The 537,769-nt window shown below is 56.7% G+C and overlaps 39 protein-coding genes, 3 non-coding genes and 3 pseudogenes across 78 annotated transcripts in view; 21 read left to right on the top strand and 24 right to left on the bottom strand.

Moving 5' to 3' along the window:
* Positions 1 to 33,195, bottom strand: part of PLEC (plectin) — a 49,880-nt gene extending 16,685 nt beyond the window's left edge. Inside the window, exons 1-15 of one of the 9 annotated variants that reach the window (XM_075549136.1) lie at positions 33,045 to 33,195; positions 31,882 to 32,080; positions 5,067 to 5,128; positions 4,624 to 4,713; positions 3,830 to 3,907; positions 3,659 to 3,751; positions 2,891 to 3,057; positions 2,278 to 2,393; positions 2,081 to 2,187; positions 1,820 to 1,939; positions 1,649 to 1,744; positions 1,365 to 1,492; positions 1,061 to 1,154; positions 508 to 662; positions 87 to 396 (exon numbers count right to left, since the gene is read on the bottom strand). In XM_075549136.1, the coding sequence (XP_075405251.1) occupies positions 87 to 396; positions 508 to 662; positions 1,061 to 1,154; positions 1,365 to 1,492; positions 1,649 to 1,744; positions 1,820 to 1,939; positions 2,081 to 2,187; positions 2,278 to 2,393; positions 2,891 to 3,057; positions 3,659 to 3,751; positions 3,830 to 3,907; positions 4,624 to 4,713; positions 5,067 to 5,128; positions 31,882 to 32,074 (1,809 nt within the window). In that variant the 5' untranslated portion in view covers positions 32,075 to 32,080; positions 33,045 to 33,195. Of the gene's footprint in view, positions 1 to 86; positions 397 to 507; positions 663 to 1,060; positions 1,155 to 1,364; positions 1,493 to 1,648; positions 1,745 to 1,819; positions 1,940 to 2,080; positions 2,188 to 2,277; positions 2,394 to 2,890; positions 3,058 to 3,658; positions 3,752 to 3,829; positions 3,908 to 4,623; positions 4,714 to 5,066; positions 5,129 to 5,561; positions 5,784 to 7,893; positions 8,048 to 9,396; positions 9,573 to 12,068; positions 12,166 to 14,462; positions 15,146 to 18,153; positions 18,259 to 30,264; positions 30,434 to 31,881; positions 32,081 to 33,044 lie in introns of those variants that run through there. The other 8 variants (XM_075549144.1, XM_075549140.1, XM_075549142.1 and 5 more) reach the window with 8 other exon arrangements.
* A 282-nt stretch (positions 33,196 to 33,477) lies between these two features.
* On the bottom strand, positions 33,478 to 39,935 carry PARP10 (poly(ADP-ribose) polymerase family member 10). Its single transcript, XM_075549134.1, has 10 exons — positions 39,424 to 39,935; positions 39,079 to 39,333; positions 38,776 to 39,012; positions 38,093 to 38,697; positions 37,777 to 37,998; positions 37,609 to 37,690; positions 36,822 to 37,457; positions 36,609 to 36,742; positions 34,128 to 34,302; positions 33,478 to 34,045 (listed from the first exon to the last, which is right to left on the bottom strand). The coding sequence occupies exons 1-10, from the start codon at positions 39,587 to 39,589 to the stop codon at positions 33,699 to 33,701; spliced, it is 2,859 nt and encodes a 952-aa protein (XP_075405249.1). The 5' UTR covers positions 39,590 to 39,935; the 3' UTR covers positions 33,478 to 33,698.
* Positions 39,936 to 45,172: 5,237 nt separating this feature from the next.
* Positions 45,173 to 48,223, top strand: GRINA (glutamate ionotropic receptor NMDA type subunit associated protein 1). Its single transcript, XM_075550556.1, has 7 exons — positions 45,173 to 45,305; positions 46,158 to 46,563; positions 46,650 to 46,762; positions 46,851 to 47,051; positions 47,157 to 47,285; positions 47,374 to 47,517; positions 47,601 to 48,223. Exons 2-7 carry the CDS (start codon positions 46,179 to 46,181, stop codon positions 47,748 to 47,750), a joined length of 1,122 nt encoding a protein of 373 aa, XP_075406671.1. The 5' UTR covers positions 45,173 to 45,305; positions 46,158 to 46,178; the 3' UTR covers positions 47,751 to 48,223.
* A 30,291-nt stretch (positions 48,224 to 78,514) lies between these two features.
* On the top strand, positions 78,515 to 96,736 carry SPATC1 (spermatogenesis and centriole associated 1). The gene is made up of 7 exons (XM_075550555.1): positions 78,515 to 78,707; positions 83,244 to 83,483; positions 83,532 to 83,657; positions 83,856 to 84,129; positions 84,573 to 84,703; positions 84,786 to 84,925; positions 96,407 to 96,736. Exons 1-7 carry the CDS (start codon positions 78,515 to 78,517, stop codon positions 96,734 to 96,736), a joined length of 1,434 nt encoding a protein of 477 aa, XP_075406670.1.
* Positions 96,737 to 98,112: 1,376 nt separating this feature from the next.
* Positions 98,113 to 100,682, top strand: LOC142447860 (sphingomyelin phosphodiesterase 5-like). Its single transcript, XM_075549133.1, has 7 exons — positions 98,113 to 99,152; positions 99,229 to 99,301; positions 99,487 to 99,627; positions 99,712 to 99,801; positions 99,881 to 99,944; positions 100,016 to 100,148; positions 100,225 to 100,682. The coding sequence occupies exons 1-7, from the start codon at positions 98,322 to 98,324 to the stop codon at positions 100,315 to 100,317; spliced, it is 1,425 nt and encodes a 474-aa protein (XP_075405248.1). The 5' UTR covers positions 98,113 to 98,321; the 3' UTR covers positions 100,318 to 100,682.
* On the bottom strand, positions 100,384 to 110,080 carry OPLAH (5-oxoprolinase, ATP-hydrolysing). 2 transcript variants are annotated; one of them, XM_075549130.1, is made up of 26 exons: positions 109,360 to 110,080; positions 109,094 to 109,285; positions 108,589 to 108,688; positions 108,382 to 108,505; positions 108,095 to 108,290; positions 107,622 to 107,787; positions 107,399 to 107,537; positions 107,250 to 107,317; positions 106,483 to 106,748; positions 106,288 to 106,400; positions 106,040 to 106,210; positions 105,776 to 105,913; positions 105,524 to 105,662; positions 105,314 to 105,426; positions 104,964 to 105,115; positions 104,054 to 104,214; positions 103,866 to 103,967; positions 103,621 to 103,795; positions 102,235 to 102,419; positions 101,914 to 102,060; positions 101,707 to 101,841; positions 101,446 to 101,595; positions 101,177 to 101,334; positions 100,940 to 101,100; positions 100,744 to 100,841; positions 100,384 to 100,558 (listed from the first exon to the last, which is right to left on the bottom strand). In XM_075549130.1, the coding sequence occupies exons 1-26, from the start codon at positions 109,564 to 109,566 to the stop codon at positions 100,412 to 100,414; spliced, it is 3,903 nt and encodes a 1,300-aa protein (XP_075405245.1). In that variant the 5' UTR covers positions 109,567 to 110,080; the 3' UTR covers positions 100,384 to 100,411. The 2 variants fall into 2 exon arrangements, with proteins under 2 accessions (XP_075405245.1, XP_075405246.1); XM_075549131.1 differs by having other exon boundaries at positions 108,203 to 108,290.
* Positions 110,081 to 127,625: 17,545 nt separating this feature from the next.
* Positions 127,626 to 131,973, top strand: EXOSC4 (exosome component 4). Of its 2 annotated transcripts, none has more exons than XM_075549128.1 (3): positions 127,626 to 128,285; positions 131,270 to 131,476; positions 131,559 to 131,973. In XM_075549128.1, the coding sequence occupies exons 1-3, from the start codon at positions 128,115 to 128,117 to the stop codon at positions 131,916 to 131,918; spliced, it is 738 nt and encodes a 245-aa protein (XP_075405243.1). In that variant the 5' UTR covers positions 127,626 to 128,114; the 3' UTR covers positions 131,919 to 131,973. The 2 variants fall into 2 exon arrangements, with proteins under 2 accessions (XP_075405243.1, XP_075405244.1); XM_075549129.1 differs by lacking the exon at positions 127,626 to 128,285 and adding an exon at positions 128,412 to 130,041.
* Positions 131,974 to 132,452: 479 nt separating this feature from the next.
* On the top strand, positions 132,453 to 135,561 carry GPAA1 (glycosylphosphatidylinositol anchor attachment 1). Its single transcript, XM_075549127.1, has 12 exons — positions 132,453 to 132,611; positions 132,686 to 132,865; positions 132,948 to 133,059; positions 133,229 to 133,376; positions 133,451 to 133,552; positions 133,635 to 133,831; positions 133,900 to 134,096; positions 134,260 to 134,413; positions 134,525 to 134,611; positions 134,734 to 134,924; positions 134,999 to 135,169; positions 135,262 to 135,561. The coding sequence occupies exons 1-12, from the start codon at positions 132,538 to 132,540 to the stop codon at positions 135,503 to 135,505; spliced, it is 1,857 nt and encodes a 618-aa protein (XP_075405242.1). The 5' UTR covers positions 132,453 to 132,537; the 3' UTR covers positions 135,506 to 135,561.
* A 2,169-nt stretch (positions 135,562 to 137,730) lies between these two features.
* On the bottom strand, positions 137,731 to 138,076 carry LOC142448618 (small ribosomal subunit protein eS27). Its single transcript, XM_075550554.1, has one exon. It carries the CDS (start codon positions 138,045 to 138,047, stop codon positions 137,793 to 137,795), a length of 255 nt encoding a protein of 84 aa, XP_075406669.1. The 5' UTR covers positions 138,048 to 138,076; the 3' UTR covers positions 137,731 to 137,792.
* Positions 138,077 to 146,780: 8,704 nt separating this feature from the next.
* On the top strand, positions 146,781 to 149,047 carry CYC1 (cytochrome c1). The gene is made up of 7 exons (XM_075549123.1): positions 146,781 to 146,941; positions 147,477 to 147,673; positions 147,758 to 147,884; positions 147,975 to 148,132; positions 148,208 to 148,368; positions 148,568 to 148,668; positions 148,750 to 149,047. Exons 1-7 carry the CDS (start codon positions 146,810 to 146,812, stop codon positions 148,852 to 148,854), a joined length of 981 nt encoding a protein of 326 aa, XP_075405238.1. The 5' UTR covers positions 146,781 to 146,809; the 3' UTR covers positions 148,855 to 149,047.
* A 510-nt stretch (positions 149,048 to 149,557) lies between these two features.
* On the bottom strand, positions 149,558 to 153,835 carry SHARPIN (SHANK associated RH domain interactor). Of its 2 annotated transcripts, none has more exons than XM_075549122.1 (9): positions 153,282 to 153,835; positions 152,225 to 152,399; positions 150,770 to 150,904; positions 150,561 to 150,699; positions 150,397 to 150,487; positions 150,172 to 150,325; positions 149,973 to 150,091; positions 149,765 to 149,893; positions 149,558 to 149,682 (listed from the first exon to the last, which is right to left on the bottom strand). In XM_075549122.1, exons 1-9 carry the CDS (start codon positions 153,483 to 153,485, stop codon positions 149,626 to 149,628), a joined length of 1,203 nt encoding a protein of 400 aa, XP_075405237.1. In that variant the 5' UTR covers positions 153,486 to 153,835; the 3' UTR covers positions 149,558 to 149,625. The 2 variants fall into 2 exon arrangements, with proteins under 2 accessions (XP_075405237.1, XP_075405236.1); XM_075549121.1 differs by having other exon boundaries at positions 150,561 to 150,702; positions 153,282 to 153,831.
* A 298-nt stretch (positions 153,836 to 154,133) lies between these two features.
* On the top strand, positions 154,134 to 156,997 carry MAF1 (MAF1 negative regulator of RNA polymerase III). Of its 3 annotated transcripts, none has more exons than XM_075549126.1 (8): positions 154,134 to 154,487; positions 155,178 to 155,274; positions 155,369 to 155,497; positions 155,577 to 155,742; positions 155,838 to 155,959; positions 156,036 to 156,155; positions 156,291 to 156,422; positions 156,529 to 156,997. In XM_075549126.1, the coding sequence occupies exons 2-8, from the start codon at positions 155,192 to 155,194 to the stop codon at positions 156,548 to 156,550; spliced, it is 774 nt and encodes a 257-aa protein (XP_075405241.1). In that variant the 5' UTR covers positions 154,134 to 154,487; positions 155,178 to 155,191; the 3' UTR covers positions 156,551 to 156,997. The 3 variants fall into 3 exon arrangements, with proteins under 3 accessions (XP_075405241.1, XP_075405240.1, XP_075405239.1); XM_075549125.1 differs by having other exon boundaries at positions 155,076 to 155,274; XM_075549124.1 differs by having other exon boundaries at positions 154,135 to 154,487; positions 155,145 to 155,274.
* Positions 156,998 to 157,222: 225 nt separating this feature from the next.
* On the top strand, positions 157,223 to 164,975 carry WDR97 (WD repeat domain 97). The gene is given in 21 exon segments (XM_075550507.1): positions 157,223 to 157,286; positions 157,468 to 157,628; positions 157,725 to 158,353; positions 158,486 to 158,607; positions 158,708 to 159,404; positions 159,484 to 159,944; positions 160,022 to 160,112; positions 160,300 to 160,432; positions 160,517 to 160,638; positions 160,790 to 160,847; positions 161,002 to 161,327; positions 161,422 to 161,456; positions 161,516 to 161,745; positions 162,242 to 162,407; positions 162,446 to 162,960; positions 163,067 to 163,264; positions 163,362 to 163,483; positions 163,567 to 163,747; positions 163,750 to 164,432; positions 164,548 to 164,609; positions 164,700 to 164,975. Coding segments are annotated over 21 exon segments (5,247 nt in total). The 3' UTR covers positions 164,891 to 164,975.
* Positions 164,976 to 179,049: 14,074 nt separating this feature from the next.
* Positions 179,050 to 179,153, top strand: LOC142449492 (U6 spliceosomal RNA). The gene has a single exon (XR_012784652.1). It is a non-coding gene; the product is annotated as a U6 spliceosomal RNA (small nuclear RNA).
* A 7,790-nt stretch (positions 179,154 to 186,943) lies between these two features.
* LOC142449400 (U2 spliceosomal RNA) lies at positions 186,944 to 187,134 on the top strand. The gene has a single exon (XR_012784590.1). It is a non-coding gene; the product is annotated as a U2 spliceosomal RNA (small nuclear RNA).
* Positions 187,135 to 189,298: 2,164 nt separating this feature from the next.
* HGH1 (HGH1 cochaperone) lies at positions 189,299 to 191,799 on the top strand. Its single transcript, XM_075550553.1, has 6 exons — positions 189,299 to 189,951; positions 190,031 to 190,131; positions 190,248 to 190,346; positions 190,438 to 190,529; positions 190,608 to 190,730; positions 190,807 to 191,799. Exons 1-6 carry the CDS (start codon positions 189,353 to 189,355, stop codon positions 190,960 to 190,962), a joined length of 1,170 nt encoding a protein of 389 aa, XP_075406668.1. The 5' UTR covers positions 189,299 to 189,352; the 3' UTR covers positions 190,963 to 191,799.
* Positions 191,797 to 194,286, bottom strand: LOC142448550 (testis-specific serine/threonine-protein kinase 5-like). The gene is made up of 8 exons (XM_075550505.1): positions 194,083 to 194,286; positions 193,779 to 193,886; positions 193,488 to 193,690; positions 193,178 to 193,233; positions 192,776 to 192,908; positions 192,584 to 192,699; positions 192,192 to 192,326; positions 191,797 to 192,095 (listed from the first exon to the last, which is right to left on the bottom strand). The coding sequence occupies exons 1-8, from the start codon at positions 194,284 to 194,286 to the stop codon at positions 191,797 to 191,799; spliced, it is 1,254 nt and encodes a 417-aa protein (XP_075406620.1).
* A 2,348-nt stretch (positions 194,287 to 196,634) lies between these two features.
* LOC142448549 (endothelial differentiation-related factor 1 pseudogene) lies at positions 196,635 to 209,950 on the top strand (annotated as a pseudogene).
* MROH1 (maestro heat like repeat family member 1) lies at positions 196,793 to 241,383 on the top strand. 4 transcript variants are annotated; one of them, XM_075549116.1, is made up of 43 exons: positions 196,793 to 196,844; positions 214,194 to 214,454; positions 214,609 to 214,754; positions 215,607 to 215,738; positions 216,082 to 216,244; positions 216,349 to 216,447; positions 216,592 to 216,743; positions 217,162 to 217,302; positions 217,469 to 217,561; positions 218,832 to 218,910; positions 219,403 to 219,516; positions 220,103 to 220,176; positions 220,711 to 220,833; positions 222,546 to 222,653; positions 223,005 to 223,152; positions 223,278 to 223,318; positions 223,412 to 223,553; positions 223,658 to 223,710; positions 223,811 to 223,918; positions 224,053 to 224,172; positions 224,507 to 224,629; positions 225,018 to 225,164; positions 225,240 to 225,266; positions 225,928 to 226,050; positions 226,166 to 226,245; positions 226,634 to 226,661; positions 226,827 to 226,922; positions 227,009 to 227,113; positions 229,239 to 229,374; positions 229,471 to 229,583; positions 229,667 to 229,819; positions 231,880 to 232,034; positions 236,131 to 236,296; positions 236,715 to 236,911; positions 238,613 to 238,750; positions 238,948 to 239,062; positions 239,445 to 239,591; positions 239,688 to 239,876; positions 240,047 to 240,202; positions 240,277 to 240,411; positions 240,480 to 240,582; positions 240,671 to 240,736; positions 241,119 to 241,383. In XM_075549116.1, the coding sequence occupies exons 2-43, from the start codon at positions 214,433 to 214,435 to the stop codon at positions 241,202 to 241,204; spliced, it is 4,842 nt and encodes a 1,613-aa protein (XP_075405231.1). In that variant the 5' UTR covers positions 196,793 to 196,844; positions 214,194 to 214,432; the 3' UTR covers positions 241,205 to 241,383. The 4 variants fall into 4 exon arrangements, with proteins under 4 accessions (XP_075405231.1, XP_075405229.1, XP_075405230.1 ...); XM_075549114.1 differs by having other exon boundaries at positions 226,634 to 226,748; XM_075549115.1 differs by lacking the exon at positions 225,240 to 225,266 and having other exon boundaries at positions 226,634 to 226,748.
* A 75-nt stretch (positions 241,384 to 241,458) lies between these two features.
* On the bottom strand, positions 241,459 to 256,982 carry BOP1 (BOP1 ribosomal biogenesis factor). Of its 2 annotated transcripts, none has more exons than XM_075549117.1 (16): positions 256,826 to 256,982; positions 254,650 to 254,805; positions 252,407 to 252,490; positions 244,480 to 244,634; positions 244,278 to 244,395; positions 244,094 to 244,195; positions 243,740 to 243,952; positions 243,499 to 243,660; positions 243,335 to 243,415; positions 243,178 to 243,247; positions 242,848 to 242,980; positions 242,571 to 242,751; positions 242,181 to 242,469; positions 242,020 to 242,104; positions 241,828 to 241,935; positions 241,459 to 241,662 (listed from the first exon to the last, which is right to left on the bottom strand). In XM_075549117.1, exons 1-16 carry the CDS (start codon positions 256,913 to 256,915, stop codon positions 241,509 to 241,511), a joined length of 2,181 nt encoding a protein of 726 aa, XP_075405232.1. In that variant the 5' UTR covers positions 256,916 to 256,982; the 3' UTR covers positions 241,459 to 241,508. The 2 variants fall into 2 exon arrangements, with proteins under 2 accessions (XP_075405232.1, XP_075405233.1); XM_075549118.1 differs by lacking the exon at positions 256,826 to 256,982 and adding an exon at positions 256,395 to 256,497.
* On the top strand, positions 245,711 to 247,304 carry SCX (scleraxis bHLH transcription factor). Its single transcript, XM_075549120.1, has 2 exons — positions 245,711 to 246,417; positions 246,984 to 247,304. Exons 1-2 carry the CDS (start codon positions 245,857 to 245,859, stop codon positions 247,020 to 247,022), a joined length of 600 nt encoding a protein of 199 aa, XP_075405235.1. The 5' UTR covers positions 245,711 to 245,856; the 3' UTR covers positions 247,023 to 247,304.
* Positions 256,983 to 257,108: 126 nt separating the features above from the next.
* HSF1 (heat shock transcription factor 1) lies at positions 257,109 to 272,687 on the top strand. 4 transcript variants are annotated; one of them, XM_075549109.1, is made up of 14 exons: positions 257,109 to 257,410; positions 268,632 to 268,743; positions 269,118 to 269,254; positions 269,498 to 269,622; positions 269,731 to 269,806; positions 269,895 to 269,956; positions 270,034 to 270,130; positions 270,210 to 270,346; positions 270,456 to 270,722; positions 271,019 to 271,102; positions 271,613 to 271,718; positions 271,791 to 271,856; positions 271,952 to 272,030; positions 272,132 to 272,687. In XM_075549109.1, exons 1-14 carry the CDS (start codon positions 257,294 to 257,296, stop codon positions 272,335 to 272,337), a joined length of 1,671 nt encoding a protein of 556 aa, XP_075405224.1. In that variant the 5' UTR covers positions 257,109 to 257,293; the 3' UTR covers positions 272,338 to 272,687. The 4 variants fall into 4 exon arrangements, with proteins under 4 accessions (XP_075405224.1, XP_075405225.1, XP_075405227.1 ...); XM_075549110.1 differs by having other exon boundaries at positions 257,110 to 257,410; positions 268,635 to 268,743; XM_075549112.1 differs by lacking the exon at positions 271,019 to 271,102 and having other exon boundaries at positions 257,111 to 257,410; positions 268,635 to 268,743.
* A 634-nt stretch (positions 272,688 to 273,321) lies between these two features.
* DGAT1 (diacylglycerol O-acyltransferase 1) lies at positions 273,322 to 279,661 on the bottom strand. The gene is made up of 16 exons (XM_075549108.1): positions 279,379 to 279,661; positions 276,492 to 276,579; positions 275,884 to 275,924; positions 275,679 to 275,764; positions 275,548 to 275,600; positions 275,320 to 275,425; positions 274,968 to 275,180; positions 274,774 to 274,877; positions 274,656 to 274,694; positions 274,525 to 274,566; positions 274,404 to 274,448; positions 274,217 to 274,329; positions 274,074 to 274,139; positions 273,897 to 273,984; positions 273,746 to 273,808; positions 273,322 to 273,663 (listed from the first exon to the last, which is right to left on the bottom strand). Exons 1-16 carry the CDS (start codon positions 279,555 to 279,557, stop codon positions 273,505 to 273,507), a joined length of 1,485 nt encoding a protein of 494 aa, XP_075405223.1. The 5' UTR covers positions 279,558 to 279,661; the 3' UTR covers positions 273,322 to 273,504.
* Positions 279,662 to 286,882: 7,221 nt separating this feature from the next.
* On the bottom strand, positions 286,883 to 289,670 carry SCRT1 (scratch family transcriptional repressor 1). Its single transcript, XM_075550552.1, has 2 exons — positions 289,556 to 289,670; positions 286,883 to 287,817 (listed from the first exon to the last, which is right to left on the bottom strand). The coding sequence occupies exons 1-2, from the start codon at positions 289,668 to 289,670 to the stop codon at positions 286,883 to 286,885; spliced, it is 1,050 nt and encodes a 349-aa protein (XP_075406667.1).
* Positions 289,671 to 312,742: 23,072 nt separating this feature from the next.
* Positions 312,743 to 314,482, bottom strand: CATSPERQ (catsper channel auxiliary subunit theta). The gene is made up of 6 exons (XM_075550504.1): positions 314,363 to 314,482; positions 314,086 to 314,193; positions 313,866 to 314,016; positions 313,343 to 313,780; positions 313,170 to 313,255; positions 312,743 to 313,028 (listed from the first exon to the last, which is right to left on the bottom strand). Exons 1-6 carry the CDS (start codon positions 314,480 to 314,482, stop codon positions 312,840 to 312,842), a joined length of 1,092 nt encoding a protein of 363 aa, XP_075406619.1. The 3' UTR covers positions 312,743 to 312,839.
* A 40-nt stretch (positions 314,483 to 314,522) lies between these two features.
* Positions 314,523 to 317,210, bottom strand: FBXL6 (F-box and leucine rich repeat protein 6). 2 transcript variants are annotated; one of them, XM_075549104.1, is made up of 9 exons: positions 316,775 to 317,210; positions 316,502 to 316,660; positions 316,288 to 316,351; positions 315,958 to 316,089; positions 315,778 to 315,885; positions 315,584 to 315,697; positions 315,246 to 315,495; positions 314,914 to 315,160; positions 314,523 to 314,725 (listed from the first exon to the last, which is right to left on the bottom strand). In XM_075549104.1, the coding sequence occupies exons 1-9, from the start codon at positions 317,185 to 317,187 to the stop codon at positions 314,575 to 314,577; spliced, it is 1,638 nt and encodes a 545-aa protein (XP_075405219.1). In that variant the 5' UTR covers positions 317,188 to 317,210; the 3' UTR covers positions 314,523 to 314,574. The 2 variants fall into 2 exon arrangements, with proteins under 2 accessions (XP_075405219.1, XP_075405220.1); XM_075549105.1 differs by having other exon boundaries at positions 315,246 to 315,477; positions 316,775 to 317,207.
* Positions 317,211 to 317,278: 68 nt separating this feature from the next.
* Positions 317,279 to 319,813, top strand: SLC52A2 (solute carrier family 52 member 2). The gene is made up of 5 exons (XM_075549107.1): positions 317,279 to 317,575; positions 317,838 to 318,097; positions 318,181 to 319,063; positions 319,146 to 319,269; positions 319,370 to 319,813. The coding sequence occupies exons 2-5, from the start codon at positions 317,968 to 317,970 to the stop codon at positions 319,580 to 319,582; spliced, it is 1,350 nt and encodes a 449-aa protein (XP_075405222.1). The 5' UTR covers positions 317,279 to 317,575; positions 317,838 to 317,967; the 3' UTR covers positions 319,583 to 319,813.
* A 12,494-nt stretch (positions 319,814 to 332,307) lies between these two features.
* On the top strand, positions 332,308 to 340,425 carry ADCK5 (aarF domain containing kinase 5). 2 transcript variants are annotated; one of them, XM_075549102.1, is made up of 15 exons: positions 332,308 to 332,394; positions 335,573 to 335,673; positions 335,841 to 335,990; positions 337,723 to 337,798; positions 337,912 to 338,112; positions 338,270 to 338,410; positions 338,510 to 338,623; positions 338,700 to 338,831; positions 338,905 to 338,988; positions 339,072 to 339,153; positions 339,228 to 339,306; positions 339,417 to 339,508; positions 339,568 to 339,820; positions 339,918 to 340,034; positions 340,118 to 340,425. In XM_075549102.1, the coding sequence occupies exons 1-15, from the start codon at positions 332,383 to 332,385 to the stop codon at positions 340,221 to 340,223; spliced, it is 1,740 nt and encodes a 579-aa protein (XP_075405217.1). In that variant the 5' UTR covers positions 332,308 to 332,382; the 3' UTR covers positions 340,224 to 340,425. The 2 variants fall into 2 exon arrangements, with proteins under 2 accessions (XP_075405217.1, XP_075405218.1); XM_075549103.1 differs by lacking the exon at positions 332,308 to 332,394 and adding an exon at positions 332,405 to 332,920.
* CPSF1 (cleavage and polyadenylation specific factor 1) lies at positions 340,415 to 358,708 on the bottom strand. 2 transcript variants are annotated; one of them, XM_075549100.1, is made up of 38 exons: positions 358,568 to 358,708; positions 358,300 to 358,458; positions 348,552 to 348,582; positions 348,328 to 348,470; positions 348,165 to 348,245; positions 347,840 to 347,991; positions 347,611 to 347,757; positions 347,398 to 347,537; positions 347,200 to 347,310; positions 346,986 to 347,079; positions 346,825 to 346,912; positions 346,617 to 346,739; positions 346,495 to 346,546; positions 346,294 to 346,388; positions 346,148 to 346,222; positions 345,995 to 346,075; positions 345,794 to 345,883; positions 345,572 to 345,682; positions 345,363 to 345,504; positions 345,117 to 345,295; positions 344,763 to 344,899; positions 344,506 to 344,680; positions 344,215 to 344,421; positions 344,038 to 344,127; positions 343,791 to 343,934; positions 343,565 to 343,717; positions 342,749 to 342,865; positions 342,559 to 342,649; positions 342,353 to 342,437; positions 342,132 to 342,273; positions 341,897 to 342,049; positions 341,636 to 341,812; positions 341,479 to 341,545; positions 341,344 to 341,391; positions 341,102 to 341,257; positions 340,890 to 341,019; positions 340,635 to 340,773; positions 340,415 to 340,554 (listed from the first exon to the last, which is right to left on the bottom strand). In XM_075549100.1, the coding sequence occupies exons 2-38, from the start codon at positions 358,441 to 358,443 to the stop codon at positions 340,507 to 340,509; spliced, it is 4,338 nt and encodes a 1,445-aa protein (XP_075405215.1). In that variant the 5' UTR covers positions 358,444 to 358,458; positions 358,568 to 358,708; the 3' UTR covers positions 340,415 to 340,506. The 2 variants fall into 2 exon arrangements, with proteins under 2 accessions (XP_075405215.1, XP_075405216.1); XM_075549101.1 differs by lacking the exon at positions 358,568 to 358,708 and adding an exon at positions 358,549 to 358,563.
* Positions 354,503 to 354,663, bottom strand: LOC142449756 (U1 spliceosomal RNA). Its single transcript, XR_012784868.1, has one exon. It is a non-coding gene; the product is annotated as a U1 spliceosomal RNA (small nuclear RNA).
* A 9,388-nt stretch (positions 358,709 to 368,096) lies between the features above and the next one.
* Positions 368,097 to 370,856, bottom strand: SLC39A4 (solute carrier family 39 member 4). Its single transcript, XM_075550551.1, has 10 exons — positions 370,508 to 370,856; positions 370,158 to 370,342; positions 369,902 to 370,073; positions 369,490 to 369,662; positions 369,232 to 369,381; positions 369,085 to 369,159; positions 368,934 to 368,988; positions 368,657 to 368,809; positions 368,362 to 368,549; positions 368,097 to 368,287 (listed from the first exon to the last, which is right to left on the bottom strand). The coding sequence occupies exons 1-10, from the start codon at positions 370,659 to 370,661 to the stop codon at positions 368,159 to 368,161; spliced, it is 1,434 nt and encodes a 477-aa protein (XP_075406666.1). The 5' UTR covers positions 370,662 to 370,856; the 3' UTR covers positions 368,097 to 368,158.
* A 3,451-nt stretch (positions 370,857 to 374,307) lies between these two features.
* On the bottom strand, positions 374,308 to 377,795 carry VPS28 (VPS28 subunit of ESCRT-I). 3 transcript variants are annotated; one of them, XM_075549098.1, is made up of 11 exons: positions 377,646 to 377,795; positions 377,373 to 377,556; positions 376,782 to 376,915; positions 376,412 to 376,440; positions 376,283 to 376,320; positions 376,042 to 376,131; positions 375,470 to 375,575; positions 375,269 to 375,370; positions 374,835 to 374,888; positions 374,664 to 374,755; positions 374,308 to 374,551 (listed from the first exon to the last, which is right to left on the bottom strand). In XM_075549098.1, exons 3-11 carry the CDS (start codon positions 376,816 to 376,818, stop codon positions 374,434 to 374,436), a joined length of 666 nt encoding a protein of 221 aa, XP_075405213.1. In that variant the 5' UTR covers positions 376,819 to 376,915; positions 377,373 to 377,556; positions 377,646 to 377,795; the 3' UTR covers positions 374,308 to 374,433. The 3 variants fall into 3 exon arrangements, with proteins under 3 accessions (XP_075405213.1, XP_075405212.1, XP_075405214.1); XM_075549097.1 differs by lacking the exon at positions 377,373 to 377,556 and having other exon boundaries at positions 377,646 to 377,785; XM_075549099.1 differs by lacking the exons at positions 376,283 to 376,320; positions 376,412 to 376,440; positions 377,373 to 377,556; positions 377,646 to 377,795 and having other exon boundaries at positions 376,782 to 376,918.
* A 161-nt stretch (positions 377,796 to 377,956) lies between these two features.
* Positions 377,957 to 389,807, bottom strand: TONSL (tonsoku like, DNA repair protein). The gene is made up of 26 exons (XM_075549096.1): positions 389,721 to 389,807; positions 389,526 to 389,621; positions 389,295 to 389,437; positions 388,647 to 388,830; positions 388,377 to 388,506; positions 388,004 to 388,175; positions 387,811 to 387,925; positions 385,276 to 385,421; positions 385,048 to 385,200; positions 384,792 to 384,917; positions 384,273 to 384,444; positions 383,413 to 383,477; positions 383,226 to 383,315; positions 383,047 to 383,119; positions 382,805 to 382,968; positions 382,598 to 382,721; positions 381,794 to 382,509; positions 381,615 to 381,691; positions 381,303 to 381,456; positions 381,144 to 381,222; positions 380,531 to 380,832; positions 380,276 to 380,447; positions 379,738 to 379,913; positions 379,352 to 379,425; positions 378,921 to 379,054; positions 377,957 to 378,220 (listed from the first exon to the last, which is right to left on the bottom strand). Exons 1-26 carry the CDS (start codon positions 389,743 to 389,745, stop codon positions 378,027 to 378,029), a joined length of 4,056 nt encoding a protein of 1,351 aa, XP_075405211.1. The 5' UTR covers positions 389,746 to 389,807; the 3' UTR covers positions 377,957 to 378,026.
* A 2,577-nt stretch (positions 389,808 to 392,384) lies between these two features.
* Positions 392,385 to 405,121, bottom strand: ZFTRAF1 (zinc finger TRAF-type containing 1). Of its 4 annotated transcripts, none has more exons than XM_075549095.1 (4): positions 404,424 to 405,114; positions 396,353 to 396,591; positions 395,952 to 396,163; positions 392,385 to 394,703 (listed from the first exon to the last, which is right to left on the bottom strand). In XM_075549095.1, exons 1-4 carry the CDS (start codon positions 404,514 to 404,516, stop codon positions 394,312 to 394,314), a joined length of 936 nt encoding a protein of 311 aa, XP_075405210.1. In that variant the 5' UTR covers positions 404,517 to 405,114; the 3' UTR covers positions 392,385 to 394,311. The 4 variants fall into 4 exon arrangements, with proteins under 4 accessions (XP_075405210.1, XP_075405206.1, XP_075405208.1 ...); XM_075549091.1 differs by lacking the exon at positions 404,424 to 405,114 and adding an exon at positions 401,939 to 402,475; XM_075549093.1 differs by lacking the exons at positions 392,385 to 394,703; positions 404,424 to 405,114 and adding exons at positions 394,978 to 395,784; positions 401,939 to 402,475.
* Positions 405,122 to 407,180: 2,059 nt separating this feature from the next.
* On the bottom strand, positions 407,181 to 407,751 carry LOC142448614 (high mobility group protein B3 pseudogene; annotated as a pseudogene).
* Positions 407,752 to 410,604: 2,853 nt separating this feature from the next.
* Positions 410,605 to 416,989, top strand: KIFC2 (kinesin family member C2). Of its 2 annotated transcripts, XM_075550549.1 has the most exons (18): positions 410,605 to 410,729; positions 410,958 to 411,039; positions 411,214 to 411,365; positions 411,562 to 411,700; positions 411,875 to 412,017; positions 412,116 to 412,181; positions 412,258 to 412,386; positions 412,559 to 412,636; positions 412,741 to 412,855; positions 412,933 to 413,042; positions 413,418 to 413,526; positions 413,605 to 413,762; positions 415,142 to 415,246; positions 415,327 to 415,448; positions 415,531 to 415,654; positions 415,729 to 415,858; positions 415,948 to 416,204; positions 416,291 to 416,989. In XM_075550549.1, the coding sequence occupies exons 1-18, from the start codon at positions 410,631 to 410,633 to the stop codon at positions 416,534 to 416,536; spliced, it is 2,364 nt and encodes a 787-aa protein (XP_075406664.1). In that variant the 5' UTR covers positions 410,605 to 410,630; the 3' UTR covers positions 416,537 to 416,989. The 2 variants fall into 2 exon arrangements, with proteins under 2 accessions (XP_075406664.1, XP_075406663.1); XM_075550548.1 differs by having other exon boundaries at positions 415,948 to 416,989.
* A 312-nt stretch (positions 416,990 to 417,301) lies between these two features.
* FOXH1 (forkhead box H1) lies at positions 417,302 to 418,751 on the bottom strand. The gene is made up of 3 exons (XM_075550547.1): positions 418,578 to 418,751; positions 418,217 to 418,321; positions 417,302 to 418,126 (listed from the first exon to the last, which is right to left on the bottom strand). Exons 1-3 carry the CDS (start codon positions 418,749 to 418,751, stop codon positions 417,302 to 417,304), a joined length of 1,104 nt encoding a protein of 367 aa, XP_075406662.1.
* Positions 418,752 to 422,124: 3,373 nt separating this feature from the next.
* PPP1R16A (protein phosphatase 1 regulatory subunit 16A) lies at positions 422,125 to 441,381 on the top strand. The gene is made up of 12 exons (XM_075549090.1): positions 422,125 to 422,243; positions 435,469 to 435,594; positions 437,754 to 438,477; positions 438,905 to 438,975; positions 439,061 to 439,206; positions 439,332 to 439,435; positions 439,500 to 439,624; positions 439,729 to 439,854; positions 439,944 to 440,019; positions 440,113 to 440,242; positions 440,445 to 440,607; positions 440,829 to 441,381. The coding sequence occupies exons 3-12, from the start codon at positions 438,159 to 438,161 to the stop codon at positions 441,201 to 441,203; spliced, it is 1,635 nt and encodes a 544-aa protein (XP_075405205.1). The 5' UTR covers positions 422,125 to 422,243; positions 435,469 to 435,594; positions 437,754 to 438,158; the 3' UTR covers positions 441,204 to 441,381.
* Positions 432,725 to 434,823, bottom strand: LOC142448547 (quinone oxidoreductase-like protein 1 pseudogene; annotated as a pseudogene).
* A 332-nt stretch (positions 441,382 to 441,713) lies between the features above and the next one.
* GPT (glutamic--pyruvic transaminase) lies at positions 441,714 to 446,216 on the top strand. 5 transcript variants are annotated; one of them, XM_075549089.1, is made up of 11 exons: positions 441,714 to 443,422; positions 443,553 to 443,642; positions 443,734 to 443,842; positions 443,948 to 444,081; positions 444,194 to 444,437; positions 444,534 to 444,613; positions 444,722 to 444,858; positions 444,944 to 445,118; positions 445,497 to 445,652; positions 445,740 to 445,852; positions 445,948 to 446,175. In XM_075549089.1, the coding sequence occupies exons 1-11, from the start codon at positions 443,261 to 443,263 to the stop codon at positions 446,036 to 446,038; spliced, it is 1,491 nt and encodes a 496-aa protein (XP_075405204.1). In that variant the 5' UTR covers positions 441,714 to 443,260; the 3' UTR covers positions 446,039 to 446,175. The 5 variants fall into 5 exon arrangements, with proteins under 5 accessions (XP_075405204.1, XP_075405203.1, XP_075405202.1 ...); XM_075549088.1 differs by lacking the exon at positions 441,714 to 443,422 and having other exon boundaries at positions 443,453 to 443,642; positions 445,948 to 446,216; XM_075549087.1 differs by lacking the exons at positions 441,714 to 443,422; positions 445,740 to 445,852 and having other exon boundaries at positions 443,453 to 443,642; positions 445,948 to 446,216.
* Positions 446,217 to 447,974: 1,758 nt separating this feature from the next.
* SLC33A2 (solute carrier family 33 member 2) lies at positions 447,975 to 450,067 on the top strand. The gene is made up of 5 exons (XM_075549084.1): positions 447,975 to 449,109; positions 449,210 to 449,357; positions 449,438 to 449,562; positions 449,628 to 449,737; positions 449,818 to 450,067. Exons 1-5 carry the CDS (start codon positions 448,428 to 448,430, stop codon positions 449,989 to 449,991), a joined length of 1,239 nt encoding a protein of 412 aa, XP_075405199.1. The 5' UTR covers positions 447,975 to 448,427; the 3' UTR covers positions 449,992 to 450,067.
* On the bottom strand, positions 450,035 to 455,579 carry RECQL4 (RecQ like helicase 4). Of its 2 annotated transcripts, XM_075549082.1 has the most exons (20): positions 455,482 to 455,579; positions 455,380 to 455,413; positions 454,985 to 455,307; positions 454,308 to 454,873; positions 454,098 to 454,197; positions 453,700 to 453,997; positions 453,520 to 453,618; positions 453,346 to 453,438; positions 453,141 to 453,277; positions 452,971 to 453,054; positions 452,702 to 452,890; positions 452,440 to 452,616; positions 452,223 to 452,358; positions 451,878 to 452,140; positions 451,501 to 451,768; positions 451,266 to 451,395; positions 450,825 to 451,178; positions 450,568 to 450,724; positions 450,328 to 450,436; positions 450,035 to 450,248 (listed from the first exon to the last, which is right to left on the bottom strand). In XM_075549082.1, the coding sequence occupies exons 1-20, from the start codon at positions 455,563 to 455,565 to the stop codon at positions 450,124 to 450,126; spliced, it is 3,726 nt and encodes a 1,241-aa protein (XP_075405197.1). In that variant the 5' UTR covers positions 455,566 to 455,579; the 3' UTR covers positions 450,035 to 450,123. The 2 variants fall into 2 exon arrangements, with proteins under 2 accessions (XP_075405197.1, XP_075405198.1); XM_075549083.1 differs by lacking the exons at positions 450,035 to 450,248; positions 450,328 to 450,436; positions 450,568 to 450,724 and having other exon boundaries at positions 450,974 to 451,158.
* A 3,359-nt stretch (positions 455,580 to 458,938) lies between these two features.
* Positions 458,939 to 463,247, bottom strand: LRRC24 (leucine rich repeat containing 24). The gene is made up of 5 exons (XM_075549080.1): positions 463,114 to 463,247; positions 461,300 to 461,526; positions 460,898 to 461,176; positions 460,531 to 460,699; positions 458,939 to 459,910 (listed from the first exon to the last, which is right to left on the bottom strand). Exons 2-5 carry the CDS (start codon positions 461,468 to 461,470, stop codon positions 458,985 to 458,987), a joined length of 1,545 nt encoding a protein of 514 aa, XP_075405195.1. The 5' UTR covers positions 461,471 to 461,526; positions 463,114 to 463,247; the 3' UTR covers positions 458,939 to 458,984.
* A 44-nt stretch (positions 463,248 to 463,291) lies between these two features.
* On the bottom strand, positions 463,292 to 464,620 carry C5H8orf82 (chromosome 5 C8orf82 homolog). Its single transcript, XM_075549081.1, has 3 exons — positions 464,436 to 464,620; positions 464,040 to 464,088; positions 463,292 to 463,907 (listed from the first exon to the last, which is right to left on the bottom strand). Exons 1-3 carry the CDS (start codon positions 464,595 to 464,597, stop codon positions 463,462 to 463,464), a joined length of 657 nt encoding a protein of 218 aa, XP_075405196.1. The 5' UTR covers positions 464,598 to 464,620; the 3' UTR covers positions 463,292 to 463,461.
* Positions 464,621 to 464,821: 201 nt separating this feature from the next.
* Positions 464,822 to 535,620, bottom strand: ARHGAP39 (Rho GTPase activating protein 39). 3 transcript variants are annotated; one of them, XM_075549077.1, is made up of 13 exons: positions 535,468 to 535,620; positions 496,652 to 496,759; positions 495,807 to 495,986; positions 488,987 to 489,436; positions 479,954 to 480,037; positions 477,734 to 479,147; positions 476,638 to 477,199; positions 470,272 to 470,364; positions 468,381 to 468,454; positions 467,242 to 467,441; positions 466,883 to 466,974; positions 466,375 to 466,544; positions 464,822 to 466,286 (listed from the first exon to the last, which is right to left on the bottom strand). In XM_075549077.1, the coding sequence occupies exons 3-13, from the start codon at positions 495,884 to 495,886 to the stop codon at positions 466,092 to 466,094; spliced, it is 3,414 nt and encodes a 1,137-aa protein (XP_075405192.1). In that variant the 5' UTR covers positions 495,887 to 495,986; positions 496,652 to 496,759; positions 535,468 to 535,620; the 3' UTR covers positions 464,822 to 466,091. The 3 variants fall into 3 exon arrangements, with proteins under 3 accessions (XP_075405192.1, XP_075405191.1, XP_075405193.1); XM_075549076.1 differs by lacking the exon at positions 496,652 to 496,759; XM_075549078.1 differs by lacking the exon at positions 496,652 to 496,759 and having other exon boundaries at positions 495,807 to 495,981.
* Positions 535,621 to 537,769: the final 2,149 nt, after the last annotated feature.

Here is a 537,769-nt window from a genome sequence, read left to right as displayed (position 1 = left end):
TGCCATCTGTGCCCATTCACCTGGCCAGTGGTGCACACCGCCATGCCCGCTCGACCTTATCAGTGGGTGCCCACCACCATGCCTACCTCATCGCTGCGCGCCCGCTCGATCTTGGCTCGGAACTCCTCTATGGACTGGTGCAAGCCCCGGTGGCTGCCCAGCTGAGCCTCCACACTGGGCAGGTCCACGCCCCACTCAGCACTGTCCACCCGCCGCTGGTTCTCCTCCACCCAGGCCAGCAGGTCCTGCAGGTAGCGCAGCGTGGAACTCTCAAGCTCAGGGTCTCGGGCTCTGGCCGCGCTCGGCGCCACGCTCGGGGTGACGGGCGCCCCTCCTTTCAGGCGGAGGTTGTACTCGGTACGGATGGCGACCAGACGCTCGTGCAGGCGGTACACCCTGGAGCAGGGCAGACACGGCGGTCAGCGGTGGCAAGGAGGCAACTGGGGCTTCTGGGCGGCGTGTGAGACAGGGTGGGCGGCAAGCAGTGGTGGGGTGTGGCGGGCCCACCTGCGGTACATCTGCTCGCCCTGCGGGTGCCGCCCATCCTTAAGGGTCTGCACGTCGTTGAAAAGCAGCCGGATCATGCCATCCGCCTTGTCCAGGTCCCGCTCCACCTCTCCTGCCCGCTGAGGCGCCTTACCTGCCACCAGCAGCCGGAAGTCCTGGGGGTGGGGGGGCGGCGCTATCAGAGCTGGTGCCCACCCTCCCTGCCACCCTCCTTTGGGGACCCCGGCAAGCCCCGCTCTGCTGGTCCACAATCCTCAGCCAGCCATGGGTTCCACAGCCCCATGAGGGTAGGACTAGAGCAGGGGGTGGGGTGGGAGGGCGCCTTGGTCTCCTGCACCCACCCTGCCGCCTACGCGACTCAAGGACAACAGCCAGGGAGGGAGAGCCGCAACCAGGGGGCGGAGCGGGCCTGGGCCCACCCCTGGGCTGCCCGGCCCCGCCCTCAGACCCCGCCCCTCGTCCCGGAGGGGCTCCCCTCCAAGTGCGCAGCTGCAGGGTGTGGCCGGATCTGGGGCCCCGCCTTCCCCCTCAGCCCGCCAGGGCGGGGCCTCACCGCCTGCAGCAGGGCGTCAGCCTGGTTCAGCTGCTCCTCGCACAGCCCGGACTCCATCTGCAGTTTGCTGACGATGCGCTGCAGACACTCCAGCCTGGGACCCCAGCGCCCGCCCCGAGTGAGCGGCACGGGCAACCGGGCACTGCACGCTCGCTGCCTGCCGCCTGTCTGCGTCGCCTACCGCCCGCGGCCCCACTGACACCACCCGCGGTTGCTGGGCCTCCCAGCCTCCGGGGTTCCTCCCTGCCATGACTCACCCCTGGCTACGGGCTCCCCAACCCCCCCCTCCCGCAAACCCTCCCACCTCTCAAACTCGCTGCGCAGCTGCTTCTCCCGGTCCAGGATGGCCACGTGCAGCTTGCCCCACTCCTTCTCCACGTCCAGCGGGTGGTAGCCAGGAGGCATCTTGAGCTGGCCGGCTTGCACAGCGCCCTGTGGGTAGGGGCGGCGCCCAGGCCATGCTCACAACTCACCGTCCACCCCCAGAGTGCATCGCCACAGCCTATCCACTGGCCTGCACCCCCTGGTCTGGCCCCTCACCCTCACTCCCTGTCCCAAAATCCCTGGCCTAGCTGGGCCCCCACTCACCTCCAGGGACTGGTAGATGCCTTTGGAGCGGTTCTTGTCCGCCTCCTTGGCTGGAAGCTCCGTCTCCTTAAACTTGAGGAACTGGCACCACAGGATCTGAGGGACGGACGAGGGGTCAATGGCTGCCCCAGCCTCCCCTGACCCCCACCACCCGGCCAAAGCACGCCGCACCTCGATCTCCTCGTAGCTGGCAGGGAACTTGCGTTCCTCGAAGGCCACAGTGTGGTGACGTATCCACTGCAGCAGCAGCAGCACCAGCTCCCGGTACTCCTGCCAGCGCAGCTGCAGCTCCTGCAGGGCCAGGGGAGGCAGGTCAGCACTTGGTGGCGCTTGGAGGGGCATAGAATGGGGGCTTGGGGGGTGAGGGATGCCAGGACTATGAGCAGAGGGATAGCAGCCAGACCCCAGTTGGCCCATCCGCCCATCACTCACGTTGGCCTTCACCCCATCCTGAGCATCGGGCACTCGGGGCATGGCATCGTACAGGGAGGACACGTAGGTGATGATGGACTTCTCGTCAGGGTGGGGAACGTCCACGTCTGTGGCAGGGGGAGGGGTCAGAGGGCACCCTGCCAGATCTGATGGTGCCGCCACCCCCACTATCCCCTGGCCCCAGGTGTCACACATACCCTCAGGGTCCAGCAGCCGTGTCACTCCCAAGTCCCGCTCGGCCACGGAGAAGGCCTGGTCCAGGTTCTCCAGGTTGTTCTGACGGTACACCTTGTTCATGTCGATGAGCATGGGCCTGGGGATGAACGGGTGTGGGGGGTGTGCAGGGGCAGAGGCTCTCAACAGAACCCCTGACACCCCCAACACACACACACCAGAACCCATTCAACCTACAGACAAAAGAACCCACTCCACAATAGAACCCACCCCACAGACAATATAACCCATCCTCCACACCATGTGTACCACATGCTTGGACACTGTCTACCTGGCCTCAGGAACCCACCCAGTTGGGGAGCTCCAGGGTGCTGCCACTCCATGCGAGGGAGGGCCTCACGCGGGGTGCTGGGAACTAGCAACCCTGCTCCCCCGGGGCACTCCTGAAAGGGCCCGGGCAGCGTGGGCAGAGGTGCTGCCTGCCTGGTCCACACCCTCCTGGAGGTGGCACCGGTGCTCATCACCACAGGCCACGGCTGCTGCCAGCGCCAGACGTCCTCCTGCCCCAGCGTGTTTGGAGCTGCCCGGCTGTGCCCTCACCACGCCCCCAGCTATGCGGCCCCAGCCCCCACATACTTGTGGCGATGGATGATGGCATTGAAGAGGCGGCCGTCGCGCCAGCTGGAGGTGAAGTTGTCACAGTGCAGGTCCTGGTAGCCTTCCACCATGCGCTGGGACCACAGCAGCAGCTTCTCCTTGGCTGTCATGTCTTCAGACTGTCCGCTCACCTGGATGTCCGAGATCTAGGGTGCAGGGGCCTGAGCTCTGGTGGGGCACCGCACCCACAACCTGCCACCTCAGAGCCATGTACCCAGGCTGCCCCTGCCCTTGCTGCCACTCTGGCTGGGGCACAGGGGGTTCCCTCAGCCAGGGAGAGGGACCTGGCCCTCCTGCGTCATCCAGGATGGACTCGGGCAGCTCCCTGGGCGTGAGGGGCAGAGCGGCCACCACAGGGCCCCCAAAGTTGGGGCAGGGCATGCAAGCAACTAGGGCCGCCCCCACTGGCCGGCTGGGGGATGGGAGGGCTGCAGGACTGTCCTCCATCCCTCAGGCCTGGGGCTACCCACCCTCGTGTCTGTCAGCTTGCCCATGTGACTCAGCCTGTCGTGCCAGCAAGGCACAGCCTGCACAGCTCTCAGATTTGCGGCTTCCTGTGCCACAGGGCAGGCCCTGGTGAGTCAGCAGCCACCATGCTGCCCCAGAATGCTGCATGCTGCCCTTAGGCTCGGGACCCATCCCTCTCGGGTAGGCTGCCTGCCTTGCTCAGCTAGGGCCCCAGGCCAGGAGACCAGGCCTGGGGGGCCAGGGAGGGGAGGCAGGGGGGAGCCCCTCCCCTCCCTCTACCTGGAAGTGCAGGATGATGGTCCAGATGAGGCCCAGGGTCAGCTTGGGGTTGCCGTCCGCAATGTCATCGTTGCGGATGTTCACTAGCTTCACCTGCGAGCAAGGGGCTTCAGTCTCGGCCAGTCAGGCTCAGTGGGGACGTGCGGGCAGCTCGGGCAACGGGCGCCTCACCTGGTTGTGGCGCAGGTAGTCCAAGGCAATCTGTACGTTCTGCAGCTTGTGGAAGCGCATCCTGCCCTTCTCCCGGGGCTGAGAGAGGGCAGGTGTCAGGGTCCCAGGAGCAGAGTGCCCCAGTCCCCACTAGGCAGCTGCAGCAATGACCCAGTCACCCCACACCCCATGCACCCTCCCCTGCTGGGAATGGGGGGCCAGCGGAGACTGGGCCCAGCAGGGACCCGGCCAACAGGGGCCTGGGCAGGAAGGAAGGGGCCGGGATGAGACAATGACCAGGAAGTCATGGGTGGAAGGCAATCGCTCAGGGGCCCTCCCACCCAGCAACAGCAGCAAGACGGCCCCCAGCCTGCCCAGTCTGATTCAGGCAAGGCAGCAGGAGGGTCAGCGGGCGGTGCAGATGCACGGCCACCTGTGTGGGGCTTGTTGGCCCTGGGCAGCCCCGGTGAGCACAGCTCCAGCCGTGGGGAGCCACCTGCAGCATGGCTGGCGGGCCCAACCACTCACCGGGCGCACGCTCCTGACTGTGTCCCGCTCTCTCGGCTGCCCAGCCGAAGCAGGGCAAAGGGGGAAGGGGTAGAGGTCAAGGTTCAGAGTCCAAGCAGCAGAGGAAACCAGAGCAGAGCAGAGCGTGAGGTCACCGGGCCAGGCGGCGGGGAGGGCACTCCCGACGCCCTGGACCCAGCGGCCAGGTGGCCCAGGAGCAGAGCTGGACAGGAGGGCAGTAGGAGCCCAGGATGGGCAGGGGGGCAGGCAGGCGAGAGGAGACGGGCCAGGCAGGCACAGGAACATACCAGGCTTTGCCCCGAGAGGACCTCCAGCAGGGAGAGGAGGTTGTGGCCATCTCGGAGGTCTTCGTACAGGTCACTGATGTGCCTCTGGGCCTGTGGGAACAGGTAGCTGATGTCCACCAAGTGCCCAGAGCAGCCCGAGGGGTCAGAGTGCCCTCCCTGCCCATGAGACACCTACCTCTGCCCTCCAGTGCTAGGGGAACCGCAGGGGGGCGAGCAGGAGCAGAGAAAGAAGAGACAGGAGGGGTGTGGGGAGGGGACAGAAGATCAGCAGCTGCAGAGATGAACATGAGGACACAGAGCCCAGGGGCCGGCAGCAGGACAGCAGGTGGGCAGGTGGCCCCAGGCCTGAGCCCCCCGAAACTCTCCCAGCACCACAGGGCACCCACACAGGCGCACCGGCCCATGAGTCCTGTGTCTCTGGGCGCCCCCAGCAGCACACCCACCTTGATGAGATGCTTGTTCACCCACTTGGTGAAGGTCTTCTTCTGCACGCGGTCTCTCTCGTCTGGGGAGACAGAGGGAGGGTCAGCAGGACCAGGAAGCACAGAGGAGGCTCAGCTGGCCTGACCCGGCTCCAGCACCCTCCAGATCACTTAGTCCCAGGGCCCAGGTGCAGCCTGAGGTGGGAGAGCACAAGAGTTGCAGCCACACCCAGCACCTGAGGAGCAGCACGTCTGGACCTGCCACACCTGCCACACATGCCCCCAGTCTGTGCTCCAGCAGAGCAGGGGTACAGAGGAGTCCCTCTGCCCTATGGAAGGCGCCAAGAGCTGGCTGCCCTGTACTGGGTGGGGCAGCCCTGCCCCCCAGCAGCCCAGTCCCTGGCAGTGCTGCCCAGGCTCTGTCTGTGCCCCGAGCTCCCTGCTAGCTCTCAGGGAGGGTTTCCTGCCACAGGAAACGACCACTCCCAGTGGTCCTGCCTGAGGCAGGTCTGCTACCTTTCTTGCCCTCGGAGGCCCTGAGCACTGCCAGGTAGAGATTGTCCTCCGAGCTGGTCCTCTGGTGGCCCAGGCCCTGGGGCTCAGGCACACGGAGCCGGTTCTGGGACATGGTGGCCTCAGGGGCTGTGTGAAGTGCGGCGGGGCCCACGGGCAGCAGTGGCAGAAGCAGCAGCACAGCTACCAGCTCAGAGGAGCTGAGACGGTGTGGCCTGGCCGCTCCCTGCCTTCCCTCTCTCTGTGGGCTGCCCCCGCCCCCTATGGCCCCACCCCACCCTACTCCCCCCCAGAGGGGAGTGTCCCCCCCTAGGCAGCGGCGGGAAGGCTGGTGGCCCCTCCCCTGCAGCCGCACCCTGCCTCTCCAGAAAGGGGAAGTCAGGGTTTCCTCCACCACCACCCACATCTGTGTGTGTGTGTGTGTGTGTGTGTTAGGGCTGGTACCAAGACCAGCAGGCAAGGCCCTAAGAGGGCACACCATCTGGGGGGGAAACCTGCGGGGAGGTAGTAGGGGGCAGGAAGCCCTACAAAGAACAGGCCTTCAGCCCTGGGGAAAGCAAGCAGTCCTACAGCTGCAGGGGCCTCTACCTGTGTGGCCTCCAGCTCAGGGAAGGGGACCAACTATCACTACTTCTTCCTGCCCCACCCCTCCCCAGCTACACTAAGGAGCCATACTCACCCAGCTTGGTCCCTGCCCCCCAGCTCCCAGAGCCTCTGGGATCCCAGGCAGCTTGGAGCAAGGGGCTCCCCACACCCGCCCGCCCGCCCACCTGGGCTGGGCAAGGGCAGGCAGACCAAGTACATGGCTGAGTGGTGACTCACAGCTGAGCCTGGCAAGAGCATTTCCCCTCTGGGGGATGGGGCACAGGGAGCAGGAGCAAGGGGGCACCTGGAGGGCCCCCCCACCCCACCAGTGGTGACTCAGACTGGGGAGGGGGTGTCATGAGTCATGGGAAAGGAACACACCTGGGTCAGGAGGGGTGGGGGGCTGTTTGCAGCCAGGTGGGGCTCAGAGACAAGGCCACAGGTTGTAAAGGTGAGTAGCGCAGGGGCAAAGGGCGCTGCTGGCCACCCCGCCCCTGAGGACACTCTCTGCAGGTCAGAGAATCAGCCCAGGCATCTAAGGGACGGCCAGCCCGCCCAACCACTGCCCAACCGCAGGAATGTTCCAGTTCTGGCTGTGTGGCCAGCCTGATGGGATCCAGCTGTGGGCTCACCCCTCCCTCTCCAGCGCCCCCAGGGGCCTCTGTTCTCGGAAAGGCCCACCCCACCCCACCCCATCCCTGCGGCCCCCTCTGCAGCCACAGGAGGGCACCAAACCTCAAGGGGTGGGGCTGCCCCAGATGGTAGAGCAGGTCAAGGCTGTGTCCCCTCCCCACACCAAGGGCACAGCCTATTCCCCTGGACATGGACCTCCAGGAGACGTCCAGAAACCCCCACCCTCTCTCTGACTAGTCGGGACAGGGGAGGAGGCTCAGAGACAGAAATTCTACACTGGTCAGCCTCTCACCCCTATGCTTCTCCAAGCCCCAACCCCACCCTCGCACCCCAACCTGGAGCCCCTAAAAATACCACCTCCCCCACGCCTGGACCCCCCTAATCATCCCTGTAGCCTGCCAGGTATCCTGGACACCACAGTTGGGAAGATGGGGGTCATCCCAATGCCCACCAGGAAGGAAAGGGTGGCCCTGAAGGGCCACATCACACACACCCTTACCTAAAAGGGTGCAGCCTGGGCAGAGGCCAGCTGGACGCTCCTCGCCCCCAGGCCCAGCTCCAGTAGCTACACTTCCTAGTTGCCTCTCACCAGTAGTCAGCACCTCACCCTCGACCCCTGAAGTCTATGTTCTCTAGTACCCCTCCCTCACAGCCATGAGCTTTGTTCTGCTCCCACCCTACTTCAGCTGGGGACCCCCACTTGCCCCAGAGTCCCCAGCACAGGCTGGCCTTAGGCAGCTCACCCAAGCCATTAGTCCAGTGGCCCTACAGGGACACACACGCCCTCTGAAGCATGCCATTGCCCCTAAACAAGTGTGGATACAGACACCTCCCAGCTAGCAGAGGGCCAGGCTAGGAACCCCTCCCTGTGGCCATAAAGCCTGGGACAGCTTGTGCGGGAGGAGGGTTTCCTACTTTGAAGGTCAGAGCCCTCCCACGACGACACCTCCCTCCCTAGCACTCAAGGCTAAAGCTGAATGCCTGCAACCAGGACCAGTCACCCAGTGCCAGGGGATACCACCCCACCCCCACTGCCAGGTGCTTCCGTAAAGGTGCGGAGGCGGGGCTACCCGGGTCCAAGCCACCCCATCCCAGTTCGGCGCTGGGGCGCACCCACCTACGCAGCAGAGCTGCCCATACAGGTAGGCCCTGCGGGCCCACTCACTGCCCCCGTCCAGCCAGCACAGCCGCTCCAGCACGACCTCCCTCTGCGCGGCGAAGGCGCCCCCCGCCCCCCACGTCCCGGCTGCAGCCATGAGCCCGGCACCCGGGCGACAGTCTCCGAGTCTCCAGCCGAGGCCTCGAGCCGGGCTGCCAGCCGCTCACCACATCCTCCCCCGCCCCTCGCTGGACCAGAGGAACCTGCCCCCGCCCCGCCCCTCGCCCCGCCCCTCCAATGCTGCGAGGGAGCCCCCGACGCAATGCCAAGCCAGGGAAACTCCCTGGTGTGCGAGACATCTGCAGGGAGGAGGACCCTGGAGCAGGAAGGGTGGGGCCTGGAGGAGGAAGGGGTACTCTGGAGTGGGGGGGCATCCCCGGAGCAAGGAGGGGCATCCCGGAGGGTTTGAGGGACCTAGGGCTCGCCCTGGGAAGGGGGTATGGAAGGAAAGCTTGCCGCCGGGAGGGGCGGGGGCAGCAGAATAAGCACAGCACAAGTTGATGCTTTGTCTGGCACGGGGGTGGGGGGGAGGGAGGAGGGATTTCCTTCCTAACCAAAACTATTGGCAAGGGGCTGCCCGTGTGGTTTCAGAGGTGGGGGGACAAAGGGGATTGGCATTTCCTTGCTAACCCAAACGCCCATGAGAAGTGGCCATCCTTAGGGACTAGCTGCCGCTGAGTCACGGCCTCTGGTCCTCCCCCACTGCGCTGCCCTGACTCAGCCCCCCAGTGCTGGACTCCCCGAGGGCAGTGGGTGTCCACCCCAACACTGCCTCAACGTGCCCCTCGCACAGTGCCCTGTGGGGGCCGAAAGTGCTCCTGGACCGGGTGACGGCCACCTGGGCCAGACCTTAGGACAGTGAGGGCAGAAGGGAGCCTGGCAGCCTGCCCACCCCCAGGGCCCAGGGCGGTGCCAGAGGGCAAAGCTCAGGCCCGGGGTCTGGGGCTGGAGGTATGGGTGGCGACCCTTCTGCGCCCTGGAGCCGCTCCCCAGCTTGGCCCCAGCAGCGCGCTTGCGTGCATGCTGCACCTGTCAGTCTCTGTGTTGACTTTCACCTGCGCTCACCCAGTTCCCGGCAGGGCGCTGGGAGGGGCTGCGGGCGGGAGGTAGGCCGCTCCAGCACTGCCCGGGTCAGACAGACAGACCTCCCTCACACGCGGGACCCCCTCCCCACTCCGGCCTGGCCCATCCAGCCTCCCCCACGCCCCGCCCAGCCCCTCAGCCTCCCTGACTGCCCGGCGCTCCCCGGTGGCTCCTAGGGCAGCCAGGGGTCTGAAGGGGCTGCGGCCAGTGGCCCCCTGGTCGCACACACGTGCTGTTGTTTAGCTCGGACAGGAAGGGGAGGGCACAGGGAGCGGCGAGTGGGCGGGAAGGAGGCGGCCCCTCGGCCCGTCCCGCCCCAAACCCCTGGCTGGGGTGGGGGCCCTGACAGTGGCCCTGGTCGCCCCCGACTGCGCTTACCTTCCTCTTCCTGCGCCAGCCGGCGCCCCCTGCGCCAGTGCCACACGGCAGCTAGGGTGACCACATGGCCCACGACCACCAGGGAGGGAAAGAGGTTGCCAGAAGGGTCCATTGCTGCGGGGCAACCCAGCCCGGCTGAGGGGAGAGTAGGCGGGCACCGCCCTGCGAGTGCGCCCTGCGTCAGGAACCGCTAACCCACGCCCTGCATGGAAGGGACGCCCCGAGCGACGCGACGGCGCTGCTCTGCTCTCAGCTGCCCACCCCGGTCTCGCCCTGACCCGCAGCACCAGCTGGGATCCCGGCCCGCCTCCACCCGCCCTCCGGAGGCGCCGTCCCCACCGCCCGCCCTTCTCAAGCAGCTCAGCTTTCCCAGTGCCCGCGATGGCGCTCAAGGTTAGCAGGGCCCTTAACCCCTGCCTACCCGCGGCCACACCCGCCGGGAGGAGGGGCCTGCAGGGCCGCCATGGCCAACACAGCCCCCCCAGCACAGCCTGGGCTGCCTGGCGAGTCCTCCCCCATAGCCCGACTACAAGAAGGGGGCCCAAGGTGCCCGAGCACCCAGCTCTCCTCCAAGGGTGCCCTCTGGTGACAGGTGCCCAGGGCGGATGCCAATACCGACACTGCCGCCTGCCCCACCCTTACAGTTTGCAGCTGACCCAAACACACTCAGAGACAAGTGGGGCCCCCCCAAATCCCAGCACCCATCAAATGGGACTTCAGACCGGGGCCTTGGACAGGGAAGTCAGGTGGGCCTAGCCCTCCCCTCCAGCCCAGGCCCCTGGCCTTGTCCTGGGCGCCCACCTACCAGGCACGATCTTCATTGGGGACAGTGACAGGAGCCCACAGGGCGGCCAGGGAGTGGGCGAGGGGTGTGGGGAGGGTCACAGGCCCCTCGTAGGCGGCGGGAGTGAGCCTGGAGTGGCAGCAGCAGCCACTGTCAGCAGCAGTGCCTGTCTGGGGGGAGGGGAGACCAGGGGCCAGAGGGGGGGGCTATAAATACCAGGGGAGGGAGTGCAGGGCCATCACCGGTCCAGACTTAGAACATGACGTGCAGAGCACCACTGCCCTCAAGAGTCCAGGTCCTGCTGGGCAGTGCCACCTGACACCCCCCTGGGCTCCCACCCAAGATTCTAATAATAAGGACCCACAGTAGGCCCCAGTGACCTCCCACAGCTCAAGACACGCACACAGAGGGCTCGCCACCACCCCCACCTGGGCGAGTGGGGGCACTCTGCAAGAACCAAGGTGGCATGCTGGTCTCCTTTCTCCCAGAAAGCCCCACGCACATCACCCAACACCACACCTGGCCCCAGGGAGGACAGGTCACTCCCCCTAGGTCAGGCTGCTGGCCAGAGACCTAGCAACCCCCATTGAAGTTGAGCCACAGAGCACCCACCTCAGGTGGCACTTGTGTTGGGGGACACTCACCCAGCCAGAAAGAGGGCTGCTTGGCCCCACCCAGACTCCAATCCACTCTGGCCCCCACAGCATCTGGTTCTGGGCGGGCCTCAGGCCATGGGGATAGGGTGGTGGTGGTGTGTGTGTTGGGGTGGGTCCCAGTCCTGCCCTCTCTCCTGGGGCCTCCTTGCAGGCTGTCCCAACTGAGGGGCTGCCAGGATTTAGCTCCCGCTGAGCGGCCAGTGTGGGGAGCATCATCCAACCTCAATCCTGAGCGACCCTGACTGGGAGGTCCTCTGCCGACTGCCCGGTGCCGCCCGAGGCCTCCCGGGGTACAAACCATTACTACACTTACTACACTGCCAGCCAAAGGCCCACCCAGGGGTGCCTTGGGAGAAACCTTGGTGACCTGCTTCCAAAGGTCTCAGCCTTGAGACCCCGAGGAGCAGTTGTACTCTACACATGTGGGATCACCGTGAGTCAGGATCAGCCTGATGGCAAAGGACATGAATATGCCATCAGCTCCGCACGTGTGGTGTCATCAATCAGTGTGCCCAGCTACTGATGAAAAGCTACCACCCACACACCTCAAGGGAGAGACCTGGTGACCTACTGCCCCCAACTCAGCCACTGGGCACCCTGCAGAGCTGAATGCCACTCACCGGCACTGGCTTGCTATTGACCCATTATACAGGTGCGCAAACCTCGGCACTCAGAATGACCAAGGCATTCTGTATGGTGAATGTACGGCAAGGCCAAGATTTGCAGCCTGGTCCTCTGGCCCTCATAGGGAGGGCAGGGCGGTCCCACCCTTCAGAAACTCAGGTAACTCTAGCAGCCCAGCAAGGGCACAGGCTGCCCTAAAGTCAACCAGAGACCTAGAGCCAGGCCAGAGAGGCCAGCACCCAGGGCAGCAGCTGGCCAACAGTTGGCAGGGGACAGCCAGGCAGGCACGGGCCTTGGCCCTCTCACTGCCTGCTGCACTTGGGAGGAAGTGTGACTCAGAGGCTCTGCCCAGGCCAGGAGTGCCCCTCATGGCAGCAGGCCACTCACTCGCTACCCACAGCCGCCAACCCCACTTCCCAGATGCCGCACCCCAGGGCAGCCACAGCCCAGGGCAGCACTTAGGCGGGCAGGCCCTGGTTCCTCAAACCCCTGAGCTCCAGCTGGGCATGTATAGGGTGCAGCAGCCCGGCCTCCCCAGCTGCCCCCATGGCCACAGAGGCTGTGCTGCTTCCACCCTGGCTCCCCTGGCCCAGTCCCCCCAAGCCCACCTTGTCCCAGCTGAATCAATTCTTCCATGCAGTACCGTTCCATGGCAGCCCAGCAGGAGCCAGCAGAGAGGAAGACAGAGCAGGAAGAGGGGAGGGTGGGAGGCAGGAGGGAGAGGGGGGAGGGGAAGCAGCTCCTCCTCACCCCCCTTAGTCAGTGAGTGGGCAGGGCAGGAGCTGTGGGACTGCAGGGTCAGCCCAGCCCAGGGACCAAGTCCCCAGGGCCCCCCAGCCTGCCCTGAGTGCTAGCCCTACCCAGACTCCTCCCCTCCCCAACCTCCCCCCACTTCCCTCCAGGCTCCCCGCCACAGGCCCTCCATCCTGTCCCTGTCACCCCACCCACATTCCAGGTTACCCACAGCCTAGCCACATGGTTGCCTGGGAACAGAACTGGCTTTTTCCCCTCTGCCCCAATGTCTGGTTTCTTCATGCCCTCCCCCCAAAGCCTGCCAGCTCAGTCCCCCACCCCGCCTGTGTCCCACCAGCTCAGGCCTGGGTATCCTGACTCATTCTAGCCACTGCCCCCAGGGAGAGAACCCCAACTTAGTGCTACTATAGCAACACCCCAAAGCTGACCTGGCCCTCAAGCTGGCCAAGCCAAGAGCCGGTGCAGCTCGGCTTCCAGAAGTAGGTCACCACACCTTTCCTCTGCTGGCCCTCTGGGTGAGCAGCCACCTTCACCTGCTTACTGTCTACAGGGGACCCCGCATGCCTGCACAGTGACATGCCTGCAAAGTGACATGCCTGCAAAGCTTGGGGCTGTCACAAAAAGCTGAGTAGCCCCAGAAAAAGGCCCCTCTAAAGCTGGGTGGTCCCTGAGGGAGGGTAAGGTTCAGGTGGGGTCTTTCCCACTTCTCCTATCCGCAGTTTGGCATAAAAACTGGGTCACATACACACACAATGCTGCAGCCTGGCACCACATGTCCACCCTCAGGCCACTGGTGGGAGCTCCCAGCAGGATTCCCAGGCCAGGCAGTTTATCACAGGTATGTGCCTGGCACATATAGATGCTCTGATAGGCAGCTCCAGGGCATGGGTGGGGGTCCTGCTCCCTGAGAGGGAAGAATGGAGGGAGGGAGAGAGAGCCTGGGGGCTGTACTCAGACCTAGCCCCATCTCCTGATACTCAAGAGCCCATGGGGTGGAGAACCTTACAGGAGTACATAGAGGGGTCCCTGGGACAACTGCAGGAAAGGAGTCCCCCCAGAAGGGGGCCTCCAGGGAGAAGAGTCCACCGAGGGAGCCCACAGGGGTGCCGGCGGGAAGAGGGTTGGCAGGGGGAACCCACAGGGTGGTGTTCTTTGAGGAGGGGAGTCCACAGGGGGAACCCGCCAACCTGACTCAGCCTGGCTGGAGCTCATTTCCTGTTGGAAACTCTGAGCCCAGCGGCAAAGGGAAGACTGAGTCACTGCCGCAGGGCAAGGGGGGGGGGCTGCAGCGATGCCCGAAACAACCACACCCAGCCCAGCCCAGCACAGCCAACTTGACCATGAGTCTGAGAAAGTGGGGAGGGGGGAGCTGGGCTAAAGCACCCACCCTCCCGCCCCAGCCAGACTGCAGGGGCAGTGACCAGGAAGCGGCTGGTGCTGACCAAAACACCACTGAATCCCAGGTGGCTGAGGGGGCACTGCTGGCCCCATTTTACAAGAGTCAGAAGGCCCCTCTAGTGCCACCCCACAATCTACTAGGCTCTTGAGTCTTCCTGAGCTCCTGCCAGGAGCTGCTCCCCAGCACCCCCTCAGGCTCCACACATGGCCAGCACAGGTCCAGGGATAGAAGGGCCTGCAGAGGCTACAGTAAGGGGTCTCTAGCCCCTGGAAGGGCAGGTTCCCACCTGGGCAGGGCCCACCAGAAGGCCCTGCCTTCTTCCCAGCCCACCTTGCAGTCCAGGCAGCTGAGAACCCATAGAAGAGGCTTGCTAGTCACCACACATTTGAGCCACCCACATGTGAGGCAAGGGTCACCCCTGCAGGGGGAAACTCAAGGCCCAACCTGAGCCTCCAGTTCAGGGGCCATGCACCCCTTTGTGTGGCCCCCACCCACCCCATGCAGATGGCTCTGGGCAGAGGAGTCAGCAGGTAGCATCAGGGGAAGGGCAGGCTGGGGAAAGTCCTTGAGCCAGAGTAGGGACAGCTGGGCCGGCCACACCCAGTCATAAGCCCCGCCCCAGCCCCAGGCGCCGGGCCTCGTTTGCGGGCCTGCCCAGTGAAGGTTCTCAGCACAGAGGAGGAGCCCGAGGGACTGGAGCAGCTGTGCGCCCCGCAGCCTCAGGCCCAGAGAGCGCCACCTGCCTGTGTGAGTGGGAGACACACACACACACACAACGAGGGCCTGAGGGCCCACACGGCCAAGGCAGCCCCTTCCCACCCCTCCAGGACATCGCAAGGGCACAGCTGACCTGTGGCTGGGGCAGGTTCTGGGCAGGGCCGGGCCAGGGTCCCCAGGGTGGTGGCAGGCACCACAAGGGGTTCAGGCGCCCCGTCCTCCGGCTCCTTTCTGCGGTAGACGCTCCTCTCCTCTCGGGCCAAATCCTGGGCAGGGGCCGGTCTCCGCTTAAGTGGGCAGCCCACGGGGCCCTGAACGCTCTGCACGTGGGGGGCGCGGCGCGGGGCCGTCGCCATGGCGACTGGGCGGCGCACACGCTGCAGTGAGGCCGGCACAATCTCGGGCGGCAGGTGCAGGTACTGGCGCAGGTGGGCGATTCCCTCGTTGGTGAGGTACCAGTAGCAGTGGCGCCAGGCAAAGGTCTCCCGTACCAGGCCCCGCGCCCGCAGGGACGCCATGGCACGCATGACCTGCAGGTTGGTGACGCCGGGTACGTGGGGGTGCAGGCTGCGGGGCCGGCGGTCCTTCTTGGCCACCATCACACCCTCGCGGAAGAGAACCTCATAGATGGCCCGCAGCTGCTCCAGCGGCATGAGCATGCCGGCCACCATGGCTGCGGCGGGGATTGGGCTTCCGGGGCGCGTGGACGGAGCACGGACGGCGGCGCGGGGTCAGGCGCGTGGCGGGCGCGAGCAGGGCAGGCCGGGCTGAGCACGAGGGCGCGGGCTCTGCTGTGGGGCTCCGGCGCCGGCTCCCGTGATCCTGCCGGCTTGGCCCGCCCGCTCGCCGCCGCCGGCCCGCCAGCACGCCCCGGCCGGCCCCTCTGACTCAGCACCCGGCGGCCCCGCCCACCCACGCCACCGGGCCACGGAGCGGGGGGCACCCGTGGCCCCAACCCCCACAGCTGGCCCCCTCCCCTCCGGGACCAGGGCCCCAGCGTCAGAAATGACATCACTTTCTAAACTCATCCTTCAAGGTCCCTCGAACTAGGAAGGAGGGAGGTGGAGAGCGACTATTAAAAAAGGGGCAGGGGCAGGAGGAGAGGGCAGAGAAGGATCCTGAGACAGTTCAAGGGAGATGGGGTCTCCAGGTCTGGTGGAGTCCGGGTGGCTGGGGTGGCCGCTTGGGGCTGATTCTGGAATTTGGAGGGGCTGGAGCTAGGATCCCGGGTGGGGTTTGAGGCTGTGGGGGTGGGAGTCTCAGGAGCAGAGGTCTGTAGAGGGAGTGGCAGCAGCAGCTGCCAGCATACATGGTCAGCAGCACCATAGCCAGCTGTACCCTGGGCAGGGGAGCAGGCAGAGCCCCCTGCACATCCCTGGCCCAGAGCCTCCTTGACAGTCTTCTGGGGCAGACCAGTGTCACCCCCTCCCCCCCCTCATGGCAAGGCTCAGGGTAGGGAGCTCTGAGCAGGGCTTCCATATCTCTGCCCCTTGCCAGCTGCCACAGGGACTCAGAGTTACTAATCACAGCCACCCCAGACCGGCACCCCTTCACCCGCGCACTCACTCCGGTGGCCACACAAAGTAGAGTCCACGCCCATGAGCAGCCCAGCGGCTACGGAAGCTGCCTAGGGCCAGGAGGGGCTGCTCTGCCACGTGGGGGCCACACCCATTGATACCCCAACACAACTAGGGTTCCAACTTTGTTTTCCTGTGGGTGTCCCCAAAAAGCAAGCACCAATTCTCCTGACTGGGCCATAGTGACTCCCACTGGGACCTGCCGCTCCCCCTAGACACACCCATTCCCACCAAGCACTGTACAATATACCAGGGAACCAGTTAATAATAGGGCGGAGGTGGGGGATTCCGCAGTAGGAGGTGCTGGCTGGCGGGGAGGGCAGGCAGATGGCCAACTGCCAAAACGCAGCAGCATGGGGGCTGGTTTATGGGGCCGTCGCCATGGCAGCGCCCAGAGGACACACACACACACACACACACACACACACACACACACACAGCCAGACCAGGCCAACTGCTCCCTCAGCCCTCCTGCCTGGCCAGTTCCAAGCCACACTACCCACTCTCCAACCCTACACCCACCCCCTGGCATCCCGGGGGTGCCAGCTCAGGAAGACAGGGCGGGATAGGCAGTGACCACACCCCTACATCCAGCAATGCCTGGGGCCTGGCTAACAGGGCTGCACTTGGGGTGGCCATCACAACCAGGGCTGTGTCTCTGGGACCAGCACCAGCTGAGTACCCAGGCAGGTCACAGAAGGCTGGCTTAGCCAGGCCACTTGAGTCAGAAGTCCCCCATTCCTGCCTTGCCTCTCCTGGATGCCTTTGTCTAAATCTCAGCCCCACTGGCCTTCTGCGTTCCACTCTTTTCCCACTCCTTAGTCCCCCAATAATTTCCTGAGCTTCCACCCATGCCTGCCTCTCAGCCCTGCCCCACTGACTTCCTGGGCTCCCTTTTGTCTCTCAGCGCCCTACTGACCTCCTGGGTTCACCCCTTTTTCTACCCCTCAGTGCCCCCCACAGATCTCCTGGACTTTGCCCACTCCTTTTTGACCTCCTCAGCCCCCCAAAGTTACCAAGGCTCCTCCCTTTGCCCACCTGCCTCCTGGGGTTTCAACCCCCTGAACTCCTGGGCTTACCCCTCTGCCTACAGCTCAGACCCCCAGTAAACTGGGCTTCATCCCATGCCCACCCTTTAGGCCCTGTCTGATCTCCAGGTTCCTCTCTTTTTCCACCCCTCTGCATGCTCCTTCCCTTGCCTCCTAGGCTCCCCTTTGTCCAATTCAGCTCCCCATTCACCTCCTGGGTGCCCCTTTGCCCTTACCAAACTCCCTTGACAAGTTGCTAACATGATTTCTCCAATCTAATCATGAGTCCCACCAAATTGGCTACGTCCAACACTGCCTCCAATAATTCCAGGCCACAATCACAGACCCAGACACTTGGGTCCCAAGCTGACCCCAGTCCCTGCGGCCCACCCACAAGCACCCGCAAAGGAGGAAGGGGGCGGGCTCAGCAGGAACCCCTCCCCAAGCTTTGGGCAGGGACAGACGGACAGGACATTCTGGACCCAGCAGCTCACAGGCCCCAAAGGGCCGCCCTGCAGGGCCTGGTGCCAGAGGGGCTCTGGGAATGAAGGAACGAATGCCCCGCCCCGCTCCACCCTGCCCAGGCCCCCATCCCCCCCCCCCCCCCGCCTCCCCCCCTTGCCACCAACCGCAGTTGCTGATTCAGCACTGAGGGGAAGGGAAGGCGTCTGACTCCTCTGGGCCCCCGCTGGGTTTGCTGGGTTTCCAGGGTAACCAATTGGAGCCCTGGGGCAGCCATCAACCCCCCCCAACTCGGACAAAGAACCCCAGTGTGGGCTTGCCATGGCCAGTCAGCCTGGCACTTCAGCTCAGGGACCCCCCAGGACCCCGCCCTCCCCCCCTAGGTCCGGCAGCACCAGAGGGGGGGGGATGGAGAAGGGGGAAGGGGATAGATGACGCTCGAAAGTCCCGGAGGACCATAGGGGGTACGCGCCCACTTCCACCCAGTCCCCGAAACGCACCCTGCCGCAGAGCTGCAGGATCCCGCTGGGCCCGCCCGGGCCAGCCAGGTGCAGCCCGGCACAGCTGAGCATGGGGCCTCTGTGGGTCCAGGTCCGCAACTTCCCCCCCCAACCCCAAGCTGCTCCGGCAGTGGCAGCCCCCAACCCAATGCCCCGCGAGGTGGGAGAGTGCTGCACCAGCTGGAGGTCACCAAGCGGGTGCAGGCTCCCGGGCTCGGGCGCGTGCCCCCGGGCTCGGGCTTGGCCCCAGCCTGCACCTTTCAGAGAGCTGATCTCATGTTGGATGGCTCGCGAGGGGTCCATGGCTCCACGAGGGCTGAGGGCAGCCGGCAGCCCACGCAGTGTCCTGCCCCGCACTGCACAGCTCGGCCAGCGCCGCAGCCAGGGGGCGGGACCGCCGGTGAGAGGAGGAGCTTGCCCGCCGGAGGCGGGGCTTCGGCCGATCGATGCGCAGGACACAGGCTGCCCCAGGCGCATGCTCCCAAGCCATGCACCGCCCCACCCCCACCCCAACCTCCAGTCCCTGGCTCTGGGTGCCAGACCCTGTGGACACCAGCCCACCCCCAGGTCAGAGGGCGGAGCATTCGGCCAGCAGACCTCGCACAACTCAGTCCCTGGGCCAGCGTCACCCTCTGTCACCCTCTGCGTAGCCTGCAGGGCGTCCTCGGGGCAGGTTGCTACCCACCTCTGGCCTGTGTGTGGCCTCCCTCTGCAAGTCTGCCCTCCCCTGCCCAGCCAGCCGCAACAAGTCACCTCCTACCAAGAAGCCCCCAAAGTGGGCCCTGCAACAGCCCAGGGTATCTGTCTCTGATTCCCTCCCCTCCCCTAGGCTCTCCTGGGTCACCTTCTCTTGTCCCCTGGCTGTAGGCCCTCTGTGATGACCACTCCCCAAACGACCCATGGTCTCCTCACCACCTCCCACCAGCCTCTTCAGTGAGGCTCACTCAACCAAAGCACCCAGCAGGATTCTGGCTGCCCATCTTTGGGGCCCCATCATGCAAGACCCCTTGGGCTCAGGTCAAAAGCTCAGGTTCACTCTTGTGCCTCAGTCAGTCCCCACAGCCAAGCTTGCAGTCCTGCTGGTCCTGCCTCCCACTTCCCACCACCCACCACCACTGCAGGCTCTACTGCACCCCAGACCATTGACTCAGCCACCAGCCAAGGTCAGCCCCTTGGTCCCTTCCCCATGCCGTGCCAGGAACCACCCCTGCACCACAGGGAGGCCTGAAAGGGTGCTTTGAGGGTGCCTACCATCGGGCACACACACCTTGGTCCCTTACTCCCCTGGCCTGCTGTGCTGGACAGACCCTCACGGTGTGCCAGGGTGAGGAACAGCACTGGTAGGGGCAGGGAGGTTGACAGCCAGCAGAGGGCACAGAGGAAACAGGACTCTCCCCAACAGCTCTGAACTCAGCCAGCCTGGCCACATAAGGGGATGGTGCAGTTTAGACACTTAGTCAACCCACCACCAGGTGCTGTGGGCCTCTCACACAGCTGGGACTCAGCTAGCCGGGATCAGGGGTAGCCCCAGGAAGATGATCCAGATCCCAGCAGCCACTCTCACTCCGCTGCTGTTTCCCGAATCGGGAACCCCAGTGCTGTCCTGTTCCACAGTGGCTTGTTAACTGCTAGGTCAGCAGTTAGAAACCTCCAGCTGTTCCAAGGGAGAAAAGGCGGGGCTTTCTACTTCCAGAGAGAGACAGTCTCAGGACACTAACAGGGACAGCGCTCCCCGGTCCCCTGAGTTGCTGTGAGTCGGCCTTGATTAGATGGCCTTGAGTTTGGCTTTTGGTTTTCTAAATGGAATCAATGGGTGATGCTAAGGGTTCAGCACTTGCGTCTGACCCCAGGCTACAGGGTCGGTCCTTCCCGAGGTGCCCGGAAGAAAGGCCAGGCAGTCCCCTTCATCTCACGCTCCACTCACACTGGCTGCTGTTTGTTCTCCTTTCCAGAGGTGCCCCAAACCAGGGTCCGTGTGGAAGGGGTAGACATTTCAACAGTAAGACACAGCCTGTGGACAGCAGACCCACCGCTGACGTAGAAGTCATCAGCCAGTGATGCTGATGGTGGCAGGCCAGCGGCACCACAATGGTGTTCTCAACTGAAAACCAATGAACCACAGCCATTCCTGTGGCCCCCTTGAACCACCCTGCAGCCCCTGAGACGGCCCTGCAGGCTGCTCTCCTCCATGCACCCAGGCCACCAGGAGCTGGCTTGATGGCGACTGGCAGCAGCAAGGGCTCCAGGCACCAGGAGATGCCACTTGGGTGACCGCCCACTATGTAGCCATAATGGAGGGAGCCCCACCTGCAGTCCCCTCGGCTTGTGAGGTCATATGCCCCAAGTTCTGTAGACTAGGGGGTGGACAGCCCTGGGGCTGGGCTCTGCCACGCCAATCCCTCCCTGGCTGGAGAAAAGTCAGAAGGCAGAATCCGAATCCACCCAGAGGATCTTGGGAAAGCAGGTGTGAAGATCTGCCTCCCAGGGGTACCAGCCTTGGACACCCCACGAAACAGCTCTGCTCTGCAATATGGGTCTCATGGGTGTGGACTGAGGGTCACACCAAGAGCACCAAGAACAGCACAGCTCTGCCTCTCTGCCCAGCCCCTCAGACCCACCAAGGTCTGTGCCTGGCAGTCCTTCTGTGAGGCAAGCCACCTGCAAGGAGGGACTGGGCCGGGGAGAAGCCCCTCAGCCTGCCCTGGCCAACCTCACAGGCCTTGGACGCATGGAGGGTGGACAGCTAGTGGAGAGGATGAGGGATGATAGCGGGGGGTAGCTGGGCGGGAGAGGGCTATAGGGGCTGGACATGGGCCCTGGATTTCACTGGCCTGGGTAGTGTCCAGGGTGCAGTGGGCAGGAGATTAGGGACACTACTGACTGGGGGACATAAGAAAGCGGGATGGGGACTGGAGGTAAGAAGAAAGCCTGCCCCCACCAGCCCCAACTTTCACTGGCCTCAACATCCAGGGCCCCTGCTGACCAGTCCTAGATTGTAACTATGTGTTATGTAAATCCCTGGGGTTATACCCCAGCTTGCTGGAGCAGGGACTACGCTAGGCCTGAGCTGGCTCTGGGCACCTCAGGCCAGCAGGGCGCCTGGGCCATTCAGTTCTACTAGGGCCACCCTGCAGGGTCCTCTCAAGGGTACTCAATCTGTCAAGGTGAGTCCTCCTTGCCCACCTAGGGTCATATCAGACCACTTGGGCCAAGACTTGCCCGGGGTGAGGCTAAACCCTCTGGAAGCTTCTAGGAGCTCCAGGGATCAACTTACATCCTAAAAACCAAAACCTCACTGCCATCAAGTTGACTCTTACAGCAACCCTTCAAGACAGATTATAACTGCCCCTGTGGGCTTCTGAGGAGGCAACTCTCTACAGGAGAGGAAAGTCTCGCCTTTCTCTCACAGAGCAGCTGGTGGTTTCAAACCATTGACCTTGAGGTGAGCAGCCCAACTCACAACCCAAGCCCACTGTGTCACAGGCTCCTGCCCACACCCTGGGGCGCCCAGCCCTGCTGAACCCACACCCCAGCCAGACCCCCAACTCGATCCAAGCACAGAACATCCCCCGTAAGACCCAGGCAGCTTTGCCTCAGGCCAGGGGCCTAGGAGGGCTCTGACACTGCCCCCTTCAGCCCCAGGCCTGGCCCACTTAGGGCCTGCCCTGTCTCACCTCACCAGGGCCAGGAAAGGATTGAGCAGGCCTACTGAGTGGAGAAACACCTGGGCACTCCCTGCAGAACGCAAAGCGGAGTGCGCCCGGGGCACCCTCGCTCCCCGAGCCGCTGTCCTCAGGAGCCAGCTCCAGCACCACCACTGTGCCCTGTCCATCCACAGGCTAATGATTGCCTCAATTCCTTTCCCACATCACTGGCTCTCTGATTAGCAGGCCACTGTGTGCTTAATCCAGGCACTGGGCAGGTGCGGGGCTAGCTAGAGGCAGGGCAGTAACTTGCACTGTCCAGCACACACACATCGTAGGAGGAAAAAAACAATTATCTGAACAGGTTACATGCAGCTAACCGGAAAGTGCCCTGGGCCAAAGCCCGCCCCACCCTCCCAAACCCAGAGGACCCGGGCAGCCGGGTGCGGTCCAGAGAGAATGGCCCAGGCTGTTTTCCTCCGCTATCACCTTTACGAACCCAGATTGCCAGGCATGTTTCTCATGATTCCATTGGGTAAGTTCAAGCCCCCGACCCATAGGCTCAGGTGAAATCCCCTCACCCTGTGAAGGCCACCATCACCACCTTCTGCCCACAGAGCCCAGGAACAAGGTGTAGGCTTACCTCTGTGCCCCAAACACCAAGGCATTACCTTACACACAGCACCTGGCCTTACTGCTCCTCATGAGGGTCAACTGGGACACGCAAGCTGCCCATCTGAGACACACAGGGCACTGGCTGCTTCCCACGGGTCCTTCCAGCAGAACCCAGAGATCCGGGTTTGGCAGTTTTGCCAGTCGGTACAATGGCAGCAGCCCTAACAAAGCTGAAGTGGGTGTGAGTGCCCCGTCTCAGGCGAGGTGCGGGGGAGACCCCTTGGACAGCAAGAAAGAAGGGCCATCAGCCGGCCGCCTTCGAGATGCCATCCTGGAGGTGAGGCTGCAGGGCACCAGGGTTGTGGCACAAGCATGACACAGGAGCCTCATCAAGACCAGGAGACTAAGCACTGGGCTTCCCCAGCCACAGAGAGAGTACAGCTCAGTACCCTCCAGTGGGAGGGTGGGTTGCAGGGAGGGGTGTCCTTTGGGCATTGACCAGAGCCACACTCCCCAGAGTAGGGCAGAGGTCGGCGCCATAGACCCCATGCACACAGGCTGAGGACCACAGAGACACACCTACTGGCGTGGTTAAGAACAAACACTAGGGCCAGAGAAAGGACTGCATCCTTAGTGGTTTCTGAGGCAAACTTGTGGAAAGCCGTTCATTTTCCTAACAAACCCCAGAGTCAAGCATATTATGTGGGAGCTCCGTGTAGCCAGGGCAGTGGGTGACCAGACGAACAGGGAAGTGGAGTGTTGTGGCTAATGTCCGAGCAGACAGAGTAAAGGAAGCTGTCTGACCAGGCCTCAGAGAAGTCATCCTGAGGCAGGTGTGGAGCTGGACTTTCCTCCTTTGCATAGGTAGCCGGGGCAGGCGGGCGTGTCCCACCTCCCTGCATTCCTTCAGTCCTTACTTGGAAAATGGGTCGTTGATGATCTAAGTCAGGATTCCTGAGACAAGCGCACCCCGCATGACTCAAGTGCACCTTAGTCTATGACAAGTGTCTTCCCGAGAGACGGGAGAGCAGGCTCAAGGACAAAGGCCACGTGCACATGCAGGCAGTGAGTCAGGAGCCAAGGAGCTGCAAAGGCAGGAACAGACTCTCCCATGGAACAGAGAGAGAAAGAGCGGGAGGAGGAAGAAGGGAGAGAACAGGCTCGGCCAGCAACCTCTGTGGGACTGTACCCTCTAGGGACGGGAGAGATGAAGCGTCATTTTAAGCCACAAGTTTTCCTAACTTGTTATTGCTGCCGCAGGAAGCATCGGGATTCGGGTGCCAGGAAGTAGGCACCGCTGAAAAACTACTTTGACAGGGGTAGAGTGAGCCAGGGCCACATCCCACTCCGAGTCCACTTGCTGGCTGTTACCTGCCAGGTTGGGGTGCAAACAGACCCAGGGAGAGAAAGACCTGGTGGTCTTCTGAACCAGAAGCCTCAGGGACCCTGGAGCCCTGCTCCTCACTGACCCACATGGGTCAGGGGTGGGTACAGCCCTGGCACTGAGGCTCTGTGTACTGTCTACTTCTAAAATGAGCCCGCCCCTGACTTCTCTGCCCTCTTGGATTTCTGTCATGCTTGAAGTAAGTGGCCTGACTTCCTAAAAGTAGCTCTAGACTCCAGTCGTTTGTTTCTTCTGATCCTGGGGGTGGGGTGGGGCGTGGTGGTGGTGGTGGTATGTGTGTCTGGTGCCTCTACAGGTGGGTGTGAAGTAGCTTAGAAGGCCTTGATGGTGAGCCCCCACCCTGATCCCCGGATACTACAACCACCCAAGGGCAACAGGGAGGGGCTGGGGGTGATGTCTGCCTCCACAAGCCGGCCTCCATTGTGAAATGTGGCCATGTCCTGGCCTTTTCTGTAAGCATGCTCTACTTCAAGTAAAAGGTGACTTTTACAAAAAGAAGTAGCCACAGCCCGGCTTTGGCCTCTCGGGCCTCTTCCTCCTGTGCCTCTGATCGACATGGCTCCAGGCCTCCCAGGGAGGCAGCAAGCGACGCGGCAGCCATCACAATGACCTTGATCGGGAGATGAGAAAATGCCTGAAAAACGAGTACATGGAAGAGGACCAGGAGCAGAGAATATGGCGATGTGATGCTAAAAAGAATCTTGAATCCCCCCAGAGGAGTCTCGGAAATGAAGCTCATTTTCACCTGAAGCCTTGACTGACAGAAAACCTCAAGACTCTTGGTTGGTAATCTGTTTTATTTGGCTCCACGATCCTATGACTGGAAGGTGTGACCCATGTTTGTACTTGGAGAAATGGGGGAGCTCAGGACTTTGCATTTGTCAAGTGGAGCCTTTAGTAATAATGGTCTGCTCCTGCCAACACACTTCTAACATGTTACCTCTCCATCTACAACCAGCTAGCACTGAGACATCTCCCTCAATAAAACACCTTATTTTAATCATAACAAAGAAGCAGCATGGGAATGAACAACTGACTTAGGAGAAGTGACATGGGAATGAACAGCTACTGCGACAACATGACAGAAACCTTTATTTAAAAAAATATCACAATCGGAGTCTTGATTTCTGGCAGGGCCTCCAGCATGGTCCGCAGCTGAAAGGTGTCCCCCCTTCCCCTCCCCTTGGGGACTCTCTCTGCCGTCTGACGGCAAGCAGTGTGCCCCAGAGGGACTCAAATCGGGCATTTCTTCAGTGTCCTTTGGACTTGGGAAGAAAGAGACCCCCACGTGAGAGTGCACCAGTGGGCAAGATCAGGGCTGTGGGGCTAAGATTCTCCGAGAGACAGTGCTGCTCGGCGGCTCCACGGATGCTCTGCCCCCAGGGAGGCCACTCTGCAACACTTTCCAGCCCGTCCTCTCACCAGCACGGTTTTCCATTTCTTTCACACGATGGCTTGTCTGATGGTCCTGTGCACACCAAGAAAGTCTATCCAGATTCGGAATCCCCCCGAAATGTCACCAACACCCTCTGAGCCAACCTCTTGAATGTGGCGGGTCCAGCAGGTCCCCTGGGAAGCATCTGGGCCAACCAGACGTGAACGTGCAGAGAACAGCAGGTCACACTGCGTACCCACACCCACACCGGCTAACTCCAACAAGACATGGGCGCTAACCCCACCAAGTGCCCGAGACAACACACAAGCTCCCCAGGACGCAGGCCAGATGACAGTGGCTAAGACCAGACTGAAAATGTCAAAGCAAAACCCAAACACCCACGGCCACCAAGTCCATGCCGACTCACAGCGCCCCAACAGGACAGGGGAGAACCGCCCCTGTGGGTTTCTGAGACGGTCACTCTCTATGGGAGTAGAAGCCTCGTCTGTCTCCCAGTGGTTTTGAACTGCTGATCTTGCCATCTGCAGCCCAACACGTAACCATGACGCCACCACCAAGGAAAACAGTCAGTGGGGCTTCTCTTCCCTCTAAATGGCAGGACCAGTGCAAAGCACAGGCAGCCGGTTCGCACGGATCACAATATTCTGTTGAGTTCGGTGAAGCAGTTGTTCAAATGGCACTCCAAGGTGTGGCAGTCACAAATTTACATTCCTTATTCTTTCAACGTTCACCTGCCCAATAGGTATTCTAAGCGCCATTGTAATGATTCAATTCACACGTATAAAAAGGTGACAACTGTGCTTGTCACGTTGATGCAGTTCATAAAACACGCTATACTTTTAATGAAACACTGCATGTTTATTCCCGTGTTTGTTCCTTCAGTAAACAAGCATACAACATAAAAAGTGCCAAGCAACCAGAGGGCGGCGACACATTGTCATTCATCTCAGCTTTGTGTTCCACCCGAATTCCCACCAGGTATTATGAGTGAATTACGTTCAGTTCCTACTAGTTTGCAGAGAGCTAAAAATATAGTCAGAACAATTGCTGTAAATTCAAAAGCAGCAGAAAGGGGTTTTTCAAAGATGAACATGACAGGTTCAGAGAAGAGAAGTCACCTGTTGCTAAGCTATCAAACAGTGACCTACCGTTCAAGCAACTAACTATTCTCAACCTGTGGGTCGTGACCCCTTTGGGGCTCGAATGACCCTTTCACAGGGGTCGCCAGATTCATGATAGTAGCAAAATGACAGTGATGAAGTAGCAACGAAAATAATTTGATGGTTGGGGGGGTCACCACAACATGAGGAACTGTATGAAAGGGTCACGGCGTGAGGAAGGTTGAGAACCACTGCTCTAAAGGAATGGGATCCCACACCACAGCTATGAGCTCAGGTAAGAGCTAAGAATATTGCAAGTGAAGACACCCACCGAGAAACAGTGTGGAAATATCTCATAACAGTTTTAATAGTTTTTTTCAGGTATTATTTAGTGCTTTTTCATTAGTAGCTTAAAACTCTTCCTTATGACAATCGTGTTTTGTATACCTGTTTTATTGTTCTTATTTAAGTATGAAGAACAAACTACCTTTCAGATGATTGATTTTTTATACTTAGCATGGTCATTAGGGCCATGAGCTACTTGTTAAATTGTTTGAATCCCACCACTGAGCACAGGGTCACCTGCGGTCACAAAGGCAGCCAGACATGTAATCGAGAATACACCACGGGCCTGAACAGAGCCAAGTGGCCAGAAGCTGAGATGACAATGCCCTATGGTTGCCCCCAGGGAAAAGCACACCGATGTGCCCACCGCAGGAGAGGCCAGTCCACAGCCTGAGAAAGAGCCCCAAGGTAGGGTGGGCTCTGAAATCCCCATCTCCCCAGCAGACACGAGCCCTGTGGGACACAGCGGGGTGACTCCAGAGGTGGTCTAGCACAGTCCCCATCTCCCTTGCACTTCCCCCCATGCCACTGACCCAGGTAACACCCAGAGCAAGTGTACTCCTGAGTCCCCAAAGCGGGAGCCATTCAAATGGCCATTTGCTGAGCAAAAGACCCCAGAGCCCACTGCCATCAAGTCCGCTCTGAGTCAGGAGCCCTGTAGAGAGTTTCCAGGCTGTAGGTCTTTACTAGGGCAGTGAGCCTCAACGGCTCACACTGAGTGGCTTGTGGGTTCAAACTGCCAACCTCGTGGCTAGCAGCCCAACGCTCACCCACCAGGGCCACCGGAGCTCCTCGAAGAAGGGCAGGGTAAACAAATCTCTCCAAATCTGGCGTCGTACTGAGCCACGGAACGGGCCAAAGGCCTGCCCTCACTGCCACACGGAGGGCAGGGGGGCCTGAGGGGCAACATCAGGGCACGCTGGGCATATGGGACAGAAAGGGGGCTGGGGGAAGAGGGCGATGGCAGTTGGAGTGAGAGTGGGCACAACGCAAGGTGATGACAGAGATATCCTGAGTGACGGTGGTGCTGGTTGCACAGCTCTGTGACAATATTGAAAGTCAATGACCTGGGCACTTCCAATGAGCAATCTCAAGAAGAGTTGTCACTTAAAAATCCACTACCACCCAGGAGCCAGGGTGACCTCACCTGTGTGGACAGAGAAAACCTGGCTCCCTCTGATGGGGGGAGGGCACGTCAGCGCTCTCCCTTCCTCCCTGTCTTTCACTCACTCCCTAACTCCCACTGTTGGTCCACAAGGACCTGGACCACACAGAACAGGGGTCAGTCCCCCAGAGAAGCGGGAGCCAGCGGAGGACATGGGTGGCTTCCTGAATGTCCAGCATTCGAGTCTGATCTCCCACAATGCTCATCTGTGCCTTTGTTGTAGCTCCAGTGGTGAAGCCAGAGAGGCTGGGTGCCCTCCCCGCTCCGGGCCCGAAAGAGGATGGCCGTCACTCACTTGTCACACAGCCCTGCCAGGGCACACACTGCCAAACTCAGAGTCCAAGATGGGGACGGTGGGGCGTCCTGCAGACCGGGGCATGCCAGCCAGGCTCAGAATCCCTGGAGCTGGCCATGAGAAGCGTAGGACTCTGACTCCCCCACAGCTACTGTCCCCCAGAGCCATGGCAGAAGACTGTCATGAACCCACAAGGATAGCTCGCACTTGCCCCAGCCCCACAGCAAGACAATCTTCAGGTCTCTGCCCTGGCCCCGGCCTGCTACTGCCCCCTGGTACTCAGTGTGCCCCATGCCTTCTCCCATTCCCTGGTTACCCCACTTCCTGGACACTTCTGGCCTCAAGGAACTATTACAGGCCAGACCCAGCTGGACCCCAGAAAACAACCCTGCAGGGACCTGCCCAGTGGACGTGGGGCCTGAGTGATGACCAGAAACTAAAGAGGCTCTGGGAGGACTCTTGGCCATCAGGGAGTGCTAAGATGGGGGGGAGGAAGAGCTGGGGTAACCAGTCCAGGGTTGAGTCACAGGCACAGATAATGTGGGTGAAGATCACTGGGTAGAGGGGCTGGTCTGGACTTTGGAGGGACAGCAAGACTCCACGTCTGACAACAATGCAGGTGGGGGTGGGGTGGGGCTGGGGTCAAGGGCCAGTATGGGTTGGCCAGGGGGCAGCAGCCAGGGTCTTCAGCGGCACTAGGCTGGGGTCCAAATAGGCTTAGCCTCAGTCTGCATACTAGCCTGGCCCTGCTGGGCTCGTTCTCCCTGCCCCCACTCAGCTGCTCAGCTAGGTGACTCAGTCCTTCCCCCACCCCGAAACAAGTTGGTCACTCACTGGTTGACATCAGGCACAGGGCCCCTCCCAACTGTCACTTGCCTCAGGGGCCCTGACCCAGCCTCAGGCCTCGAGGAGGTATGGCCACCCAGCTCTTGGGCAGTGGTGATGGCCCGGCCACAGACAGCAGCCCAACCTCCCATCTATCCCCTTGGGGTCAGTGAGGGGGCACCTGAAGCACCCCAGAAGTGCTCCTTCAGTGGGTCCTATAGTTTGGGGGCTCCCCCCCTACCACCCCAGGCCAGCACCAAAGCCTGGTGACTCCACCTCCCCCCTACCCCCCACCAGTATCACAAGTCACCATCCCTTTCTTTAGCTTGGCTGGTGAGCACAGGAGGAGCACTGGAGCCGAGCTGTGTCAACCCCAGCCCCCACCAGCCTTGGCCTCCAGCTCTGAGCTAGGAGGGAGGGCCCTGAGGGGACTATGAGCTCATTCCAATCATCAGAGTGCCCTTCCAGACATGGGGGAGCTGACACTTCCGGGAGAAGCCAGCCCTGCAACCTGACCGGACCAGACCAGGCTAAACTGAGTGGTTCACCCAGAGCCAGGTGTGTCCTGTGGCCCCGTGACCCTGCTGCAGCCAGCCTGCCCCTGCTGCAGATGTACAAGCATTTCAGGCAGCATCCCCTCCTGGGTGTCCATGGGGACAAACAGGTCAGCAGTCACCTGGCAAGACTTCTAGGGGGACACGGAGCACCTCCACCTCCCAGGACCTGGCCAGGGCTACAAATGGGGACTGCTGGGCAGTGAGGCACCATGGCCACCATGAAACTGCCCTGGTGAGGTCAGTGGGTAGAGGGCACAGCCGGGGCTCTGACTGGCACCAGCAGGACCTCTCCCTGAGCTGTCCTTGGGGGCCATGCCAACTACACCACATATGTGGGCGCCAGGACCCGCTCAGGCCAGCTGCGCCTACACCCCAATGGACCCCCACTGCTTCTTGCCCCAACCTCCGAGCCTTAGCCACCAGAGCGAAGCCTGTGCCCAAGACTTGCCCCAAGCAGCAGTGAGGGTCTGGTGGGTCCGGAGAGACCCCAGTGGGCAGTGGTGCCAGGCTCCACAGACACTGGTGTCCCTCTAGCAAGGGAGGGTGCTGCCCTGAAATCCTGGCACAGCTGTCGCCAGCGCCCCAGAAGGGGTGCAGAGGGGACCCTTGCCAAGGAAGGGTGGCAGCAGCAGGCGGCCACCAGTTTGGGGAGGTGAGGAGAGGCAGCAACTATGCCACAGCTGCCCGAAAGGCTTGGGCCGAACCAGGGGCGGGTCAATCTTGACCCACGTGTCCGCCGGGCAATGACCCAGGCCGGCAGCCCCGAAGCCAGACCCCAGAAGTCCGGAGCCGCCGCCTGCCGGCCCACCCCATCCACCACGCAGAGCCTTGTCCTATTAAGGGCATAGTCGCAGGGGCCCCGGGAGTTCACCGCTGCTTCTCCGGAGCCAGAGGCCCCGCGGGGCGGGTCCAGCAACCGGACTGTGTAAGGCCAGCGCCCATGGCCACCGTGGCCCAGGTGGTCAGCGGCCGGGTGGCCTGGGGTGCTGGTCAGCGGGCTTGGGGCAGGAGGCGGCCGTACCTTTGTACTTCTCCCGCACCTCCTCGTAAGCCTGGATGAAGTCCAGCTCTTCGGGCGGCGGGCCGGACAGCAGGGGCGCGGCCATGGTTAAAGGCGCAGGGGTCGCGGCGGTGACGGCGGGCCTCCAGCCCCAGGCGGCTGTCCGTCCCCGTGGCCGCCGCGCCGCTTAAAGGGGCTGCCCGGGCTCCGCCCCCGCACCCAGGATGCCCCAGGGCGGGGCGGGGCTGGGGGCGAGGCCGCCGGACAGGGGACGGCGCAGCCCACAGCGCCTGGGCGCCACCCCGCGTCCCCTCCGCACCGCCTCCCACGGCTGCCTGGTCCGGCGGGCTAGCGCGCGGCCCAGGGGCGTCCGCGGCCTGCACCCTCCGCGCCCCGTGCCTGCGCGGCGGCGCCCTGCTCAACAGCCTGGGCTCGGACCTCACCTGCCCGCCGCAGGCGCCCCCTCCCACCCGCAGCGAGCCTCCTGGCCGCTCTCTTCCCAAGACTTCAGCGAAGCGTCCCATTGCCACAGTCAACGGTCACCTTCTGTGAGCACCGGAAAAAGGCGACCGCGGAGGGGTGGCTGGGGGTGGGACGGGAACGGGGGCGGGAGCGAGAGAGCATGAGGACAGTTACACTGAGCGGTTCCCCAGGCACCGGGCAGAGTACCTCCCCACAGCTAGCCCCTGGCAGCGGCCAGCCGGGTCCCCGCCTGGGAATCAGCCCTAAGGTGAGCCCACACCACCCTCCTGGGCGCTCAGGACAGCTGGCCTCATCGCAAAGCGCTCCCCCTTCTCTCCCCCCCCCCCCCCCCCGCCGGGCCCCGCTAGCCCGGAGCCTGGCCCCGCACGGCTCTGGTGCAGTCAGGGAAGGTGCTGGATTGGGGAAGGGCTTTGGGGGCTAGAATGGAGGAAGGAGACCCTCCCACCCCCAGAGTGGCTCTAAAGACCCGGGACAGGCAAGCTATCCGCCTGGAGGGGGTGAGGGCATGAATCTGCCCCCTCTACTGCACCTGCTGCACCAACAGCTGCCCGCTCCTCCACCACCGGGCCTCTTGCAATGTGACTCAGCCTACCCTCCAGATGTCCCTTGGGGGTCCCAGTGGATCCAGTAACCTGCAGCCTGAGCTCAGAGGGTGAAATGAGGAGGATCTCCCTGCCTCCTGCCCCGACACAGCTCAGGGACTTCCCAAAGCTGAAGGGCAAGGCCCGAAGTCATGCCTCTGCTCTACCCTGGCCCCAGGGTCGCCCTGGAGTCCTCTGTCCTCCTCCGACTGGAAGCTCTGGGAGAGAGTTGCTGAACCTGGCACCTACCGCCTGCCCACCAGCCATATGGTCAACTTCCCAGTTGGCCTCACGGGGTCAGCCAACACTGGGATGGGTGGGGGCCTGCGCAGTTGTCACAACCTCATCCAGACAGGGACCCTTCTCCTAAGGCCCCCTGCCCAGCCTGGTCGGCACCTTAAACCAGGCCTCTCCAAGCTGTCGGTGGCCGGGTGGCCAGCAGGCGGCACTGTGGCCGTCTGTGCTCACCTGGTACTGGAGGCCCTGGGAGCAGAGCGTCCTTTCACGCGGGTTGCCCTCGCAGCACCCAGCAGGTGCTCAATCAACAAAGTGCGGCCTGGGCCCTCCCGCTTACCTGCAATGCGAATGACAGCCCTCTCGGCGGGGTCCAGCACGCTCCCATTGCCCCCGGAGCCACCCCCGGTTCGCCGGCTCCGCTGCGTCTTCCCCAGGTTCCAAGGCAGCGTGTCCCCGGGGCTCGGAGAGCCGCTGCTTCCGTTGGAGCCATCCTCGGCCACAGCCCGCGCCTCGGGGCCCTCACCTGACATGGCCTCCTAGGGAGCGCAAAAGGGGATCACGTGGCGGAGGGGGTCACAGGGTGGAGGCGGCCAGCACTGTGCACGGGCGGCCCTCTCCCACACACACACACACTGCCAGCTGCATCTTTCGGACATGTACGCTGACCCCACCTTCATCCTCTGCAGGTTAACTACCAGGTCCTTCCCTCGCCTCCCCCAAACTGGCTCAACACCCCATCACCAGGACACTGCCCCATCCTCTGCGCCCTGCCCAACAAGGGCACAGGACAACCATCAGGGGATACTATTAATCATGTGCAATCGCCGACCTCCCCCCACCCCCGCCCCCAAACGCCACCGCGCAGCCCTTGCATGCCCTGGCCACCGACCACCTCTGCTCTCCACCCCGACACTGCCTCCAGGACCCCCGTCCCCAGCCCCCTGTGCGCGGTCCCACCTCCGTCTCCGCAGTGAGGCTCTATAAATAGCAGGAGCCGCACCGCAGCGTGGGCCGCCGGAGGGCGCCGGGCTGCGGGAGCTAGAGCAGTAGCGGCGGCCGCCACTCGGAGCCCGCCCGCCCGCCCGCCCGCGCTGCGCTGCTCCGCTCCGCACTCGCAGCAGCTCGGGCCGTCAGCGCGCGCCCACGCGGGCACACCCAGTCCCCGGAGCGCTGGCGTGCGTGTGTGGGGGGTGAATGGGACTCTGTCCCCGCGGGGGTGGGGTGGGGGCATAATGTGGTCTCTGTGCCTCCGCGCTCAGGCTCAGGGCAAGGGTGGGGACCAAAGGCTCCCAGCCGGAGGGCACCCCGCACCCTCCTTTCCATACTCCCCCACTTCTCCAGCGCCCACCACCCCCATCAGCTTTTCCGGCCACCGCCCTGGCCACCGCCCGTCCAGTTCCGCATTGCCCAAGCACCAGGAAGGGTGCGGCCCGAGGGCCGGCGGGGCTACCCCTGGGGACCCCGGAGGCCGCCCCCCACCCGACCCTGGATGGTACGTGCCTGGTGGCTGCGCTTGACCGGCGCCCCAGCCGACTGATCCCCAGAGCCGCGAAGACGGCGCAGGCGGGGCCACTGCAGAACCCCGCCCCGTCCTGGCGGGCCGCCCAGCAGCGAGCGAGCGAGCGACTGGCAGTGCGGGTGCTGGGGGCTGGTCTGGGGGGAGGAGCGTCCCCGGAAGTCCCCGCGGTGCGCACACCTGGCGGGCGCCGCCGGGTCCCTGCGCGCGCTGGGCGGAGCGGTCGGCAGGGAGATGTGGTCAGGCGGCGGCGAGCATGCGTGACACGGAGGTACCGTGGGGTCGCGCTGGAGCACGCTTGGCCCGGCGGGCAGCGGCCACGCCTCCCGCTCCGCTGCGGGGGACTTTTCCCGGCCACCCCTTCCCCGCCCTGGGCCCCGCCCCACTGAGATGCCACCCCAAGCCCCTCTACCAGGTTACACAGATTCGTTTATTCAAAGGACAGACCGCGCAGGGCCGCCAGCCACCTCCTCCTGGACTCTGCTGACCTCTGGTGGCTGGGCCTGCTCTGCGTCCCCGCCCTGGACCTGCTCCGAAGCCGAGCCTGGGCGCCACCAGACAGCTTGGTGGCAGAGGCTACCAGTGTGTGAAGTCTGGGGCAGGAAGCTAGCAGCTGGGCCAACCAAGGACTTGTCCGGTCAGGCGGTCGAGGAATGACCCGAGACTCCAGAGGGGTCCCTGAGGGGACCCAGGGGCGTGTGTTCGCAGGTGATGAGGTGGGTGGGCAGCGCCTGGGTGTCGTGAAAGATGACGAAGATGCTGGGCTCGCTGAGGTTGTCAACAACGCTGTTGTAGCGCAGGAGGCGGTGGCCAGAGTCCCTTGGAGGGGGCGCCAGCAGCCCTTGGCAGCCCTGCCCGTAGTCCCCTGTCAGCACCCGCGCCACAAACACTGCCTTGTGGCCATCGGCGTTGGGTGGCGAGTAGCGGTCCTGCACGGACAGGCTGGCACGCTTTGCAAAGTAGACTCCCTGACCATAGAGTGTGCCTGTGGGCCCGCAAGGGAGACGGGTCAGGCTCGCCACAGGGCCCCCCAACCCCCAGCCCAGCCGGCCAGCCCCGAGCCTCACCGTTGCGGCCACAGTAGCTGCGGTTGAAGCCATGCGTGCAGATGTCTGCCACCGAGGACTCGGACGTCCCGTGGTACAGGACGTGCTCGACTGGCCACTGCTCACAGCACTGCTCCAGCAGCTCCCGCTGCAGTTCATACTGACGCTGCAGCAGCGGATGGGAAATACGCTCCACCTGTGCAGGAGGTGGTCAGGGCAGCTGTGCTCCCCAGCCTCACCCGAGACCGGCAAGCGCTGCCTGGGGTGGGGCTGGGTGAACCCCTCGGCTAGGCCGAGTAGCAGACATTAACTCCACCCTGTGGAGAGTGGCATCAGAGGGCTTCCAGGCAGGCCCAGCCACCTGGGCAGGATTTGTGTGTGTCCCAGCCTCCCAGACAGGTCTCACAGAGGGCACAGTCCTTGCCACACCATCAGGGCCTCCTAGCCAGGCTTGATCTCAGCACTCTGAGAAGCTGAGAGGGCTGGGTGCCAGGGAAGGCTGAGGGCCAACCCCACAGTCCAGCCTGGAGGACAAGTTCAGGGACCCAACAGAGCCTTGGTAGAAAGTCCAATTAGTCAAGATGCAAGAGAATATTCTATCCAGGAAGCAAGGCACCAACCGATATCATCAAGTGACCCTACATGGCAGAGTAGAACTGCCCCCTCTTGTTTCTGAGGTTCTAACTCGGTACTGGGTCCACTGCCTTGTCTTCTTAGCCATCAGCGGGTAATGGGTTGGACCCACTAACCTTGCATAATCTGTATAACCAGAGCTCCTGGCTGCCATGAGAGAGAAGCCTGAAAGGGAGACTCACTCACTGAACCCCACTACCACCCGGTTGGTGCCATCTCATAGGATACATCCGCCCCTGGGGTTTCCAAGACTAAATCCTTGCTGGAGTAGACAGCCTCATTGTCTGCCCTTGAAGTGGATGGTGGGCTTGAACCTCTGACTTTGAGCTTAGCTTAACCTACAGTGCCACCAGGGCTCCTTGACATAGTTCTCTGCCAATGTGATTGTAGGATGGGACCCACCCTGAAAGACAGAGAAAGGCTGCAGCTGGTGAGGAGAGGAGCCAGGGGTCAGAGCTGAAGGGAGGGAGGGCTGTGGGAAGACAGCTGAGGAGGGAGCAGAAGAAAAAGAGGATGTGCCCCTGGGCTGTAGGCAGACCCCAGCAATGCCAAGGACAAAGGGAGACACATCCGTAGCCTCTATCTGACAGGAAGACCCCCTGCCTCCAGAGGGAAGGACTCAGCTGGGTTCAGACATACATGCAGACACACGTGCATACACACATCCCACCACCACCATTCTGCTCCCCTCCAGTCCCGGAGGGTCAGAGACCCTGAGGTCACTGTAATGTCCATAGACAACGTTGAAGAGGAAAGTGAGGTCTTCAAAGTTCTGCTGGGACACTCCCCTGACCATGAACACGGGATCCAGCTGGACCATTGGTGGGAGTAGAGCTAAGGGAAGGTGCCTGGGGACCCAGGGATGTGAACGGCTGGCACCAGCATCCAGTCGCAGCTGCAAACAGTGTTGCCATGAAGGCAAGTCAAGCTCCAATGTCAGCCCTTCGCCCTCCCCTCACTTAGATGCTCCTGAACAGAAGACTTGGGGGAGAGGGCCCTAGGCCTTGGCCCGGAGCATCTTTTGGGCAACAGCCTTAGCAGCCTTAGAGGACTTCATTTCTAGCGATGGCTCCTGGAGGACACTGATGACTCAGTAGTAAAACTCCCACCAGGAAACGCACCTCACCTGCGGCCATCACCCCTGTGGCTGTGCTGCCAAGTGGGTACGTTCAGACTACAAGAGACTAGGAAGAAGGGTTTGGCACTCCCTACAACATGCCCGTGAAAACACCATGGAGCACTGCCACCTGAAGGTTGCGTTCCATGTGCCATGGTCCATGTGCCAGGTCTTGGGCCACTATGTTGAGCACTAACGCAGATACCAGGGTCCTGGGGTTTGCGGGATCACCAGGACCGCCTGCCAGTCCCCAGCCAGGGTGAGGAGAGGATGCCCAGCTCCAGGGTAAGCAATGCCACTGAGCAAACCTGAGTGAGGCGCTTCTTACAGGACACAGGCTGCGATGAACCAAGCCAGCAAGGAGGAGGCCACGTTGACAGCTGGGTCCCAACCAGAGGCAAAGTAGGTGGACCCTTTGCAGTGGCATCCCCAGGAAAGAAGTGATGGGGGGGGGGGGGTGACTGTCAATGACAGGGTGGCCACAGGGACTCTGGAGAGAGGAGTGGTGGCGAGGAGGACGCCACGAGCAACCGCTTCCTGCAGCCTGCTGCATTCACACCAGGACTCTCACACTGTAACTCCCAGCAGGGTCCAAGGTGGTGCACCCCACTCTGGGGACAGCCTCTGAGCCCAGGCAATGATGCAGGGTCAGGAAGCTTATGTGGACATAGTGGATCTTGCTGTGGGCGGTGTCGAGTGCATTGGAAGGTTGGGGTTCAGGCTCTAGGACAAGGTCAGGGTAGGGTGCTCACACGGACGATGCGGAGAGTGTTGTGGGCGGCATCCAGTGTGTCGTAGAAGGCCTGCACCAACCCCTGGAACTCCTCGGAACTCTCAGACAGGCACTCCAGGGCTTCGGAGGGGCCCTTCCGACTGGGCCTTGGCACTGGCACAGGGAGAGAGGGGTGTGAGGTCTGGCCCCAGAGACCAGCCCATCAATCCGCCTCCATGCTTGGTTCACTCACAGGGGGGGTCTGGGGTCACCAGGGCCAAAGCCTGGCTCTGGTTCCTGGGCTCGGCCAGCAGCGCTGTGAGGTGCCGGGCTGCACGTGTGGGCTGGGCCTCAAAGCCCAGCAAGGTGGCATGCTCCCCGTGGAGGCTGATGTGCACCCCGTGACAGCGCTCCAGTGCCTTGTAGAGCTCCCAGGACAGCTCTCGTCCATGGGTATCCACTGTCACCTCCCGGATGTAGGGCTCCAGCGCTTCCTCCAATGCCCGCTCTAGCTCCTCGGTGTCCTGCTCAAAGGCTGTGTGCACCACCAACTGGGCTGGCCCTGTGCTTCCACCCAGCGGCTGTTCCTCCAGCAGCGGCTGCTCCAGCAGGGAAAGGGCCAGGGCTCGCTGCAGTGCGGCAGCCTCCTCCTGCTCGGCCACCCCACCCTGAGGGTCCAGGGACCTGTGGAGGGCTAGCTGGATGGCAGCTGCCTCCTCCAACTGCCCCGCAGCCCGAGTGCTGGGAGCCACAGGCTGGCCCTCGGCATAGTCTGCACTCACGGAGGCCTCCTTGTCCTTCTCTTCCTCCTCTTCAGGCTGCTCTGTGCCGAGTCCCAAGGGAAGCTGCGCCTCCCTGCCCAGGCCCTCCAGGGTGGCCAGCAGCTCCTCTGGGGGCAGGAGAGGCCCCTGGGTAAGGTTTGGGCCCAAGCAGGGCGGGGGGGGGATGATAACTCAGGTGACAGGTAGGTCAGGGAGGAGGTCAGGGGGTAAGGCCAGGAAGGGCCCCAGGGTGCATGAGGGGTCTCCAGGGGGTCTCACCCAGGTTCACATTCTCCCGGTCACCACTGGAACCATCTGGGAATAACATGGGGGAGGCTCCAAGGGCTTCGGTGGGGTCCCCCTGCAGGAAGTGGTCAGGGCCCATCAGGCCAGCCTTCCCCAGGCCATAAGGGGCTGGGGAGGTTCAGACCAGACTCCTTGCCGTACCTCTTCAGAGTCTATGTCCACAGCAACCCTGGCCAGCCGCTCTGTCCCAAAGACACACTGGAACTGAGCCTCCAGCCCCCGAAGGAGCTGCTGCCCCTGGGAACAGAGCAGGAAGCGGGCACTGCCCCGGTGCCTCAGGCTCAGCAGGTGGCAGCTGAGGCTGCCCAGAAGGCTCTGCAGAAACTCTTCAGCTGCCTGGCATGGGGCATGCTCACCAGAGAGCTGCAAGGCAAGGCAAAGGCCATTGGCAGGTCAGCGCCCAGGAAAGGTGCCCCATGGGAAAAGGGCTAATGACAGAGGCCCAGGGGTGACCTACCCGAAAGCCAGTCACATCCATCCCTTCCAGGGGGAAGAGAGCAACATCTCCCAGACTGGCAAGGAGGTCTTCATGATAGAGCTGCAGGTATCTCAGTGCTCCAGGTTCCATGGGCAGCACCATTTCCACGGTACCCCCCTGCTCGACCTCCACCTGTTTTTCCTCCACCTGTTTTTCTTCCACCTGCTTTTCCTCCACCGGCTCTGCCTGTACCTGCTCAATCTCCACCAGGCCCGCCTCCAGCAGCCACAGACATCCCAGGGGCCCGGGAATCATAGGCTCCTCCAACCCCGGGTTCAAAGGCACCTTCTCCACCACACCCTCCGGCTCTGGCCCCCCCTCAGGCCCATGAGTGAGAGCAGCCCCTGTTTGCCTGGGCGCCTCTTCAGGGCCCTTCTTGGTCACAGTCTTGCTGCCCTCTAGAGCCATGGCTGGCTCTCCAGCCCTTGGGAGGGAGTGCTCGGTTCCCTGCCACGCCCCCGCACTGTGGTCTCCTCCATAGGTATCCTGGCCAAGCTCCTGTGGCTCCAGGACTTGGTAGTAGGGGAAGAGGCGCAGCTCAGAGCCCTGCAGCCAGTGGTCCTGCTGCAACACACGCTCTGCCACTGGAAGAAGGGAGTGAAAGGTGACAGTCAGGGGCACATAGTACCCACCAGCCCAGCCAGGGCAGTCAGCTCACTTACCCTGCCACTGGCGGAAGGAAACCACAGTGCCCAAGATACCAGGCAGGCTGTGGAGACCCTCCAGGGGGCCGCCACCACTGCGGCCCTCGTTCTCCAGGTACAGTTCTAGCAGCAGTGGATCTGGGGGTGACAAGCCCCCCATCACCCACACCTCGTGGGCTTGGGGCACTCGGGCCAGGGACACGGTGACACCGTCCAGGTCCAGCACCTGAGCCTGCTCCTCCAGCATGCTGACCTCTGTGGGGAGGGGCAATCAGCTGTGCCCCTCACCGACCGCCAGCCCCAAGGAGTCCCTCCTCTCACCTGACTCGGTCAGCGGCTCGGTCAGCTGCACCAGCGAGCGGTCCGGCCGGGGGCTGGCCAGGGACCAGCAGGGTTGCTCCGAGAGGCCTGCTGCGTGCAGCAGGGCCCGCACGTGCTGCTGCAAGCGCGACTCCTCCACGCCAGGAGGCAGCCCCGACAGCAGCAGGCGCGCGGGGGCCCGGGGCGCGGCGGGCCGCAGGTTCAGGCGGGCTTGACACAGGACGTGCACCCCCTGCAGCAGGGCCCTGGCAGCGTCTGCGGGAAGCGAGCACGCTCGTCAAAGCAGATCCGCTGGGGCTGCCAGCGTGCCAGGTGCCCCAACTGCCCCTGCCACCAGAGCCTCACCTGCAGGCTCCTGAAAGGTGAGGATGCCCCCGTCGCCTAGCCGCTGCCAGCTCAGCACAGGGCCGCCGCCGGAGCGCCGCTGGTTCTCGAAGTACAGCGTGACCAGCTCGTCCGGCACTTCGGGGGGCAGCCCCCGGAGCTCCAGAGACGCGGCGGCCTCCTCCATTGCAACCTGGGACGGGGAGCGGAGGGTCTACCGCCCCGTGCCCCACCCCCGACCCGGACGGCACCCGCCCACACTTACGCGCACCCCACACGAACTTCTGCCGGGTTCTGCTGGGGCAGGCTTTTTCCGGAAACAAAAGTGAAACCGCCTGGGAGACTGGAATGGGCGGGGCCTCCCGCCGGCGTGGAGAAGGCCGGGCGCCATGGGATAAGGTGTCCACTCCATCCTTCCTGCTGCCTCAGTGCCTCGGAAAGACTCACAAGGGGAACTCTAGTCCTTACCTCCGTGAAACCCTGTCGCTCCGGTCCCCAGCCCCACCTCGTTTCACCTTTGGGGTTGACTAAAGATGAGCTCTGGCCCAGCTGGCCCCACCTCCCCTCCTGGGCCTGCCCAACAGCTGACCCACTGCAGTCACCACGCTGTCCCCACCAGGAGCACTGCACTGAGTGCCCACGCAGGGGCCAGCCTGCACACCCAGGAAGCATCCACTCCCTGACACCACCCTGTCCCTACCACTCTTCCTGTTCTCCACGCCCCACCTCCCTTCATCCCTCAGCCCCTACTCCACTGCTGCCTCAGCCCTGGAGGACCTAGCACACCTCACCATGAGGCCCCTTTACAAGTCCCCCACTGTAGGATATGGAAGACTTCCCCAGCTTTGTCTCCCCAAAGACATGCCAAGCATTAGAGGCTACTTGTCAGCACATGCTGGGTCAGATGCTTAGAGATGTTCTCCCTGAAGGCTTCCTGCCATCAGTGAGGTCCACTGTAGGTGGGGTTCACACCCTACTGATAACGGTTTCCATGGAGAGCCAGAGAACAGGTCAAACCTGCTCAGTGACATCCAAGTTAGGCTGTCATCCTGAGTCTGGGATCGGCCCATCTTGTCACATGTGGGCCCCCAATCTCTCCCCTTCCTATTGCGTGTACACTCCTAGATCATCCCCTCCCATTGCTATATTACCTATAGTCCAACCCTTCCTGTGAAGTATGTATTCACCTGTAGTTAGGGGGTACATCCCCCAAAAGATACATAAGCCTTGGTTAGTAATAAATTGCTCTCACTTGCTCCTGCAATTCCCACCTTCCACATCTTCACGTGGATCACCTGTTGGATTCGGGAAAGGAAGGTGAGCTCACCTTGGGCGCACAGAATAATCACGACCAGTTGAGATGCAAAAACAGCAAAAGGAGTTTATTTGCTAACTCGAGCTAGAGCTTTCCTCCCTCCGCTGCCTGGCGCAGTGGGGACCCAGCGCCCAAAGGGAATCAGCCCGAGTGCCTTGGTAGCCTAGCTTTTACAGGGCGAGGGAAACAGGGGAAGTCCCATGTCGTTGTTCCTTGAATTCATTGGAGGAGCTTTTGGCACCAGCGATGTCCGGTGGTGAATGGTGAGTAGTTTCGCACTTGCCTCCTCAATTGGTCAATCGGTGGCAGGTTGAATTTCACTGGTTAGGTTGTACTCAGGCGTCCCATCCCATTGGTCAGTTTGGAACAGGCGATGTCTCATCAGACAGAGTTACCTCAGTGACCAAGAACCTGAAATCGAAACTTAGGTCTAAGCCAGACTTTAGTTTTATACAGCCTGTCATGGTGCTGGTGCTGGCAGTCGTAAACCAGGACCCCACACACCGAGCTGGGCTGAGGTGAGCATGCTACTATGAAATGTGTCTGACTCCATTATTTCACTTTCTCTTCTTCCTCTCTAATTTTCTTTTTTTTTTTTTGTAACACTTATAAAAAAAACATTTTATTAGGGACTCGTACAACTCTTATCACAATCCATACATACATCAATTGAGTAAAGCACATCTGTACATTCTTTGCCCTCATCATTTTCAAAGCATTTGCTCTCCACTTAAGCCCTTTGCATCAGGTCCTCTTTTTCCCTCCCTCCCCGCGCCCCTCTCCCTCATGAGCCCTTGATAATTTGTAAATTATTATTTTGTCATATCTTGCCCTGTCCGACGTCTCCCTTCACCCCCTTTTCTGTTGTCCGTCCTCCAGGGAGGAGGTCACATGTAAATCCTTGTAATCAGTTCCCTCTTTCCAACCCACTCTCTCTCTACCCTCCCAGTATCGCCCCTCACACCCCTGGTCCTGAAGGTATCATCCGCCCTGGATTCCCTGTGCCTCCAGCTCCTATATGCACCAGTGTACATCCTCTGCTCTATCCAGACTTGCAAAGTAGAATTCGGATCATGATAGTTGTAGGGGAGGAAGCATTTAGGAACTGGAGGTAAGCTGTATTCTTCATCAGTGCTACATTGCACCCTGCCTGACTAATCTCCCCTAGACCCCTCTGCAAGGGGATCTCCAGTGGGTGACAAATGGGCCTTGGGTCTCCACTCTGCACTTCCCCCTTCATTCACTATGGTAAGAATTTTTTGTTCTGATGATGCCTTATACCTGATCCCTTTGGCACCTCGTGACTGCACAGGCTGGTGTGCTTTGTCCATGTGAGCTTTGTTGCTTCTGAGCTAGATGGCCGCTTGTTTACCTTCAAGCCTTTAAGACCCCAGACACTATCTCTTTTGATAGCCGGGCACCATCATCTTTCTTCGCCACATTTGCTTATGCACCCGTTTGTCCTCAGCAATCATATCATGGAGGTGCACACCCAATGATATGATTTTTTGTTCTTTGATGCCTCATAACTGATCCCTTCAGGACCACATGATCACAGAGGCTGGTGTGTTCTTCCATGTGGGCTTTGTTGCTTCTCAGCTAGATGGTCGCTTGTTTATCTTCAAGCCTTTAAGACCCCAGATGCTATATCTTTTGATAGCCAGGCACCATCAACTTTCTTCACCACATTTGCTTGTTCACTCACTTTGGCTTCAGCAGTTGTGTCAGGAGGGTGAGCATCATAGAATGCCAATGTAATAGAAGAAAGTATTCATGCATTGAGGGAGTGCTTGAGTAGAGGCCCACGGTCCTTCAGCCACCTTAATACTAAACCTATAAATATAGGCACATAGATCTAGTTCCCCATCCTCATATATATATTTGCATATGTACATGTCTTTGCCTAGACCTCTATAAATGCCCTTTGCCTCCTAGCTCTTTCCTCTATTTCCCTTGACTTTCCTCCGGTCCCACTATCATACTCAGTCCCCACCTGGGTTTCAGCTATACCTCTTCATTATCTTACCCTTGATCATTCCCTACCAGGCCTGCCACACCCACCTCACCACCAATTTGGATCCCTTGTTGTTCCCTTGTCTCTAGGTTTGTTCCTCTCTTATTTTCTATGACTTTACTATAATCTCTACCTTCCAGGCCTGTGATGATTTGTTAGGGGCTGGCTCCCCTGACACCCCACTATTTGGCAGAATTACCCTGAACTTGACACTTGTGGAGGGCCTCTGGTCTGGGGGGCTGTGTGCACTTAGTCATCTTAACTATCAAATGGCGCAGACAAAACTGGCATCTCTCCCTGCCTGTCCTCCCTCTCTCTCCCATAGGTGCATGCCCTCACCCATAGTCTGCAGTCCTGAAGGGCAGCCAGTGCTTATCGGACCCAACTGACCACTGGGGGTGTCTTGTGAACTGGTTAGTTACAAGATGGGTGAGTTTACAGTGAGCACACGCGTACAAAAGCTCCAGCACAGGCCCTCCCCTGGCCAATGTTGAACCACTGCACTGGGCCCCTGGCCCTGAAGAGGGTCTGGAGGAGGGGGGGACAGACCCAGCCAGAAGGTGACTGGTGCTGGGCTGGTGACATCACTAACCCTCAGGCCCTGAGTTGTGGGGACTCAATGAAGCTGGCAAGGACAAAAGCCCAGCAAGGTACCCGACACATAGTGTGGTTGCAAACATTTATTTAAACCAGATGAACAAACACTGCCATCAGTCGATGGAGGGCAGGGTCGAACTGACCCTGTGGGTTTCTGAGACAGAAAGTCTTCCAGAAGCAGAAAGCCTTTCCTTTCTCCCGTAGAGTGGATGAAAGCCTTACACGAACATTAATTCCAGGAAGGGACGAACAAACATCCTTGGAACCTGAGGTAGTTAGTTTATTGTGCCAACCTGGCCAATAAACACATGTGGTGTGGGAAACAGAAAGATTTCTCCCAAGTTGTCTCCGCCAAATATATGCCAAACTTAGCTACTTGCTACACATGGCGAATGACTATACACTTGGAGGTCAACAGAAGTAGGTCACGGGTTATTCTCCCTAAGGGTTATCAGCTATCTAGAGCAAGCAGTCACCACTGTTTATCCCACAACAAGTAGGACCCACTCCCTTCTGATAAGGATAGTAGTTGATTTTCCTTGTAGGAGACCCCAGAGAGGTGAAGCCCACCCAAGGGTGACCAAGATTAGGCTACCTTCATGAATCAAGGGTCCACCCATCTTGTCACATGTATGCCTCTAGTTCCTCCCCTTCCTATCATGTGTACAGTCCTAGCTCATCCCCTTCCTGCTACACCTTTGCCCACTGTTCATCCCTTCCTATAATGTTTATGACTATTATGCTGCCCCTTCTGTGACATGTGGTTACCTGTAACCACGCCCCTCCCCAAGTAGATATAACCCTTGGTTAGTAATAAATGGGTGTCCACCGGGGCTGGGTCTCTCCAGATGTCAACGCCCCACCTCACCTTGGCCCTCGCTGTGCACTGACCTGGCTGGTAAGATCATGGCCATCCAGAAGGTGCGTGCTACCATGAAATATATCTGACTCCTTTATTTCAATCTCTCTTCTATCTCCCATGCTCTTTATAACTTTAATCTTTATGTATCTCAACCTTATAATTGAGCCTACTGGACCAGTGATAATTTGTTGGGGCCCCTCTGTCCCCCCACAATGTGGGGTTATTTGAAGGGCGGAGGGATAAATGGCTTGGTGAGCCTCACCTTTCTAGTTCTCAGGTCTCTTGCTTTCTGATGGTCATACCAAGGTGCAGCCAGCTGACTTCGCCAGTTCCCTACTTCAGCTGGCAAGGCTCATTTCCTGCAAGATATCCCCAAGGAGAAGCTGCATGGACCTACCCCAATGCAGCCGTGGGTGCTGGAGCAGCCGTGTGGAGACCACCCCTGCCAGTGCTGAGATGCTTACACACTCACTGATTCGGCTTTCCTCCTGCAGTCGGAGTCATAGTGTGTGTTTTGTGAGATGGAGGAGGGCTTTGTGGATGGGTGTTGGACATATGGGCTAATGTTGGACTGGTGGGCTTGGGCAGCACTGTGTTGGGATGTTGTCTTGATGTGCACTTAACCTTTATATAAAACTCTCTCTTATACATGAGTTTCTGTGGATTTATTTCTCTAAAGTACCCAGACTAATACAGAGCCTTCCACCAAATTGGCCGGGCCATCTGCTGGCATCTCTCCTGAGCAGACAGGTGAATCGGGCCTTCAGGGGAGAAACCCCCCATCCCCCCCAACCCCCTACACCCCCCCCCCACCACAGCCCTAGAGCGGCCCACAGAGTCCGGTCCATCCCAAAGCGCCCACTCTTAACCTCGCGCATTTCAAGCCCCGCCCCCCATAACCCCCCCCTTAGCGCAAACCACACAGCCCTAGCCCCGCCCACGCGCAACCAGGCCCCGCCCAGACCCCGCCCCTCCCCGTCACAAGGGTCCTGCGTCTCAGAGCGGCAGGTGCTGGCCCAGCCGAGCCGGCCGGGGAGCGGTACCCGCGGAGCGGCCAACGACTGTCCGGCCGCCAGCGGACGCGGAGCGCACCAGCCGGCGGCGTCCAGGAACCGGTGAGCACCGGCCCGCGACCCCTGCCAGTGTCCGCCCGCGGAGCCTCGGGCCCGCTGCCGCCCCCGCACGGGTCCTCTGCAACCGAGCCTGGGTGGCCGAGCAGACGAAGGGTAGGGGGGAGGGGGACCCGGTGGCCTGCGGCGGCGGTGGGGGCGGGGAGCGCGGCGGCCAGGCCTGGCGAGGGGGGAGGGGCGGCGCTGCGGTGTGCAGCCCGCAACCCTCCAGGCCCCACTCGGCCGCCCCCACGCTGGCTTTGTTCCCGCACGCCCTCCTGTCGCCTCCATCCCCTCACACCTCCGCACCCCCTGCCTCTGCGCTCCCCAGCCCTCGACCCAGGGTTGCTTTCCACCCAGGGCTGCCCTTTTGGGGGAATGGGGGAGGGGGGGGAGGAGGTCAGGCCCCTTGGCCGCAGATGGCGCGGGGATTTCCTGGGATAGAAACGCAGCTGGTCTTTCAAGCGGCTTACAGGAGAGATGTGGAAGGCAGGGCCAGAGGGCACCCCACGTTCCACGTTCGTCACCCGAGCGCCCACGGGGGCCGGGTGGCATCAGTAGTGCCCAGAATGCGTCTCTACCTCTTGGGCAAAACAGCCAGGTTGAATGGGGCAGATAAAGCCGCCCCATCACCTTGCCCTTCCCCACCGTGTGGGTGGTCCTGGAACAGTCCCTTCTGAAGCCCAAGGCCCACCCCGGGGCCTTTCCCAGCCTAGCTTCTGCCCCTGCCCTAAGCCAGGGGCAAAGGCCAGCGCCTTGGCGTTTGTCCTTCCCTCGCTCTCTGGGTGGCGGCTTCAGGCGCAGCTGCCCACCGCGGGCACTGCCGCCGCAGACTGCAATGCTGTCTTTCTCCTGCAGGGGGAAGCCACAGCAGAGGCCATGTCCCACGAAAAGAGTTTCCTGGTGTCCGGGGACAACTATCCACCGCCCAACCCTGGATACCCTGGGGGACCCCAGCCCCCAGTGCCACCCTATGGACAGCCTCCCTACCCCGGGGGGCCATACCCTCAGAGCTCCTTCCAGCCCACACCCTATGGGCAGCCAGGGTACCCCCAGGGGCCTGCCCCCTACCCTCAAGGCCCTGCTCCGTACCCACAGGGGCCATACCCCCAAGGGGGCTACCCACAGGGGCCGTACCCCCAAGGGGGCTACCCACAGGGGCCGTATCCCCAAGGAGGTTACCCGCAGGGGCCGTACCCCCAGAGTCCCTTCCCCCCCAACCCCTATGGACAGCCCCAGGTCTTCGAGCCACAGGACCCAGGCTGTGAGTAGGGGCAGGGGGAGGGGGCGGGCCCACTGGGCAGGGTCTTAGTGAAGTCTGTGGGTGCTGACCCTGCTACCCACTCTCAGCTCCTCTGCATGGGAACTACCATGAGGAAGGGCCGCCATCCTACTATGACAACCAGGACTTTCCCGCCACCAACTGGGACGACAAGAGCATACGACAAGCCTTCATCCGAAAGGTTCGGGGCAGGTGGGGGCATGAATGGGGAGCAGGCGGGGTGTGGGCAGGGTGCACCATGGCCACTGAGCCTCTCCCAAACCTTGCAGGTGTTCCTGGTCCTAACCCTGCAGCTGTCAGTGACCTTGTCCTCCGTGGCTGTGTTCACCTTTGTGGGGGGGGTGAAGGACTTTGTCAGGGCGAACGTCTGGACATACTACGTGTCCTACGCCATCTTCTTTGTCTCCCTCATCGTCCTCAGCTGTTGTGGGGACTTCCGACGCAAGCACCCCTGGAACCTCATTGCACTGGTAACAACCCCCATTGCCCCCTTGCCTCAGCCCCTGCCCCCAGCCCAGCCCCTGGCGCCACCTGACCACAGCACAGCCACAGTGGATGCCCTCCCGTCTCTGTAGTCCATCCTGACCGTCAGCCTGTCCTACATGGTGGGCATGATCGCCAGCTTCTACGACACGGAGGCCGTGATGATGGCTGTGGGCATCACCACCGTTGTCTGCTTCACGGTGGTCATCTTCTCCATGCAGGTGAGCACCCCGCCTCCCCCCTCCGGCCCAGCAGAAACACCACCCCCCCAGAGCCTGGCATTCAGGCCCCTGCACTGTGTGCCTGCAGACCCGCTACGACTTCACGTCGTGCATGGGGGTGCTGCTGGTGAGCGTCGTTGTGCTGCTGGTCTTCGCCATCCTCTGCATCTTCATCCGCAACCGCATCCTGGAGATCGTGTACGCCTCGCTGGGCGCCCTGCTCTTCACCTGCGTGAGTGGGCCGGCGGGGGGTGCGGCGGGGGCCGGAACCGGCACCGCGATCCTCTCAACGAGGCCACACCATTTGTTGCCCAGTTCCTGGCAGTGGACACCCAGCTGCTGCTGGGCAACAAGCAGCTGTCGCTGAGCCCAGAGGAGTATGTGTTCGCCGCGCTGAACCTGTACACGGACGTCATCAACATCTTCCTGTACATCCTCGCCATCATCAGCCGCGCCAAGGAGTAGCCACGCCGCCTGCCCGCCAGGACCCTGCCCCTGGCATGGCAGTGCCACCAAACCTCCCCCTCTGGTCCAGGGCCTGGCCTCGGTGGAGGGTGCCCTTGCCAACTGTATGTACACTGCAGACACGCCGTGTGGACTCACGTGGCCACACATGGTCTCCTTCCTGTAGCCCTTCTGCTCTGCCCTGGGCGATGTCAGGGTGTCCGCGCCACCCCACCCCCGCCCTTCACTGTTGCATGAGCCTTGCCTGCCAGCCCCACCCAGGGTCTGGGGGGTAGCACCAGGTCCCAGGGAAGAGGGAATGAGCCAAGAAGAGGGTGCACGTCTCCTCTCCTGCCCCATCCCTAGCCTGGCATCGCCACCTCTCCCTCTCAGGTGGGAGGGCAGGTCCTCATCTTTGCTGCGCCCCAAGGCAGGGGTGGGGGGAGGGGGCCGGAAGGACGCAGGCTTCTGTTCTGATGTCATTAAAGTTCAATAAGTGGAAAGACCTCTGCCCTGCTGGGTCTCATGGCAACCACTGCTGCGCTGTGGGGGCGGGGCTCAGTCACCTGGGCCACGTGAGTGGGCAGAGTGCAGAGTCTGAGGCCTAGAGGAGGCAGTGAGCACTGGGTCCTAGAAGCACGCCCCCCTCCTCACGTCTTGAGCCATGTCATGCACGCTGAAAAAGGGGACTCTTGAGGCCAACAAGGTGGGTGAGGGGATCTGGCTGTCTCCTGGGGATGGGTGCAACAGTAGGGGCTTGGGAGCAAGCTGGCCCTGCCCCACAGGACCCCAGATGCCCAGCCATTATGCAGTCCCATGCCCTGTTGGCCAAGTCCCACCCCTACCCCTCACCTCTGCCAGCATACCAACCCTTCCTAAGGCAGGCTCCTGGTCCCGACCCCCCCAAACATACAAGTGCCCGCCTAAAGCAGGATCTTGGGGTGCACTGCACTTGTCTGCCAGCATGTCTGCAGTGAGCGGTCATCTACCTGCCTACAGCCCTGGGACAAAGCGCACACACATCCCTGTTGTCTGCTGACTCCAGCCCTGGGGAGCCCCGCCCCTGGGCACTTTCTACCACTCTGGCCCCTGCCTGCCCCCCCCCCATGTCCTCAACTGGCACCTGGAGTGGTCACACACCCCTTCTGCATGGAGCATCCCCTCACCCATATCCACAGGGAAGTTGGGGCATTTATTCAAGCATTGGAACCACGACTGGTCCCAGTAGGAGGGCAGTGCAGGATGGGAGCAGGCTCCTGCCTAGTAGGACCTAGGGAGGGCAAGGGCTGTGGGCCTGGGGCAGGGGGCAGCTCAGGGTCAGGTCCACACTGAGGAGGGCCTGGGAGGTGGGTGTGTCTAGAAGGCCATCCCACTGAGGCCTGAGGTAGAATGAAACCAGAGAAACAGGCCAACCTGCCTGAGCTCCCAGGTGACAAGAGAGGCAGCCCCAGTGCCAGGGATGGCCTGCCCTCCCCGATAGGGCTGCTGGCACTGGGGTGGCCTGCCTGCACTGATAAGCCTCCGTGTCGGGTATAGAAGATCACCATCAGGCAAGGCCATCCTCTGATGCCTGTGGTGGATCAGGGCCACACTGCAGTCCTATCTGGACCAGACAGTGCCACCCCCACTCCAGCAAGGCGCAAACAAGCCCATTGCGCAAACAAGCCCTAGGCCACCACCCTTGTGTTAGTCTGGGTAGACTAGAGAAGCAAATTCATAGAGACTCATGTGTTTAAAAAAGAACTTTATATACAAGAGCAATAGAATACTGAGAAAACAGCTCATTCCAGATCAAGTCCATAAGTCCAATATTAGCCCACATGTCTGATACCAATATATAAAGTCCTCTCAGACCACGAAATACATGCAATGATGTCGAATGCAGGAATGGGCGCAAAGTCTTGTGGATCCAGTGGTGCTGTAAGCATCTCAGTGCTGGCAGGTGTCTCCACGTGGTTCCTTCAGCTCTGAAACTGACTACCTCAGGATTGCTTCATGTGGATTCTCAGAAATGTCTCAGGGAGTGAGCCTAGCCAGTAGTCTTCAAGGGAGTGAACAGAGTCTCCTGCCTACAAGGAGGAAGTGCAGGAGTTCCCAGAATCCTCAGGAGAAGGCCACACCCACACAGAGGCCTCCTTGGCTGTGATCTGATTACAGGCTAGACTCTACCCCTTCACTCTTAATCCCAAATTGATAAAGAATTATATAACTACCCCCCTGGCCCACCCTCTGAGTGGAGGGGCCAGTGTCTCCCTGGATGCCCCCAGCAGCCATTCACAGAAGAGCCCCAGGCCTGCCTCAGATCTCCCCAAACAAGCTCCCTGTGGTTTCCTCCTTGCACACTGTCAGAGACTATCCAAGCCAGGCGCCCTCTGCTGCAGTGGACCAGGTTTTGCTCTGCAGCCCTGGGGGGTCACCTGCTGCCCTCAGAGGAAGGACACCGTATGGGGTAGGGGGCCACAGCAAAAGAAGGGGCACTTATGTTTTCACTGGAAATGTTTGTTTACATAACAAAGAACTCACAGGAGTCTAGCCAATTCTGACTCAGTGACTCTACAGGACAGAGCAGAACTGCTCCTGTGGGCTTCCAAGACACTAACACTCTACAGGAGTAAAAAGCCACATCTTTTTGCCATGGAGCAGATGGTGGTTTCAAACTGCTGACCTTAGGATTAGCAGCCCAGTCAGCATGTAAATAAGCATTACCTCCGACACCCTGGTGAAGGCAGAGCCACAGATGTCAGTCTGAAAAACACCAGGCCAAGACACACACACACACACACACACACACACACACACACACACACACACACACACACACACACACACACACCGGCCCGCCCAAATGGTCTGAAACTAGTAGGTGCTGTGCAGAAGCAGACTCGCTGGCCAGAGAAGTAAAACCCCAGTAATTAACATGGAGGGAGGGCGTGCGCTGCAAGACCAGGTCCAGCACTGTCCCCTCACTGATGGAAACTGAAGACAACCAGAAAAAGATACATTACCTTCCAAAGAGGGTGCAGGAACCATGGAGGCCAGAAGTCAAGGGATGGTTTCCTTCTAAGAAGACATTGTGAAGCTACAACCTCTGGATCCAGTGAAAGTATCCTTCAACATCAAAGGTACCAGAGTGAAAACCAAAGACGTGAAAACCTGAAGGCAGCCCCTTGCCCCTGAGACTCGAGATGAGTAACAAAAAGTGGCTTTGAGCTCCAAGGACCTGGAAGCACAGGGCCCTGGGAAGAAACCCAAACTCACTGCCGCAGCGGCCCTGCAGGGTGGGCGGAACTGCCCCTGGGGCTCCCAGACCCACTGTTACAGGAGTAGAAAGAAAGCCCTGACTTTGATCTGCAGAGCAGCTGGCGGTTTTGAACTGCCCACCTTTCAGTTTGCAGTCCAACTCGTAACCACCAGGGCTCCCTGGGAAGATAGGAAAGCAGAGAAAGCAACTGAAAAATACGTATTGACGGTTTAAAACCTAACAGTGCTTTGTGGAACTTACAAAATCCTGTCACACAAAAGAGAGTTAAGTGATCCAAGGTCTTTGTATTGTTTGGGAAGGGAAAGTAGTTCAAATAAAATGAAGGACTCGTTTTCAAGTCTCTAGGATGCAATGACAAAAGAATATACAAATAAAAAGCTAAGCGGGAGAAGGGAAATGAGATGGTGGTCACCTTACTGGGCCCGGAAGTGGTGTCTGGCCGAGTCCACCGCATATTGAGGCCGAGCATACAGATTGGAATGAGCTGGAGTTCATGCCAACTCCATGGTCCCTCTGCTGAGCGAGGGTGAGTGCCATCCTGTCAATCAGGCGGTGGCGTGGTGAGGTCTCCTGGGGGAGTGGTCCTTCTATAAGAGAGGTACTGGAAACTTCTCTTTCTCTGTCTCCCTCCCTCTCCTGCTTGATGGGACTCTGTGCCTGCCCCAGAGGTGGCTCCCTGTGGGCCGCTCATCCAGGAAGCTCTTGGGTACTTGCCATGTTCCCCCCAACTCTGGATCCAAGCGACTCTGCACCCACCAGCCTGGGACACCACCACCCGCCCCGCCCCCCTGCCCCCCCCCACACACACCCTGCATTCCGTTTCACCTTTCTGTGCTCACTGGCCTGCAGCTACCTGAGTCTGGAGAGGGCTCCTGTCCACCTCAGACCCACAGGCTTGCACTGGCCTGGGCTGGGGCTCCTCCTCCACCTAAGAGTGATTTCTACATAGATGCGTGTCCTCGCCTACCACACTTCCTTCATCCAACGAAGAATGTCAGCAAAGCCTGAGAGCAAGCATCATGCTTGCTTACGAGGGATGACCGAAAGCATGTCTGCTGAGTGTGAGAGTGGGGCGGGGCACTGACATCCGTCCCCTTGGAATCTGTGCTGCTGACTGGGCAGCAGGGCAAGAAACCAACAAGATGCGTCCAGGACTAGGAGGGAAGAGACAGAATGCCCTTGTTTACAGATGCCATGATGGAGACAGAGAGAATCCATGCTAAGCTACAGACATGCCACTTGAAATTAACGCAGAAATTCAGCATGGGCCAGTATTGAAAAACCAATAGCATTTGTACGTATGACCAAGTAGAAAAATAAAAGGTTTAAACATCAGCATTCACCCTGACTTGTGAAGTGTGAATTCCAAGAACAACCTTAAGGAATGGAGGGTGCTCTTCCCTGACACACACACAGGGCTGCGGGAGGAACTGAAGAGCCTGATGCTTCGGGCTCACCATCAGGCCAGGCCCCCTGTGACTGGCAGAGAGCCGGTGGAGGGCAGGCGGCCCCTGAGACGGACTGGCATGGGAGCCTAGCAGCGGGCTCCAGGGGACCAACTGGAGGCTGGCCCAGCATCTCGAGGTGCCTTGCTGTGCTGTGTACAAGGTCACCTGGCGTAGGAGCCGACTGAACTATCGTCATCGTCAAGAGCCCACCCCCACCCTGAGCACGACACAACACCAGCCCAGCCGGCTACCTGCCAGCGTTCCACCAGTGTCCCGCTGTTGGTGTGGCTTTCCGTGGCTGATCCCTCCCAAGTGGGCAGCCTGTTCCTTGTCTGCAGGCTGCACTTCTGCTGGAAGCTCCGCTGAAACCTGCTGGGGTCGGAAGTACCCATGACGGAGCTGCAGTATGGTAGTCACGCCCGACAAACGGAGGAGCTAGGGGTGGGCTTGCTGCTTCGTAATTCATCGAATAAGAGGATGGGAGATTGGAAAGCACAACACATAAACCTTAGAAAAGGATGCCCGGCCGTTGAAGCCTGCTGTCGAAAGCCACCCCACAGAACTGCGCCCCTGCAGGGATTCCATGGCCAGGATCTCCCTGGAAGCAGAAGAGCTGCTGGGCTTGAGCCGCCTGCCCTCAGCCAGCCTCGGAGCTAAACTCCCTGGCGAGCACAGGGGAGAACGGACAAAGGCCATTTCTAAGTGCACCTGGAACACTCGCCACCGCTGCCCACGGGCTCGCACGTCACAGCACAGTTGAACAAAGCAGCCTTGACTGCCAGGCAAACCCGTGCGAAGGAAGCGGCACACTTCCAGGCAACCCGTCGCGGTGGTGGTGGTGGTGGTGGGTCCACCCCGTCAGTTCCGACTGAGCGAACCTATGTGCGGCCGCTGGGCACGCTGCCTGGTCATGTGCCATTCGCACAGGTGCCTTCGCCCACCGCTGCAGAGCCGTGTCCTCCCATCTTGTCCAGGGCGTCCTTTTCTTCGCTGACCCTCTGCTTCCCTGGCATGCTGCTGTCCTGCTCCGGGACCCAGCTCACCAGCCTGGCCTCCTGGTGGTCTTGTCGCGCTTGTGTGGTGGGCTGCCCACCACGAAGTATGCGCTTGGAAACCATACGCCACTCCACGGGAGAAAGATGAGGCTTTCTACTCCTGCAAAGGTTCCAGTCTTGGAAACCCACCAGGGCCGCAAGACTAGGAGTCAGAATCCGTTTGATCAACCAAGAAAACAAACCCTGCCACTGAGCGGATTCTGACCCGCAGTGACGCCGCAGGACAGGCATTGCTGAGACTGTAACTCTGTACAGGAACAGACAGCCTCATCTTTCTCCGTCAGAGCTGCTGGTGGTTTCCCAGTGCTGACCTGGGGGTTAGCACCCCACCACCGCACCGCCAGCTGTGGCGTAACCACTGCACCGCCAGGGCGCCTTCTAGATAACCCACAGCTGAAAAAAGAAGGAAAGAAAGATATCACAGGGGAAATCAGAAAAATATTTCGAGATGAAAGATTGCAAAAATATGAGCAGCACAAGAGCCCTGGTGGCGTAGTGGTTATGCATTGAGCTGCTCATCTCAAAGTCAGCAGTCCAAAACCACCAACCGCTCCAGGGGAGAACGGTGAGGCTTTCTAGTCCAGGGAAGAGTTACATTCCCAGAAACCCAAAGGGGCCATTCCTGCAGGGGTGTCGTGAGCTGGCACCGACCCCCTGACAATAAACGGTGCGGAGGATAGCATGCCGCTGTGCACCAAAGAGTCCGTGATTCAAACCCACCAGCCGCTGCGCGGGTGCAAGATGAGGCCCCTCTGCTTCCAGGAGGAGTTCCAGCCAGGACGCACTGTCAGACAGCTTCCTCCTTTTTGAAATAATTTTATTGGGGGCTCGTACAGCTCTGATCACAATCCATACCTCCACATCCATGTGTCAGGCACATTTGTACATTTGTTGCCATCATCATTCTCCAAACATTTTCTTCTTTTTTAATAAATCATTTTATTGGGGCTCATACAACTCATCACAATCCACACATGCATCAATTGAGTAAAGCACCCTTATACATTCGTTGCCCTCATCATTCTCAAAATTCGCCTTCTGCTTGGGTTCCTGGAATCAGCTCATTTTCTTCTTTTCCCTTCCCCTCCCCCTTCCCTCATGAACTCCAAACATTTTCTTTCTACTTGAGCCTTGGTATCAGGTCCTCATTTTTTCTCCTCCTGCCCCTCCCTCCCTCAGGAACCCATGATAATTTATAAATTGTTATTTTTTCATGTCTTACACTGACCAGCGTCTCCCTTCACCCACTTTTCTGTTATCTGTCTCCCAGGGAGGGAGTTATATGTAGATCATTGTGATCAGTTCCCCATTTCTCCCCTTCCCCTCCTGGTATCACTACTCTCATTATTGGTCCTGAGGGGTTTATCTTTCCTGGACTCCCTGTGTTTCCAGCTCTTAATTGTACCCGTGTACATGCTCTGGTCTAGCCAGACTTGTAAGGTAGAATTGGGTCACGATAGTGGAGGGAGAAGAGGGAGCATTAAAGAACTAGAGGAAAGTTGTATGTTTCATCAGTACTATACGGTACCCTGGCTGGCTCCTCTCCTCCTCGAGACCCTTCTGTAAGGGGCTGTCCAGTTTCCAGGCAGCTTTCTCATGCCCTTCAGGGTGGCTGTGGGTCAGAAGCTATCTCAGAAAAGAAGCAGGTTGTAAACGTGGTGGCTTGGGGGGGGGGGTCCATCTCCACAAGCTGGAAGAGGAGGAGGAAGGAGCCTGCAGGAACAGAGGAGAGAGTGGGACACATCTCAGCAGAAAAAGAGAGGGCACAGAAAGGCCATAAAACAAGATACAAGGGAGCCCTACAGTGGGTTGTTTGTGGGGGGAAAACATGATAAACCGTTAGACTGATCAAGGAAACAAAAAAGAGGGATAATATCAAGAATGAACAAAATCACTAAAGACCTACACACACTAGAGCAGTGGTTCTCAGCCTTCCTAATGCCATGATCCTTAAATACAGTTCCTCATGTGGTGGTGACCCCCCCCCCAACCGTAAAATTATTTTCATTGCTACTTCATCACTGTCATTTTGCTACTGTGATGAGTCAGATGACCCACAGGCTGAGAACCGCTGGCCTAGCGGCTAATGTGAGGCTACAGCTAACAACTGTAAGTTGTCCATACATTGGGCAGCTTAGGGGATCAGACAAGCCACATGGAAAATCACCGACCACCAAAGCTGACTCAAGAAACAGATCCGAATATCCCTATTTAAAAAAACAAAACAACTAAATCTAGAACTAGACCCCTCCCCCCAAAGTCAACAAAAACTCCAGCCTTCAGATGGCTTCACTGGTGAACTCTGTAAAATGTCTAGTGAATAAACAATGCAGTGCTGCACAGTTCCTTTCAGAGGCTGAAAGAGGAGGGAATGCCTCTCAGCTTGTTTTGTTGACGGCAGCTTTGCTCTGGTGGCATAGTAGTTCGGGGGTGAGCGCTAACTTCAAGACCAGCAGTTCAAAACCACCAGCTGCTCTGCTGGAGAAAGACACGGCTTTCTACTCTGTGGCAGTTCCATCATCTGTGGTCCATCCGAGAGGCTTAAGAGTGAAGGGATGGAGGTTAGTCTGTCAGTCAGGTCGCAGGTGCGAAGGAGATAAATAGCTCGCTGGAGGTGGGACACGTGCTCACTCCTTGGAAGACACTGCAGCTGACAAGACACGTGGAGCTATGCTAGTGCCCTGAGCTGGAGGAGCCACATGGAGACCCTGCCAGCACAAAGATGATTACAATGCTACAGGATCCACAAGACTTCCCATCCACTGGCCTGTGATCTTCCTGCATTTGGGTCATTGCATGTGTTGTAGGAGTCTAAAAAGGAATTTATAGATTGGTATCAGACTTATGGACTTGATCTGGTCTGCATTGGGGGATTTTCTCAATGTTCGATTGCTCTTGTATATAAAGCTCATTCTTAAAGCACATATGAGTCTCCCTGGATTTGTTTCTCTGATCTAGCCAGACTCACACATCCTCCCATAAAGAGTCACAGCTTGGGAAACCCACAGGGACACTTGTGCCCTGTCCTACAGGGTCACTGTGAGCACATATCTATCCCTCCTGGACGTCTATACAAAACTCATGAGCTATGCCTATACTGAGTCATGAGTTGTTGTTTTTTTTTAAACATTTTATTAGGGGCTCATGCAAGTCTTATCACAGTCCATACATACACATACATCAATTGTAGAAAGCACATCTGTACACGAGTCATGAGATTTTAAAAAGAAGAGTATGCCATAGCAAAATGAGATTCATCCCCATTAATGCATAATCCAAATACCAATTAATGTAATTCACCTGATCTATAAGAGACCTCCTTTAGAAATGGGCCAGGGAATTGAAGAGACACTTCACCATGAACGCACACACACACACACACACACACACACACGGGCAAAGGCTCCTGGAAAGATGCTCAATGTGAAGCAAGTCAAACATTTTAAAAGAGAGGCGCACCTCCCCCTCACAGGATGGCGTGGTTGTGAGGAATGCTCTGGAGGCCACCGGACAGCGGCCACTTCCTCCCTCCAGAGCCTGACTGGAAGGTGTCACCGCTGGGGAGCACCAACCACAGTTCCTCAGAAGGCAGCCGAGGGTGCCGCCCTGCTCGGCGTCTGCCCAGAAGACGTGGGGAGAGGGGCCCCGCAGCTCCTGTTGTACATGAGCCGGACAACAACTGAGACGTGAGATTGAAAGAAATAGAAAAGTTTAGTAACAAAAGAAGAAGAACCTGTGCAGGGACCAGCGACCTGAAAAGAAAAAATGGATCGCCGGTCCCCCTGCTTAGAGACTTGGTTTTGATAAGGTTTCATTAAACTGCTGAGCTGTGCAAGCCAGCTGGAACAGAAGCAGAACTTGCGGTTAAGCAACGCAACTGAGCAAGCAGACTTTGCGGTTGCACAATTTCCTGGTCCAGGATAGTCTTTTGCTGGATTTTAGGAACAAGGGATATTTGGGGTTTTTGTTGTTGTTGTTGTTTTGCTATAAGGCCTGAGGTTGCACTTTAGGGCCGGTGCAGAATGATTGCTTAATATAAAATGGCTTTATTTAGGCTAGCTATCACACTCCCTGGGCACTAGTCACGGCGGCCCAAATGGAAAACAGCGCAAGTGTCCATCAACAGATGAACTGATGGGCACCCTGCGGCCCTTCCACACGTGGAACCTATGCTACCGCAAGGAGCCTGGAGTCCCCACAGGGCTCAGCAAATGGACTTTGAAAAGCTGGGTGAAGTCACTAAAGACACCAATCTCATGGCCTTCCAGGCAGTCCTGACCCAGGGTGACCCGACAGCAGGGAGCAGAACTGAGACTAAGTCTTTCCAGGAGTAGAAAGCCTCGTTTCCACCCACAGATGGCTGGTGGGTTTGAACACTCACCTAGTGGCTAGCAGCCCAAGTGGTTAACCACTGCACCACCAGGTCCCCTTATGGCAGCGGTTCTCAACCTGTGGGTCTCAACCCCTTTGGGGGTCAAACGACCGTTTCACAGGGGTCACCCGATTCATAACAGTAGCAAAATGACAGTATGAAGTGGCCACGAAAATAATTTTCTGGTTGGGGTCACCATAACATGAGGAACTGTATGAAAGGGTCGCGGCATTCTGAAGGTTGAGAACCACTGCCTTAAGGCAAGCGTGTTAGGACCAATGTCTGAGCCCACAGATGTGACACTTCCTGACCAGGCACAGGCCGGCAGCCCAAAGTGAGTGACCTCACCACCCAATGGGGGCGGGGTCACTGCTCAGCATGTCTGTGAAGGGTGACAAAAGAGGGAACCCCACCGTGGTAAGCTCTGCAGAGCATGGTAAACAAACATAGTCCCACGGGGTTTGGCAAACAATGGCTAATGCTATGTTAAACATACTTTAGCCACAGTTTATTTTGTTTGTTTTGTTTTTCAGGGGAAAGAAAGACTGAAAAAGAAAACTTAATTATCAAAATCAATTTTAAAAAGCATTTGAAAAATTCTGTACCAACTCACGAGAAAGTGTTTCAGCAAACTAGAACAGAAGAAACACCCGGGCCGGATCGAGGGTACCTGGGAAGCCCCACGTAAGCATGGGCAGGGGAGCCTGGCACCGTGTGTCACGGTCCACACCCTCCAGTGCCCTTCAACTTCTCGTGGAGGCCCTCGCCAAGGTGATGAGGCAAGAAAACCAAACCAAACATGATCAAATGCATAGAATACCATGAGAAATCTACACACACACACAGATCCTTCCTAATGAGTCTGTCCATCAATACGACACTTCTGGCCATAATTCCGTGGGTGACAAGGTCTTTTCAGGGGCATTTGCTACTATCTAATGGACAGGGTGAGGGTGGGATCAAGACCTGACCGCAGTAGTGGTGTGGCCCCAGCACACCCAGGGTTTCCTTGGGGGGCATCGCTGACTCTCCTGAGTCAAGGGTGTGATGGGCACCATCCTTTGTTTTCCTCGCATGGCACCACCTTACTGTGCGGAGACACCTCCCCCCAAGAGCCAGCCCCTGTTCCCTGACTGAGCTGTCGGAGAAACAAGAAGACTTGGTGCGGCTTTTGGACATTTTTGGCTTCTGGCTCCTGGCCGTGCATCTGGCCCGCCTCGGCCTGACCCTCAGATTTGGAACTAGGCAGCAAGACGATTCCTGAGAGTTCCGTGAGTTTCTGTGGGAGGTGGCGGCGGTTCCAGAACCCAGGGTCCTGAGGGAATGTGGTCGCTCGAGAGGCGTGGGGGGAAGTGGAGCAGAATAGCCTCTTGGGAGGCTTGGGCATGGTCAACCTCCAACTCCTTGGGACTAGCCTGGTATTGATTCTTCTAGAAGGAATGATGACCACAAGTAGAACAAAGGAGCTTAATAATGTCACAAATTAAAGTTCAATAATTTTTAACATCTCACTGTTACACACTAAACCCAACCCGACCTGCAGCGGTGGAGTCGGTCCTGACACATCCCAGCCCTGTGCGTGGTGCCAGGACTGTGGAGCTTGATGGGAGCAGACAGCCCTGCCCTTCCCTGCACAACAGCTGACGGGCTTGGACCACCAACCTTGCAGTTGGCAGACTAGCACCTAACCCAGAGTGCCACCAGAGCGCCGCAGAAAGAGGAAACCTTACAATCAAGCGCATGTGCATGTGTGCGTGATTCACAATGGCATTCCAGAGACCACTCCTCAGGACCACGTCTGGGTCCAACGAGGGCAGACGCTGCAGACAGATGGCAGAAGCAAACAGTGGGGTGTGCTACCTCCAACGGGCTTCAGAGACTCCCTGAGAGCTACATACCCTGAACTATGTGGCAGTTTCGAGGCCGTGTCTCACAAGTTCGTTACAGTGAACAGAGGACAAAGGAAGCCTCATTCACAGGGACAAGAGGCAGCCTTGGCCTGTCGCTCCCCAAGGTCTCAGACTGCATTGATTATCAAAATGGCCACGCTTGCCTACAAGGCTTTGTTTGCCCAAACTCGCTGAATTGGAACATCTTTACTGATTAAGTTTAGAGGCCTTTTTTTTTTTTCACCACAAGGGGGTGGGGAGCTATTGCAATGGTGTGTGAGCCCGGGTTGACTAGAGAAACAAATTCATAGACACTCATCTGTGTGTAAGAGAGAATTTTATAGACAAGAGCAACTGTATATTGAGAAAACATCCCAGCCCAGTCCAGATCAAGTCCATAAGTCTGATATTGGCCTGTACATTCCTCTTCAGACTCACACAATGCATGTAAATGTCAGGTTTCTCAGGTGGGAAACACCTCCGTTCTTGGCTCCGTTCTTGAATTCACGCTGAAGCCTGGTTTGTGACCCAAGTGGGCTTTTGTAGAGGCCGGGAGAAGTTTCAGGTTTTACAGTCTCAACAGAGTACGCCCTATTTCAGGGAAGTGCGCCAAACCGCGTGAGCCAAGCCGTGCTGGGCCCACCACGGAACACGGTCAACCTCGTGGGACTGCGTGCCCACCCATGGTGAGCTGAGGCCAGAGAGACTGTGGCACGGCTGAGCGGGCGCAGGAGCAAGGTCCAGAGGGGAGAAGGCAGAAGGGCCAAGGAGGCCAAGGTATTTATACCTCTGGATGGGGAGGAGTGGTCGAAGTTTCGGTTGACCCCATTGGCTGAATCAAGCCCTCCTGGGCCTAGTTTGGGCCTTCCAGGTGTACCTCCCACCCGGCTTGAGGGGCTTGAACTGGAGCATACCCAGTTAAGGTCTTTACAGGTGTTTAATGCTCGCCTGATTTTCTTCCAACCTCCTGTAGGGGGCCTGGTGCAGGCCTGGCTATTCCGCTACCTAACCCAATGACGCTGAATGCAGGAAGATCACAGGCCAGTGGGCGGAAAGTCTTGTGGGTCCAGTGGTTCCATCAGCTTAGCTCCATGTGGCCTGTCAACAGGGAGGGCTCACAGAGAGAGTGTGTCCCACCTCTGGGGAGGAAGACAGGAGCTCCCAGAACCCTTAGGAGAAGGTCATGCCCACACAGAGGCCTCACTGGCTATGAGCTGATTGACAGGCTGGACACCACCACGCACCCAAGTTGACAAGAGGTTCTGTGACTGCTACAAATGGGTTCTAGCAAACTCTCTAAACATACTAGATGACAAACTGTGTCACGCTTGCAGTGCTTGATTGACAGCACGCTAGCTCCCTGATCCCCTCCATCGCAAGAAGAACTCATGGGCTCGCCTATGGTGCCCTTGTGGTTATAATGGGAAGGGACAGGGTCTGATCAGCAGAGTTGGCCTGCCTGACACTAGGTCTGGAGGAAAGCCGGCGCCCGGGAGACTCGTTAGAGATACGGTGCTCAGCGTGCTCACTGAGAAGCCCTCGGTCTCACTGGCATCTCAGTTCCAGAATCCCAGAAGGCAGGCTGGTGCGGGAGCAGAGACCACACTGCTTGCAGCTCCCCCGTCTTGAGTCAGCCTTACAGTCCTGAGAAGGGTGGGAAGCCCCACATCCACTTCCCAGACGCCAGCAGCCACGAGGCTCGAGCTCTCGGGCACAGCTCTAATGCGGCCTTGGTGGGCTCCACGGACACGGTGGCTGCAATGAGGGGCTCAGACGTCCTCACTGTGAAGATGGCGCAGGACTGGGCAGTGCCAATAAGACGGCACCTGTGGACCGCTAACTGCGTGCGAGGCTGGTGGTTCAAACCCGCCAGGCCTCCTGAGGGAAAAGGAGGAGCAGACAGCCTGGGAAACGCAAAAGGAGCACATCTACTCCCCCCCGGGGTCATCACATCATCTGGTGTCAACTTGAGACTATTGAGAGAGAAGGGGTGGAGTTTAGCCCATCAATCAGGTCGCAGCTCAGTGACTTCATTTGGAGGCACGATGGAGATAAATAGCTCACTGGAGGCCAGACTCACGCTACCTGCTTCCTCTTCCTGTTGACAAGACACATGGAGCTACACTGATGGAACCAGAGCCCTGGAGCTGGAGGAGCTATATGGAGACCCACACCAGTGCTGAGATGTTTCCTCCACCACTGGACCCACAAGACTTTCCACCCACTGGCCTGTGATCTTCCTGGACTCGGTGTCATTGCATGTGTGGTGTGTGTCTGGAGAGGAAATTGCACACTGGTACTGGGCGTATGGGTTAAAATCATACTTCTGGACTTGATCTGGACTGGGCTGTGATGTTTCCTTACTGCACAATGACTCTGAGATAAAGCTCTCTCACACACACCCAAGTGTCTCTGCATTTGTTTCTTGCCACCGGACTAGCACAGGCCTGTCGTGTCGGTCGCAGTGAGTGTGGAACGGACCCCACAGTAGTGCTGTGCCTCTGACCTCAAGGGTTACACTAAAGCAACTTTCGTCAAACTCGAACACCAAAATGGAGTGCCATCTGGCCGATTCAGTCAAGACATTAAACCAAAGTTTCCAAGAAGCCAGTCTCCACTGCCAGCCGCCTCCACACAAGCCACACCTCAGTCTGCCCTGGGATCAGCCTGGTAGATGGTGCCCGACCAAGATGACAACCAAGCGCTCTGATCTTGGCCAGCCAGATGGGCCTACAAGATGGGGAGAGAAATGGGGGATTGACCTCAAATTCTCCAAATATCTTCAGACTCACTGAGCCAGCTGAGACCGAACAGCTCCCTCAGGCTGCTGCCCTGAGACCCTAGACCAGGAAGAGACACACTCCCTGAGGCTGCTGCCCTGAGACAGTCTGGACCAGAAACAGACACACGCCCTTGAGGCTGCCTCTTAGCAAAAGAACGGACTGCCATACCAAGTAGAGGGCATTAGCCGTGGGACTGGCGCTCCGCTAAAAAAGCAAAAAGTCTCCCTGCGATCCAGAGGTGGACACCACTCTCAAACAAACCCGAGACGGTCAGGGAGGTGGGGGAGACTGGGAATGGAGCCGCCTGCTCGTAACTAAGGAGAACGCGGGCACCTGTGGGAGAGGCAGCTCAGGCCTGCAGTGCACGTGGAGGCGAGCTTGTTCTCATGCCGCACAGCCCTGCTTCCCGGGACGTTGACTTGTGCAGTCTGTGGCGGGTGCGCCAATAAAAGTGTCCCGTGCAAAGCAGCAACCACAAACCCAGGGGAGCAGATCTTCGTGGAGCCTGGGGACAGAAGGGGGGTGGCTAGTCCAGGAGCCCCACAATCCCAGCCTGGGGACTGGAGCTTCACTCTGGGGACAACTGGGAGCCACCATGGTTGAGCAGGGCAGTGACTGAAGCAGGGCCCTTTAAAGAAAACCGCCTCCTGAGGATAGGCACAGGGTCTGTGGGGCTGGACTGAGTCTAATGACTGTTCTCAGAGTCTCTGAGGGGGGAGAGGTAGCATGAGCGGGAGGTCAGGGTGGGCCTACAGATCCGTGGGGTGGGGCAGGCCCGAGGGCCCAGAAGGAGACCCACCCCAGGGACCACCACACAGCCACAGAAACATCTATTAAATGCACATCAAAAAATGGGAAACTCTCACCCCTTGGCTTTCCCTTCTTCGCATTGGTAGCTTCTGATGGTGCTGTTTCCCCAGGAATCCTCCCCATCAAAGTGACTGGGGTCTCAAATTGTGTTCCCTCCCAATGTGCTTTGGGTTTGAGGTACAAAAAGACAAGATGGGCGTGGGGCATGGGGTAGCGTCTCCCAACGAAGGCCATCGGAAGGCCTTGCTGCCCTCAAAGGAGGAGCAGGTGCCCTGTCTTGAGGAAACAATCCCTCCATGGGACGGTCCCGCTCTTGTTGCACCAGTGCAGCTTTCCATTTTAATTTTAACAAATGTATTCACGACTAATCACGGGTTCAGTAGGCACAACTGTACGGTTAAAATATATAAAGATGATAGTAAAGTCGTAGAGAGAGTACAACAAAGGTGTCAGACACACTCCATGGTGACTGCTCACTTCAGCTCCTCTTGGTGGTCCACGTGGAGGTGGGGGACAAGAGGGCAGGTGAGCGCTCTCATGAGGGTTTCTTTCTGACCAAAGCTTGCATATCTGTGGGGGCAGGCAAGCCCTCTGGCTACAGATAACAACGTACATCAAGAGAAAGGCTTGTAACACAGGCAACACAAGCAATAGGAGGGCCATGACCTAGGGGTGTACACACAATAGTTCATAGAGGGAATAGCAGTACATATGTGGCAAGATGGGCGGACCCTAGACTCAATATAGGGGCCTAACCTTAGTCACCCTTGAGTGGCCCGGGCTTGCCTTTAGGGCTCTCCTTCAAGGGAACAATCTCAGAGGGAGTGGGCCCTACTTAGGGTGAGTCAGACAAAACGGTCTGATTGCTCTAGACACCCTTAAGGAGAATAACCTCCGACCTCCTTTCAATGACCTAGTGTACAGTCATTTGCCATGTGTAGCAAGCAGCGTCTTGGGTTTGGCACATATGTGGGGGAGACAACTTGGGAGAAATCTTTCTGTTTCCCACAATAACCCATGATTTGAGATAATTTATCAAGCTTACCCCCATATTACCATAACCTTCTAAGCCGAGCTCCCTGCCTTAAACGGAACTGGCTCAGAAGATCCCCTAAGGAGCTACGATTCTGGTTGGATCTTTAAAAGTCTTTATTGCCAGTCGGATGAAGGTGTGCAGAGCCAGCCAGTTTTCTCGTCATCGATGCACGCACATTGTTGTTCCCTGTCACTGATTGCTGCCCCGCCCCGCCTCGGGGTGTGGCCCGCATGGACAGGAAGGGCTGTGAGTGAGCTCTTGAGCATCTGCAAGGAAGCCACCATGCTGGCGACCTTCATAATGGGCCTCTCTCTTGTCCCTTGTGGAGGCCCAGGAAGCCACTCCGAGGAACTGTGCAGACCGTCAGCGCGAACCAGCCTCTGACTACTGAGGAGTCCGTGCTTGCAAATGCACGGTTATAATATGTGAAGACCATAGTAAAGTCACAGAGAATAGGAGAGATAGGGGAGGGAGTCAACAAAGGAGCCAGACACGTTTCATGGTAGCATGTCCCCTCCTCCAGGATGGCCGTGGTCTCAACAGCCGGGTCTGCAGAGAGAGAGGGAGGAAGAGGGCAATAGTTCTAACCAAGGCATACGTATACTGAGGGGCATGCAGGACACCCTGATTACATCATAACGGAAAGGGGTTGTAGGGTTGGCATACACCAGTCGGAGAGGGACAAGTTAGGGGTGTACACACAAACAGAAGGGGCGGCACGAAGGGTCCACATGTGACAAGATGGGCAGACCCTAGATTCAAGATGGCAGCCTAACCTTGGCTGCCGAGTGCACAGTCGTTGACCATGGGTTGCACGCAACGTCTTAGGTTTGGCATATATTTGGAGGACAACCTGGGGAAACCCCCTGCATCCCACAAAAGACATGGGAACGACTCCCGGGAAGCAGAAGGCTTTAAAGGCAGGACGACACCTGCCCGACCCAATGAGGAGCTCATCTTCTGCAGGTGAGCTGGCGCCTTGGCATTCAAAGACGAGAGTGCTGATGGCTACAGAACCTGCTCCGGTGTCCTTTCGGCAAGGGGCCGCCAGCACCCACAGCAGGCCAGCCATGCTTCTGGACCTGTGGCCTTGTGAGCAGACCAGGGTGTGGTCTTGCGTCTATAAGCTCTACAGAGTTAAGACACCTGGTGGGCCTCACAGTGGGCAATCAGAAAAGAAATGCAAATAGCCGGTAAACAGGAAGAGATGTTCAGCCTCAGACATCTTCAAGAGAAGGAAAATCCAATTCTGCAGTCATGCTGGGCACAGAGTGAGCCCTCAATAAGCATTGCTGAATGATTTGATAACAAGCCTTCAAATGGCAGAAATGAAGTCTGACAATATCAAATGCTGGAGAAAGAGTAGATCCACACGATCACTTCACATGTTGCTGGTAAACCTGAAATTTAAGAAGTCACTTTGGAAAGCCAATCTGACATTGTCTTGTAAAGTTGAAAACCCACATTCTCACAACCCAGAATCCTACTGTCCAGGAAGATCCAAGAGAAATGCCCATGTGCGTATGCGAGAGACACATATAAGAATGTTCCCAGCAAGTGGAGAGCAAATGCCTTGAGAATGATTGGGGCAGGGAATGTATGGATGTGCTTTATACAATTGATGTATGTATATGTATGGATTGTGGTAAGAGTTGTTTGAGTCCCTAATAAAATGTAAAAGAAGAAAAGAGAAAAAAATGATTAGGGCAAAGACTGTACAGATGTGCTTTATACAATTGATGTATGTATATGTATGAACTGTGAAAAGAATTGTATCAACCCCAATAAATTGTTAAAATTAAAAAATTAAAGAAATGCAAGAACTGAGGAAACACTTATGTAAAGTATCTTTTCTGAATAAAATGCAGTTTATTCCAGGCTGTGAAAAAAAAAACAAAAAACTCCTCCTACCTTTAGCACAGGCAGCAAAACATTTCACGATCTCATTAATAAAATATTTCCCAACCTGGTAAAAAAAAAAAAAAAGAATGTTCCCAGCAGCCAAACCCCCACAGCAACCAAATGCCCACAGACAAGATCATTGAAGCATAAGTCTATGCAAGTCCGGTCCTCTCGCACACAGATGAGTGTGCGCTTCTCCAGAGGAAGGACCGGTGAGCCTAAGCAGGACAGCATTGGAGAAAAAGGAGTCCTGAAGGACATGTAACAATATCATTTCTTTTTGCCGCTTTAGAACCTTTATTAGACCATCCGCTACACATCTGCAGGTTTTTGAAAGTGGTGACAGACATGTTTGGCAACCACTGTGTAGAGTTGTTTGGTAAATCTTCATCCTCATTACGTTTCCTGGACAACCATACACGGATATAGTACGGACGGTCCTGATCCCTTTGGCCCAGACAGCTGTTAATCCTGGTGTTGATTCGTCCATCTGGTGTCCCCGTCTCCTTCACAGCAAACGTCCGAGGGCCGTGCTTCGTGGAGCCCATGCCACGGATGCGCTTGTGAATGGTGATGATGTTCTCTGAGGTCACGACTTTGTTGAGAGCCAAATGGCCAAATGCTCTCACCACCCAGCTCAATGGGAGCTCTAGTGAGGACCAGCCTGGAGAGACACAGAATCCTTGAAAACTGTTCGCTGTTCCTGTTTATAGCTTGGTGACATCAAGTCCACTGGGACCCAGAGAACCAGTGACAAGAGTGTCACCCTCTGGGTGTTTCCTCAGCTGTCACCTTCATGGAAAGGGGCCTGGTGGAGCAGTGGGTTGGGCACCGGGCTGCCCCAGAGGGTTCTGACTCTGGGTAACAAGAGGAAACACTGGCCAGGGGTGCAGGGTCCTCGCCATGGCTGTTTGTATGTCTGAGCCCCGTGTTGCAGCCACGATGTCCATCCATCACCTCAAGGGTCTTCCTCTTTTTCATGGACCCTCTGCTCTACCAGGCGTGCTGTGGGGGACACTGAATGGGTCCAAGGGACGCTTGTGCCATTGAGGGCAAATTACAGGAACATCAGAGAAGACAAAGCGTGCAAAGGCTCACCTCTTCCATGATGACCAGACCAGAATGAGACCGTACTTTATTACCGCACAGACTTACATGACCTCGGGTAAGCCAGCCACGGCGGGCGCATACATAACAGGAAGGGGTTGTACATGTGACGGGGAGACGAGCTGGAGAAGCACACGCAATAGGAAGGGGGGCACAGGGGACACACATGTGACAGGAAGGCACAACATAACAAGGCAGCAGCCTAGCTCAGCTGAGTTGGTGTGACCTTGGCTGTCTTTGAGCTCTCCTTCAGGGGAACAGCCCATTACCCTTATCAGGAGGTAGTGGGCCCTACTTAGGGGGGGACAGACAATAGGGTCTGATTTTTTTTTAATCTTTGTTGGTCCGTTTTAATGATTTTACAATTATAAAAACTACAGAAAATTAAGTCTCCTCCTTTATCAACTGAGATTCTTAATGGTATTTCATTTCAGTGCAAAGACAGAAAAGAAAAAAGGGAGAAGATGGGGGTGGGAAGGGGGAGAGAAAGAGACGTTTGCATTTCTGTTGAGAAATATCATATTGAAAAAATATCATATTGATGAACAATCTGGAGGAGAAAACAATGGGATCTACAGTTCCTGGGGAATGTGGGAGAGGGGGAGGTGGGGGGAAAGGAAGTGGTGTTAACAAATCCAGGGACAAGGGAACAACAAGTGATCCAAATCGGTGGTGAGGAGGGTGTAGGAGGTCTGGTAGGGCATGATCAAGGGTAATGTAACAAAGAGGAATTTCTGAAACCCAAATGAAGACTGAGCATGATAGTGGGACAAAAGGAAAGTCAAAGGAAATAGAGGAAAGAGCTAGGAGCAAAAGGCATTTATAGAGGTCTAAATAAAGGCAAGTACATATGTAAATATATTTATATATGAGGATGGGGAAATAGATCTATGTGCATATATGTATAGGTTTAGTACTAAGGTAGCAGATGGACATTGGGCCTCCACTCAAGGACTCCCTCTATGCAAGAATACTTTGTTCTATTAAACTGGCATTTTGTGATGCTCACCTTCCTGACAATAGCTGAAGACAAAGTGGGTGCATAAGCAAATGTGGTGAAGAAAGCTGATGGAGCCCGGCTATCAAAAGACATAGCATCTGAGGTCTTAAAAGCTTGAAGGTAAACAAGCCGCCATCTAGCTCAAAAGCAACAAAGCCCACATGGAAGAAGCACACCAGCCTGTGTGATCACGAGGTGTTGCGGGGATCAGGTATCAAGCATCAAAAAAACAAAAAATCATATCATTGTGAATGAGGGGGAGTATGGAGTGGAGGAGACCCAAAGCCCATCATACACTCCCTTACGGAAGGCTTGCCTGGAGGAGAAGAGCCAGTCAGGGTGCAGTGTAGCAACAATGAAACATACAACTTTCCTCTAGTTCCTAAATGCTTCCTTTCCCGCCCCTGTCCCCCGGCCCACTATCATGATTCCAATTCTACCTTACCTATCTGGCTAGAACAGAGGATATACACTGATACAGACAGAAACTGGAAACACAGGGAATCCTGTACGGATGATCCCTTCATGACCAGTGGTGAGAGTGGTGATACTGGGAGGGCCACGCCGAGGTGAGGTAGAAAGGGGGAACCAATTACAAGGATCTATGTATAACCTCCTCCCTGGGGGACAGACAACAGACAAATGGGTGAAGGGAGTCGTCTGACAGTGTAAGATATGACAAAATAATAATTTATAAATTATCAAGGGTTTATGAGAGAAGGGGAGCAGGGAGGGACGGGGGAAAATGAAGAGCTGATGGCAGGGGCTTAAGTGGAGAGCAAATGTTTTGAGAATGATGAGGGCAATGAATATACAAATGTGCTTTACACAATTGATCTTGTATGGATTTTGATAAGAGTTGTATGAGCCTCCAATAAAATGATTAAAAAAGATATCATATTAACAGAAATCTATAAACCAAACATAGAGTCACAAATGCTCTCTGACACGTGGAGTAACCGGTGGCTGTGCAGAAATTCAGCCAGAAAAGCATTAAAATAAGCTAATTTCATATCTTCCAGCTGCCTGCCTTTCAATTCTCTCTCTTTTTTTAAATTATAAATTACCAAGGGATCATGAAGGAAGGAGTAGGGACGGGGAAGAAATGAGCTGACACCAAGGGCTCAGGTGGAAAGAAAATGTTTTGAAAATGATGATGACAACAAATGTACAAGTGTGCTTGACACAGTCGATGGCTGGATGGATTGTGATAAAAGCTGTAAGAGCCCCAATAAAATGATATAAAAATAACGGAAAGGCGGGTCTGACTGCTTTTGTGGCAGATGGCCTTTAAACAGTCGCCTTTCAAGCGCATGTCGCTGCCGCCGTGTGCGTGCTGGTAGCGCGTTAAACTGGCATCGCTATGGGGGACAGCGTGGGGAATAACCTTTACTTGGGAGAACGTGAGTGGGACGCATCTCCGCCCCACCAATGCGAAGGTTCCCTCCACCGAGCAGAGGCCCTGGCCTCCCTGACTCCTTAGTGCAGGAATGTTGAGAGCCTGCTCCCAGACCCTCGTTTCCCACAGTGACCCTGCTCCGGGGACTGCTTGCTCTGGTAACAGGTCCAAAGTACACGAGTCGTTTTAAACCACTGATGACCTGAAATGAACCCCCCAATTTACAATAAAAGACAAAGATCTCTTCATCCTTGCTTGAAAGCAGCATCCTGGTGGCACTTCTTCCAGGACAGATCTCCGTGGTAAGTGCAATGTTCTTCACCACCACCATCACATGTCCGGCCTCCACACTCATCCGAGGTGACACCCCCACAGCCTGGGTCAGGCTCACCCGGCGCCTCGCTCTCCAGCACCTTCAAGCAGCCTCACTGCTTAATTTCTGGACTGTTACTTCCAAGGACATCCATCTCAGCTCCAAGCAAAATAAAACCCTTGGCTATGCCCATCTTCGGTCTGTTGATCATGCTGCCGCTGACTGGTCCGGTTGAGAGGGTTTTCATCTTGATACCGAGTGGCACTCCGTGCTGAGGGCTGTCGCCTTCCAGCTCCATCAGCCGTCCTCGTTATGGTCCACACAGCCGAAGGCCTCTGCACAGTGAATAAAACACAAGTAGACATCTTTCTGGGATTCTTTGCTTTCAGCCAGGATTCACCTGACACTCGCAGTGGTATCCCTTGTTCCGTGTCTTTTGAAGCCAGCTTGGATTTCTGGTAGCTCCCTGTCAATGTACTGCTGCAACTATGTTTGAATTATCTTCAGCAAAAGTTTACTTTCATGTGATACTAACAATATCGTTAGATCATGTCCACCTTCTCTTGGGACACCTTTCCTTGTGACGGGACCAGGTGCGGACCTCTCCCATTCCATGGTTATATGGTCACAATGAAGGGGGGGCGAGGGAGGCAACTGGACAGCAACTATGACGTCACGGCGTAAAACCTTCCAGCGTGGGCAACTCCCTGCAGCACTTTTGGCTTTCCCTAGGGGAGTCGTGGGCCAGAGGGACTCCATCCCAAACCCTTATAAGCCTGTGGGACTCGCTGCGATTTTGCACATGAATGTGAAAGGAGAGGAGAGTTGTTGGTTCTATGACAACTAAGCTTTAAAAACTCTCCACCAAAGCAAGGCGCCCAGAGCCCGTAAAATACTGAGGAAGAGGCTATTTTGAGAAGGCTTCCAAGAGGTATTGAAGATAAAAGCCCTGCCCGCGCCCCAGGGCTGCACCGCAGACCGTGCCTCTTTCCCGCAGGAGTGGCTGCTGCGTCAGAGCGCCACCCTGCCAGTCAGTGGCTCAGAAGTTTAAACACGGTGAAGTCCTCGCTTCCAAGAGGCAGACACGTCGCCGGTTTGAAACTGATGTTTGTATGAGACCCGATGGTGAGAAATGACGACTTCCTCTGTAACAATGGAGGGCCTGCAAACCGCTGGTGGAAAGATGGAATTAAAAGCGAATGGTTCACAGTTCTATCATTTCTACGGATAATTTCGGTTATCAGAAAAAGGGGGAAAAACAGAAATGTTTGTTTCTTTAAACTTTTTTATTGTGAAATCTTCTCAGGGCAGTGTTACAGTGGACAATTCAGATGCTTCGGGATTCCGCTCAGCTGTTGCACCTGCTCAGTGTACCACCGCTTTCCCCCACCCCATCCCCTTCCTTCCTTGGGTTTCCTGTTGTTAAAGCTCCGGCTGCACTCACAGTGGACGGTGTGTTTCTGGAGAGAGAAGACTGGATGAGCACACATCCCCTCTGAATGCCCTGCTGACTTTAAGAAGTCGCCCCACGAACGGGGACAGGGCACCCGCTAGTCAGACCACAGACCACAGGCCTGGCTGGCCATGAGGCCAGCAGTGAGAGCTGCCTCCTGGGGTCCAAGTGCCCAGACATACAGGGTTCTGAAATCCCCAGCCAGTGCACAAGAGCATAGTGAAGCCCCGAGGACTTCTGAGAAAAATAGAATCGGGGGCACACAACCCTCCCTCCACAGCTTCGTGGGTGACACATTCATCCTCGTCTCCCTTGATATGCTCGGTGTGAGCACATGACGCTGCTAAATTAAAATGCTGGTGTTCTGTGCCAGGGGATAGCAGAGCGATCTTTTTAAAATTGCAAGTGTTTTAATAAATACTTGGGAATAAAATGCATGCCTAGATTATGACATCAATATTTCTGTGTTCAATTTCTGTGGCCTTTGAAAACATTTTTTGTTTAAATCATTAAATAATTAAAGATCTCTAAAGATTATTAAAAATCTCTTATTACCCCAAGCAGAAGGTCTTCAATTCCTTCCTTTCTGAAATAAAATTTCTTTTGTCATTAAAAGAAAGAGAAGAAAGCAGAGTCTGCCTTGAGCATGGAGCTCTCTCAGACCCCTCCCCCCGTGTGGGGCCCAGGGGCACAGTGATTACACGTGGGCTGCTCACCGCAAGGTCTTCTGTTCAAACCCACCAGCTGCCCTTCAGGAGGCAGATGAGGCTGTCTGCACTGCTCAGAAACCACAGGGGCAGCCGCCCTCTGCCCTAGAGTGCCGCTAGGGGTAGGAATGGCTGAGTGGGTTTACACGGGCTCTGTTGCCGGCAGGAACGCCAGGATGAGTTGGGCAGCTTGAGCAGCAAGGGTCTGCCTGGGGGATGCACAGGCTCAGAGGACGAGGAGGGGGGCTGCAGCAACAGGATTCCAGGTAGAACCGGAATCAGTGTCCTGCAGTGTGCATCCCCAGTAACAACATAGGATGAATGGTTTTCACTGCAAAAACCTTCTGTGAACTAGAAGACAACCTAAGAAAAGAACTAATTCTTCACATTACAATATGGTGGCATTTACCTGCCAGAGGCCTGTGGGCTTGGGCATGGCCAGGGGCTGATGAAAGTGTAGGGGTGAGAGGGGGGCCCCTGAAGTGGTGAGGTAGTTAGTTTATTGTGCCAACCTGGCCGACAAACACATGTGGGGTTAATTGAAGGGTGGAAGGAGAAATGGCTCAGTGAACCTCACCTTTCTAGTTCTCGGGTCTCTTGCTCTCTGATGGTCAGACCAGGGTGCAGCTGCCTTAGCCAGTTCCCTGCTTCAGCTGGCAAGGCTCAGTTCCTGCAAGACAACCCTGAGGAGAAGCCACATGGACTTACCCCAATGCAGCCCTGGGTGCTGGAGCACCCCTGTGGAGACCCCTGCCAGCACTGAGATGCTTACACATTCACTGACTCAGATTTCCTCCTGCAGTTGGCATCGTTGCATCTATTTTGTGAGATGGAGGAGGACTTTGTGGATTGGTGTCAGACATATGGATTAATGGGTTAATGTTGGACTTGTGGGCTTGGGCAGCACTGGTTGGGATGTTTTCTTGATGCGTAGTTAACTTTTATATGAAACGCTCTCTTAGACATGAGTTTCTGTGGATTTGTTTCTGTAAAGCACCCAGACTCACGCGCATGGTGATGTCAGCGGGAACGGGACGTGCAGGGCGCGGCTGGCAGCCTGAGCTGGTTCTCTATCCCCTAGTGCCGCTGATGAAACTGCACACAGGCAAACCTGCAGCCTGTGTTCTGTTCACCCCATCCCCCAGAGATTGATCCTGTAGAGACCACGTTCTAGAGGGAGAGTGCCCCCTGACCCTGGAAGCAAACTGTGCAGGGGTCATTATCCCACCCAAACCTCTGCAGAGGTCCACTCAAGTGGACATGGGGGACTCTCCTCAAGTGGACGTGGCAGAAAGCCAGGCCTGTCCTGAGGGGGCGGAGTGTGTGCAGAGAAGGCCTATGAGAAACAAGCCTGCCGGGCTTCATGAGTGTGCGTGTGGGTGCATGAGTGTGCATGTGGGTGCACGAGTTTGCATGTGGGTGCATGAGTGCGCGCACGAGTGTGTGTGTGTGTGTCCGCGCACGCGCCCAAACAGAAGGGCGCCATCCTGCACTGAGGGCACGTGCGTACACAGAGATGCCCCTTGCCCTCCCACGCACTTCCTAAGCACTTCCGGATGCTGGAGTCCAGGTGCATCCCAGTGGGCCATCCTGAGATGTCGCCGATCCTAAGAAGGCAGGGAACTGCTCAAGTAGTGTGGCCTCTGAAAGAGCCAGAGTGAGCTGCATCAGGAGATGGTCTGATCCTGACCCCCAAGCCCCCATGGTCCCGCACCACCACTGAGGATTCCCCCACCACAGACCTTCCCCACCTTGGGCGTCCCATCCCTATGGATGTCCCCCACTAGGGACCCATCCACCATGAACGCTCCCCACTTGGACCTCCACCACCATGCACGCTGAGCTCCAGGCTCCCCTCAGAGCTGCCCCACTACCCGGGGGATTGATCCATGCCCCCATGACTGCACCACTGCAGCCTTCCTTCCACCCTCAGTGGCACACATGCCACAGGGTCTTTGCACCCAGCCACTTAGGTAACGGCCCTACAACAGGAGGGGCACAAAAGCCTCTTGTGCAGCAGATAGGCAGGGCCTCGGAGCTCCCGGACAAACTGCCTAGCTCACCCTGAAGCTGTTTTGCAGGGTGCCCAGGTGCCTGTGCAGAGGGGCGGGGAGTGGGGTAGGGGGAGCCACAGTTCACCAGGGGAAGGGGACCGAGCAGGTGTGCCATCCTGCACGCTGTCCCAGAAGCCTTCGCTGCTGACTCCATCTTGGAAAACAGCAGCATGAGCACATCATCATAAAAAACCAGCTCTCCCACTTATAGAGGTCTAAACTCAGGCATGTACATATGTAAATATATTTATATACAACGATAGGGGAATAGATCTATATACATATATTTATATGTTAAGTATCAAGGTAGCAGACAGACATTGGGCCTCTCAAGTCCTCCCTCAACACAGGAACTAATAACCTGGATTCTGTGATGCTCACCTTCCCGACGTGATCTCTGAAGACAAATGGGTGCATCATCAAATGTGGTGAAGAAAGCTGATGGTGCCCATCCATCAGAAGATATAGTGTCTGGGGTCTTAAAGGCTTGAAGTTAAACAAGCAGCCATCTAACTCAGAAGCAACAAAGCCCACATGGACGAAGCACACCAGCCTGTGTGATCATGAGCTGTCGATGAGGTCAGGTATCAGTCATCAAAGACCCAAAACAAAAAAGCATACCATTGTTAATGCGGAAGAGTGCGGAGTGGAGACCCAAAGTCCATCTGTAGGCAAATGGACATCCCCTTACAGAAGGGTCACAAGTAAGAGACAGCCAGTCAGGGTGCAGTATAGCCTCGATAAAACATACAACTTTCCTCTAGTTCTTTAATGCTCCCCCCCAACTATCACGAACCCAATTCTACCTTACAAATCTGGCTAGACTAGAGCATGTGCACTGGCACAGATCAGAGCTGGAAACACAGGGAATCCAGGACAGATAAACCCCTCAGGATCACTATTGAGAGTAGTCATACCAGGAGGGGAAGGGAAAGGCGGGGGGAGAAAGAAGAAACCGACCACAATGATCTACATATCACCCCCTTCAGGGGGACGGACAACAGAAAAGTGGGTGAAGGGAGACATTGATCAGTGTAAGACATGAAAAAATAATAATTTATAAGTTATCAAGGGTTCATGAGGGAGGGAGGGGAAAAATGAGGAGCTGCTACCATTTGGCAACAAATGTACAAATATGCTTGACACAATGGATGGATGCATGGATTGTGATAAGAGTTGCATGAACCCCCAATAAATGATTAAAAAAATAAACCAGTCTTCAAGGAAGCCCCCTCCTAAGTCCCAAGTCCAGGGCCACCTCCCCAAAGGCTTGCTGGCCAGTTCCCAGTATCCTGTGAAGTTCAGTAAGCCCAGCAGGGGAACGGTGGGCGCAGAGGACTGTGGTGGCAATCAGGCAGAGTGGAAGCGTCTGGGGCCAAGGAACTTGGAGAGGACAGAGGTGGGCCCTGGCGCCCCGCAGAGCACGGGGCTGGAGACAGACTTCCAGCCACCTTCTGCGGAGAGCTCACTAGAGCCGCTGTGTTCCGCAGACCCTGCCCTGGAGCCAGGGACGTCCTGCCTGGAGAGACGGCCTTGGGAGGATGCCGGGGCACTGTGCCCGGGCAGCCTCGCCAAACTGAGCATTAAGCATTGAGCCAAGGAGGCGAGGCTGTGGGCACAAGCTGTCCACACACGACGGCCCAACTGCAAGACAAGGGCGGCATTGACCCTCAGGAGGATGTACTGACTGGCGTCAGGCACCGTCAGGCAGTCTACCGCCAACCCCAGCCCCTGCTCAGATTCTCACCCCAAACTGCTGGACCCAGCTGTCATGGGCACACTTCACCCTCCACCTCTAAACTCAAAGCTCAAGACCATAGATCCGCAACGCCAAAACTCAGCTCGCCATGAGTAGTGAGTTCCCAGCAGAGCGGCCTACAGGACGCAGGGGACCTGCTCCCTGGGGTCTCTGAGCTGACATTTTCCTGGAAGCAGACAGCTTCATCTTGCTGCAGCTGAGCGACCAGTGAGCTCGAACTGCTGACTGTGTCGTTAGCAGCCCAGGGTACAGCCAGTTGGTGCATAAATGACACCGCCCAGAGAAACGGAGAGAAGCGGAGTGGGGAGACCCTCGGGGCCAAGAGGAGAAAGAAACGTGGGGCAGGGGCTACACAAATGCTCTCTGGAGCCTCTGAGGGGTCCTTCTGGGGGGGTCCCCGTGCCCCAGGGCTCCCAGAAGAGGACACACACACACCCACACACAGGCTGCAGGGGAGAACAGGGAGAAAGGAGATGGGCCACTACCCTGGGTGGTGACCAGCTTCTCCCGGGAGCATGTGCCCCACCCCTTCCTGCCCACCACGCCTCGGCCAGGGGGGCTGGGCCTGGGCACACTAGCTGTCTGGTCCTGTCTAATGCACCAGCTGACCACCCGCTCAGCTGCCAGGCCAGCCTGGCCAGGCCTCCCCTACTTGCAGTGTTTCCTCCTGAGCCCTGGCAGGCCCCTTGGCCTCCTGGTCCTTCAGGTCCAGCGCCGCCTGCCCCTCCCCCTCTGGTCAGCGCTGACTCCTGGGAGACTGCATCCTCTCATGTGGGCCTGGCTCCCAGAGCTGGGGCTGGCCAGACCTTGCCTGTCAGACCTCTGCTTGTGGACAGAGCTTCCCGGAAGCCCTAGGGGCGTCTTGTTCTTGGCGAGCTCAGCTGCACTGGCTCTGGGCAGCCTCCTGCCAAACAGGGTCTCGCACCCGTGCCAGACAGAGGCCTCCTGGCACCCACCCTCTCCCCGGCCCCTCATTCAACCCATCACAAGGACCTGTCTCAGCCCCTTGGTGCCTGCCTGGCCAGGGGCACCTCACTCAGCCCGCACAGAGGCTCCCTCCTCAAGCCCTCTCCCTGGGACCTTCCGGGGTGCCCAGGCTCTCAGGTGAAGAGCAGCACAAGAAGCCCCAGGCCTGGCCCTCCATCCCACAGCACACACATCCCACCTCTCTGCTCGACTGCGGGCCCATGGCCAGGCTGCTCTCTATGCGGCTGGGGGGGAGTTTCTGCCCCCACTCCCCACTCCCATCAATGTCAGCATGCCTGTGGCACGCAGGGAGGCCGGTTCCTCCCCCACCCCTGCTCCCCTCTTCCCCCTCTCCCTCCCAGCTGCAGTGTGGCTGTACACATGGCTACTTGATGAGTGCCTGCAACCCCAGTGCCCAAGTCCATCCTGCACAGAGGCCCTGCTTTGGGACAGATGCCGCAGAGCCGGCACTCACCCCATGTGTGGTGGAGAAAGCCGCCCGCCCAGCTATGGGCAGGCCTCGAGACTGAGGGGACAGGGCAAGCCTGACTTGAGTGCACTGAGCTGAGATGAAGAGAGCCTCAGCCTAGCCCAAGGCTACAGAGACTCATGGGGTCACAGTCTCTGGGGCACGAGGGGCGGGGGCTCCGGCCCATTGTGAGGTCTGGTGGAATGCTCCGCTCAGGCTGATCCAGCGCAGGCCGTTTCCTCCCGCCTGCTCCCTGCTTCCCAGGCCCCACCCTGGCCTGTCCAGAAGAGGTCCGGGGCTTGAGGGAGCATGAAGAAGGTGCAGTGTGGGGAGGGGTCCAGCCCTTGGAAGCACGGTCTTAAGATCTTGAGAGACCAATGCTGGAAGACTTGAGGAGATGGGGACAGAGATCCAGGACGCGGGCCACAGCCGGGGGCCGGGGGCCAGGGGCCGGGTCATGGACACACGGAGCTGCAGGGAGGGAGCCAGGTGCTCAGGTAGGGGTCCTGGGACAGTGGCACTGGCAGCCTGAGATCAGTATCTTCAGAAGGGTGACAGCTGACTCACCGGGAAAGCCCAAGATTGTGGTAGCCTGGAGAGCAAGCATCCCAGCCAACTAGCAGCCTGGCCCAGACCTACTGCTGGAGTTGGGGACACCGGTTGGGGCCCAGTACAGGAAAGAGCATCAGAGACCTGGCAGGGAGGACCCCAAGGAACCTAACAGGCAGCAGGCAGCATCCAGAGGGCGGGGGGGGGGGGGCTTCAGAAAGCAGCGTCCGGCGGGAGGCTGGCTGCAGAGAGAAGGATCCGGTGTTCTAGGCAGAGGCCAGGTTGTGCAGAGGCCTAGCAGTTGGGCCTGGCTGCCTCTGACCTCACAATACAGGCCCATGGGGCTGGCCCTGTGCACCCTGGTCCTGCTCCAGCCCGGGCCTTGCCCGGGGCCCTGGGCAGCCTCCAGATCCAGTGCCCTACCACGGGCACAGCCCCCCGCCGCCTGGGGCATGTCTCTGCTCTCCAATTACGAGGGGCTTCGGCAGCAGATCGAGAAGCTGGTGCGGGAGAACGAGGAGCTGAAGAAGCTGGTGCGGCTGATCCGTGAGAACCACGAGCTCAGGTCGGCCATCAGGACCCAGGCCAACGGCCTAGGCATCGGCGGGCTCGGCGAGGGCACCAGCCCGGCACCACTGCGCCAGGGCAACTGTAAGAGGCGGTGGGCCAGCAGAACGGAGGGCAGGAGGGAGGGCAGGGGTTCGGGGCCCCAGAGGAGAGCAGGTTCACGACCTCAGGGGGGGGGGGGGAAGGGTACAGGCAAGGCTTTGCCCCATTCCCTCCACCTGCTGTGGGCCTGCCTGGAGCCCAGCTCTGGACCCTGGTAGTGACCACCTGGAGGTGGCCAGCGGACAATGACAGAGCAAGTTTAGCTGCAGGCAGAAAAGGCAGCTGTGTGACAGAAGGGGTGCGGAAGGGCAGAGGTCTCAAGAAGAGTGTTGCAGTGGGGGGCTCCAGGTCAGGATGCAGCGTGGGGGACAGCAGGATGACGGAAGCAGTGGGCCCTGCCAGTCTTGCACAGAGAACACAGGGCGGCGCCCAGGTGTGGCCCTGGCCTCAGTACTGAGGAGAGGGCAGCAAAGCCCCCAAGGCACGCAAGGAGTGCACAGCAGGGTTGTTCAAGTGCACACACACACACACCCCGCAGCCACCCCCCTGCCCTCTCCAGCCGCGCCTCCGTATGCCCCCATGCTGCTGACACAGCCTGCTTGTGTCTGCAACCCGAGCTCCACAGCAGACAGCAGACCCCCTCTTTCTCAAGGGCCACACTGCACCGGACCCACAAACCCCAGGTTCCACCCCAAGCACCAGCTCCCCTTTGAGCCCAGCTCATTGGCCCTTAGCAGGCGGGATTCTGACACCAGGAGGCCGCCCCTGTGTCTGCCCTCAGTCAGGAAAGCACATAGGCCCTCCCCATTTTAAGGCGACAGGCAGCCAGTGGGTCCACAGGGGCTGTGGGTGGGGGGATAAATGCTAGAATGCCGACTTAAGAAAGGGGCCTGGGCGTCTGACGCCAAGGTCAGCAGGCCTCTGTCCTTCTGCTCTGGATTCTTAACGGAATCTTTGAGCCCTTTCTTGGGGGCCACGCACATGGCTCAGGCCAGGTTCTAGGAGCGCCTCAGCTGGTGGCAGTGACACACTCGGACAAAGCCTGGACAGCGTGACAGGATGGCAGGTAGATGAGTGTGCACAGTCCTAGGGTGACAGGGTATGTGTGGGTGCACAGAGGATGTGTGGGTGTGTCTGTGACAGTGTAGGTGAGATGTGTGGGTATGTGTGTCTGAGAGTGTATGTGAATGTGTGGGGTATGTACTTGTGTGTAAATCGTATGTGGTTATTGTGAGCGGTGAGTGTGGTATATGAGTTCTGTGCTTTGTGAGCGTGTATGTGCGTGTGTGTGTGAGAGAGAGACAGAGAGAGATGGGGGAGACAGCGAATGGTGAGTCGGAAGCCATGCAGCCAGAGGTGAGCAGAGAGAGGACTGTGAATGACATGACGGAGACCTGGGCTGGCCCAGACCAGTGAGAAGCAGACCCTGGTATTTCACACAGAAAGCCACCATGTCTGTGCCCCAACATCCCATTCCAACTGGGAAAATGGGCTCCAGGGTGACGGGGGGTAGGGGTTGGGGAGCAGGGAGGCCAAGCTGGGGCTGTTGGAATTGCGGGGGTGGGGGGAGATGGTGGCTAGATGATGGACTAGAGCACCTTCCTTGTGCCGCGACCCTTTCATACGGTTCCTCAGGTGGTGGTGACCCCCAACCGTAACGTTATTTTCGTTGCTACTTCATCACTGTCATTTTGCTGCTGCTATGAATTGAATCGTCATGTAACTGTCTGATTGGCAGGATGCATTTTCATGGTTACATATTGAACATAGTGAAAGCATCGTGATTCATCACAAAAACAATATGTCATTCTAGATTGTGAAGTAGTTATTTCTAGTGACAAACACATGAAGTTTTGTCTTGAGGCATGGTGTAGCATGGGTAACAGTCTTCACGCCAGGTGCTCATAGGTGGGCATATCTGCATGTGGGTGGACCCGCCTGGAGATGGAGAGAGGAGCGGTGTCTCAGTTCCTAAGACCAGCAGAAATAGTATCTGTTTTCCCATGGTCTTAGACGACCCCTGTGAAAGGGTCGTTCAACCCCCAAAGGGGTTGAGATGCACAGGTTGAGAACCGCTGGACTACATGGTGGAGAGACTGAGTCAAGTGTTTAGTAATAGAAATGGACCCCTAAATGCTGGGGAGGGAGATGAAGCAGCGAGTGCCCAGACGGTCTGCTGCCCGGCTGGGGTGGCTGAGGGCTGGTGGTGACCGCTCTGAGACTAGGGCACACATGGCCAAGAGCGAATTCCAGTGCAGGGCTCCCCATCCCTGTGCTTGGCCCTCTTCTTGGGTCCAGCCTCCTGTTTTCAAGCTGCTCCTAGCATTAAGTGGGCCTTCAGCTCCCCTCACTCTGGGCCCACACTTCTCCCTCAGGACCTCCAGGCTACCCGGGTTGATGTGCCAGGGTCAGAAAATAGGGTGTAACAGTTTGTAAGCTTGACTGACGGCTTCTAGATAGGGTGACATATGACATGGTGACATGTGATATGATTTTACGTTCCTGCCCAGCGTCCTGCAAATGTTAGGGGAGATGTGAGAGGAGGCACTGGAGCTTTGAAGGAGGACGAGTGTTGTAGACAAGTCCCCAGCTCGCAGGGACCTTATAGGACACGAGTGGAACTGCCCCATAGGTTGCCTGGAAGCTCCCTTTAAGACTGCTCGGCTACATCTGCCTGGAGTGTCTGGGGAGCAGCAACCATGTGAGCCTGAAGCCCAGAGGACAAGTGGGGCCAGAGAAGAGATTCGAGAGTGGGTGGCAAGTGAAGGGACAGGGGCAGGAAAGTGTCTGGGAAGAACGGGCAGAGACGCGTGGCCCTGTGGTGAGTCTGAGACGAGGACAGGCAGGAAAGGCACAGAGAACTTGCAAGGGCAAGGAAAGGGGCGTCAGGAGGCAGCTTCATGGGCTGCCCAGAGGTCAAGCAGGAAGAGTGGTCTCGTCCTTAATGACCGGAGGCAGCTATGACCTCGGGGGGGGGGGGCAGGTGGGCGAGGTGGGCAAGGCAGGGTGAGTAAGAATGCAGATAACAGATGGTGGCGTCCCTCCACAAGGCAGAGGAGGTAGGACCCTCGCTGGAGGCCGGCAGGGAGGTCAGAATCTCCTTTCATGATGGCAGCAGCCTGGATTTACTTCTCCCAGGTTAAGGTGCATCCCTTCACTGGTCCTGGGCTGAGCGAGCGGTGCTGCGTGGTGGGAAGTGCAGGAAACTCTGGGTCCAGGGCTGCATCTTCTCTAAAGAACATGTCTTCCTGTGCGATAGGGGTGTGTGTGTGTGTGTGTGTTGGGGAGGGGTGGGTCTGGAACCGAGGGAGAGGAAGAGGAGTCCTAGGGCGACAGCGCCGACTCTACTTTCTCGGAGCTTTTGCCGTAGCAGGAGCCAGTTGAGCGCCATGGGCGGCTCAGTCGCTAGACCTGTGGAGGAGGCCCGGCTGCACTATCACCAGGTGGGCAGCCTGGGGTTGTCTGTTCTTAGTCTGGAAGCTCCACTGAAACTTGCTCACTTTGGGTGGCCCTGCTGACACCTGAAATGCCCGTGACATTGCTTCTAGTACCGCAGCAACGCACAAGCCCCCACAGTACGATCGATTGGCCCCCACCTAGTGGTTGGTTTTTCTAGAAAAGCAAAACCAGGTGGTCAGGGATGTAAACATGCAGATTGACTTCCAAGAGCCGGTCATGCAACTGTGGGGCCTGGCCAGGCCCAAATCTCTGCCAGCTCACAGTGTTGTGGTGGCTCCCGCTGGCTCACGACCCAGAGCCCCAGGTCAGGGGTAGTCTGAAGAAAGGAGCCCAGACCTGGTGCATCAACAAACAGACTAACCAACAAAACACCAAACAAACCCAGACTGACCACACTCCTGCTACCGAGTCCATTCTGGCTCCCGGTGACCCTCCTCTGTGGCCACAGAGCCCCTGTGGGCTCCTGACAAGAGTCAGGAATATCCCCTTAGCAGGGTTGTTTGTGGGCACCCCGGGGGGCATAGTGGGTGACATCAGTCGTTTGAAAGCACCAGCCGCTTAGAGGGAGAGAGCTGAGGCTTTCTGCTCCCATGAAGATCAACAGTCTCCGATGCCCACAGGCCAGTTACACTGTCCTGAGGAGCGGCTGTGCAGGGGACTCGCCTGGGAGGTTTGTGGCGGAGGGCTCGCTGGCGCCACACATCCACCAGAGGGCGACCTTGGTGCCCACAGTGAGAGGGCACCCAGGACCCAGAAAACTGCTGCCCAGGAGACTGGGGGTTCCAACACCCACGCCCGCCGCCCCCTCCTGTTTGGGCACAGCTGGACCCAAGGTGGGACCCTTGGTTTAGTTTTTAGCCTTTGATTGTAAATAGGGAGGTTTGCAGAGCAGGTCAGTTTTGCCCCCTGGACCTACTAGTTTGTTTCCCTCCGTCCCCACCCCTACAGCGCCCTAAGTCACGCTTAGACACTGACAGCGGCCGCCTGCTCGGCTTCCCCTCCCCCATCCTCCTCTCCCACCCCTCCCTCTCTGAACTCCGTCACCGGGTAAATGCTCTCCACAGAAGGGCTCAGCTGGTCTCAGCACCCTCTGTGTCCCCTATGTCCCCACAGGTATCTTTCTGTCCACGTCCCCAACAGCAGCCAACCAGTCAGATGCGGGCATGGTGACCTTGCCGCTGGCCGACATGCTAAGCAGCCCGCAGCCCGGCCCCCCAGCCACCTCCATCGTGAACCCAGTGGCCGGCCAGCTCAACGCACTGCTGTCTGCCTCCATGCCCGTGCCGCAGGCGGCTCAGCTCAGCAGCCTCTCACCTGGCCCCATGGCAGTGCCCCCCACTAGCACGCTGGCCAGCTCCCTGGGCCTACCGTCTACCGGCCACGTGACCGCCACCATGGCAGGGCCGCCATCAGGCACGCTGACCACCTCCCTCGGCCTGCCTTCCACCGGCCCCCTGACTCCAAGTGGCCCCATGGCGGTGCCCCCAATGGGCACACTGACCACCTCCCTCAGCCTGCCTTCCACCGGCCCGCTGACTCCAAGTGGCCCCATAACAGTGCCCCCAATGGGCACGATGACCACCTCCTTTGGCCTACCTCCCAGCGGCCCTATGACCCCAAGCGGCCCCATGGCTATGCCCACAGCAGGCACGCTGACCACCTCCCTCGGCCTACCTCCTAGTGGCCCCCTGACTCCAAACAGTCCCATGGTGGTGCCCCCCATAGGCACACTGACCACCTCCCTCAGCCTGCCTTCCAGCAGCCCCCTGGCCCCAAGCGGCCCCACAGCGGTGCCCCCAGCGGGCACAGTAACCACCTCCTTTGGGCTGACTTCATCCAACCCCCTGACCCCAAGCAGCCCCCTGCTTGCCTCTGCAATGGCCCCTGTGGCTGTGCCTCAGAGCCTGCTGACCAGCCCCTTGGGCAACACGGTGACCTCGGAGTCCACAAGGGTGAGGCTGTCTGAGACCATGCGGAGATGCTCTTCTGGATCCCAGGCCACAGGCACTCACGGCAAAGGTAGGGAGATACGCAAGCTGGCCGTGCCTGGGGAGGGCGGGACACAGCTTCCAGTCCCTCCTCTCACCTCACGGTCCTGACATCAACAGAGAGCATGAGGTCGTCCCAGGACCCGGCGGAGCCCCTCGGCGTGACTTTTGTGGGGCCACCGTTGCTCTCGTCCACCCCCACCAGCCCCACGGCCTTCTCCTGTGGCGCCTCTAACGTGCGGACCCAGCCCAGTGCCCCCCAGGGCCAGGTGGTCGTATGCACTGGCTCCATAGTCTCTTGTGCCAGCTCCTCCGCCCCAGACCCCAGGGATCCTACCCCCAACCCGCAAGCTGCTGCCTCCAACGGCGCTTCCATTAGCGAGACGGACGTCGCTCACGGTGCCACCTGCTCGCCCAGCCGGCACCGGGCCCCTTCCCACTCCCCGACTCGCATGTCGTCCTTGCCGGCCTCGGTCAATGATGCACGAGGGGCGCGCGCCTCGGAAACATCGCGGAAGAGCATCCTGGAGTTGGAGCGGAAGCTGGCCCACCGTAAGGTCAGCAAGTTCCCGGAGAGCCCCCGAGGTGAGCCGCGCCCGCCCCCGGCCCCCAGCCGCCCGCGCCCCGGCCCCAAAGCCCAGCTGACCGCAGCCTCGCTCTCATCCAGAGTCCCGGCAGATGGCCTGGGAGCGTCTGGTGGGGGAGATCGCCTTCCAGCTGGACCGCAGGATCCTGTCCAGCATCTTCCCGGAGCGAGTGCGCCTCTACGGCTTCACCGTCTCCAACATTCCGGAGAAGATCATTCAGGTTGGTGGTCCCCCCCCCCCCCCCCCCGCCAGGGACAGCGGGATGGTGGAAGCACTGCTTCTGGTCCAGAGGATGTCCAACAGGCCTGCGCTGGAGGCGCCCCAGGTCCCCTACTCACCCCCGCCCCCGCCCCCAGCCTCCCAGAGAACAGGGGGAGGGGAGGGCATAGGACACCACAGGCCCCTCCCACGACTCCAGAGGGGGGGCTGGAGCTCCCACTCGCCTTCCTGTCAATCTGTGAGTTGGAGAGCGCAGCTCCTTGTCCCAGTGCACGGTCGAGGGGGCGGGGAGACTCAGGCCGGGTCCTGCACTCAAACAGGAGTGGGGAAGACCAGGGGGCCAGGTCACACACACACCCCATGGACGGGGTGGGGAGACTCAGGGGCAGGACCCCTCGGGGTGGAGGCGAGGGCAGGGTGAGGCGGGGGTCTCATAGACACACTCAGACACACAAATGCGTGCATGTGACACCAGGAGAGGGGAGTTAGAAGAGAAAGACGAGACTTTCTGCTGCCATAAAGAGAGTGTGGGGACCCACCAGACAGGTCTACTCCGTCATCAGTAGCTGTGAGTCGGGAGTGGATGGCAGTGAATTCTGCCAGCTTACAGGTGAAGGAAGGCCGGGAGGGATGCACACAGGGGCGGCTGCACTGCCAGTCTGAAGGTGGCCTTCCAGATCGGACTTACTCTGCTTCTGAAGCTTGGCTGGGGCCATTTCAGTGAGGTCAAAATGGTCCGTCTTTATAAGGAGCCCTGGGGCCCTGGGGAACTTCAAGGTCAGCCATGTAAACCCCCAGCTGCTTGGCAGGAGAGGCCAGGCTGCCTGCTGCCTGCAGAGGTTCCGTCTCAGAAATCCTGTCTAGAACCAGAGCCACTAACCTGTCCGTCACTTAGGGAAGGTCCTCCTGTCTTCCGCGTGCTTCTGTGAGACTGGTGCAGCCCCGGGCAGTGCTTCGTTCTCAGGCACAAGGTCACTGAGCGTGGATTGACATGAAAGCACCTCCACCACCAGCACCACCAAAGGGACACTGGGTTCCCTTCTAAAGCTCGTGGCTCCACATTCTGTCCCACTGGGCTTTTAACTCATGCAGCTCTGAGTGTGCTCCTATGAACGCCTCTCCCCGCTGCAGACACCAGGGGTCTAGCTCGAGGCCTCGGGACCCAAGGGACACTTGACTGGGACCAAGGCACTATGGAGGGCCCCTGCCAGGGAGGACACAGAGACCAGAGGCCTCAGGGCTCCCCATGGGAGCTGAGTGGCACCTTTCTTCAAGGACAGTGCCCGCCTCTGGTGACCCTACAGGGAAGGAGCCCCACTCCTCTCCCAGCTCCTCACCTTCCCCCAAGGATCAACTTCAACAAGTTAGAGGCCCTGTGGCTCAGTCCCCCAAAGCTGGGGCAGCAGAGAAGGGTGGAGCATGTGAGGGAGCTAGCAAGCCTGAGTGCTGGGTCAGCTCCCTGGGTGAGTCTCCGGTTAGGTGCCTGTGCCCAAGTGGTCAGCTGTCTGTCCCTGCCCCCATCCACCCTGCCAGCCTGCCTGGTGGGGGTGGGGGGGCTCCATCTTCCTCCACCAGGCTCCCCGCCTGCTCCCTTGGCAGCTTCTCTTCCTTCCGTGCCCCTCACTCTCCGACCTGAATTCTGTGCGAGTAAGTCCAGGTCCAGGAAGTAGTGGAGCACCGGTCTCTAAATTAACACAGGGAGCATGGAAATCTCAGCAGCTCTGCTTAGTCCGCAGCACGGCACCGATTCTGCTGCTCCTGCCACTGGGCCTGTCAGGCTGCTGGGAGCTGATTCTGACTCCGAATGACCCCACAGCAAGGCTGGAAAGCTTTACTGAAACAGAAAGCCCCGTCTTTCTCCTGAAGAGCAGCCAGCGGTTTTGAACTGCTGACCTTGTAGTTAGCAATCCAGTGCACTACTTCTCTTTAGGGAAGGGGCAAGACAACTCTATTCGTTTCCTGGGGCTGCCAGAGCCAGGTGGGTGGGTGCAATCCACTCATCACACGCAGTGTCCCCATTGGCCGCCACCACTCGGCATGCCTCAGTGTGTCCTCCTGCAGGCACCCGTGTGTTGCGGGGACGGTCATCGCTGTGCCCCCAGTCGTTCAGGTGCCATACCCTTGGCGGGCAGGCTTCAGTGGAGCTTTCAGACCAAGAAGGAATATGTCAGTCTCATTTTAAAAGCGGCCTGGCGAACGCCGTAAAAACTCGGCAGAGTGTGGTCTGAGACAGCGGGGCCCTGCAGGTTGGAGGACATTCAGAAGACAGCTGGGAAGAGCAGCCCTTTGAGTGGCCGTAGATGGAGCCAAGGTTTGGACCTTCCTTTGCTGATGGGCTGTGACGCAACACGAGGCGAAGCCTGGCGAGAATCCATTAACGATCAGAATCTGGACTATAGGAACTTAAAACTAGGCGTTTACCTGGGTAGTTCATTATAGGATCTGTTGTCAGCTTGAGAGGATTACGAGTCAGGGGGTAGAGTCTAGCCTGTGAATCATTGTATAGCCAGTGAAGCCTCTCTGTGGGCATAGCCTTCCCCTGAGGATTCTGGGAATTCCTGTATTTCCTCCCTGGAGGTGGGAGACACACTCTTTCTGCTCACTCCCTGTGAGACATCCCGGGGAGAAGCCACATGAACCTACCCTGATGCAACCAGAACCTTGAGAGCTGGAGGAGTCATGTAGAGACCCACACTAGTGCTGCAATGCTTCCACCGCCACCGGACCCACAAGACTTCCCACCCACTGACCCAGGATCTTCCTGCATTCAGCATCACTGCAAGTGTTTCGTGAGTCTGAAGAGGACTTTACAGATTGGTATCAGACAAATGGGCTTATATCAGATTTATGGACATGATCTGGACTGGGCTGGAATGTTTTCTCAATATTCACAATATTCAATATTGTATATAAAGCTCTTGTATGTAACACTCTTTCCTATACATATATGCGTGTCTATGAATTTGTTTCTCTAGTCTACTCAGACGAACACTAGGAACACTGGAAGTCATAAAAAATGAACTGAGGTTCTCTGTTCCTCCTCTTGCGACAGGAAGTTTGTCTTCCTGTTCCTGTGGTGTCCTACCAGCCTCACCCCAAGACATGATAGTGAATGGATTTGGCTGTCTTGGGCACCTGGTCACCAGGGCTGCTTTCAACTGTGGCAAAGTGGACATTGTTGCCATCAGTGAGCCCCCCCTCGCTGACCTGAACTACATGGTCTACATGCTCCAGTATGATCCCTCCCATGGCAAGTTCAGTGGCACTGCCAAGGCTGAGAACTGGAAGCTTATCGTCCATGGGAAGTCCATCTCCATCTTCCAGGAGCGAGATCCCGCCAACATCAAGTTGGGGGGGGGAGGCTGGAACCGCCGGTGCTGAGTATGTCATAGAGTCCACTGGTGTCTTCACCACCCTGGAGAAGGCTGGGGCTCACTGGAAGGGCGGTGCCCAAAGGATGATCCTCTCTGTCCCTCTGCCGATGCCCCATGTTTGTGATGGGCGTGAACCACGGGAAGCAGGACAACTCCCTTAAGATTGTCAGCAATGCCTCCTGCACTAACTGCTTAGCTTCCCGGCCAAGGTCATCCACGACAACTCTAGCATCGTGGAGGGACCCATGACCACAGTCCACGCCGTTACTGCCACCCAGAAGACTGTGTATGGCCTCTTTGGGAAACTCTGCCACGTAGCCACAGGACTACCCAGAACATCATCCCCACATCTACTGGCACTGTCAAGGCTTTGGGCAGGGTTATCCCGGAGCTGAATGGGAAACTCATTGGTATGGCCTTCCGTGTCCCCACCCCAAGTGTCCATCGTGGATCTCACCTGCCGTCGGGAGGAAGCTGCCAAGTACAATGACATCAAGAAGGGGTGAAGCAAGCCTCACATGGACCCCTAAAAGGCATCCTGGGCTTCACCGAAGTCTAGGTTGTCTCCTGTGACTTCTACAGGGGCACCCACTCTCCCACCCTTAATGTTGGGGCTGGCATTGCCCTCAACGACCACTCTGTCAAGTTCATTTCCTGGTAGGACAATTAATTTGGCTACAGAAGCAGAATGGCGAACCATATGGTCCACATGGCCTACAAGGAGTAAGGGGTCCCTGGGCCACCAGCACCAGCTATAGCTCTAGAGGAAGAGAAACCCTCAGCTGCTGGGTGTCTTTGCCCCAATCTGATCCCCAAATATATTGGGAATACCCCATCATCTCAAGTTTCCATCCAGACCCCCTGAAGGCAGAGAGGGGCTTAGAGAACCCAGCCTTGTCATGCATCATCAATAAAGTACACTGTACTCAGGCCCCCCAAAAAAGATTTAGAATGCATAAAGATGGATTTCCTCAGCATTAGTGACTTGAAATGGACTGGAATGGGCCATTTTGAATTGGACCCTTCTCTTCACTGCCACTGAGTTGATGCCAACTCACAGTGACCCTGTAGGATAGGGTAGAATTGCTCCCGAGGGCTTCCCAGACTGTCCCTCTTTATAGGAGTAGAAAGCCTCTCTTTCTCCCACTGAATGGTTGGAGGTTTCAAACTGCCGACCTTGAAATGAATAGCAGCCTATTGGGCCAAGGATGGTAAATATAAAAAGAATGGCACTCGGGCATCAGCAAACGTGGTGAAGAAAGCTGGTGGTGCCCGGCTATCAAGAGATAACAGCATCAGGGGTCTTAAAGGCTTGAAGATAAACAAGTGGCCATCTAGCTGAGGAGCAACAAATCCCACATGGAAGAAGCACACCAGCCTGTGTGATCATGAATTGTCCATGGGATTAGGTATCAGGCATCCAAGACCCAAAACAAAAAAATCGTATTGATGTGAATGACGGGAGGGCAGAGTGGAGACCCAAAGCCCATCTGTAGACAACTGGATATCCCCTTACAGAAGGGTCACAAGGAAGAGACGAGCTGGTCAGGGTGCCGTATAGCACCAACGAAACATACAACTTCCCTCTCGTTCTGTAATGCTTCCTCTCCACCCCACTCTCATGACCCCAACTCTGTCTTACAAGTCCGGCTAGACCAGAGCATGTACACGAGTACAGGTAAGAGCTGGAAACACAGGGCATCCAGGACAGATAAAGCCCTCAGGACCAATAAGGAGAGTAGTGATTTCAGGGGAAGGGGAAGGTGAGGGGGAAAAGGGGGAACCGATCACAGTGATCTACATATAACTCCCTTCCAGGGAGACAGACAACAGAAAAGTGAGTGAAGGCAGACAGCAGTCAGTGTAAGACATTAAAAATAATTCTAAATTATCAAGGGTTCATGAGGGAGGAAGGAGAGGAGGGGGAGGAACAAGCTGATACCATGGGTTCAAGTAGAAAGAAAATGTTTTGAGAATGATGATGGCAACATGTGTACAAATGTGCTTGACACAATGGGTGGATGGATTGTGATAAGAGCTGTATGAGCCCCCTATAAAATGATTTGAAAAATGAAACCCTTGAACAACAACAAACTAAGAATGGCATTGCACCCAGTGTCGAAAATAACACTTCAAGGAAACTCACACCAGAAGATGGCAGCAGCCGAGGAGCTGACACTGCTTGAGAAGTCCCTGGGGCTGAATAAACGGAACAAATACAGCGCGGGGGAGGGGGGGGCTGGTGCCAGACTCCGGTTCTGAGTTGAACAGGATTAACCACAACAGCAGCTTGTCCGGTCTGGCAAGCCCCAAGAGAACCTTGGCTGTGAGCCCTGCCGAGGAAACAGCCGTGGCAGCAGTGGTTGGAATACAGGGCCCGCCAACAGAGGCCACATCCGCTTTCTGCTGAAGGGCCTCAGCTCCTATCTTGAAGACCAAGTCCACCCTATGGGCGATCACTGCCGTAGCCGAGCTTCTGTTATACTGTGGGCTGCATCGCTTTATATTGACCTGATGGTTCAAGAAAGGAGCAATCTCTTCATGTGTCTCGCTGGCTGGGCTACCTTCAGCATCACCCAGGTATCAAGCAACATCTGACTGGTGTTGTCCTCATCAAGGACAGACTGTATCCCAGTTCCCATTTGAAGTTTCCCAGGCCCTACAGAAGAGTCATTAAAAGGTTTGAAGTGAAAAAGGCATTCTGGACCACAGGACAAACATAAATTCATAGTCCTTATTTGTTGACAGGAGCTGAATTTTAAAGTATATGCCTATGTTAGAATGTTTTATTTGTTCTTTGGTTTAAATTTTGCAATTTTTAATGTAAAAACTGTTGTTAAAATCAAGTAATAAATTACCTTGTCTTGTAGGTGAAATTTTAATAAAAGTTGCACATCAGTGGCTTAATCCATAAGGAAAAATAAATAAATAACCCTTCAAAATCTCCCCTAAAGGACAGCCCGACAAAGAAAGGCTAATCGCCATATGCCTTCAGGGAAGACCATTTGTGCGCTTCAGAGAGGCGAAAATGGGAGGTTTTTATCAACATCTGCAGTCGGGCATGGGTGGAACATGCAGTGGAGGTATGTGATAAGGCCGCACAAAAGTTAGCTGCAAAGAAGGGTCGGCAGTTGATGATCGAAACTACAATGAAGATCACAGGATAGAATTTTGTAAGACCAACGACTTCTTCGTTTCAAAATACCTTTCTGCAACAGCATGAACCATGACTATTGCGTGGAACCCAACAGAGAGAACACACAGGAACCAAGTCTACCACATCTGTGAAGAGAGGTGATGGAGAAGCTCAGTATCTTCAGACAGATCAAGGCCAGCAGCCAACTGCAGAAGACACCCTCAATTGCTTGTGTGCAGGTTCAAGTTGAGGGTGGAAAAAAATTAAAATAAGTCCATGAGAGCCAAAGTACCACCCTGAGTACACATTCAGAAATCACCTCAAGAAGACATGTGACCCCTTGGCCACTAATGGCCAAAGACCAGATGAGTTGTGGTGTGACATATCACATGTATGACAAGGACATCATGCATGAAGAGCAAACGGTCATTATTAAAAAGATAGGAAAAAGAAAAAATAGATTTCAGAAGAGACTGGGGGAAAAAGAGAGAGACTCCAAAAGTTGCTATTGAGCATAGAGCAGCTAAAGCGAAGGGAAGAGAGGACACAGTCAATGCTGAGTGGAAGGTTTCCAGGGGCACGCTGAGAAGGTAAAGTGTCCCAGAGAAATGAGCATGACCTGGAGTGAGAAGCAGATGCTCCCTATTTCACAGGCTGAAAGAATATAAAACTCAAGCTTCGAGTAACCAATGGAAGAGATACGGCTTTGTGTCTATTTGAAAGAAACATGATTCAACAGACTGCAGAAATACATTATTGAATGTTATCATTAAGGTTACATGCAAGTAAAATTTGCTGAAGAAATTTCAAAAGCAGTAACATCAACAGGAATTCAGAAATTCAAGTTGGAGTCACAAGAAGCTATATAGGACAAGGAATATCACTGCTGAAGTCAGACCAACATTGACGGGAAGCAGAGAATACCAGAAAGATGTCCTTATGTCTTTTATTGGCTATGCAAAGACATTCGACTGTGTGCATAGTAACAGATCAGGGGTAACATTGTGGAGAGTGGGAATCCCAGGACCCTTCATTGTGCTCATACAGAACCTGTAGCTAGACCAAGAGGCGGCCATCTGATTAGGATGACGGGCTGCTGCATGGCTTAAAGTCAGGAAAGAAGATAACAGCGTGATGGATGGCCTTTCATCACAGTGTTCCATCTAGATGTTGTGTCATGCTAGGTGCTGTGGAGTCCGCTCTGGCCCCCAGCCTCCCCGTGTACAGTAGGAGAAAGCACTCTCCAGGCCTGCGCCCTCGCACAAGTGCTCTGACAATTGAACCTGCTGTTGCAGTCACTGTGTCGATCTGTCTTGTTGAGGGCCTGCCTTTTCTTCACTGCCCCTACCTTACCAAGGTGATGACCTTCTCCAGGTGTGCTGTTAGTCCGGGTGGACTAGAGAAACAAATCCAGGGACACTCTTAGGTGTCTAAGAAAGAGCTCTATATCAAAGAGTAATTGCATTTTAGGAAAACATCCCAGCCCAGTTAAGATCAAGTCCATAAGTCCAATATTAGTCCAAATGTCTGATACTAGTCCCTAAAGTCCTCTTCAGAACCACTTGCATGCAGGAAGATCACAGGCTGGTGGGTGACATCTCTTGTGGATCCAATGGCATTAGAAGCATCAGGGGACTGTCTCCACAGGTCTCCTCCCCATGGCTCACTCGGGTCTCCTCCACAGAAAGGTGATGCAGAGTGTGGCCTGACCACTAGGGAGAAAGAGAAGAAGTTCCCAGAATCCTCATGAGAAGGCCACGCCCATAAGGAAGCATCATCAGGCTGTGACCTGATTGACAGGCTAACCTCCACCCCGAGGTTTATGTATCAAGTTGACCTGAAATTATGTAACCACCACACCAGGGTTGGGATGAGGGTTAAGGAATAATTCAAGAGGCTGGGCTTCCTGAAGATGAATGTGGCATTGGGATTGCAGGAAGAAACAACCTCACTTACTGAACACTGAGGCCGTGAAGTACTTACCGACAGTGAGTCGAGACCACCACCTTCAGGATGGATCCCACCTCAGCATCAAGGAAACGAGGGTCCTCACAAGTTGACCCATAAAGTGATGCGGTCACGGATTTCATTTTACTTGAACCCGCACCCTTGGTAGCAGCAGTCAGTGACTCACATAACACATTGCACTGGGCAGCTCTCCTGCAAAAGACCTCTCCACAGCGTTTAAAAAGGGGGGAATCTCATTTGGAGCACCAAGATAAGCCAGATGCAAGCCATGGTGCTTTTAATCTCCTGCCATGCATGTGACAGCTGGACAATGACTAAGGAAGCCCAAGAAAATGCAATGTCTTTGAATTGTGCTGCGGGCAAAGATCACCGAAGGCTGCAGAGGGCAAGTCTTCATCTGAGGTACTCGGGACATCTTATCAGATAAGAAGGGGCCAGTCCCTGGAGATGGGTAAAGTAGAAGGGCAGTGAGGAAGAGGAAGGCCCTCCGGGAGATGGGCTGACAGGTGGTGCACCAGAGGGCTCAGGCAGAGGAATGAGAACAGCGCAGTAGCAGCTGGTGTTGTGCGTGCACTGCTGTGCGTCAGAACAGACTCGAGGGTGCCTTCAATCACAACGGAAGTTCCTCGGGGCTCAGGTTTGTCACCAGCATCTACTCTCAGGGGACATCCTTCCAGCTCCATTGGACTGAGCATCCTATTCCTCTGGGACCCTGAGCCTCTGAGGGCGGTCTCTGGGCATCCAACTGAAGCTGGGCCACCCGCTGATGTTTTGCAGAGTCCCACTCACCAGCCTGCCTTTGGAGAGTGTTTGTATTTGGTACCCTGCTGGCTTGCCAAATCCTTCCACTAGTCCTCAGAGTGTACACCGTCTCTTGGTTTTCATGTGTAGACAATCGTGGTGGTGTTGTTAGGTACTGTCTACTTGGTTCTGACCCATAGTGACCCGATGCTCTTCTGTTTGCATCCACAATTGTCACCATGGTGTCCATCCATCTCCTCGAGGGTCTTCTTTTCCGCTACCCTCCCCACTACCAAGCAGGAGGTCCTTTCCCCAGGGACTGGCCACTCCTGATCACAAGTTCAAAGTACCTGAGACAAAATCCCACCGTCCTCGCTTTGAAGGAGTCTTCTGGCTGTCCTTTGTCCAAGGCAGAGGTTTTGTTCTTCGGCGGTCCACGTCCTTGCAGTATTCCTTGCCAGCACCATCGTTTCAATGCATTGAATCCCCTGTGGTCGTCCTTGTTCTATCCTACTGCCTACAAAGAAGGGCAGTGGCGAGCCTCTTCTCATCCTCCCATCTAGTTGACTCATAGTATCAACCTTATGGCACTTCGTTCCATGTCTGACTTGACAGAGTGCCTCCAGCCACGCCTGCCGGTGAGTAGGGTGTGTGTCCTGCACCTTTTGACAGGCGTCTTTCGGAGCCCAGTCAGCCAGTGCTGCTGGGCGCCAGCAGAATCCACACCAGGTCAGCAGAGTGGAGTTTGTTATGAACGTGTAGGTGGATGGAGAACTACCAGGAAGGATGCCGAATCAGGGAAAGGCCAACACTCCCAGGGAGTTGTCTGGAGGCCACACCACTGCCACTACTGCCTCCCAGGAGAAGATATGGGCACACACCAGGATGCCAGGGCCCGTGTGCCCCCAGAGACTCGAGCTGGAGGCCCCCTAAAGTTCAGGAAGTCAGGAAGGTGAAGACGGTGCCAGACCCAGAGCTGGGTGAGCCACAGCAGGTTAGGGAGCTTTGTCTTGGATAGGGCTCCCGGGGAGGAGCACGTGTGCTGTAAGGTGGCTGTGGGAGACTGACTGCGCTGCAGCAGCTAATAATGCACACGCATCCACTTAAACAGTGCATTCTGCTCTGTGTCTCCCACCCACGCCCTCCTGAAGGTGGATTCTGAAGATGTGCCCTACTTGAGAGGCAGTATTTGAGTCTGTGCGGCGCCAGCCCTTGCCCCCTCCCTGCCCTGAGCAGCTCACCTGATGCTGGTCACGCAGCAGCACACAGCAGACGCGGGGCACACACACGGGCACAGAGCAAGCACATGGGCACACATCACCTCTAGGTGTACATGGCGTGGCACTGAGTGCAGGAATGAGGTTATGTAGATTGAGTTAATCATTTTGACATCTAGATCTTTTAGCTCGGCCTAAACAAGTCCTTGTGCCCCCCACCCCACCCATCACCAGCCTCTACCTACCTCCTGCCATGGGTTTGGGCTCCCTTTGAGGGGGTCCTGCCACCTTGGCCTTATGTGCCCAGTTCACTTCTCTGAGCAGCTCTCAGGTTCATGCGCACCACCGCCTCAGCACTCCGTCCCTTATCGTGGCTGTGTAAGAACCCGTATGTGGGGCTGCACAGGGCAGGCCTCGGCTCCCAACAGGGGTCAGGGCACAAAGAACACCCCACCCTATTTGCCAGGCATAGTCAGTGCAGGCTCACAGGGGCGTGCTGAGCTCCTGTGGGTTGTGCAGCTGGGGCCTGCTGTGGGACTAAAGAGGTGAGAAGTCCTGGGGCCCAAGGGGAGCCCAGAGTCATGGCACTGGTGTGTGCCCAGGCTACTGACCAGGTGGCAGTGACACTGAGTCAGGGCACTGGAGTGTTAGGGTGCTCCAGCGCAGGGTTCAGCATGGTCTCACCAGGGCTGATTCTTTGTCCAGGGGACTCAGTGAGCCCAGGTGTGTGTGTGTACCCACACACAGGTACAAGTCAAGAGCAGATGATGGAGCCCAGGCGAGGGAAGAGGGCCCCTGGGTAGAGGCTGGGAAGGAGCAGGGCAGAGGGCAGCAGGCCAGGGAGACCCCAGCAGTATTTTCTCTTCCAGGCAGTTGGGGACACCAAGAAAACCCACTCTCACTGTCATTGCTTGACCCAAGGACACAGCCCTGGTGTTCCTGGATCACTGTGGGGTCCTGACCCTCCTGCTCAGGCCCAGTCCACCCAGTGGGCCCTACAGGGGCGGTGCCAGGGAGGGCCCTGATGACTGGCTGTGTCCCCGCAGGCCTCCATGAGCCCCAGTGACCACAAGCTGGACGAGGAGCTGTGCCAGACGCTCACGCAGCGCTACGTGAGCATCATGAACCGCCTGCAGAGCCTGGGCTACAACGGCCGGGTGCACCCTGCACTGACAGAGCAGCTGGTCAACGCCTACGGCATCCTGAGGGAGCGGCCAGAGTTAGCGGCCTCCGAGGGTGGCTGCTACACCGTGGACTTCCTGCAGCACGTGCTGGTGGAGACCGTGCACCCTGGCCTGCTCACCGATGCACTACTGCTGCTCTCCTGCCTCAGCCAGCTGGCTCTCGATGACGGCAAGCCCATGTTCATCTGGTGACGCCGCCTCTGGCGGCCCAGCAAAGCCATTAAACCTCCAACGGCACTGGTGGTGCTGCCTCACCGGGGCCTCTCGGTCAGCTGGTGCTGGACGGAAAGCCTGTGTTCATCTAGTGATGCCGCCCCTGCAGGCTGGCCCGCCGGCCCGGGCCTGGGTGAAGCCATTAAACCTCCCATGGCCACCATCAATGCTGCCTCTTTGGGGGGGGGCTCTTGGGCACCCCTCAGTCCTGCCCTGGGGCCATGTCCACCCTAGGTTCCTGCCACCAGTGCCCTTAACCCCAAGGCTACCTGACCCCCACACCCCCTACCTTGCACAGAGCTGAGGCCTCAGGGAACAGCACAGGGTGTGTGGTGGGAGGCAGAGGCCAGACCCAAGTTGAGGGAGAAAAGGGGGGAGGGGGAAACCCTGCAGTGAGGCAGCTCAGGTGTACAGAGGGGTGGGGAGGGGGTGTAGGGCACAGAGGGGGAGGTAATGAGTGGTTTGCACAGAGTCCATGGTCAGAAGTGGCAACCCCCGCCCTATTCACAGTAAAAAGTCATCATAAAAAGAGGGGCTCGCTCTGGCTACAGAAAAGAGGGAGCATGCTGAGCCTGTGACCAGATTGGTGGGGCTTTGTGTGGTGCGAGGAGCTGAAGGGCCTTCACCAGGGTGGAATGTCTGAGGTGGGCAGTGCAGAGAAGCATGCAGGGTGGCCTCAGACCACTTTAGGGGTGAGAGGGTGGAGGCAGGCCAGCACAGGCTGCCAGGGAGGGGCCACAGCCAGGAGGAACTGCAGCTGGGGGGGGGGGGGTATCAGGTGTTGAGGCCCTCTGCCCCATGCCCAGGCCCCAGAAGTTTCGGGCTTTCTGCTCTCCTGACTGAAAGACCTCGAAGATTTAAGAGACCCCTCTGAGAAGGAAAAGTGGGGACTATCCCAGAAGACATCCTCCGGGACAGCCCCCTGCAGTCCTGCCCTCCAGGAAGCTGCCACGAGGAGGAAAGGAGTACCTTCTGTGTCACGTGGCCCCAGGGAGTGACAGGGCCGCTGGAACCAACGGTCCCTCCCGTGATAGGGAGTTGGATAGGGTAGGGTCTCAGGGTCACCAACACTGGTGTGTGTGGGGGGGGGGGGAGGCGGAGGAGGGTGTTTTGGGAGCTCAACTGGTGAGGGAATGAGGCCATTCCAGGTACAACCCCCTTTTTAACTCGGGTCCCAATTCCCCAAGCCCCGTATTGGGGGGAGGGGCCCACAGTGGGCGCAGCAGCAGAACCCGCAGACTCCGGGCGGGCACACCGCTCTCGCGAAGGTGGCCCTGCGGGTGTTCCGCGGCCTTCCTTCCGGAGAGAACTAGGCGGGGCCAGAAAGCCAGGCGGGGCCGTGCGCGGCGAGGGGCCCTTTCGCTTTTCTTTCCTTCACTAAAGCCAAGTTCCGAGCCGAGAGGAGGGCGCCTTCTGAACTCCCCTTTCTCCCCAGAGTCGGTGCCCCGGGCTCTCCGGCGCGGCACCTCCTCGCCACGTGGCCTTGACCCAGTGGCTCCCCGCAGTTCCCTCTGAAGCGTTGAGGAAGCGGCAAAGTGAATGAGCCACCTGGGTGCCGCGCGCCATGCCGTCGTCCCCACCTGACTGGCCCCCGGCGCCCGGCGCCCTGCGGCCCTCGCCCTTCCCGCACCCCGCGCTGCATGCCCTCCACGGCCTGGCCCGCCTGCTGCTCTTCCCGGCCTACTGGGCCCTGGACCAGCTGCTGGGCTGCTGGGCGCCAGCCGCGTGCACGGGTGGCTGGGAGCGGGGGAGCGCGGCGGCGCGCGGGCTGGCGGCGCTGCTGCTGCTGCTGCTGCTCGGCCTGCCCCTGGCGCTGCCGGGCCTGCTGCTCTGGCTGCCGCTGCAGGCCTGGCGCCGGCCCTTCTGCTACCAGCCGCCTCCGCAGTGCTGGACGCCGCCCGCAGCCTGGAGCCCACGCACCGAGCCCGCACGCAGCTTCAGGTTCCTCAGCGCCAACCTGTGCCTGCTGCCCGACGGGCTGGCACGCTTCAGCAACCTGCCTCACAGCCAGCGGCGAGCCCGGACCCTGGGCGCCGCCCTGCTCGCGGGCCTGCGACCCTCGCGCTATGGAGCCACGGCCTGCAGTCCGCCGCAAGCCGGGGCACCCTGCGGGATGCTCTCGGCCACGCTGCCCTCAGGCCTGGACTTCGTGTGCCTGCAGGAGGTGTTCGACCTGCGCGCGGCGAGCCACCTCTTGCGCCGCCTGGTGCCCAACATGGGCCCGGTGTTGTACGATGTGGGCACGCTCGGCCTACGGCCCGGGCCGCATCTCAAGCTGCTGGGCAGCGGGCTACTACTGGCCTCACGTTACCCGCTGCTGAACGCAGCCTTCCGCTTCTTCCCCAACGGGCACCGTGAGGACGCGCTGGCCTCCAAAGGGCTACTCTCGGCACAGGTACAGGACCCCTGGGCTGTGGCGCACGGGCCCGGGGAAGTGGTGAGCATGGAGTCAGATGGCCGTGGTGTTGCAGGTGCAGCTGGGCATCCTGGACGGGCGCCGCGTCGTGGGCTTCCTGCATTGCACGCACTTGCAGGCAGCCGCTGGTGAGCTGCCCCGCCCCCCCCCCAATGACTTGTTGCTCCGGAGGCCCCGCCCCTTGGTTCACCAATCATGGCGCTGCAAATCCCGAGGCGTGCCCGCCCGCCTGGGTGGGTCTCTGGCGCGAGACCCTGGGAGAGGAGTCCAGGATGCCGACCCGAACCCCAAGCTGAGCCCTCGCTTCTCGCAGAAGATGGTCCTGTGCGCTGTGAGCAGCTGACGCTTCTACTGGACTGGGTGGAGCAGTTCGAGGCTGAGAACCGCCTGGAGGACGAGGCTGTAGCCTTCAGCATGCTCATGGGAGATCTGAACTTTGACAACTGCTCACGAGGTCCAGGAAGGCTAGGGGCGGGGCTAGGGGCGGGGCTTGGGGCAGGGCCATAAGCCTTCAGACCTGAGCGCCCCTTCTCTGCAGCGGACGCCCAAGAACAACAGCACCAGATTTTCAGCCGCTTCCAAGACCCCTGCCGGCTGGGAGCTCGACGGGATCAGCCTTGGGCCCTGGGTACGGGTGCTGCCTGGGAGGGCGGCGGGCCTGGGGAAGGCCAGGTTCCCTGATGTCACCCTTCCCCTGCGACCCCCAGGGACACTACTAAGCACCCCGCTGCTCCACCACTCTGACGCCAGCTCCCCAGAGATGCTGCGCAGGTGAGTGGTGGACCTGGAGCCAGGTACCTTGGGGGATGCATCCGGCCTTTGTTAACAACGCCCCCTCCCAGGGCCCTGGAACAGGAGGAGGGGCGCCGCCTGTACCTGACGGGTTGTCCCAGCACCAACTACTCCAAGTCTTGGCGGGGTCGCCGCCTGGATTACATCCTGTACCGTGGAATGCCCGGGGCCCTACTGATCCCGGTGAGTGCTCTAGCTGGGGGACAGGCCCATGGCAGTCGGTCGTGGGGCAGCCCCTCAACCTAAGTCTCACCCCCAGGAGGTGGAACAGGTGACCTTCAGTACCGCCCTGGCGGGGCTCACGGACCACCTGGCCGTGAGTCTACAGCTCCGAATGTCTGCACCCTCGTAACCCAGACAGACGACATGCGTATGGAAGCAAGGAATGACGCGCGCCTGGAGGCCACTGTGCCCAGGATGGGTGATTCCAAGATCTTTATTAAAGGTCACACGGCCTCCTGGGCACGGCGGTACTCATACACACTGCCCCGCTCCGGGAAAGCCGGAGCCTGTGAAGGTGATCCTGGGGATGGGGCGGGGTCCTCAGGGTCTCCGTAGCCACCCCCGCCTGGCGTGTGGAGGCAGAACACATCCTGAGAAGCAAAGGGGCATCTCAGCTCAGGGGCTAGGGCGCTCCACACAAACCTCCCTCCCCGGCCCTCCAGCCTGGATCACTGTCTGGCACTCTGTGCCCTTTCCCTTGGAAGCCAAATTAAAATGGGCTTTCTCAACTCAGCATGTTCTCTGTGGTGTGGGGCCCCCAAGCCGGAGTCCTTACCCCTGGGTACACGGCCACCGAAGTCTTTCCACCCAGGTTCACGGTGCGGCCGTCCTTACGTATCAGCAGGTTGAGGCCCCGGGCTCCCGGCCCACCCCCTGCAGGGAGAGGCAGGTGAGGGGTAGCAGGGAGACTTCGTGGAGTGGGGGGAGTAGAGAGGGGCGCCTGAAGGGCTGGCGCTGCGCTCCTCACCTACCTTGGAGGCCATAGGGCCGGAAGGCGCGGCGCTCTGTCAGTACGGAAAGCAGCGCCTCCTCGCGAAAGAGCAGCTCGCGGACCACACCATCGCCACCCCGGAAACGGCCGCGACCTCCAGAGCCAGGCCTCAGCTCAAAGCGTCGCAGGATCACCGGGTACCTGCGTGGACCGCAGGGGCTGAGCACAACCGGGAGGGAGGTGCTGAGGGACCTCATCCCCTGCCCCGCCCACTCACCTGCTCTCCAGGATCTCAGGGTCAGTGATGCGCGTGTTGGTCATGTGGCTGTGCACGCCGCTGCGCCCATGCCAGCCTGGGCCCGCGCCCGCTCCACCTGCCACCGTCTCATAGTAGCCCATGTGGTCATTGCCCAGCGTCACATTATTCATGCAACCCTAGCAGAGGCAAGCAGCGGAGGGCTGGCTGGTGGGCAGCCCTGCCCACACGGGCCCCGCCTCCAAGCTACAGCCCCGCCTCCTGGCGCTGCCCCACCCCACCCTGTGCACCTGGGAGGCAGCGCAGGCCCCAAAGGCCCCCAGGATGACGTCCACCACACGCTGTGACGTGAGCACGTTGCCGCCAACCACAGCTGCCTCTGGGGACGGGTCCAAGATGGAGCCTCGTGGAATCACAACCCGCACCGGTGCCAAGCAACCCTGGGGGGCATGGCTCTTAAGAGGGAGCATGGGCCGCCCCTCTTCAAAATCAGACACAGACACAAGAGGAGGGGCTAGCCTGGTGCATCCGCCACCACGTGGTTAGCACACCTGGTTGAGCGGGATATCACGGCCCACGAGACAGCGCAGACAGTAGATAAGGGCAGACAGCGTGATGGCTCGTGGGGCGTTGAGATTGCCAAAAACCTCAGAGCCCGTGCCGCTGAAGTCAAAGACGGCGCTACCCTGCGGGGAGAGGGATGTCAGGAGCCCGTGGCCACTGCAGCAGCCCCGTGAGGAGGTCGCCACGGGCCTGACCTGACCCAGGTTGATCTGCACCCGGAGCCGGATGGGAGAGCCATCATCCATGTGGTCCTCAGCAGACACCTCCAGAGGCAAGCCCCTCGCTTGCCTGGCCGTCCCGAAGGCCCGGAGCATGTCCCGCACAGCCAGCTCCGCGTTGGCCTGCCAGAGTGCCAAGTCCAGGGTCACCTCGGGAGCCAAGGAGTTCCCCCACAGTGCCCCTCGGCCCCCAGGATGTGGCCCATGGAGACCAGCATCCTTCCTCCCCCAGTGCTCCCCCCCCCACGCAGCTGGGGGTGCCCCCCCACCTGGATATGCGTGCCCTCCCAGGCCCACCTGGATGTGCGCCATGTAGGCCTGCACCACGTCCAGCCCATACTGCCCGATGAGCTCCCCCACCAGTTGGATGCCTTTCTGGTTGGCTGCCACCTGCGCACGGAGGTCCGAGAGGTTGTCATGGAGGTTCCGGGTACCACTGCAGCCGGAGATCTTGCCTGGTGCCCGCAGGGCTTCAGTCACCTCTGGGGGGACAGGAAGTCACCACTAAGCCACTCTCAGACCCTCGGGCCACTTGGAACCCTGGCCTATGGCCCTGAGCCCTTTCAGGACTGTGGCCACATGTGACCCTTGAATGGTTCATTGCTGCCCCCTTGGTGCCCCTTACACACACACACCCCACAGCTTCATCCACACCCCACCACCTGGGTGCCCAGCCATGGCCAGGAGCCCCACCTGGACCTGCAAGCAGCGGAGGACCCTGGAAGGGGTGGACTAGTCATTCAGCAAGCCCCCACCCCACCTCCTCATTTTCCTGTTACCTGCCACCTGGACCCTCCTCTTGCCTCAGCCCTCAGACTGGAGCCTCCTTTTAGCAAAGGATACTGGTGTGGTCATCTCTATTGTCTTGCTTGCCCTACCCTCACATCTCAAGAGCTTCCAGCCCCTCCCCACAAAGGCTGTGAACACAGCCCCAGCCCGTACTTAGGAAAGTCCTGTCCACGCTTCCCTGGGTCCTGGGCAGACATGTGTCTCGAGCACTGGCATGATTCCAGCCCATGTCCACAAGAGGACAGAGCCCAGCCATGTCCTCACCCCTGACAGCCCACTCAGAGGGCCCCCCGGGCTGTTGGCCTATGGCTTCATCCAGCTCTGTATGTCCAGAGGCAGCCCCCTACCCCCGAAGTTTTCAGCTCCCTGAAGGCAGCCCTGTGTCCCACCAGAGCCAAGCATCCCTCTTCCAGCCACCCAACCCCTCCCCCAAAACCAAACTCACTGCCAGTGAGTCCATGCCAATTCTAAGGGACCCTACAGGACCGAGCGGGACTGGCCCCTCTGGGCTTCTGAGGCTTCACAGTAGCAGAAGACCTGCTCTTTCTCTTGGGGAGGGCTGGTGGTTTTGAACTGCTGACCTTGCTGTTAGCAGGCCAACATGTAACCCACTGCGCCCCCAGGACCCCTCTTTACCCCACCTCAAGTCCCACCAAATATAAGCTTTGTCTGCCATGCCAGCTGTCCCCCATTGCTGCCCTGTTCAAGTTTCTTAGCACTTTCCTAGGTAGGTACCACCTCCCTCAGACCCCCTACTCCCTTCCACATTGGAGGGCAGGGGGCGCTCCGGGACAGAGGGCAGGGGGCGCTCCGACTTTAGCCCTTCATAGCTGTCCACTGTCCAAAGACCAGGCCAGGAAAATTCTCTAGGAGCCTAAGGCCCCTCCCACTCACCCTCCTCCTGGAAGACGCCCCCCTGCACGAGTTTGAAGGACAGGAAGGCAGCCCCCTCCTGTTGCAGGGTAGTGGAGTGAGGGGGCATGGAGCCTGGTGTGATGCCCCCGATGTCCGCATGATGCCCACGACTGGCTACGTAGAACACAGGCCTCGTCTGGCCCGGCCAGAACACCTGGGGGCAGAGTGTGGGGTCAGCTATGGCGGTGCCCCCCCCACCCCAGGGTGGCCAGGTGGGCCCTCACCGGCGTGATGACTGTCAGGTCCGGCAGGTGGCTGCCCCCCGCCATGGGGTGGTTGCTCAGGAGCACGTCACCAGGGTGGAGGTCTGACCCCAACTGCTGGATCTGAAACCAGACGACCGGCTGGGACCAGAAAGGTGAGGTGGAAGGTGGGAGTGGCTGTGGGGGAGAGGGGCAGGGAGGCTGTGGACCTGGAACTGCACGGTCTCCTGCATGGCACCCAGGTGCACCGGGATGTGGGGGGCATTAGAGACCAGCCCCCCATCTGGCCCGAAGAGGGCACAGGAAAAGTCCAGGCGCTCCTTGATGTTGGTGGAGATGGCCGTGCGCTGCAGGATTCGGCCCATCTGCTCTGGGGACACAGAGAGACCAGGTCCTGGCCTGAGAACAGACCCCAGCGGCTCTCCTGTTCCCCATGCAGGGCCGTGGAAGCTCCCCCCTATACAACACAACACAGGCCCCCTGGGGACCCCAGGAAGCACTGGAACCAGGACCTAGCTCACCCCGACCTGACCAGTCCTTAAACCCTATAATAGACCTGAGCCCCTTCTTCCTGCCCACAGTCAGCTGGACAGCCCCACAGGGACTCACCAAAGTGAAGGTCTTATCCCTTGCCTGGAGCTTCCCAAGAGAACTTGGGCCCAAGGCATTGAAGTTGGCTGGGCTATCCCCCAACCCCACCGCACTGGAAAGCTCCCCCGAGCCTACGTTTCTCACCTAGGGAGGGGTTGAAACACCCACCACTGTCAGGAGACCTAACAGAGCTGGTCAGAGAAGGCTGCCCCTCAGGTTCCCGAGATTAATCTTTCTCCTGAGAAGGGTCTCGGGGGTGCAAGCCACTGACCTGGGTTTAGCAGCCCAAGTCTGAACCCAGCAAGGCTGCTGTCCAAGCAGACCAAGGCCCTCCGGGGGTACACTGCCCACGCTATTGCCAGGAACATGCTTGGTCACTCGGGCACCCACTGCCAGGCACCACATGGGACCGGAGGCACATCCCCCATCATCTGGCCTGTGCCCACACTCAGCCAACCCTCAGATTGCCCCAGCCTGCAGGAAGGCGGCGAGCCCAGGGCCCATGGCTGCGGGCGAGGGGGCACTCACCCGCGATGCTCATGAACCGGTGTGAGAAAATGGACAGCTGGATGGGGTCAAGGCGGGCACCCACTGTGCTGGGGGCCTCGGCCCCTACAGAAATCCGGATGTCCCCCGTCTCTGTTACCTCCGCCTGGCAGCCTGGCTCCACCAAGATGGTGCTGGAGACAGGGACAGGGAGGGCAGAGGGACTAAACGGGCCAGACCAGCCCAGCCCCCAACCATGAGCCGCCCAGCCCCAGACCAAGGGACATGTGCCAAAGCCCGAAGCCCTCCAGCCACAACCCCGCAGCACCCCCAGCCAGCAGCTTTGGCCCAGCCCACCCTCCTCAGTGTGACCCGGCCAGGGCTCAGCCCACCTGTTGCTGTCGATGATAAGGCAGGGCCCCTGGAGCTTATGCCCAAAGCCCAGCTCTCCCAACAGGTACACGGGGGTCTCTTGGTAGCCCCCCTCAAAGTAGCACTGGGTCATCTGTGGAGGGTGTGGGGTCAGCATGGCCCCTAAGTCCAGCAGCCTCCCTGGGGGCCTCTCCCCATCCACACCAGTTCATCGCGGGGAGGACACCAACCTTGTCTACGCGGGGAGGTCCACTCTGGGCTTTGGGAGTGTCCTCGAGGTGAAGGCCGCTGCGGCCGGTGCCCCTCACCCGCACATCGTCCACCATCACTGGCCGCTCAGGGATGACAAAGCCAAACTCCCTCATGTACCTGTAGCCCACAGGCAGCTAAGTTGGCCAGGGAAGGTGGACCAGGGAGGTCAAGGCAGGTAGCCTCGGCCCGCAGGCCTCCTGAGAGCTCCCCAAGACACAGAGCCTGAGTACCTCTCCACGAAGCCAGCCCCGAAGTCGCCAGCACGGGGGGAGCGGGCAGTGGCTGGGTGTTGATGAGCGGAGACCATCAGGGCGCAGTCGGTGCCCTGATAGCGCAGGTGCAGAAAGCTCTCCGTGCTGATCTGAGACCTGCAGGCAGGGGCTGGGTGCTGTGCTCACCCAGCCCAGGGTCCACCTCCACCCACCCTGAGAAACAGCCACCGCAAGCCTCCCTGGGCAGGCAGGTGGGGAACCTGATGGGCCCGCTATACTCACCTGGGGAAGCCCTGGGCCCGCAGGGCTTCCACACACTGCTCCTCCAAGCGGCTCAGCCTCTGGTCCAGCTGCACAAAGGTCTCAGGACTGTAGAGCAGGGCACAGGGCTCCTGGGCCTCGTGCACCACATCCGCCAGGGCCAGGCCAAGCGCTGACAGTAGCCCGCTATGCCTATAGGGACCGGGTCACTTTGGTGACGGGCAAGGTTGTAAGGCTGTCCCACCCCTGGACAGCACACCCCGCCGCACCTGTGGATGTGCACGGTGTCCATGCCCAGGGACCGGGCGATGGCACAGGCATGCTGCCCACCTGCACCCCCAAAGCAGGCCAGCACGTGGGCTGAGGGGTCGTGGCCTCGTGCCTGTAAGCCAGAGGGAGTTATTGGCCTTCGGTGGCTCACACCCTGTGTGGCCTCCCAGCCCCGCACCCCCAGGGTAGTGTACCTGCGTGAGTGCACGGATGGGCCGGCACATGGTCTCATTGGCCACACGCACAAAGCCCATGGCCACCTCCTCCAGGCTCAATGGGGAGGCCGGGCAGGGTCCGTTTGCCAGGAAGTTGTTGACTTCGGAGGCCACAGCTTCCAGGGCCTTTCGAGAGGCCTCAGGGGACAGTGGCTGGTCCTCTCCAGGCCCAAAGATGCAGGGGAATGAGGCGGGCAGCAGGCGACCCAGGACCAGGTTAGCGTCCGTCAGTGTCAAAGGGCCCCCTGGAGATGGGCACGGGCTAGGCTTGGGCTGGAAGTGGGCAGGCAGTGGAGCAGGGACTGGGGGTCTGCGTGTGGGGAGGCTGGGGGTTTCCAGCATGGGGAATCTGGGGTTTCGCAGTGTGGGAAACCTGGATGTCTGCAGTGTTGGGGGGTCTTCGGTGTAGGGAGGCAGTGGGGGCTGTAGCATGGGGACTCTAGGGAGGTCTGTAGTGTGGGAGGCTGGGGGTCTGTAACAGAGGTTCTCAACCTTCCTAATGCCTCGACCCTTTAATACAGTTCCTCATGTTGTGGTGGTCCCCCAACCATAAAATTATTTTCGTTGCTACTTCATCACTGTAATTTCACTACTGTTATGAATCAGGTGAATCCTGTGAAAGGGTCATTCAACCCCCCCAAAGGGGTTGCGACCCACAGGTTGAGAACTAATGGTCTATAGTGTGGGGAGGCTGGGGTCTGCAGTATGAGAAGGCTGGAGCTCATGAAACAGGTACCAGTTCTTACCTTTCCGGTAGCAAGCAGGGCCAGGGTGGGCTCCGGCAGACTCGGGCCCGACCACAAAGAGGCCGGACCTTGGGGGAAGGGAAAAGTGGGATTGGATGGGGCTAGGGCATGGGGGGCTTGGGGCCCCAGCCAGCTGGTGGGACGCTGACCTGAAGAAGAGGCGAGAGCCCCCACCAGCTGCCACTGTGTTGATGTCCAGCTGCGGAGCCTGGAGGGTGACACCGGCTGTACTGGCCTCAAAGACATGTTCAAATTCCCCTGCGTAGCGGCTCACATCGGTGGATGTGCCTAGGGGCAAGGGGAGGGGTCACCATGGCAGGTGCCCAACCTGGCCCCTGAGCCTCCCTGGGTCACAGCCTATAGCCCTCATACCTCCCATGTCAAAGCCAATGACTGGCTGGCTGCCTTCGGCCCGGTACGTGGTGGTGGAGTAACCAACCACACCCCCAGCAGGGCCCGAGAGCACGGCTCGAGAGCCACTGAAGGCATCCATGGGTGCCAGCCCGCCATCCGAACGCATGAACAGCACCTGCACGTCCTAGAGGAGATGGGCAGGTGAGCAGTAAGGGGCTGAGCCAGGTGCAGGGGGAGTGAGGGACCAGACCGGGCATAGGGAGGTTAGGGAGGTAGGCAGTGAGGGGCCAGAGCGGGCAAAGAGAGGGTGGGCAGTTAGGACCCGACTGGGCACAGGAAGGTGGGCAGTGAGGTCCCGACTGGGCACAGGAAGGGTGGGCAGTGTGGGTCAGACTGGGCACAGGGAAGGTGGGCAGTGAGGACCAGACTGGGCACAGGAAGGGTGGGCAGTGTGGGTCAGACTAGGCACAGGGAAGGTGGGCAGGCCTGACCTTGAGCTGGCCCTGGAAGCCCCGGCGGAAGCCTTGCACGTAGCGCCGGATGGCGGGCGTGAGATAGGCATCAGCGCAGGCTGTGTGGCCCCGCGGCACAATGCGTACCATTGGCATGGCTTCCGAGGACAGCGACACTTGTGTGAAACCCAGCTCTCGGGCCAGAGCGCCCACCTGCTGCTCATGCTGGGCCCACCTAGGAAGAGGAGCCCATGGCATCATGCCTGCACCCACCTGGTGGTCATCCCCCCCAGCCCCTATCCGCCCAGCCCACTGTCCACGCTCACGTGTACGAGTGCATGAGGACAACAGCCAGGCTGCGGATGCCGCGGGCCAGAAGACCCTCCAGCTTTCCACGCAGGCCCCCCAGGTCCACGGGCTGCTGGATCTCCAACAGGTCCCCAGTGCGGCCTGCAGGAAGCCCTCTAGTCAGAGGCAGGTCTGGTCTGCACGTGCCCCCCTCCCCGCAGCCGCCACTTTTTTGGGTGCCCCACCTTTGACTGGTGTGCTGGCACCGGGATTGCAGTGGTACAGTACAACACGCTCATCCACCTCCACCACCTCCTCGTACAGAACTTCAGGCATGGGCACAGCCTGCGGGGAAGGCAGAGCTGGCCAGGAGAGGACCCTGGCAGGGTCCAGGTGGGCGGGGCAGTACAGGCAAGGGCGTGTCCCAACAGGTTCAGGACATGCGCAGCTGGGCTCCAGGGAGGTCCCGCCCATCAGCTGACTGAATGCCCTGCAGCCCCAGAAGCAGCTCCCTCCTAAACTGGGGAATGGGGTTATCCCACATCCAAGGTCCGTGACAGGAAGTAAAGTAGTAGGGGCAAGAACAGGAGGGCTCAGGGTGTGGAGAGTCCCTCTGAAGTGCTCTGTCCCTCAACTGCTGACGTTGGGCTGCACTGACCCTGTTCCCCAAGACTGCCCGCCCCAGGCAGCAGCCTGCGGGGGCGGGGGTGGCACCAGCACACTCCAGCTACCCTGGTGTGGGGGACTCACCAGATCAAAGAGGTCCCCTCGGGCCTGGGTGCCGATGTGCAGCAGGTCTCGGAAGCCTCGTGTCACCAGGAGTCCCACGCGCTCACCACGACGCTCCAGCAGTGCATTGGTGGCCACAGTGGTGCCCATGCGGATGCTGGCGATGCGGCTGGTGTCCAGCGGCCGGTCCCGGGGCAGCTGCACACCCCCCTCCTGGGGACACCCAGGTAAGTGCCGGCCTTCCCAGCCCCACCTGCAGCCCGCATCTGCAGGCCCCACTGGCTCACCTGCTCCAGGATGCGGCGGATGCCCTCCGTGGGCGCATCCGCATAGTTGGCCGGGTCCTCAGAGAGCAACTTTAAGACTCGCACGTGCCCACCTGGGCACTGGGCAAACACGTCGGTGAAGGTCCCCCCACGGTCAATGGCGAAATGGAAGCGACCCTCCGGGCTGCCCATGATGATTGGGCTGGCGTCTAGGAGCAGATCTTCCATGGGGAGCAATAGTCAGGGAGGAGGGCGGGCGGCGCACGTTCACCCACAGGTAGGAGGGGCCGACCTCCGAGCAGAGGCTCCGCCCCCAGGGCGGTCAGTCTGGGGAAGGGAGGAGTGTGGGGGGCGGGGGGTGGTGGGGGTCGGCCCGCTCTCTGAGGCCTGGAGGGGAGACCCCCGGGTTCAGACGGAGCTGGACAGGCCTGGGTGCAGCCTGATGTCCCCACCACGGACTTCTCAGCGCCCCTGGGGGAAACTGCGCCGGCGCAGGCCTTCCCGAGGGGCGCGCCGCTGGGCTCCCCCCGAATACCTCTGGCTCAGACCCTGGGCCCTGGTAGCTTGAGCAGGCTAGAGAGAGGGCGGGGAGAGGGCAGCAGCCGGGGGCAGCAGCCGGGGGCAGCAGCCGGGGGCAGCAGCCGGGGGCAGCAGCCGGGGGCAGCAGCCGGGGGCAGCAGCCGGGGGCAGCAGCCGGGGGCAGCAGCCGGGGGCAGCAGCCGGGGGCAGCAGCCGGGGACACTCCTTCCCATTGGGTAGAACTTCATCCCCCCCCCGGGGGCGGGGCACGCAGACGGCGAGGGCGGGGTCTCGGGAGCGGAGGCTTCGCGGGCCGCGGAGGGCGCCCTAGGGGGTCGTCCCGGAGAGCCGTGAGTCCCCACACGACCCCACAGAGCCCACCTGGCCTCCTCTCCGCGTGGCTGACGGTCGCTCGCTGCGCGCTTTGAGCCCGGGAAGAAAGCTGGCCCGCCCCCCGCAGGACCGGTCCGGGCGCCCGCCCCCGCCTTGCGTCAGCCGGGCCTGCGCCCGCCGGGACCCACGGACCTGGGACCCACCCCCGCCCGCAGCCGCGGTCCAAGGGCACCTTGACCATTGCGTTAGGGCTTAAATTCTGAGAAGGCTGAGCTTGGGAGTGACAGCCCAAAATCCATTTGCAGAGCCCCACACAGGTTAAGCCCCCATCGAATTCTTGCGATCCTTAACCAAGAGAGCAGAGACTTGCCCTGAGGAGTGGGCCTTGCGAAGCAGAGAACCTGCACCCCGTGTCCTAGGGGCTAGCTAGGTGAGCCCTGATGGACAGTCCCATAGACATGAGCCATGCCCTGTCGTGTTAACCTGACCGCCTCGGTCGCTAGGCCCTGGACCAGCCCTTCTATGTGTGCCCCAACATGATCCCACCTGTCACTGTGATGTATCCATCTGCCACCAACCGTGAATTGGTGACAGTTCCTTCCTCCCGTGCCTATTTCACTAGTGTCCCCACTGACTCCTGGGAGGCCATTTGACCTCATGCTAATGGACTCCTTCAACCAGATGATGTGCCTTTGCGTTGAATTTGTCTGTTTTAAGGCTTAATAAATGTTTTTTTAGAGTATATTTCAGATTGGGGTCTCTTTTGTACCCAAATCCAGGGATTATGCCACTCCCTCCAATGGCTCGAGTCTGGCCTGCACCCGCTGCCAAAAGCCAAGGGGGTGGTGCATCAGGGAACCCCAACTCCTGCACACGAGCACATGAGCTGCAGCCACGGCCAGTGCCAGAGCACCTACACACACCTTGCTGACCCAACTGAGAAGGGGCAGCACCACCCCACCCCCCACCCTCCCAGGCTGCTTGTTCCCCAGGTGACCGCTCTACTGTGGGGTTGGAGGTGGCGCAAAAAGAGGAGACTCAGGATCAGGTCCAGCAGAACCCTCATTCCCACACCCCATCGCAGCAGTTGGTGTCAACTACCTGCTACCCGAAGCCCCTCTACTCTGCCTGCACCACCTCTGAGCTAGCTCACCACCCCACCCCAGCTCCCATCCCATCATCCCCTCCCAAGATTCCTATGAGCCACCACCCCACTCTGTCACCACCTAAACTGTAGGGGTCCAGAACCCACCCTCCCCCTGCTTTATGCCCAGTCGTGGCCACGGCCCTGCACACATGGGGGCTGTACTTGGGCTTTGCTTATTAGTCTGTGGGAAGCAACTGCCCACATTTTCCCCACTCCAAAGATTCTGCTTCTCACCCAGCCCCATGCCCCCCTCCTGCAGAATTCATTCATTCTACTGCCCCGAAGGGATCAGGGCCCAGCCAGCAAGGGACGCCAGGCGGGCAGTGACTGGTCTGCAGAAGGGAAACCTTCCTTGGATGCCACCTTCATGCACATCTGCCATTCAGAACAAGCAAGCCCAGGCTTGCCTGACTTCCTGGGTTCCCCCACCCCCAGGCTGATCCCTCCTCCTGGCCACCCCGAAGAAGCCCACCTGTGAGATCCCTAGACTTGCAGAATAAGAGCTCCTGGACGCTTCCACAGGGTCTGCCTGGCTGGAGCAGAAAGAGCAGGGTGTGGTGAGGGCTGAGTCTGGGCTAAGGGGGACAAGAGGTGTCCCTGCAGGGGGTGCAGCCAGTGTGGGGGGCTGGGCTCTGGACCCAAGGGTCTTAGGCAGGTGGGACTGGCCTAAGACAAACCCCAGAGCTGCAGTAGTGGTGGGGCCTGGGAGGTCCTCATAGGGTGTGTCAAGTCCTGGGCCAGGTGCAGGGATCCTGCTGAGCTTGGCTGGGCCTTCACCCGGTCGGCTAGAACTGGGGCTTGGATTGGTGGCCTTGAGCCTCAGTGTCCCCTCTGTGAGACGGTGACTGGACTATGGTAAGGAACTCGTGAGTAACCCACCCCAGGGCCTGGCCCAGGTCGCCACCGGAAATACGGAGATCCTGTGGAACGCCAGCAGTGCCAGCCCCTCCCCACTCATCTCCACTGAGTCAAGCCCACTCCTCTGGCCACCCTCTGCACTCTGTCCCAGGAAAGCTCCTCCTACGGACGCTCAGACCAGAGTCCCGCAGGTCACCTTCACCTTGCAGTCCTTCACATCCCACACCCAACTGGCCAGAACTGTTCAGCCTCCAGAAAAGACCCAGAGTCGGAGATCTGAGCGCGGGAGAGGCACCCCATGTTCACACACGGGGCCGCTCCGCATCGTGCTCAGCAAGTCTTCCCAGCGTAGTCCAGAAGCACCCGCAACCTCAGCCAAAGTTCCAGCCAGTTACTGAATAGCCATCAACAAATGGAGTGGAAAGTTAAATGGACCAGGCAAAGGCCCCAATAGTCATGCGACACGAAGACCAGGCTGGATGGACCCTGGCCAGCGTCACAGGTCTGTGGAGGAACAGTCATCAGGAGGACAGTGTTGGGTGAAGGCAGTGCGGCAGGACAGGGACCCAGAAACAGGCCTGTGTGGACACAGCCACAGATCTCGGCAAAGGAGAAGAGACGGTGAGGGATAAAGGGGCTCTTTCCAACCAGCGGCACTGCAAGAGTGGGGCAGTTCCGCCCAGTCAGACAGCGTTGACACCCTTCACGAAGGTCAATTCAGAGTCACAGACTGGATGTTAGCACACAAACTACAACTTGTGAAAGTGATGCGCAGGTGACCCTGGGTTTGGTGTGGCTTTTCAGGTGTGCACCCAAAGCATAGTCTACCCATGGGAACCGTGGCCAGCCACCGGGCTCCGCTGACACTGACAACTGCTGCCTGTAAGAGGCTGCTGAGGGGAGCGGAGCAAGGGGAGGGAGAGAAAGAGAGAAAGACAAGCCCCAGGCAAAACACTCGGGGAAGGCGAGAGGTGAAGACAGGTGCTAGGACGCAGGCTCCAGCAGCAACAGTGGCCTCAAGGAGAGACAGCCAAGGCAAACTGAGCAAGAGAGCTGACCAGGACCCTCCCCAGGGAAGCTCAACTGGTGGTGAATCTGCAGGCGAGAACGCACTCAACAACACGTCATCAACCTCACTGCCATGGGTGGGGTGGGTTCGGACTCATAGCAACCCCGCCACAGGATGCAGGACCGGCTGGAACTGCTCTGGAGGGCTTCTGAAACGAAATCAGCAAGTAAGGTATCAGCTCCATTTCACACACACCCTTCCACCACCACCCAGGTGGCATTGTGGTTGTTGGGTGCTGTGCCATCCAGTTCCCGCCCACAGCTACCTACACACACAGAAGGAAGGAACAGCTGCCTGGAACCACGCCGTCCTCGTGATTGGTCCTATGCCTGAGCCCACCGCTGCAGCCACTGTGTCAATCCACCTAATTTAAGGGCTTCCTCTTCTTTCAATGCCCCTTCGCTCTACTGTGGGAGTTACATCACCTGGTGTCAATATGGAGCTTGGGAGGATTCAGAGTGAAGGGGTGGAATCTAGTCTGTCAGTCGTGTTTATAGCCAATGAGGCCTCTGTGTGAGCTTGGCCTTCCCCTGAGAATTCTGGAAGTCTTGTATTTCCTCCTTGGAAGTGAGAGGCATTCTTTCTCCGCTCACTCCCTTAGAGACTCTCTGCTGACAAGACTCAAGCTCACTCCCTGAGAGAGGCTCTACTGACCAGACACGTGGCACTACACTGATAGACCCCGTGCCCGGGGAACTGGAGGGGCCACGTGGAGGCTCCTGCCAGCCCTGAGATGCTTCTACCGCCACTGGATCCACAAGACTTCACACCCACTGGCCTGTCATCTTCCTATATTTGGCGTCATTGCATGCATTTCCTGGGTCTGAAGAGGACTCTATAGATTGGTATTGAACATATGGGCCAACATTGGACTTATGGACTTGATCTGGACTGGGCTGGAATGTTTTCTCAATATTCTTAATAGTCGATTGCTCTTGTATATACAGCTCTTTCCAATACACATATGAGTGTCCATGAATTTGTCTCTCTAGTCCACCCAGACCAACACATTTACCCAGCTTGATGCCTTTCTCCAGGGACTGGTCTTTCCTGACAATATGTCCATAGTAGGTAAAAATAAGCTGTGCCATCCTTGCCTCCAGAACAGATCTGTCTGTCCTTTTGGCAGTCCGTGGGACTGTCAGTGGTCTTACTCAGCACCACCATTCCTATGCATGGGTTCTTCGTGCCTTCCTTATTCAGTGTCCAACCGGCACACGCATCTGTGGCAATGGAAAAGACCTCGGTCTGGATCAGGTGCACCTTAGTCTTCAAAGTCACATCCTTGCTTTCCAAGCCTCCACAGCAGTCCTGTGCAGCAGATTACCTAATGCAGTGAGTCTTTTGAGCTCTTGATCGCTGCTTCCATGAGCATGGCTGATTCCATGTGTCACTGGGGAGTGAAAAATCAAACAGCAGTGGGGCACCATCTGCTAGGTGTGAGCCCAGTCACACAAGACTGCAGTCACTGTGCCGATCCCCGGGTGTTTTGCTGCCTCTCTGCTTTACCAAGCAGGATGCCCTTCTCCAGCCTGGCCTCCTGAGACACATCCAAGGCCCTTGGCACAAAGCCTCAGCACCATGAACTCTAAGGTGGCCTCTGACTGCCCGTCTCTCAGATGCATGTGTTCGTTCTTCGGGCCGTCCACTGTGAGTTAAATACTCTTCTCAAAACATGTTATTGTGTTTCGATGAGAGTTTATGTAGCAAATTTGGTTCCCATCAAAAAATTCCTGGACCTAGTTTCCCATGAGACCGGCTACATTTTCACATTATGTCAACATTTGTAAGTGGTTTTCTTGATGGAGCATTCGCATAGCATACACTAGCGTGGTTAAATCACTTTTTAAATTAGTTGTATATGCAGAATCACAGTCAGTTCTAGTGCTTCCTCCCCCTCCTGAATTCATTGTTTGCTCCCCAAGCCCCTTCACCCTCCCTATCTCACCCTCCCCACACATCCCTGATAAACCCTTGCATCAGCAATTATCTCTATGCATCTGCTCCTGTGCTTCACAAACTGGGAAACCCAGCAGTCACAATAAAAACAAGAATATCAAATGGCAAGAATAAACAATAATAATTAAAAGTTTAGATACAAATAAAGAGTAAGAAAGAAAAGATGACCATCAAAATTTTAAAAATCAAAGAAGAAACTTTGTCGTGGAACAAGCAAGAAACACTTGAGCCTAGATTGAATTCCTGCTGGGTCAAGAGGAAGGCCAACTGACCAAGTGTCAAATTATACCTTGTTCAGACCACCATCATCAAGTTTACAAGTCTCTGTCTGAGAGTCAAGCTGTCCGAGTCCCTTGCATTCAATATTCTTTGCATAACTCAAGGACATCAATTCTTCTTCAGTCTTCCTTACGAGTGTGAGGTGACTGAATGGACCATGACTCTCACCAGGCCCACGTACCTATGTCCTCAAAGGGCCACCTTTGCTTCCTAACACTCAGCCTGCGGTCTCCATGGGCACGGATTCTGGATCCCGGCCACAGGGAGGCCTTAACTGCTTCCACTTGTCCTGCACCCTGATGCTGTGGTTCTTCCTGTGAAGGTGTAGTCTGTACCATGTCTTGGTTGGGGGTTATGTCAACACCTGTGTGCAAATGTAGGGGTGGAGTTCAACCTATCAAGTCAGGTCACAGCCTAAGGATCCCTCCCTGGGGGTGAGGCATTTTGACAAGAGAGACTGGGGACCTCTCCTCTCTCTGCCCCTCCACCCTCCACCTCTGGTGAACTATGTCTGCCACCAGGGGTGGCCCATGTGGGCCGCTGACCCTGGGAGCCAACCCCGGGGGCCATCAGTGCCCCTCCATGTTCCCGCGGATCCCGGCGGCTCTGCACCCACCGGCCTGGGACCTCCCTGCACCTTTCTGGCTCACCGGCCTGCAGCTGTGTGAGGCGGGAGAGACCTCCGGCCAGCCTCAGGCCCACAGGCTTGCACTGGGCTGGGCTGGGGCGCCTTCTTGATAGGAAATTCTGTCTTGTGCATCCATCAGCATGACTGGTGGCATCTCTCTGGACAACCCAGCCTGACGGTGTCTTCAGCAGCAAGTGCTGCAGGCCGGCTTTGTCGGGATGCATCCATGTGGTGTCTGCCGCAGGTCGCAGGCTGTGAATGCATCCTGTTCCAGTCCCAACGCGCATGTATCTACGTCAGCACCTTACCTTGTTTGCTTAGCGCATAGATAGAAGGTGTGTGGTGAGAAGGTGCAACCCTGACACACACTTGTGTCCATTTTAACACAGTCTCCCCTTGTCTACTCGGTCCTCGGCCTCTTGGTCTGGGCACAGGTTCAGCATGCTCTGGAACCCCCGTTCGTCTCACTGCTATCCCTTGCCATGCTCCAGTCACATGTGTGTGCACCATCAACAAAGCCCAGGCGCACATGCCTGGCAGTCTCTGCTTTCAGCCAAGACCCACTTGCAGCCTTTGTGACAGCAGCCAGGATCACCCTGGTTTCAGAGCCTCTCCGGAATCCAGCTTGGATTTCTGGCAGACCCCTCCCTGCTGAAATCCACAGAGTGACTGAAACCCAGATCCCTGGTGACACAAATCACCGGCAAGGATGAGGCGCAGTAGGCTCACCCACTGCTGCCGGGAAGGAAAATGGCCCGGCCACATGGAAGGCCGTGGGGTGGTTTCTTACAAAACAGGTGGACTTCACAAGCCAGCGAGCCTGCTCAAACCTCTCACACCCAGGGAGTCCATGCTGACTCCCAGCACCCTGGGGGCGTCCATGCCTGGGGTGCTTGTGGGAGAAGAAGACCCAGTCTTTTGCCCACGGAGCTGCTGGTGGTGTGGGCAGCCCAGTGTGCAGCCACCATCCACCAGGGCGCCTTCGGCATTGACTAGAGCAGGGGCTCCACAGGGGTGTCCACAGCCTTCTTCTTCAGATGGCCCACCTGGGAGATGCCCATCAGCTGGTGAGTGGGCACCCACCCTGGCACATTCTCACTGGGCAGCATCCCTCAGCTCCAGAGAGAAACGGGCTTACACACCACGAAGATGTGGTCGAAGCTTCCACGCACACGGCCCAGGGGCAGGAGCCCGTCTGCCAAAGCTGCGTCCTGCGAGATCCCAGGACCTTCCTGGAGAGCCAGCCCGAGACCAGAGACGGGACGGCGGCCTCAGTGGCCCGGGAGCCCAGAGGTGAGGGGGTAGCCAGGGCATCCTCAGACCGGGAACCAAACGGCTTTGTGTGACACGTGATAGGACATCACAGGTCGGCACAGCACAAGAGGAAGCTTTGTGTGAATGAACAATGGCGTGAAGGAACCTGACTAAATCGGAATGATCTCCAAGAGTCCAACTACAGCTCACACCTGACCCTGGACATGTCCGATCACCCTCGAAAGGAGGGAGCTGCCCCTCCCCGATCAGTTCATGACTCTGTGTCCTGTACGGGTCTCTGGTCCCCACCCCCTCAACACCTCCTCTCCAGAGACCCTGCCCCCATATCTCCCCACCCCCATCAGAGGCCCCTGTCAGCCTGCCCCCACCAGCTGGACCCAGCCCAGCTTCACCTGGTATATTCCTGCTCCTGCCCCTCCTGCCCTCCCTCTGTTGGCACGTGGCCTGGCAGAGACCTTCCTGACTTGTCCTTGAGCAGCATCCTGGATGGTGGTGAGCACTCACCACTCAGGGAGGCCAGCTGCCTCCTGCCCCACTAGCTCGCCGCAAGCCCTCACCGGTGGCCCACCTCTCTCAGCATCCTTGAACTTGATGGTCCTGCGCCGGGGCAGCCGGGGGCTGTCTGGCACATCAGCCAGGAAGCAGCCAAGGCCCAGGCTGCCACCACGGTTCCTAAGCACCAGCTTGAGCTCTTGGTTCTCCTGGATGAGCTGCACCAGCCGCCGAAGCTCCTCGTTCTCCTGTGCCAGCCGCTGGATCTCCTGCCGCAGGCCCTCATAGCTGCTCAGGAGGGACATGCCCGAAGTGGGCGGCAGCTGGCCAGCAGCTCGGGAGGCGGGGGCAGCTGGGGAGCCTGCTGGGGCAGGGGCCACCATTGTGAGGTCAGCGGCTGCCCTGCCCCTGTGCCTAGCTGCATTCCCCTTGCAGGGGACCTGGCTACATACTCCAACCTTGGCAGGGTCACTTGACCTTTGACTTCTGTTTCTCCAGGACCTGACTGTGAGCGGAGATCTCCAGAAGCCCTCTGCTGGAAGCTGGGGACAGAACTCAAGGGTCCTCAGCCTTCCACGGGCCACCAGCCCAAAGGACTCAATGCTGCCGACACAGCCTCCACACGGTGACGATCACACCTGTCATCTACAGTCACCTGCTTTGTGGGGTTGTCTTGTGGAGGGGTGCCTCAGAAGAAAGGCCTGGTGATTTACTCTGGCCTTGCTCGGTCAGTGCTGGTGCCTGCCAGGCTGGACAGCAATGGAAATGTGGCCACTCCAGCACCCTGCAGAGCGTCTGTGCCCTTTGAAGGCATGGATCGAAACCCAGGCTATAAGGGAGTTTTTAAATTGCAGCTATTCCAAAAAAAAAAAAGAAAGAAAAACAACGACAACAAAAGCCCAACCCACTGCCATCTGGCAGATTCCAACTTACGGTGACCCTGAAGGATAAGGTAGAACTGCTCCTGTGGGTTTCCGAGACTGGAAGTCTTTAGGGGAACTGAAAGCCTCATCCGTCTCCCCCAGAGCGGCTAATGGCTTTAAACCTCAGACCTTGCAGTCAGCAGCTCAGTGTGTAAGCACTCCCCACCAGGGCTCCTGGCACCATGTTCTTAGAGGCATGTCTCTTCCTGAAACCAAGAGCAACAAATGGAAGAGCAGAGCAGGCAGAACTTTAGCAGAGAAAGTCAGGGAGATGGCTAAAAGAGGCCGCTAAGACCACATTCAGGAGCCCTGTGGCATAATGTCCACGCATTGAGCTGCTTAACAGCCAGGACAGCAGTTTGAAACCCCCAGGCCCTCTGCAGGAGACAGACAAGGCTTTCTGCTCCACAAGCAGTTACAGTCTCGGAAGTCCACAGGGCCAGTTCTACCCTGTCCCATAGGGTTGCTAGGCGTCAGAATGGATTCGCTGGCAGTAAGTGAAAACCATATTGGTCCCTGGAGATGAACTAGGCTGCCTGAGGCTGTGCCCCTTGGAGCCACTGGGGCAGGCACATGGGAGCAGCTAATCCCAGGTGCCTTCATTCCAGCTGCTTCTGTGACAAATGTCCACCACTTAGTGGCTTAACCCACCAAAGTGTATCACCTTACAGTGGTGTCAGCCAGGAGTCGGACGGTCTCTGGCTCACAGTCGGGGTCTCAGTAGAGCAGGTTCTGTCTGAGGCTCCAGCAGAGAACCACTGTGGCTTCTCCCACCATCCGGTGGCTGCTGCGTTCTTTGGCTGGTGGCCAGTGACTCCAATCTGTGTGTCTGCAGTCCCTCTCTGTGGTCCATGGCTGCATCTCTTCTGTAACCAGAGCTCTCAGTGGATTGCTCTCATATGGCCTTTCTCACCGTGGCCCCCCACTTCATGCTGGATGACACTATGCAAATGAGGTGCTTACAGTCCACTGAGGGGATGAAATGCTTGCTGATAATGTAAATAAGGTGCATGGCACTCTTGTTGGGCTGTGAACATGCAAATGAGACCAGTGTTACTATCCTGCTAAGCTCAAGATCAGGAGTTCAGAGCTACCAGCTGCTCCGTGAGAGAAAGGAGCTTTCTACTCCCATAAACAGTTACAGTCTCAGAAACTCACAGGGCAGCCCTACCCTGCCTTACAGGGTCGCTGTGTTTCCGCAGCGACTTGAGGGCAGTAAATTTGATTTTGATTCAGTTTTGTCTTTTAAGCTTAAAATAAACCATTCCAGAGCCAGACAGGATCTCACTAGCACCCAGAAGAGATGGGAGAGGAGCACATCTTTGGGACCTGGGGCCCCATGCTGAGAACCTCCTAGACCCAGATGATGAGACAAGACAGCAAGAAGTCGTGGCAGGACAACAGAGGCACCAGAGCAGAGAGAGCAGCACAGGACATCTTGGTGGGCTCTCTAGCCCCATAGCAGGGTGGTTACAGTTGGTGTACTGACCCATGGACTGCCTTCAGATTTCTCCAGAGAGTGGGCTACTCTAGGCAACTGGTGAAGCAAGCAAGAGAGCAGAGTGCTTTCTGGTGGAGTGGGATATCTCTGGACTGAAGAGCTCTGTAACTCTCATCTGCGCAGGACAGAGTTGGCCAGCCCAAGAGACCAAGAGATGTAGGCCTATGGTTGAGAGGCTGTCCTGAGTAGAAAACTGTATCCCAAGTCATTCCTGATCTTGAATTGTAACCTGATACTGTCCTAATAAAACACTATAGCTGTGAGTTCTGTATAGTCATTGCAACAAATTATTAAATCCAAGCGAGAAGTAGAGAGTGTTTTGTGCCAGTGGCGGGTGGGGTGGGGGCAACTGTTATAATTGGTAAGAAGGTTGCTGAGAGGAGGTCTGTCTGACTGTGGCTTCACAGGAACAAGCCTCAGACTACTGGTCTTGATCCTAGAGGCCGGACCATGCCGCCACCACTCTGCTGCCACCCCATTTTTATAGCTGGCAGCATATGTTCACATTTTTCTTACACAACCTTGTGACAACTTTTAGGGCTTACGGGTGTTGCCCCCCCTCCCCCAATCATGCTGTCTAGCAAAGCTCCAGGCTGGTGGAAGGAGCTTCTGCAGAGCACAGCTTCCCAGAGAGGGATTCCAACATCCCTCAAATATTTACTGTTGTTAAATCCATTCTTGAGAATTCTGTGCATTGTCCTGTTCACCACACCTGGAGCGGATACGAGGGCAGTCTTGAGAAGTACGAATGAAGCCAGATCTAAAACTTGCTTCAATATGACGGGGCTTTCCTTAACTGGGGCATTGGAGACTCTTAGACAGCAAGACATCTTTGGGAATTCTGAGGAGGATATGTGGGAATTGAGTGAGGAAGAAACCCTAAAGTTGAGGTCAGAGGAGAAAATGAAACCCACTGAAAAACCCTGGATTCCATTCAGATTAAGTAGTGGGAGACTCTTTTGACCTCCCCGATATAGAGGACCTTATAGACTGCCTCCCCCAATGGACGCCCCTTTACCTTGGGCAGGGGCTTACAAAGAAGGAGAGAGAATGGTTAACATTAATAGAAAACACGTAAAAGGGGAAACATTAAATCTTTGGCAAAGAATCAGATGGTTTGGCCTCCCCATGATGCCTCAGGGGTATAAAAGATAAAAGAGACATAGGTAGACAATGGAACAGTTACCATGGGAGAGTTTGTAAAGGAAAATATTTAACTTTGAGAAGCATTTAACTCTGCTGGTAGATATTAGGCTCTGGAGTAGCACATGAGGTAGTTTCATTGTGTGAAGTTAGTCAACCCGGAAAGAAACATTGTGAGCAAAAAATAGGGCAGTGAGTCCGATATGAGTCTAACAAAATGTTCTGAACACCTCAATCAAGAATAGTATGTGACGTCTGGGACAAGCAGTACAGGGGAAAGAATCAGGGAGAGGACAGAAAATGACAGAAAAAAGTACAAACCTTATAATGGTCTCTTATCAGGTTTTAGTGGAAACAATAAGGGTGACTGGAGTTAATCATAAGGCATTGTTTTCATGTAGGGGTCTGCAAACTTTATGGTATAAATAAAGCTGTTTGGAAGAACTCGGTAGCGACTGCTTCCACCAGCACATCTCTCGTGTCTGTCCCTCTGTGTTTGCCGACTCCACCCCTCCTTCAGGTATCCACTTTAAGCCTCCAGAGCTGGGCTCTGTCACATGGAGTCATCCAGAACCCCCGCCTGCACCCAGGATGGCTGAGGGACGAGGAGAGTGACCACCACGGCCTCTGAGCCGGTGCGGTGCAAGGTTGTGGCTGGGTCACAAACCCTGGTCTGCAGTCTTGGGGCGATCACAGCACCTCATCAAGGGTGCTATAGCTAACTAGAATGGTGCCCCCGGGCAGGGCCCAGTGGCTTCGCCCACTGCAATCAATCCAGCCCACATGCTCACGGCAGTCATTCCCTCCGGAGAAGCGAGGTGTGAGGTAGAATCGGAGGCTGCCTTGACCCAGAGAGCAGGCAGCTGGGGCATCCTGTGGCTTCAGGGTCTCTGTCGCCCAACACCGTGCCCATCACCTTCTCCTCTCGAGAAGTTTGCCCTCGTGACCAACCATTCTGCTACAAGGAAACCCTAGCTACACGGAGAGACCACACGTGCAAGGGGCTTTAAACGAGCGTGTGGAAACTCCAGATGGCCACCCAAAAAGAAGGAAGTCCTGCCCCTCCCCAACCTGAAGCTGAAGCATGGAGGTCAAGAAGACAGCACTGGATAGGGGGACACTGGTTCCCTTTCTGGAATGAAGAGGCCAAACACACCCAGAAATAATCTCCACGGCACCCAACTGTGCATTGGCCAGTGTTATTGAAAGAAGTGTGTGGAAGTGTCAAATTATTGTGGCAGAGCCATTTATTACTACTCTATTCACTTCTATCAGTGTTTGCTTTGTAGATTTTGGGTCTCTGCGTTTGTAATTGTTGTGTCTACAGAGTGATATGTTTTTAATCCATAAAGCAGGAAAAAATTCACATAAATCCAACATAAAGCTTAAAACCCTTAAAGCATATTCTGTATATAGTGATACATTCTGACTTGATGTATGGATAATTTCTTACCCTTTTGGTTTTACTATTTCATTTATTACATAATAAACTGTTTCTATTTTTAAAATAGAAGGAGCCAGCTCTGGAAGCCTCAGGGCCTCTGCACAGTGCCCTCTGGTGGCCCAGGATACTGAGGCTCCATCAGGAATCCTGCTATCCCTGCAAGACCTCGGTGCCACAGAAGCCAGCCTGACCACTGTGCCATCATCTGGCCCCCTGATCACTGAGTCCTCCTGAAGACGTCCAACAGAACCACACATGGGTGCTTATCGCGAGGTCAAGGCCAACAAGCACTGCTCCAGGCAGGCGGTAGAGAAGCTCTGAGACATCAACAAGCCAAGCTTAGCACCTTGGTGGGACCAAATAGAAGGCTTGTGTCCCAAGGGGACTCCGATGTCTTGAGAACTGGTATACAGGAGTCTTTGTTAGACTTTCCTGGAGGCCTTATTCTTATCAAGGAAGAGTTGGAAGAATTCAGACGGAGATTTGCTAACCTAATGTATTGTAATCAGCAGGTATTTAGCCCTTACTATGTTGAGATCTTCAAAAATATCATCCAGGACTCAGGAAGGGAATTGTAATCTGATAGTGACAGGAGCCAATACTGACATCTGGCACCTAGGAGAGAGGGTTTGGGATGACATCCTATGTGGCCCTCAGGACAGAAGGCTGTGGAAGTCAAGCATGTAAAAGCAACTAGACCAACCCACTGCAAAAATAAAATTATGAGCTGCAAAAAAGAAAGAAAGAAAGAAACTGCCAGCAAAATTGGGACCATCTAGTCCAGGTATCTAGTTCCAAACATTTTATTTTTCAGTTTTAAAAAGTCTGTGGAGAAATTTTGTGACTTTTACTTCCATGTCCCCTAAATGCTTGGCCGCCAGATGAGATGCCAGCCTGCAGTCAGCGCCAGCCTGCCAGTGTGACTGGGGAACCTCCCAGAGGCAGCAGCCCCTCCGGCAGCACTCGCTGGAAGGTCCCAAGCGCAAACCCCCATGCTGAGTCCCAGCCAGCCCTGAGCAGGACTTCATCAAAGAACATGGTTTTACGATATCAAGTCGCTAAGGCCTGGGGAGGTAGTTGTTATACCCCAATATATCGGTACACGCAACTTTTCTGAAAGATCGAAGGCATCTTCATTCTCAAAGCAAAGAGGGGGCACATTGGACTGCGTCAGAGTAATGGGAAGAAGATGAATGAGAGCGGTGGCAGGTGTGGTCAGTGCTGGTCACGCTGTGAGAGCCTTCTCAGGCCGCTTGGAACACTGACTCTGTTACGTGTCAGTGCTCAGCCTTGTCAGTCCCTCCGCTCGCACCCATGGCCATGGGGTAGGGTGCCGGGGGCTTCGGAGTGGCTGACTTCTGCGAAGGTCAGGAAATGAGCTTCCGCTTGGGCACCGGGAGCATGAGGATATGGGGGAAAGGAGGTGCCCCCAGTTCTCCTTCCAGTCAACACAACAGCAGCAATGCCTGGAAGTGCAAACCCGAATGAGTGAGCCATCACTGACTGCACCAGCACTGGAATAAGGAAGCAATGTGGAGGAGTCCTGAGCCTGGCAGGGGCTACTTCTCCCAGTGGGAAAGATGAGGGAAATCATCTTCACCCAGAAACCCTACTCCTGCACCCACCCTGGGTCAATTTGAGACTTACCAGTGAAGGAGTGGAGTTTAGCCTGTCAATCAGGTTGCAGCTTGATAACCTCATTTAGAGGTACTAAGGAGATAAACAGCTCACTGGAGGCAGGATGCAGGCTCACTCCCAAAGAGACATGCTTGTTGACAAGTCACATGGAGACAGGCTGATGACAGTCAGCACCTCAGAGATAAAGGAACCATGTGGAGACCCCTGCCAGTGGTGAAATGCCTCTATGGCCACTGGATCCACAAGACTTTGCACCCACTGGCTTGTAATCTTCCTGCATTTGGTGTCATTGCATGTGTTTTGTGAGTCTGCAGAGGAATTTATAGATTGGTATCAGACATATGGGCCAATATCGGACTTAAGAACTTGATCTGGACCAGTGGGGGGGTATGTTTTTCTCGATGTTCAATTGCTCTTGTACATAAAGCTCTTTCTTATACACAGATGAGTTTCCCTGGAGCTGTTTCTCTAGTCTACCCAGACTAACACACACCTTCAGCCCATTAAGCTAGTGGCCACACTGCATGCAGTTTTAGAGCTGAGCACCGGTTTGCAGAAGCCCGTGGGTAACCGTGAGAACCCCAAGCCCATTTGCAGAGGCCCCATGTGGATGAAGCCTCCACTGATCTCCTTCTGACCACCTCTTACAGGAGGGACCATCTTGCCCTTAGACAGAGCCCCCTGGAAAGTAAATGACCTCTGCTTCACAGCCCAGGGAAGGGCAGTCTCCCTTAGAGTCTTGCCTGGGTGTGTCCTTGACGGAGACCCCTTATGGGGACACAGAGTCAGGAGTCATACTCTGACTGCCTTGGTGGGAAGGCCCTGGTGACCAATCAAGTGGGTGCTTATAACATGTCTGTGTCTCAAAGCATAGGCCTGTTCCTGCTCTTGTAGTCTCACCTGTAACTTGAGGTATCGGTCTGCCACTTATCACGCTTTGGGGAGTTTCCTTTACCCTCCTAGGCCCTTTTTATGTCCTTGAATCTCAGCAAACCCTGGACATCATTAAGGCCTCAGGCAAGTGATGCCTTTGTCTGTTTTGTCTTGGTGCTGTTTACGACTTAATAAATGTTCTCCTTAAGAATATATTTGAAAAAAATTTTTTTAATTAAAAAAAGAATATATTTGAAATTTGGGGTACCCTTTGTACTATCAAATAATCCTGATACTGCCCCTCCCCAACTATCAAGCAACCAGTAAAAAATTAATGAAAGTGCCACTGGGTAATTTGGAAAGGCTTCATAAAAAGAAAAGTGATTTTAACACTAAAAAGAAAATTATGGAGGGAGGATGGAAGGGAGGAGGAAAAGAACCACATTGTATTAGTCTGGGTACTTTAGAGAAACAAATCCACAGAAAGAGTTTTATGTATAACCTTTTATATAAAGGTTAAGTACACATCAAGACATCCCAACCCAGTGCTGCCCAAGCCCACAAGTCCAACATTAACCCATATGTCTGACACCAATCCACAAAGTCCTCCTCCATCGCACAAAACACACACAATGATGCCAACTGCAGGAGGAAAACCAAGTCAGTGAATGTGTAAGCATCTCAGCGCTGGCAGGGGTCTCCACACGGCTGCTTCAGCACCCATAGCTACATCGGGGTAGGTCCATGTGGCTTCTCCTCAGGGATGTCTTGCAGGAAGTGAGCCTTGCCAGCTACAGCAGGGAACTGGCTAAGGCATCTGCACCTTGGTCCGACCATCAGAAAGCAAGAGACCCAAGAACTAGAAAGGCGAGCCATTTATCCCTCCACCTTTCAATTAACCCCACATGTGTTTATCAGCCAGGTTGGCACAATAAACTAACTACCTCCCACATTTATTGGACTTTAATGGAATATGATTACTGATTTGATGACATGGGGTGTACATCTACAAAGAATGTTATATATATGTTAAATATTGTACACACACACACAGGGGGTACCCCACCCCAAGAAAGCTCCCCTGGGCGGAGCTTCTACAGTACATATTTTTCCTGCTACATGAGCATGGAGCAACTCACTCTGAGTCAGTGCACCCAGTGGCATCGCCTGGGAAGGTTCTCTGTGGTCAGATTGAATTTCTTCACAAAAGCAGTTTCACTTGAACCTCATTTTTTGTGATGGCCAATTTAAGAGAACAGTGTATGCTGTGAAATTTTGTTTCGCTCAGGAAACATGCAGCAGAAACTGTTGTGATATGGAACACAGCTTACAAGGACAGGTATGGGAACAAAATTGTCGTGTGGTTTTCTCATTTCAAAAAGGTGAAATGTCAATTGATGACAAACCTCGTTCTAGATGTCCATCAACTTCCCAAACGGTCAAAAATGTTGACTTGTAGTGAATTTGGAGTTCATTCCACCAGGTCAGACTGTTAGTCAAGCTTTCTATTAAGAGCAGTGGTTCTCAACCTTCCTAATACCTCGACCCTTTGATATAGTTCATGTTGTGGTGACTCCCCCCCCCCAACAAAATTATTTGTTGCTACTTCATAACTGATTTTGCTACTGTTATAAATCAGGCGATCCCTGTGAAAGGGTTGTTCAACCCCCAAATGGGTCTGAAAAAAATGTGTAACGGTGTATAACCAAAAAGACCTGATTTGTGGCATATGGGGTACTGGTTTTACCACCATGAAAATGCACCTACTCACAGGGGCATCTCAGTGTGCGTTTTTTGGCAAACAGCAGTATGCCTTTCTTGCCCCCATGCACCTTACTCACCTGACCCTGCTCTGTGCAGCTTCTTTTTATTGCTGAGAATGAAGAGGGGCATGAAAGAACAGCTATTTGACAACATAGAAGAGGTGAAGGAAAAAACAAGGGAGGTGCTGTCAGCCATCCAAATAGATGTTTGAAAAATGTTTCCAAGAATGAAATCGCAGATTTGACAAATGCGTTTTCATGTAGAGTGCTTTGAAGGTGATAAGGTTGTTTTGTTTAAAAAAATACAGAGCTTTAAAAATACCTCATGTTAAGCAAACACACCAAGAATTCATGAGGCATTTTCCAGTGTGGAATGATCCCACCGGAAAAATAACCAGACGCCGCCCTGCGGCAGTCCGTGCTCAGAGGGCGCCGAGTTCCCGCCTGGACAGCCCCATCGGCGGAAGCGAGAGGAGCCATCACTAGGTTCTTCGGGTAGACGGGGCAAGCAAAGAAGCAAACCACCCGGGAACGAAAGCTCCCCGAAGGCACGCGGCCGTCTGCGAGCGAGGGCAGGCGGTGCGCGGGTCCAAAGGCGAGCCGAGCGCGCAGACGTCCCGGCGCCCGTGGCTGGCGCTTCCCTCCGAGCCGCCCGGCGACGCCGGGCTGGGGGCCGGCCACGACGCTCGGCCTGCGGCCGCGTGGGGGCAGCGCGACGGGCCGGCGACTCGCTCGGGCGGGCGGCCCCTCACCAGCCCCGCGGCGCCCCGGAAGCTGGCCAAGCGGAGCGGGGACCACCGGAAACGAACTTCCCCAGACGGCGGGTGGGGACCGGAAGTGCGCCGGACCCTCCGGAAAGCGGCCCGCGGGCTGCAGGAAGTCGGGAGCGGGGCCGCCGGGAGGTGTAGTTGTCCGAGTGCGGGGTTGTCGGCATGGCGGGCCTAGAGCTGTTGTCAGACCAGGGCTACCGGGTGGACGGGCGGCGCGCCGGGGAGCTGCGGAAGATCCAGGCGCGGATGGGCGTGTTTGCGCAGGCCGACGGCTCGGCGTATATCGAACAAGGCAACACCAAGGCGTTGGCGGTGGTGTACGGGCCGCACGAGGCGAGTGGGCGGGCGCTGGGCGGGCGGTGGGATCCGGCCTGGCGATCCGCGCAGTGGGGCGCGGCGGGGCGGCCCCCGCCCTCCACCGACCCCCGATGGCCGCGCGGGGGTCTCGCCTGACGCTCGGTCTCTGTCTTGTGCGCCCCTGCTCTCGTCGCCGGGTACACTTAGCATGCTCGTTCCTTCTCTCTTCGGGGTACCGTCTGGATAGCACCCGACCAGACCACCATACCCCCGCGCAGATTCCGTTGCCCTGCACTTGCACACTTTACCCCTCCTCTCTGCTCTGTTGCGCCTTTCACCTCAAATACCGATTGCACTTATCCTTTGTAAATGGGTGAAAATTCTCGGTCCTCCCGCCGGAAGGCTGACCAACTGGCTGGAAGAGATCCTTATTTGTGTCTATTCCAAAGGAAGGTGATGGGAGAGAAGGTATCAGTTATTGACCAATAGCATTAATTAGCACCGAAGTATAATTTGGCTGAAGATAATTTTCAAACTTGCAGCTATACAGCAACAGGAAACTGCCAGGAAATTCAAGCTGGATTCAGAAGAGGACTCTGCACGAGAGAGATCATTGTTGATGTCATATGGCTCTTGGCTAGAAGCAGATGACACCAGAAAGATTTTATTTTTTTTAGCTGCCTGTGAGGGGCTGAGTGCAAAGAGCTGCGTGCGCAGAAAGATGTTTACCTGTGTTTTATTGACTGTGCAAAGGCATTTGATTGTGTGGATCATTACAAAATTAATGATATCATTTCAGAGAATAAGAATTCAGTGTACTTCACTGAACTCAGGCAGAATCTATGCATAAATTAAGAGTTATTTTAACAGAACAAGAATATGCATAATTTAACATCAGGAATGATGGGCATCAGGCTGTATCTTTTCACCCTACTTAATCCGAATGCTGAGCAAATACTTCCAAGAAACTAGACTATGTGAACAACACCACATCACAATTGGAGGCAGGCTCACTAACAACCTGCGCCGTGCACACAACACAACCTTACTTGCTGAAAGCCTAAAGAACTTCACTTAACTGATGAAGATCAGACTACAGCCTTGAGTGTAGATTACACCTCAAAATAAATAAAAATTCTCACAGCTGGACCATAATCAACATCATGAAAAATGGAGACTTTTGATATTGTCAAAAGGATTTCATTTTACTTGGATCTACAGTGAATGCCCATTGACACAATAGTCAAAAAACCAAATAATAAAGTGACATACTGAATTGGACAAATCAGCTGCAGTGGACCTCTGTAAACAGTTGAAAAGCAAAGATGTTCCTTTGAGGACAAAGATCTACTTTACCCACGTCATGGTATTTTCATTTGCCTCAAAGGCATGTGGTAACAGTGGAGAACAAGGAGAAATAACTGGTAGACTTGGATTGAGGTGTTGGTAGAGTATATTTAAGGATCTCTGATGGTGTCATGTGTGGGTTATGTGATGGACTGGTAACTGTAAGGTCAGCAGTTTGAAACTAACCTCTCTGCCCCCAAAACAGACTTTCTACTCCTGTAAAGATGGGCTGTTTTGGAACCCACAGGACAGTTCTCCCCTGCCCTAGAGGGTTGCTTCAAGTCATACAACCAATGGCAGTGAGTTTGGCTTGGGAAGAGTATTTAAGACCCCCCGGAACCACCAGAAGAACCACCCCATCTGGATTGGAAGTACAACCAGAATGCTGTTTGGAAGGAAAAGTAGTGAAACTTGGCTCTTGTATTTTGGAGCGACATCATGCTTGGTGAGGAGGGTGAGGGAAAAAGAGGAAGGCCCTCAACAGGATGAACTGACATAGTGGCTGCATCAGTGGGTTCAGATAGCAAGGGTTGTGCGGATAACAGGACCAGGAAGTATTTTGTTCTGTTGTACGTAGCAGCACTGTCAGTGCTGACTCATTGGTACCTAACAAGAACGTAACCCGCATGTAGGGGGGAGCGCTTTGGACCATCTTGACTTTGTGTCATGTCTCCAGCACTCTGATAGTAATAGTGATGGAGCCACTGAGAAAAATGTTTGCTTCATGACTGAGTCTGGGGGTCCAGCTTTCCCAGAGAAAGAACTAGAAGAGCACAGGACAGAAGGTGGGAACAGTGGGGCTGGAAGGTGGGAACAGCAAGGTGTGCTTGCCAAGCAGTTTTGGTTTGGGTTTTTTTTTTTTTTTTTGGAGGGAGGGATTCCAAAGGAGGCTGAGGGACTTCCAGCAAGGAGAGGATTCAGGACCTCGTAGACCAAGAAAACCCTACCAAACTCACTGCCACCAAGTCCATTCTGATTCATCACACCCCTGGAGGACAGGGCTGAACTGCCCCTTTGTGGTTTTGAGACCAGAAATCTTTACAGGAGCAGAAAGCCTCAACTTTCTCTTTTGGAGCAGCTGTTAGGTCCAAACTGCTGAACTTGTGGCCTTGTTAGAAGCCCAACTTATAACTACCTACCAGGGGTCCTCAAACTTTTTTAACGGGGCCAGTTCACTGTCCCTCAGACCCGTTGGAGGGCCAGACTATAGTTAAAAAAAAAAAACAACAACTATGAACAAATTCATATGCACAGTACACATTATCTTTTGTTGAAGTAAAAAAACGAACATGGCAAAAACACGCAGCGGCCTGAATAAATATCCTTAGCGGGCCGTAGTTTGAGGACCTCTGGCCTATGCTATCAGAACACCTAGAGCAAGGGAAGGCATGGGGCTTACCTCACGCATGACAGGAAGCCTGGACAGTTAGTGGGATATGTGAACCGGAAGGTGAACACAGATGGCATGGAAGGGGGTCGGCAAGGCTGGGGAAAGGGAGGCAGGGAGTGATGACGGTGGCCTAGATAACCCAAGTGATCCTCCCTGGAGTATACTGAGAGGTCAAGTAGCTGCCAGTGATGTGACCATGTGATGCTGGAGATCAGGAGGATGGCTGGGGTTGGGGTAATGTGGACTGGGAGGATGCCCTGGCTCATGTGCCCTCCCTCCATAGATCCGGGGCTCGCGGGCGCGAGCCTTGCCTGACCGTGCACTGGTGAATTGCCAGTACAGCTCCGCCACCTTCAGCACAGGTGAGCGCAAGAGGCGGCCACATGGGGACCGCAAGTCCTGCGAGATGGGCCTGCAGCTGCGCCAGACCTTCGAGGCAGCCATCCTCACCCAGCTGCACCCTCGCTCACAGATTGACATCTATGTGCAGGTGAGTAGGCAGCCATCAACCTGGGGGCAGGAGGGCTAGTGGGCAGCAGTTGCTGCATTGATGGCCATGGGAATCCTTGCAGGTGCTGCAGGCAGATGGCGGGACATACTCGGCTTGTGTGAACGCAGCCACTCTGGCTGTGCTGGATGCTGGGATACCCATGCGGGATTTCGTGTGTGCCTGCTCTGCTGGCTTTGTGGATGGCACGGCCCTGGCGGACTTGAGCCACGTGGAAGAGGCAGCTGGTGGCCCCCAGTTGGCCCTGGCCCTGCTGCCAGCCTCAGGCCAGATTGCCCTGCTGGAGATGGACGCCCGGCTGCACGAGGATCACCTGGAGCGGGTGCTGGAGGCTGCTTCCCGGGCTGCTCGGGACGTGCACACCCTGCTGGACCGAGTGGTCCGGCAGCATGTGTGTGAAGCCTCCCTCTTGCTGGGGGACTGATCACCTGCACACTCGCCCCTGAATAAAGCTCTGCCCACATGCCTTATTGTGCTTTAACCCTTCCCCCAGGTGTCACCTGTAGACGGTCAACAGCCTCTGGGGTCCAAACCTGAAGAGGTGGGTAGGGGCAGGCAAAGGGGTTCCTGAGTACAGGAAAGGCTCCAGTCAGCAGAAAGCAAGCCCATCACACCCTGCCAGAACCCTGAGCACAGATGCTGAGGGAGAGTGTTGTTGGGGCCAGCTAACCCTAACCCCCCAATCCTCTGAACTAGGGCTCTGGCCGCCCCAGCGCTGCTGCCCCTTCTACCAGCCACCTGCTGGCCACATAGCCCTAGTTCAGTCCTCTAGCTGCAACCCTGCGGGACAGCAAACCCGCCGCCAAATGCCCTGGGACTCGTGACTGCCTCCTATCCCATCCCTACCCTGCCAGCTCATTCCCAGCCGAGCCGCTTCCCATGCTAGCCTGATTGGCCCAGAGCGCAGCCCCGCCCCCCGCCTGGCCGACTCGTCTTGGGCATGCGCCGCGGGGGCCGCCGGGACCGGAAGTGCAAGCGGGCGCGGAGCGCAAGTGGCCGGAAGCGCGCGCTGCGCACCCGGAGCGGCGGCCAGAGCAGCCGCGATGGGTCTCCTGTCTGACCCGGTGCGGCGGCGCGCGCTCGCCCGCCTCGTGCTGCGCCTCAATGCGCCGCTCTGGTGAGGGCGGGTCGCGGGCGGCGGCCGGGGCTCGGTCGTCCGCGCGCCTTCTCTGACGCCCCCTCTCCCCGCAGCGTGCTGAGCTACGCGGCCGGCATTGCCTGGTTCCTGGCGCTGGCCTTCCCGCCGCTGACGCAGCGCACCTACATGTCGGAGAACGCCATGGGCTCCACTATGGTGGAGGAGCAGTTTGCGGGCGGGGAGCGGGCCCGGAGCTTAGCCCGCGACTTCGCCGCGCACCGCAGGAAGTCGGGGTGAGCGGCACGTCCGCGCGGGCCGGGGAGCGTGATGGCCCAGCCAGGGGCACCTGCTCAGGGGCTTTCCTTGTGTCCCCAGGGCGCTGCCTGTGACCTGGCTGGAGCGGACTATGCGGTCCGTGGGGCTGGAGGTGTACACGCAGGCCTTCTCCCGGAAGCTGCCCTTTCCAGATGAAACCCACGAGCGCTATGTATTTAGGGGCCGTGCCGGCCGTGAAAAACACATTGGTGGGACGGGAGGGGACCACGAGGGAGCAGGGCTCAGTAGAGACTCACTAGGGCCAGGGAAGTTCGTGGACTAGGTTGGGGGATCCCACTCTGTGTGGTGGGGCCAGCTGAGCCCAGCCCTGCTGTTCACAGATGGTGTCAGGTACCAACGTGTACGGCATCCTGCGGGCCCCGCGCGCCGCCAGCACCGAATCCCTGGTGCTCACCGTGTCCTGTGGCCCCGACTCAACTAACAGCCAGGCTGTGGGGCTACTGCTGGCACTTGCTGCCCATTTCCGTGGTGAGGCTTGGGCTGCAGGCCAGGGAGGGTCTGGCCACTGCCCCATGCCTGGCTGACTTGGGTCCATCCTTCAGGGCAGATATACTGGGCCAAGGACATCATCTTCCTGGTGACAGAGCATGACCTCCTAGGCACCGAGGCTTGGCTTGAGGCCTACCATGATGTCAATGTCACTGGTTGGTGCCCTCCACCTGCCTGGCCCCTCCCTGACCCCGGCTCCACCAGCCCCTCCCCGACAGCCCGTTCCTGCTCTGACAGGCATGCAGTCCTCACCTCTGCAGGGCCGTGCTGGGGCCATACAAGCGGCCGTGGCCCTGGACCTCAGCAGTGATGTGGTCACCAGCCTGGATGTGGCAGTGGAGGGACTCAACGGGCAGCTGCCCAACCTGGACCTGCTCAACCTCTTCCAGACTTTCTGCCAGAAAGGGGGGCTGCTGTGCACGCTACAGGGCAAGGTGGGTCTGCCAGCAGATAGGGTGGGGCCTAGGAGGGCATTCTCTGACTCTGTCTCCATGCCCCCAAGTTGCAGCCCCAGGACTGGACCTCGCCAGATGGGCCACTGCAGGGCCTGCAGACACTGCTGCTGATGGTGCTGAGGCAGGCCTCTGGCCGGCCCCACGGCCCCCACGGCCTCTTTCTGCGGTATCGTGTGGAGGCTCTAACCCTGCGTGGCATCAACAGCTTTCGCCAGTACAAGTACGACCTGGTGGCAGTGGGCAAGTAAGTGGCTCTGGCCCTGACTTCCTGGCTGGGTCTTGGCACCTTCGCCTGGCCTTTTGATAAGATCCCTGTCCCCTGGGCTTGCCATGACCCTGCCCTCGGCAGGGCCTTGGAGGGATGAGAGCCGTGTCCCCTGGGCTGGCCATGACACTAACCTTGGCAGGGCCTTGGAGGGCATGTTTCGCAAGCTCAACCACCTGCTGGAGCGCCTGCATCAGTCCTTCTTTCTCTACCTGCTGCCTGCCCTCCTGCGCTTCGTCTCCATCGGCCTCTACATGCCAGCCGCCGCCTTCTTGCTCCTGGTCCTGGGCCTCAAGATATCCTCCTCCACTGGCCCTGGGGCTTGCTCTGGGGGAGGGGTGGGGGTGGTGACCTGGGTCTCAACCTGCAGGGCCTATCACCTCCTGTCGGGTCCTTGACTCAGCCACGCCCTGGAACTGTGGATGCAACTCCATGAAGCTGGAGAGTGCCCCAAGGAGCCTGGAGGACATGCGCCTTCCCTCCCCCCAGCACAGGTGACAGCATAGCCCCCTCCTGGGATAAGATGGGCCCTGGGAGAGAAATCCTAAGCAGGCGTTGCGGGTTTCTTGGGAGCACTGCCTGCAGCCCAGTGTCCAAGCCTTTTTCTGCCTTGTAGGGTGTGGGGCTGGCCTCGCTTGTGGCGCCCATGCTGATCTCGCAGGCTGTGGGCGTGGCCCTGTACACGCTGCCAGTGCTGTGCCAGCACGTGGCCGCCCAGCACTTCCCCGTGGCTGAGGCTGAGGCCGTGGTGCTGACGCTGCTGGCCATCTATGTTGCGGGCCTGGCCCTCCCACACAACACTCACAGGTGAGGTGCAGAGCAGGCCACCCCGGGCTGACAGGTGGCCCCAGAGGACAGCTGCTGAGCCACTTGCCTTGCAGGGTGCTGAGCTCACAGGACCTGGACAAGGGCTGGATGGCACTGAAGCTGGTGGCCCTCATCTACCTGGCCCTGCAGCTGGGCTGCATCGTCCTCACCAACTTCTCCCTGGGCTTCCTACTGGCTGCCACCATGGTGCCTGCCGCTGCCCTCACTGAGCCCCGTGGGCCCCGGTATGTATCTGTGGTGTCTGCTGACTTCCCTAGCGTGTCACTAACCCTGCACCCTGCCCTGTCCCCTGACAAGTGTGCCCCCCTACCCCCAGGCCACTCTACGCTGTCCTCCTGGTGCTGACAAGCCCTGCAGCCACACTGCTGGGCAGTCTGTTCCTATGGCGGGAGCTGCAGGAGGCGCCGCTTTCTCTGGCCGAAGGGTGGCAGCTCTTCCTGTCGGCGCTGTCCCAGGGCATGCTGGAACACTACACCTACGGCTCCCTGCTCTTCCCGCTGCTGGCCCTGGGCCTTTACCCCTGCTGGCTGCTCCTCTGGCACGTGCTCTTCTGGAAGTGACTTCCGCCGGACCTTGGCGCCATCTCTCCGAGAAATAAACAGGCGTGTGTTTCTGAGGTTCTTTGGGCCTGGCTGTCTGTGTACCTGGTGCCCTGGGGAAAGTGGCAGCCCCTGAGACGTGCCCGCAGCGTTGTTGTGCAGGACAGTGACCACAGGTTTGCGTTCTAGGAAAGTACAACCATGTCCCCACCTCCGTGGGTCCCAGCCTGGTGCCATGCCAGGCAGTGCGTGGTGGGGCACCTGTGGTGGGGGACCTGCAGAGCCACTCCTCCCTGGACTCCCTCCCCCCACTGAGCACACACGGGCCTGGACACTGTCCAAGGACACTGCTACACATAGGCCCAGCAATGGATGGGGTGGGCTTGCTGAAGAAATCCCACAGTGTAGGGTTGAGCACAGGCAACACTTTACCGACAGTCTCTGAATGGCCAGGTCCAGTGTCCAGAGGAGGAATAGGAGGCACAGTGCTGTCCTTGGCATTGCCAGGGTCCCCCCCTGCCAACCCTCTATAGCCTTTCCCCCAGGGAAGGCTGGAAGTTGGAATCTTGGTCCCTCCAGTGCATACAGGGTATTGGGGGTCCAATTGACCTGGAGATGTGCCCCTGTCCCAGCCATGGTTTGCCTCGTGGTCTGTAACCTGCCCTGTCCCTCCTGTTGGTGCCTAGTCCCCAAGGGAGACCTTCTCTGGCTCTGGAGCACTGGCTAGAGCTTGCTAGTCTCTGGGGGCGCAGTTGGGGAGTGTAGGGCTGTGGCTCGGAGGGAGCAGGGTGAGTAAGGCAGTCGGGGTGCACGAGATTGCAGTCTCGGAAACCCTATATAGAGTTGCTGAGAGTCAGAATTGACTTCTGTCATTGGGCTTGGTTAAGGCTATTAAGAGGTTTCTCTTTGTGGTTTTAAACTTTCTATGGTGGATTAGGTGAAGGTGTACAGAGCAAGTAAGTTTCCATCCAGTAATTCACCCTTTTTCTGGTTCTGGTTATTGGTTGTAACAATACAACATCACTTAACCCACTTCCTCCCTCTGCTTCATCTGCACTCCCCCTCCCCATCCTCCTCCGTTTCCACTCCTTGCCTCCTAACCTTGGGTGAGTGCGGTCTGTGGCTCTCCCATAGGCTTATTCTCTGGGTAGACCTGTCTATGGTCTGACTGAAATGGAGTTAGGGGCCAGAGTTCAGTTCACCCCTGAAGAGTGTCGAAGACCAGAGTCGACAGGGTTTCACGGGTCATGCTCTGACTCGTAAACCCAGCCATTTTTGAGTTTTTGCATTGTTTCCCACACACATGCACACCCTCCCTCCCTCCCTCCGCCCGGCACCAGCTGATGTGATCCCTTTCATAGATAGCCATTGGTCATGGTTGCCAGGCACCGCCTAGTTCTGGTCTCAGGGTGGTGGTCCCATGGTCCTTGGACTATGATCGTTCCCCTGGGTTCATTGTGGATTTAATTTGTGTCTCCCCGACAATGAAAATAACCCAGGGCACAGTGGGTTAAGCCTTGGGCTGCAAAACCAATTGAGACCCACTAGCTGCTGCACAGGAGAGAGAGGAGACTGGCCACCTCTGCCCGCAGCCCCGGAGTCCAAAGGGACTCAGAAACAAGCTGCTGCTGGGCGTGCATGACCAGTGACAGTGGGCCAGTGACCACTGCTGTGTGCTTTGGCCCGCCCATGTGTCCCCAGAGAAATGTCTACAGCCCTTTATTTTTAAGAATCCATGGTTTTTAGAGCACTCGGGGTTACAGAAATTTGTTCTGAAAGGACATTGTCCTACTTGACTCCTTTCTGCACTGCTTCCAGCAAAGAACCTTCGTTCCTTTTGCTTTTAGTTTTTAGATGTTTGTTCATTTCGGTTCCACTTGGTTTTTTTTAAGCCACTCAGACTAATATTTAGGCGTGCAGGATGAGGAATCCGGAAGGTTGTAGTTTTTTTAGTTTTTCAGGAAGGTTGTACTTTCTCAAGAAACATGTTACCCACACAGCCCTTCTCCAGAAAGGAAATCAACAATCGCCAATTACACCTTTGACATACACACTTCTCTTTCTCACCATCCCATCTTCACATCTTCTCCCTCTCCGTGTCCCGCGTCTCCTCCTCATCGGACTCTTGTTTTTTGCTGTATAAATCACATTTCTTTTGCCTCAAGCAGATTTATTGACACATAATCATATAATTCAATTGTTCAGTCATATTGAGAAGAGTTGTACATTCTTTACTATAATTTTTTTTTTTTTTTATCCAAAATGGGTTTATTAGAATGGCTTCCCACTCATCTCGACTCCGGGCCTTTTAGTGCTGCTTCCGTCTGAAGGAGCATCCTTCTGTGAGCCTTGCTTTTCCTCCTGTAGGCTGACAGAGGACAGTAGAGCAGCCAACACACAAAACTACTGTTTGTGCGTGGCTGAAGACCGTGGTGATTTTATAGCAGCCTGGGCATTTGACATCCATGAAGTAGGAATTGGGGCTCTGCACCAGGCGCTTCTTCTTGTGTTTTCTCTTCTCCTCTTCGGGAGAGGGGTGAAGGAGATCCTTTGCGAGAGGCATGATCGCCGAGCGGTCGTCAGCGCCGGAAAGGGTCTTTACTATAATTTTAGAAGTTTCTTCATTCTTGTGCTTATTGTTATTAGCTCCCCATTTTCTCACACACACCACACCCTGCCACACCCTCAATAAACCATTAATCTAGTTACTGCTTCTATCGATTTGCCTGTTCTGGATTTCATCTGCAGAAAAACATTTTAAAAAACAATAACAAAATAGAAAGACCTCAATCAAAAGTAAAAATTGTTAACCACCAGAACAAATTTTAAATGGGCCAAGAGGGAGAACAAATGATGAGGTGTTATGGTTTTTTTGTTTAATCAGTTTATTGGGGGCTCATACAACTCTCATCACAATCCATACATACATCAACTATATAAAGCACATTTGTACATTCATTGCCCTCATCCTCAAAACATTTGCTCTCTAAGCCCCTGGCATCAGCTTATTTCCCCTCCTCCCTCATGAACCTTTTGATAATTTAGAAATTACTTTGTCATATCTTACACTGTCCAATGTCTCCCTTCACCCACTTTTCTGTTGTCTGTCCCCCAGGGCGGAGGTGATATGTACATACTTATCATCGGTTCCCCCTCTCTACCCCACCCGCCCAGTGTATCACCACTCACACCACTGATCCTGAAGGGAGCATTCGACCTGGATTCCCTGTGTTTCCAGTTCCTATCTGTACCAGTGGCCATCCTCTCGTCTAGCCAGATTTGTAAGATAGAATAGGAGTCATGATAGTGGGAGAGGGGGTCAGAGAAAGCTTTTAGGAACTAGAGGAAAGTTGTATGTTTCATTGTTGCTACACTGCACCCTGACTGGCTCGTCCCTCCCAGAAACCTTTCTGTAAAGGGATTTCCAGTTGCTTACAGATAGGCTTTGAGTCACCACCCTGCACCCTCCCCTCATTCACAATGATATGATTTTTTGTTCTTTGATACCTGATAACTGATCCCTTTGGCACTTGTGATCGCACAGGCTGGTGTGCTTCTTCCATGTGGGCTTTGTTGCTTCTGAGCTAGATGGCTGCTTGTTTACCTTCAAGTCTTTAAGACCCTAGATGCTATATCTTTTCATAGCCAGGCTCCATCAGCTTTCTTCACATTTGTTTGTGCACCCGCTTTGTCTTCAGCGACCGTGTCGGGGAGATGGGCATCATGGAATGCCAGTTTAATAGAACAAAGTATTCTTGTATCAAGGGAGTATTTGAGTGGAGGCCCAATGTCTATCTGCTACATTAATACTAACCCTATAAATATATGCACATAAATCTATTTCCCCATCCTCATATATAAATATATTTACATATGTACATGCCTTTATTTAGACTTCTACAAATGCCCTTTTCCTCCTAGTTCTTTCCTTTATTTCCTTTTACTTTACTCTTGTTCCCCTGTCATGCTCAGCCTTCATTTGGGTTACAGTAATTCCTCTCGGTTACATTACCCTTGATCATGCACTATCAGGCCTCCTACACCCTCCTCACCACGGATTTGGATCACTTGCTCCCTTGTCCCTGGGTTTGTTAACACCACTACCTTTCCCCCCACCTTCCCTTCTCCCCTGTCCCCCCGGAACCATCAGTTCTGTTCTTTTCTCCTCCAGATTGTTCATCCAGCCTCTTATTTAGACAGACCTGCGGAGATAATAACATGCACAAAAACAAGACAGAGCAAAACCACAAGCAACAATATACAACAAAACAATAACATCAACAAAAAGCAAATGAAAAACAAAAACAACACAACAAAAAAGGAAAGCTTGTAGCAAGTTCAAGGACTGTTTGTTGGCCTTTAGGAGTGTTTTCCGGTCAAGTCTGATGGGGCGCCAGGACCTGGCCCCAAAGTCTATTTTTGGTATTTCCTGGGGACTTCATTGCTCTGTACCCCTTGCTGTTCTGTTGCACGCCCTTAGTGTTTTGCCTCGGTGTGGTGGGATCAGATCGGGCGTAATTCCCACACTGTGTCTCCAGTGTTGTCCCCTGTAGAGCTATCGGTCAGTGAAGGATGTCGTGTCTCATAGTAGGGCCAGCCATAGGGTCTTTTCTGTGGAATGACTGCTCTGGGCGGGAATAAGGTGTTAAGTTTTATGATAACTACAACTGCAATAATCTGCTTTCCAATGCATTCTGCAAGATAGCAAGGCTGTTCACATCCCTGATCTGTGGTCAGAGGGAATTCACCAGACGTTTAACCTACATGTATTTCTTCACTTTTTTTTTTAACTAAAATGATTTTTAAACAGGTCAAGAAGGAGATCAAATTATAAAGTAGTACATTTTAACCTAACTATATCTATCACAGTTGACTCTACAATGTTCTGTCTGCTAGCAAGCCTATTCACAACCCTTTACTAAATCAGAAGGGATTCAGCGGAGGCTAACTCTGGTTATGGGCAGCATCTTACTTTCTTGTGATTTTTGACAGTTTATGAGCCCACACTGACATGTTGTTAACTAAAATGTGAGTTTATCTCAGGGTTGACTCATGTAGTCCTATGGGGTCTGGCAAATGCATAGTGTACGTGTTTGCCATCACAGTGTCTGTCCCACAGAAGTTTCCCAGCCCTAAAAATGCCCTGGGTACCACCTGGTCATCCCTTCTTCCTCCTGAGCCCCTGGTGGCCACTGCTGTTTTCCCCTCTCAGGGTGGCTCTCCAGGAAGGTCCAGGTGGGATCTCGCAGGACGCAGCTTTGGCAGACGGGCTCCTGCCCCTGGGCCGTGTGCTGGAAGCTTCGAGCACATCTTCGTGGTGTGTAAGCCCGTTTCTCTCTGGAGCTGAGGGATGCTGCCCAGTGAGAATGTGCCAGGGTGGGTGCCCACTCACCAGCTGATAGGCGTCTCCCAGGTGGGCCATCTGAAGAAGAAGGCTGTGGACATCCCTGTGGAGGCTTCTGTGACCTCCTAGCAAATAGCTGAGAGCAGGCTCGCTGGCTTATGAACTCCACCTGTTTTTGTAAGAAATTGCCCCATGGCCTTCGCATGGCTGGGCCATTTTCCTTCCCAGCAGCAGTGGGTGAGCCTGCTGCGCCTCATCCTTGTTGGCGTTTGGTGTCGCCAGTGATCTGGATTTCAGCCACTCTGACGGGGGTGTGTGGTGGCCCCTCCTTGTTCCACTCTGCAGTGTTCTAATGACATGATGTGCAGCATTTTCTCATGTGCATATTTGCCACATACAGATCGCCCTGGGTGATGTTCTGTTCTGATATTTTGCCCATCTTATAATTGATCTAATCCATTTTTTACTGGTGTTTCTTTTTATTGTCAAATTGGGTGAGTTCTTTATGTATTCTGGATACTTATCAGATATCTGGTTTGCCAGTATTCCCTCCCATAGTGTGGGACCACCACTTGTCTGTCAGTGTGTTGTCCTGTGGTACCTTGTGCATGGCTGTGGTGCTGGAAGCTGTGTGCTGGCATTTCAAAGGCCAGCAGGACACCCAAGTGAACAGGTTCCAGCAGGCTTTCTGAGAACAAACCAGAAGAAATTGGGTGCCTACTTGGGGTGCATGAGCCACAGAAAACCTTATGAATATAATCAAAACATTGTCAGATACTGAAGGCCTAATGAATGGTAGCAGAATATTGTCGGAGACTGCCAAGGATGGCCCCTCAGCTCGGAGGGCACTGGGAATGTCTCTGAGGAGCAGCTGGTTTTTCTGAGCAGAATCGACCAGGGTGACTGGAATCAAGCCTGGGAGTGGAGCCTACAGGACCTTCATTTGTTGATGGAGCAAGGCTCAAGGTACCCTAAGAAGACACAGCTGCAAAAACCTGCTAATGATCAGAACTTGGAAAGTGCAATGTATGAATCTAGGAAAATTTGAAACTAGCAAAATTCACTCTTAAATACAGTGCTGTCTGTGATAGGGCTATATCTATCCCCCTTCAAGGAAATCCAATAAATACAATTGTCCAAATTTATGCACCAACTAACTACAAAAGCTAATGATGAAGAAATTGAAGAATTTTACCTGAAACTTTACTCACATGAATCAAACATATAATCATGATGCATTGATAATTATTAGTGATTGGAATGCAAAGGTGGAAACAGGAAGGAACAGTAGTTGAAAATATAGATTTAGTGATAAACGAAGATGGAGATCGCATGGCAAAATTTTGTAAGACCAATGACTTAAAACAAATACCTTTTTCAACACAAATGATAACTATACACATGGACTTCTCCAGATGGAATACACAGAAGCCAAATTGACTACATCTTTGGGAAGATACAATTATCAGTACCTAAAACCAAGCCTGGGGACTGACTGTGGAACAAACCATCAACTACTCACAAGTGTTGGTTAAAGCTGAAGAAAATTAAAACAACTTCATGAGAGCCAAAGTATGACCTTGAGTCTATCCCACCTGAATTTTAAGAACATCTCGAGAATAGAGTTGTTGCATTGAATACTAATGACAGAAAACTTGATGAGCCGTGAGAGGACATCAGGAACATTCATAAAGAAGGTCATTGAAAAGAAAGATCAAAGTGGGTGTCAGAAGAGACTGAATTTCCTCTGAGTCATAGAGTAGCTAAAGCAAATGGAAGAAGTGGTGGAGTCAAAAAACTGAATTAAAATTTTCAAAGGGCAGTTGGAGAAGATGAAGTAAAAATATTATGAAATGTGTAAAGACCTATAGTTACAAAACCAAAAAGGAACAACTTGCTTAGAATATATTAAACTGAACTCAAGAAAAAAATCCAAGCCTTGAGTTGCAATCTTGAAAGATCAGGGAAAATATTGAATGATGAAGGAAGCATTAAAATAAGATGGAAAAAATGGAGTCCCTGTCCAAAAAAACCTAATCCCCAGCCCATTTCAGGAGTTAGCAGATGCGCAAGAACCAATGGTGCTACAGGAAACGCTCAAGCTGCACAGAATGCATTAGCCAAAAGCAAGGCTCCAGGAATTGATGGACTAACAACTGAAATGTTTCAACAAGCTGATGACGCTGGAAGACAGCTACTTTGGCCAACTGACTGGACCCATTCCAAAGAAAGATGACTCAACAAGATATTCAAATTATAGTACAAGACAGTTGATATCACATACAAATAAATTTTTACTTAAGATCTCCAACAATGTTTGCAGCAGTGCATTGACAAGGAGCTACCAGAAGTTCAGACTGGATTCAGAAGAGGGTGTAGAGCAACATTGCTGTTGTCAGATGGATCTTGGCTGAAAACAGACTACCAGAAAGATGTTGTTTCACTGTGTTTCATTGCTGTGCCACGGCATTCGACTTTGTGGATCATAACAAACTATGGTAACCACACAAATTCCAGAACACTTTATTGTGCTCATGTAAAACGTTAATGTGCATCCACAGGCAGTAGCCCTCTAGAACATGGGAATGCTTCATGGTTTAAAATCAGGAAAGGTGTGGGACTGGGTTGTATCCTCTCGCCATAATTGTGCAATCTGTATTCTGAGAACATAATCAGAGAAGCTGGATTATCTGAAGGAGCCCTGACATCAGGATTGGAGGAAGGCTTGTTAACAACCTGGGTGCAATATGCAGATGACACAACCTTGCTCACTCCAAGTGAGGGCTTAAAGAATTTGCTGATAAGATCAGGATTGCAATGTTCAGTGTGGATGACAACTTGATGTAAGGAAAACCGAAATCCTCACAACTGGACCAATAGGTCACATCATGATAAATGAAGAAAAGATTGAAGTTGTCCAGGATGTTGTCTTCCTTGGATCCACAATCAATGCTCATGGAAGCAGCGGTCAAGAGATCAAAAGGTGTGTTGCATTTAGTAACTGCTGCACAAGGCCTCTTTAGAGTATTGAAGAGCAAGGATGTTACTCTGAGGACTAAGGTTTGCCTGGCTCAAGCCTTGGAATTTTCAGTTGCCTTATGTGCGTGTGAAAGGTGATGGTTGAATAAGGATAGCAGAAGACTGGATGCATTTGAATGGTGCTGGAGAAGAAGATTGAAAGTTCCATGGGCTGCTAAAGGACACACTGACATGTCTTGGAAGAAGTCAGGCCAGAGTGCGCCTTAGAGGTAAGGATGGTAAGTCTTACATACTTTGGATCTACTGGTCAGAAGAGACCAGTCCTTGGAGAAGGCTATCATGCTTGGTAAAGTGGAGGGGGAGCAAGAAAGAAGGCACTCAGAAGAGATGGATGGACGGACACCAGGGATGGGAACAGGAGTGATATGGTACAGGAATCATCAGGGTTTTCTGTTGGACACAGGGTTGCCATGAGTCAAAACCTACTGGATGGCACTTCCCAACAGCAACATACTGTGCTGTCTTCTTGATAATGCCCTTTGACATGAGAGTTCTCCATTTGATATCTTTGTTGCTTATGCTTCTAGTAATTAATCTACATCAGATTTTTTGTTCTGAGTCAGTTTTGGTAGTTTGTGTCTTTCAAATAATTTGTCCGTTTCACTTAGGTTCTCTAATTTTGGCAAAAATTTTTTTCATAATATTCCCTTACAATCTTTTTATTTTGTAAGGTTGGTAGTAGAGTCTCCTTCATTTATGATTGTCATCATTCCAATCTTTCTCTTCATCAATCTAGCTAGAGATTTGTCAAATTTGTTGATGTTTTTAAAGAACCAACTTTTCTGTTGATTTTCTCTAATTTATTCCTTCCTGCTTGTATTGAGTTCAGTTTGCTGTTTTTCTCATCTTAGCGTCTGAACTAATTCAATGTGGCCACTGACATCTCTACTTCTTTAGCTGTGTTCCTCTATGGCAGGGGTCCTCACACTTTTTAAACAGGGGGCCAGTTCACTGTCCCTCAGACCCGTTGGAGAGCCAGACTATAGTTTTTAAAAAACTATGAACAAATTCCTATGCACACTGCACATATCTTATTTTGAAGTAAAAAAACAAATGGGACAAAAACACCCGATGGGCCTGATAAATGTCCTCGGCGGGCCGCATGTGGCCCATGGGCTGTAGTTTGAGGACGCCTGCTCTAAGGATTGGAAAAAAACATGTTTTTAAATCGTTTTATTAGGGGCTCATACAACTCTTATCACAATCCATACATATATCAATTGTGTAAAGCACATTTGTAGATTCATTGCCTTCATCCTCAAAACATTTGCTCTCCACCTAAGCCCCTGGCATCAGCTCATTTTTCCCCTCCCTTCCCGCTCCCCCTTCCCTCATGAACCCTTGGTAATTTATAAATAATTATTTTGTCATATCTTGCCCTGTCCAACATCTCACTGGAAAAAAAATTTTTAAAACACCAGAAATTAATGTCTCCCAGGTTTTGCAGAGTGGCTGTGTGTGTGGGGGTTGACCATTAGCATTCCCCCAGTAGTCTAGTCTGCAAGGCTGCCTTCCCGCTGTGTGTGCAGCACTTCAGAGCAGGCCAGAGGGGAGCTGTCATAGGTTTCTCCATCTCCAGCTTGGGTTTTATCTATCCCTGTGTTACCTCCTAGAATTCTCTGAATGTCTTTTCTAAAGCTAGGTATGTCTCATTCTCTAGCTTTTCCCTCTAATCTTTGACATTCTGTAATTTATTGTTACCCCAACAGCTGGGGTACCTCTGATAACCTCGGAGGTGAAGCACTGCCTGCATTTGCCTTGGACAAGCAGGCTCAGGGGGAGGCTGTTAGCACCAAGCTTGAGTCTGCCTTGTAAGTGGGCCTCCCTGGGAACCCACCAATCAAGTTAGTGGAGAACACTGGTGAGTGGAGGAGTCTTGTGGTATTGTGAGTTGGGTTGCTAACCACAGGGTCAGCAATTCGAAAGTACCAGGGCAGTTCTACCCTGCCCTTTAAAGTGGCTGTGAGGCACATCAGCTGCATGGTGCCCAGTCTGGTTTTGAATGAGACTGCAATTCATAGTACTTGAAACATGGCTGTTATTTGCCCAGAACTGGTAGTAAGGTGCTTAAACACAACTGCTGATCAGGAGCCCTCTGAACTCGCCAGCTGCCCTGCAGAAGAGCCATCGCAGTCCATCGCCATTAAAATCCCCAACCAACCTCCACATAGCTGGCTCTAACTCACAGCGGACCTGTAGGACTGTGCCATCGGGTTTCCATACTACATATCTTTACGGGACACAACCAGCCTTCTTTCTCAGAATGTCTGGTGGGTTTGAACCACCCACCTACAGTCAGTAGCCCAACGTCCACTCCTGAAACAGGACATCTTTGGAAACCTTCCGGGGCAGCTCCTATGGGGTCGCTATGAGTTGCGGTGGCCTGAGCAGGAGAGTAGCGCGGGTCCGGTTAAAGCTAAAATGCGGGCCTCTGGCTCTTCTGAGGAGACTGGTTTTCGTGACACTCCCCGAGAGGTCGCAGAGCGCTCTGATACCAGTCGTTCTATCCCTTCGTCACCGTTTGCTGTTGCTTTGCTCCGGACAAGGTGTCAATCGGTCCCTGCGTGGTCGCAGGGTCGTTTCTCCACGGGCCTAACCCGGGGCCTAGGGAATCACGAAGACGAGGCTGGGCTTCAGCCTGGCGCGGAGCGAACCTGCTCCCGGACGAGGCCCCCGCTGTCCGCAGGTAGGCCGGCTCCTGGGGCCGGCCGGCCGGCCCTCGCGCTCGGCAGCGACCGAGAAGCGCATCCCGGGCCGTCGCGCCAGGGCTAGAGCTTCCGCAAAGGGAGAACACTTGAAGACGCCGCGGCCTCCCATGGCGGAGGAGCCTGCCGTGGCAACCCGGACGTGCCCCCGCCCCCCCGGCTCCCGACTCTCGCGACGTTTGAGTTCGAGAGGCGCAGGGGCCGACGGGAGCGGCGGCCGCGCTGAAGAGGGCCAAGATGGCGGCGGCGGCGGCTGCTTCGGTGCTCGGGGCGGCACTGCGTCCGCGAGGCGCCGGGCTCCCGGGCGCACGGGCTCGGGGCTTGCTGTGCGGCGCACGGCCCGGACAGCTCCCGCTGCGGACACCTCAGGTTAGCGCGCGGCCGGTTCTGCCCGGCAGCTGGCCCCGGAGCCCCCTGAAGGTCACAGCGGGGAGGCTCCGGGCGCGGGACGGCGCAGCTGGGGAGCGCTCTCGGTGCGCCTGCCCTGGCTGGGCCCTGCTATGCTTGCGGCCCCCGGGCCATCGGGCGTCCATTCCTCCGGGAACGGGTCAGTGTGTTCGGGCGGTGGGCGGTGGGCGGCAGGCGGGCAGGCTGGGGCGGACCCGAAGCATTCCCGGGAGGGTCGGCTCCCGCCTCCGGCCGCCCAGACCCAACCCGCGACCCAAGTGACCTCAGCCTGACCTCGGCCCACTGCTCGCGACCTTGGCCGGCCCCGTCTCTCTTGATCGTTTCGACCTGAGGCCCGGCCCAGGATCCAAGACCGTGATTCGAGAGCGCTGAGGGCGAGGGGTCAGCAGCGTTGTGGGGGGCGGTGAGCAGTGTCGAGGCGGGGTGGGTGCGAGGAGCGTCAGGTCCCCGCATGGATCGGGCCAGGCCTGGCAGGCACTGAGCTGGGCTCTTGCAGGCAGTGTCCTTGTCGTCAAAGCCCGGCCAGTCTCGGGGCCGGAAGGTGGTGCTGTCAGCGCTGGGCATGTTGGCCGCAGGAGGTGCTGGACTGGCTGTGGCTCTGCACACTGCTGTCAGTGCCAGCGACCTGGAGCTGCACCCCCCCAGCTACCCCTGGTCTCACCGGGGCTTCCTCTCCTCCCTGGACCACACCAGGTGTGTGGCTGCCCTGGGGTTGTTGGGGGGTGGGCGGGCTGGGAGGCTGGCATCCTCGAATTGCTGACCCGCACCTCCCTGCAGCATCCGGAGGGGTTTCCAGGTCTACAAGCAGGTGTGCTCCTCCTGCCACAGCATGGACTACGTGGCTTACCGCCACCTGGTTGGCGTGTGCTACACAGAGGAGGAAGCCAAGGCTCTGGCAGAGGAGGTGTGGAGATGGGGCTTGTGTGTGGTGGTGGGGGTGGGGAGGTACTGTGCACTGTGAGGAACCAGGGCTTTGACAGTGTCTCACCCACAGGTGGAGGTGCAGGATGGCCCTAACGAGGATGGGGAGATGTTCATGCGGCCTGGGAAGCTGTCTGATTACTTCCCCAAGCCCTACCCCAACTCTGAGGCTGCTCGCGCAGCCAACAACGGGGCCTTGCCCCCTGACCTCAGTTATGTCGTGCGAGCAAGGTGAGCCTGTCCCACCTGAGCCCAAGTGGGGAGGCTGGGAGAGGGCCGTCTAATAAGCTGTGGGTCTCTTCCCAGGCATGGTGGTGAGGACTATGTCTTCTCCCTGCTCACGGGCTACTGCGAGCCACCCACTGGAGTGTCACTTCGAGAAGGCCTCTACTTCAACCCCTACTTCCCGGGCCAGGCCATTGGCATGGCTCCCCCAATCTATAATGAAGTACTGGAGTTTGATGACGGTGAGGCTCCCACCTGGGGTGGCACGCAGGGTCTGTCCTTGGTTGGGTGCTGTGTGTCTGAGGGCACTGCACAGCCCTGTTCCTGACCCAGGCCCGTCTGTCCTGGTGCTGTGGGAAGGGGTGTCCTGTCCTCTCAGGCTGCCCTGCATTGGGCAGGATTCCAAGGGCGGCACCCCTTACCTGCTTGTCCTTGGCCCAGGCACCCCGGCCACCATGTCTCAAGTGGCCAAGGACGTGTGCACCTTCTTGCGCTGGGCGTCTGAGCCAGAGCATGACCATCGGAAGCGCATGGGGCTCAAGGTGAGCGGCTGGCCAACACACGGGGTGAGGTAGAAGATGTTGGGCTGACTGCCTCCCTCTAATCCCATCCTATACCCCTAGATGCTGATGATAATGGGCTTGCTGCTGCCCCTGGTATACGCCATGAAGCGGCACAAGTGGTCAGTCCTGAAGAGTCGAAAGTTGGCTTATCGGCCGCCCAAGTGATCCTGCTTGACACTTGCTGCCATCGCCTGCACAGGCCCTTGTGCCCAGGAGCCACAATAGGCCTGGTACAGCCTCGGCTAGGCTGCTCACCCAGCTGCTCTGCCTCTGGGACAAGAGGGGAGGGGGCGGGAGACCAGGCTCAAGCTCCAGTCCCCTCTGGCTCCGTCATGGGAATAAATTAAGTTTCTCCACATATATGTGCATGGAGGTTCCGTGTGCATGGAGTTTTGGCTCCTGAGTGGGCTAGGACCAAAGGCCTTGCCCTCCTGTGGCCCATCCAGCACTAACAGGTGGCTGGTAGCCGGTGTGAGAATGGCCATGGTAGAGAAACGGGCCACTGTGATTATGAAGGGAGGCAGGCAGAGGAGGGTGCCCATAGTGTCCTGGCCTCCTCCAGGTCATACTTGCTGGTGGTGAGCTGTGGGTAGCGAGGGGAACGCACTTGGCCTTTAAGCCCTCACTGTCAGGCATCACCAGTACATCCAACCCTGGTTGAGCCAGTTTGGGAAGTGGCAGACCCTGTGGGAGATCATGGGTGGTGGGTGGGCTGAGGGTGAAGCGAGTGGTGGAGGCTAGGTCCACAGTTGGTAGAGCCCCTACTCATAGCTCAGCAGCCATGGAACCCTGCTGACTGGTAGTAGTGGCCCCAAGCCCACAATGCACTCCATGCATTCTGTAGCCACCCACAAAGCACAGGCGGTGCTCACTGGTGCAGAAGTATCTTTAATGTCTCTGCTCAATGGGCCCCCGTTTGGCTCTGGTCACCTTGAGTCAGCAGAGGTCTCCTGAAAGACCTGCGAGGGAAGGGCCATCCTCCCTCCTTGTGACCTGTGGAAGGCAGGGTTCATGTCTCCTGGTCCTGCTGTCTGCCCCCCCCCCCCACCTCCCCTGGCCTCTGCCCCTGTGGTACCTTTGCTGGGTGCTGGATGGAGGCTGCAGGAAATGGGCCCCGAGTACAGGGTCTTTGAGTGCTGCACATCTCACAGCCAGGGCGGCTTGGGCCATTGATGAAGGTGCAGGTTGGGCAGGACCAGCCAGGCTGTGGGGACAGTAAGGTTGCTGCTTCCGCCTCCTCCCAGGGCCAGCAGAGCCCTCTTCCCTTCTGCGTCCCGGCCCACCTGCAGCGGGCTAGGAAGACTGGAGCTGGGGGCCTGGAGGGTATGGGGCAGCCCCAGTGACTGGGGAAGCCGGCGGCCAGGCTCTTCATCTGTCTTCAGGGGCCACCTGGGCCTACATCCTATGGCAAAATGGGTGAGGCTCAGGGTCAGCTTGGGCACATCCCTCTTTCCTCATCCAGCCGCCCACCTCAGGGCTGACCTGGGCCTTCAATGGGGGCTGAGAGCAGATAGAGGAAGGCAGGGTCCCCATCATGCTGCACCCCATAGGAGGTGAGGCTGCGCTCTGGCACACACAGGCACCGCCCGATGACCCAACGCTGCACTGCCGGCGGGAAGCCAAGCTCAGAGAAGACCTGCAACAGAGGTCGGCCAGGGCAGTGTCATGCTGCCCCATCCCCACTGTGGCCCCCAGAGCAGTGCTCACCTGTTCCTGCAAGGCTGCTACAGTAGAATGGGGGTGGACCTGCAGGGTGACATGGGCCGAGGAGGCGGCGTCCTCAACTGTGACCTGCAGCCTGGGCCAAAATGTGGGTCGGGGACAAGCCAGGGAAATAGGCAGGCCCATGGGAAGCACAGGTCAGGCCTTACCTGATGGGGCCAGGTGGCAAGCAAGTCTCCTGGAATCTGATGCTGAGGGCCACCTTGCGCTGGGCTAGGACTGCAGCTGCTTGGGCTGCACCCTTCTCATCCCCATCAGCAATGGCTTGGGCCAGGTGCCCCACCAGCTCTTCTGAGGAGAAGGCCACGTCACTGCCAGGCTCTGACTGATGCCCGCCTCCCGCAGCCCCTGCCCTTACCTTTTTCCATCAGGGCTCCAGGGCTCCAGGTAGTGTCTGCATCAGGCTGGGGGGCCGTGTCTGTGGGGCCTTCAAGGGGGCCGGGAAGGGAAGAAGGGCAGGTCTCGGGGCCCTGGGCAGGGAGGGGTCTGTCTCCTAGGAAGGAAGAGACTGGCTACTGGGGAAGGTCCCCACCTTCCCAAGCCACCCTTTTTGTCTTGTTAAGTTCTGTCATCGTGTTTTGTTTCTTCACTTTCATTTGTGAATGTGAAGGTTTTCCGTAATCCACGGCTCCATGTCATTGCTTGCATTCCCACACACCATCCTGAATCCATTCCGGTGCCCCTACTGTTCATGGGTCCCTCAGGAGCCCACCTGCCCACCATTTAGCTGAAAATTGATGGACAGCCTGGGGGGGGGGGGGTGATTTCACTCCAGAACTGAAGTGTGGCTCAAGGACATGGTCTCAGGGAGCACCTCTGCATTTGGAAGGCTGCCCAGCTACTCCATGCTGTAGCCTATGTGGCCACAGAGCTGCTGGGAAGCTGCTGCCCACATAGTGCTGTGGTACAAGGCTGTCCCTCAGACTGGAGCTCTACGGGGGCCATCTGTTGCCTTCTATCTGCTCCCCCGTCCCTACCTTCACAGAGAGCAGGCCCCAGACAGCATGCTGCCCCAGTGCCTTGACCCCTACTGAACTGGACATCAGATCTCTTTCCTACCCCTGCCTCAATGGGGAGGGGCCCACAGCACAGTCCTGGCTATGGAACACCTATAACCACACAGTAGACCCTCCAGGTCCCTCCCAAGGGTCCTAGTGATGGGGCCATCTACCGGCTAAAATGGAGGTGCACCCCGTGAGCCTCAAGCACTCCCACATGTCACCCTTGAGGCTTTGTGCTTGGCACCCTGACCTTTGCATTTCACCCTGGGCACACCTGTGAGCTCTCCTGCCACACACTTGTGGCCCAGCATTCTCAGTCCCCCACCATCCCAGATGTCTCTCCATGCTCTCCCTGCCCTTGAGTGAGTTGAGGCTGAGAAGCCAGGCTTGTCTGGAGCGCCAGTACACGTGGGCTCAGTGCCCTCCATACCCACCCCAGCTTTGAGCTGCCTGGGCCTCTGGCCATCCCCCTTGTCACACTGTGCATACTGTGCCCTCTCCTGGTGACGTTCGCCTGCCTCTTAACTTTTCCCAGTTCCTCTCTCTGGCCCAAATCCAATTAGCCCCTTGATGTGACAAGGCCCAGAGCACTCCACCTGGGAGTGTCCCTCCACTCCCCTCATACCTGCTACCTCCTGCCCTCCCCCTCAACCACCAAGTGCTCCACTTAAACTGCCCAGAAATCCAGCACTTGCATATGTTAACATGGCTCCAGGGACAACTGTAACCACACACACCAGAAGTCCCCTCCCTAAGCCCCCTGCCCCCACCCACATCAACACCCAACAGAGGAAATGCACTTTGGTACTGACCCTTCTGGCTCTCAGTGCTGGCCTCTTGAACCAATGCTGCCCACTGCTGAGCTGCCTGAGGATCAGGGAAGTGGAGGCTGAGGGCCTCAGACACCCCTGGTGGAGGCTGCAACTCATGCAGGGTGGGCCCCCGGACGGTATAGGAAACAGACTCCAAGGGCCACTCCAAAATGCTCTGAGGAGAGGAGAAACCAGGCTCAGTGTGCCCCCTGCCCCACAATTGCCAGAATAAGCGGTCACCAAAAAAAAAAAAACAGTCATTTACACGCTCCAAAGCAGCTCTGCCACCACTTGTCTGTCCTACCATGGTGACATGTGATGCTGGAAATTTGTCACTGGTATTTCAAATGCAAGCAGAGATACCCAAGCAAACAGGTTTCAGCAGAGCTTCCAGATTAACAAAGAATTGGCTACGGAAAACCTTACATATAGCAGCAGGACACGGTCAGATATTGAAGACCTCATGAATGTAATGGCTATAAGGTGGGCCTAAGCCACGATACTTTCAGTTGCCTCAAATGCGTGCGAAAGACGTTGAACACGGAGGTCTAAAGAACTGATGTGCTTAACTTGTACTGGCAGAGAATATTAAAGTACCATGAACTGCCTGAAAAATCTGTCTTGGAAAAAGTACAACTAGAGTGCTGCTTCGAATCAGGGAGGTCGAGACTTCATCTCATGTTGTTTTGACATACTGTCAGTGGAAGGACATCATGCTTGGCCAAGTAGGACTGCGAAAAAGTGGAAGACCTTCGCCAAGAGGATTAACACAGTGAAGACAACAAAGGGCTCAAACATAATTGTGAGGATGGCGCAGAATTGGGCGGTGCTCCTGTAGTACAAGGGGTTCCTATGAGTCGGAACTGACTGGACATCTACCACCACCATGGTTTCTGAGCCCTTCAGGCACTGAACCTTAGGAAACCCTCACAAAAGGGGTAGCTACCATATTATACCCATTTTACAGGCGAACTAGCGTCGGCAAGACAAGAACTGCTCGAGGGCATACACCTGGCCAGCGGAGAAGCCTGGCCTCCGCCCTGCCGTCGCCACTCACCGCCCCAGGCCCCGCGCTCAGCAACTCCAGCCGGAAGCGGCCGGGCCGCTCCGGGTCCGCACTGAGCTGCAGCTTACGCAGCTGCGCCGCGGCGTCCGGCGCGGCGCCCAGCGGCCTCACGGTGGCGTGGACGGCCAGGAGCACTGTCGCCGTGCCTGCCTCCGAACCGGCCGCCACCGCCGCACCGCCCGCCGGCGGGGCCATCTCCGGTCCGTCCGGTCCTGGCCCTCCGAGCCCGTTTCCGTGACCCGGGCGACTGAGCACATTCGCCGCCCGGAAACCAGAACCACGAGCCTGAGGTTCCGGCCCCGAACCCACGGAGCAGCCGCCTGTCTTGCCCAAGGATGGGCACACCCATGTTCTGGCCCAGTAAGGCCTCAACTACGTGCCTGGGGTGGTAACATTTGAACTAAGCCTTGATGAAGGACCAGGGGTGGCTACAGAAGGCCGTTAACTGCAGGAAGGCGCCGTTTCTGCCCCTTATACGCCCGGCGGGCGCAGGCTTCCGCCCGGCGCAACTTGCTACGGCCCACCCAGCAGTCAGGCAGCGGGAAGGTGCCGGCGCTGGGTTGAGGCGGGGTTTTGCCCGCCTTCCGTTGCCGCGCGCTCCGCCCACACGGCGCTTTGTCTGCGATCGGCCGCACCCAGAGGTTATGGGCCGCCAGGGGGCGGACTGGACGAGGAATGACCAATGAGCGCCAGGGAGGAAGGCGGGACGCACTGCCTAGGTGAGTGACCGACAGGCACATCAACCAATAAGAGTAGAAAATAAGAATGACCGGCGGGTAGCATTCCCAATAGGAACCCGAGCTATGGATCATAGAGACTTGAGCGGGCCATTCAGAGGTCTGGGGCCGGGCCTTGCGGACGCTTGTTTTTGTCCGGGCAGAGAGGCGGAGGTCGCTCGCTGGTTCGCTCGGTCGCCAGGCGATCTGTGGCGGTCGGCCAGCAGGTCGGTCGCAGAAGTCTGCGTTGTGCAGGGGGCCGAGGCTATGTCGCGGTGGCAGCCCGGATGGGCCGGCAAGGCCGGGAGTAACGGGACGTCTTCGCGGAGCTTCTTCCCCCGGATATCGTACGGTCCGAGCGGAGGCCGCGGCGCCGTCCTGCGGTCCTGAGGAGCCTGCGCTGCCCATTGCCCCCACGACGCTCTCTCCGGTACTAACACCAACCGACCCGACACAGCCGGACCTAGCCCAGCCCAAATAGGTAGGTGTCCACCCTGCGCCCGGCCGCTGTCCCGGGGCCCGAATTATAGCGCCCAGCCGGCCTCGCGCCAGTGCGCGTGCGCCGGATCCACGCGCACTACCTCTTGGGATTTGTAGTTGCTCCGCGGTTTTGCTGGGGCTTCACTTAGTGGCTCGTGTCTCGGTCTCTCAGCGGACTTGGGGTGCGCTCCACCCCGGGTGGTCAGAAGTAACCAGGCGCACTCGAGGGTAACGCAGGAACTTAGCTCCCAGTTGGCCTGTGCCTCTTAATTTTTGCCCTGGTTGAACCAGGCGCTGACAGAGGAGCACTATGGGAGTCCTGTGCCTTTGTGGAATCAAAGGGACACTTGTCGGGATAAGGGGAAGTTGGAGGAATTATGCCAGCAGCCCCAGGACACCGCCTCCCAGCCTGGCCCAGAACTCGGTCAGGTGCAGTGGTGTGTGGCTGGGCTGGGGCCCCACTTGCCACTAGTCTCAGGTAACAGGATCCCATACCCTCTCTGGCCAGCACCAGTGGCTTAGCAGCAGCCACAGAGAGGGGTGTGAGCTGGGGAAGCTGGGCCCCGGGCCAGACCCCTCTTGTTTACAGCGTCTCAGCTTACTGGGGCAGGAGATTGCAGGCAAAACCCAGGGCCAGAGACCCACGCCTGGCCTCCAGCCCTCAGGTGCCACTAGCCTCCTTGGATCACAGCCCCTCCAAGGAGCATGAAGCTGTTGGAGAACTCAAGCTTCGAGGCCATCAACTCGCAGCTGACTGTGGAGACTGGTGATGCCCACATCATTGGCAGGTGAGACTGTCCCGGTCACTGCCTGGCCCCTGAGTCCAACCTAGGTGGTGACAGGACCTCCTTGACCACTTACACCCCCACCCCACTTCTACAGAATCGAGAGCTACTCCTGTAAGATGGCCGGAGATGACAAGCACATGTTCAAGCAGTTCTGCCAGGAGGGCCAGCCCCACGTGCTGGAGGCGCTGTCCCCGCCGCAGACTTCTGGCCTCAGCCCCAGCAGGTGAGCAGTCCGATTTGCCCCCAGCTGGAGCGGGGGCCTGGGGAGGGCTTGCAGAGCTCACTGACATTGTTCTCGACAGACTTAGTAAGAGCCAGGGTGGTGAGGATGAGGGTCCCCTCAGTGACAAGTGCAGCCGCAAGACCCTCTTCTACTTGATTGCCACGCTCAATGAGTCCTTCCGGCCTGACTACGACTTCAGCGCTGCCCGGAGCCACGAGTTCAGCCGAGAACCCAGCCTCAGTTGGGTGAGTGAGGGGGCAAGGAGGCATGGCCCATAGCGGACTTGCTCTACCCCCCAGCCCTGTGCCCAGCCTGCCAGCCTGATGGTGACTCGCCCTAGGTGGTGAATGCTGTCAATTGCAGTCTGTTCTCTGCCGTGCGGGAGGACTTCAGGGCTCTGAAGCCGCAGCTGTGGAACGCGGTAGATGAGGAGATCTGCCTGGCCGAATGCGACATCTACAGGTGGGCTGGTGCCCCTGCAGGCGGGGCCCAATTCAGTGTGCACCCAGGCTTCATGCCACATCTCACCCACCCTCAGCTATAACCCGGACTTGGACTCGGACCCCTTTGGGGAGGACGGCAGCCTCTGGTCCTTCAACTACTTCTTCTACAACAAGCGCCTCAAGCGGATTGTCTTCTTTAGCTGCCGCTCCATCAGGTCGTTGGCACCCCCCGGGTTCCCCAGCCCCCTACGGGACCCCAGCCCATTTTGTCCTGGCCCATCCGGCCCAGGCTGTGGGTGCCAGCTATAGGTTTGGCGTAGGAGGTCCTAAAGCTGGTCCACCTTCCCCAGTGGCTCCACCTACACCCGTTCGGAGACAGGCAATGAACTGGACATGGAGCTGGAGGAGGAGGAGGAAGAGGAGAACGGAAGCAGAGGCAGTGAGGGTGGGCCTGAGGAGACCAGTACCATTGAGGAGGACAGGTTTGTGGTGATGGCCATGGGCCGGGAGCCTAGAGTGGGAGGAGGGGTGGAGAGAGGTTGGAGGTCGCTGTGGCCCCTCCAGCCCTCTGTGCCTACCTCTGTCCAGGGTCCAGGTGATCTGTATGTGAGCAGAAGAAGCGGAGGCCCCAGTTTCACCCAGCTTCTATGGATGTCTGGACCTACCTGCCTGAGGGGCCGAGCGCCTTCCTCAGCAGCTGGCCCTTTGGCTCCAGCCTTTGACCACCCACTCACCCTCACACTCCCCTGCTGCCCACCCTGCGGCTGGCCAGGACAGCGTGGGGCCTGGTGGAAGGGCCACTGCCCTGTCCAAACGAACTGCCACGAAGCAGGGATAGCTGGACCACAGAGTTTATTTTTCTATTTTGACTGAGGCAAGGCCTGGGCCTTCACACTCCACCCGAAGAGCCCACTGCCCAGCCCGGCCCCAGGCCCTAGCGGACCTCTGTTCTGAGCTTGGGCCAGCCAGCCTGGACTCCACCTTGCCCATCTGACACGTGCACTGAGTGTCACTTTGCTGCAGCTCCTTTGTTTCCAATAAAAGTTTCTGTGATTTAGCTACGACCTTGTGGAGTCGGTAGGGGCGGGGGCGGGGCCTGCGGGGGGGGGGGGGGGCTGCGGCTTCCTGTAACCTAGCAACAGCCCGTGCTGTTCTTCCCCCGCCCCACCGTGGCAAAGTCCTGGCAGTTGTTGGGCGGAGGAGACCACAGCCTCCGTAAGAGTCGAGAGGGTTAAGCACAGGCAGGCCCTTTCCGTTGGAGAGTGGTAGTCCAGCTCTGGACATGGACCTCTATGACACAGACGCCTCTGACCGCCCAGAGCAGAGACTATTCAGGGGAAAGAATGGTGAGCGCCCCCTGGCCCGGCCCCCAGCTAGCCGCTTGGCTCCAGAAGCGGGGCCAGAGGCGCATCCCTCCCTGACTGGGCACTGCCCCACCCGCCCCCCTTGCCCCAGAAGGAGAGGGGCTCTGGAGGCAGGTCAACCCATCTGATCGCCGCTGTTGGGGGTGCAGTGCCGTGGGGTGACAGTGCTTCCGCTACCCACACGCAGAGTCTCTGTTCTCAGAGCCCACGCAGTTCCTGCGGATTTTTACTACTAGCCTGCGGTGGCTCAACATGTCGCCGCGTTCCCGCGCCCAAGAGCGCTGGCTGCGCCTGCGCAGAGGCCTCCACGACCTAGTGGAAAAGGTGCGGTCTCAGGCTCTCCTCCAGGGTCCTCAGCCCGAGCCAGCCTGCCCCTTTTGAGCCCCACATTCATTGGTCCCTGTTGGTCCTGACCCACAGGAGAAGAAAGCCGAGATGCGCATGGCGTGCTTGACCCACGGTCTGGAGCCTCTGCGCCGCCTGGATATGGCAGCGGGGCTGTGCTCAGTGGCACAGGACCCGCTGAGTGGACGGCTGGTGGTACTGGACAGCAAGGGTGTCCTGCACCTGCACAAGAAGGACGGCTGGGCTAAGGAGAAGCTAGGGGCTCCCGCCCAGATCACGGGGCTGGTGGCTGTGCTGGGCACTCTGGGCGCTCAGAGTCGCTTTGTGGGCTGGGGTCCTGCGGGGCTGGTTATACTGGGGCCCACTCTCCGCCTGCTGTGGCAGAGCCAGCCAGGGCTGCGGCCTGAGCAGACCCTGGAGCCCACCTCCTGCCTACCTGTGCCCAACTCAGACCTAATTGTCGTGGCGCGGATGGACGGCGCTCTGGAGCTCTGGAAGTTCCGCTTGGGCGGTCGCTTCCTGGTGCCACTTGGGCCTTGCCTGCAGCCCCCTCGGAGCATCAGGGGTACACTGGCACGTATGACACTAGGGAGCCCGCAACCTTGCCTCCTGCCCCGCTGCTTTGCCGCATACGGCACCGCGGTGCTCACCTTCGATCTGCACAGCTGGGCCCTGGTAGATGTGCACCGAGACCTGCACAAGAAGTAAGGGGGGGGGGGCGGGCAGCCCAGGCGCAGGCAAGCACTCAGGCGCGCAGTGTGGCTGAGTCTGCTTGCCCACAGCCTTTGCTCCCTTCCCCCACCCCCACCCCCACTCCCACCCTACCCCCCTCGCAGCACCATCTCGGACCTGGCGTACTGCGAAGAAGTGAAGGCCATGGTGACAGCTTCCCGAGACAGCACGGTGAAGGTGTGGGAGCCCGACTGGCAGATTCGAACAGTGTTTGTGGGCCACACAGGTACGCGGTGCCTCAGTGGCCCTCCCTCAACAACACTGCAGGCGCCTGTCCCTCTCCCGGGAGCCACCAGTGCACTCCGGTGAAGCGCACCCTCCTGCAGGCCCGGTGACGGCTCTGGCCGTGCTCCCGAACACAGCCCTGGTGCTGTCAGCCTCACAAGACGGGACCTTGCGCACGTGGGACCTTCAAGCAGTGGCACAGGTGGGCGAGGTGGCATTGGGCTGCTGGGGCCAGAACATGTCATCGGGCCCTGTGAGCACACTGCTGGCACCTGCCAGCCCTGGTTGGCCGGTGCTTTCCCTGAGCAACCGCAGCGTGGAACTGTGGCGCATCCGTGAGCTCTACTCGCTGCTGGCACAGCTGCCAGCGCAGGTGCTACACCTGCAGGTGGTGCCTGCTCTGCCCGCACATCTGCATCCGCTGCCCATGCGCCTCGTGTGCACGTGCGCCGATGGCTCTGTCTGCCTGGTGTCCGCCAACACTGGGCGCACGGTGACAGCACTGCTGCTTGGGCCTGACGACTGTGCGGTGGCAGTGGCCTACTGCCTGCCGTGTGAGGTGCTGTGGCTGCTGACACGCACTAGATACCTCGTGCGTGCCAACGCGGCATTCTGCCCAATGCGAGTCCTGGATCGCGTGCCCCCGCCTCCGGCTCCCACAGGGCAGCCCTGCTGCCTCCACCTCTACAGCCACCTCACTGACGCCAGGAGTGCGCGCAACTCTTGGGAAGCCACACGCCAATGCCCGGCTGAACTGTACCGTGGCAACACGGCTAGGGCCCTGAAGGACAAGAACCGGTGGGCACTGGAGCCAGCAAGGGCTGGGCAGGCGGGCGGGGAAGTGGGCTGGTACCCATGTTCTGCCCACCACCCTCAGGTACCTGCCCGTGGTAGGACACACCGATGGGCAGCTATCAGTGCTGGAGTGGTACTCGACCAGGACTGTCTTCCGCACGGCGGCGCACAGCCCAGGCCCTGTCACTGCCATCGCGTCTACCTGGAACTGCCTAGTGTCTTCTGGTGAGTTCTTCCCCAGCCCCTCCCAGTCACTGGCCCATGCTCCACCCTCTCTAGGGCTCCAGCCCACTTGCGCTCCCATAGGCGGCGACCTAGTCGTGAAGATGTGGCGAGTCTTCCCCTATGCTGAGGAGAGCCTGAGCCTGCTGCGCACCTTCTCCTGCTGCCACCCGGTGGTGGCACTCTGCGTGTTTGGCAAGCACATCACTGTGGGCTTCGAGGCACCAGCTACTGCCACCTATGGCCTGGTGCAGTTAGGCATGGATGACCACCCGCGCCATGACCACCAGCCCCAGGATGACCCCACAGACCACATCACTGGTAAGGAAGGGCCCGGGTGAGGCTGAGGCCCGAGCCCCGTACTGCCCCTGTTTGACACCCACGCTGCCCACACCTAGGCCTGGTCTGCTGCCCTGCACTCAAGCTCTTAGCGTCAGCCAGCCTTGACTGCACCATCCGCATCTGGACCACAGAGAATCGCCTGCTGCGGTGGGGAGGCCTCAAGGATGGGTGGGATGGAGGCAGGGCAGGTCTTAAGACCTCCTTTGGCCTCTGTTATTCCTGCCCCACCAGGAGCCCAATGAATGGGCTGGAGGGGGAGGGTCTTGTCCCTGCTCCTGCCTCAGTTTCCAATCTTTGGAGCAGGGGCTCAATTCTGACGCTGGGTCTCTTCCAGGCTCCTGAAGCTAAATGGTGCCCCCCAGGCCTTGACCTTCTGCAATGATAGTGGGGACCTGGTGCTGGCACTGGGTTCCCGCCTCTGCTTGGTACCCCACAAGCTCTACCTGCCCACTTCCTATCTGGTCGAGGTGTGTAGTGACACTGGTGGGTGGGGGACAACATGGGGACCCAGGCCTCTAAGCCAAGACCTTAGCCTGTACTCCCCTGCACAGAAGCTGTGCCAGAAGGCCCCAGACTTTATAGATGACCCTCCACTGCCCCTGACCAGCCAAGAGTCGCTGACCTCGGCCCAGCTGCAGAAGCTCGCCAGCCTGCGTGGGTCAGCCAGCCTCAGGTTGGCCACCATCCCACCCAGGCCCCAGTGAGAGGGCTCAGGGCTCTTGGAGCCCACAGAAATCATGCCAGCCTGTGTAAGCCCTGGCATCCCCACTGCCAATGCCGATTCCCAGCCCTGGCTCATCTCACCTAAGCCCATCTGTCTGCAGTGCCACCATGTCTTTCATCCACCAGTACCAGGCATCTCAGCAGCCAGTGGTGAAAGAGGTGAGCAGAGTCCTGCCTGTGCCCGCACCCAGACTCAGGCATCCAGGGGCAGGGAGCCCTTGCTCATCTGGGTCTGGCTAGCCCAGGACCTTGTTTAAAGGGAAAAATTGTCGAACGGTTGTCCCTTCCCCCTCCTTCCCTCTTCCCTTCCAAGGACTTTGAAGCCCTCCGTGCCAGAGATCAGGACCTGCGGAGGCTCAGGCAGGGGCTGGTGGTCCCAGCAGCCCATCCCCCACCCTCCTGGCAGCTGCGCCAGGAAGCTTTTGACAACTATCTTCGTCTGATCTATGGCTCCAGCCTGGTGGGAAGTGTCCCTGCCACCCCAGCCCTGTCCCTTTCCATGCTGGTGGCTCCCTCTGCACCAGGCCCTCCAATGCCCACACCTGCCACCTCCCTCCCAGGGCATGGAAACCGGACGGGTGCTTTGTCACTGGGGCCCTATGGGGCTCCCTGTGGAGAAAGTGGCAGCCGGGGTCTCCAGTGACAGACAGCCAGCACCAGCAGCACCCTCCCTGAAGGACTTCGTCCCCACCCCTCCGGTGGCTTTGCCGGTCTCTCTGAAGGTACACAGCAGGACATCCCAGGTGAGGCCTTCCACCCTGTGCACAGGTTGCTGCCCCCCAGCTTTTCCCGCTCTGCAGCTGCCCCGGTCTGCCCCCGGGCCTGAGGCTGGGCCTGCAGTGGCAGTCGGAGTTCTTCCAAAAGGGGGCTCATCATGGCCAGGGAGGATTCAGGCCAGTGGGTGGCCTTTCCTTGGGGCAGAGATGTGGGGTGCTATAGCCCTTGCCCAAGTCTGAGTCTCCCATCCCACCCACAGATCCGGCTGAAGAGGCGCCCCAAGGAGCTGCTCTGTAAACTCACTGGTTTCTTTCCTGCTACCCTTCAGCCTCCAGACCAGGTGTGCGCTCCTCCAGGCTCTCCCCAGGGGCATGGGGGCATCCTGCTTGCCCACCCCACTTTCCCTTTACTGTAAACCTGTCACACCTGACAAGCAGACAAGCTGGGTCCCGCCCCTCCCATTTGGCCCTTGACTTGGGGCAGCTGCCTCCAGACCTGAGCGGTAGGGAAGGGGCTCCCTAGGCCAGCCTGCCCAGAAATATGTCAGGGGTGCGTCATCCTGTGGACTCTCTGGTTGCCTGTTGGAGTAGAGATGAGGGGAACTGGCCCTCCCAGGTCTACCATTCTCCCAATCTCATGCACGCCAGGGGCCACAAAAGACTTGCACACTAGTTTCTAGAGGATGTAGGGGTCTCCGGCTGCATGTGGAGTGGGGGGGCAGTGGTGGCTCTACTGCTCTGGGAAGATAGTGGGCAGAACTGGGATCTACAGAGGGTGACCAGGCCATTTCCTGACACCTCACCCACTCCTGCTCTGTCCACCCCCCCAACCCCCAGTTCTCCCGGCAGCCTGTGCTCCGGCCCATCCCCTTCCCTGGTTTCATCCCCAATTCAGTGGTGCTCCAGCACCTGTGGCTGGCAACAGAGATGGTCGGCCTTGGAGCACTGGCCCAGCTCTCTACCAGCCAGGGCACACTCAAGGCAAGAGGGGAGCTGGCTGGGGGTGGGGGCTAGAGGTTGGGGGCTGGAGGTAGGGCCTCCTCCCCTCAGCCAGCCTGAGTTCTCCCTTTCCGCAGACCAGAGGGAGCCTGGAAAACGTGCGGCTGCGGGGCAGCAAAGGGTACCACGCCCCGTGGCAACACATGCTGCTCGGCTGGCTAGGTGGGGAGGAGGAGGCACAGCTGGAAGAGGAGGAGGAGGACGCAGACATGGATGAGCTGTACTGGGCATCCACCCCAACCTCCCTGGTCTCCCAGAGGCCGCGCTCCAGTGAGCTGCTTGAGCGCCTGGAGCTGCAGGCAGAGGTAACTTACATAGGCTCCTGGAGGACCAGGCACAGTGTCCATCGTGGGGCAGGTGGGACCTGCAGTGCCCTGTTCTACTCCTCCCAGAGCTTGGCCTTGATCTCGGCCCTACAACGCCCCAGCCATGTGGGCGTCTCGGAGGTCAGCGAGCCCTCACCCGGGGAAGAGCGCTGCGTGCATTTACCCAGGTTCCTGCATTACTTCCTGAGGCAGAGTTGGTTCAAAAGGCTCTTCCCCGCCTTCACCCTGGAGGTACGATGGTGTGCCCTAGGGAGGGAGGGTGTGGGGGCACCAGCCAGGACACCTGAGGGGGGAGCAGAGAGGGGGGGTTGCAGGGCCTCAGCACACGGTCCCACAGGCCTACCCCGAGATGGGCACCATGGAGGGCATGGCGTCACTGCTGGCCAGCCTGCTGAAGCAGGCCTCCTGGGGGGACGGTGTGGACATCCTAAATGCACTGCTGATACTGCTGCCGGACACGGGCTGCCACTTCCGCAGTAGGCTGAAGGACATCCTCCTGCACTTGCTCAACCAGGATCCGCCCCCTAGCCTCCAGGTGCACAAAAGCAACCCTGATCCACGCCTCCTGTATCCCGCCCCCACCACGTGCCACTGTGCCCCCTGAGACTGCCCTGTCTCCTCTGAGCGCACAGAACCGGACACAGAAGCAGTTCGTGATGCTGTCACTACAGCTGCTCCTTGCCTGCTCTCTTGAGATCCGGGACTTAGTGCTGGAGCTCCTGTCCTACGCCCTGTACTCCCCGGCCGCCTGCCAGTGAGTCTGCACCTGCCGCCTAACCCTCCCTGTCGCCTGCCTGCTTGCCCGCAGCCTAGGCCTGAGCTCCACCTTTACTATAGGCCAGAACTCAAGATGCTGCTGAGCCAGCTGGGCCTTCAGGACCCAAACTGCGTCCTGTCCCAGATGATGACCTGGGTCCAGGGCTCGGAACACCACTCCAAGGCCTTGCTGCGTAAGCGCTGTAACCAGAAGCTGGAGTGCATGATCCAGAAACTGCAGGTGGGGGCGCCACTGGTGAGGCTGGCCTAGGGGTCCCGGGGCCTACAGCCTTCTTGCGTGCATCTCTTGGGACCCTCTCTGAGGCTCGCACGCCTCCTTCAGTGGCGCTCAGACTTGACCTCAGGACAGACTCTGCAGGCGCCCTGTTGGGGGAGATCAGCCTCATCCTCCGGGTGGCTCAGGCAAGGGCCTCAGGGAGCCCCCAGCCGGTACCCCTCTCACTGGTGGGACCCTCCTTCTCACAGCCCATGGAGCCGGAACAGGGCCTCCCCAGGGCGAGCATATCTCAGGACCTTTCCCACATCCGTTTCTCGGGGTCTTCGCCTTCCTCCTTGCTGCTCCAGCACATCTCCAAGGTGCCCTTGACCCCAGGCTCCACAGCAGGGCGGAACGTGGGTGCCCAGGCGACCAAGGAGCAGCTGCAGGCCTGGCGGACCCGGCAGGCGCTCTCCCGCTCACTGCAGGCTTTCGCCGGATCTCCGGCTGCGGCCATGCCCCAAGACCTGATGCTGCTGCCGGAGCAGACAGGCTCGTTATACTGGCAGCAGCTGGACCTAGAGTCCATCGACGCGCTCAACTACTTCTGCGAGCAGCTGGAGCACTGTGGGAGCTCGCTGCTGGAGGAGCCCGAGCCGGAGCTCCCGAGCCCTGAGCCCCTGAGGCCACACATGCCCAACACCGTGGTGCGCCAGCCCTTGGACCGCTGGTGTGTGTGTGTGTGTGTGTGTGTGTGTGTGTGTGTGTGTGTGTGTGCGTGCGCGCGCACAGCTGGGACGTGGGAGGGGCTCATAGGCAACTGAGCCCACCTCCTTTCCCCTCAGGTACCAACCCATCCGCCGGCTGCAGGAGTCCAGAATCCCTGCGACTCGGGTGAACCTGAAGGGTGAGTGGGTAGAGGCCTGGCGAGCGGGCAGTGGAACACTGAGCCCTGCGGCCCTTTCGTTGTGCCTCACTGCAGCCCCTGCCCCTCCAGGCCGCAATCCGCCTGGGATCTGTGCAGGTGGCCCTCTGCGACTACTGAAGCTGCCCCTGCCCCGCGTGCAGCTGGGGCCTTTCCCTGCCGACTGGCCCACGCCGGCCCGCCCGCTGCCCCCACTACTCCTGCAACCGGCCCTGCAGCGGTACTTTTTGCCTGAGGAAGCAGACCCTGCTGGCCACCGATGACCCACGGCTCCCGCGGCCCTGGGGCGGATGGCAGGCATCTCGCTAAGGCTGGGGCAGGAATAAAGCCCACAGGCTCTGCCAACAACACTGGATCCTGCTTCACATGTGGGGTGGGGTGGGGTGAGGGTGGGGCCACAAAAGGAGCCCTGGCAACACTATGGGTTAAGGTTAGGCTGCTAGCCCCAAAGTCGCAAGTTCAAAGCCACCAGCTGTCCTGTAGGAGCAAAATGAGGTGTTCTGCTGCTTTAAAAATTTGCAGTCTGGAACCCTGCCTAAGGTGTGTGACCGAAGTGATTAGATGGCTGGGGCTTGGCTTGAGTTTGTTGTGTGGGCAGGGCAGTGGGCTTTTGTGTTCTGGCCAAATCGGTCTAGCTGCACGCAGAGGCGTGAGCTGGGCGTGGAATATATTATGGGTCATTTGGGATAGTGGGCACCGTTCTTGTGGGGGTGGGGTCCCAAGTGTGGCCTGGAACTCGGAATGTACAAGTCAGTTACTGGGTGCCAAGATTGGGTTGGCAGACCAGGGGGCGGCCCTGTGGTCCAGGTGAATAGCTAGACAGGAAGGAGAGGGTCAGGCTGATGGGAGCGGCTGGCCACGGAGTCTTACTGGGACTGGTGTTGTTTTGGGGATGAGTAAGCAGCAGTAAAAGGGCCACTGGCGCTGGATGGCTTCTGGCCGCTGACCTGACAGGGCAACCTCAGGAGTCCCATGTGGGCTGTGCCTGTGGCCCACTTTTGTGAAGGCCCTTGCTTGCTTCTTCGTCTCCTGTGACCTAACTGTCTCCGGCTGGGTTGTCTGAACCGTGAGCTCCTTCCTGGCAGTGCCTCCAGCCTCCCCTTCAGAAGTCACTTCCTGGTGACAACCAGGTTTAGAATTCACCTTCCACACCTGCCGCGTGACCCCCAAACTGCACAGAGGCTTCTCCCTTGAGGGGCTTTCTTTTTTTGAGGACCAGAAGACCTGACATTTTTTTTTTAAAAGAACATCAGCAGGTCCACCTAGACAAGATAGGCTGGACAAATAATGAGAGAAGAAAACAACAGGACCAACGGTCCTGGAGGGACATGAGAGCGTGGGAGGTAGGGGAAGGGAGGAGGTGTCGCCCAACACAGGGACAAGGGAACAGCGAGTGGTTCAAAACCAGAGGAGGGAGGGGAGGGGAGGACTGGTAGGGAGTGACCAAGAGCAAGGTAACTGAGAGGAATTACTGAAACCAGAATGAAGGCTGAACATGGTAGTGGGACGGGAGGAAAGCGAAAGGAAATAGAGGAAAGGAGTAGGAGGCAAAGTGCATACAGAGAAGCCTAAATACAGACATGTACATATGTAAATATATTTATGATTATGGGGGCAATAGATTTATATGCATATATTTATAGGTTCAGTAGTAGGGTAGCAGATGGATATTGGGCCCCCTCATCCATAATCCCCCAATACAATAGCACCTCGCCCTACTAAACAGTCATTGCAGGATGCCCATCTTCCCAACATGATCACTGAAGACAGATGTGTGTGTAAGCAAATGTGGTGAAGAAAGCTGACGGTGCCCAGCTACTGAGAGATATAGCGTCTGGGGACTTAAAGGCTTGAAAGCAAACAAGCGGCCATCTAGCCCAGAAGCAACTGAGCCCACACGGAAGCAGCACACCAACATAGGTGACTGTGAAGGACAGAGGAGACCAGGTCTCCAACAACAAAGGTGGGGGTGGGGTGGTGGTGAGAATCACATCACCGTGAAAGAGGGGGAGTGCGTGATGGGGACCCAATGCCCATCTGTAGACAACTGGACACCCCTTCCAGAGGGGTAGTGAGGAGGAGATGGACCACTCAGGGTTCAGTGTAGCAACAATGAAACTCAAAACCTTCCTCTAGTTCCTGAACGCTTCCTCCCCTCCCAATCATCATGACCCCAATTCTACCTTGCCTTGTGGACCTGGTTATACCAGAGGATGTACAGCGGTGCAGTGGGGATCTGGAGGCACAGGGAATCTAGGACAGATGAACCCCTTAACACCAGCGGTGAGAGTGGTGACACCAGGAGGGAAGGGGGTGTAGAAAGGGAGAACCGATCTCGGAGATCTATGTGTAACCTCCTCTCTGGGAGATGGGCAATGGGGAGGCGGGTGAGGGGAGACGCCGGGGAGTGTAAGATAAGATATAATAATTATTTATAAACTATCAAGGGACCAGGAGTGGGATCAGGGAGGGAGGGGGATGGGGGGAAAAAAGAGAAACCGAGCTGATTCCAGGAACCCAAGTGGAAGGTGAATTATGAGAATGACGAGTGCAACGAATGTATAAGGGTGCTTTGCTCAATTGATGTATGTACAGACTGTGATAAGAGCATTATGAGCCCCAATAAAAAGATTTAAAAAAAGAACAATGGGAATCAAGATCATGGACACACTGGGACACCAAGGTCAGATGGCCACAAAGACATGTTCTAGAGCAGTGGTTCTCAACCTTCCTAATGCCACGACCTTTCATACAGCTCCTCATGTGGTGGTGACCCCCAACCATAACATTATTTTCATTGTTACTTCATTACTGTCATTTTGCTACTGTGATGAAACGGGAAATCCCTGTGAAAGGGTCGCGACGGGTTGCGACCCACAGGTTGAGAACCATGTTCTAGAGCCTATTTTGGTGAGTTGCCACCAAAAAAGTTGTCACGTAAAAGTTCATGAGGTGTCATCTGAGGTGCAGCGTAACTGGAGGAAAGAATGATGAACCCTGGAAAGTTAGTGGAATGAACGAATGGGCCCTACAAACACCAGTCTCCATGACCCTGAGACCTGAAGGAGGAGGGCGTGCCCAGCCCCCATGAGCAGCTACACTTCCAGGGACCACACTGAATGGAGAGAAAAGGTGGGACAAAGCTCTCACGATCAGAGATCAGAGACCAGGCATCATGTCAGACTGGTGGGTCCCCTGGGTCCCCTGGACTATATGGCCCTTTGTCTCCATTCAGGCCGAGAGCTGAATTCACCTCGTGATTCCATTTTCAGCCCAACAATAGGTTTATAAGGGGACAGTAGCACTACTGAGGCATGCCCACAGTAGAGTCCTCAACCAAGAGAGATCAAGGCAGCGGATTTTTCCCCAGGACAAAGTTGAGAAGGGTTAGGAGGGAGGAGGCATTGGAGGCGGAGACGACACAGGAGGAGGGAGGATGAGTGGTGGCACACCTGAGCAGATTGTAAGGCATGAGGTGAAGCAAAGTGCATGATTGTTGCACGTAAGAGAGATGATCTGCTTTGTAAATCTTCACCCAATTCACAATAAGACCAAGCTCCCTGCCACTGAGTCCGTGCTGACTCACGGTGCTCCTGTGGGACAGGGAGAACTGCCTGTGGGTCTCCCAGAGAGGAGTTCTCTATGGGAGTCGAGAGCCTCGTCTTTCTGGTTGATTCTCACTGCTGACCTTATGGTTCGCAGCCCAAACCCTAGCTCACTACACCATCCTCCAATTCAATAAAAAGTGGTTCAAAGAAAACTACATAAAAAGACTTGGGTATGCTAAAACCAGACTGATGAGTCCCATGACGGGCCGCACTCTTTTCATTCTAAAACAATAGGTCCTTTTAAAAATACAAACATGAGAAAGCAGGGAACATTAAACAGGTCATTAAAAAAGCACAAAGAAAAACAATATTAATGCATGCTAATACAGCTATTTCTTTACACAATCTGTTCATCTCAATATCCAATGAACAGAGAGTGTAAAGGCAAGCTGCAGAGTGGGAGAAGCATGTACGACCCAGCCAAGCCCTCGTGAAGAAATCACTGAAGACAGGTTCAGTAGCAAAATGTGCTGAAGAAACCAGATGGCAGCCGGCTATCAGAAAGAATAGTGTCTGGGGTCTTAAAGATTTGTCTTAAATCCCGAAGCCATAGTAAGTGAGGCATCAGCTAAGTCCACATGGAAGCAGCACACTAACCTGTGTGATCCCAGGATTGTAAGTAATAAAATCCAAATCTGAAGGAAGGAATGGTAGTTTAAATTATGAACACTCAGTTTGCCAAAGGCTGCAACCAAAACAACATGAGTGGCAGTGGAGCCCAAAATCCATTTTCAGGATCCATACACAGATGAAGCATCCAGTGAACCCCCTCTGACCACGGAGGGGCTGGAAGAGCCCTGCTAGCAGACAGCAGTGTAAAGTCCCATTATGGCCCATGTCGTTAGGTCCCATTGAATCAGTTCTGACTCATGGCAACCCTATGCACAATGGAATCAAACGCCACCTGGTCATGCGCCTTCCACACAGTTGTTCCTATCCTTGAGCCCATTGTTGCAGCCTCTGTGTCAGTCCTCCCGGTAGGCCTTCCTCTTTCCCCTGCCCCTCGGCTTTACCAAGCATGACGTCCATCTTCCGGGACTGATGGCACGTGTGGGATGAAGCCTCACCTTGCCTGCCTCTAAAGAGCAGTCCAGCCCTCCGGCAGCCCCGCACTCACACTTCTTCGCCAGTTCTAAAATCCAATGCACCCTTGGTTCTCCCAACGCAGTGTCCAACCAGCACGTGCATAAGAGGCGATCCAAAGCACTGTGGCTGGGTCAGGCGCTCCTTAGTCCTCAAGGTCACACCCTTGCTTTCAACGCTTTAAAGAGATCTCGCGCAGCAGCTTTGCACGATACAGTAATAATTCCTTCCATCTCTTGAAAGCTGCTTCCACGAGCATTGACTGTGGATCCAAGCAAGGTTAAATTCTTGACAACTTCAGCTTTTTGTCAGAGTGACCAGGCTCTGACAATCATGGGGAGTCCGTAGGTGTAATTTTATGGCAGATAACATATAAAGATCATAGTAAAGTCATAGAAGATAGGAGAGAAGGTAAAATAAAGGAGTCAGTCACATCTCATATCTCATGGTAGTATGCTCACCACAGCCCCTCTTGGTGGTCCACCTGGAGTTGGGAGACAGAGGAGGAGAAAGAGTATATTTGTAACCAAAGGTTATATATACTTAGGGGCATGAAGGCCCCACTGATTACAGGTAACCACATATGTAGCAGGAAGGGGTTGTACTGTTAGGTAGTTCTAGCGTAGGGATGGGGAATGTCCCTTAACTTGCCTGCCCAGAGAGCCAACATGGGAACAAGGAGTGGCGCACTGCACATGCTCAGAGGTTCAGGCTTCCCACCGGTAGGCATGGATTGGCCCACCTAGGCCAGGTGAATTCAATTCAGCCAATGGGGTTGATCAGGGGTCGTCCTCCTTGAAAAGGCAGGAGCCCAGAGTCAAGAGAGAGAGAGAGACCCCCGTCTGCGTAACGCCGGGCAGCTTCCGCCAGGCTCCACAGTCGGGAGGAGTCCTATGGGTGCCGTGTAAACCTGAAACTTCTAACTCTCATAAAACTCACTTGGATCACGAACCAGGCTTCGGCGTGAAATCTTTCTCGCGTGGAGACAAGGACTGAAGTGTAACTCTATCCCCAGAGAGATCTAACATAAGTGGTGCTACGTGACTTGGATATATAAGGTAAGCGGGCGCTGACCCTCCCATTCTGGTCTCACTGGTTTCGGACACTTTCTGGTCTCTTTTCACCTCACCACCCTCGGGAGACGGCGCGTAGCTGGAAAGGAAGCCAGTCTGAACTGCTCCAGCAACATCTGGGAGGTGATGGCTCCCTGAAGCGACTCATGGGGACTCTCGTAATGTACTGCCGCAGCCCCATCCTTTTGGTGTTCAGGATTTTACATCTGCCTTTCTGCTCTTGCCTTCCCGGGAGTTTGCCTGGCTTCCCAAGGCTGGATTCCTGGGAGGGGGCTGGGAAGCTGTGGGCTGCAGGCCGGGAGAATTGCCTGTTTTGTGCTCTGGCCAGCTGGATGGCTGGGTGCGCCTATCTAAACTCTGTTGGTTCGTGTAGGACTCTAGGCCGCAAGCTGTGGCAGCCATTTTCCGGACCACGTGAGTCACCACGCCCTGGCAGCATGGCACCACTTGGTGTCCGCCATTTTGGCTACAGGGCAACGGAGCACGTGACCCTGCCAAGATGGTGCCCACCGCTCCAACCACGCTAGCCCCTGCTCTAGTCCCGGGAGCCGAATGTTTCCCTTTTCCCATCCATTCCCTTTAGCTTTCTCCTGGTTTTTCAAACAAGATGCTTTAGTGTTCTACCAGTGTAGGTTTGTTCCTTGCTACTGGCTGGTTTTCCGTTGTCCAGGCCTAGCCCAAAGGCATATGGAAGCCAAGCCTGAGTAACTGTTAACTTTTGCCTTCCAGTGATGCTGCCTCCAGAACTTTCTGGGACAACTCTTAATACAGCTCCACTGCCAGGATGCTCCAGCCAGACATTTCGATTCTTTAAAGGTTCCCCAAGCTGCAGGATAGATGTCCCTTCCCTTCAGAGATTTGAGAGTCTGCATTTGCCAGCAGGCATCTTTGAAGGCCATGGGGCCACCCAAGCAGTGGCCCTCTTAGCTTGTGGTCTAGAAAACGGTCAGAACAAAATGCCAGCTTCAGCGACTGGTCTTCGACCCCTCCCTTGGGCAGGGGCACCTTCCTGAGGCCTCAGATTCACGGCGCTCCAGACGTGTGCTCTGAAGCTGCGGTTATTGACCTTGAGGCATCAAGCTCTCAATAGCCACCTTGTTTTGTGTTTTCTAGATGGGACTCACCAGCTCAATACCCAGGACTTGCCCCCTCGGATGTATCCTGTCCAATTGGGATAGATTTGATCCGGAGAGGCTGGACAAACAGAAGCTGACTATGCTTTGCAATTCTATTTGGCCACAGTATCTTTTAGAGGAAGGGGAATCATGGCCAGTCAATGGTACACTTTCCCTTCCAACCCTGAACCAGCTAGAACATTGTTGTGGAACAATGGGGAGGTGATTGAAGATGCTGTGTGTTAGAGCATTCTTCCTTTTGAGGAAGAACAAAGATCTTCATTCCCAGTGCACCCAGGACCCCCTAAGGAACCCTGGACTTGAGGGCAACTATTATCGCAACCGTGAAGCAGCCCTGACTATTCTACCTGTAGTAGGGGCAGCGGGGGAGCTTGGTCTCCAGGCAATTTACAAGCCTTTTGCTCTAATTTAACTCAAGCAAATTAAAAATGACTTGGGCAGCTACTGTAACAAACCTGAACAGTACATAGAACACTTCCAGCACCTCACCCGAGCCCATGATTTAAGCTGGAAGGATGGAATGGTCATACTGGGACAGACCATGACAGAATTTGAGAAAAAACGAGTGCTCAAAGGTGCTAGGAAGTTTGCAGAGGAGTTACACGTGATGAATGAAAAGTACCCAGTTGGGGAAACTGCTGTACCTTTAATAGACCCTGCTTGGAATCACAGTGAGCCTCAGGACAAGTGGGCACGGGAACATTTCCTGGTGTGCATCACAAGTGGACTAAAGACAGGTAGGCAAAAGGCCATGAAATATGCCAAGGTGACAGCGATTCACAGGGACCTACTTAGTCTCCTGTAAGCTTTTTAGAGCTGCTAAAAGAAGCCCCAAAGAGTCATACTGCTATAGATATTGATTCCTATGAGGGGCAAGTCTTGCTCAGGGACAAATTTCTACACAGTCCGCATAGGACATTTTCAAGAAACTCCAAAAACTAGTGCAAAAGCCTGAAGGAGCTACCCTAGAGGAGATGGTTGCTTGTGCTAATACAAGGGAGCAGGAAGGGGAGGCTCGAGCCCAGGAGGAGAAAAGAAAGGACATTAGACATGCCCAGGTATTAGCTGCACTCAATAGCAGACGCCCGTCGAATGCCTCCCAGGTTCCCAGACCTTTGAACCAGGTACCAAGTGCTGCATTTGCCGGCGACTGGGTCATTGGGCTAGGAACTGCCCTGACCGGAACAAGCCTCCTCAGACGCCATGTTTCCATTGCAAGCAGACTGGCCACTGGGCTGGCCTCTGTCCTAAGGCCCAAAACCTGGAGGGGAGGCGCCCACAGGCCAACGTGCAACTGGTAACGGAGGAGGAGGATTGAAGGCGCCTGGTCCAGATAGCCCAGCAGCAAGAGGTAACTGTTAATGGTCTGGAGCCTAGGGTAAGCATCGATGTGGCAGGAAGGTCAGTGAACTTCCTTTTAGATACTGGGGCCACCTCTGTCCTTATTTCCTTCCCTGGACCCCTGGCACCCCGCACCTGCTCCATCCTGGGAGTGTCAGGAAAACCTGTAGTGAAACATTTTACTGAACCTCTCAGGTGCCTATGGGATAACTTCTATTCTTCTCATAGCTTCCTAGGAATCCCTGAATGTCCAGCTCCTCTCCTAGGCCGAGATAGACTGTCCAAGCTGCACACCTGCATCGTCATCGGGCCTCATCCTCGTCCCTCTACAGCTTTCCAAATGTCCCTCACAGTGGAGGAACCTCAGATTTCCTCACAGGAACTGTGGGAACAGATGAATACTCCTGTGAGCCACTGGGCGGTCTTAGGATGGTATTTCATCGCCACCCCAGGAGAGATGAGGGCTACACAGAGGATTCTACCTCAGACCCCTCACAGCCTTTAGGCCAGTGAATGCCTTTACCCCATTCCTGTGTTTACAGTGACCAAACTCTCATGCCTGTTAGTACCAAGATTTCTACTGATTTCCTATGTTACCAACCTAACTTCAAAGGCACTGCCACCTTACAATCTTACCCATGTCTCACTTAAACTGTTCACCTGTTGTCTGTCTGTTTTTCCAGTTCTCAGGTACCAAGGCCTCTGAACCAAGTGTGCCCGCTCCAGGACCACTGTCTCCTAAACCCACCTCGACCTTATCCATCCTGGGCCCTGAATGGACAACCCCTTCTAACAGAGTAGGAAGGGTATGAACCCAAAATCCCACTTCACCCCCTTTGCCAGCCGGAAGTAGCTAGAGATGACTTATGTTAGATCTCTCTGGAGCTAGAGTTATACCTCAGTCCTTGGCCCTGCGTGAGAAAGAATTCACGCCAAAGCCTGATACATGATCCAAGTGAGTTTTATGAGAGTTAGGAGAAGTTTCAGGTTTGCACAGCACCCACCGGACTCCTCCCGACCATGCAGCCTGGCGGAAGTTGCCCAGCGTCACGCAGACAAGGTCTCTCTCTCTCTCTCTCTCTCTCCCTCTCTCTTGACTCTGGGCTCCTGCCTTTTCAAAGATTCCATGGGGAGGGGTGGTGGACAACCCCTGATCAACCCCATTGGTTGAAGTGAATTCACCTGGCCTAGGTGGGCCAACATGGGCCAATCCAGGTGGCCTAGGTGGGCCAATCCAGGTTTAGCGCCCACCCATGCCTACGGTGGGAAACCTGAGCCTCTGAGCACGTGCAGTGCGCCACTCCTTGTTCCCGTGCTTGGCTCTCTGGGCAGGGAAGTTAACGAACATTCCCCATCCCTGCGCTAAAACTACCTAACAACAGTATGATAGGCAATAAAGTAATGGGAGGGAGATGATCTAGGGGTATACACACAATAGGAAGAGAAGAGACAAGTTGGGCTGATCCTAGATTCAAGATGGCAGCCTAACCTTAGTTGTATGTGAATGGGCTTGACCTTGCCTCTGGCCTCTCCAGGGAATCACTCACTATCCTTTATCAGTAGGGTGTAAGCCCCAGCTACTGTGGACAGACAATGGTCTGATTGCTCTGATGGCTGATGCCTTCAGGGAGAAAACATCTAAGCAGATGACCACACAATGAGCTGGCAAGCAGGAGACAACCTGGGGAAAATCTTTTTGTATCCCACAGCCTTTTCTCCATTTCTCACGGTGATACCCACTGGTCTAGTTACAGAATTTTGGCCTTCAGCATACGATCCGTACTCAAGGCTACAGTCCTTCATTTTCTTCAGCAAGTACTTCAACTCTTTCCCACGTGCAGCGAGAAAGGTTGGCCGTCTGCATATTGCAGGTAGTTAATAAGCCTTCCTCCAATCCTGATACCACATCTGCTTCATATAAGCCAGCTTTGATCACTTGCTTAACATTCAGACTGAATAATTATGGTGAGAGGAAACAACCCTGTCCCCCACCTTTCCTGATTTTAAATCCTGCAGTGTCCCTTGTTATGTTCACACCAGTGCCTCCTGATCCCTGTACAAGTTTTGCAGAAGCACAATAAAGTATTCTGGAATTCCATTCTTCTCAAGGCAATCCATCATTTGTTATGATCTATTTAGTCGAATGCCTTGCCATAGGCAACAAAACACAAGGAAACATCATTCTGGTATCTCTGCTTTCAGCAAGATCCTCTGCCGTCAGCAATGACATCCCTTGTTCCATGTCCTCTTCTGAATCCAGTCTGAACCTTTGGCAGCTCCCTGTCAGTGCACTGTTGCTATAGTTGCTGGAGGGTCTTCAGCAGAATGTTACTTGCATGTGATATCAGTGACATTGGGTCACCTTTCTTTGGCACGGTTACAAATATGAAGCCTTTAAAAAAAATATGAAGCCTTTTCAGTCAGTTGGCCAATTAGTTGTCTTCCAGATTTCCTGGCATAGACGAGTACGTGTATCCAGGGCTTCATCAGCCTGCAGAAACACTTCAATTGCTATCCCATCAATTCCTGGATCCTTGTTTTAGCAAATGCTTTCAGTGCATCCTGGACTTTTCCCTTCAGTACCATTGGTTCTTGCTTACATGCTAACTCCTGAAATAGTGGGATGTCGACTAGTTCTTGCTTTTGGGACAGTGACTGTGTATTCTCCCCATCGTTTTTTATGCTTCCTGCGTCATTCACTGTTTTGCCTACAGCAGCGGTTCTCAACCTGTGGATGGTGACCACTTTGGGGATCGAATGACCCTTTCACAGAGGTTGCCTAAGACCATCAGAAAACACACAAATATTTCACAATATAGAATTACATATTGTCTTCTGATTAATCACTATGCTTCTGATTAATCACTATGAAGGTAAGAGACTTGAAGGTAAACAAGCGGCCATCTAGCTGAGAAGCAAGAAAGCCCACATGGAAGAAGCACACCAGCCTGTGCGATCACGAGGTGTCAAAGGGATGAGGTATAAGGATCAAAGAACAAAAAAAAAATTTCATTGTGAATGAGGGGGAAGTGCAGAGTGGGGACCCAAAGTCCATCTGTAGGCAACTGGACATCCCCTTACGGAAGGGTCTGGGGAGGACACGAGCCAGTCAGGGTGCAGTGTTGCAACGATGGAAAATACAACTTTCCTCTAGTTCCTAAATGCTTCCTCCCCACCCACTATCATGATCCCAGTTTAACCTTACATAACTGGCTAGACCAGAGGATGTACACTGGTACAGATGGGAACTGGAAACACAGGGAATCCAGGACAGATGATCCTTCAGGACCAGTGGTGAGAGTGGGAATACCAGAAGGGTGGAGGGAGGGTGGGGTAGAGATGGGGAATCGATTGCAAGGATCTACATATAACCTCCTCCCTGGAGGGTGGACAACAGAAAAGTGGGTGAAGGGAGACATCGGACAGTGTAAGGTATGACAAAATAATTATAAATTGTCAAGGGTTCATGATGAAGTGGGAAGCGGGAGGGAGGGGGAAAATGAGGCGCTAATGCCAGGGGCTTAAGTGGAGAGCAAATGTTTTGAGAATGATGAAGGCAATGAATATACAAACGTGCTTTACACAATTGATGTATGTATAGATTGTGATAAGAATTGATGAGCCCCTAATAAAATGATTAAAAAGCAAACAAACAAACATAGATTCAGGAATGGGTTTGGGGCTCACACTAAATCCTAGCTCCAACATAAGAACTGTTAGTTCTTCCATCATACCCTGCTCAATATTCACCCTCAGGAAGGGAACACAGAAGATATGGGTGCTACAGACAGAAAAATGTGGCAAAGAAATTAGATGATGCCCGGTTATGAGATAAAATAGCATCTAGGGTCTTAAAGGTTTACATCCCAACAAGCAGCCATTTAAGTGAGATGTCAACTAAGTCCATATGGAAGAAGCACACCACCATTAGTTACTGAGGGATTATAAACCATATAATCTGAAGTCGAAGGAGAGAGTAGTATCAGAGCTAAAATTGTGAGAATCCAGTTTGCAGTAGGCTATGGATGGCAGTGGGAGCCCAAGATTCATTTGTGGGAACTACAGAGCAAAGAAGCCTCCGGTGAACTCCCTCTCTCCACAATTGATGGGAGGAAGGTGGTTGGTTACTAAACAGAGTGCCCTGGAGAGAAGATCAAAGACATAAACCCAGCGTGAACAGTTGACCCCCTCTGATATATGCCGGACCTATCTGGCTTTCAACATTTTCTGTATTTTTGTTTTGGTTTTGTTCGTATTAGGCTGTATTTCAGAGGTGTTATGTCATTGGAGGTCACCCTCTTGAAGTTGTTCTTTAACATGGACTTCTGTGTTTTGGTATATAAAACCCAGGATTGATGAGCCTATAGGGACAGCAAGTAAAATAAGGATTGTAGGGTGGGGGTTGGGATACAGGAGTAGTGGGAGGGGGGTAAAAGGGAGGTGGTGTCAAGGAGTCCAGGAAGAAAAAGAATGTTTGGAAACTGATTGTCGTGGCAATTATACATTTCTGCTTGAAGGATGTGATCAATATGGAATGACATATTTGTATTAACTCCCAATCAATGAAAAAAAAAGAAGTACTGGGAGGAGGGAGCCGGGAGGGAGGGAAAAAATGAGCTGATACCAAGGGCTCAAGTAGAAAGCAAATGTTTTGAGAATGATGATGGCGAAAAATGTACAAATGTGCTTGACGCAATGGATGGAAAGATGGATTGTGATAAGTGTTTACAGGCCTTACAGGCCCCCAATACAGTGATTTAAAAGAGAAAGAGGTACTTGCTGTGAAGAAGTGACTGGTTTTGCAGAGTTCTACCATGTGCTCTCCAGTTTTATTTCTGTCGCCAAGTCCATGTTTCCCAACTACTGTTCCTTCCTGTTTCCAAGTTCTGCATTCAGATTGCCAGTAATTAACAATGCACCTTGATTGAATGCTTGATCAATTTCAGGCCTAAGTCATTGGTTGAATTCTTCAATTTCTTTATCACTAGCTTTTGTGGTTGGTGCATACATTTGAATAATATTTGTATTGATTAGATATCCTTGAAGACAGATAAATAGTTGTATATTTATATTGTATAATATATAAACAGGTATTTGTAGTATCTTTGCATATACATTTATATTATATACAAATGTATAATAGGTCAATATAATCCTGTCACAGACAGACAGAGCTCTCGAAATGTCCTTTGTGACACTGAGAGCCATGCCATTCCTCTTGATTGTGTCATTCTGGCATAGAAAATTGGATGAGTTTCTCATTCAACATGACCAATACCAGTCCATTCCAGTTCACTAACCCCCAAGACAGGGATCACTGGGCATTGCATTCCATTTTTGATGACTTTCGATTTTCCTAGATTCATACTTTGTACATTCCAGACTCTGATCATTACATGTTCGCAGCCATTCCTTCTCAGCCTGCATTGTGCTCCATCAGCACGTGAAGCTCTTGGAAGCGCCACTGCCACAGGCTTCACTGCCCCCAGGGCCAACTCCCCTGGAGAAGCAGCCCCTACTCCACACATGGCTGCGGAGGCCCAGCCTCCAGCACTCTCTCCAACAATGTTCTGCTTCCGGCGTTTCGTATCCAGCAGTGTTTCAAAGCTGTGCACAAGGCTCTCCGTCGCGGCTAATTCCTCCAAAGTGGACAACCTACTCCTTCTTCTCGATCTGGAAGCTCCGCTGAAATCTGTTCATGTCAGGTGACCTTGCTGGCATTGGAGATACCAGCCCGCATCACAGCAGTACACCAGCCACCACAATCTGACAAACTGACAGGCAAGTGGCAGACATAGTTAGATTCAGATGAAATACCTTATCATTTGATCTCTTTCCGACCCAATTTCCAGTTGTTTCAGCTTTTAATATTTTCTGCTTCCTCTTAGGCAGGTTTTTCTGCTTTTCCTAGTCATTATTTGTTTCCGTCCTTCCTGTTGGTTTTATATGATTTTCTGGATAGGTAGATTTCTAGAGACAGGAACTGCCTAGGGCATGGTATAGGAGGAGAAGGGAGCGGGTGATTGGGGAGGTAAGAACAATGAGTACACAAAGAAAATGTTCTAAGTTGATTGTGGTGATGATTGCAGGGAGCTGCTTCCCCCCCCCCAATCTTCTTAATATGACTGAACAAGTACATGTGAATATATGCCAACAAAACTACGTTAATCAAACTTAACTGGTGCTCGCTTCGGCAGCACATATACTAAAATTGAACTGATACAGAGATTAGCATGGACCCTGCGCAAGGATGACACGTAAATTTGTGAAGCGTTCCATATTTTTAAAAAAATCAAACTTAACTGAAAATGACTCATCTCTACAAAATACAAGAATTACAAATAAACAACAAAAATTGGATAACTCAACAGAAGAAAAAAGTTTAAAAAGCTAGAATGGGAACTTCATGAAATAATTAGTCAAAAGAGCATACGTATGTGGCAAGGGGGTGGCCAAGAGTAGAAATCCAGTCTATGGCAACTGTCTTTTTAAGTGTTTACACAACACGCACACAGCGTAAATACCATATTGCTACTAAGTGTAAGGAAGTCGAGAGGCGCTAGAGACCAAATCAGTTGAATTAGAGCAAACAGGCTATATTGGGGAGAAAAACCCAGCCTGGGCAAAGCTCCATGGTCCAGTGTCTGGGCCGGAGGAGACACGCTGCAGGCTACAGGAGTGATGCTTCTATATGGACAGGTATGTCTGGGTTTTTGGAATGTAAGGTGTCTTCCTGGTTCCGAGCGTATTCGTGCCGGGTGCAGAGTGGTGGGCCAAGAACAGAGCGGGCACTGAGCCAACTGGGCCGTGAACACGGGCCGTGAGTAAAAGAAGGAGAAAACCTTGCAAAGCTGCTGACAGGTTACATAGCCAGCTCTGGTCAGCTCCGCAGACGTGCGTGGGAGATTCAAGGTCACTTGCTACCAGAAGCCTGCCTGGCATCGATCCATCCATACACTAAGACTCCAGTTCATAGATGCAAAATGTGTTTGTACTTCACTCTGACCTGTGGGGGCTGCACTTTGCAAGTTCTCTCAGCTGTGCACTTGTCGAATTATCCTCACGGCCATCGATCCCTTCTAGCTCATAGGGACCCTTCAGGGAGGGTAGAGCTATCCCTGTGGGTTTCTGAGACTGCAACTCTTTCTAATGATAGAAAACCTCTTCTTTCTTCCAAGGTGTGGCTGGTGGTTTCCAACTGCTGACCTCGTGGTCGGCAGCCCAATGTTTATCCAGGGCTCCTTTAGCCTTCGTGTGTGTGTGTGTGTGTGTGTGTACTTTTAAAAAAGGGCTACAATGAAGGAAGCGGCTTCCATTAGGGGTCTGCTGAGCCAGTTGAATTCAAAGCAGAGAGGGTGAATGTGTTTAGGGATTCCCAAAGGATAATCTTGATAGATTTTCTTGGACACAGGATGGTCATGAGGGCTTATTAGGAAGGAGTTTTAAGGAAATGGAAAATTGCACTGTAAGTTTCCCATCCCTCCCTATGCCAATACACCTACTGATTCTTTGAGGGTCACAAGGGCTTTTGGGGATAATTTCTTTGGGAAACCTTATCCCATGCACCCTCTAGCCCCGATCTTGCCCCTTTAAACTTCTTTTTGTTTCCAAAACTCCATAAACATTGAAAAGGAACTTTAGTCTGCATTCCTGAAGAAGGCCGGAATGGCCATTTTGACGTAGTGTGAATCGAAGAGCACAGAAATCTTTGTGGAGAGGGCTAGAGAGGTAGAAACACCACCTTCAGAAGCGTACAGGCCTAGAGTTTATCACACCTGAATTCAAAGACTATCTCAAGAACTCCAATGACCAAAGACCATACATGTTGTGGGATGACGTCAAGAAAACTTAAAAAAAAAGTAATAAAAAGACAGGACAGAAATAAAAGGAAAAAATAGATAGCAAGACACTTGAAACTTGCTTCTGAACTTAGAGCAGCTAAAGCAATGGTGAAGTAAAAGAGTAACCTGGGGGAAAAAGTGTCTAGTCCTAGTTGGAGGATGAGCTGACAGGAATAGCCTCACATTTTTTATATTTGTGTTTCAGAAAGGTTTCTATGGTATTTTGTAGCAATACTTATTCTCTGACCTTTGTATGTATGAACAGCTATTCAATCTCTTTAGTAATTAGAAATAAGCTAGAGTTTGCTGATAGCCAGACTTTGTTGTTAGGTGCCGCTGTTTCTGACTGGGGTGACCCTGTGTACGACAGAAGGAGACACTGTCCACTCCTGCAGAATGCTCACAATTGTTACGGGTGAGCCACTGTTGCCACCACTGTGTCAGTCCATCTCCTCCAAGGCCTGCCTCTTTTTCCTGCCCCTCCACTTTCCCAAGTACGATGCTCTGCTCCAGGGACGGGTCTCTCCTGGTGACAGGTCCAAAATGTGTGAAATGAAGTACTGCCATCCTCACTTCTAAGGAGCTTTCTGGGTGTGCTGCTTTCAAGAAAGATATATTTGTTCTTTTACTAGTCCATGGTACTTTCAATATTTTTCACCAACATACTAATTCAAATGCATCAATTCTTCTTTGGTCTTCCTTATTCAATGTCCAACTTTCAAATGCGTCTGAAGATATTTAAAATGCTATGGCTTAGATCAGGCACCCCTTAGTCTTCAAAGTGATATCCTTGCTCCTCAGTCCTTCAAAGAAGTCTCAGGCAGCAGTTTACTCGATGCAATGCATCGCTTTCTTTCTTGACTACTGCTCCCAGGAGCACTGACTGTGGACCCAAGTCAGATGAAACCCTCCACAACCCCAACCGTTTCTCCATTGATCACAAGGTTCCCTATCGGTCCACTTGTGAGGATTTTGATTTTATTTTTTTCATTTTCTATTCAGGCTTTCTCAAAACATGTATTGAGAATTGTCTAGGTCTAAGAATTAAAACTGCCACTTCAAATATAAACCCTATTCCCACATAGCTTATACAGTAGTGGTAATATTTTCAAATTACATTGACCTTTCAGAGGCTTTTGCTAAAAATAGCTGACACTATATAAATTCTTAGGATTAGAATAATTTCACTGATTTTTCTCTCCCTAGTATTATTTTTGCTGTTGTTTGTATTATAATCTTTTATTTAAATTTTTTTCTTTCTTGCTCTTTTTTTGTGAGAGTGAGTGAGTGAGTTGAGTGAGTGAGTGAATGAGTGAGTTAGTGAGCTAGAGAGAGAGTGAGAGAGTTAATGAGAGTAAGTGAGTGAGTGAGAGAGTGAATGAGTGAGCAATCTTTTATATTTAATCAAATGATAAAACCTGCAAATGGATTTCTTAAAATTTAAATCATCCTATCCCTAATATTATTTTATGGAGCCCTGGTGGTGTAGTGGTTATGCGTTGGGCTATCCACATGGTTGGCTGTTCAATACCACCAGCAACTTCATGGGAGAAAAACTAGGCTTTCTTTTCCTGTAACCAGTTATAGTCTCAGAAACCCACAGTGTGTTGCCATGGGTCAGTATTGACTCCTAAGTAGTGAGTTTTGAGTTAATGTTACTCCATTAAGGTTTTTAAAAAGTTGATTGGTTTTATTGACATATAATTCACATAAAATACACCTCAATAGTTCAAACATTGAAATCCATACTGAAGACTACAATCCTTTTAAAAAAATCATTTTATTAGGGGCTCATATAACTCTTATCACAATCCATATATACATCAATTGTGTAAAGCACATTTGTACATTCATTGCCCTCATCATTCTCAAAACATTTGCTCTCCACTTAAGCCCCTGGCATCAGCTCATTTTCCCCCTCTCCCTGCTACTCCTCCCTCATGAAGCCTTGATAATTTATAAATGATTACTTTGTCATATCTTGCACTTTCTGACATCTCCCTTCACCCACTTTTCTGTTGTCCATCCTCCAGGGAGGAGGTTATATGTAGATCCTTGTCATCCGTTCCCCCTCTCTACCCTACCCTCCCTCCCAGTATCATCACTTTCACCACTTGTCCTGAAGGGATCATCTGTCCTGGATTCCCTGTTTCCAATTCCTATCTGTACCAGTGTACATCCTCTGGTCTCGCCAGATTTGTAAGGTAGGATAGGATCATGATAGTGAGGGGGCGGGGGAGGGCAGAGGAAGCATTTAGGAACTAGAAGAAATTTGTATGTTTCATTGTTGCTACATTGCACCTTGACTGGCTCATCTCCTCCCCCATGACCTAAGGAGATGTCCAATGGCCTACAGATGGGCTTTGGGTCTCCACTCTGCACTCCCCCTCATTCACAATGATATGATTTTTTTCTGATGATGCCTGATACCTAATCCCTTTGACACCGCCTGATCGCACAGGCTGGTGTGCTTCTTCCATGTGAGCTTTGTTGCTTCTGAGCTAGATGGTCGCTTGTTTACCTTCAAGCCTTTAAGACCCCAGATGATATATCTTTTGATAGCCAGGCTCCATCAGCTTTCTTCACTACATTTGCTTTGCATCAGCTTTGTCTTCAGCGATTGTGTGGGGAAGGTGGGCATCATAGAATGCCAATTTAATAGAACAAAGTATTCTTGCATTGAGGGAGTCCTTGAGTGGAGGCCCAATGTCCATCTGCTACCTTAGTACTAAACCTATACATATATGCACATAGATCTATTTCCCCATCCTCATATATAAATATAGTTGCATATGTACATGCCTTTATTCAGACTTCTATAAATGCTCTTTGCCTCCTAGCTCTTTCCTCTATTTCCTTTGACTTTCCTCTTCTCCCACTAACACGTTCAGTCTTCATTTGGGTTACAGTAATTCCTCCTGCTTACATTACTCTTGATCACGCCCTATCAGGCCTCCTACACCCTCCTCACCACCAATTTGTATCACTTGTTGTTCCCTTGTCCCTGGGTTTGTTAACACCACTCCCTTTCCCCCCACCTCACCCTCTCCCATGTCCCCCCAGAACTGTTGGTCTCATTGTTTTCTCCTCCAGATTGTTCATCCAGCCTACAGACCTGAGGAGATAATAACATGCACAAAAACAAGACAGAGCAAAACCAAGCAACAAAATAAAACAAAACAACAACACCAACAAACTGATGACAAAAACCAAAACACAAGAAAGAAAAGCTTGAAATTAGTTCAAGGACAGTTTGTTGGCCTTTAGGAGTGTTTTCCAGTCGAGTCTGGGACGCCAAACCCTGGCCCCAAAGTTTATTTTTGGTATTCCCTGGGGACTTCGTTGCTCTGCTCCCCTTGCCATTCTGTTGCACACCCTTAGTGTTTTGCCTAGGTGTGGTGGGATCAGAATTGGTGGAATTCCCACACTGTGTCTCCAGTGTTGTCCCCTGCAAGGCTATGTGTCAGTGAGGGATGTCGTGTCTCATAGTGGGGCCAGCCATGTGGTCTTCTCTGTGGATTGGCCACTCTGAGCGGGAATATCATTGTCAAGGCTTGGTGGGCCAGGATGTGCTCCACTCTCTCTTCCTTCCCCTTCATTTGCTCCCATGTGCTCCAATCAGACATGTCCCTCTCCCAGAGCTTCAGATTCAGTGCTGTCCTGAAGACTGCAATCCTTGATCTTCATCAAGTGCTTCAAGTCTTCACTGTCAGCAAGCAAGGTTGAGTCATCTGCATATTGGAGGTTGTTTATGAGCCCTCCTCCAGTCCTGATGGTGCATTCTTCATTTGTCCAACTGCTCAGATGATTTGCTCAGCATACAGATTGAATAAGTATGGTGAAATGATACAACCTTGACTCACACCTCTCCTGATTTTGAACGACGCACTCCCCCTTGTTCTGTCTAAGGCCTGCCTTTTGACCCAGGCACAGAATGCCTGTGAGCACAATGGACTGTTCACAATTCCCGTTCTTCTCAAGGCTGTCCATAGTTGGTTTTGATCCTGATCCTCACAGTCTAATGCCTTTTAATAATAAATGAAAGACAAGTAACATTTTAAAAATCATTTTATTGGAAGCTCATACAAATCTTATCACAATCCATACATACATCGTGTCAAGCACATTTGTACATTTGTTGCTATCATCATTTTCAAAACTTTTTCTTCCGATTTGAGCCCTTGATATCAGCTCCTCATTTCCCCCTCCCTCCCGCTCCCCCCTCCCTCATGAACCCTTGATAATTTATAAATTATTATTTTGTCATATCTTACACTGTCTGACGTCTCCCTTCACCCACTTTTCTGTTGTCCATCCCCCAAGGAGGAGGTTATATGTAAATCCTTGTAATCGGTTTCCCAGACAAGTAACCATTTTCATGATAGTCTCTACTTTGACCCAAGATTCATCTGACATCAGCAACAATATCCCTTGTTCCAAGTCCTTTTCCAAACCTGACTTGAATTTCTGGCAGTAGTTCCTTGTCAGTCTACTCCTGCAACTTTTGTTGCATGATCTTCAGGAAAATTTCACTTGGCATGTGAAATTATATTGTTTTATAATTTTAGCACTCTGTTGGGCCAGCGTCCTTTGGGATGATACAAATATGACTTTCTTCCAGTCAGTTGGCCAGGTAGCTGTCTTCCAAATTTCTTGGCATAGACTAGTGAGTGCTTCCAGTGCTTCATCAGTGTGTTAAAACATTTCATTTGGTATGCTGCAAATTCTTGGAGGCTTATTTTTTTAATGCATTCGGTGCAGCTTAGAGTTCTTCCTTCGGTGCCATCAGTTCTTAATCAAATGCCTTCTCATGAAATGGTTAATTGTCAACTAGTTTTCGGTGTAGTGATTGTGCATTCCTTCCATCTGCTTTTGTTGTTTCCTGTATTGGTCAATATTTTACATAGAGGCATTTATTTACTTTTTTTTTTTTTTGCATAGAGGCTTTTAACATTGCAAGCTGAGGCTTGAAATTTTCCTTCAGTTCTCTTGGCTCAAAATATACTGTGTCCTTTTTAGGTTTTCTAACTCCAGGTTTTTGCATATTTCATTATAAACCTTTGTCATCTTGAGCTGCCCTGTGAACATTTTTGTTTGGCTCTTTGCCTTCATTTCTTTAATCTTCCCTAGCTACTTTATGATCAAGAGTAAGTTTCAGAGTCTCTCCTGACATCCACTTTGATCTTTTTTTTTCTTTCCTGTTTCTTCTTTTTATAATGATCTTTCACAGTCTTCATGTATTATGCTCTTGATGGCATCCCATGGCGCACCAGGTCTTCTGTCTGTGCTCAGTGGGTCAAAATCTATTACTGAAATATTCTGAAAATTCAGGTAGGATATTGTCAGAGGAAACCAGCCTCCAGCAACCAAAGGGCCAGAAGATGCAAATGTACAGCAATAATATATAAAGATTGTAGTAAAATCAGAGGCTAAGAAAGATAGGAGAGAGAATAAAATAAAGGAGTCAGACATATTTTATGGTAGCATGCTTACCTCAACTCCTCTTGATGGACCACGTGGAACTGGGAGAAGTGAAAGAGAACCTTTACTATCTTAGGACATTTACAGGTAGCCATGAGACATGTATATTCAGTAGTTACACATGTCACACAGTGGATGGTGTCTACATTAAGGTCCCTGGACTCAAAGATGAGGAAACCTAAAACCTGCACTGGGGGAAGGTACGAGGGGGTTGGTGTCACAAATGGAAGAGAGAGCAAAAGGGTAATGTCCGCTTCTATAGGGAGATAGAATCAACCATGTGCTCACTTTAAGGCAGCCTAGCTTTTAAGGGGAGACTCTGTGGGAATGATAGCTAAAGCGGGATCATGTACTTGGGACTTTACCTCTAACTTACCAAAGTGGATGCTTTCCTACCGAGGAAACCAGCTTTCCAGATTCTCTCTGTAATAAGTTAGGGAATATAGTCCTCGTCATAGTTCGTTCAGTGTTGGTTTCCCACAGGATATGCTCAAGGTTATAGTTCTTGTTGGCGTGTTTTAATTTTCATCAACTTTAACCTGAGTTTACATATGAGCAACTTGGTAGTCTGTTCCACAGTCAATCCCTGGCCTCATGCTGGCTCATGATATTGAGTTCCTCCATGGTCTCTTCCCACAGATATCATCAATTTGATTTCTGTGTCTTCCATTTGGAGGCATCATTTGTGTTGTTGAATAAAAGTATTGGTGATGAAGTCACTGAGTCATTAGTCTTGCACAATTCTACCATGTGATCACTTCTCGGCCTTTTGGCTAAGATCAAGTGTAGTATCTGTCCTTATCAGTTTAATATCGGATATGTCCTCTATCTGAGGACAATATATTAAATGGATTTTTGGAGCAGGGAGATGGAATAGGAGCTTGCTCTGTCCACTCCATGCATTGACCCGGCATTGCAGTACTTCCAGGAACAGTGCACCCCCTCGGGGGACTTAAAAAAAAAATTCTACCATGTGCTCTCCATCTTCATTTCTAGCACCAAAGCCACATTTCCCAACTACTGTTCCTTCGTGTTTCCAACTTTTGCATTCTAATTGTGGGTAATTACCAATGCATCTTGATTGCATCTTTGATGAATTCAGACTGAAGACAGTGGTAGGATCCTTTAGTTGCTTCATCACTAGCGTTAGTGTGTGGTAAGTAAATTTGAATAATAGTTGTGTTGACCAGATTTCTTTGTATGGATACAGATATTATCCAATCACAGCACAGACAGCATTGTACTTAAATATAGATCTTGAAATGTCCTTTTTAGATAATGAAGGTAATGACCATCCTCTTGAATTTATCATTCTGGGGGTAATAAATCATATGATGGTCTGATTCAAAATAGCCAATGCCGATCTATTTCCATTTACTAATGCCAACGATATAGATCTTTGTCATCCATTTCATTTTTCATTTCCAAATTTTCCTGTAGTCATATTTTGCACATTCCAATTATTAATAGATGTTTACAGGTGATTCTTCTTATTTTGGGTCATGTCTCATCAGCAGATAAAAAATTCGAAAGCTTTACTCTGTCCATGTCACTATGGCCAACTCTACCTTAAGGTAGCTCTTCCTCAGTCTATTTTGAGTGCCTTCCAACATGAGGGGCTCACCTTCTGGCATTTTATCTTTTGATGTTCTGCTGTTACTCATAAGGTTTTTCAGTGGCTAAGTCCTTAGAAGTGGACCATCTATTCATGCTGTGTAGTCTGTTCTTAGCCTGGAAACTCAGCTGAAACCTGTTCACCTTGGGCAACTCTGCTGGTATTTGAAATACCAGTGACATAGTTTCTAGCATCACAGCAAGTCACAGCTACCAGAGTATGACAAACTGACAGACAAGTGATAGAACTAAAATATACACCCACAATATTAAGCATTAAAATATTAAGCATTAAAAATCTGATATTAAAAACGGATGTGGAAGAAACAAAGTTCAGCACTGAGGGGGTGGGGGAAGTGAATGTCCTCTGGAGAGTAGTGGGAGGCAATCACTCCCTGGACAAATCATTTGGGGGCACCTGCGATCTGCGAAGTATAAGGTTGGTTGCTTAGGACAAACCACTAGAGGTCTCAGAGTCACCCCTGAGCTGCTCAAGGTCTTTCCAGATGTAAGGACTTTGTACTTGCTGTCTGCAATGCTCTTCTTCCAGTTGTGCACAAGACTAGTGACATCACAGGTATCTTAAAAAGTGGAGACTCAGGTAAAATTCATGCCCTTCTAGAGGGGGTTGATCCACCCACAATGGTTGGCCCAGTGGGGGACAGGAAAATTTGAGTGGAGTGCCTCCCTGGGGAGGATCTTGTTGAGGGTAGAAACCTTATTCTGCTGGGTCCATGCTGCTGGGAGCTCCCAGTACTCTTCTCCCAGCTGTGCTGAGGCTTCTAGCAGCAGCAGCAGAAGAAGAAAGTGACCTGAGACCACAGAGAGTTGGGGTAAGGGCGGAGAGCGCTGCGGGATAGAAAGCTCAGTGTCAGAGCCCCTTGGCACTTCCTGATCATATGAATACATTCATGGTTTTCCTTCTTGTCCAGACCAAAGCCCCAGACATCCCCTCCTTGATGCTCAGAAGCCTACTCCACAGCTCTGTTCTGCCCAGCTCCCTGTGGTCCTGCATCCTAGTAGCCAAGCGTCTTTTTTCCAGGTGGCGCCTTTTTTCCAAGTGGCTCCATGGGCCACACCCTCACTCAAGACACTTAGTGACTGGAGGTGCCGTCCATCTCTGAGTGCCAGGCCGGGGTGGGGAGCTGGGGTGCAGACCACGGACCAAGGTCCGCTAAGTGGATGAAACACACCCTGGGCACCGAGTTTCCTGGCAAATGGGGCGACGTGCTCTGGCCAGTCCACGCTGGCCCACGGGGTGACCTTTGCAGAACACCGGAGCGAGGCCAGGGTGATGAGGAGAACGTAGTAGCAGCTGGCAGAAACTGAGACCGCAGGCAGCACGGATTACCTTTGCTGTGCACGCGCCCGACTTCCGGCTGGAAATCTAGTCCCACAATGCCCCGGGCCCCGCCCCCGCCCGGTGTGCAAAGCGTGCAACAGCCTGGGATTGGTCGCTGCGACCTTGGTGGGCGGAGCCGCGGCCCACGTGTTGACGCTGGAAGCTGACCAGCAGTCCGGTTCCTCGGCTCCTGCAGGGCCAGCTGCATGGAGGCGGCGGCGGACGCCACCAGTGTGCGGGGAGCAGTGGACGATGGCGCCGAGGCGGAGGCCGGGGAGCTGCTGCCCTTCCTGGCGCTGGGGGCGCGGGCGGACCTGCAGGCGGCGGCGGTACGGCACGTGCTGGCGCTGACCGGCTCCGGACCGGGCCGCGCGCTGCTCGGCAGGCAGGCGGCCCTGCTGCGGGCGCTAGCCGAATTGGCGGCATCCCGGGCCCCGGCCTCGGCCTGTGACGCCGCCCGCGCGCTGGTAAATCTGGCAGCCGACCCGGTCCTGCACGAACCGCTGCTGGCGGCCGACCCCGGATTGCTTGCCCGCTTGCTGGGCCGAGCCTTGGATCCACAGTGGCCCTGGGCGGACGAGGCGGCCGCCACGCTGGCCAACCTCAGCCGCGAACCGGCGCCCTGCGCCGCTGTCATGGGGGTGCTGGAGGCCGCAGAGCCGGGGGAGCCAGTGCTAGAGCGCCTGGTGCGCGCGCTGTGCACGCCCAACTACAACTCCCTTGCGCCCCTGCACTACCTGGCACCGCTGCTCTCTAACCTCAGCCAGCGGCCAGCGGCGCGCTCCTTCCTGCTGGACTCCGACAGGTGGAGCCCAAGGCGGCCGAAGGGTGGGGAGGGGCGGCTGGCAGGGAGCCGGCTGCCTCTGAACAGGCCCTCTCTCTAGGTGTGTTATCCAGCGGCTCCTGCCCCTCATCCAGGCAGCAGACTCCTCCGTTCGAAGGGGCGGAGTGGTGGGGACGCTTCGAAACTGCTGCTTCGAGCACCGTGAGTGGTTTTAGGGGCGTTGTTGGGGATGGGAGCGACGGGAGCATAGTGAGTGGTGCTGGGGCATTACCAGGGGTGGGGACTGACCCCCGAGGTCTCTCTCAACACTGCCCCAGGACACCACGAATGGTTGCTGGGTCCTGAGGTGGACATTCTCCCGTTCCTGCTGCTGCCCCTGGCGGGGCCGGAGGACTTTCCCGAGGAAGAGATGGAACGTGAGTGGTTTGGGTGGGACCTCAGGGTGGGCCCTACAGAGAGGTGGTGGGCTGTACCCAGAGACCCAGTGGGGCCCACACCTGCCCCCAGGACTGCCTGTCGACCTGCAGTACCTCCCTCCGGACAAGCAGCGAGAACCGGATGCTGACATCCGCAAGATGCTCATTGAGGCCATCATGCTGGTGAGCTGGGGTCCTGTTACCCTCATGCCACCCCACCACATACACACTGACCCTTGGGTAACCTTCACCCCATATTAGTTGACAGCTACAGCACCAGGTCGGCAGCAGGTGCGAGACCAGGGAGCCTACCTGGTCCTTCGAGAGCTGCACAGCTGGGAACCGGAGCCTGCTGTCCGAATGGCCTGTGAAAAGCTTATCCAGGTGGGTGCATTGTGGGGGGAACTGCTCCCATCCCTGCCAGCTGCTCACCTTCTCCCTCCTCCTGCCTCACACACAGGTGCTTATTGGCGATGAGCCTGAGTGTGGCATGGAGAACCTGCTAGAGGTCCAGGTGCCCGAGGACGTGGAGCAGCGGCTGCAGCAACTGGACCGCCATGAACAGGAACAGTGTGAGCAGGAGCAACAGGTGCAGGAGAGGCGTGCACCCCCCTGAGGCCCCCACAGCTGCCACCACCTCCACTCTCCCTCCAGGTATCTCTGGAGCTGGCCTGTGGCCATGACTGGGTAAGAGCAGGAGTTGTGTCGAGGCTCCCAGCCTGAGGCTACAGCCACCCAGCTCACCCAGTGAACTTTTGGAAGACTAAGGACACCTTCCAGTCCTGTGCCCTGTCACCACCAGCAGGAGGTCTGGATTGGCTGCCTCCACGTGGGACGTGGAGGGTTGTCAGTAGAACTTTGAGGGCTCAGCTGGGGTCCCCCATGTTCTGGGCACTGCAGTGATGCCCATCCTGCTGCCAGCCCCTCCCAAGTCCCTCTGGGCTTCCTAGTCTCTGACTGCCTGAGACCTCGACTCTCTCGCCCCGCACTGGCTGCCCCCAAGAGCTTCCCCATGACTGGTTTGCTGTTTTCCCCTGAGGCTTCCACCTTCACGCTGGGCCTGTGTCTGGGGTCATGCCCAGCTTCCCAGTCCCTCATATCCAGACTCCTACGATCTCCCTGGTCAGCTCCCCAGCCTCAGCTGCTCATGCTATTCCAGACTCCACACAACCCCACCCCACCCCCGCAAGCTGAGCCTCTGAGGTGTCTATGGGCTTGCCACCTGCCGCAACCTCTCCCCAGCCACTCTGATCCCACTGTTGGCCTTATCTGGAACCTAGTTCCACGCATCCTCTGGTTGTCCCGCTGCTGCCAGGCCCCAGGTGGTTGTACGACCTGCCTCCGTTGCCTTCCCACCTCCGTGCCACCAGCTGATGACCCTCGAGTGCGCCTCCTCCTCAGGGCGCCCACACCTTGAATTCTCAGAAAATAAACTTTATTTGCCCATCCCTCACTTGACTTGGCAGTGCCTCGCCTCTTTGGGGGCAGCAGAGATGGAACACAGCGACAGGGGTTGCTGGGAACAGCTGGCTGCACCTGGGCGCCGAAAGCCCACTCCTGGGGAGGCCACACAGCGTCTCGGGTGGGCCTGCAGCAGCCTGGGCGCCCCGAAAACAGGCGTCGGCTCCGATGTGCGATCGTAGGGGGCGCTTGGCCGCTGGGGGCGCTGAAGCTGCAAGAGCATCCCCGAGGGCTCCGTGTCCTTAGGACGCGGAACTTCATCCGCGGTGGTCGGGAACTTGGGTTCCTCTGTAACACGGAAGGGCGGGCGGGGGTAAAGGAGTGGAGAGGAGCAGCAGGGAAGAGGGCCGGTCCTCCCCCAGGCCTCCGAGGCCCGATCCACACCTGGCGCGGTGCCCAGCACATTGCGGAAGAGCGCAGGCGCAGAGGGCAGCATCCAGCGGTGCGCGGTCACCTGCTGCAAGTCGAGTCGGGCGTCGGGGCGGAGCTGGAGCAGGCCGCGGATCAGGTCCTGGCACTCTGCGAGTGAGGTTGGCGGCTGTGCCCCGCCGCCATTCCCACCCGGCCCATCGCCGCCCTCAATGGGGACACTAAGCTACCACAGGTGGCCAACTATCCAAGGGATTACCCAAGGCTGGGGACGGAGCTTGGGTGGGAGCTCAGCGGAGGGTAGGTAGTTAGCCCCTCCCCTTCGTTAGGTACCAGGGCTATGGAGGCCCGTCTCCTCCATCCTGCCCAGCCTGCTGCTCAGTGGGGCGACCCAGAGGGCATCTCACCAGAGGACAGACCCGGGCGGAAGGTGGGCCCTCGGCGCATCAGGTGTAGCATGCGGTGGGGCTGGCGCTCTTTGAAGGGCAGCTTCCCCGTCACCATGGCGTAGAGGATGACACCTCTGGGGGCATGGGCTCCTCAGGGCCTGCTCCCCGCTACCTCCCGGCCCGGATGGGGTACCCTGGGAGGGCACTCACAGACTCCACAGGTCAGCCCGCTCCCCTGCGTACTTCTTGCTCATGAGGATCTCCGGCGCCGTGTAGGCCACTGAGCCGCAGAAGGTGCTTAGCAGGGCGTTTTTGAGTCCAGAGCAGTTAGCAAAGCCAAAGTCTTGGGCAGGGGAGGGGCAAGGTGCATGGGTGACGTCAAGAGGGGTCACCAGGGCAAGGGGGAGGGAGGGGTGGTATGTGTGTGTGTGTGTATGTGTGTGCCTCCTGGTGGGACGGTTGATGACCAGAATCAAGTTGGGGGCAAAATGTTTGGTTCCCTTCACAGGTGAGGCCAGGCAGTGTTGAGGCAGGGCATCTGCGAGGACGGGCATTGGACATCCTGGGGAAATTGAGAGTAGGTTCCAGGCAGGGTTGAGGGCCCCCACTCACCAGTTAGCTTTAGGAGACCTTGCTCATCCAGCAGGATGTTCTCACACTTCAGGTCCCTGTGTGGGGAAGGTGGGGTGGCAGGCTTGATGTTTCAGGTCCCTGAGTGGGGAAGGGGAGGGGGGGCGGGCCTGGTGTTTCAGGTCCCTGGGTGGGGAGGGGGCAGGGGCTGGTGCTGGGTGGCCTTGCTCTGTGTGCGTGCATGTGAGCTTGCCTTATCGGTGCACACTTCCTGAACTGTGACAGTGGGAAAAGGGGGGGCTGGGTCTAGTACTTGGTGGCTGTGCCATGCGTGCGTGCCACGGGCCCTCACCGGTGCACAATGCCTGAGCTGTGGCAGTGGGCCACAGCACTGACCAGCTGCCAGAACAGCCTGCGGGCCTCGTCCTCCTCCAGTCCGGGGCTGCAGCGGCGGGCTGACATGGAGTTGATGTGCTCCAGCAGGTCCCCTCGGGTGGCCAGCTCCAGCACCAGGTAGGAGCGCTGGCTGTTCTGGTAAGTCTCATACAGCTGCACCTGCAGGACCCACCTGCCCATCAATCACCCAGGAGCGGTCAGGCTCTTCCCTAAGGCCTTGGCAGGGTGGGCTGTGGAGGCTGCCTACCACGTTCAGGTGCTTGTAGGTGGCGTTGAGGGATGAGATCTCCCGAGGAAGAAACTTTCTGGAGAACTCCGCGGGTGCCTCGGCTGTGGACACAATCTTGATGGCCACCTGCGGGGGGAGGGTGGTGGATGTATCCTGACCATGGCTCTTGCTGGAATCGCTGAGGGGAGTGCTTTTGCCTCTCCCTCAGGCCCTGGTTTATGGAGTGTGGGCACTGCGAGCACCTCCCAGCCTGGTTCGGCAGGCAGAGCACACTGAAGGTACCTGAGCCTATGGGAAAGGGTGGCCTGGGCAGGGTCCTCACCATGGCATGGTGCTTGTCCTGCAGGTCAGCAGACAGCCTGGCATTATGCTGGATCCTCTCTGGCGTGGCACGGGCCAAGTAGACTTTGGAGAAGGCACCAGAGCCGATCTTCTTGGAGGACAGCAGGTAGCCCTTGTCCCGGCACTCTCGAACCTGCTCTGTGAAGACGCGTTGGCCCAGCCTTCGGCGGCTGCTGCCCTTCATGACAGGCAGGGGTCCGAGGGCAGGTTCGGGGAGGTCCAGTTCACCTTGGGGCCATGGGCCAGGGGCCAGCAAGGCTGGGGCTGAGGCTTCACAGGTGCCAGGAGGACCGTGCACAGCAGAGGTCTGGGTTGCCTTGTGCCTTTTTGAGGTAGCAGCTGAGACTCTGAAGGCTTCCTGGGCTGAGGGAGGGACTGACCAGGTTGAAGATTCAGAGCAGGAAGCTTAGCACAGTACGTCCTAGTGTGGGGGTGAGTGGTTCCGGGCCTGCTGGGGCAGGTTCTAGAATGGAGGAGTTCTAGAGCTGCTTCTGCATTGTGCCTTGATGACCTCGTTCTGAACTGCCTGCCTTTGTGGGGTGAGCACCCACTTCAAGGGCTAGAACATTGGGGCAGCCTCAGTGGCTGCCACAAAAGGTCATGAAAGAATGGGGTGGTCTGTGGGGTGGCGGAGGCCTCCTCATGGGGTCTTTGGCAGGGGCTCCTTAGGCACCTCTGCCGAAATGCTCCCACAGCCATAGAGGACTTTGAGAACACCCACCCCTGCTGTAAGGCGGCACTCATCCACTCCTGGCTGCCCCTCTGCAGATAGAAGGGTAGATGTGGGGAAAAGGAGTGGATGCTCTTCCAGGGAGAAAGCTTGATAACTCCAACCCCTGGTAGCTTTGCACCGCCCTGGACTCCCCGACAGCACTGGGCTGCCAGGAGGCCTGCAGTACAGGAAAGACATAGGCTGAGAACCGCCCCAGGAATGTTGAGCAGCGGGGATTTAAGATGAGTGTTATAAAGCCTGGAGAAGTGCAGCTCAGGTGAGTCCAAAGCACTGTCATCCTTAGCGCTGGGGCAGCAGAGGGAACCCAAGTAGCCTGAGCCTGGCCGGCTGTGCCACTGAGCTGTTGTGTCCAGCTTGGGTTCTGGGTCCACCAGCCATGCCCTCCTCCCCTCTCAGCTCCCACCAGTGCAACAGGCAGCTGAACACCAGTGGGTGTCGAGCTGAGAAGCTGCAGGCAGGGCCCAGAACAGTCACCGGCTTTTGTCCTCTCTCCCTTTAAAAATCTTCATTCCCTCTTTTTCCTTCTCATTGTAACGCATATCTATCTGTCCATCCACTGAGATGCACTCCCAGGCTCTGTACTGGGTCCCTTGGAGCAAACAGTGGGCGTGGGCCTTGAGCTTTTTCTTCATGGACCTCACCCTAGTATGGGGACTAGATTTACTGCCATCAAGTCTAGTCAGATTGATTTAATACATGTAACTTAGCAGCCGTGACAATGTAAAGCCTGTGTGTGCCGAGAGAAGGGAGACAACCTGGGGCTGGGAGGTGAGTTCCTGAGCTCAGAAAACCCTTTGGGGTGCCCTCGTGCACTGAATGAAGCATGAACATCAGTGGGAGGTTTTGAGTGGTATCTTAGGTTGAGTTTTTTCGAGAAGCAGAAACAGCAAAACTTACATCTATCTTTCAAAACTCAACTCGCTGCTCTTGAGTTGATGCTGACTGACAGTGATCCACTGGACAGGGTAGAAATACCGCTGTGGGCTCCTGAAACTAACTATGGGAGTGGAAAGCCTCATCTTTTTCCTGCAGAACAACTGGTGGTTTTGCACCGCTAAACCTTGTGGCAAGCAGCCAAATGTGCAACCCACTATCCCACCAGGGCTCTTCACACGCATGCACAATCTTAACCATCACCCATGAGTGGAGTGAATGACCTAGCAGGGGTGGGCTGAGGATAGGCCGCCTGCCTCTTCTTAGCCTCTTCCTCTTGTTCTGGCTAACAGCTCCAGCTGACTCTGTAAAGTGTACATGCCTTCCTGTGTGTTTCAATGTGTGAGTGATATATGTGTGTCCCTTTTTGTTGATGTTTATGTGTTCCTTTGTGTCCGTGTGTCCCTGTGGGCAGGTATGTGTGCCCAAGTGTCCCTGTATGTGTGCTTGTGTATAGTGTACGTGTCTCCGTGTATATTGTGTGTGCATGTGTGTGTGCCTGTGTATGCCCTCGAACTTGTGTGAGCTGGCCTGCCTGTGATTGTGTGTGTGTGGGGGGGATCTGCATCCCGCGTGCCCATTGTGTGTTCTGTACCCTACCTATGTGCCTGCAGCCACCACCTGTGTGTGTGTGGGGGGTGCCTGGTGGGTGGTGTTCATGCTTGTGTGCTAGAGATAATGGGTATGAGTGTGTGTACACAGAACTGAGCGGATAGGCGCCCAAGTTCAACGCCTCAGCGAGATCAGTGCCCGAGCAGCGCGCTCGGGACGGCGGCCTGGGTCGCCCATAGCGCTCGCTCGGATAGTACCCAACAGTGGGGTGCGGAGGTCACGGGGCTGCGGGCGGGCCGGAACCGAAGCAGAGCATGCGTATTGCTGCCAGCCTGGAGACGGTGGGTGGGCGGGAGCGCGAGACGGACACGCAGCCGACCAATGAGAGCAGGGATCGCGGGGGGGCGGGGCGCCGCCGCCGCGAGCAGGGCTGCAGTTGGCTGGGGCGGCGAGGCCCCGCCCACTCCGGTTCTCCTGGACGGGAGGGCGGCACCCCTGAGGCGGCAGCGGCGGCAGCTTCTGAGGTAAACGGCGAGCGCACGGGCGGGCAGCTTGCGGGCCGTGGGGCGCTCTCGCACGGCCGGGGGACAGGTCAGGCTGCCCTCTGGGCCAGGCAAGTCGGCGGGCAGGGCTCGGGGCCGCCCCAAGGTCAGCGGCCGAGCGTGTGCGGTCAGGGTCCCTGCGTCGCCGGGCCGGCGAGGTCGCTTCTACGGCGCAGGTGTGCAGCTCCCGCCTCCCAACCCGGAAGTTCCCCTCCTCCCACGCTGGCTCCCGGTCCCCGCCTCAGGCCTCTGGGGTCCCGTCGTCGTCCCCTCCGCTCCCCCGGGGCATGCGGGCTCCTGCTCCCCCGTGGGGTCCCCGGCTTCCTCTGCACCCTCGGCGGTGACGTGGTGGGCCGGGTCTCCGGTCCGCAGGAGTCTCAGCAAGTGGCCAAACCCTGGCCCCTGGCGTGCGCCCCGCCCCCGCTGTGCGGCTGGGCTGCCGTGCGCCTGCCCTAGGAGAGGGGACCCGAGAGCCCGAGTCACACTGTTCACCTTTGAGAGGGGACGCTGTCCCCAACCCGTTGTCGCCTGAGTCACCACCCCTGCCCTGAGGGGGGACCCGAGGGCTTGAATTGCACTGTCCACACCTTGAGGGGGGACCCGGGTTCCCTCCCTTCTGAGTCACACTGTTCCCAGTCCAGTATGGCCTGAGTCACCATCCCTACCCAGGTGGTGGCGGCCTGGGGTGCCCTGCTCCGCAGGAAGCGGGAGAGCGCCCTGCAAGACGATCTTGGAGCCCGGCATTGGAAGGGTGCTGGCAGGGTGACCGACAGGCTGTGGGGTGCTGAGGAGGAAGGAGGGTGGGAGGCTGACTTCTGACCCACAGAGCTGAGTGCAAGGCAGCGGGTGAGGCGGAGGCCGGGTGGCTGGGCTCGGGGTCTCGGCAGGTGGCAGGTCTGCAAGACCACCACAAACCTGCACAGTGAGGCGGCAGCACCGCCCTCGCTTGGACCCTCAGGCTTTGGAGGCAGCTGGGAGGAGCTAGTCGGTGGTGGTGGTGCCCTCACTGTGGAATCACCTGCTTTCTGGGCACCAGATTGTTCCCTCAGGGTGAGTGCCTGTTCTCTGAACTCTTGCCCCCTACCCCCCTCTCCTGGCCACCTTTCTAGTCCCCCCTCCTGCCCCTTCCCACTGCCCAGGTGAGAGCTCAGGTTCCAGACCTTGTGACCTGTTTCTGCCCTGAATGACCGGTTTAAAGGCATGCTTCCTCTCTGTGGGACAGGCACAGCAGGGCAAGGCCACAGAGGTTCCCTCCAGTCCTTGGCTGTGCAGAGGTGCTGCCTCCTCACTGAGACTTCAGGGATTGGTGTGTCCTTGCTGGTGACCCTACTGTGCAGCCATTGGGTGGATAGGACACTTCCCCATGAGCACCAGGCCTATGGGGACAGTCGCATGTGAGGTGCCCCCTCTGCCATTGTTGGAGGGCAGGACCTCAGCTCTGACTGCACTCAGGCTCACTGGAAGCTTTCTAGAACCAGGACTGTCTGGGGCCCCTTATAAGCTTCAGGTGGTCTGATTGAGCAGCCAGAGGGAAGTCGCCTCTCCAGCCATGTGGCTGTCCTCTGTCCAGGATGCTGGACAGGTGGGGGTTGAGATTTGGTTTTTCAATCTAAAGATTCTAATCATCTGAGAGAACTGACCCCTGGCAGGTACCTCTACCAATAGTGCAGGAGGGCAGGATGCAGCCCCAGGTGACAGCCTTCTGATGGTGGGGGGTGGTGGCGGTGGTGGTAGGGTTGCAGGTGCTCCTCATCACCTAGCCCAGGTGGTGGTCTGGCCCCAGGCTCCAGGCAGGGGGCTCAGCATTGACTTGCTGACACAGGTGGAAGGAGGTGTGTTGAAGGCTCACGTTGGTGGAGACCCATTCACACCTGTGGGCCAGTTGGAGGGGTGGGCACATGTACTGTAGGCAGGACTATCGGGGGTCTTTGAATCCACAGCCTCTAGCTCCCTTCCCGTTGCACACACCTTGCCCTCTAGAGGCACTGCCCTCCTGCCCTGAGCACGTCTGTCAGCCTAGAGGAGGCACCCGGGTGCACCCGAGCTGGCTGCCTTGACTGTCCCATTTTCGGCCCGGGAGGGACCAAATGCCCATTGGTGCAGTGGGACGACAGGAAGCTGTGTCTGTACTCATTGAACAATGTGCATGATAGGTAAGAATGCCTGCAGCGACCCCCAGGTTATGCCAGCTTCTGCTTGGCCCTCTGAGAGTCTTCTGCTGGTGCTAGCCTGTGTCTCTGGGGAAAGGCCTGCTGACCACTAACTGGCACTGTGGGGCTGGGACCCTGTGAGCAGGTAGCTGCGTGGTGTCTGTGAGGGGTGTGAGCTGTGGTGCTCAGGTGCTGAGGTTGCAGGGTGCTTAGCCCTAGGGAGAGCTCAGCTGACACAACCCCTGTGCTGGAGATAACAGGTGTGCTGCACATTCCCCTGGGGCCTATTGGCTGTTGGTTCTGCATGTGGGTTACCTACACCAGCCTTCCCCTCCTTTTTCTAGGTGCCACCTTGCTGGAGTCCTTTCCTCTTCTTGCTTGGGGAAGTTTATTTGTCCCACATATTGTGAGTGGTTTGTCCCATAAGTGCTTGGTCTGGGAGGCGTGGGGCCTGGGGGTGAATGCACATTGTGCTTTGTGACTTTAGTTGCAGTCCCCTCAGTGTAACACAGCACCCTTTTCATTTCTTCCCTGAGTGTCCCATTTCCACTCTCCCATCTTTCCTGCCCCTTCCTGCTTTCTAAACTGTGGTTTTGGACAAATGCTACCCTTCGTGGTCTCATATAGCCAATTGTTCTGATACTGTTTCTTATTAGTGTTATTGATCATTTTATAGACCTTCCTTGGCTGCCAGGTGGCCCTCCGGGGGTGGGGGGTTGTTCATTTCCAGATTTGAAGGTTATCTAACAGCCATAATTTCGGAAATTATTATTATTTTTAAACAATTTATTAGGGGCTCATACAACTCTTATCACAGTCCATACATATACATACATCAATTGTATAAAGCACATCCATACATTCCCTGCCCCAATCATTCTCAAAGCATTTGCTCTCCACTTAAGCCCTTTGCATCAGGTCCTCTTTTTTTTTCCCCTCCCTCCCTGCACCCCCCTCCCTCATGTGCCCTTGGTAATTTATACATCGTTATTTTGTCATATCTTGCCCTATCCGGAGTCTCCCTTCCCCCCCCTTCTCTGCCGTCCCTCTCCCAGGGAGGAGGTCACATGTGGATCCTTGTAATCAGTTCCCCCTTTCCAACCCACTCACCCTCCACTCTCCCAGCATCGCCCCTCACACCCTTAATTTCGGAAATTCTTATCAGACCAGTGGACCTGGTGTTTTTTGTGATTTTGAATCTCCCATTCTGCCTGGACCTCGAATCCTGGCCAGTGGTGTGAGGTGGTAGGTATACAATGTGTAGTTCTCATCTTGAGCTAGTGGGGGTTGTGGTCTGTATGGTCCATTAGCCCTTTAGGCTGATTGTTTCCTTAAGTATTTGCTTTTCTTCGCTTTTCTGCTCCAGAGACGAGAGCAATATTTACATCTTAGAAGACAACTCACAAACTTTAAGACCCCACTTGCTACTCACCAAAGTATTCAGAATATTGCTTTTAGGGTTGTGTTGTGTCAATTGACTTAGATGTCCTCGGAGACTAAGCTTCCCAAATCCATTGACTCAGTCACTCTGGGTGTTTGGTTATTATGACTGTGAAGTTTTCGTGTCTTTGCTTCCTGTGTGCTCTGCTATGTTGTTGAAGGGGTAGTGGAGTTGGCTTCAACCTCTAGGGACACACACAGCAGAACCAAACAATGCCTGATATCGCACCATCACACAGTTGTTGTGTTTGAGCGCGTTATGGCAGCCACTGTGTCAGTCCATCTCATCGAAGGTTTTCCTTTTTTTTTCATGGACTCTCTACAAAGAATATGTCTTATTCCAGGAACAAGACCTCCCCTGATTATATGTCCAAAATACTTAGGGCTCACCATGCTCAAGTCTAAGAAGCATTCTGATTGTACTTCTTCCAAGATAGAGTTTGATCATCTGGTAGTTGATGGGGCTTTCAAAATTCTTTGCCAATACCATAATCAAATCCATCAATTCTTCTGCAGTCTTCCTTATTCAGTGTCTAGCTTTCACGTGCATATGAGACTATTGGAAATTGTGGTTTGAGTGAGGTGGATCTTAGCCCTCAAAGCGTTAAAGTTAATTCTTTGATACTTTCTTGTGCAGCAGATTTGTCCAGTGCAAATATGTTGCTTAATTTCTTTTTAATTTTTTTCTTTATTTAAAAAAACTTTTTTGGCTTAATTTCTTGACTGTTGTTTCTATGAGTATTGATTGTGGATCCAAGCAAATGAAATCCTTGATAGCGTTGTTCTCTCTTTATTTTGATGTTGTCTTTTGGGAATTTCTCGTTTTATTTTCCTTTGAATTAGAATCCACCTTCAGCAGCAAGTGTTTCGAGTCCTCTTGGCTTTAAGCAAACAAGTTGTGTCATCTGCATATCACAGGTTTTTAATGAGCTTTCCTCCAATTCTGATTCTATGTTCTGCATATGGTCCAGCTTCTCAGCTTATTAGGCAGATGGAATAAGTATAATGAAAGAATACAACCTTTCCTTTGCTCACAAGCACAGTGTTCTGGAATTCCTGTTCTAAATGCTATCTAGTTTGTATGATCCACAGTCACATGCCCTTGCATAGTCAATAAAACAAGTAAACAACTTTTTAGTATTCTCAGCTTTCTACCAAGACCCACCTGACATCAACGTTGTTCTCTTTTCTTCCACCCCTTCTTTTAACTCCAGCTTGAATTTCTGGCAGTTCTTGCTGATGTAGTGCTCCAACTGTTTCTGAATTATCTTCAACAAAAGTTTAATTACATATGATATTAATGCTAATGCTTGATAATTTCATCATTCTGTTGGGGCACCTTTCTTTGGAATGGGCATAGATATGGGACGTCTTCTACTTAGATGGCCACCACTTAACTGTCTTTACAGATTTCTTGGTATAGACTAGGGGTAGCTTCTAGAGCTGCATCAGTTTGTAGAAACATTTCAATTGGTTTCCATCTATTCATAAATCCTTGTTTTTTTTCTAATGCCTTCCCTAAAGCTTGTACTACTTCCTTCAGTGCCATTGGTTCTTGATCATATGCGAACCCTTGAAATGGTTGACTGTCAACAAGTTCTTTTTGGTACAGTAACTATGTCTTCCTCTCACCTTCTGTTGATGCTTCTTGCACCATTCAATGTCTTACCAGTGTCAAGTTGGTTCTTAATGAACATAGCCACTCTATGCACAATAGAACAAAACCGCCCTGTCCTGCGCCGTCTTCACAATTGTTATGTTTGAACCCTTGCTGTACCATGCTATCGGTCTCGCTCATGGAGAGTCTTCCTCTCTTTCACAGACCTCCTATCTTAGTAAGCCTGATGTCTGTTCTTTCTCAGGACTGGTCTCCCCTGTTGACATGCCCAAAATACATGAGATGAGTCTCGCTGGTCTCACTTTTAAGGAGCACTCTGGCCGTACTTTTTCCAAGATAGATTTGTCTGTTCTTTTGGAAGTCCATGGGGCTTTCAGTATCCTTCCCCAGCACCACTGTTCACATGTGTCATCAGTTCTTCTCCAGTCTTCTCTGACATTCACATGCATAGGAGGTGATTGAGAATATCATGGCTTTTGGTCAGATGTACCTTAACGCCCAAAGTGATTTGGCTCACATAATCTTTTAATATTGCAGCTTTGGGCTTGAATTTCTTCTTTAGCTCTTTCAGCTTTAGTTCTTCCTTTATGGTTTTCTAACTTCAGGTCTGTGTCTGGATAATGCTTTACTTGGTCTTCTCTCGCTTGTCTTTTAAAATTTCTGTTTAGCTCTTTTACTCCTTCGTTTCTTCCATTTGCTTTAGCTGCTCTAAGTTCAAGAGCAAATTTCAAAGTCTCTTTTGATATCTACTTTGTTTTTTTTTCTTTCCTGTCTTTTAAATGACCTTTTGCTTTCTCATGTATGATGATCTTGATGTCATCCTATGACTGGTCTTTGGTCCTTAGTGTTCAGTGTGTCCGATCTGTTCTTGATGTGGGCTCTCAATGTGGATGGGATGTGCTCAGAGTGGTACCTGACTCTCATGAATGTGCTTTTCTGTGCTTCTGCATCAGCCTAGACTTGCAGAAGAATGACTGATGTGGTGTTCCTCAATTAGGGTCCTGGCTGTTGATCCCGAGCTGCTCTATCGGCGTCTCCTCCCATACATGTGGTCAATTTGATTCCTGTGCTTTTATCTGCTAAAGTTCCCTTGTATAGTCACTGTTTATGTTGTTGAGAAAACTACTTGCAATGAAGAAATCATTGGTCTTGCACAATTCTGTCACGTGATCTCCACTTTCAATTTTGTATCGCCAAGGCCACATTTTCCAATTACTGCTTCTTCTTTGTTTTCAACTTCCACATTCTAATCACCAGTAATTATCACTGCATCTTGATTACATGTTTGAACAGTGTCCGACTGCAGAAAGTGGTAGAATTCTTCAGTATCTTCATGTCTAGCTTTAGTGATAAATAATGAGTAATAACAGTTGTATTAACTGGTCTTCCTTGTAGGCATATAGATGTTATGCTATCACAGACAGCATTGTCCTTCAAGGCAAATCTTGAAATATTCTTTTTTTAAAAAAATTTTTTTTTACAGTTACACAGTCCACAGGTTAGGTGTCCCACAGGTAATGTAGCTTGAAAATGGAGGTGTTCCTTGGTCTGATGATCAAGGATTGAGAGAGAGAGAGAGTGAGAGAGAGAGAGAGAGAGAGAGAGAGAGAGAGAGAGAGAGAGAGAAATATTCTTTTTGATGATGAATGTGACCCTATTCCTCTTGAATTTGTCATTCCCAGTATAGTAAACCACATGACTATCTGATTCAAAATGGCCAATACCATTCCGTTTAAACTCACAAAGATATCTCGCTCTGGGTTTCATTTCATTTTTGACAGCTTTCAATTTTCATAGATTCATACTTGGTATATTCCAATTATTAATTTATGTGTACAGCTGTTATTTTCTTTTTAAAAATCATTTTATTGGGGGCTCGTACAATTCTTATCACTATCCATACATCCATCCATTGTGTGAAGCACATAAGTACATTTGTTGCCATCATCATTCTCAAAACCTTTGCTTTCTACTTGAGCCCTTAATATCGGCTGCTCATTTTCCCCCTCCCTCCCCACTCCCCCTACCTCATGAACCCTTCATCATTCATAAATTATTATTATTTTGTCATAGGTTACACTGTCCAATGTTTCCCCCCGCCCTCTTCTCTGCTGTCCCTCCCCCAGGGAGGAGGCTATACATAGATTCTTGTCATCTGTTCCCCCTTTCTATCCCACATTCTCTCCACCCTCCAGGCATCGCCACTCTCACCACTGGTCCTGGAGGCGTCACCTCTCCTGAATTCCCTGTGTTTCCAGTTGCTCTCTGTACCTATGTACATCCTCTGGTCTAGCCAGATTTGTAAGGTAGAATTGGGATCATGATAGTGGGGGGAGGAAGCATTTAAGAACTAGAGGAAAGTTATATGTTTTATCATTGCTACCCTGCACCCTGACTGGCTCATATCCCCGCAGCTGTTTATTTTCATGTTGCCTTTACTCCATCAGCAATGAAGGCCTGAAGGTTTTGCTCCACCCACTTCATTAGGGGTGACTTGACTCCGAGGAGGCAGCTTTTCCCCAGTTATATTCTGAGTGTTCTACTGTGCACCACGCACCTAAGGAGGACTCACCTCTGCAAACCAAAACATACTTGTGGGTATACTCTCCCATATATGTTCCACACCTGTTCAGCTTGCATATCTATGCATGTATCCATTCATAAGTTCTTGTTTGTTGTCACAGGGCTGTGTGTGTGTGGTAGTGCTGCTCGTTGTTGCCTCGTTCTTTTGTGTAAGCCCTGGAGTCTCCCTCGATTGTATATTGCTATCCCTGTACCCAAGGTAATGTGTGTCTACATGCAAGTTTGTGATTTCTCTTCTTTCTTCCTCCGATTCGTGGTAACCATCTTTCTGTGTACACATCCTCTTCCTTGACTTTTCACATAGTGGTCTTCTAAGATGTCTGTGCTTTAGTGATTGACTTAGTTAAGTCAGCACAGGGTCCTCCAGGTCCATTACCATTAAGAGGTGTTTGTGGAATCATGTTTTTTTTGTGTTTTTTTTTTTTTTAGCGCTGCACAATTTCCCTTTGTGTGTATGTACCATAGTTTACGTTCAGCCCTTGGTGGGCATGTAAGTGGTTGTCATCTTTTGGCTGTTGCGCATGTCCAGTCCTGCTGCAGCTCTTTTTTCCCAATGGACACCTGGAGTGGGAGTGCTGGAGCCTACGGTTAGTTTTTTAAGGTTGTACTCAGTGGTTGCATTGAGTTGTCAGGCAGTCACTCTGAACAGTGTTCATTTTACTTTCTGAAGTTTTGTGCCCAGCTTGGGAAATTATTTCTTACTCTAAGGTCTTATTTACCTGTCTTTTTAAAAAAAAACAGTTTTATTAGCACATCATCTGCATGTTATACCATTCAATAATCCAATCATATTAGGAAGAGTTGTACAATTGTTTTTAACCTGTCTTTTCTAGTAGGATTTTTACAACTTCATTTTCACATTCAATGCTTGTGGTTATCAGCTTAGCATTTACCCCATGTGCCCCAGAACTCTTTCTATAGCTCTTATCAGCCTGGAATTTATTTGGGGGTAAAGAGAGATGTTGGGGGAGACCAAGTTTCTCTTCAGTGTCTAGCCGTTTCACACTATAAACCCAGCGATCTGACTAGGGCACCAAACCTATTTCTCATTGAATTCATTCTTCCTGGTGTTTATTTCTGGACCTTTTCTACACTAGCCTGTTGAGTTCTGTTTTACCTTATAGCACTGTCATCATTTTGGTTTTTTAATACATTTTAATATGGAATAACCCCTCTCTTCAAAGTGCAGGTGTGTCTATACTTCCACTCTCCAACCATTTGATCAATCCTGACACCAGCTGCCCACCCACAGCAGTTTCTGCTTCTCCTCTAGGATTATTAATTCATTGCATTGGCCCAGTAGAACTGAGACAGCACTCATGTTAATAGGCTTTATTAGGGAAGTGACAGGTTACAACTCAGGGCCAGAAACTATTCAGGATACAATTTTTCAATCAGAATAATGTCTTCTCAGTCATACCCACGTGCAGGCCTCTTTCTGGCCCTTGCTCCTCAGACCTCTTGGGCCAGCCTGGTTTCTGTCCTGCTTTGGCAAGTGTGAAAGTGTTCTTTAGCCATGCCACTCAGTGCCCAGGGCCACCCAACTCTGTCTCTTAACTTCCAACCAAAGACTCAGCTCTAACCTGGCCTGGAAACCCCTTGTGGCCATCTCCTGCTGGTCTCCTGCTTCTGTGTCTGCTGCTGCCCTCGTTTCTCACCTGTGGTGTTAGGCTGGGGGAGGTCCCATCACAGGGATCCTGCATCCAGAGGACCGCTCCTCGCATCTCTTCTTGGGCTTCAGATCCTCCCTTTCTACCTCTGGGATGGCTCATTTTAACCCTAGCCACCCGGGAGGCTCTTTGTTAGTATGACACCTCAGGGGTTGGCTGGAGGTTCTCTCAGAGAAACTTCAGTCCTTGGGAAAGTTCCAGTGTTTTAGACCTTCTTCAATGAGCCAAGGACATTATAATCTGGGTAAATTTGAATCTGTTATTCCTTCAGAGGGTAAATAGGAGGAAGAAGGTGTCTGTCATTGTGTGATGTACCTTGGAGGCATCAACATGTTTAGTTTTTGTTCTCTTAAGGCTGTCTTCAGAGCGAAATTATTTTTTTTTAATCATTTTATTGGGGCTCATACAACTTTTATCACAATCCACACATACAGCAGTTGTGTAAAGCACACTTATACATTCGTTGCCCAGAGAGAAGTTCTTAATTGTAGTTAATCTGTTTGCTAAGCTTTTCTTTTATGAATTTAGCTCTGAATCTCATGTCTAAGCCATAGTATTTCCAGTTAGCTCATATGCATGTAAATGCTGGACAGTCAGGAAAGAAGACTGGAGAAGAATCAGTACATTTGAATTATGTTAGCAAAACATATTGAAGGTACTGTGAACTTCCAGAACAACTCAACTCGTTACCATCAAGTTGATGCCGACACATAGTGCCCTTATCTGGCGGGATAGAACTGTCCCTGTGAGAATCAGAGGCTGTAACTTTAGGGAAGTAGAACACCCCACCTTTCTCCTTGTGGAGTGGCTGGTGGCTTCGAACTGCCGACCTTGTGGTTAGCAGACAAACACTTAAACACTACACCACCAGAGCTCCATGGGCAAACATGTTTGTCTTGGATGAAGTTTAGCCAGGATGCTACTTAGGAGCAAGGATCAGGAGACTGGTCTCACATACTTTGGACATGTTGTCAGGAGAGACCAGAACCTAGAAACACATCATACTTGTGGAGGGTCCGTAAATAAGAGGAAGACCTTGACGCACTGACTGCCAAAGTGTCCTCAAGCATAACGCTGATGAGGACAGCTCAGGACCTGGTAGCAGTTCATTCTCTTTTTTTGCCAAGTTTGGTTTCTTTTGTTTTTAAATATGTAGTTTTCTTTCTTTTTAAAATCATTTTATTGGGGGCTTGTACAACTCATTACAATCCATATATGCATCCATTGTGTCAAGCACATTTGTACATTTGTTGCCCTCATCATTGTCAAAACATTTTCTTTCTACTTGAGCCCTTGGTATCAACTTCTCATTTTTCCCCTCCCTCTCTCCCTCCCTCATGAAGCCTCGATAATTTAGAAATTATTATTTTTTCATCTTTTACACTGACCAATGTCTCTCTTCACCTACTTTTCTATTGTCTGTACCCCTGGGAGGGGGTTATATGTAGATCATGTGTTTGGTTCCCTTCCCATTACCTTGCTGGTATGACTACTTTCAATATTGGTTCTGAGGGGTTTATCTGTCATGGATTCCCTGTGTTTCTGGCTCTTAATCTGTACCCATGTACATGCTCTAGTCTAGCCTGATTTGTAAGATAGAATTGGGGTCATGATAGTGGGGGAGGGGATGCATTAAAGAACTAGAGGAGAGTTGTATGTTTCATCGGTGCTATACTGTACCCTGACTGGCTCCTCCCCGCTACCCTTCTGTAAGGGGATGCCCAATTGCCTACAGATGGGCTTTGGGTCTCCACTCCACACTCCCCCTCATTCACAATGATAGGATTTTTTGTTCTGATGATGCCTGATACCTGATCCTATCAACACCTCATGATCACACAGGCTGGTATGCTTCTTCCATGTGGGCTTCCTTGCTTCTGAGCTAGATGGCCTCTTGTTTATCGTCAAGCCTTTAAGACCCCAGACACTATCTCTTTTGATAGCTGGGCACCACCAGCTTTCTTCACCACATTTGCTTTTGCTCCCATTTTGTCTTCAGCGATCAGGAAGGTGAGCATCATGGAATGGCAGATTAATAGAACAAAGTGTTCTTGCATTGAGGGAGTACTTGAGTAGAGGACCCATGTCCATCTTCTATCTTAATACTAAACCTATAAATATATGTACATAGATCCATCCCCCCATCGAAATATATAAACATATTTTCATATGTACATGCCTGCATTTAGACCTCTGTTGTACATGGAATTGTGAGTGGAACAACCACATAGGTTAGCTACTTCATCTACCCACTTTATTGCTCCACGCTGCCCCTCAGTTTACCAATGCTCTGTTTCTACTGCTGTGTTTTCAGGTTCTCTAACACTTTCTTTAATATCTCATCTGCTGTTCATCCCATCTACGGCATCTTTCATGTCCCACATTGTAGTTTTTATCTCGACCACTTTGATTTGTTGCTGTGCCGTGTGTGTGTGTGGCACAGGTCTTCTCTGTCTAGTTAGCATAGTCCTGTAGCTTCTTGAACCACCCAGAATGCAAGTATAGTAATGAGTTAGTTCAGTGTTCTTGTCTAGTAACATTTGTACTGATTGATTCAGTACCAAAAAATCTGTTTCATTTGTATTGATTGACTCACTCTCATTATGGGTTGTATTTTCTTGCTTTTGTACATGCCTGCTAATTGTTTTTCTATGTGAAAGATTTTGTTGAGAATATACACAACAAACTCTATATTTACTCAGCACTTTGGACACAGTGACTTTGTGTTCTTCAAGTTGTGTCACCCTTTTTGGAGTGCCCTTCCCTCCCTCATTCTCTAAGCTCACTGCCCCAACATTTCTTCCCTAGCCTTCCAGGGACTGTCAACTCGAGGCCACAGAGATGATCTGAGAAGAGCACAAACTAAGTACAGACCTTTACTCGCCGAGCTATACTATTGTTTGTTTGAAGAAGACTTCAGGGGATGTGTTTGATTTAAGGTTGGAAGGTTTTCTTAGGGTAGTAGTTTCCTCAGTTCACCCAGCCTCCATGGCTTCATCAAGTTTGAGTTTCATGGTAACACAGAAATCTGTCCCTCACTTTTCTCCCATTTGGTCAGATGTTTTTTGTGGACCTTTTTTTTTTTTAAGTCACTCAGACCGCTATTTAGGTTGGAAGGTTAAAGGATCTAGAGGGGTTTTGATGATGCGCCGAGTCTTAAATAGCCACCTCAGAGTCACTGGACAGAGTCACCAACTGCGCCCAACCCACCGACTTGGACATAGTGACCATACTGGGCAAAAAGGGTCCCATAGCCGCCCAGACCAAGTCCAAGCAGGTGATCCCGGCAGCACAGAGAAGAGGGGAGGATGTAGAGCTGTCTAAGAAATGGGCCATTGGTCAGAAAAAGCAGCACTCTATCACCAAGTGCACCACCAAGCTGGACTGAGAAAAAGAGCTGCACAATGACTGCATGACCCTGGAAGTGGGCAAGGTCATCCAGCAGGGCCGGCAGAGCAAGGGGCTCACACACGACCTGGCCACGAAAATCAATGAGAAGCCGTCGCTGATTTTAAGAGTTGGCAGGCCATCCCCAGCAACCAGCTTCTGGGCAAAATTGAGAGGGCCATTGGCCTCAAGTTGTGGGGCAAGGATATTGAGACTCCCCTCAAGAAGGACCGAGGGTGAAGTGAGACCAAAGCCTCCAATCTGTGCTCCCTGATCCTGTCTGGTGGTTTCTGACTGATGGGGCTTCATGGTCCCGTCACTTGGCCAATGACAATGGACACCAGACCCACCAGGGACCCCTCCCCCCATACCTGCTGTCTAAACAACAAACGGAATCTTGCAAAGTTAAAAAAAAAAATCTGGAAGGATTTTTTTGTTCTTGTTTTATTTTTTAATGTTATGTTTGATGTTACATATTATATATATTTACATAGCCCATCTCATGAAATGAAATCAACAACAATATCCTGTTAAACCATCTATGTATATGGTTCTTTTTCTTTTCCCTAAATCATTCCTCCCTCCCTCCTCAATAACCTGTCCCTCCCCACTCCCTGTTTTTGCCCTCACCTCCTTGTAGTCCTGTCTGTTGGTGTATAAGCCACATTTCTTTTTCTTCATTTCTCCTAGTAATAATTAATACTGTTAAATATTTACCTTTGTAAGATTGACTGAGTTTGCTAAGCATAATGTTCACTAGCTTTGTCTATGTCTTGCGCTGTTTAAGTGAGTTGTCATTGTTTTTTATCCATGCATACTATTCCATGGTATGAATGTACCAGAGTTTATCCATTCCTCTATAATTTGGGCTTTTGGTTGTTTCTTTGATTTTGCTGTTAAGGAAATAGCTGCAGTAAACACAGGAGTACATATGTCAGTTTGTGTTGTATTCCTGATTTATTTAGGGTATATGCCTAGTGGAGAGATTGCTGATCATAAGGTATTTGTAGCTACAGTTGTTTAAGGAAGTGCCATGCTGATCCCCGTAGTGGTTGTGTAATTCTGTAGCACCACCAGCATCCTTCTGCATCCTCTCCAGCATTTGTTTTCTGTTCGGTGTAAGATGATGTTTTGTTGCTGTTTTAACTGTATCTCTCTCGTTGTTAATGATCTTGAACATCTCTTCATATGGTGGGTTGGCTGCCCAGATGTGATCTTTGGTAAATTGTCTGTTCATGTCTTGTGGCCATTTTTTTAATTGGATTATTTTACTTTTCTTGTTAAAAATGTAGTTTTCTATAGATTTTTGGAGAATTTCCTGCTATCTGATGTATTGTTAGTGATCCCTCCCCCCTCCCCAAATCTGTGGGTTCTTTGTTGACTCTTGATGAAATCTTTTAATGTGTATAAATGTCATGTTTTTAGTGGGTCCCCGTTCATTTTTGTCTTCTCAATTCTAATCCATAGGTCTTCATATCTGTCATTGTACCAGTGGTGGGCTGCTTTCATTCCAGTTTTTATGGTCTCTCTGATGAAAACATCCATTTATGTAATGGCCCACAAGCACCACAGCTGCCTCTACCCTACTGTGAAGCCTATAGAATTAGATGGTACTTAGCTCTTCAACTTTGACCAAGGCCACATTGAAAGTTCTGGTTGGAAAGAGTACAGAATATAAAACAAAATTTGAATTAAAATAAAAAACAGGAAGACCAGACTTACTGGTCTGAAAGAGGCTGGAACGGTCCCCCAGGCTGCCACCCAAAGACGGTTCTCTTCACGCAACACTGAGGACACTCCTAGAGGCCGCTCATTAGTTAGCTCATTAGTCAGACGTGTGTACCTTAGAACCAACACCTGCCTTTGCTGAGGGCCAAGAGGGCACTGCTAACCCCAGAACCCCTGTTGAGAACATGGGAGGGACTGGAAATGGGGAGCCACGTGCATGAATTATTGGTTGGGAAACTAACGTGCTGTGTATGCTCTCACCTCCAGCATAGTGAATGCTTTACCATCAGTGTGACACTCGGCCTACCCAGGGCTTCTGGTTGTGGCATTTCCTCCCAGAGGCAGATGGCTCTATGTTCCATTTCTTCTTCCCACTCCTGACTCCTTGTTCCTCTGCTGCTCCAGGCTTTACCAGGATACTGTAGACTGCCCTGTACTTCCCAAGGTTTAGCCACTGTTCCAACAGGGCATATGTTTATTGTGTTTTTGGTTCCATAATTCAGAAGCCCAACAAGTACCCCTGGGCTGTGCTGCTTTCAGGAACCTGAGGGTGAGTTGGGGAGGGGATACTTTTCCCATCTTCCTGAGGCTTCTCTCCAGAGTCTGGAAGGGGAACAACAGTGGGGAAGCTCTCTAGGCTGCTAGCCAAAAGCTCCAGCCCAATACCCACTCTTCAAAAAGACGATGTGGCCGCCTGCTCTGTAAAGATGGGAAGCTCGGGGGAGTGGTTCTTCTATGTCCTGCAATTGCTGTGAGTCAGACTCAGCTCTGAGCACATGCGCGCAGCCCCACAGAGCCTCCTCTGGCTGCGGAACCCTCATGGTCACCCCCTTGCGTGGGTTCTGACTCACAGCTACCCCATAGGGCAGAGTAGAACTGTCCTGGTCGGTTTCCGAGACGGGAGTAGAAAGCCTCGTCTTTCTCCTGCGGAGTGGCAGCCCTACGTGTAACCCACTGCGCCACCAGGAAATGGCTCGAAGTGGTGTGTCTGATCTCCAGCAGCACAGGGGCAAAGAAGCTCGAAATCCCCAGGCCGATTCTCAGGAGGCAGAAAGCAGTCAGGCGTGCCTCCACCATCCAGTGCTTTGTCAACTCTGACACCAGCTGCTCTCCTCCAGTGGGCCTGCTCTCCTCAGCCCGTTGTACTTGCCACACAGTGCTCAGCTGTGATCTTTGTTCATAAGTCACTGCTCAGGTTTAGGACTGACTAGAGATACAGCTCACCCTGTATTAGGGCAGCCTCCTCCACTGGGCTGGCTGCTGTGCCTGTGCCCCCACCACTGCCCTGCTGCTTAGTGTTCCAACATACCCAGCTACACCTGCCGCCTCTGGTCTGGAGGCCCGACACAGGTGTCCCCTCTCCTGGGCATGGGGGGGCAGTAGAGCTTTGGGTCATGCTACGCTCCTGGCTCTCCTTTCCAGGTCCTGAGCTCCTCTCTGCCTCCAGGATGTCTCAGTCGAAACCCAGTAGCATGGCAAAATGGACTCACTCCCCTGGGAGGGCACCCTATAACTTAGTTGCATGGGTGCACTGTACCTTACTTACATCATTAGCAAGCTGTCCAGTCCCCTTGATGGGCCACAAGCACCTCATGTGTGCATCACCCGACCAAGTCACATGGTGGGAGCTGTAACACTACAGCAATAGCAGCCATTTCATGACATCCACTGTGCTGCACCACCTGTCATTGGCCCTCCCATGAAGGTCCCCCTAGGTCATCCTGGCTAAGCCCCACCTCCTGAGCCACATCCTGCTCCACCAGGGTAGCTCCTTTCTGGTTGCTGGACCCTGTGGGCTCCAACCACCTCCTCTCCCAACACTCTCCAGGCCTGGAGCCAGGTGGTCCCACCTCCAGGTCACTGTTCTGGGGACTGGTGTCAGCTTGCTGATTTCTCAGTCGTAGCAGGAGGGTAGATCCGAAAGCCAAGGCCTTTGCACAGTGGTTGCTCTGCTTTGCTCTCATTTGAGGGGTGAGCTTTGCCATCTGCATGTGGGCAAGTGGTGGGTGCCTCAGGTGTGGTGGCATCTGGGTCAGCCTGGTCTTTGTTCATCTCCCAGGACGTGAGGTCGAACATGGCCCTGTCCAGATCCTTGAAAGCCTGTCCTCTCAGGACTCTGCTAGGAGGTATTCCCACTCAGATCAGGCCGGGGGTGGGTTCTGGGGCCCGGGGCCCATCTAGGGTATGCCCTCACTTTGAGACGTGAGTTCTGGAACCTTCCCCCCTGCCCTTGTAACCTTTCATGTGTGGGCGCTTTCAGGCTCCTTGTTGTGCCCCAGGAAGGGCCTGGGCTGGCTGAAGCCTCCATCGGCAGCAGTGTCACCATCTGCTCTTGGCTCCTGGGATCCTGGGAGATTCTGGCCTTCTCATTTGATTCTGGCTGGTTTTCCAGGGTGTTTATGGACCTGCTCTTGGGAGTGGGCATCTTTTCCATCATTTACAGGGTCAGGTGGGTGGGTGGGATTGGTGACCCCTTCCATGGATCCTACTATCTCCTGCCCACCACACTGTCCCTTTGTCCTCCAGGAGGAGGGTGAGGCGGGAGGTGGTGGCAACAATTACTGCAGGTGTTGGGAGGGCAGGAGACTGCTCCTGCAGTGCCATTCCCACGCTCCCTGCCTGAGGCTGCTTTGCTTCGCCCTGGGTCAGGCCCCTAGTGTTCAGAGGCCCTGGCTGTGGCTGCTGCGCCAGCTGCTGTCCTTTACCTTTTGTGCAAAAAATGGGAGTAGGTCCCAGCCTTGCCCTTGCTTTGCAGAGTGAAGAGGTCGATGCTCTAGGCCACAGCAGCGCGTTCCTCCTGGCTGGTGGTGCCCTTGTGTGTGACTCGAGCCAGAGGTTCACACCAGAATGCAGCACCGCCATCTGTCCTGGAGAGAGCTGGTTATTGGCATGTGCCCTGCACCCATGCAGTAACTGCTGTGCACACGGAGTCACAGCTCACAGGCCAGAAAGGATACCAACTCTCTGGGGCAGGAGGAAGCAGCAGTCGCAGACATGGCTGAATCCTACATGAAAAGTGAGCTGTGGGCAAGCGGGGTGGTGAGACATTTCCAGTCCCTGTGACACTAGAAGGCTATGGAGAAGGCAGTGCCTTGGAGAACCTAGAGGTGATACCTAGCAGATAGTGAACTCTGGGCCTGGGGGGCTGATGGGCTGTCGTTGCTACGCAGGGCTGTGTACCACGCTCATGGACGCAGTAACCGACAAGGACCCACAGGTGCAGGAGCAGATCTGCAGTGCTCTGTGCACCCTTGGCGAGGCCCAGCCAGTGGGGACCCTCTGCGCCTGCGAGGAGTACCTGCGGCAGCATGAAAAGGTACAACTGTTGCTTCCTGAAGGCTTCCCTGCCCTGTGCATGGACCACGGACAGGGGTACCTGCCTGGCCAGGAGGCAAGATGCTTCCATGTCACCTGTGCATGTGTAGCTGTGTCCCCAAGGGGAGCTGGGGTCAGACATGGTCCCCATTGGGGCCCAGGATGGGTCCCCAGTGTGCAGGCGCAGAGAGGCCTGAGGGAAGTACTGTGAAGGAGTGCTGGAGCCAGGCCTCCTGGGTCCTGCTTTGGTCCAGTGGGCCCACTCCTGGGCCACTCTGCAGTCTCCAGAGGTCATGTGTTGGTTTTTGTTTTTTTTTGCTGGGTGGCCTCTGTGGATCCAGGAACATGGACTTGGTCTTAGGTTTCATAGGCTTGTAGAGTGTGCAGGAATAGGCCACTCCTTGCCATCTCCATCACCTCCGGGGGTTTCACCAGAGTCCTCGCTCTCAAGTGGCTCTGCGCACTGATGAGAACACAAGGCAACATGGGACCGAGTGCATCCTGGGGACAGCTGTCTGGCCCCGTGAATTCAAACCCATTGATCAGTTCAGGGTCCCAATTTGAGCACAGGGGAGTGAGCTGTGATACTGCTGGGCCAGTGAGCTGAGGCCAGGAGGCCACTTAACCTCACTGTAGGAGAAGGAGGGCCCAGGACACCTGTGGTGTTTTATGGGGCAGGTGGGGGGCAGTAACCAGGATGTCTGCACAGGCACTCAGGCAGGCCCTGAGGGGCCCGGAGACTGGGCAGGCAAGTAGGTGCTCCTTTTCCCTGTGATGGGTGCAGGGACCATCCTGGATTCTCACAGCATCTCCCCTCCACTGGCCCACGTGGCCTCCTGCTGTCTCCCTGTAGCTCGCCCACCCATACCGGGCAATGATCTTAAAGGCCATGGAGGCGATTGTACGCAGTCACATCGGTGAACTTGACAAGGACATGGTCAGGTCTGTCATCCTGCTGGCCTCCAATGAGATGACCAAGACCAAGGTGAGCCTGAGCTCTGTTTGGGCCCCCCAGCTATCTGCCTGGGCAGTGGCACTGAGTGCTGCTTTGGTCTGGGAGGGTTCTTCCTTAATTTTCTCAGGGAAACTGAACCCAAGAAAAAAATGTCCAAACCCTCATGCAAACATAAGCTGTCAGCATCTGCCGGCTAAGGCTGTGGAGGTTGGCCCAGCATCGGAGCTGTGGGACTCGGGGGCTGCTGCCCCTCTCAGTAGTGGTGGGCCCTCGGTGGGGAACCCTTGAGTCTGCAGCCCCTCGGTAGCATGTGGTTGGCTCAGCCAGCCCACTTGGAGCAGGTGTCCACTCTGACTCTTCTCCGTGGACACAGGACCTGGTCCCCGACTGGCAGCAGGCAGCCAGCAGTGTTCTCGTGGCAGTGGGCACACGCTTCATCAATGCCGTGATGGAGGAGCTGCTGGGCCGCTTCCAGCCCGGGCTGCTGCCCCACCACTATGTTGTGCACACGCTTGCCAGCCTGGCAGCAGCCAACGGTAGGCACCCTCCTGTCCTGGTCTGCTGTGAACCCTACCCTGAGTGGCGGTCAGGAGAGCAGGGTGGGGAGGGGTCGTCCAGGGGCTGACAGCCTCTCCTGCAGTGTTTGGCATGGTGCCCTTCCTGACCTCCATCCTGAGCACTATGCTGCCTATGCTGCCCATGGCCAAGCAGGATGCTATGCGGGTGGTGTTCTGTTCAGGTAAGACTCTGCCCACCCCACTCTGGGAAGCATCCGGTTCTGGGGTGTGGGGGAAGGGAGGTATGTTGAGAGAAGGGCTGATGTTCCCAGGCCAGCTGCCCTTATTACCTAGTATGCGCCCCCCACCCCGCTGGGTTGTTGCAGCCCTGCAGCACTTCAGTGAGAGTACCCTGGAGTACCTGGCCAACCTGGACCAGGCCCCGGACCCCACTGTCAGGAAGGACACCTTTTCTTCTGACGTCTTCAGCGCCTATGATGTACTCTTCAACCACTGGCTGCAGAGTCGGGAGGCCAAGGTCTGCCACCCTCCCCGCCCAACCCAGCCTCCACTCAGGCCCTGCCTGTAGCTTGAGCCCCTCCCCTTGGGGTGCTGAGAGTCTCCCAAGGGCAGGGCTTGTGGGCCAGCAACAGGGCCCCCAATGTGGGACTCCCCCCCCAAAGATGCGTCATGCACACACCAGTGGCTGGTTCTGCAGCCTTGCCCTTCTGAGCATGGCTCCTGTTGCCCAGTGGTCCCCAACACACCCCTTCCTCCACCCTAAGCACTATGGGGGGCAGGGGCCAGGCCCTGGCTAGCTATAGCATGCTGGCCAGTAGATACACCATCTCTTGCTACACTGATCCCTCTCTGGTCACCCTGTGGTCAGTATGTGGTCACCCCAAGCATGCTTGTGTCTGGGATGGCTCTTATGTGTGGCTCACGTCTGCCCACAGCTCCGGCTAGCGGTGGTGGAGGCCCTGGGACCCATGAGCCACTTGCTGCCCAGTGAGCGGCTGGAGGAGCAGCTCCCCAGGCTCGTCCCTGGAGTGCTTGCCCTCTACAAGAAGCACGCTGAGGCCTTCGCCATTTCCAAGGTGTGCCTAGTGGGAGTGGGTGGAGTGCTCAACCCTGCCTGGGGGGACTGTGTTGCTGTGTTGAGGTAGGAGGTCAGCCTGAGGGGCAGGGGATTGAAGTTGATGAGAGGGTCTCAGCCCTGCTTCTGCTTCTGCTTTGGCTGATGGCCCCTCTTCCTGCTGGCAGAGTCTGGGCCAGATCTTGGAGGCGGCCGTGAGCGTGGGCAGCCGTACACTGGAGGTCCAGATCGACACACTCCTGGCTGCCTTGCACGCCCAGGTGGGCCAAGGGGCTGGGCACACATTCCCCATGAACCCTGGCCACAGTCTCCTGTCCTCCAAGTTGGTGCGGCAGCATCTTGTCTTTTACTGGCTGCCTGGATCTCTGCACCCAGATGGGCATTCGCTGGCGCACGTGGCTGTGCTGCTGACCACCTCCTCATCTGACCCTCTCACTCAGCACCTCTACTGCCTCACCGTGGCAGTCCTGCTCCCTCAGCCCTCTGACCACTAGCCCTCCCAGCTGCTGGGCACGCTTGCCCTGGGAGGAGGCAATTTTCTGGGTCTAGCCCAGGGTTCCTTGCTGTGGGGGAGACAGTAAGGATTTCAGTGGAGCTGGAGGGGCTGGCGTCACTGTGCCCTGTTGAGAGAAGTGGGTCCTGTGTATGGGTGTTGGGCAAGGGGCCTGGCCTGGAGGAACTCTCCCTGGTGTATGGCAGGTGGCAGTGGGAGGCTGCTGCAGTGTCGAGGTGAGGAGACAGGCCTCAGATGGGGCAGGTTGAGGTGTGGGGGGGCCATATTTTGGGGGGACAGGGTGACTGCCCCTGGGAGTGGGGCTTTATAAACAGGTACTGCCCATATCAGTAGGCAGCCAGGCATCTGGGTCCAGGGGCAGCTGCAGGTCCCTTTTTTTGGTGGGGGTCCCTCAGTACACATGGGGTGTGGTCTGGGCACATGGGTGAGTGGGAACTGTTGACCAGGCCAGTCGGCTCTACATGAACTACTGGAGACTAAAGCCAGGGGGCCAGGCCAGCCACTGGACACCAGTATGCCAGCAGGCCATGGCGAGGCCCCACCCGTAGGTAGCTCCTGGGGAGGAGCGCAGAAGGCCCCCTGCCCTCCCTGTCCCTCCAGATCTTGCTGCCTGGATCTGTGGCCCGGACACTGACAGCTGCCCCTCAGCCCTGGGTCTCTGCTAGCAGGGCTGTGAGTATCAGGCACAATTACTATTGAGTGGGGCTGATTCTAGAAGAATGGTTAAAAGCTCTAATTGGTGGATCTGCCAGTGAAGAAATGCATGTCCCTTCAAGGGCTGCAGCTGAGGCCAAGATGCTCCGGCCAGTTTGCCCGCCCAGAGGAGCAGGAGCCAGTCTCCTGTATGAGCGTCTATTTCTGGGGTTCGTCCTCATAGGCAGGGCAGGGGCAGGACTTTTCAGAGGCTTCAGCGCTAACAGGGCTTATTTATGTCCATCTATCCATCCCTTCCCCATGGCCAGGTGACCGAGGGGAAGGTCACCCGTGGCTCTGGCCCCTCTCTGCCCCTGGAGCAGGTCTGCGTGCCAGTGGAGTCCTCCAGCCCCCTAGTGGTCAGCAATCAGAAGGAGGTGCTGCGCTGCTTCACTGTGCTGGGTGAGGGGGTGGGGGCGGGGGGCTGGGGTGGAAAGTCTTCATGCTGACGGGGGTGGAGGGGGAACAGGGGGGAGGGTGATGTGGGGGAGTCTTCACTGTGCTGGTGGGGGAGGGGGCAGCAGTGGGGTGATCAGGATGGCCTAGAGCCAGGACAGAAGGATGGATGTGGGGACCCTGTGAACATTTAGTGGGTCTCCAAGTGTGTGCACTCTACACACTGAACCCCTGCTGGCCTCTAGGAGCACCATTCTCTGGCAGGGCAATACTGAGGAGCGGCCATGGCTGGCATTCTGGGCCATCTATCCTCCATAACTGGGGTGATTCCGGGTGGTGTGGAGGTCCCACTTTGCTGGTGGTCCCATGGGGATGCATGCCTGCAGCCTCACTGTTGGGGAGGCACACAGTGACAGTGCCTTGTTAGGCCAAGGCAGGGCTGACCAAGAGGCCTGAACTAGGGCCCCCAACTCATGGGCTGATGACCTGGCTTTGCAGCTTGCTTCTCACCTGACCGTGTGCTGGCCTTCCTACTGCCCAAGCTGGACATCACCAGTGAGCGGACCCGCGTGGGCTCCCTGCAGGTCTTGAGGCACGTCATCAACTCGGCTGGTGCGTCCTCGTCCTCCAGGGAATGATCAGGGCCCTCCCGGGCTCCTCGGACAGGGGCTCCGCTTCCTGGTTTGTGTGATTCCCCTCTGTCTGGAAAGTTACTGGAAAGCAGTGCAGGGGGAGCCCACTGCCCCCACTGTATCCCCACCCCCAAGAGCCAGGCAGGGCACACCTGACCAGAAGCCTCCTAAAACTGGGTCCAGAAAATACTCCCCTGCCATCCTGTGCCCTGACTTCTGTGACCCTGCCATGTCTGACACGTCCCTGCTAGCTGGTCTGTAGACTGTCCCTGTTGGGAGTGCTGGTGGTCCTCTCTGGTGAGCCCAGATGAGGAAAAGCATCATCGACCAGAAGCAGTTACTCTGGCCCTTTCCAGAGGGGTGCAGCCACTCTGTGCAGGTCTACATTGAGTGCCAGGACGCGAACTGAGGAAAAGTAGCCCTCCTTAGTCAGTCCTTCCGTAGCCAGGCTGCCCCAGGGGTGCCTGGGCTCATGACAGGGAGGTCCCGTGATGACTGGCACGTGGGGGCTCAGTGCGTCGGCCTCTTCTGTGTTGCGGGGCTCTGAGCCTTCAGGTCTCTTGCAGCCGCTCAGATGGAAGTGCGGAAACTGTTCATCATCTCCTCCATGCGGCTGCCCCTCCTGGACCCCAACAACAAGGTAACAAGGCCCTGGGAGGGTGGGGATGGGCTGGAGGCCAGGCAGTGGCCCAGGCAGCAAGAGAAGGCTCCGGAAGGAGGGCTACTTGCAGGGGAAGGCAGGGGAGGGTGCTGTTTCACCCGCTTCATCACCCTAGCCCTGAGGACACAGAACAGGGGGAGCCAAAGAGCCCAGCCCTCCCGGTAGGGGCCAGGAACATGCTGGAGGTCCAGCAGGTGGGGCTGGGGTCTTGAGGTTTCACAGGGTGACTTTGTGGGAGCCGGGCGGGTCCATCAGAGTAGGTGAGGGAGGGAAGAAGCCTGAGTGGGAATGCAGAGGTGCAGTCGGAGAAGCTGTCCTCCAAAGACCCGAGGTGACCCCAAGCTGGAGAGAGGCTCCATGTAGCCTAGGTTCAGCAAATGGGAGGAGGGATGCTGGGACAGCTATGGGTGAAGGTGGGGTGGATGTTGGGACAGATGAAGAAGGGGAATTACTACCTCCCAGGAGGACTTGGAGGAACTGTGTCTCGGGTCTCTGGCTCCCCTCTTATGGCAGGTGAAGAGGGCAGTGGTGCAGGTGATCAGCGCCATGGCCCACCACGGCTACCTGGAGCAGCCCGGAGGCCATGCGATGATGGAGTACATTGTGCGGCAGTGTGCCCTGCCCCCCGAGCCACAGGTGAGGGCCACTTCCCGCTAGGCAGGTGGGTGGGCTCGGTGCCCTGGTGCCTGTCGCAGGTGTGACATAGCATACTGTTGCTGCAGTTAGCTGCGAACACTTGCCCTTCTGGGGATTCCCTGGGCACAGGGGAAGGGGAAGGGGAAGCTGTCCTATCCTGCCACCTGCAGTGGGTCCCAAGTCACACTGGTGACTTTTAGGGCTTCATTGGAAGTGGGTCACCAGGCCTTTCTTCCCAGCCGGTCTTAGCTTGGGGCCACCCATGCCACCACTCCCTGCATGAAAGGAAGGCCTCTGCCCAGATGTGAACCTTGATCTTGGCCGGCAGGTGGGGGGCTTTCCACAGGCCAGAGCCTTTGCTCTTTCACACCCAGAGTGGTGTCAGCTGTGGCTTTTCCCCAGAGGTCACCCGATCACATGTTCATCTTCTGTGTTCCCACAGTCGTCCACACACATTTCTGTGTCCATGCATTCACATGCTCACACCTCATACATCCCATGGATTCTTGTTTTCGTACATTCATACGCTTAGATCTTGTTCACATCCATGTTTGTTCTTATGCTCATATATTCATATGCCCACAGGGCACATACTCCTGTGTTCACACAAGCTTACATTCACGTGTTCTTATATTCATGCTTTTATGTTGTGCTCGCCTGTTTGTTCCTATGTTCCTGCGTTCACATGTTCCCGCATCCATCACTCACTCAACGTGTTCCCACATGCCTGTGCGCATGCGCTCATGCATGTCTCCTCCTGCAGTCATGGGCCTTGCCTCAGGCCCTTGCCTGGTGTTAGTCTGGTTAGAGCTTCATGCTGACTCCCATGTTCTGTTTCATGGAAAAATGCTTGTTGGATTCTTGGAGAGTGCTCTGTCAGTGGTTCTCAACCTTCCTCATGCCTCGACCCTTTCATACAGTTCCTCATGTTGTGGTGACCCCCCCAACCATAAAATTAGTTTTGTTGCTACTTCATCACTGTAATTTTGCTACCATTATAAATTGGGCGACCCCTGTGAAAGGGTCATTCGACCCCTCCAAAGGGGTCGCGACCTACAGGTTGAGAATCACTGTTCTGAGTTGTCACTCAAGGCCTCTGTGTTGCTCACCTCTGTTTGACCAGCTCCCGCTGTCACTCTCCCTTCTGGGTCAGGTTTCAGGGTTCTGGTGTTTTCAGCACTCTTAGGAAATGAAAGTCTTCCTGTTGGTGTGTGTCTGTGGGGCTGCCACCACAGGAATGAGCAGAGAACAGGATCCAATGGTTGGGAAGCTGGGAGGTGGTCTTCAGGTCTCTGGCTCTGTCTTCTGGTGGCCCCTGGTCTGTAGATGTGTTCACAGATGCCTCCCTCTGAGGTAACCCTCACAAATTCATCTGCACACACCTGCTTTCCATTCAAGGGAACAGTCACAGCATCTACAGAGAAGCCTCCTGGAGCCAGGCTCTGGGCCTCCTCATTGGGCACTCTGAAAGTGTCCACTTGCCCCTGGAGGGCTGTGGTGGCAGATGGGGGCTGTGAGGGGCTCCCTGGTTGTTGCTGCCTCCCTCACTGGCAAATGAAACCCTTGGCCTCCCTCCCTCCAAAGCGCTAAGTGCTGGCTGCCTTCCTCTCTGAAGTTGGCTTCTGAACTGGGCTTCCTGGGGTGACTGCAGTCTGTGCTCCGTGCCCTGCAGCTGACTGCCACCCATTGTTCCCCTGTCGCCACCCACACAGTTTGAGAGGCAGAGCCCTGGTAGCAAGGACCTCCCCTCAGACAGCGTGCGTGCTGTCAGCATCAGCACCCTCTACCTCATCAGCACCACGGTGGACCGGATGAGCAATGTGAGTGCATGGTTCTGTTGGCCAGCCTAGCCCAAGGGCATCTCCCATGTGGGGGTCCCACCTACCTGTGACTGCCCCTCTTCCTCCAGAGCATGAGGATGAGGTGGGTGGGTGGTGGTCAGCCTTCTCAGCCCCTCAGGAAGTATAGAGGGTCAGCCTGGGTCTCCCTGAGCCTCCCTCCCTGCTCACTGCTGCCTTCTCTGTCCAAGTTGGGACAGGGATACTGGGAACATACTGCCTGTCGAGGGAACAAGCTTCGGTGTGTCTCCTGTGGGTGCTGCTGTTCCCCCAGAGGGCAGCTGTGTGCTGGCTGTCTAGGCCCCCTGCCCACACCAGACTCTCTGTCCCCAGGTGCTCTGGCCGTACTTGCTTGAGTTTCTGACACCCGTGCAGTTCACTGGGGCGCTAACCCCACTCTGCCGGAGCCTGGCATATCTGGCCCAGAAGCAGCAGCAAGGGGCTGATCCTGATGCCTTCCTCATCCAGCATGAGTCCAGTGGTGAGCATGCCATATGGGGGGTTGGGGTGCGTGTGCCAGGGGCCCAGTGGGTGAGTGGGGGCAGGAACTAGGGAGGGCTGGGCTTGGATTTCCCACCTGATGACACCCTTACACTCTTGTTTCAGGGAACTTCCCGTCACCCTATGCCATAGCCACCCGGCTGCTGGTAAGTGCCACTCCCTGCTCTGGAATCCAAACCTGATGGTAGGCAGGTGTGTCTGGGCCTCCTCAGCCAGCTCACTCCTTTTCTCCCTCGCAGGTTGTGTCCTCTGACCCCTATGTGGGGGATGGCCGTGGGGTGGCCTCCCTACGGCTGCTGCATGTCCTCCATCACCACATCCACCCACTGCTAGGCCCTAGGTGGGAGACCACTGTCCCCCTGCTGTTGCAGCACTTAGCTGGTGAGGCCTGCCACATCATGGGGGACAGCCTGGGGCTGTGCGGGGCAGGGGAGGGACAGGGCTGTCCTGTGGCTGCAGCAGGGCCGGGTGTCCTGTCATTTTAGAACACACGGAGGCCACCCTGTCTCAGAAGGAGTGGGAGGAGAAGCTCTTGATGGTGAGAGACGGACCAGACCGGGGCTGTCCCCTCACGGAACCTGAGGTGTTAGGCCCGCCGCCCCGACCTCACCTCTCCTCTCTTCTCTCCGCCCTCCCAGTTTCTGCGTGACACTCTGGCTGTCGTGGCCGACAACAGTTGGGTCTGTCAGCTGAGCCTGGAGATGTGCAAGCAGCTGCCTTGCTACCACGGGGTGCCCCAGGAGAAGGTGTGCCTGTGAGCCAGCCCTGCGCCCGTCAGGGCTGTCCTCTCGGCCTGGCTGCTTCGGCCTCCTCAGGCCACCATTCCAGGGCTGTGGCAGGGGCTGCTCTCAGGTGAGTACTGCACTCTGTCCTGCCACAGAGTTTCCTGTATAAATGCATTGGGACCGTCCTGGGTGCCGCATCCAGCAAGGAGGTAGTGAGGAAACGCCTGCAGGAGCTGCTGGAGACAGCCAGACACCAGGAGGAGAGCGATCGCGAGGTGCTCCAGGGCCCTGGGAGCTCACAAGCCCACACACGTGCAGTGCAGGCCCTCTGGCATGTACATGCGTGTACATAGGCACTTGTGATATGCTGTTTTCTGGCCAGCCCCAACCCCTCCCCTGAAGAGTTGGGCCTCTCCCTCCAGGCGGGCCAGCACTGCTGCCTGGAGACCAGCCCCAGGGTGGCAGTGGAGGCTGCTCTGCCCTCAGGCCTCGACACAGAAGTGGGGCGGGGGCTACCCTCTGTGCCTCCCCCAACTCTCCCTAGGACCACTGTGGCCAGCCTCAGGCTGGCTGCTCCCCTGCCCCGTGCAAGCCAAGTGTGACCCGTAGGGTCTGGCCTGCTGCTTCGGCCTCTGTGCCATCTCGCACCTGGACGACAGCCTGGCCCAGCTGGAGGACTTTGTGCGATCCGAGGTGTTCCGGAAGTCCATTGGCATCTTAAGCCTTTTCAAGGTTTGCAGGGTGGGCTGGGGTGTGTGGCCCATCCCTTCTGGGACCTGTGTCCTCACTGCACCAGGAGGGAATGAGTTAGTGAAGGGGTACCTGGACAGCCAGGGTGTGTGGGCATACCACTGCCCTAGTGGTCAGCAAGGGTGTGCCGTCAGCAGGAGATTAAGGAAGGCTGGCACCAAGTGTCCCCTCAGGTGTGTCCCACTAACTTGTCTGCCTTGTCCCCAAGCCTTGCCCTCCTGCCTTCATGCCAAGGGGCCTCTTGGGCTCATGGTGCCTCAGCCATTGCTGACTGCCTCCAGGCCTTCTTCCTGGAATGTATTCACTGGCTGGAGCTCTGGCCCCGGTGTGGGTGGGAGTCCTGGTTGAGTCGGTGGTGTTCTGACTGCAGGACCGGAGTGACAGTGAGGTAGAGAAGGTGAAGAGCACGCTGATCCTGTGCTATGGGCACGTGGCTGCGCAGGCCCCCCGAGAGCTGCTGCTGGCCCGAGTGGAAGCAGATGTCCTGCGGAACATGTTCCAGTACTTCAACACCAAGGTGGGCTGGGCTCTGCCTGGTGGGGAGGACTCCCACAGGGCTTTCCTGTGACTCAAGTTGCTTTCTATCGTTCAGGTTCTGGGGATAAAGGTAGAAACCAAGGTACGGTGCCAGGGCAGCCACCTCTGCTTCCCGCTCTCCTCTTTTGCTTGGTTGGGGCTGCGGGCAGAAGCCAGAGGGCATATACTGGGACCTCTGGGCCTAGCCCAGAGGAACGTGCCAGAACAGCACTGCAGGGGCCCCACTTTCCCTTCCCGGGGGTGTGTGGGAACGTCCCAGGAACCCACCATGTCATGGCCACACGTCTCTTCTGGCTCTGTCCCAGTCACACTAACACCCTTCTGTCAGCCTCCTGGGGACTAACCTGGTGAGCTCAGCCTCCTCTGGCTGGGTCCACACGCTCGAGCCTCCCGCTCTCAGACTGGGGCACTTGGGAGTGAGACACACAGCACCTTGGCCCACTCTGAGTTGGGGGAGCTACCTTGCCCAGAACCCCTCTCCTGGGCACACAGTACCTATCAGTAACATGGCAGGAACCCTCCGGGAGTGGGGAAGCCTCGGCTGAAACCCAGATCCCAGGTTGCGGGAAGAGGAACTGAGCCTAGGGTGTGCTGCAGTTTCCTGTTCAAGTATGACTTTGGGCAGGCTGAAGGGCCAGTGGGAGCTGCAGGTGACAGGCCCTTCTTGAGCCTCTCCTGATAGTAGGGAGCTGCTGTGCAGGGGGTGGGGCGTGGCAGGCCCTATAACATACTTGTTTCCCCAGGACCCTGCCCTGAAGCTGTGCCTTGTTCAGAGTGTCTGCATGGTCAGCCAGGCCATCTGTGGCAGCCCGCAGGCCAGTGCTTTCCATTTCTCTCAGAAGGCAGAACTGGTGGCCCACATGATGGTGAGAGCCTGGCCATGTGTGTTTGGAGGGGCAGGCAGGAGGCCGGATCACTGTGGGAGGACCTCTGAGGAGGGAGCTGGGCTGGCAGGAGTTGAGCTTGGTGCTGCCCTCACAGGACTTCATCCGGGCAGAGCCCCAGGACGTGCTGAGGACGTCTCTGCGGAAGAAGGCCATGATGGCCTGCACGCTCCTTGTGTATCCTTTCTCCAGGGGTGCCTGTGCAGGGAAGCGCACTCGTGCGCCACAGGCTCAGGGTTGCGTCAGTGTTTGTGTAGATCGGTCCTGTGAGTATGCCAACATGTGGGTATGTCAGTGTGTGCACGTAGATGTCTGTATGCATGTCCGCATGCAGGTACATCAATGTGAGTGTGCGCGTGCGCGAGAGAGAGAGAGCCCCCATGTGTCCACTGGTCTGCACATAGGTGTGTCCGTGTGTGTGTACAGATGTGCAGGCTAGGAGTGTGATGTTATCCGGGGCCTGATATGCGTGTGAGGCCAATTGATGCTGTGACCCACTCGGGGTCTGGCCTTGTACTGGCTGGCATCTACCACTGCCGTGGTGGCCCCTTGACTGGCCGTTCAGCTCCTTGGAGCCACCGCTGGAGGAGCAGGTGCGGGCAGACATGACTCACTGCTGCCTGCACAGTGTCATGGCTCTGCTGCCAGAGTCTAACGGGGATGGTACCAGTGACTGGGAGGTGTGTGCCTATCCCCTGTGCCCCATGCGGTGGGTTGGGGCACCCAAGGGAGCTGGTGGTCTCACCCATATCTTCCAGGCCCTATATTTGGACACGATCCATGCCCTGGAGGACCTGCTGACAAGTGTCCTGCAACGGAACATGACCCCCGAGGGCCTGCAGGTCATGGTGGAGGTATGCCGAGCCCAGGCCTTCACCTGCTCTCAGGCAACCCTTGCAGCCTGTGGTACAGCCCCTCCCCCGCCTCCCTTCTTTCTCAGCACCTGAGCCTGTGGATTAAGTCACCTCGGGGCCATGAGCGGGAGCGAGCCATGGGCGTCAGCGCCAGTCTGCTGCGGTACTTCCTGGACCACCTGCATGTCAGCGTGAGTGTCCAGGCCCTGTCTTCCAGGCTCCCTCCCCTCCAGGCCCATTGCACCTGCCCTGGGCTAGGACCCTCTTTCCAGAGGGTAAGTTCTTGGGATTCGTGCAGACCAGGCACATGTCCTATCCTAGTCCCTTCCAGGGCCAAGATGATGTGAGGTTGGGCCTGACAGCAGCATGGGTCGGGGCTCAGCTGAGGGCTCTGCAGTCCAGTGCAGAGGACTGGCTCTGGGAGCCCCAGGAGGCTCACCTCCCCTGATACAGTGGCGATGAATTTGCTTACAACTGATGCCCATCCTTCTGGTTACTTTGGGTCACCTCTAGCCGACATGCAAAGTCATGTTGAAGCTGTGGCAACAGAGTGCTTTCTGGGGCCACCTGTTTTTTGGGGGTTTTTTGTCCCTTATACTTTGGATCTGCTGTGGGCGCCACCTGAGGGTGCTGACTGCTGTTCCCATGCTCAGTTTGCTGCTGGACTCACCTTGGGTCTCTGGTCTGGTGGTCTTTGGGGAAGGCTTGGGGTCTTTGGGGAAGGCTGGGTAATTGGGTGGGGCTGTCAGATAAGTCTGGGTTTGTTAACTGCAAGGTTGGCTGTTCAGACCCATTAGCTGACAGCCTCCAACAATCCTGAGTCAGAATTGTCTTAGGACAGTTGTCCCTGGGCTTGGTGTGTGTTTGACAGGCAGGCTAGTTTGTCAAACAGTGGTACCCTTGAGTACCTCACTGCCATCCAATGGATTCCAACTACCAGCGGCCTTCTGCAGGGTTTCTGAGCCTGCCACTCTCTACAGGAGCAGGCAGCCTCATCTTTCTCCTGAAGAGGGGCTGGTGGGTTTGAACCACAAACCTCTTGCTGAGCAGTCACACGTCTAGCCCACAGCATCAACACCAGGGGCCTTTCCTCCCGGAGCACAGCCCCTTCACCACCTGTCTCTGCAGCTGTGCCCTCCACAAACCCTGGTTCAGGCGTGTGCCTGGTGGGCGGCAGCGCGCTATAGTGTGGCCGCCTCCGTTGTCTCGTGCATGGTACTGCCTCAGAAGGACAGTGAACTTGGTTTTTCTCTGACGTTCACAGACTGGTTACTCGGTGGCTCCCCGTGCTGCGCCCCCTCTCCGGGGCCCCCCCTCTGCCTAGAGCTTCCTCAGCACTGGGCTGGCTTTTGCTTTGGTGGCAATGGGTCAACTCCGCTAATGTAGTGAGGACTCTGGTCAGGACAGAGGCAGGAGGCTGGACAGGGCCTAGTTCACCATCAGGGTGGTCACAGGTTTTCCCTAGTGTCAGTTTTTGTTTTTTGTTTTTCCAAATGCAGCAGACCTTTGGCACCTTTGTGGGCAGGGCCTCTGTCGCCCCACTGCGTCTCTGGAGTTCTGTCTTGTGCTGGTGACAGCAATGCCCCAGTGAAGACCAGCCCTCTGTGGCCCCCACCCTGGCCTGGCCCTCTTTCTCATCCATGGGTCTTTGGGGACTGAGTGAATGTGTAGTGTTGCCTCCTGGCAGGGACTTTCAGGGGGCAGGGTGGGCATTCTTGGGAACTCTGGGGGACTCAGGGTGAGACCAGAGGGCTCAGAGGTATGGGGCTTCTGGGCACGTGTCTCAGGGCCTAGAAAAGGGAAGGACTGCTCCCAGGAGGGTGGGCAAAGGGGCAGGGCCCAAGGCTGGCTGAGGGAAGGCAGAAAGGCAGGCAGGACCCAGTTGGCTCACGTTCTCTGTAGCCCCTCCTCTTGCTCTCCCATGAGGATCTGCCTTCTGGGGAGGGACGTCCCAGCATGGCAGCAGAGCTGGATCCAAGCCTCCCCCTTGCCTGGCTACCTTCCCTTGCTGCCAGCCATGTCCACTGTGTGAGCCACAGCCTGGCCGTGATTTCCAGGCAGGTTCCCTCCTGATGGACTCAGGTAGACTAGTGTGCTTACAACTGATCTTTCAGTTGGGGTACTGCTAGGCTCCCTAGGGGCCTCTCAGGTAGACGGGGCTGATTATCAGTGGAGAGGAGCTCCCTAGGGGCCTTTCAGGCAGGGCTGTGTCTCCAGCACAGTCTTCCTCACCTAGGTTTCAGGGCACAGGCCAGGGCTGTCTCCTGTGGGTGCTCATGCTGCCCTGCCCCTCCCTCTGGTCTTTGCCTATTGCAGGTGCTGGTGCCCTTCCACAACTTGGGCCTCCTTGTCGGCCTCTTTGCCCCACGCTGTGCAGACATGTGGCCAGTGACCCGCCAGGAGGCCGTGAACTGCGTCTATCTGCTGCTCTACCTCCAGCTGGGCTATGAGGGTGAGCCCCTGGGTGGAGCCCAGGGTGGAGTCCATATTGCCACACACGAACTCTCAAGACACACACACGCACCACCACCCCTCCCTGTCTTGGCAGGCTTTGCTCGAGACTACAGGGATGATGAGACCGAGCGGCTCCTGGCCCTCAAGGACGGCCTGGTGAAGCCCGACCTCAACGTGCTCTTCCATAGCTGCCACAGCATCGCTCAGGTGCGTACCTCCCAGGGGCGGGGCGATGCTGGCCAGTGCTGCTGTCCACCCCTCCCCGGTCTGTGACACTGCTGCTCTCCCAGATCGTAGGGAAGCGCCTCCCACCCGGTCAGCTCATCAGCCTCCTGCTCACCATGTTCGAGAGTCTGGGGGACCCTGACAAGAACTGCTCACGTGCTGCCACTGTCATGATCAACTCCCTCCTGAAGGAACGGGGTGCAGTGCTGCTGGAGAAGGCAGGCAGGGACCCCAGGGGAGGGGCCAGAGGGGTGGGGTTGTACCCATCATGCCCACCCTTTCCAGGGCCTCTGCCCTGCCACCTGTACCCCTCAGCCCTGTGGTGCCCCTCACTCAGTCTGTGCTCCAGGCCCTGCGGCAGACTCCTCACAGGTGCTGACCCTCCTTGGAGCCCCACTGCTGGGGCTGCCGGCCCAAGTTTGGTGTTGGAGTGGTTCTGAGGCTGGACTCAAAGAGGGCATGGGTGGGTGGGTGGCAGGGGCCCAGGAAAGACGCCAGGTCTCTGTTAGTGGGAGGGGACTTGTGCTGGCTCTTAGCAGGGGTGACACCCAGGGTAACGCCCCAGAGGGCAGCATTGACAGGTGGCCTGGCCTGCTGTGCCATCATGTGAGTGGGACATGCAGTGGGCTCCCCTGTCATCAGACTGAGAACCAGCACTGAGTCAGCTTGTGGACCATGGGACATGATGGCCTTGGGTGGAACATCTGCTAAGCCAGCAGCTAGAAGCAAGCGCACACACTGACTGGCACTGCCCGCAGGCCGCAGAGACTCAGTGAGCAGGAGGTTGGACCACAGGAAGTGCAGAGTCTGAGCCAATGGAGAACAATACCATGAACGGGCCTCAGGCACCAAGCATCCCAGAGCGAGAGAAAAAGGCGAGTGTGGCTGAAAGGTATTAGAGGTTTCCCACATTTTGCAAAAGATGTGACCAGCCTTCAGTGTGATTGCAGCTTAGTGTCGAGAAGACGGACATCCTCACAACTGGACCAGTAGATGCCATCATGATGAATTGAGAACATGACGATTGAGGTTCTCAAGGATGCCGACTTGCTTGGATCCACAATGCTCATGGCAGCAGCAGTCAGGCCCCGGGGAAGTCAGCTGCAGGACGTCTCTTTGAGGAGTAAGATGCACCTGACCATGCCATTGGCATTTCCAGGGTCTTCACATTCAGGTGAAAACTGGACAACGAATAAGGAAGAATCATAGTGCTGGCAACTCATGTTGAGATGACCATGTATGGTCCAGAGAACCGAGAGACCTGTCTTGAAAGAAGTAAAGCCAGAGTGCTCCTGAGAAGCCAGGAGGGAGAGGCCGCACCACCAGTATTTGTACATGTCATCGAGAGAAACCAGTCCCTGTGAAAGGACATTATGCTTGGCCAGTGACAAAGGGGAAAACCCCCAGGGCAGGGAACGCAGTGGCTGTGTCTGTGGGGTCCAGCGTGGCCTGAGGGTGGCACAAGGCTGGGTGGTCTTTCTGTGACCCATAGGGTCGCTGTGGGTTGTTCGCACCCACCACCACCACCGATTCCACAGGCCGAGTGGAGTTGCAAACAGGATAAACTCAAAATCCCGCAACAAGATGCCTCATGGTTAATGGTCAGAGTTGTGGAAATCTAAGCGAGCAGAAACCCTGAGTTCTGAGAGCAGCAGCGCAGGCTGCGAGGGAATCCATGCCAGTGGCAGCAGCACCCTTCGCAAGCGGGGAGGAAAGAGCTGTTAACCTATGCCCTGATGGTCAGGCCCTCCTCAGAACCCACCTTAGTTCTTTTCCCAGGATGGCCGGTGTCCCTGTGATGCAGAGGAGAATGCAGAGTGGCACCCGTGAGGGTGGGGCGGGGCCAGCCTGGCCTTCCCTTTGTCCCGTCCTGCTCTTTGTCTCTATATTGTCTTCTGAGATGTGGCTTCCTGGTGTAGTGGTTACACGTTGCCCTCCTCTTTTCAAGATCAGTATTCAAAACCACCAGCTGCTCGGCAGGAGAAAGATGGAGCTTCCTACTCATCATAAGTTAGGGCCTAAGAACCGCACAGGGGCAGGGGCAGGGGCAGCGCTCCTCTGTCCTGAGGGGTCTCGATGGCAGGGGGTGTGAGTGTGGTTTGGGTTTTTGGACCCTTACCACTGTGTTGTTCTCAGAGATGTAGCTTCAGCTGAGGATCCACCCCTCCAGCCATGGCCTGCATCAGCTCAGCGTAGGGCCAGTGTAGGTCCTGCCTGCAGGGAGCAGTGAGTGTGGATGCCTGATCATGGTTATGCTGAGCCCCTGGCTGCCCCATAGGTACCGGAGATTGTGAATGTGCTGCGTTCCAAGCTGCAGGAGGCCCCGGAGGAGCACGTGCTGAAGGCCGCCCAACACAGCGTGTACCTGCTGGCCTCCCAGCACCAGGCTGCTGTTGTGGCTAGCCTGCTGGGCAGCCCCCTGCCCTTCGACAGGTACCCTCCCTCCTCTCTTCACTGGAGCCTCGGGCCAAGTTCAGGTTATGGCAGGCCCTAGGGATCTGGGCCCCCCATCCAAGGGCCCCTGCTTATCCACTCCTGGGGCCATGAGGCTGTCCTGGCCTTTCCATTAGCTGTGTCACAGTGGACATGAGCCACAGTGGTTCTTGGTGCTTCCTGGAGCTGCCCTGCCCTCACCCCAGCCTCTGAGCTTCCGCTGTGGCCTGTGATTTGCAGCCCTCCCCAACCCCACTGTGCGGCCCTGGCTCTCTTGACCACCCCCTCCCTCGTCAGCTCAATGGACCCTCAGGGAGGGTGGGGGCCCAGTCCCTCTGCCCTGCAGCAGCGACTAAACATTGTCAACCACACGGCCCCTCTATGTGTGCTGGCCCCAGGCGGTGGTGCCTCCAGTCTCCTCTGGCTGAGCCACTACGCTCATGCCAATGTTGGGCTCCGTCCTGCGTCACGTATGCATGGCTTCCGCTCAGTGTGGACTTGTCCCAGAGTGACACGGTCCCTTCAGATGTCATGGCTTCCCCCTTACAGAATCAGATCGCCAGGCTTTCCCCCTCAGCCACCTGGTCGCAGTGCATACCGCCTGGACCTTGGCCACATGCTTTCCTGCTTCCTCCTTGTGCCGCTGCTCTCCTTTCTGCGTCCTCTGACTGTTCCCCAGTATGTGCACGCACGTTTACCCCCACTCCACTCTGTGTCTGGTGTCCAGTGGCTGTTACTTGCTGTGCTCTGCTCTCCCCTCGTTCCCCTGTCAAGGGAAGCTCATGTACAGTGCAGTTCAGCAGCTCACGGGCCCAGGCCCGGGCTGTCAGCAGACCTTGGCCTTGATGTCCATGGACTTGTACGGGCTATCATTCTGGCTGTGAGCTGTGGGGGGCCTTGGGACACTGTGGTGGTTCCCATGGTGGGCACTATGGACCTCTCTGCTCTCTTGGTGAGCCCAGCTTCTGTCACTCGCAGGGAAGGCCACCCGCACCTGCGTGCAAACACATTGGTCTCGTCTTCCTTATTGGGGTCCACCTTTTTCACGCACGCACACTCTAAAGAGGCTAGACCAGTGGTTCATGTGGGTTATGACCCCTTTGGGTGTCAAACGACCCTTTCACAGGGGTTGCCTGATTCATCACAGTAGCAAAATGACAGTGAAGTAGCAACAAAAAATAATCTTATGGTTGGGGGGGGTCACCACAAGATGAGGACCTGTATTAGAGTCACGGTATTAGGAAGGTTGAGAACCACTGGGCTAGACGTTGAGTAAGGAAGACTGCAGAGAAATCGATGCGTTTGAGCTATGGTGTTGGCGAAGAAGATGGCTGCATAGAGAACAAACAAATCTTACTTGGAACAAGTACAGCCAGGGTGCTTCATAGAGGCAAGGATAGTGAGATTTCATTTCACAACATACTTTGGGCTTGTTGTCAGGAGAGACAAGTCCCATCCTCGCCAAGTGGTGGTGGGGGGGTGGGGCGGACAGCGACAAAGTGGACTGACACAGTGGCTACAAGAAGGGCCTCCCACATAACTGTTGTGAGGATGGTGCAGGGCCAGATGGTGTTTTGTGATTTGGGGCTTAGGGTTGCTGAGTAGGAACCAACTCAAAGGCACCTAACCATTGTACCAGGGCAGGCCTCCTACAGCCTGGCCTACAACAGCCACTCCCTGCTGTCTGGCTGGTTAACTGCAGTGTGAACAGGGTAATGGTTGGCAGCATGCCATCTCATCCCGCCACCAGCTGACACAGTCTGTCAGTTCACAGTCACAGCCCCTCAGGGCTCCATTCCTCCTCTTCCTCGTCCTCTTCGTCTTCCTTCCCTAGCCCTCTGAACTTTACCCTATGGTAGATGCTGCCCTTTTGTTTTGCTCAGATGGTTGACTTCTGCCACAGGGTTAATTTCAGTCTCAGGGGTCCCACTGGTCTACCTGAGCCATAAGCTCGATCTCTTTTATGACTTTCAGTTTGTTCTATACCCACCAGCCCTGCACACACAGACATGCCTCTATGTGAGCCTTCTTAGAGCAGCTGGTGGTGCTAGCCGGGCACCATCCACTCTTCTGGTCTCAGGGTTGTGGGGACTGATGTCTGTGTGGTCCACGAGTCCACTGGACTGATTGTTTCGCTTTTGTTTTGAATTAAATCCCTCTTTTTTTCCTTGACTGGAGAGAGCCCAGTGACTGCATTTAAGACTCTAGTCACACTGCTCATCCAAGTAGAGGGCAGAACCTTGTCTGTGCCAGCTAAGTTATTCCAGTAGAACTTGTTGCCCCTGAGACTGTGGTGGTTCTGATGATTCCCCAGACCAGCAACTTGTTCCCTCATGGTATTTAGTTATGTCAAAGAAGCTTTCCTTATTTGGTTCCTGTATTTGTAGTAAAAGTAAGTACCAAAAACCAGACTCGCTGCCATCAAGTCAATGCTGGTTCATAGCGACGTTCTGTGGGCTTCCGAGACTGTCACTGTTGTGGACGTAGAAAGCCCAGTCTTCCATGGAGCTGCTGGTGGTTTCGAATTGCTGACCATACGTTTACAACCCAGCATGTAACCACTACACCAGGGCTCCAAGAAAAAGCGAATACACACACACACCACCACTACCCACCCGCTCTGTCAAACTTTGTTGGTCACTTCCTCTTCCATCCGGTCAGCCTACGGGTCTGTCCAGCCTCTACTTGTTAGTCCCCAGTGTTGCAGGGTTGTGCCTGGAACAGCCCTTGTCTCTGTTGCCTTTCACTGTGCACGTGGTCTCCACCAGCTCCGCCCCTCTGCATGGCCTATCAGTGTCTGCTACCACTGATTCTCTGCTCATTGTGAGGTCAGTGATTCAAAACCACCAGCTGCTACTAGCCATCTGTTCCCGTAAAGACTGGCAGCCCTGAAACTCTCTCTCGGCTCACTAGGAGTGAGCACTAATGAGATGGCAGTGAGTGGTCAAGTCAGCTGAGGATGAGTTTTACCCTGATAATGGTTAAGAACAATCAAGAAAGGGTACTATCTGGAGCTCTGGTGGCATAGTGGTTATGTGTTAAGCTGCTGCAACCTGAAGGGTCAGCAGTTCAAAACCACCAGCCTCACTATGGGAGAAAGAAAGGGCTTTCCACTCCCATGAAAGAAAGGGTGCTATCTGGGGATCAATCTGGAGCATCGCGTGGAGTTCCAATTGGGTGTCCACTGGCAGGGTTTGTTGGAATGCACCACATCCGAGGTGTATATAGATGCACAGTCTTCACATGTGGCCTCAGAGGCCTGGATTGTGACACACACTCAGCCCTGCCCTGCTCTTTCCCCTCCACCCCGCCGTGGTGTGGCGATGACCCCAGGTCATGCTGACTTTGCCCCTGCGAGGTGTGTGTGTGTGTGTGTGTGTGTGTGTGTGTGACACTTTTGTCAGAAACGTCCTTATGTCACCACCCCTCTAGAGCTCTGCCGCAGGGTCTAGCACTCCAGGGCCACCACAACTGGAGCATGCTTGGCAGTGCTACTGTTACCAAGGCTGCAGCTGAAGGGAACTGGCTGCTGGCTCTTGGGGGGGATGGGGGTATCCCGTCCTCCTGGCCTTGCCTGTGGGCATCTTCCATCAAGCCTGGAAGGCTCAGAGCCTCTCCTGCCCGCCTACCACCTCTTGGCCTCCAGGTGGACATGTGATAGACATTCTTGCCTGGACCAGATCACAGGAGATGTCCTGTGCTGAGCTGTCTGGCACCATCCTCAGGTGCTGTGTTTCTCATTTCTAAGGGCTGCAGCATGCTTCTCCCTCCAGCTGTATCCGGTTTCAGGACTTCCTACGCCATCGGGTGTCTCAGTCCCGCCACTTGCTCGCTGCTCCACAGTTCCATTGGTCCCAGTGGCTTCTGTGGGGCCCCTTGGCTTTGCCTTTTTCCTTTCAAATCTGACTCTGCCCCCAAACCCGGCTTGCACATCCAGTCCTGGAACCATCCTCCTGCCTTCCTCCCATTTTGCCCACCACCCGGGCAGCTGTGTGCAGGCACCCAGGGTCAGTGCAGGGCCAGCCTGCTCTGGTGGCCTGGGGCCATGAAGCTCAGAGGTCGGCAGCCCCAAGGTGACCACCCCTGTCTGCCACAGCCACACCTGCACCCTGTGGCGAGCCCTGGCTGTGGAGCCCAGCCTCGCGGCCCAGGTGCTGAAGCTGCTGCTGGAGAAGATGAGGAAGGACGTCCCTTTCAAAGAGAGCAGAGCCTTCCTGCTTAGCAGTGCCCCTGACCGTGTGGCCACGGTGCTGCCCCTCGCAGTGAGTGCCCCAGGCCCTCGGGGTGCACCCCTCACTCTGCACCACCTGGCTACTGCCGGAGGTGGGGGTGGGGGTGCCAGCTGAGCCTGCAGGCCACAGTTCGGCTTGTAAAAGCCTCTAAGGCGTCTTTCCCCAGGGAGAGGGTTCTGCGTTTTATCCTGTGAAAACATCAACCCAGCTTGCTCCACTTCGCCCACTTTTTAAGCAATAAAACAGCTGTGAAAATCCCCCTCCCCCAACCCCAAAGCACGGAGAACAGATGGTCTGGGGCCCAGTCCCCACCTCCTGGGCCATTCCCCCCACTCCCCTGGGATCACCACCTCCAGACGCCTGAGGGCCACAGGCCGGGGGAGGAGTCCCTAAGGTGTTGCTGCTGGGTAAGGCGGGGTGGCACTTTTGATGGGTCCCCTCTTCCCAGGCCACATGCGCCCTCTACGAGGTCCTGTCCATGCCCGCCTCTGGGGCTGCAGTGCTGGAGCTCTACCCTGAGCTCTTTGTCACCCTCCTGCTGAGGGTCAGCTGCTCTGTGGGCGTCCAGCTGCCCCGAAGCCTGCAGGCCAAGGAGAGGAGGAGATCTGGGGCTCCCCCCGCCACCCGGAGTCTGGAGCCCTGCAGGTAAGCGTGCATATGAGCTGAACAGGTCATGCACTGTGGGCACATCTGTGAGGTGTGTGCATGGAGGTGCGAGTGAGTGCACATGGGTGTGCAGTGCTGTAGCGGGCACACATCCTTTCCTTGTCAAGAGACTGAGCTTAGCCCTCTTCTCTGGCTGCCTACTTGCTTCCCTGCAGCAGCTGTTTGAGGGACCTGGGGTGCACTGAGGTGCTGGGGCCTCTCAGCCCTCACGACAATGTTGGCTTTGTATACTCGGAGCACAGCTCTGGCAGAACCTCAGCAGAGACCCCACCCCACTCTGCCCCAACCTGTTGAAATGGCCAAAACTTGGGCTCCTGCCCCCACCTGGGCTGCAGATTGGGCCCTGTGGCCTCTGCAGTGGCAGGGCCGGTGCCCTAGGGGTGCAGTGCTGCTAGCTGGACGCAGCTGACCCTGCCCGCCAGGCATGGCCTTCACAGTGTTCTCTACCTCTGCTGGCCCTGCCTGGCATGCGAGAAGCAGCCCCCTTCGGGGCCAGAACTTTCCCCTGCTGCTCATTACCAGCCAGCCCTTGAGGCCTCTTGTCACCCAGGACAGTTTCAAACCAAGATCTCGGCTAGAGGTGACTGAGCAGGTGGGTGGGCCCTACAGACACCCTGCAAAGCTAGGCAGGACAGAGCGCCTGTAGTTCTCCCCCACCCCCTGCCAGGAACCATATGGGCTGGCTTCTGCTTGGTTCTCATGGGGTCCCTAGGCCTGGACCCAGCTTTCTGGCTGGATCAGTGTTCCTCAGGAGGGTGGGATCTGGCACTAGCAGCTGACCTTGAATGAGGACCGGGCTGGCAGTGACTGGCATGTACCTCTGCCCAGGGCCAGGCCCTGCCCCCCAGAGACACAGGGCATGAATCACAAGGTCCCAAAGCAAGCTTGTCCTGTACCCCTCCCCCTTGACAGCCCATGAGGTCTGACTCCCCTCTGCCCTCACACACACTCTGCCTTTCCATTCACACCTGGACACCACCTCCCCACTGTGTGCAGTTCTGCCAGCAGTATGGACTGCACTGTGGGCTCACCCCACCCCCCAATCTGCCCCAGCCTCAGGCTGCTGGAGTGTAGGAGCAGATTCCAGACAGCCCTAGAGGCTACAGTATCAGGCTCATTTCCTGTGCAGGACTGCAGCCCCTCCTGCAGGGGAGATACCATGGGCGTCCAAGCAGCCCTGACCCCAGGCATGACTGCTAGGTAGACCAGCCTCATGGGATAGGGACACTGAAGTGGTCCTAGAGAACTGACCATGTCACACAGGCAGATGAGGCAAGGTGCAGGCCTCAGCCAGCAGCCCAGCACCACAGGGTGGGGGCAGGTTCCTCCCCCCTCCACATGGGTCCTACTCCTTTAGATCCTGGCTCAGCCCAGGGGAGCCTGGGGCATCCCTCCTAAAGAATCTGCCAGAGTCACTTCTCCATCATTCTTGTGTTCATTCAATAAGTCCTGAGGGCAAGCCAAGAAGCTGCTGACCAGGAAGTACCCATCCCTCATGCCCTCCCCCAGGGGGCATTGCCAGTACCTGTGGGCAGCCTGCCCCAGAGCAGCCCTGCAAGCCCTCCACTCCCCAGGAGTCCCCAAAGAGGGCTGCCAAGGGCTCCCAGCTGGTTTCCTGCATTCACACCTGGGATGTGTGTGTCTGTGTCTCCCTGGGTGGAACTGAGCTGTGTTCTGCAGTTCTGCGGTGGACACGCTGCAGACCATGCTGCTGAGGGGTGGCAGCGAGGATGTGGTACGGCACTTGGAGCTGGAGGGTGGCTGGGAACTGCTGAGGAGCTCTGAGGGCCACGAGGACGGTGTCACCCAGCTGGCCAGGTAAGCAGGGCGCTTGAAAGAAGGTACAGGCCCACAAAGCCCTCCCAGTAGAGGGGCCCAGTGAGGACTGTCCAAGATGGAATTGGGAACCCAAACCCTGCAGACTCCCCAGCCAGGGTAGTGGTGGTCCTCAAGGGGTGGACCTCGAGAGGTGGACAGACAGCAATACAGCCCTCTACCTTCCTGGCCCACTCCAGGGCCATGGCAGAACACGCAGGCCCCCGGCTGCCACTGGTAATGAAGGCCCTGGTTGCCACGCAGAGCAGCACGTACAGGATCCAGAGGATCACCTCCACAGCCTTTCTGGCAGAGGTTAGGCCCATGCAGAGACCTGAGGGCAGCTGGGCAGGGCTGTAGTCATCCTCTCCCACCGAGGAGGGGTGAGCAGTCTCCCAGGGACCCAGGTGGCTCCTCACCATGGCGATAGGCCCTGGTGAATGTGTGATCTTGCCGCATGTCCCCTGGGGTCATGGGAGAGGGCCCTAGAATGGGGGGCTTTGGACAGGTCCTTGTGGACCCAGGTGTGCAGCTCTGAATGGAGCAGCTATGAGGTGTCTAGGTGCTTGGGCCAGCTAGGACCTCTTTGCTGGCTAGCCACATCTACCCCACAACGGGGGTGACAGCCCTTCCCCAGCCCAGGTGGGGGCAGGGCAAAGCACAGGCTCTGGGCAGGCGACTAGACTTCTCTACACAGCTACTCAGCAGTCACGTGGCGAATGACTTACTGCTGCTGGAGTCCCTGCTGGACCACCTGGCCGCCCGCCAGGCAGACGCGTGCCCCAGCGTGCGGCGGCTGGTGCTCCGGGGCCTCGCCAACCTGGCCTCCGGCTCCCCTGACAAGGTGGGCCTGCCTACTAGGCTGGGCAGTAGCCAAGCTGGGGGTGGGTGTCCCGCCCGATGTGCAGAGACCCAGGAGCCTAACTCTGTGGTGACTCAGGTTCGGGCCCATGGCCCCCAGCTGCTGACAACGCTCATTGGTGGGCTGGACGACACCGATGACCTGCACAGCCTGGTGGCCCTGGAGGCCATGGTGGGCCTGGCCAGGCTGCTGGAACTGCTGGAGCCTCGGGACCTTCGCTCTGCACTGCTGCATGTCGCCATCCGCATCCGGCCCTTCTTTGACAGTGTAGGGGGAGGGCTGAAGCTCCCCACTGCAGTGTCCCTGTCCCCAGCTGCCAGCTACTCCCCATTGGCCCAGGCTGAGGGGTTCCCCCACTTCTTGGGCAGGCGTGGTCCCCACACAGGGAGGGGGCGGGCCAGTGGTCGGGGCTTGGGGTGACTCCTGGTGGCCCACAGGAGAAAACGGAGTTCCGGCGGGCGTCCATCTGCCTCTTTGGGCACCTGAACAAGGCTTGCCACGGGGACTGTGAAGACGTGTTCCAGGAACAGAGCGTCAGCGCGCTGGTTCCCCTGATGCTGCACCTTCGAGACCCCCAGGCTCCTGTAGTCGGCGTGCGTGGGGGCCAGGGGCCTGGGGCAAGGGGTGGGGAGGACGCAGGCAGGGTTCTCAGTGCCCTGCCCCACAGGCCTGCAGGTTCGCACTGCGCATGTGTGGGCCCAATCTAGAGTGTGAGGAGCTGACGGCCGCCTTCCACAAGCACCTGCAGGAGGGCCATGGCCTGCACTTCGGCGAGTTTCTCAACACCACCTGCAAGCACCTGGTGAGGTGGAGTTGAGGAGGGCAGATTGGGGGGTGCCGGCAGCAGCCTGACTCAAGGCTTCTGCCCAGATGCACCACTTCCCTGACCTGCTGGGCCGCCTGGTGAGCACCAACCTCTTCTACTTCAAGAGTGGCTGGGAGGATGTGCGGGCCGCAGCCCCCATGTTCACGGGTAAATAAGCGGTTGCAGGCCTGGGCCTCCTCCCACCCCCGGTGCAGTCCCCCCCAACCCCCGACCCCTCATCAGTGCCCTCCCCCAGGCTTCCTGGTGCTGCATGCAGACCCCGAGCAGCGACACCAGGTGGACCTGGAGCTGCTGGTGCCTGGTGAGTGGTCTGCCCCTCCCCCCACAGTGTCAGATGGCATGCTGCCCTTCCCCTCTGGGCCCAGAGGGTAGCCCTTGCCCTGGGGCCTCCTGGGGCCGTGCTAACCCTGTGGGCATCAGGGGGAACTAAGTGATTTTCCTGGATTTCAAGGATTTTTCCCTGTCACCGGTGACCTCATCGTCTCTGGTAATTCACGGAAACTTCTGAAGCGTTCCAAGAGGGCTTAAAAACACTAAAAAAGGAAAAACGCTTTTTCCGCTGCTCCTGAGCCTCCTGGTGGAGCCTGTGTACAGGGTGGCGGCCCCACGTGCAGGCGCCAGTGCGCTCTGGCTGGAGTGGGGCTGGGGGCTCTTTCAGACGTTGGTGCCCTCTCTCCACCCAGCTCTGCAGCTGCTGCTGAAGGACCCTGCACCTGAGGTGCGCATGAAAGCTGCAGAGACACTGGGCCGCCTAGTGAAGTTCGCATGAGGCCCTGGGGCACCCACCAGCTGGTGACTTGGAACACAAATGCCCCTACAAATGTGGGGTCGGCAGAGTGCCCGGGCCAGATGGGGTGGGGGGCAGCTGTCTCTGTGCCCCTTATAATTTTCAATAAAGCTATGTGCCCCCTTCCCCCGAGCAGTGCTGCAGGGGGTGGGGTAGGCAGACCCAGGTCCTCTTTCTGGCACACCCAGGGGGCTAGCAGGACGGGGAGGGGGCAGAGTAAAGGGTCCACACGAAGGTAAAGGGTAGAGAGCTGTATTGAGGGTCCTGGGCAGGGGGCAGCTCGGGGCTAGGTGAAGAGGCGGAGCGTGCCGTCAGCGCCGGCGGAGATCAGCCAGGGCTGGGTGGGGTGGAAGGCCACATCAAGCACACCCAGACCACGGGTCAGCACGTGGCCTTTGAGCACCTTCACCGGCACCAGCAGTGGGTTCTGTAGTAGATCACTGGGGGAGTGGGGAGGGGTGTCAGCAGGAGGAGCAGGCCCCAGCCACTGCATGCCATCCCACCCCATATCCACCTGAAGCTAGCCAGTGTCCCCCACCCCCATGACTCACTGGCCAGAGTGGGGAGGGGGTGTCAGCAGGGGGAGGTGGGGGGGGAGCACTCACTTGTACACCATGCCATGGCAGACGATGACACTGCCGTCATCAGAGCCTGATGCAAAGAGAGGGTACCGGGGGTGGAAGGCCACAGACCGTAGGGCCTTCTTGTGGTGCCTGGATTCAAGGGGCAGGGGCCATGGTGGTTAGGGCACAGCAGGACAGTGAGGCTGCCCCTGCCCCACGAGTGGCTCCTCTCACCTTAGCACTTTGTAGGGTCTGGTGGAGAGGTCCAGGTCAAACCAGACCAGCTTGCTGTCATAGCTCCCACATATGATGTTGTCCCCTAGGGGTGGAGTGGGGGAGTATGGGTCCTGACGTCCCCCCATCCTAGCCCCATGCCCCATGCCCAGTGCCCTCACCTCCTGGATGCACGGCGAGGCTGGACACCCACTTGCAATTTGGCATCAGCTTCTTGGTGAGTTCCTGGCGCAGCAGGTGGTAGAGGCGGACGCTGCGCTGGGAGGCCACAAGCAGGAAGGGTCGTGCCGGGTGGAAGGCCACGCACTGCACCTGCCCGTGGCTGCGGCGAAAAGGGCTCTGGCTGCGGCGCCGGCTCACCTGGTGAATCAGCACCTGTGTATGCCCTGGTGTGGCCAGCACCACGGCCAGGTAGTCCCCACGACCATGCCAGGTCACCTGTGTCACTGGCTGCCAGGTAGAAAGGTAGAGTGACTGATCAGTACCATAGCCCCCCCCCCACCCAAGAGCCTTCATGCAGTCCCCTCTCCGCCCCACGGCCCACATGGCACCTTGCTGTGGCAGATGCGCAGCCGCAAGCCTTCCTGGCGCTCCTCTGCCGTAGCCTCCAGCCATTGGGTCGGCTGCACGGCCTGCTCCTCGGGCGGACTGAAGGCAGCCAGCTGCTGGTCAGTGTTACTTACCACCAGCCGGTCCCCCAAGGCTGGATTCAGCAGCACCACGGCATCTTCCCTGGGGGTCACACACAATGCTCAGTTTGCTGCCCCACTCCCTGCCTCCCCCCCCCCCCCGGCTGGCCAGCAACTCCCCCCTCCAGCCCCCACTCACACAGCCACAGCCACCAGGCAGATGGCAGGGTTAGGATTCCAGGCGACACTCCTGACCACAGCCCCCAAGGGCACAGTCCTCATGCAGCGTGCAGTGGCCACCTCCCAGAGCCGCACCGAACCGTCATCTGAGCCTGGACCCCAGCGAGAGGCCCACAGTGAGCAACCCCCCCTCCCTCCCCCATGGCTGCTCCTCACTGACCACCCCTTGTCCACCTGAATCCCAGTAAGGCCTGCAGTGTACACCCTGCATGCCCCCCCCACCTGAAGCCTGCCAGTGGCCTCCCCCACCCCCACCCACACCCATTACTCTCGCTGGTCCACCACCCACCTGAAGCCAGCCACTGGCCCCCAGGGGAGACGCTGAGGCACCGAACCAGTTCACTGTGGCCCTTATAGATCTGCAGGAGGAGCAGGTCTCTGAGCACCCTTGCCAAGGTCCCTGCCTGCCCCCAGCCCTCACTTCCAGCCCGCGTGCCCACTCTCACCAGTGCTTGGCAGGTGGGGAAGGGCTGCAGATCACGTGGCCGAGGCAGTTTGGGTATGAGGTCTTCGGGGTCCACGTTCACCTGGGCAGAGAGGGCAGGCAATCACCCTGCCACACCCATGCCCCTCTGCCCTGCCCCCACCCTGCCCCTGTGCAGCCACGCACCCGCATCTTGCGCTGCCGGGGACACAAGTAGAGGTCGAGGCAACGCTCAAAGCGCTCCTGAATGAAGCGGCCGTAGGCTGGCACAGCCCGCAGGCTCGGGAACTTGTGGGGCAGGAAGGGGAGCTTCCTCTCACTGGGCTCCTGCTGCTCCCAGGCCAGGCGCTGGGGAGACAGGAGGTAAGCAGGCGGGCCCCTACCAAGGCCCCGCCCCCACCCCCTGCCTGCCTGCCTCCATGCCCACCTCCTCCTCGCTGAGCAGGTACTCGGGAGGAGGGTTATAGGACTCGGCGTGGCCAGGCAAGGCCAGCTTGGGGGCAGGCACGTGCATCTTGTGGCGTCCCAGGATGGCATTGGGGTCTTCCTGGGCCCAGAGGTCGTAGTAGCTGGGGGCTGTATCTCGGGGCCGGCGTGGCTGAATCCAGCCCATCTTGATGGCATGTACCATGCGGGAGACCTGGGCACAGACCTGCGCTCAGCACAGGCACGGGGCCAACACTGGGCACAGTGCAAGGATACAGTGGTGCCACGCCTGGGACCCCCACTGGGGGTACACTCAGATTTGTAGCATGGGCACCACTATGGGGGCTATAGGTACCTTCTCTTTTTCCACGAGTGAGGGGATAAAGCTGCGTTTGTCAGCAGGGCGGTTGGTCACAGGATGGATCATGATGTCCCCGCTGAAGAAGTCCACAGCTGGCTGTAGGGGGGATACCAGGATGTCTGGGTGGGCCAGGGCCCTGCTAGACACCCCTGGCCCAGGGCTCAGCACAGTCACATACCTCATAAGGCTTGAAGCCCACATCCCCAAACTGGCCCCTCTGCAGTCGTCGCACCAAGGCCACCTGCTCGTCTGTCAGCCGCACATCCTGGCCCGTGGACCGGTCCCGCACTGTCCGCCTGGGGCAATCACCCACCGTCAGACCTCCTTGCCCCATGTACTGCACCCCCACCCCCACCCTACCAGAGCCTAGCTAAGCCCACCAGTAGTCGGGGTCATCCATCTTGTCCAGAAACTGGTCCAGCTCATCACGGGTACGCAAGGGTTTGTAGATGCGCTGGCCATCCAAGTCGTAGCCCACGTGGGGGAAGTCCGCGTACCACTCCAGCGGCACATTGCCCACTGTATTCCGGATATCCTGCAGGGGGCAGCCGGCCCCATGTATGCCCTCCTGCTGCCCCAGCCTGACGTGGCGCAGCCCCCCTGCCCCGCCAGCACTGGGGCTGCACCTTCACATTTTCCACTGAAGTGGTGCCAGCCCCGCGCCGCCTCTGCCGCTGCCGCCAGAGCCCTTGGCCAGGGCTCTGGGCAGCTACAGACAAGGTGACCTCATCGCCATGGGCTCCCTCCCCTGGTGGGGCCCTGTGGCAGCGAGATGGCAGCCACAGGGCAGGGACACCAGGCTGTGTCCCACCACCCCCTGCTCCGACCCTCAGACACCCCCTCTCCGCCCTGCCCCCACACTGCCCCTGGCTGGCTGAGCAGCTACATTCCTGGACACACATTCCTGGTTGGAGCCCCTGCCAGCCACCACCACCTCACCCGCCCAGCTCGGGGACCGCTGCCCAGGCAGTCGCTTCCTGCAACAGTAGCCACGTGGGGGAGGGGCCCAATGAGCCAGAACACAAGGGTCCCTCACCCAACCCAACGGGACAGAACCTGGGGGGTGGGGGTTCTACTACACTACACTGCCCCTGCTGTCCTCTCCACTCAAGCCTATAAGTCCCTCCGAGAATGGGGTTCCCTGTCTAACAAGAAGCCTCTGGCTGGCAAGGAGGGCCCCAGACAGAGTGCTTGCTTGTGCCAGATTTGGGGCCTGGTGTCAGGGGAGGGAAAGGTTGGAGTTGAAACCCCCTGCACCCTTTGTGCCCCCAAGCCCTCGCCTCCACAGAAGACCTAACAGAAGACCCCTTGCATGTAGAGGGCTGGGGGAGGGAGAGGGCATCAGGCAGGGGAGCTGGGTCCCCGTGCGGGTGAACAGCTCAGACACCACACCGCCAAGCTTCTGGACCTAGCAGCACGCTGAAGGGCCCCCATTTCCTCTGCATCCCCGCGAGAGGGATGCTCCAAAGAATTGCCCCCTCAGTGAGGCCCAGGAGGCGGGGGACTAGACTGCAGGAGGATCCTGGGGGCGGGGCGAGCGCGGCAGGGGCGGGGCCAGAGGGCGCCCGCCTATAAAGCCCGAGCTGCCCGCTCCAGGTCGGGACGCACATGTGTGCGCGGCGCCCAGAGCCGGCCCCGCCCGGCGCTGCGCAGACCCCGGCCCCGGGCTGCCCGCGAGGCCCGCGGCGGCGGCGGAGGCAGGAAGCGGCATGCGCGGCAGCCGGCGACGCTGACGGCCAAACCCCCTGTCCTTCGCCATGCTGCGCGCAGCGCCGCCCGGCCGCTACCTGTGCCCCGAGGTCAGCATGCTGTCTGAGGACGAGGACAACAGCAGCGAGAGCTCGGGCTCGGACGAAAAACCCTGCAGAGTGCACGCGGCACGCTGCGGCCTCCAGGGCGCCCGGCGGCGGGCCGGGGGCCGGCGGGCAGGGGGCGGGCCGGGGCCTGGGGGGCGGCCGGGCCGGGAGCCCAGGCAGCGGCACACAGCAAACGCGCGCGAGCGGGACCGCACCAACAGCGTGAACACGGCCTTCACGGCGCTGCGCACGCTCATTCCCACCGAGCCGGCCGACCGCAAGCTCTCGAAGATTGAGACGCTGCGCCTGGCCTCCAGCTACATCTCGCACCTGGGCAACGTGCTGCTGCTGGGCGAGGCTGGTGGCGACGGGCAGCCGTGCCACTCAGGACCCGCCTTCTACCACCCGGCACGCACAGGCAGCCCCCCACCGCCGCCGCCGCCGCCGCCGCCCTCTCGGGACAGCGAGAACGCGCAGCCCAAGCAGATCTGCACCTTCTGCCTCAGCAACCAGAGAAAGCTGGTGAGCAAGGCCAGCGGCCACCCATCTGCAGCTGAAACGGGGCGTGGGGCAGGGAGGCTGAGGGTGTGTGTGGGGGACAACACAGATGGGAGCTCCCAAGGCCAGGTGGGGTCTGAGGGTGGCCAGGGGAAAGTCCAGGGAAAGTCCCCTTGGTCCCACGGAAAGGGGCCTACCCAGGAAGACCTAACTGGCACCTGCTGACCTTACCCCACCCCAGACAGCGGGGCCTCTGATTGCCATGCCAGCTGCTCTTGGCAGTACTGGCACAGCAGGGTGAGATGGAGAAAGGTGGGCCCAGCTCCCCCAATCCCACCCATTTCCTCCTCCAGGCAAGAGCTCCTGAGGCCAAGGCACATGGGAAGTTCAATTTTACCCGTGTGGCTGAGCTTAGTGCCCCCTACCACCACTGCTCAGGGATGCTGGGGCCAGGGTGGGGGAGGGGAGGGCTCAGTGACTGCACCCCAAGTAGCCAGCACCTAGTGGGGAGAGCTGCAGAGCAAAGCATCTCGGGGAGCCCAGGCCCCTGCACGCCTGACAGCAACCCCCACCCCCCAACTCCTTCACAGAGCAAGGACCGGGACAGAAAGATGGCGATTCGGAGTTAGAGAAGCTGGCCAGCTCAAAGATGCTTGCTGGCCAGGAGAGTCAGGACCGTCCCTGTGGACCCTTCAAAGGAGCGGAGTGGCTGGCAAGCTGGGCCAAGGACAGCAGGAGGCCAGTCCAGCCCAGCCCGTGAGGCTGACTGACAGACGGCAGCAGGACTCTGAGCCAGTCCTAACCCGTGCCACCTAGAACTTTCCACGCTGGCATCCTGCCTGCCTTTCTTCTAGGTCATGATGTGCTTTGATATAATATAAAGTCTGGAAATTTTGTATAATTAAAACCAAAACCGTATCTTCTAGCTATGGGGCTGCCAAATCCTCTTAGGCGACTCCGGCCATCCTCCTTCCCAGGCAAGGACAGGTGCCCATCTGAGAGGTGGGGGTGGCCCCCTTGACCACGACGCACCCAGAGCACTTGGGCAGGCCCCCTTGCACGCAGCCAGGGGCCACAAGAGGGAAAGGAAGATGAAGCTCCCCCTGTGGCTGATAGCCCTTGGGCCTCTCCCCCCTCCCCTCCCAAGGACTAGGCACACCCCAGGTCACAGGCCAGGCCAGCCTCTCCTCCTTAGCCCCCAATCTAGGACAGCAGAGGCAAGGAATGGGGGGGAGGGGGGTCTCTCGGAGAACACTCCTAGTAAGTAGTGTGCCTACCCCTCTGGGCAGGGAGGGGAAGCAAGCAGCCAGTCAGAGGTGAGGCCCTTTCAGCCCACCCCTAGCTCTCAGAGGAGAAGTAGCCCCACCTACCCACCCTACTGCAGCGCACAGCTGGCCGGCCATTAAAATCCTGCAGGTGACAATTATGGTGCAGTGATGTGAGCTCCACAGGGCACAGTGGAGAAGCAAGGGGGCAGGCGCGCCCCCCCTCACAAAGCCTGACTTCCGGGAGGGGGTGCAATGAGGCAAGGGCCAGGTGCAGGGTGATTGGGGATCCAAGGGGGCTCCCCTATTTGGATGGCAGCAGGACTGGCTCTGCAGCAGGTTTGGAGGGACCCAGCCCAATGGCAGTTCAGAAGACACAGGCGCCAGACACACGTGCCCACCCCCGTGGTCCACTCCTCTGCTAGCGGAGGCTCCAGGGACGCGCAAGGCAGGAAGCGGTGGTGTAATCTTGGAGGAAATTCTCAAAGCCAGAGCCATTAAGGGCTGGGGGCTGTGTCCAATCTGATAGAAATACAGCAAGACAAAAACCCCAATGGCTGGCTCCATTCAGAGAAACCCAACCCCAAATTTCCTCTCCCTGATCCTGCAGGGGCCCACAGCTGGCGGGGGTGGAGGAGGGCTGCCCAGCACAGTCCCAGAGAGCCGGGCCGGGCGAGTGAGCGAGAGCCATGCCCAGCTTTGCGCAGTGCTCTCCCATCGCCCTGGCCAGCTGCCCCAACGCTGGGTGCACTCCGCTCAGGGCTGGGCTGGATCAGACCTGCCCTACTGGCCGTGGACCACGGCTTCAGGGCACAGACAGAACAGGGCCCAGAGGAGCAGTGCCCACCAATGGCAGTGCCTTGGGCTAGGAGGCGCCCTGTGGTCCTGGCAGGCCCAGGCTGGACTGGAGGTTCAGTGACCCCTTGGCCTGAGGGCCTGGTCCATGTGAGGAGCTAGGCGGGAGTTGCCAGCACACTGGTAGTGGCGGTGCCATCGGGCTCTGTGATTCATTCGGGAACCTTGTGGGCGTGTTCAGGTCAAGAAGCAGGGGGCCCGCTTGATCCTGGTGTTGAGCTCAAGTTGCAGTGACCACACAAGTCTGTCCCTGCACCCAGGGCCCTGCAGCCACTCAGCCCGGTGCAGTGTTGGCTCTAGAGTGGCTGCAGCTTGGCAGGCCAGGCAGGCGGGCGGCCCAGAGCTCTAGGTAGCGGCAGCAGCAGCTCCAGCTCCCAGACAGCCAGCAGAGCAGAAAGGGGGCAGGAGAGGAACTGTCACCCCACCACTACTGCAGAACTGGAACAGACGGGGCCGTCTGCAGTCCAAGTGACCGCAGTGAGCAGCCACTGGTCTCGGGTGGCAGGTGCTCGCCTCCCAGCATGGCCCCCTCCGGCCCCACAGGGACCCAGCCCGCCTTGGGGCTGGGCTGGAAACGCTCTGGGCCTCGGCTGTCGGCTCCCTGTCCCCAGCCGGAAGGAGCTGCTGGCCGCACCACATGATTCATCACCGGTCGCCCGCCGGCACCCAGACCGGCGCCCCCACCTCGTTCAGCACCTGTGGCTGCCAGGAAACACATGTGACATACACCCGCCAACCCGGGCAGGCCATGCTCATGGGACCTCAGGCCTGGCCTCCCCCAAGGTCCACTTAGGGCCCGGGCCAGTGTGGTCCCCCACAGCCCGAGGCTCAGTGCCCCCCAGCAGACTCGGACCCAGGCCGGCAACCGGCTAGGGTGTTTCCGCTGGCGGTGAGCGCCGCCCCTCCCCCTCCCCAAAGTGGCTGCAGCTGTCAGGAGCCGATTGGAAGTGCAGGTACGCCTGGCCGGCTGCCCGCCCGGTGTCTGCGAGAGAGGAAGCCGGCCCACCTCTGGAATCCTTCATTCGCTCCTCGTTCCGCTCCCCACCTGTCCCCCGGGAGCGTGGGGTCAGCGTCCTCGCTGGCCCTGCTCCCCCTGCCCCTCTCCGATTACAATGCAGGCACTGTTCCTGCCTCCCCCGCTGCACGTGGCCCTCCCAGCGCATGGCCTTCCAGCTCAGCCAGGCTCCTCCAGCGCCCAGTCTCACCTGCGGCAGACGACCCACAGAACCTTCCAGAGTCCCGGCTGACAGACCCTGCACAGCCACTTCCTGCCCCAGATGGCAACACAGGGCTCCACCCACTCCTGGGGCCCAGCTCCACGGGACTCACCCACCACCCCCTGCTGCCCGACACAGAAATCCCCTCCCCCATGGGGACTAGCACCCCACCCTCAGGGCTGGGCCCAGCAGCATGGATGGGCCAGACCCACAAGAGGAACTGCTTCAAGACCAGGGCACCAAGGAGCCCCTCTTGTTCAGCCTCCAGCCCCACCCCCAACTACTGGGCGTCGCAGCCCGGTACCTCACCCCAAACTCAATGCCCACCTGTTCCTTCCTCCCAGCTTCTCCCTGCCCCCTCCTGTCAGTGCCCTGCCCTGTGAACCAAGTGAAAAGTTTGGCAAAGCCCAGTAGGCCTGGGAGGGCCCAGTGACCACAGCAGGCAAAGTACCACCCCCCACCCAGCTTACACCTGGACCCTTAGGTGCCCAGCCCAGGCAGGTAGCCTCAGCTCCAGGCCCAGCCAGCCAAGGCACGGGCAAGTCCCCAAGCGCCAGGGCCTGGCTGGGTCAACAGTCCCGCTGGGAGGGGCAGTAGGCTGTCCGGGCGGCAGGGCCCGGCCAGTGCTGCACAAACAGGGGAGGGCGGCTGCTAGCTCGCTCAGAAACCTGAGCCTGGCTCGGCCAGGCCGCCAGAGCCAGGCTCCTGCTCTGCTCCCGCTCCCGTCGGCGAGCGGCCAGCGGGTGGGGGCAGGAGCCTCCGCCAGCATGGAGGCAGCTGCTGTTCAGTAGCCGGGAGAAGCCATTAACGGCGCTTGGCCCGAGAGTAGAGAGGACGGCAGGCGGTGTAGGCAGACCGGCCGGACGTCCCTGTGGGCTCCTGAGTTACAGCCGGGCCGCCAGGGAGGCCTGCAGGCCGGCTCGGCCCACGTTCACAGCCCCGTGACCCTCCCTCTGACCCTCAGCCACCAGCCTCAGTTTCTCCCAGTGTTGGACACACAGAAGAGGAACTGTTGCGGAAAAGGCCCCCCTCCCACCTCAGCCCCGCCCCTGCCCCATCCCCGGGGGTCCCTGCAGATGAGATCACGTCTGTGAAGCAGCCACGGGGTAGGGAGGTGTGGGTGGACTTGTGGGGGCGGGCAGGCGAGTCCGGTCCTTCCCTCCCTCACCCGCCAGGGATGTGATTTGGGGGATGGGAAGAGAGGGATAGGGACCAAGCCCCCCCCCCCAGGAGGCTGGTCAGTGCAGGGCCACGGGCTCTCCCTGAGTGAGCTCCAGCTGACCCTGCCCAGCCTCTGGGTGAGAGTGGCCGACTCCCCCTAGACCCCTCCCCCTCCAACGAACCCTCCTGAGCACAGGGACCCCCCAGCCCCTGAACCTGAGACCTCAGGGTGGTGGGGCAGGGGGCCCGCTGCACCCTCCAACATGCCAGGACCACCTGGCCCGGCTGGGCTCCCGGGCAGCTGGGCCAGCAAGCTGAGGCAGCCAGAGGAGGGGTGGAGGTAGGGTCCCAGCACTCGGGCCTCCACTGGGAACACAACAGCCCTTCAGGCTCACAACCCCTGCCCCACCGGTCGTCCGGCCCCCCTGCCCCCCAGGCGCACAGGCTGGGGGAGCAGCTGCGAGGCCCTGGCCAGGCTCCTGAAAGCTGAGCTCTGCCGCCCCCTCCAGCCGCCGGCTGGCTGTGCTGGCGGGGGCACAGCCATCACTCAGCTCCGGGGCATATGGGATAGTCATCGCAGAAGGAAGTGAGTGCCCCGCCCCCACTGCTTCCTCCGCTGGGCAGCCAGCCGGCTGGGCAGGCTGCCCACCTTGCCCCCTGCAGCGCCGCCCATGGTCTGCCGGGGACGCCTCTCAGGGTGGGAGCCTCCCCCCAGCAACCACTGGTGACTCTCAGAGCCCCAAATGTGAAAACTCTCGGCCGACAGGATGTGGCTGCCGACGCCAGGGCGGCCAGGGCCCCTGGGAGGGGGGTGGAGAGGGGAGGCAGACGGGGGCCGAGCTGCACCCCTCTCGCTGCACGCCCGCCGCTCCCGGCCAGGAAACCAATTTATTTTGTTTTGTCTCTGTTCTCTGAACGCACAGCGCAGCCTGGGGCGAACAGGGGCCAGGCCAGGCAGCCGCTGCCAAGAGTCAAAGGAGGGGGGCTACCGAGAGATGCGACCCCAGGTAAGAGAGAGGGGCTCCTGAGAGCTCCCTCCCCCATGCTGCAGCCCCCACCTCACAGCCCGAGACCACTAGCCACCATCTTGTCTGGTCCCAAACTCGACACAGCATGAGGACCAGTGCCCCAGACCCCCTGGGGGCCTGTCCTGACCCTAGGCTCACATGTAGACCCTAGCCCACCCCAAAGGGGGGCAGTGTGGAACCGGCAGGGCCTGAGGGAGCACACGGGGTATCAGTCAGCCAGCCCCTCCCCAGAGTCACAGGAGAGGCTGGAGGGAGACTCTGGGAAACAGACTGCCTGTGACATGCACAAGCAGAGGGCTCTGCACCCCAACCTACCCGGGCACCCACGCACATCACCTCACTCACATATTCCAGACCTTAATGACTCCTGCAGCCGACGGCCTCACGCCAGCACACCCTCGCAGGCTGCTCTGGCCTCTCCGCCCCCCAACCTGGGCCCGACCTTAGCCCACACACCAGCCCCTGGCAAAATCCTCAGAAGCCCCACCTCCTCGTCAGAGCTGTCCTCTGCATATTCATCCTGGCCAGGTGTGCTCCCCGCTGCCTCCGTCCTCAGGGAATGGCTGCCAGCCTGTGGAGAGACAGTCATGTGGAGGACGCAGCCAGAGGTCTCACCGAAGGAAGTGCCCCTCATCCCTCTCTGCTCCAGCTGCAGCCTGCAGGATAAGGCCAGACTCAGCACCGTGAGTCCCATGCAGGGGCCAATACTGGACCCTTCCCGTCCAGGCCTGCCTGCCCCCAACTGCACAACCTGCACTGCCCATGCTAGGCAGCCAAGGATAGACTGGGGTCATGCTGTCCAGTCACAGGCCCTTCCGGTGCCCCGTGGACAAACCAGAAATATGGATGCATGGCCCTGAGCTAGCAGCCCCCAGCCACCCCCCCCCACCAGCTCACCCCAGCAGGGAGTCCACAGGGGGCAGCAAGGTCGGACTCAGACCACCCCCCCAAGCTACCTCCCAGGCAAGTCAGGCCTGCCAAGCACCTCGGGCCTCGATAGTAAGGGGTACCCCCAACACACACATACGGCTCAGACCCTCCCACCCCAGCCACCTCCCAGGCAAGCCGGGCCTGCCAAGCACCTCAGGCCTCGATGGTAAGGGGTACCCCCAACACACACAACGTGCACACAACACACACACCTGTGAGGCTCTCATAGCCTGACCTGGAAAACAGTACGCCCAACACACACACACACACCACACCCACTCCCACCTCCCCCGACCCCCCACCTGTGAGGTTCTCATGGCCTGACCTGGAAAACAGATCGAGGCTCCTTCCCGGGCTGATGGGAAATGCAGCCTCTCTGCCTTAGCCCTGGGGACAAAGCCCCCACGGCCTTCCTGCCCTCCTCCCTCCCAGGGCACTCCAGGGGCAGGAGTCAAGGCTTTGCCTGGGAAGGGCTTGCTTTCCACAGCAGCCTCCCACACAGGGCTGCTCTGCTTGCCCCTCCCCAAGCCCGGGGCCTCCTGCCTCAAGTGCCCAACAAGTACGGGGAAGCCCAGGACCCCACCACATCCATAAGCTGGTCTGCACCCACCTGCCATCCAGCACACAGTGTACTTAGACTACAGAGTGAGAAGTGGGACGCAGGAGGGGGTGCCCCACAGCATACAGGTCTGGAGGAGCAGCAGAGCCAGCCATGACCACCAGGGGGCACCCACCAGCCAGGGAAACCCGCCCAGCTTTGGGGCAGGGATTTCCAGTTGGGCATTTTAGTTTAAAAAAAATTTTTTTTTTAATTTAGGGGGTGGGAGGAACTCTCAGAAGAGAGCCGAAACACCTAAGATATGACATACACAGTCTTGGGAAGCGACCGCGGTCAGTAAGCCCCAGCCATGCCCACCAGAAGGCTGGCTGGGGGCCAAGTGGAGGGCTGTGGGCAGGGGCCCTCAACCTAGAGTCAGGCCGCCGCTGCATCCACAACTGCTAGGCCCAGGCCCATGTGGCTGGAGCAGAGGGTTCGGGAACCTGTCCGACTGGGCACAGGCCCACCCTGACCAGCTCCGGGCATGGTGAGGGCTTCCATGAACCGAGCAGAAGGGCCTGGGGGAGGTGTCAGGGGGGTCCTGAGCCCCCCGTGCTGCTAGAGCTCCCCACAACAACACCTCCTAAACCAGAGTAGGGGCTGCCCCGACTTCCTCTGGGATACCCAGGCAGGTACTGAAAGGAGACAGGTGAGCACAAATCCCCTTCCTCACGGAGCAGGGCACAGGGGAATCACTGCCCACTTGCCCTCAATATTCAACATCCTGGGGTGCATCACGGCTTCCTCTAGAGGGGCCATGGGCAGGGTGACTGACCCTTGTTAACGTGGAGGGCGCCCGGGTCCCTCCCACTGCCCAGCCCAGGACAGCTCGGCGAAAGCATGGAAGCAGTGGAAGCAGTCAGCTTCCCTCCCACTTCCCTAGACTAAGGGTGGCCACAGGACGCCCCCCTTCCCCCCCGCAAGGCTCCCTGGGTCCATGTCATGTACTCTGTGCCCTCTGGCCCGGCCCCTGGCAGGCACACAACTCCACCCAAGTCTGCAGGGCCAGCAGCGAGAGTCTGCTCTGGTCTGTGGCTGTCAGGTGCTTCGTCCCCAGTGACTGGGCCCCTGTGGCTGCAGCCAGGCCATCCTGCTCCAAAGAGGTCCCTGACCCCAAAGGCGCCCGGGGGCACTGAGGAGCAGCCGAGGACTCCCAAGAAGCTGTAAAGCAGTTGGAGGCAGGCACAGTCTGGGTCACCCACCTGTGGCTCCTCCGGCGTCTTCCCCGTACCACTGCTGTCCTCACTGCTGTCACTATCCGAGTCTTCCAGGCCAGAGAACACGCTCTCCTCACTGTCGGAGAGGCCTGAGTCACTGGCTTCGCTGCGGCCAGGTGCAGCACCTTGGAGGAGAAAGGGCTGCAGGGAGGCACAGCGTTGGTTCCAGCCAGTCAGTGCCCACCTGCCTGTCTTCATGCCCAGGGTGCCAGCACAGCCTGGAGCGGCCCTTTGGACCCCAGCCTCACACCTCCCACCTCCAACAGCACAGCCATCCCCCTCACATAGGCATTTTACTTCCTTGTGTCTTACAGGAGGCAAACTTCCTAAGGATGACATCCTATTAGTTCTCAAGGCCTTTCCACACAGACTGAGATGCCGCCCCGCCCTGAGTGTGCCTCACCCTGGCATTCAAGGTGCCCAGCACTGTAAGCATACCAAGAAAGGGGCCAGGGGAGAGCTGAGGGTAGAACCCACCTGACTGTTTAACGCTGGTGGGGAGGAAGCATGAGGCAAACCTGGGCCACCTGCGTGAGCCAGGCAGGGCAGGCCAGCTGCTGTGCAGAGGCCTAAGACCAGGAGGTAGAGTGGGAGCTTGGCCTGGCTCCTTGTTCACATGGGACAAGGACCCATCCTGAAGCCCCGTGAGCCAAGCACCCGAGGTTTCACTCTTCTCTGCAGAGGACAGCCTTCAGTGACCCGCTCGCTGTCCCCAACGGCCAACTTTGCGCATGCCATGCCCCTCTCCGACATGGAAAGGCTCAACAGAGCCGGAGTCCAAGGACTCCAGCTGGGGCCGTCACTGCAGTGGGCAGGATGGCACAAGGCCCAGCCTGCTCAAGAGTGGAGACAGTGCAGAGAGGGCGGGCAGCAAGGGTCCACCTCACAAAGCCAAAGGACAGACTTGCTCACCAGCGTGTGTTCCCACCCCAACCCAGCAGGTCGGGACTGGCTTTGGCCAACAGTGGCCTGTGCAGCCATTAGGAGTTAACTCCTGGGAAGTCAAGAGTTACACATGGATTTGACTACACAGGGTGCCCCAGCCCTCCGGCTCCTTCTTTCCTTTTCACAGAGTTCTGGTGGCTGCTGGGCAGTCAGGCCACAGGGCCATCCACTCCCTGTGCACGTGTGCAAGCCAGCAGACCCGAGGACGACCTCAGCTTTCTGCAGAGCTTTGCTCTCATCCACTATCAACACCCAGCTTTGCGGCTTCCACCTGGTCCTCTCGTCTGGTGCCACCACTTGAATGCCCTACAGACAGTTCTTAGCAGAGGACATGGTCAAGGCCGCGCTTTCACTGGTAAAGCTAAACTACTGCTTCGTCTGACGGTGACTTCGGAGGCGAATTTTGGTGCCCCTCAAACTCTGTTCTGGACTTGCCTCCCGTTTGGTCAAGGATCATTCTCCGACCACTGCTGGGCAGCGGTGGGTGGGTGAACTCCATCGAGTTCATGGTGGCCAGTAACCACACAGTCCACGTCCTCTTCCCACTCGCCTTCCACTGTGGTTCCAGGTGGAGAAACCAATTGCCGGGCCTCGTGGCTGCGCCAGAGCCTCCTGGGAAGTCGCTCTCCACAGAAGTACTAAACACTGCGGTAGGACGGCCCAGGAAACCAAGTCCCTGAGCCGCCCTCCGCGGGCGGTCTGTCCCGGCAGCTCTGGGGCTCCTGATGACAGGTGCCCCGCCCACAACTCGGGCCCCCTCCGGGCAGACACAGCTCCCCACAGACCTGCTCACTCGTCTTCCCGATCCGATCCATCGGCCTCAGTGCAGGCTGTCACCCCTCCCGTGACGCCGCCTCTCCTCCACAAGCCTCACACACACGCTCTGGGGATCCCGCGGAACCCCACACCGGAAACACCGCAAGCCTCCTGACCCTGGGTCAGGCCCCTCCCTCGCGCGCCTGCGAACGTGCCGGGCCGCGGGCACACCTGCAGCCTGAACCCTCAACCCTCACTTCTCCGCCCGCTGCGACTCGAGGGTCCCTCACCCACCCAGGCGCAGCCAGGAGCCCCCGCGCGCCCGAGGACGCGGCCAGCAGTTTCGGGCGCACGTGCCGTGCGGCCGCGTGGGCTCGGCATCGCCCGCCCGCCGGCGCCCTGGTCTCCCAGCGCCCACGGCACGCCGCCCCGCCCCGCCCCGATCCGCGCCTGCTGTCACCTGCTCCGACTCCAGCTCTGGCTCCGGGAGCCGCTTTCCCGGCCGCGACCGCGCCCCCGCTGCGAACCCAGGGCCTCGCTCGCCCGCCATGCTCCGCAGCGCGCCGGGTCCACTTGGGCTGTAGCTTCCGGCAGCGACCAGCCGCGTGTGCCTGCGGGGCGGGGCTACCGGGTCAGAGGGCGCGACTGCGTCGCCCCGCCCAGGCGGGGGCGTGTCCGTCCCGCGCAGGCGCCCGGAGGCCGGGCCGGGTCGGGAGCGCGCGCGCCGCTGGGGACGCGGGCCGGAGGGCGGTGCCAGCGGGAGCGCGCCCGTCGCAAGATGGCGGCGGCCATGCTAGGCCGCGGGGCTGTGTGTGCGCAGCGGGTGGCTGCGGCGGTGAGGCGCGGGCGGCAGGCTCAGCGGCCCCACTAGCCCGGTCCTCGGCTCCGTTCTCGGAAGCTTCCTCGGTCTCCGCCTGCCTGGTCTGACATGGATCTGTCCTTGGGCCCCGGCGCGGCAGGGCCCAGCAACGTCCCGGCCTTCCTGACCAAGCTGTGGACCCTCGTGAGCGACCCGGACACCGACGCGCTCATCTGTTGGAGCCCGGTGAGAGGCCGCAGGCCGTGGAGGCGTGAAGGGGGCGGCTGGGAGCCGCGGCCCGCCCGCGTGTCGGCAGGCCGCCCGGGGCGGGAGGCGTCCCGGGTGGGGCGCCGTCCGGCCCGGTTCCGCTTTCCGCCCCCAGGTTTACAGAGGACTCCCCCACCTCTATCCGAGTTTGCCGGGAGAACGAGGGAGCCCCTCCCCGCGCAGCCTGTGAGGGGGAGAGCAGCCCCCCTGCAGCCCGTGTAGCGCCTGGGGGTCCCACCCGCGCTCCGACGCGGCCTCGGCGACGTGGGAAACCTAGCGGGGCAAATGTGGTCTCGGGGCCGGCGCCGGCCGCCGGCTGGTGTGTGCTTCTCAGAGCGAAGCCAGGGCCTGGAAGTTGAGTCGCGGGGCCTGCTCCAGAGAAAGCAGAGGGGTGACCCAGAAAGTAACGTGTGGGCAGGCTGACGTCTCTGTGGACCCCCAGCCTGCGTGATTCGCTTCCGGGTGGGGCGTCGCCGCTCCTCAGTGCCCTCTGTTGCCTGGCAGCAGGCTTGTTTACAGCTTTGGGAAAATCTGCGTTCGTGCCTGGAGTCGTCGTCGGCTGCTGGTCATTGCTGGTCACACCCTGGCTGTGATGGTGTGTCTGGCCAGGCCTGGCGCCCCAGCCCTGCCTGCATCACGCAGACACCTCAGCAGAGAGCCTGCCGGGCAGGTTGTCCCCTACCACTGGTGACTGCTGGCACCCTGGTGCCAGACTAGACCTGGGCCCCAGAGAGCTTTCAGTGGCAGTAGATTACCACGACTTGCATCTGAGGAGTCTCGGTGTGGTCTTGCCCCCAACCTCTCAGTGAACCACTGTGAGAAAGGAAAGGAAAGGTGTCTGTTATCATCAATCCTACCCGCTTGTCTCCCTCAGACCTCATCTAAGACACCTGCCCCTGCACACAAGGCGGGCATAGGCCCCTGGAAAGGACAAAGGCTCTCTCTTTGTTCTCCATCCCTGTTCCTGCCTTCTGTAGACCTCAGCACCTCTAAGCCCTGCACTTCCCTCTCTGCCCACCTCTTGGCTCACTGGAGAGGGGCCCCGAGCTCTCCACTCTGCACTGATCCCGCTAGACAGCTCATCCTGCCTGGAGTCCGCTTGCTGTTTCTACAGGAAGGTTGAGAGGGCACAGGGCTTCGGGCTGGCACACCATTAGCCAGGCCCCTGTGCACTTTCCAGGAGAGACCTTGGTGGGTGCCCCCAGAGACCCTGCTCTGTGGGGGCCGGAAGGGGTCAGTCCCCTCAAGTCACCATCAGGTTCTCCCCAGGTCTTCTAGGGTTGGTGCAGGGCAGGATGGGCCGGTGCTGTCAGGGAACCCTGAAACCCATCCCTGGGGCCTCCAAGGACCCCTTGCTGCTCAGCCTCAGCCAGGCCCTGCAGACTCTGCAGCCCAGAGACTCCAGAGAGGCCGAGTCTGGCCAGGAGACATTTGTCTGTGTTTGGAGGTGCTGACACCAAGCAGGAGCCAGAGGCCTGGTGACTGACATGCAAGGTTTACTGGCATTTGGCTGACCCTCACCATTAGCACTTCCTCAGGTGTCCTCTGAGCCGGTTTAGCCTGGGGGTGGGGGTGGGGGGTTCACACACGTGGACAAGACGCTGCGGGTCCAGGCTGTGGCTGTCTCAGAAGGGCTTCGGTGGCCAGGTGGGATGGATTGCCAGCCCAGGCTTTTCTGGGAGGCCATGCCCTCCCAGCCCTGCCAGTGTCCAGCTAACCTCACAGCAGGGGCAGGGCTTCCCACTCATTCCTTCTGTCTTGTCCACAGCCGTGCTGGGGCCACCTGGCTTCCTATCTCAGAGGTGAGGAAGCTGAGGCGAGGGCTGCCGTCAGGAGCTAAACCAAGTCAGAACTTGAAATTGGCAAAACCAACTCTGAAGTGCGCTCTCATTCCCCAGACTGCCCACTGCGACCTTACCCTAGGCCGGGGCAGTTGGGGATGGGCACATTGACTTAGTGAGTCCCTGGTGCTGGGAGCCAATTGGGGGCCTCCCCAGGGCCTATAGCCCACCCCAGCCGGGCTCACACGGGTGGTGGGGGTCGTCTGCGCTCTGCTGGCATGCTGTCCTAGAAGCATGGCGGTGGGGATAGAGTGCAGGGGCCTCTGAGGACCACCGAGTCCCGCCTGTGGGCCCGAGCCCCTCTGGCTGGGAGGAGTGCTGTAAGGGGGCGGTGCTTGTGCTGCAGACACCAGGAACATGCTGTGGGAGGCATCAGTGCTCTCAGGTGCCAGAAAGAGGGACAAGGTGGCACCGGTCTGGCGCAGGATTGGAACCAGCATGCCCCTGGCTTCAGACCCTGGCCTTCAGCCCGTGCAGCGGCACACAGCAGTTGTGTGCAGCCCTGCTCTGAGGTGCCTCGTCCATGGCAGCAGTGAGGACATGGAGGCGGCACTGGGCAGCTGCTGCTCCCAGCCCAAGGCAGTGGTTGGGGACCTAGGCCTTCGGCAGCAGGAGCTTCAGGCCCCACTGGCCCTCTCGGGCAGGCCTGTTGTGGCCTGTTCAGAACAGCCCTAACCATGGTGGCAGGGATCCATGAAGTGCCGCCTCCAAGTGCAGAATTCTGGCACGGAGCTGTTGCTGTGAGTCACAGCCACCGGTCACATTCCACCTCTGTGCGAGGTGAGTGACAACTGGGTCTGAGAAGCCTGCAACTGGCCGTCTAAGATACAATGCCCAGTCCCTGTTTATCGGGAGCCAAACAGAGACAGAAACCAGCGTCCCAGAGAAGGAGCGAGTCTGCAGGGCGAGCAGCCTGCACAGAGCACTGCTCCGTCTACCCTGAGACCAGAGGAGCTAGATGGTGCCAGCCATCACTACTGACCACTCTGGACTCCTGAGGGCCACCGTCTGTGGACCTTTGGTCAGGAAAATGCTGACTAAATGTGAAGTCTTAAACAGTGAAGGCTTACTGCACCAGATCACCCTAAGGTGCTTATTAAACCTGGAACTGAGTTCACTCAAAATGAATAAAACTATAAACTTCTAGAAGTGAGAGAAAATCTTTGTGACCTAGAACTATGCTCAGAAAACCCGAAACTCAGGGGAAACATGATAGAATGGGTTTTCATGGTCAGAAATGATACAGACTTTGTCACACTCAAAAACTTATGTAAACTACACAGTTAAGACGGCTCCGTGACGGACAGGGCAGGTAAAGGGGGCTTTGTGGTGATGAGAACGTGGGGTGGGTGGCGGGCTGCACTTGCTCCCAGGAAGTTCTGCACTCATAAAAAGGTGGCGTGAGAGACATGTACAGCAGGGACAAAACTCAGAGCAGCGACTGAGGCCACTCCAAAGTGATCAGACAACTTGGGGACCTGGTTTGGAGGCTGAGGGTCCTGGGACAGCTCAGTTCATTTGCCTAATAATACGCACAGTGTTTCTCTTCTGCCTCCTGCTCTGTCGGGTTGCACCTGGCCTGGGGTCACAGACCCTGTGCGCAGTCTGCAAAGAGCCACAGAGGCAGGCGCTGGGTGTGGGCGCTGTGGCTCGTGGCCTCCTTTTCCACGAGGCCTAACTGGAGGGTACCCAGTTTCTACGACGGAACCTGTTGGCGGAGGGCTCAGTGAGAGAAGCTGACCTGGAGGGGAGGGCATAGAGGAGAATTTCAGGTTTTCATGGGATCCAGACTTGGAGCCACGCGGGGCGGGTGGACCTTCAAAAGTGTTGTCCTGTGGTCTTCTTAGAACCAAATAGTTTAGCTTAACTAGTAAAAACATGTGCCTGGCACATTTTGCTCCTTAAGATTTTTCTGTATGGAATCAAATTGGCAACAGCCGCTTGAAGGATGAGGGTGAGCTTGTGTGAGCGCACAGGGAGGCTAGTCGCAATGCTGGCTTCACGAGTGGTGCGCAGGTCGATACCACACATGCGGGACACTGTATCCTCCTGGGAAACAACAAAATAAAATGTAAAGGAAAAGAAAGTACATTATTAAGGGAGCCAGAAACTGAGTGGAAGTATTTGAAGAATGTGCATGCTGCTGCCACTGTGCAGCCCGCCCTGGCCCCCAGCAGCCCCAGTGACGGGACCAGTACCGCCCGGCCCGGCCCCAGCCTCATGGCTCTTCTTAGGTTTGAGCCCACTGTTGCAACCAGTCTGTCCGCCCATCGTGTTGAGAGCCCTCCTCGTTCTCTACTCTATCCAGCATGGCGTCCTTCTCCAGGGACTTGTCTCTCCGACAGCGGATGCAAAGAACCTAAGATAAAGGCTTGCCGTCACTGCCTCTAAGGAGCATTCTGGCCCTACGTTTTCCAAGATCAAAAAGAGAAAGCAAACACAGCCAGTGATTCCATGCTGACTTGCAGTGACCCTGTGAGACAGGGTGGAACCGCCCCTGTGAGTTTCCAAGACTGTAACTGTTTCCCAAAGTAGAAAGCCTTATCTTCCTCCCCAGAGCAGTTGGTAGTTCCCAACATGCCACCACTGAGCCTCCCAGGCTCCAGAGGCACTGCACACCTACACCAACCCTAGCTCTGCTGGGCAGGCAGAATGGCCTGGCTCGCCCTGGAGTACAGTGGCTGAGCTTTTGGAGAAAGCAGAGCAGATTCCAGCCGTGGAAACCCGTCTGCCCTGTAGGCTCAGTTGGCACACCTACCATGTGTAACTGACAGTGCCGGATGTGGGTGGGGTGGGGAATCCCTGGAACATTCACGGTTTGCTGAGATTGCAGATGGGCACCCCGTGGGCATTCCTTGCCAAGATGAGTGAAAGGTACATTCACACAGAGGCCTGCACTCGTCTGATTCCTAACTAGCCAAACTGAGAACCACCCCAGTGCCCTGCCAATGGTTGGTGGATCAGCAGACCTGCACTCTGCTGTGTGGAGGAAGCCAAACTGCCTCCCGGAAGACAGCACCAGGGCGACAAACCCCAGGTTGATGGGTGCCCAAGGATAAGGGCAGAAGATCATCGGACATGTTTGGGTGTGGTGACAGCTTGTTCATTGCAGTGGTTAAGCAACCATATGTCAAAATTGATTAACGTGGCCATTTGTAATCGAGTATAAGCCGAGGTACCTAATTACCTGGGAAACCAGAAAAACTGATTGACTCAAGTATAAGCCTAGGGTGGAAAATGCAGAAGCTATTGGTGAGTTTCAATAATCAAAACAAATGAATATAAAATTGCTAAAAATTGAGATATCAGTGGGGTAATGTATTTAAATATTTATTTTAAATAAAAGGACAAGTCATTTAACATTAGTAAACCAGCACAGTGAGTGGAAAATAGGTTCAACAAAAACAATAAGGTATCAACAATGATACCTTAAGAGTACTATCCCCTGAGCTCAATCAGCAACCAAGCTAAAATGAAAAGAGTTAAAATCCTTCAAAACTGGGTTCCTCATCATCATCCATATCCCAATGCAGAGCTTCAGCTGGTGTGAGGTCATCATAGACGCTGTCCTCACTGAGATCGCCATCATCACCATCACTGCTGTCATTTTCATACAAAGCGCAGTCTTCACTGCCATCCATAGCATTACTAATACTACATTTCTGGAAGGCACATCGCACCATGTCTTCTGGAATGTCTTCCCATGCATCTTGAACCCACTTTGCTATTAACTCTATGTCAGGCTTCATGAGATTTCCTCCTCTTGTTAGTCAGGCTTGACCAGCTGACATCCATTCATGCTACATCCTTCGCACACAGTCTTTAAAAGGCTTATTCGAATATACATCCAGAGACTGCAGTACAGATGGAAGCCCATCTGGAATAACGGCTAAAGTAACTTTACTAGATTTTGCCAATTTTTGTATGTTATCCGATAGGTGGGCTCTGAACATATCCCAAACAAGTAACGATGGCTTTTTCTTTAAGGCTGCTCCTGGTCGTAGGTTCCAAATTTCTTCCAGCCATTTTTCTGTTCTGTCTTCATCCACCCAGCCTTTAACATGTGCACACACAGTAATTCTTGGTGGGAAATTGATCTTTTTAGGCAAGGTCTTTCTTTTAAAAATAATGACAGACGCAGCTTAGTTCCATTAGCCAAACATGATAGAACAGCTGTAAAGTGGTGTGTTTGTTTTTTTTTCATTTCCTGTAGTTTTGAGAAAAATGGTTTTTTCTCCTAAACTTGCCACAGTTCTGTTGCTTGGAAGATTAACAGTCATGGCAGTTTCATCCATATTCCCAATATCTGCCAGGTCATAATTATAAATCCTCCTTTGTTTTATAATAAAGAACTGGAATGACATATGGTAATTTTTTCTTCAAGGTCTTGTGGCAATTTCTGGGAAATCTTTGTTCTTTGTCTCAAACATAGTAGGCCAAACCTATTCATGAAGCGGGTACACCATCCTGCTGGCGCAGCAAGTTTTTCAATGCCTGGTGCTTTATATCTGTCATCCTTAGCCATTTGTAGAGCACGTGTGCGGATTCCTGTGTGTGTTACGCAGTAACCATTTTGACGACACTCCAGAACCCATTTATGCAATTCACTCTCTAGAGCCCCATAAAAGATGTTAAAACACGAAGAGCTTTTTTAGCTTTTGGAATCTGTTCCAAGTCAGCCTTCATTTTCCACCACTCCCTCACTTGCTTTTCATCAACACAATTCCTAGGCATTTTTGTTTTGGTTCAAGAGTATCCATTTCTAGTAAGATTTAAAAAAAAAAGACTTTGAAAAAGAACTTTCATGGTTTGCCCCCCCACCCCCCCACTCCGTGCGATGTGTTAGCCAGGAGGAGGGAGGAGCCCATGTGGGCCGGGAAGCAGGATGTGAATTAACACAGAGACCAGAGGGGAGAGAGAGCGTAGCCAGACACATCCTTACCAGTTCAGCTACCAGCGTAAGTGAATCACTACGGGTGCTTCTGGGAATTGGAGCCTTCCACGTCATAGGACGGCTCTGATTGGTTAGATATGAGTAAACAAACATTCAAAGCCCTGCAGTGTCAGTGGGGCTTTGAATAAGCAGCGGAGGAACGGCAATCTGTTGAGATGTTACACCTTGCTGGGGTACCACTGACCCGTGTATAAGCCAAACCCCAGTATTTCAGCACATTATTTGTGCTGAAAACGGCTTACACACGAGTATATACGGTAGGTACTTTGTGACTCCCCTTTTTAAAGGTAGAAGGTGAGTGGAAGTCTGCAGTGGCTGAGTCTGTGGGTGAGAGTAAGTACTGCTAGAGTGCCGGGGGCTTTGAGTCGTGTCTTCAGCCACATCATGAGCCTGTGAAAAGTGCACCCTGAATTCAGGCAGAGCAGCACTTGATGCTGGCCAAGAATACGGAGAGCAAACAAATCTACATTGCAAGTACAGCCAGAATTCTTCTTACAGGCGAAGGCAGTCAGGCTTTATCTTATGTGCTTTGGCCACGTCAGGAGAGACCGGTCCCTGGAGAAGAGCATCGGGACTCAGCAGCAATGGACACCATTGACCTTTATCTATGAGAAGTGGGCACACACGCAATTGCCCTTGTGTGTTTAAAAATAATGGATGCAAATCAGAAGCTTACAAACTCAACTTCCAAACCAGAGAGGACTTCCCTCAGTGGAAAGGGCCTATCAGCAGGTCTGCAGGGCTGGGTGTGGGCGGAGCTGCTAGTCAGCATTGGGCTGCGAACCTCAAAACTGTCCCTTTAAACCAGTGGTTCTCAACCTCCGGGTCGCATGCGACCCCTTGGGGGGAGTCAAACGACCCTTTCACAGGGGTTGCATAAGACCATCGGAAAACAAATATTTCACAATCTACAATTACATATTTTGTGATTAATCACTATGCTTTAATTATGTTCGATTTGTAACAATGAAAATACATCCTGCATATCACATAATTTACATGACGATTCATAACAGCAAAATTACAGTTATGAAGTAATAACGAAGATAACTTTGTGGTTGGGGTCACAACAGGAGAACTTGTATTAAAGGGGCGCGGCATGAAGAAGGTTGAGAACCACTGCCTTCAACCCGCCAGCTGCTCTGAGGAAAGAGGAGACTGCTTCTGTCAAGATGTACAATCTCAGACTCGACGCCAGGTCACTGTGCGTCAGAACGGACTCTAGGACAGGATGTCTGGAGCCATGTATAGGGATAGAAAGACCCAACAGAGTAGAGAGGCCACTTCTCCCAAAACCTGTAGATGTGACATGAAGCTCTCACTTCCTGCCTGCTTCCCAGTCTCCATTCTTCTGGCAGATGCCTTGCCTGATAGGGAGCCTCTGGGCATGAAATTAGGGGCGGCTAGGTGCTTCAGTCCAGGGTGAAACAGAGGTCAGCCCGGGGAGACTGGGGAGCCCAGGTCATTGTCCCATCTCCTTTGGTGGGCAGCCGCTGCCGTGCGAGGCTAGACCGAGGAACAGGTCTGCCTTTGAAATCCAAGCCATGCCTTTGATTCCCTTCGAGAACAAGTCACTGACCTGATGTCCCGTCACTCCAGAATAGTGTCCAGCCGTTTCCCCAAAGACATGGGAGCGGCCCTGAGAGTGACCCACTCCCTTGTCTAGCGGCCCATCAGGTGGCCCTCTACTGATTGGCTCACCTTGACTTGACGTCTCTTCCTCTTCGTCTCTTCCCTGGCCTGCACACTCTGGGAGGTTGGCAGTTATTTTGTTGAATGTCCCCTGGTTCGGGTTTACCTGACGTTTCCTTGAAACTGTTGGACTACTGACTGCTCCATCCTTCCTCAACCTCACCTTCTGCCTCATGGTTTCTGATGTGAAGGAGTCAGCTGGTCCCGGGTAGTGACCCCTTGTTTCTGATGGGTTGATTTTTGTCTTGGCCCTTTAAAGATTCTGTTTAGCTTTTGACTGTCCAATAATGATGTGTCTAGATATGGGTTTCTGAGCTTACATATGTGTTAGTTGGCTCTCTTGAGGAGACGCCTTTGTTGAGAGCAGTATTTCCCACAGCTGTAGGAGTGGGTGTGGTAGGCCCGGTTCAAGTCTCTGGGACAGAGGTTAAGCTGGAGGCGCTTCCTGAACTGGCTGAAGCTGCTGGACCTGCAGCAAGAAGCTGAAGCAGGAGAACCTCGGGCTGGTGGATGTCCACGGACTGGACCGGGGACTGGCAGAGTTGTGAAAACCCACGGTCGCAGGCTCTGCAGGCCCTAGATCAGTGTGACAGATGTGGGGTCCAGATCAGCGAGAAAAGTATAACTCTTGCCTGGGTCTACATAAATATCAGGTAGGCCACCCCACCGAGTGGCGTCCCCAGGGCTATAGTCTGAGTGACTCTTGGCTCGCAGCACATCCCACCTTGGGGCTGATCACATTGCGTCAGCTGGTGGTGTGGGAAAGGCCTCAACTGCCAAGCTGCTGAGAAACCCAGCCCAGCCACTTCCCACCTAGAGCTTGTTGAGCTTTTTATCCCATCAAACTTGGGGGGTCGTTTACAGCCTTCTGCCCACTCCCCACCAAGTATCTTCTCCACCCGCATGCTTTCCCTTTTTCCCCTGGGGATCCTGTAGTGCACGTGACGGTGCTGGACAATGCCCACTCATTGCGCACTGTCTCTCTCCTTTTCCTTTACTTCCTCCAGCCTGACCTCCCGGCTCCAACCTGCTCTTAAACGCCTCGCGTAGGCTTCTCACTTCCACAGGGTCTGTCAGAGTCTTACTTTCGCCCACCTTCCCTCACTCCCTCTCCATGTGCTCCTGCTCCTTTCTTCTCGCCAGCCCCGCCCCATAGTCTTTAAAGTTTGTAATCTGCCTCTTTACTGGTTTTCTCTGGTGAGACCTTGTTCTCATTTTCTCTCTAGCGGTTTGGTTTGTTACTACTCTTTGAACACCGTCTAAATGACTGGTTTGACTGTCCCTGGTGGGTGGGACATCTGGACGTCCTCAGTTTCCGAGGCTGCTGCTTGCCTCTGTGCAGGCCCGTGCTTTCTTGTTTAGGTTGTGTGTGTGTGTGTGTGTGTGTGTGTGTGTGTGTGTGTGTGTCACACTCGGCCCTCAGATTCTCCACCTTCCCAACTCTGCCCGTTGACTAGGTGGTCTCTTCGTTCAGTGACTTTCCTATATTCTGTTGTGTGTATGGCTACCAGTCTCTGCTTGGGTCCTGTAGGAGTGGGCTGACGCAGAACAGAGGGTAGCTTGGGGCTACTGAGGCTCAAGAGTCCACCCAAAGTTCTGCACCCATGCAGCTGGGCACCTCAGACAGACACCCATGCAGCTGGGCACCTCAGAGCTGCGGCTGGCCCTCCCCTGCCACTATGCTGGGCCTGGAGCCCTGCCCTGCCCGGGCTTCAAAGCGGTGGCCCTCTGGATGCACAGGAGCACTGTGGCGCTCTTCAACTCTTTACCTAACTTATTGGGTTTGGGTTTTTTTTGCAAACTTTCTGGTTAGCCTGTCATCTGCACTGTTCCCCATGACCTGGGGCAGCCACACGGCTCAAAGAGTGCCCGTGCATGTCAGCACGCAAATCGGCTTAGGTGGGTCTACCTGAGAGGCCAGGCATGTCGAGGCAGCCGCTACCTGGGCTCTGGCCCTGAGGGCACTCCCTGGCCTCGGGCTGCCAGCTGTGGTTTAGGGAATTCCACCACATGATACCAGACCCCGTTTCTTCCTGTCGCTCTTTCTTTGTACCCGTGTGTGGGGGTGTGTGTGCACGCTATGTCAGGCAGCGTGGTGAGGGCCAGAGGCAGGTGGGAGTGAGGCAGTGTCCCTCAGAGACCCAGTCTCATGACTTTCCAGGGTTGACATTTTGGTGGTGACATGTGAGGGCACACCAAGAAGCCCTTGGAGAAATGGATGACAGACCTGGAAACAGCCCCTCCCTCCTGCCTCGCAGCTGTCCTCCTGGGGGGAGGGCAGGTATTTCTGGCTGCCAGGGGGGCTGGCTTGTTCTTACTCCTCAGGGCCATTCCATTCCAGCTTCCCCTGTCTGGCCCAACCTCGGGCCTCCCAAGCATCAATCCTGCCTGTGTGCCGGGGCTACCTGGCTGCATGGGCACTGTGCGGTTTGGGGACTGGGTTTAAGAGGGGAAGGGCCGATCCTGCTTGTGGCAAGCTGGCTGGCTTACCTCCTGTGGGAAATGCCCCTGGGAAATCTGGTCAGATGTCCCACGGCAGGGGACAGAGCCTTCCTGAGGATACCAGCCCTGCACCAAGAAGTGTCAGCAGAGACATGGGGCGGAGGCCAGGCCCCAAGGTGCTGGTGGTCATGGTCACTTCCTGCCCCAGGGGACCTGAGTGGCCTGAGCACCGCATAAGGGGCTCTGGCAGTTACCCCGTCCTCTCCCCCAGCAGAGCGGGAACAGCTTCCACGTGTTTGACCAGGGCCAGTTTGCCAAGGAGGTGCTGCCCAAGTACTTCAAGCACAGCAACATGGCCAGCTTCGTGCGGCAGCTCAACATGTGTGAGTGGCTGGCCAGGGCAGATGTGTCCACTGCATCTCCCCACCACCATGAAGGTCCCCTTCCCCCTGAGAATCAGGGACCACTGATGGGCCACCATCTACCCTGGCCTGTTGTCTGTCCAGAGTCTTCATGGGCCTGACCTCCGCAGCCGGGTGGACACTTGGCCCCCATTCCCTGTCATGGTTCCCAGGCCCCACTGGGGGGTCGAGCAGCATCCTGCCGAGAGCCCCATCAGGGGAAGACTGAGGCACATACCCTGAGTGGCCCATCACCCAGGCACAACCCTCGGCCCCTGCAGTTGTAGGGTGACAGGGACGGGGGATGGAGCTGGCATCCCAGCCCTAAGCAGAGCACCCGCCCCTGTCGTGTGCAGACGGCTTCCGGAAAGTGGTCCACATCGAGCAAGGTGGCCTGGTGAAGCCGGAGAAGGATGACACAGAGTTCCAGCACCCATGCTTCCTGCGAGGCCAGGAGCAGCTACTGGACAGCATCAAGAGGAAAGTGGCCAGCGTGAGTGGCCACATGGGCAGGAGGGGGCTTGTGGGAGCAACCACTGTCCTGTAGGCATTGACCTGGGGCAGGAGGACCCCACCTGTGTAACAGGCACCTCACCCCTCTTACGCCGCCCCTCTAGCATGGGACCCACCCCTCCAAAGGAGATCCTTCCCTTGTGGGGCTGGTCACAGCAGCATCCCAGGACCTTGCACTGGGTGCCTCCCCAGTGACACCAGTCCCTATCCCCCTGGGACCCAGGTGTCCAGCCTTAAGAGTGATGACATTAAGATTCGCCAGGACAGTGTCACCAAGCTGCTGACCGACGTGCAGCTGATGAAGGGGAAGCAGGAGAGCATGGACTCCAAGCTGCTGGCCATGAAGCAGTAGGTCCCTCGGGGCCCCTCCCCCCAGCTTGCCCCACCACCCGCCCACCTATCCGGTGGCCATGGCCCTACTGCAGGGGGCCAGTGATTGACCCTGGGTTCTTGCAGTGAGAATGAGGCGCTGTGGAGGGAGGTGGCCAGCCTTCGGCAGAAGCACGCCCAGCAGCAGAAAGTCGTCAACAAGGTGGCATGGTGGCTGGCCCATCTGGGGTGGGTGGTTGGGTGTGCACACGCCAGTGGCCAGGTGACCAAGCCACCCTTTGTGCCCACAGCTCATCCAGTTCCTGATCTCCCTGGTGCAGTCAAATCGGATCCTGGGGGTGAAGAGAAAGATGTGAGGCTGGGGGGGCCCCAGCCCCAAATGGGTCCTGCACGCAGGCCCTCCCCTGCTAACCTGCCCCTCCCCTACAGCCCCTTGATGCTGAGCGACAGCGGCTCTGGCCCGCCCCTGCCCAAGTTCGGCCGGCAGTATTCCCTGGAGCCCGTGCATGGCGCTGCCACCTTTACTGTGAGCACCGGGCGGGGGCAGGCGGGGCAGGGCCAGGCTGCATCCCCGCCATGCATGTAGACAGCCATGTCCTTTGCAGGCCTCGTCCCCTGCCTTCAGCGGCTCCAGCCTCTTCTCCCCAGACACCTTGGCCAGCTCCGGCCCCATCATCTCTGACATCACTGAGCTGGTTCCCTCCAGCCCCTCTGCCACCTCAGGCGGGAGCATCGATGAGAGGTGGGGCCCAAGTCATGCCCTGCTGCCACCACCCTCGGTCCCCACTCGGGCAGGACTGGGAGAGTACTGATGCCCTGTCCCCACTCGGGGTATCCACGTGCCCCTCCAGGCCGATGCCCAGCAGCCCCCGAGTGCACATCAAAGAGGAGCCGCCCAGCCCCCCCCATAGCCCCCAGGTGGTGGTGAGCCCCGGGCAGCCTTCCGCAGATGCAGAGACGCCCCTGTCCCCGACGGCCTTCATCGACTCCATCCTGCGGGAGAGTGAGCCCACTGCCGCCCCCACAGCTGCCCAGCCCGCACACGACGGGGACAGGCGTCCCACCCCCCTGCCCACCTCAGCCCCAGAGAAGTGCCTCAGCGTGGCCTGCTTGGACAAGTGAGTGGCCCCCAGCAGCAGGGGTAGCCATACCCGAAGGAGGACCTGGGCCTGGACACCCTCCCAGACCTGGCCCAACCCAGAGTCTGTGTACAGGGCGGCTGGGTAGTGAACAGGGCCTCTCCGGCCTCCGAACCTGTGACTGACGAGGGAGTGGATGCCGACCGCTCGGCCACAGCCCCACATGCAAGATCCCCAGGGCCCACGCCCTGTGTCGCCAGCCCGGCCGAGCAGGCTGGAGGCGGTGAGCGGCTGGCCCGGCCCTGCAGTCGGCCTCTTGTCTTTGTATCTTGCAGCTGGGCTCGTGTTCCACAGACGTCTGGGGTGGTGCGCCTCCTCCCTTGTCCCTCCTCCTCTCTGCATGGCCGAGTCCAGCCAGGGTTAGCACTGCCCCACCCAGGAGGGAAGAGGGCGCTGCCAGGGCTGCAGTGCTCTCTCGCCATGCGTCCTGCCCAGCAGCAGGCGGGCACCCTGGGCCCTCTACTGAGGGTGCCCCAGGCCTGCATCTGCACTGGGTGGGGGCCAGGGACAGGCCCTACTGCCAGACCTGGGTCAGCACTGGACAGCCACACCTGGCCCCGGCCCCTGCTCTGGGAACTGGTGCTGTCATGGCCCGAGTGCCTGATCTAATACCTCCCAAGTAAGGTGAGGCTTGTCTGGCCCGTCCCAGGGCAAGAACACCAGGGGTCCCTTGGGCCTCATGGGTCCATCCACACTGCCCCTCCGCCCACTTGGCCCAGGCCCTGCACAGGCTCCTGGTGAGCCCCCTGCCTACCTCTACCCCACTGCCCAAGCCGCTAGCACCTGGGATCAGGGAGGCTGCCCTCAGTGGAAGACTGTCTTGGAGTCCTAAGCCAGACAACAACCCACCTCTCCCTCCCTTGGCCCAGGAGCGAGCTCAGTGACCACCTGGATGCCATGGACTCTGACCTGGACAGCCTGCAGGCCATGCTGGGCAGCCGTGGCTTCAGTGTGGACACCAGTGCCCTGATGGACGTGAGTGCCTGCCCTACCACCCCCACCTACCACCCCAACTGCTGCACCCTGCTGACCCCCCTTCTCCCATAGCTCTTCAGCCCCTCGGTGACCATGCCAGACATGAGCCTGCCCGACCCAGACAGCAGCCTGGCCAGTGTGCGTGCAGGGGCCTGGGGAAGGGGACCGGAAGGAGGGCCCGAGGGCGGGGAGGGGGAGGGAGCTCTCACTAACCCTCCCTCCTGTGTCAGCAGATCCAGGAACTCCTTGCCACCCCGGAGCCACCCAGGCCCCTGGAGGCTGCCGAAGCCAAGAACAGTAGCCAGGACTCAGGTAAACCAAGGCCCACCCCCACAACCACCTGCTCTACCCACTGGCCCAGCTGCCCACCGGCCCTCCCACCCTGACCCCCAGCCCCACCTGCCTGCCTGCAGGGAAGCAGCTGGTGCACTACACAGCACAGCCCCTGTTCCTGGTGGACCCTGGACCCGTGGACTCGGGAGGCAGCGACCTGCCGGTGCTCTTCGAGCTAGGGGAGGGCTCCTACTTCTCCGAGGGGGATGACTACACAGATGACCCTACCATTGCACTGCTGACTGGCCCTGAGCCTCCCAAAGCCCAGGACCCCACTGTCTCCTAGAAGCCCCAGATGACCTGGTAGGGTCACTGCTCCCCTGCTCAGGGCCAGCCATGGGCAGGGCCAGGGCCCTTGGCAGCAAATAGTGCTCCACACTGGCTGGGAGCAGCCCATGGAAGCCCACCTGGTCCCAAGGTGAAGCCATCAGTGAGCTGGCCCATCCAGTGCCTCCACCGTACCCTGTGAGCCTGTAGCCCACAGGCCCTCGAAACCATGCTTTGGCCAGCCCTACTGGTTGTTCTAGTCAAGAGTCGTATTTTGGATTTTTACATGAGAAGTCCTGCTTACCCTCCTGTAGAGAGGTCCTCAGCTCTGCCCAGAGGGACACAGAGTCTATAAATGGAAACGCTCTACCCTGGCTCCCTTTGATTTGGGTAGGGGGGAGGGGAGGGGAAGGACAATGTTAGGACATTCACTCTGCCAGGGACATAGTAGATCACACACAGCCTCTGATCCTCCACCAACGGTGGCTTAGGGCCCTGCCCTGGCCTCCCTTCCAGCTCTGTTGTACTCAACCGGGATGGCCCCTTCTAGGAAGGGACCTTGCGTCAAGGCAGCTTGCCCTCAAACTGTTCCCATGTGGCAAGAGGTTCCCGGGGTCACACCCATGCACAAGACTGGACAGGCCAGCCTGATGCCTAGGCCTGGGGCCAGTACCCCATCTCCCAGCACCACCTAGCAGGGCCTGCATCTGAGGACCATGCCAGGACTTGCAGTCAGGGCTGGAGGGGGCCCAGGCCAGAGCCCTCTGGTTGTTGTGAAAGTGCTGCCTAGACTAAGGCAGCACCTCAGCCAGTGTGACCCTAGGCCTTTCCCAGCCCCAAAAGGACCTGGCACAACCAGACCAGAGGGCAAGGTGCCTTCACCCCTAACCCAGTGGCCACAGACAGAAGTGGGTGGGGAAGGCATTATTGCTCTTGACTTCTCTGGAGAGCCTGCCAGGGGACATGTCCTCTTCTTCCCACTCGTCCCCAACATGCAAAGAAGTTAAACTGGACAGCACTTTATTGGCACACACATCCATCCCCCACTGGGGAATCCAGGCCAGCACATGCCTGCTGGACAGTCACTCCCTGAGGGAGGAGGGACCCCATAGGGGCAGAAAGGCCAAGGAGGCTAGGCAAGTGCTCTGGCCACGCCTCGGCCTCGGGGAGAGCAAGGGGCACACACTCAGTTGGCCAGTGTGGCCGTGGCCTCGTGGTGGAGCACGTAGTAGTCGTGGACGTACATCAGCACCGCCACTGGCTGCCCGATGATGAGTGTCAGCCACACCACTGCGTTGCCATACTTGCCCATGATGAAGTGGCTGGTGAGCCATGCCAGAGGGACCTGGGCACAGCAAGGGTTATGTCAGGGGAGCAGGGGCAGGATGGCAGTGGTAGTGGGGCCTCAGCTGGGGACACGCTCTTACCTGCGCCATCATGCCTGTGAAGGCCCAGAGCCGAAACATGCGCAGAGGGACGCTCACCAGGTACTGGTGGGGAAGGGGTGGGAGAGACATCAGTGGGTACCACACCCCTCACCTCGGACTTGTAGACCGGCTGCCCGCGTGCTGCCCTCACCTCGTGGAAGAAAGCCGAGGCCAGGAACACGCCCATCCTAGCAGTCCACTTGCTGGACCCAGAGCGGATCATGGGTTTATAAAAGTGTCTGCAGAGAGGATTGGGTACCCCAGTGAGCAGGGGGCTAGGTCTCAGACATGGGTGTGGAGGCCCCAGGCACCCATGAGCACAGCCCACCTGATGCACCACTTGTGGACAGGGATGTTCCAGTTCTGCCAGAAGTAGCTGACAGACTCCGAGTTCCTGTGGGGGAGGGGAACAGGAATGCCTGTGTGCCCAGTGCTGCTCTACCCTGACCTCCCAGCCCGTCCACCCCTTACCACCAGTCCCGATAGAACTCTCGGTCTCCAAATCTCATAAGTTCAGCCACCACGTTCAGGCAGGAGTGGAAAAGCCAGTAGAAGAAAAGGAGCCAGATGAGGTGGTTGGGGACCTGCAGGGCAGGAGGGGTCAATCTGCTTGGATCACTCGGCCCTACCCTGCCCACCTGCCTGCTTGCCTACTCACAGCCAGCTTCAGGAGACGCTCCACAATGCGGGAGTAGTCCATGTCCTGGAATGACAAGAGCTAAAGGGCTGTAGTAGAGCACACGCGCGCGTGCGTGCCCCCCAGGGTGTGAGCTGCTCACCTTGAAGGGCTTCATGGAGTTCTGGATGGTGGGCACGATCCACTGCAAGACAGAAGCGTGGTGTCGGTCTGGGTCTGGGTCTGGCTCAGGCTCTGTCTGGACCCACCGCCCCGCCCCGCCCCGCCCCTCACCTGCTGGATCAGCCCCACCTGGAGCTGCGTAAGGAAGAGCTGCGGAGGGAAGCAGAACGGGAAGTTGGGCGCCGGCACGGGCCGCCCCCAGCCCCGCCCCCAGCCCCGCCTCCCCTACCATCTCCAGGAGCCGCCGCAGCAGGAAGCGCTTCCGTATCCGCGGGGAGCGGGGAAAGTTGAGTTCGTAACACAGGGTGGGAGCAAAGAGGAAGTAGTAAAGGTCTGGAAGGGGGAAAGACGAGCTGGTACCACCACCGTCCTGTCCGTCAGCGCCGCCCCCACCTGCATGTGGGGACCGGGCCGGGCGCTCACCTCCGTGGGTCAGGTTGTCGGGGTAGCTCACGGCAGGCTGCTCGGCAGCCCCGTTGGCTCGCTCGTCTCCAGAGTTGGCGAGCTGGGCGGCCTGGCGCCCCTCGCCTGCCCTGACCCTGGCCCTTAGCTCGCGGCACCACAGGTTCACGTCCCGGTAGGAGAAGAGCTTGAGGAAGAGGAGGGTGTATACCACCAGCGCGACCACAGAGCCCACTGCAGGAGAGAGGCAGGCTCGCTGGGTCCCTGCGCCCAGGCGCCTCCAGGGAGGACGCACCAGGCTCAATGGAGCCCACTGCGGGAGAGAGGCAGGCTCCCTGGGCCCACCACCCCAGGCCCAGTGCACAGGGCGCACCTGGTGTGATGGAGTCCACCAGGATGGCTACGGCGGCTGGCAGGCAGAGGATGGTGGCCAGATTGGCCATGTGCAGCAGCAGTCCCGCCTCCTCGCTCAGGGCTCCCTGTGCAGGGAGAGGCAGGGCCTCAGCCAGGGCAGGAGTTCATCCCCAGTGACACACGGGCAGCAGTCGTGACTTGGAACCCCCACCCTGGGAAATCAGCCTTCGAGAGGTATCTGACTTACCACTGCCAAATGTTTCTCAATCTGGAACCCAGCCAGAGCGAAGGCGTTGGCCACTGGGGACAGACACATCCAGGGCAGGTTCAGGCCAGGAACCACCCACCATTCCCACCCCTGACCACTCACCAGCTCACCAATAACTAGGCACAGGGCTGGCCAGCTGTAGGGGTCCTTCAGGAACAAAGAGACCACCTGAATGGGGTCCACCAAGATGCCATACCTGGGGGTGGGAGAGTGGGGAAGCTTGAGCTGGGAGGGTAGGGGAGACCCTGAGGAACAGGACACCCTGGGGGCCAGGACAGGGCCTCCCTGAGGGATGGAGCAGAGCAGAGCACTCACTTAATGAGATTTTCTAAAAACAGCCTCGTGTTGCTCAAGACCTGAGGGGGAAAGAAGTAAGAACCATTACCCCTGGCCTTGGGGCACCCCAGCCCAGTACCCTCAGCTCGGGGAGATGGAGCCAGTGGCCCAGTCCTTGTGGCTGCCAGCTCTCCACCTCTCCCCATATCTGTTCCCTGTCCGCCAAGTGCCAGCCTGAAGGAGGCTGTCTGCCAGGAGCTGGGCCTCTCCATGATGCTCCCCACTCCTCATACCTGGGCGGGGAGTGGATGGCCTCCTAGATCTGGCAGCCTAGGTGCATCCCAGGTGGGCCACACTGCACCTTTCGCTCCACTCAATACCAGAGAGTCCTGTGCCCTCATCCACAGCCCAGGACCCTCCCCAGCCTGCCCCCTTGCTGTCACTGATCTGTTGCAGCCCAGCTCCTTGGACCCACTCCGCCTTGGTAGATCCCTTCACCGGGTGGCCCCGGAGTCACAAAAGCTAGCACACAGCACAAGAATTTGTTGTGCCAGTACCGTGGTCCCAGATGTGGGCAAGGAAGGTCCCATGCAGCCAGGACCAGGACGAAGCAGGGCCCGTGCCTCGCCAGGCCCGGGTACACTCACCAGCATCACCACACACCAGTTCAGGATGCCTCGGTAGTTGCTGAAGCCACTGTCGGAACTGAACAAGGACTCCTGCAGGCGGTGGCAGCTGGCAGGCAAGAGACACCTGGTCAGGGCTGGAAACAAAGGCAACGCCAGCCGCCAGGGTCCTGGGGCCACCTTAACCCAGCACTGGGACATTGCATGCCCAGGAGAGACACACAGCACCCCAAACGTCCTGCCCTACAAGCTCAAAACCTGAGCCACAAGCTGCAATTGGACAATGTGCGGCCTTGGGGGGTTGTTTGGCCTTCCTGCCTCAGGAGGGGCCCAGGCTAACCCCCCAGACTAGGAAACAAACCACACACACACCATGTTGCTCAAGGCCTTGGGACACCCTAGCCACAGTGACTGGGGCCTGCAGAGCCCAGACCCTCACAGCCTGCCTTGCCTTGAGAAGTGCATCAAAGTCCCCCTGGGAGGCCTGGTCTGAAAGGTCTGGCCTCTAGCCTCCTTGTTTTTCTCAAGTTGTTGAAAAAGCACGGTTTGGTCCAATCAGCCAAGAGGTGAGCGCTGAGCCAGGAGCCCCCTAAAGGCGAAAGAGGATGGCACACAGGGAGAGCTTGGGCAGGGACCCCCACCTTAGAGGCATCCAGGGGCTGGGCCCAGCAAAAGGCCATACTTATGCCCCCAGGAAAGACATAGACCTTGTCCCTGCCCATGTTCGGGGGTAGAGGAGGGGCACCTGGTCAGAGGAGGGTGGTGCCCTGGGTCCTCCCAGGACCCAATGGCTGCACAGCTCAGGAAGGCTGCCTAAGGACCTGCTGAGCAAGGCCTCTTCTAATGTGTTAGGCAAGGACAGGGCCCTTCATCCCTCCAGTGGGGAAATGGGCAGGAACACTGAGTGGGCACCCTGGGCTCAGAGAGTGGAACACCTGTTGAGAGCCTGAGCAGCACTGGGCCTCAGGAGAGGCTGGCCACAGCATTCACCAGGGTGGGGACAATAGGCTCACCTTTGCTCCCAGACTCACACTACAACCTCAGCGCCCCCCCCACCCTGCCATCACAGTGTCACACCAGTGGGTACTCCTTCAGTCCCAGCCTGGGGCAGCCCCTCTGCCCCTGCAGGGCCTCCTCCTCTCAGGCAGCAGTCTCTGGGCGGAGCAGATGTCAGGCTGGCCTGGCCTGGCCTGGGCCCAGTGCAAGCCCATGGTGCTCACCAGCACTGACCCTAGGGCCTGGCCTCCCAGGCCATACTAGCAGGATCCAGGGTGACACTCTCACACTAGACACTGTCACAGGACCATCAAGCTTGCCCTCCCTGTAAGACCCTGAAAGAGGCTTTCCAATCATCCTCTGGAGTGGCCTGCCCAAAGGGAAGCCTACCTCCCACTTGATCCCCAGGGCCCCAGCACTACCAGTCACTCTTCATATGTGGAACTGCGAGGCCAGAGCCATTCCTGGTACCCTCCACCTCACCAGCAGGCTTGCCAGCACCTTCATCTATTCGTACTCCACCCCTTGCAGGGCCAAAAGGACCTCAGGACACAGTCCTAACCAGAGTCCATCACTACAGGCCCTGCACTGTTCCCAGACCCCTGGAGGGCACCCTCAGGCCCACCAAAGCCTGGCGCACAAACAAGCAGAGTGCAGCGTGTGACCCTCAAGCCCCTGGGTCACAGGTGGATGGGAGTGAGGGCCAGCAGACAAGGGTCCAAGACACACCCACCCCTGCCCAGACTGAAGTTCTGTCCCACCTAAGGGGAGCAGATGAGGAAGAAGTCAGGGGAGGGAGAAGGCCTGGAAGCAGGGAGTCATGAGGAAGGGGCAGGTGCAGGAGCGGTGGAGGAAAGGGACACCCAGGGTAAGGCTGGAAGGGGCAAGGCCATGGAGTGTGTCCTGGAACCACGCCCAGCCTCAGCCCAGGCTCCCAGGGATGACACAGGCCGCAGCACTGAAGGAGGCCTCTCCCCAGATCACACCTGCCCAAGTTCAAACCCCAACTCCCACTTCTGGAGGTTCAATTGGCCATCCCCCTGCCTCTGGGAAAGGCCTCAGCTTAAGAGCAGAGGAGGACAAGCTGCATCCCAATTGGCTCTCTCAGCAGCCGGCAGCCCCTGCCCTGGCCCCAGTATGGAAGCCCCTCAGGGGCCCTGTCTCCACTCCCAGGGCACCTTCCCTGCTGACCTTTGTCTACACTGCCTGCCAGCCTCTCTGGGAGCTATCTTATCTCCCAGGTGGACTGTGAGCCCCCAGGGCCTGCAGGGTGTGCCCCAGCCCCACCCCCTGGTTCCAGCGGAAGAAAGTCTAGTTCTTGCTTACTCAAGAGACGAAACCCTGCCCAGGGATTGATCAATCACCACTTCCTCCTTGATAACCCGTCCCTTTCAGCTGCTCCTAGGGTGAGAGCCCCTGCCCCTGGGGTCCAGGTCGCACCCACCAGCGATCCGCTTGGGTGCCCACCTGTAGGATCCCAGGCCTACACTACTAGGACTTCCTGTCACTCGTTGCAGGAAGGACGGCCGGCCGTGAAGGCTACCCTCCCTCCAGGGTCAGTCCTGGCCCGAGACCCCGCAGACACAGGACTGTCACTCCCCCATCTGCCTGCCTCCTCCTCGGGGGACCCCTGTCCCCCAAAGTGCGCTGCCCGGTCCCTGGAGGGGCTCCAACCCACCGCCTCCCGCCGAGGAACGAACTCCTGCGGGGAGCCCCTGAGAGTGCACCCACACCCCAGGACTCACCCCAGCTCCGCTGCCCCGCGGGAGTGACCTTGGTAGGTCACCTGCCCCGCGGCTCAGTTTCCCCTGCAGGGGCGCCGAGGCCAAGGACGCGCCGCGCGCGGGAGGCATAGCGCAGGGGTGGGTTCGGGCTCGGGGTGGGCTCCCGCTCGGGCTCCGCGCTCAGTTACCTCAGATCCTGGGGGCCGCTGCGCAGCCGGGCGCTAAGGTCCTTGCCCGGCTCCGGTGCGTCCCCGCCGGCGCCCAGATCCGGGCCCGCAGGCGTGTCCCGCTCCTCCTCCTCGTCGGTCGTCGGGCTCAAGCGCTGCTGCCCGGACCTCCGGCGCCGGGAGCCGCCACGGTCCCCCATGGCCTCGCTGCACCCGCTGGGCCAAGTGCTGGCGCCCGCCGCGCTCGCGGCGCTAGAGGCCGCGACCCCGCCTCCGCGCCGCCGCCAACGGCCGCCACCGCCCCCTGCCGGCCGCCGTAGGCGCGCGCACGCCCGCGTGGCCAATCCGCGCGCGCACGCCCGGCCCGCCGGCCACCCCGCGTTCACGGCCACGGTCCCCGCGAGACGCTCACTGGCCCGAGCCCCCACCGGCTGGGACAGGGGCGGGGCGGGGCGGGGCTACGCGCGGCATCTCGGGAGTTGTAGTTCTCAGACTGCGGGCCACGTACATGATTTGGGGGTCACGCTTCCACTACGGCCCCGGGGTCTCCTCCGAACATGTAGAGGGACCTTCCACGCCCGGCTCTGCGGAGCAGGCTGCTTCGACTTCGGCTTGCTGGCACTGTGTGCTTCCCTGGCCCGCACGCCTGCCCCTTGTCTCAGTTCTAGAACAGATTTCATCATTGCCCTAGGCCCAGGAGAGAGCTTTGTGGGTATCTCAGTATCATGAAACGCCTCGCGCGTAGTTGCCCAGGACCTGCGAGTATGCCAGCACAGGCAGGTTCACCCTTCAGAACAGGGGAGCAGTGCAGGATGACCTCATCGCCCACTACCTTCATCCCCCTACCCCCAACCCCTACAGCATACCTGCAGGAAGTAGGCACAGCTGAGTGTACTCATCAGATTACCTGCACCCTAAGCCGGAAGGGCCCATTTCCTCCAGCTTAGAGAGATCCAGCAAAGGTCAGGCAGAGGGTAGTGAAAGTAAAAAGACCAGAACCCAAATCCCAAGGGAAGCTGATCTGGCCAACCTCACAGGGTAGCCAAGTCTCAGACTACAGGCTCTTCAGGTAGCCCTGTGCCAGCTCACCTCCCCCGGCTACCCAGGTCACCACAGGCCTCTGGTGAGGGAGCAGTCACAGGTGCACCTGTGTGGGTGAGAGTATAATGTGGTCTGTGGGTGGGTGAATGGATAGAATCAACTGGCCAGCATCCCCTGACTCTTGCTCTTCCCTGGACTGCCTCACCAGAAACCCTTCAGGAAAGGCTCCTTCTAGCATGTTCCACCTAGGGTTACCAGCCCAGCCATGAACCTCTACCCAGGTCCTGCTGTTGAGGTGGCTTCTCATCCTGAGGACACAGCATCCTTCTTGGACTTCCTTTACCTCTCTTGTGACTTCCCAAGAGCCTGCTGGTGCTCAGCCTCACCCCTTGCAAGGCCTCCAAGACCCTACCAGGGCAGCCTCACCAGGGCCTGACCATCCAGGACCACAGAGAACACCTTCCCTCCCAGCCCCTACCTGCAGGCCTGCCATGCATCTTGCTTGCTGCGTGGAGCAGGGCTTGGCTCACAGGAAACACTGACTCAGACAGCATGCCCCTGGAGAAGCAGGGCCTGGGAGTGCTCCCTGGAGGCCAAGAGATGGCCAGCTCAACCCAGGATAGTGCCTTTCCTCTCCACTGGCTACACCCCATTTCCTGCCATATACCCCTCATTTCATATTTCTACCTCCAACCACCCCTCCATCCTTAGGTGGTAGTAGTGTCAGCCTGGAGGACTGGGCTCCCTGCAGTTCTGTCTTGGTGTAAGTCTTACAGTGACCACCCTAACAGGGTTGAGTGTCCCTTGGAGATGCCCATTCCGGTTGGAGACAAGGCAGCCTTCCACGCAGTCTGGCTGTAGAACAGTCATGCCCTTTCTCAGCTGCTGACTCAACACGTTGCAGACTCCTGGGGCCAGCAAAGCTAGGCCCTCCTTGTAACCTGGCTCCCCTAGGGAACAGAGTAAAAAGAACTGTGCTGGGCACTGTCCAAGGCTGGTCACCGTACAGAAGCAGACCACTACACCTTTTAATAGACAGAATGGCCACTGGGTTCCAGGCGCCTTTTCCAACAACCACACAGCTGAGCAGAGCTGGGGCCTCCTGGGTACTGACCCCGAAAGAGAAGAGGCCGAGCCTGGGTGAGGCATGGGGGTCTGACCACCCCTGCCCCAAGCCCTTGCCCTGACAGGAGAAGCAAGGCTGCCAACCCAACTCCATCTAGTGCCCACTCTAAGAAACCGGGCCCCACCAGCCCACAGTGGAAACAACTGTCAGCCCCCACATCCCACTTCAAGCCATCTGTCTGCAAGTGGTCAAAGTATGAGGGGATCAGAGGGTGAGCCAGGAGGCTCTGGTGAGGATCACTCTGGCCAGGAACCTGGAATCAGGGGTGGGAGGCAGCCTGTGATAGGCAGGAATACTGACAAGAGCTCAGATGCTGGTCTCCGGAGGGCAGGACAAGTCATCGCCAAAGGGCCTGTGATCTGGGGCACTGGGGAGAAGGGAAAGCCTGAGTATAGAGGGTTCATGACTGCAGATGTTTGAGCAACAGGGTGTTGGCAGCAGGATGGCTTCAGCCCTAGGAAGGTGGTGGGCGTAGCTTGCAGCGTAGAGTTCGCCCATTCTGAGAGGGAATATCTATCCCTGGGTGAATGAGGGCTTTTATCAGATCTTGGGGGCACCTATACTCTTCTCCCACCCCACCCTACCAGGCCCCAAGAGCCAGAAACCAGCAGACCGCACTCCCAGGCCAAGGAGTGCTGGGGAAAGCACCATCCACGTGCAGACTCCCTGGGCAGTTGGCCAAAGGCAGCCCCAGGCCCTCACCCTCCTTGAGCCTGGAAAAGTCATTCAGCTCCTTGAGATTCCAGTTCTTCCTCCACTGAAAGGTTGGATGATGCTTGCCCAGCCTGGGAAGGACCAGTAAAAGTGAAGGGTTCCTCAGGGCCTGGTCCCTTGGGGCCAAAAAAGCGTGTGGCAGAGACCCTACCCCACCCTGAGTGGCTCAATGCTCTGGCCATGACCCCTTAGGGATACCCCAATGTGGCCTCACCACACACCATGCCATCATCCTCACCTGCTTGTCTGGGTGGGGGTGGGCCTGAATACTGAGCTATGCTCACAGTACCACACGGTTATGCTGTGTCTGCTGCTGGATCACCCTTTCCTACTGGACGCCTCTCCAAGCATTAGGCCACAGGTTTCTGTGGCATTAGGCCACAGACTCCCTGGAGTCTGGACAACCGGATGCCTGTGGGGTCTGTGGAAGCTGTCATGGTCCTGGGCCCATGGGTGACCACGTTTGAGCCTGCAGTGTGGCAAATCAGATCCCTTTGCTAGGGCCTTTCTAGCCCTGGTCTTGTAACTCTCACCAAATGATTGGGTGAGGTGATTGTTAGCAAGGTATACGGAACCGTGAAGAGGAAATTTATCAGCTTTGACATCCTGATAGGCTTAAAACCAAATAGCCTGGAGGTGACAATCTCCTGTCTATTTTCACTGCCTTTCTTCTCACCAAGAAAATAATGAGCCATCCTTTAAACCCAGTAGAACACATCCTTTAGACCCAGGGTCCCTATGCTGGGAACTTTCTAGACCCAGGAAACAGAGACAGTGGGAGATGGCAAGCAGCAGCAGCAGCAAATGAGGTGAAGAACAGGCCGTGGCAGGACCAGACCACATAGCGGTGTCAAAACAGCTTGGGCTTGCTGGTGGGAGGAGTACTTCCAGGCACTTGGTGCAGCCAGGCTTGATGATACAGTGGAGCTAAGGAACTGGGCCTTTCTCTGAGGTTTGCTGGTGACGGAGGATACCTCTGGGCTCTTACAGGTCAAGCTGAAGAGCCTTGTAGAGACTAGGTCAGTCCCTGAGGCTTGAGAGGTAAGGACCAAGGAGAAGCCTCTGTGAGCATAGCTGAGAAGTTGTCCTGACCAAAGAACTCTATCCTGATCTTGAATTATGGCTTATTACTTTCCTAATGGACCCCATCACCATGAGTATTTGCCCCTGAGTTCTGTTGTGACCTTGTGAAGATTACATCAACTTATCTAGGCCGAAGGAGTCCCGGTTGCTTTTCATCACAATCAGTTCTAGTGCTCTCTCCCCTGTCCTGCATTCAGAATTTGCTGACTAATTTCCCTCGCCCTCCCTATCCCCTGCATGGTGGCTGTGAACCACAAGATCAGCAATTCAAAACCATCAGCTGTAGCACTGGAGAAAAACAGGTTTTCTACTTCACAGACTGCAGTCTGAAACTCAATGGGGGCAGTTCTACCCTGTCCTACAGGATTGCTATGAGTCAGCATCAACTTGGTGGTAGTTTGTTTTTCTTGGATCAAAACCAAATACAAATAGGGCCCTGGGATTGATAGCTGGAGTCAAAGTTGGTCAAAAGTAGGTGAGAAGACACATGGCTGACCGAGACATAATGGGGATGAGCTCCAGGTTGATGCTGATGGTGTTTCCCACCACCTTCTGAAGTCGTCTCAGGTCATACAGCTTGCCAAATGTTCACACCTTATGAACCTCAAGACAGGGGCTGCTTGGTCAATGTCTGCCTATCTGATTCAGCCCCCTCTCAGCACAGCCCTCCCCTTTTTCCCCAATCAAGCCCATGCTGGCTGCAGACTCCTCTCTGCCTACTGGGCACCTTCTCCCAGGAACTGGCCCCACCAGCTGTCTGGGGCCTCTTAGGGCAGTAGGAGAGTCCAGTCTGGGGGTCCGGCAGCAGATAACAGGAAAGGGCCAAACCACACATCCTCTGCTGTCCCCAGTTCCCCCAAAGCCCCAGGGCTGGCAGATGGTGGTGGAAGCTAGGTTCAGCCCTGCAAGGGGACCTGACTTCCCTCAGCATTCCTAGTTCCCGCCAGAGGGAGGCTTCCCAGCCACAGGAGACAGGAGAAGCCAAGGGTTCTGCATGTGGATGTGTGCTCCTGAGGCCAACCCCTAGAGGCAGCCCTTAGCAGAGGAGAGAGGTGGTCTCCTGGGAAAGTGGACCGGCGCACCATTGAGGACAGAGAATGAGAGCCAGCGGGCAGGAGAACTGCACCCCCTGCTGATGGCCCGCTCTCGCGCGCGCACACACCAGCCTGACACAAGGGCTCTATCAAGAGTGGCGTTTATTCTCCCCGTGGAGGCGCGCGCTCGTCCGGGGAGCTGGTGCTATTGTGCTTAGGAAGGAAGTCTGTCCGTCCGTCCGTCTGTCCGGCCGGCCCGGCCCCAAATGGGGGCGGAAGAGGGGCGCGGCCCGAGTAAAAATCCCGGCCAGATCCGGGTGGGAGTATGTACAAGGCGGCGGGGCGCAGGCAGGGGTGGGGGGCGGGGCGGGCCGACGGCCGCAACCCCCACCCGAGGGCCCCCGCACCTCGGGCCCTACTCATAGAATCAGTATAAAATAGGTGCTACCTAAACGTTCCTTCTACCTGAATTCGCTAAATCGGTTATTGTGCTGCTTTGTTAAGGGGGCGGGAGGGGGCCCATGGCTTTCCACGGCGGCAGGGTGTGGGAAGGGGGAGACCCTAGCCAGCCCACGGCCCTCCGGCCTTCTCCTTAGGTAATAGGTAGACAGGCGTGTGGGGTGGGGTGGGGCGCCTGTGTGTGCGTGTGCATGCGGGGGGCCTGGCCTAGATGGCAGGCCCCAGCCTGGAGCTGTGGGGTTCTGAATGTGGGGTAGCTGGGCTTGCCCGCGGGGTGGGCCAGCCAGGTCTGGGCCCCAGCGCTCCTTCCAGCACCCTGGCCCTGGCTCGCACTGCGGGATGGCCGCCGGGAGGAGAACCGTCCGCCATCGTGGTGTACTGCGCAGAGGTGCGGGCAGTGGGGTCCTGGGGCTGTCCGCAGGAGCTGGGACAACAGGCCCAAGTCGAGGTTCGCCCAAGGAACCCGCCTTAATCTGGGAAACAGGGCTCCGAGAGGGCGGCCTTCCTTGGCCCACCATGCCCGTCGGGCCAAGGGCGCGATGGTCACGTCTCGAATTGGACTAGCCGCCGCCGAGCTCACAGTAAGCGCCCTGTGGACGGTCGGTGAGTGGAGGACAAGTGACGGAGGGCTCTGGGGCGCAGCCGCCCTGCCCCGGTCCCGAGACCACTACACGCGCCGGGCTCTGCCGTGGGGGGGACGGGGGAGGACGGGGAAGAGTGTCTGCGCGTCCGGCCTCGCGCAGCGTCCCTGATCTAGGGGGCGGGGCGGGCGAGGATACCTGATTCTCAGTAACTAGAGGCTTCGCATGCAGTGCGCATTATTGCTCTATAGTCGGCATCGGACTAACTAAGGGGGAGGAGGGTGGCAGCCCCGGGAAGGGACGCGAAGGGGGGGGGGGCTGCATGCAGTGACGTCACAAGGCGGCGGCCAATGGGAAGGGCCCTTGGGGGCGGGGTCGCCGCCGAGGCTTTGGCATAGACGGGCAAAAGTTGGCAACCGAGTGGGGACCAGCCGGGACCTTAGCGGAAGGGCCGGCCTCCGAGAGGCAGGGCTCGAGGCTCCCAGGAGGCGGAGCCCGGGGGCGGACGGGGCGGGGGCGGGGCAAATGATCCTGACATCCCAAACCCCTGGCGTCGGCGGGACGGGCGAGGGGCTCAGCGGCCCCTCCCTGACCCGAGTGCAATCCGTTCATAAACAAAACGTACAAATACAGAAAAAGAAACCCGACGCGTCCGCACCCCCTCCCGGGGGGCTTTACCCGCAAAGCGAAGACAGAGAGGTGTGTAAAGGGCAGCGCCCAGGCCTGCCTGCGGCCCCGGGGATCCGTCCTCCCACACCGAAGGCCCGGGGTATGAGGAAGGGGGCCCGGGGCAGGGAGGGAGCAGGGTCTGAGGAGGTCGGATAAGTCCATGCGATTCGATATGCGTCATTATTATTCGTTATGGAGGGCAGAACTGGGAAACGGCTGGAAGAATTCGGATTTGGCAGAGGCGAGGCGAGGGTGGGAGGCGGCGGCTCGAATGAGGTCCGGAAGGGACCCGAGGGAGAGGGTGCTGCCGCCCACCCGCCCCCTCCCCCTCCCGGGGGTTATGCCTCCCCAGGCCCGCGGCCCTCCGCCTCCTCCCCTGCGGGCCGACTCCCCGGACAGCTGGGTCCTGGTCCGACCCTGGAAGGCTTGGGGAGGGTGGGGAAGTCCTGAGTCTCTGGGACGCGATGCCTGCCGGGGTGCAGAGGAAAGGGCAGAGGGGCCCTCCCTCACCTCGCTCGCCCCGTCTTCAGAGACCTAACTCGGAGGTGAGGTTCGGCGCTGGGCCTCTTCGACCCTATTGCTAGGAGAAAGCCTGGGCACCCTGGAGGGAAGGGGAGGGGCTCCAGGTGGGTCTCCCCTTGGGACCCTATTGCTTGAAGGGGCCGGCAGGGCCCCTGGCGGGCGGGGCTGAGCCCCTCCCCCTATTGCTGTGAGGAGGGGCCCGCCCTCCGACCCCCTCGGGGCCCGGGCGCCGGCGGAGACCTCCCTGGGGGCCAGTATTGCTGAGAGCCGGCCCGGTTGGCCCAGGCCCCGCCGCCCTAGGCCTGCACCGGGCTGAGCTGCGGCGGAGCGGCGGACGCGGGAGCCGCGGGGCTGCCGCCGGCACCGCCCTTGAAGCAGGCCGACTCGTAGTGCTTGTTGAGATAGGACTTAAGCGCAAAGCTCTTCTTGCAGCGCTTGCACTGGAAGTGCTTGAAGGCCGAGTGCGTCTGCATGTGCGCGCGCAGGTTGGAGCGGTCGGCGAAGGCCTTGCCGCAATGCGCGCAGCCGAAGGGCTTTTCGCCGGTGTGCGAGCGCATGTGGCCCTGCAGCAGCCAGGGCCGCGAGAAGGCCTTGCCGCACACGCCGCACTTGTGGCGCAGGTCGTGCGTGAGCAGGTGCATGGCCATGGCCGGCATGGACACGTACACCTTGCCGCACGTCGGGCAACGCCGCGCTAACTGGCTGTCCAGGCTGCGGTGCGTCTGCTTGTGGCGGCTCAGGTTCGACGACGTGGCGTACGTCTTGCCGCACTCGCCGCAAGCGTGCCGGCCCCCAGCGCCGCCAGCCCCGGGCCCCCCGCGCGCCTCCGACACCGTGCCCCCTCGCGCACCGCCCCGGGCCCCGGCCCCCACCCCTGGACCGCGCGCCCCGGCCCCGCTGCCGCCGCCGTCGGGAGCCGCCGCCGACGCCGTGGAGGGAGGGGCGGCGGCGTTAGCGTTGGCGGCCTTCCGGCGCGAGCGGCCGTCGGTGATGAAGAAGGCATCTGCTGCGTAGCCCTCGCTGACGGCCGCGTCGCCGTTGATGTAGCCGCCTGCGGCCGTGGCCAGCTCTGGGCGCGGGGTGGGCGGCGGAGCAGAGCCCGCGGCCGCCGGGCCCAGCTCTCCCCGCACGGCCGCGGCGTACATGGGCTCCGGGGACGGCCCTTTGAGCAAGGCCGCCTCGTTGTCGCCATCGTAGACGGACGCGGGCCCCGGGTAGTCGCTGAGGTATCCTGCGGGGCCGAGGCAGACAGGCAGACGGTCGGAGACACGGGGGTCGAGAGGAGAACACGGAGGACAAAGGAAGAGGCAGGGGCAGAGGGAGTGCGGGGCCGGGAGGATGGAGACGCAGGGGGAAGAGAGGAGAGGAGAGAAGAGATGAGACTGGGACCGGCCCCGGCTCCGCCTCCGCCTGCCCCGCCCTCGCGGGGCGTGGGGAGAGGCGCATCTTCGGGCGCGGCTGCCCCCCTCCCGCAGAGCCTCAAGGTCAGGGGGGAGGGGCGGCGCTTCCCTAGCCCTCCTCCCCCTTCTGTCCTCCTCTCCCCTCCCCCTCAGGTTCTCCCCACTTCAGCAGTTCCCCCTGATTATGCAACACTGCAGGCCTGCAGCCTCACAAAGCACTGGCCCCTGGGCTCTGGGACCGGGGTTCTGCCGCCCGCAGTGCCCAGCAGCTCTGTACCCGCCCCCGGAACTTGCAAGGCCTGTATGCCGCAGATGCAGCTCCTTGATACGCCCTCTGTTACGCTATGCTCTCCAGCTCTGGCCCTCACAAGCAGTGTCTGATGTCCCAAGGCCCCTCTGCCCCTTGGGTTTGACACCCCCCCACCCTCAGGGCTCTTTCTCCACTCTGCCGCCCCAGGTACCCCTCTGGCCTCCCTATCCCGAGCCCTAGTCAGTGCCTCCTCTTCCTCCTCCCGGAGATCTGGGCCCTTGCAGGGGCCCTCCCAAGCCCCGAAGCTGACTCCAGACTGCAGTGGCCACCAGAAGACACCTCCCCAAGATGAGCCGCAGGGGACGCCATCATTCATGCCAGCAACTGCAGTCGTGCCAAGACACACGATAGATCTGACAACCTCAAAGTCACCAACGCCCTGTCCTCCTAGTCAGCTTGTCAACCTGACTGCTAGCCAGAAGACCCTGTCAGATCCGGGGACTCCTCACAGGGTGGGCAGGCAGCAGCACACTCCCAGGGTCACTCAGGCAATGCCGGGCCACACTCTGCGGGGTCGCCGGTCACATGGCTGCACAGCCAGCTTGTCACATGGTTCTATGTAGTGGTACACAGGCAGATACACACTCACACAGGGTCACACACAAGCAAACACAGTCACATGGCCACACGCAGTCACATGGGCACACACAGGCTCACACACAGGCTCACGCTCCTGCAGGTCACACTGGTTCTGCCACCCCACACTACCGGCACTCCCAGCCCCCTGCTTGCATGCTAACAGCTGTCCTTGAACTTAGGGCACCCTTCCATAAAGGGCCTCGCCCTGCCTGTGGCACTTTGGAGTGCCCCTCCCCTCATGCTCTCTCTGACCCTGGCCTCAGGAAAGATGCCTTGACAGGTGGGCGGCCCGCTAGACTCTGTGCCTACTCCCTGGAGCTGCTGCATTCCCCGCTGGTCCAGAAAGAGGGGCGGGCACTGCGGCGGCCTGTCAGCAGGTGTCCATGAGGCTGTGCTGGCAGGGGAAGCCCCCAGGCTCCAGCTTCCTACCCTCTCCCCCGGCAGCCATCCGCACTCTCCTGGCCTGCGCCTGGCGGCCTCTGCTTCCCCTTCCCCATCCCCCATCTCCATCCACAGGCCTGGCTTCAGCCACTGCCTCCTGCCTCCGCTGCTTTTCTGGGGTCTGCTAGCCGGCTGCAGGCCCCTTCACCACACACTCTACCCGCCACCGCGTCCAACAGAGCCCCGGGCCCTCCTCGCCCTCCACCTCAACCCCCGCGGGGTGTCCACCCAGCCCGCACCTTTCTCGTGCAGTCGAGCGCCGAGATCGCTGCGGGTGCGCCCGTAGGAGCTCTCGAGGTCCGTGGAGGAGAACGTGTCAAGTTTGACCTTCTTGACCAGGAAGGACCTGGGCATGGTTCCTGCGGGGCTCCGGCGCGGAGGGCCTGCGGAGCCGGGGCGCGGGGGGGGCTGCGGCCGCGGCGGGGCCTCGTCACCATCCGAGGAGTGGCGAAGGCGGCAGGGTCCCCACTCTGGCCTTCGGGTGCTGCGGTGAGGATGTACGCCTCCTCTCCCTCCTCCTGGCCTGCCTTCTCCGCCGGGCTCTCCTGCCTGCCTGCCTTCTCCTCTGGTCCCGGCTTCCCAGCCCGCAGTGCCGCCCCTGGACAGGCGGGGGAGGAGGCTGGGGGGCGGGGAAGGGGGAGCGGCTCCGTCCCGGGCCCGGAGGCTGCGAGTGGGTGCAGGGTTGGCCCGTCTCCGCGGTCCCCTTCCCCTTCCCCCGCCGCCGCGGCCGAACCTCAGTCAGCGGCCCCCCATGCCCCCGGGGGCGGCGGCGGCGGCGGCGGCGCTGGGCCCGGAAAATGCAGCGGCGGCGGCGGCAGCTTCAGCACCGCGGCCAGCGCCGGCCCGGGCAGCACCGCGGCCAGCGCCCGGGCGCGCTCAGCGGGCGCGGACCGAGAGGGGCGGGCCGCAGGGGCTCGGCCGCCGGGCGGGGGGCCTCGGCGGGGGTCTCGAGGAGGCTTGCTTTATTGTTCTGCAGCCGGAGCGGCGGCGGCGGCGGTGGCGGCGGGCGGGGGGCGGGGGTCCTGGGGGGAGGGGTGCGCAGGGAGGGCGGGCTCTAGGGGCGGGGCTCGCGCTGGACCGCTCGGGCCGCCCTCCGCGCCCGCCACCGCCTCTGCCTGCTGATCAGCCCCGCCGCCGCCTTTTAAAGGCCGGGAGCGGGGCGGGGGCGGGGCGGGGGCGCGGCCGGCGGCTCTCCGGGGAGGGGGCTCGGGGATGCCGTGGCCCCGCAGGTGGGGAGTTCCCTCGCGCCGCCCTGGGGAGGAGGGCCGGCGGGCTGACCAGGCAAGGGGTAGGCGAGGGCCGCAAGCAGAGACCGAGACCTGGCACCCGCACCTAGACCCGTGGGCCAGAAGGGCGGAAGACTGGAGCTCCGGCCCGGTCGCGGCCTGCCTGCTGCGGGCCCGGGAGGGGGAGGTGGCAGCCCTAGAGCGAGTGCTGAGGCAGCGGAAGCGCAGCGTGGCAGCGCTGCGCGCTCCCTGTGCCGCAGTGTCCCCCTGCCACCCGGTCACCTGGGCTGACCCCAGGCCGGCAGTAGGGTCCTCCCTGGCGCTCCCCACCCCACCCCCAGGGCGGAGGTCGAGCGGGACGGCTACACAGCCAGCCAAGTGGGGGCTGTGGGAGACGGATTGCCAGGACTCCTCTGCCAAAATTTGGCTTCCCAGTGGTTGTGCGCCCTTCCGCGAGGCTGCAGCTCCCCGCGGCGGCTCCGCAACCAAGCGGATAACCCTTCTCGCGGCCGCCGGCCCGGAATTTGCAACCCCCATGACGTCAGGATCAGCGGCCAATAGCCAGGCGCGGAGGCGCAGGGGGTTCCGGGCTGCACAATGGCTACGCGCGGGGACATATGTCCCCAATTAGGGTCCGACACCGCCATTGTCCCTTCACTGGTCCCAGATCGGACGTTTGGCTTCAAGAGCGCCCCCACCCGGCCTCCTGTCTCTGGGGACCAAGGTCGCAAGTGGCTCTGGGCAGTGCGGAACTGGGGAGAGGGCTAGGGCGCGCAGCTGCAAGCGGTGACCTTGTGCGGGGCGGTCCCGCGGACAGCGACCGGGCGCGCGCGCGCGGAGGCGGGTCCAGCACCAGGGGCGCGCGCGAAGGCTGATCTCCGCGGCCGGGTGGCACACTCCACGCTGGCTCTGCCTCCCACGGTCCCCGCTCGCAGCCAAAGCCAGCAGAGCCGGGAGGGCGGATGCGGAGGGCGCGGGGGAGACAGCGGGCTCGCTTTGTGCGGCGGAGACGCCCGACATCAGTGGGATATCCATCCCGCGTGGCAGGCCCTCCCGCAGGGTGGGGCGGGGCGCGGCCGCCCCCTTATCGCTGAGCCGCAGCCGGCGAAGCCTGCGGCGGGGCCGCCTGGGCGAGGGTCCCCTCGGCCCGCAGCTTGCCCCCTGCTTCCTCCCAGGAGGGCAGGGTTGAGGCGCAGCCGGAGGCGCGAGGCCAATTAGCATTTTGATTGCGGGATTGGGGGTAGGGGAGCTCATCTGGACCGTGGCTTAATTACTGGGCGGACGCTCAGGGCGCTGGCGGGACCTGCCAGGCGAGGTCCTGTCGCCCCGCTCTCGCCCGCCTCCTCCCGGACCGACCCTCTGTCGTCCCCCCCAGTTTCATCTCTGTCCCTCCAAGTCCATCCCTCTTCTCTCCCTCAGTTCAGTCCCTGTCGCTCTGTCCTGGGTCGCCACCCTCATTCCCAGACCTCTATTCCAGCGTCCTGTCCAGTCCTTTTGTCCCACTCTTAACTGGCCCCCTTAACTGGCCCCTTCCTTTGCCCCCCCCCCCGACACCAACCCCCACGGCCCTCCCTCCCTGCCTTGTTCCCCGCCCTCCTATCCCCCAAGCCCCTTGACGCACGACACGTCGGAGCGCGGACACATGTGCCCCGCGCCCGTGTGCTCCCGAGAGGACCATTGGGGCGGCCTTTTGCTAGCGCTTGGGTGGATCCTGCAGCCCCCCCCCGGGGCGGCGGCCGGGAAGTGGCAGCTGCGTCCGGGCCTCCCACTGATGGCCGGAGCATCCCTTGTACGGAACGCACATGCGGCCCCGGGCGCAATTACTTGTGCCTTTGGGCTTCGTCTATTTCCTAACGTCGAGACCCCGCTCTTAGGCATCCGGAGGTGGCCACCCTGCCACTGCCCCTGGCTGGCCAACACGGACCAGGCATGGGGACTGAGGGACAGGGCGACAAGGGACACAGGGCGACAAAGGACCGAACTGAGGGAGAGGGAAAGAGAGATGACGTTGCTGTGATGGAGACAGGGCAGGGGCAGAGGGTCCAGAGAGGCAGGCTCGCTTTGGGCTCTGGTCCTGCTGTCGAGGTTCTCTGCAGGTCGACCGAGTCCCTTAACCATGGCACAGGGATCTGATTCCGACTGGGTTCTGGGCCCTCTGTCACCAGCCAGCCCCTGTGTTGCTCCGATGTTGCCCCCCAAAGGGCTTAGGTCATGGGAAGCCCCACCACCACCACTCCCCTCCCGGCATCCGTGTCTGTCCCCAGTAGAGCTGGGTAGGGATCCAGGCTGGTCCTTCCTCCCGGCAGCTCTGACCTGATTCTTCTGCAGTCGCGCTCTAGCCGTCCTTTGCAGGTTGCTCCCCACAAGGGGTTTCCAACTCACTGCCATCAGGCCCACGCTGACTTACACCACGCTTATGGGACATGACAGAAATGCCCCTGAGGGTTTCCGAGACTAACTCTTGCTAATCGCAGCCCAACACGTGACCACTAGATCACTTGGGCTCCTGTAACCCTTTTCTCCCACAGAGCCACTGGTGGTTTCGAACAGCTGACATTTTGATTAGCAGCCCAACACATAACCACTACGCCACCAGGGACCTTGAAGGCAGGAGGGAGGATTAGGCAGAGAGAAAACTGGTAGGATGAGCAAGAGGAGGAAGGGCTTTGAAGTTGGACTGCTTGCAGAGGAGCCTCTCAGGCCTAGGAGAGAGCCTGTTCCAAGCCCAACCTGAGCCCCTGCAGCTGTATGAGAATGAGTGTGGGAGGGGAGGAAGGGAGGGAGGGAGGGAGGCAGTCTTCACAGACTAGGGCTGGGGGGCTCTGGACTAATTCTAGATGAGGTGGGGGACAGTGCAGGTTGAAAGTATATGAAACTCTGTTGAAAGTAAGCGGGGGGTAGGGGGAGATAAGGGGACCCAGGCTGTGACTGTGCTTGTGGATGTGCATAGGGACAGTGGCAGAGGAGAGAGAGGATCCTGCATATTGGGGTGAGAAAAAGAAGTAAAGGGTAACTCTGTGTTTTCCTTGGGGGGCAACTGAAGGGTGGAGGGGCCATTCCCTGTGCCAGGCAGAGCAACCTTGAGGAAGGACTGAAGGCTTGGTGGTTTGGGTTGTTTTCACGGTTTGGGGGCGGGTATGTACACAACAAAGCCTTTGTCATGTTGGTCCTCTTTACCTGTACAATTGAGTGAAGTGAAGTTCACCGAGGTTTACCCAGCTTGATTTCTCTTCGTGGCAGAGTAACCTGCCACCGTGTTCCTGCACTAACATTTGGTTTATCCCCTTGCACCTTTTGGCCTTCTGCAGAATCCTTCAATGAACATTGGTGAAGACATCTGCTTAAGATACTGCTTTCAAGTCTCTTGAGTAATGGCCTAAGAGCGGAATTGCTGAGTCACAGATATGGTGATATACATGGTGGTAGACAGGTCTTAGACCTGGTCGTAGACGTAATCATAGACATGGTCACAGACATGGTCGTAGACGTAATCATAGACATGGTCACAGACATGGTCATAGACATGGTCGTAGACATAATCACAGACATGGTCACAGACAAGGTCATAGACATGGTCATAGACATAATAATAGACATGGTCATAGACAAGGTCATAGACATGGCCACAGACATGGTCGTAGACATAATCACAGACATGGTCACAGACGTGGTCATAGACATGGTCATAGACATAATCATAGACATGGTTATAGACATAATCATAGACATGGTCACAGACATGGTCATAGACATAATCATAGACATGGCCACAGACATGGTCATAGACATAATCATAGACATGGTCATAGTCTTGGTCATAGACAGTCATAGACATGGTCACAGACATGGTCGTAGACATAATCATAGACATGGTTATAGACATAATCATAGACATGGTCACAGACATGGTCATAGACATAATTATAGACATGGCCACAGACATGGTCATAGACATAATTATAGACATGGTCACAGACATGGTCATAGACATAATCATTTGCAGGTTTCAGATGTCCCACACACGGTTATAGACATCGTGAGTTGGGATCACCTTTATGAGAAGCCCCCATGCTGTTTTCACAGGCAGAGGCACCATTTTAGAGGAGTTTGGGGTTGGGTTTACTTATAACTCTCTACTGGGCAAAGGTTTCTAGAGCAAATCAGCTTTCCATCCAATGATTCACACATTTTGTTTCCTATCATTGGTTGCCATTGCCATAATGTAACACCCCACTTCCTCCCTGGGTCTCCCCAGTCCTCCTCCTCCTCCTTTAAGGTTCCTTGGACAAATGTTACCCTTCTGGTTACAAGTGATTGCTTGTTTGTTAGAGTGGGGCCTCCCAGTGCTATTGTTCCCTTAGACTTCTCTATTGTTTGGCTTAAAATTAAGACCAGTCTGAGTTCAGTTCCCATGCTGAAGGGTGACTAAGGATACCGTCCCTAGCTGTCCAGTAAGCCTAGTCCCCTGTGTTATCTTGAGAGCTGCCCCACATTTTCCTCCCACTCTGCGCAGGACCTTCTCATGGGTCCCTTTCAGAACAGTCAAAAGTTGTAGCTGAGCACCATCTAGTTGTTGTTGTTGTTAGGTGCCATCGAGTTGGTTCCGACCCTTACGGACCCTGTGCACACAGAATGAAACACTACTTGGTCCTACACTGTCCTCACAACAGTTCCTATGTTTGAGCCCATTGTTGCAGCCACGGTGTCAATTCCTGTCTCTTAGGACCTTCCTCTTTCTCACCGCCCCTCCAATTGACCAAGCTTGATGTCCTTCTCCAGAGACTGGGCTCTCCTGACAACCTGTCCAAAGTGTGTAAGGTTAAATCGCACCATCCTTGTCTCTGAGGAGCACTCTGGCCTGACTTCTTCCAAGACAGATTCGTTTGTCTTTTTGACAGCCCATGATCTTTCACCAGCGCCAACATTCACATTGGTCAATCCTTCTCCAGCCTTACTTTGTCAATGTCCAGCTTTCACATACTTATGAGACAATTTAAATACTATGACTTCAGTCAAGTGCACCTTAGTCCTCAAAGTAACATTCTTGCGTTTCAACACTCTGAAGAGGTCTTGTGCAGTAGATTCACCTAGTGCGATGCTTCTTTTGGTCTCTTGACTGCTGCTTCCACGAGCATTGATTGTGGATCCAAGCAAGACACAATCCTTGACAACTTCAACCTTTTATCCCTTTATCATGATGTTACTTATTGGTCTAGTTATGAGGATTTGAATTGTCATCCCTACTGAAGGCTGGAATCCTTGATTTTCATCAGCAATGTTTTAAGTCCTCCTCCCTTTCAGCAAGCAAGGTCGTGTCATCTGCATATCATACGCAGGTTGTTCATAAGCCTCCCTCCAATCCTGGTGCCACATTCTTCTTCATGTAATCCACCTTCTCTGACGTTTTGCTCAACATTCAGATTGAAAAAGTATAGTGAGAGAATACAACCCTGACCAAACCTTTCTTGATCTTAAACCATGTAGTGGTCCCTTGTTCTGTTCCCCCAGCTGCCTCTTGATCTGTGTACAGGTTCCTTGTGAGCACGAAGAAATGCATTCTTCTCGAGGCCTTCCACAGTGTCTTACTGTTCACCACGCTGAGCGCCTGGGCAGTCCATGAAACACAGGTAAACTTCTTCCTGGCATTGTCTGCTTTGAGCCGAGATCCACCTGACATCAGCAATGAGAGCCCTTGTTCCACGTGCTCTTTTGCTCTGGCCAGAATCTGTCAATGCACTGCTGCAATTGTTGTTGGATGTCCTTCAGCAAAATTTTACTTGTGTGTGATATCATTGATATTGTATTATAAGTCGAACATTCTGTTGGGTCACATGAAAAAAAAGCTTTATTGTCACTTCATCTACATATCATACAATCCAATAGTTCAGTCATATAAAAAAGAACTGTACATTCATTTCCACAATTTTAGAACATTTTATTTATTCTTTCTACTTACTGTTATTAGTGTAATTATTTCTTATTTTTATTATTTTAATTTAATCATTTTATTGGGGCTCGTACAACTCATATCACATTCATCCATCTATCCATTGTGTCAAGCACATTTGTACATTTGTTGCCATCGTCATTCTCAAAATGTTTGCTTTCTACTTGAGCCTTTGGTATCAGCTCCTCATTTTCCCCCCTCCCTCCCTGCTCCCCTCTCCCTCATGACACCTTGATAATTTATAAATTATTATTATTTTGTCATATCTTAGTGTAATTATTTTTTAATTGTGTCAAAAATATGCACAACAAAACATTCTCCAATTCAACAACTTCTACCTGTACACTTCAGTGCCATTGATGACACTCCTCATGTGGTTCAACCACTATTGGTTTTCTTTTTCCAAGTTATTCCACCACAATTAACATAAACTCAGTGCCCCTTAAGCAAAAACTCTTCATCTCTCACCCATAGTAACCATCGTCAACTTTGGTTTCTTTTATTTATTTATTTATTTATTTATTTATTTATTTATTTATTTAATTTTAACAATTTATTGGGGCTCATACAATTCTTTTCACAGTTCATATATATACATACATCAATTGTATAAAGCACATCTGTACAGTCTTTGCCCTAATCATTTTTTTCTCTTTTCTTCTTTTACATTTTATTAGGGACTCATACAACTCTTACCACAATCCATACATATACATACATCAATTGTATAAAGCACATCCATACATTCCCTGCCCCAATCATTCTCAAGGCATTTGCTCTCCACTTAAGCCCCTTGCATCAGGTCCTCTTTTTTTTCCCCTCCTCCCTCCCCATTCCCCCCTCCCTCATATGCCCTTGGTAATTTATACATCGTTGTTTTGTCATATCTTGCCCTATCCGGAGTCTCCCTTCCCCCCTTCTCTGCTGTCCCTCTCCCAGGGAAGAGGTCACATGTGGATCCTTGTAATCAGTTCCCCCTTTCCAACCCACTCACCCTCCACTCTCCCAGCATCGTCCCTCACACCCTTGGTCCTGAAGGTATCATCCACCCTGGATTCCCTGTACCTCCAACCCTCATATGCACCAGTGTACAGCCTCTGTCCTATCCAGCCCTGCAAGGTAGAATTCGGATCATGGTAGTTGGGGGGAGGAAGCATCCAGGATCCGGGGGAAAGCTGTGTTCTTCATCGATACTACCTCGCACCCTAATTAACCCATCTCCTCTCCTAAACCCCTCTATGAGGGGATCTCCATTGGTCGACACTTGGGCCTTGGGTCTCCACTCTGCACTTCCCCCTTCATTTAATATGATATATATATACATATATATACATACATATATACATATACACATATATACACATACATACACACACTTACATCTTTTTTTTTTTTTTGCATGATGCCTTATACCTGGTCCCTTGGGCACCTCGTGATCGCACTGGCCGGTGTGCTTCTTCCATGTGGGCTTATTTGCTTCTGAGCTAGATGGCCGCTTGTTCACCTTCAAGCCTTTAAGACCCCAGACACTGTCTCTTTTGATAGCCGGGCACCATCAGCTTTCTTCACCACATTTGCTTATGCACCCATTTGTCTTCAGCGATCCTATCATGGAGGTGTGCAGTCAATGATATGATTTTTTGTTCTTTGATGCCTGGTAGCTGATCCCTTTGGGACCACTCGCTCACTCAGGCTGGTGTGTTCTTCCATGTGGACTTTGTTGCTTCTGAGCTAGATGGCCGCTTGTTTATCTTCAAGCCTTTAAGACCCCAGTCACTATCTCTTTTGATAGCCGGGCACCATCAGCTTTCTTCACCACATTTACTTGTTCACCCACTTTAGCTCCAGCCGTTGTGTCGGGAGAGTGAGCATCATAGAGTTCCAATTTAATAAAAGAAGGTATTCATGCATTGAGGGAGTGTTTGAGTAGAGGCCCAAGGTCCTTCCGCCACCTTAATACTTGACCTATAAATATAGACACATAGATCTATTTCCCCATCCTCCTATATATATTTGCATGTACATGTCTTTGTCTAGACCTCCATGAATGCCCTTTGACTCCTAGCTCTTTCCTCCATCTCCCTTGACTTTCCTCCTGCCCTAGTTCCATGCTTCATCGCCACCTGGGCTAGAGTATACCTCTTCTCTAAGCAACCTTACCCTTGATCATTTCCCACCAGGCCTGCCACTCCCACTTCTCTACCATTTGGGGTCCCATGTTTTTCCCTTGTCCCTGGGTTTGTTAACACCACTTCCTTACCCCCCCTACCCCCCCACCCCAAGTCCCCCCAAAACTGTCGGTCCCGTTGTTTTTCCTCCAGATAGTTCATCCAGCCTGTCCTATTCAGACAGACCTGTGGAGTCACTAACATGCACGAAAACTAGACAGAGGAAAACAAAGCAACAGTATACAACCAGACAACAAAACAACAAAAACAAACCACTGACAAAGAACAGAATAAAACAGTTCACAAGAGAAAAGCTTGTAGTTAGTTCAGGGATCGTTTGCTGGCCCTTAGGAGCATTTTCCAGTCCAGTCTGTTGGGGCACCACGCCCTGGCCCTGAAGTCCACTTTCAGCATTCCCTGGGGACCTTGCCACTCCATTCCCTTGCTGTTCCGCTGCACTCCCCCAGTGATTTGCCTCGGTGTGGTGGGATCAGGTCAGGTGCAATTCCCACACTGTGTCTCCGGTGCTGTCCCCTGTATCGCCCTTAGTCATTGAGGGGCATCATGTCTCATAGTGGGGCCAGCCATGTTGTTCTCTCTGTGGACTGGCTGTATTTATTTATTTTTAAACTAGTTTTCTTGATATAAAATTCACATATCATACACTTCCAAAGTCAAGTCACTTTTTAAAAGAGTTGGATGCACATCATCACAATCTACTCTAGTGCTCCTCCCCCCTCACAGTCATTGTTTGCTCCCCGATTCCTCTTCACCCCATCCTAGCCTGTCCCTGATACACCATTGCATCAATTATTGTTTCTATGTGTTCTGTCTTCATTAACTAGGAAACCTAACAGAAACCATTAAATATTTTAAAAGAAGCAAAAAGGAAGAAATTATAATATAAAGATAAAAAGAAAGAGTAAGAAAGAAAAGACCACCAACAATATGTAAAAAGCCAGAGAAGAAATTTCTGTCTTGGAATAAGTGAGAAATATTTAAGCCTAGAACAAATTCAGATTGGGTCAAGAGAGAGGTCAGCTGACCAGGTATCAGACGTGGTTTGATCCACCCTGATCAACTTTTCAATAATCTCTGTCTGATAGTAAAGCTGTTTGAGTGCCTCACCTGTGGCCAAAGGAGGTCTCTCAGAGGCCTCACCTGAATAGATATTCTGCAGATGAATTTTGGACTCCCACTGGGCTTGAAAACCTTCTAAAATTGGGTGTTCACAATTTAACCTCTAATAATTTCCCCTTCATCATATTTGGATTTTATTATTATCATCTTTGGATCACACAGGCTGGTGTGCTTCTTCTTTGTGGACTTAGTCAGCACCTCACTTAGATGGCTGCTTTTAAAAATTAAATCTTTTTTTTCAGTTTTTTTTCTTTTAAGAATAATTTTATTGTGGACTTATACAACTCTTATCACAATCCATGCATACATCCATTGTGCCAAGCACATTTGTACATTTGTTGCCATCATCATTCTCAAAACATTTTCTTTCTACTTGAGCCCTTGGTATCAGTTCATTTTCCCCCTCTCTCCCTGCTGCCCTCCTTCACGAACCCATGATAATTTATAAATTATTATTATTTTGCCATGTCTTACACTGTCAGACGCCTCCCTTCACCAACTTTTCTGTTATCCATCTCCCAGGGAGAAGGTTATATGTAGATCCTTGTGATCAGATCTCCCTCTCTCCCCCACTTTCCCCTTCCCCTCCTGGTATCGCTCCTCATTATTGGCCCTGAAGGGATCATCTGTCCTGGATTCCCCGTGTTTCCAGTTCCTATCTGTGCCAGTGTACATCCTCTGGTCCAGCCAGATTTGTAAGGTAGAATTGGAATTGTGATAGTGGGTGGGGTGGGGGCAAGGAGGAAGCGTTAAAGAACTAGAGGAAAGTTGTATGTTTCATTGTTGCTACACTGCACCCTGACTGGCTGGTTTTCTCCCCACGACCCTTCCATAAGCGGATGTCCAGTTGCCTACAGATGGGTTTTGGGTCCCCACTCCGTACTCCCCCTCATTTACAGTGATATGATGTTTTGTTCTTTGATGCCTGCTACCTCATCCTTTCAACACCTTATGATCGCACAGGCTGGTGTGTTCTTCCATGTGGGCTTTGTTGCTTCTGAGCTAGATGGCTGCTTGTTTACCTTCAAGTCTTTAAGACCCCAGACTCTATATCTTTTTTTTTCTTTCTGCAAAGGCTCTATCTTATTGGTCAGTGTGCTCTGGAAGGAGACAGGACACAGAGCCAACGGGCCCACGGGGCCAGGACTGCTCTGTCTGCCTCTGACTCATAGATCCAGTCGCAGCCGCGAGACGTAGAGACCACCAACTCCTCCGCTGAGACCAGAGGTTGATTTCTCTCTGAGTGAGTCTCTGCCCTGAATGCTGTTCCTGCCAGCTTGGACTCCGAAGGCCCCTCGGAGGGTGCCAGGCTTAGAACCCGCTGGGTTGGTCTCTCCCAGCATCACCCGGCCAGTCTTCCCCACATTCCGCCCCTCCTAGACCATGGCCACATTGGTCCCGAGTTCATGTACTTCACTAGCCCTGGGAAGAAGGGGCAGTCTTTCAGGTCAACGTCATGCTGCTTCCGGTGTTCCTCGGAGGCCTGAACTAACTTCACGAACACCACCCCCTCTGCTCAAAGTGCTTGATGATGATGGCGTTGCCCACCAGGTCGCACTGCACGTAGTCCGGCTTGAGAGCAATGAAGGTTCGCTCTTTATTGGCCACGATGTGAGTCAGGTGGTGGGAGATTGGGTGTCCAGATCCGTAAAGCTGGAGCAGAGACAGGAAGCGACTACCGGAGCTGGAAGCAGACTGCAGAGGAGCAATGCTGTATCTTTTGATAGCCCGGCACCATCAGCTTTCTTCACTGCATTTGCTTATGCACCCACTTTGTCTTCAGCGATCGCGTTGGGAAGGTGAGCATCATGGAATGCCAGTTTAAAAAAACAAAGTGTGTTTGCACCGAGGGAGTACTTGAGTGGAGGCCAAATGTCCATCTGCTACCTTAATACTAAACCTATAAATATATGCACATAGAACTATTTCCCCATCGTCATATATAAATAGATTTAGGGTTGTTTATCTTTGCCTTCTTTCTTTCCATCGCCAAACCAACCTTCCATCTGGTGCAGGAAGCCTAGGGGGAGTAAAGGCGGCCTGACACGTCCCTGCCCACCTTGGGCAAGTGCAGCACCCCTCTCTCCTCCATCCCTCCTTCCCTTGGACTGGAACCTCTCAGCTACCATCCACCCCATCCACCGGGTCTATGAGTGCGTACCTGACCAAATTGTATCGCTGCTATTTCAGCTTCTTTCATTAGAGGCTCTGTTCATTCTTTCACTTGTGAATCAATCATGGGTCCACCGCAGAGCACATCCAGAGGACCAGCACCCAGGAACATCTGAGTCTCTGTTCCTTTCCCCGGGGGCTGGAACCAGGCCTTCCCCTCCCCCCATTCTGGGCACCCAGTTGGGAACTCAGGATGCTGATTTTCTAGCCTGGTCTCTTCTAAGGACCCTGCAGCATGGGAAACAAAAATTCCAAGCCGGACTCTTCAACACCTCTGGGGTGTCTCCTAGCTAACCTCTCAACCCTCGGCTTAACGCCAGATCTCTGTCCTAAATGCTTTGTTTTTTACTGCAATTAGGTTTGGCCCAAATATAAGCTAGACAATGGGTCTCGATGGCCAGAAGACAATGCTTTCAAGTTTAACATTTCACCTGATCTCAGTAACTTTTGCCGGTGAACTTGCAAATGGTCTGAGGTCCCCTATGTCCTAGCTATCTTCCTTCTATGCTCCCTTCCCTCTCTCCATACTGTCCCCCCACAAGTCCTTTTAGCCCAATACTCTCCTAACCAGAAACACTAGCCTACTCACACAGACCACAGACCCCCAATCATGTCCCCCCAACACTCCCCCCTTGTCTTTCTCTGAAGCCTCTGGCTCCTTATGCATACCTCCAGTAAGACCTCCTCCATATTTTGGGCGCCCCTCTCCATCACCTCCGTTTGCTACTCCCTCAGCTCCCAACCACCCTCCACTGATCCCCTACTCCAGGCCCTAAGCCAGCAATTCTCAACCTGTGGGTCATGACCCCTTTGCGGATCCAACAACCCTTTCACAGGGGTCACTCAATTCATAGCAGTAGCAAAATTACAGTGATGAAGTAGCAATGAACATAATGTTATGCTTGAGGGTCACCAGCACATGAGTCGCTATAGGGAAGGGTTGAGGCATGAGGAAGGCTGAGAGCCACTGCCCTAAGCTTTCAATTTTGTCTCCCGTCAGTCATCATACCTAACCACACAGCCCCCTCCTTGGCCCCCTACAGGAAGTTGCAGGCACTGAAGGTCTCCTCTGCGTCCATGATCCCGTCTCTCTCACTGACTTGTCCCAAAATGAAATGCGCTTAGATTCATTTCCCAATGATCCCACCACCTTCATCAAAGAGTTTCGCTTTTTGTCTCTAGCCTATGATTTATCATGGCATGATTTATCACTGATGAATGCCGGGGCATTGGGTCCTATATACTCTCCTTTCTATAGACTATCTTTCCAGAGAACGACATACCACTGTACGGGGCTGGCAGCCCTGTCGCTGGGCCCTGGCAGCCAGCACCCTCTTAACAAAAGAGGCCCTAAAAACTTCCTTGGATGGCCCTCCAAGTCTTCTCTCCTCACCACCTGAAAGATCTCCTGTCCCACCATTCCCTTTTCCCTATTTCCCCTTCTTGAGTTCAAGAGTTTCATTCGCTTTTTATAGAAAATCTGTCCATTACTTTCTCAGGCCCAGCTCTCAACCCAGCAACCCTGTTACCCCAATCACACAACCCCCAGTTTTTCATTCATGCCCGGACCTTGTTGAGACCTGGCTTCCTCCAGACATGATTTGAGGGACCAGCCTCTCCCGGAAGCTGATTTCGCTGTGTTCGTAGAAGGAAGCTCAAGTGTAGACACTCGGGGCCGCCGACAAGCCTCACGTGCAGTAGCTTCACTCACTGACACAGTCAAGGCCACTCGGTTGCCAGAAGGAACAACTTCCCCCAAAGCCGAACTCTTTGCCCTGCCCCGAGCCCTACACACAGCCAAAGGGAAGTCAGCCAATGCATTTACCAACTGCAAGTAGGCCTTTTGATTGCTCACCGTCATGCAGCAATAAGCTACTAAATGTTCCCCCATCATTAATGCCAAACAAATTGCCAACTTAAGGCCCTGAAACTCCCTGCACAGGTGGCCATCACTCATTGCAAAGGGCATCAAACTGATGATTCCTGGCAACACATGGAAACAGAGCAGAATGGTCAGCCACAGCCTAACTAATTCAAACCCGCCTCGCCCCTCCCCCATCCTCTTCTCGTCACTGCCCAATGTCCAGCCACAGTATTCAGAAGCAGAATCACACACCTTGCTGCCCAAGGGAGGAACCTTAACCCCAGAAGGGTGGGTGATGCTGCAGGCAAAGCTAGCCTCACCCCAAGCCCACCAGCCGCCATCGTACAACAAATCCACTGTCCCCAAACCTTAGCCATCTCCTTAAGCCTCTGCTTCATCACCGGTCATTGCAAACCCTTGTGAACACTCGTTGTTCTGCCTGCTGCACTTGTGCCTCTGCCAGCCTGCAGGGAGGACTTAATCCAAACTTCCCCACCCATCAGATGAAAGGACATCTCCCAGGACAAGATTGGCAAGTAGACTTCACCCACACGCCATCGCACAAAAAGTTGAAATACCTTCTTGCCATGGTTGACACCCTTACAGGGTGGGTGGAAGCCTTTCCTACCAAACCCGAAACTGCAGAAGTAGTGACAGACACCCTGCTGACCCACGCCATTCCTAGATCTGGTTTCCCCACCTCCATACAATATGACAGTGGGCCTGCCTTCATTTCCAAAGTCACTCATCAGGTGTGCTCAGCCCAGACATAGGCTGGAAGATATAGATCCCATACAGACCTCAGTCATCAGGACAAAAGAAAGGGCTAATGGGCTCCTCAAAGATCGCTCACAAGCCTATCTGTACAACTCCGCCAGTCCTGGGTCACACTCTGACCTCTAACCCGTGCTCGGATTAGAGCCTCCCCTTGTAGTCCCACCTTCCTTAGTCCTTTCAAACTCATGTATGGAAGACCATTCCTGCTTAACCACCACACACACACCCCTTGGCATTCTACCTCCCTTATCTCTGTCTGGACAGGTATCTGCCCTGCCCCAAAGCCTCAGACCAAACCTCTCAGGGGGCCGAGCTGCAACCAGGAGACTCGGTGCTGCTTAAGACTCTTCATCCCAAACCTCTACAACCACGGTGGTCAGGTTCACACATCTCAATCCTTTCCATTCCTCCAGCAGTGAAACTCTTAGGGACCCCAGGTGGCACCGGATTTCCAGAATCAAGTGCCTTCCTCTTAATCCTCATGAAACCCCCTACACTTGTCAGGTTTTGGAACCCACTTGACTATGCCTTAGCCATAGCCGTAGCCATAACCCTAACAATGGTTGAAGCCCATAACCCTTATGTGTGACACTTTTTTTTAAACGTTTTATTAGGGGCTCATACAACTCTTATCACAGTCCATACATATACATACATCAATTGTATAAAGCACATCCATACATTCCCTGCCCCAATCATTCTCAAAGCATTTGCTCTCCACTTGTGTGACACTTTAAAGTCCAAGAAACCTACATCCCACAGTCAACTGAGACAACTCATCTTAGGCCCTCTCCAAGGGTGCCAAAGCCAGCTTGCCACGCTCAGTTCTAAGGCGGTCACAACTCATTAGACCATTTGCCTGCTTCCCATACAACCAAAAACAGGCTCACTGGCGTTGTGGCCTGAGCAGTATGGTGAGTGTCCACACTGGTCATGCAAAATACACGACGCACACAACGGACAAATACCTACTGATCAACCCTTTTTACCCAGGGCATGATACTCCACCTTTGAAGTACCGACCCATGGAGTCAGAGGTGGGTTGTGGGAGTCACAGGCAAACTATACAACTCTCAATACAGCTCCCGGCCCTCAGGCAGGATTACTATTTACAGGGAATACGTTGTAGCCTCTCAAACCCAGGTACAAGTCTCCGCCAACCTCTTCAAGGTCAGACCTCAGACTACCTCCCTGTCCTCTTGGATCCAGATAATCCAACACACTCTGCTCTTCCTTAATCAAACCCATGTGCTGACAAATGCCAATCATTGCTTCCTGTGTGCCTCCCTTCAAAGACCCCTGTTGGCCGCAGTCCCTGTCAACTTTGGTAAGATTGTGCCCCCCCAAAATCACCCCCAACAGGATGTACCACTCCACTAAGTCAGGTCCCACTGTGGAAGCCAGAGAAAGTGAATCAGACTCAACCAGAGCAAGTCAGAATGGAGATGACTTTTCTCTGCATGGAGTGTGCAGACATAACCGTGAACACTAAAATTTTCTCCAACCCTGGACAATTCTTTTGGCGCAATGGAACTTTAACTACATGTGTTTTCCAGTTACTGTACTTCTTCAGCTCACCCTGTGTGGTCAGTCTGAGTTAGCCTGGTTACTCTCTGCCCAAAGGTCAAGGAGAGCGACATTCCTACCAATAATGGTAGGTATAAGCCTACCCTCTTCACCTGGCATCTGCAGGTGAGCTAGGCCCCTCCATCATCTCAACACAGGATTTTGAAGACTGATGGCAGACTGCTTTGGAGTCCACCTCAGCCTCCTTAGCTTTGTTGCAGCACCAGCTCACCTCTCTGGCCTAAGGAGGAAAGCTGAATCAGTGAACGTGTAAGCATCTCAGAGCTGGCAAGGGTCTCCACACGGCTGCTCTAGCACCCAGGGCTGCATCGGGGTAGGTCCATGTGGCTTCTCCTCAGGGATGTCTTGCAGGAAGTGAGCCTTTTCCAGCTGAAGTAGGGAACTGGCTAAGACAGCTTCACACTGGCCCCACCATCAGAAAGCAAGAGACTTGAGAACTAGGAAGGCGAGGCTCACGGAGCAACTTATCTCTCCACCCTTCAATTAACCCCACATGTTTATCAGCCAGTTTGGTACAATAAACTTTATCTCAGTATTGCATGTTTGATCAATTTCAGACTGAAGACATTTGTGGAATTCTTTCATTTTTTCATCACTAGCGTTTGTGGTTGTTGTGTAAATTCAAATAATAAGAGTTGTATTGAGGGAGGGGGAACAGAGAGGGAGGGGGAAAATGAGGAGCTGATACCAAGGGCTCAAGTAGAAAGAAAATGTTTTGAGAATGATGATGGCAACAAATGTACAAATGTTCTTGACACAATGTATGTATGTATTGTGAAAAGAGTTGTACAAGCCCCCACTGATTTTTTTTAAAAAGAGTTGTAGTGATTGGATTTTCTTGCAGACAGACAGATATGACCCTATCGCAGACTGTGACTGTGCTGATCTGAAGAACTGACTTTTCAGTGTCCTCTTTGACAGTGAATACCAGGAGTCATTCCTCTGGCTCCTGCCGGTCCCAGCAGGGCAACCATGTGCTTTTCTGATGCAACAGGGCCAATACCAGTCCATTTCAGCTCATTAATGCCTAGGATATCAATCTTTATGTGTTCCATTTTATCTTTGACCACTTCCAGTTTTCCTAGATTCATGGTGAACTTTGCACATTCTAAGTTCTGGACACTAGAAGCAGATTCTCATCGCTGCTCCTTCTCAGCCTGGGTTGTGCTCCATCAGCAAGTGAAGCTCTTGGAGGCTCCACTCCCACAGGCTTCACTGCCCCCATGCCGCCAGGGCCAAGTCCCCGCTACTTAAAGCAAGCAGCTCCTCCTCAGGCACATTTCCAGGGCCTTCCGACAAGAGCGGCCCAGCCTCTGGCACTATCTCTGACAATGGTCGGCTTCCATTCATTACATCTTTGGTGTCTGCCAGTGTTTTGAAACTATGCAAAGTTTTCAGCGACTACTTCCTCCAAAGTGGACAGCCACCACTTGTCTGTCAATTTGTCATACTGTGGTGGCTTGGGTGTTGCTGGAAGCGATGTCACTAGGATTTCAAGTCCCAGCAGAGTCACCCAAAGTGTACACGCTTCTGCAGAGCTTGCAGGCCACGCAGGACTCAGCTGCCCACTTAAGGGTAAGCAGCCACTGACAACCTGGTGCACAGCTTCCAAATCATCGAGTTAGGAGCTTGGCCAACCACCCTGTGTGGAGGTTTGGGCTCCCTGGGCCCCTGGGCAGATGCTGGGGAGTCTTCAGCAGGGGGCCAGCACTTCCAGCCAGCACCACCAGGGGAGGCAGTGCACGGCAGAGGGAGGGAGGAGGAGAAATGTGCTGCTGAAGAGGAGGGTCAAAATCTTTTTTGGACTGACAGGAGCTGTTTGAGTGGTGAGAGAGAGAGACAGAAATACAGATATATATATATATAGAGAGAGAGATATATAGGGACAAGACAAATGGGGAGAGCTGGAGATGGCCAATGTCGGGAGTTTTTCCTTCCAAGAAAATAAAGTTAGAGCCCCACAGCTGCAGGTGAGGTGGGCCGGGAAGGTGTTTCTTGCAAACAGCAAGACCACCGCAAATCTGTGTGGCGGCAGGGCGAGCTGGATGCAAGGTCTTGGGGGGTGATGAGCAGGGCGAAGGGTGAGGGCTCTGAGCACGGGAGTGCATCTAGGTACCAGGTGCCAGGCTGGGTGCTGCAGGCCATTCTCTTGTGCCTTGGGCCATTCTCGTGGAGTAGGAAGCAAGGAGTGGGAGGGACAGCAGCAGCGATCCCACACCCTCCAGTACAGCAGCCTCATCTGAGGAGAGGACAGGAACTTAGAGTGATCTAGCAAGTCACATCCAGTCATCCCAGGGCAGTGGGGTCAACAGGGGCTATGGGTTATGCAGTTCGGGAGTATTGCCACATGAACTACAGGGGGAGCTGTGGGCAAATTGGGCCATCCGATGTCTAGGATTCTTCACACACAATAGACCAGCAAACCCTAAAAGATGGCCAGCATGTGTGCTGAACACACCCAGAGCTGATCACCTGACTTTGACAAGAAACAACCCCCCACCGCGCAGCCAGGGGCTGGCAGAGCACCAGGCACAAGAAATGAGACCTGACCTTACCGGGAACCAAATAAAAGCAAATGGGGGAAGAAAAAAAAAAAAAGGCAAATGGAGACAACACGTGAGTTTCAGGGGTTTTAGAAAGCTTTTCCTTCTAAAACAGAAAATGTCCAAACTACAGCCAGGAAGGGGCCCCAAGGCTCCCACACTCCCTGGACCAGCCTGGCCAGCCTGCCTGCTCTCTTTCCCCACTGCCACTAGGCAGAAAAATGCCATGTTTCTGTTAAGAATAAGCAAAGTCAAGAGAAATGTCTCCAGGGCCAGATGGTGAGGGGTAGTAGCTAGGCACCGAACATCTGGTCAAGCCTGCCCCCATCTGGCTTCCTGCAGTCACCTCCAGCCTCCTGTCCAGGATCAGAGATCTCCTGCACTCATGAGATCAGTCAGCAGCCCAACGTGGCTCAGGTCCCATCTGTCCAGGGGCCCTCAGCCTTGGGTAAGGGTCTTGTAAAACGTCTACATTGCGGCAGCTGTTTCCATATTGAGAACACACATGGGACCCATCGGGCGGTGGGCTTCCCCAGGTACATCCATGCCCAAGCATGGCTTTGTCCCCATCCTCCCCTCTCCCCAGGAGAGTTTTTTTAAAATCATTTTATTGGGGGCTCTTGCAGCTCATAACATTTCATACATCAATTGTTTCAAGCATATCTGTACATACATTTCCATCATCATTTTCTCTTTTTTTTTTACATTTTATTAGGGGCTCATACAACTCTTATCACAATCCATACACATACATATATCAATTGTATAAAGCACATCCGTACATTCTTTGCCCTAATAATTTTCAAAGCATTTGCTCTCCACTTAAGTCCTTTGCATCAGGTCCTCTTCCCCCGCCCCCCATGAGCCTTTGATAATTTATAGATTGTTATTTTATTTTATTTTATCTTGCCCTATCCGGAGTCTTCCCTCCCCGCCCCCTTCTCTGCCGTCTATCTCCCAGGGAGGAGGTCACATGTGGATCCTTGTAATCAGTTCCCCCTTTCCAACCCACTCACCCTCCACTCTCCCAGTATCGCTCCTCACACCCCTGGTCCTGAAGGTATCGTCCACCCTAGATTTCCTGTGCCTCCAGCTCCCATATGCACCAGTGTACAACCTCTGCCCTTTCCAGTCCTGCAACGTAGAATTGGGATCATGGTAGTTGGGGGGAGGAAGCATCCAGGATCTAGGGGAAAGCTGTGTTCTCCATCAGTACTACATCGCACCCTGACTGACCCATCTCCTCTCCTAAACCCCTCTGTGAGGGGATCTCCAGTGGCCGACAAATGGGCTTTGGGTCTCCACTCTGCACTTCCCCCTTCATTCACTATGGTATATATATACGTACACACACACACACACACACACACACACACATATATATATATATATATTTTTTTGCATGATGCCTTATACCTGGTCCTTTGGCACCTCGTGATCGCACCGGCTGGTGTGCTTCTTCCATGTGGGCTTTGTTGCTTCTGAGCTAGATGGCCGCTTGTTCACCTTCAAGCCTTTAAGACCCCAGACACTATCTCTTTTGATAGCCGGGCACCATCAGCTTTCTTTGCCACATTTGCTTATGCACCCGTTTGTCTTCGGCGATCATATCATGGAGGTGTGCAGCCAATGATATGATTTTTTTTGTTCTTTGATGCCTGATAATTGATCCCTTCGGGATCACGTGATCACACAGGCTGGTGTGTTCTTCCATGTGGGCTTTGTTGCTTCTGAGCTAGATGGCCGCTTGTTCACCTTCAAGCCTTTAAGACCCCAGACACTATCTCTTTTGATAGCTGGGCACCATCAGCTTTCTTCACATTTACTTGTTCACCCGCTTTGGCTTCACCAGTTGTGTCGGGAGGGTGAGCATCATAGAATGCCAGTTTAATAGAAGAAAGTATTCGTGCATTGAGGGAGTGCTTGAGTAGAGGCCCAAGGTCCTTCCACCACCTTAATACTAAACCTATAAATATAGACATAGATCTATTTCCCCATCCTCATATATATATACATTTGCATGTACATGTCTTTGTCTAGACCTCTATAAATGCCCTTTGACTCCTAGCTCTTTCCTCCATCCCCAGGAGAGTTTTAAGAGGGAGCCGACAGAGAGCCAGAAACAGGGGAGGCTGCCACCAGAGGGCAGCAGTGGCACAGCGATGGCAGTGGATGGCCAGCCCCTGGAGGCCCAGCTCCTGGCCCCTGGGCCTCCCCTCTCCTCCCCCCACCTGCAGCTGTGCCCACCCCTTCATGGGAGACCCTAGCAGGGGCCGCCCTATGCAGGGCTTCCTTCTGGCCCCACTACCTCCTGGCCCAAGGCCTTGGTGGCCATCCTGGCTTCCTCTGCGGCTGCCTCTCCACCTTCCCATTCTCACAGGCCCCAGACTTCCCTGAGGACTGCCCGCACTTCTACCCTGGGGCCCAGATGAGGGCCTAGTCCTTGTCCCACTGCCCCTCACATGGTGAACATGTGACACAGATCAGAATCACCCACTCTTCTGAAGCTTCTGCCCCTCTGTGGGGTGCTTGGAGTGGATACCTCAACTGTAGAGAGCTCCTGGCCCAAGGCCACTTCCTCCTAAGAGTGGCCAGGGTCGTGTCTGGTGGGCATGGGAACCTAAGGTATGGCCCTGCTGGCACTGGGAAAGCCTTCTCTGAAGGGCTGTTCCAACTGAAGAGCCCCCGCTGGGGCTGGTCCCCAGTCAGCTTCTCCCTTTGCCCACCTTGCTCCCTGTAGCTCCTGCCCCCAGTGATGGAGGGAACCACAAGATGCTGCAGTTGGGGGCGGCCAAACAAGCAGGATGGGGTTTCAGAGATGGATACTGTTGGCTGCCACTGGTGTCTGGGGTGCCCCAAGTCATTAGCGTTCTTACTGCAGCCACAGGGGGGCACCCCAGAGGGCAGGAGTGAGTGGCAGTTTGAGTCTCAGAGTGGAGGATACCCTGAATGGTCCTCCTGGCTCAGCCCTGACTGGGCCACAGCAAAGCCTGGCAGAGCTGCCTCCCAGCCTCCAGAACCGCCTGTGTCCTTCGGAGCCAGCAGGCTCTGTCAGTCTGTCTCCTGGCCAAGGGCCTGTCCCACATGTGCCTCCCCTAAGGGCACCCTACTTTCCAATCTTCCCCAAACCCTCAGCTATGCAGCACCACACCTTCCCAAGCCCATCCTTGGGGAGGAGATGGGCTTTCCCACTTTCCCATGGCTGGGCTCCATCTCTTGGAGCAGCGGTGCCGGTCAGTGCCCATGCAGCTGCCAGCCTCCAGACCTGGAGTAGGTCCTGATACTGAGCCTGTCTGCCTGTTTACAGCTCTGCTTGCGGCTATCCTGAAACCCTGTGCGCACATTTTGTACTGGACCCAGTAGATGATGTAGACCACCCTGGTTCCAGGGACACTTGGGCTGACACTCCGCCCTGAGGCTATGCTGTCAACTGTGCCAGGTGCCACCGTCGGCCCCCTGGTGGTCCACAGGCAGTGCAGCACTCTCAGGCTGCTGCAGGCACTAGGGTGAGAGTTGGTGAGAGCCCTGGGTGAGGAGACATGGGCAGGCACTCTGGGAAGATCCTGGTCATCAAATCCACATATTGGGCAGGCTGTGCCCAGCTCTGGGTCTCTGAGGAGCTTACTTCCTGGGGCTGAGGCAACAGCACCTTTGGGTGTTATCTAGTACCCCTGTATCCCCCAGGGGCAGAGGGAGCCAGGCCCTGTTCAAATCCCCAGCCAGACCCTGACTCCTGGCCAGACCCATTTCAAGTGCACTGGAGCCCAGGTGAGAAGTGCCAGCGGTCCTGAGGGGCAGTGGGTCCCACACACACGTCTCTCATGATGGACCCCTCACGCTGCCCCTGGTCCCCGCCCTATACTCATCTTCAGACCCAAACTTGGTTTGTGCCCATCGGCCCGCACTCAGGACAGACACCCTAACATGGGGCAGGATTGGGGACAGCCCTGGAGGGTGCATTCCCCCGCCCCTCCCCCCCCACACACAGAAGGCAAGGGCCACTGGAACCAGGAAGACAGCTTTATTGAAGGCAGGCTGCCCCAGGGGGCGCGGAAGGAGGGGAGGCTAAAGAGCAGAGGGTCTAAGGCGGTATGGGAGGTTACACTTCCATATTGGACCGGGAGCCCTTGAACTGGTTGTAAGTGCGATCCTTCCTCAGCACAATGCCTGGGCTCTGGCTGGCCCTCAGCGGCCAGTGGCGGACCACGTGCCGGTAGGATGTGGTCTGGTAGTCGAAGTAGTTAATGTTGAGCTTGCGGGCGATGTGCCGGCCCAGGAACTCCATTTGCTATGGAGGTGGCCAGTGGTCAGCCCTGCTCGGCCAGATCACCCTTCCTCACTCACCTTGGGACTGCAGGGTCCTAAGGCCCTAACAAGGCTGTCAGCACCCAGGCTCAAGGGAGAGCGGCGCCCCGGGGGCGGGACCCACCTCGTAGTGCTCAGACAGCTCCACCAGCACCAGTGGCTCCAGCTTGTGGCCGCACAGAACTAGCTGGAAAAAGCACCTTCCGTAGGCTGACAGGGGAGCTGGGCTCAGCCTCCTCCCCCCACGCCCACCCTCAGCTGCCCGCCCGCCCGCCAGCCCACCCGCTCATCAGTCACCGTCGGAGTTGAGTGCCAGGCGCACATAGATGAGGTGCAAGGGGCCCTGGTACACAGTGTGGCCCTGGATGGAGAAGTGGTACAGCCCGCGCATGTGGTTCAGTACCAGGCGGCGGCAGGGCAGGGACGAAGCAAAGAGCCACAGCCCCACCACGATGCCGTAGGCCGGCAGGCCCCACGTCTTCTGTTCTAGCACCTGGGGGCACGTGGGTGGGTGGGCGGCGTGGTCACCTGGGGCTGGGGGCGGGGCAAGGCGCGCAGGGGCAGCGGGGGGGGGGGGGGGGGGGGAGCAGCGGGGATCCAGCCTCCCCGGGAAGAAGGCGAGGGGCTGGGGCCCAGGGGCGCAGACCTCGAGATCTAAGTGAACTACGCTGAGGCTGATGACCAAAAGCAGTGCTCCCTTCCACAGGGTGTCCTGGTAGTATTCCAGCGCGAACACTGGATGGGGTGGGGCGGGGCATAAGGCTCCTGGGCCCGCCCTCTCCCCACCCCACCCCGCGAGCCCCACCCCCTCCACACACACCGTTGGGCTGCAGTCTGATGAAGGGGTAGAAACTGTTGCCTTTGATGCACTTGGCCAAGTGGCGCTCATTACAGAAGCATCCCAGTGCCCATAGCTGGAAGCGGTTTGCGACAGAGATCGTAGGGAAGCCACTAATGTGGCCCTTGGGAACCTGGACAGGCACAGGTGGTCAGGGGGACCCCTTCCGGGGGCCACCACCCACCGCGGCGCCCGCTCGCACCTTTAAATGAACGACGTCCAGGGTTGCGGCTCCTACGCAGCACACAGGACGACAGGTGCGAGGCCAAGCCTTGACTGGGCGGCTTCCAGAAGTTCTGGGCTGCACGTTCTAGAAGCGGTGATTGTTGACCTCAAGCCGCATAGTGGGCGTGCACGCCCTGGATCGGTCCCACCCACTCACGGAAGGCCTCCCTGCAGGCCAGCGGACCTCCCTCCAGGTCAGGGAGCCCAACTTGGCCCCCAGGCCTCCGCTGAATAAGTACACAGGCTCCACCAACCGCCAAAGGGCACGCCCCCCACCTCTGCAACACATTCCTGGCAAGAGAAGCCTCGTCCCGCTGAGCTGGGCAGGGGAAGGCGCTCCAAGCTGGGTCCCTCTGACGTTTCTTCCCTCGCATGCGCTCCAAACCCTCCCCACTACCTCAAGGATCACAGAACTCCTGAAAAAGTTTTATTGTAACAAAGCACTCACAACACAAGGCACACAGGCCTAGCTGGGGGGCAGAGGGCTGGTGAGCAGCTGCTCGAGGCACCACTGCACCTCCTCTGGGCCCCTGTAGGGCCGCTTCAGGCCCCGGGGAAGGCAGCGGCAGGACTCCAGGTTGAGGTACACCAGGCCTGGACAGCTGCTGATGACCGAGCTGTGGTGACAAGGGCCGGGCCACGGGGTCAAACCCTGCCCAGAGCCCTGGCCCAGCCCCTCGAGCCCTCAGCTCTCCATCATCCACAGCCCAGGGCCTTGGTGACCAGGGCCTCCAAGTGCCAGTGCATGCCCCCTCCAAGATCCCAGATGGTATGCCAAGCTTGGTGGGCTGGGGACCATGCTCACCTGGTTGCACTGGCTGTGACCCGTGTGCCCCTGAGGTTGAGGGAACACAGAGCAGGATGAGAGCCCCCCTGGGGTCCCGAGAAGGCAGCTAGCGCCTGCTCCAGGTCCTGTTCACTGAAGCCCTGGCCGCTTAAGTCCAGGTCCCTCAGGGTCCGACTCCACTTCTGTGTCAGCAAGGGGCTTCCTTCCTTGGCTAGAGTCAGCAGGTCAGATGTGTGATACAGGCCCAGGTACAGCTGCTCCAGCTCTGGAGACAGGGGAACAGCATGAGTGAGGTGTAATGAGGTCCTCCAGGGCCCACCTCCACTATCCACAGCCCCAGGGCCCCTGACCCTGACAGGGTAGATGGCGTAGGCCAGCAGGCGTGACTCGGGCACAGCCACGTAGATCCAGCAGGCGCAGGCGTGGGGAGCCGTGCAGCAGCCGGCCCAGAACCTCATTGCTCACGAAGGTACAGGTGGAGCCTGCGAGGCAGAGCTCCTCCAGGGCTGGGAAGCCTGGGCCCGGGGTACCCGCTTTCTCCAAAGGCTTGGGCAGCCACATCAGGTTCAGCAGCCGCAGGACCTGGGGATGAGGGCCAGGCTGAAGATGAGACAGGTGGGGTGAGGCCCAGTCTGCACTTGGGGAAGGTAGGGTGAGGCCCAGCCTGCAGGTGGTGGGCAGCAAGTACCTGCAGTTGGGGGCAGCCTTTCTGCAGGGCCTCGACTGGCAGATGGAGGGGGATGGTGTTGCGGTGGACGCCGGAGCTCATGTCCAGGACCTGGAGCTGAGGGCAGCAGCTGCCCTGCAGGGATGGGGAGGATGGGTCGGGCCTGGTGGGGCTGAGCTCGGGATCTGGCTGTGTCCTGCCCATCGCCAACCTACCAGCAGTGGGCTCAGGATGGCCGTGGTCTGGGAACTGTAGGTCAGCCACAGCCTGCACATCCGGGGCCCAGCCAGCTCCAAGAAGCTGACTGCAGCTGTGGACTCCACCTGGGGGCCCAACACAGGGACGCCTGTTACCTCAGCCCCATGCCTTCAGCCCCAGGGTGACCCCAGACTTACCATGGAGTGCTGCAGGTCCAAGCTATGGAGCAGGGGGCAGGCTTTGGCCAGCAGGCCCAGGGTGGCAGGGCTCACTCCCTGGCAGTCTGAGAGCTTGAGGAAGGTGAGCCGAGGGCAGCACTCACTCACGAGCTGTGGAGACAGGGCCAAACAGGAGAAGAGAGGCCAGAAAAGGGGAGGGGAGCCCCACAAGGCTACAGCCCTCAAATACCTGCTACCTCCCACCTCTGACACCATCCTCCTGAGGGGCAGGGCAGACCCCTCCCGGTGGCACATGGTCCCCTTCCTGGACCCAGGAGTGCCACCCTGTTGTACTGCCGCCCAGCTCACCTTCAGTACGGGCTGCACCAGGTACTTCCAGTGGAGGAGGGTTAGCTTCTGGAGCTGGGAAAACCTGGGCCAACAGCAGAAACACAGCTGCCCCGGGCCCCGCCCACGCCACTACGGGGATGGGGGTGAGGAAACAAGGAAGTGGGAGCGGCCCCAGCTGGCCACACCCCACAGATGGAGCGGGGTGCCTTGGAAAAAGGAGGACCCCCCTCACCTGTTGGGCATAAGCCACTCCAGGGAAGCAAGGAGCTTCTTTTCCGCCTTGGCTCCGCCTTTGGGGGGGCGGCCGGCCAGTGGGGGCGACAGGGTCACGGTGCGCCAGAGCGCGGGCTGGGAGGCGGCCTCGCGCCAGCGGCGGCACACGCGGGCAGCCCTACGAAAGAAGTCGTCTGAGGGAGCCTAGGCCGGGAACTTAGTCCTGCAAGGCTCGGAGGGCGACGTTCACGCGCCTCGCGGCTAGACGCGGAGGCGTCGCTCGGTGGCCTACCTGCCCAGGAAGGGCTTGGGCCCCTCGGATGCCACCAGCAGCCCGAAAATGTGCACCAGGATTTCCAAGGGGAGGCGGTGGCCCCAGCCTGGGTCGGGCGCCCGCTCGGGCTCGGACTCGGGCTCGGGCCTGGGCCTGGCTCGGGCCTTGGCCTTGGCCTTGGCCTTGGCGGCGCGCGGGCCCGGTACGAAGCGGCGCTGCGCACGGCGGACGGCGCGCCTCTGCGAGGGGGCGCGGGTGGGCCCCGGGTCGGGCAGCACCAGCAGCATGCTGTCTGCGTGCAGCAGGTGGAGCCCGGAGCCGCTGGGCGCCAGCCGCTCCCACCACCAGTCCTCGGCCGAGCGGGCCCGCGCCTGGGCCGGCGGCGCGCCCCGGGGCTGGCGCCGTCCCCGCCGGGCCGCTCGGGGAGCCATGGCGCGCGCCGCACTCGACGGGAGGGGCGGGGCGCCGGGGCGCTTGGCTTCCGGGGCGGGACTTCCGGCGCCGGGCCATGCTGGGGGCGGGTCTCGCCGGGCGCTCCGCGCGCTCTCCGCTGGGAGCGCGGCCCGGGCCCGGAGAGCTGCGCCCCGGGCCGCGCCGCTGGCGGGAGCGCGCCTCCCGGGGCTGGGGGCCAGAAGTGCAAGGAGTCCGGTACACCTGGCGACAGTTCTGACGCCCACCTGACGCGTACGAGAGGGCGGTGCTGGGGCCGCGGCTCCTGACCCAGCCGCCGCGGCCACTCCTCCTCCCATTCCGCCCCGTTCCACGAGCTGAGACCACGGGCCGCGTTCCCGCGTGCCGGAGCTGGGACCCCGACAGCCAGTGAGTGCAGAGACCCAGGCGCGGCATCCCTGTAACCCAGGGTCTCTTTCGGGGCGAGGGCTCAGCCTGGTCGGCCGTGAGCTGGCGAACCGGCGCCCTCCCCCCTGCCCCTGAGGATGCGACGCCCCAGGCCGGGCTTCCTGCTCCTGCGGGCTGTGCCGGCCCGGCCCCCCTGGGAGACCGCGTGCCCGGCCCGCCCCGTCGCCACTCTCCTCCCCTGCATAACCTCCGGCCTCGGGCTAGCGCGCTGCCCTCTCTTCAGACTCCAGCTCTGTGTCCGAGCAAGAAGAGACCCTCCGCTCCCAGAAGAGGTCCGGGTTCACCCCTGGACCCAGGTGGAGAACGAGGAGTTGGCTGTGCGGTGTCTCCCCTGAGGGTCCCCAGTGGGCTGCATGGCAGCGCCCCCGCTGGGCCGCCTGGTGCTGGCTCATCTGCTGGTGGCCCTGTTCGGCATGGGCTCCTGGGCCTCGGTCAACGGCGTCTGGGTGGAGCTCCCCGTGGTGGTGAGGTACCTCCCTGAAGGTAAGTGAGCCACAAGGGACACCCCGATGGCTGCCCCAGGGCCAGTGACCTCCAGGCCCCTGATGAGCTCCACCTTCCTACAGGTTGGAGTCTCCCTTCATACCTGTCTGTGCTGGTGGCCCTGGGGAACCTGGGCCTGCTGGCGGTAACCCTGTGGAGGAGGCTGGCCCGGGGCAAGCACGAGCAGGTCCCAATCCGGGCAGTGCAGTTGCTGAACGTGCTTGGCACAGCGCTGCTGGCCCCTCTGTGGCACCGAGTGGCCCCTGTGGCTGGGCAGCCCCACTCGGTAGCCTTCCTAACCCTGACCTTGGTGCTGGCCCTGGCCTGCTGTGCTTCCAACGTCACTTTCCTGCCCTTCCTGAGCCACGTGCCCCCACCTTTCCTCCGGTCCTTCTTCCTGGGCCAGGGCCTCAGTGCCCTGCTGCCCTGTGTACTGGCTCTGGCACAGGGCGTCGGGCGGCTCGAGTGCCCCCCTGCTGCCACCAACAGCACCCTGGGGGCCCCCCGCTACTTCCCGGAGCGCTTCTCTGCCAACTCCTTCTTCTGGGTGCTGACCGCTCTTCTGGCCACTTCAGCTGCCGCCTTCCAGGGTCTCCTGCCACTGTTGCCATCCCTGCCTGTGCTGCCTGGACCCACCGGGGGCCCAGGGCTGGGCCTTCAGGGGGGGACCCCACAGGGTGGTTCTGAAGAAGAGGGGGAGGAGGTCTTGCCCTTGCAGGAGCCACCGAGGCAGGCTGCAATCACCACCCCCAGCTCCGCCCCCGAGACTCCCTACCTGCTGTCGGCCCGAAGCGCCTGCCTATTGGGCCTGCTGACCCTCACCAACGCGCTGACCAACGGCGTGCTTCCCGCAGTGCAGAGCTTCTCCTGCCTGCCCTATGGGCGCCTGGCCTACCACCTGGCCGTGGTGCTGGGCAGCACGGCCAACCCCCTCGCCTGCTTCCTGGCCATGGGCGTGCTGAGCAGGTGCGAGGTGTGCTTGCCCCCTGGGGGAGGGCTCAGCTCAGGGCCTGTGCAGGTGAGGTCAACCCTGACTCTACTCCTGCAGGTCCCTGGCCAGTCTGGCTGGCCTCTCTCTACTAGGTGTGCTCTTTGGGGCCTACCTGATGGTGCTGGCGGTCCTCAGCCCCTGCCCGCCCCTGGTGGGCACCTCTGCAGGGGTGGCCCTCGTGGTGAGTACCAGCTGACCCTATGTGTGTGTTGGGGGCTGTGAGCAGGAAGGGTGGCAGCCAGGGCTGGGCGGGGGTTCAGCCTATTCGGTCCCACCCTCAGGTGGTGTCCTGGGTGCTGTGTCTCGGCTTGTTTTCCTACGTGAAGGTGGCGGCAAGCTCCCTGCTGCACGGCGGGGGGCAGCGGGCACTGCTGGCAGTTGGTGTGGCTATCCAGGTGGGCTCCCTGCTCGGGGCCCTGGCCATGTTCCTTCCCACGAGCATCTACCACGTGTTCCGCAGTGGTGAGGCCTGTGGGGACCCGTGTGGCTCTTGAGCTGGGCAGCGAGGTCCCCCGCACAGGCTGTTGTTACCTCTGCCTGGAGTGCTCCTTGCCCCTGGCTGCCCATGTACTGGCACACTCCGGACACCTAGTCACTCCTCGGGATCCTGGCACTCAGGCTGTCGTGGGGATCAGGGTAGGCCCCACCTACAGACTGGTCCCCCTGCCCACCTGGGCATTTGCTGTAGGATTTGTACAATAAAGCCTTTTACTCTTGGTAACGTCCTTAATCCTCACCTTCTTCTCTCCCACCCCCAGCCCTGCCTGTCCAGGAGCGGCCCCAGCCTCACCCTCCATCCTGGGGTGGGGACACCAAACTGCCAGCAACCCCTAGTTGCTCTTCTAAGCCCGGGAACCTAGCACCCCAAGACCCTGCCTCCTCTTGGAGCGCCTTCAGAGAACTGCAGAGGTCAACCCTGGCTCTGCCTCTGGACCTCCTACTGCCCAAGGCACCTGGTTCACAGGTGGCTCCCCTGGGGGAGGTGAGGACAAGGCTCAGGCAGGATGGAGTGGGCCCAGCCAGGGTCCCTGTTTCTGACCATGGCACCTGGGAATGGGTGCTTGCTTGTCCCTGACTTACAGTGAGGGTTAGTACCAGGTGCAGGCTGGGTGAGGGTCTTCAGAAAGACCGGGCTGGTGTATCGGTACTGCCACAGCTGACCCAGGCAGGTGGCCTGGGACTCCCCCAATGAACTAGACACCTTCTGGAAGGCTTATGTGGCTGAATGGGGAAGGTGGAGCTGGGGTGCAGGCAGAGGCTGGCTACTGTTGACTTGGGAAGGCAGGCAGCAGAGGCCAGCCTGGTTGTAACCTGTCCTGACACCCGGCCCACTCTCTGCCCCTGTCTCAAGGGCAGGAGATATGGAGGGAGGTGGCTCTGTCTTGGCCCCTCCAGAGCCAGTTCTGAACTTCAAAGGCTTCCTGCCCTGGACATGGCCACACGAGGACCTTTGAAGGGTTTCCTCTTCCTCCTCCTGCCCCTCCCTATCTAAGCAGGACCCCTTAAGAAGGAGGAGGTGCCTGGGGGGGGGATTCTTCATTGGCCCAACCACTGGAGCACTGGCATGAGGTGGGCCAGGCTCCCAGTTGGCTCAGATGTCCTGTCCTGAGGGAGCAGGCCCTGGTGCCTCCTGCCACCTGGTAGGGTTGTCAGCACTGGCCTGCGCAGCAGGGCCTCAATCCCCTCACGGAGGCCCCAGCCCTGACTTTGGGGGCTTGTTGCCAGCCCACCAATCCCTGAGTTGTAGACCCCTGGGCTCTCTGGGTGCTGGCAGACATGTTACACAGCCCCAGGGCCACAGAGTTGGCTGCCCTGGGTGGAAAAGTAAGGTGAACTTGACCTTGGGGCCAGGAGGATCTGAAGCTACTAAGGCTTCTGTCTGAAGCTGCCCCTTGAAGTCCGCATAGCCCTTCCTGTTGAAGGCAGGCAGGAAGCCAGGACTGGGCTCAGAACAACACCAGGAGAAAGATGAGGATGAGCCAGTCCTTGAGATAGGCCCAGGGGGCTCCTGGAGGCAAGGCCCACCCCTTTGCCCCAGCCCCACCCACTCAGCCAGGCACACACTGGCCAGCAGCCAGACAGTGGTGGCCAGTAAGGAGCACAGCCCGCCCCTCAGAGGGCCTGGGGAAGTTAAACAACTCCATATGGTTAGAGAGGGATGTGGGCAGGACCCCAGTGTCTGACCATCTCTAGAGGGCAGTCTACAGGGGGCCAGTGTCTGACCCATGAAGCCCCAAACTGCCGCAGAGAACTTGGCTCAGGACGCTGGATTGGGCCACCAGGCCCAGCTGTCTGCTTCTGGTGGGAGAGTGTTACCCCCAGGCTGAGGCCTCCAGGGCAGGGCCAGCTCACGTGGCTGGTATGTGAGGTGGAGGGCCTGGTCTCCTGCAGGTCCTGCTCAGCCTGCCAGAGCCCCAACAGGCATGAGACAGTCTACCCACCCCATTTCTCGGAGCACCCCACCTGCGCCAAGGATGGCCCTGAAGGAGCTCTCACTCTAGTGGGAGCCAGAGGCAACCCCAGTGTCTGAGACCCCAGAAAATGGGATGTGGGGCTGGGGGGACATGTCTGCTACAGTGAGGAGTGGGGAGGGGTTTTAAATGATTGCACAATGGGCCCCTCTAGACGCACCCCATCGAGCTCACAAACTCGCTGCTGGCCCACTCCGCTCTCTGGGTCTGCCCCCCCATTCCACCTCATATGGGATTCTGGTCCCTGCCAACCCCAGGACCCCCACCCCCTCCATGTGGGCAAGCGTGTGATGGACCCAGCAGGCTGGTCATATGCCCATGTTCCTGGCAGGGGGTGTTGAACTGGGCAGCAGGGGGCCACAGAACCACATGGGATCTTCCTGTGGGTGTAGGACCAGACAGCTGTGGGAGTGACAGCTCAGGTGCCCAGCCCAGGACGGGGGCGCCAGGGGCCAGCAGTGCTGAGCGTGCTGGGTGGGATCCAGTTGAATCTGAAGCCAGACTCAACAGTGATTTCTCCCTTGTGTGAGCAAGTGTGCACCGGGTTTCCTGAGTACACAATGTGTGGGGGGGGGGGGGGCGGGGTCGTGGAAATCCACCTCTCATGTGTCCCCCTTCAAGCGCTTGGGTCAGCTCTGACCACAGGTCACCTTCCCTCACCCCAATCCCTTAATGGATTTCCTAGAACCTGTGGGTGGCAGTGTGCTCGCGGAAAGTGCTCCTTAGAGGTTCGGGAGGTCTGTTTCTCGGGGAAATGCCAATCAAAGCCACCTGGAGATGCCAGAAGCAGCAATCTGGTACCAGCAGGGCTGGGTAGGTGGTGGGAAATCAGACCCTGTGCCTGCTGGGGGACTGACCCAGGAAAGTAGATGGTCCTGCTCTGCTCAGAGGAATGGGACAATGCGTCCTAGGCCCAAAAGTGGAAACAACCTAAGTGTCCACGAGTTGACCAGCCAGACAGGAGTGACGTACACCGTGGCCTTGGAACACAAAATAATTCCTTAAAATAAAGCAGTGCCTCCCTCCCTCCCTCTCTATCTTCTCAACAGCCTCTTTCTCAGAAGAACCCTAACTGATAGGTGAGGCAGTGTTGTGAACAGGAGTATGCTAACAAAGAGCCTAGGTGAAATGAAAAATTCCCAAGAAATACACAAATCACAAATGGAGAATTAGAACATCTAAATTCACTTGTAGTATGTGAAGCCTGGCAGAGGACACTTCTCATCCAGCTGCAATGCCCGGAATAACTTCAAAGGCTCGTCTGGCCCTGTGTTTTCCTGGTGGGTCTTGGTAGTGTAGATGGTAGGGGAAGAGACAGGTTGAGTTAGGATTCAGCCTGAGTGCGATTGTTCTAGTGCCGTAATTGCTAACCACAAGGGCAATGGTTCAAAACCACCAGGAGCTCCAAGGAAGAAAAATGGGGCTTTTTATTCCTGTTAAGAGCTATGTCTGGGGGAACGGAGAGCTGACACCATTGATGATCGATGATAGTGTAGCTCCACTCGATGGGAGGGATGGGACAACAGCATGGTATATGAATGGATATATTGGATTGTATAAGATAATGTCAATAAAACTATTTTTAAAAGTCTCAGAATTCACAGACGGGCAGTGAGTTCCTGCAGCCTGCCCTGTAGGGTCGTCATGAGTCAGCATCCACTCAGTGAGGGTTCTCCCCTGCTTATAAAATGAACCACCCAGAAGCTGCAAGGGTGTGAGAGCCCGCTACCAGCAAGAGAACACAGCCAAGAGTGTGAGCTTGTCCCTGTCCATTGAGCCTCCTGGTCCCGGACATAGCTGTGACACCAGAGGGACAGGAGCCGCAGAGCCAGGAGACAGAGGTGGATATCTCAAGATGGCCCATGACGCAAGTCAAGCTAGTGCTTTAAAACCAGGAGGCTGGCTTGAACAGTGGGGTGCCTCTGGGCACTTAATTGGGGACGTTGGATTTGCTGATGCACAGAGATGGAGCTGAGTGCTTGGGGTGAGGCCTACAGCAAAGTAGCATGCCCTTTAGGTATTTACTGGCAGCCCTAAGCTAGTTTTGTAATGTTGCCTGAGTAGTGCAGGGGCCAGGCCAAGTGGCTGAAAGCTACAGAGAGTTGCCTGCAGGCGCAAAGGAAATACTTACCTGACTGAACAACTGTATCCTGAACATTTCTCACCTGAGTTGTAACCTGTTAGCTTCCTGAGTAAACCCCCAGCTTGGCGTCTTCTGTGTGCACTGAGTGGCCCCTGCAATGTAGAAGTGAAGCAAAGGGTGCACTTGGGCAACACAGGCTGCAGCTGCAGGGACAGAGAGGAGCCTGACTAGAAGCAAAGATGGCTCAGCACAGGTCCCCCTTCCCCTCCCCCCCCCCCCGTGGTGTGTAGTGTGGGCCCTGCTCTTTGTTCTCCCTCGACCCATTTAAAAATTTTTTTTAATTTTAACAATTTATTAGGGGCTCATACAATTCTTATCACAGTTCATACATATATATACATCAATTGTATAAAGCACATCTGTACAGTCTTTGCCCTAATCATTTTTTTCTCTTCTTTTTTTACATTTTATTAGGGACTCATACAACTCTTATCACAATCCATACATATACATACATCAATTGTATAAAGCACATCCATACATTCCCTGCCCCAATCATTCTCAAAGCATTTGCTCTCCACTTAGGCGCCTTGCATCAGGTCCTCTTTTTTTTTTCCCCTCCCTCCCCTTTCCCCCCTCCCTCATGTGCCCTTGGTAATTTATACCTCGTTATTTTGTCATATCTTGCCCTATCCGGAGTCTCCCTTCCCCCCTTCTCTGCTGTCCCTCTCCCAGGGAAGAGGTCACATGTGGATCCTTGTAATCAGTTCCCCCTTTCCAACCCACTCACCCTCCACTCTCCCAGCATCGTCCCTCACACTCTTGGTCCTGAAGGTATCATCCACCCTGGATTCCCTGTACCTCCAGCCCTCATATGTACCAGTACCAGTGTACAGCCTCTGTCCTATTCAGCCCTGAAAGGTAGAATTCGGATCATGGTAGTTGGGGGGAGGAAGCATCCAGGATCTGGGGGAAAGCTGTGTTCTTCATCGGTACTACCTCGCACCCTAATTAACCCATCTCCTCTCCTAAACGCCTCTATGTGGGGATCTCCATTGGCCGACACTTGGGCCTTGGGTCTCCACTCTGCACTTCCCCCTTCATTTAATATGGTATATATATATATATATATATATACATATATACATATATACATATACACATATGTACACATACATACACACACTTATATCTTTTTTTTGCATGATGCCTTATACCTGGTCCCTTGGCACCTCGCGACCCATTTTAAATTTGCTCTAGTCTTTGGTATTTTGTGTTTTTCTTTTTAATTGAGATTTTTCTGTTTTATTTTGTTATTGTTGGGGGTTTTAGGTATTTTTTCTATTTTTTAATAGGCTTCTGTGTACATGAAATCCAGGATAGGTAAATCTATAGAGACAGTAACTAAATGAATCATTCTTCAGGATGGTGGCAGGGGAGGGGTGGAGGTGAGGAGCAAATAGCAGTGGGTACAGGAAAGAAGAAAATGTGCCGAAATGGTTTGTGGCGATGACCACACAGCCCTTCCCAATATTATTGAACTGTTGAATTGTATGATGTGTGGATTCTATGTCGACACAACTGTTAAATGAAAGGGGGAAAGTTCCCACCGCCCCACTGTTGCCCCACCCCACTGCCCATGCAGCTCCTGTCACCCGACTTGGCTCTGAGGTCTGGCCACTGACCTCTTGGCATTCTTACAACATGGCAGACGTTGACAACAAAGAACAATCTGAAGTTGATGAAGATTTGGATGATGCTGAAAAGAAGAAACATGAAGAAACAAAAATCCAAGCGCGTCAGCTGACGGTTCAGATGAAGCAATCCTCGGGTTCTTGCCTCCGGATGGGGTGGTGGCAACAGCAGCGGGAAACGTCTGAAGCTTGCTAGGGTAGGTCAAAGATGAGTGCGCGCTCTTGGAAACCTTCAAGTTAAATGTGCACAGAGAGAAGCCACAATCCAGTAGGAAGTTCATGGTCCAGAAAGAAAGTAGGCTGCTCTCTATGGGCCTCTGCGATTGCAGAGGAGTCGAACACAAAGGCCAAGGTGGAGGATGAGAAGAAGGATAAAGAAAAAGAAGGCCCCCCTCCCCCACCCCCGCTGCCAAGGAATTCCCAAATTTTGGTTCACTATTTTCAAGAATGCTGACGTGCTCGGTGGTGTGATTTGCCAACATGATGACCGATTCTGAGGCATTCAAAGATATCCAAGGGATGTGCTCAGCTGTTGGCCACCTGGGAGTTTTCTGTACTCTGTTTTGTTTCCCTTCGACCCAAAGAGTATTACACAAATGAAGCATCAACAGAGACATCCTGGATGAGAGCTGAGCCAGGTAGTTCCAATCAATCCCTTTTCTTTGATGGTCCAGAAATTATGGGTGTGAGAGGTAGGTTTATGGTGCCAACCTGGCCAATAGGAACATGTGGGATGAATCAGGTCTCAGTTTCGTTGGAAGGCAAAGAGATAAATGGCTCAGCAAGGCCCGCCCCTTGCTTATTGTTCTCTGGTGATTGGACCAGACCAGTGCGGGTTGCTGCTTTAGCTAGTTCTCTGCCTCAACTTGGGAGCTACACTACCTATGGGCCAGCCAACTTGTGGATCTTGTTGCTAAAGTCTGAGGTTGCTAAAGTCTGCTTCCCCACACTGCTGGTTTGTGCATTACTTGAACTTGATGCTGATGGATCCTGTTGCCTTCCCTTGCTTGAGTTCAATATCCCATCCAGGCCTGCTGCGCTAAGCTCCTGAGCTGCTGCCTGTGTTCGCACTCTGCCTGCATTGCCTGAAGGAAGACCCAGCTGACTGCTTCCTTGACCTAGGACCTGGCAGCCCTGATTAGTTGAAGGACTTCCAGTATATTAACTGTTCCACAGAAGTGAGTTGAACTGAGCCCTCTGTACTGCTGTGTGGACTAATGAGCTGTTATATTCCTTCGTGCTGTGTAAATCTGTCCATATCGCACAAGTGTCCTGGTTTTGTTTCTCTAGAGAACCCTGCCTAACACAGTAGGTTATTCAGGTGCCAGGAAGAGTGGGGAAAGGTCACATTGGAAACCAGTAAGAGGAAGCAAGCACACACGGGCTGTGGAACAGTTCCCGCCCCTTTGCCCTCCTGAAGCTCCTCCCAGCGGGGTTTTGGGTGCTGCTGCTGACACTGTGCTTGGTGCAGACCATGAAGTTGGACACTTCCTCTGTTGTGAGCGTCTGACCCCAAGGTCCGAGTTATGCTTTCCTGGGAAGGCAATGGCAGATGATGAGGATGGTGGAGAAGGAGAGGGGGAGATGAGGGAGGGGAGCCAGACCATGACGTGAAGAAGGGTCCAAACCCAGCAGAGTGAAGAGGGCAGTCACCTTCGGCTTCGCTGGAGAGGATGCCTGGCATCATTGGAGAAGCCTTGTTTAAGTTTGTTTGCTTGTCTCTGTTTTTGCAGCCTAAAATAAAAATGTCAGGTCCAAAGAACAAAAGAAGGGTCTCTGTGAGTAGGTAAAGGGGGATGAGGATAGAGGCATGCCTATCCTCTGCTCGGAGCCGGAGGGGACAACGGAGGTGGACAACGGGCCCACATGCTACTCCCTGCCAACCAGGAAAGCACCAGCCCAGGTGACTGCCTGGGAATTCCACCAGGCACGTTGAGAAAAGTAACACAAACACGCCAATCATTCCTCCAAGAAGGAAAAGGGGGAGCCTTCTCTTCTAAACTCCATCGATGGGTTCTCACCAAACCAGACAACAGCAACGCACACCTGCCACCCGAATCCCTGGTGACTATCGGAGCCTTGAAAGTCAACAGGTGCCCAGCAGCACCGCACGGCCAGATGAAGGGCCAGTGGGTTTCTACCAGGCCAGCAGGCCGGCCCAGCCGAGAGAGATCAGTATAAGGATCTCCATTGGCTCAGAAAAGGTCTTTGATAAAATCCAGCATCATTTCATGACTGAAAAAAAAAAAATCTCAACACACCAGGATGTGAACTTCCTTATCCTAATAAGAAGCACTGATGCGAAGCCCACGACTAACATTCCACTGGCTGGGGGGGGCGGGACTAAAAGCTCTCCCCCACCCCCAAACGCCGGGAACAAAGCCAGGATGCCAGCTCTCAGGGCCTCGGGGAGGCGGCTCTGGCCAGGGAAGGTAGGATAGGAAGGAAAGGCGTGCAGACCTGAAAACAAGAAGCTCTGCCGCGGACAGCTCGGGGCCCTGGTGGCGCCATGGTGATGAGTGAGGCCACTAACCCACAAGGCCACCAGCCGCCCCTCTGCGGGGGGGGTGGGGAAGACGTGGCTTTCTCCTGCCAAAAAGAGTGACCATCTTGGAAGTCCACGGGGGAAGTTCAGATTGCCCACTGGCAGTGTGTTTGGTTTGGCGGTGGCACTGTTTTATGGGCGACGGGGCTCCGTCAGGCTGCACCATGCAAGATCTGTCTACAAGCCCAGCTGTGTTTCTCCGACTGCTGCCGTGCAGGGCGCACGCGCTCCTTCCCCAGAGCCTTGCAGGGCGCTGCCCCATGAACCCTGTGGGGTCAGGGCCACGGTCCGTGGAAACCTAGCAGCATGAATGCCCTCGGGCGGCAGCACCTGTCGGCAGCGGGACACTGGCCAGACCCGGAGAACAGGACAGTCCTGCTGCGCTCACTGCTTGCTCTCACCCTCCGGAGCCCCTGTGGTGCTGAGAGACAGGAGAGGTGGTCAAGCAGGTGGGTTGAGCTGTGTCCCCATCCCAGGGCCTCCCAGGAAGCCGGCTGCCTCCAGAGGCTCTCAGGTATCAAGTTATCATGGAACAGAGGGCCCAGTCCTTTAGGATGGATGCTCTCTCCGAGGCAAAGGTCATCTGGGGTCTGTGCTGCCTGCTTCCGTCCCCTCTGGTCGGTTCCAGCCCCTGGCGTCACCGGTCCTTCTCTTCCCGGGCCCACTGTGGCCCCCTGCGCTCAGGGCCCCCACTCCTCAGAGGCTCTGCCTCTGGGCTCCACAGAGTTTGGAAAGTGCACAGGTCGGCCCTATCAGGAGGCCCCAGGAAGGGCCTGGGGGTCTCCTGCATTGGGATGAGGGCTGCCCCGAGGAAGTGACCTCACTGTGGCCCCCAGCTTCTGACTGACCTTCACAGGCCTCCTGCAGAGCGTGGAGAGGGAGGAGATGAGGCCCAGGTGACCCCCTAGGCTACAGCCCAGGGACCACATACGGCCAAGCCAGGCAGCAGGAGCTGTGACCCTGCAGAGGGGCCACTGAAGTCACTGCTGTCTTCCGTTGGGGGCGCTCTACTCTGGATGGAACAGAGGCATGGGCAGGCCTTGGGGCAGGGGGAGGAGGCACTGCTGCCAGCAGAGAGCCTGGGTGTGACACTGGCCTGCTTGCCTGGAGGGAGGAAGGGGACACGAAGGAAGGGGGCTGAGGGGCAGGAGGAAGGGCTTCCCTTTGCCCTGCTCTCACCATTCACAGCATCCCCACTACCTGCGCCCTGACCCCGTCCGCGTGCCCACAGCTCCCAGCCAGCTGGACTTACCAGGAAGGGGCACGGTTCCCGCCAGGCACAGTAGCGCCAGCCAGCTGGTTCTTCTCTGGATTGTCATACCCTGTTTAGCAGGGAAGGAGATGGAGTCCCGAAGGAAGTGGTGACACTGCTGCCATGGCACTGGCTGTGGAGAACTCCGGAAGTCCTCCATAGACCCCGTGGAAGGCCCACCTCCTCACCTCTCTGCCCACTCCACAGGCCCCTGGACCCATATCCAAACTCCTCAAAAAAAGAAGAGGCCAGACTTACTTGACCAGGAGAAGCCCTGGGATTAATGGACCCCACCCCCCACCCCCAGTCACCTTTCAGACAATGACAGATTGGCAGGTGACAACATCACCTGTGATGAACGTGCGCCTCCATCAAGAGTTATCCAAGTGCGATCAAATGACCAGGGTCCACGAGACCAGGGCTCTGCAAATGCCGGAGGCAGAAGAGCCGGTCCTGTCCTGATCGAGAGCCATGACATGCCCTGACAGACAAAGGCCATCGCCACCATCTGAATCCTGGCCTGTAGAAGTTGTCAATCTTAGTTCAGAGCCAAGTGCATATACCAAAACAGTCACACATGGCTCGAGAGTCCCCAGTTCGCCCACCCCTGATCTAGACCTGGGGCCAGAAGGTGAGGGCCCAGGGAGCTGGTCAATTGACTGGAATGACCAGACTGTAAGGAGGAGAAGGTGAACATGCGACAGCGTGACTGAGCACCACGTGTAGAAACTGATACAGGAACCTGTTTGCTGTCCCCAGCTCTCATCAGAAGCATGCACATGGGGCGACTGGGAAGGCAACAGACAAGCGGGAGTGTGGCAGGAAGATGTCGACAGGAGAAGACACGAGTTAGAGGCAACAGGCAGGTACCATGCCAGACCTAAGCTTGTACTGCCTGTGATGCACTAGTGGGCTAGGCAGACACGCAGACTGAGCAGGTGTGGGAAGGAAAGATTCCCGGTGATAGGCTAGTTGTGTGTGCCTGTTCACCTTTGCTGCAACATATAGTGGTAGTCACATTATCTGTGGTCCGTTGGAGACGTAAGAGTGAAGGGGTGGAGGTAGTCATGAAAGAATGGTTTTGCAGTCTGCCCTGGAAAGAATGGACATATAGACACTTCAGGAAATCATCTGCTATGTTGACTCTCAGAAACCTGTCTTAGAAAATAAATCAACTAACCCGATAGGAAAAAAAATAGAGGGGTGGTGGTGGAGTTTTTTCAATCAGGTTACACCTTGACGACCTCATGTGGAGGCACTAAGGAGATAAATTGCTGGAGGTGGGACACACACATACTCCCGGGAGACATTCCTGCTGACAAGACACATGGAGCTACACTAAAGCCCTGGAGCTGGGGGAGCCACGTGGAGACCCCTGCCAGCCCTGAGATGCTTCCACTGCCACTGGCTCGACAAGACTTCCCACCCACTGGCCTATGATCTTCCTGCATTCGGTGTCATTGCATGCGTTTCATGAGTCTAAGAGGACTTTATAGACTGGTATCGGACATATGGGCTAATATCGGACTTATGGACTTGATCTGGGCTGGGCTGGAATGTTTTCTCAATATTCTATTGCTCTGGCATCTAAAACTCTTTCTTGCACACAGATGAGTCTCCCTGGATTTGTTCCTCTAGTCCACCAGCACTAACACACAGGTTGCTTCGTGGACGTAGGCAATTGCCCTCACAAGTGCAGCCAGTCTAAGGCACTGAATGCGGCCTGTACAGAATTTGTGTGACTCATGACATTGCTCAAAGCAGACAGGTTAGATGAGGATTATCACGTAAACGGGTCAAATAATGGCGAGAGGCTTCTCTCACTTGCCGGCCTGTTAGTTATGAAAAGCTGGGAACCACCCCCCCCCCAAAAAAATTTTTTTAAAGATGGGCCCTACTATCTAGCCAGTCAACAAAGACATCCTCAGATTGCCTAAGACTTAGCAAACCTCACTGTTCGTTTGCTGGCCTCCCGTGTTTACCCTGAAAACTGGGTGGGTGGAAAACATTGATATGTGACTCCCCAAAGTGTAACAAAGGATATATTCCCTGTGAGCTTTGATTTCAAACAGGATGGCATCAACAAGACAGTCTGGTCTGCACAACAAAGACTGCGCTTTCTTCCTCTGTGGAGCCCCGGGGTGCAGTGGCTACACTTTGGGCTGTGATCTGCCAGGTCCACAGTTTGAAGTCACCAGTTGCTCCCCAGGAGAAGACCGGGGCTTTCTACTCCCATAAACAGTTACAGAGGAAGTCCGTGGGGGCAGTTCTACCCTGTCCTACAGGGTTGCTCTGAGTTGGCATTGACCTGATGGCAGTGACTTGAGCGGAAGACCAAGTAGTGTAACTATTATCAGACTGATGCCCCACAAGGGCAGCTGTTCGAAACCACCAGTCTCTCCTAGGGAGAAAGACAGGGCTTTCTACTCCCGTAGAGCCACAGACAAGCGCGGGGGCAGTTTTCTCTGTCCTGTAGGTGACCCTGCAGGTGCTTTTTTCCTTCCTCTGACTTGGAGTGGGTAAATTGGCTGCAAAGCTCCCAAATAAAATACCTACAACCCAGGTGACAAAATTCTTGAGCCCAGAAGCACTGGATGATGCCAACTACTCTGAGAGGTCCTGGGCTGAGTGGGAGAAGAATGGGCAAAGGAGCTCAAAATCCTAAAAGAGAGCAGGCTTCCTGGAAAGATAGGGAAGGAGGAAGGCCCAAGACGATGGGCGGCAGACGCCCTTCAGGTCTGGGACTGCACCGGCCACTGCCCACCCCTGTTTTCAACCCAAGGACAGGTCTCTAAAGGGATGCGCTGCCCTTAAAACCGCCGGCCACTTGGGCAGCGTTTACGGGACCGCAGGGTCCAGCGGGGCTAGGATGTGAAATGTATATGAACTGTTGCATAGCAGCCTGATGGCCTGCTCTGTAGCCCTTCACCCAGTTTACAGTCCACGTTTACCGTGCATATGTATACATGTATTTTTTAATTAGAGACGGAAAATGTGTCTTATTTGGCCAGCTTTCGCGGCCTGCGGGGAGCGCGGCTCAGGCGCTGCTGCAGCGCCACGCGCCGGGCCGCCAGGGGGCGCTGCTCCACCCGGGGCGGGCGCCCAGGCCACGCCCACCGCCGCCGGCGGGGCGCCTGGGTGCTGGCGCGCGTGCGCACTGGCCGCCGTGCCTTGGGTGTGCGCGCGGCGGCGCAAGGGCTGCTGGTCAGAGCGACTCCGCGGGAACCCAGCGGGCGGAGCGGCCGAAACATGTGGCGACCGGTGAGAGCCCTCTGTGCCGCGAACACCCCGCTGACGCCGCCGTCAGCAGCCCTCGGGCTCGCAGATTGCGCCCCGCGTTTGCAGGGACCCCAGAGACCCCGTCAGGGACCTGGTCCTGCGGCCCCGAGTTTCCTCGCAGACTCGCTGCTGTGAGCCGTGGGCACCTCGGAGCCCCGGACTCCTCCAGCCCCACGCCCCCAGCCCTCCCCGCGGAAGCCGCTGCTCCGTAGCCCTCCTCGGGCCCCTGGCTCCGGGCGCCCTCCTGGGCACCCCAGCTCTGATCACTACCGGAAGGGTACCTGTGTGGACTTCGGCCCCGGCCCCACGCCACTCCCTTCCTGCACCTTTCCAGCCCTGGTGTCTTCGCCGGCCATGGAATGTTGGCCTGGCCACCAGGAGCTAGACTTGGAGCGACAGCCCCAGGGTCCCTCCCCCGAGGGGCTGTGAGGACCGGGTGCCATTGACAAAGCTGGACAGCGACTCTCCAGTGGGAGGGTGGCACCCCCCTCCTTCGATTTCCCTCCAGGTGGGCATGGTGTGATGAGCTGCTGCCTGCAGGTCCTGCGCAGCTTCTTCAGTGTTTGTAGGGCTTCTTGTTACAGGGCCCTTCCACTCCGCCCCTCCCACCCAAGGGTGTGAGGAAATTGGGGAACGGGAGGCCCCTGCCCATCTTGGTGGTTCATTCTGCTAACTGGGTTCCCCTGAGTGCTGGCAGACACCCCTCTGGCTAGGTGAGCTGTGGGCCTGTCAGAAAGGATGCTGGGAGCAGGGCTGGCCCTGCCTGTCCTGTGTAGCAGCCTCAAGGCCTGATTGGGAAAAGGGGCATGGGAGTGGCCTGGACGCCTGCCATCCTGTCCAGGTTGGACTGTAGAGCCAGCCACAGGCGAGATCCGTAGCCCACTGGGGTCCTCCTGTCAAGGGAGTCCTATGACACACGTTGGTGGTGGGCGCCTTTTCTTCCTGGCAGCCTATTTTGGAACCATGGGGTGGGGGGGGACTGTGGAGAGTTCAGTCTTATGGGAGATAGACAGTCTGGCTGTGGCTATTTCAGCATGATAGGCCAGAGGGAGGCGGGGACAGTGTGGGGACTGGAGGCTGGAGACAGGATGGCGCCAGGTGGGGTGTCAGATGCACACTGGCTGGCAACAGCAGGGGCCAGGCCTTACTCATGGGCTCAGCCTCACCCCCTGAATATATGCGGCTGTTGTCGGCTCCCTCACCAGACACCCCACCTTTGGTTTGTTACCACCCTGACTCGGATCCTTCCACACCCTCCTAGCTGGGGGCACTGGACACACCTGAGCTCTGCTTTCCCCTCCACAGACCTCCCCTCTGCTCTCACTGGACAAAGCTGCTATCCTGCCAGGGGAGTCTCCCTAGTGTCCACAGAGGCCAGCTCTCACTCGGCCCCCGGTCCCCTCTGTGCCACCTGTATCGTGGGTGCAGTGGCTGAGCAGTAGGATGGGGTGTTTAGAGTGGATCAGGTTTGGCTGGATCACTAGAGCAGGTGTCTAGGAGGCATGGGCAGGGACGTGAGGGGTGGGACCTGCTTGGCCAAGAATGGAGAGCCCTTCTGTGAACAGGTGTTGACACTTCTTCAGACCAGGCTGGCAGTGGGGTAGGACCCCCCCCCCCATTCACAAACCTGGGGTCTGGGTGGTGGCAAGCCCCGTTGCCCACTGCTCCTCCAGTCTGCAGCGCTGGCGTGGCCTTGCCCCTCTCCTCCCAGGCCGGGCCAGACCTTGGGCCGGTGGTGCCCTTGCAATGGTCTGTGTGCATGCCAGAGGCTCTTAATTGCAGCTGCATTCCTCTGTGGCAACAGCCGCCTAGAAACCATGGTCAGGACTCACTAAGCCTGGTTTATTTTGTGGTTGATTTTAGTTATTTTTGCTGTTGTTGACCCACACAATCATTCCTTACAGCAGCGCCGAGCTCGAGGCAGCTTGTCCAGCTGACGTGTTGTTTGGTTTTACAGAGGTGCAGGGGGTATTTTTGGCATAAGCTTTGAAGATTATCTCTGTCCAACAGGTGCCAGAAAGCCTGAAGTCCATGGAAAGTCTGTCGTCCTGTTTTGTGTCAATCTGAGGTCAAAATGTTCCCATGTCGTGCTGCCTCCTCTCCCTGCTGCTCCAGGCAGACAGGGACTTGGATGTTGCACAAGCCCCAGGTGGGCGAGCAGACACTAGGCATGGTGCTGTGACCAGGTTCCTACCCTTCTGCCAGGGCCCCACACTCTGAGTGGTAGTTTGTGCAGCAGCGCCCTTGCTTGATCCTCATTGCTGTAGGGCACGCTCAATTCCGCATCTTACAGTGTACAACCGACCATGTGGTCCCTTCATCCGCTGAGCGGACGCTCAACACTCCCTAGGTCGTGGTGCTCTCTCTCAGACACACACACACCTCCCGTCACCACTAATACACGGTGGTGTGGTCTCTATACAGTGGCCTGTCCTTAATCTTTTTCTGTGAAGGAGGCTGGTCAGTGTCCGGCCTTTGATGGCCAGCTTACTTCTGCCAGCCTGTGCCTTCAGGCTTCATCCACCCTGTGACCTGTGTCCCACCCGATGCCTTTCCTCCTGCCAGCTACTCCATGGCCGCTGAGCGCTTTGCTGTCCCACCTGGTGCCAGGCATGTGGTGGTCCCATCTGGGAGGCGTGTGGGTGGAGCCCTGAGGCGCCACCCTGCTTTGAACAGCTGCCACACTGCTTGGCAAGCAGGGGCTCATTCTGCATCCCACTCCTCACCCAGTCACCCTCACCTGTTGGTCTGATGTTGGCCCTTCTCTGAGGACCTGTCTGGTCTTTGGCTTGGTGCCAGATGGCTTCTTTCTGGGGTGCAGATGGCCTCCCCTGGTCATTTGAGTGGTCACAGGACATCATGGCCCTGGGCATCTCAGGCAGTATGGTGGGTGGTGGGCTGGCACTGGTTGGAGGCCAGAGCTGGGGACTACTTGAAGGGATATTTCAGTGGCCTGGAAGTGGCCCACCATTCACAGGGTGCAGCCCAGAAAACTGTGGCTGAGCTGGCCTCTGCCTTTCCTCCAGTCAGATGATGCTTGCTCCCAGCAGGTGGCCTATCTACCATAGAGTCCAGCTAGTATGCGTCTAGAGTCCCACACGTCCACGGGATGTGGGTGCTGGCCGCCCACCGCCCTGATTTGTCACCTGCTCTCTCGTAGTGTCAACTGTGCTCCCTCCACTCTGCCCTGCTGCCCAGCAGGAGACCCTGGCCACCACCTGCCTCATTCTTCAGGAGGAACGTGAGGGTCCCACCTACAAGGTACGGACTCCCCACCTGGCTGAGTGTAGATGACCAGGGCCCCCACATGTGTGGAAGGGGGCTTGGGCCATGTGCACATCTTCAACTTCAGGAGGAGGCTGGCCTTGCAGGAGCAGACGGTGGAACAGTTGAGGCATGACCAGGGTCTGGGCTCCTCTCCCCTCCAGCTCTAGGCACCCCATGCCTCTGTGGAAGAAAGCGACAGCTGCCACAGTGGTGGCCGTGCCCTTGCTCCTTGGTGCCCACTACCTCACGGCTGAGACGCAGGAGAAACGGAGGGTGCGGCTCGTGATGGAAGGTGTCGGGCGCTTCAGCAGGTTGGTGGCTGCGGGCCAGCTGTGATGTGACAAGCCTGCTGGTCAGCTTAGGAGTGGCTGCATGTGACCTGGGGCAGATGCCTGTCTCTTCTCCTTCCCTTACTCGAACAGCATAGGCATCCAGGTAGAGACCTGGGGGCCCCTTCCGCCTGAGCTGTGACTACTGGCCTTGGCTGGCTCTGCCATGGCCCTTTCCTCCCTAGCTTGCTGGGTGACAGCGCAGGCTGCGTGAGGCTGGATCGCTGGTAATGCCATGCTCTTCACAGCCTGCAGTGCCTCATGCCCGCCCTTGTCTACAAGCTTCAGGCACAGTGGCTGGGCATGCCTTTCCGAGAGTGGTCTCTGGGTTTGCCAACGGACCTGCCGCCTGTTAGGAGGTCCTGGGAGGTATCCTCAGTCTGGGCAATCCTGGGGTTGTCTTGGTCCCCCACCTGGCTGACTGGGCCAGGGGGTGCAGGCACCAGAGGGGAAGGTTCTGCTGGCCGGGCCTGTCTGGGTGCCCTCAACTCCAGGCGTGCTGGCTCCTGGCCTACACCTGATGGGTTGAACTGGACCAGAGGGCGGGAAGCTCTCAGTTTGAGTGGCTGGGACCCTGGGGACAGTGACAAGCAAGCAGTAGTCCAAGGAGGTGCCAGGTGGGGCCACTTGGGCCACTAAAGAGACTGGTGGGGAGGAGCTTCAGATAGGTGGGTGTGCAGGGACCATGACGGCCCTCTGCAGCGGTGGCCTGGCTGCTTGCTGGCCCTGCTTCTCTCATCTAAGAGCTTAGCTGGGGGTGAGGGGGGGGTTATTCTCGACGTCGTGAAGTTTTACGAGTAGCACAGTTCTTTGTCCTTGGGTCCACGTGCTGAGCTGCCACAGGCCCTCAGTGAGGCCTGTCTGCAAAAGCACAAAGGAAGGACCTAGGGACGTGCCACCCGGCTGACCTGCAGACCCCAGTTCAGTCCAGGGTCACACGTAGGTGCCAACTCCAAGCTGGAACGGTGCCGTGGTGTTGTCTTACCTCCCACTGACTTGGATCATCAAAGAGGACACTCGGTCTCTTATGCACGCTAGGGTGCTCACCCAGGTCAGGTGGCACCGATCAGACGAGCTCCCTGGGAGTCCAGCTCTCCCAGAAGGCATGGACACACAGTGACCGCTGCTGCTGGGCTCTGAGGGCCACACGGCTGGTGCCCAAGTATGCATGCACATGGCAGAGACAAATTCTAAAATCCAAGCTGACCCACAAGAACAGGCGACAGGCAGGCGTGTCCCTCACCCCCAAATAGGCCCCACGTGCCCAGCCTGCCTGTTAGGGACAAGAAAGGTCTTCCCCCTTCCTGCCCAGTTTTCTGTGGGGACCCCAGTGTATCCCAGGCATCCAAGGTCGGCCACACCCATTGCTGTTTTCTCTCTGACCCAGCCCCGCAGCCAGAGTTTGGCCAGGGACACTCCCTCCTAGTTGCCTTCCCCAGGCATCTCTTGTGGTTCCTGAAGCCTGACCTGCTCTGTACACCTCCCTCAGAGTCCTCAGTTCTGCCCTGCCCAGTGCCCCTAGTTCCAAAATCCCCTCCCTCCTTTGTGATGGGGGCTAGTCTAGTGGGCAGGAAGGTGTCACCGACAGCAGGATCCTGTGCGTCACCCTGGCTCTTGGGCCCCTCTGCCCCACCTCACTGTCCTGGCTGGGTGGGCAGGTGGGTTGCTGGAGGCCAGAGGCTGGAGATGTTGCCTGAGTGGCCTCTGTCCCCAGGTCCCTGTACATCGGCCTGCAGATCTCCCTGGACTACTGGTGGTGCAGTAACATCCTTCTGCAGGGTGTGGATGAGGTTTGTGCCTGAGTGCCCCTCTCCTGCCCTGTCCATGGGGCGTGGTGGTGGTGGCCCTGGCTGGGAGGTGGCCCACCTACCCCACCCCAGCCCTTCCCCATGCCTGTGGTCAGAACAGCCCGAGGTACCTGGAGGTGATGTCTGCATGTCACCAGCGGGCAGCTGATGCCCTGGTAGCTGGGGCCATCAGAAACGGGGGCCTCTACATCAAGCTGGGCCAGGGGCTGTGCTCCTTCAACCACCTGCTGCCTGCCGAATACATAAAGACCCTACGTGTGCTGGAAGACCGGGCCCTCCCGCAGGGCTTGCAGGAGGTGAACAGCAGCAGGGGAACTCAGGCCAGCAGGGGCAGGGCAGAGCTGGGTGGGCGGGCAGGCAGGCAGGGGAGGGCCGGAGGTGAGCAGTGGCAGGATGGGTGGGCAGTCCGGCCAGCAGGCGGGGTGGGTGGGCCTCACCCAGGTGCCCTGGCAGGTGGACGAGCTATTCCTTGAGGATTTCCAGGCGCCCGCCCACAAGGTCTTCCGGGAATTTGACTACCACCCATTGGCGGCAGCAAGCCTAGCCCAGGTGCACAGGGCCCGATTGCAGGACGGCACTGCTGTGGCTGTGAAGGTGCGGGGCCGAAGCCTCAAGACGGTGGGGGGGGGGGGAGACGGGGCAGAGGCAGCATTGGGGACACCAGGCCCGACACCACCTGCCCCCCCCCCCCAGGTGCAGTACCTCGACCTGCGGGACCGCTTCGATGGTGACATCTACACGCTGGAGTTGTTGCTGCGCATTGTGGAGCTCATGCACCCCAGCTTCGGCTTCAGCTGGGTCCTCCAGGTGCCATAGCTAGGCAGCACAGACCTTTGTCCAGCAGAGGACTGCCCACACCAGCCTGACACCCTGTGACCCTTAGGACCTGAAGGGGACTTTGGCACAGGAGCTGGACTTTGAGAACGAGGGCCGCAATGCAGAGCGCTGTGCAAAGGACCTGCAGCACTTCAGCTATGTCGTGGTCCCCCGAGTACACTGGGACAAGACCAGCAAGGTGGGCGGGATCTGGGGGAGAGGGTGGCCAGGCCAGGGCAGGCCTGCTAAGCCAGCGCTTCCATTCCCTGCAGCGCGTGCTGACTGCAGACTTCTGCGAGGGCTGCAAGGTCAACGATGTGGAGGCCATCAAGGCGCAGGGGTTGGCGCTGCAGGATGTGAGTGTGCCACCATGGGCGGGAGGGTGGGGGGGACCTGGGCTGGGGTGCAGCCTGCCCACCACAGCTGTCTGCCCTCCCAGATAGCCCAGAAGCTCATCCAGGCCTTCGCAGAACAGATTTTCTATACTGGCTTCATCCACTCTGACCCGCACCCTGGCAACGGTAGGCAGAGTGGGGCGGGCAGGGCTGGCTAGGTGGGCAGGGCAGCTGGGCCTGAGCAGCAACTGTGCCCCCAGTGTTGGTGCGGAAGGGCCCAGATGGGAAGGCGGAGCTGGTGCTGTTGGACCATGGGCTGTATCAGTTCCTGGACCTTCAGTAAGTGGGGAAGCTGGGGGGTCCCCTCGTGTGTCTCTGTGTGTGTGTGTGTGTGTGTGTGCCCGTCCCCGCCCAGGCTCTACTCCCCGACTGAGCCTGCTGGCCTACAGGGACCGCTCGGCACTGTGCCAGCTGTGGCGTGCCATCATCCTAAGGGACAGCATGGCGATGAAGGCGCACGCTGCAGCACTTGGCGCACCAGGTGAGCACAGCAGGGCGGGGACCCAGGGTGCAGAGCCACTCAGCCCGCCTGTCCTCCAGACCACCTCCTGTTCTGCGAGGTGCTGATGCAGAGGCCTGTGCGGCTGGGCCAGCTGTGGCGGTCCCACCTGCTGAGCCGGGAGGAGCTGGCCTACATGCAGGAAATGGCCCGAGAGCACTTTGAGGACATCATGCGCCTGCTCAAGGCCCTGCCGCGCCCCATGCTGCTCGTGCTGCGAAACATCAACACTGTTCGGGCCATCAACGCTGCCCTTGGGGCCCCCGTTGATCGCTATTTCCTCATGGCCAAGAGGTCTGTGGCTCTGCCCTTGGGTCCCAAAAGAGGCCGGGTTGGGGTGGGGCTGGGTCGTGTGCACCATGAATTGACTCAGGCGTGGCCCTACTGGTAGTGCTGTCAGTGGCTGGAGCCGCCTAGTCGGTGCCTCGTACCAGGGGATCTATCACGTAGGCCTCCTGCGCAGAATCAAGGTGATCTGGGAGACGCTCAAGTTTGAAGTGGCCCTGAGGTGAGTGGACACTGGGCTGGCAGGGTGGGTCCTGGGCCCCGCTGCCCATCCATCTGCATCCTTGTGACCTGGCCCTCCTTCAGGCTGGAGATCATCCTGATGCGGCTCACCGCCCTGGTAGTCCGCAGTCTCGTCAAGCTAGGCCTCATGGTCGAGCCAGAGGGCCTCTACGAGTACCTGGAGACCTAGGTGCCCGCCCCCTTGAGCAGCATAGAGGACCAAGGACAATGCGGCTGCTCCCCCCACGCTCCCTCTGTGGCCACTGGAGCTGTGCCCCAGGCTAACGACACAGATGCTCAGACTCAGGATGGCTGGAGCAAGGGCAGCCTGGAGGGGCAGGGACGGGAGGCCTGCAATGACCACACACCTTTTCAAACAAATTTTCAAAAACCAATAATTTTTTTTTGTGTTTTGTACAAAAAGGAGAGGTGGGTGGTGGGTGGTGGCTGGAGGTGGCAGCACCTCCCCAGGTCTAGAAGTGGGCGGTGACTCGGTCAGTCTCCAGGAGATCATCAAGGATCTGTGGGGACAGGGGAGGCTGTGAGGGGGTGGGGGCAGTGGGCAGGGGCATTGGGGTAAAAGTGGAGGTGGGGCACTCACGATGTCCGGCGTGGTGCCTATCTTCTTGGCTAGCTCCCCACGCTCCATGGTGCTCAGGTAGAGGTAGCGGTTCAGCAGCTCCCCATCCAACACGTTGCGTACCGCGTTCTGCAGGACACGCCGGTCCACGTGCAGCATGCTGGAGACACACGAGGGCAGGGTCAGGGGCACGCAGGGGTAGGGACAGGGGCACACAGGGTAGGGGCAGGGGCAGGGGCACAGGGGCAGGTGCCAGGTAGCGAGGAGAACACGCACCGGAAGGCTCGAGGGTTGAGGCCCGCGTGGTGGGGCAGCATGGTGGTGAGTGCGTTCTGCAGCATGAGCAGCCGGCGGTAGGTCTTCTCTTGCATGGGCAGCAGCAGCCCAATGCCGCCGTCCAGGGTGGCTGTGGGGCCAAGGGGTAAAGGGTGAGGTGTGTGCCAGCGTCAACCCCCCCACTCCCACCCCGCCCAGTCCCCGCCCCTCACCGAACCACGTGATGTGCTTGTTCTCCCACACCACAGACTTTTTGGTGGGCCCCTCAGCAGCGCCCCGGCAGGGCGTCCTCCAGAAGGTGTTCACGTGGGCGCCCACATGGAAGTCCGCCCGGCGCAGCAGGCGCATCCCTCCAAAACTCTCCTTAGCTGGGCGGAGACGGCGGTCACTGCCCACCCTGCCCCTCCCCCACCCCGGCCCCAGCTGGCCCCTTGGTCCCCAGCCCCCTACTCACCTTCTGGCAGGTACATATACACCATAAGGTTGCGGTCACGGTCAGACACTGGAAAGGTGAGGCCGGAAGGGTCAGCTACCTAGTTCTCCCCGCCCAGCCCAGTTGTTCCCCTGCCCTCACTCTGTGCCCCCTCACCTAGGAAGCCCAGCTGGGCATTATCCACCATGAAGTCCACACTGTACACCTCGAGGGGCTTGGCATCCTGGGGGGTGGATGGGATAGAGGTCAGACGGCCTGGAGTGACCCTGAGCCCGGCCTAGCCCCCGACCCGGGCCCCACGCCTGATCCACACCCGAGACACCAGGCTGAGGGTCTTGCTCTCCTCCTGGTAGCGCAGCAGCGAGATGCTCTTCATAACATCAGCGGCCAGGATGAAGTTCTTCACGCTGATCATCTGGTGAATGTAGAGCTGTGTGTCGATGAAGGCCATGCCTGTCAGCTCGCTGGCCCGCAGGCTCCACAGGAAGATCTGGGGGGGGGGGGGGGTGTGAGGGGGTGGGTGGCAGGCCGTGCCTATCAGCCCTCCACAGGAAGATGGGGGTGGGTGCCACACCTTCTGGCCAATGGCAGACACCAGGTGACCATTGCAGTGGCACAGGGCAGTCACTGGGCCCTTCTGCTCCTTCTCGTACAAGACCTTAAACTTGTTCTTGGTCAGGGGCTGGCCAGGCTCAGGCACCACCTCGATCACGTCCATGATCAGGATCTAGGGGGTGGGGGAGGGTCTCTAGCTCATGGGGGGCAGAGGGGCTCCTGGGCACCGCCCTGCCCGCCCTTGCCACGCTTACCCGCCCTCGGCAGGTGACCTCCTCGCCCTGCATGAGGCAAGTGCCCGCGGCCACGTAGCCTTTGAGGCCAGACACGGTCTCCTCGCTCCGCAGTGCCACCGTCTTCATGCACGTCACGTGCTCCCACTCCTCCAGCTCGATCCTTGGGGGAGAAGGGACTAGTCCAGAAACACCCCCTACCCCACCCCCCACGCCCCACCCCCGCCTGGGCTGCAGCCCACCTGGCATTGGGGATGGTCTCCCAGCTGACCGGGGAGATGAGCTGGATGGAGAAGGCTTCCTGCTGGGGGTGGATATAGCGGTCATCTGTGGGCACAGGTCAGATAAAGTGGCAGTCAGGTGGGGGCACTGGGCAGTGGAGCGGGCACAGTGAGAAGAGGTTGGAGGGAAGGTGGTGTGAAGCTGGGCAGCCCCAGGTGGCACGCACCCCTCTCAATGGTTTCAAACTCCTTCTCCTCGCCGGTCATACGAGGGATGCGGGTGCAGGGTGCGTTGGTGCTGGTGGCAACGGCATACACCTGCAGGGTGAGGCGCAGGGAAGGGGCGGGCGCTGGGCATTAGGGCCAGGCCGGATGTGGGGCAGCCATGGGACAGGAGCTCAGGGGCAAGTTTCTGACCTTGGACTCCACATGATAGGCCACATAGTGGGCAGTGCAGCGCAGCGGGACCTTCCTGACTGGCCACGGGGCATCATAGGACAAGTAGGCGGGCAGGACACTGATACGCAGCTCACCCTGGAGGGGGCAGGGACAGGAGAGTAGGTGGGCGCCCTGACACTGCCCGCAGGGCTGGGTGGGTGGGCCCGGGCCCGGCACAGACCTTTATGGTGAACCTCGGGGGCAGGGACGGAGGCTGGAGTGTCCTGGGGTCCCAGGCAAAGGCGGCACATATGTGGCTGAGGGGGCCACATGATGCCAGGCAGTCTGTTACTGTGGAGACTGCAGTACCTGTGTCCCCGGGCTCATTTCAAACTGGTCGAGGATGCTGAGGTCAGAGGGCATGAGCTGCCCTCACAAGCTGGCTTCAAGCCAGTGCAGTCTGTCCTTTGAAAGGACTGTGGCCATACCAGGGAACTGAAAACTGTGCCAGGGCCACCCCCACTAGGCAGCAGCTCCAGGTTGGTGACCCCATGGCCAGGCTTGCTCTCTGTGGCCCCAGTCCTGAAGATGACCTTCCTGGCCCAGAGTCTAGACCAGTGGTTCTCAACCTTCCTAATGCCACGACCCTTTAATACAGTTCCTCATGTTGTGGCGACCCCCCAACCACAACATTATTGTCACTGCTACGTCATCACTGTCATTTTGCTACTGTTATGAATCTGGCGACCCTGTGAAAGGGTCGTTTGACCCCCAGGTTGAGAACTGCTGGTCCAGGGCCTCTCCTTCAGCATTTGCACTGGACAGTGTCGGTGAGGGTGGGCGAGTGCTCCCTACCTGTCTGTTGAAATACAGGAAGCCTCGGGGGCAGTTGACGTTGTGGAAAGGGGCGAAAGAGTCAATAGGGCCGTCGATGGCCATGGGGTGCAGCCGCAGGGCCCCCCGGCCAGTCACCAGGAGCCAGTGAGGTGAGGGGCCGCAGATGAAGACCTGGAACAGACACAGTGAGGCAGCGGCCAAGCCCCCTCCCACCCATGCCCGGCATCCCGACAAGCCTGCCTACCCCTGAATAGCCGTAAATGTCCTCGAAATAGCGGAAGCGTGCCACCCGGGCCCGGGCTGTGGCCCCCTCCTCAGCCCCTCCTCCCTCTGCCTTCTTCTTCGATGGCTTTGGCCGCTTCTCACGGAAGTTGATGTTGTGGGGGACCTGAGGGAGACTGTGTGAGGGGCTGGACCCCAGCTGACCCTGCCAGCTCATGACCCCCGGGTGACCCATCCCCACCCCACTGACTGGGTCCAACTACCATCACCTTCTTGAAGCGGACTTTGAGGTTGGCCTGGCCAAGCTGTGAATCATGGGGGAAGGCTTCATAGATGAGCAGTTCCTGGTCCACATGCACCTGGTAGGGGGTGGAGTAATGTGGAAGTGAGGTGGGGGAGCAGGGCAGGGGAACAGGCGGTGGTGGGTTATGGGGTCCACGGCTCACCAGGAGGTAGGGTCTGCTCTGCCGGCTGCCCAGAGCCACCAGCAACACCTCCTTGACCAGAGGCAGCTCGCCCTGTCGCGTGACCTCCTCCTTGCGGGCCTCGCCCTGAGAGGTAGGCTGTCCAAAGGAGCTGTCCACCAGCACCCGTTGCCCCACTGGGAAGTTCTTGACCAGGAACACCAGCCGCCAGTCGGGGAGCTGATAGATCTAGGGGGTGGGCAGGGGTGGTTTGCCAGCGCCCGCCCACGGGCCAGGTGGGCCAGTGGGGTGGGCAGGGCGGGGTGAGCTCACCTCCATAGCTCCGTTCTCACGCACCAGCAGGCACCAGTGGGTGGGCTCGGCGCGGAAGGGCACAGGCTCTCTGTCGGCGGGGGGCTGGCTGCTCCTGCGAGCTTCCTCCTTACAGGGGCTGAAGAGGGAGCTAGAGTCCCCGTAGAGCATCTCCTCCTCCTCGTCCACTGTGGGGCTGCGCCAGGGAGCTGTCAGAGGCAGTCTGGGGGCAGGGCCAAACACCACCCACCCCACCCCACCCCACCCCACCCACACACCTAGTCTCAGATCCCAGGCCTTCGGCCTCCAAGCCACCACGGGCCCCCAGCTCATCGCGGGCCCCACCCAGGCGGCTCTCGGTGGTGAACATGCAGCTGACATCCCGGTACACACAGAGGGCAATCACCTTGGACTGCTGTCGGGGGGAGGGGGGCAGCAGGGGTGGCTCAGCAGGTGCCATGCACGACATAGGGACTTTCTGGGGAGGGTGAGGAGATGGGCAGGGGTGGGGATGATGGGGACCCAGGGACACTGGGGGGCAATAAGGTCAGGCACTGGCAGGGTGTGGGGAAAGGGGTGAGCACAGGATGAGGAGATAGGTGGGGCATCGGGACACCAGGGGACAGGCCTACATGGTGGAGCGGGGGCTTGTGCAGGGCCAGGCGGTGGTGGCGCCCCCCATACGAGTCACTCTTGAGCAGGAACATGGTGATGTGGCCCTCAGCGCTCATGATGACCACGTAGGGGTCGGCCACTGCACACTGCACGATGGGGGAGCCAAGGTCCACAGGGATGAAGTGCAACTGGTTCACTGTGGGTGCAGGGGGTCAGTCAGCATGGTCTAAGGCCACGTCCCTCCCTGGGACCTGCCCACCTACCTCCTTCCAGCAGGCGGATGCCCAGAGGGGACACTTGGACGATGTAGCGGTTGTCCCCAATGTTGCCGGCGAACACCGTGGGGCCCTGCGTGGCAAAGCCGCTGGTGTCTAGCTCCATGATCTCCTGGCCAGTTTGTAGGACCTGTAGGCAAGGTGAGGAGTCACAGCTGCCCAGGCCCCTGCCCTGCCACCCAGGCCCCTGCCCGCACCATGGTGGAGTCCTCCCGGCTCAGGATCAGGAATCCGTGTCTCCGCCCCTCTTCTTCAGCCTCAGAGGTGCTGGGCTCCTGCTCTGTGCCCTCCCCTTGGGGGCCATCATCCTGGAGGGCAGAGTAGGGGCAAGCATCACAGCAGGGACACATGTCCTAGGCTCAGGTACAGAAGCAGAGTACACGCGAGACATGCCAGGCTGAGTGCTCGTGCCTGCCTACCTCCTCCTTCCGAGCAGGGGCAATGACTGTCCACAGGTCATAGCAGCCAGGTAGCTCAAAGGTGGTTACCACCTGGGGCCGGATGCTCTTCTGCAAATTTGAGGCACAGTCAGCCCAGCCCAGGTGGACCATTCCAACCTGCCACACACACTCCTGCAGCCCTGAGACCATGTGCTCCCTGCCTGCCCACCCTCCACACACCTGCAGCACTGACAGAGCTCCGTTCTTCCCGTAGCCAGAGCAGACCACGATCTCCAGGTCTGGCTCGGGGCTGTTCTGAAACTGCAGTGGGAGGGGGTGAGGGCCGAGATCCCCGCCCCCCCCACCCCCTCCCCTGCCTGTCCCAGCAGGTACCTCTTCGGAGAGGAAGGCGGGCTCGCCCATGGCAGCATTGGCACAGGGCCCAATGTTGAGGATGCTGTCACACACCTGTGGGCACAACAAGGTCACAGTGGTGGTGGCTGGCCAGTGGGTGGGGTGCCCTAGTGCCCGGCTCTCACCTCAAAGGAGTAGGTAGCCAGCTGCGTGCCTGACTGGGCCTCATTCCCGTAGACCTCGATCTCGTCCACTTCATCCTGAGGCGCTGACTTGCCCCCTGCAGCACCAAGAGCCCTTTGAGGGCCCTGCCCTCCCCTGCCCGCCCCTGCACCACAGTCCTGCCCTCCCCTGGCCCCCTCCCCCCGCCCCGACCTGGCTCTCACCTGCCCAGCCCGCTGGAGTGTCCACCCGCTTCTTCTTCACAGGTGGCTCTTCCTGTGGATGGGAGGGACAGTGAGCGGCCTGAGCCCCACGGCTGCCACCAGCCCAGCCCCGGGCCACGCACCTTGTCGGCTGTCTCCCGGGCGGTGTTGGCTGGGGGCTCCTGCAACTTCTCTGTGTACTTGAGCAGAAGCGAGTTGCCCAGTCGGGAGCCCAGAAACAGGTAGCCGGGCTCCATGGTGACCATCTGCAGGTGGTGGGAATGAGGAGGGCAGCCAAGGCCCAGGACCGGACCTGCCCTGCCCCACCCCACTGCACAGCACAGCACTCACGCTGGTGGTAAGGACGCTGGCAGCGGCCTTGTCGAAGTGGAAGGCACGGACGCTGCGCATGCCGTCGGTGATGAGGGTCAGCACGTAGCTGGGTGGGGAAGGTGGACACTGAGCAGGCTGGAGGGGCACTGGTGGGGGCAGGGCTCAGGACAGGGACTCACATCTCACCGCCCTTGAGAGAGATGACCATCTTGTCATAAGAGATGAAAGCAGCCTGAGCACAGTCCAGAGTGATCCGCAGGCCTTCCTGTGTGCCTGAGGGGGGTGCGGGGGGGGACGTGTGTGCTGAGCCACGGCACAGCCCCACCCCTGCTTCAGCCAAACCCTTCTGCTGTGTCCCAGAACCCTGCCATCAGCCCAGGGGTGTCCACTCACGCAGAGGGAAAGCCGTGGTGCCCGCCGTGAGGCTGTTGAGGGCCACTCCGTAGGGGGGCACACTCTGGTTGAGGTACAGCAGGGAGTTGACAGCAAACACCACTACTCCACCTGGAGGACATGGGGGTGGGCAGGACTTGGGGCTTCCTGCTGGCCCCATCCCCTGTGCCTCTGGCCCCAACGTGCTGCCACCCTCACCTATGGGCTTGGGCACAGCCAGGGCCTGGGTGCAGTCAAAGGGCAGGTTGGTGAGTGACCAGATGACAGGGTGGACCTTCTGTGTGATGTTCAGTGAGATGGCCACGATGGAGCACGTGTCCTGCCGTACGGCCACCCTCCTGGGGATAGAATCGGTCAGCAGGGTTCCCAGAGCTCCGGTCGACCACTCCCACTGGCACAGCCCCACCTCACCCGGGCCAGGTCTGGTTGGGCTCAAACAGGATGAGCAGGGTGGGTTCGTAGTAGCCATGCAGGAACTGCAGGTCTATGATGTTCAGCAGCTTCTCATCCAGTGCCCGCACGTCTATGATATAGCTGGGCAGGAAACTGGACCGCTGCCTGTGAGACGGTATGTCAAGGTGGGGTGCCAGGGCAGAGGCAGCCCTGTCACCCGCCCTGCATACTCCCCCTGTGGACTCACCCCTCGCCCATGAGCCCCTCGTGCTCCTCGGCCAGGCTTTCCCTGCGGAAGGGCAGCACCACAAGCCGCGTGCCGTAGGTCAGCATGACAGCGCAGCGCCCATCGGGGTCCACTCGCACCCGTGGTCTGTGCACATTCTGCACAAACCCATCCTGGGGACAGGGCACCAGGCTAGACGGGGGCTCCTAGAAGGACTCTGATCCTGGAGACTTGAGGCCGGGGAAGCCTGACCCCAGGACTATAAGGCTGGGGAAGCTTGCCCCGGGGATGCCAAGGCTGGGGGACACCAAGGCTGGCTTGGGCAGGGGAACCAGATCAAGCCTACCCGCAGCTCCGGTTCCTCAAAGTAGTGCAGGGACAGTGTCTTCAGGTCATGGGTTCCTGGGTCATATTCCACCACTGACAACTGGGGAGGTATGGCAAGGTCAGGACGGTGCCCCTCCCTCCATTGTCTGCCTACCCCTCCCCCGCCACACCAGCTGACCCACCTTGGCATCCTGAAAGCTCAGGAGCAGGGCATCCCTCTTAGCCCCTGCCAGCTGCACACTGGCCATGGACATGACGTTCCCAAAGAAGGAGAAAGAGGCCACCAGCTCCAGCCTCTCGCGATGCTCACGGTGGGTCCTCCCATCTGGATGAGAGGCTGGTGGGTGTGGGCTTGGACCCCCCCCCCCACACACACACACGCATGCACCGCAGGCCCCTCACTCACCTGTGCCCCGGTCATTCTTGGTCAGCAGTGCCTGGAAGAGAGGAGCGGTGAAGGAGCCCAGGAACTCATGACTGAAGATACCGGGCCCTTGGGCACACCAGTGGGCACAGCCACGCTGCCTCCAGTCTGCCAGCTGTCCCCTACCACGTGCTTGGAAAAGGAGCTTCTCCCCCAGAAAGGCCCATGGCCTCCATGGTCAGCTCTGGGGCCCCGTGAGCATGTCAAGTGGAGACCTGCCCCATGGAGTTCCAGGATGCCGCTGGCTCAGACCATCGGCCTTGCTTCCCCGCTGGCACTGCCTCGCTCCAGGCTAGCAGCCCAACGCTCCTCCAGGGGGCCTTTCAGAAACAGGCCCAAACCTCGTGAATCACCACTCCTCCAAGGGAGAGCAGAACTTTAAAGCCACACTCCACTGTGGTCACCTGCATGGGTGTCACCCAGAGGGTGTGCTGAGTCCAACGCCCAGCTCCCAGCAAACCAAGAAAATGCCAAAGAGACAGCAGCGACTCTCAGTAGACCTTCAGGAAGGGTGACCCCGCCGTGTATCTGCCCTCAAAACGACCATGACCCATGCAAGCCCACCAAGGCTGGAGAGCTGGGGCTCACACCTCCTGTCAGCGTCAATGAACTTGAACAAGCACACAGAAAGCACACTGGAGCTACCTCAGACAACTGGAGGGAGAAACCCCACTGGGTCTGTACCCCAAAGAAGTCAGAGCCACGTCCCATGGCACAGCTCAGGGTCACGAAGCTGGGAGCAGCCCACACACCCATCAGCAGAGAAAGGACAATGAAACCCTGGTCGGCCACATGGGGGGGGGCAGTGATGACCCCAGGAGCACCCGTCTCAGACGCACAAGCAGTGCTGTGAGTGGGAGTGCAAGTCAGACTGGCGTCCCAAGGGGCCCCCCTGTGCGGAGGAGTGGGGGAGATGAACCACGGACGGGAAAGGTCTGGGTGAAACGGGGTCCACAGTACCTGAACAACAGTTAGTTGAATGCAGAGTGGATGGTCTAAAATGTAACCCCCACCCAATTCACAACAGAAAGTCCATTGTAAAAAAAGAAAGAGTGACTAACAGCTAAGTGAAGGCCAAGACAATGCCCCTGGCCATCCCAGGGCAACCAAGCGGTGGGGGGTGGGGGAAGATGCTGCTCTGGCAGATGCCACCACCCTGGGGGGGGGGGCAGGTTACCCCGAGGCAAAGGTCCACTAGTGATATCATTTCCCTCAATGCCAGAAATGAGTGAGCCACTTGGTGGACAATTAGACCCCCTCTTGCACCAAAAGCCCTCTCACCCCAGGGTGGGGACAGCGTGTAGGACACCTGCGCTCCATGGGATGCCCTGGCCAGTGCAGGGCGGAGAGTAACCGGACAAATGGTGGTGGGGGACCCTACTGTTCTTTACAGATGACTGCATATATGAAGGTAGGAGCCCTGGGAGTAGAGAGGTTACGCTTTGGGCCAAGATCCGCCTGGCCGGCAGTTTGAAACCACCAGCAGCTCCGCAGGAGAAGGACTGGGCTCTCTCCTCCGCTATGAGTTGGCATCGATTCAACAGCAGTGAGTGTTTGGTATACACGAAAATGGAAAACAAGTTGCAAATGAATTTCTAAATCGCTCAAGGTTTAGGAGAGTAGCTGGATCCAAGGCCAGCGCCGAATCAAAGGCACTTCTAAAGACAAGCGAGAACCCGCTGGAGAAATGCCACCAGGGTGCTGCACTGCGAGAGAGGCTTGAAGGCCGCCAGGAAGAGGAGGACGACAGGACATGGGCAGGTGGAGGCTGGGCAAGAGGTCCCAGGAGGATCCTCTGGGGGCCCATTCCTGAAGGAGGAATGGCCTGATTAAAAGTACTGTCTGCAGGTACAAGCAGGGCAAAGCCAAGAACCCGCTGCACAGGTGTGGGTGCTGCTCCCAGTGCTCGTCCCAGAACACCTGTCCCACCCACCCTGCCCCCAGTTGTTGACCAGCCACACCCAAACCTGGTCCATTCGGCCGAACACAAAGCTGCCCCACTGGGACCTCTGGGGCCCCAACCCAACGTCCCAGTGCACACCGAGTACCCGCAGACAGCTGAGCGTTTCTTCCTTTGGGGCTTTCTAATTCTTTGCACATTTCATTATCATCTTAGCTGCCCTGGGAGATCTTCTGGGGTTTTTAAAAATTATTTTATTAGGGGCTCATACAACTCCTATCACAATCCATACAGTCATCAATTGTATAAAGCACATTTGTACATTCGTTGTCCTCATCATTCTCAAAACATTTGCTCTCCACCCAAGCCCCTGGCATCAGCTCATTTTCCCCCTCCCTCCCCCTCCCCCTCCCTCATGAACCCTTGATAATTTATAAATTATTATTTTGTCATACCTTGTTCTATCCCACATCTCCCTTCCCCCACTTTTCTGTTGTCCGTCCCCCAGAGAGGTCACATGATCCTTGAAATTGGTTCCCCCTTTCCAACCCAACCTCCCTATGCCCTCCCAATACCACCACTCACACCACTGGTCCTGAAGGGATCATCCACCCTGGCTTCCCTATGTTTCCAGTTCCCATCTGTACCAGTGTACATCCTCTGGTCTAGCCAGACTTGCAAGGTAGGATTTGGATCATGACAGCGGGGGGGGGGGGGGGGGGGCAGGGGGAGAGAGGAAGCATTTAGGAACTAGAGGAATGTTGTATTTTTCATCGTTGCTACATCGCACCCTGACTGTCTTGTCTCCTCCCCAAGACCCTTCTGTAAGGGGATGTCCAGTGGCTTACAAATGGGCTTTGGGTCTCCACTCCACACTCGCCCCCTCATTCACTATAAGATTTTTTGTTCTGATGATGCCTGATCCCTGATCCCGTTGACACCTGTGATCACACAGGCTGGTGTGCTTCTTCCATGTGGGCTTTGTTGCTTCTGAGCTAGAAGGCCGCTTGTTTACCTTCAAGCCTTTAAGACCCTATATGCTATATCTTTTGATAGCCGGGCACCATCAGCTTTCTTCGCCACATTTGCTTATGTACCCATTTGTCTTCAGTAGTCATATCAGGGAGGTGAGCACACAATGATATGATTTTTTTTGTTCTTTGATGTCTGATAACTGATCCCTTCGGAACCTTGTGATCACTCAGGCTGGTGTGCTTCTTCCATGTGGGCTTTATTGCTTCTGAGCTAGATGGCCGCTTGTTTACCTTCAAGCCTTTAAGACCCCAGACGCTATATATTTTGATAGCCGGGCACCATCAGCTTTCTTCACAACATTTGGTTATTCACCCACTTTGTCTTCAGCAGTTGTGTCGGGAAGGTGAGCATCATAAAATGCCAATTTAATAGAACAAAGTATTCTTGCATTGAGGGAGTACTTGAGTGGAGGTTCAATGTCCCTCTGCTACCTTAATACTAACCCTATAAATATATGCACATAGATCTATTTCCCCATCCTCATGTATAAATATATTTACATATGTACATGTCTTTATCTAGACCTCTATAAATGCCCTCTGCCTCCCAGCTCTTTCCTCTATTTCCTTTGACTGTCCTCCTGTGCCCTGGGAGAGTCTCTATTCAGCTCCTTGACCGCTTCTTTTCCACGCACACCATATCAGAAACTGGAAGAACTCAGGGGAAAAATTCAAGCTGCAATCTTGAAAGATTCTATAGGCAGAATATTGAAGGATGCAGGAAGCATCAAGATGGAAAGAATGCACAGTCGCAGTCCACCATTTCAGAAGGTAGCATATGAGCAAGAGCCAGGGGTGCCGACGGGAGTTTAAATGGCAATGAATGCATTAACCAGAACTAGGGCTGCAGAACTGATGGGCTACCCGTGGAAAAGTTTCCGCAAGCAGAAGCAGCACTGGAAGCACTCACTTGTCTATGCCAGGAAACATGGAAGACAGCTATTTGGCCAGCTGATGAAGAGATCTGAATTGTGCCATTCCAAAGAAAGGTGGCCCAAGAAAACACCCACCCTACAGAACAATGTCACTGACACTGACAGGGCGCTGCCTGAGGTGCAGGCTGGACGCAGAAGACATGCAAGAAGGGGCATCATGGCTGATGTCAGAGGGACCTAGGCTCAAAGCACAGATGTTTGCGTGTGTTTTATTGACTGTGCCAAAGTACTCAACTGTGTGGACCAGATAGATACACTGTGTATGACTTTAAGAAGAATGGATATTCCAGAACACCTCACTGTACTCCCGAGGAACTTGTACGTGGATCAAGAGACAGTTATGGAAACCGAACAAGGTTTAAAATCAGGAGAGGTGTGTCCGGGTTGTATCTTCTCATCAGACTTGTTCAGTCTGGACTCTATGAAGAAGGAGGAGGCTTCTAAGAACCTGTGGTTTGCAGCTGACACAGCCTTGCTTGCTGAAAGCGAGGAAGAAATGAAGCACTTGCTGATGGAGATCAAAGATTGCAGCCTTCAGGAGGGATGACGACTCAATGTAGAGACCAACATCCTCACAAGTGGACCAACAGGTAAATGGAGGAAAGGTTGAAGTTGTCAAGGATTTTGTCTTGCCTGGATCCACACTCAATGCTCGTGGAAGCAGCAGTCAGAAGATTAAGAAATGTACTGAGTTGGGAAAATCTACTCAGGGCTCCTTGAGAGTGTTGGAGAAGCAAGGGTATTTCTTTCAGGGCAAAGGTGCACCTGACCGGCCGTGGTGTTCTCCATTGCCTCCTCTGCATGTGAAAAGGGCAGTGAAGAAGGAAGACGGAGGAAGGGTTTCTGCATTTGAACTGTGCCAGAGGAGAATAGGGAAAGTACCACGGACCGCTAAAAGGACAAACCATCTGTGTAGAAAGAAGTCAGGCCAGAGTGCTCCGCAGAGGCAAGGATGGCAACTCTTCGTCTTCCGTACTTTGGGCGTGTTGTCAGGAGAAAACAGTCCCTGGAGAAGGACCTCACATTTGGTAAGGGGGAGGGGCCGTGAGGAAGAGGAAGGGCCTCCACGAGATGGACTGACACCGTGGCTGGAACAATGGAAAGGTAGTAGGCTGGCACAGGACTGTGCACTAGTTCATTCTGTTGTGCAGAGGCAGCTCAGTGGCACTTAACAACAACAGGCAGCAAGTGAATCCAACTCCTAACCAACCTGTAGGACAGATGGAGCTGCCACCAGGGTTTCCAAGGCTGTCACCTTCCCAGTAAGCACCTGAAGAGCACAGACAGCACCCTTCAATATGAATTGCACCCCACGTTATAAGAAAATGTCTCACAGCTGCACTGTGGAGTAAATCACAGTGGACAGGGATGACTGCAGGAGCCAAGAACTTCATTCTACTTGGATCAACAGTCAGCACCCCAATTGTTTGTGTCTCCACAGGGAAAGAGGGACCAGACTTCAACCCAGTGCTCCAAGATGTGAATGCAACATGCCGGCGTGGAGTAGGGAACCAGCGGAGAGGGCTGAAGGGCCGGCCTCAATCCCAACTATGTGGACAGATGCCCCTCCCCCCAGAAGAATTTATTTCAGAGGACAGCACTGAAGCTGCAGCTCAGGGAGAGGGACATGTCTGATGGGAGCACACGGGAGCAGATGAAGGGGGAGGAAGAGAGAGTAGAGCACATCCTGGCCCACCAAGCCTTGAAGATGATATTCCCGCTCAGAGCAGCCAATTCACAGAGAAGACCATATGGTCGGCCCCACTATGAGACACGACATCCCTCACTGACCCATAGCCCTACAAGAGACAACACTGGAGACACACTGTGGGTTGCGCCCAATCTGATCCCACCACACCGAGGCAAAACACCAAGGGTGTGCAACAGAACAGCAAGGGGAACATAGCAATGAAGTCCCCAGCGAATACCAAAAATAGACTTTGGGGCCAGATCTTGGCATCCCATCAGACTTGACTGGAAAACACTCCTAAAGGCCAACAAACAGTCCTTGAACTAACTACAAGCTTTGCTTTTTTTGCTGTTGTGCTGTTTTTTGGGGGGTTTTTTGAGAGCGCGAACACAGTCCTCACTACCACACATTATGCAGTTGAGTTTCCCACATTTGGGGAAATCGCAGGGGTCAGCACATCCGGAGTGCAATGGATAAGCCTCGCCCTGGGAAAACCGCCTTCGTGATCATGGTATCTCCCCTGCCAGGTAAGTATTGTGCTGGGTTTTTGTCACTGGCTTTTTGTTGTTGTTTTCTTTTGTTGCTTGGCTTTGCTGTCTTGTTTTTTTGCATATTATCTCCGTAGGTCTGTCTAAATAAAATAGCTGGATGAACAATCTAGAGGAAAAATCAATGGGACCGACAGTTCCAGGAGGACATGGGAGAAGGGGAGGTGGAGGAAAAGGAAGTGTTGTTAACAAACCCAGGGACAAGGGAACAACTAGTGATCCAAATGAGTGGTGAGGAGGGTGTGGGAGGCCTAGTAGGGCATGATCAGGGATGGTGTAACCAAGAGGAATTACTGTAACCCAAATGAAGACTGAGCATGATAGTGGGACAAGAGGAAACTAAAAGGAAATAGAGGAAAGAGCTAATTGGCAAAGGGTATTTATAGAAGTCTAAATAAAGACATGTACATATGTAATCACAAAAAAAAATTTGAAGGTGAACAAGCAGCCATCGAGCTCAGAAGCAACAAAGCCCACAAGGAAGAAGCACACCAGTCTGTGTGATCACGAGGTGTCAAAGGGATGAGGTACCGGGCATCAAAGAACAAAAAATCATCATTGTGAATGAGGGGGAGTGTGGAGTGGGGACCCAAAGTCCATCTGTAGGCAACTGGACATCCCCTTATGGAAGGGTCACGGGGAAAAGAGCCAGTCAGGGTGCAGTGTAGCAATGATGAAACATACAACTTCCCTCTAGTTCCTAAGTGCTTCCCTCCTCCCACTATAATGATCCCAATTCTACCTTGCAAGTCTGGCTAGACCAGAGAATGTACACTGGTACAGATTAGAACTGCAAACATGGGCGGGGGGAGGGTGAACATCAGCTGGCAAACCAGATGCAAAAGATCTCTTGCTTCAGTGTCAGAAAGCAAAGATGGCACTTTGAAGAAGGTTATTTTCAATCACCTCCCGTGCACCTGATTGCTGGACGATGAAGATGAAAGACTAGAGCAGAAGGGATGCATCTGAGTTGCAGGGTTGATGAAGGACATTAACTGCAATTTGGAAAGCCAGCAGGACCAATGGATCTGCTCCTCAGAAGGGAAGATGGTGAGACTGCCTCCTGGTACCAGGAGGAACCAGTCCCTGGAGATGGGCATCGTACTTAGCAAGTAGGTGGTCATTGAAAAAGAGGAAGACAAAATTAAAAAAAAGAAAAAGAGGAAGACTCCTTGAGATTAACTGAACAGGGGCAGCAACAGCAGACTTCACACCTAACAGTTGTGCAGGTGGGACAGGGCTGGGCAGTGTTTCATTCTGCTGAGCATGGGATCACTATGAGCTCACAAAGCTCCCAGTGGGTTCAAAATGACCACCATTCAATAGTGGCCAAGCACTTAAGCACTGCACCATTGGGTTCCCTGCCTGGCACATTGCAGGCACTTCATATCTCTTAGAAAGAGGAATGAATGGACCTCAGCAGGTGGGCCTTCAATCTGTTGGTTAAAAATCTCACACCGTTTGTCATAAAAGCTGAGTGGTATCAGAAGAGAGAGATCATGACTGATGGTAGTTTAAAAAAAATCCCATGAATTTCTGCAAAGTGAGCCTGAAAACCAGCTCTAAGGGTAAGCAGGGCCAGCTCCCTTCCAACATGGGAGTTACACATATTTATATGCAAGATCACTTTTTAAAAAGATCATTCTATTGGGGGCTCTTATAGCTCTAGTCACAATCCATACAACTATCCATTATATCAAACCATCTGTACATATGTTGTCATCTTTTCCAAATAATTTTCTTTCTACTTGAGCCCCTGGCATCAGTTCCTCCCTCCCTCCTCTACCCTCCCTTCCCCAGGACCCTTGATAATTTATAAATTTTTTTTTTCATGTCTTACACCGACTGCTCTAATTTCACCCACTTTTCTGCTGTTCGTCCCCCTGGGATCGGGCCATATGTCGATCATTGTGATTGGTTCCCCCTTACTCCACTCCCAACTGAAAAGATCACGTTTTCAATTCTGACTTCCATGAGAGCCAAATACTGACTTAAAACAGCTGTGTTCCAAACAAAGATGACTGTTTATAACAATATTCACAGTCACAAAGGTCACAGGAATAAATGCATCCCTTTCTATTTTGTCTGCTTTATCACTACAAACAGGAATCCAATAGTGTGCATATTACACACACACCCCCACACACACACGGTCAGCTTCTTTCGGCTGCAAGACCCTCCTGGGAGCCAGCAGGGACTCTAACTGGACTATGAGGGCCAGTCCACTCTACACTGCAGGCCGGATGGGCGGGTGCACCCCATTACTGCACTTGGCCACCTCTGGCCTAGGCCTGGAGCTGGCTGAGAATACACTCTGGTCCTCATCCCTTGGCCTGGTTAAGCCCCCGCCCCCCCCCCCAGCCAACCCCCTTCAATGACAGCTAAGAGGAGACCTCCTGGGAGAAGCCTTCCACCCAGGCAGCCGAGCACCCCTGCCTGCATTTTCTCCATGGACGGCACCTTTGCTGAGACCCTCCGTCAGCCTTGGCCAGCCAAATACAGTATACAGCATACCTTCCAGTGCAGAAAAACATTAAGGAGGCACTTCCAGACACACTAGAACAGCTCTAGCACAGTACAGCAGTAATCATAGTAGTGTTTGGATGCTTGTCACATTAAATGTCCACTGGTTTTCACAACCATTTTCTGTATCTTGAGTTTTCCCTGAAATAGGTTTCACCAAGGTCGGTTGGAACCGGAGGGCTGCTTGTATCAGACTGGACCTTGTTCCATTAGCCAGGAATGCCCGCCCCCCACCCCCCAAGCCTCAGAAAGACCTAGCTGTTCAGCTGTTAGCAACAGTGCCTCCTCCACCCACTGCAGGAATGCTGGTGACACAGTGAGCTAAGCACCAGAAGCTAATGGAGCTGCTCAGCTGGACAAAGAGGGGCTCGGCTGATTCTATGGATTCCCAGCCTTGGAAACTCTATGTATGGGACAGTTCTACTCTGTCCTACAGGGTTGCTTGGGGTCAGCATCCATGTCAGGGCAGTGGGCTTGGGGTTTGTGTTTTGTTTTGTTTTATTTCTTGGGTGCTTAGTCTGTAACCTGCCATGTGCTTACATGCCTGTTAAGGAATGCAGCCATTCTCTCCCACCCCACCAATGGCTGGGGAGGGAGGGGGAAAGAGAGGAGCTGATATCAAGAGCTCAAATACAAGATAAATGTTCAGAAAATAATGAAGGCACCGTATGTACAAATACGCTTGGTATAATTGATATATGCATCGTTATAAGAGCTGACAGAGCCACCGATAAAATGATCTTTAGAAACCAAAAAGGAATGCTGCCCCCACCCCACCTCCTGTGTGCAGGTTTCATTTAGCACTGGGTCCTAGCACACTGGAGATGTTCGTATTTGCGTTTTATAAGGTGGGGGGGGGGTCGGTGGCTGATGGCCTCGGGCCAGGCTCCTGTCCACCGGGGCAAGAGGAATTTCACTGCAGTAAGGCGAGTAGGGAGCCGACGAGCCTTTCTAACAGCACCCGTGGTGCTGCCGTCTGGGAAATCCACAGGGCGGCTCTGCCCGGTCCTGCGGCACGGCTGGGAGGCCGAAGTGCCTGGACGGCAGCGAGCGTGGCTTTTCTGGGGCGAGCTGCTCAGGTGCCCGAGGCAGGGCCCTACCTCGGCGTCGCGGTTGAGGCGGTAAACGTAGAGCTGCGAGGTGCCGGCCACCACGAGGTTGCGCTCGCTGTTGCTGAAGAAGTTGCAGTACATGGCGAACTCCAGACCGGTGGGCGGGTGCGCCTGCTTGTAGACGGCGTACATGGCGCCGAGTCCAGGCTGCGCGGGGCCCAGGAAACAGGGTGAGCAGGACCGCCCGCACAAGACCCCTAGCCCCCGGCGCCCCCCTCTCCGGCCTCGCGCCACTACCTTCCTCACACCCACCCACCTGGCCGCGGGAGCCCGTTCGAAGGGGACCCGGAAGAGCCACGAGCACGGCCCGACCGGCCCGGCAACTGAACACCAAGGTTCCGGTCACCAAGGTTCCGGCCTCCTGCGCCTGCGCAGCCCCGGCGCGCTGGGAGGGGCTTCTGGACCGACAGTGACCCCTGCTGGCCGCGCGCGGCGGCGTGGGCTCCCGGCTCTGCTCCGCGAAGCGCCGGCGGCCCCCGGCCCGAGCTCTTGGGCCCTCGCCCTTGCTACGCGGGTGGTCAAGCACTGTCCCACCTCCATCCGGCCTGCTCTCCCCAGCCCAGCCTCTGCAGCGGAGCCGCCCCGCCACCCAGCCTCCCAGCACCACCCACGGGCAGGGACGGGCCTGGGGGCCTCGCTTCCGCCTGGCTGGACTCTGTTCCCAAAGGCCCCGCAGCCACGGCGAATGCACACGCAACACGCGATGAAGAGGGAGGGAGGGAATGGGCTCGTTACAGAAAATGTTTTGAAAACGATGATGTACGGATCTGCTTGACACGATGGATGTGGATTGTGATAAGACCTGTAAAAGCCTCCAATAAAATGGTTTTTTAACGTGAGGGATTTGCATACAGAATGGAGTATTTTTCATCCAAAAAGGAATTACAAACGACTTCGCTTGTACGTGCGCTGGAACCCGTGGCACCGCGGTAAACAGCAGGGCACAGCAGGCCGAGTTGTGCAGGGTCTTCCTGTTGTGAGGCAGGAACCGGTAAATCCACGGGTGTCAAGTGGTTACGAGGTCGCCAACCTGGGGATGGTGAGTGACCGCTAACTCAGTCTGCATGTCCTGCAGTCTGTTTGCATGGGGGTCCGACTGCACCGCTCCCCATCTCCTCTCTGGCTCCTCAGGAGGCTAGAACTTCAAGGCCCCCATTTGCAGCCTCTCAGGAAGATAAATGACCTATTGAAGTCTGCATCTTCTGCCCCAACATTCCAAGGAGCTTATCTCTCTAGACCAGGGTTGGGCAGCCCCTGTCCCAGCACTCCAGGGAGTATGCTGGCAAACAACAAAGGCACTTCACACGCATGGCATCCTGACTCAAGGTCCTGCAGCGGCAGCAAAAAATCTCCCTTCTTGTTAACGTACACCTCCCTAGCTCAAGTCCTCTGTATCTCCCACCGCCTCACCGACAAGCTGCCATTTCTCTGACCCAACTCATTGGGTCTCGGAGCCTCCCAGGGGCTCAAGATGCTCCTGTTCCTCTCTCTGCTCTCCCTTCCCTCCTGGGAGCTCTTTCCCTGCCCTAGTAAAGCCGCTCTTATCCTCACGTTCTTGTCTCCGTTCAGTGTCTCAGTGTTGCCCTCTCACAGTTGTGAATGCTGCTGAAATATCGCTTTAAATGTCTATTCCACCTCCCATTACTGGTCTGCCTTTACTGGTTTGCCTGACCGGTATGGAGTGGTCTGCACGTCATTTTGATGCTGGAAGCTATGCCACCGTTATCTCAAATACCAGCAGGTCACCCATGGTGGAAAAGTTTCAGCTGAACTTCCAGACTAAGGCCAACTAGGACCAGACAGCCCCTTCTGAGGGATCCGTCATCTGAGACAGTGCCAGATTTGCTCCCAATATGCCCAGAAAAGAGCTGCCTCCACAAACGTTAAAAATGGGGATGGAGCAACATTTGCTCGACCTTCATTTGCTGATGGGGCACACCTCAAAGTGAGAGGAAGCACGGGATAAAGAGCAAGACAAATAGACACATGCACGCCTACGTTTATGGTGGCAATTTCTGTAACAGGCGAAAGATGGAGACACTCAAAACACCCGGACTGCAGAGGGCTGGGTAAGCCAGCTGTGGTGCAGCATCCATCGGGAGGGATGTAGTACACCATTCAAAAACAATGACGAATCTGTTAAACGACTTAAAATATGGATAACGTTGGAAAATAATAAGCTCCTCAAAGTTAGTCAGGCTCATAAAGGTAAATATTTCATGACGCCATTCTTAGAAAAATGGTTTTCACACCAAAGGATAAAATTAAGACTGAGGAGGCCAGGGGCAGGGGCAAAGACAGGGAATAGGCCGGGAAACTGTGAAGGAAGGGGGGGGGGGAATGGGGACAAAGGACCGCATGGGGGGAGGGGTTCTAAGGAGATATGGCCACTGATTGGATGTGGTTTGACCAGATGGGCTGGGCGACTACACAGAGCACACTTTTCTCCCCAACTATTTACATTCCACAAACCGCAGGGTACAGGTACATACATAAGGCAAAATAAACATGAAAGTTTACATTTAAAAAAGAAAGAAAAAAACAAAAGAAAAAAGAGAGAGAAGGTCACAGCCTCTGTGGGAGATATATAATCATTTGTCCACTTGAGGATTAAGACTAGGGGTCTAGCTTGTCAATCAGATCATAGCCATTGAGGCCTCTGTGTGGGCATGACCTCTCCTGAGAATTCTGGGAAATCTGGCACTTCCTCCTTGGAGGTTGGAGACTCTGCTCACACCCTGGGAGACATAGCAGCTGACAAGACACATGGACCCACCCTGATGCAGCCCTGGGAAGCCATGCAGAAACCCCTGCCAGCACCCAGATGTTTCCAACGCCACTGGATCCAAAGACTTTCTACCCACTGGCCTGTAATCATCCTGCAGTTGGCATCATTCCATGTGTTTTGTGATTCTGAAGAGGACTTTATAGATTCGTGTTGGACATATGGGCTAATATCGGACTAATGGACTTGATCTAGGCTGGGCTGGGATGTTTTCTCAATGTTCAATTGGTCTTGTATCTAAACCTCTTTCTTCCACACATATGAGTGTCTATGGATTTGTTTCCCTAGTCCACCCAGACTGACACAGCCTCTAAAACCTTCCAGACTCCTTACCCATCAGATCTGAACATTGGTCTGCATGACTACACAAGGAGGAAAAGTAGAACAGAAGCGAACTTGGATTCTTGGCTACTTCAAATCAACAAACAAACAAAAATGCAAAGAAACCACCGCAAACATCCATTAATAATCAGAATGTGGAATGTTCCAAGTATGCATTGAGGACAACGGGCAGTCGTGCCCCCTGAAAGGGAGCACTATAAGCCGAAACAGTGCTGAGAGCGCGCTGGTTTGCTCTGCCAGGAACGACAACTTCCAAGAGGACTGACATTCCCTTTGTTATCAGAAAGGACAACTCAAGACCTACCTTGAAGTAGCATGCTGTCTGTGACAGGAGAATATCTTTACTACCAAGAAGACCCAGAGCCCTGATGGCATGGTGGTTATGCTTTGGGCTGAGATTTGCAAGGTCCACAGTTTCAAACCACCAGCCGCTCCACAGGAGAACGACAGGGCTTTCTAATCCTGTAAACAATTGCAGTTGAGCTGATACCAAGGGCTCACGTAGAAAGAAAATCTTTTGGAAATGATGATGGCAGCTTTGTACAAATGTGTTTGATACAACTGATGTATAGGTTATTATAAGAGCTGTAAGAGCCTCCAATAAAATGGCTTATTTAAAAAACAAACATGGCATTTCCATCCTGTCCTAACAGGTCGCTATGAGTCAGCATTGACTTGATGGCAAACTGAATTGGCAAGGGAAACCAGTCAGTCACACTAGACTGACCAGATTGGCACACCGACTGCTGACGCTGAGGATGGAGAAACTGAAGCATTCTACCAAATGTTTGGTCTCAACTTGGTCCAACATGCAATCAAGATGCATGGTAATTATTGGTGATTTGAATACAAAGGCTGGACACAAAGGGAAAGGATGAGTATTTGGACACTCATCTCCTTGGTGATAGAAACGAAGTTGGGAATCACAGAATAGTTTGCAGTGTAAAGAAAACAAACACCATCCCAAATGAACAACCTCATGAGAAATGGAGAACATACAAAGTGACCAAAGGTTTCATTTTACGTCGCTTCTCAGCCCACACGCATGGAAGCAGCAGCCAGCAGGTCAAACGGAGTGTTTCATCAGGCGCGTATGCCACACAGGCCCTCTTCACAGCGCGAAGGAACAGAGGTGTCACTGAAGACTGAGACGGGCTCAACCCACACCATGATCCTGTCAGTTGCTCCCTCTGTGTGTGCAAGCTGCAAGGGGACAAGGAACCTTCGAGAGGAAAGGATGTGTCAGTGAAGAACTTTGAAGTGACTGTGGGGTCACAGGAAAACAAAAGGCCTGTTTTGGAAGAATCGTGGCCAGATGCTCCTTAAAGCAGAATGGCGAGGCTTCATCTCACACTGTAGCTCGAAATTCTGATGAACTGATCGCCCATGGGCTCTGGTCATGGCTTGGTGACCAGCTTCCTTTGTCCTCTGAGCTTTGTGAGTTGGCCATGAGTCCTTGGCCTCCTCACGGCCTCTTTCTGCTGGTCTCTCTCATCTGAGTACGCCCATGGCCTTGGTCTTATCCTTAAGACTTAATAAATGGAAAAAAAAAGACTTAATAAATGGGTCTCTGTAAATGATATTTGAAGTTGAGGTCTCTTCCTCCCTCCACCCCCACATCATTTCTCAGCAGGATCAGTCCCTGGGGAAGGACATCAAGCTTGTCAAGTAGGTCAGTGAGGAAGAGGAAGGCCCTCTTCCGGGGATGGATTGGTGCAGTGGCTGCCGTCATTGGTGCAAACAGAACCACAACGGGAGAACTGCTCAGGACTGAGTGTGGTTCCGTTGCTTTGGATATAGTCCCTTGTGGACCAACTTGATGGCACTTGACACACTGTCACCTTGGAGAAAAAAACTCTCCCTGTTGGCTCCTACTGGGTGCTGACCTGCCCCTCCCACCACCTATGGAAGGAAGCTGACTTACTGGGTACTCAGTGGGGGAGGCAATATCTGGGGTGCAGCTTGCCGCCGGGCCTCAGGGGCCAGGTCAGCATTCTTTGCCAGCCCTCTGAGCTGCCATGTGAACATTCTCTTGGTCACCCCACCAGGTGACTACAGTGCAGTGGCATGAGGAATGCCAAGCAAACACTCCAAATTCCTGACCACAACTTCAGAAGTGAAATAAAACCTGGTAATACCCAAAGGGAAAGGGAAACAGGGACGAGATAAAACACACACACACACACACACACACACTCACACACACACACACACACTCACACTCACACACACACTCACACTCACACACACACACTCACACACACTCACACTCACACACACACTCACACACACACACTCACACACACACTCACACACACACACACTCACACACACACACTCACACACACACTCACACTCACACACACTGACACACACTCACACACACTCACACTCTCACACACTCACACACACACACACTCACACACACTCACACTCACACACACTCACACTCACACACACACACACTCACACTCACACACACTCACACACACTCACACACACACACTCACACTCACACACACTCACACACACACACTCACACACACACTCACACTCACACACACACACTCACACACACACACACTCACACTCACACACACACACTCACACACACACACTCACACACACTCACACTCACACACACACACACTCACACACACACACACACTCACACACACACACACACTCACACACACACTCACACTCACACACACTGACACACACACACTCACACACACTCACACTCTCACACACACTCACACTCACACACACACACTCACACTCACACTCACACACACACTCACACACACTCACACTCACACACACACACTCACACACACACTCACACACACTCACACACACACACACTCACACACACACACACACTCACACACACTCACACTCACACACACACACACACACTCACACACACACACACTCACTCACACTCACACTCACTCACACACACACACTCACACACACACACTCACACTCACACACACACTCACACACACACTCACACACACTCACACACACACACACTCACTCACACTCACACTCACACACACACTCACACTCACACACTCACACACACTCACACACACACACTCACACACACTCACACTCACACACACACACTCACACACACACACACTCACACACACACACACTCACACACACACACTCACTCACACTCACACACACACACTCACACTCACACACACACTCACACACACTCACACTCACACACACACTCACACTCACACACACACTCACACACACTCACACTCACACACACTCACACACACACTCACACACACTCACACACACTCACACACACACACTCACACACACACTCACACTCACACACTCACACACACACACTCACACACACACACACTCACACTCACACACACACACACACACTCACACACACTCTCTCTCTCTCTCTCCAAAGAAAATGACCCAGAGCTGTCTGGCTGGGGTGCACAACGGCCCACAGATCCAGCGGCAGCACTGTGGACCTTCCAATGACCAGGAGCCCTGACCTCCAGGCCACCTCCAGCCCTGGAAAAGTTGTAAGCGAAACAGCCTAGGACGAGGCGAGCCCCTCAGGACCTGTGCCTGCGCAGAGCTGAGGCCCCAGGGCCGGGCAGGGACATCTACTCTCAGTGTCCATCTGCCTTGGCGCTGACAACACAGGGGGCCCTGATACGGGTGAGGCAGTCAGGCCGCAGAGGCTCCTAAGTGAGGGGCACTGGGGTATGGGAAGGAGTGGGCAGAGAGACAGAGGCAGAGAGCAGGCTGCTGGAACTCCATCCAGAGACCCCTCCCAGCTGCATTCTCCTGCAGCCCTGCAGCATGTGCCCATAGAGCCCCTACCCCTGGCGGGCCTGCAGGGTCCACTGCTGTCCCAGCTGTCCCCATGGGCACCCAGGCCAGCCCATTCTAGGAGTGGACGGATTTCTGTGTCTGAGCACATCCCTGCATGTGTAGGGTTTAGGAGAGAAAGTAAGACATCATGGGCCCGGAGGCCAGTGTCAGGACTGGCAACTCAGACATGGTGCGTCCTGCCTAGTTTGCCTTAGTTGACTGGCAGAGGAGCCTTCTTTGCCAACTGCTTCAGCTCCAGCACAGGTGGGCTCAGCAAGCTGCCCGTCAGAGAGACCCCTCACGGCACGTGTCCTTGTGGTTCAGCTTTGGCCTTAACAGGCTTGGCTTGTGGACGTGGGACCCTAACTCCGTGTCTGGAAACCACGGAGCTCTTCCTGTTATCCCTGGCTGCTTGGGACCAGCGTTTGGAGTGTTTGGAGCTTGTAGCCCAACAGGAGGCCATACGCCTTCCGGAGGGCGGGGGCTGAAGGCAGTGTGGCTTCCTACTGCGACAGTCAGGTGGGTCAGAGCCTCATTCCTCGCCCCCCCCCCTGCCCACTCGTAGCAGCCCTGCAGGGCAGGGATAACTAACTGCCCCGTGGGCTTCTGAGATGGTAACTCTTTATGGAAGTAGAAAGCAGCCTCGGCTGTCTGCCCCCGAGCCGCTGGTGGTTTCAAACTGCTGGCCTTGTGGTTGGCAGCCCAACACGCAAGCACTACCCCACGAGGGACCCTCAGATCTTCAATAGCGGGACAGTAAGCTCCAGGCCACAGCTGATGATGTCTGCCGGAGGTGTGGCCTATTTCATCTCTATAACTAGACTGCAGAACTGGCTCCCTCTTCTTTCTCAGCTGGCCTGGACCCTGCATCTGGATTCTTGGGTTGGGGCCAGCAGCCCACTACATGGTCAGCCTAACTTGGGAGCTGCTGGTGGCCTGGCATGCTGCCTGCTGACATTGGAGCCCCTTGACTGTTTCCACCGGTCTCCTGCTTCCTGGAGCATCAGCCAGCAGCGGTGTGAGCTGTGAAGGGCCTTCGCTTAGCATCTGACTCACGGACTGGAGTCAGCGTGGACTTGCTGCTCTGCCGCGCTGCACACACTCTCTTGGCAGGCATTCCGTCCCCGATGGACAGGTGCACATGTCCCTGGGCTGGTTCCCCAGGGCCAGCACAAAGAGATAGGGGACCTGCTGGGCATTGAGTGCTGCTGTGTACCCTCCTACTCCTTGCAGCCACCTGGTGAGATGACGACGGAGGGTGGCTTGGTCCAGACCACCACACAGCCAGGTAGGCAAAGCCTCAGAAGGCATGCTGTGCCTTTGCAGCTTACACTGGTGCACCTGTTAGGTAGCTAGATCCAGGACAAGCAGGTCATCCCTCCCATGCCTGCACAAGCGCCCGTAGAGGAGGCTGGGAAGAACTCAGGAGACTAGTAGACACCTATGAAGACCCTAACTGAGCATGCTCACATTCAAGTCCCCGAGCCAGGGGAGAGACACACCTGGGCAGTCTAAACTGAGCCCAGGCCCATGACAACACCGAGGTGGGCTCAATGCAGCCAGTGAGGCCAACCAACACTGTCAGCCATGCCTCCCCAGCCTGAAGTATCCTAGAGCCGCAAGGCTGCAAGGCTGTCCCTTTACCCTGCTCCTGGTCAGGGGCAGGTTGGAGAGTGGGGTCTCCTTCTCCCTCTCCCTCTCAGGCGCACTCTCTCTGGTCCCAGGCCTCTTGCCCTCGGCCCCCGGGATCCCTCCCCCAGTTCTGCACACGTGGGTGCACTGTTCCAGGAGTTGCTTGTGTCTGGGTTCGAGCCCCAGCTCAGCACACTTCCCTGAAATAGCAGGTTCTCTTTTGAGACAGTAAAACCTGAAACTTGTCCTGTCCTTCGTAAAAGCCCACTTGGGTTACAAAAGTGGCATTGGCATGAATTCACGGTGAAGCCAAGAACTGTGGTCTTACCCACTGGAGAAACCTGACAGAACTATCCCAGCCCTGGACCTGTAGCTCCATCGTCCACAGTGATGCTGTGACCGGCCATCAGTGTGGTCTTGTGGCTCCCTCTAGTCTCTACCCTGTGCCGTGAACTCCAGCGCTGTGAGCCAGCAGCTCACAGGCCTCTGTCCTGGGCACACGCAGTGTCCCCTCCCCTGGAAGACGGTCTTGGTCCAATAGGGCCTGTAGTTTAGATGAAGGAGCCCTTGTGGCATCACTGCTTGCACGCTGGGTCGCTGATCAGCTGGAACTCCACAGCTGCTCGTCTGGAAGAAGATGAGGCGTCTGATCCTTGCAGACTGGCAGCCTCGAAGCAGCTCTGCCTTGTCCTGCCCCAGGTCTTTCCCCACACGCATTCCGCATTGCATTCCGGCCCAGGGTTGGGTGCCTGGGAAGCTGGGTCTGAAGTCCTCCTCAGACTCCTCCTCCCACCTCCTTTCTCTGTCCGGGAAAGGAGTGCGGTGACTGGCTCTGGCAGCCCCTTTGGGTCATGAGGGCGGGTACAGGGTGAATGGTGTCTCTCCAACATCGATGCTGACGTCCCAACTCACCACTGCCAGAAGCTGAGGATGTGGTTTTGTTTGTAAACAGGGTCGTCCACAACAGATGCCGTCAGTGATGGCCCACCATTCTGTGTGACCAGTGCCCCTCACCAGCACAGATAGAGGTTGATCACCAAGAGGACCTGGGCAGAGTGAGGAAGAGAGCGACCCCTTCCAAGTCCCCCACCCCACTATCCCTCCACCACAAAGGACCCCCGAGACCAGGCCTGGTGCTGGGGACAAGGGCTTCTTTATTGAGTCTGGGCAGCAGCTGGCAGGACTCTCCTCACCGCAGGCTGTCGGGGTAGCTGGTCACAGCGTGATTCTGTCCTCGTACAGGGACAGCAGCAGCAGCACTGCCCAGCCTCCCAGCAGACCCAGGTTGTGCAGCGAGAAGAGGAGCCAGGGCCTTGGATCGTGCTCTCGCAGCATGGCGGGAAGCTGGGGGCGGGTGGGTCAGTCAGCTCCGCCCCTGTGGCCGCCCCCCCATCCGAGGCCCCACGCCCCCCACTCACCATGTCGCAGAGCCCCACGTAGAGGAAGAGGCCCGAGGCCACGGCCAGGATCCAGGTCTGGCTGTGCTCGCCCACGCCCGTAGCCAGTGCCACGTAGAGGCCCACAAAGGCGGTCAGGGCTGAGACCAGGTTCAGCAGCAGAGCACGCCGCACTGACAGCCCCGCGTGCAGCAGGGCGGCGAAGTCCCCTGGGGCAGAGTCAGGAGGTCTGGCCTGCCACAAACAGCCCGCAGAACCCTGCAGTGGCCCGCCGGCCCTGCTCTCCCCTTGACCCTGGCCAACGCTGCCCGCTCACCTAGCTCGTGGGGCAGCTCGTGACAGAAGACCGCCAGGGAGGTTGCCAAGCCGGTCTTCCAGGAGGTCGAGAAGGCCGCGCCCAGGGCTAGCCCATCAGCAAAGTTGTGCACACCGTCGCCCAGAGTGACCATATAGGGCAGGAGCCGCAGTTCTGTGTGTGGGATTCTCATGGGCTGGGGTGCACGGCCCCCACCTCCCATGCCCAACCCTCAGCCCACGGTCCACACCAAATTGGACAGGTGCCGATGTCAGCAGTCTAGATGCCCCGTGCTCACCTGGGTTGACTTTCCGGGGCACGGGGCTGAGCAAGTCAGGGTTTCCCTCAGCCACCTGGGGGTGGGGGTCCGGGGAGATGAGGCTCAGTCAGGGTATAGATGTGCGGGAGGGGGTGGAGTCTTGGGGCTGGGCATCAGGATGCCAGCTTACCAGGTCTGCCCGAGAGCCCTCCTGAGGCCGCTGGTAGGGCTTCAGCTGCAGGGACCTGCTGTGGCTGTGGCCCTCCTAGTGAGACAGAGGCTCAGCCGCTGCTGCCCAGCCCCTCCCTCCTGCCCACCCGCCAGACCCGAGCCTGACCTCTGGGTCCCGGGGCAGCAGCAGGTTGAAGAGGTTCTCAAAGAGGAAGAAGGCGTAGATGCCGCCAAGCATGGCCAGGAGGCACCAGGTGTGCTGGGGACCGAGGGCAGCCCCCCCGTGGCTGTGGTCATGGCCATGCAGCCCCAGCACCTATGGATGGAGCGGGGCGGGGGTGTCCTGGGTCAGACAGATGGGCTCTCCCTGCCTGGAATGGTGTGCTCTCGGGCAGAGTGAGGTGGCTGGTTGGCAGGGGCCCACCTGAGGCATCAGGTGAAGAAGGGCGTCTCCGGTGAGCGCGCCCACTGCCATGCTGAGAAGGGTCTGGATGGTGTAGTGGGTGGTGGCAGGGCAGCGGGCGCAGAGCAGTAGTGCCAGGCCCAGCATGGGGAGCAGGCAGATGAGCAGTGTGGCCAGGGAGCTGTACAGGTACGCTGGGGAGGGGCCAGGACCGCTTGCTGTGCTCCTGCCCTGCCCTGGCGCAGCCTCTGTTCCCCTGAGCTCCTTTTTGCCCAGCCCTTCTCATCCCTGCCCAGGACCTTGAAACACCGCCCCCACCTCCCAGGCCCAACATCATCCCCCCCCCCCCCCCCGTGACCCACACACTGCTAGCACCCCAGGCACAGACAGGCAGAAACCCATGTGGGGGAGGGAGAGTGCCTGCCACACTCACTCTCCATGTGGCTGAGCTGAGCCTGGGTCTGCGGGCTGTGCTGGCTGCTGCAGGCCCCACTCAGCTGTTGCTGCAGGAGGGCAGGGCTGAGCCGGGCCCAGGCCTCTGGGGCCACCCCGGCCTGCTCCGACAGTCCGTACACGGCCATCACGTCCTTGGGGCTCAGGCACACCTGGAGTGACAGGGCAGGGTGGGATGCAAGGACTGTACAGCACTGTGGTGCCCCCTCCCCAGGAGGCCCACACAGAGGGCTCACCGTGTCCCACACACTCGAGCTGCTGTTGGGGGTGGCAGGGGGCACAAGGCTCTGGTGGCGGTGTCCCCGTGAGGCTCCTCTGTCCAGGTGGCTGTGATTGTGGTTGTCGAGGTCACTGTGATCCTGGAGTTCTTGGATCTCTATTCCTCCACCCACTCCTAGGCTCTGCATCAAGGTGGCTAGCTCTGGAAAGAGGGCATAGGCCGTGGCCAGCACATCACATTGGCAGGGCACGGCTAGGTCCTCCAGCAGAGGGATTCGGGGATGCAGGCTTCTGGACTGGGACCCTTCTCAGCCCAGCCCCGCAGTCCCACCCAGCCCCAGCCCCAGCCCCAGCCACCAGGCCTCACCGGGCACTGTGATGTTGGGGGCTTCGCTGGTGTGCTGCCGGAACACAAAGTCCACGAAGTACTGGGGGGTGGGCAGGGCATGGAAGCAGTCGCCGCTCTGGACGTGGTCTAGGAGGGCAGCCAGGGCCGCCCCTGGGCCCCCAGGGCCTCCCATGGAGGCCTCCTCCAGCAGCTGAGGCACCTCCACACAGGCCTGTGTGAGAATGGCCACTATCCTGGGGGCCGAGCCGGAACCCCAGCATGCTGCCCACCTGCTCGAGGCCCAAGCCTCCCTATGGTCTCCCCGGCTCTGTGCCCAGGCTGACTCGGCCCCGCCCGCTGCTTATCTATGGCTCCCTTTCCCAGCTGTCTCCCCTGGACGCTCCTCCAAGAGAGCTGGGAATTTCCCCAAAGGCATTGCCAGATGTTGTCTGTCTGGGCCCGCCCCGGCCTTCCTCATGGGGTGGGGGAGTGGGGGTCCCAAGCTTCACCTCCGCAGTGGCATCCTGAGTGCCCTCCTGGGCCTGGATCTTCCTGAGCAGCCGGCTGAGGCCCAGGGCCAGGGCCGTGGGGCCCTCGAGTGCAGCCAGGAGGTGGTCGGCATGGGAGCCCCAGTGGCCAGCTTGGATGTCCTCACAGGTGCCCTGGGGGTCGCTGAGGTAGAGGGCAGCCGCTGCACTGAGGCGGGCTGCGTCCCTAGCATGCAGGACCAGCTCTGAGGGGAGCCCTGGTGGCCTGGCCCCACCCAGGGCCAGGGCATCCTCTACGGAGAGACACTGTGGGAGGCAGAGGGGCAGGTAGGTGAGGGCCCCCAGTTACCTCCACACCGCCCTACCACCCAGGAACGGCAGCAAGGACACTGGGCTGGGCCCACCTGCCCAAGTGGCCTCCCCCAGGCGCCAGCCCGCCCGCCCCCTGGAATTTGCCCAGGGCCCTCTGCTGGAGGGTGTGTGGGGGGAGGGCCAGAGCACCAGGCTGTTACCTTTCCACACGGCCCAGAGGCGCAGTGCACACGGGCCGCTAGCGTATTTAACAGGCCGCCCAGTGCCTCTCGGTCCAGAGTGCCACTGCCCGACATGAGCATGGGCAGCAGGCGGGCGGGCGTCACTGCTGCCCGCACCATCAGCAGTGCCCCGAGCAGCAGTGTCCAGCCGAGCCGGGCCCCGTGAGCCATGTGCAGAGCCTGCACTCGGTTTGGGAAGAGGTGGTGTCCGGTGGCTGCGACCACGAGGGCTGCTGGGGACAGACTGAGGCTGAGTGGACGATCCTGGTCGGGCTGCTCAGGTATTTTCTACGGGCTCTGTGATTGGCTGCCAGTAGTGACTTCAGGTTAACCGTTCAAGTGGCAGAAACGCCCAGATAGTGTGTGTGTAGGATTGGGGGGGGGGGGCTTGGCCTTTGAGGGGGCAGGGTTCCTCTCCTCCACTCCAGCCATGGCCTCCGGATACCCCCACTCCCCCACCCCTGTAGCCCTCTGGGGCCTGAGGACAGAGGTGATGGCCCTTCCGGGGACATTCCTAGCCACACCCTCAGAACTTTCCTGGTCCAACCACTCAAAGTAACTAACTCCATTGGAGGTGGAAGGTCTCCTCCAAGATGGGTGGGAAGGAAACAGGCGAGCTCCTGGGGAGAAGCTCAGGGCCCGGCCCCCCAGCTCTCCAGGGTGAAGGCACAGGGCCTAGACAAGCAAGCAGAATGGAATGAGAAAGCTTGGCCGTCCACCTGTGGGCAGGGCCCCTGGTGAGGCCAGGCCAGGGGCAGGGGCCTGGATCTTGCAGAGGAAGAAGGAAAGAAGGCTGGGCCAGCACTGCCCACTCTGCCCAATCACTCCTTGGTCTTTGTACCCTTGGGCCTTATCTCTGGCTCCCGATTCTGCTGAGTCCCCAGGTCGATAGAACTCTGTCCCGGTGCTGCAGGTCTCAGGAGGGCCTCGCCTCTTGACACCTTGGTCAGCCTGGGACACAGGTGCCATCACACATGTCCCTTGCCATGCCAGCTCAGCCAAACCCTCAGGCCCTGAGGTGCGCGGGGGAGTGGTCGGGGCTGGGCGTTTGCTCTGGGGCCCCTGGGCTGGGTGGGAGGACTCTGTCCGCTGGACCTGTGCCCAAGGTGAGGCGTGGCACTGAGGATCTCAGCTCCTGCCTGGGAAGCAGATACCAAATATTCTGGGCTCTGGGCCTTCTCCAAGCAGTGCATGCACACAGAGACATACACGCACCACCATGCACACGCATGTATGGGCACGCACAGTGGCCCTTCACTCAGTAGCACAGGCAATGTGACATGCAGAGATCCATGGGGAACTGCTGGGCAGAGGTGGGGCAAGATGCCAGGACCTGGCAGTTGGTCGGTGAGCAGAGGGAAGCTCCCCTCCACTCTTCCCCACAAAGGCCAGTGTCCAGTGCTGGCCAGCTGGTGTGACCCTCCTACTTTGCTCCCTCCCCTGGGCATGCCTCCTTTTGTCACCCGCCCCTCCTCTGCACTTTGAGCTCTGCAGCGCACCTCCCGCCTCACCTCTCTGGCAGCCTCCCATCACTGCCCCCTCCTTTCCAGGCCAGGAAGACCAGGTCACCTCAGTCCCTGGTCCCCTTCCAGCTCCTCCTCAGGTGCACTCTGCTGTGGTCCTCCTGCAGCCCCTGCAGGGATTTCCCTCCCTCATCAGCCCTGTCTTGCCCTGCTCCACCACTCCTCAGCAGCTCCTGTACCATTTTCTCGCCCAGCTCTGCAGGCCCTGGGACCCACGGACAGCCTGGCAGCTGCACTTCACATCAGCTCTCTCCACATCCAGCCCGTATAGCCAGAAGTTGGACAGTGGCCCATGACCTGCAGGCCCTCACCTTTACCCAGGTGCTGTGCATGTCAGCATTCCTTTCATGCCTCCATCCCCACCCCACCGGCAGCCTCTGGATGGACTGATCAATCCCTTCCTCTGTCTCAAGTGGCTTCTCAAGGGACACCTGCTGAGGAAGCTACACACTGTCCCCTGCTTGCCCCAGTGACTAGACCGGGAAAAAAACCATCTTGGTGTGAACACATTAGCCTGTGGTTGTGATGCCTTATCTGTCTCTCCCTCACAGGCTGTTGTCTGTGCCCATGTGGGAATGATGGGGCACCCAGACTTAGGAAGGGGTGATGGTGGTGGCAGGTGTTAGGTCTCTCTTGGGATACCTCGGTCCTTGGCTTCTTGAGAGAAAGAATTCACGTTGAAGCCTGGTTTGTGAGCCAAGTAGGTGTATAAAGAAGAGGCACAAATGTAGGGGACAGTGCCTGGCCACTTGGGACTGCAGCCTGGCCATGCTGCACTGCATATCAGAACCACTGGGGAGAGAGAGAACCTCTGCCTTTTCAGGCCGTCCCCCCGCCCCCCCACTGGTCGCCGACCCCATGGGCTGAATCAAATTTACCTGGCCTAGATGGGCCAATCTAGGTACACCCTCACCTAGGTATACCACCCCTTCCTGGCCGGGAACTCGAATCTCTGAGCATGCACAATGGACACCCGTCCCTGCTAGCTACCTAACAGGTCAAGCCTCATGTCCACTGCACTGCCAGGGGCCAGCGCCTAAGTAGGGGCCTGGCATAGGCAGCTGTGTCTTCTGAATGGAAGCCACACCTGACTCAGGTGTTCTGGACACCCAGCTGCCAACATGGAGCCAGGCCCTCAATGACCAGCTGCTCCCCTCATCTGGGTCTTCCTGGTACAGCAGGAGTGTGAAGGACTTAGGACAGTGCTGGCAGGGCCCTGTACCCACATCTCCTTCCAGGAGGGGAGGCCAGGCCCAGAGGGTGAAAGAACTGTAGAAACCCCACAACACAAGGGAGAGAGGCCAACATCTTTATTGTGGGAGGGTGGGGGGTTCCCAGCAAGGCCACAGAGACAGGCCAGGGTGGGCATAGGCTGGATCTTGGGTGTGCAGGAAGTGGAGTCAGGCGGGCATGGCTAGGTCTCAGGCATGCAGGAAGCGGTTGAAGGCATTGTAGGCCGATTCTAGGTCGAAGAGCATCTGGCGCACCTGGGAGTCGTCCAGTTCGTCTGAAGCCGACATGCCGCTCAGGGTCTGCAGCCTGTGGATGGCACTTGTGTGTGTGTGTGTATCTGCAGCCGGGGGACAGTGTGGTGATAACAAGATCAAAGGGCTGGGCGGTGCCCACTAGGGCAGTAGCGATGGGCACTCACCACTGGCTGACTGTCTGGCGGCCCTCAAAGTCAGGGGGCAAGTGACTCATGCGATGCATGGTCTCCATCAGCTCCCGAAGATCGGGCTGGATCTGTGACAGTGACAATACTGGTGGGACCCTGCCCTGGCCACCCGGCCCCGCCCCACCCCCACCAGGAGGCAGCATTCACCTCATCCATTGCTCGGATCTCGAGCCGCAGCTTGTCCATGACCGTGATGAAGAGCTGGGGAGTGGGAAGGGGCCACCGTGTTTGCCCAGCCCCTCCCCTTCTGGGCTCCAGGCTTGGCCCTCCTCACAGCACCTGTCCCCCACACCTCCTGAAGGCATCTGTGCCAGGGATCCAACAGGCGCAGGCCCCTGCAACTCTGCCACCCAGCCCAGCCACAGTGGAGGTGGCGGGCGACAGCACCCTCCCCCAAGGATGGAATGTGAGTGACCAGAGGCTGCCACGGGGTGTACCCTGTGCCCATCCCAGTGGGCACCCCAAGGAACAGTCCTTCTCCTATCTGCCTAGAGGCCCCATCCGTCTGCCAACAAAGCCTGGTCCTGCCCAGCTCAGGAAGCTGCAGGCGGGACCATGGGGTGGGCGGGGTGGGCACCCACAGAGACAACATCCGCGATGCAGCGGTTGAGGTTGCCCTTGTCGTCCTTGATCGTGATGGGGCGGTCCTCCTTGATCCTCTCCATGGCCAGCGGGCAGTCCAGCTGCAGGGAGAGGAGTCGGTACTGGGCCTCAGCGCATACGGCCTGGGCTGGTGCCACCCCCCTTACCCCACATGTGGGAGCTGAGGACCCAGAACTCACGCGGAACTTGCGGCAGAACTCATCAATGGAACTGATCTCTGAGCCCTGGACCTGTCGGAAGGCGGCTTTGTATTGGACCAGGAGCCGGGAGCAGGCGGCTGTATACCTGGGAGGGAGGATTGAGTAAGCTCGCAGCTGGCCAGGCCCCTGAGATCACTCTCCCAGGAAGAAGGGGGCCTAGGTAGCAGGTTGGAGGAATTGGGAGCCTTCACCCCAGGTCACCAAGAGCTGTCCAGTGAGAAGGCTTGGGGCAGATGTGCTACACACCTGGGTGGGTCCTGGGGAGTGGGCCTCTGCCCCTGGCCTGGGCGTGAATCTCACCCCCAGATCACAGGGTGGGGCTATCCAGCCCTCCCCCAGAGCAGCAGGCCTTGGAGGCTGCCTGAGCCCCACTCACAGATGGGGACTGTAAAGGAAACACGGTAGGGTGCATTCCCCTCCTCTGGCATATTTATCGATACCACCTGCCTGGGCCTTCAGACTCTTGCTCCCACTTTCCTGGCCACTGAGGCCCTGCAGGCAGCAGCTGGCTGGCCAGAGGCCCAGGGCTGTGTGCCATGCCGGGGACTCACTCGTTGGGGGTGACACAGTCCTTGATGTACGCCTTCTCCAAGGCCTGCATCGTCTTCACCACTGCGAAGAGCTCCGCCATGTTGTCGTACCTGCAGGCAGGTGCCATCAGACCCTACTCACGCAGGGTGAGGCAGAGTGGAAATGGGCTCTGCCTGCCGCCCGGCCCAAAACAATGGTGCCCTGACCACTGGCTTCCCTGACTCAGGTGGGGGTCGGGGGAGGGGGCAACCCTAGACTCACTTCTCTCGTTCCCGGGCATTTTTATACAGCTTTACTTCCTGTGGAGAGAAGGGACAGTGTGTTAGTCTGCTGCAAGGAGGCAGAGCAAGGCCCCGAGGAGTGGCTGTAGGGCTACTGACTGGCACTTACCTCATATAGCTCGGGCTTATTCGCAGGAGCTGAAAGAAGGCAGGAAGGCTGGTAGGTGGCCGAGGAGGCACCCTTCCACCCCTGACCCCCTGCTCCAGACACAGCTCTTTGCCATTTCCCAAAGGACCCCAGGGGCTGGGAGATGCTCCCTCACCAGCCTGCCAGAGGACACTGGCTCCCTCTGTCACAGATCCCGAGTCCCCTCACCTGCATAATGGATAGCAGCATCTGGTGTGGGCACCATGGCGTGCCACAAACAGGACCCAGGCTCCCTTGGGACTCAGGACACTGAGGTTCTGGCCAGACTCAGGCCTGCATTCTGGCTACCTCAAGGTCCCGAGAGCTTGGACAGAGCTCTTGTCACACTCACCTCCTAGGCCTGGAGTGGCGGAGATCCCATGGAACATGCTGGAGGCTCGGGCAGGGCAAGCGCAGCAGAGATCAGGGAGCACGGGCACTAGACTCACCAGGGGGCCACTCAGAAAGATTCCAACCAAACAGGGCCTGTAGGGGGGTCAATGGGCCAGAGAGACTTGCATCAGGAGGTGTTCCCTAGTTAGGAGTGGTGGTGGCTAGTGCTGGGGCCACAGAGCAGGGGGCAGGATCTGGAAGGGGAGTCTAATGCCAGGAGGAAGGGTTGCCAGGCCTCCTTCCAGCACTAGGGTCAGGCCTAGCAGAGGAGCAGCCCCAGGTGTGGCACAGCTGGCTCTTCAGCAGGGAGCCCGTTTTGCCATGGTGAGGGCATGGGGTCACCGCGAGGGGTGTGTGTGGCAAGCTGCTGCAGCAGGAAGGTTGAGAATGGCCTTGAGTGACTCCAAAGACCTTTCCCGTAAAGGGGGCGGGGCTGTGTCCTTAAATTCTGCCGATGGCAGGCATGGGGTGGGTGAGGTGCAGTGGCGGAGCTCCACTGGGGCGGGGGGAGTGTGGTGGCACTCAGCGAGTTTCCGGCCAGGAGACGAACCACTGTCCTGCCGGGAGCGGTGGCGACACGGGTTGGGAGGGCAGGGCATTTGACCTCTGGACTGCGCAGGGCTCGCGCTGACCGGAAGCGGGACCTGGGACGCCCAGGTGTAAGCCATGGGCGACGGTGCGGCCCAGGGTCTCCGCGAGCAGCTCCAAGCGGACTGGCAGGGTGCCGTCCCGCCCTGGAAACCGCGGAACCGTGTAGTCAGGCGAGGGACAGTTCCCATGACTACGCCCCAGAGGCCCTCTTAGCCCACCCGACTTGAGGTACCTGGCGGGCGCCGCAGGTCGGGGAGATGGCGCCAGGGGCGGAGAGCTTCCGATCGATGGCCCGACGCACCCCTCAGGTCTGCGCACGCGCACGCCACGCTCGGCGCTCGCCTAACATGCCTGCGCCAGGGGGCAGGAGTCTAGGCTCCTGGCCACGCCCCCTGCGGCGGGGACACGTGGGCGCCAGGAAATAGGGCGTGAACCAAGTCCGCTCGGGAGCCCCACCTCCCACGTGTCCGCCCTGGGTCTCAGGGAGCAGGGATTTGCACTCCTGGACCGCAGGGAGCCACCACCCCACTCGCCCCATTCCAAACAGCCAGAGCAGAGGCAGCAAGCTCATTTATTGAGGACTTTGAAATGTCCCAGCAGTGGGGCTGGCTGGTCAGAGGCGCTTGTAGAGCAGTTTGGAACCCCGATCCAGCCTGTACACGCTGTGGCCTGAGTGGCAGGGTAGCACCTGGCGCAGGGCTGCCGGGTCCTCAGGGGTGAGGCGGCGGGTGCACAGCTGCAGCTCCTGCAGGTGCTTGCTGATCTTGTCCCAGAGCCCCAGGCCCAGGGGTCCCTGGACTGCGCAGCCTGTGGGGCAGCAAGAGCAGGACCTGGTGTTTCAGCGCCCTGTCACAAGTCCCAGGGGGCTCCCAAGCCAGTGAGCTTAAACCAGTAACCAGGCAAGAGGAAGACTGGCCTGCCTGCATAAGCACTTGGGCCAACCTCAGCTTCAATTTCCCATCTACGAAGGGCATACTGTACAGGTGCGAGTCCCTTAACTGTGGGTCCCAGTACGTCCAGGAACTAAGCTGCCGACAGGAACTAAGCTGCCGACATTTGATTCTCAAGGCAGGGTGCCTCTAGCAGGGTAGGGCCCTGGAAACTGGGTGGTTGGGAGTGGACACCAGGCTTGGGCCCATAGGGAACAGCCCTCAGCAGAGTGCAGGTGTCCAATCACGGGATCTCCTGTAGGAGGCAGCCAGGGGGTCCCCATGGATGTTCCCCACAGCCCCTTGTCCTGAAGATGAGCCCCATGAGGCAGAGCCCCCTGGGTGGGTTACCAGGCAGGCAGTTCTCACATTCTTGGGGTAGCAGTCTGTACAGCCAGGATAAGAAGCTACACGTGGTCACAGCAGTCGCAGCTGGGACTCCCTTTTCCCACCCTGGATCAGATCAGGCAGCAGGCCAGAGGTTGAGGCCATTCCCTAGAGCTGCCCCCCCCGCCCCCTGCCTGTCTTGGGGGTGCTGGAACAGGTGCACCAGTGGCTGGAGAGGGGCTAGGCCTCACCTGACAGGCTGAGGAGGGTGAGGCCTTGGAGGCGCTCCTGGAGGGCAGACAGGAGCTCTTCCAGTCCGGCCCTGCTGATGCTAGGATTGGCAGACAGGTCCAACGAGACCAGTGAGGGGCAGACAGGGAGACACCTGAGAGGTCCATGGGAGAACAGTAGTCAGCTTCCTGGACCAGAGCCCACTAACCTCCTAGCTCTTCCCTGGCCAGTGCTGCTGGGTGTCAGGACCCACTATAGCCAGGCCCAGCTCAGGTGCCTGCTGATGACCTGCTAGCACCAGCCAAACCGAGTGACAGGGACAGTCCCAGGGAAGAGCCAGGAAGAGGGGTGCTGGCACACTGGCTAATACAGAAGTGGACTGCAGCCTGATCTCGGGGTGTTCATACCCGAGAGGAGCTCACACCCCTCTATACCCCCCACATGGTATCACCTGCTCAGGTCTCTTGCTGCCTTGTCATCCAGCTGGTTTCCAGACAGGCTCAAGTGTGAGAGTGCACAGCCGTCCTAAATGCAGCAGCAGCAGGGGTGGCCAGGTCACTAGGGGCCATGGCAACATCAGGGGAGGAAACCTGGCCCCCCAGCCAGAAGGGAGCCCGTCCCGTCTGGAGTTCAGAAAGGTTGGAAGTTTCTGCCCTTCTAGGACCGAGTTCAGTCAGCACACAATGTGGAGATGTCCAGGGTCCCCAAGAGCCCTGGGACCAGCTGCTGGGTGTGCAGGTGGGGATGCAGCAGCCCCTGCAGCTTTTCTTCCCGCTCCTTTCCCACCCACCAGCCTCGGGACCTTGTGAACAGCCCTGGGTGCCTGAACCCCCGTACCTGAGTCAGGTACCTGACCACGGGCTCCATGAGCCTTGCGTCGCCCTTCCTGGAGGCCACGGAGCCGAGCTCCAGGTGCAGGAGGGAGCGGGAGGGCAGGTTGGCCAGTGCCTGGGTCAGAGCCAGGGCACCCAGGGCATTGTAGGACAGCGACAGTGTCTTCAGGTGCTCGGCACCTGCACAGGCCAAGGCCTATGTCAGCCCACGAGATCATCCCAGCCCCACCACGGACCTCCTTGTGTGGGCTGGGAAAGTGGGCCTGGCCTGGAGGGTGACTCTGGAGTCAGGTATCCTGCTACCCTGAGCACCCCCTTGACAGGAGGGGCTGGCCATTAGCCTGTGGTGGTACTTTAGGCCAGGGGTGGGGTGGGGGCAGAGTTGGGCACTGCTCTGTCTGCAGGAGCCTCCTTGGACAAGCTTGCCCCGCAGCTTCTCACAGAGTCTGGCCACTCTGCAGCCTGGGCTGCCTCCCAATGGGAACACTGGAGGTTCCACACCAGGCTGACCCATAGCCTGCCAGGTCCTTCCCTTGCCTCACCTTGGAAGGCCCTGCCCAGGGCTGCCTGGTGGTTGAGGAAAGTGCTGGGGCCGAGACCGCAGGCCTGGAGGCGCAGGGTGCTGAGCATGGGGCAGGCCCGGAGGACAGAAGCCAGAGCTGCGCCGCAGCTGTCTCCCAGAGGGTTCATGCTCAAGTCTAGCTCCTCCAGGCTCTGCATGAGACACAAGCCAGTATGGTCTCCAGGGTCCAGCTCCCTCTCCAAGGAGCCCACCTCAGGCCCTGCTGTGGCCCTACCTGAGCGGCAGCCTGCTCTGAGAGGCCTGAGGCAAGTTGGCACAGGCCGGCCGTGCCCAGGTGGTTGGAGGAGAGGTCGAGGATGGCCAGCCCAGGCATGGTGCCCAGGGTGGCCAGCAGTTCGGCAACACAGGTGTCTTCTAGTCGGTTCCCAGCCAGCCGCAGCTCCCGGAGGGTGGCGTGTAGCTTTAGGGCCCGTAGCAGCGGGGTGAGCTGGGCCTGGCGCAGAGCCAGGGAGCAGGCGCTGAATGTGGGGCCCGAGCCTTGGCGCTGCACAGCCTGCAGCACCTGCGGGTGCTCCACTGTGGGGGATGCGGAGTCAGCAAGTGGCCAGGGACCTCACCAGCCCTGAGGACCGGCTCTTTGTGCCAGGCTGTCTCCCCATCAGCTGGTGCCCGATCCCCGCTGTTCAGGCCTCAGGGAGAGCTGCTCAGTATGTCCCCTTGGGTCTCAGCCCCAACACCCCCCCCGCCCTGGACTGCCTGCCTTCCTTCCTTGGGACAGCCTGAAGGCACAGTGTTCCCTCCACCCACTCGCCAGCCCCTGCCAGGCACCAGTCTCCTGCCACCCAGAGGTCTACCTCACTGGATGGGTGTCCTGAGGGAGGCCTCACCTTGCCCTAAGCTCTGGCAGGCCTTGTGGTAACGGTCGGTCAGCGGGGGCAAGTCCCACGAAGTCACCTGAGCCAGCACCTAGGAGGCGTGGTCAGCGAGCCCCCACGGCACTGCCTGGCCCTGCTTGTTCGCCCCCACCCCACCCCTGGCCCGCTCACCTCCTCATTGCTCTGCAGGACATGGAGGACGGCATCCTGCGGGGCCAGCAGGGCCCCCTCCTTCTGCAGTGCAAGCCGCGGTAGAAGCCCGCAGGTCTGGTAGTAACGCTCCGTGGCTTGCTCGGCCAGCCAGGCCACTGAGTGGGCTTCGGTGCTGTGGGCAATGGCGCGAGCCTGGACTCACCCCCCCAGGCCCACAGCCCCCTCCTACCCTTCCTCTGACCACTGGCTCCGTTCAGCCCAGGCCAGGGTCCCACTCTGGTCCCCATGGCCCTGCCAAAGTTGACTTCAGGGGAGGCTGGCTGACCTTACCTGTGTGGGACGGGGATGAGGAAGAGATTGTCCTGAACCCGGACACGAACCCGGATGGGAGGGGGCTGGGCTGGGCCCTGGGATGGGGTGAAAAGGGCTGAGTCAGGGGGCAGGAGTGCCACCTTGGAGCCCACGCCGCAGGGGGCCCCGCCAGAGTACCCTGCTCCAGTCACACCCACCGAGGGCTGGCCTGCAGCCAGGGGCTCCCAGCCGGGCACTGAGCCCTCGGGGTTGTTGGGGTTTCCCAGGGACTGTGCAGCTGAGCTGGCCTCAGGGCAGCGCTCATTGGGGGGCAAATGGGTCTGACGGCTCTGCTGGGTTCTGGGCTTGGTGGGACGCTCGCTGCTGGCCATGCGTGGGAGCTGGGGTGGGCGGCTGCCCCTCTGGTGGCTGAAGGTCGTCGGGGGCAAGTCGTCCTCTAGCCAGTCCCCAGCCAGGCACTCCTCCTCGGCAAGCAGGGCTGCCCGGGGGACAGGGGTCTCGCCCAGTGCCCGTGGCAGGCTGGACCCCAGGCGGCAGCTCTGGGCACTGCCTACGCCCTGAATGGCCGCCTGGTAGGCCGCCCGGCTGGCTTTGGCCACAGCTGCCTCTCTGTCCACAGCAGGGCTGGCCGTCTGGGCCAGGGCTTCCTGGCTAGTTGCTAAGGGTCGAGGCCTCTTGTGTGCCGGTGGGCGGGGGTCCTCGCTGTCATCACTCTCCGAGCTGCTGCTATTCCCCAGTCCCCGCCGGCCCCTCCCAGGCCTGGGCCCGGGGGAGCACCCTGCAGGGGTCCTTGAGGCCTCCAGAGGCCGTGGAGCCTGAGAAAGGCATCCCGAGTGGGGGCTGGGAGGAGAGGTCTCCGGGTCAAATAGAGCGTTCCTCTGGAAGGCCCGGGTTGCCCGGGAGCCCTGGGGAGCTGCGGAGCAAAGGACCAGGTCAGACAAGGGGCCAGCCTCACATGTGCCTGCAGCACCCCTCAGGGAAGCCTGTACTGCCCCACTCGCCTTGGCCCGCAGCAACCGTCTGAAGCAGCCTCTCCATGGTGCCAGCCTTCTGCCGTGTCTCCCGGTCGAGGTCCCTGCTGTATAGCCGCACCCACTGTTGCAGTGTCTCCAGGGGGCTGTGGCCCTGAGGGGGTCACACAGGCCCTGAGTGGGCTGGCCCCTGGGGTTTGCCCTGAGTGGGCCCACAGAGCACCCCTGCCTGCTCACCTTGGCGGTGTGCAGGGTCACAGATGCGCCTCGCTCAATGAGCAGCTTGGCCACCTCAAAGTGGCCACACGTGAGGGCGTCGTGCAGTGGGGTGATGCCCTCGCAGCCTGGGCCGCCTGGGTCGTCCACCGCAGCCCCGTGGTCCAGCAGGAAGCGGACAATCTCTGGGGGCCAGTGGGAGACCTGAGCATCCCCTCCTCCTCTGTGCACGCCCGCCCCCCACCCCACCCCCGCACACTCACCCAGGTGCCCGTGGTTGCAGGCCTCGTGCAGGGGGGTCCAGCCGCAGTAGTCCCGAGGGTTCACAGGGTGGCCCTGCCCGGGGGACAAAAGCTCGGGTGGGGAGGGCTCTGGGCAGGGTACAGTGGGGAGGGCCTCTGGCGGGCTGGACCAGCTAGGGGCATGGAGGCCAGGAGCCCACCTGCTTCACGAGGTGCTGGACTCGGCGCAGCTGGCCCTCAATGCAGGCCCGGTGCAGCAGGGTCTCACCCATGTCGTTCCTCCGGTTCCACTGTGGGCACAGCGGGCGTGAGAACATGGCAGGGCAGGTGGGCAGGCGGAGCCGGGCATGCAGCTGGGGCAGGGTTGGGGTGGAGGCTCCTTCTGACCTTGCTCGCCCTCCGCTGACCCCGGCAGCCCCGCAACTCTTCATCGTCCTCTGGGTCCTCGTTCTCTGCAGAAGCCAAGGAGTGCCCCCTGCCAACATCAGAGCCGCCCGCCCCCGACAGCTCTCCAACCAGGGAGAGTTGTGCTGTGGTTGGGGTGGGCGAGGGCCTCTCTGCTGCTGCCTGACCTTCAAATGGCCTCGTTTCCACACTGCCTGCCCCATGAGGAGCCCCTGTTGCTCAAAGTCCCTGAAGGGAGGCCAACTCCTCCTCCAGCCACTCCACCGGCTCCACTCCTCCTCTGCCCATCTCTGAGCCCTTCTAGAACCTTCTGGGCCAGCTTGGTTCCTCTTATTCTGCCAGCCCTATAAGCCTAGTCCTCTGCCCCATGGGGTGCACCCCAACAACTATAGCCTGACCCCTGCCACTGAAGCCTGAATGTCTCTGGCCTCTGGGACCCCTCACCTGGGGCTCAGGCACACGCTAGCCAGAAAGCAGGTCTCTGGACCTCTGCTCTTCTGCCCCCTCAGCTGCACAATCGGTTCTGCTTCATGCCCTCTCTCCGCTGCCCCAGAGTCTTACAGGAGGCAGCTGATCCCGACCACCCAGGGAGGCCTGGCCCAGCCTGGGAGCCCCTAAACGCGCTACTCCGTGTTCCTGAGGTCCTGTGCGACATGCCCTGCCTGCTATGCAATGGCCAGCCTGTCTGGCTCCAGCAGCTCTGTCTCTGGCTCCTGGCCCTGCAGCCCTTCAGCTGGCTGACACTGCCAATCACCTCTCCAGGTGCTTCCTGGCTGTCCCCTCTACAGATACACAACCCCCCTCACCCCTCAAGGAGGGCACTGGGCAGCCCTCACCCTCACCGCTCTCGGAGAGCTCCAGGTCACTGGCCTCCAGAGCCTCGCTGCTGTCCTCTTCCTCCTCCTCCTCTTCCTCCCCTGCAGTGCTCAGCTCCTGAAGGCTGGCCTCTGAGCTGGGGGCCTCCTGGGGCTGCAGCCTCAGCTGTACAGTGTGGAGGTGCTGCAGGATCTGTCTCTGAGGGGGGCAGAGGGCAGCTCAGGGTGGGTTGGGCCAGGGAAGGATGAGAGGGGCCAGTGGCGAGAGGCATTGCCAGGGTGGGCAGGGCTGTGGCAGGTAGTGGGGCAGGGCTGGTCTGGAAGAGGGGCAAAGAAGGACAGGGGCTGACAGGGTGTAGAGGCACAGCTCAGGGTGGGCAGGGAGGGTCAGAGGGCATGGGCAACCCCAAAGAGAGACAGGACAGGGGACCATCTCGGAAAAGCTGGGAGAACAGTGGCTCAGAGGGTCACCACCACCCCCACCGCCTTGCTGTGAGGGAAGTTAGATATGGGGACACTGTGGTGTGGGTGGGCGGGTTCTAGAACCTGCAGCTGGGGTCGCTGGGCCTGCTGGGCACAGCTGAGCGCCTTCTGGAAGCAGGGCGCCAGCAGCTCGTACGTGTCCCCAGCCTCCTCTCGGGACAGGGCGATGTTGAACCAGGTCTTGGCCTCCTGGAGGGGGGAGGCGGGAAGGGCCTGGTGATCATGCTGCCCGCCACACTAGGCCCCAGCTCCCCACTGCCCCTCTGGGACAGCAAGGCCCACATGGCCCTGGGCAGGGAGGGGCACTCCTGCCACTTACCTCCAGTGGGTTCCCGCCACGAAGCCTCAGCTCCTCCTCATAGTGCAACACCGCCCGGCACGGCTCCTTCATGTCACTCCAGGTGGTGGCCAGAGACACGTGGATGACGGCCAGCTCGGGCCCTGGCCGGCCTAGCAGCTCTGCAAAACGCAGCTGGAGAGCCAGCGCTGCCATGAAGGCCAGGTGGCCGGCCAGTCACACCCACCCCCACCCGCCTAGCCTGCACACCTGTTCCTGGTAGGCCTTGGCTGCTCGGGAGAAGTGGCCCGCCCTGGAGAACAGGTCCCCCAGCTGCTCACAGATGCCCATAGCGCTCTCAGGATCGCAGTCTTTGGCCTCCTCCAGCCGCTGCTGCAGCTGGACCACCTTCAGCACTGCAGGCGGGGAGTCGAGCCAGAGGCTGAGTGCCCGAGAGTGACCACCAAGGCCTCTGGCTCTCCTTGCACCGCCAGGATGATGGGCAGTCACAGCTGCCCAACATGGGCCCAGCGATTGGCGCACTGACCCGAGGGGCAGGACTGAGAACCCAGGGGTAAAGCCGTCCACCCAGACAATGTGACTTTGACAAGTGGCCGAAACCCATTAAACGGGGAAGAGAGTCTCTTTAACAAACAGCAGCAGAACTGGGCTTCCATTCGCAGAAGGACGAGACAAACAGACAGGCAACATCGGGCTCCAGCAAACCCTGGGACCACTATGTCCACCAGTGAAGACAGAGGCAGATGCCTGGGCCCCGATACACGGCGTAAGCACAGCTGCAAACCACAACCACACACACACACACACACACACACACAAAACGATGAGAATACAAGAATAAAGAAAATGCTCTAAAACTGACCGTAGTGTTGACGGTGTAACTCTTCTTGATGTGACTATTGAAGTGTATTATATGTGCCTTATATCCCAATAAAACTGGTGAAAATAAAGAAAGACGAGCGAAAGAAAGAATGCTGACTGTCTTGGCAATCCACAGGGGCGGTTCCGCTCTGTCCTACAGGGTGGCTGTAGGTCCGAATGGACTCAAAGCAGGGAGTCTGGTTTCTGATTTTCGTGTATCAAGAGTCCATCAAGAGTAAAAAGAGAACCCACAGGCTGGGAGAGGATTTTTGTCAATGACACTGCAGATAAGGGACTAACCTCTAGAATCCATGAAACGTCAACATTTCAACAAGAGCATAAATAATCCAATCTCTAAGATGGGCAGAGGGCACGCACGGTGCACTAAAGACATCCAGGCAGCCAACACGTGTAAGAGATGCTGGTGGTGACCACCGGCCGAGATGCAGATCCACACAAGAGTGTCAGGCCACTTCACTCCAGCCTGGAAGCCATGTTTAAAGACGCTGGAGAAGGTGCAGAAAGACTGGAGCCTCAGTCACAACTGGCGGGCCTGGAGGACGGTGCAGTCACTGTGGAAAGCCGTGTGGCGCCTCCTGAAGCACCATGGGGCCCAGCAGCTCCTCTGCCTGGAAAGATCCTGCAGAAGGCAAAGCTGCAGCGTGCCTGGATGGAGGCGTGCAGTGCCCACTGTGGCAATGCCATGCTAGAAACAAGATGGAAACCGCCAGTGGGAGGGGGAGAAACTGTTGCGCGTACACAACAGGGCACTACATAGCATTTCAGGGTGAAGCAAAACCTCATCGTGTATGGAAACCTGGTGACCATCATGCTGAGGGAAATTAGCCAAGTACAAAAGAACAGACAGCGCACAATTATAAAGATTCAAGAAAAGGTCTCCACATGAAAAGAAACAGACTATAACAGTTACTGGGAAGCAGAGAGAGGAATGGCTGAGGCTGAGGACTAGGGAGACACTCGACCCATGGAGGCAGAGGCTGAGGACCAGAGGCTCTGGCTGCTGGTTGACCAATGGTTGCATCCTTCCTGTTTTCCTGTCCCTCACCCAGCAGAGCCCCTTCCTGTTGAGTATTGCCCAGGCCGAATTGTGAGCAGAGCTCCACGAGGGGACTGCTGATGTCAGCACATGCATGCAAGTATGGAGGGTGGAGGCGCGTCTGACGGGTGCCTCATGGCCACAGGGAAGCCAAAGGGGGTCAGGTGTGCCCACCTCTGTACCGTGTGTGCAGTTATTAGAACATACACACACGGCAATGACAGGCCTTGTCCCACAGGAGAACGAGTGAACTTAGAAACTGAGAACAAGACCTGGCTTGGGGGTGGAGCTGACAGTTCATCCCCTGGCCCACTGTGCGGGGAGACAAGAGTCACTTCTAGCTCATTAATGAAAAAGCTAAGGAGTGAATTATGCCCCCAAAAGGTCTGTGCCTATGAAGGTGGCCCTGTTTGGAAATGGGAGTTGTGAAGACCTTGTTAGTTACTACAAGGTCACACCTACCATTAGGGTGAGTCCTAATCCTATAAGAGGAGACAGAGACAGGACGGCTGGGTGACGCTACAGTCAAAGGAGGGCCTGGGAAAAGGCCTAGAAGTTTCTCCTTCAGAGGTTCAGGTGTCAAGAGGGCCCACACCTTGGTCTTGGACTGCCAGGGCGTTTCTATGGGTGAAAGGCCCCACCACGCACTACTGAGCACACAGCAGCCTCAGGACAGTCAACATTTGCGCAAGCCAACTCCTGCTGATCTCCCACCACCCTTCCCAACACGCTGCCAGGGGCTCTGAGGAGAGTCGGGCTTCTCCCACTTGTGGTCAGGGGCCCTCGTACTGAAGGTGGGATGTCACCTGAGAGTGGGCTGCCCCAGCTCCCCACACCCTTTTGGAGGATTGTTAACCCAGCCTCACCATATCTGAGGTTACTGCAGACCACCTCTCTCTGCAAAGGCTTCTGGGAGCCCAGCCTGTAGGCCTTCTTCAGGGCTCGCTTGGCAGCCAAGAAGTCCCCTAGGTCTTGGAGGATCTGCAGGGGCACAGACAGGTAAAGTGAGGCTGCCTCCCACCTCAGGTCTGCCCGGAGGGAAGGGGGCTGCCTGCACACCTGCGAGATGGCCAAGCAGCACTCGCTCTCCATGAAGGCCCTCTTCAGTGCATGAGCACACTCTCGAGCACCCTCCAAGCAGCGCATGGCCTGCGAGTGCTGGCCCCTCCGCCAGTGGATGGTGCCTAGGTTGTAGCGGGCACGGAAGAGGTCCTCGTAGAGGTGGTTCTGCCTGGGGGTTGGGGCACAGGCTCTCAGGTATGCAGGTCTCTGCTGGCTTCTGCACCAGCAGAGGGCTCTGTGGTCCCCGACTTGAAGATCTAGGTACTGACTCAGCAGGTGGAGGTGAGTCCAACTAGCCGTCCTCCAGGCTTGTTCCTGGCTGCATGTGCCCCCCTCCCCCGAACATGCAGGGGGCTCGCAGGGGTCTTACTCAGAGAGGAAGATGCTCTTCTTGAAGTAGTCGCTGCACAGGGGTGCCTGCTGCAGGCTGTCAAAGGTGAGGCCCAGGTTCAGGTAGAGACGAGTGCGCATCTCAATCACCTCTCGATGGGCCACGGAGCCTGCAAGATGCCCAGATATTTGGTGGCTCCATCCAGGGGTCTCCAGCTTCACCCAATCCCCTGAGGCTCCTGCCCTAACTAAGGGGAAGTCTGGAAGCGGGGTTGCTGTCTCCTTGGCCTGCCTCCAGATGGGCACCTACCATCCAGCTTCTCATCCACAATCGCTAAGCTCTTCTCAAAGGCAGCCTGGGCCTGCAGCAGGGCGTCCTGCGACTGACTGTGCTCTTGGATGTCCAGGTAGGTGCGGCCAATGGTAGCCCACGCCCTCTGCTGTTCCACGTGGTTGGACAGGGAGCAGGCCAGCTCCAGGTATCGGTGCTGGTGCTGCGGCAGGGAGGGGGGCCACCGCTGTGGGCTGACCCCTACAAAAACAAACCTGGCCTTTCCCCACGACAGCCCTACATAGTGGACAAAGGCCAGGCCCCACATCTCCCATCTCTAAGCCCAGGGCAGTCTGCGGTGACAGCATACCCTCCTTCTCCCAAAATGTCAACCACCTAGGGGACCACATGGGATTAGGAAAAATCACTATCAGAAACACCAGGAGCAGAGGTGCCACAGCCCCACACCCTGCAGTGTGTGGCCGGTGGGGACAGTGGTCCCCAGGTCTCTGAGCAATACACATGTTCCTGCTTAGGCCCCAGAGGCAGTGTGGAGCTCCCACACACACACCTGACCAGTGACGGGGCTCCCAAGTCACCATACATTTCTGCCTTCTCAAGAAGTGCTGGCCTGCGGACCGGGGTCGATTGAGAACAGCCCCCTCCCTTCCCCTCACACACACCAACCTTCAGGGCACCCTCGAAGTCCTCCAGCTCGGCCAGCCGCTCCCCGATCTTGCGGTGGGCTACGGCGCAGCCCAGAGGGTCGTCGGCGCTTTCTCGGAGCTGCAGCTCCAGCCGGTGCTCTTCCAGGGCCTCTGCATAACGGCCTGGGCAGCGGGCGGACCGGGCTTCAGGCCCAGCCCGCCGGCAGCCCCGCGGTCCTCGCCTCCCTGCCCGGCCCGGAGGCACACTCACCGTGGCAAGCCAGGAGCTCCCCGAGCTGATGGCACAGGGCGGCCTCCTCGCGCACCTGTCCGCTCCGCTGCGCCTTGGCCTTGGCCTTACTCAGCTCTACGAACGAGAAGAGCTCGCGTGAGAGGGGCCTGCCCACTCCGCGGGCGGCTGGGCTCGAGCACCGCTCCCCAGCCCTCGGGCGACTTTAGGACTCACGGCGCAGCTCGCGCTCCAAGCTCATGGTGCTGCTGGACCACAGCCGCCGCGCCGCCGCCACAGTCCCGGGATCCGGACTTCCCGCCCTCACCGGCCCCGCCCCTAGGCCCGCGCGCAGACGCAGCCCCGCCCCTGACTGGGCGGGATGGTCAGGCTGCAGGGCATTCTGGGAAGCGTGGTCGGGCCGGGGCCGTAAAGCATCCTGGGAGTTGAAGTTCGGCTGGCGAAGGAGCCCGGAAGTGCCGGCGCCCCGCAGAGCCCTGAGGATTGGGTGCTTCCCTGGATTTAAAAGCGGCTTTCGTGGGTGGGGGAGGGAGGGGGAAAAATGAGCTGATACCAAGGGCTCAAGTAGAAAGAAAATGTTTTGAAAATGATGATGATGATAACAAATGTACAAGTGTGCTTGACACAATAGGCCTGGGGGCGCCCTATCCCAGAGACTGTCTGGGGGAGACTGGGGGAGACTTGGCGAGCGCAAAGTACTGGGCCATCCGGCGCAGTGGTCCCTCGCTGACTTCAGCCTTCTGCCTATCCCTGTCGCCCACCCGTGCCCAACCCCCAGCTCCCGGGAGGAAATCCTTCAAACCAGCTCGCTCTTTCCCGCAGGCAGCTCAAGCCCTCCCAGCTTGAGGTGTGGACTGCCGGCTGCAGCTGGAACTGCTCACTGGCCTGGGGGTCCTCAACCCCACTTCCTTACAGTATTCTACAAGGCCACCCCAAATTCAACAATTGAAAAACAAAACACTGTACATACGCAATTCAGCAAAAGGAACTCAACGTTCTCATAGATTCTCCTGTGGAAGTGGGTGGGCTTGAACTGTGTCCCGCTATCATAATCAATGGTTCTCAACCTTCCTCATTACTCGACCCTTTCATAGAGTTCTTCTTGTGGTGGTGACCCCCCAACCATAATATTATTTTTGTTACCACTTCAGCACTGTAATTTTGCTACTGTTATGAATCGAATAGGAGGAGACCATCAGTCTTCATGAGCAGACACCCTCAGGGTTTTCCCCACAGGGAGAAGGGTTTGAACTGCTGACAGCCCAACATTCACCCCACCGTGCTCCCAAGGCTTCTGGTAGAGTGAGGGGACTCGGTTCTGCTTGGGAGGATGGGCAGCTAGAATGCTCCTGGAGTCGAGAATAGTGGGGTTTCTTCAGCATGTGTACTTTGACATGCAATTAGCAGGGACGAACACTCACTGCCATGAAGTCAATTCCGACTCCGAGTGACTCGGGAGGATTGACTCTTTGGGTCTCTGTAGTTGTCAATCTTTACAAAGGCTCGGCTTTGTCCCTCGGAGTGGCTGGTGGTTAACAGCCTCGTACTAGAGCTCCAAGAGGAGAGACTCGTCCCTGGGAAACAGCATCATGCTCCATAGAGGATTACTGAAAAAGAGAAGGCCCCAGGGAGACAGATGGACACAGTGGCTGCAACAATGGGCCCAAAGTTCTGAGGATGGGGCAGGACCAGGCAGTGTTTCCTTCTGCTGTACATGGGTCACTCTGAATCGGAACCAACTTGAACCTAACGACAACGACATACTTTGCAAGTGCCGGGCAGTGTTTCATTCGGCTGCACATGGGGTCACTACGAGCAGGAAGTCACTCAACAGCACCTGACACCACAAGTGATTTATAACAAGATCCACTTGAATGTTTGACACATACATGAGTGTCAGATGCGCCACTTCCACAGAACCCAGGACACCAATCAGCAGAGGACAGGCAAGACAGTCCTTCTTGGTTGCTCAAACTCCCTATGCCATTGAGGTGGGTGGTGACTTATTTCTATAAGTCACCGTGTCCTCGTTCTGCATGCCAGTGGCCAGTGGCCTTGTGGCAAAGCTTGGAGTCCTGCAGTAGAGCGCAAACATGTTTGTGGTCAGAGGGGAGAGGCCGGAGCTGGGGTCTAGGCATTGGCTTCTCACCTGCGGAGCATCTGGTGAGATGTTTGGCTGGGCAGACTGGAGGCCCCAACCAAATGCCTATACTGCCCGACTCCCCTGTACCATGGAGGTCAAACACCCATATTTCCCCCAACTCCCAGTCCAGACTGGGGAGACCAAATGCTCCAGCAGCTGCCTGGGGAAGCCCTCATTCCTAGTGACTCCTGGAGCCCAGCTCTGGGCTGTCTGGCATCACATCCAGGCAGAGTGGGCACATCCCATTGAGGTGCTGAGGGGCAGGAAGATGTGTTTCTCTTTCTTCATAACCCAAGGCCTGAGCCTGGATGGGCCTCTAGGGCCAGTGGTAGCCCAATCAGTGTCCAGAACCAGTCTTCAGGTTCCCTTGGGTGGGACAGGCTCTGACCTGCCTGAGTACAGGAGGCAGGCAGTTACCTCATGCCAACCCGGAACACAACTCCGATGCCGAGGTAGCCCCTACGAGGATAACGTGGAAGGCATGAGGTCCCAAAGCAGACACGTGGCCAGTGAAGGGTCTGAGGGACAGGGAAGCTCTGAGAAACTGTCCCACACCTCAGTTTCCCCACTGGCAGGGAGCAATAGCCAGATGGCTGGGGGTGAGAGGACGTGCCCGTCCACCGGGCTTCACGAAGCAGACAGGACAACGTACGGAACAGCTGTTTCAGCAAGCTACATACAGACTTCAGAGAACTCAGACCATATCGCCAACACAGGTAAAAAAAGCCTTGCACTCACTCTTTTAAAAACTCTTTTATTTTCTCTGCGATGGCTCCCTGTGGGTGAGCTGCCCAGAGGGGAGAGGGGCTGCCCCTGCCCCAGACACGGAAGGGCAGAGGGGAGCCAGGCCAGGATGTGAGGAGACGAAGGCCGAGAGGAGTGAGCTGTACATGCCATCGCTATGAGTCCATCACACACGGGCCACGCTGCCAGGAGCTCTGAGTATCTGCCTCAGGGTGCCCAGCTGACCGGCCAAGGGTGGGATGAGGCTCCCTCTCCTCCCTCTGGACCTCCCTGACCTGGCAGCCACCAAAAGCCGAGGACTGTGTTCAGCCCAGCCACACACTACACGCAAGGCCACTGGCCTCCGAGGCCACTCAGCTCGTTCCACTGCCCCTGTCCCCAGGCAGGTCTCCCTCCTCAGGCCCACACAGCTACATGCATTCACCTATACAGACCTGTAGCCCCAGTGGGCCACCATCCCAGCCTGGGAAGGCCCCTTTCTCACAGGTATTCCCACACACATGGACAGGAGCACCCTCCAACACCATCACTTCAAAACGCAGGAACAGGTGCTTCCCCCCCCACACACGCATGCACGCACATAAGGCCCCCCAGGCCAGCGTGCCACCCACACGGGCCTGACAGGTGCAACCAGGGGGTCTGAGGGGCGGTGATATGAGTGCACCCAGTTCGGCAGGGTTTGCAGCTGCAGCAGCCCAGGGGCCAACAGCCAAGTATGGGCTTCGCAGACCAGCTCAGAGCTCTAGCTCACCACACCCACCCAGCGACTCAGGGACCTGGGAAGAACTCTGCTTCCCACCTACCTCTGTCCACCACATGGAGCGGGGATGGGGATTGGGGTAATGCCGGATCCTGGGGGCCTGCTCAGACCTACCTCTGAAGAGGCTACCCCTTCTGTGGTAGGGCCCAGGTCAGCATTGGGCAGTTCTTTGGTATCAGCGACACAAAGCTAAGGTCAAATAGCCACTTGTCCAAAGCAGTGGGGACTTCATGCCTGATGGGGCTCCCAGGGGACCCCAGCCAGCTCCTCCACACAGCTACTTCTGCCTTGCTACCCCTCTCCAGCCCAAGGGAACTCCTCGCCTACCATCTGCCTCTACAGACCCGCACCCTGCCATGCCCACCAAGCCCCTCTGCAGATCCCTGCCCAGCCAGGCCTGCTCTGCAGCTCACTCCACAGCCCAGGGATGCTGGGATTTGGGCGGGGAAGGGGTAGAAAATAGATTCTCTTGCTGAATTGCATAATTTATAGAAGAGCCTGGAGAGTTTAATTTTTTTTTCCTGGGAAGAGACAGAATTTCACCCTGCATTCCGAAAACTGCTGTGCTGGCTGCCGGCCGGCCAGCCTCCCTGGCTGGGCTGGGCCTGCAGTGCACCCAACTCTCCCACTGGCCAGGCCCTGGGATAGGGTGGGGTGTATCTCAAGTCTATCTGGGGGTACCTGGTGCACAGAGGATGGGCAGGGCAGGCGGGCTCCAGGTGGCACCTTGCATGCTGGCAGGCTCCGAGCTGTCCACTGCAGCCAGGCCTTCCCCTCCCATAAAACAGAAAGTAGGAAGCGAGGGAGCCTTTTTAATTGCAACCAAACACGCCGTTGGAAGCCGGCCAGAGCTGAGCATGGAGCCACAGGCGGCCACCCGCACTGCCACCAGGAGTGCAGGCCAGGCCTCACCCCTCCCGCCCTTCGACCCTCCTCTCGAGGCTCCGGCGTCCTGTCCTTGGGCCTACGGGCAGGCAGGCAGGCAGGCAGGCAGGCTGGCAGGACGGGCCGGCAGCGGGCAGGCGGGCACATGTCCCACGTGCATGCACACTTTCCCCGGTGGGCTTTGGTTCGTGTTTTCCTCCTTTTGCTGAAGTGATTAGTGCCGGGTGAGCAGCTGCGGTGGCCGGCAGGCGGGCGAGGTGGCAGCAGGGGTGAGGCTACTTCTGGGTCTGGAACAGGAAAAGCCTTAAATTGATGTTCTTGGCAGCCAGCAGCTTGTTGCACTCCACCGAGTCCGAGATGGGCAGCGGCACATAGTCGGTCTCACTGCTCTCACTGCCGAACACAAAGTGGTAGATGACAGGGTTGATCTTCACGTCATCGTAAGGGCCCTTCAGCAGCAGGAAGGAGCACTCCAGGGGCGCGTTGACCTTGCTCTTGAGGATAAGCTGGAAGGAGAGCGTGCGTTTGCATGACAGGTTGGGGTTGCGCTCTGAGTCATTGACCCGTGCCTTCAGGACCCACGTCTGGTTCAGCACCGTGAACCGGGGCGTCTCATAGTAGAGGCGTGTGATGAAGTCGTCCGTGCGGTAGGGCCGGAACTGGACTTCTGCAGAGACAGACAGGGCAGGGCAGCAGTCAGAGCGCGCAGGGCAGGCTGGAGGGGCACTTACCGGAGGACACGCAATGTGCTCTACTGGCCAAATGGCAAGCAGGGGACCACGCCCGGGGCAGCACTGCAAACAGAGGTAGGTCCCGGGAACTGCCTGGGTCTGGGGGCCCCTGGCCACAAGGCCCCATCGCTCCCGCCTGGGGCACAACCCAGGCAGGGTCCGACTTCTGCCCGAGGGGCGGGGCAAGCAGACACACAGACAGGGTGCAGGTCTGAGAACAAGTGCACTTTATTGGTTCCGATACAGAGCTGCCAGCAAAGCCGGTGGGCGGCGTCCAGCACCCACCCTGCCGGCACTGCACGCCGCCCCTGGGCCAGCCACTCGCTAGGGCTCCGCGAGGCAACATCAGCCCTGCCTTCCGCACAGTCCTGCAGTCTCGCCCGCAGCCTAGGGCAGTGAGTCCATGGGAGGGGCCAGCGCCCAGGTGGCCAGTCCTTCCTGCACACACTCGACGGGGCCTCCAGCCCCGCCAATCGCTTGACCAGCCCCCAGGCTGCACTGCACGAAGCCTGGACTGCCTAGACCACGGCACCCACCCGGGGCCGTGGCTCCTGCTGCTGTCCAAGGCCATGTGGGCCACCGCCCACCTGGGCCCACAACTAGCGGGCTGGCCCAGGTTGCAGGGTGTGGTCACCCAGGCTCTGAGCAGGCTGCCAGCATGGTGGGCGCTGGAGGTCGGCGTCTCTGTGCCAGCTGGCGTTCGCAGGTGCTCCTCTCTCTTCTCGGCTGGCTAGGCCTGGGCACTGCCCCCCAGCACGTCCACAGGTGAGACCCACAGGCCTGCCCGGACACCAGCCCCGCCATCACGTCCACTTCCTGCTGCGCTTCGGGCCAGTGCCCTCAATTCCTTCCGGAGCCTCGTCAGTGTGGTGCCAGCCTTGGGGGCCTGGCCCCCAGTGCTCACCCGGCAGGCAGCACCTCGCCTGATGGGTATCTTCTTGCCCTGTGCCCTGGCCGCCTGCACACACACACCCATCTTCTGGTCGGATGCCGCCTGTCCTGAGTCCGAGGTGCCCCCTGCAGCAGGATGCCTCCTGCTGGGCAGTGGTCCAAGGAGAGGGCCGTGGGGCTCCTGAGAGCCACGTGGCTGTACTCCGCAGCCCAACCCACCCTCTGCCGTTTCCAACCACCTGCTGCCCTCCCCCACTCCTCGTGGCATGCAGTGGGCGGCAGGGGCTCCTCACCTGTGTAGCCGATCTTCTCGAAACTGAGCAGGCTGAAGATGCTGCTGAACAGCTGCGTCTCCCTGCGGCGGCCCTGGTCCATCTCATCCAGGATCTCCATCAGCTCACTGCCTGTCTTGGTCGGGTGGGCGCATGCAGCCTCGTGCGCCGTCAGCTCGTGGAAGGGGCCATGCCACGGGCAGCCGATGCGCTTGTACTTGCACTGGGTGACCCTGGGGAAGACCGCAGGGTGGGTCACACTGGCAACCCTGCCTGCTGGCACAACCCCCACCCCCAACATGCTCACCGCGTGTGCATGGGTGCCATAGAGGCAGGAGGGGCTTTGCCTGGCGACTCCCCAGCTGGCACCAGCAGGAGGCAGTCTGACAGCTCCCCGTCAGGGTGCCCGCCCATCAACGCACCTGTCCTGGCACTCCTCCTTCTGGTGTCTCTCCAGCAGCGAGCGGGGGAACTGGCGCAGGCAGAAGCCACACTCAGAGGGCAGCTCACTCACGGCCTTCTCCACGGCCAGGTTCCGGCAACAGAGGCTCTTACTGATCTCACAGCGGCAGTTGGGGCACGTGGCCTGTTCCTCCTTCAGTCGGGCATCTGCTAGTAGGTGGATAAAACAGCCAGCGCACATCAAGTGACCATTAGTACACTGCGAAGAAGGAGAGGGAGATGCCGCTCACAGACCTGGCGGATCAGGCCTGCCGCTGCCACTTCAGCCAGGCCGCATCCACTGGCAGCAGAGGCGTGTGAGTTCTCTTCCTGGGGCCCTCCAAGGACAGCTGATTCGGTCCCCCTGGAGTAGCCCCCGTTGTTGGCCAAGGTTGGGATCTTCAGGGCAACAGGCCGCTCTGGAAGTGGCCGTTTGTCCACACGGAGGCTTGGGGCCTGGCCCTCCCCTTCTGCGAGCCGACTCTGGAGTGCCCGCTGGCAGCACACAGCAGCTCCTTCAGGCAGAGTTATCACACTGCCCACCAGGCCCAGTCCAAGCTAGGTAGGTGGTTGAGGGCAGGTCGCCCTGGGAGTGGGCACCCATCTAATTGGTCCTGATCCTGGCTCCCTCACCTGACAAGGGCAAGGGTCAGAGGGTGCTTTTGGGGACAGGAGTGAGGGTTACAGGGCTAGGATAGCTCTGGGCACAGTGAGGACTCCAGGACCTTCCACCATTTTTATTCAGGGCTGCTAGAGCGCCACCTGGTGGCTGTCAAGGGGACTCAAGGGGCGGTGGGCCTGTCTTCAAGGGAGTCCCACAGGAGAACCTAGTTCCCTAACAGCCCTACGGCAAGCACAGAGGCTGAGGTAGGGCAGAATGGGGCCTCTGGAAAGCCACTAAGTAGTAGCTCCCTTTGTGCTGGACCTGCACAGCAAGAGGAGACCTGGCCTGGGCCAAGGCCCCTAGCATCAGAGCCTGGGGACTGCACCTGACCCTCAAGCCAAGTCAGGTCAGAAGTCAACGCATGCCAGGGTTAAGCGAACAGGCCTCAGAGTGGCCAGCTGGAGGGCAGCCAGGGGAGGACATAGGCTGGCCAGGGTGGGAAGTCAGGGTTTGCCTGACAGAGGAAGAAGGGCGGGAGGTGGCAGCTGGCTGGCCTGTCCAACCAGGGGTCAGGGGGAACCACAGGTATAGGGGGCATGGCGAGTGGTGGGCACACAGCATGAGAACCAATAAGGCTGCCTGCTGCAAAGGTCAGAATGGAGAGGCCCACACCCTATCACTACACCCACAGTTCTGTAGGCCTCAGGATCCCCGGCCCCACTCAGCACCCCAGTAGGCCTGCACCAGGGGGCTGGTTGGGGAGTGGGGCTGAATTGCTGGGTGCCACAGGGTTACTATGAGTAGAAGCTGACTCAGTGGCAGGGAGGGGTCAGGCTGAGGGCAGTCACTACTGCTCACAAGTAGATGTGCAGTGGGGGCCAGTGGACCCTATCTGGAATGAGGTAATGTTACCATCACCTCCCAGAGCTGAGGCTCCACAGAGATCCCCAGGATAAGGAGCTGTGTGGCCTAGTCCAGGGTCCTCAAGTGGGATTGGGGTATCTGCCTCTGATGTGACTAGTGGCTGAAAGACTCAAGGCATCCAGGCCAGTGGGGGGCGCCAGTACCATGCCCTGCCCCTCAGGTGACCCTTCTCCAACCAGGCTTGCTGCAGACCTGAGCTCCTGGCTCCCTCTTCCAGAGCCGAGCCTGCAACTTCCCATACAAAGCCCTTTATAAACTGGCCTCTGGCAGTCTTTTGGGTGGGCCACTGATTCTGGAGGATTTAGCCTGGCCGCTCCTTGGGCCCCCAAAGGAGGCACACAAGCTTGGCCCTAGCCGCCTAACAGTTCAGCTTTGTCAGGTGCTATGCACTGGTGCAGCAGTGTTCAGGGCACTACTAGCTTGCTCAGCTGACGTCTGACGCAGCCAGCCTGTCCACTGAAAGTGTTTAGCCCACTCCCAAGCACAATAGACTCCATGTGGGGCTCAGTCCAGGGACTGCCACATGGCAGGCTGGGGCCAGACCCCTTAAGCCATTTAGCTGGGTGCTGGGTCCAGAGCTGCCACACTGGGTCTCCAGTGGATGGCACTACTCGGCACGCCCTGCCCACTAGGCCTTACCAGGGCTCCCCACTCTGCAGGGCCTCCTTGGCACCCAGCCCAGCTACCCTTTTGCAGATTCCTGTCTGTGGGTGCTGACCATGGGCTGTGCTCGCAGCGTGGAGAAGCCATTCCCTGCCACCACTACCCCACCACCCCCAGCCAGCTTCATCATCAAGCAAAGCCTGCAGCCCTGGTTGGCGAGACATTCCCTGACCTGGAGGGCACCAGCCCACTGAGCCATAGGGACAGTGATGGGAGTCAGGGCTGCACTCCTGAACCCTGGGGTCTGTGCCCAACGTCCCTGAGCTAACAGGACACTGGGTGGATCATGAAGACTGAGAGGAGCAGCCCTGATCCCCAACCCTTGAAAAATAGGACTTCCCAGCTCATTGGGCACCAGGTGACCCTGTAATCAGCAGGCCTAAGACACTTCAGGTCTAGGAGTACATCACCCCCTGCAAACACTGGATGTCCCTACAACCATTTTTCCACCAGAAAAGTGACCCCAAGAATGACTGGGCAGGGGTCCAGAGACCCCAGCCCTCAGCAAGTGGCAAGCTGTGGTGAGCAGGGAATTTTCTTATGACAAAAATCCCCAAATGGCTGCTGGCCCCAAACAGCCCTCCTTTCTCCCGGCACTGCTGCCCACCAGAACAGAGCGCCCCTCCTCCTCCATAAAGGAACCTGCTAGCCCACCACCCGAACAGGGTCAAGGGTCATAGGAAAAACTAACCCCCCCATCAAACACCGCCCCCTTCCCCTAACCAAGACCACTACCACTGGTGCTCAACCCATTCTTCTCTCCTCTGGGAAGCTGAGCAGTCGCAGTTAGCTCCTTTCCGGCCACACACACAGGGAAACCCGAGTTTCTCCAACCCCAACGCTGGAGCAGTGGGGACCTCATAGAAGGCTCCTGACACAGTGCTTGGGGAGATAGCCAGTCCAGGTACACGGACTGGATCTTCTGCCAGGGTGCTGTTCAAGTCGTTACAGCTCTGATTCTTGGGACAGCCTGGTGAGCGGGGCCCAGCTTCTCATAGCCTGGTCCCTTCCAGGAGGCACCTGGGTCCTGGTTGAGACCAGGTGGGGGCTGGGGGTACCCTGCTCAGCTGGGGAGAATGGCACTCTGGGAACAAAGGCTAAGCTTTCAGCAGGGGCGGCCCATTGGGCCTGAGAGCAGGAGGACAGACAAGAGGCTCTGAAACAGTGGGAGACAGTTCCAGGGTCAAATGAGCAGGGTCAGAGGCCAGGGCCCAGGAACCACGCCCTACAGAGGGAAAAGATTCCCTCCATCCCAGACTGTGCCCAGAGCCCATGCTGCCCACCTAGAACTCCAGGAGGGGCTGGGCCCTGGCCAGGCCAGTCACCTCAGGCACACCAGCTCCCGTTTGAGGACACGAAGTTAGCGTTCCCGCTGCCCCTGCCCACCCATGCACATCCTACAGGGAGGCCCTGGCAGCATGGTGTTGGAGGGCACCTCTTGAGTTATATCAGGCTCAGTACCCTGGCTCCAGATGGCCACCTGTTCCTCCCCTCCAAACCCTGGCCCCAGCCCCTGGCCATCCAGGCAGCTCCCAGGCCACACATGTGGGTGCGGTGGGAGCTGCTCACCAGACAGCTGCCAGCCAAAGGCCTCAGCCAGGAGACCAGCCAGTACGGGAGAACCCACAAGGTCTGTGGAGGCTGCGTGGCCCATGCCACCTGAGATTTAATATCTGCCCCTTGTCTCATCAGTAAAACTCAGGCAAGAGCAACCACCATGGAGTCCAGCCCTCTTTTCTAGCCCAATTCCCCCTTGCAGTCTCGCCCATAGCCCTGGCCTCATCCCATGGCCCCAAGAGCCAGGACTCTCATCATCACACGTCGTCCTAGAAACGTATGGAAGAAACACACTCCTGCACCAAGGCACAGGTGTCACCTGGAGTGGGGTACAGGCTCATCCTGACTGGCTGCCAGGTGGCAGAGCCCAGCCCTGGAGACTGTGCGTAACCCACCCCCACCTCCGCCTACCTCAGCACCACCCCCTCCCCATGGTCTGGAAGGCGCTGTGCTCTCAACAGTGGACAAGCCTGGCTGGTCTGAACCAGCAGCCCAGCCACCACTGGGGGAAGAGGATACCAAGAGCCAGCACATGTGGCTATGTCCCTCCCCATGGGGCCTAGTTCCAGTCCATCCAGGGGCAGAAAGGTGAACCCTAAGTTATTCTGAAGCCCCATTGAGGCTCAGCTCCCTGGGCTCTCACTGTAGGCCCCAGGAAAGGCCCCCTTACCTGGGACAGGTGCGAAATTGGGGAAAAGGGGCTGCAGGTGAGCAAGTTCTGAGGGGCTCATGGCTGGTTGATGCTCTGGACATCAGAGGCTGTCAGCAAGGCACCCCTGGCTGCCTTGGGCCAGGAATTCCTTGGCAGACCTCTGACCAGGCACTTCATGGGGCGACGAGGGTGAGCCCAGGGCTGGCCCCTCTGCAAACAACATTTGCTTCTACTGTCCTTCCAACCTTTCCTCACCAGGCACACTGGGGTCCTCCAGGTGGCAGCCTGCACCAGCCCCAACAGAGGCTGCCCCCCAGTCTCCACTTGCACTGAGGCAGGAGTCAATTGCCCAGCCACTCCCAGCTCCCACACATGCAAAGGGAGTCCACTGGGATGGGAGGTGGGGTGGGGGCCACGGGTCAGAGGTGGGGGCCAAGGAGGAGAGACAAAGGACCGGGTCAAACGGGTCTCAGCCCAGTCTGGAGGAGGCACTCCTGGGGGGGGGGGCGGTCTGCCTCTTGATTATTTGGGGAGGGGTGGCCAGAGATGGGCCAGTACCCTGGCTGTGTGTGTGTGTGTGTGTGTACATCTCATGAAATCCATAGTAGGTCCAGAAGCATAGTGGGATAGAGAAGTACCCCGATTGTGGGGGTCGAGGCACAAAAGGATCCCACCTACAGTGCGGGGAGGAGAAGACAAGGCCTGCCTTTCTCTGTGCTCCTGACACTGTGAAGGAGAGGGGTACAGGCAGGGCGGAGGTAGGCTTGGGGGTGTGGCTGCCAAGTGAGCCTAGGGTAAAGGGGAAAGCTGGGAACCTTGTGGGTAAGGGAGGGGTCGGAGGTATCTGTCACCAGGTCTGGCTGGGGTCCATCGGAAGGGGGTGCTGCCGAGGGAGGGTAGGTGGGGACGTGGGGACAAGGGGTTCGACTCTGATCCTGCTAAGTGGCCCACAGATACCCCCGCTCCCCAGCCGCTGGAAAGACGGGGTTCCGATCAGGGAAGGGGAAGGTCGGAAGAAGGGGCGCTTCGATCTGGAGCCGCTGGGTCCAACCGGGGCATGCCGACACTGGACAGGAGCGGGCTCCCTGCGGGCGGGCCGGGCGTCTGGGGCGGCCTCCGCTAGAGCTGGAGCCCCGGGCCGGGTCTGGGTCGGGCCGACGGCCCTACCTGGTACACGGAGGCCTTGGGCAGGTCCAAGCAGACGGTGCAGCACAGCACCGAGTAGAGCCGCTCCTCCAGCTTCCCGCTGCCCGCCGCTGCCGCCGCCACCTCGGCCGCCTCAGCCGCCCGCAGCCGCTTCTTGGGCGGCGCGTCGGGGTCGCCGGCCGCCTCCTGTAGCTGCCGGGCGCCGGCCAGGCCCGCCTCGTCCGGAAGCCCGGGCCCCGCCGCCTCGCCCAGCGCTGCCGCGGGCCCCGCGGGCGCCCCGGGCCCGGCTCCGACTCCGGCTGCCACGGCGCCGGCGGGCCCCGCGGCCGGGACGCCCCCGCCGGCCTCCTCGGCGCCGGACATCGCGGCGCGGCCGGCCGGCCCTGCGGGCGGATGCCGGCGCGCTCCCGAGGCTGGAAGTTGGAGGCGACGCTGCCCTCTCGCCGCGCCTGCGACCCTGCAAGGCCCCGCTCCCGCTGCCGCCGCTTCACAGGGCCCGGCCCGCGCGTTGCCCCGCAGCCGCCGCGGCCACCGACCCCGGCGCGTCAGCCATCTTTGTTTTCGCGGCGCGGGGGAGCTCCCCCGCCCGCCGCCCCCGCCCCCTCCAGCCTCCGGGTCACGTGAGTGCACGCGGAGCCAATGTGAAGGCCGCTCGGGGCGAGGCGGCCCGGAGACCAGAGCCAATAGGCGTGCGAGGCCGCCCGAGGGCCCGCCCCTGCAGCTGTGGGCAGGAAGGGGGCGGGCCTCGCACCAAGGTCCAGTGGCGAGGGGCGGGCGCAGCGCGAGCGCGGGGCTACTAGCGGCCCGCAGCCCTAGCCCCGCGCGTCCGAGTGGCCTGCGCCTTTGTCCCTAGGACGCGAGCGGGGGTCTGTGGCCTGGACTGGACGTGCGAGCAAACTCGCCCGCCATCCCGCTGTGCCCTGTGTGGGACCAGATGTGCTTCCGAGGGGAGCCAGCCGGGGCACTGCCACTGGGGAACCCATTGCTCTGGTCAAACCGGTTTCTTGACCCTGTAGTGGGAGCTTAGAAGGGAGTGCAGAGAAAGTGAAGATCTTGGGTCATGGATTTGCCTGGCCAACGAGGCAGGGTGCAGTCACCCCAGAGAGGGGATGTGGGTCTCTGGAAACCACTGTAGAACCCGCCTCCCCTGCCCCACCCCAGTCCGGCAGTCTGCGAAGGTCACTGCCCCAGAGGGCCACATACCAGGCTGGACAAGAATAAGAGAAGCTGCTCCGTGTCCCAGGAGAGCAAGAGTCCAGGTCTTGCCGCCCAGGGGTGGAGGGTGGAGTCTCCTGACAGGTGTTGGCAGCAGGCCCAGTTGCTGTCCTGGGCCCTAGAAAGTTCCCTGGAGGCTCCTCCATTCCTTCAAGAATGGGACAATTCCATATTCCTGTGATTCGCTAAGGTTTATTGGATACCAAGCTTCCCTCTGGATCAGTGTTTCCCAAAGTGGGTGATGCCGCCCCCTGGGGGGCAGTGCTGGAACAATCCAGGTTAGGGGGCTGAGGAACCCTTAGCCTGGATTATGGGCTAAAGTACAAAAGTTTGTTTTTGCCAAGGGGAAGGGGGAGCCAAGAATTATTTTTTCTGAAAAGGGAGTGGCCAAGTGAGTTTGGGAGTCTATGCTCTAGACCCACAGCCATGTCCAGCCCAGAATCAGGCCCCAACTGGTGCCTCAACTGTTGACCGGTGACTGGTCTAAGCAAGCCCTTGAGTGTGCTCCAGGGCTAGTGTCAGGAGGTGTCAGGAGGAGGTGGTGGGAGGCAGGGGTGCAGCCCTGCCCTGGACCCCTACTGTCACTCCCAGTGCAGGTGGTGTGTGTGCAGGGCCCTGCAGTAGGCCCAACTGCCTGCAGCCAGTGCCCATCGGCAGATGTCCTCTTTGGGCAGCAAGAGCAGTCTGTCTGTCTCCAGCCGGCTTAAGAGGCCAGCTGCTCCCAGCATCATTCCCCCCCACATCCCATAAGTGTTGGCTGTGAAAACAGCTACAATGAGAATGGTCACTGAGACCACCAGTACCACTGCCTGCCCAGCCACAGATCGGCCCTCAGCCCCGAGGTGGTCACCAGCCACTGCCAGCACCATGCCCCCTGCCAGCATCAGATTGGCTGAGGAGCGGTCCCCATTCACCCAATGAAAGTCAAAGGCCAGAAGGGGCAGGCTGATTACGGTGGCCACCCAGGCTCCAGTGAGGCGGTCTTCATCTGTGCCCAGGCCAGGGGCCAGCATGGTGGCAGCAGCCAAAGCTTGGAGCAAGAAGCCAGCAGCAGCCCCTCGACTTGCCTGTGAACACATGGAAGGGAGGTGTGGGGAAGGGGTCGAGCGACCATAGCTGCTGCCCAAGCAGAAGGACCTGGGGCTCTCATGGCAGCCTGGACCCCAGGTTCATCTCCCTGATTCCTCCCCAGTTCTCAAGACCAGGCCTAGGTGCTGGGCTCTTGAGTGGGGCTTGGCACACAGGGTGGACTAAGACCTCTGCAGCAGCTGACCCTCCCCCAGCTACTCACCTGGGCAGTGCACACAGCTGCATGCAGAGACACCACAGCAAGCACCAGGTGTGAGAGGGCTGTACCCAACTCCGTCCCAGATTGGGGGGTCATGGTGGTAGGGAGTTTGATGAGAAGCCAGGGGAGTGGATCCTCAACTTTGCAGAGAAAGCACAGATGCCGGCGACCAGGCGCTATAAGGACAGCTCTCCAGAACGTTCAAATGCAGAACTCCAAGTCTAAGTGTTGGGGTGGGAAACGCCCTTAACTTTCGGGGGGCCCGGAGGCCGGGGGTGAGGTGGGGTGGGTGGCACCAAAGTGAGGAAGAAGAATCTAATTAGGCCTGAAAGCCGTAGGAAAGGGATAGGGAGAACGAGGGGAGGGGGGCGGCGCGGGATGCGTTGAGCCTGAATGGGCGTTAGCCGCGGCTCTAGAGGTGCGGGTGGGGTGGGGAAAGAGGTGGCCGAGGGATGGCTGGGCGCGCCTCCTTCGGCCTGGTGTCTGCGTTCCTTCGAGCCGGCACGAAGGCCAGCCGCAGGCCCGTTCTGCGGATCCGGGCTCTCGGCTGGCCTCGCCGCGCAGTTCCCGAGCTCCGGACGCGGCGGCTAGCCGGGGAGCAGGCCCGCCCGGCCGTGGCTGCGCGCTCCCGGTGCCCGCCGCTGGCCGAAGAGCCCCGCCGAGGCGCCGCCACCACCGAGAGGACGGGAGGCTAGAGCGGCGCGCGGGGCGGGGCCTGGGCGGCCGATTGGGAGGCTCGCCGGCTACGGCGTCCGGGACGGGAGGCTGGGGTGTGGAGGGCCTCTGTCCTCGGAGTAGGCAGGTCATAATGCGCTGGGCTTACTCGCTGCAGCAGGCCCTTTGAAGTATAAAAGACCGATCAAAACAAGGAGATTGCACGTCACCCGATCATTAATAACAAACTCCGTCCCCCTCCCCGCCTCCAAGAAAGCACAGGGAGCGTGCTGGGGAGGTGTGGTGACTGGAACGCTGCTGGCGACACTTTGAGACTGACCGCTGGAAAACAAAATGGCTTGGGCCTCCTTCAGAAAGTTGGAACTAGAAATACCCTATGACCCAGCAATCCCTCTGTTGTTAGGGGCGAGCTAGGTGGTTTGGACCCATAGCGACCCGCTGCGCCAACCTCACAACTGCTCTTGTCTAAGCCCATTGGCACAGCTACTCTGCAGCCCCTTGTAGAGGGGCTACCTCTCCCCTGCTTCTCCCTTTAGTAGCCATGGTCTCCTTCTCCAGGGGCAGGTTTCGCCTGACACCATGTCCAAAGTAAATGAGACCAAGTCTCACTATACTTGTATCTAAGGAGTATTCTGGATATACTTTTTCCAAAACAAAATCATGTGGTTCTTTTGGCAGTCCATGGCACTCTCAATATTCTTCACCAACACCATGGTTCAAGTAGATTGCGTTTTCTCCGGTCTTCCTCATTCAACTCTCACATAAGTATAAGGCGACTAAAACTTCATGGCTTGTATCAGGTGTACCTTAGTCTTCAAATCAACCTCCTTGCTTTTCAGCACTGTAAAGAGGCTTAGGTACCAGATTTACCCACTGCAATATGTCCTCCATTGATCTCCTGATTGTTGCTTCTGTGAGCATTGATTGTGAATCTAAGCACGATGAAATTCTGGACAACAAACCTTTCATCAAGATACTGTTGCTATTCAGTGCTCTGGAACCAGTTGGGGAAAGGTTTGAGTGAGTTTATCTGAAGAAAATATGAAGCACTTCCCCCTTCATTCACTATGGTAAAAAATTTTTTTTATGATGCCTTATACCTGATCCCTTTGGCAGCTCATGATGGCACAGGCTGGTGTGTTCTTCCATGTGGGCTTTGTTGCTTCTGAGCTAGATGGCCGCTTGTTCACTTTCAAACCTTTAAGATCCCAGACACTATCTCTTTTGATAGCCGGGCACCATCAGCTTTCTTCGCCACATTTGCTTATGCACCCGTTTGTCCTCGGCAATCGTATCATGGAGATGTGCAGCCAATGATATGATTTTTTGTTCTTTGATGCCTGGTAACTGATCCCTTCAGGGCCACGTGATCACACAGACTGGTGTGTTCTTCCATGTGGGCTTTGTTGCTTCTGAGCTAGATAGCCGCTTGTTTATCTTCAAGCCTTTAAGACCCCAGACACTATCTCTTTTGATAGTCAAGCACCATCAGCTTTCTTCACCACATTTGCTTGTTCACCTGCTTTGGCTTCAGCAGTTGTGTTGGGAGGGTGAGCATCATAGAATGCCAATTTAATAGAAGAATGTATTCATGCATTGAGGAAGTGCTTGAGTAGAGGCCCAAGGTCCTTCCGCCACCTTAATACTAAAGCTATAAATATAGACACATAGATCTATGTCCCCATCATATATATATTTGCATGTACATGTCTTTGTCTAGACTTCTATAAATGCCCTTTGCCTCCTAGCTCTTTCCTCTATTTCCCTTGACTTTTCTCCTGCCCCACTACCATGCTCCGTCCCCACCTGGGTTACAGCTATACCTCTTCTTTATGTAACCTTACCCTTGATCATTCTCTACCAGGTCTGCCACTCACCCCTCACCACCAATTTGGATCCCATGTTGTTTCCTTGTCCCTGGGTTTATTAACACCACTTCCTTACCCCCCCACCTCCCCCTATACCATAAAGATTCTGATTTGCTTTGAAATAAATATTTGAGTTTTAAAAAATAAATAAATAAATAAATAAAACCGGGTTTTTTTTTTTTTCGGTTTTTTTTTTTTTAAACAAAGAAATCATTCTTTATTCATCTTCTTCCTCCTCCTCGTCATCTTCCTCTTCCACCCTTTTCCGGGTAACTTTGGCAGGACCTTTCGCACCATCAAACTTGGCCTTAGATTTACAATCCGCAACATCCTCTTCATACTTCTTCAGCTTTACCGCCTTGTCGATGTAAGGCTGCTTCTCACTGTCACTCAAGTCGTTCCACATCTCACACAGCTTTTTGGCCACGTCACCAATGGAGATGCTAGGATTTGTCGATTTGTTCTTGGGGCGGAATTCAGAACAGAAGAGGAAGAATCCTGACGACAGTAGTTTGGGCACATTGGGGTCCATCTCCTTGCTGCCCTTAGCTGGCCCACGATCCATTTCCTAGTCATAGCGCACTTTGTCCGCCTTTGCCATCTCATCAAATTTGGGTTTCTCCTTCCCAGACATGGTCTTCCACCGTTCAGAACACTTCGTGGAAAATTCGGCAAAATTGACAGGGACTTCTGGGATTTTCTTCTTATGTTCCTCTCTGCACGTCTGCACCAAAGAAGGCGTAAGCAGACATCTTGCCCTTTGGTTTCTTGGGGTCACCTTTCGCCATCCTGACTGTATTGTTCAGGCTCTGGGCAGCGCAAGGCCAATAAGAAATCATTTTATTGGGGGCTCTTACAGCTCTCATAACCATCCCTACATCAATTGTATCAAGCACATTTGTACATAGTTTGCCATTATTTTCAAAACATGTTCTTTCTACTTGAGTCCTTGGGATCAGCTCCTCTTTTTCCCCTCCCTCCTACAACCTTCCAATCCCTTGATAAATTATTATTTTCATAATAGTTGAGTTTTATTGTTTTCATTCCTAACAGTTACTCAGTGGCACCTAACAACAACCACCACATAGGAGTTCACCCGAAAAGAAACACCAGGCTTTGAAAAGGAAATACATAAGAAGAATGAGGTTTGGTAAAAATTAAGGAGAAAGGAATGAGAGTGGGAGGGTGACAAGTGTTAAAGACACCACAAAGACTGCTTTCTACACAATCCTACAACAGTAGGGATGTACACTTGGACAGACACACAGGCTGAACAGGTAGGAGAGGGAGGGTGGGAGTACGTCCAGGAACATGGATAGATGTCACAAAGGATATTGATACATGATCCATATGCATTTACTTTTTCAGAAAATAGATCCATGAATGTGGTGATACATACAGGGGGCCAAGTTATAAGAACTTCTTAGATATAACCAAACACTTTGAGGGTCTGGAAGATCTGGATCATAATCTTGCGGGGTGGGCATATGAGGGGGTACCCCCAACAAAACTAGAAAAGCTCTTCTGGGCGAAGCTTTCATAGAATGCATTTTCCCCACTTGGCGAGCATGAGCATCAAGCAACTGGCTCTGAGTTAGTGCACTCAGTGCCACTCACCTGGGAAGGTTCTCTCTGGTCACAGTGAATTTTTTCGTAAAAGTTTTTCTCCAACCTTGTTTTTGTGATGGCAGATTTAAGAAAACATCATACTGCTGTGAAATCTTGTTTCCTGCTCTGGAAAAATGCTGCAGAAACTCTTGTGATGTTGAACACAGCTTACAAGGCTAGTAGCGCTATGGGAAAAACTCAAAAGTACGAGTGGAGTGGTTTTCTCATTTCAAAAACAGTGAAATGTCGATTGATGACAAACCTCGCTCTGGACATCTGTCAACTTCCCAAACAGACAAAAAAAATGTTGACTTGTAGTGCATTTGAAGTTCATCCCACCAGATCAGACTGTTAATTAAGCTTTCTATTTAGAGGTTCTGAAAAGATTGCGTGACAGTGTGTGACAAAAAAAGTCCTGATTTGTGGCAGATGGGGGACTGGTTTTACCACAACAATGCACCTGCTCACACAGTCGTCTCAATGTGCTGCCAGTTTTTGGCAATAGCCCACCTCTCTTGCCCCATGCACTTTACTCACCTGAACTCACTCCGTGCAACTTCTTTTGATTTCCATGAAGAGGGACATGAAAGGACAGCGATTAAAGAGAAAAAAAAAAGGGGGGGCAGAGATTTGACAATGTAGAAGGGATGAATAAAAAAATGAGGGCGGTGCTGTCAGCCATCCAAACAGATGAACTTGAAAAATGTTTCCCAGGATGGAATCGCACATTTGACAAATGTATTAAGTGTGATGGAGAGTACACTGAAGGTGATAAGATTGTTTCGTAATAAAAAAATTAAATACATAGCTTTGAAAAAACAATCCCGGGGTGTTTTTTTGGTACCCCCTCGAAAGGTCACAAAGACAATGGTCTATATCTTATTTGGTGAGTAACAACTGGGGTCTTAAATGCTCAAGAGCACCTATGTACAGTGCAGCCATTGATCTCTCCCCATCCTTCAGGAGAGGAGTGACAGGAACCCGAAGATGCATGCAAACAGTGACTCCAGCGGACAAACGGACCACACAAACATCAGTCTCCTGATTTGTTAAATGCGAAATTATCATCAGTTCTGTAAACCTAACTCACCTAATTCACATTTAAAACTATTTAAAAATATATATATATGTTAAAAATGTGTTCCTGTGAGGACAAAGGTGCCCCCGACGCATGCCATGGCGATTTCAATGTCCTGAGGTGCACACGGAAACTGGACGGTGCGTGAGGAAGAAGTCAGAAGAATTGTTGCGTTGGCAAAGAACGTTGAAATTACCACGGACTGCCAACAAAAACCCAAACAAATCTGGGGAGAACGCTTCTTGGAAGCGTGGTCTCACAGCATTTGCACAGGGTTAGGCAGGCCCAGTCCCTGGAGAAGGACATCCCTTCAAGGAGATGGATGGACTTAGTGACCGCAGCAAGGGGCCTAAAACAGAGCAGGGGTCCGTCGCCAGGCTGAGCCAGGACCCAGCAGTGTAAGGGTACCTAAGCACTACATGTAGAAGGAGTGGTTAAGCGTCGGGTTCGAACCGCAAGGTCACACCACCAGCTCCGGGGGAGAAAGACGGAGCGGAGCCTTGCACTCGGTAACGAGTTAGTCTCGCAAACCCACAGCGGGAGTGCCACGCTGCCCTAAAGGCTCTCTGGGCCTGAGCGGGCGTCGGCTGGCGGGCAGGGAGAGTGGGGGGCATGAGGGAGGAGCCAGGCTAAGGCGAGGCTGGGAGAGGGGCGGGCGGTAGTGGGAGACGGCCCTCAGCAGGACCTTGGGGGTCTCCGTGGAGTGCAAGGATTCCACACACGGGGAGGGAGCCGGGGTTCCAGACGCGCTCTGCAGGAGGTCTCCGCGATGGTGGGACGGGGGGCGCGTGTCTCGGAGCGGGGCTGTGAGAAGATGGGCCCCGGGGGGCACTGAGGCCCCCGGACACGTTCCCCGGCGCTCACCCAGCGGCACCCGAGCGGCTCGTGGGGGCGGGCGGCCGAGCATGCGCGGCAGCGCTGCGGAGGGCGGGTCGGGATCTGGGCGCGGGGACGCGGGGGCCCTTGCCGCCCCGCACTCTCATGTACGCCTTCTACTCGCTGCTTATCTACATCTTCTACAGCCTCTTCCGCAGGGATGGCGGCGCTGCGGTGGCCGCAGACCCCGGGGACGCCACCCAGGTGAGCGGAGGCGGGCGCTGCGCTCCGCTCGGGGGCCCGCTGTGGTCCAGGCAGGCGGGCGCAGCCCGCGTCCTCTGGGGCGCTGGCGCTTGGGAGAGGGGACTGAGAGGGGGTCCCCGCCTCTGTGTGGGGGTTGGGAGCCGAGACTTGGGCTCCAGTGCCCGGAGGGTCCCCGGGAGCCCCCCAGGTTGCTTGCTCCTCATCAGGGGTACCTCCGCTTCCCTCTAGGGCACCCGCTGCCATCCCAAAGGCCGCCGCCGCCCCGGCCAGCGCACGTCGCACCTGTGGACCGAGGTGACCGGCCTGGCCGGTAGGTGCCGACCGCGGATCCCGAGCGTTGCGCCAGTGGGGGCATGTGAAACCCGGCGGAGCCAAGAGAGGGAGGGGCGCCGTCACCCCTTTGGGGGGAAGGGACGCGGCCAGTGGCTGCTGGGCCTCCTGCACGAGACCCGCAGCGCCTGCCCCTTACTCCCCGACCCCGCAGGCGTCTCCGAGTGTGAGGATGGGTTGGGAGGGGCGGCCGGGGGCCGCCCGGCTGAAGTGTCGCTGGAGGAGGCCCTCACGCGCCTTGCAGAGTTCCTCTCCGCCCACCTGGGGGCAGAAGGGAGTTGTGGGCACCCTCCCGACTGGGGCAAGGTGAGCTGGGCTGAGGGGCCGGGTTCGCGCCGTCCTCTGCGCAGCATCCTCAGCCCTTTCTCTCTCCAGCCACCTTATCCTCTCAGCACGTCCTAGTAGACCGGGCGCAGACCCCACCCCTAGAAGACTGCCGGCTCCTGTGGCCGGCCTGCCCGTCCGGGCTCCCCCAGTGTCCCTACCCTGGTCTTGTCCGCAGTCCGCGGAGGCTCCCCCACTGTTGACCCTGACCAGTCAGCTCGTGGCTCTTCTGGCATGGATTCGGAGTCCCCGGGGGCGACAGGCCCTGCGCCAGGAAACTCAGCCAGCCTCAGGGGCACAGCCCTCTGTTCCAGATGGTGCGTAAGGTGTACTGAGTTGAGTGGAGGGAGCAAAGACTCCCCACGCTTCACCCTGCCCCCCGTAACCCGAGCGCCTTAGGGGCCGGAGTCCCAAGTCCTGCCCCTGGGTGCCTTCCCCTCCTCAACCCTAACAGAGGCCTCTTAGACCCTAACTGGTCCACCCCACCCCAGGACCCGCATTCCAAGAAGAAAGTCCTTCCCACCCCAGCCCAGCCCCTGGGGAGGCACCTAGGGGTGAGGCTCAGGGGCAGCAGTGCTCGCTGTTGGAGGAGCAGAGGGCTTGGCATCGGCTGGAGCTGCTCATCCTGGGGCAGGTGAGAGCTCAGGGGCCTGCCTGGACAGTGGACCGCGGATTGGCGGGGGCCGCAAGGAATCGCTCCACTCCCCCTTCGTCCTCCACCCGCCCCCACAGTTGGAAGAGCTGAAGCAACAGCTGGAACTGCAGGAGGAGGAGCTGGGGCGGCTGCGCCTGGGCGTGGTGAGCCTGCGGCTTGTGCCGGGGCGCGGCGTGGGGCCCGTCCAGGTGAGGCGCTGAGGGCGTCCCTCTCCTCCAGGGGGCGACAGACTCGGAGAAGAGAGTGCAGCATCTGACTCTGGAGAACGAGGCCCTGAAACAGAGCCTGAGCCTGATGCAGGAGCTTCTACTCCGTTGGGGGCCGGGGCCCTCCTCCAGGAACCTCCAGGTACCCTGATTCTCCCGGGAGAGCAATGGCCTCAAGAATGGGCCCCGAGTGCAGTTGGGAGGTGTGGGTTCACACCGACTTGACCTGTCCCTGTGGGAAGTGGGGGCTCTGGGATGGCTGACCCCCAGGTCCCTCCTAGCCCCAGCCTGCCTGGCTCCTCCCCGACCAGCAGGAGGAAGCTGAGGCCCTGGTGGAGCTCCAGAGGCGGCTCCAGGAGGCCCAGGCCACCACAGAGGCCCTCCGAGTCCAGGTGGGCTTGGAACCCAGGGGCTGGAAGGTCTGGGGCCTGGGAAGGTGGGGGAGGGACCAGCAGGTGCCTGTTTCCTCGATGACAGAGTGGGTTGGGTGGGGCAGCTGGGGGTCCAGGAGGTCCAGCTGCAGGGCCTTCGGGGGGCGCTTGGGCAGCTCCAGCAGGAGACAGAGCAGAATTACAGGCAGGAGCTGCAGCAGGTGCATGAACAACTAGCAGGTAAGGGTTTGGCAGGGGCAGGTGCAGGGGGTGGGGAGAGGTGCTAGGACTGTCTTCCAATAGCCTTGTCCCACCAGGACTCCGGGCCCGCATGGCCAGCCTGCGTCAGGGATGTGGGGACCTCCGTGGGCTGGTCAGCACTTTCACCCAGAGCTGCCAGGGCTCCCTGAGTGAGGCCCGTGGCCAGGTCAGACCCCTTCCCTCTTGACACCAGTCTCTAGACCAGCCCTTTCCCTGTCCTCCCCTGGGGACTCTCCCAAGGGGTGGGGGCCAGATGTATGTGTGGAGGCTTTGAAAGTGGAGCAGCTTGTTTGTGACCCTGGGCCCACCTTACTCCTGGGCCTGTGTCCTGATCTGCACTTGAGGTGCCAGCCAACCCCGGAAAGCTTGCCATGAAGCTCGGAGATGGGTGGGTATGATGTTCTCGAATTTGGAACTCTGACACTCCAACCTGGGTCTGGAAAAATCTCCCATCCTTGCAGCTTGTGCACAGCCACTTTGGCCAGCTTACACTGCTGAGTGCTCTGCCCCAACTCCTGCCTCATGTCCTCCTGACCCTCAGGTGTCCTGGGCCCTGGGGGCACTGTCGGCTGAAGGTGATGAGATGCAGCGCCCTGAGGAGCAGCAGGGGCCTCCAATGGGGGGCCCAAGGCGCCTGTTGGAGCTCAAAGGTAGGCAAGATGGAGCTGAGCTGGGGGGTGGAGGACGGCGGGCTTGGAGAGAACCAGCTGACCTGAAGTCCACCTCAGGGAATATCCGCGTGCTGTGCAGGCTGCGGCCCGGGCCATCCTGCAGCCTGGTGAGCACAGAGCCCGGGCCCCGAGGAATCGTCACCACGTGCTACCGAGGGCGCCAGCGCCGCTTCCGCCTGGACTGGGTCTTCCCTCCAGATGCCAGCCAGGAGGAGGTGACCCCATGCTTTGCCTTTGTCCTAACCCCTCCTCAGAACGCCCAGAGTTCAGGGAGGATCCCATTTCTCTTCTCTGCCTATTCTAAGGCGGGCAAGGCAGTGGGCAGTGGGCTTGGGAGTGGGGCTGCCAGCCCTGCTGGGTTCTTCATCCTCCAGGGAGCTCTGTCAGGCCAGGAGAAGGACCCCCTGGTTTAGACGAGAAGGACCACAGCTGGCCTGGAGTCCAGGTGGCTGTTCACACACAGCTGCCTGCAGAGCATGCCTGGGACCTCACTGGGGGAACTCTTGTTGCCTCTGCCTCCAGGGAGGCACTGGCTGGCTCTCCCCCAGGGTCTGGGGTCCACCTGCCACCCCAGGTGATGGCTCATGGATAGGGAGCATTGAGCTCAGCATGATCAGGCCACCCAGGACCACATTCCTACCCTTTGCTACCAGACCCACATGGGAAAGGGGAGGCCTGGGAGTCTACCAGTCCCATGTGGGCTCAAACCCTAGACCACTGCCAACAATGTGCCATCTCTTGGACACAGACTTTGCTCCTGGGGCTTTCTGCAGATGAAGAGGAGTTCAGAGTGGGTGGGGCTGGCAGAACTGGCAGGGACTCAGGGACCCTTTCACCACTGGCACCCGTGGGCCCCCCAGGGATGAGCGTGGCAGCCAGCAGCAGGTGGCCCACACATACTCTCCATGTTGCACAGAGCCTTGCTTTCCATGTACTTGTTGTTCACTCTGCACACCCCCCGACTGCAGCATCCACCGCCCCCAAGCTCTGTGTGCCTTGCCCAGGGCTTTCCAACTCAGTGTCCAAACCAGAGGCAGTGCCCACAGTCCACCCCACATCACCCCAGTGCCTCCTTCCTCCATGGCATTCTACAGCTGAGTCGAGGAGCCCAGGGTTAGCTGCCCCCAACTAGCTTCCAGGATACAGGCCACAGCCCCGTTCCCTATGACCCAAGCTGGCTGGGTGGCTGTCCAAGGGGCCCTCCTCGACATGCATTTGGAGGCCAGGAACCAGCCCTTTTAAAAGGCTGTGAGTGGACTGACTCAGCTCTGATCACACCAAGTCTGAGCAGGTAGCCACACCAACACCCAGGCTCCTGACCGTGGCCCCCTAGCGAGCTTAGGCCTCTGAGCCCTGCCCAGGCAGGGTCCACTGCCTGGCCAATCTCATCATACCTTGCCTGGCAGATTGACTTTTGCCTCAGATCTCAGGCACAAATGCCATCTTCTTGGTGAAGCTTGTCCAGGGGCATCCATAACCCCTGGGCCTGTAAGTCCCTTGCTTCTTACTGCACCAGCATTCGATGCCTCTCCCACTAGTCCTCCACAGGGTGCTCCAAGTTGCCTTGCACACCACCCTTGTGCCTTCTGCCCAGGTCTTCCGAGAGCTCCAGCCAGCTGTGCTGTCCTGCCTCCAAGGTTACAGCGTCTGCATTTTCACCTACGGTCAGACAGGGACTGGCAAGACGTACAGCATGGAGGTGGAGTGGCATCCCTCCCTGAGGAGGGTGCAGGGTGGGCACAGGTGGGACATGCACAAGAATGCACCCTCCCTCCCCAGGGCCCGCCCGATGACCCAGGCATAGCTCCAAGGGCGCTGCAGTCCTTGTTTGAGGCGATGGGGGCCAGAGGCCAGCACCGAGTGACCCTCAGCATGGTGGAGATCTATAACGAGGCTGTCAGGTCAGGCATACACCCTCATGCCCAGGCACCCCTGTCCAAGTCTCCCTCAGTTTGAGAAACAATCCCACCCCCCACCCCCCAGGGACCTCTTGGCCCCAGGGCCTCCCGAGCGCCTGGCTGTGCGGCAGGGCCCAGCAGGGCAGGGGGGAATCCAGGTGGCTGGCCTCACCCACTGGGACGTGCCCAACCTGGAGACGCTGCACCAGGTAAGGCCCCCTCCCGGGCCTGCCCGTGGGGGCGGGTACCCTGCACAGGTCAGCCTGGTCTCTCCACCCTCCAGATGCTGAGCCTGGGGAGGAGCAACAGGGCCACCGCGGCCACAGCAATGAACCAGCACAGTTCCCGTTCCCACGCCCTGGTCACGCTGAGGTTGCGCGCGGCCGCACCGCCTCTCGGTCCGGGCACCACAGGTACCCGCGCCGCGCCTGCGCCTGCGCCGCCCGGCCCACGCCTCGCCCGGCCCGGCGTCCCTACCAGCCCGCATGCTTCGTCCCTACAGGCACGCTGCACCTGGTGGACCTGGCGGGGTCGGAGCGCGCCTGGAAGCCGGGGTCGGCCGGCGGGGTCCCCGGAGACCAGGTCCGGTCCCAGCGGCTACGGGAGGCGCGGACCATCAACCGTTCGCTGCTGGCGCTGGGGAGCGTCATGGCCGCGCTGCGCGCCCGCAGGCCCCACGTGCCCTTCCGCGACTCGCAGCTCACGCGCCTGCTGCAGCCCGCGCTCGGACCCGGCGCCACCGCGGTGCTGCTGCTGCAGGTGGGCGGCTCCGGCGGCTTGATAAGCGAGACTGCTGTGGCGGGGCCCTCCCTTTGGGCCCGCCCACCAGCGCTGCTTTCCCGCAGATCTCCACGCGGCCGGGGGACCTCGGGGAAACCGTGTGCTCGCTCAAGTTCGCCGAGCGGGTGGGCCGTGTGGAACTGGGTCCAGCCCGGCGCCGTAGAGTCCCGCGATCCGGGACGCCCTCCTCCCTCAGCACCGACACCCAGCTCACCGACACCCCAGGCACTCCCACGCCGTCCCCCGGCAGCCCCCCAAGCCCCAGGCCCGACAGCTGTGCGGGCTCAGAGGGCCTGCCCCCCTACCCCTGAGCACGAAGACTGGACTTGCGCTTCTGCAGGCAGAGGCGACACAGTGGTCCCCACACCCTGTCTTTTGGGGTGCAACCCCATTGACCTCTGGGAGCCCCTCCCCCCCCAGGAGGACTGTTTAACCTAGAAGAAAGACCACCCCCAGTCGGCCAGTCTTTCAGCCCCCATCTTATCACCATTTGCTGTTATCCAGAGTCACAGCAGGGGGTCTCTGAGTCACAGCAGAGCCCACCAAGCGGTGGCTGAAATCACCACCCCTGCCCCCAAAATCCAGACTTCGCGTTAAAATGTTGTAAGCTCTTTTATTGTTACCGCGTCCCACCCCCCACCGAGCCCACATGGAGCCAGGCTCCATTCTTTCACGCTCCCTGTAAAGGTGCTACCTCCTTCAGAGAAAGCTGAGGGAGGGTGCTGGCCTGAGTGGTCCTGGGCTCTCCCTCCCCCAGCCCAGAGCCAGGGAAGGGAGGTGACAGATGGTGATTGATGGGTGGATGGACAGACGGACAGAAGGCCGAGAGAAGATGGGACAGAACAGGGCTGCTGCTAGGACAAGCCCAGCCAGTTCCTTTCAGCCTTGCGCCTTGGGGGTGGGGGAGGGGAAAGCCAAGACAGACGGGCCTCCAGGGACAGTCAGATCTGGACCCAGCTTGGCTGCCACCCTTTAGTGGGCAGGGGGTGTCATCCAATAAATGTGGACTCAAAATGGTTGTCACTGGTGACTTGAGGCTGCAGATTCCCTCTTACACAGCAGGGCCGGGGAGCGTGTCACAGGCCATACCAGGAGAGCAGCCAGCCTGGGGCTGGGACAGCCAGGTCCCGAGGGTGGCTCACCCACACGTCGTAGATGCTCTTGTTCGGAGGCACGCCCTGGAACAGGGCGTCGAGATCCCAGAGCAGCCCAGGGGACCCTTGGGTTTCAGGAGCCACCCCCCAGTAGGCTGGGCTGGTGGCAGGTGGGCACCCAGGACAGGAGGTGGTTGGGAGGGGAGCCAAGGGCATGACCACATTGGGGGTATAGATGGGCAAGTAGGAAGTGGGCAGCTGCCCCCAAAGTGGGGCCCTGTGTCCCCCATCAGATAGTCCTCCTCGGGTGTCTGGGGTGCCTGGCAGTAGTTGCACAGGCCAGGCCCTGGGCTCTGGGGAGAGGGGAGGGAGCTGAGTGGTCCCCCCCTGGGATGTCTCCCCCTCACCTCTTGTGGGTCCAGGGAGTGAGCAGAAGGGCCACAGGGGTCTTTCAGAGGGCTGGGGTGGCGTGGGCACCCTCTCCTGCACGCCGCACCCCATGCTGCCTGGAGCTGAACTTTTCTTTGGAGGCAGATGGGGCCAGTGTGATCCCTCCCCTGGGTCTCCCAGCAGGGACTTGATACTGAAGCCTTCGTGGGGTGCTGGTGGGGGGCTGGGAGGCTGGTAGGGCCGTCCCTGTAGGACATAGGGGCCCAGGTCCTTGACGAAGGCCCCTCGAGCGCCCCTGCTTAGCCAGCGCCGACACAGAGCTGTGTTCTGCAGCCGCAGGGCCTCAGCTGGGATCAGGCCCACGTCTACCACCCAGAAGTTGCCCTTGGCTTGAGGCTTTGAAGGGTCCTTGGGCACCTAGTACAAGAGAAGCAGGCTTAGGTGGGACCGCCCACCCTGCTGCCGAGCACTGCCGCCCAGCCCTGCCCCTGTCGCGCTGGCTCAGACCTTTCGGAAACATGGGTTGGAGGAGAGGTTGTGTCGGATGGAGTCCTTCCAGCCCTCGTAGTCGTCCCTGAAGAAGGGGAACATGGCCTGGACCTGCCGGATGATCTGGAACCGCAGTGGCGCCAGGTGGGGAGGGGTCAGAGCCCACCCACCCTATCCATCCCTGAGCAGGGCCAGTGGGTCTCCCTTCGGACACATCCTGCCTGAGCCCCATCTCCTCAGCCCAGACCGGCCTGGCCTCCTCTGGCGGGATGGAGGCAGGTGGGGTGGAGGCTGGAGACCGACCCTAGGGTGGGAGTTAGTGGGGTGTCTCAGGAAAGGTTCACCCACTGGGGGCGGGGGGTTAGAGGGACCCTCTCACCTGGGCTAGTTTCAGCTTCTGGGATGGCGCAGCCTGGATCACAAGGGCGATCATGGCCAGGTAGGTGTAGGGAGGCTTGTCATGTCGCAGGTATCTTTTTTTCCTCCTCTTGGGAAGCTGGGAGGGGGACTCCACCCTCGGGGGGCCCAGGTGAGGGTCTCTGCTGGGCCCCATAAGGGCAGCAGGCAGCCCGGGCTGGGGCCCGGCCGGTGGAAGTGCACCGGGGACTGGGATTGTGTGAGGAAGCAAGGCTGGGGCCTGGGGGGCGGGCAGGTCGGGCCCTTTATCATTCGGATGGAAGGGGGAGGGGAGGGAGAGAGGAAGGCGGTGGTGGGGGAGGGGAGGGGACAGTGGCTGCCACAATTAGCAAGTTTCTTTTAATCTGGAAGGGAGGGGCTGGAAAGATTCTATTGGAGAATTCTAGGCTGTAGGAGGCTTGGGCTGCCCTCAGTGCGTGGAAGGAACTAGCTCACACAAAGGATACACATTACACCCCATACCTGGGCAGTAGCTTCAGGCACCCAGTGACAGATGGGGATGTATTCGCTGAGGCTTTCTCGTGACCCCTCTTATGCTTGAATTCAGGAAAGGCAAGAGGTCTCGGGGAGTCAAGGCCATCCACTAGAGTCAGTCACTAGGGAGGGCTTCCTGGAGTCTGGGAGTGTATATGGCTATGCCTTGGCTGAAAGGCCGGAGGTTTGAGCCCATCTGAGGCACCGCAGAAGAAAGGCCTGGACACCACCTGCAGCACCAGTGGAGGGGGTAAGATCCTATAGAGCAGAGCTGTCAGGACAAGTGTGCGATTGTCACAACCAACTGGGTGTCAACTGGTCGCCTGGGGGGGTGGAGACAGAGGAAAGCTAGCAAATCAAGTAGGATCCTTGGTGGCCTTAGTAGCAGCAGTCTGAAACCACCAGCCACGTTGAGGGTGGAAGACGCACGCGGCTACTACCCCCATAACCCACAGTGGCAGCTCTACCCTGCCTCCAGGCTCATTATGAGTTGAAAAATGACTCGACAGCAGTGAGCCTGAGCAACTCAGGACTGGGTGATTTGCTGCAAGGCTATGGGGGTGCTTCTGGCATCTCTTCCCTTCCAGCCACAGAGGCTGCATTTGCCTCCTGTTCTCCTGGTCTGTGAATGGTACCCCGCGTGTGTACAGGCAGGTTCCCTAGTTGGATGGGTTTGCTGAGCACCTCTTGAGGCCAGGCCTTGAGGAAAGGGCTCTGTGGTCTGGATCCCTGCTTAGGGGATGGGCCTGTAAGGACCATCTGGGGCCCCCTTGGGTTCAAGAATGTGGATTGGATGGCCTGAGGGAGAGGGGAGTGCTGGGCCTCCCGGATGAGATTTAAGGAAGTCCTGCTGGCATGGGGGGGATGGGAGGTTGTTTTTCTGGAAAGATGCCTCTAGAACTGTGGTTCTCAACCTTCCTAATGCCTCAATCCTTTAATACAGTTCCTCATGTTGTGGTGACCCGCAACCATAAAATTATTTTCGTTGCTACTTCATAACTGTCATTTTGCTACTGTTATCTTTATGTAAATATCTGATATTCAGAATATATTTTCATTGTTCCTAATTGAACATAATTAAAGAATAGTGATTAATCACAAAACAATATGTAATTATATAATGTGAAATATTTATTTCTAATGACAAATGAAATGTGTTGAAGCATGGTGTAGCATGGGTCAGTCTTCCTGCTGAGTACTCCTATGTGAGCATATTTGCATGTGGGCGGACCCTCCTGGAGACAGAGGAGTGGTGTTTTCGGTTCCTAAGACCATTGAAAAACATACATTTTTCTGATGGTCTTAGGCGAACCCTATGAAAGGGTCACTTGACCCCCAAAGGGGTCTCAACCCACAGGTTGAGACCACTGCTCTAGAAGCTGCCCCAGGAGCCACCCTTCTCTCCCTTCCCCTTCACGTTCAGTCCTGACCTTCTCAGCTCTGGATCCTAGCACAAAGTTGGTTGCCCAAGAGAGTAGCAGGTCAGGGGCACTGGCTGGAGGACTCTGTGGGAGCAAACGGCCCTAGGGCAAGGTGGAAGTGGCTGGCGAGAGAATGCCATGGGTTGGGAAGAACTGGAGGTGGGGATCTTTCAAGTAGGGATAATTTCCTGTGCAGCCCTTTCCTCTCGTTCAAGAGGGACCAAACTTTCAGACATGGAATCAATTCTGACTCATAGTGACCCTATAGGACAGGCTGGACCTGCTCCTGTGAGATCTCGACACTGACACTCTACAGGGGGAATAGAAAGCCTCATCTTTCTATCCCAGAGCATCCGGTGGTTTCTGAAATGCTAACCTTGGGGTTAGCTTACTAATGGTAAGACCACTACTCCACGACGGCTCCTCCCCTTCATTAAATGGGCTAAATGTTGTGGGTTCGAATCAATGACAGCCACTATAACACTTGATAATTTAGAGTCTTTATTTGGTTATCACCGGACTGCTAGAATCTAAAAGCGATTCTTTGATTGCAGTCTCGAGTCTACATCTCAGTTCATCTTTAAAGGTGAAAAACTCATTTATCCTTTGTCTAAGACTTAGGCAAGCGTGGACAGAAGCAGAAAACACAAATCAATGTCATTATTCTTTAGGGTTAGGGAGCGTTACAGGGTACAGCAGTTGATTATAACATTCTGGTCACTTCAAGAAGAGCAAGCATGCACTACAAGGTACATTCCTTATCATAAAAGAAACAATACCAAAATTGACTATAACATCTTGGTTACCATAGCAAGATTAACTACACCAGCAAAAGGAACAATATTAAAACTAATGATATATTGAAGATTAGTCAAACCTAATTGTAGTGTCCAGAACCTGAGTACATTCTAAAATCAATCATTAATGGAACTTTCTGAGAAGGGAGGGGTAAGGGGGCAGGCCATTCGGCAGCTAAAAAATGTAGTTTCTTTTGCTAGTCTGCCTCAGAAAATCTTTGGTATACCTTAGGGACCCAACACATTGTAGGAAGCTCAAAGTTTCGTGAAAAAAATGGAATTTAAGAGTATCGGGGAATTGCCTCACCAACGTTTTGGGCCCCCCTCGTGTTGGAATCCACGAGGCAGTGAGTTTGTTTAGTTTGTTCTCCTACCAGAGAAACATACAGGAGGGTGCCTTGACCAGGCATGGCTCATACCCCGCCCAAGCTGGGGCAGTGGCAGCAAGGAGGTCCCGTCCTAGGATAAAGCCCAGCTCCCAGGTCTGGCGTTCAAGGCTCCTTCCAAGACCGGAGCAGGACAGGTTTTCCAGACCAGCGCACGTGCTCTCCCCTTGCCCTGCGCCGCCCCTGCGTTGTCAGTCAACTCCTCGTCCTCCTTTAAAGCCTGGAATCGACGACCACGCTGCCCTCGGTCCACAAGCGCCCTGGCGGGGCAGTGCCAATTCCTCTTAGTCCCATTGCGTCGCGGCTACGAGTTGGAATCAACCGGGAAGCATTCAGAATCCAGCCCGCAATTCGGGTCCCGCCCCGCCCCGCCCCGCCCACGCTCCCAGCAGGCGCCACGGCTTCCGGTTCTGGGCCACTCGGGCCGGAAGTGTAGCGTTGCCATGGCGAGAGCCGGGCGCCGGGCCCGCCCCAACGGCGCCCGGAGGAGCGCGGGGCTCACTGACTGGCCGACCGGACCGGACCGCGGCGCGGCGGCGGTAGGCGGAAGGTAAGGCTCGGATTTCGGGACCGGCGGCTGGAGAGGAGCGAGGGAGAGGGAGTCAGACTCAAGGTGGAGGGGAGGCCGGGCTCCCGGGGACAGGGGAGTCCGCGGGGGGGGGGGCGCTGAGCAGGAGACCCGACCTGATGGACGGTGGGGGCCTGGGAACCGGCGGCCAGGCCCCAGGGGACAGGCCGGGCCCGGACCTGGTAGGGGCAGAGGAGGCTGGGCCCCTGAGGATTGACAGGAGACTGGTCCTCGTGGGGAGGACAGGAGACCAGGCCCCAAGGGACCCAGACTTGGTAGGGGGAAAGGAGTCCGGATAGAAGGGGAACACCTGATCTGGCCTGTAGGGGAGACGACGTGGGGACAGGAGACCTCATCTGGGAGAGACCCGAGACGTGGCCTGGTGGAGGAACAGGAGGCCAGGCCCCAAGAGACAGGCCAGGTCAGACCTGGTAGGGGAATAGAGGAGTGCAGAAGACCTGGAGGGAGGGGTGTCAGGGGAGGGGGAGTGGAGGGGACAGGAGACTTGGCCTGGTGGGGAACTGGAGGCTGGTGGGAGCCAGGTGGGACATCCTGGGAAGGGTCTGCCTTCGGGCAGGCCAGGGCACTTGGATATTGGTGGGTGAGGCCCAGGACAGCGAGTGCTAAGGGTCAGGAGAAGCTGGGGGAGTGGCAGGCACCCGTTGGTCATAGACCATACTGGAGCAACCTCGTCTCCAGACAAGGAAATGAAGGCTGGCAGTGCATAAGTGATTTGAGCTCTGTGTGGGCGTTGGAGTTCGGCCAGGGAGGGAGAAACTGGATCCTTTCTGGGCTGAGCTACTTAACCTCTCAGAAATTCAGGTGAGCACCTGCAAAGTGGGGATCCTGGACCCCTCCCCGATTGGGGTCAGCATGGGCAATACTAACTAAGCCCTAAAAAGGACCTTGTCATCTTGCCCTGTGCAGGAGTAGGAGATGGGCTCCTGGTGGTGGGATTAATTTCCTCGGGTGCAGAGAGATAGGTGTGTGGGTTGTTCCGAGTTGAGGGACGTGGGAGCCAAGTTACTAGCCTGTTGCTGTTACCAACTTCCATGGAGTTTCTGTCTGCAGTGTGTCTTCATAAATAGAACACCAGGCCTTTCTTTTTAGGAACTGTGTGAGTTCAAATCACCAGCTTTTCCATTTAGCCACTGGAAGCCAGCCTTTGACCCTTGACCGACCTGCGTTTAGTGGTACAAGATCAAACCCCCACCACCACCACCACCACTTCCACCTCCCATGTGCCCAGCCCTTCCCCTCCTGTGGAAAGGAGATGGTTCTGGTGGAGCTGCGCTTGAGCCTGCAGGGCAGCGTTGCATTAGGCCTGTGCGGTTTGCTCCAGAGGCTGGTGCTCCAGACCTATCTGCTGCATCTCCTGTCATTTACATGCCACACAAAACAGCGCTCCCGACCCTTTGCCCTTTCCTAACCTCTTAGGAATACATCGTCTGCTCTTCTGTTCGCAGTCTGGATTTGGCCCAAGGCCCTACTTACATAGAACCGCACAGTTGGTTAAGTGTTGGACTGCCAGCGCCAAAGTCAGTGGTTCAAACCCACCAGTCACTCCTGGGGAGACAGATGTGGCCATCTGCTTCCGTGAAGATTGCCAGCATGCGGAACTTTCGGGCAGCCTGATCTGCCCTATGCGGGTAGTAGTAGGAGCCAGGCTGGACTGAACGGCAGCGGGTTTGGTTTGGGTGCTGTGACTTCCTGAGTCCTCACAGGGACCTCATGAAGAACTTCCTGGCAGCCATTTACAGACGAGGGAACAGAGACACAAGAGACCAACTCCCCACAGTCTGGAAGTGGCCAAGCCGAGCTCTGACCTTGAGAGATCAGGCAGGAAGGGGGTGTTGTGATGGGATTGGTAGATGAGGGTAGGACTTCCACCTTTTATAGTTTTGCTTTTTCAAAGTCATACTTTATTGAGGTATAATTTGCATACAATAAAACGTAGCTATTTTAAGATTAATGGGTTTTGGTAGATTTACACATCCTTGTAAATGGCACTGTAATCAAGATGTGGGCCATTTTGGCCACCACAAAAGGCTCCCGCACTCCTGTGGAGTGATCCTGCAGCCATGACATGTCGTACAGTAGTCTGTTTCCCGTACACGGAATCATGCCCGTGTATTCTGCGTCTGCCCTCTCGCAGCCCCATGTCCTGGGGACCCCACTGGAGGACCAGCAGTTTGCTCCTTTGTTGCTGGGATATCTTGCCCGGCTTGCAGTGGCCACAAGTCAAACTGTGAGGGCCGCCATCCGAGCCGAGGGTGTGGACCTGTGTCTGTTTCTTACGGGGACTCCAGTGTGTGGTCAGTGCTATAAGAAGATGCCAAACTGTTTCAAAGATGATTGTGCCATTTTACACTCCCAGCTGCCCTCAACCCAAACCCAAACCCACAGCCATTGAGCCGAGGTTGACTCCTAGTGACCCTCTAGGAGAGGGCAGAGCTGCCCCTGTGGGTTTTTGAGGCGGTTCGTGTGTGTGGGAGCAGACAGCCTGGCTTTCCTCCCTCACTGCAATGTGGCCAGCTGCCCAACAGGTAGCTCACTTGGTTACCAGTGGCCCTGTATCCTCTGAGATTGGGGCATCTGCCAATCTTGTGGGCTGCCCCCTGGCCTGTGAGGGCTGGGGACCGGTGCTGAGCTCACTACTCTGTCTGCATGCAAGGCTTCTGCCCAGCTTCATGGGGTTCTGCGAGCCCTTTCATCTTTAGGGTGCCAGTCCTCCTTCAGAGGAAGTTTGCAAGTGCTTTGTTCCCAGTCTGTGCTTCTGATTTGCCTGTTGGCTTTCTGAAGAGCCTGGCGAGCAGGGGATCTTAATCTAGGTGAAGTCATGCATCGATTCCCCTGTTGGGGTGTGTGCTTGCTTTCAAGGTGTGAGCAAGGGTCAAGGTTCAGAGGGATGGCAGCTTCTTCAGTGAGATAGTTTATTGTGCCAGCCTGGCAGATAAACACAAGTGGGATTAATTGAAGGGCGGAGAGAACCTTGCCTTTCTTGTCTCTCGTTTTTTGATCACCGGACCAGTGTGCGGCTGCCTTGCTTGTTCTGTGCCTCACTTTACAGGCTACACTACCTGTGGGACACCTAGCCTGTAAGTTGAGGTCGCTGTAAGTTGAGGTCCCTTTAAGACCACACAATTGGAATGTACATCTCTGGAGCTGGGGACTGACAGTTGGTGACCCGCCTTGCTGTTTGCTGCCTGTGCTGATATAGCCTAGCTCTCTCTACAGAGGACTACCTTGCGGCCCTCAAGACTAAAAGGACTGCCAGTGTCTCACAACTCTCTCATGGGAGTGAGTCGCACTGAGCCATTTGTACTGCTTTATAATTTAACTGTTCATTTCTTGTATTATATATCTATCTGTTTATAATGTTGTAACAGTTCATTTCTTGTTTTATCTATCTATCTTTATAAATATATATACAATTACTAGTAATCTGGTTTTGCTGCTCTAGAGAATCCTGTCTAACACATTTAGCATCTTCGAAAGGACTGTCCTCACTCCCTGAATCAGCCCACAGTGTCCTCCCCCCACCCCCCCATAGGTCCAAAGACCACTCGACTCCGTTTTGCTTTCATGAAAGACCGACGCTAGTAACTGTTTTCGTAACACGAAGAAATCTGACAGGAGCTTTGCTTTCATGCAAAAGGGTGAAAAGCAAATTAAGCGTTTCTGTATATGGTTTGCAGCGAGGATCCCAGCTCCTTCCCTGGGTCCTGCACTTAGCTTCTTGGCATCAACAGCTGCAGCTTAACCCGTGTCCATGTCTATGGCTGGCCTGTGTCTGTAGGTGACCCTTGTAGTTACTGACCCTCCTCTGTGTCTGGTGACTGACCCTCGTCTGTGAGTACTTCTAACGCCCTTCCAGGTTTTGTGTGCTGCCTGAGTTGTTTTTTGTGTCTGGGAATGCTCAAAAGATACTCCTGTGAATGACTAGTGAGTGGTCCTTCACATTATTGCCATTTCAGTCTACAAAGGCTTCCAGGACTCCGACCCCCACTAGCAGGGGAACTGTGGTATCATCGGCATCGATCTCTCACTAATAGCCCACAGGTCTGACCTTCTAGCATTATAGAGATTGTTGAGGTCAAAGGTAAATTCTCCAACTTTGGTCTTCTTTTCCATTTTAAGCATATACTGGGAATCCAGGACAGATGAACCCCTCGGGACCAGTGGTGAGAGTGGCAATACCAGGAGGGGAAGGGGAAGATGGGGTTGAAGGGGGGAACCGATCAGAAGGATCTACATATAGCCCCCTCCCTGGGGGATGGACAACGGAAGAATGGGTGAAGGGAGACGTGGGACAGTGTAAGATATGACAAAATAATAATAATTTATAAATTATGAAGGGTTCATGAGGGAGGGTGGGGCTGGGAGGGAGGGGAAAATATGAGGAGTTGATACTAAGGGCTCAAGTAGAAAGCAAATGTCTTGAGAATGATGATGGCAACAAATGTACAAATGTGGTTGACACAATGATTGTATGTATGGATTGTGATGAGTTGTATGAGCGCCCAATAAAATAATTTTAAAAAGAATATACATCTAGATTCAGCTTGTCAGTTTCTACAAGAAGGCCTAGTAGAATTTTGATTGGGATGGTACTGAAGCTAGGGTTATTGAGTTATTTTAACAATATCGAGTCTTTTGGGCCATGCGCTCAGTATGACTTTGTTGTTAGGTACTGTCTAGGTGGTTCCAGACCCATAGCGACCCAGGGCACAACAGTGAAACGCTGTCCGGTCTGCCCCATTCTCACAATGATGGTTGTGTTTAAACCCATGGTTGCAGCCACTGTGTCAGCCTGGCTCACTGGGGCTCCTCTCCTTACCAAGCCTGGTGTTCAGCCCCAGAGATAGGTCTCTCCTGACAGTATGTCCAAAGTACACGAGAGCAGGTCTCGCCATCCTTGTTTCTAAAGAGCCACTTACTTGGCTGGTTCCTTGTTTGCTCCAACAGCCCACGGGATGGTCAACACCACCATCGAATGCTATGGTTCTTTGGTCTCCCTTTCTCACATGGAGATGGGGTGATTGAAAATACCATGCCTTGGGTCAGGTGCAGCTCAGCCCTCAAAGTAGCATTCTTGCTTCTCGATACGTTAAAGAAATCTCCTGCAGCAGATTGACTTAATGCAGGGTGCATCATTTGGTCTCTTGACTGCTGCTTCCATGAGCATTGATTGTGGATCCAAGCAAGGCAACATCGTTGACAACTTCAGTCTAAAACCATGGCTTACCTCTCCATGGTCTAGTTAGCTACTGCTGCCTAACAAAGCACCTCACAGTTTAGCGCTCCAGACATGCTCTTCCACAGTTGACCATCCCAGAACTGTGGCTCTGGCTCTGTGCGTGTAGCCTTATGTCAGAGTGGGCTATGGTCGTCTGGGGCTCGCCTGGGGCCGGGGCATCTGTTGCCTGGGCGGCTGACTGACAGGGCTGCTGGCCAAGAGCCCAGTGCCTCTCCTGCAGCCCAAGCACCTCAGCATGTGGCAGCTGGTTTCTTCCCGAGCGAGAATTTTACAGAAAGTGCAGAGAGTTCTTGTGTGACCTTCTGCACATGTTGTTCTGGTTTGCATCTTGCCTTCCTGTGGTATATACCAGTATTGACATATTACTAACAACGCCTGCCCACGCTTTACATCAGTTGTCTGGCACTGTGGGGGTTTTGCACATGCATCCTGCCCGTGTCCATGTCTACCATCTCAGTATCACACAGGATCATGTCACGGCCCTAAAGCACCCTGGGCCCCACCTTTCAGCCCTGCCTGGCCCCTGGCCCCCATGGGTGCTTGTTTGGCCTCTGCCAGAGTGCCACAGACTGTCTCCTTTCACACAGCAGCGTTGACTCAGTCACTGAACGCATCTTCATGTGTGGACATGCCGCCGCGGGCTTATCCTGTCACCTATTGCAGGTCTTCCCTGCTGCTGCTCATTTTGGCAATTATGAACAAAACCTTCACATTCTCGTGCAGGGTTCATTTGGACATGTGTTTTTACCTGCTGGGACAAATACTTAGGACCATGTTGCTGGGTCGTGAGGTCAGCTCTGTGCCGTCACGGTGTGTGGGACCCCGAGTGAGCGTTCTCTTGTGACACATCTTGGTTAGCATCTGATGCTGGATTTCAGCCACTCTAGTAGGCACGCCGCAGCGTCTCCTCGTGGGAAGGCAGCTGATTGCCCACATGAGGTTGGTGTCTTTGGTATTTACACGTGTGTGTTGGCCACCTGCATATCTTCTCTGGTGAGGTTGCCTTCCAGGTCTTTTGTCTGTTTCATACATGGGTTCTTTACTTTCAAATTCTTTACCAGGTGTGTGTGTGCTGTGAGTCATTCCTCTTTGTCTGTGACTATCTTTTTATTCCCTTTCTGCCCTATGTCTTTCATAGGGTTAGCAGAAGGTTTCCGTTTTAACAAAGTCTGGCCTATCATGTGGAAGATCCCACAGCTGTGGAGCTGACTGCACCAGTGGGCTGAAGCGACGGCTGGCGCAGGCACAGGCAGTGCAGCTTTCCTGCTGGTGGACGTAAGGTCGTTCGCAGTTGGAACCCACTCGGTGGCACTTAACTACACGTACTATGGCCTGTCCCTGTGTTTCTTCTTCCCTCTGAACTTTGACCTCGCGCAAATGCTGCCCTTTTGACCTTAACTGGTTGATCAGTCTAATGTGGAGGTACGTTCAATTTCAGACCTGAAGGGAAGGGCCATAGTCTTGGAATTGTGTCCGTTTTATTTCAATTCAGTATAAGCATTCTTTATGTGAAGGCCACGTGGTAAAATATGTGAGGCTTGTCAGTGCCTATGTGCTCTGGTGTAACCACTCTGCTCTGCTGTTCTGCGGGTAAAACCCACACACAGGTGTGTGTCCATCAAACTTTATTTATAAGCTCATATGGTGGGCCACATTTGGCTCAAGCACTAAAGTTTTCCAACCCCTGAGTTCGTAACAAGTATCATAAATTATTTGTAGTATTGCATTTAAAAAATCATTTTATTGGGGGCTCTTACAGCTCTTATGACAATCCATATATCCATCCATTGTGTCAAGCACATTTGTTGCCATCATCTTTTTCAAAACATTTTCTTTCTACTTGATTCCTTGGTATCAGCTTCTCTTTCTTTGTTTCCCCTCCCTCCCCTCCCCTCTCTCTCTTATAAACCTTTGATAATTTAGACATTATTTTTAAAATTTCTTACTGCTGTCTCCCTCTACCCACTTTTCTGTTGTTTGTACCCCTTGGTGGGGAGGCGGGCGTTATATGTACGTCATTGTGGTTGGTTCCGTCTCCCTCTGGTATCTTTCCCCTCCCCTCCTGGTATCCCTACTCTCATTATTGGCCCTGAGGGGTTTATCTGTCCTGGATTCCCTGTGTTGAGAGCTCTTATCTGTACCCGTGTACATGCTCTGGTTTAGCCAGATTTGTAAGGTAAACTTGGGGTCATGATAGTGGGGGGAGAAAGCATTGAAGAACTAGAGGAAAGTTGTATGTTTCATCAGTGCTATACTGTTCCCTGAGTGACTCATCTCTTCCTTGTGACCCTTCTGTAAGGGGATGTCCAATGGCCTACAGCTGGGCTTTGGGTCTCCACTCTGCACTCCCCCTCATTCATATTAATGTGATTTTTTTGCTCTGGGTCTTTGGTGCCTGATACCTGATCCCATCGACACCTCGTGATTACGCAGGCTGGTGTGCTTCTTCCATGGGGGTTTTGTTGCTTCTCAGCTAGATGGCCACTTGTTTGTCTTCAAGCCTTTAAGACCCCAGAAACTGTATCTTTTGATGGCCAGGCACCATCAACTTTCGTCACCACATTTGTTTATGCACCTACTTTGTCTTCAGCATCGCATCGGGAAGGTGAGCATCATGAAATCCCAGGTTACTGGAACAAAGTGTTCTTGCATTGAGGTAGTACTTGAGTAGAGGCTCAGTGTTCACCTGCTACCTTAATACAAAACCTATAAATATATGTACATAGATTTCCTTATTGTTATATATTAATATACTTGCATATGTACATGACTCTATTTATACCTCTATAAATGTCCTTTGCCTCCTAGTTCTTTCCTCTGTTTCCTTTTACTTTCCTCTTGTCCCACTATCATGTTCAACCTTCATTCGGCTTTCATTAATTCTATAATATTACAATTGTTAACCTTTTAATGCTCATCGGATTGGTAGTGATACACCTTTTCATGAATGGTTTTTGGGTAATTTTTATATTATCCCCCCTTTTGATCAGACTAGTGAAAAGCATTATCTATCTTATTGATGCTTATTTCCAAAGAGACAACTCTTGGTTTCAGTGTTTATTATTTGTCCTGGTTCATTAATTTTTGCTTTTGTTGTTGCTGCTGCTGTGGTGAGGAGCCCCCAGGCCTGACCCTGCCTGTGTGTCGCAGGAGGCCTCGCCGGGCCCTGTTGCAGCCACGGTGTGCTTGCATCTTTTTGAGGCTGTCCCTCTTTCCCCTGACCTAGTCTACCATGCTTGATGTCCTTCCCCAGGGACCGGTCCCTCCTGGCAACGTGTCCAAAGTAGATAAAGCAAAATTTCGCCATCTTTGCTTCTCAGGAGCATTCTAGCTGTACTTTCCCCCAAGCTGGTTGTACTTTAAATATTATTCTCCTCCAGCATCATCATTCAAATGCTTGATTCTTCCTCCTTCCTTGTTCAGCGTTTATCTGCATGTGAGTCAATGGCAAATACCATGGCTTGGGGCAAGCTCACTTGAGTCTCCAAGGTGACATCAGTTGGACCCTGCCTCCTTCCTCTGCATCCCTATAGGCCCCCCTGGCTTCCACGTTCGTTCAGGCTGCTGATTGAGTTGCCTTCTCTGTACGTGCAGTGGGGGTACTGTAGCCACTCGGAGCTGTGTGCCAGAGCATGGGCCTCGCTCCTCCAGAGGAATCACATTCTTGGCTGGCTTCTGGTCCAGATGCCTGCTGCCGCTATAGGATTCCCCATGGCCGTAGGTCATCACCCCCTCAGGCCTCCGCCCTCTGCCTTCTTGGGTGTTGTGCCTCCCCTGAGACCTCCCTTGAGTCAGCACAGCTCATGACCTAGTGGCATGCTCTGACTCCCTCACTGGCCACTGAGCCCTTAGTTTCTCCTCTGAGTTCCTTCCCTTCTGAGCCCCTGCCCCTGCAGCTGCTAGAGAGGGAGTGAGGAGGCACAGTGCGAGCGAGCCCTGAGTCTCACACCTGAATCTTGGCTGAGCTGTGCAGAATGAAAGTTCAGAATGATTTTCTCCAGCACTGACCCACTGTGTCCCAGGGCTTCAAGCTGCAGGTGTTTTCTGTCGACTTCCCTCCTCCTCTTGGAAGGCTGCTGTCGTCCGCCACAGTGGCTGTGAGCCCTGCGGACTATCCAGCTGTGAGTGTGTCCTTCCTTTTTCTCCTGCCCTTTCTTTATATCTCACTGGTGGACCTGGTTTTCGGTGGGCTTCTCTCTCTCTCTCTCTCTCTCTCTCTCTCTCTCCTTTTTTGGGGGACTTAGCTAAAAGCAGATTTTCTTCATTTGCAGCAGAGGCAAAACGTACAGAGAAAAAATATTTTCAGAATATTCCCTTCAGATGTTAGCTGTAGAATCAACTAGACCATCTGCGCAGTCATCTACTTTCCAAATACAGAATTCTGAGCATCTTGTCTTAGCAGGAGAACTTGTTTAAAGACAGAACTTGCTTTTTTTTTTTCAAAATTATTTTTTACATTTTTATTAGGGGCTCGTACAATTCTTATCACAATCCATACATATACATACATCAATTGTATAAAGCACATCCATACATTCCCTGCCCCAATCATTCTCAAAGCATTTGCTCTCCACTTAAGCCCTTTGCATCAGGTCCTTTTTTTTTTCCCTCCCTCCCCGCTCCCCTCTCCCTCAGAACTTGCTTTTTATATCTCTTTTTTGGAAAAAACTTTCGAGGAAATTTAAGCTTCAGATACTGTTCATCCAACTGAAGTCTGAGGCCAAATAAAATTAAAACTGAGTAACTTGCTTTTTCCTTTCTTGCTTTTTTAAAAAAATCAACTTCCATGGAAACTGGCCTCATACAGTGGGATGAGTTTGTCCAACTGAGGTCCCAAAACACTAGTTGATAACTTCTCCTTCACATCTTTTAAGACACCAAGGTAGGGTCCCTGTTGGGCATTCGGAAAATCCCCACGTCGGTGTTAAGGAAAGACGGTGGTTCCTTGAGGAAAAGGGCGAGGCTGGCTGGAGGGTTCCTCTCATACCTGCAGCCTCGCATGGCCATTAGTGTGATGATCATGCGAACGTGGCAGGAGTTGTAGTTCACAGCGGGTTCTTCACTTGACAGACTCACTCCAGCAGCAACGTGGGCCATCCCGTTGGATAAGTGGATCACTCAGGTGCTCTGTTGAGCGAGGTACCACTTGTCTCCCAGGCTCCAAAAATACCGTGGCACCTCTATGGGGTGCTAACGGGAAGAATCACTTGGCTCCCTCCCTGATCAGCACCGATTTCCCAGGAGCAAGATGAGAAAGGTAAGGCTCCTGGTCCATCTGGAGTGGTTCGAGCTCCTTCTGCCCATGTGACCTCTTCTGGTTTATGGACCAAGTGATGCTCGGGGACTCTAATGACGCACAAAGCCGAGTCTTCAGGTTCCAGGGGTGCAAGTCCTATTGCTCTATCATCTGGTTACAAGAACGAGACTTTGATTCCAGCATCTAATACATTTCCTGCAATTTCCCTCCCAACAGGAAAAAAATTCTTTTTACATCTTCATTTCTGCCAGAAGCTTTGTGTTTATCCGGCTCAGAGACACGTTTTAACTTGACGTTTCACAAAGTTATCTTCTGTGACAGCAAGGTTTTCCCTTTCTTAAAATGTACTTGTCATTTCTTCATTGGCAGAATTCTGTAGAAAATCTAAGTCTTTCATAGTGACCTGCCTGTGAGCCGCCCCAGCGGGCTGCGACTTTGCCACCGGGACAAGCAGTTTAGTGTGAGTTGGGAGAGGGTTTACAGAGCAGATCATCAGTTTTATTGACTTTTTCTTGAAGTACAATCCGGTCTGTCATAGGATAATATTTGTTCCCTTCTGAGGATATCCAGTTAAGCTACTATTAATCAGATATATGCACCAACTACTAAAGCTAGTGATGCAGAAATTGAAGAATTCTACCTGTGTCTTCAGTCTGAAACTGACCAAATGTGCCATCAAGACGGTTTGATAATTATTGACAATTGGAATGGAAGAGTCGGGAGCCAAGAGGAAGACACGCACACAAGCTCTCTGCTGTGGGGTCCGTCTGACACTGTAGCATCAGTTTCCATTCAACAGCTCACGCCCCTTTGGTTTCAGCTCATTCATTGCAGTCCGAGCAGTCATCCCACTTCCTCCTGGTGTTTCCCATTCACTTTTCCTCGCCCTCTGTACTTTGTCCCTTTGATCTTCAGTGGTTATTCTAACATGGGGGTGTGTTCCATTCCAGACCTGAAGGGTGACTAAGGACCATAGTGTCTATTTGACCAGTAAGCCTGGCTTTATTTTATGATTTTTGAGCACTAGTCTCTATTTTCCCCCTTTCTACCTGGGCCCTCCTCTTGTGGTCCTTTCAGAGCAGTGGGATTGGTAGCCGGGCACCATCTAGTTCTTCTGGCCTCATGCTTGTGGGGGCTGATATTTGTGTGGTTCCCAGTCTCGTTGAGCAGAGCACTCCCGGTGTGTCTGTCTGGTTTTGTACTCTGCTGTGCTTTGGCTGGGGAGAGACTTCTGCAGCGTCTCCATGGTTGCATTGAAGACCCCATGGCTTCGCTCTGCGAGCACGCTCACCTCTGAGAGGAGAGGTCATGCCCTTTTGTTCTGAGAAATGGTAGGTTTCTCAGATGTTTTTAACCCTTCTTCCACCTTTTGTTTTTGATCTAGGAGACTCTTCTTGTACTTTTTGTCTCTGCCCTCTTAGTCTACATTTTAAGATCGCCCTGACTTTAGATTTCAATTTCAGGAGCTATATCTAATTTCCAAGAACGTGCTCTTGCTTTTTACTGCTTCTCCATTGCACCTGGACTTTTTGTGTGAAATCCATTCATCTCTTCGTAAATCCGACAGCTGGTTCTTCCCTTTGGGGCTCTTTCTCGGAAGGTCTCTGCTCTCTCTCTTTCTGGATTGTTTCCCACCTGGTGAGCCTATGGCTGACTGGCATACTGGAAGGGAGGAGGGGGGAGGTAGTACGATACCTGGGGAGCTCAGCCTGGAAACCCTATGGGCCTCGGCAGAGCTTGCCCGGGCTCCGACTGTATTCCCACCATCTCTTTCATTTGCTTACTATGCTGGGTGCTACTGTAAGGTAGTGGTGTTAAACCTTGTCGAACTTCAGGGGGAGAGGCAAGAATCCACATCAGCCCACAGCCAGTTCCCCAGGAGGTAGAGGTCTGACATGTCTCCACCCTCATGGTCCGCTGGGAAGTCACAGGAACAAGTCTGTTGCTGGCCCTCCTTCTTGGCCTCTGCCCTGTGAGGGTAAGTGCAATTGCCCTTCAACTCTGCCAGGAAGCTGCCTGTCTGAGGGTGCTCAGCTCTTCCTCTGTGGGCCGGGACCCCTCTCTCTGAAGCTGGTCTCCTGGTTGTGGCCTCTCATGCAGTCTTGAGCCATCTCCCAGCGGGCCTCTGATGACAGGCCAGAGCAGAGTGTCGGCCTTCTTTGGTTAGAAGTCCCTGTGGTTCCCCAGGCCTGCTGGATGAGGCCACACCCTCAACCTCAGAAGACATTACTACCAGTCAGCGAAGGTGTCCTATGTCTCCCCCAAGCGAAGGCTAGCCTGCCCCCCCACACACACATTTCCTCCCCCCTGGGAGTAACGCCCGCCCTTGGAGCCATGCTTGCCTTCCTTCCCCCCTTGCCTTTCACTGCGCCCGGCTATGCAGAAGTCGCTTTGGGCCATCATAGAAACAGGCGACAGCGCTCTTTCCTAAATGCCCACAGAAATGTTTGTCAACAGATGTAGTTTAGTGGACCCCGTGGGAGACATTTCCATTACTTCTAGAGGCAGTGCTTCACACTTGGGCAGGTAGCGGTGCCGCCTTTTGCCTTCTCTCTGGGCCTACCGGGCACGGCCACTCTCCCGCCTGCCCGCCTGCTGTCTGCTGGGGTCCCAGCACAGCGTCCTGCAAGCACCCCACCCCAGGGCCTGGCCAGTGTCTGGCCCCGGCCTCACGGAGAGTCCTGTTCCAGGCACTGGACGCGTCCCTGCCGAGAGCTGGCGGGCAGGGCCTGGGCGAGCTGTCCGTCGAGTGGAAACGACCGGTGGACAGCCTCTGCCCGTGGTGCTGGGGACGCCCGCAGAACGGACCCTGCTAGGTGAGTGCTCCCAAGGGACTCCGGAGGGGCGGGGCCGGGCTCCTTTCCCTGGGACTCCCGGAGGGGTGGGGCCAGGATCCCACCCACCCCGCAGCTTCCTCCTGGTACTGCTGCGGCCGCCTAGGAGGGCGCAGCCAGTTGCCTTTACCGGAGAAGGCTGCGACCCAAATGCACGGGACTCTCACCTTTCCAGCTTGAGACATGCCGTTGGCCGGCCGCAGCTGCAGAAGCTGCTGGACCAAGGCTTGCCCTCCAGCGATGCAGATGCATCCACCTGGCTCCACCCCATGGGTCTGGTACCCGCTGCTTCCCACCCCTTGTTGGCAGGGAGGGGTCTCCGTGGAAACATGAGCTGCACAGGGTGACTTCCCCTGCTCATGGGATCTGACAGCAGGGTGCCAGAGGAGAAGTCCCAAGGACTGGCCTGAACACTCTCTGTACCCCCGCATTTCCAGAAACTTGTGCAGCCCGTTGGGCCAGCACATAGTGGACGCTGCAGCCTTCCAGCGCCCTGCTGACACACGTAGGCTAGCTGCTCCCCTAGAGCAGGCCAGGCCCCCCAGCCTTCCCTACCCCACATGTACCTCTTGGCTTCTCACCAGGCCTTCGAAAGGCTTCATTAGCAGGAGCCCTGGGTCTAGACATGCCTCAGTTTCCCTCTGTGGAGACAGGGTTGCCCTGGTTAGGACTGCTGACACCTGGACTGGGTGAGGCTCCCACTCTGAGGCCAGTGCCTTTGGCCCAGAAGGCAGCCCTCCCCCAGTCAGGCACACACCACCCTGAGGTGCTGTTGGGCACAGGACTGGGGGCCTTGGTAGAAGGTGGCCAGATTATCTCTGTTTGACATTCCAGGGAGGCTTGGGGCAGGATTTGTGGCTGGAAGGGCGGAGCTGCCCTGTCCTCAGCAGGGGACTGTGTGGTGGCTGGAGGCAGCTGGCAGCAAGTCTAGCTGTCTATGTTCAGGGGGCTTACCTGCCAGGAAGAAGCAGCCAAGTGAGTGGCACTAAGCCCAGACTCAGGTAGGAAGGGGGTGACTTTCTCCCCCAGAACCCCAAGACCTGCCCCTGGTCTTTGGCTGGCCTCTCCCTTCTGTGGTGGGTTCTGGAAAAGGGGCCTGAACAGGCCTAGTTGGAGGAGTGGAGGGTCCCAGCTCAGGGCTCAGCTTGGGGGAAGTGGGTGCCATGACACCCACCGAGGACCACAGGGATGGGCCCACCATTTGGTAGTCCTCTTGCTTCACCGCTTATTCATGGAGGATAAACCGGAGCCCTGGGACAGGGAAACGAGAAGCCCAAGGTCACCCCAGGACTGACCTCAGGTGCTTTTCTGGTCAGGTGTGCCCATGAGGGCCCCCGGGCAGTGCCAGTCTGTGTGCTAGGATGGCAGTGCCCAGCTCGTTGCCTTCTGCCTCTGAGGCCACTGTGGAAATGGGCAGCTGACAGACCCAACTCTGTCATTTGGAGAGGGCCCCCAGAATGCCCTCTTCATAAAAGGGTGGGGGTGTGCGGGTGATGTGGAATTCCAGCTAAGCAGAACAAGGATTGGTCAAGGAGGCCACGTAGGAAAAGAATGGTTGGAAACTGATTGAGGTAGCGATTGTACAGTTGTATTTGATGTGGTTGAAATGTGGAATGATAAATATGTATGAAATCCCAGCTAAAGAAAAGGAAGAGGATTCAGCGCTGATGCTGGCAACGTGCCCTAGGGCTGTTGTCCAGGTGGGCTTCCCTGGGCTCCGCATGTAGTGCTGCAGAGTGGAGGCCAGCAGCGTGCTGCTGGGGGGCTCGCAGGAGCTGGGGGCTGGTAGGTTCGGGCATGGTGGGCTCTGTGTGGGTAGGGAGCAGGCTGGATGCTGCCTGGAATGGCCCTTTGACCTTCTTGGGCTGGGAAGCTGTGGCCAGTGGGGCTTGAGCAGGACTTGGTGCCTGGGGGGAGGGGGGCTGCTTTCCTTGGAATGCTGTCCAGTGTGTGTTCAAGAGGCTCTGGCCTGAGGACCCCTAGGCACCAGCCTGGCCCTGCTCGTCCTCCAGGGGTGGGGAGGAGGGTTAATGCGCCCAAAGGCATCTGGAGGTCACTGCCCTGTGTGGGCAGAAGGCAAGCCCTACTGAGGGTGGTCCCAGGACATGGCCCAGTCCTCTCCCTATATGCTTCCTCCTCAGGCTGCTGCTCTCCCCCTCCCGTGGTGTCTGCACTGCTTCTGGAAGAGCGACTCCATAGACTGGCCTTCCTGGGGACCCTGGCCAGCTGGCCAGCTTCCCCAGCAGTCCCTACATGCTGGGGGCCCAGGACTGTGAGCGGAGAGCCCACTGACCCTGGTGTCCAGTGGCACCCTGGGCCCTGCACTCACTGCAGGGGCTTACACCATGGCAGCTCCCAGGCCCCATCCAGGGTCCTGAGGCCTGAAAGGTGGGCAGAGGGATTCAGGAGTGGCCATCGTGATTGGCAAAGTGCCAGGGGCTGGAACTCTGCTATCTGGGCAGTTTGCTCAGAGCCTGGACTGAGGCCGGTGGGACTGTGAGAAGGCGAGGGAAACCCAGCTTGGCCAGCACCCTTGCCGTGGGGGGATGCCCCCTGAGGATACCAGTGCAGCCAGCTGCCCCACCCTGCAGGCCCTGCCCCCCACCATGGCCGAGCATCTGGAGCTGCTGGCCGAGATGCCCGTGGTGGGCCGTATGAGCGCTCAGGAACGGCTGAAGCACGCACAGAAGCGGCGAGCCCAGCAAGTGCGGCTGTGGGCCCAAGCCCAGAAGGAGGCTCGGGGCAGGAGGGGTCCCGGGGAGCAGAAGCGGTGGGGCACAGATGGTGGCCGGCCTGAGAAGCGGGTCCTCTTTCCCCCCAGTGTGACCTTCCTGGAGGCTGCCGCACGCAATGACCTGGAGGAAGGTGGGTGTGTATAGAGCGCTGCCCGAGGCCCCTTGCTGCCTTCCCCCCTCTCCACATCCTTCCTGGCCACCAGAACCCCAAGTGGGGTGGCTGTGCAAGGATGCCCCTTCACCAAGGCACTGGGCCCCCGTGGCAGCAGGAGGGGGTTTGGGGCAGGCTGGCCTGTGGGGCAGGTTACAGTAGGGACAAGGGCCCTGGAAGGACCAGAGGCTCACAGGGCTGTGCTCACTTGGGAAGTACTGGCCACCATCCTGGGGTCTGAGAAGTGGGGTGCCCAGTGGCCCAGCTCGAGGCATGCCTCCTGGGCTTCCAGCTCCTCTGCCATCTGTACCCCCATGGTACCACAAGGATTCCAAGTGCTGTGGGCCCAGGGAACCCAGGGCAGTTAGTCCTCTCCCTGCCCTGACCGTGGGCCCTGCCCTTGCAGTCCGCCAGTTCCTTGAGAGCGGGTTCAGCCCTGACCTGGCCAATGAGGATGGCCTGACGGCTCTTCACCAGGTCAGCAGGCGCTGCTGGGGTCAGGGGGCGGTGGGGTGGGTGGGGTCTGGATGTGATCGGCCTCTCAGGCTCCTGTGGCATGCAGTGCTGCATTGATGACTTCCGGGAGCTGGTGCAGGAGCTCCTGGAGGCCGGGGCCAATGTCAATGCCAGTGACAGCGAGTGCTGGACGCCCCTGCATGCTGCCGCCACCTGTGGCCATCTGCACCTTGTGGAGCTGCTCATTGCCCGGTAGGCCCAGGAGCAGGGATAGCGGTGGCTCCTGGAGGTTGGCTCTGCATGTGCCTGGGCAGCCCTGGGAGGACGGTCATGGGGGCACAGGCAGGAGTCACCCCTGGGCCCCTCTCTCCTTTCAGTGGTGCTGATCTCCTGGCGGTCAACACTGATGGGAACATGCCTTACGACCTGTGTGAGGACGGACAGACCCTGGACTGCCTGGAGACAGCCATGGCTGACCGCGGTGAGTGACTGGAGCACCCGGGCTGGGTGTGGGGTACAGCGGTGCTGAGCCTGCGGCCCCGCAGGCATCACCCAAGAGAGCATTGAGGGCGCCCGGGCAGTGCCAGAGCTGCGCATGCTGGAGGACATCCGGAGCCTGCTGCACTCGGGGGCCGAGCTGGACACCCCCAGGGACCACGGGGCCACGCTGGTGAGGGCAGACTGCCACTACAGCCAGTAGGACACTGTAGGGTCAGGAGAGCCCTGGGGGACTCCCTCTCGGCGCCCCAGTCAGGACTGGCCCTTTGCCTGCAGCTACACGTCGCTGCTGCCAACGGGTTTGGCCAGGCAGCTGCGCTGCTGCTGGAGCACCGGGCCAGCCTGAGCGCCAAGGACCAGGATGGCTGGGAGCCGCTGCACGCTGCAGCCTACTGGGGCCAGGTGAGGGCTGGGCAGGGGCTGGTCGGGGAGGGGGGCTCCCCAAGCAGCCAGGCTTCCCTCTGCACGCATGTTCCCTCCACCGCCCCCAGGTGCACCTGGTGGAGCTGCTCGTGGCCCACGGGGCAGACCTGAATGGGAAGTCTCTGTTGGATGAGACTCCCCTTGGTGAGTCCTGGGAATTACCTCTGACCTGCTGGATGCGTGGGAAGGGCACCCGGAGGTGGGCTGCCATGAGAGCTGTGTCCCTATCTTCCCCAGACCTGTGCGGGGACGAGGAGGTACGAGCCAAGTTGCTGGAGCTGAAGCACCAGCGGGACGCCCTCCTGCGGGCCCAGGGCCGCCAGCGCTCCCTGCTGCGCAGACGCACGTCCAGCGCTGGGAGCAGGGGGTGAGTGCCACCCCTGACCCGCCCTCCCGCACCCTGCCAGCTGGCACCCTCGGGCCGCCCCTGCCCTTGGTGCTTTAACCTAAGTGACGCAGAGAAGGCATGATGTTCATCCTGAGTGCCAGTGCCAGCTGGCACTAGGGCAGAGTCCCCGTGGGGGCAGGGCCTGCAGCCTCTCCACTACCTCCCCTTGACCTCCCTGCAGGAAGGTGGTGCGGAGGGCTAGCCTGACCCAGCGCTCCAGCCTCTACCGCCAGGAGCACGTGCAGGAGGCCATAGTGTGGCAGCAGCCTCCCCACACCAGCCCCGAGCCCCCGGAGGATGAAGACGGCCAGACCGATGCAGAGCTCCAGCCCCTGCCCCTTGAGGTGCGCTGCTGTGCCCGCCCCCTGCCCTCCCCCTCCCCTTCCCCCAATCAAGGCCGGCCAAAGGTAGCCCTGGCCTGCTGTGAATGCCTCTTGGCCTGGCGTTTTGCCTGTGCCTCGGGCAAGCTAGCCGCCAACCCCCTCCAGCGTAACCACCCCTTTGTGGGTCTCTCCACTACTGCCCCAGGAGCACCCCCTGATGGCAGGTCTGCCTCTGTTCACAGGAGGGGGACCCCGAGGCCACCTGCCCTCAGAATGGCAGAGTGGGGAGCCCCCTGGGGCCACGCCTGTACTCCAAGCGCTTGGACCGCAGTGTCTCCTACCAGCTGAGCCCTCTGGACAGTTCCACGGCCCATGGCCTAGGGCGGGAGAAGGCCCATCATACCCTGGCTGAACTGAAGCGCCAGCGAGCTGCTGCCAAGCTGCAGCGACCCCCTCCCGAGGGCCCTGAAGCCCCTGATGCTGGCCAGCCTGCAGACCCCGAGCCCCCGCAGGCTGAGGGCAACACCAGCGTTAGCGGGGACCCGCCCCTGCTCAAACTGACAGCCCCCACGGAGGACGCCCCTGGGGAGAAGAGACCCTGCTGCCTGCTCATGTGAAGGCACCCCTAACCAAGCAAGGGGTCCTGCTGCAGGCCCGCCCGGGATGCCCACCCAGTGTGCCTTGGTGCTGTAGGCAGGTGGCCAGCGTCGGGGCAGAAGCCATATCTGGGTGGGGCTGGGGAAAGACCCTGCTGCGTGTCTATGTGACTGTTGATAAAAGGCCCGCCCGCCTGTCCCTGTTCTGTGCTGTGTGTCTTCGCCTGGCCACAATCCCCACTCGGGGAACAGGTTGTGCTGTGAGGTGCTAGGCCCTGTGTGCCTTCCCACCCAGCCCCACCCCTGCATGCACTTACCTGGGCCTGTGGGTGCGCGCTGAGGCCCGTTGAGGCACCACCTCCGCTGCAGCCTTGGGAAGGAAGCCTGCGCTGGGCACACCCAGAGTCCTCCTGACTGCGTCCCCAAAGAGGGCAGGTGCTAGTGGGGGCAGGAGAGGTGGAGGGGTGGGAGCTCTCTAGGGGTCATGGGCCAGGCACTGTGAGGGGCTCCCTCAGGTGGGGGCTGGGCAGATCGCTGCCTGGAGGGCCAGGGGCCATGGCTGGGAAAGGTGGGGCTTTTCCTGGGGCCTGTGGGCCAGAGCCAAAGGGGTGAGGCAGGCCCAAAGCTGGCATCAGCAACCTCCCTGGGGGAGGGGGCCTTAAGCCCTGGCGTGCAGCCCTGACCCAGGGGCCTGCTGCCAGCTTCCGCCTGGCTGGCAGAGGGGACAAGCGGTTGGCCACTCCAGCTCAAAGTTGGCTGGGCACAGTGTGGCTGGGCGAGGGGCCCTCTGGGGCCCTGGGTGGGTGAGGGGAGGACACTGGCTGTCCATCTGCCTAAAGGGCAGTAGGCTTGGGCCACCCCACACCTGTTCCCCCCCCCCCCAGGCGATCTGCTCAGAAGGTTACCCTCGCAGGTGGGGGCAGGCTAGGGTTAAATTTAGTGTGGGGCGGTACAGCTAGCTGCCCAAGGTCCACCTGTTGCCAGGGGGTGGAGGGGGCTGGCTCTGCCTGGGGCCAGGCCCTTATTAACCTGTGCTCTGATGGGCAGAGGGGAGGCCGAGGTACAGCGAGCAGAGAACCGAGGTACAGCAAGCAGAGAAGGTGGAGGTGAGAGACTGAGGGGAGTCAGCTGAGAGACTGAGTGGGGGGTGGGGAGGGTGGTCAGCTGCCCTGGGTTTACCCCAGACAGCATCCCCACCAGCCCAACATAGCCAGTTAGGGCTCCTCTCGAGGGGGGCCAGTTCTCTGACCCTGTGCCTGGACTCTGAAGCTGGCAGGGAGGCCACCCCTGGGCATGGCCTATCAGCGCCTGGCAGGCGTACGGAGGTGGGGCCCCGAGGGCCTATCCCTGCTGCGTTCTGCTTAACTTACCAATCTCAGGCAGGCTGGAAGGGCTCAGGTCACCCCAGGTCCTGGGTGTGTCCCCAAGGGCAGTCCAGGCCTATACATAGTAAAGGGACAGCTGCAGCATCGGGGACCCAGGCTGCCCTTCCCAGCTCTAGCCCCTCCGCAGCCCAGGGACCTTTGGAACCGCCAGCCTTCAGACGGAACCTGGGGTCTGGCCATGTGAGCCCAGTATGGCTCCTTCCACCAGGACCTCCAGATGGCAGTTCAGCCAGCCAAGATGGGGGGCAGTCTCAGAGGGCTCGGCTCGGGCAGCACCCTCCCACCAGGTGTAATGCTCCAGGGCCCAATGTTACCTGCCCTAACAGTATTGAACGGGCCATCGTGCTGCGTACCCTGCCCGGCTGGACAGCCTCTGGGTCACCTTTCCCTCCCCCCCCACCTATCCCCTCAGAGCTTCCATGACCCTCCAGCTATTCTCCAGCTCTGGGACACTGGGCGGACACTGGGCCCGGAGCCAAGCCCCGCCTGCTTCCTCACCCACTCCCTCTGGCTCCCTGGGGAACTGTGCCCAGGCAGGCAGGGAGGGGCCAGGCGGGCCAGTGCCTTCCTCAGAGGGCTCTCTCTCAGCGGCCCAGCAGGCTGCAGCCAAACAGGGCACCCTTTCCCTCCAGCTAGGCCTCCTCAGCCCCCACCCCACTTCTGGGTTGCCTTCTGAGGTGTCTTAGTCGGGTCATGGCCTTGAAGACAGGTGACCAGGGGCAGGCTGCAATGAACGGGCTGAAGGACAAGGTGCTGACGCTGCAAACCATGAACCAGTGTGTGCGCAAGGTGGAGTATGCTGTCCGAGGACCTATCGTGGTCCGAGCCCTGGAGCTGGAGCAGGAGCTTCGCCAGGTATGGCCCCAGGCCCACTGCTGCCCTTGGTGACACCTGGGCAGTTGGGTCAGCCCCTCAACCATGGAGTGGGGAGTGGGGGTAAAGAGGGGATCAAGCCGAGGAGTCTCAGGGCCCCGGTGCCACCCAGGGTGCAAAGAAGCCCTTCACAGAGGTCGTCCGTGCCAACATAGGGGATGCGCAGGCCATGGGCCAGAGGCCCATCACCTTCATGCGCCAGGTGAGCCTCCCAGCACCCCCCCCACCCCCCCCACCCCCCACCCCCGCCCGCTTTGGCCCACTGGCCTTGGCCTCACACTTACTCCTGCCAGGTCCTGGCTCTCTGTGTCCACCCTGAGCTCCTGAGTAGCCCCCACTTTCCCGAGGATGCCAAGAGGAGGGCTGAGCGCATTTTGCAGGCCTGTGGGGGTCACAGTCTGGGTAAGTCTCCAGGAATGCAAGAACTAGAGAGAAGCCAGTCCCAGGGGGAGAGTGGTCCTGTCCCCTCACTTGCCTTTCCTTGGCCCCGCCCACCCTGGGCCCCAGGGGCTTACAGTGTCAGCTCAGGCATCCAGCTGGTCCGGGAAGACGTGGCACAGTACATCCAGCGGCGCGATGGAGGCATCCCCTCCGACCCCAACAACATCTTCCTGTCCACGGGGGCGAGCGACGCCATCGTGGTAGGCCAGGGTCTGGGCAGGAGGGCACAGGAGCTCATTGTGTGCCGAGGCCATCTGACCCTGGGGGCAGCCCCTGGAACCCGCCAACCCCGCCCTCCCCGTGCCACCGTAGACGGTGCTGAAGCTGCTGGTGGCCGGCGAGGGCCGCACGCGCACGGGTGTGCTCATCCCCATCCCGCAGTATCCGCTCTACTCGGCCACGCTGGCCGAGCTCGACGCCGTGCAAGTCGACTACTACCTAGATGAGGAGCGCGCTTGGGCGCTCGACGTGGCCGAGCTGCGGCGCGCACTGCAAGAGGCGCGCGACCGATGCTGCCCGCGCGTGCTCTGTGTCATCAACCCGGGTAACCCCACCGGTGCGCTGCCCGCCCGCCCGCCCCTCCCCCAAACAGACCCCGCCCCTCCCGGCCCCGCCCCTCCCGACGGTCCTGCCGCTCCCCTCCCGCCCGCAGGGCAGGTTCAGACCCGTGAGTGCATCGAGGACGTGATCCGCTTGGCCTTTGAGGAACGCCTCTTCCTGCTGGCTGACGAGGTGCCCTCGGGGCCCAGGGCCCAGGAAGGCCGGGGGTGGGGGTGGGGGACAGGGGTGGGGCGCAGGGACGGACGCGCAGCCCCACGCTGACCGCCCGCCCACCCCCAGGTGTACCAGGATAATGTGTACGCCGAGGGCTCGCTTTTCCACTCGTTCAAGAAGGTGCTGACTGAGCTGGGGCCTCCGTATTCTACGCACCAGGAGCTAGCCTCCTTCCACTCCACCTCTAAGGGCTACATGGGCGAGTGCGTGCAGCGCGGGGACGCGAGGGTGGCCGGTGAGGGTCAGGCCCTCCCCGCTTGCTCACCACCGACGTCCCGACCCTGGCAGGTGCGGGTTCCGCGGCGGCTACGTGGAGGTGGTGAATATGGACCCCGAGGTGCAGCAACAGATGCAGAAACTGATGAGCGTGCGGCTGTGCCCGCCTGTGGCCGGCCAAGCCCTGCTGGACATGGTGGTCAGCCCGCCCGGGCCTTCCGACCCCTCCTTTGCACAGTTCCAGGCGGTGAGCCCAAGGGGGTGGGGGACAGGAAGGGAGGTGCAAACTGGAGGAGGGCAGGGAAGCTGGGGTAGGGGATGGATGAGGGGGTGTGGGAAAATCGAGGTTCAAGTGGCCTGTTGGCTTTGAACCAGCAGTTCGAGCCCACCCACTCGGCTACAAAGCTATGGCAGCCAGCTCCAGCCCGGACTTAGCGCGTGGGATCCCCGCGGACAGTCCCACTCGGTTGTGCCTGTAGCCAGGATGCAGTGGGGTTTTGTCTGGGAGGGGCGGGGAGAAGGCAGGCTCAGCGGGGCGGGGCCTGTCGAGGGGCGGGGCCGCGGAGGGCCAAGCCAGGTCCGTCCTGTGCCCGCTCTCACCAGCCATCTCCAACCCTGGCGGCAGGAGAAGCGGGCGGTGCTGTCCGAGCTGGCGGCCAAGGCCAAGCTCACAGAGCAGATCTTCAACGAGGCCCCCGGCATCCGCTGCAACCCGGTGCAGGGTGCCATGTACTCCTTCCCTCGCGTGCAGCTGCCTCCGCGTGCTGTGCAGCATGCTCAGGTCTGGCAGGGGCACCCGGGTGTGGGGCGGGGGCGGGGCCTCGGGATGGGCCAGGGCTCAGCCTCCGCGCTGCCCTCTGGTTTCCAGGAGCTGGGCATGGCCCCGGACATGTTCTTCTGCATGCGTCTGCTGGAAGAGACGGGCATCTGCGTGGTGCCTGGAAGCGGCTTCGGGCAGCGGGAGGGAACCTATCACTTCCGGTGAGGACGGTGGCGGCGGGCCCTCCCGGGGGGCCCTCCCCCGCCCCATGCCCTGTTTCCTCCCTGGCCTTAACCAAATTTACCCCCTTTTGTAGGATGACCATTCTGCCCCCCATGGAGAAGCTGCGCCCCCTGCTGGAGAAGCTTCGCCAGTTCCATTCCAAGTTCACCCAAGAGTATGCCTGAGGACCTCCGCGGACCTCAGAACAGGCTGGGCTGGCTGCGCCGCCCTAGCTCACTATACCTGGGACCCTGGGGGTCTCTGGAGTCCTTCTTGCTGCCTGGAGGGCTGGGCCCCTGCCTCTGCTGATTTCTAATAAAGCTGCCAGACAGCCTGACTCAGTCCTGGCAGCTTTGCAAGTGACATTGGCTCCTTTTTCTGTGCCACCTTCTGTGCGGGCCTGGGACCCACACCTGAGGGGGCACTCGGTCTGCCTTTGGGGGCAGCTGGTTCTGCTAGGATGCATTTTGGAGGACTCCCAGAGGAGGCGGACCCCGTTGTTTGCCTTCCAGTAGGCTTGTGGCAGAGACCGTCTATTCAGAGTACTGATAAGGGGTGGGCAGACACTTCACCTGAGAGTCCCGGACTCTTTGCTGGTAAGGCTTAGCTGGCTGTATCAGGAAACAAAGACATGCCAAGTGCAATCCCTGACCCAGCCCATCTCCCTCCGTTGCCATACACAACTGCTCAGCCATCAGCCACTGCTGCTGAGGCTGGTGTGTGCGCCCCCCAGGCAGAGTGACCGTGAGGGCTGAGGGTGAAATCTTACTCTTAAATGGGCTGATGGTCTCTGTGCACTCGTGAATGGGTGCAGGGTTTGATGGGTATCATTGATGTCCAAATGGAAAAGCAGTCTTTTCATTCGAGGTCATGCTGCCTCCCCCACTCTCCGGACAGCAGGGGGCCTGGGCTTGAGTGGGCTCTGAAGGGAGGGGGGGCAGAGAGGTTTGAAAACGCCCACTTGAGGGTCCCTTCACTTCATCTGCACAGTTTTCTGGGGTCCAGCTGGTTTGGTCCAGTTTGTAAATGAGGCCACTTGGGCCCCAACAACATATTGCCAGTGATAGGAAGCCAGCTCCAGTGGCTTCCGCAGCAGATGGGGGGTGTTATTACTTGCCCAGGGATAGGTCCTTTTCAGGGACCCCCAGATTTGTCACCTGTACATTGGTGGCATCTGTCTGCATCCTGGGCCCAGAGCTTTCTCACACACAAAGCCCCTGCCTGCCTCTGCCCCAAAAAGGTTTATTGGCACATAATTCTCATATAATACAAGAGTTCAGTCACATCAAGAGTTGTAACATCACCACAACCAGTTTTAGAAGATTGTCTTCATTCTTGTACTCATTATTAACTCCCCATTCCACCCCCCATCATCTCCCGCCATGCTCCCAAAGCACCATTAATCCAGTTACTGTGTTTCTCTAGAGCAGTGGTTCTCAACCTTCTCAATGCCTCTATCCTTTCATACAGTTCCTTATGTTGTGGTGCCCCCCCTCAACCATAAAGTTATTTTCATTGCTACTTCATAACTCTTCATTTTGCTACTGTTATGAATCAGGCGACCCCTGTGAAAGAGACCTTTGACCCCAAAGGGGTCTCGACCCACAGGTTTCGAACGGCTGCTCTAGATTTACCTATCATAGGCCTCATATAAAGAAAACCATAAAACAAGCTATCAAGAATAGCCAAGGAAAACAAAAATCTCAGTTACAAAGAAAGCAGAAAATAGTAAAAATTAGAACAAATTTAAATGGATACAGGTGATCAAATGATAAGGTGCTAAATTTTAACAGACTCGCATCTGCAACAATCCACTTTCCAATGCCTTCGGCATACTGGCGAGGCTGCTCTCTCTCTCTCCCCCGCCTGTCCTCTGCCACCCAGGACGCACACCACCGTCCCGGAGCCAGGAAGCACAGCTGAATTCAGGCCAGGAGAGGCCTGGTCACTCTGCCTAGGGACCCGGTGTGGTGGCCACTGGGAGGAGTCCTCGGGCCAACTCTCCCAGCCCCGTGGGCTCGGCTGCAACCCTTCCCCAGGTTAGCCGCCCGAGGCGCTAGAGGGCCGACGCGATAGCCCTGGGCCCGTCCTGACAGTGGCGAGAGTCCCGGACGCTTCCCAGGCGGATATCCGGCGCCTCGGCCTCCGGAACCCAGAGGGTGCTAGAGACGCGGCCGGAAACGGACTCGGGCAGCGCTGAGCTCAGGGGGAAGGGGTAACAGGTGAAGCCTGCGGGCCCCTCCCGGCAGCGTCTCCCACCTGGGAGCGCTACCCGCAGCCACAAGGATGCTGGGAGCCGCGGGCCTCCTTCCCGGAGCACCCACCTCTCCCCAACCATTTAAAAACCGACTTCGGGTTGTTTACGGCACTACCACTGCCTAGGACCCGACAACGCTCTCCCAGACCACCCCGTCGAATCCCGATCCCACCCCCAAACCCACGCGCAAGCGCGCCGACCCACCGGACTGGCCTTCACCTCGGCAGTCGCGTCTGGCCTGATTCACGGGGCACCTTGGGACCCAGACCGCCACGACCCTTGACACCCCTACTCCTCCCCCCCTGCTGGTTCCAGACATGCGACAGAAGCTGCTACCAATGGCCGGCCTTTACCTGGTGCAGGGCCTGCCCTACGGGCTGCAGTCTGGACTGTTGCCCATGCTGCTGAGGACCAGTGGCCTCTCGTTGACGCGTGTGGGGCTGGCCAAAGGGCTGTACGCGCCCTGGCTGTTCAAGTTGGTGTGGGCCCCGTTGGTGGATGCGAGGGGCTCCCCGCGGGTCTGGCTGGCACTCAGCACTGCTGGCCTGGGTGTGGTGTGTGGGCTGCTGGCAGCTGTGCCGCCAACAGAGGCTGGCCAGGGTGGGCTGCCCGCTGCAGCAGCAGGACTACTCTTGCTGCTGAATCTGGGTGCAGCAGTGCAGGATGTAGCCCTAGACACACTAGCTGTGCAGCTCCTGGAGCCCCAGGAGCTGGGCCCTGGCAACACAGTACAGGTGGTGGCCTACAAAGTGGGAGCGGCCCTGGCTGGAGGGGGTCTGCTGGTGCTGGTGCCTGCCCTCTCCTGGCCCCTGCTCTTCCTGTTCCTAGCCGCCACATATTTGCTGGCTGCTGCACTGGCCTGGGCTGCACCGGCCTTGCAGCAGCTGCCAAAGTCTCAGCCCTCAGGGCCTCTGCCACGCACTCAGTGCCAGCTGCAGGCCCTGCTGGCTGTGCCTGGTACACTATGGATGGCAGGCTTCCTGCTCATGTACAAGCTGGGTGAGTGAGGCTATTGGCCTGGCTGGGCAGAAAAGAGCACAGCCCCAGGTGGGGAGTTGGAGAGCAGGCCTGGAAGTGCTTCCATAACCCTCTTTCCCAGGTGAGCAGGGTGCTGGCAGCCTGCTTCCGCTGCTTCTGCTTGACCATGGTGCTTCTGCCCAGGAGCTGGGCCTGTGGAACGGCGTGGGTGCTGTGGCCTGCTCCATCGCAGGCTCCTCACTGGGCGGGGCCCTGCTGACTAGACACTGGTGAGTCTCTCCACTCCCCATCCGACAGCCAAGACCCTTCTTCCTGCACCCTCTGATCACCAAACCCCACTGACCCTCAGGCAGCCGCTGCCCCTCCTGAAGTTATTGCTGCAGCTCCGCCTGGGGGGCCTCACCTGCCAGACTGCCTTGCTCTTCTGCCTGGATGCCCTGGGGACTAGTGTGGGCCCTGGCACAGTCCTGAAAGGTAGGGAGGACTGTTAGGGGGTACCCAAAGCCCCAGGCCCTGCTTATCTCCATCCTTCTTCTCAGGGGCAGCCTTGCTAAGCCTGTGTCTTCAGCACTTCTTGGGGGGCCTGGTCACCACTGCCACCTTTACCCTGATGATGCGCTGTAGCCAGTTTGCGCCTCGCACCCTACAGGTAAGGGGTGTGGTGGGGTATGAGGGAGGCTGCAGGCTGGGTGTTCCCAGGCTCACCCATTCTGCTCCTCCCCCTCCCAGGCCACACACTACAGTTTCCTAGCCACACTGGAGTTGCTGGGCAAACTGCTGATGGCTGCGCTGGCCGGTGCGCTGGCCGACGGCCTGGGACTCTGGACCTGCTTCTCCCTCTTCCTGGTCCTCTCAGCCATGTCCACTTTCTACCTGGGCCTGGTGCCTAGCTCCTACCAATAAAGTTTAGGGTGCCCCAGGCTGTGTCTGAGGTGTAGGGGGCTGTGTGTGGACTGCAGGAGGAAGCTGTGGGCAGTCATGCTCCTTTTATTCTGCATTTTGGGGCTCCCCTTGCCCCCATGCAAGCGGTCGGCATCAGCGGCTCCACAGCAGCAGCTCCTCTGTGGCCACACGCATCAAGGCATGGAAGCTCACGTGCAAGTACTTCCTCCAGAAGCGCCGGTCGCGCCCGAACACCTGGGCTGGGTAGCAGGGGCTTCCTGAGGCCGGGAGACAGCACGGGGTTTGTGATGGCATGCACACCGCGCACCCCCACCAGCCAGACCTCACCCCCTTTACCGATGCCATGAAAGATGCGGGCCACAGCCCTGCCCGAGAACTTCTCCTCCGGCCGCAGTGACAGGAGCTGGCGAATGTCTCGCCGGATCTGGTCCTCCCAGTCCTGGAGCTGGGGTAGAGGGCAGGAAGCCTTTTTGTAACTCAGCACTGTGCCCCCAACATGGCCAGGCTGTCTGGGGTCCCTCTGGTTGGGGAGGCCATAGGGGGCCTGCTGTTGACCTGGTCTGGCCGGGCACTCACTCTGTCCTGCCCTGGCTCTGGGCCTTCAAGGTCCCGCAAGCCCAGCATTTCCTCCTCTTCCTCCTCCTGAAAGTAGCGCTCCACTAGGGCCTTGAGCTGGGCGCTCTGCTCTGCACTGGGCAGCTCCAGGCACGGCCCGCAGCTGGGGAAGGCCACACTGCAGTGGGGTGGGTTGGGGGCGGGGCCAGAGTTGCTGTTACATACACCCTGAAAATGAATCTGGTGCTCCACCCTGTCGTCCCACCCGTCCCCTGCACCTGTGGAAGGCCTGGGCGGTACAACGCAGGCGGGCCAGGGCCTCACGCTCCCTCGTGCACACTCGGCCGTGCAGAAATTCGCATAGCTGGTCCTTCTCGCCCGGGGTCAGGTCCCCGCGGCAGCGCAAGTGGAAGGCCAGCTCCCCAAACTCCACCAACACCCCTGTGCTCGTTGGGGCCCCTGTCCTGGGCTCCTGGTCCCACTGTAGCTGACGTAAGGCCCGGCGCACAGGGACCAGCTCCCAGTTCATGGCATCTGCCAGCTCGACCACGTTGAACTCCACAGAGCTGGCACCCTCACTCTGAGTGTCTCCAGCCACCTGACGGTCCAGTCCTGCAGCCAGGGGGGGACAGCTGTGCCCAGGGTGGGAAAAGACATGAGACCACTTCCCACAGGCTCGTGTCCCTGCCTCCACCAACCCTGGGTGGGTGTGTGCCTACCTGAGGGCCAGGGCACGGAGTCGGGCAGGGCCACTGGGGCAGTGTACACGGCACTGGGCGTAGGTGGGGGGCAGCAGCTCCAGCCAGCGCTGTGGGTGCAGCTCCAGGTAGCAGAGGAGGGTCTCGATGGCTGGTAGCAGAGGTCAGGGATGGAGGGGCATGGGCGGCAGAGGTCAGGGATGGAGAGGCATGGGGCGGCAGTCCCCTCCCCCCCTTCCCCTGCCTGGGGCCTCACCTTCCTGGGGCATGTCCAGGGCTTGTTCCGCAGGTTGCATCAGGAGGGCTCGTGTGTGCCCCCGGCAGGTGCTCCTTGGTTCAGGCAGTGTGTCCTGGGTGCCTTGCTGCTGGGCTTGCAGTGGTACTCCAGCCCTGGCTCTACTGCCCTCTGGGGAGGGCTGGCCACAGGAGCAGGCTGAGAACACTTGCTGCACCAGCCTCTTCACGGCGAGGAAGTCTACAGCATCAGCATGCACGTGCTTCCGCAGCTCCCTCAGGTCTTTACCCTGTAGTTGGGGGTGGGGGAGAGGCAGAGGGTGTGGGGGTGGTGGTGGGAGGCAGTGCAGAGGGAGCATATACATGGTGCGGGACAGGGGTCTCGACAAAGGCACCTACCTGGGGCTGCAGGAAGAGGTGGCAGTGGGCGGGCTGCCCGTCACGCCCTGCTCGGCCCACGGCCTGCACGTAGCTCTCAAAGCTTGGTGGCAGCCCCAGGTGCACCACGGCCCTCACGTCCGGCCGGTCCAGCCCCATCCCAAAGGCCACGGTGGCCACAACCACACGTAGCCAGCCCTGCATGAAGGCCCGCTGCACCCGCCGCCGCTCCTGAATGCACATGCCAGCGTGATAGGCCTGGGCCACCTTCTCGGTGCCAACCCCTGCGGGGACAGACAGACACTGCAAGGCCGCAGCTTTGGCGGGCACTGGGGTCACGAGGACCACACCTCTGCCGGGCTTCACCTCCAGGGCGCGGGTTCTCCTGCAGGGCAGTGCGGAGACGGGCAGCAGCTCGCTCTGTGTCCTCCCGCCTGTTGCAGTAGACAATGATGGAGTCCAGGGCTCGGAACCGCTCTCCCTGCAGCAGCGTCACCAGAGCCTGCGGAAAGTATCCATGGTGTGGTGTGTGCGCTAGGAGGCCTAGTAGGGAGGGCGCCCCAGGGGCACTGCGGAGCACTACCTGCTCGGGGTCCCTGTCCATGGACACAGAGAGGTGCAGGTTGGCAGGAACGGCGGCTGGGAGCCCAATAGGCCCCTCAGGCACACCCAGGTGCTGGGCCACATCCAGGGCGGTGCTGCGAGGGGCGGTGGCCGTGAGACCCAGGAAGCACCTGACGCCCATGTGCTCCCTCAGTACCTGTGGGCAGAGGGTGAAGAGGGCGCTGCCTTCCGCCTGGCTGCGCACCTCCCCACGTTCCACCCCCATCCCCCTACGGCCTCACCTTGCAGACACGCAGGTAGCACGGCCGGAAGTTGTGGGACCACTGTGAGAGGCAGTGGGCCTCGTCAATGCAGGCAAAAGGCACAGGCGGCAGCTGAGAGGCTTGGGGCAGGCAGGTGGCACTCCCCGACCCAGCCCCCACCAGGGCCTCTGGTGACAGCAGCAGCAGGTGGACCTGGGCTGCCCGCACCTGGAGGTGGGAACAGGGCAGGATGAGGGTAGGCTGCCCGGCCTGGCTGCCCACCCCTCTACCAAGGCCAGGTTCCTCACCTTCTGCAGGACACTCTCTCGCTGCTTCCTGCTCAAGCCTGAGTGGAGACAGGCAGCCTTCAGGCCTGGAGGCAGGCCCGACACCTGCGGAGGAGCCCCGTCCATCATGGCTGCTGGCCCTTGGGCCACAGGCAACTGCGGGGAGGGGCAGGACGCAGCAGCCCACACACCTGGTCGTCCATGAGCGCGACGAGCGGGGAGATGACCAGCGTCAGGCAGGGGCTGCGCTGCGCATACAGCAGAGCCGGGAGCTGGTAGCACAGGGACTTGCCGGTCCCCGTGGGCAGCACCAACAAGGTGGAGATGCCTGGGGAGATCCGGAGTCAGCAGGAGCCTCTGCCCCACAACCCCACAGCCCTGTCCAACCCTGCTCACCTGACAGGACCCTCATGACCGCCTGCTCCTGCCAGGGACGGAAGGCCTGGTGTCCCAGCTGCCTCAGGGCCTGCAACACCTCAGGCGGGGTCTCTGGGGGTAAGGATTGGGTTACTGGCGGTGGCGTGCAACGAGGTCTGCCCTTGAGGGGTCTGAGCTGCAGTGTCTGCTCACCTGCTACCTGCTTTGATGGTCCAGGAGGGTAGAGGGGCTGTACCGAGGGGGCTGGGTGGGACTCCAGGGGCATGGTGGGTGCAGTGTCATCTTCGCCTGCTGGGGCAGACGGGGGAGAGGACACTGTGAGGGTTCCCACTAGACTGGGGCGACCCTGCTCCCAGCTGTGCCCCCACTCACCTGCACGCTGGCAGTTGGTAGCACCCATCTTGTGAGCCACTTTGTCCTGGCCTCTGCCACCTTCTTCCCAGGTCAGGGGAGGCTCGGGGCTAGGGTGGGGGCCAGGTAAGGCCGCCTTGTCAAGAACACAGCACCTTTCCAAACGAGACTTGGTCCCTGGGTGGGGTCCACCTGACTGGGGGCACTGGGAGGCCCAGTGCCCAGGCTGCGCACAGCGGAAGCAGGAGTCCTTGGCTGGGGTTCCAGAGAGGCTGCCCTTGAAACCCATCCTCTTCTTCTGCCACTTTTGCTTCCACACCTGGGGGCACAGGGCAGATCTGGTGCAGACTGGAGGACAGGGAAAGGAAGAGAGAGAGGAGGTGGGGGATAGAGGAAGCAAGGAAAGGGACCTTCCTCACCTGCTTTCGGAGGCGAGCACCACGCAGGGCTGGGCCCCGTGCATATCTTTTCTGCTTCAGGTTCAGCTTGACATAGTTACCCCTTTCCTGGAAGGTGGACCTAGGAGATACGTCAGGGGAGCCGTTCCCCAACCTTCCCATATCAGACTCAGCCTGTAGGAGAGACCCAGTCACTGGGGTGGAGGGGGTGGGAGTGTCAGAGCTGGGTACCTGGGTGTGGAGGAGTTGATCCGGGGCCGAGGAGACCAATCCCCCAGGGCATCTTCCTCAAGCTCTGTAGCCCCAGCATCCTTAAGCCGGGGTTCCATATGGTCTTGGTCCCCCTGGGCCTGTGGAGGCGTGTCCTGAGGGTCCCGACCCGGCCTCAGCGTTTTGCTGGGCCTAGGGTTCCCTTTGTTGCCCCTGGCTTCCTGCAATGCTGGACCCTCAAGGTCAGGACCAGTGTTGCCAAGGGCGGCCAGCACACCTGAGGTCTGCGGCAGCTGTGGTTCCTTGCCAGGCTCCTCTGAGCTCAGGCCAGGTCCACAGGTGTCAGGGGCCTCCAGCAATTCTGGGGACCCATCTTGACACCGCTGCAGCCAGCCAGGGTCCAGGGAGGCAAGTCGACGGCTCAGGGGGGACTGTAGCTGCTGGAGCCAGGCTGGCTGAAGCTGGGGGGTTGTCTGCTTGAGTTCTGGAGAGGAGGGGACAGCCTCTGTGTCTGGAGGTTCCAGGGCAGGTTTCTTGACCAAGGGTCTTCTCGGAGCGGAGGGTCTGTAACCCAGAGCTGGCTCTGCCTGGAAGGTGGGCACACACCACACTCAGTGACCCGGTGTCCCTGGGGCCCACCCGCTGTGCTGGCCCAGGAAAGGTGTGCACTGGCCATTTCCTCTCCCTGGGCCCCTCACCTGCAGGGTGCCCTGGAGCTTGGCCTTGAGCTTCTTCCCATAGTCCAGCACGGCGAGCCGCGGGCTGGGCGCAGGGGCAGGGTGTGGTTTCTGCGTTGCAGCCCGGTTCAGGTGGGAACCCCAGCAGCTGGGCTCCCCAGGCACCTTCTGGAAGGGGTTGGGACCAGATGTGTCTCCAGGTTCGGGCCTCAGGCCTCCTCCCAGCCCACGTACCTGAGCTGGTATCTCCTGCGCTGCCTCGGGGGTCTGCTCGGGGTCAGGGGGCCGGCCGCCATCTGCCTGGCCCAAGACCTGCTTCAGGGTTCGGTACTCCCGGTACAGCGCTGCGGGAGCGGAGGACGTCAGCGTCTGCAGGCCCGCAGTCCCCGCCGGCCCGCCGCCCCACTAGCGCTCACCCTGCGTTTCTTCGGGCGCCACCGCCACGTCCGCCTGTGGAAAGAGAGGGTCAGCCCGGGGCTGGGCCCGCTGCCCCCGCGTGCGCCCCGAGCAGGCCGCACCTGGCCCGGCCGCCGCCCGTGCCGCTGCCTGAAATCGCGCTCCCAGGTCAGCAGCCGCGTCCGCACGGTCCGCAGCCGCTCCATGGCCCGCGCGCTCCAAACTCCCGCCGCTGCGCCGGCCCCGCGGCCCCGCCAATGAGGACGCCCGCCGGGGGCGGGGCGGGGCGACAGCCAATCCGTGGGCTCCCAATAGGCGACGTCATCGAGGCGCGCGGCGAGGAAAGTCGGGTCCGCATTTGGGACGCGCGCAGCGAGCTCAGTGGCGCGATGTTTGGAGGCGCCTTCCCGGGTGGCCAGCCCGCCTTTTCCCGGAGACGTGTCCCTTTGTGGAGGCCAGGCGGCTGGGGTTCCTCAGGAACCTAGGCCTCAAGCGCTGATCTCCGGAAGAGGCAGTAAGAGCAGACCCTGGAGCCGGACGCCCCCGCTCCGCCACTCCTGGCCCAGCACCCCTGGTGTGGCGGTGCCCACGGCATGCTTTCTGGTCCCATGCCAGACAGTGCCGCATCGTGCCAGTCACCCAGACGGCTCTGAGTAACGGGAGGGTGGCTCCGGAACCCCTGTATCCTTGTCTCGCTTCAGGTCAGCCAACCCAGCCCCGTTTGAGGAATGCCGGGCCTGGCGTCCTGTCTGTGGGAATGAGACTTGGTTTCTCAACATTGGTTCCCCCGAGAAGAGGAGCTAGGGGGACATGACAAGGACTATGGTTGGAGTAGTGGGCTTCACTCCTGCTGTTGATGCCCAGGAGTCTTCATGCCTGGCAGCCTAGGTGACCTGGCGAGAGCTGCTGCTGGTGTCATGGACTTTTGGTTTCACAGGAGGTCCCGTGACAACCCGGTCTTCCTTGTATCTTTTTTGCCTGTCAGGTTTTGGACTTCTTTGTGTCAGCTGCTGTGCTGTGTGGGGCCTAAGGGTGGCCAGCAGAGGTTCTGTGAAGGGTGAGCACTGACCAAGGGACCTGTGTTGGAGTGGGGACGGGGAGGGGGGCGTGTGTCTGGGTTTCATTCTACTGTGGAGAAAGTGCTCCTGAGATAGGACTGTGACTTGGTGGACACTGGAGGTCTGCACAGTGTCCCTGGGGAGCAGAGCAGCCAGCAGTCACCGGCACGGGCAGGACAGGAGCTAGCCCGCTGTCACTTGTACTGTTGTACTTCCATTTCTTTGAGAGCCCTGTACTCCAGGAGGACAGAGGCTGGCCCACTTCCTGCTCATCCTGCCCTGGGCTGGTAGAACCACAGCTGCCTCCCCCAGGCATCAGCCCCAGGCCAGGCACTGCATTAGGCTGCTGCACCACTGGTGCCTACAGAAGCTGTGGCTAGGTTAATGGTCAGGTATGCCCTCCCACTGAAGACCCTTCTTCAGGTGGCCAGTCCCTAGCCGGTACTATGCACACATTGGCATGCCTCAGTACAAGGCAGGTGCTCCAGTGCCCGCCAACCAACTGCCAGGTCCACCACCACCACCCCTTGCTGGCCACAGTGCCCTCCATGGATCAAAAAATTGCTGTGCTGTGTGAGCTGTTGCCCCTCGTGTGGCCCAGTGTCCAGTAGCTGCTGCCGCCCAGCAAGAACAGTACAGAGGGCATGGTTCAGGGGCTTTCCCTGTCCCTGAGGCCCAGGCTGTGCAGACAGCCCCACTGGGGGTTCTGAGACTGACCGTTGCGCTGGGTGCAGGCAGGGTCCTCTGAGGAGGTTGCAGGCTGGGGTTTTGATGTTAGCAGCTCAGTGTCAGAGCAGGGGTGCTGTTTCAGCCTCAAGGTGAGTTCTGGGAGGGCTGGGGGGTCTGTACTCACCCACCTCCGAGCTCCCGCCCCACAGGAGGGGGCTTCCACGTGCTCAACATAATGGGGTTCCTGGGTATCAAGATGGGGCAGATGGGACTGCACTGTGGCTGGGGCCAGCACCCGCCTGGCCAGAAGTGTGAATGGACTTGTGTGTGGATGTCTCTTGAAGGGGGGGTCCCTGGAGGGGGCTGCTCGTTGTCAGCAAGGACAACTGGGACGGGGGCTGAGTGCCTGCCCATGCACATCAGGATGACTTCGCTGTGGCTATTCGGTGCCAGCTGCTCTGTGCCATGCGCACCTGTGCCTCGGCAGCCTGGGCGTCACTGGCCCGAGGCCCATGTCTAACATCTGGCCACCCTGCAGCTGCCCTGCCTGCACTACCCCAGGCAGCTCTCTCTGGAGAGAAGACAGCTGCTTCTGCTTTCCAGCTCAGATGGGGTGCTTCCAGGGAGCTTCTCGGTGCACTTGGGGCTTCTGAGCCAGCTGCTCAGGTGAACTGCCCCTCCACCTCAAGGCCCTGCCCTGAGGCCACCCTTGCCAGCACCTGGGAGAGCTTGGCACTGGCCTTTCTGACTGAGGTGTCCTCAAGCTCCCCACCTCCAGAAGGGGAACCTGCTGGCACCCTCCCAGGACCTTTTGCAGGAATTGACCAAGCCCGAGGTGCTGAACACCCAGCTACTGACCATGCTGCCTGGCCTAACTTGCTGCACCAGCCTCCATCACCTGGACTTCCTTGGCAGTCACCTGTCCATGGTGGCCCTCCCCGAGCTTCTGCCTGCCTCGGAGCACAGGCAGAACTGCCCATTGTGGTGCCTCTCCCGCCCCCCCATGGACTGCTATGGAGACTGGGTCTGGTCTAGCCCCCCCTCTACCTGCGGGAGCGTATGGATGTCTGGCTGTATCAGCTGCTTGTAGCATTGGGCCAGGATCAGGCACTCCAGGCCCCACAGCCTCCTCCATCTGCATCTGGCTAAAGATTCTTTCAGCTTGTAGTTTCCCAGAGGTTCCTGCACCAGCTCCCTCTGCAGCCCTCTATGAAGGATGCTGCTCTCAGACTGCAGCTAACCCTGACCACCTGGTGGCCTAAGGCCTGTGGCAGCCTGGTCTGTGGCCTTCCCTCAGGAGCTATTCCTCAGATACCACCTGTAAGCTCTCTATACTGCCTCCTCTCAGTCTTTCCCAAAGGCGGGGTACCCTGCTCCAGGCCCCCAACCTGACATCCTGGAGATGTCTTTGTCCTGGTCTGAGTGGCTGTGCTCGGGCTGGGGGCAGGTGTTAAGTCAGCCCAAACATGCAGCCTGTTTGGAACTAGAACGTGGCTGTTTGGTCTTAATTAACTCATCTAGTTGGATAGTCTGGGCTCCCGTGCTGGCAGGCACTAAATGCTGCTGCCCAGCCCCGGCCTCCCTCTGGACAGTCCCAAAGGGTCAGTCCAAGACAGGACAGGCTGGGGCCACAGGGGGTCCCTTCTGAGTGTGGGGCTTGGCAGTTTTTCTGGGGACCTTAAGGCACCCCACCACCATTTCCAACTTCCAGGACCTGGCTTCCTCTTCTGCAATCCCGAGCATAGGGTGGGAGGGTCAGGAGGGCAGAGCGCCTTTTGCCCCCCCACTGGCCCCTGCCCCGCTGCCCTTTTGCCCCTGCCATTCACACACGGCTCAGCTCACAATACCCAGCTTCCACCCTTTACTGACTTCCCCAATCCCCGGGGCCTGCCCCGGTCTCAGCAGTGGATCTCGTAGGCGACGGGCGCTGGGAATAGGAGCCCAGGCGCAGCACCCTCGGCAGGGGCGCGGTCTGGAAGGCCTTCTGCAGGCGGCCCTTCGGCGAAGAGGGGCTTGGAGCGGTCGATGACGAACATCTCGTGGCCCCGCTCATCTCGCAGCTCCTCCAGCTGGGCGAAGGTGCAGGGCCCGTCGGAGTAGTCATTGACGAAGAGCACGCCCTCGCCAGGCGGCCCCGCCTCCTTTTTCCTCTGGCGCCGCTTGCGGCAGATCATGGCTGCCAGCAGCAGCGCGGTCAGCGTGAGCAGCGCGATAGCCGCCGCGATGGCTGCTTGTGTGGCCAGGCCCAGGGCACGGAAGGCCATGCTGCCCGCCTCGTACAGGGGCTCGTGGCTGACCGGGCCGGCGGCTGGGGGCGGCGGCAACCGTTGCTGCTGGGACAGGTTGACCAGCAGCTGGAAGGGCACTCGGGCAGCCCCGCCGGCATTGGAGGCCTCACACTCGTACTTGCCGGCGTGAGCCAGAGTGATGTTGGTGAGGAAGAGCATCCCGCTGCCTGTGTCGGGGGCTCCGTGCCCGCCCAGCCTTGGCACCCCTCCATCTGGGTGGGCCTGCGCCAGCGGCCATTCCTTACGAGGCTGGCTGACTTTCCTCCAGGTGACCAGAGGCTGAGGGTAGCCAGAAGCCTGGCAGGCCACACGCAGGTCCTCACCTAGGTTGGCCGTGACCTCCAGGGGCTCCACGTGCACAGAGGGGGGGATGCATATGAGGCTGCTGCCAGAGATGTCCAAGAGGCTCTGGAGGGCCAGGCGTGGGGGCTCTGCACACACAATCTTCTTGTCCCTGGAGCTGAGCAGCCGCTGGCCCCCCTCCTTGATCCAAGCGCCTAGCCAGTGCAGGGCACAGTCACAGCGCCACGGGTTCTCTGGGGGCAGGGCAAAAGTAGTGGTGGGAGGGCTGGAGTCGCCTGGGGGCTAGTTGGCCAGGTCAGACCTCTCTGCCCCACTTTCTCTCACCTCCCACACCCTCTACATGGGCACCTGCTCAGACCCAGAGTTCCTTGAGGTGTGGGCAAGCCCCTCACCTCCATTTAACTTGTGCCTCCCAGATCACTCTCCAATGGTCTTTGAAAGACCACTCTTGCTCTCCTGATATTCCTGGTTCCCCAGATTTCCCTGCTGGAAGACAGATGAGGCTTCCTACTCCCATCAAGAGTTCCAGTCTAGGAGACCCATAGGACCCATACACTCCCCTATAAGGTTGCTCCGAGTCAGCAGCCACCTCCGAGTCCTGTTCTTGGGATATAGAGAGCCCCCTATGGAAACCTTGCCAATCATGACCCCTTGGCGCAGGATGTCACTGTCTAGTTGGGGTGTGCCTGCTCTCAGCCCGAGTTGACAGTCTCTAAACTCTACAGCCAGCCTTGCCAAGGCTTCCCTGGGTAGGAGTCCCCGAGCTCTGTCCCACAGCTCCCCAAATTGTGGTGTGATCCTCCCGAGCCCAGACTCTGCCTCCCAGTTGTACACCTGGGGTCCCACAAGGTACCTGTGAGGCGCAGGACCTGCAGGCTGACCAGTGGCTGCAGGGCCTCGTGGCTAATGGTGCCCAGCCGGTTTCTGCTGAGGTCCAGCAGGGCGAGTGAGGCTAGCCCTACCAGGGCCTGGCCTTCCAGCAGCTCAATGCTGTTTTCTTGCAGGTGCAGCTCCTGCAGACGCTAAAGGGGAGACAATTGCGTCTGGTGGCTAGGATGGTGTGGTGGGCTGAGCCTTTGCTGAGAGGGAGTCTTCCCGGAGGGGTCTCTCTAGAGGTGCAAAGTGAGCTCAGGGCTCTCACAGGAGGCAGGGGGAGTGTCCCTCATACACCTCTGGTCAGGGCTGGGTTGGGGACTGGGAGTGGGGCGCGACCGGCTCACCAGCAGGTGCAGGAAGGTGAAGTCTAGAAGGTGCACCAGCTGGTTGCCGGCCAGGTAGAGCACGCGCAGCTGTGTCAGGCCGGCGAAGGCGCCAGCACGCAGGCCCCGCAGTCGGTTGCCAGTGAGCGCAAGCTCCAGCAGGCGCGGCTGAGTGCGGAAGGTGCCCGGCTCCAGAGCACGCAGACTGTTGTTGTGCAGGTAGAGTCGGCGCAGGGCGGGGAGCGGGGCCAGGGCGCCTGGCTCCAGGCGCGCGATGCTGTTGTCCTGCAGAAAGAGCGTCTGCGGGCCAGGAAGAGTGTGTCACCCGCTGTGGGCTTGCCTTCACCTCCAGGGCAGCCCGCCCACCGGCGCCCCCTTCCCCAGACCAGGGCTTGCGTCCCTGCCACCCCGCGCAGCGCTCACTTGCGTGCCCGGCGGGATTCCGGGCGGGACGACTCGCAGTCGCAGGGCGCCGCACTCCACCGTGGCGCTGTAGCAGCGACAGGAGGCAGGGCAGTCCGCCGCGCGCGGGGGGAGCCCAAAGAGCGGAGAGGGCAGCAGTAGCAGCAGCAACGCGGGCGCCCAGGGGGCCATCTCCCGCGGGACCCGCCGTGGACCACAGAGCTGCGGCCGCCGGGGGCGGGGTCCTCCTGAAACACAGTGAGCGCCGGTGGGCCTGCTGGTTCCAAAGTCACAGTGCTGTTTAAGATATCAGCTGAGGTCTTTCTTTAACACAAGTATGCCCAGGCGTCGCTGGCACATCACTTTTGGAGTAGGGGTTCCTGGTCTGTCTTGTTCTCGGATGTGGATGGGTGTGAGGGGTGGGGGCACCCCAGACCTGTAGCTGAGTCCTGCCTTACCCAGTAGTTTTCTGCTCATGCTGTGATAGCCTTCCCACTCCCTGGCAAAAATCTCATTTCAGCATGACACCCCTGTATCTAGACAGAAGCGGCTGTGTGTACCCCAGCATTACCCAGCAGGAGCAGGGAAGTGTGGAAGCTAGGCAGGCAAATTGTGTTAACATGGACACCACATCTGTAGGTCCAGGGCTGAGGTCCCTTGAAGTCTTCAGGACCAGTCCCACCAAGGCACTGTCCCTCCTGCTGGGATATGGGCCAGGCTAGCTTTAGGAGCCAGGGGCCAAAGGATGCTCCTCCCTCCCTCCCAGGGGGTGGGGTGGCTTAGCAGGAGTGGTGGCTCTTCCTCAGGAAAAGGGGCTTGGGGGCAGAGGAGAGGGAAGATAACCAAAGGGCAGTCCCCGTAGTCCACAGGTAGTAGGCCCCTGGGAGGGCTGAGTGTGGGAAAGGTCCTGGGCCACCAGCAGAGTTGCTAGGGAAGGGATGTCAAGGACTGGTAGGGCTGTGTGCCTCGCTCAACAATCATGACCCTAGGGAGTTGGAAAGTCAGAGTCTAGTTCCCAACCTAAAGTGTTTCCAAGGTGGGGACCCAGCTAAACAGTCCAGTCCTGGGGCAGGGGCAGCAGGGCAAGGGTGCACTGCCTCACAGTCTCTGGTCCCGCCTCGTAGCCCTAGGCTTCTGCCTATTCAGAGGTCTCCCTACAGGCTGTGAGCCAAGAGGGAACATGCACCTGGCCTTGCCCACCCCTGTTTTTCTCTAAACTGTGGGCCCAGGGATCGTGCAGAGTAACTCGAGAGGAGGTGCGGACAAGCAAGCTTTAATGGAAGCGCTCCAGCTCGGGCAGAAGTGGTGTCCAGGAGAGTCCAGGATATGTGTGGACTCCAAGAAGATGGGAGCATTCTCTAGGCTCCTGGGGTCCACATCCCCAAGTACAAAGGCTGGTCACTGGGCTCCAGGCCTTGCTTGAGACTTCTGTGTCAGGCCTGGGGCAGAGAACCTGCTGGCTGCCGCCACCTCCCAAGGCTGGGATGCTGCTGCTCAGGAACCCTGGGACGAAGGTCTGCAGAGGCCAGCCCGACAGGGAAGTGGGGAGGCCATCCCACAGATACCGGACTGGAGGCAAGCCTCTAATCCCATCTGTGCATGGGGGGTGGGGGCACAGGGCAGCTTTGCATCTGCCTTGGATGCATTTCGCGTCTTCTCCGGGGTTCCTTGGGGAGCTGCAGTACTGCTCCCTGCCCTGCCTTTTGGATTCATGGGGCTACCCTTGTCCACCCCAGGGTGTGGCTTCCGACTCTCCCAACCCCCGCCAGGGTCAGACCAGGGCTGTGCTTAATCCCGATAGCCACCTGGTGACCTTGGGTCGGGCGCCCCCTCACCTGATGAGCTGGCGGCGCGAGGCTCCCCAGGCAAGCCCGCAGCGACCCCAGCCCAGCAGATACGGCCCGGGAGGGGCGGGGCTCCCGCGAGCGCACGCGCACCGTCACACCGCCACTCCTGCCCAGGCCTCCGGGACTGATGTCATCAATGCAGATCAATCTAGAAGTCGCCAGCAGCCGCGCTGTGGGGGTAAAAAGCGCGTGGAGGACCGAGACCCCCGGCTCTCCCAGCAGTGCGCCCAGGAGAGCTGCCCTCTGGACCAACCGTAGCAGCACCACGGACAGCGCCGGCCGGGCGGGGCCTAGGTGCACCCCGCCGCGCACGCGCAATCAGGCCTGCGCGTGCGCTTAGGGCGGCGGGGCCGCGGGCAGCAGCGGAGCCAAGTCCATGGTGAGCGCGAGGCGGCGGCCCTCCCAGCGGACGTGCGAGGGCAGTGAGGGCGCGCCGGGCGTGTACTCGAAGCAGGCGCTGAGCTCGAAGGCCAGGGCCGAGCGCACCAGGCCCACGCCGCCCACACGCTCCGGCGCCGGGTGGTAGAGCCGCCCATTAGTGGCCAGCGGCAGCAGGCGCGCCGGCTCGAAGGGTACGGCCAGGGCTTCGCCGCCGCCGCAGTAGGAAAGGCGCGGGGGGCCGCGGCCTGAGGGCAGCAGGTGTGTGAAGACCACCGGCCGGTCTTCGCAGCGCAGGAAGTTTCTCTCTCGGCCACAGAGCGAGAGGAAAGGGAAGGCGGCTTCGTAGCGCCCGCTGCGGTTGACTCTCAAGCGGGAAAAGAAGAAGGCCAGGAACTGCGGGTCTGGAAGACGAAGGGTGCGGCTGCACGTCTGCTGGGGCAGGTGGTCCCAGACCCTGCTCCCCACCGGTCGGGCGATCTCGGCCTCACTGGAGACCAGGCAGGTGGGGGGACAGGGGTGAGGGACAGTGGTACCTTTGTAACAAGTGATGAAGTTCTTCATTTTGGAATCATCCAGGAAAAGCTACAGACAGAGGGCAAGCCGTGGCTCATGAGCCCCAGCATGCAGCCTGTCGCGTCGGCGCTGGCCCGAGCGCCAGCCTAGCACGGACCCGCCGGGGGCGCTCCGGAGCCTGGGGATCCTGCCCCGCGCACACCGGTTCCCGGGGCGTGTGCGCTCTCCGCCTCCTCCCGGGCCAGCAGGACGGCCCCCACAGGGTGTGTCTCGGGCAGCGGGGGTACACGACGGGCTGGGGTCCGCGTCAAAACCGGCTCTAGCCTCACTCAGCAGTTGGGGGATTTCGCTCCTAGAGCCCGCCCAAGCCCCGCCCCCTCACGCAAAGGCCCCGCCCAGACCCTGTCCCCGCTCACCTGGCCCTGGTGATCCACGTAATAAAAGTACTCCCGCGTCCGGGGCTCGGGGCTCTGGCCTTGCTTGTACGAGACGCTTCCGCCCCCTCCCCCACTGCACAGCCGGGCCACCAGCGACCGCGGCAAAGCCAGCGCCCGGAGCACCCCCCCCACAGGCCACATCCTGCTCTCGCGCCGGAAACGGCCGCCGGTCACGGGGCAGCGCTGCGAGAACAGGAGTCCCCCTGGCGGCCTCTGCCCGTGCTTACAGTTCCGCGCGGCCGGACTCCCACGTGCCCCGCCCCGTGTGAGCGTGCGTAGCCCAGGGCTCCTGCCGGCGTCCCAGCGGCCAAGCCCGACCCCCGAAGACCAAAGGGACAAAAGGCGGTATGCACAGCCGGGCAGTGTCCATACATAGTTTATTCACACAGAGCGGAGTCGCCTCTCTGAGTCTGAATCAGACTCCCACAGCCACCCTCGGCCCGCCTCGGGGTCATCCAGGCTTCGGCAGGGCTGGGCTTTTTGTGTTTAATAATAAATAAAAACTCAACTCTAAAAATATATATATATATAAACCAGGGGAAATTAAGTTTTACAACAATCGGAACTCAAAATATTCCAAAATGGAGAATGTACAAATGGGGGCTGCCCCTCCAGCAGCTCTGGCCAAAGGACGCCCAGGCCTGGCTCCTCTGGGGATGCGGGGACTTCCTGTTCGCTGCGGGGCAGGGGCAGGAGATAGGGGGCAGGTTGGTTTTTGGTCAGAAGCCATGAAAGATCTGAGAAAAAATTAAGGAATGAAAATTTGCTCTGACAGAGGGCAGTGGGGGCGGCTCAGAGATAAATAGCATTTGGGTTAAAACTATGTCATTAGCAAATTTAGTTCTTACATCTTTCCCTCTATATCTCTATACACAGGCAGGGCTGGGATGCAGGGCAGGTTTGGGATTTGTAGTTACATGAAGAAAAAATAATCTCCCCCGCCAAGCCCAGCCCTGCCCATCACCCAAGGACTTTGGTTGGGGGGCCCCTCCAGTCCAGAGAGGGCCTGCTGGGCCTTGCACGGTGGTAGACAGCCAATGCCCGGGGCCCTCCAAGCCCCTCTGCACTCAGTCACCATGCTCCAAGCAACAGGTGGGCAGGTGAAGGAAGAGGTGGGTCCAGGAGTACCAGGTAAGCAGGGCAAGACAGCTCCCGTTATGGGTCAGGGAGCTGCAGGCCAACCAGAGGAAAGGGGTGGGTGGGTGGGTGAGTGTGTATGTCTGGAGAGGTGCACGCACGGACAGGACCAGGCAGATGGCAAAGTGGCAGCTGACCCTTAGGGGTGGGCTACGGTGCTGGCCGGCTGGCCATGAGGGGCAGTGTCGCTCGGCTCTGGGTAGCAGAAGGCACTTTCTCAGGGCTGTGCTGCAGGCCGGCTAGGCTGACACAACCACCCCTGGGGTGTGTCGGCAGGAGCTAGCCCTGAGGTGGGGCCCAGAGGGGCTCTTCTGTGGCCAGGCTGTGCCCTCACACCCAGCCTGTGGCCAGGGGGTCCCTTGGGGCTCACAACCTGGGCTAGGGAGGAGGGTGGGCCCCTGGTGGCACCTCTGCTCTGGCCCCTGTGCTGGGCTTGCTTGTGACCCTTGGGCTGAGTGGTCCCTCCATGCTCTCCTGCTCCTGTCCGTGTCCCACCCGCTATAGCACACCCTCCATGAAGCTGGTGTCCAGGTGCTGGATCAGCACTCGCAGGAATGACATCTCTTTGCGTGTGTTCTCGAATATGACTCGGGGGTCATCTGATTGGCAGCGCAGGCAGTTGGGTGCCATCACCATGGCTAGATTGCTCACATCCATCTTGGTGATGGCCACGTTGGCGGGCTGCACGAAGACCTGTGGGGAGGGGGAGGGTGGAAGGCAGAGGGCAGGCCGTCAGCCTGGGCCTGGGCCCAGAGTTGGGGCAGGGCAGGCAGGGCCGTACCTGGAGGAAGCGGATGAGGTAGCAGAGCACCATGCGGTTGATGCGCGGGAGCGCGTGCACCACGGCCACTGCGGCTTCTGGGCTCTCGTAGTGCGCAATGCACTGCTCATAGAACTCGTGCGGGATGAGCGGTTCCTCCAGCTCCCGGTACCACAGCTTCAGCAGGGACGCTGCAGGCATGGGTGAAAAGCACCCACTGAGCCAGCAGAGACCATAAAAGGGGTGTTTTGGGGGCTGCCAGGAAAAGGTTCCACCTGCAAGTGTGGTGAGGACCTCTTGCCTATGGGGGTGGGGGCAGGGCACCCCACAGGAGGGAGAAGGCAAAGTATGTCTCTCGAGGCGCCAGTGAGACTGTGCAAACACTGCCACAGGGCTGAGACTCCAGCGTGATGGCCACTGGGCAGTGGGGGGCTCAGGCTGGGGTGGGGGCATTGTGCAGGCAGATACTTTATGCCCATCTCCCTGGCCACACTGCCAGGCACACGACAGGATGGGTTCTGGGCCTCACCAGGGACGTGGGGGTCTTCCAGGCCGGTCGGCACCTTCCACTGGTCCACCTGCAGCTTCAGAGCATTCACCTCATCAATGTCCCCAGGGACCCTGTGGAGCACAGGTTGGGGGTGGGGGGGTGGGCAGCAGGGCCTAGGAACCAGAACTCTAGCCCCCAGCCTCACTCAGGCCCTGCCCCATGGCTGCACCCTACCCACCCTCTGCAAGGGCCATATCCACAAGTCTCCTGCTTGGTGAGACTATTCACCCACAGGCTGGGTATGGGAGACCCATCCTGGCCCCCACCTCTACCCAGGTGTGCCTCCAGGGAGCCCACGCTGGAGTTCCCAGGGAAGGCCAGGTGGCATGGGGCGGCACCTGAAGATGCCCTCTGTCTGGTCGCCGTTGAGGGCCAGCACCTCCTCAGAGAGCCGGGTCTGCACCCAGGGCAGCTGCCGCTCAGGGTAGCGCTCCTTCTGCATGCTCATGACCTCCTGCAGGGCACTGCCGAACATGGACGGGCTGAACACTGCGTTTCTGGCGTGCCGGATCTCCTCCACGGTGGGCTTCCGCAGCCCCTGGAAGAGAGCCAGTCTCCCTATCCTGACGCTGGGGCTCAGCCCCACCCTCCATGGTGCCCAAATCCTAAGCCACTAAAGGGTTGTCCCACCACCTATAGCACCTGAAGCTTCAAATGGCCCAATGGTGATACAGGAGGTAGGCAGGAAGGGGCCTCTCAGCAAGCCTGGCCCCCCAGGAAGGCCAGTCAGAGACCCTCCTCTGACCATGAGACCACTCTGGGGGGACAGTCCTGGGTTTGAAGGCAGACAGTGACTTTGGGAGGTCTGGTTGTGACAGATGGAATGGTACCCCTGGGGAGAAGCATGCCCAAGGGCAGGAGGGTCTGGGCAGGGAGAGCTGCAGGCAGAAGGTGGGCTGGGCCAGGCATATGGAGAGAGTGAGGACTGAGCACTTGAGATGTGCATGGTCTGGCACATCCCAGTGAAGCCAGAGAACTAGACTCCAGGCGTGACGGAGACAAGGGCGGGGAGCCAGCCATAGCCACAGGCCAGAACTTCTGGCCAGACCACACCTGCAGAGGACAGATCTCACATTCTGGAGGGGCGCAGGTGGTGTGGGTGAGCTTTGCTGGGTAGGCCCAGGTCAGCACAGCAACCTGGGTGGGGCAACAGTGGCTAACATGGTCTGTATCCTGGAGAGGCCCGTGGGCTCAGACATGTGCCTTATGGAGTAACCCTGAGCCTGGCTGCCATGTGTGACAAGGCCCAGGAGGGGTGCTGAACAGAACTGTGAACCTTAGGACTTGAACTTGCCCACGGGGCCTGCAGGCCAGCCCCTGACCTTGCAGGCTAGGTGGGGTCTCACCTGGACCCAGGGCCCCAAGGGAGGGGTGCTCTCACACCTAGACTTGTCCCCAAGCTGCACAACCTTGCACCCTGGCCTTGCTCATAGCCTGGCTCCTGGACTGGGGGCCCTGGGCTCGAGAGTGCATGTACCTTCTTGGCCCCGGTCAGGGCAGCCTTCTGCAGCTTGTGGTAGCAGTACTTGGCATATGTGCTTATCGCCACCCCTGCAAAAGAGTGGGCACCATGAGCTGGGACAGAGCATGGGAGTGGCTATAGAGAGGGAGCAGAAAGGGGCAGAGAAGCAGTTCCTGGGGTCCCCAGGACCTATAGGCCCTGCCCTGGGCAGAGCCCCTAGAGGCTGCAAGCTCCCCATGTGTCCGGACTATTCAGCACCCACAGCCTAGAGAGCAGTGGGCCGATCGGCAGCAGGAGAGAGCACCCTTGTGGGGGCTTCTCGGCCCCTTTCCTTGGAAGAGTGAGGGACTGTCTCCAGAAGGGCTGAGGGACATGCATGACTGACTGGACCTGCAGAACACCACTCCTGTCAGGCCACCCAGGTTTGCGGTCCACATTCTGGAGTCGAGGGTGTCCTGTGCTCTGGGCTCAGGCCTTCCATCGCAGGGCCAGCTCCCAGGGTTCATGGCAGTAGCAGAGGCCACCTGCATGCCAAGCTGACAGACCCAGCAGCCACCTGGGCACCAAGACAGAGGCCCACGTAGGCACGTTTGGCAGGCGGCACCAGTGGCAAGCTGGACACACACCAGGTCATGAAATCAAGATGGGCAGAGCCCGGAGTGCAGGCAGCCCTGGGAGAGAAGGCCATCCCACCCGCACTCGACATTGCGCAGCCACACAACCTCCTCTACTTTCCACAATAAGTTCCATCACTGTTGTTTTTTTAACAGAATCTCAATGAGGCGTTTTCCTCAGCATGTGAAGCAATGCAGAATCTGTCTTTGGCTCTGGGGATCGCAGTTCCTGTGGGTGGGTAGAGCCCTGGCTCCAGCCCTGACCTTGTCCAGTTGGTCCCTCCAGGTCACCCTCTTGTTCCAGAGCAGTGAGAGACAAAGCAACTGGAACATGGACCGTTTGGGGGGCAGGAAGCAGAGCCTGCCTCTTCCTGGGGCCTCAAATAGTACACCAGGCAATTCCCCTGGACTCCAGGGCCTGTGGGGCCTGAGTAGGGGGGTGGGATGGGGTAGGTGTGTACATGTGTGTTGGCCTCACTTCACAGGCTCAGGAGCAGCAGTGAGAGCATGGCCCTGGTGGTGGTGGAGGGAGTACAGAGGGGAGTGGTCAGCAGAGTATACTGCTGTGTCCTTCCGAGTGGCCCCTGACCTGGCCCAGCTGCAGAGCCACAGAGTTAGCTGATGGCCTGGGCTGGCCTTCCTGGGATGAGGTGTTCAGACTCAGGCCACCAGCCCTCCACGAAGCCCTGGACCTTGTCCTAGGGTTCTGCACTCAGTCAGGGAGGGCTTCCTGCAGAAAGGGGCCCACACTAAGGGATATCAGAGGATCTGAGGAATGTGAGCCAGGATTTGACAGCTCGGTGCCAGAGGCAGGTAGGGATGTCCTGTGCTTTCCAGGTCTTCCCTGGGCCAGGAGATAGAAAACAGGTTGGGCAATGAGAAGGCAAGGTACTCAGACTGAGTTGCTGGAGGGAGGTGGGTATACCCCACTGGAAGATGACTACCCACAGAGCCACCCCTCCCACAAAGGAGGTGAGCCTCCCACAAAGCGAGGCCCACCACACACACTCACCTGAGGCCCCGGAGGATTTGCCGACTCTACCCGCGCCCCCGGTCCCCCTCCTGCCCCACAAAGCATGCAAGCTGGAAACACGAGCGCAGAGAAGGCGGCCCTCTTCTGGGTAGGACTCTGGGGCTCGGCACTCTCACTGGAGGTGGCTGCAGGCCCAAGGTTAGCGTCCCCACCCCCAGCCCAGAAGCAGTTAGAGGCGAGGCCAGGGTAGCCGAGGAAGTGGAGAGAGCAGAGTTAGACCCAGGCATAGCCGCTGCCTGGGCCATGGAGAGACCCCTACCATCCGGCTCTCCAACACAAGGCTTGGCTTTCTTTCTCAGTTTGGACTTCTTCTTAGCGCTCCTCTCCAGCAGTTCTTTTATGTGCTGTGTCACTGGGGGCAAACACATCGGTGAGCACCTGGCACGAAGGCGGGGCCTTAGCTGGGGCTGGGGTGGGGGGGGAGTGCTGGCTCCTGTGCAGATCCCGGGGCAGGAAGGGTGAGTGTACACTTACGCGCATTACACTCCTGTGCACCTGCCGGTGTGTGTGTGTGTGTGTGTGTGTGTGTGTGTTAGGGGTCGGGTAGGGGGGGGGTGAGGACCCGGGAGGGAGCCTGGTTGTTTGGACCAGAGCAGTGCCTAGTGGGACAGTATGGCCAGAAGGCTCCTGAATGTCCATGCCTGGAAGCCTACACAGCTTGCCAGTTCCAAGACCCTAAAATTGAACAGGGTGAGGGTGGGCATTGGCCCACAGGATGTTGGGGTGGGGTGTGAGGTTGAGCTAGCCCCATTCCCAGCAGAGAAAGAGAGCCAGAGCCAGACAGACACGTTGCCAGGGCACTTCCAGGCTCATAGCCCCAGGGGCTTCCCTGCCCCAGGGTGGGTAGGGTTGGTCCAGGGGGGTCTATGGAGGGGCAGGGGCCAGGGCAGCTTCAGGTGTCCAGAGTGAAAACCACACTGATGCCATCACCCATGGCCCTGACACCTGGATTTCCTCTGGAAAGTTCTGCTGGGTATAGAATTGTGTTGGCAATTCTCTTTTCTCGCTTCCAGAGCTTTCCCATGTCACCGTCACTTGACCTGGCCTCGTAGCGAGGGGCTACTTTGATGGCGCTGTGCTCCTTTCCTGTTAACCTGCTTTTGAGCCAATGGCTGGAAAACATTCCATCATGAGTGCAGTGGTTACGGGTTGGACTGCTAACTGTAAGGTTAGCAGTTTGAAACCACTGGCCGCTCCTTTGGAGAAAAACAGGGCTCTACTCTTGTAAAGTGTTATAGAATCAGAAACTCACAGGGACAATTCAACCCTGTCCTACAGGGTTGCTGTGCGAGCATTTGACTCTCCATAGTTCCCTTTGATGCACAAGAGTTTTTCATTTTGATGAAGCCCAATTTAGTATATTCTTTTGTTCCCACATTAAGAAACCGCCAAAACCAAGGCCATGAAGGGTTTCCTTTGTTTCCTTCTAAGAGTTGTATAATTTTATCTCCAACAGTCATGTCTGTGATCCATTTTGAGATGATTTTTTATTCTTTTCAGGTATTACTGTAACTGGAGTTATCTCTCAACTCCCTGTTCAGAGTTCCTTGTGAATGCACAGAAATACCACGTAGTTGTGCGTGTTGGTTGTGTATCCTGCAATGTGACAAACTCTTGCCACTGATTCTGGCCGCCACAGTTCCTAAGGCGAAATCAACTTTATCTTTTTTTCCCCTTCCTTTTTTAATTGAAGATATTTTGTATATGATGAGCTACTTTCTTGCTGCTTTACAATCTTTCTCTTTGTCTTTGGAATTTGACGATTTGATGGCTAAATCTCTTGGTGTGGATCTCTGGATTTATACTGCTTGGAGTATGTTGAACTTCTTGGTCATATCCTTTCATCAGATTTGGAAGATTCTTAGCCACTATTTCTTCAAACAAACAGCCCTCCCTTTCACGGATTCCCAAAATCTATACATTGGCATGTTGAATGGTGCCCCACAGATCCCTCGGGTTCTGTTCATCTTCCTTCCTCCTTGTCTTCCTGTTCCTCAACAAGCTCTGAGGAGGACTGGTAAGGTATTGGTGGAATGCTCCTCAACTGGCGTTTAACTGATGCTTTCTCATGGCCAGACCAGGGCGAGTTCTTGAGACCACATTCTATCAAGTGCCCGTCACAGCTAACTTACCTAACTAGCTTACTGCTGTGAGGCAGTGCTCACCACACTTCTCCACGATAGCCGCTCTTCTCTTTGCCACAGTGTGTTTACAAGTTATCTCTCTTCAACCTACACTTAGAGTGGGGAGTTAGCCTCTATAAGTGTCTTTAAGTACCTATTATGTATCTTTAAGTAAATTATTTGGAATTCTTCTGCACAGGATATTTTCCTGTTCCCAGCTACCTGCCTATCATGCATGTATAAACAGTACGGACTTATACTCATTTTGTAAAGCTTTATTTGGTTGCTCAACTAGCTTTTGTCTGGGAGCTTGTCCAGTTGGCTCTGTGTCCCTTTGACATACATACCTCTATCACTCCTGTCCGTCCTCATGTCCTAGGGCTTCCTTACTTTTTTGGTTAATCTACTAGCCATTGTTGGGAGAAGCCCTGGGTTGAAGACCTGGGCATTGGGAATGTCTGGGGCTGTTGGGATGTCTTTGCTTCCAGGCCCCCTCAGGTGACGGAGCAAGGACATGGGTGTGTTAACACCCAGCCTATGTATAGACACCTATCCAAAAATGCTTTTTATGTTCATATGCATCTCTAGTAAGCTAAACATGAGTACCGACTGCTAGCTCCAGTCTCACCCCGTAAGTACTGCATGGATCATTTTAACCTTCACTTCTTGCCTTTTCATTTCCTTCACAGGGACTTCTGAAGACCAAAAGATTAATCTTGATGAAGTCCAATTTATAAATTTCTTTCTTTCATGAATCATGCTTCTGGTATTATGTCTAAGACATTTTTGCCAGATTCAACAAAAACAGATCTCCTACATTTTGTTCTGGATATCTTTTCATTTTAGGTTTTATATATAGGTTTATGACCCATTTTGAATTAAGTTTTGCAAACTAGGGATTGAAGTTTTCTATTTTATTTTTGGCATATGGATATCAAAATGTCTTAGCCATCATTTAATGAAAAGACTATCCTTTCTTTGCTGGAAGGCCTTTCCACCTCTATAGGAAACTGACCATGTGTGTGAGGGTGTATTTCTGGACTCTATTCAGTTCCATCAAATTACTGTTCACCTAGATGCCAATACCACAAGTCTTGAAGTCAAGCACTGTTAACCCTTGAACTTTGCTTCTTTTTCTACATTAGGTCTTTTGTGCTTTGTATGAATGATCAACATGCCGATTCCTCCTATCCCTATCCCTTCCCCCACCTCCACATGCACATACAAAATAAAATAAACGTTACTGAGATTTTGGTTAGTACTGAACCTATAGAATGACTTGTATAGAACTAAAACTAAAAAAAAAAAAGAACTGAAATTTGAACACTTCTTAGCCTACAGAATCATAAACATGGTATATGGCTCCACTTATGTAGGTTTCTCTTAATTGCTTTCAGCACTGTTTTGTAGCTTTCAGTATAGTAGATATGCACATCTTTTGTCAGTTACCCCTAAACCTATTGGATTTTAAAATGCTGTTATAAATTGTAAAGCACTCTGGTAGCACTGTGAGTTAGGCAATGGTCTGCTAACTACGAGAAGGGCAGCAGTTCAAATCCACCAAGTGCTCTGCTGGAGAAAGGTACGGCCGGCTGGTGCCCTATAACAACTTACAGTCTAGAACTTCTACACAGAATGAGTTAGAATTAAAGGCAGTGTTTGTTTAAAAACAAAATCTCAATTTCCAGTTGTTTGTTACTAGTATATAAAGAATTAAAAAAATGGTATTTGGTCTTGTGTCTTGCTAAATTCACTATTAGTCCTAGATTTTTTGGGGGGGTGGCTGGTAGGGCTGGGCGGTAGATTCCCTAAGATGCACTACACAGAGGATCACAGAGTTTGAGAAGAAAGATCATCATTCTCTTTCTTTCCAGCCTGGACAGCTTTGCTCTCTTCCCCTGCCTCACTGCACTGGCTAGAAATTTCAATAGGATGCTGATTAAATGTACAATTGGACACACGGGGAAAGCATTCAATTTTTCACTAAAGTATCGGGCTTAATAAGTTTCTGGTATATTTAGTTGGTTTAGAGTTTTTAGTAGAATGAATGAATGTAGGATTTTGTCAAATTCTTTCCCTACCTCTGTTAAGACGATCATCTAATTTTCTTTTTCACTGTCGACACAGTGAGTTGTATTGTTTTATTTCCAAATGACAAACCAATCTTATATACCTTGGCTATATTCCAATTGGTCAACACACATTATACTTTAATAGGCTGTTGGATTCAATTTCCCAAAATATTGTCATAAATGTTTACATCCTTATTTTCTTATAAGGTCCTTTTCCAGTTTGAGTATAGAAAGCAGTGGGAACTATGTCCCCCACCTGGATTTAGGAATGAGTTTTGATAAAACTTATACAAGTACATGTTTGGGGAAACTCACCGGCAAAGCCAGCTGGGCTAGAATTTTCGGTGTGGAGGTTACTTAGTACAAAAATAATTTCTTCAACAGGATATGGCTATTCAGATGGTCGTTCTTGAGTAGTTTCTGTCTTTCAAGAGATTTGTCTATAGCATCCCCTTATTAGTGTCTATGAAATCTATGGAATCTTATTTTTCGCTCCTGATGGTGCTCATTTATGTTTCTTTTTCTTCCTGATCAGTCCAGCTAAAGATGTATTCATTTTCTTAAATCTTCTCAAAGAATCCATTTTTATTTTCATTGTTTTTCTCTACTATTTGCCACGCCCCTCTCTCAATGACTTCCACACTCTGCTCTCATTTCCTTTCTTCTGCCTACTCTGGTAGCATTCACCCCCCCTCCCCCACGGTTCCTAAAGTCAAAAAGGACTGAGGCTAGACTCTTTTCTCACCTCAGTATGAAAAGAACAAACAAATAAACCACCAAACTCTTTGCCACTGAGTTGATTACAACTCATGGAGAGCTCATGAGCATGGAGGCACTATGAATGCTCCTCCAACAACTTCTCTGATTGTATCGACAAATTAAAATTTCCCTTGTATTCCGTTCCAAAATCTGTACTTTTCTTTTGATTTATTTCTTGCCTTTAGAAAAGCCCACTGTTATTATATTAGTTCATGGTAGAGTACACTCAAGTAAATGCACACATTCAACATGCTGTTCTCATCTGGAGCCAGAGACATCTCGGCATGAATGAAAGCATGAGGGGTGATTAAAACCTCAGAATCTGTTGGGTCTGCACCTCAGCAATGTCTGTGCCAGGAGATCCTCTTTTTAAGAGGGCAGCGAGGCAAGCCATGACAGCCCCAGCTTGTGCCTGGCACCAAGATGTGAAGCCAAAGAGTGCGCATGTGGCCTGGGATCGGCCTGGCTATTTTGGATGGTATGACGCCTGATGCTTCGATGGGGGAGCCACAACACTGGGCATGCCATCCCGAACTGCTGTTGCCGGGTGAAGTACAGGCTCCTGCAGCCAAAGCTGGCCAGGTGAACCAGGACGATGAAAAGCCATGCGCAGGAGCTGGGCTCAGTGCACCTCTTACTAGCCATGCCGTCCTCCTAGCCTCAGTTTCCTTATCCAAAAAAGTCCCTTTTCTAAGGACAACACGGCAGACCTTCCTGACAATGAGCAGTTGTGTAGTGACCCACATGGAAGGAAGGACAACGATCCAGGTCAGGCCTCTTTAGACAAAGGCCATCTGAGGTGTGATTGCCATCCTGTGTGGACGTGGAAGGCCTGCCTCCAGCAGAAGCCCACCTGGGGCTGCGTCTCAGGCAGGGCAAGCCAGGCAGGCTGTCACAGCCAGACATGAACCCATACTCCCCACTGCTGGACTTGCCTCCCAGTTCTTTGGGAGAGGCCGAGCCCCACTGACAAGACTGGCTGGACAAACAGCACCGGGAGAGGCAGTATAAGCTTTGCCACTGCCACCCCAAACACCTGCTCAAGTGACCCTTTTAGGCTGCCTGGTCCTGTGGCCTGTCCATCTGCTACCTGTTCACTCGTCCACTAATGTCTTCCTCAGCAGCAGCCACTGTGGGCAGCATGCAACGTGGGCGGTAATGGCATAAATGCTGTGTTGCAGCCACTGGCCCCGCAGGCGAGTTGTGAAACTGGTGGGGGCAGACCTCCCAGGGCCCTGAAGGCCAGGGCTATGGCTTGCTGGCCATAGTGCCAGCTAGTGAGGTGTACCTGCAACTTGGTTGTCTGTGCCTGACACTACACTCACTGTACCACCTCGGCAAGGCCATCCTCTGTCCGGGGTCCCAGAGAGCCCAATCTCCGGGGCCAGTCAGGCTGCACCCTGGGGGTACCTGGGACCCTCAGCCAGGCATGGATGCAGCTCTTCTTGGGGCTGAAGAAACAGGCTGGAGTTCAGAGTGCAGCGCCTTCGTGGGGTCCACCCAGTATGCTGCCCCACGTACCTGCTGCTCCTCCGGTACAGCCGGCGGCAGGTGTGGCTAGCACGGCAAGTAGCTCTCGCCATGGTCCGACCTTACCTGGAGCAACCCTGGGTGCAAAGGGGTCTTTCAGGCTTAAACTAGGTGCTATGGCCACGGTGAGCTCAGACTTACCTTTGGTGTCATTGACGGGGTCCATGTGGCGGTAGATGTAGCCCTCCAGGTAGGAGTGGAACTTGGGCGTGGGTGGGAAGAAGGCCAGGCAGATAGCCATGAGCTCCCAGCCACGCGCCAGGCTTTCCAGGCGGAAGTTCTCGGTGGTCTGCCGGCAGAGCTGAATGTACAACTCGTCCCGCAGGCCCTGCATGCTCCAGCCCTTGGTGGCCACCTCCAGGGCCACGTGCAGCGGGTCAGCCTTGGCTCGTCGGTCACCCATGTACATCTGGATGAGCTTGAAGATCTCGCAGGCCTCCTTCTTCACATGCCGGTCGCTGGTCATGATCATAGGCTTCTTGATGGACTCGCTGCTCCAGGCTAGCATGTTGGCAATGGACACCTTGCGCCGGAAGAGGCCCTGTGTGTGCTTGTTGAAGTGCTTCGAGGCCCAGTTCTCGATGTCTGTCTCTGAGGAAGGCTTGCGCAGCGTGAAGGTGGGGAAGACACAGCTGGCACTGGGCATCATGCTGCGGCCCTGCCGGCTGCTTTCAAATTGGGCGCAGGCACCGAGGTCCTCAGACTGGGGAAGGCAAGTAGGAAGTGAGGGGTGAGTCAGCTGACCACGGCAGGGAGAGTGTGTATGGAGAGGTGGGGGGGGTCAGAGTAGACTGGTCTCTTCCCCCCACCCCCACCAGGCTCTGTCTGTGTGCCCCTCCCTGGAAAGGGGACACAGGTTGAAAGTCTGGGCAGAAACCCAGGGTCCCAGATTCCTGAGTCTATCCCTGCACTCCCTGTCCCTGGGGTTCGAGCCTTCTCTCAGACCTCACCCAAGAGTGTGACTGCCAGGCCCACAGCCTGCCCCACTGCCAGGATCAGTTCACCAGGGCCTGCTCCTCATCCTGCACCCCATACCCCGGGATGGCCCCACCTTCCCACACCCTTGGACTGGATGGCCCGGGCCTCTGTCGCCTGTCCTGAAGCAGTCCGCCTTGACCCCTGGTCCCTAATTCGGGCAGCTGGGAGAGGGACTCCCTGTGAGAGGGACCTCTCAGGTCCCCTGAGCTGGGGCAGGGCCATTGTCGAGCCTGATGATGGGGCCCCAGCCAGGCCTCACCTGGGAGGGGTGCAGGTATGGCTCCGGGGAGGCCAGGTTGGTCTGGACAGAGATGCTCTTCTCCAGTAGGATCTGGGGGAAGCCAAGCTTCTCGAAGGGGCCCCTCTTCCAGTGCTTGCTCTCCTGCTGGGCCAGAGCCTCGTCCTCACTGAAGGCACGCACCACGGGCCCTGGCATGGGCAGGGGGACTGCGCCGTCGCTCTCATAGCCCGAGCCGTCCTTCTGCGAGTCCCAGCTTCCCCGCTGCTTCATGTGGTGGTGAGCTTGCTGGGCTTCCCAGGCCAGCCTCGCCTGGGCCAGGAGGGGCTCGCACGAGCCCCGTACCCCCTCTGCCTCACCCAGTCGGCCCTCAGCTCGCTTCAAGGGAGCCAGGCCAGACCCACACAGGGGCCGCTCCTCAGCTAGGAGGGGCTCGCCAAGGGGCTCTCGGTCCCCTGAGCCATCAGTTGACGAGGTGTTGGGGTCCTGGCCTAGAGACGGCTTTCTGCTCTTTCTCTTGCGGGGGCCTGGGGAGCAGCCCACCGAGGACATGGTGCCCTGCTGGCTGGACCAGGACATGGCGTCGTCCTGCGCGGAGGGCAGTGGTGTGGGTGGGGGACCATGCCGGAAGTCAGGCCCCTCCATGCTGCTGTAGTCCCCGGACCGAGTGTCCAGGTGCTGGTCCCTCACCAGGCAGGGGCTGGGCTGCAGTGAGTAGGAGCCGCCCCCGGGGTTGGGTGTGTATTTGTGGCGCGGGCCCGCCCGCAGCTTGGGGCTGGAACCAGCCTGCTCCACGTAGACCAGCTGGCGCACATACTCCTTGCCTGCAGGGCTATAGTCCAGGCTCATGAAGCGCTCAGGGCCCCTCTGCCTGGTCAGCACCAGCTGCTGGTACGGTGAGGGTGACACGTGCTTGGGAGACTGCAGGAAGGGGCGCGGCTTGCGCACAGGCGACTTCTGGGGTGAGCCGGCTTTATAGCCCACGCCAGCCTCATACTGCATGTCCATAGGGGGCTCATCGTAGAGGGGGGCCTGGTATTCCACGGGGGGCTCTTCGTAGAGGGGGGGCTCGTAGGCATAGCGTGGGGAGGAAGGCTGGGAGTCACTGGAAGGTTTGCGGGATTGGGCCTGCAGTGGGACGCAGAAGGTGTCGCTCCCACGGCCTGGGAGTGGGGAGCAACCCCCCGAGAGCTCAGCCCTCTTTAGGAAGGGTGAGGGTCGCCTCTCGGGGAAGAAGGCGGCACCATCAGAGTCAGGGGCAAAGGTCTGCAGGCCAGGGGAGTGCTGGCTGCCAGAGGGCCTGCGGGCGCGGGTCCCAGGCTGGCTGTCTGCAGAGAACCCGTTGCCCTGGGGGGCGAGGAAGCTGGGCTCCCGGCCAGTGACCTTGATGAGCATGCGCTCCTTGGTCCCAGTGGTCCACTGTAGCGAGGAAGCCCTGAGGGGAGAGGGGAGCATGGCTCCCATGAGACCCTGGCTCAGGCCACACAGGCCTGAGGGCAGGCTCCTCTAGGGGCCTGTCTCTGCCCCACCTGCAGCCCCACACCGGACATCAGGCCGAAGGAGGCGGATAGGCACAAAGACTCCAGGACCGGAAGGGCCCTGAGCCTCAGCCCGCCCAGCAAGGCACTCGAGCTCCTTGGGACCCACTTTCCATGCAGTGGCTCTGGTGAGGCTCAGAGCGACAGCAGCCTTGTCCAAACGGGGCGGCACTCTACCTGACAGTTCTGCTTCGCACCCTGCTGCTGAACGGAAGTGTAACAGCCCTCTGACCCACACCTGCGCCCAGCACCCTGACCGGCTGTAGCTCTGTGTGCATTTGCCCTCCTGAGCTTTAGCCTGGTTTCCAACCTGAGCGACAGACCCCTGCACCCACCGCCCACATGGACCAGCCTGCACAGGGTTTATGCTGCCTCCATCTGTGCTGGCCTTTACTCCCGCCCACCCTCAGCATGTCTGAACAAGTGAGCCACCCAACCTGGGAGTGGGAGGACAGAGAACCGCCCCTCCTCTGGGCTTTCTAGGACCTCACACCGAGGGCCTCCATGGATGCCAATCCCCTCACACAGGAGCTTGCCGGACTGCAGAGCAGGCCCTGCCCACTGTGGAGGGACCATGGGCCATCTCAGTGTCCTCAGTGTCACCCCATGTCTGTGTCTACCTGAGGCAGTCTGACTCAGCACCCCCATGGCCCCTACCTTCAAGCAGTGGTGGTGGTGGTGGTGGGGGTGGTCCCTGGCCTACCTGTAATGCAGCAGCGGGCCATCTGGGCCACAGTCCCGGTAGTTTTCACAGTCTTTCTCCAGGAACACATCCGGCGGGGAGGAGCTAAGGCAGCGCAGGGCAGGAGAGAAGCGGCACATGTCTGAGTCAGAACAGCTACCTCTGCCTCTTCCCTCTCCCTGGCCTGACCCCCTCAGCCTGCTCCCTTCATGGGCAGCGCACATGGCCTGAGGGGAGGGCCCCTGGGAAGCCCAGCTTCCACCAGTGGTGACAGGGTGGCTAGGCAGGGCGCACAGAGGGAGCAGTGATTGAGCGCCATGAGGGCTCCCCACCGAGGCACTGGCACACACACAGGCGCTCGCTCGTGGAGCAGGTAGCCACGAGCAGGTAGCGGCTGATGACCCTGATAAAGATCCAAATGCATGATCAAATTGGCATCCACTTAGGACACTAATTAGGTAATTCTCAAACATTCAGATGTAGAAAAGTACTTAACACATTAAGGACCAGTTTGTTTTTTACCAACTTACCCAAGTGGCTGGGTATTCTTTCGGCTGTTAGTTTTTGGGGTTTTTTTGCACTAAACCATAAATGGGTTTGCATCTCATCAACTTTTTATATTTATTTATAACTTTCAGTATTTTAATATAAAACGTCTCACATTATGAAATGATATTTTGCAATGTATACGGAACATTATTACTTTTTTAAAACATTTTATAAGGGACTCATACAACTCTTATCACAATCCATACATACATCAATTGTATAAAGCACATCTGTACATTCTTTGCCCTCGTCATTTTCAAAGCATTTGCTCTCCACTTAAGCCCTTTGCATGAAGTCCTCTTTTTCCCTTCCTCCCCGCGCCCCTCTCCCTCATGAGCTTTTGATAATTTATAAATTATTATTTTGCCATATCTTGCCCTATCTGGCGTCTCCCTTCACCCCCTTTTCTGTTGTCTGTCCCCCAGGAAGGAGGTCACATGTAGGTCCTTGTAATTAGTTCCCCCTTTCCAACCCACTCACCCTCTACCCTCCCAGTATCGCCCCTCACACCCCTGGTCCTGAAGGTATCATCCACCCTGGATTCCCTGTGCCTCCAGCTCCCATATGCACCAGTGTACAACCTCTGCTCTATCCAGACTGGCAAGGTAGAATTCAGATCATGATAGTTAGGGTGGAGGAAGCATTTAGGAACTGGAGGAAAGCTGTATTCTTCTTCGGTGCTACATCGCACCCTGACTGACTCATCTCCTCCTATGGACCCCTCTGTGAGGGGATCTCCAGTGGCCGACAAATGGGCTTTGGGTCTCCACTCTGCACTTCCCCCTTCATTCACTATGGTAAGATTTTTTTTTTTGGATGATGCCTTATACCTGATCCCTTCAACACCTTGTGATCGCACAGGCTGGTGTGCTTCTTCCATGTGGGCTTTATTGCTTCTTAGCTAGATGGCTGCTTGTTTCCCTTCAAGCCTTTAAGACCCCAGATGCTATCTCTTTTGATAGCTGGGCACCATCAGCTTTCTTCGCCACATTTGCTTATGCACCCGTTTGTCCTCGGTGATTGTATCATGGAGGTGTGCAGCCAGTGATATGATTTTTTTGTTCTTTGATGCCTGATAACTGATCCCTTCGGGACCACGTGACCACACAGGCTGATGTGTTTTTCCGTGTGGGCTTTGTTGCTTCTGAGCTAGATGGCCGCTTGTTTATCTTCAAGCCTTTAAGACCCCAGACGCTATATTTTTTGATAGCCGGGCACCATCAACTTTCTTCACCACATTTGATTGTTCACCCATTATTACTTTTATGAACTATAATCTTCATGAAATTATAAACTTCTTGTTAAAATAATCAACATAATCCATATTATTTTGAAAAATTAGAAGAATTAGGCTAAGCATTTCTTCCTGTCTTTTGTGTAACAGGAGACCACTTGAGTGATTTAGGGATGTTTTACATTTCACTGAGGTTTGATCAGGATAAGTGCACAACTCCTTGCAAAACAATTCAAACAAATAGTAACTATTTGATTTAACCCAAATGCACTAAAATGCTAAATAAACAAAAAGAACATGAAGACAATCGAGTTTGATACATTCACTACTGATATAAACACCTAAATAGACGAAGCAGTTAAAATATATGCAAGCAGATGGCATCTGAAGACAGCATGTAGGTTATCTTGTGATCGGTCCATAGCAGATGGCGCGCTAAATACAAGTAAACTCGGGACCCATCCGCAATGTGCTAATCTGATGAAGAATATCCATATTAGACCCAAATGCCTCTGTAGTGGCCAGCACTGCAGGTGAGGCGCGCCAATCAAGAATGCGCATGCCAGCTTTTCCAGGAGGCAGGATCGTTTTGAAAATGTTGGTCAATGCAATAAGCTTATAAAAAATGCCAGCCGTGTAAATCTACTGAAGAAAGAGATAACACTGTCAACCTGGAAAACCTACAAGAATCAACTGGAAACTACCTACAACCATCAGGGGAGCCTAAGAACAGCCCTCACTGATAAGACTGCACCAACTGGCTTTCTTTGGTCCGAGAAAAACCACAACAGATTCAAAGTTCACCTTCTTTGTTTTTGGTTTTTCAAAGTTTACTTTCATGAAAGCAGTAAGTGAACAAAAATATTTCTTGCATAAGTTAGCAAAAAAATACACAGAGCCAAAATGAATGGTTAAAGTTTACTGACGTACTTAAAAGAAGCCCTGAATCTAGAATAGAGAAGGAACTATGAATGAAATGCTGTATCTCTTCCCTCTAAATTAATAAGTTTTGTTGAATTCTAACAAAGTATGCAACAGGGCTTTTTAAACGTTTGTACTTAATTTTATTTTTTTGTGCCTTATTTTTAATCAAAGAGTAAGGGGACTGGCTTAAAGAGAGCTTAATACCACCTCGGCTAATTCTAAGAATTCCGTGAACAGGGGTCTCTACATAGTAAATATACTAGATACAAATTAAGTGTCTGACAGAGTGAGTGAACCGGTGAGCAAGTTGTTCACAGTAAGAGATACAACTATGCTGTAAAATACTTTCAAATTGAGTACTTTCAGAAATTAAAATGACAAGCAATCGAAACAAAAGCAAAAGACTCGAGCAGGTATTTCCCCAAAGAGGACATTCAAATAGCTCTCAGCTCCGTGTCATCGGTCTTTGTGGCTGTTCCGTGCCTGAGTCAGTGCTGGCACAGAGGAACCCACGTACACAACAAAATCAAACCCTGCCCCCTGTCCCGCACCATCCCCACAACTGCTCTGGTAGCGGCGGTGTCAATCCATCTTGTCAAGGGTCTTCCTCTCTCTCACGGCCCGCTCCTTCATCAAGCACGAGGTCCGTCTCCAGGTCTAAAGTCCCCGAGATGAATGTGCCATTCTTGCCTCTAAGGATCATTCTAACTTGATTTCTTCAAGACAGATGTTTGTTGGATCTTTCGGCAGCCGAGGCACCTTCGTGCTTCTTCGTCAGAGCCACAATTCAAGTGCATCGGTTTTTCTTTCGTTTCCCTTATTCAAGGTCCAACTTTCACAAGCATGGGAGGCCATTGAAAACACCATGGTGTGGGTTAGGCACACCTGTTTTCAAAGTAACGTCTTTGCTTTTTAACACCGTAAAGAGGTCTTGTGCAGATTTACCTAACGTAATGAATTTGTAAAAAGCTCAACTGCTGCTTCTACGAGCACTGGTTGTGGATCCAAGTAAGGCAAGAGCTTTGACAGATTCCATTTTTCCTCCACTTCCCATGTTATGTACTGGTCCAGTTGTGAGGTGTTTGGTCTTTACATTGAGTTGTAATACACACTGAAGGCTGCAATCTTTTATCTTCCTCAGCAAGTGCTTCAAGACTTGCTCACTTGTGGCAAGCAAGGCTGTATCATCTGTCAAAGGCTGTTAATAAGTCTTCCTCCAATCCTGAGGTCACATTCTTCTTCTTACAAAGCCAACTTCTCTGATGATTTGCTCAGCATACAGATCGAACAAATCTGGTGAGAGGGCACTACCCTGGCGCACACCTGTCCTGATTTTAAACCATGAAGTGTTCCCTTGTTCTGTTGGCACAACTGCTTCTTGATCCACGTGCAGGTTCCTCATGAGCACACTGAAGTGTTCTGGAATATTCATTCTTCTCAAGGCTGTCCATAGTTTGCTGTGATCCACACAGTCAAATGCATTGGCACAGTTAATAAAACACAAGGCAACATCTTTCTGGTATTCTCTGCGTCCAGCTAAGATCCACCTGACATCCACGATGGTATCTATTCTATCCCTTGCTCCACGCCTCCTTCTGAATCCCGCCTGAGCCTCCAGCAGCTCCCTGCTGTCACTGTCGTGGACTAATGGTCAGCAACGTTGTACTTGCAGGCGCTACCAAGGAGACTGCTCTATACCTTGAGCCTTTGGGTGGAGTACAAATACGGATCTCTTCCAGTCAGTTGGCCAGGTAGCTGTCTTCCAAATGTCTCGTCATAGACAAGTGAGTGCTTCCAGTGCTTGAACCATTTCAATTGACCTGTCAGTTCCTGGAGCTTTGTTCGTGCTAATACTCTCGACGCAGCTTGGACTTCCTCCCTCAGCACTCTTGGTTCTTGCTTATAAAGGTAACTCCTGAAATGGTTGAATGTTGACCAGTTCTTTTTGGTAGTGACTCTGGGTATCCTTTCCACCTTCTTTTGATACTTCCTGCATAGTTCAGCATTTTGCCCATAGAACTTTTCATGATTGCCACTCAAGTCTTGACATTTTTTCCTTAGCTCTTTCAGCTGAAGATATGTTGAGCATTGGTCTTCCTTTTTGGTTTTCTTACTCCAGGTCTTTGCACATTGATTGCATTATAATATTCCACTTTGTCTTCTTGAGCTACCCTTAGAAATGTTCTGTTCAGCTCTTTGACTTCATTTGTTTCATTTGTCTTAGCTACTCTACAGCTAAAAGAACACTTCGGTACCTCTTCTGACATCCACGCTTGATCTTCTATTTCAATGGCCATGTGTCTTCTTCATGAACAATGTCCTTGATGTCCCCCCACACCTCACCGGGCCTTCTGTCATTAGCGTTCCATGAATCTAATCTGTTTGAGATGTTCTTGAAATCCAAGTGAGAGAGACTCAAGGTCGCAGTTTGGCTCTCAGGGACTTGTTTTCATTTTCTTCACCTTCAACCTGAACTTACACAAGAGCAACTGAGCCCACAGCCAGTCCCTGGCCTCCCTGCAGCTGCTGATATTGAGCTTCTGCACTGTGTCTTCCCAGAAATGTGCTCAGTTTGATTTTAGTGTGGTCAATTTGGAGAAGGACATGTTCAAAGTTTTTTGTGTGTGTTGTTGAAAAAAAAAATTATTTGTAACAAATAAGTCGTTGGTCTTGCAAGATTCTATCATGCCATTTCTGGCTTTGTTTCTAGCATCAAGGGTTTATTTTTACATTACTGTTCCTTTCTTGGGAGAAACATGGGGCTTTCTACTCCCCTAAAGAATTACAGTCTCAGAAACCCAGAGTGGCAGTTCTACCCTGTCTACGGGGTCTCCGTGAGTTGGCATCAACTCGATGGCAGCGAGTTTGGTCTTGCAGAATACCTCGTGAAGTTGGCCAAGGTGCAAGGAAAGCTGGTCATGGGAGCGCAGTGGCGGCTTGGCCCTGTGGTAGGAAGCCTGGGGAAATGCACAGTAGCCAGCAGTCATCCTATGAACCTATGAGCCTATGCCAAGGCCATTCCTTCCAGAGCCAAGTGGAAGCTGCAGGTCACTAGGAGTCTTTACCACACTGCTATAGACACAAGTTCGAGCCTCACTAGGCTGTGTGGAGGTACCCAGTAGGGACTTCAGCTGCCTCCTAGGACGACAGTGATGCTAATATTTAGCCTAGTGGTGGGTGGCCTCCTTGTCAGCTGTTACAAGAGCCAGCCTTTTGTGAGTTTTAAAAGTCGTCACTCGGGGCAGTTTTTTATATTCTGGACTCAAGGCCTCTGCCATGCACATGTTTTGTCCTCACCTAACTAACTGGTCTAAGGAGACCTGGGCTACTAACTCCAAGGTTAGCAGTTTGAAAACCACTAGCCATTCTGCATGAGAAAGACAGGGTTTTCCATGCTCATAAAGAGTTACAGTCTCAGAAACTCAGAAGGACCATTTCATCCTATGCTCGAGGGTCACCATGATCGCCATCGACTAGAAGGTAGTGAGCTTGGTTTAGTAACTGCTTTTACTACTTTACTTCCGGGATTTCTGGGAGAGCACTGCTGAGGATTTTCACCAAGTCTCATTTATTACATTTTTCTTTCATGAGTGTAGCTCTTGTGCACTTCCAAGCTGGAAGTTTCAAAGACAATGGGGTCTATAATCCAATTTGCATTTAGAACACAGAGGTCGAGAAACGGTGGAGTCCATTTTCATCTTCAAGAATCATTGTTTTTTATCAGAACGATCTGCTACGAAGACCGGCCTTTCTCATGAGCTGCCCGGCCACATACACAGGTCGACTGCCAGGGAGGGCCACTGGAAGCCCGTCTGCTTGTCTCCTTTCTAAATGCTTCTCATCACTGAGAATACATCTAGCAGAGTCCACACCACCAGAGAGTTCCTACAGGCAGGCACCACTCTTCGCTCTGTGCCCCATTCTCACCCTTGCAGACCAGGGTCCCTGGAGAAGTCAAACCAGGTGGACTTGGTTGGGTAGGTGCCGGCACAAAACCACAGGGACTTTTCCCAAGCCAAAGCCTCTAGCTAGCCTACTGTCGCTCAGCACGGCCTCTACCCAGTGTCGGCGCCTCAATGCACCTTGCCATCTCTGCGTGGGAAGGGGTTCCCTGAGGAATTCTGCACTCTTTGAGTTAGGGCACACCCAAACTAGTACTTTTGGCATCCGCAGGGGACTCAAACTAAATTCCTATAAATGTTTGCTGAGTCTGGGGAACAAAAAGCAGCCTGCAAGGACAAGGCCAGGCTGTGGGCTGGACAAGCGGTTTCCCAGTGAGACTGCGCCAGACCACCCAGCTGCTTTCCCAGAGCAAGTGGGATTGTGCCGATGTGGGGAAAAAAAACCACCACCAACATCTCTAAGCACATCTTTCCTGGCTTTTCCTTATGCATGCATTTCCTGTTTTTTTGTTGTTTTGCATTTTCAGGCAAGGCTGCAGCACCCAAGGCCCCATCTGACCAGTGCTGGGTCCTGTAAGGAGGCCTGCAGGCCCAGAGGGCCTCCTTTTTGGTCTCTCAGCACCAAACTCAAAGACCCGACTGCAGAGAGGCTGGGCTGACTCATGTGGGTCCTTGAAAGCATTCTAGTACTTTCCTATTAACACAGGAGTGTGTGCTTGACCAGACCTTACACGCCTGCCCCTCCACATTCTACCTCCCACAGCACCTGCACCTGCATTTCTTGGGCCCCTTGGGCCCCAGGCCCCTCCTTAGCAGCACTGGCAGTCGGCTGGAACAAGGCACAGAGAGTACCAGGCACACAAAGGGCAGGTGCACAAAGCCTACATCGAGTTGGCGGGATGGTCAGACCCAGGACACGAAAAGCAATCTGTGAGCAGCACGGTGTACCTGGGCAGGTGGTACACAGCCCACACGCCAGGCCCTGTCTGCTCCTGGCTCCTCCAGAGCACAGCTCACCCCTCCTGTAGTCCCCACGAGCGCCTGCACCTGGGCACAGGGGGAGGGGGGGGGTGCCATGCTTGTCTGGAGGCTCAGGTGGGCACCTCACCTCTCCACAAAGGCACAGACACTGTGTCTCCACAGAAGGTCTCTGCTATGCTGAGCATCTAGAATCTTCTCGTCTCTGCTCTGCCAGCCGGAGGCGGCGCCCCGCCCTGTATTGCTGCCACCACATGGGTGTGCCCCACGGAACCTGGCCCTCCCTGGATCAGGTCTCAGCCCTGGCCACACATTTTCTGTGGTGGTTTCCGGTATGGGTGCGACACTCGGAGACTGCATGCTGAGGTCCAGAGTGGAAGCCCTGTGCCTGGCCCCAGAGCCCCACCCTTCAGTGGCTCCCCGTCACTGCAGTGCCACAGCCCCACAGGCCCTCGTGTTTGCTCACTGTGGAAAAGGGGCTCCAAAGTGTAGTTCAGGGTCTTGCACCCCGGCCCTGCCTTTCCTTCCAGGATGCACACCTGGGCTCATTCCTTAGTCTGTCCCTCGAGCAGCTGGACTTCTGCAGGACCAGAGCCTGGCTGCACAATGGCTCGCCCCTAGAGGGCTGGGGGGTGGTCACTGAAGGGGCAGTGTCTGCTCCTGGCTGAGCCACCAGGGAGTGGCAAGTGCACAGCCGAGTCCTCCTCCTCTTCTGTACAATAGCAATGACACTCGTCATTGTCATTGACAGACAGGAAGGGGCTGGTATAACAGGTGCCAGTTGCATGGGGTAGGCCCATGGACACACAGGCCCCAACGGAGTCCAAGGTCAAGAAGGGAGGTCAGAAGGCACAGTGCCTCACTGATGGTCGAAGCCCCGCCTGCCATGAGCTCACAGCCCCTGGGATGCCCGTGTGTGGGGAGCACGAGGAGTTCCAGGTGATGGCCAAAGTCAGAGAGGGCTGTCCAGCACCCAAACATGAGGAGGACACAGGCTGACCTGGTCGCATGGCAGGGGCACTGTCTGCAAGGGTGGCTGGGGCGGGGTGACCACCTCCTCGCTCAGCCACTTTTGTTTGTAGAAAGGGGGCATGGACACCACCCCACTTCCAGGAAGATCCGCTGGTGAAGCTGGCATCACAGCAGCAGGGCCGAACTTGGGCCTCTCTGCCTTGACCCCTGCCTCACCCTGTTCCCAAGCCTCTGGCATGCTCCCTGAACAGAACCAACCACTGCACCAAAGACCCCTGCAGTTTCTGAGCAAATACCCAAATGCCCCCACACCTGAGGAGGGGGCAGGGCAGGTCTGGGGCCCTTGCAATGCAGAGACTGTACTCAGCTACCCTCGCCCACAGAGGGCGGTCCGTCAGCCGCACATCACTGAGGGGGGCACTCAGTGGGGGCCCCTCTTGCAGCTCACTGTAGGCCTCCCCTGCCCACAAGAGCTGTTGAGACATGCACACTTACCTGCCGCTGCCCTGCTCCTCCTTGGCGGCCCCAAATGGCCGGTTGGCCCTCAGCAGGGGCTCCTGTACCTTCTCACTGTCGGTGGTGGCAGCAGCATCGAGTTCGGGCTCCTGGGCTGCACTGGGACTGCCCTCTCGGCTGACGGTGCTGGCCCTGCCCGGACTGCTCTCGGCTGAGGCGCGGGGCGACTCGGTGTTCTGCTTCAGGGTCTGCAGCTTGGCCAGCGGGATGATGTCACAGCTCTGTGGGCGGTGCCAGACAGTGCGCCGCGTGGCAGCATTGTAATAGTAGAAGCGCGACGTGTTGGGGTCAAAGAGCTCCCACCACTGGTTCTCGCTGGTGCGTTTGATGCGCACACCGGCCGGTGGGTCCCACACGCACTCGCCAGTGACCAGGTTGGCATACATGCGCTCCCGTGTGCGTGGCTCGATGATCTCCACCCACTCCAGCCTGGGACAAGGGCAAAGACGGTGTCAGAGGAGGCTAGGGCCCCAGACCTGGCTCTACTGGATCAGAAGCCTGGGTCTGGTGACCCTTCGAGACTCCACTGGGCTGGCCTCGCCTAGTCCCACTGCTGTTCCAGCCCTGTGCAGAGGCATGCCCACCCAGCAGCAGCTACGCCTGTAGGTTTGGGGGCCTGTGTCTGGGCCAGTGGAAGCCTCCGGGAGCCTGTGGGCTCACAGGAGTGTAAGGGGGCCTTTCTCCAATCATCTCATTAAACTGGATGGTCAAGCAAACGAAGAGAAGAGTGGACAACAGGGAGGTCATGATGACACCCCACCCACAGCACGGCCTGTCAGCCATAAGCATAAAGGGAAGGCAGAGGGAGTCTCCACCTCATCTCCATGGGGTGTGTCATATTCCAACCTGCCAGGTGCAGGCCTCAGGCCAGGCACCCCCACCATCTCCAACAGAGGGCAACAAAGGCAGGTGGGGAGGCAGGCACCTGGGGTCATCAAAGTCCCAAAGGCGTGGCAGGCAGTGGAGTTGGAATTGTACTCCTGCTGCCCAGGCACCCAGCTGGCGGCCCTTGCCCTACTCCTCTGGCCAAATGGCAGCCCAGCCCAGCCCGGGTTCTGGAAAGTGGTTCTCCTTTAGGCATCAGGAGGGCTGGCGGTGTGGGCAGATGGGGCAAGGAAAGGCCCTGCTGGCTTCCAGTCCTCACTGTGGTCTTGGGGACAGGTACTCCCACCCTGAGTTCTGGGGCATCCCTGGGGTGGGGTCAGTTCAGCTGGCTGGGCCCCCGGGCAGCCCTGGGAAGACAGGAAGCCTTAGCAAACCCTGGAGTGCCTGAGCTGGGCGCCTGTGGTGCGCTGGATCAGAGGAAGGCTGGTGCTTTGAGCTGTCCCAGGGTCACTATGAGACAACACTACCCCAAGGACAGACAGCAACAGCTGTGTCCCTGAAACCCAGGGTCACAGCAGCATCAAACCGTCTCGGAATCTCTGAAACGGAGCTACGATGCAGTTGATCTTGAACAGTCGACAGCCTCCATCTTCTCAAGTTTTAATTTTGTCCTCGTAAACTGTATAATGAGGAAAATCTGTTCCTCGTCCCCAGTCATCATCTTGGCAGGGGCCCCACTTCCGCTCAGCCCCCATGGAGCAGGGGAAGGGACCTGCCAGGCTTCCAGGAAGGGCCTCTGGGCCTGAGCAGCCCCTGCCTACACTCAGGAAGGCATGATATCACCCCATTCCATCCCCACCCTCACATCACACCAGCCACCCGGAGGGAGCTGTTGGCCACTGGTGGAATTGGTGTTGGGGCTATGCTGCTGCCGGCAGGCCTCCAAGGGGCAAGTGCAGGACAATCGAGAGTGGTGCAGCCAGGCTGGGCTCTGGGGCTCAGTCTTCCCCAGGGAACAACCCCCCCCCCCCTGGGTCCTGACAACATGGGTAAGGAGACAGCGAGAAGAGTCAGAGTGACCCCTGACGTGATCACTTCAGAGAACAGGGACTGCTTCGGCGGCACAATGACCATCCCTCAGGACTCGCAGTGGCCACCCTTGTAGCCCTCCCCAAGTCACAGCTCCCAAGCAGCAACTACTGGCCCGCCTGCATCCCCCACGTCTCCAGCACAACACCCCACTTAACAGGAACCCTGCAAAGCCATAGTTCAGAGCACAGAGACCAACAAAAATCAAGAAATGAACATTCCAACTCTACCAACAGTTCTTATTTATGCTTATAATATACTGCAAAAAATACACTGCACTTGAATTTCAGGATAATTCCTTTCCACAAAGAGTGGCTGTTTGCGCCCACTTTACAGCAGCCTCGGGTGGAAGCGGGCAGGAGGAAGGTCTTAGCCGCCTCCTGGCCCCACATTGTGCTTAGACCCCCCCCAGGAGGCCCAGGGCCTGGCACCTGGGGGCACCATGCAGGGCTTGGGGAAGGGCTGCCCAGAAAAGGCCCCAGAGGGCAGTGAGGACACAGCCAGCAGGGGCAGTGTGGCAGGAGCTGGGTCTCTGTCTGTGTCACCTGCAGCTGCGGGTCTAGCTAGTGACTGATTCTTCATTCAGCCTGAGGGATGATGGAGGTGGTGAGGGTAAGAGAAAACCTCCCCCTCCAGCGCTGGCCTGCTAAGGTGGGAGGTGGGGCAGGGGGTGGGTGCACAAAGCAGGCCCCAGGTGTGGGCAAGATGCTGTGACACCTGAAGGGTTGGGGGTGCAGTTTCACAGCAGCTTGGGACTTGGGGTTCAGGGCCCTGCTGCCTGGGGAGGGCCAGGGCAGATAGGGAAGATGAAACCAGCCATCTGGTGACGAGGTGAGAGGCACGGCTCCCTTCTTCTGGGGTCCTGGCAGGTGGATGCATTGGCTGAGGGCCCAAGACAGCCTGCTGCGAGCAAGATTCTCAGGAAGACAAGTAGGCACAGGACCTCTCCTCAGCTTTCCCCAGATGCTGGAGACCTTCCTGATTCTTAGGATGTTTTCAGATAATGTTCAAGTCACTCTTTTTGGCATTAATGTAACGGGGGCCAAGGGTCTTCCAGGCAACGCCAAGTGGTGAGCACCGTGACAATGCACCCAGTCTCTCACGCGGCGGCTCAGGGCAGTCTGGACAGCCAGGTCCCACGTGCCAAACTAAGGGGGTTAGGGGTCCCTACCTCATACCACACACAGAAATGAATGCAGAGTGGATCAGAGACTGAGGTCTCAGTGTCAGAAGGAGCGAACGCTTAGACAAAAACAGGATTAAATCCTTAGATAAAAACAGGACTGGTAAGTAGGTGATGGCTTCTCTTCGCTATTATGCCAAACAGACACACACCCAGAACAAACCCAGAAGGTGGCCGAATCAATCCCTTTGTGCTGAAGAACATCACTGAGAAAGACTACCTGTGGACTAGGAGAAAATATTTGCACATCATTTCAAAATAGACAACAGAACTCTTAAAGATAAACAGCCCAATTTGGAAATAGACAAAAGGCCTACAGAGGGATTCCTTCAGAGACACACAAGTGACCCATGTTGTGGTGGTACTGAGGTGTCAGAGGGGGCCCGACTCACTGTGACCCTTTCTGCACCATCCTCACCATCTGCTCCTAGTGAGTCTCCCTTCTCCCCACTTCCTCCAGCACCATGTCCTCCTTCAGAGACCAAGGACCAGGAAGTGCATGAAACGATGCTCACCACTGGCAGGGAAAGGCACTCTACACCCACTGGGGCAGGAGGGTCAAGACGTCAGACCACAGCACGCGTTGCTGAGGCTGTGGAAAACCCGTCTGAGACGTGAAGTGGTGCAGCACTCAGGGTTCCTCAGGAAGGTAAACACAAGACTGGCCTTGGAGTCAGACAATTCTGACCCTAAAACCACACCCAAAAGAATGAAACACACGAATGTTCAGAACAGAACTATTCATCGCAGTCCAAAGGAGAAAATCATCCTCTGAGCTTGGCCACGCCATCTACCTGTCTGTCTGCCAGGCCCAGGGGACCGGCTACCTAAACACCCGAGTCACAACTATAACTTTCTTTGCACCCAAGGGGCACTGGCACCTCAGCCATGGTCTGTGCACACCTGTATCCACAGGAAGGAGGCCAGCACAGCAGGGTGCTGAGGCCTCAGACTAGGCTCTGCCGGATGGGTGTCTAAACCACAGCACGACAGGGTCACCGACAGCGGCCCCAGGGCTGGTGTCTGAGCCCCTGGCCTACAGCATCACTCTGCCCTGGACATGGGAGCCAGGCTGGCAGGAGGCGGGAGATGGAGTGGAAACACCAGAGACTCTCAGTAAAGAGTGGGCGAGGAACTACCGCAGGAGGAGCAAACGCGTGGCAAAGGCCAAGAGGGTGGGCCCAAGGGGCAGGAGGGGAGGGCGCCAGAAGCCACATGCTCTTCCTGACAGCAGGGCACTTACTCTGGGGGAGGAGTTCCTCGAACAAGCCTATTCTATCACTTACACATGCAAACCAACAAGGAGCCTGGTGGCTAAGCACGGCACGGACATGCTGCTAGCTAACTGCAAGGGCAGAGGCCGGAAGCCAGCTGCTCCTGGAGAGAGATGAGGCTGCCTGTTTCTGTGAGGACTCAGTCTCGGGTCCCTTAGGTGCCATTCTACTCTGTCCTCCAGGGTCACTGGGAGTCAGAATCAGCTCGAACGTAGTGGGCTATCTGGCAGAGCAGAGATCAGTCGAGGAATGGTTGTACAGAAGGGTGGGGCGGGCACCCAAGTGGCCAGACAACAGCAAGACTGGAAGCTGAGGAGGCACAGTGGTGCCCAGGTCTCACCTTGGGAGAGGAGGTGTGTGTGTGTGTGTGTGTGTGTGTGTGTGTGTGTGTACAGGACGTTGGGAGAGGAGGGGTGTGTGTGTGTGTGTGTGTGTGTGTGTGTGTGTGTGTGTGTGTGTGTGTGTACAGGACGTGCAGGCTGGAATTGGTGCCGCCTGAGACAGTGGGAGAGAAAGAGGCCACAATGACACTCCCTTGGAGAGTTAAGACAGTATCTCAAAGCTTTTGCAGGACATCCTAGACAGTAAGACACAACTGCTCATGAAGGAAAGGTGGAGATAGTAGACTAGTTACATTAAAACGACGCTTTTGTTCACCCCCAAGCTCCCAACACAGAAAATCCAAGTCAGGCTGAGATCAGCTATGCAGTGCCAACACCCAGCTGTACTCAGGGCTCCCGGCATGATCAGTCCTCCCACATGGCCAGAACCACGGGGACCAGCCAGGCTACACGAGTTGCAACAGCAGGCCATGAGCACTCCAAGAGACTGGGAACAGCCCATGTGTCAGCCAGTGGGCGTCACAGGCTACAGAGCTGTGCCAGGGACGCTCTGTGCGCCACAGTGCTGGACCCAGATGGGAGGGTGGGCTCGCAGGGCGTGCTGGGAAGCAGCTCTAAGGGGGCTGTCCTACCAAGAGAGAGACATCAGCACAGCCAGGAACCGGGGACAGAACCAAAGTGCTAGACCATTGGAAGTTACTTTAAACAACAAACCAGTATTACAGCAGTGGCAATCCCAGGGGGAGGGGAGCACTCAAACTGGACCCAGTGGTCCTTGCGTCTCTTCTTTCTTGCTGAGAATGTTCACAGACCAGCTATCAACACAGCAGCTCCTAGGATGTGAGCAGGTTGAGAGTCTTCCTTCTCAGCCTCCTCCACTCACAGAAGACCCCTGGGTTCTCAGCTTCCATCTCACCTGTCAAAGGGCCATCGATCCAGATGTCTTGTTTAAGTCCACACAGAGAGTTCTGAAGAGAGCAGAATGCCCAAAGGCAGACCTCTCTTTTTTTTTTTTTTTTGAAACTAAACTACTGTGTGGTTTTAAGATGACTTCAGGGAATAATTTTGGTGTGAAGCCTGATCTCAGGGTTCAGTCACCCTTCCTGGCTCTAAAGAGCCTAAATGTCAACAGAATCTGCCCAGTCCAACTCATTGAAGAATCTGGAAGTCTGTTTTGTAGCTTCCCCATTTTGATCAGAACTCTTATATAGAATCGTTGACGAATGTGCTTCAGAATGGCGGTGGGGCATCAGCTGGTTCTGGTCTCCAGGCAAAGGACGCACCTGTTTGTGGAGGAGACTGGCCCCAAATTCTGCTTCTTCCTATTCCTGACGTGCTTTCCCTCTGGTGTCCAGGCTAACACAGACAGAGGTGTCTGAATGGTTACTTGCAAGACCAGGAGGTGTTCAGCGCACTGGGAGCCAGAATAGAGCATTAAACATGTCCCATGGAATCAGGAGCATGCACCTCCAAACCAAAGGACCAAACCCTGTGGGTGAACACAAGAGAACACGTGTGCAAAGGCACAAACATGTGTGGACATGTGGTTGTGTGGCACAGCTGGATATAAGCCATGTGCACATGCTCTTGCTCCACCTGCTGGATCAAACAGGAAGCAGGGCTGCAGGGATGACGGGACCGGATGCGCACCCAGAAAGGCCCAGATAGCAGAAGGCACAGAGGCACCGTGCGGATTCCAGTGAATGCCAAGGGCAGGGGACAGGGCGTGCTCTGTGACTCTGTAGCTTCTGTTTGTTGTACAAACAGCCCAGTGGTGGTCTGACAGCAGTTCTCATGCTCACTGGACCATACACATGTTTGTCACTTCTCTGCAAGGTTGCATTATTTCCAAGAAAGACCAAAAGCTGGGCAGAAGGGAAGAACTACAGTCACAAGGTGGGGGATCCATGGGGTACAGAGCCCCTGGGTTCCTGATTCCAGAAACACTGGGGCAGCATGTCACCACTCTGAGACCCCCTCCCCCCACAGTGAGTGTCCACACCCCAGGCTGCCCAGACAGGTGTGACTGCCAGGTGATCAAGCCCACCCCACCCTAGCCCTTGACGTGGGCATTCAGCTCGTCTTACCGTGTGCTTGGCCCAGGCATCCGGGGCTCCTGCGTGTCGGCATTATGGGCCCTGCATTCGTAGTCCTGTGCCTGGGACATTGCAGTCTCCTGCCTCAGAGCCGAGGAGGCTTGACCGACAGATGCACGGACATCAGTAGGCTGTCAGGGCGCCTCTTGCCTCAAGCGGGGAGGTGCTGTGCTAGAGAGAGGAGAAGGCGATGAGCAAGGAGCCGGTGGCCCGAGGCCCTGAGTGCGTCTTTCTTATCGTGCCTCTGGTGTCAGCAACTGAGCACACAGGTGCCAAGGAGCTGTCTGTGGCTGGAGAACCCACTGGCCCAGCTGCTGGGCAGTCCCTGCACAAGCACACCATGCTCAGGGACCCATTTTCAGGGCCCTCTAGAGGGCCACCCCCTCCCCAATACTATCTCTGGTGGGGCACTCGGGCCTGAGATCAAATGCCCTTGACTCAAGCCTGGCAGCCCTGCCACGTGCTGTGCCAGCAGTCAGGGGTGCCCCGGCAGGACCTGGCGGTCACAGGCCTGTGCACAAAGCACACCACCCTATCCCCACCCAAATGGTGTCCCGGAAAGAGACCAACATCCAGGGGTGGCAACACACTGCTGTGTACCCATGCTGGGGAGCCCCAGATAAAGCTGCCCCCTTCTAGCAGCGCACCACAACTACCTGGGCACAGGTGTCTGTGGCAGTGCCCAGCACCTCGGCTACGTCCAGAGCCTCTGCCCGGGCGGGTGGACGCAACCCAGCAGGCAGCACCTACTGGTGGGGAAGGAAGCAGACCACGAGAAATACACTCGCTTGACTGAGTTCCCTGGAGGTGTCCAGCCAACAGTAGGCCAGGCTCACCTGTGGCTGGACAAGGCTTCCGGGCCACTGCGGCTCCAACACTGGCTTTGTGAGAGCTCACGGCCGCACCGCATCTCCCCTCATCTGAGCAGAGCAGGTATCACGGGCCTGGGGGTAGAGGGTGGGGTGGTCTCATTGGGTTCTCACCAAGGATTCTTTCTCCAGGTCCCAGGAAGGGCCTGAGCCCAGCCCAGCCTTCATCTGAGCCAGAGGACTCTCCTGAGACTTAAACATCTTTGCCTGTCACCTGGATGTCCACCTGGCCAGTGACTACCTGCCCACCATGTTTGCCACTCTCACACAGCAAACAGGTTTCCAACTGGACCAGTTCTTACAGGCTCTTAAGTGACAATTCTACAGATTAAAGGCGCCTACCCACTGTGGGCTTCCTTCCAAGCCAGCCTGGGCACAGTGGTCAGCTGCCTTCACATCTCTACTGCCTCAGGTGACCCTGCAGTCCCTGTAGAATGTATTCTCCCAGTACCCTCCCACAGGGACCCTCCCATCGGAGGCCAACCCCCAGCATTCCTCCTAGAAGGCCCCTCCCCACCCCCCAATTGAAGCAGGCACCGGGAGAGCATGTACACCTTGGGGATGGAAGCTCCCTGGGTCCCCAGGGCCTTCTTTCAGAATCAGCTGCTGACTTGTGAGACCACAACCTGCTGGGCTGTGCCTGGTTCTCACTAGAGATCTGTCTGCGGAAACTCCTCTGACCCTATGGACACAGGTCCCACAGCAAGTCCTGGGAGAGCCAGACAAGGCAGGCAGGACCAAGTGCAACCCTATCACTGGGCTCGCTCCCTCCTGTGGGGACTGCCAGGCTGCACCCCTGGACAGGCTTCTGCCTCACACAGGCACCTGTCTCACCACCTTTACTGTACAATGTTGTAGGGAAAATACCTACCCAATCATTCCTGGCACCCATCACTACCCCTCTCCAGTGGAGACCCGATCCCACTTTCAGCGGTATGTATAAGTAGTTGTGTGGGTGGACTCCAGCTGGCGCGGGCAGGACCAGGCAGTGTCTCCTGTTGCACATGGGGCTACCACGGGTTGTAACCAACTGTATGGCACCTAGCGATGTCACCCACAAGGAGCTGGGCAGTGAGGGAGGAGCCTGCCTCCTCCTCCCCAAGGAACACAGTGGTTCTCTTTACCAGAGTCCTGTTAGTCTGTCCTCTCACTCTGTCAAATGTCTACAACCATCTCTCCATTTTATGAAGCCGTTCCTCATGTCCCCTCTCCCGTGCGTGCGCGCGCGCGCGCGCACACACACACACACACACACACGGTGGTCTTCACTGCAATGGCATCTGATAGCTACAATTACTTAGGAAGAGTGGGCATGCCTCAGCCTTCGGCCAGGAGCACAGTGACTCCCCGAGTGGCTCTGTCTGTCTGCATGCCTGCAGCCAAGGAGACATTCTTCACCCACCACCCACACATCCCGAAGTTACCCTCCCCACCCCACCCCGCCCCACCCCACCGAATTCTGTTGTCCCTGCAGCTGTACAAGCATCTTCAAAGTTACATTTTAGTTTCTTTCTGACATCACAGTGACTGGATTTTGCATAGCATTGTTATCTGTTCTAGGCCAGGACGCTCTCCGACACTTTTAGCCACTGCTTCTGTCCCAGACAGGCCGTGCTCACAAGGCGTTTCGAGGGTGCTGCAGAATCAGGGCTACAGAGCGGTGCTGCTGTGTTCTTCTCCCTTTCAAACCATGAGCCCGGCTTCCCACTTACTCCTTCGGTTTCATTGACGGGAGACATTTGCCAGCTGGTGGGACTGCATGCCCCTGTCTCTTCATTCCTGTGCCTGCCGACCTGCACCTACGGCCCCCAGGGCACGCTGAGCCAGCCCAGGGCTGGCTGGAGGGGCTCTGGGGTAGTTCCCAGGATGCTCAGTAAGCCTACTCCCCACCGAACACCTGGGAGTGCCGTCCTATCTGGACATGCCCCATTTCAGATGGCCATCTCTGACCTGCAGGCCTCTGCAGATGCTCCTCCTGGCAAGACCACTGCTGCGTGCAGGACGCACTGGAGGTGGACCCAGGTCCCCAACACTAGGCACCAGGCGGCCATCTTTCCCAGAAGCCTGCGGCCTCACCCAGCATGGTGATCTGGCTCCTGCTGTGCTCAGCAGGGACCCCTGTGGGCTATGAGGACCCTTACCTGGTTCTCCCACCCACTACCTCCTCACCACCCCCGCCCCTGCCATAATTCCCCAAGGAGTCCTTCAAGGGAGCCAAGCCCTTGGCAGTGTTTGTGGGGGTCTACTGCCTAATGGTCTCACTGTCTCAATCTCTCTTCTCAGCGTGGTCGGTCGCTTTTACCTCCTGTGAGCTTGTCCCTTTTTGTTTCGTTTGGATTTGGTAGTTTTCAGCATACGCAGAATGTTTCACCTAACACGTGTTTTTCCTAATGTACCTCTTTCCCTTTCTCCTTTAGCAGCTACATGAGGGCTGTGGGGTCTGGGAAGGGGCAGGAGGGGGCAGGGCAGCCTCCGATCAGCAGCTGTTTGAGACTGCTATCTTCAACTTCCTGCAAGCTCAAATCTGGAAGCTTCCCAGTGGAAGATACGGGTGGTGGCAAGGGTAGAAATCAAGCTGAGTGCACGGAGGCCAACTTGCTGCTTCTCCACTCGGGCCCTGTACTTTCTGGCAGGCATCTCAGTGTGCAGTGAAGACGCACAACCAGCCTCCACGTAGCAGCCCATCACCCTGACATTTCCCCTGCAGGAGAGCCAGCAGGGCAATCGGTTGCAGGTTGGGCAGTCACAGTGGCCTTGGCAACAAGTGTGGTCCAGCCTTCTCCAGACTGCTGGCAGGCTCAATGCACAGGGACGGCCCTTCAGCACCCCTCATGTGGGCCTGGGTCCACGTGTGGCAGCTGCTGGCCTGAGGCCCAGGACCCCTTTCTGTCCCTGCCCTTCAGCATTTTTCATCACCAATGCAAAGGCGCTCGGCCTCCTCTCCCGATCCCTCCTGGGCCCTGGAGCACAGACTCTGGTCCTTGAAACAGGCTCTCTCTCTGCACGAAGCCCTGCCCTGGTGAGACCCTGCTATGCCCAATGCACCTTGAACCCAAGCTCCACAGCAGAGCAAGCCTGTTCCTGATTTTCAAGCTCTGTGTTCATTTTGGTGATCATCAGGGAGGCAGGCAGAGAGAACAGACCTCTTAGGGTGTCACTTCCGGAAGGCTCTGCGCTCAGCTATCTCAGTAAGTGAACTTCCTGACATTGGAGGCGGCTTGGTTCCATGCTCTGAAAGGTCAGTGAGCTGGAAAACACAAGGCCCCATTCTCAGGGCGGGACGGCAGGGAGCTGGTCTCACCAGCTCCAAGCATAGGGAGGGCTGGCCAAGCCCGCTCCCTGCCCTGTGAAACCCCACCCAGCCCTTTCTCGGCCACTGTCAACTCAGTGCGCCTGGCACAACTCTGAACTGTCCCGAGGCTGGAGAGAGGGTTAGTCCCATCACAGGAAGCCCCCGGTGGCAATGTGGCTGCACTTTCCCGGCTGCACCAGCCAGGTGACTTAACCCAGGGAGGCCAGATACAATGGAGCCAGGCCTCACCTTGGGCTCCCTGCACCAACCTCCTCCTCCTCCCTATACACACACCACCAGGCCGGTTCTTTCCACCTGCAATGGGACACTGCATACCCCCATCCACGACCCCCTTTGAGAACACACACATGCTCCTAGGGCCTGGCACCACAGCTCACCAGGGGAGGGGTGCCTGGCACACCAAGGGGTTGGCCACCTGGTGAGAGAGACACAAGCGGATAGTGCTGGAATGTGGCAATAGGCACAGCAACCCTGGGTCACCGAGCACACACCACCAAAACGCGCATGCTCCTGGGACCCCCACAGGTCCCCACAGCCCCAAACAACAGGAGCTGGGTCTGGCTCTCACCCGAGGCAGGAAGTTACTTCAACCTCCTTAAAGATAATCACTTAACAACACCCTAGACAGGGATAAAGTAACACCTTTGTTCACCATTTTCCCTCTCCACTGCTCAACCAACAAACATGGTTAGGTCAAGCCGGGCTCGCCACAAGTCTCCTGAAATGAAGGTGGCATCTGGGTGTCACGGACAGGCAGATGGAGGCCCAGGTGTACACTGTTGTGGAGGACCTGCTTCCCACCCACAGCAGGGAGGATCAGTGTCCGCCAGTGACCACAGCTGAGGGGTACTGGACAGGTGTGGCCAGGCATCCTCTGCACAGAGGAAGTGGAGTCCACCTGGAAACCTAACACACGGTACCTAGAAAACCCAGCAGCTGCTCGGCAAGGGCGGGACCAGAGCCCGCACCCCACACTTCCTCAGATGACCACTGACTCACCCGGAGGGCAAGTGGCCTATCCTGGAACCTGGAGAACTGAAAACATTTTCTCTCACATGAGCTTGTTTCTATAAAGACCTACCTTCCTTTTGACTTGCTCTCTTTCTATGTGGTATTTACCTGTGGAGACTATTCTGTTTGACCATACCTCTGTACCCTTTATAGGACATGCTGCTGCTGCAGCTTCTGCTGCTGCCGGGCCTGGTATAGCTGGCTTAATCCCACACCATCCTCAAAATTGTTAGCTTTGAGCTCACGGTTGCAGCCACTATGTCAATCCCTGTCAATGGAAGGTCTTCCTCTACATTACCAACCCTCTACACTACCAACCACGATGTCCTTCTCCAGTGACTGGTCCCTTCTGACCACATGTCCAAAGTGCATCAGATCAAGTCTACTCATCCTTTTTCTAATGAACATTCTGCCCAAGCTTCTTCCAAGACAGATTCTGTTCACTTGTTGGCATCCATGACAACACCAAATCTGAATGCATCCATTTTACTTTCACCTTTGAACACTTTAAAGAGGTCTTTTACATACAACACTGACTGTGGATCTAAGTAAAAAGAAATCCTTGCTCCAACGTTTGAGCCTATTGATGCAGAATGGTACCGAGCAATCTCATTTTTGCAGATCCTCCACTTGACCAAGTCTGAGGTCCTTTTCCAGAGACTGGCCTCTCCTGACAACATGCCCAAAGTGTGCGAGGCAAATTTTCACCAGCCTTGCTTCAAAGGAGCATTCTGGCTGTCTTTCCTCCCAGACGGATGTGTTCTTCCGGTGGTCCACAGTACTTTCAACATGTTTCACCAGACCACGGTGCCAATGCATGGAGTCTTCTGCAGGGTTTACTCATGAGCCAACTTTCACATGCACCCCAGGCATTTCAAGATCACCTGAATTCCCAAAATGACAGCCTTCCTCTCCAACTATAGACGACTCAAAACTCACTGTCAGCACGTCATTCTGACTCACAGTGACCAGGGGTCAAAGAAGAACTGCCCCCTTGGGTTCCTGAGACTTTAGGACTCTTTAGGGGAACAGACAGCCTCATCTTTCTGCTCCAGCCTGGCTGCTGAGTTCAAATTGCTGACCTCATGGCTAACTGGCCAACCAGGCTCCCTGGGGCTGCTACCTCATTTCTCAAAGGGTCCTAACACCTTTCAATTTCGATTTGTTTCCTAAAGAACTTTGGACTTGCCAGAGGGATGCAGGCAGCCAGCTGACGACCTTACCTCCCTCATCAGAATGCTGGGTCTGCTCCCCTCCACATCCAGCCCACCACCATATGGACAGCCTCCACCCACTGGTCAGATGCTCCAGCGCCTCTTCGGCTAAGTCCCTCAATCCAGATTTTCAGCAAAGAGCACATGACCTGATGCCAACAGCATGGATAATCTGCTAGCCCTCGCCACCACACAGGGGTGTGCAACAGGGTTGCACACCCTCAGCTTGCATGTCCTCCACCTGCTACCACCACCACCCCCGACATCCTCATGGACACACACGCTGTCTGAGTGGAACTACCTGAAACAGTTCAGAAACCACACAGTCCTTAACCTCTCAGCATTGGCTAGACCACGGCCCCAGGGCCACACGGAGGCACTAAGACAGCCCTGCTACCTGACACACAGTGCCGTCTGAGTTCTTCCGCCCCAGTGCCCTTCACAGATGTGGCTGTGACCCCCAACTGGGCTCCCACCTTTGCCACCTCCCTCTGCACCATGTGGGCATCCTGTAAGCTCTCCCGCTTAGAGTGGCATCCTTCCTCTCCAACTAGACTACTCAAAACTCACTGCCAGCAAGTCATTCTGACTTGCAGAAGTCTTGTAGAAGGGTCCTAAGTACCTGGCTGGCATGCGGACAGCAGCCCTCCTCCGGGGCCACTGCCTAGTTGCCACAGGCCAGGGAGTAGATAGATGGCCTCTCGTAAGCTCAAGTTTGGCATGAGAGAAAAAATAGCAGAGAGGACCCGGGCAGTGACGCCTGTCGAAAAGACATCAGGGCAGGAGCTGCAGTGACCAGGGAGGGGCAGCAGGCCAGAGCTGGAGCCTCAGGCGCACTCGGCACTACTCTTCCTCAGTCAGACACTGCCCGAGTCGGGAATGAACCAGGAAGGAGCTTCTGTGAGCCAGGCTCTCCATGCAGGACACACTACTACTACCATCATAGGGACTGTGGTCCCAGACTGGTCATCTGCTGTCACATAGCTGTGACCCACAGCCCCTACCTCAGAGTTCACATCTCAGCCCACAGTTCACATCTCAGATGTCCGTAGTCTGAATGCCCAGTGTTGACCAAGAGGGCGACTGCAGAGCCTGGGACCAAGCCCAAGGCACTTCCTGCTTTCATGGGAAACAGTGTCTGAGACCCTGCACCCCCGAAATTGCACACAGGAAGTGTGAGCCAAGCACAAACGCCCACCTCCCCAAGTATGTCAACAGCGCCCACAGTGATCATGCCAGGAAGCATTCCTCTGGCGTGAGGTCGGCCGTTCCCACGGGCAGTCAGCACACAGGAAAAACTCAGTGGGGCCGTGCAAGGACCCTGACCATGTTCATACTGAGACCAGGATGACCAGGGTGCTTTAGGTCCCTAGGTCACTTGTCAGAACTGGGGACATCAAGAATCTCAGCCAGGTGGGGTAGAATAGGGCATGACACCCACACCTCTGCCAGCCTCACTGTAAGGTGCTCTTCAGGGGTGAGAGGTGGGGAGCCCTTAACTCAGTGTTTTCACAAGGCTCACAGTAAACTTTCAGAGCAGGCAGGTTGGGAGCTAACATTCTCTCGCACCCACTGTGCGGGAGCACAGGCCCTGAAGCATGCACGCCAACTGGAGTCTTCCTCCAGTAGCAAGCAGGAGCTGCCAGCAGGTCTGGGGACAGAGAAAGAAGCAGTGCCCAGCCTGGACAAAACCTCAAGCCTACCCTGCTGGGCCCAAGTAGCCTACAAAAGGACCTCTCAGGAGAGTCCTGGGACACAGCAGGTGATGCCTCCCAGCCACGAGGAGCCCCACACAGCCTGTAGTACCTGCACCCAACACCACCCCACAGCTCCTCTCACACTCTGCACCCAGTACCCCACAGCCTCCCTCACAGCCTGCACCCAGTACTCTACAGCCCCCATCGCAGTCCCCAGTTGGGCTCCAGTCTAAGGCACAGGCAGCACCAGGGATACAGGCCAGAGGGAGCTAGTGCCTCAAGAAAGCAGCTGACCAAGATATGACAAAATAACAATCTATAAATTATCAAGGGCTCATGAGGGAGGGGGGTGCGGGGAGGGAGGGGAAAAAAAGAGGACCTGATGCAAAGGGCTTAAGTGGAGAACAAATGCTTTGAAAATGATTAGGGCAGGGAATGTGCGGATGTGCTTTATACAATTGATGTATGTACATGTATGGGTTGTGATAAGAGTTGTATGAGCCCCTAATAAAATGTAAAAAAAAGCAGCTGACCGTGGCCTCTGAGCCCCCCACTGCCTTCCTCACATGCAGAACCCAGTACCCCATGGTCTCCATTGCAGGCTGCAGCCTGAGGCCCGGCTTTTGTCAGGTGAGACGGCAGTACAGGGCCCCACCAGAGGGCTGTGGTCCATGGTCTGCGACACACCCACTTCCTACTTCCAAAGGCCCATAATGCTAGCAGGACGAAAATCCACCAGGCCTGAGCAAGGGTGGGAACAAGGGGAACCTTAGGGCCACAGTGGGCTGAGTCCAGGATAGGAGGGTGTCCCTGGAGTGTCGAGGGGAGCGCCATCAGCAGAGGTGCCAAGTGACGTGAGAAGCAGCAGCAGAGAGGAGACTGGAGGGGGTGGGGGAGGGGAGTGCTGGGCTCCTGAACACCCCAGAGGGTAGAGAGGGTCCCAGGTGCCTCTGTGAGCTACTGAAGTTTTGTGTCTGCTGCTCACAAGCACCATAGGTGTGGGCTGTGCAGGGGGAGCAGCCAGGGTCTCCGAGAGCTGACCAAGGTGAAAAGCACAGTTTGAAGGCCCCCAGCCATCCACTGAGTGCATGCTCCACACACCCAGTCCCGCTCACAGGAATCCATCTGGCTGCAGTGGGCAGAGACGCTGCTGCTAATCAGCTAGTCCCCACCCCCAGGGATCTGGGCTCCTGACTGGAGAAACTGCAGGCCAGTGTGGGGGTCCCAAGTGTCACACGGCTCTTTACAGCATCACACACAGGGGTCTCCACTGTTCTGGACAGGCAAAGAACAGGCAGGCCTCATTACAACTCCCTGTTGGCACAACATGGGAGGAAAATGACAGAATTGAGGTGGGTGCAGGTCCATGCGCAGCAATCAGCCACCAGGCACAGGGGGATGCCAGTGCACCGACTGCACAGCCTTTCCAAAGTGAGCACGTACTGCCCAAACCAGACATCTGGGACCCACCCTCTAAACACGAGCAAGCAAGCCAGGGCAGAAAGCCTTTGCTAAGAGCACATGAGATCGATCCGCTCCACAGCTTGGGAAGCTCAGGGGACATCAGCAATTGCAGCAGGAGGCTGGGAGAACCATCTGGACAGAAAGGATGGAGCTAGCCCTGGGTGCCCCTAGGGCCCCATCCTCACACCACCACCCAGTGCAGGGCTGGTCCTGGGTGCAAGGTAAACAATACCGATGTGATAGGGCCAAGAGAGCCAGGACATGGAGGAGGAACCTGGAAGTGGGAGCTAGAAGTAAACAGAGTCCAATGCTCTAAGATCTTTCCTTTGTTTGCGGAGGGAGAGAAAGAGCATCGCCTCTGGGTTGTGACGAGTGAACTCTGCAAGTTAGAACCACCAGGATGGCGGCACAGTGAACACAGCCCACGCTCGCGCCCCCCCCCCCCTGCAGAAGCCAGGAAGAGAGAGCTGGAGGGGGAGGAGGAAGGGGGGGAGGGGAGAGGGAGGAGAAAACAAAGAAGGAAAACTCTCTTCCCCAAGTCCCAGACAGGCAGCGAATTGCAGTGATGGTAGACATCCACTTCAACACAGCAACTGGCCCAAACCAGACCTCCTGCCGTGGAGTTTACACCAACTCGCAGCGACCCTACAGGACAGTGCGGGCTGCCCCAGGGCTTCCACAGGGTCAGCTTCACAGCCACAGGCAGCCTCCCCTTTCTCACAGAGCAGCTGGCCGGCTGGAGCCACCACTTTTCTGTGGGGAGCTGAGCAGGAACTACCATCGATATAAAGACGGCCAGGCCAGCTTTTCATCCAGATACATACTTCCTAGAAGTAACATCAAAAATACAATGGGACCCTTCAAGGGTTGAGAATTAAAGAGCCACTGACCCAGAGAGAGCTGTGCGGTGGGCAGCACCCAGACCAGGGGAAGGTGGGTGCAGCCCCCACATGCTGAGGACGCTCAATCCTAGCCACCCACAGAGGCACCCGGAGCCCCCTGTCCCTCACAGCAACCCTCTCGATCCAATCACTGTGTCCGGGAGCAGAGAAAGCACCCATTCTTCTCAGCTGCCTGAGGAACATTTTTGACAACTGACCACATACCCAGCACAAAGCAGGTTCTCACCAAATGTCAGAGGACGGGGGCCTGCTCTCTGACCGCAATGCGCCTGCCTGCATTGGAAATCAAGGCCAACAAGGGCACCAGGGCCTGTGGGAGGAGCTGAGAGCCTCCAGATAAAGGTGCCCATGTCCCATGGGTCCCTGGCCACCGCCGCCTCCTCCTCCTCCTCTTCCTCGAGGGAGGGCAATGTACTCGTTGAGCTCCCAGAAAAAAGTACAGTACTCAGTTTGCTCCATGGGGTTTTCAAACGCTAATTTTTGGAAGTAGAATGCCAGGTCTTACTTCTCTGGCACGTGTACACCTGTGAAGAGCCCTCACCCTGCCCTGCCCCCCAGTGGCTAACCCTGTGACTGAGGGCAATGCGGGAGAAGGGCCCCTGTTGAGTGTTTCCGGACCCACACCCAAGTCAGAAGTGCTAACCAAGAGGAACCAGGAATGCTACCTGGTGAGTCAGTGAGGCTCAGGGCAGTGGTGGGTTTACTAGTCCTAATTAGAGGCGAGCTACTGCTCAGCTCTCCAGTAAAGCCCAGCTTTCAAAGGGCCGCTCCCAGTGTGAAGCCGAGTGCCTGACAGTAATTACAAATTTGACCAAATTGAGGTTCAAATCCGACTTTGCTTTGATTAGAGAGCCCCGTGGTTCACTGACACAAAGGAAGATGTGATTCAAAGAGTCCTGAGTGAAATAGGGGGGCCCTGCCTCCCCGGAACAAGCCCAGCCACAGGGAGTGGGTGCTGCTGGATTCTGATAGGGAGGGCGTCTGTGATAGAGGGGGGCGAGCCAGGAAGCCCAGTTACAGGAGAGAGAAGGCAAAACAGAAGATATAATCAAAGAGAATGGCCCCTCACACAGCGCCCATAGCCACAAGGAGCCTGCAGGCCAAACCAGTGGCCCTCTCGCATCCTCCAAGGAGCGCTGAGCTACAGCCTCCAGCCCCCTCAGCTGTCCCATCCCTGCCACTCCAACCTCCTCGCCCTCTGCATGAAGGGAGGGGTCCTGGCTTCTGTGCCAGGGGATCCCCTGAGCTTGGCCCTCCACCCCACGGTTCATCCTCTAGAGGACTACCACTGCTGGGTCCATGGTGCGCTCCATCCCTGTGCTTCCCCCTGGGCCATAGGTGCTCCTTGGCTTCTGCCCCAGGGGCACCTTTGGGTTTGGCCCTTCACCCTAGGGGCTCACCCACCAGAGGACACCAGCTGAGTCCATACCACCACCCTAAAAACAAAGCTGCCCTTTCTCCTTGGACTCCTGCAGACGGGAACGCGCATTTTGGTCCACACCAACTCCTCCCCCGCCATGCTCACTTTTCCCAGAAGCACCCACCTACTGCTGGAGCCCTTTCCTGACAGCACGGAGCACAGGCAGAGCTCCTGCTCATTGCCTTCCCAAACTTGTCTCAAGGGGCCCTCATGGCAAATAGCAGAGGCTGCAGCCTGAGGAGGGTCAGTCCCTGGCACCACACCCTCAGCCAGAGAAGCCAGGAGTCTGGCCAGCCAGGGGTGCAGGCTTAGGGAGCAGACTGCCTTGAGGCACCCCATTCTAGACAGGAATGCTCAGGCTGAGACACTGCAGCTTCGTCCACATGTAAGCGGCCCACAAGGCCAAGATGCTGCCCGTGGGCAGACAGGCACCCCTCACAAGGCCTGTTGTCCCCCTGGCAAAAGAAGAGCAGTATCCCAGGGGCTTCCTTGCTATCAGTGGGCCCCTTGGTCTGAGGCTGACCCAAGCCCCACATGCAGCCTGGGACACATCTTCCTGGGGCAGGTTTTTGACCTAGGGACATAGCCACAAGGCCTGCAGTTATACGGCCACCATCAGGAAGTACTGTGAACCCCATAGAAATGAATTCTTAAAAGTCCTGCATCTAGAAACAAAAGAAATGTTGAAAACAAAAAGCCTGTCTTCGAGCAGCCGGCACAGGAAAACAGCACAGGTGTACAACCCGTCAAGGGGCCTCGCCACACTCGGCCAACGCAATCAAATAGCTCGGCAGATTCAGACTAGGACTGCTCCACGTGCTATAGCTGTTTAGCTTCGCCTTCCAGTCTCCTATTTAAAAGATGGTCAATTATTCCAGGAAAATGCCAAGCACTCCTGCCCCTCCCGACCCTGCCCCCCACTTCCTACCTCTCTGACCCACCAGCCATTTCCACCACCTCCATCTTTCCATTACGTAACTTTAGCACCACCCTTGAAACCACCCTTCCATTTCTCCCAGCATCTCGTTTCTCACCCAAAGCCTAAAGTTCCTTCCCTTTGCCCACGTCAACCTGAAGCAGCAAGCACTACAACAGCCAGCTAATTTTAGCACAGGGTTAGAAGCAATAGTGGGAAAGGGGAGGGCAACAGAAGACACAAGAAGAAAGCCCACAACCAGCTACATGTTCTGCTTCTGCTGATGGGGGGGGGGGGAGGATGACAACTCCACTTACGCCTACTGAGTGATTCTAACTCAAAACAAACAAAAAAACAACAACAAAAATCGCTAGGGAACAGGGTAGAACTGCCCTCTGGGTTTCCCACACTTTAAATCTTTTCAGGAGTACAGGGTTAGACAATACAGAGCCTGCAGGGATTCTATGCCAAGCCCAAGCCCCTCCCAAAGCTATTTTCCCCACACAATGCAGGTGATACAAAGGCTTTAATATGGCAATGAGGGCCAACTACTTTAAGAACTTGTAAAACAGATACTAAAGCAGACATGATTGCTGTCAAATCCCACTTTCACTTATGCATTATAATAACCATATGCAATACCAAATTTAGCTCTTTGTATCTTTTTTCATGGTGTTAGGTCGAATTCTCTAGAGAAGCACCACTAATGACGCTTGTATGTGTTGTATCTGAAAAGAGATTTTTAATCAAGGGATGGCTCACACAGTGGTAGAAGTAGGTCAGTTCAGTGCAGGTCAAGTCAGGCTTCTTGGGACTCATGGAGTTGATGAAGAAGCAGCAGGGGACACAGGCCGGTGGATGCAGAGGGCCAAAGTCGGCAGAATGAATCCACCACTGGTAGTCTGCTGACAGCTCCTGGGATCCGCAGTTGATGCAACAGGAGACCAAGAGGAGATCAAGAAACCAGATACAAGATCCAACTCCAGCGGAAGACTAGGGGCCAAAGATGATTCAACTCTGCATGGACTCTCTCTCTCTCTCTCATACAAAAAGGCTTATGTCAATGAAGTGTGATCAGGCTGCAACCCCGTTGATAGGATGAGCTTGACCCTTACCCAGGAGTATCTAACTGACATAATCCCTAACCATCACACATGTAAAATCCAGAAAGGCGTGTTTCAGGACTGTAGTCTTTCATAGTGCTTATTTAACCTACATGCTGCCCAAGTGAGCCAGGAAACTGGGCGATAGAAGTAAATGGCATCAGGATTGGAGGAAGGTTTATGAACAGCCTGCAACATGCAGCTGCCACAACCCTGCTTGCTCATCTCCAGAAGGCCTTGAAGCACTTGCTGGTGGAATCCAGGGCTGCAGTCACCTACAGTATGGATTGCAACTCAATGTAAACAAAACCAAAATCCTTACTACTGGATCAATAGATAATATCCTGATCAAAGGGAAAAAGGGTTAAAGTTGCCAAGGACCTCATTTTGCTTGGATACACAATTAATGTTCATGGAAGCAGCAGTCAAGAAATGAATGGACGTATTTTATTGGGAAAATTTGTTGTGTGAGACCTCTTTAAAGTGTTGAAGGGCAATTATGTTACTTAGAGGAGTAAAGTGCACCTGACTCAAGTCATGGTGTTTCCAATCCCCTCATATGCATGGGAGGAAGGTTGACCAACAAACAAGGAAGACCAAAAATTGATTAATTTAAATTATGGTGTTGGGGAAGAATGTTGAAAGTACTGTGGACAGTCAGAAGAACAAACACATCTGTCTTGGAAGAAATACAGCCAGAATGGTTCTCAAAAGGAAGGACTGGGGACCCATTACATGGTTGGATATATAGGCTCCCCCCACCCCCGAATAACAGAAATGTGGGTGAAGGGAGGCAACGGACAGTGTAAAATATGAAATATCAAAAACAATATATAATTGATCAAGGATTCTTGAGGGTGGAAGGGGAAGGGAGGGAAAATGAGGAGCTGATACCAAGGGCTCACATAGAAAATGTCTTAGAAATGGTGATGGCGACTTCCTGACTGAGAAGGCTCAGTGAGCATCCCAATAAGAAATGGATCCCAATATTCTAATCCTGGACCAAAACAACAACGCAGGCCATACGAAGCTGGTTTCAAACTTAAGGCTGTGTTAAGAGCCGAAGAAAGCAATAACTATTGCATGTGGGGAATTTTGGGTAGGGAAAAACACAAGTGAGAGAGTGGTGGAAAATGAAAGCTGACTCGGAAAAGATTCCAAAGGCAAAGAAAGTTCAATGTAGTTTAACCACTTCATATGGGGCTCTAGAGACTGAATTGCATAAATGGGTTATGGAGTATTGTTAAAATGGTAACTGTATAACACTCATGGAAATTCGCTTATGTGCCATTCAAATGGCTAGATGACACATTAAAAGCACCAGGCACTGGAAATTTTGTTGCATCAGCAGGATGGTGTACCCGCTTCATGAATAGATTCGCCCTTTGTTTGCGGCAATTAACAAAGATTTCACAGAAGTTGCCAAAAGACCTTGAAGAAAAAGCGATGTCATTTCATTCATTCATCATAAAACAAAGAAGGATCCATAACTATGACCTGGGAGATAGTGGGAATATGGATGAGATACCGATGACCTTTGATCGTCCAAGCAACAGAACTGTGGCAAATTTGGGAGGCAAAACTACTATTTCACTCAGAACCACAGGAAATGGGAAAAAAACCATTTCACAGTCATTCTGTCATGTTTGGCTAATGGAACTAAGCTTCAGCCTGTCATTATTTTTAAAAGAAAGACCTTGCCTAAAAAGGTTAAATTTCCACCATGAATTACAGTGTGTGCACATATTAAAGGATGGATGGATGAAGAGGGAACAGAAAAATGGCTGGAAGAAATTTGGGACCGATGACCAGGAGAAGCCTTAAAGAAAAAACCCATCATTGCTAGTCTGGGATACTATGTTCAGAACCCACACATCTGATGACATAGAAAAATTGACAGTCTTCTCAAGTTACTTTGGCCGTTATTCCAGGTGGGCTTACATCTGTATTGCAGCCCCTAGACGTGTGTTTACATAAACCTTTCAAAGAGCGGTCTGCGAAAGATGTGGACAAGCCCGACTGACAAAAGTTGGAAATCAGATGAAGCCTGACATAGAATGGATAGCAAAGTGGGTTCGTGATGTATGGGAAGAGATTCCAGAGGACATGGTGTATCGTGCCTTTCAGAAATATGGCATTAGTCATGCTGTGGATGGCAGAGGACAGCACTTTGCATGAGAACGACAGTGAGGGTTATGACTGAGAACTCAGCGATGAGGACAATGTCTACACCGATCACCTCACACCAGCTGAAGCGGAAGCTCTATGTGGACACACGGATGAGGAGGAGGAATCCAGATTTGAAGGATTTTAACTCTTGTGTTGTTAGCTTGGTTGCTGGTTGAGCTAAGGCTTTCGTACTTTTAAAGTTATTGTTGATACCATATTGCTTCTGTTGACCCTCTTTTTCACTTACAGATCTAGTTTACTATTTTTCTTTGAAATAAATATTCAAAAACATTTAACCTAAAAAGGAGGAAAAAAAAGAAATGATGATGGCAACATGTGTACAAATGTGCCTGATCCAATCGATGTGTGGATGGCTAGAAGAGCTGTCAGAGCTCCCAATGATTTTTAAAAAAGGAAGGATGGTGAGCGTCCACCTCACGGACTTGGACATATCCTCAGCAGAGAAGCCCCTGGAGAAGGACCTCGTACTCAGTCAAGTAAGGGTCCTCAACAAGAAGGGCTGACACAGTGACAGTAACAATGGGCTCAACTGTGACAGCCATCCTGAGGGTGGCGCAGGACCAGACACGCTTCATTGGGTTGTACATGAGGTTGCTGTGAGCTGGAGCCAACTGGATGACACCTAACAACGACAACGACGACAACAGTTTTACGTTGTTTGTTTGTTTGTTTTTAAAACAGTGTTTTATTGTATTTTTGGTCCTAGTGTACACAGCAAAAAAGGTTCCCACTCAACAATCTCTACACACATGGTTCAGTGACACTGATTATGGTCCCATTCCTCCCTCCTATTATTACATAGGGTTTGTGTGAATAACTCTAACAAAAGTATCCCATTCGTACTTCCTCAGATCTCACTGCTGTTGACAACTTACACGCAAAACTTGAGCAATTCACTGGGACAGTTCTGGGCACTGATGACCTGCTTCCAGTTGTGCCAGCACGCGGGATGCTCATGCCCGTTTCGGAGTTGTTCCTCTCCCTCTAACCCTAGAGGTCATCTAAGCCTTGCCCCTTGTGCTTCCTACCTAAGCTGGTCTTTTTTTTTTTTTAACTTGGGGGAAAGTTTTCAAAACAAATTGGTTTTCCCTATGTAACCTTTTTCGTGACTACCATCACTCTGATCCCAAGACATTTTTTTAAAAACCACTTAAGCAAAATTATTGCTTGGTTTTTTTGTTTTGTTTTTTTAACAATTTATTGGGGCTCATACAAATCTTTTCACAGTTCATACATATACATACATCAATTGTATAAAGCACATCTGTACAGTCTTTGCCTAATCATTTTTTTCTCTTTTCTTCTTTTACATTTTATTAGGGACTCATACAACTCTTATCACCATCCATACATATACATACATCAATTGTATAAAGCACATCCATACATTCCCTGCCCCAATCATTCTCAAGGCATTTGCTCTCCACTTAAGCCCCTTGCATCAGGTCCTCTTTTTTTTCCCCCTCCCTCCCCATTCCCTCCTCCCTCATATGCCCTTGGTAATTTATACATCGTTGTTTTGTCATATCTTGCCCTATTCGGAGTCTCCCTTCCCCTCCTTCTCTGCCGTCCCTCTCCCAGGGAAGAGGTCACATGTGGATCCTTGTAATCAGTTCCCCCTTTCCAACCCACTCACCCTCCACTCTCCCAGCATCGTCCCTCACACCCTTGGTCCTGAAGGTATCAACCACCCTGGATTCCCTGTACCTCCAGCCCTCATATGTACCAGTGTACAGCCTCTGTCCTATCCAGCCCTGCAAGGTAGAATTCGGATCATGGTAGTTGGGGGGAGGAAGCATCCCATCCAGGATCTGGGGGAAAGCTGTGTTCTTCATCGATACTACTTCACACCCTAATTAACCCATCTCCTCTCCTAAACCCCTCTATGAGGGGATCTCCATTGGCCGACACTTGGGCCTTGGGTCTCCACTTATTGCTTGGTTTTAATAAAATTTGCATTTTCCTGTTTTTGATCAGATCTATAGATTCACCTATAGAATCTTTGATCAAAATGTTTAGCAATGGTAGCCCCGCACCATCCAGTTCTGGTTTCAAGAGGCAAGTTCAGGGAAGTGGTTACCAACACATTCCATACCGTCCTCTCCTATTCCTGACTCCTGACTTCCTCTGTTGCTCCAGACACTCACTAGTGGCCCTGGCCTAGAGGTCCCTGTGCTCAATGTCATTAGTCATCAGAGAGAGGCAAACCAAAACTACAATGAGATACCACTTCACTCTAACTAGAAGAGCTAACCGAACCCCTGGTAATCAGCAGTTCAAAACCACCAGCTGCACTGTGAGAGAAAGATGAGGCTCTCTGCTCCTTGAAGATGTACAGCCTGAGAAACCCAAAGGGGGAGTTCTACTCTGTCCTACAGGGACACTATGAGTCAGAATTGATTCAACAGCAGGGAGGATAGCTAAGCTGAAAAGAACGCACAGTGTGGTACTTTGGAGATTTACAATGACGTGTCTTCATGTGGTTCTCTTTTAATTTATCCTCTGAAATTCAAATGCTCCGTCAACTCTAGAATTGTCCAGTCAAAAAGTCAAGTATCGAAACAAGAGCAAGCAGTCAAGATGGCATCCAGGGAGAATCACCTGCCTGGCGCCCTTGCTGTTAGACCAGAAAATTAAAGAGATGGGCATGGGAAGCAAGCTCGAGGAGAAAGCAACAGACTGACAGTTCTGGAGGGACTTAGAGGAAGGAGGAGGCAGAGGGGGAAGGGTGTGGTGAGCAAACAATGCCACAGAGAGAAGAACATCTAGGGAATTAAAATCGCCGAGGAGGAGGAGGAGAAGGAGGAGGATGCAGAGATCCTGGTGGTGTTGATTAAACCAGTAGAAAGGCGAGTGTGATGGTGGGGCAGGAGAAAGGCAAAGCTATAGATAGAAGTATGAACACAGGTGTGTACATATGCAAATACATTAATTTATAAAAACAGACATATAGGCGTAGGTACATATATTTATATGGCAAGACGGTGAGGTAGTGGACCAACTTTGGGCCTCTGCTCAAGCCCTTCCTCGGCACAAGATTACTTTGTTCTAATAACCTGGCATTCTGTGATGCTCACCCTCTGGCACAATCATTCAAATCAAAATGGGTGCACAAGCAAATGTGGTGAAGAAAGCTGATGATGCCTGGCTATCACCCACATGGAAGAAGCACACCAGCCTGTGGGATCATGAGGTGTCGACGGGGATCAGGTAACAGGTATCAGAAGACCCAAAACAAAAGAGTCACGAGGAAAGGATGAAGTCAACCAGGGGCGCAGTACAGCACCGATGAAACACACAATAGTCCTCTGGTTCCTTGTACCTTCCTCACCCCCTACTATCATGACCCCAGCCCCATCTTTTACTGAGGGCTAGACTGGAGAATATACTCCAGTACAGATAAAAGCTCACGACGCACAGAATCCAGATCAACATAAATGGGAATAGCAATACCCGGAGGGTAAGGGGGAAGGTAGGGAGAGGAGGGGAAGAAGTCGGAGCTGATCGCAATGATCAACACAAAACCATACAACCTCCCCCAGGGGGACGAACAACAGAAACAGACAGCGGTTGGTGTAAAATATGAAAATAATAATAATGTATAATATATATTGAGGGGTCATGAGGGTGGGAAGGTAGGAAAAAAGAGGCGCTGGTATCAAAAACTCAAATAGAAAGTAAATGCTTAGAAAAATGTACAAATATGCTTGATAAAACTGATGTATGAATTGTTATAAGAGCTGTAAGAGCCCCCAATAAAATGATCTTTAAAAAAAATAAATGAAGTAAAACAAAACAAGTTTAAAAAAAAAGTCAAGCATCTTTTTCTCCATTTGCTTCTGCCTTGTGTGGAGGAAACCAACAGAACTCCATCCTTCTGCAGTTCATTCTCCACGTCTCAGTCCGCTTCTCTGTCTCCCTCTTCAGGAAATCATCCCAGTTGGTTTACATGTGTTCTCTTCAAGGGTATCAACTGACAGTTCACCTGCTGGTTTAATTTCATTCCAACTGTTACTCTTTTCTAGAGGTTCTAGTTGACCTGATTGAAAACTGGCTGATCACTCCACCAGTGTCTTGTTTTCTATCTGTCTCTGTGGATCTCTCCAATAGGGCTAGTTCTAAACTTCCTTCACTGCCACATTGAATCTGGCTTTCCCCGTCATGGAAAGTCAATCGCTGCGACGCCAACTGCTCCTAGGGCTGCCCTGCTAGAGTCTTGCTCTCTCCCACTTCGTCCATCCTCGTGACCTTCTCAAACACCCTTTTGCTGTTGGGGAGAGAATAAAATTATGCATCTGTTCAATCTGCTATCCTTACCTGGAAGCCAACAAGCTTTCTTTCCCAATTACTGTCAAAAAAGACAATGGAATTCAAGTTGAACTCCAAATATATATTTTAATTAATTTACATTTTATTTCTACCACACACATTACTTCGCATGACAAATGAAATGGCTTCTGAACACCATTATCTACTTCTCATTAATCATAGCCACTGGCACCCCACAGAACCAGCATCCTGCGCAACATTTTCTTGGTAGAACACCATTTGGTTCAGATATCCAAATTCTTAAACCATGATTCAGTCAATATGCATTCCAGGCAACAGCTACAGGAAAATTCACACCAAAATGTTCACAAAGGTCCATGTTTTGAGGAAGGTAGAGCTTGTAAGCAATGAAGCCCAGTTTCCCGTCAGCCCGCAGAGCCCACCATCCTGTGTCTCTCACAGACCCTCCCCGTCGATGCCACTGAGGGGCAGGTTCCAGAAGAAAGTGGGCCTGGCAGGACAGCAGTGGGCACACAAGTACACAGCACTGGCAAGCTTGATTACAACCTGCTGAGAAGGGTTTCTACGGAGAAGGGGGGACAAGTCTTACTCACCAAGAAAAACAGAGACCACAAAGGAGGGAAGGTAAGTGAATGGAGAACAGGGAAAGCAAGCAAACACAGAACATGAGTATAAAAGAGCACATCTCAATCTTGGCTGGTCATGAAACCACCTGGGAACTTGGAAAAGTGAGAAGACAAAGTCCAGTTTTTGTTTTCTAAGTTCTGAAGGCAAATTTAATGTGACATCAGATTGAACAACCACAAACAAAACAGAAATTAAATGATTTAAAGGAAATCATAGAACTGAAAATAGATGGGGGATGTTACCAAGAAAAGGTTAATGAGGTGAAAAAAAAGAGCTGATACCAAAGGCTCAAGTACAAAGCAAATGTTTTGAGAATGATGATGGCAACAAATGTACAAATGTGCTTGACACAATGGTTGGATGGATGGATTGTGGGAAGAGTTGTGCGAGCCCCTAATAAAATGATTAAAAAACAAAACAAAACTACAAGGAGTCCACCCAATGTCAGCCGGGAGGGAAGGGGGGGTAGAAAGGGGGAACCGATCACAAGGATCTACATATAACCTCCTCCCTGAGAGGTGGACAACAGAAAAGTGGGTGAAGGGAGACGTCGGACAGTGTAAGATATGACAAAATAATAACAACTTATAAATTATCAAGGGCTTATGAGGGAGGGGGGAGTGGAGATGGAGGAGGAAAATATGAGGAACTGATACCAGGGGCTCAAATGGAGGACAAATGTTTTGAGAATGATGATGGCAACAAATGTACAAATGTGCCTGGCACACAATGGATGGATGCATGGATTGTGATAAGAGTTGTATGAGCCCCCAGTAAAATGATTTTAAAAAAAAGAATAAAGACAAAGCATTAAAAAAAAAAGTTGAACTGACAAAAGATGTGATAGGTATGCTAGGGGGTTCTAAAAAGTTCGAAGAAAATTCCAGTATCTACCAATTCCATTTCTTCGCCAGCTTTAGGAAAGGTCCCCTCCTACCACCTTGGCCTCGCCCTATTACTTACCACCACAATAAAGCGGAGCTGCTGAGACTGCCGATGCCCATCCACAGGCCTCACAGGATTTGGTTCCTGGATGTGGGAGGTTAGGGCCATGGTTTCAAAGGAACATCTCAGTTAATTAGCCTACTAATGTACTACCTCCTAATTCTACTTCCAAGTTCTTTGCATAGTACTCGGGATCTTTAAAAAGGTGGTGAGCGCCATCCAGGGCAGAAGAACTGGTTTCCAGCCATGTGGCATGCCCAAAGGAGGAGGCCTATATAGACAGTGTGTGTAACTGCTGTGACGCCATAGGCTACGCTGCCAGTATTTAACTAACCAGCACAGGAACCCATGGGGGGCAGGTTTCAGCCGGGCTTCCTGACCAAGACAGACTGGGAAGAAGGACCTAGTGGTGCAAGAAAGAAAGAAAAAAGTCTTATAAATAGCAGCATAACCCTGGTCTGATGATAGTGCTGAAAGATGAGTCCTTCAGAACTGATCTCAATGATCGATATATAACCACCCCAGCCCCAGCCCCCAAGGGGGGCCGACAACAGAAACCGTAGGGGAAGGGAGATAGTGGTCAGTGTATGATATGAAAATAATAATAATTTATCAAGGGGTCATGAGGGGGAAGGGGGGAAAGAGGAGCTGATACCAAGGGCTCAAATGTAAAGTAAATGTTTAGAAAATAATGATGGCAACATATATACAAATATGCTTGATACAATTGATGTGTGGATTGTTTTAAGAGCTGTAAGAGCCCCCAAGAAAATGATCTTAAAAAAAAGTTCCTCGAATTGAAAGGTGCACAAAATTCAAGTGCAGAAGAGCTGCCTCCCCAAAGCAGAGTCAACCTTAAGGATGTGAATGGAGGAAGCCTTCTGGGATTGTGATGTTTTTCCAACGTGGAAACAGCCAGACATTTATTAGTAATCAGAATGCAAAATGTACAAAGCATCAATAAAGAAAAGTCAGAAGTCATCAAAATTTAAACGAGTCATTTGAAGACTGGCAACCTCGGCACCAGGGAGCTGAAATGGACTGGTATTGGTCATTGTGACTCAACCAATCATATGGCAGTCTGTGTCAGAATGACACGTGGAAGAAAGGGCACTGCATTCTTCATCCACATGAACACTTCAAATTAAAAACGAGTCCAAGCAGACACAGTACAGCCTTGAGCATATCCCACCAGAATTTAGAAACCAACCTCAGACTGGATATGATGCACTAGACATAGTGAGCAAAGACCAGTCCAGTTGTGGGAATGACATCAAGGACATCTTACACAAGTTGGTTCTCAACCTTCATACGCTTCCTCACATTGTGGTGACCGCCCCCCCAACCATTAACATTATTTTCATTGCTACTTCATCATTGTCATTTTGCTACTGTCATGATTCGGGCGACCCCTGTGAAAGGGTTGTTCGCCCTCCAAAGGGGTCATGATCCACAGTTTTCAAACTGCTGTCATACAGGAAGAAAGCAAAAAGGTCATTGAAAAGAAAGACCAAATGGACATCAGAAGAGATTCTAAATCTTGCTCTTAAAAATGCATGGTAGCTGAAGCAAAGGGAAGTTAGGAAGTAAAAGAAAGAGCTGAACAGAAGAGTTCAAGGGCAGATTGAGAAGAAAAAGTACAGAACTACAAGGAAATATTCAGGACCTGGAGTTAGAAACCCGGAAGGGAAGAATATGCTCAGCATTTCTCAAGCTGAAAGAAATGAAGAAAATCCAAGGCTCAAATTGCACTATTAAAGAATTCTAAGGGCAAAATATTGAACTATGAAGGAAGCTACAACATACAACCGTTTTCATGACTATGATACTGATGAAAGACATTAACTGCCAAGCTGGCTGTTCAAACCCAACAGCCACTCCACAAGAAAAAAGATGAGGGTCTGCTTCCATGAAGACCGTCTCAGAAACCCTACATAGAGTCGCTATGCACCAGTGACACTGTGACTCGTGACCGTGGGTTTGACTTTGGAGTGTAGTTTATATGAAGAAGAACGTAGCAACATCATTGGAGGCATATGACACAAGCTCCCTTATTGAAAGCAAAGAAATTGAAACCAGTGATCAATGAACATTAAAGACTGAAGCCTTCAGTATGGATTACACCTCGACACACAGAAAACAGAAATCCTCACACCTGCACCATTGAGCTGTATCATGATAAAAGGAGAAAAGATTGAAGTTGTCAACGATTTTATTCTATTGCCATCCACAATCAACACCCCTGGGAGCAGTGGTCAAGAAAACAAATGTATTTGCAGTAAGCAAATCTGCTGCAAAAGACTACTTTGAAGTGTAAAAAAGGGGAAAGTTGTCCCCCTTTGAGGACTAAGGTGCACTTGACCCAAGCCAAGGTATTTTCTTTTTGTTGTTGTTCATAGTTTATTTTTTGGTAGATATGAAATTTAATTTTTAATTTGAAACTTGTAGACACATAGGATATATACACATATAGACTCTATATATAATTACACACATCTTTCAGAGATTTGGGAGCAAGCAATAAAATTCAATAAGCCAAGCTAAAAGCAAGATGGTTTAATATAATTGATAGAACTGTACTTGCCACTAGACTTTGGTGGAATTTCCAGGGTGTTTGTTTTTTAATCATTTTATTAGGGGCTCATATAACTCTTATCACAACCCATACATACATCAATTGTGTAAAGCACATCTGTACATTCATTGCCCTCATCATTCTCAAAACATTTGCTCTCCACTTAAGCCCTTGGCATCAGGTCCTCATTTTTCCCCCTCCCTCCCAGCTCCCCTCTCCCTCATGAGCCCTTGATAATTTGTAAATAATTATTTTGTCATATCTTGCCCTGTCTGACATCTCCCTTCACCCACTTTTCTGTATCCGCCCCCCCAGGGAGGAGGTCACATGTAGATCCTTGTAATCGGTTCCCTCTTTACAACCCCACCCTCCCTCTACCCTCCCAGTATCGCCACTCGCACCCCGGTCCTGAAGGGATCATCCGCCCTGGAGTCCCTGTTTCTAGTTCCTATCTGTACCAGTGTACATCCTCTGGTCTAGACAGACTTGCAAGGTAGAATTCGGATCATAACAGTAGGCGGGGGAGCATTTAGGAACTAGAGGAAAGTTGTATATTTCATCATTGCTACATTGCACCTTGACTGGCTCCCTCCCCTAGGCCCCTCTGCAAAGGGATCTCCAGGGGTCAACAAATGGGCTTTGGGTCTCCACTCTGCACTCCTCCCTTGATTCACCATGGTAAGATTTTTTTGTTCTGATGATGCCTTACACCTGGATCCCTTCGACACCTCATGGTGGTACAGGTTGGTGTGCTTCTTCCATGTGGGCTTTGTTGCTTCTGAGCTAGATGGTCGCTTATGTTTTTTCAATCACCTCTTATGCAAACAAGCTAAACAATGAAGACCAAAGAAGAATGGGTGCATTTGATTTGCGATGCTGGCAAAAACACTGAGCATGCTGTGGGATGCCAGAGGACAGAACAGATCTGTCACGGGAGCAGTACACTCAGAAATTTCTGTAGAGGCGAGGATGGAAAGATTTCATTTTGCTTACTTTGAGCAAGACTGTTAGGAGGGGCTCATCAAGAACATTGTGCCCAGTAGAGAAGCAGGCCAAGAGGAAGCCCCTTAACAAGATGCACTGCGCAGCAGCAACAGTGGAGCGCACAAGAACAAAAGGTGCGTGCTGCTTTCTGTTCTGTCGTACGTCTACAGGGTCGATGTGAGTCCAAACTGAATCCAGGCCATCTAACACCATCAGAGTGTTCATGGAAAAGTGTCACTAAAAGATAATGGCATTTCCCCACAAATTTCTCGAAGCACCTTTGTATATGTACACGTTTACATACAAACATAACGGGAGTGTCATTGCCGTCAAAGGAGAGAATAATAAAAGGTCTAATGATGTCAAACAGGAAAAGTTCATCCTAATCAAATCGCTAAAAACAAGTGACAATGAAGAAACCCTGACGCCCTCCAACAGAAGCCGCATTATGTGCAGAGAAGCAGAGTTAAGGATGGCTGTAGGAGACGCTGAAGACAAAACTGTCATTCCATGTCTAAGCAGTCTTCAACACTGCTGCTAGCAGTTTAAGTCTCTTCCTCAGGCTCCGCTCTCTCAGAATGCTGGACTAAACCCGGCTGAACATACCCGCCCCGCCCTTGGATGGTGCGCTCTCCCTGGACCTGAGGAACCTTCTCCCTACAGAATTATGTTCCCCAACCAACCCATGTACTTGCCTTGCTTACTGACTCCTGTCCATGCAGCACACTTGCTCTGTCCTGGTACCCAGGGTTAGAACAGGCCCAGGTCCAGTTCCAGGACAGTCCCTGTCCTGTCCGTGGTGCCTCAGCATCAGAGCCAGTCACCCTGTGTTCACAAGTCCCACCGCGTGGGCTGCAGTGGATCCCGCACTGGACTCCCTCGGACCCGCCCTAATGAAGTCACAGGAGGCTCGATGCTTTCAGTCCGCTAGTCAAGACCACGCCACTTTCGTGGGGATAAACACTTGGCGGTATTCCAAATAAAGTTCACATTCTTTAAACAAGCATCTTCAGGAACTGTGTGTGATTCATTACAGCTACTTGTGGTATTAAAGTTGAAATTCATTAGAATTAAATAACATTTAAAATTCTGTTACATTTCTGCTGCTATTCATAAAGTTCTCTCTGGCCAATGTTTTTAGGATTAGAACACCAGACCCTTCTTCCTACTTTTGTCTTAAGTCTGGAAGTGCTACTGAAACTCAGCCACCACAGCTGGCCCTGCCGGTGTTTGAAATGCTGGTGGTATATCTTCTAGCCTCACCGTGCAACAAATCAAGATGAGTGGGCTTCCTCAGGGTTGCATCCTTTCATCATGATCTGTCTGCTGAACAAACACCCAAGAGGCTAGACTATACAAAGAAAAACGGAGCATCAGATTTGAGGAAGACTTACTAAATTTTCGATATGCAAATAACACAAGCTTGACTGCTGAAAGCAAAAAGGACTTGAAGCACTTCATCATAATGATTAAAGACTATAGTTTTCAGTGTGGATGATGCCTCAACACGAAACAAAATCCTCCCAGTCGGACCAATAAGCAACGTCAAGGTGAACAGAAGAAACACTGACGGTTCAGGAATTTCACTTTGCTTTCATCCACCACTAACACCTAGGGAAGCAGCAGTCGGATGGTGTAGGGTTGACGTACCGGGCTCCTAACCACAAGCTCAGCAACTTGAAACAAGCAGCCACTTCGAGGAAGACAGAGGTGGCTTTCTACTCACATACAGTTATATTCCTTGGAAACCCACAGGGACAGTTCTACCTTGTCCTATACAGTTGCTCTGAGCTACAAACGACTTCTTGGCAGCAAAGTTTGGTTTCTGAAAAGGCCATGTGGGGAAACATAGTTCACCAAGACAATAGTCTGCATCCTAATTTGGTGAATAGCCACCAGGGTCTTGAAGCTCATGAGCAGTTATTTTAGTGCAACTACTGGTCTCTCCCCCTCTAGAGAGGAAGGGCACATGGACACAACTGGTCCAATGGCCCACACGAACATCAGGTTCCACAGCCCTCAGACCGGAAGTACTAGGTGATGTCTGGCTACCACCAGCCCCTGCTCCGAGAGGATCACATGAGAATGGGAGGAAAATGAGGACCAGATGCCAAATCTTGAAAGAGACAGGCTTACTAGTCAGCTTGAGTGACATGACCTTACCCTCCACCTCTGTGTTGGGACAATCAACCACTGACCATCGAATAAAGGCAGCACTGACCCCTTGCAGAGCTCAGCGCTAGGCCGGCTCGGGGAAAGAGGCAGAAAGGAGACGGGAACCTGGAAGAGAAGTAGGTGAGGGGCAGTGCGTAGAAGATGAGGCGGATCAGCACCTGCATGGACCACGAAATGTCAACACCACCTGCTCTCAAACCTTCACCTCATTCACAATGAGAAGTTTTTAAAAAAAATCAGACGTGGATGCAATATATTAAGGCAATCTGCCACAAAAGATCTCTTTAAAGTGGTAATGAGCAAAGATGGCCTTTTGAGGACTAAGGTGGGCCTGACACAAGGCAAGATCTTTTCCAACTCCTCCCAGGTAAGGAAGCCGGGCAGTGAATACGGAAGGCGTGAGAAGAACTGCTGTATCTGAACCCTGGTGCTGGCAAAGAGAGCTGACAGGAGCCTGGACTGCAGGAAAAGAAAGAAATCCATTCAGGAAGATGCATGGCCAGAACGTCCCTTGGAAGCAAGAAGGGTGAGACTTCTGGCTTACTTTAGACATGTTCCCAGGAGACCGTTCCCTGGAGGACTTGGTTTGACACAGTGGCTGCCAGGCAGGCTCACACATGGTAACAGCTGGGAGGCTGGGGCAGCACCAGACAGTGCTCTGTTATGCTAAGCCTGGGCCACTATGGCTGAGACCAACTCCATGGCCCCTGACGGTCAGCGGTGGCCTCATGCCGAGGCTCAGGCGTCATCAGTGGCTGCTGGTGGACGGCACAGCTCTGGAGCCTGCTTGCCTTGCCGCCTCTGTCCACTCCCACTGTGTTCCAGGCAAGGCGTTTTCTGCACTTCTATCTGAGGGGAACTGGATGCTCTCACTCATCTCTCGAGCCAGTCTGCCAGCCTTCCAGGCACACCCACCTTAAATGGGCCTCTTCATCACCCTCCCCCGAACGGCTGGAATATTTATTCCTGTCATTCAAGTAGTGCTTAATTATTTATAGCACTAGCTTGCCATATTCCCTTGCATCCCTAACAGATCTCATTAATTCTACTACTTATTTTTCTTTCTAATTGTGCATTAATTAATTCATTCTGAAAATAAATTATTTTTGCACTTTTGTGTCAGATACTGTACTAGGTCCCAGATAGATAATGACGAACACAACTGACCTGGGCCCTTGTCGTTATGCGCTACAGGAGAAAGACAAGTTACAGACAAATATAAGTGATGAATTCTGGAAAGTGCTATGGAAGAAAAGAATAAAGTCTCCCTTTAAGAAGCTTCCTTACTCCCCTCTGACTGGCATCTCATAGCAGAAACCTGGAGAAGGGGGCTGCCCACTGTGCAGCCAGGGCAGCAGGGCTGCCAGGACGACTGGGCTGGGAAGCCTCGGTGGGAGTCACAGCCTTTTCCAGAGTTAAGCCTCAAGAATTTTAAGTCCAGGAGCAACCAGACAAAATGTACATTATAAAGGGATCTGAGGGAGCGCCACGAACTGGATGGGGCCACAGGCCATACAGGGCTCTGTGTTACGATGGAACAAAGTGAACATAATCTGGACCCTGAGAGAGCAGTGTGCTTTACCCGAGAAGCGAGGCTGTGGCTCGGCAAAAGGCAATGTGGGCCGCAGGACAAGGCAGAGTTCAGATCTCTCCCGACTGCAGGCCTTGCACAGGCTCAGACAGCTGCAGTCAGTCAGGCTGTCCCTCGGGCATGGTAGAGAAGCTCTCCCCTGTGCTCCAGGCTTCTCTCTAGTTCCAGAGATCACGTCCTGCCCAGCACAGCTCTGAGGCCTTCCAGCAGGACAGGGAAAAGGTTCATTTCCTCACCAATGGGCAGGGACAATCCTTCCCTTCCCACACCACTCCTGTTCTGAATAATTCTCAGGCCTCTTAGTGTTCATGCATCAGAAGGCTACGGAGCAAAGTGTAATCAGCCCAACAGCCCATGAGTGGACAATTGGTTTAAAAAAAATGAGTTTTACTTACAACACGGCTGCAAGTTCCAACACAGATTGCTGTGACTGTTCCAACCCATAGCGACCTCGTGCACCCCACTCAGTCCTGTGCCATCCTCACAATTGTTATTGTTACAGCCACTGTGTCAGTCCATCTTGTTGAGGACCTTCCTCTTTGTAACTGCCCCTCCACTTTAACAAGCATGATGTCCTTCTCCAAGGAGTAGTCTCTCCTGATAACCTGTCCAATGTACGTAAGATGAAGTCTTACCACCCTTGCTTCTAAGGAGCATTCTGGATGTACTGCTGGAGCCAGTTTTCTTGAGTGCCCCTCACCTTAAGAGTCTTTGCATCTGTCACAGGACTGAAAAAATGGATTGAAGCCGAGGCAATCTCTTGGTATCAGGACAGACGCTGTGCACCTAACATCTGCCTACAACCACATGTACTGGTAGTAATTTACAGCAACGTTTCCGCTACAACCCTTTGAACTCTTTTGCACTTCACATTGTTTGGCAAACTTTGCATATTTATCTGCACACATGGGCCTCTGCATGTGTGCACATGCAGCAACACACACATGCACACGCACACATGCAGAGCTCCCCGCCATGCGTGTGTGCCAGGGCCCACTGGCTGTGAGTGAACCACCTTCACCAGAGATTGCACCTGGTTCAAAGGCGCCCTTCCTGTTCCTCAGCTACATTCTCAAAAGACCAACAGCCCAGAGTCTTACCATCTAAAACCATCTACCTTGCAAGGTCCACCTTCAGTGACAAGGCCCCCACTCTGTGAATGGGTGCTTGTTTTCATGCACAAAGACCTCAAGGGAGCCACCCATGCACGCAAGTAAAGTCCCAGCCGCCCCTCCGCTCCACCTCCAGGATATACCCCCCAGGCCCAATCACACCACCACCTTCCTACCGTGTGGCCCCTATAGCTACTCCACTCCCACCACCCCAAGGACAAAGCCTCCTTGCCTGGCACCCTCTCACCCACCTGGCCTTAGGGGGCCCAGTGCTTCTCTCATGATGCCTGCAGCCCCCAGCCCTTGACCATCCAGCAGGCATCACTGACCAGCACCTCCTTGACCTGGGAGCCTATCAAGTCCACATCTTTGTGGACAACAACATCCCTCAGTGGTACCACAGGCTCATCCTGCCCTCCTCCCAGAATGACACTCTGTCCCATGTCCACCCCGGTGGCCTCCCAAATCCTCCCGTGGCCCAAGGCTAGTCTGGCTCATCTTCGATAGTCTCCCAGGTTCCCCCTCAGGCCCAACTGCTCAGCGGTGCTCCAGAGCTGATGCCCCAGCCCTGCTCCTGGTCTTGCTCTGCGGCCTCAAGCTGAGATTCAGCAGCTCCTGCTCCAGAGCTGGCTCCTGGTGGCCACTCAGGGGTCTCAGGGCTCGCTCTAGCCCTTGATCTACCTCCCCAAGACACAAGTACCCACAGGGGAGGTACAGCAGACAGGCTTCAGGACACGCCTGAGCCAGCACTCTGTGGAGTGCAGAGATGAGGAAGAACGTTGTCGCTGGCCCACTTGCAGAGACTGGTGTTACCATGCAGAGATGTCAGAACGGATCCCAGTGGTAAGCGCCTCCGTGTGTTTTCCAGAATGGAAGGACAGGGTAGAGCCAGAGCCAGAAAGAGGCTTGCTGACCAGGGCCTGTCTGGTCTTGACTGTCATCTTCTGAGGGGGCTCCCGCAGAGAAGTGTACCCTCAGAAAACAGTCGTAGTGTTCAGCCTGGCAGACAGTGCTCAGCAGCCCACGGGCGGCTCCACCCACAGGGGCCCCACACCAAACCACGCACATGCACCTGCTGCCCCACCGCACGCTCCCCTCCCTCTTCAACCGCGCTACCTGTACTTGGCTACTGTTGAGGACTCAATGATAGATGCCCCTCCTCCATGCCCCAGCCAGCCCACACACTGCTCCACATGGACATACCACGGGGACCCCTTTTGTGCCACTTATAGGAAGGGCTGCTGAGAGGACAGCCTGGGAGGTGACAGGAGTGACCAGGGGGCATGGAGGGCCTGGAAGAGACACAGGAGGCATGAAAACTCTAGTACCCATGTGGCTGTGGTTCCCACACACCCTCCTAGTGGGACCTCTGGACTCTCACGCCATCCCTCCTGCAATCAGGAACCACTGACCTTGGAGAAGCTCGAGTCCTAACAGCCCACCACCCGCCACCCGCCCTCCTCCCACAGCCCCCACGACAGTGATGGAGCAGGCAGGCCAGCTCGGGAATGGGCAAAGCTACGAGTGGTACCTGCTAGAGAGAGAGCCAGAGGCTGGGGAGGCGCTGCTTCAGGAACAGAGGCTCCGTCTGCCTCAGCACAATCCTGACTCACAGAAGCCCGGGCACTAGGAAAGCCAGGGCTCCGTCTTCACTGTTGCTGTGATGTCTGGTCTGCTAACCCCACCCGCTCCCCGTTTTCCCTTCAACATCCCATGAAGGCGGCTGCTGTCCATCAGCCCCTGCAGCTAACCAGAACTTGGCCTCAAGTAGCTTTTGAAAATGACCAGATGACAAGCAGAAAAGATGAAAGGCAGAGCAGGTCAGAAGGCTGATGCCAACTGCAGGGCTTCGAGCTCTCCTGTGTGTGTCCTCTTCCCGTCTTCTGTCTAGATTGCCCTCAGTCACACTCGGAGCTGGTCTTGTCTTAGACCAGACTGCAGGAAGACTGAAGGAGTGCTCAGTCTACACTGACACACCACTCCGGGCAGTGAGTAGAGAGGCTCTGTCTAATCTGTAGGGGAGAAAAATCGGCTTCTCTGCAGTCAGTGGCCAGTGAGTGATGGAGCCCAGAACAAAGTCCTTGCCACACCTCCCCACAGGCGCAGGGGTTCCTCGGCACATGCCCTTCAAGGAAGTCCTAGCCACCTTTTCCTCTGGACAACTCGACTCAGTTAGCAAAGTCTCCTTTTGAATGTCCCACTCATTGGTTGTAGAATACTCCAAGATATATGTAACCATCACCATAGTCTGCGGCCAAAATCCCCGCCCGCACCCCCCAGCCCTGAGGCCACACTAATCTACTCTGTGTGTCCCTGGAACTTCACCTCGCCTCTCATGCAAGTGAACCACAGAATGCGCATATGTTCTTCTCACTGCAGGTTTGTTGGTGTCTATGGCTCAATGGCACTGGGCTGCATGGAAACACTAGCTTTTGATCAGCATCTACTGAAGGCGCCCTTGCGAGTACTCAAAGGTGGGCAGATGGAGCCCACTCAGTGGATCTGTAGGAAAGACCTGGTGACCTGTTCTTGTATGGATTTCAGCCTCAGGGCTGTGCCTGGGGGCGGAGGCTCCACTGACCACCCGCTGGTCGCCTTTGCCCCAACCCCAAGGGAAGGAACCAACTGTGGCCCAAGCTGAGGGTTGTATGAGTGAAGGAGCCAGGAGGCAGGTGCCATCCTCAAGCTGTTCCACTTCAAAAACCTTAGTGGGGCTTTGGGGTTCATGCAGCCTCAGAAACTGACCACCATCCTGAATGTTCAACCCACACAAGGTCCACATCTCCCTGTGTGGCCAGGCGTGTACATGCCTTTCAGACATAAACCTGCGCTAAGTAGCCAAGACCAAGAGGAAGGCTTCCTCTTTTAGTCTTCAAAAGACAGGGGGTAGCAAAATTCGGGGAGCCCAGGGAGGAAGTTGGGGAGCCTCCACTGCCAAGGCCCCCTCCTGCCTCCATGTGGGCAGTCCTTGTCTGGAGAGAAAGAGAGGAGTTCCCTAACTTTCCCCAGTGGCCGCACTCTTCCCTCTTATACCCTGAGGGTCTGTCAGAATGTTAGTTTGAAGAAGCTCCTCCCTTTCCTCCCCGACTCCCCAGCAAGTCCTGGTTTGCTTTCCCACCGGCACCCTTTCTAATTCACTTCCTGAGGAGTTGCAACAGAAGGGGCATGAAGTCTTATCTTCAAAACCAGAACCTTAAATTAACCCCATCCCAAGTGCAAGGAGAAGGGAGCCCTGGTTGCACAGTGGTTACCTGTTGGGTTGCTAACAGAAAGGGCAGCAGTTCAAAACCACCAGCCACTCCCCTGGAGAAAGATGAAGCTTTCTACTCCCATAAAGAGCTACAGTCTCAGAAAGCCACCGGGCAGTCCTACCCTGTCCAATAGGGTCTAAGTTAGAATCGACTCAATGGCAGTGAGTTTGGGTGTTTTGGAGGGGATGGGAACATGCTTTTATGCCTCAAAAAGAAGAAAGATAGTGTATTTCAAAACCAAAACAAGACTACAGCTCAGGTAGCCCCCTCCCCTTCAAAGGGACCAGGTGACGGGAGTCGGAGCTGAGCTGTCCCTGCTTGATGGCTGCTACACATATCAAGCTGCTGCAAATACGGGTGGCTGGGCCTTTCATCACAATCTAGAAATCCAAAATAATGGCCTCCACAGTGCTGGAGTGGCGTCTTTAAAAGAGGGGGAGACGGTGGACAGATGATCAGGAGAAACAGAAGACAAAAGGAGCAGCGAGATAAAGACCCCATTTCACAGACTAGAGCAAGCCCCGCAGCAGCAGGAAGAGTAATAACAAGAGGAGTGGGCACACCCGCCCACCACAGGGCACACTGTGCTACCTGGCTCAGCAGGAGGGACGGGGTCAAAACAGCAAGGCACAGGGCAGACAGGATGCAGGCAGCAGGAAAGGGTACATAGAGCGTCCCTCAGAGAGAGTCCGTCGGACAAGGTTCAGGGGTTTTGTGAGAACCAGAGGATTTGGCATATGTGTGCGTACTCTCACCTGCGCACACACACACAACCCTGCACACATGTGCACACAGGCACACATCTGCTAGTATAGTTACAAATTATGTGGAGAAGACTGGACACAGCAGCTGTCCTGGGAAAGGTTCCTGTCCAGGGTGGAGACCTCCCCATGCACCCTCTGCACTTCTGAACTGTGTGAACAAACTATCCACTGAAGATAAAATAAGACCCTGGGAAGTAAAAGCTGGTGCAGTGGAAGCACGAGCCTTAAGAGCACCCGAGTGCCTGTTCTTGGTCCTGCAGAAAGGACTGCTGTGGGAGGAGGGAAGGCTGGGTGGGGCGAGGAACTGAGATGTGGGAGGAGAGGGACCACAGCATGGGGAGGAGGGAATGTAGGGAGGTTCCTCTCAGGGGGACAGCAGAGGGGGCAAAGCATGTACAACTCCCAGCCCAGTGGCCACGCAGCTGCTATCAGCAGAGGAGAGAATGCACAAGAGGGATACAGGTCTGGGAGGCAGGCAGTAGGGAGATGGGGGCAGGGCAGGGCCTTCCCTGGGGTAAGGCACCCTGTGGGGTTCTTGACACCCTTGGCCTCATGCTGATGGTACCTTCTCCCAGCTGGGATAATCAAAAGTGTTTCCAGAGAGGCCAAATGTCTCCTGGAGGTGGGGAAGGGGCACCCCCTGTTAAAAAACATGGCTCTACACATGTCACAAAGCACCATGTGTAAGAGGGGAGCGGTCCAGGCCAGAGGTGCAGCAGGGGCACAGTGGAGGAAGAGGCCCGATACCTTCTGGGGAGGAGAGCAGGATCCCTGGAGACCAGCAAGACACGGAGTGAGAAAGACCGAGTCGTGGTGGCGTCAAGACACTGTCCAGAGACCCCCACCATACTCAGACAGCTCAGACACTAGGTGTCCAGCCTTCACCCAGGCCGGCCTGTAGCTTTGTCCGCTCTCCAGAGCCCCCATCTCATCCTTCCAAACATCCTGCTTAGGTCTTCTATTTTTGTAAAGCCCCCTCCTGCAGGCCACTGTAGGTAAAGCATGCAGGCGTTGCAGGGGACAGGGCACAGACCTGGCTCTGACTAAACCAACTCCTCGGCCCTCAAAAGCCACTGAGGGTGCTCTGATTCTGCAGGCCCCAATCAGTGCCCTCAGTGGCACCCAGAGGTGTCAGGGGTCTTGCTTAGGCTACAGGATCCCTCCTGGACCCCAACCAACCCTGCTCTATCCTGGCTCGCTGTGCTGCCTCCAACTGTGCCCTCACCCTTCCCTGTAAGGGCTTTCTACCTGCCCACTGCCAAGGGAACAAGCACGACCCTCCACGTGGCTTAGCCACGGGGCCCAAAGGGTCAGTACCGAGCTGGAACTTTAAGAACCACTGTGGGTTTTTACCCAGCAACCCGACTCTGTAACAGCAGCACATCCCAGAAAGAGTCCTTCAGGGGACACAGGAATGTAGTGGCAGCCCAGCGGCCCAGCAGAACAGGCCCAGCCTTCCCTGTAGCAGCCTGGCTCACCACCCTGCCTCTGCGGCTCCTTTCTCCAATGCCACCTCTTCCCTGAAGGTGCCCATACATTCCAGCCCCAGGATCACAGCCCTGCTGAATCCTGCATCAGGGCCAGACTCAGCAATAGAGGTTTTGCTGGTAAGACTGGCCATTGCTCAGCAGCACGCACACCCTGTCACAACTCTGGCAAAATGCTCCCAGACAATGTATAAATGAGTAGGTCTGGATGTGTCTCAATAAAACTTTATTTACAGAAACAGGCATCGGCTGGATATATCACAGGGGACAGCTCACAACTGATAAGCCCTGGTCTACAGCCCTGCTTTGGTCCGTACAAAGGCTTTGATCCTTAGGGGGGCAGCACATACGGTTTGCACTCAGCTGCTAACTTAAAGGGTGGCCATTCTAACCCACCTAGTGGTGCCAAGGAAGAAAGGCCACAGCCAGGAAGGAACTCTGACCATCTCCACTCTGGGATGCCTGGGACACCTTGAATGGCACTGACTCTGCTCCTTTGTCACCCACAGCCTACTTCCTGTTCCCAAGCTCCTTGAGAAACAATGTCCCGCAGGAGCAGCACTGAGGAGGAGGTAGGTGTTCAGTGAAGAAGAAGAAGGGTGAAAGGGGATGTGGAAAAAGCGTCCGAGAATGTTGACAAATGTTGAATATTCTAGTTGTCCCACAGGATTCCCAAGACTTGGAAAAACAGGGAAACATCCTACCAAATGCGAACTCAAGAAAAGCACACCCAGTGGAACAATGACACTGGCCAGTCCTCTTCACAGCACACAGACAGTGCCAAAGCCCGGCAGTGACCTCATCTCCGAGATAAGCTTATTCCTAGAAGGACAGGGAGGATGGCCCATGTTATCTGAGCAACAAAGGCACGACGACAAAGTGGACTTCAAGTCACCCTCAGATCTCAGGAGGGCAGAGCTGCTGGGCAGCTCTTGTGGGGGTGGGGGGAGAACAGCCCTTCAGGAGCACTCCTGAAGCTGGGGGTGGGAGAGCATAAGCCCATCTCAGCAGGGTGGGAACAGGGTGTGGCCAGAGGTCACGAAGGGACAGTTGCTAGGAGTTCAAGGATAGACAAAGCCAGACAGCACAAGCTAACAGGCCCAACTGGACCAGGTAGACTGCAGCCCCCCATGCTCATAAGGATGCCTCATGGTATCCTTAAAGGGCACCCAGCAAAGCCAGTGGTGAGGAGGATGGACACAACTCACAACAATTGACCACAAGTCAATGCAACGAGCAGATACAGCAATATGGTGCTGCCAAGAGAACTAGAGATGGCAGTAGAGAAAACACCGAATCACCCTCATCTCAAAGGCACCAAAGAACCATCCGAAATCGAGCAACAGCCTCTGCCCACTGACAACTGTTCTTAACGGCACCAGGACAAGCTGTGTGCCCGAGTTTGTACCGCTTCTTCCTAGTTCCAGGCGTCCCATGTCAGCACACATGGGAAGAAGGCTGGGAGGGGCATTCTAAACCTCTACAGAGTTCCAGATATGCTCAAAAAAGCTGTTTCCTTACCACTTTTTCCAAAACAGTAAACATTTTCACCTTAAATCACAGATGCCAAAAGATTACTGGAGGTGAAACCTACGCCCAGTAAGCAGATTCCAACTCATCGTGACCCCAGACAGCGGAGTTCTGTGGGTGTAAACCTAGATGGAAGTGCCTCATATTTCTCCCTTGGAGTGGCTGGTCGGTTAGAACTATTGGCACTGTGGTTATCAGACCACAGAGTAACCTACTACACCACAGGGGACAGATGGTCCTTAATTTCAGACCACACAGTGAAAGGATAGAAGGTGCATTTTCTAGGGAGTCTCTTAAGTGACCAAGGGAGATGACCAAATCTAAACAAAAGACTCCTCATCTCCTTGGAAAATCTTCCCTCTCCCCCTCCCCCCCCCTTGAGAAAATGGAATCTATTTCTCCCAACAGCACTACAAGGTAGAATGTTACTACCCGGCAATTCCAAGTCCTCCATTTTTGATGCTTGAACCTAAACTCCCCGACGCTGGGAGTATATGCTAATAGATTATTCTTTCACAGACAGGGCATCATAGGAAAATGAACTCTACCAAAACTTTGGTGGTTTATTCCCTAGGGCAGTAAGCTCAGGAAATGGCGTGTTCCAACCCTCAAATTGAACTAATTCTAGCCCAGGCACACAAAACCTTAGTGGCAAGAATAATTTCTCTTTTGCATACTTGCAGGGTGTGCCAGGCATCGAGCATTTGGCAAGTCTCAATTAAATCACCCCTCACAACCACCTGGGAAGCCAGCCCAGCAGGTGCCATTTCACAGATGAGGAACTCAAGGCACAGCACACCTGGTCGGAGATAGCCAGTCCCAGTTATTCAGAGGTAGACAGCGGGGCTCCAGACCCATGCCCACTCCGTTCCCCTGCCTCTGGGATCTTCTGGCCGCTGTTTACTGAACAAGCACTTAGAGGTTAAGGAGCAGTCCCCTTGCTTTAAAGGCACACCTCTAATCAAGCCTCCCTCGAGTCCTCCAGCTCCAGGAACACACTTTGCTTATTGTTACAGGGGAGGAATCCTGGTAAACCACCTGCTGTTTATGGGCGGTACCCGGGACAAACAAGAGTTAAATTCCACCCTTGGTTTAAGACAAACCGCTCTATTGTGCACACCAGGTGAGAAACTCCGGGCTTCGCGCGGCTGTAAGTTTCTCAGGGCAGGTCACTGGAGGTTTGGGCAAACCCACACAATACCGAAAAGGGGGAGGGGGACTCTCGCCGCATTTGTGCTACTGAAGGCTGCACAGCGCCCACCGCAGCTGCTGGTGAAAAGCAGCGTGCAACACACCCACAGCTGCCGCGGCCTCCGAGCAGGCTGCGCGGTTTAAAAGACGTCCTGAGCCCCAAGCTCTCCCTCGCTCGGCTCGAGGCCCTCAGCATGGTACACTACCCCCACTCACACCACACAACTAGAGAAGCAAACCCAGGGGAGAGGCCGGAAGGTGGTGCTGAACCTGAGCCCCCATCCATGGACAGTGCCCGAAACGCCCCAGCCCCGTCCTTGCTGCAGAGGGAGGTCGGGGGAGTCCACGAGGTACCGCACAGACGCGCACCCGCCGGAGCCCGCAGGCAGCCGTGACCCCGACCCGCCCATCCCGCCTCCCTGTGCCCCAAAGCCCAGGACAAAGCCTGACCGTGGACGGGCTGAGGACCGAAGGTCGCGCTGCCGGCTCCGCACCAGGGGCGGCCCTTCAGGACTCGGAGGGAGACCCCGCCTGCCTGGTGCCCACCTCGTCCCCGCGTAGCAAGAACCCTAGGCCTTGTCCCCACCCCGACTGCGCCCCGGAAACGGCGCGGGCGCCCCCACGAAGCACATTCGCGCCCACCCACCCCCGGCTGGGCACACTCGTACCCATACCCCGGCCAGGCACGGTCGCTTGCCCACCCACCCCCGACCGAGCATGCTCGCACCCACACTTCACGCCCACGTCCCAGCGCCGGCCCTGCCGGTACACTCTGTGCCCGCGCGGCCTGCGCCCCTCACGCCATGTACCCCCGCTCCGGCCCGGTCGCGGTGGGCGCGTGCCCCGCATCTCCACACCCCACGCGGCAGCCAACCGCCTCGCCCCCTCGAACGCCGTGACCTGGCTTCGCCGAGCCCCGCCAGGGGCCTCCGCCGAGGCCAGAGCCGCGGGGGCAGCACCGCCGACCTCTCCGCCATCTTCCCAGGCCCGTCTGCCCCCCGCCCTGCGGCCCACCGGCCGCGCGCTCTCACCGATGAGCTGCGCGCGGGCCACGCCGCCACAGCCCCTCATCTCGGCCCGCGCACCGCGTGAGCTGCCCCGCGGCCACCGCCGCCGCCGCAGCCCTCGCAGCCCTAGTCCGCCGGCGATGCAGCCGCCGGCCCAGTGCGCGGCGGCCGCGCGTCCTCCCGTCACCAAGCGCAACCCCCCGCCTCCGGCCCCGCCCCCCTGCCGCCGCCACCAGGGGGAGCCGCCGTAGGGGCGCGAGGCGCGTGCGCAGGCGCGCGGCACGCCGGGAGCCGCAGTCCCGCCGATAGCGCGCGGCACGCTGGGAGCACGGGTCCGGAGGGGGCGCGCGCGGCACTCTGGGAATCTGGTGTCCGCAGTCGGCCTGGCCCCGCCCACAGGGCGAGCGCTGGCACCCGCGCGGTTTCCCCAACCACATCTCCCCGCAACTCTTCCCAAGAGCTCTCCTACGCCTGCGGTCAGCAGCCGAAGCCGGCCTCCGTATCCGGTCTCTCCCGATCTTCCTTTCGAGTGGAACTCAGTTGATAACGCTATCGTGTGAATTTGATGTCATTTACTCCGCGAACCATGTTGGGCTTCTCCAATCGGGATTCTGGAAAATGGGCGGCCATGGTCTTTCTTGGGGCTCTTCGCTCTCTTTGTCTTCTTAATTCTTCTTCTTTTTTTTTTTTAATTCTTATTCTTCTTAGTAATTTACTCAGCATCGTCTCTACTGATGTTCTCTTCCGGGGGTTCCAACATGCATTTAGCTTCGTCTCTGAGGTATGTATATTACTATCGCCTATCTTCGTGTCTAGAAGGTGTGTCTGGAGGCTACAGGCTGGCACCACTCCCGCTCCCTCTGGCCCCATTCGCAGACCGCTCCTGGAGCAGTGACCTCGCATCTCCCTTCTTTGTGCCTTTCGGTGTCTGCTGCAGAAACACCACACAGGCTGGCTGGCTTCACTCTAAACCCGAAACCACCTGGGGTAACTGGCCACTTATCAGGTCTCTCCAGTCAAGCATCCCCCGAGGCCAGACTCACTAAGCCAAAGGACCAGCCAGTGCCTGCTACCTTACCTCCTGAATACGCAGGCAGTGCACACACGGCTTCTGCAAGCGTCTCCACAAGCATGCGAACAACTTCGGTTTCTCTCAACAACAATGAATCCTCCAAGTTCCATTCCCACCAGATTCCACTATTTCTCTAGTCTTACTTGGCCCCTTGGCAACATCCTACATACAAGAGGGCATCATCCCATTTTCCACGAACTTTTTGAAGTCCCTTTTAGATGAGGTGTTAGAGGGTTGTGGCAGTTACATCATCTCATGTCAATTACATCATCTCGTCAATTTGTGAAGGGGTGGCGTCTAGCCTGTCAATCTGGTTGCAGTTTGATTACCTCATTTGGAGGAGCTACGGAGTACATAGCTCACTGGAGGCCAGATACAGGCTCCGCTTCCTCTTTCTGCCGACTAGACACATGGAACTATGCTGATGGAACCAGAGCTCTGGAGCTGGAGGAGCCACCTCAAAACCCACTCCAGCGCTGACATCCTTCCTCCACCACTGTATCCACAAGACTTTCCACCCACTGGTCTGTGACGTTCCTGCATCCCACATCATTGTATGTTCTGTGGGACTCTATGGAATTTATGGACTAGTATCAGACATATGGGCTAATATCGAACATACAGACTTGATCTGGACTGGGCCAGGATGTTTTCTTTCTCTCTCTTTATATATATATATATATATAGTTTTATTAGGAGCTTATACAACTCTTATCACAATCCATACATACATCAATTGTGTAAAGCACATTTGTACATTCATTGCCCTCATCATTCTCAAAACATTTGATCTCCACCTAAGCCCCTGCCATCAGCTCCTCATTTTTCCCCCTCCCACGCCCCTCCCTCATGAACCCTTGATAATTTATAAATTATTATTTTGTCATATTTTGCCCTGTCCGACGGCTCCCTTGACCCACTTTTCTGTTGTCCTTCCCTGTGGAGGAGGTAATATGTAGATCCTTGTAATTGGCCCCTCCTTTCCACCCCACTCTCCCTCAACCTTCCTGGAATTGCCACTCTCACCGTTGGTGCTGAAGGGATCATGTGCCGTGGATTCCCTGTATTTCCAGTTCCTATCTGTACCAGTGTATATCCTCTGGTCTAGCCATATTTGACAGGTAGAATTGGGATCCTGATAGTGGGGGGGGGGGAGTGGGAATAAAGCATTTAGGAACTAGAGGAAAGTTGTATTTTTCATCGTTGCTGCATCGCATCCTGACTGGCTCGTCTCCTCCCTGAGACCCTTCTGTA

The sequence above is a fragment of the Tenrec ecaudatus genome, chromosome 5 (assembly GCF_050624435.1).
Source record: "Tenrec ecaudatus isolate mTenEca1 chromosome 5, mTenEca1.hap1, whole genome shotgun sequence".
NCBI classification, from domain to species: domain Eukaryota; kingdom Metazoa; phylum Chordata; class Mammalia; order Afrosoricida; family Tenrecidae; genus Tenrec; species Tenrec ecaudatus.
This window is presented reverse-complemented; position numbering and strand designations above follow the sequence as displayed.

Excerpts from the sequence above, each read along its gene's own strand:
- VPS28 (XM_075549098.1), bottom strand. The coding sequence starts at position 376,818 with ATGTTCCATGGGATCTCCGCCACTCCAGGCCTAGGAG. Across the intron at positions 376,441-376,781 it reads CGCCACTCCAGGCCTAGGAG|CTCCTGCGAATAAGCCCGAG; the intron begins GTGAGTGTGACA and ends GCCTTCTTTCAG. Across the intron at positions 374,552-374,663 it reads CGCCAGACAGTCAGCCAGTG|GCTGCAGACCCTGAGCGGCA; the intron begins GTGAGTGCCCAT and ends TGCCATCCACAG.
- CYC1 (XM_075549123.1), top strand. The coding sequence starts at position 146,810 with ATGGCGGCGGCGGCGGCTGCTTCGGTGCTCGGGGCGGCACTGCGTCCG. Across the intron at positions 147,674-147,757 it reads TCCTCCCTGGACCACACCAG|CATCCGGAGGGGTTTCCAGG; the intron begins GTGTGTGGCTGC and ends ACCTCCCTGCAG. Across the intron at positions 147,885-147,974 it reads CCAAGGCTCTGGCAGAGGAG|GTGGAGGTGCAGGATGGCCC; the intron begins GTGTGGAGATGG and ends TCTCACCCACAG.
- PARP10 (XM_075549134.1), bottom strand. The coding sequence starts at position 39,589 with ATGGAGGAGGCCGCCGCGTCTCTGGAGCTCCGGGGGCTGCCCCCCGAA. Across the intron at positions 37,999-38,092 it reads TGGATGTGACTGGCTTTCGG|CTCTCTGGTGAGCATGCCCC; the intron begins GTAGGTCACCCC and ends CTTGCCTTGCAG. Across the intron at positions 34,046-34,127 it reads CAGCTACTGTGGCCGCAACG|GCACACTCTATGGTCAGGGA; the intron begins GTGAGGCTCGGG and ends GCGGGCCCACAG.
- KIFC2 (XM_075550548.1), top strand. The coding sequence starts at position 410,631 with ATGTACGCCTTCTACTCGCTGCTTATCTACATCTTCTACAGCCTCTTC. Across the intron at positions 413,527-413,604 it reads GCGCCTGTTGGAGCTCAAAG|GGAATATCCGCGTGCTGTGC; the intron begins GTAGGCAAGATG and ends AGTCCACCTCAG. Across the intron at positions 415,449-415,530 it reads ATCTATAACGAGGCTGTCAG|GGACCTCTTGGCCCCAGGGC; the intron begins GTCAGGCATACA and ends CCCACCCCCCAG.
- EXOSC4 (XM_075549128.1), top strand. The coding sequence starts at position 128,115 with ATGGCGGGCCTAGAGCTGTTGTCAGACCAGGGCTACCGGGTGGACGGG. Across the intron at positions 128,286-131,269 it reads TGGTGTACGGGCCGCACGAG|ATCCGGGGCTCGCGGGCGCG; the intron begins GCGAGTGGGCGG and ends CTCCCTCCATAG. Across the intron at positions 131,477-131,558 it reads AGATTGACATCTATGTGCAG|GTGCTGCAGGCAGATGGCGG; the intron begins GTGAGTAGGCAG and ends GAATCCTTGCAG.
- DGAT1 (XM_075549108.1), bottom strand. The coding sequence starts at position 279,557 with ATGGGGGACCGTGGCGGCTCCCGGCGCCGGAGGTCCGGGCAGCAGCGC. Across the intron at positions 275,765-275,883 it reads TTTTTAGAAAATCTCATTAA|GTATGGCATCTTGGTGGACC; the intron begins GTGAGTGCTCTG and ends TCCCACCCCCAG. Across the intron at positions 274,567-274,655 it reads AGGTGGGGCTGATCCAGCAG|TGGATCGTGCCCACCATCCA; the intron begins GTGAGGGGCGGG and ends TCTGTCTTGCAG.
- FBXL6 (XM_075549104.1), bottom strand. The coding sequence starts at position 317,187 with ATGGCTCCCCGAGCGGCCCGGCGGGGACGGCGCCAGCCCCGGGGCGCG. Across the intron at positions 315,496-315,583 it reads AAGGCTGCCCCCAACTGCAG|CCTGGCCCTCATCCCCAGGT; the intron begins GTACTTGCTGCC and ends TCTCATCTTCAG. Across the intron at positions 315,161-315,245 it reads ACGCCATCTACCCTGTCAGG|AGCTGGAGCAGCTGTACCTG; the intron begins GTCAGGGGCCCT and ends CCCTGTCTCCAG.
- CPSF1 (XM_075549100.1), bottom strand. The coding sequence starts at position 358,443 with ATGTACGCCGTCTACAAGCAGGCGCACCCGCCCACCGGTCTGGAGTTC. Across the intron at positions 348,471-348,551 it reads CAAGAATGACCGGGGCACAG|ATGGGAGGACCCACCGTGAG; the intron begins GTGAGTGAGGGG and ends CCTCTCATCCAG. Across the intron at positions 344,128-344,214 it reads AGAGCAGACCCTACCTCCTG|GTGCATGTGGACCAGGAACT; the intron begins GTGAGCCGTGGA and ends ACCCCCTACCAG.
- SCX (XM_075549120.1), top strand. The coding sequence starts at position 245,857 with ATGCTGCGCGCAGCGCCGCCCGGCCGCTACCTGTGCCCCGAGGTCAGC. Across the intron at positions 246,418-246,983 it reads TCAGCAACCAGAGAAAGCTG|AGCAAGGACCGGGACAGAAA; the intron begins GTGAGCAAGGCC and ends ACTCCTTCACAG.
- RECQL4 (XM_075549082.1), bottom strand. The coding sequence starts at position 455,565 with ATGGAGCGGCTGCGGACCGTGCGGACGCGGCTGCTGACCTGGGAGCGC. Across the intron at positions 455,308-455,379 it reads GGCGCCCGAAGAAACGCAGG|CGCTGTACCGGGAGTACCGA; the intron begins GTGAGCGCTAGT and ends CCGCTCCCGCAG. Across the intron at positions 450,725-450,824 it reads ACCGCCCAGGCCTTCCACAG|TGTGGCCTTCCCCAGCTGCG; the intron begins GTGCAGGGGACG and ends ACCCCACTGCAG.
- GPAA1 (XM_075549127.1), top strand. The coding sequence starts at position 132,538 with ATGGGTCTCCTGTCTGACCCGGTGCGGCGGCGCGCGCTCGCCCGCCTC. Across the intron at positions 132,612-132,685 it reads CGCCTCAATGCGCCGCTCTG|CGTGCTGAGCTACGCGGCCG; the intron begins GTGAGGGCGGGT and ends CTCTCCCCGCAG. Across the intron at positions 133,060-133,228 it reads ATGAAACCCACGAGCGCTAT|ATGGTGTCAGGTACCAACGT; the intron begins GTATTTAGGGGC and ends TGCTGTTCACAG.
- ZFTRAF1 (XM_075549091.1), bottom strand. The coding sequence starts at position 402,280 with ATGTCCGGCGCCGAGGAGGCCGGCGGGGGCGTCCCGGCCGCGGGGCCC. Across the intron at positions 396,164-396,352 it reads AAGGAGGAGTGCCAGGACAG|GGTCACCCAGTGCAAGTACA; the intron begins GTGCGTTGATGG and ends GGTCTTCCCCAG. Across the intron at positions 394,704-395,951 it reads CGAGAAGATCGGCTACACAG|AAGTCCAGTTCCGGCCCTAC; the intron begins GTGAGGAGCCCC and ends CTGTCTCTGCAG.
- FOXH1 (XM_075550547.1), bottom strand. The coding sequence starts at position 418,751 with ATGGGGCCCAGCAGAGACCCTCACCTGGGCCCCCCGAGGGTGGAGTCC. Across the intron at positions 418,322-418,577 it reads AGAAGCTGAAACTAGCCCAG|ATCATCCGGCAGGTCCAGGC; the intron begins GTGAGAGGGTCC and ends CTGCGGTTCCAG. Across the intron at positions 418,127-418,216 it reads CCAACCCATGTTTCCGAAAG|GTGCCCAAGGACCCTTCAAA; the intron begins GTCTGAGCCAGC and ends CTCTTGTACTAG.
- CATSPERQ (XM_075550504.1), bottom strand. The coding sequence starts at position 314,482 with ATGCGAGGGAAGAAACGTCAGAGGGACCCAGCTTGGAGCGCCTTCCCC. Across the intron at positions 314,194-314,362 it reads GGGGGGCGTGCCCTTTGGCG|AACGTGCAGCCCAGAACTTC; the intron begins GTTGGTGGAGCC and ends CACCGCTTCTAG. Across the intron at positions 314,017-314,085 it reads TGGACGTCGTTCATTTAAAG|GTTCCCAAGGGCCACATTAG; the intron begins GTGCGAGCGGGC and ends GTGCCTGTCCAG.
- MROH1 (XM_075549113.1), top strand. The coding sequence starts at position 214,433 with ATGGCTGAATCCTACATGAAAA. Across the intron at positions 214,755-215,606 it reads ACCTGCGGCAGCATGAAAAG|CTCGCCCACCCATACCGGGC; the intron begins GTACAACTGTTG and ends GTCTCCCTGTAG. Across the intron at positions 223,919-224,052 it reads ACGGGGTGCCCCAGGAGAAG|AGTTTCCTGTATAAATGCAT; the intron begins GTGTGCCTGTGA and ends GTCCTGCCACAG.
- HSF1 (XM_075549109.1), top strand. The coding sequence starts at position 257,294 with ATGGATCTGTCCTTGGGCCCCGGCGCGGCAGGGCCCAGCAACGTCCCG. Across the intron at positions 270,131-270,209 it reads ATGGCGCTGCCACCTTTACT|GCCTCGTCCCCTGCCTTCAG; the intron begins GTGAGCACCGGG and ends TGTCCTTTGCAG. Across the intron at positions 270,723-271,018 it reads AGCGTGGCCTGCTTGGACAA|CTGGGCTCGTGTTCCACAGA; the intron begins GTGAGTGGCCCC and ends TGTATCTTGCAG.
- LOC142447860 (XM_075549133.1), top strand. The coding sequence starts at position 98,322 with ATGCCGTCGTCCCCACCTGACTGGCCCCCGGCGCCCGGCGCCCTGCGG. Across the intron at positions 99,302-99,486 it reads GCACTTGCAGGCAGCCGCTG|AAGATGGTCCTGTGCGCTGT; the intron begins GTGAGCTGCCCC and ends CGCTTCTCGCAG. Across the intron at positions 100,149-100,224 it reads CCGGGGCCCTACTGATCCCG|GAGGTGGAACAGGTGACCTT; the intron begins GTGAGTGCTCTA and ends TCTCACCCCCAG.
- GPT (XM_075549089.1), top strand. The coding sequence starts at position 443,261 with ATGGCCTTGAAGACAGGTGACCAGGGGCAGGCTGCAATGAACGGGCTG. Across the intron at positions 444,082-444,193 it reads GGGCGAGCGACGCCATCGTG|ACGGTGCTGAAGCTGCTGGT; the intron begins GTAGGCCAGGGT and ends GTGCCACCGTAG. Across the intron at positions 445,653-445,739 it reads GTGCTGTGCAGCATGCTCAG|GAGCTGGGCATGGCCCCGGA; the intron begins GTCTGGCAGGGG and ends TCTGGTTTCCAG.
- TONSL (XM_075549096.1), bottom strand. The coding sequence starts at position 389,745 with ATGAGCTTGGAGCGCGAGCTGCGCC. Across the intron at positions 385,422-387,810 it reads CTGCAGTAACCTCAGATATG|TGCTGAAGGTGGTCCAGCTG; the intron begins GTGAGGCTGGGT and ends CCCCGCCTGCAG. Across the intron at positions 380,833-381,143 it reads CTGCCAGAGCTTAGGGCAAG|TGGAGCACCCGCAGGTGCTG; the intron begins GTGAGGCCTCCC and ends CATCCCCCACAG.
- LOC142448618 (XM_075550554.1), bottom strand. The coding sequence starts at position 138,047 with ATGCCTCTCGCAAAGGATCTCCTTCACCCCTCTCCCGAAGAGGAGAAG.
- SLC33A2 (XM_075549084.1), top strand. The coding sequence starts at position 448,428 with ATGCGACAGAAGCTGCTACCAATGGCCGGCCTTTACCTGGTGCAGGGC. Across the intron at positions 449,358-449,437 it reads GCCCTGCTGACTAGACACTG|GCAGCCGCTGCCCCTCCTGA; the intron begins GTGAGTCTCTCC and ends ACTGACCCTCAG. Across the intron at positions 449,563-449,627 it reads CCCTGGCACAGTCCTGAAAG|GGGCAGCCTTGCTAAGCCTG; the intron begins GTAGGGAGGACT and ends CCTTCTTCTCAG.
- SPATC1 (XM_075550555.1), top strand. The coding sequence starts at position 78,515 with ATGTCTCTGCTCTCCAATTACGAGGGGCTTCGGCAGCAGATCGAGAAG. Across the intron at positions 84,704-84,785 it reads GTTCCCGGAGAGCCCCCGAG|AGTCCCGGCAGATGGCCTGG; the intron begins GTGAGCCGCGCC and ends GCTCTCATCCAG. Across the intron at positions 84,926-96,406 it reads TTCCGGAGAAGATCATTCAG|GCCTCCATGAGCCCCAGTGA; the intron begins GTTGGTGGTCCC and ends GTGTCCCCGCAG.
- SLC39A4 (XM_075550551.1), bottom strand. The coding sequence starts at position 370,661 with ATGGGAGGCCCTGGGGGCCCAGGGGCGGCCCTGGCTGCCCTCCTAGAC. Across the intron at positions 368,810-368,933 it reads GCCCCGGAAAGTCAACCCAG|AACTGCGGCTCCTGCCCTAT; the intron begins GTGAGCACGGGG and ends TCCCACACACAG. Across the intron at positions 368,550-368,656 it reads CGAGCTGCCCCACGAGCTAG|GGGACTTCGCCGCCCTGCTG; the intron begins GTGAGCGGGCAG and ends ACTCTGCCCCAG.
- SLC52A2 (XM_075549107.1), top strand. The coding sequence starts at position 317,968 with ATGGCAGCGCCCCCGCTGGGCCGCCTGGTGCTGGCTCATCTGCTGGTG. Across the intron at positions 318,098-318,180 it reads GGTGAGGTACCTCCCTGAAG|GTTGGAGTCTCCCTTCATAC; the intron begins GTAAGTGAGCCA and ends ACCTTCCTACAG. Across the intron at positions 319,270-319,369 it reads CTGCAGGGGTGGCCCTCGTG|GTGGTGTCCTGGGTGCTGTG; the intron begins GTGAGTACCAGC and ends TCCCACCCTCAG.
- ADCK5 (XM_075549102.1), top strand. Across the intron at positions 338,411-338,509 it reads GCACTGCTGTGGCTGTGAAG|GTGCAGTACCTCGACCTGCG; the intron begins GTGCGGGGCCGA and ends CCCCCCCCCCAG. Across the intron at positions 339,154-339,227 it reads TGACCCGCACCCTGGCAACG|TGTTGGTGCGGAAGGGCCCA; the intron begins GTAGGCAGAGTG and ends CTGTGCCCCCAG.
- PPP1R16A (XM_075549090.1), top strand. The coding sequence starts at position 438,159 with ATGCCCCCTGAGGATACCAGTGCAGCCAGCTGCCCCACCCTGCAGGCC. Across the intron at positions 439,207-439,331 it reads GTGGAGCTGCTCATTGCCCG|TGGTGCTGATCTCCTGGCGG; the intron begins GTAGGCCCAGGA and ends CTCTCCTTTCAG. Across the intron at positions 440,243-440,444 it reads TCCAGCGCTGGGAGCAGGGG|GAAGGTGGTGCGGAGGGCTA; the intron begins GTGAGTGCCACC and ends ACCTCCCTGCAG.
- LRRC24 (XM_075549080.1), bottom strand. The coding sequence starts at position 461,470 with ATGGCCCCCTGGGCGCCCGCGTTGCTGCTGCTACTGCTGCCCTCTCCG. Across the intron at positions 460,700-460,897 it reads TCACCTTCCTGCACCTGCTG|CGTCTGCAGGAGCTGCACCT; the intron begins GTGAGCCGGTCG and ends TCTCCCCTTTAG. Across the intron at positions 459,911-460,530 it reads GCAGGTCCTGCGCCTCACAG|AGAACCCGTGGCGCTGTGAC; the intron begins GTACCTTGTGGG and ends CCCTGCCCCCAG.
- ARHGAP39 (XM_075549077.1), bottom strand. The coding sequence starts at position 495,886 with ATGTCCCAGGCACAGGACTACGAATGCAGGGCCCATAATGCCGACACG. Across the intron at positions 477,200-477,733 it reads CATACCTGCACCCCTCCCAG|TCTGAGGACCTCGGTGCCTG; the intron begins GTGAGGCCTGGC and ends TGCCTTCCCCAG. Across the intron at positions 466,545-466,882 it reads GGAAGACCCCCACGTCCCTG|CGTCCCTGCTGAAGCTGTGG; the intron begins GTGAGGCCCAGA and ends CCATGCCTGCAG.
- BOP1 (XM_075549117.1), bottom strand. The coding sequence starts at position 256,915 with ATGGCGGGCGAGCGAGGCCCTGGGTTCGCAGCGGGGGCGCGGTCGCGG. Across the intron at positions 243,416-243,498 it reads CCCGGCAGCGCAAGATGCGG|GTGAACGTGGACCCCGAAGA; the intron begins GTGCGTGGCTGC and ends CTCTCTGCCCAG. Across the intron at positions 242,470-242,570 it reads TGCGCATCTGCCACAGCAAG|CCAGTGACACAGGTGACCTG; the intron begins GTGCCATGTGGG and ends TCTACCTGGCAG.
- SHARPIN (XM_075549121.1), bottom strand. The coding sequence starts at position 153,485 with ATGGCCCCGCCGGCGGGCGGTGCGGCGGTGGCGGCCGGTTCGGAGGCA. Across the intron at positions 152,400-153,281 it reads TGAGCGCGGGGCCTGGGGCG|AGCATTTTGGAGTGGCCCTT; the intron begins GTGAGTGGCGAC and ends TCCTCTCCTCAG. Across the intron at positions 149,683-149,764 it reads CCATCCAGCACCCAGCAAAG|GTCACAAGGAGGGAGGATGG; the intron begins GTACCACAGGGG and ends TGCCTTCCACAG.
- SCRT1 (XM_075550552.1), bottom strand. The coding sequence starts at position 289,670 with ATGCCCAGGTCCTTCCTGGTCAAGAAGGTCAAACTTGACACGTTCTCC. Across the intron at positions 287,818-289,555 it reads CGCTCGACTGCACGAGAAAG|GATACCTCAGCGACTACCCG; the intron begins GTGCGGGCTGGG and ends TCGGCCCCGCAG.
- LOC142448550 (XM_075550505.1), bottom strand. The coding sequence starts at position 194,286 with ATGAAGGGCAGCAGCCGCCGAAGGCTGGGCCAACGCGTCTTCACAGAG. Across the intron at positions 192,700-192,775 it reads CGGGCTGACCTGTGGAGTCT|AGGTGTCATCCTCTACGCCA; the intron begins GTGAGTGCCCTC and ends CCATGCCCCCAG. Across the intron at positions 192,327-192,583 it reads CCGCCCGGGTCTGTCCTCTG|AGTGCCAGGACCTGATCCGC; the intron begins GTGAGATGCCCT and ends CCTCACTCGCAG.
- GRINA (XM_075550556.1), top strand. The coding sequence starts at position 46,179 with ATGTCCCACGAAAAGAGTTTCCTGGTGTCCGGGGACAACTATCCACCG. Across the intron at positions 46,763-46,850 it reads GACAAGCCTTCATCCGAAAG|GTGTTCCTGGTCCTAACCCT; the intron begins GTTCGGGGCAGG and ends CAAACCTTGCAG. Across the intron at positions 47,518-47,600 it reads GCGCCCTGCTCTTCACCTGC|TTCCTGGCAGTGGACACCCA; the intron begins GTGAGTGGGCCG and ends TTTGTTGCCCAG.
- HGH1 (XM_075550553.1), top strand. The coding sequence starts at position 189,353 with ATGGAGGCGGCGGCGGACGCCACCAGTGTGCGGGGAGCAGTGGACGAT. Across the intron at positions 189,952-190,030 it reads TTCCTGCTGGACTCCGACAG|GTGTGTTATCCAGCGGCTCC; the intron begins GTGGAGCCCAAG and ends CCCTCTCTCTAG. Across the intron at positions 190,132-190,247 it reads AAACTGCTGCTTCGAGCACC|GACACCACGAATGGTTGCTG; the intron begins GTGAGTGGTTTT and ends ACACTGCCCCAG.
- C5H8orf82 (XM_075549081.1), bottom strand. The coding sequence starts at position 464,597 with ATGTGGCCTGTGGGGGGGGTGCTCCGGGCGCTGGCTTTGCCGCGGTCG. Across the intron at positions 464,089-464,435 it reads ACGTGGATCACCAGGGCCAG|CTTTTCCTGGATGATTCCAA; the intron begins GTGAGCGGGGAC and ends CTCTGTCTGTAG. Across the intron at positions 463,908-464,039 it reads CTTCATCACTTGTTACAAAG|ACCCGCAGTTCCTGGCCTTC; the intron begins GTACCACTGTCC and ends TTCGTCTTCCAG.
- MAF1 (XM_075549126.1), top strand. The coding sequence starts at position 155,192 with ATGAAGCTGTTGGAGAACTCAAGCTTCGAGGCCATCAACTCGCAGCTG. Across the intron at positions 155,960-156,035 it reads GCCGAATGCGACATCTACAG|CTATAACCCGGACTTGGACT; the intron begins GTGGGCTGGTGC and ends ACCCACCCTCAG. Across the intron at positions 156,423-156,528 it reads AGTACCATTGAGGAGGACAG|GGTCCAGGTGATCTGTATGT; the intron begins GTTTGTGGTGAT and ends ACCTCTGTCCAG.
- OPLAH (XM_075549130.1), bottom strand. The coding sequence starts at position 109,566 with ATGGAAGATCTGCTCCTAGACGCCAGCCCAATCATCATGGGCAGCCCG. Across the intron at positions 108,506-108,588 it reads TGCCAGCACACCAGTCAAAG|GCCGCACTGGGGACCTGTTG; the intron begins GTGGGGCACCCA and ends GGCTTCCTGCAG. Across the intron at positions 107,318-107,398 it reads GGCTCTCGCCTCTTCTTCAG|GTCCGGCCTCTTTGTGGTCG; the intron begins GTCAGCGTCCCA and ends CCTTCCCCCAAG.